Raw genomic sequence first — 552,855 nt, 5'->3', positions numbered from 1 at the left:
GTTTTTTCTCTAAAAGCACAGTGAACAACAGCTTGTCTGAAGAATTAAAAGCTTTGGATGGACAAATTTGACCAAAGTGAGAGAAGCTGGATTCTCTGTAACAGAGTGGGAATTTCCTGCATTTCCAGCAGAAATTGTGTTCCTTGGGATACAACTGTGGGTAACTGATGGTTTTACCACCAAAAGGCCAAACTATTTCATCAACAACTCTGAGATCAAGCACCATGCTCACACACAAACCAAATTCTCTCAAATGATGCTTATTAACTGGGAACCTCAGAAAACCAGGAGGTGGTTTTATGTCTTCCACGCAAAATGGCTTCAGCGCCAAGGGCTGTGTGAATCACAACTTCTCAACACAGACTTCTCTCAGCAAAGGTTTGTCTCCACCCACCTAATTTTGGGAGATGCTCCTTGTAGTAGAAGCCCCCAGAAGCCTCCACGGTACATTTGAGGTCCACTTTTCCCTTGTGGCCCACCCTGTAAACGTTGGTGGTTCCATCTGCCCAGGTGACGCTGGCAACGCTGCGGCCGGTCTCCACGTCCCAGCCCCGGATATCGACCACGCGGCCGGTCTTACCTTCACCCCCTGAGGGGAAAAGAAGTGAAAATCAGGAAAACTGGATCATGAGACAACTCACTTTGACCAATTAGGAGGGAATCTCTGCGTTAAGTTTGTAGAAACCCAGCGAGATGCTCATTTTGGAATGGTTCTGTGGAGAATTCCTGGTGTGCAGGAGCATGGCCTAGTTAGGGAACACACACATGGTGTCATGGCACCACACTGTGGCAAGAAAAAAAACTCAGCAGTGCTGCAAAACCCACCCAGGATCTTTAAATCTCTCCCCGACACCAGCCAGGTGGAGAAACAGCAAATAAAATTTGTTTTCTTCAAATCCAGAACAGGAGGATGGATGTGTGGAGGTGAAGCTGGATGGGCACTGGGACGTGCTGTCATCCAAGAGACAACACTGAGCCTCATGAAGGCAGTCAGGGCTTGCAGGTTCCCAACCCCACTCTGCTGCCAAGTCACTCTGTGGTGCACTTGGGCAGGTCCCAACACTTCCCCAGGACTTCCCCAAACGGGGACAGCAACATCTGTCTCACTGAGGAACTTCTGATTGTCTGCAAAGTCCTGCAATTTAACAGCTCAAAGGAGCTGAATTCCTCATCTAGCAGCTCATCTGAAAAGCACAATGCAAACATTGGGTTTTGGTGTCAGTTCTATCCATGACACGGCTGTGGATGGACACAGCTCCACCAAAACCATGCTCATGGGAGACCAGCTGAGGGCTGGATTTGGGGTTCCTCTCACTGCTCCTGCTCAGGGAGCTGCTTTCAGGTCACCACCACCAGAAGCAGCACAAGTCTCAGACATGTAAATGCTGCTCTGATCTCAAAAGGATGGATAAGCTGTATTGAGCATAAGCTGCTTTTGCTCTCAGACCCTGCAAGTATCCATGTACTCCACTGAACCCAGAGCTGCAATAAATGGCAGAGTCAACTTTGGAAACCTTTGAACTTCTGACTTAATTCTTAAGGGGCAAAAGGAGCTGTACACATCACAGTGTGTGTCCAGGGCTCTGGGACAAACGGGCAGGAAAGCTTCCTCAGCCCTGGAGCACCACACAGAAATGCTATCAGTGAACTGGGGACAGGCATTACACCCCAAAAACAGCTTTTAAAAGGCTTTTCTGTCTCACTGCATTTTCAGCCTGAAGGTTTCAATTCCTACAGAAAGCAGCAACCACTCTCCAGGAACCACAGAGTCCTTCATCAGTGCACCATGTGAAACCCTCCTTATAGAGAATTTCTCCTCACTGTTCTCAAAAGTATCCAAACAAGGACATTCCACAGAATTCCAAAAGAAAATGGATACTGTACACAAAGTCAGATAAACCTTCCACTATCAATTAAAGCTTTTTCAGGAAAAGAGGGGTCTTTATTTTCTTGTAACATGGTGTGCATTTACAATTTTACACAAGAACTTCCAGGATGGTTCCCAGAGGTTTTCACATCTATGAAAAGAAAAGCAGCAAAACTTCCTTCCCACACCCTGAATGAAGGCACACATTTATGTCAGACATGTGACAAATAATACAAGAAAACAAGGTGTATTTAATGCTCTAAAGAACAGGAACCTGCATCACCTGACCAGCTCCCCTAGAAGCTGCTGCTTAGCACATGGATTTTCAACCAGCAATTTGCAAAAATAAAATATTATATATATATATCTTTTAAAAAATCAAATGGTGTTTTACAGGATATCCCAAAAGCAGCTTACCATCCTGGTTACCCCACTCCCAGTCAGGCCCACGGACCACTTTAGCCCCCTGGAAAGTCCCTTTTAATGTGATGCGAGTCAAATTCTGTCGAGGGCTCACTAGGACCCTGAAAAAACAGAATAAGAGAAAACAAATGAATTTTTTGTTGTTACAGACACTGATAAAGCTCTGTTCCAGCTGAGGGCTGTCACATGAGGACCATCCTTCACTTTAGGGCAGTGGACATTACTAGGGTGGCCCTGCATGGAGGCACTAATGGAGCTCAGCACATTCTATAACCTGAAAAGCAGAGATTAGACCAGCAGTGCTGTGGCTGGACCATTCCCAGTCTGCCACAGACCTTCCCACCTGCCCTGCACCCCACATCCCCAGCACAGACCCCGCTCCAGCTGAAGGAAAAAGGAAAAAGGTACCTACGTGATAGTGAACAGGGGGTCTGATGTCCTGTTAAAGCAGCTCCCAATTCCCATAATGTCACAGCAGCCTCTCTGCTGGCTCTGTGTGTGCTGTCCCCAGGCTGGCACAAAGCCTTCTCATGAGTCACCAAGCCACCAAAACCCACGAGGACCTGCCTGGTTGCTCACCCAGGGTGCAATCCCCTTTTCTAGGTGACTGCAAAAGTGCCCCAATCCATGCCCATGGAGCCTGACAGGCTCTTGGCAGCTCCCAGCCCAGACAGAGCAACCCAAGTTCAGCAGCTGTTCCCCAGGGCAAGGGGAGGGGAAGCTTCTCGGGGGTAGGGCTGACCTCAGAACACTGTAATTATTTCCCATCTAATACCTCCAGAGGGAAGGTGGAGACTGAGGAGGATAAAAAGCTTATGCTTGAACTTACTGTTTACTTATCCACCAAATGCTTAAGTCTTTTACCTTTCTTAACCTGCTAACAGAGCTCCCACCTGTGGTTTACAACCCCATGTGTTTAAAAAGAGGGAGAGATTATTTATGCCTTGCTCTTATGATCATTGAACGTTCATTACCCAGACTGGAGCTCAAAAGGAGGAAGATGAAGGCCCTGTATTTGGATGGCTGAGATTTTGTCTGGTTTAAGCACTATCAAGGCTGGATATTGTTATGAAAGAAGATAATGACAGTGGAGGGAAAAGCTCAGCTAAAAAGAGACACTGATCAGCATTCATTTTATTGCACTGTGTCAGGCACTACAGACTGGCTTCAAAAACCAGCATGGATTTGGGTACAGCCTCTGAAAGAGCTTAGATGTTCTCACTGTATTTTGTTCAATGCTTTTCTAATAATTTATCAAAGACGTGTTAGCCAAGCCCTGAGACAAAGTGATAAAAATACACTTCTCTCCTATAAACCCTTCTCTCACAAGGGATGGGATTCAATGCAAAGATTCTTAGTGATAGTAAAATAAAGCCCTGAGTTAAGCTTAAGATGTTTAAATAGCGAAATATCCACCACTCATTCTATTCTTGGAATAAGTTCCCTTTTTGGATACTCACACAACAGTAGTCATTCCCCAGCTCAACATTCTCACATTATTAACCCGCCACTTCCTCTGAAATTTGTGGTTGGGGACCAAAAAAACAAAGCTGAGCAGTTCAGAAAGCTGAGCTTGCTTAAAGCAGGGAAATGTAAAGAAATTCCATCTCCTGTCCTGCTGAAATACTGGGGGCCACCCACCAGAACTGTCCTCGTTCCCCAGCCTCACCAAAATTCTGACCCCGCTTTAAACCACTGCTGACCAGCACCCCCAAAGAGTGATGCAAGCACCAGATGTCCTGAGCCAATGATTCTTATAAAGGTTTTAATCTAACTCAAAATGTTTTGCTCCAAATACTGGCTAACAACCAAAGTTACTCAGAGTGCTGCAAAAATACCCCCGGGATAAATTTAATCACTGTGATACTGCCTTTAATAACAACGTTAATTATGACAGCACAAGTCTGCAGCCGTTTCTGCCCTACAAATTCCAAGGATATTAAATTACTGTCGAGCCCAGAAAGCACTTGGGAGCATGTACTGTACAGAATGAAGTTATGGCTCTCTCCAGCATGCTGGGAACCACTCCCTGGGGATGTGGCTTCTCTGAGGTGCTTATTTGGCTTCTGACATCCTTGAGAACTCTGCTCCAGCATCTGGAACAGCAGCATCACCCCTGCTTTAGAGAGAGGGATGGGAGATCCAAATCAACTGATCTGGAGAAATTTACACAAAAACTACTTTTAACTTGCAGCAGCAAGTCAGAGCTCCTTCACACCAGGCCTGGTTGATGTTTTGTGAGATTTTTCTGCTGCAGAAAGTTCTCATCTAAAGAAATAAACACAATGAAGGAGACTGGGAAGTACAAGGGATGGTCACCCTGTAAGGTGGCAGGCCATAAATATCACAGTAATCCCTTCAGAAAGGCACAGCTCTAAACCAGAGTTTCAACTTGTGGGAGACACAAACCCACATCCCTCCCAGGACACACAAAGATCCACCTCCAGAAAAGCCAACACGAAAACCCTGCAGGAACTACAGGTAAAACTGACCTCAATGCAAGAAATCCCAGTTTTTCTAATCCCCCCCAGCAAAGCTTTTCCTGAAGCACTTCCAGCAAAGGATAAAGGAAGGCGGTTCTGACAGATGGTTGCTGGTTGCTCAAGCAGGAATCAGACTAAGACAAGGATGCTGGAGAGGGATCAGGATCACAAAAACCTATTTCAGGAACTGTCTTTACCCAGATTTTTTTCCTTTTCAATCCTCTCCTTCCTTCACAAGGCACAGTTCTTCACAAAACCAGCTGTATCTTTATAACACATCTTTATAAGTAAAAGCTGTGGTTTTTGGTAACTCCCAAAGTAACGTGGATCAAATCCTGTTCTGGGAAGCCACAGCAGGGAAGGTTTCAGACCAAGGCTACTAAATGGGAAGTAAAAAGGTTCCTGCAGGCAGTTTTTCACAACTGTGCCCTCAGAGAGGTTCATACAGAGCCCTTAAAGGCAGAATATTGCACTGAGAAGATGCAGAAGCACCATGGAGCACATGGAGTGAAAATGTCTTGTTATCATCCTTCAAACATCAATATTAGTTCAAAACCCAGGCTAAAGCTGGTTTAGTGAAGGTTTCTCTCGCTTGCAGTTTTGATCATGTAATTCCAGAAAAGATAAAGATAAAATATGCCATTGAAACACAATCCCTGTTCCACAAATCAAACAGAATAATCCAAACTGCACAAGGGAAGCCCCAGTGTGGCAATAATAATACAATAATACAAGAAAACAAGGCATATTTAATGCTCTAAAGAACAGGAACCTGCATCACCTGACCAGCTCCCCTAGAAGCTGTTGCTTAGCACATGGATTTTCAACCAGCATTTTTCAAAAATAAAACATTATATATATATATATCTTTTTAAAAAGATATATATATATATATATATATAAAAAATATGTTTGGAGCTTTTTAAAGAGGCACAGGCAATTTATCTGGCAAATAATGGTGGGTTTTTTCCTAAAGGAAAATGATACAAATTCATTGAAAGAAAAAAAAATTATAAATTAATAGAAATAAATTCATTCATACTTCATGAGCACTTCGCTACAAGTCAGGAAATAAAAACGTCAGCACAGAAGAGTCGCATTCAATTCCAAATATTCCTCACCCAAATTTCTTAGCTTAAACTGCCACTGCGTAAATACCACAAGTTGAGGAGGTTACTATGTAAATAAACCTGCATCCCTGCATTGCCCAGTAATCAAACACCCAGCAGTTGTCACTCAGCTGCTGGATTAGTTCAGCTCTCAGTATAAGCAGCCACAGATGGGAGGTTGGATCATTAAAGCTGCCTTGAATGGGTCTGCACTGCACAGACCTAAATCAGAGCACGCACTTGTTCCTGGATCTGATTTCCAAATCCAGCTGGTAACTCCACCAGACAGAGCTGGTTTAAGAATTACAGATGAAAATAACTGCAATCTCTGTTTTGACTACAGGATAAAACACAATGAGAGAAAATATTTGTATTTCTTATGCCTGATTACACAAAACATTTCCCTGTGCAGCTCGCTGGCTCCTCCAGCTCCATTGTTTGCCAGGAAAGAAAAAAAAACCAGGGCTTGTGAAAAACTATTGAGGTTGTGATTTATTGGTGAGTGAAGGCTAGAAAATAGCCTGGGTAAAATGCACCACATCTGAAATTCAACCGAGCGCCACCCCTGAGCAGGGGATCCAAATGCCAGCGCTGCATGGGAATACCACAACACTAACATTTTGTATGAGATTATCTCAGGCTCGATTATTTGCAGAACTCACCAGAGTGTGCCTGACTTTTGCAGCCCTAATATAAACTTGATGAGCTTTGCTTTGCTGCCCTGCTCACAGACACTGATTTATCTTCCAATTACTAAGCACATATTCAGCAAATAGGTACAACAACCCTGAGAAAAGCTCTTCAGTAAAACTGAGCTGTTCCATCCTTTTAAGCCAAGGATGAGAGCCTCTCCCACAACAGCCATAAAATTCAAACCAAACAAGACCAATAAAAATAACAAATCAGGAGGTCAGGAAGAGATTACCTCAAACAGCAAAAGTTAAAAAGAAAATCAGCATTTCCTGTCACCTAAAGTTCAAACTCAGGTCATTTAAAGACCTGAAATAGCCTTCAGGTAAAGGTGTCTTCAAAGCCTCTTTAGAAAACTGATTGGGAACCCTCTGCAGTGTCTGTCTGGGGTTAAATCCTCCTAAATCCTGGGATTAGTGACCTGCTACAAACAGGGATGTGTTGGCCTTGCCTGGTTCAGGTGGCCAGTGGTGGCTCTGGCAGCAACAGCAGGGATTTGGGAAGAACCAAAGGATCCCCATTCCCAGAGAAAGGAGGTGGGAGAATCCTGGTATCTAAAGGAGACTCATCCTGGATTTCACAGCCACTCAACAACAAAACCCAAATCCACACAGCATTTACCACGTCTTCTTAAATACTCTGATTTTCTCTTTTTGTCCCTAGGGAACTGCCAAAGGTTTTATCTTCTACTTTATTTAGAAGGAAAAAAAAAAATTAAAAAAAAAGCAAAAAGAAAAAGAGAGATGAGTGATCTAAGCAATAGTCAGTGAGTCATAAGCAGGCAATTTCTGCTCTCCCAAAAGGATGCTGCAGTGCCTAAGGCAAAGTGTCTGCACAGCTCAGACCTCCCTTATTCCAAAGAAATCCTCTCCTTGGCATTGATCAAAGGTGATCCGTGCCCTTTGTTTCACATCAGGGCATTCCATTCTCAATGCAGAGCACTCTCCAAACCCTGGACCGACAAATCACAGGGCTACATTTGCATTAAAGCAAAATCTTCCCACTGCTTCCTGCCCCTGCACTGCAAGGCATTTCTGAGTAAAAGGGTTTTCATCTGCCAGCTCCCTGTGTGAAAGCTGCAGAAAACACCCATTTGTTGCAGTTATTGTGCCACCCTCGGTCAAATCCTGAAACCAAACCCATTTGTGACAACCTGTTTGCTCCAAAAGCTGAGTGACTTCCAAGAACCACAACGTGAACCTTTCATTCATCTTTAAAACCGCAGCTTTCCACAACGGGGAGCTTCTTCCTTGCAACTTCCTAACTCCTCTCCATCCCAAAACTCAGCTGGAATCAATACCTGCCACACAGCAACAGCAGGAAAGGTGTTCCATTATCCAATTACAACTGCTGGTTTATCCTTGCCCCTTATGGAGGCTCCCAGAAATCACTGCCATGCCTGACAGGCCCATGCTGTGTCTCTTATTCTTTTCTTTTTTTTAATTTCTATTTTTATCAGCTGCTTGCTATTCTGAAGATCCTTATTCCTGCTAACACACAGCAAAGTAAATCAGAATAATGCTCATTTTATGAAGACTTGGTATCAGGCACTCTGGCCTATGTTTAGAGTTCTTTTTGTCACATAAAGTTGATTTATATCACATTTTCTCTAACCACTCATCCAGCCACACTCATAGAAAAAAAAATTTAAAAGGGCAAAAGCATTTAGGGAAAAAAAAAAAAACCCAACCCAGCCAAAAAGCCACCAAAGCACCATCAGACATCACATTCTGCTCTGCACCTCCAAAGAGCTCTCCAGTGCTTCCACGACATTCCAGAGTGGTGCTGCAGTTTCTGGGAAAGTCAAACAATTCACACAGGACAGCTCTGGCCCTGGCAAGTTTGCTGGCCATCCTCCAAGCTCTCTTTTTCACCCTGACAGCAAGAACTGCACTGCCCAGTTCCAGCAGCAGCCCGGGCACAGGCAGAGACAAGCCTTGGGAGGGAAAATTGTTCTTTTTACATCCTCCACCACCCAGATTGCTCAGAAAAAAGGAACAAGTTCTGCAGAGGATGAGTCCTGAGGAGAAATTACCTAGAAATCTGCCTTTTGATCCAGGACAGCATTCCAGGTGCTCCTGGAGAAGGTCAGGTCCCTGCTGCCCAAAGGATTTCCCACCTGCAGGGTTGAGAAATCCCCAGCACAGGGCAGAAAATTGGGGCTGCTCTGCAGCAGTGCCTTTTTCTCTCTCTTTTTTTTTTAATTTAAATGTGAGTAAAATGATGTACCTTAAACTCAAATAAAAGACGCAAGCAGGCATCCCTGAGTAACTACTTGGAGATAACTCCGTTATTAATAGAAAGAGAAAAAGCCCCCACATGTCTATTTTTATAGAGATGTGTATTTTTATAGATACACCAAATTGTGAGGCTCATTTCACAGTAGGAGCTGGCTGGCTTGTCATATTAACACAAGCTCCAGAAACACCCTAATCTGGTGGATAAACACAAGCCTCAAAGCTCAGGGGGGAGATTGTCTGGCCAGCAGCATCCCTCCTCTGCTAGGACTCGGAATTCTGGCTCAACCAACGCTGGCACCACTCTGGCAATCAGCTCCAGGCAGAGCTTCCCACATGGCAGGAAAAGCAGCTGCAAATCCCAAATCCCACACTGCTGCCTTTAGCACAGTAATTACACTTTTCATTCCACAGATGGATGCAAGGCACAGTGATATTTTCAAAAACATTAAAAAAAAAGGAAAAAAAAAAAGAAAATCAATGACAGAGATAAGCTGATTTCTTATTCCTTCTCCTGAAGGCAAGAGGATTACATGATTCATCTTCATGCCCACTTTAGGAGGTGCAAATAAAAGTATTTTTGAGCCTGTTTTTGAGTTCTTCCTCAGGACAGGAGAACAGATCTCTCATGTTTTGGCAAATCATGGAGGAGCATAAAATTACAGATGCTGTTCCACAGGCATCAGTGCAGCAGTCACCTCCAAAAAAATTCATGTGCAGAGCAGGAGAAAGTGCTGCCTCTTCAGCAAATAGACCCCAAGAATAAATCAACAATTTGGGAATGTAAGATCCCTGTCAGCCTCCCTGAGGCCTGAGAACAGCAAGTAGCAAAGCAAATCTAGGAAATTATTTATTTGGGGTGGGGGGGGTGAGAAAGAGAAAAACCAGAGCAGAAATCATTCTTTTGTCACTTTATAAAAACACTCTGCAGATTTCTGTTTGCTGCCCTTTTTTTCAAGCAGCTTCATAAAAAACTAAGCATAATTCTATAGAACAAACTTTTCTGGTCGTTCCACCCAATCAGCAAAAATTGAGCACTGCCCCATAAATTTACAGGAATTTCTTTATAAATCACACAGACGTGTACAAGTTAGGTTGTACTGTTGTTGCTGGGTTATTCTGCACACCCCAGGGGTGCACAGAGGAGGTTTTGGAGAGCATTAGGATGGAACTGAGCCCCCTAAATCTGCTGAGGGTGCAGTGGACTCACGGCTGGGAGTGAGCAGTCTCGTAGCGCTCGAAGGAGTGGGACAGGTCGTGTTTGTTGTTCATGTAGCACTGGGTGCACAGGTCGTAGTCAAAGCACATTTTGCATTTCCACCTCATGCCTCGGATGCCGTGCTTCTTGCAGCAGTCACAGATGATGTTGGGGTGACGGACGCCTAGGGGAGCAAAAGAGAATGGGAGATCCACACAAATTCCAGGGAAAACCAGGTTCTTAGAACCACCTTTCCAGAAAAAGACCTTTCACTGAGCCAAGGAAAAGCACAAGTACTTCACAATGCACCTAGAAATCCTGTCAGCCCTCTGTTCACCTCTTTCCAGCTTCTTACACTCCCATTTTTTATCCCACTCATACCTAAAGTAAATATCTCTGCTCCTTACAGCACGAATACTGCTCATGGAAGAGTGCAGCTGTGTTTCTAAGGAGAAATTATTTAAGGGCTAGAAAACCCTGGCACAACTGTCCTGAATGAACCTACTCCTCTAGTCCACACTTTACAGAATTAGGGCACACAACTGTAAAGGGGACTTGAAAGAAACTTGATGAATGTGTGTTTTGAAGGAGGGAAAAAAATCGTGTATGGAAGGTGATGCAATAATACACTGTGAAGTGGTATGTGTAATATGAAATATCCACATTAGGGCCTCTCCTCCTAAAGCCATGTCTGCAGAATGACAAACTCAGTGGAAGTGTTCAGCTCACAGATGGAAAGAGGAGGAAAGCAGAGCCTTTGCACAGAGGGAAACAGGAATGTCCTGGCCATGCACAGGCTGAGTGTGCTCTGCCCACAGGTGCCAAAGGCTGTCCCAGCACATGGGACAGGGGCAGGAGGTGGCTTTGCCAGTGGCTGTGCCCCTGTCCTGGCCCTGCTCACCTATCTGGGCGTTGTCATAGAGCAGGAGGTCGTAAGCCCCCTGGAAGCCCGTGCGATAGTTGGTTCTGTTGCCCTGATCCCACTGCACCACCACGGTCTTGTCCGGCGTGGTGGGGCTGCCCGTCCGGCCGATCTCCACCACGGTGCCCACGTTGCCCTCGCCGCTGTCCTGGCTGCCCCACTTCCAGTCCACTCCACGGACTACCCGCATCCCGACCTGCATGCTGGCATGGGGGTCCAGGTCCATGGATCTGCACAGCAAACCCTAAAACTCCTCCTCGAGAGGGGTCTCGGAGACGGGCGGGATCAGTGGCAGCACTCGCGGCGTCGTGGGCAGCATGGTCAGCACACCTGGAAATACAACAGGAATTTAGGTGATGCCACTCCACACATGGCATTTCCCCCCAGAAGGATCTGGCTGCAGAAAAAGCCCGACCTGCTGAGCAGAGAAATCTCTGTTTTATTCAAAACTGGGATTCTCACAGCTTGAGCACTGATGAGAATGATAAAAAAAACCAACCAGGCTTCCAAGGCTCATCAGCATCTGCAATAATATCCAAAAAACTTGTCCCAGAGTACTGTGAATGAGGGAAGAGAACTGGGAAAGGAGTCTTTACAAAATTCCAGTACCAGCCCTTGATTCCAAACTCAGGAATAAGCACAACAGCCACCAGAGACACAACAGCAGCAGACAAACAAGCACAGTAAATAAAATGGAAAGAAATTACCAAGAAAACACCAGCAGCACGATTTTAGCAATAAAATTCAATCTCAGTCTATTTTTCAGGAAGTCTCCTCACACGCATCTTATGTGAATACTGCACTGTTGAGTTTCACTTGCCCTTCAAGCCAGTTTTGGTTTTGATTTGAGGATACAGGAACTTTTAAAACTTGAAAGAAACGTTTGTCCGTTTCCCCCAAGTAACCGCAGTTTTTCAAAAACATGGCCAACGTCACAATAATTTCAGCCTTTTCCTGTTATGTATCGACGAGCTACAGCAGGAACAGGGAAGGGCTATTGCTCAGCCTGCAATAAACCCAGCAGATTTAGTGCTGGGATCAGTGAGACAGGGACAGCCTTCCCAAGTGTTGCCATGACAATGGGTAAATGAGGTGAACACCACACAGATGCAGCACATCCTCAATTCTGAATTAAATCAAACAGATTCTTAAACAGATTCTCAAATCCCTCTTTCTCTCTTTACCAGCACAACAAGACAGAGGAGTGTGGCTTCCAATATGCAGAGCCTGGAAAAATCTCCTGTAGCATCCTCAGGCATCCCTGGGTCTCCCTCTTCCTCCTGAGCTATCCAGAACATTCAGATTTCCTCAAAACTTGAAAAAAAAGGCCCAAGAGGATGCCAAGGGATGAATAAAGCAGACGCTACAAGCAAAGCTCCCCCAGTGCCACGACACAGGGCCAGCTCAGCCCAGGATGAGGAGCTGGTCCAGCTGAGGGGATGTGCTCAGCCCCAGCTGCAGGAGCAGCTCTGGACCCTGGGACGCGTTGTCAACGCTCCCACCTACCAATAAAAGCAAATGAAACCACCAAGCCCTAAAAATAAACCCATCCTCCAGCCAAACATCCTCTTTTGAATGCATGGAGGAGTCGTTTGATGCAAAATCACACTTCCAGCGTGCAGCATGAGCCTGATTCCTGCTCAGCTTTAGCATCTCTGCAGCTTCAGCCTCTCCCTGCCACGCATGGCTGTGACATCCAAACACCTGTCACACGAGAACAGCATCAAACCCAGCTGTCCTTGTGAACTTCACATCATCTTTGCTTCTAATCATCACTAAAAGTTGCCCTGGGCGAGTCTTTCATTTGTTTTTGTGGGGGTGGATGGAACATTGCTGAGTTGAAGGTGCACCAGTGTTTACTGTCTTTATGAGAGCAGGAATTATCAACGAATATCCTTTTTAGAAAGCTCTGCAGAGCCTAGTGAGATCTTCCCTCTTCCTCCAGATCACAGATGAATAAAATGGACTATTTATTGCTCCAACTAAGAGGCAGAACTGCTTTTTTTTAAAGGCTGCTACGAACCAGTCAAGCAGAGAAAACAAATGGGAACATCCAACAACGCAAAAGGTACAAGAGAAGCACAATTTAATCATTGTTACAGGGCTTTTCCTTAAAGAGAACCACCACAACCCCTTCCTGTTTCATCCCAAGGAATCCCATGCTTAGGGAAGGAAGCAACAAATTCCACAGGGTATTAGGTGGGGATAGAGGGCTGCTCCCCAGCCTTCAGAGTTTTCTGCCATTTCACTGGGCCTTCTTCCTCTCCCCAGGAATGAATGAACCATCACAGGCTTAGAACTCTCAGCATTCCAAGGAAGGCAATGCCAGCTCCAGCAATTATCGATCAAAGAACATTCCAGGCGGTGCCACAAACCCATAAAACGCAAATCCCTACAGTATAAAGGAGGATAATCCCTCCCTACCTGAAAAGAGCAGAGCAGGCTGGCACTGACACATCCTGGCAAGTGCCCAACAGAGAATCCCGACAGCAGAGCCAACCCTGTGTCCCAGAAAGGCAAACCCACACCTTCCCTGTGCACCTTCCCACAAATTTTGGATGCTGCTGGAGCTCAGCTGCACACTTGTGATGCTGAATGCTTTTGAAGGAGCTGTCAGGGCTGCAAAAACCACCACCAGTCCCTTGCTGGCTGATCTGAGGATGCCTTCCTAATGCGAATATTCCATTTTCCACACAAGAACGCACCAAGTGCATCCTGCATTCCCATCTCCTCTGCAGGGGCGATGCAGAACAGGAGGAAAGGGCTGTTCAAAATCTTTACGAGATTAATTAAGCGCTCTTGTGGTCTGAGCCTTGCCAGAGCAGCATTATTGACTTCCTAAGTGGAAATGTTTCACTCACTGAAGCAAATACTCCTCCCTTGATGCTGCCTGGGCCATAATTATTCCAGGGAAGGACAGGTATACCTGCCAGAAATGATTCACAGAGAAAACATCGCTTTCCCATGGGAATTTCAAGGAACCATGAACAAATAATCCATTCTAAGAAAAGCAGATTTCTGAATCCTGATCTAACATTCCGACCTTGCCTACTGTAACACAGGAAAGAGCAGCCTAGCTGTAATCTGTGAGTCCAGCTTTAGGAAATCCCACTAAAACTTAACTGGAAAAAAGGGAAAATACTCCAGCTTTTAATCCACAACATTTTAGCTGCAATAATTGTGACAACTTTCTGCCAATATTCAACTGTGACAGCCCCAACATCCACCTCGTGGGAGGCAAAGGTTGCTGCTGGTCTGGCCCCACAGCAAACAGAACCCAGTGCTGTAAACAGTTGACAAAATCAGTGCCTGGAACCTGGTGATCACATTATTTGAACAGCATGGTAAACAGAGGAAGTGTTTAAAAGAAATAAAAAGCAGCTTTTTTTCTTCCCTTTACACATATCCTGCAGTTTGAATTGTCTTCTTGAGGTGAATTGTTCCACTTAAAAGAGATTTGCCTATGCAGAGGATGCTTCCTCAGGTAACTGCAAATCACATACTTCTCCAAAATTCCCCACTTCCCCAATTGATAAACCCCCAAAGAGCATTTTGAAAATAAAATAATTCCCCATTTCTTACTCTTTCTGTTCTCTTTGACTCTTCCAGTGCCATTAAATGAAGTCTTATCAAGCCATTAAAAATGTAAATTGATCAGCTTCCACTACGGCAAAGCTTCAGGACTTAATTTTGCATATCCTCACACCAAGAATATCAACATGGACACAATTTTAGTGTGATTAAGTCAGCTCACGTTGACTTAAAAACTGCTGGTTTTTAGCAGTACTACTTTCTCCACTACTCCTGTGAGCGTTTCCCTATAGAAATAAGGCTCAGCAGGGTTTTCCCCCTTTCCTGACACAACTTTCACAGCTCAGTGGCTGCCCAGAGCTCACCTACACCAACTGTTGTTCCCTACCTGTTTTCCTACCTACAAACCAGAAATAAATACTTTTATATTCTTTAATAACTAGGATCAAATACCTCTGCTCAAGGCTTAACAGCGGGATAAGTTTATTACCAAGGTTAGCATCCATGCCTAAAACCTTAAATTCCCACAAATATAGTCACTATTAGATGAAAACAGAGCAGAAAACCAGTAGAACACACAGGAAATCAGTATTTTTATCCCACCACCAGATGGACAGCGCCTTGCAGCAGAGAAGCTGTGGCTGCCCCATCCCTGGAAGTGTCCAAGGCCAGGCTGGATGGGGCTTGGAGAAACCTGGGATAGTGGAAGGTGTCCCTGCCCATGGCAGGGGGTAGAATGGGATGGGCTTTAATGTCCTTTCCAACCCAAACCAGTCTGGAATTCCATTATATTTCCCCTGAGAAGCCACAAGGCCTCGGTGACACTTTTCTTCCCTTCTCCTTGTGCAGTCAGGAATTTTGTTTAGTCTAAAATTTTGCAAAATGGCATCACTGGCACAGGGGAGGGAGTGAGAGAGGAGCAGATGCTGTTTTTGTGGCTTAAATACCAACAGCAGATCAAGGAACCCATTCTACTGATAAATCAGTCTGAGCTGAAATTAAAAAATCGGATATGGGGCAGCTGCCACTGGCGAAACCAATCAATCAAAAAAAAAAAGGTGAGGTGAAATCATTCCCAGGGCCCAAACCTCACCTGCTCCCAGAGTATATTTAACCTTATTACATAAACAGAATAAAGCAGGTGATTAATAGGCCTTTGCTCAGGGATTAATATCTTGTCGTTTCAGCGTCACCGTACGGGAGCAGGCACAGGCACATCCTGACACACAGGGAGGAAATGCTAAAAATAACCAGCCAGGCTCAGAGTCCCCACCGAGCATTTTATCTCTGCAATCAACACTTGGCCTTTACAAATGCCAGCCCATTGATCTGTTTTGCCCAAACTGAATTTTACATTCCATTTTACGCCACTTGTGTTCTGGCGCCGAGTTGTTCCTTTCCCTTTCAGCAACGTTTCAGTGGTTCTCACTCTGCTTTTCCACCTATTCCTTCACCTTGTTTAAGGATGCAGGTCTAAAGGAGGCACCTTTAGACAAATTTATTCATATTCAGGAGCAGTAGTTTTGTGCAAACTCTTGATTCCAGCATTCTGGTTTCCTAAAAAATGGCAAACAACCTCAGAATAAATCCTAAAAGTGGAAGAAATTAGAGGGAAGTTACACATCTTAAATTTTGGGTTTATTATGTGTGAGTATGGCAGGACCCAAAAGCTGCAGTGGACACAAAAACTGAACTGAGTTGGCCTTGAACCTTCAATTTAACTCAAATTTCAACCCCACTGTGATGACAACAGGCACAGAAAACTGAACCTGCTCCAAAAACATCACACTCATCTGCACAAAACCCAAACTGGCTTTGTCACTGAGATCCGTGGACTGAAAAGGGCTTTTTGTCAGCAGTGAGTAACAAAATTAATTAAAAAGAAAGTGACAGTGATCGCCCAGGAGCAAAGACACAGCACAGTGTTTTTCATGAATCAGCTCTGTGCTAACTGAAGGACTAAACCATGAAACAAACTGGATTGCACAATGGTCAATATTTGCTTTAAAACACAGAAATGCAAACACCACCTTCAGGAAACACCACCATAAACCAAAACTAAACAGCTGGCACAGGCTGCCACCACCAGAAGCCGTGGCACTCCACGGGGTACTGGGTTTGGCTGGGATTGACTTCATTTCCTTCACTGCAGCTTGTCTGGTGCTCTGGTTTGGATCTGCGACCAAAGCAGTGCTGACAACACTGGGGGGTTTGAGCTGGGCGGAACAACCAAAGCCTTTTCTGGTTTTCCCACTGAGGCTGAGGGTGCACAGGAATTTGGGAGGGAGCAGCCAGGGCAGCTGACCCTGAGTGACCACAGGGACACGCTCAGCAATAAAAACTGAGGCAAGAAAGAGGAAAGGGGAGTGTTTGGAGTCTCTTTGCCTTCCCAAGCAATTCTTGCACCTGAGGAAGTCCTGCTTCCTTAATTTTACCCTTCCAGTCCTGTTCCCTGTCCCACTGTGGCAGAAGGGAGCTGCCTGCCAGGGTTAACCCACCCCACACAGAAAGGTGGAATATCTTTTGCCAGGTCAGGGATGCTCAAAATTCACATTTCTACGTCAACATCAATCAAACCCTACAAAAGCACAAGTTCCCTCCAACAGCTTCTACTCCACAGGAAAACTTCAGGCTTCAAACTGCTGAGATCAGTGCTTGTCTGCCCAGTGGAGAAATAAAAGTGATTACAAGTGAAAGTTCACACTGGGCATCTCGTGGATCTCTCTTATTACATCCCATGAGATAATTGCTCATGAGCCCAATAAAATTTCCTTCTGGCTTTTGATGAACTGTGTTCTTTCCAGGAGGGAGAAAAAACAGCTCCAGCCATTTGCTTTAATTGGAGCCGACAGTTTGCAGATCTGAGCCTGGAGCCTTGAAAAAGCTCAGTAGCTGATGAGAATCCACTTTTTCCTCAATAGCAGATCTCAGAGTTAAATTTACATTGCTCTACAGCAAAAACAAATACTCCCTGCCCACACACGCAACCACTAGGTAATGTTGTTTAAGGAAAAAAGCAATTATTTGCAAAGTTTGAATGAAGGTCTTTGCATAGAAAAAAATGGGAGAATGGTATTTTAACTTGAAATTTAACATTTAAATGGTATTTTAACTTTCCCATGCCCTCCATGGAAGACCTCTGTGGAAAACAAACAAAACCTCAATATGATTGCATTGAGTGATTCCTCTTCCATCTCCTGCCAGGAACCACCATCACTTTTCTGGCTCTTGAGTTTAAGAGGTCAATTATCAACCACCTGCATCCCTTGTTTCTGTGCCCAGAACAGTGACAAAAGCCACAATATTAAAAAAAAAAGTTTAATAAAGTGAAATAAAACCCACCCAGGGCAGCTGGAAAATCTCCACTGCTTAAAGAACAAGCTTAACAGACCCACCAGGAAGGGTTTCAGTGTACTTTATCATGCCTTGTGGAAAAGGATGGACTAGGTGGCCTCAGCAAAATCCCTTCCAGAACTATTTTCAATCATCTAGAAATAGAGGATCAGACAGAAACATATTCCAGCAGTGAGAAATCTGTCTTGGCAGCAGATTTCAACTGTGCTCTTCCTTGACATTGCTCTAATATATTTCTCAGAGGCAAGACCATCTGGCCCAGAGCTGATGGTGTGGAGCCCGGGTAAAGCTCAGGTCTGCATCTCTCTCACATCAGCTATCAACTCCTATTTACCATTAAAATCTGAGTTGGAGCACTTAAAAGTTCATAAACCTCCAATCTAATGACACGACTGCCTTGCCTGTCCAGACAGGCAGTAAGTGTCCCCAGAAGTCATTCAAAATCAAAATCCTGGTTTACTGCAGGAGTGAAAAAATCAAGAGGAATTAACTCTGATGTCCTGAGAGGTGGCTGAAAAGTGGGGCTGAGGAAACACAGAGCTGTGACTTTGGCATAGGGCTGCTCACAGGTATTTAAGATTCTGGGACCCTCAGCAGAGGTGCTACAATGGGATTAACAAATCCTCTGAGTTAGGAACACAACCTCCTCCAATTTTTCCAAATGAAAAGCAGCTCCTTCAGCCTGGCACAGAGGGAGCTGGAGCATGAAACCTGCTGGATCCCTGATGAGCCTTGATAGCTCATCCTACCAACTTGAGATTCCCCTTCAGGCTTCCAGAACGGTCAGCACTGTGCTCCTGCCTGCTTTCAGCCTGGAACCTGCCCATTCTGAGCTCTGAAAGCAGATCAGAAGGTTTAAGTCTAATCTCTCCTGACATGCCTTTGGCCAGGCAGGCGTGTGGGAGCAGAACAAAGTGAGGAGGAGCTGCTGCCTTCCTTACTCAACCAAGGTTTAGGGTCAGCACGTCCATCATTCACCTCCAGGTCTGTGCATTTTGCAAGGCCTGATGTTATCTTTGTGCTCTGGGTACTCTGGAGAACGCAACAGCACTCTGCAGATGGGAAATGGAGCCGTAGGTACATGTGGGATTGGTGGCAGAGGCAGGAACAAAGCTCACACATCCCAATTCCAAGTTCTGTTTTCCTGGTCACAGGAAAAGAAGGAAGTTTCAACCCCTGATCCAGCATGCACCCCTAATTTCCTTGGGGTCCCATCAGGGCATGTGGATCAAGGTCTAAGGCCAAGCACACACGTAACTTTGCTGATGACACTTTCCAGTCTAAATGCTGGAAGACTTCTTCTGTACTCTTGGAAATTTCAAACACTAGTACAGAGGTAAAAGAAATACTTAAATTCTGCAAGTCTCCCAAGAAACAACAGACCCCACTTTCTCTTTGTTTAAGGAGAATTCAATGATCTCTCTCCCATCAGAGCTTCCAGGGAGAGTGGATGGAGAGGTGTGTTGGTCTCCTTCTGAGGACACTGTATAACAATTCTGGCCCCTCCAGAAATGCCCTTGATAAGCCATGAATTAGAATCCCTGAAAAACAACCAGAACTCAAACAGGACTCTCCATTCTATCCCTGGAAAACAGCAACTGGAATGGGAAGGGCAGGATCAATGCTGCTGTGAGTGGCACGGTCACATTCAGCACAGCCCTGAATCCTGCCAGAGCCCAGGAGCACTTCTGTAGCAGAGATGATGAGCAAGGCAAACAGATTTGATGGGAACAGGCAGGGACAACACGACCTCAGAGAGCTGAACTAGGTTGGAGAAAGCCTTCAACTCCAGAGAAACCACCAGGACCAGCCTCTGTGAGCAACAGAATCAGACATACACAAACACAAGGCAGGAGATGAGCTTGTTTCTGAGGCAGCAGCCACAGCTCTGAGCATCCCGTGCTCCTGGAGCCACCCAATTCTTGATCAAGGCAGCTTAAAAAGCCACGGACAAGAAACAGGGAAGGAGACAACTGCAACCACCACACTCACAGTACTTCCACAGTTTTTTGCAGTTTTCCAGACATTTGACAAAGTTTTAGTGGACAAGGGTTGTGCACAGCATCCCAGTTCTTCCAAACAATCCCAGCAGTGGCCATTGCAGACCAAAGCAGGAGAGTAACAGATTCCTCATACACGAATTTGGCACAGGATTTTCGCAGCCACAGAGTTCCAAACATGCACTCAAAATAAATGTCAAAACATACGATGCTATACAGCAATATCAGAAGAAGCAGAGAATTGAGCCGAGCCAAATATCACACAAATATGAAGCTCCTTCTCATGGCAGTGACTCACAGAGCTGTGCTGTGCAAAGAGGAAGGGATGGGAAACACATTTACCTTTCAGAAGCCTAAAAAGGGAATTAACTCTTCAATAAAACAGAGCCAGTGGTGATGCTGTTAAATGACAGCGGGGAAGCTATTTGTTAATAATGCTGCAGGCATCCTAAAGGAGCTCCTGTCCTTCCAGCACAGAATTAAATCAGTCTGAAAACAGGCATACGGTACTGAAGATACATCAGTGCTAGAGCTGAGACTACAGTGATACCTGATACCCAACCTACTGCCCTGTAAGTTAAAAAAGAACTTTTTAAAGGAACCATCACGTGCCCAAAAGATGTCACCTGCTCCAGACACAAACCTAGACACCTACAACTCTGAGCAGAAAGCAAAGCTCAAAACAGAGCAAGAACTTCTCCAACTCTGCCAAGGCTGTGGAAGCTTCCCCTTCCTCATCTCCATTATCTGCTTATCACACAGCATCACTCCCATCATAAAAATGGGGGATGTGGGTTATTTACAGGAGCTGCATCCCTTGACAATTCACTCCTCCAGATCCTGAAACCATGAATGAAAAATTCAACAGGTAATCAAGCACGGAGGAAGGTCCTAGAAGGATGAACTGCATCATTCTTTGTAGCAAGCAGTTTCAGGAAACTGTGGACTTGCTAAACAGAGGAGAAATAAAAATGCTATCTCATTTGAGCCAAATACACTCCCCCTATGGCAACAGAGAAGTGCAGAGGATGTCATGAGGCTCCTAGCCAAAAAGAGAGAAGGTTGAGCAGTAAAGCCAAGCTCAAGTGACCTCCATGAAGGTGAGCCAGGGCTCACTTGCTTCTCAGTGAGGTAGAAATCAGAATTTGTGACATTCAGAAAGTAATTCTGCAGCTGAGCACGGGCGGTGAAATGAGAGCAAACACCTCCAGCGCAGCTGCACCAACTTCTCTGGGTTTATTCTGGGTTTAGTCTGGCCCTTTCTGCCTCCATTCAGGCAGACTGCAAACACAGAAAGACAGCAGAGAAAAAGCCACATGTGCCTGAGCTCCGAGCTGCCTTCCCCACACGCTCCAGGGACACGAAACTCCCGGCAGGAATCACCGCCCTCACCTCAGCCAGCCAGGCCTTACCTGCAGTACCTGTTGGGGAACAGGACGGGTGTTCCCACCCTCCAGAGCAACCAGGAAAATACGAATGGAGCGGGAGCAGCAGCAGCAGCAGGGAGCGGGCGCGGCCTCAATCCCGGCTAAAGGGATCAGAACCACCCCGGCTGAAGGGATCAGAACCACCCTGGCTGAAGGGATCAGAACCACCCCGGCTGAAAAGGATCAGAACCACCCCGGCTGAAAGGATCAGAACCACCCCGGCTGAAGGGATCAGAACCACCCCGGCCAAAGGGGTCAGAACCACCCCGGCTGAAAAGGATCAGAACCACCCCGGCCAAAGGGGCCGGAACCACCCCGGCCGCTTCCAGCTGCCCCATCCAGAGAGGAAAAACTGGGAAAATCCCGGCACGTACCTCAGCGAGAAGGCAGAGCCGAGGATCCCCACAGTCACAATCCCAGCGCTGCGCTCGCCGCCGTCCCTCCTCCATCCCCACAGCCGCGCCCGGGCGGGCGGAGAAGGCGGGTGAGGAGCTCGTGTGGGAGCCGGGGCTGGGATCCGCCCTTATCCCGCTACTCCCCGGTGTGGCTGTCCCAAACCCCCCCGCCCCAGAGCCGGGCCGTGTCGCTGGAGCCCGGCCGCGTCCCCGCGGTGCCGCTGCCGCAGCCGCAGCTCGGCCCCGGGGCCGCCCCGCCTGCGCTCCCGCGGGCAGCCGGGAGCCGTAGTTCCGCTCCGGGCGCTCCGACTACAACTCCCGGGAGCCCGCGGGGAGCCCAGGGGGAGCCGCCGACCCGCCCCGGCTCGGGGCTGAGGGGAAAGGTTCGGCAGCGTGTCCCGTTTGGCCGGGCCGAGCGGCGGTGCGGCCCGCGGGAGGCGATGGGGAGGGATGCTCGTGGTTAAATGGTTGGGTGTGGGGGGCTTTTTGGGATAACTCAGTGCAACAAGTCCTTGTTGGGATCAAATGTTAAAAGAGTGGGTTTAGATTGGATATTGGGGGGAAGTTCTGCGCTGTGAAGGGGGTGAGGCGCTGGGACAGGTCGCTCAGGGAAGGTGTAGATCGCCCATCCCTGGAAGTGTTCAGTGCCAGGGCTTGGAGCAAGCTGGGGTGGTGGAAGGTGTCCCTGTCCACGGCAAGGGGTGGAACGAGATCGTCTGCAAGGTGCCCTTCCAACCCAAACTGTTCTATGATTCTGTGAAGGGGGATTCGTGTCTTTGTTCAGCAGGTGGCCAGGAGGGCTTTGAAATCCTCCTCCCACTGCGTACCCCAGCCTTGTGCCTGGAATGAGATCATGGGTGGCTGAAGTGCCACCGGACGTGAATCTGAACGCCTGAATCATGGAGTGGGTTGGAGTGGACCTTAAAGATCAAAGATCACCCAGCTCCAACCCCTGCTGTGGACAGGGACACCTTCCACCAGGCCAGGTTGCTCCATCCAGCCTGGTCTTGAACCTTAAAGCACAGGACTACTACTTTCATAATTACTATCAGAGGCAATTTAGGAGTTTGTATCATGTCTCTGATGATGATACTGATGCCAGTGTTCATGTGGATCTCTCCTGTCAGGTGTAGGACACACACACTCTGCTGACTTCGCCCCTGCTGAGCTCAGAGACACCTTGGAAACTCTCTGGTTAAGTGAGGTAAGACCTTGCCAGCATTACCACCCTGCACTCACAGCAGGAACATGGCAGCAAGGTCACAAAAAACATCCCTTGTGCCACCCCAGCCCGCCAGGAGCACCACCAGAGTCCTGCAACTCAAAGAGAGGGAAGAAGGACATCAGGCAGCAGCATTGCCTGGGGTTTGTGGAGACTGAAGAGAGCAAATTTCTGAGACGGTGTCACGGCACAGCAGCTGTTACCCTAAGTTTTATGGCTACAGGGTACAAAGGACCTGTCCAAAAACAAGCCTGATGAAGCCAAACAGGAGGACTCGGTGTCCCTTGTTCTCTGTGTTGTGTAAAAGTGATGTTGGCCAGGCCAGCTAAACACACAAACTGGGGAAATGTGAGTATGACATGAGTGAATTGATCTGTCCTGGTCCTGACACAACTGCATTTGATGTCAGAAGGTGAAAAGTGAGTGCTGGGAAATATTTGGGGACGGGGTCAGTGAGTCTGAACATGCTCTGGTGTTCCCTCCCTCAGCCTGCTTTTTGCCAGGCAGGTTTATAATTATATAAATCAATTTATTATTATTATCATTATATTAATATAATATTTACATTAATATAAATATAAAGATAAATTAGGGACAGATTAATGCAACCAACACCAATTGTTCTACAAGATCCATTCATGGAGTAGCTGGTTTTGGGCTCACTCAATAAAGACCAAGATAATTTAGGCCTTACTTTTGCCAGTGCTTGTTGTAAACAGGAGCTTGCACATCCAGGCTCTGAATTATGTCAGGTTGGGGGGTTTTTTTCCGAGCTAATTTCTCTTTAAAAAATAAAAATTAAAATGAAATATTTTTAAATTTAAAAAAAAATTAAATTCAAGCTAATCACTCTTTAAAAAATAAAAACTAAAATATTTTAAAATAGAAAATAATTAAAATTCAAGCTAATCTCTTTTAAAAAATAAAATTAAAATTTAAAAAATAAATTAAAAAAATTAACTTGGGCTTTGCAATGTTTCCTGCAACGGGCTGGAGTTGCACAGCACTGAATATGGGGGAGAAACCTCTGCTTTTCCGTGGCCCTGTCCCGGTTTTCCAAGGATATTCCCAGGAATCGTTCTTTGCCCACTGGATGCCGCTGTTCCACAGAAATATTCATTTCTTCAGCACCTTCTGTCGGCCATGGGAGCCGCTCCAGGGTCAGCCAGGCTATATGGATTTATCCCTGGGAACCTGCCTTTTTTCCCCAAAGGAAATCTCCTTGATATTTTGCACTTTCCAGACACAGCAGATGGAAAATTGGGCCACTTGATCCCTTTGTGATGAAGGGATCGAGGTGAACAGTGAAGGTGAACAGTTCATGGGATAAAAATATATTGGTGATTGAGGGGAGAACATTGCCCAAAATGTGTTTTCAGGACCTGTAGAGAAAAATAATTCCCCAGAGTGTACATCCTGCAGTGCTGTTTTGCATTCTTAATACAGGAAAAAATTGGTTTTATAGGATTCTCTCCTTGAAAGCAGAGCCTGGAAGTGGCAGCAGGAGCCACTGATGTTACCTTGTGGCACTGCCTTCGGAGGCAGTGACCTGGATAAAGCAGCAAGGATGTGTGTTCTCCCACTTTTCAGAGAAAAACCAGTGGTATTTATAGCTCAGCTCAGCCTCAGAACAAAGCAAAGTGACCTACATCCCTCCAGTGCCCAGCTTTGGGAATTAACTTTGAGGAAATTCAGTTCCACATTTAGGTCTCTCTCCTCTGAAGCAAATGAAACCACGGCTTAATAGAATCCAAGCCCAAGGGGGATTCCTCTTTATTCCCTCACAGCAATTTTTAGCACTGGAAAACAACTGGAAAATGTGGCAAAAAGAATAATTAAGGGTAGCAGTACCAGGCAGGTGACAGACCCTGTGTGGGATAATCACCCGTGCCAGCAGTTCTGCTCTTTGAGGGGTATTTGGAGTCCCCTCTTCCTTCTGTGGCTTCCAGACAATATCTACGGCAGGGTGCCTCCAATGCTCAGCATCACATTAGGAAAACTGGATCAGTCTTCTGGCCTTTGCTGAGTGTCCCAGCAGTGCCAGGTGGAAAAGTGGCTGAATTCTGGGATGGTTGTGCCTAAAGCCCAGGGTTGTGTGGAGGAGTCTAATGGAGAAACTCTTAATAAATTGCTAAATATCAAGTTTTGCCTCTGCACTCTGCCCACTTTCCCAGAAGCATATATGAAAAAAAAAAAAAAAAAAGGCAAATTTCCATTAAATTATTTCATTTCAAAATCAGAAATGTCTTCGCAGCCTCCCCTCTCTAATCTGGTTTATTTGTTGTGCTGGAGGAACACAGCATACGGAATTCTGCGAGGGAAGCCTGTCCATGCTGCTATAATTAGCTGTTGGTGGCGACAGCAGGCATCTTGGCTTCTTTATTATTTTAAAATTCTCAGCACTGTGTGATGGGATGAGTTTCTACCACCCCAGAATGCTAATGTGTGGGAAAGCCTGGGAGCAGAGCAGCATCCTGCTGCAGTAACAGAGCCTTCAAAATCCCAAAGTGATCCTGAGTGTGAGTGCAGTGAAATCAGTGGGGTTACACCAGCACTGAACCTTCAAAATCCCAAAGTGATCCCCAGTGTGAGTGCAGTGAAATCAGTGGGGTTACACCAGCACTGAACCTTCAAAATCCCAAAGTGATCCCGAGTGTGAGTGCAGTGAAATCAGTGGGGTTACACCAGCATTGAACCTTCAAAATCCCACAGTGATCCCGAGTGTGAGTGCAGTGAAATCAGTGGGGTTACACCAGCACTGAACCTTCAAAATCCCAAAGTGATCCCGAGTGTGAGTGCAGTGAAATCAGTGGGGTTACACCAGCACTGAACCTTCAAAATCCCAAAGTGATCCTGAGTGTGAGTGCAGTGAAATCAGTGGGGTTACACCAGCACTGAACCTTCAAAATCCCAAAGTGATCCCCAGTGTGAGTGCACTGAAATCAGTGGGGTTACACCAGCACTGAACCTTCAAAATCCCAAAGTGATCCCGAGTGTGAGTGCAGTGAAATCAGTGGGGTTACACCAGCATTGAACCTTCAAAATCCCACAGTGATCCCGAGTGTGAGTGCAGTGAAATCAGTGGGGTTACACCAGCATTGAACCTTCAAAATCCCAAAGTGATCCCGAGTGTGAGTGCAGTGAAATCAGTGGGGTTACACCAGCATTGAACCTTCAAAATCCCAAAGTGATCCCCAGTGTGAGTGCAGTGAAATCAGTGGGGTTACACCAGCACTGAACCTTCAAAATCCCAAAGTGATCCCGAGTGTGAGTGCAGTGAAATCAGTGGGGTTACACCAGCATTGAACCTTCAAAATCCCACAGTGATCCCGAGTGTGAGTGCAGTGAAATCAGTGGGGTTACACCAGCACTGAACCTTCAAAATCCCAAAGTGATCCCGAGTGTGAGTGCAGTGAAATCAGTGGGGTTACACCAGCACTGAACCTTCAAAATCCCAAAGTGATCCCGAGTGTGAGTGCAGTGAAATCAGTGGGGTTACACCAGCATTGAACCTTCAAAATCCCAAAGTGATCCCCAGTGTGAGTGCAGTGAAATCAGTGGGGTTACACCAGCACTGAACCTTCAAAATCCCAAAGTGATCCCGAGTGTGAGTGCAGTGAAATCAGTGGGGTTACACCAGCGCTGAACCTGGGCCCAGCCACAGGGTCCACAAGGATACCAATCCTGTTTTTTTTTTCCCTGCTGCTGCAGTTATTTAAGCAACTCACTCATGTATCTGAGTCGAGGCCTGTGGGGCTGTAAATGGATGTTTGGCTTTGTTCCTGGGGAATTAGGTCCTTGTGCCTCCCTGGCTGTGGTGCACACACAAGGATTTTATGAATAGTGCTCATGCTGTCATTCTTATCATGTCCTGCCTTAAATCAGAGTTAATTATTAAAAGTGAACCTGCACACAGCAGCCTCACCCTTTGAGTCCTTGATGAACCTCTTGCAAGCCCAGGTTTGGGGATTTTTACAATCACTGGTTTCTGCTGAAAACCCAATTCATGGAATCCTGGTGCTGTTGGAGGCCCCGGGAGAGGAGAGTCACCAGGAGGGACATCCCATCTTTGAGGAAAGAGACACTGCAAGGCTGATTATTCCCCACCAGAGTCCACTCCCCACTCCTGAGGTGCCCAGGGAAGGGGATTCGCTGCCATTCCCAGACAGGAATCCCTCTTTTCTGTCCACACACCAAGAGGGAATCTGGTGGGAGCAAACTGCAGCGAGGAGTGTGAGACACTGCAGTGACCCTTCATGCCGAGCTGGAGGAGGGAGGACGTGCCAATGGCAGATAAACAAGGCAAGTAAACACGGAGCAGGGGAAGAGGGGAGTAATTGGCAAAGTTTCAGAGAGAAAAAGCTGGAATTTCAGCATAATTGTCCTGTGCTGTGCTCCTCAGGGTGTTTAAGTGCACTGGAGGACTACCCACCAATGCATCATCTGCAGAAGAGGGGCTTGAATTACTTTGCCCTAAAGGGGCTTTTTTCTTGTCTAAATGATAGAAGGAGAGCTGGGAGAGTCACTTTCCACTGAGTGTTATGTAAGAAACAGAGCTGGAGCTCCTTGAGGTTGACTTTGCAGGAAGTGCTGGCTGGAAGGAGTGTTTTTGTGCAGCCAAATTGGCTGCTGTGCCTCCAGCCACGGGATCTGGGAGAGTCACAGGCACTCCTGCAGATTTTATCTCCCCCCACAGCCCCTGGGATGCGTGCAGGGAGGCAAATCAACAATGTGCTTTAAGATTTCTGGGCTGCTCAGACAGGAAAATACAGGCAGGTAACAACTTCTCAGTCAATCTAATACTTCTCTAATTAGAGGTCTTTCTGTAATTAGGTCATTGTCAGCTTGGCTGTTGGCCACAGAGAGAATTTTTGACAGGTCAATACAGAGCAAGAGCTGATCTCCATTTTTATGGCTTTGTGTTGTTCTCCTTATCAAAGTCTTGCTACTAAAGACATCCATTCCTGCCAGCTTGGAGATGGATCCCTGGAAGGAGGCTGCTGAATCCACCTTAGGAGGATTCCCAGATAGTCCTCAGATCCTCTCCTCACTTCTGAAAACAGATGTGAACCTCAGACTCCACATCCCTCTGGCAAAACCCTTTAGACCCATTATCTGTGTGCAGGAAAAATGCTGAATGGAATTTCCAGAACCCAACTGCATGGTTCAGGGAAGTCTGTTCCATTTAAAATCAACAGTGATTAAGCAATGTCTAAAATCTCACCCTGAGTCTGTCGATGGCCACAGTTAACACACAGTGACAAAGCAGAGATGACTTAAGCTCTTGGCTTATGGGGGTATTAAAAACCAGACTGAAATCTCCGTGGCTGACACCTCATGTGTAGAAATGCCAGCTTGAGTTGCTCATAAATGATCTTTCCAGCTTGATGTGTCATGGATATCTGCATAGCATGAAGTCAGACAAAGCAGCCCTGTGTCCAGCTGATGAGGCTGGCTGATCCCAGCAGAATGCTTGTGCAGGCATGAAGCTTCCCCTGGAAAAACACTGGAGCGAGATCATGAGGAATTCTCATCTCTCTGTCATCCTGAGGTGCCACAGGGTGCAGTAGAACATCCTGGAGGAGGGACCAGAACATGCAGATCTGCTGCTGAGCGTTCTGTGTCAGCTCCACGCTGCTGCTGCTGCCTTCTCCTCCCACCATCACCTGCACTGCCTGCTCAGGCTCCAGCCTGATTAACAACAATTAAAAAGCTCTCTGTTTTCCCCAGAATTTCCCCCACAACAATACAGTGACAAATGGCACTTCACCCACAGTAAGGAAAATGTCTGTGCCTCCAGAATCCTGCCTCGTGACGGTGTGAGGAACTCCTGGATGATCCAGCACTGTGGGGCTGAGGCAGGCTTCCTTCCTGAAATACATTATTGAAGACAAATCCAGGGAGCAGTGTCCTGGAGTCTGTAGAATATGCCTTGCTGGGTTATTGGACTTTCATAAAGCTCAGTGGTCATGTAGGAAGAAAAATTTTAGTGCTGGTGCCAGTGTTCTCTCTGTCTGTGGCACAATTTCTGTCCAGCCAGAACAGAGCCCGTGTGGAATAGGAGGAAACTGAAATCCCAGCGACAAATTCCTTCACCCTCAAGGTGAGGAAAGCTCATATCCAGGCTGTGGTCAGTCCTGCCAAGCTTTTCTCGAACGCTGGGCAGGGAGTTCAACCATCTTGTTCCACTTGTGCTTCTCTGGAATGGGCAGCTGAGGCTTTATCCACCTTAACCACGAGCAAAGCCTCCTCCTGGCATCTCTGCTTTTACCCTGACACCGAGACTGAAGGATGCGCTGGAGGAAGAGGAGCTCCAACCACCACGGATTTGGCTGCCTGATGCTTCAGGGCTGAGCAGAGCACAGAGTCCCCAGGTCCTTCAGTTCATGAGAAGAGGCTCATAATCCTTAATGAAAGATTAATTAAACCCCTCAAGGCCCCAGAGGCATGAAGCCATGGAGGGATTTGAGAATACAAGCTGTCTCTCTCGTAAGGGGGGTGATGCTGGAACCCTGAGAGAGGAAAATTTAGCAGCAACTCACAAACCAAAAATCCCTTTGCTGTTGTTTGCTGTTGTTTTCTGGCACACTGAGTTTTTATTACCTTTGGAAGCTGGAATGTTCCTTGGCTCTAATAAAAATGTCTGAACCTTGGAAAGGCAGTAAAAGCAAACAGGCAATGGAGTCACAGGCTCTGAGTGTGCTGTGATGCATTTTCTGTGCACAATATGCTCTTTGCCCCTTCTTCTTTGGTTTTATCCCTCTGAAACCAATTTTTATTGCTTTTGATAAAAAATTTACCCCAAATCATAGACTGGTCCAGGACTCAAAGCAAGGAAGATTCCCAGTCCAAACTGTAAAAGATGAGGTGGAACTAAAAAGCAAAGATGGTTTGTTTTTTTCCAGAGGATCTAAGATGGCATAGTTAACATGGTGGAAGATTTTGCACTGTAAATTCTTGGAGTAAAGATGATTTTTTGAAAGAATTATGAGTTTCTCTCAGAATACTTTGGGAGATGATGTTTTAATGTAAGTACCAAGTAACTGCCAAAATATCCAGACATTTTCTAATAATTGTGGCTCTCCTTGTGCTCCAGTTTCTATGGAATGCTCTTCTAGATGATGAATTTTAACTTGCAACTCAAAAAAAAACCAATGCTTAGCCCTCATTTTGCTCCCCCATTCCCCTTCTCTTGTATTCTCTTGTATGGCCAGAGTTTGCTCAGGGTTCTGGGATCTCATACTCTCAGTTTTAGGCACATCACAGATGACTCAAAGGACATCTGTAGGCTTGGGGAAGAGAACTCAGAGCGCTGAGCCAACGTGTCATCGTGAGATGAAAAATAATCCCAACAACACATCCTGAAAAATGGTCCCATCAACTCCCCAGGGCAGCCTCTAATGAATTCTAATTAGAAGCTGTCACTTCTTGTTATGGGAAGACAGGAATGCTTCAGCTCTCCCACCCCTTAACCTTGGAGACACCGAGATGAGATCTGTCCCCAGGAATGGTTAAATTTCGGGCATTTTCGCTCCTGTAGGAAATTGATTGAGGATTTCTGTGTGGGGAAGGGCAGGCACCTCCAGGAGTGCTGGCAGGTTCCTCTCATGCTCTAAATCCCTGCACACCCAGATGCCTGCTTGAGAACACTTTATTTTCAAACATTTGTGCCTGTCATTTCTCATCCTCTGGGCTCCTGCCTCAAACTCCTCCCCTGCTCGGCCTATTCCCTCCCACATTTATGCCCTGGATTCCCAGAGTGGGTTTCCCTGGAAGGCACATGCAAACCCCATAAAGCCTGTAGGGTGAGTGGCCAGCGTCAAAGGGTTGTGGACGTGGCCAATTTGATCTGTAGGTTTATAAAACTGCAACTCCAAACAATCCAGCCTCCCCTCTGCCTCCTCCCAGCACATTCCTTCCATCCATCTTTTTCAGACACTTGGTTTCTTGACAGCATTTACATAACCTGGCTGAAAACACTCCCACAGCCGATTAAATGCCTGCTATGAAACCCAAAGCTCTGATTAAAAGGCTGGAGCTTTCCAGGACTGCACTACTTGCACAGATGGTTAATGCTCATGGCTTGTTCTACAGGGGAGAAAGTGGCATTTTCCTTACAAGTACACACACCCCGAGCTTTCCCATGGGAATTGCTTGTTTTGTTCAGATTATTATTTTAAAGCTGTCATCAGATGTGATCACCCACCGGATTAGAGGGAGCAAAAGGAGATGATCAGAAAATCCCTGAGGCACAAAGCATTTTGAGTTGGGTTTGAAGGGAGCTGTCACCTATGATCAATTTGTTTAGCACTGGGGTCTCTCCTCCTCTGTAAATTCCTAAAAATTCTCGTGCCCAGTGGCTGCAGAGCTTCAGAGATGTGGGATGTTGTGGGAATTTGCACCAGGAAGAATCCTCTGAATCACATAAATACTGGTAAAGCAGGAGCAAGAGGCAAAGCCTTTGGCTCTCACTGGGACTGTACTGTTCATTTGGCCCTAGGCCTGGTGCAGAAATACGGGGTTAAATCTAAACCTGAGTTTATTGCAGGAGTAAAGGTCTTTATTACAAAAGTAAAGTGCTTGCTCACAGAAATTCCATCAATCAAATCTTGCTCAGATAAACATTCCCTAATCCAGATTTTAACCTTTTCCAGACTCCTCTCTGTCAAAAACCTCAAAAACTCCCAGTGTTTCTCAGGCAGGGACCAGCACATGAGGAAGTAATTAATGAGTGCAGGAGGGGGGAAAAAAGAAAAAGAAGAATGTGCTGAACAGAGGCAAAACTGGGACTGAAACCCCTCATCCCACGGGCTGCCTGCTCAGTCCTCAGGATGCAGACAAAAGACATTCCAGCTCCTGACAAACAGCCTGAAGAGATGCTGGAGCATTCAGCAACCCCCAGGGCTGGGCATTTGTGTAAAGACACAGTTGGACAGAAAATCTGTCTGGTACCAAGAGTAGGTGGAGTGTCTTGAACTGAATATCTGGGAATCAGGAATGAGGTTATCCCTGGTCCTGCATGCACATGATCCATGGCAGACAAAGGCTGCATGAAACATCCCATCAGTGCTATTCTGGTTTTCAGAAAGAGCTGGAATAATCAGTTAATTCATTAAGGAAAGCCTGTAATGTTTAGTGGAAGCTGTACCCAGAGCCAGGACCGTCAGCCAAATCACCCCATTTCCAGCAGGCTGAGTCTCACCCAAGGTCTGGCAGAGCAAATCCACCAAATCCACTTAAAATGCTTGGGGGAAAAAAATCCTGCCATAAAGAAAGTTACCTTGGATGAATCCTAACCTTACAGGAACACTGTGCCTCAGTTTTCCCATCGACAGATGAGGGTGACAGAAGTGCCACTCAGCTAATTCCCAGCAGTGCTGTAAAGCTCATTTGATGAACATTTCTGAAACCACCACGCAGGGTTCTTAGAGGGGAATTGCTGCTGAAGAACTGTTGTGATTGTTGTTTATTCCCCAGGTGCCTGAAAGATGGAACTTGGCAGAATTCCCGAAGAAATATCCGTGTGAGCTCAGATAAGGGATGAGCCAGCCTAACAGTCAGGCTGTTGGCGCAGAGAAGTTTCATTATAAACCCGAGGGTCTTGCATAGATCTGAGCTCAAAACCCAGGCAAGGCTCCAGGAGCTTCATCTATCCCATGAGGTACAAAATCATGGAATGGTTTGGGTTGGAAGGGACCTTTAAAGGTCACCTTGTTCATCCATCACACACCTGGGTAAAACAAGCTGGACTCTGCTAGAAGAGAAGAGCCCACGTGGAGGGCATGGCCAGAACACCTTGGAATCCCCCATCCCTGGAAGTGTCCAAGGCCAGGTTGGATGGGGCTTGGAGCAACCCAGGACAGTGGGAGGTGTCCCTGCCCATGGCAGAGTAATGGAATGAGCTTTAATGTCCCTTCCAAGGAGAACCACTCGGAAAAAGCCAAACTCGCACCCTTCTCCTCGTGCCGCCTTCCTGCCTTTATCAGCTCCTGTTTTCCCGAGGAGAAACCACAGCTTTTAGGTTTTAAACAACTCATGTGAGGATGCTCTCCCGGTTAATCCATTCCCGTGTCCCTCATCCATCCCCGGTCAGCAACAGGTGCGGGGAGCCGCGGCTGTGACTTTGTCAGCTCGTTTGGAGCAGGGCAGGGAACACACGGACGAGGGGGCTCCAGGTGATGCCGGGAGCCCTCGGGGGGCGGCGGGGCTCGGGGCACTCCGGTCCCCCCGGTCCCTCCGGTCCCCCTGCGTCCCCCCCGGTCCCCGCAGCCCCTCCCGCCGCCGAGGGCGGACTCTCCGCCGCCGCAGCCCGGATGCCGCCGCCGCCGCGTTCCTGGCCGGTGTCCCGGCCCCGGTGCCGCCGCTTCCTCCCGGAGCTGCCGGCGGGGGAAGCCGCGGGGAGGGGGCCCGAGGGCTTCTCCTCTTCTCGCCGGGTTATTTTTTCCGGTCGCTGCTCCAGCGGGGGAGGTGGGAAGAGCCAAAGGCGGCGGTACCCCCTTCCCGCCCTCCCCCCCTCTCCGCCGCAGCACATGGGAAGCAAAAGTTTTCCTCCTCCTCCTGCTGCTCCTGCTCGGTGCCCTCCGCCGGCTGCCCTCGCCCCGCAGCCCCCCCGGCCGCCGGAGGATGCGGCGGCTCCGCTCGGACACCGGCCCGGGGCTGCGCCGCGTCCCGATGGACAGCGAGGAATAGAGCCCGGCAGGAGCCTCTCCCGCAGCTCCGAGCGCTGGCAGGGAGCGAAGGCGAGCCTGCGACCGCATCTTCCGGAGGGATCCGCGAGTTTGCGGAGGAAAGGAGCTGTTGGGCGAAAATAATCAGATGCTTTAGCAGCGCCGGCGAGGCAGCGCCGCATCACCGCGCTCCGGCCCCGCCATGGGCACCGGGATGTGCTCGAGGAGGCAGAAGGGGCTGCTGCAGACCGGCTTCTGCCTGCTCACCGTGGCGTGCCTGGGCTCCGGAGTTTTCCTCTACAACCACTTGCAGCAGAAGGTGCGGAACGCCGAAGCGCTGGCGCAGAAATACAAACAGCAGCAGGAAGCGCTGTCAGCCCAGCTCCAAGGTGAGTGACCCGCTCTGCATGTGTCTCCGGGGGTGTGTGTGTGTGTGTGTGCACATCCTGCCCCAACTTCTCTCCCTCGCAGCGTTACCTGCCGCTGGCTTTGCTGCCCAGCCACACGCAGGGTGCCCTGGGGACTTTAAAGGCTCTTCTTGCCTTTAAAGATGCTGCGCCTGTTTCCTTCTCCCTCCCCCCCCGCCTTTGGCTGTCTGGAATTAGAACAGCCTTGAGTCGCAGCAAAGGGGGATCGGAGCGTGTTGGATCGGCGAGCTCAGCTGCGTCACGTCTATTCCATTTCTTCAGCCTTTGGCTGCAAATCTAAACCCCCGTCACGCTAAATATGAAGCAGGAGAAACGCAGGGGCTGCTCGGGCAGGCTCTGAGATGCGGCTCCGCTCTCTGCCCCGTGTGGAAGTGAGCAGGGAGGGAAGGGATCTTTCACTAAAGTTTGTTGTCACAGTCTGCTGCCCGTTGCCTTTGCAAGGCGATAAACCCACCTCGTTCTCAAGAGGTTGATCCGGGGCTAGAAAAGTCTTGCCAGCATTTTTGGGGCTGATGGATGCTGCAGATTTTTAGCTCCCTAAGAAGAGGGGAGGAGGAGGAGGAGGAGGAGAAAGAATTGGCTTTTCTGATCCCGCTGACCAGCACTTGGCTCCTCTGGCAGGAGCTGCCGGAGACCGGAAGGCAAACACAGCGTGTGGATTCCTCCTCCCCCTTTCTCCCCTCGTTTGTCCTCCTTACATAAATGCCTCACTGTGGGAAAATGGGATTTTAGCCCACGGGGAGATGTCGGCAGGGAAGGCTGAGGACACGCGGTTACTCCACCGCTGAACTCTTATCTCCTTTGTCTAGCCTATCATTCCAGCCTTACTGTGTCTGCCAAGGCGACGTTTCCAGCAGCTGTCACAGGATTTGGAGCCTCCGGAGGGATTTGCTGAGCTCCCCGTGGAGAGGTTTGGTGGGAATCCCCTCGGGGTAGCCAGCACTCGGGTGTGTAATGCTGGAGGACGGGCTGCCTCTGGAGTGCCCAAATCCATGTGGTCAAAATATTGTTCTACTCAAGGTCAAGAGATTAATTTCACCCTCCCCCCCCCCCCCACCAAAGAGTCAGTTTAGATCACAGTGTTTATATGGGAGCTCTTCCCCGGCTAAAATCAAACACAGGGGGTCTGTCGTGACCTCCGTGGATACATCCTACAGCCTGTATTGCTGGGGCATTCTGTGACTCAACGTTTATGCCTTTTAGGGTTAAATCCTCTCCCGGTGGTTCTGCGTGCAGTGCTGTGATGCAAATGGAGCATCCCGCCGGGGCTGCTGGTGCCCGGGGCTGTGTGTTCCTGTCGGCAGAGTGCGGGAGGCTGGCTGTGTGTTCCACCCCACGAAACAAAACCCTGTCAGCCTTGGGGATTGATCTAAAGTGTGTTCAGCGCTATTATCTTATGGTTTGGTTCCATCTTTCCTCACTCCACGAGGCAATCAAACACCTGCAGCTCAGTCCCAGCTCGATTTCCACCTGCATCCCGAGTTTGGGATGTGCAGAGACCGGCAGGGCAGAAGTTAACCCTCTTTCCTCTCTTTTGTGTCAGCATCTCTGCTCCTCTTGGAGAGAGGGGCTGCTTCTCCAGAGAATGACAGTGGTAGCCTCAGAGAACCCCAGTTTTGGGAACAACAGGCCAACAACTGAGCCAAGCTCATGTTTTTTCCACCCAAATATGTGTCAATGGCAGAGCTGCAGCCTGTTGCTGGGGTTTCTAACCCCCGTCAGTCCTCCCAATCCTAAATACAGTTGTTGCCATGGCTACCCTTCTTTATTTTGAGAAGACACTCACTTGTCCAACAATTTTAACAAAGGCAAGGCTTCTTTTTGGGTTTGGCTGCCGGGAGAAGCCTGGCAAGTGGCGGATGGGAGCGATGCTCATGGGAGTCTCGCAGTACAGAGGTGTCTGGCACACGGGGCCGTGGCTCTGGTGCTGTGTCTGCTCCCTGCAGGGCTCTGGGGACAAACCTGGGGCTCTGGGCTCTGTCCCTGCACTTGTTGCATGACTTTAATTCCTGTGTCTTCTTCTGCACCTGGTCCTGCCTTTTCAGCAGGGGATTTCATTGTTTTGGCAGCTCCTTTGGCAGCAGGTGACGGTGCTTTAGAGCCGAGTCCTGGCTGGATTCCAGCCCGGATTTAGACACTGACCACCCTCCATTCTCTCTTGTAAAAGCAAATTGTTAAAGATTTCCTGGCTCCCTGGCCTCCGAACTGTGCGGTGCCAGTTTGGTCGTTTGAGTTGTTGCTGTGTCTCACCACAGAGATGAGGATAGAGTCAGAGAATTTGGATTATCCTGAGCTGGAAGGGACCCACTGGGATCATCAAAGTCCAACTCCTGGCCCTGGACACCCCCAAGAGTTGAGACACTGCTGTGTGCAGTGCTGACTCCCTGCTCTGTGTAAAGCTGAACCCACTTGCTCTGGGCTCTGGGGACCTGCAGGAATGGCAGGAGAGATTAAAACTTTCTTTTCAAGTCATTAGAGGTTGCTTCAGTTTATCTGACTTTTAAAAACAGGGTCAGGGAGAGCCAGATTTTGTGTTGTAAAATCCTGAATGAACAGCCAGTGATCCGGAGCTGTCCCTGAAGCCTCCCCTGCTCTGGGATGTCAGGATCTGTGGCTGTGGGTGTTAGCACAGCCCATTGCTACAGATGCTTCCCATTGGTGGTGGGAAGCTCCCATCACATCAAAGCCTTGCCCTCAGGAGCTCTGCTAGATAAGAATGCAAGAAAGTCAGATGTGAGAAAGTCAGAAAGTGAGTGCCCAGGGCTCCCAAATCCTCTGGGAAGTGGCTGATGTTCTCAAGCTGACAATTCCTTTGGACAAGGCTTTCTAGCACGGAGTGGAGAAGCACACACGACCCACAGCGTGCTCAGCTGGGGAAGCCCTCAGGGTGACATCTGAGCAGTCTGCTGGGAAAAGTGTTCCTAAAAATAAAGCTGTCATGGAGGAGACACTTGGACAGCTGCAGAGATATCCTTCCAGGTTGGAACCACTGCTGGAATGCTTTGGACAATATCAAAGTCCGAGGGGAGTGGCCCAGCCCAGGGGAAGCATCTTCATCGCTGGGATGTTAACAAAGATAAGGAAGGAGATAGCCTGGCTCAGCCGTGGCACTGCCCCTTCCTGCCCCTTGAGGGAGGTCAGAAGGGACAGAGGAATTTGCTGCTCCAGCATGACCTGAGTGGGGCTGGCAGGCTCCACAGACCCACTTGGAGTGAGAGCATGAGGCACCTGGAGCTCATTCAAGATTTCAGCAGGGAATGGATCAGCACTGGTTTCATGCACGCAGACATCTCCCCACTCGGTTCGTTTTCCTGGACACCGTGTGTTACAGCACGATTTGCCCCCAAAGGTCTTGGCTCTGCTGGGATCTGGGCTCTGGAAGGTTTCTTTCATCACCTCTCCCTCTGAGTGCTGCCCAGTGCCATCCTGGCCCATCTGAGGGATGAGGAGCCTGTTGGAGCTGAGCGTGGTGGCACTCACACATCGGAGCAGATTCAAGCCACCATCGATCAGGAGGCTCCTCTGACACTTCCATTTGTCAGGTGGCTGCTCAGCCCTCTCTGTTCTCGAGCTGTTTTGTGTGTAATGGGCTGCTTGGTTTTTCTCAGTGGGCTGGGTTGTGGAAGGGGAAAAAAAATCTCTCTTCTGCACTGAGGGCCAGTGGGTTGTAGAAGGGGGAAAACATCTCTCCTGCATGGTGCTGATGCCTTTACGGAACAGGGGATTCTGGCTGCTTGAGTCTGGCAGGGACTTGGCCCACAAAAACCCAGTTTAGCCACTGACCACTAAAACATCTCCTGGGCATCACAGCTTGGGCTCCAAAGCAAAACCTGAGTGCACATACTCACAATTTGTGGGTGAGACTGGTGTGTTTTATCAGGAACACCCATGGTCTGCAGCCCAAATGTTCTCTCCCTTCTCCAGGCAGGAGAATAAATATGTGGAAAAAATATCTGTGGGGATAAATTTGAGGTTTTTGTCATGCTCTGCCTCTCGCTGCTTCCACAGTGGTGTACGAGCACAGGTCCCGGCTGGAGCGGTCCCTGCAGAAGGAGCGAGGCGAGCACAAGAAGACAAAGGAAGGTGAGTCCCTGGCATGGGTGGCACAGCAGTGGCCAGGCAAACCCCCAGCTGTCCCCAAAGCCCCTCCTGCCTCAGTGTGGCTGTCACTCAGTGGAATTTGGGAACAGTGAAGTGGAAGTGGCGTGTCCGGTGCCCATGGGCAGAGGGTGCTGGCAGGTGGGCTCTGTTCTCTCCACTCCTACACTTGTCCTCAGGCCAATCTGTGAGTAACACTCCCCCTGTCGTGGTGTTTCAAGTGCTGACTAAACCTGGCACTGATCTGTGCTTTTTCCTTGGAAAGATGTCAGCTTTCTCCCAGAAGTGAGCTGAAGATGCTGAGCTCTACGAGTGCTCGGTGCTATCAGCATCACTGCCCTCCACGGTGGACAATGCAGACTGTCAGGCCCTTCAGAGCTGATGCACGGAAGGAGAAACAAACATGCAGGGGATTTTAAGACCATGAAACACAGCAGGAAGCAGAAAGCCAACAGATGAACTCATGTGCCTTTCAGCAGAGTGCTGTGCTTGGGTGTCAGGCCCCTCTGCACCGGATTGTTGTTGGCAACTTAAGAACTTGGGTTTTATCTTTAACAGTGGTGTCAGGGGTAACACCCCTGCTCCTCACTCGGGCATGCTCTGTGCTTCTGGGTGCTGGATCCAGCATCCAAGTTGGGCTGCAGCTCTGTGGCTGCCTGGCTGAGGCAGAAGCTGCATTTCTGTGCTGCCTCTTTAATTAATTTGGTGAGGAAATGGAGCACCCTAATACACGTTACCTTGTCGTGGGACCTTCCTGTTTTAAGGAGGTGGCAGAGATGAGATCAGCACATGAGTTTGGGTCTCACAGCTTTGGTTCCCCTTTTCCAGAGTCATCTCTTGTTTCAGAGCACCCCAGAAAGTTTTTCAGCTTCCTTGACATCAAGCTGCAGCTGTTTGTGTGCTCAAGTAGGAAATCACCAATGCACTCGCCTGTGGAATGGGAAAGGAAGGACATTTGGGTGGACAGCTCTCATGGAAAATACTCCCACCTTCCCAAGGGCATGGAATGATCTCCCAGCAGCATCTGCATTCCAGCTTATTGACTTACAGCCTTTTGCTCAGCAAGGGGCTGAGTTCCTTCTTCCTTCCCCCTCCCCTCCAAAATACAAACCAGATCCTTGTGAAATTCCAGCTCATTAAATCGTCTCCTTTTCTCCCATTTCTAGATTTTTTAGTGTACAAGTTAGAAGCTCAGGAAGCTCTCAACAAGGAGAAGGTAGGTGTGGCTTATCCCAGGGTGTCTGTGGAACAATGGGAAATATTTTTTTCTGGTGCCACCAGGGTCGTGAGGCCACTGGAAGGCAGGGAAGGCTCCGTGTGTGCATGATACAGGCTGAACTTTGGCTGACTCCTCTGCTCAAGGAGTGTGTGAGGATTTACTCCATCTCAGGGAAAGGGCTGGAGCTGTTCTGCCTGTTCTCCCACGTGTGACAGCCGAGGAGACGACTCCCAGCTCCTGGTGTGGCAGGGGAACTGCTGCTCCATGGGACGGAAGAGGCCTGGGGAGGCTGAGTGCAAGGCTCACCAAGGGGAACAAGGGCAAGAAAGGCCATGGGGGTGCTGGGGAAAGCATATCCATTGTTTTCTGTCTCCAGGGATTGTCAGATGATTTTCACCAGCCTGTGGACTTCCCACTCAGCAGGGAAAAGGACTCTTCAGTGAGGGCTGGGAAGAAATGCATCCCTGGGATACAGTCTGTCACATTCACTCAAGTTATCAGGCTGGGTTTATTCCTTTTACCAGAGCATCTGGGGATGAGATGCTGGAGAAGGGGAATCACTTTTAGCCCACTCCTCTGGGAGTGAACGTCAGCCTGTGACAGAAAAATGTCTGAATTTTTGAATGGTGGACAAGTCCTTTGCAATCTGGGCTTGTTTGCTGGGGATATTTCAGACTGTAGTGAGGATTTATGGGGTATTTATCACATTGAAGTGGGGATTGTAGTGGCAGTCCCGTGGTGCTTCATTTGCTCTTCATGGTGCTGCTTCACTTTGCTCTGAAGTGCCCAAACCCAGATCCCAGCAGATGTTTGTGAACCTGCCTGTACTGGGGCTGTCCCCTCTCAGGTGCCACTGCTGCCCTGGGGACAAAGCCTTTGGGTGATGCACACCCAGTGTGAGGGGGTGATGGTGCTGGGGTGAAAAACGGGGACACAGAGGAAGGGGGTGACACTTAATGGGGCATGAGCTGAGCTGTTGGGCTGGTGCAGACCCCTCTGGAGGGGTGAATCCCTCTCCTCTGCTGCTTTGTGCCAGCTGAGCTCAGTTTGGCTGCTGTGCCTGGTTACAGAGTTTGCCCGAGGCTCACTCCATTGCCTAGTGATCCATTTTTTGTGGAAACGGTGCAATTTCTGTGTGTGGGCGACAGCCTGAGCTCTGCTGCTTTCTCTGCCTCCCCCTCAGCTGCTGCCAGGAGAGCTCAGCCTTCAGGGAAGGGGATTTACTGTGCAAAGCTCCTTCAGCACCAGGCCTGGCCTGGATAAGGGGCTGAAGGCTGGGGAAACCCACTCTAAATGTGAATTAAACATGCAGTCAATGAGCTGCTGGATAGGTTGCTTGGAAAAAGTTCTTTGGGAAGGTTCTTTGAAAAGGTTCTTTAAAGAGGTTCTTTGAAAAGGTTCTTCAAAAAGGTTCTTTGGAAAGGTTCTTTTAAAAGGTTCTTTAAAAAGGTTCTTTGAAAAGGTTCTTCAAAAAGGTTCTTTTCCAGCCTTGCAAGCTCTGCTCGTCCTCATGGTGGGCTTGTCCCAGGCCCTGCCCATGGGTGTGAAGGGCCAGCAGGGATTTGGGCAGGTTCTGCGTGGTTTTTCTCCCTGCTGTGGATTTTTCTGGACTCTAATGGCACTGTTTGGATCTTTTTCTCCCCAGCAAGACTCCATGAACAGATATGGGGCCCTCAGTTCCCAGCACAAGATCCTGAAGGTAAGGGAGGTCTGTCTGCTGTGTTTTAAGGGATGGAGAATCCCAGGAAGGACTGAGGGATTCCTGCACTGAGGGACGAGATCCCTGTTGATCCACATTCCTTCCTGACTGCTCAGGTCCAGGGCAGTTCCCTGTTTGTTCTGTCTCAGGTTACAGCTTTCACCTACACCTCGTGTCAATGGGAGCCTTTGTGCACTTTTATCACACGGGGTTTTGCTGTTTTCTCTGGGTCTCTCGGTGTGAAAATGGGCTTATTCATTGGAACTTGCCCTTTGGGCTCGTACAAAATATTCCAGCCCGTGGAAAAGGCTCAGAGCAGGGCAGCTTATAGCGTTTTTGTAGCATTTTATAGAATTTTGTAGCATTTTATAGAATTTTATAGAGTTTTATACCATTTTATAGCTTATCACGTGCTCTACCTGAAGCATATCTTGATGTTCAATTTTGCTTTTCTTGGAACAGCTCAACTGGAGGCTGCTGGGGTGATTTTTTAAAACGTTTTTAGTCCGCGCCTTGGCAGTGAAATGCTAATTTAACTCCGGGATGGAGAAAGAGGGCTGAGTTCCAGCAGCCCTGAGCACCTCTGGGCTGGATTTCCTGAGCTGAGCTGGACCTCCAGCTGCCTGGCTTTTGGATTCAAACTTGGGGGAAAAGGGAAGTACAGTTCTGTCTCTTGGGTATTCTCCAGCTCTGTGGATTCTGGGAACGCTCTGCAATAGCAACATTCCTCTTCATAGCAACTGCAGGCTGAGCAGAATGCTCTGCTTTGCTTCTCTCAAGGGGGCACTCAGAGCTTTTTTGTCCTGGCTCCCTTTCTCTTGCTTCCTTTTATTGAAGGGGTGGGAAAAAGAAAAAAAACCCAACCATCTATTTTTTAAAACTACATTCACAGCTGCTGAAAGACAAAACCAGCCCTTGGGACTGTGGGAGATTTCAAATCCCCCCCCCCCCCACTCAGGCTGAAAAAGCAGTTTTTAGCCCAGTTTCTGCTCGTTATGAGGCTGTGGGTAACACTTCTGGCACTGGGGCCCAGGCAAAAATGCTTCCCAGTGGAGCTGGCTTGCTCAGGAGGAAGATTGCTGCCAGGAATGTCATCACCTAGGAAATGGGACACGTCATGCTGAACAGAAGCAAGTGAGCTGGAGGTCCCAAATGTGACCAAAGGGTTCCATGGAGCCACACCAGCACATCTGGCTGTGGTGTTCCTGGCCACTGCTGCCACCCTGCTCTGTGCTGGAGTCCTCCCTCGGTGGCTGATCCACATCTGGAGCTGGCACAGAGGGGTGAGGGGCTTGACTTTGCCCAAAAATAGCAGCTGGAGTCGTTGCCTGTGTCTGGGTTCCTGCTGGGGCCGGGCTTTCTCCTCCAAGTCCTTTCTTCCTCATGAGTGGAGATGAAAATGCTTTGCTGCCATCACTGCAGGAGGCATCCTGGCATTCCCTGCAGCAGGCCAAGGAATTCTGACATGGACTTCCTGAAGCTGCTGGAGCATGAAAAATGAGGTGTGGCCTTCCTCTGCTTGTGGGTTAAACATCCAGCTTATTGAGTGTACTTTGTCCAGTTGCTGTCCACAAAGTTAAATCAGGGCAGAAATAGCTGGGTTTGAGGTGCTGTTATTGCCTTTTTCACCTGATCATTTCTCCCTTGGGGAGAGCGATTTGAAACATCCTGGGCACTCTCTGCTGTTTAATGATGAGAGAAGTTGCTGCTCTGAATCCTTCCAGCTGAGTGCAAGATCTCCTGATTTTTGGGACATGAGCTGCCTTGGGAATGATATGATTTCCCTGTTTTGCATTGTGAGGGACCCAGAAATGCCAGGACAGCGTCTCATCCCTCACCCCAGCTGCACTAAACATCATTTACACAACATCCATGGGCTGTGTCCTGCAGCTGCTGCTTGACTGAGTAAAACAGCAGAACTGTGAGCTGGGGAAGGGAATATTCTCACTCAGGTGGACATGGGAGGTTCCTGGGTTCCTCAGGATACCTGGCCTTGGTGGGACTGACTCAGTCAGGCTCGAAGATAATTGAATTCTCTGAAAAGCAATCCCACGTGGGGTGTTCCAGACCTCCTGCCTGCAGCTCCTGCAGCAGCACCTTTGGATTCCTCCTGGAGTTTGCACACTCTGGTCCCAGACAGCCTCAGAAAGCAGCTGGGAGTGGGGATGCTCCCCACTTCTCTCCTTCCCCAGCCTCCTGCTGCTGTCAGAGGACGAATATTTCCCCCCTTCTTCCTGCCTGGGAGCAATCTGGGGACACTAATTATGCATATCACCTTGCAGGTAGAATGTGGCTTAGAAATTAATTGGCTTGAGCTGATGAGGACTTAAAATTCCTTGAACTTCACAAGAGTTTCTTGTTTAAATCAATCTTCCTTGCTAATGCTGTGGCTTCCAATGTGTTTGGTATCAAAATGATTTTAGGGAAGGGGTTCCTCTGCAGTGCTTTCTGCTAGGGGCTCTGATGAGAGCTCTAAGTACCTTTGAAAGCCAAAGCAGGAGTCTCCAGTTCTCTTTATTTTGCCTCTGGATCTTGTGATCTGATGAACCTGACATTCTTGTTTCTCTTCTTTGTTCTGTCTCTGGGACCCCTCCATCTTTTCCTCTGCACTGCCTGTATTTTTGGAGCACAGCTACATCTCTTTAAGTGGAGGATAATTGCTTCAGGGGGGATGCCTGGGCCACAGACACTTTGTTTTCCTGGAGATAAACGCGAGCATGGATAGCATTTAGAGGTTTGGGGTTTTTAAAACAAGATTTGTATTTTTTTTCCCTCCCCGGAAGCCTGATTGAAATGGCTGCCTGAGTCCTGAGGAGGGATTGTGTGGCAGGGCCAGGGTTCACCTGAGAGCCAGTCAATCTGCATACATAATTGGTGTTGACAAACTGGATGTGGAAGGAATCTCTGGGTTACCATGGTAACAAAATAAAAGGAGGTGATTTCTGGTTCAGCGGGTCCCAGCAAAAGGATGTTTCTGTGTGGTTTGTTCCCGGGCTCTGCAAGAGGGGAGGGGAGAAGAGAGCAGCTTTCCAGCCCACTTTTATCTGGTGAATCCTTGACCTGCTTGGAATAGTCCATGGACTTGTGAGAGTCTCGTTACCCTGGAACCGGATGCCTGCGAGCCCTGGGGTGCTGTGGGGAACATGGGCTCTCCCCGGGTTCTGCCAGAGGATCCCTGCACAAGCTCTCCCCTCCTGTTGTAGCAGCTCTGAGGAGCGGCTGGGAGAACTTCCAGGCTGTTGGGAAGCAAAGCAAGCAGAGGGAAAACCGCTGGGTGTCCAGGTGCGTGTCCAACCCCTGAGGAGGGTCACGGGAATTAGACCCTGTCCCTGTTCAAAGGTGACAATTCCCATCCTGCAGTGTGCTGGTGCTCCATGGCAAGGAGCAGGGAATGTCCTTCAGATGTCTGGGATCTCTGGGAAAGCCCTTGGATTTGTGTTCCACAGGGATGTGGTTTGATACCAGCAGATGTCAAGGCCTGCACTGCGATGGATTCCTGCAGGGAGGAGCAGGTGCAGCTCCTGACTCTGTCCCAGAAAGGGACTTGTCACCAATTCTGCCTCCAAGGAGACCCCCAAAACCTCTTCCCAAAGTGGAATTTAGTTGGCATTTCACATCTTCCCCTGGACCACCGAGCACAGAGAGTGTTTGATTGTACCTGGGATTTCTGGCTGCCCCCTCAAGCAACTCATTAAACACACACTTGGCAATAGCTAAATCACTCCTCTTGTTCTGACTCTGTCCCTTCTTCTCCTCCCCAGAACCAGCACGACGATGTCAAGAAGCAGCTGCTGGACCTGCAGCTGCAGCACAACAGCCTGAAACTGGAACACCGCAAGAGCCTGGAGACCCACAGCCAGAAATTTGCCCAGCTGCAGCAGGAGAAGGACAGCGAGGTCACCAACCTGCAGGGTGAGGGTGATAAAAACTGAGAAAACACCAGGCAGGGGAAGGACTGGGATCAAGAGAGGACAGAGATTCCTCTGCAGGCCCCCAAAAACACCCCCAGGAACAATTTTGTGGGACAATGTGCAGTGTCTTGGCCTCAGCTGGAGCATTGTCCTGCCTCAGGTGGTGGTGCAGGAATAAATCCTGCAAATTCTGGCATTGGAGCTTGGGAGCAGAATGAAACACACTTTTTGTAATTAATGGTGTAGGTCTGTAAAATGCAATTTAATAGTGCAAGTGTTGTAGGCAATGCTGATCCCTTTAATTCCCAAAGAGTGGTTTTTATTTATTCTGCTGTTTAATTACATTGTGGGGCTTTTAAGGTTTGCATCTGTTCTTACTTGATGAGGTCTGGAACATCAAAATCTGCTCCTGTGTGTTTGGGTTTTTTCCTCTGCTCAGCAAAGCCCAGTGTAATATCTGATGAGCTTTTGGGTTGGAAGGGGGGAAATTGAGGACAAATAAGTGAAACCTAAATATTTGATTGTCTCTCTTCCTGAAATGCACATTGTTAGAGTGGGATGGAGGGGTTTTTGCTAGATTGTCTCTCACTGAGAGCTCCATTCTCAGTTTGATGTCAACCTTCACTGCAAGGCAAGAGCACAGCACCCAACCTCAGAGGTGAAATGTGTTCTCTCAGGGCTGAATATAAAGAAAAGAAACCCCCTGTAATCAGAAATATCTGTAATTTTGAGCCTTGTGTGCAATTCATCCTATTGCAGTCATGGAAAAATTCCCATCCCAGCCCATAGTGCAGAGAAACCCCAGTTCATCCTGCTCTGGGGATATTCTGAGAGATCCAGGATCCAAAATAAGGCTGGCATTTTGGGACACAGCCTTTCCTTTCCATCCGAGGGTACACGGTGACATCCAAACCCCGGCACATCGCGTGCTCTGGAGCTGAAGCACTCAGGAGTGTGCAAAGAGCTTGAAAAAGCCCAACCTGGAGGCTGCAAGGCACAACTGTTCCTTAAAAGCCCAGGAATAAACATGCCTGAGGACAGAACTGTCCCATGATTATTTTCTCCAAGTGGGTCATGGGGTTTTTTTTTGGTTGGTACCATCAAGAGGCAGCTTCTCTGTGCGGCAGGAGGGAATCTGTGGGCTCAGCAGAGCTGGCACATCCCTCTTGGGGTTCTTCCTTAAGCTTCCAGTTCCTCCAGGAAGGGGCAGTGACTCCCTGCTCCCCCTTCTCTTCATCTGCAAGGGGAAAGTGGAGTAAAAACCCAAATTATCTGACTCCTGTGGCAAACAGAGTGAGAGCCTGAGCTGAGAGCAGGAGTTAGGAAAGAGTCTGGAGAGAAGGAATTCCTGGGAGTGCTGGAAGGAATGATGAGCAGGTTTGTAATTGCTGGGCTTGGAGGGATCTGTGAGGTGAAGAGGAATTTGTGGTGAGAAAGGGAGATGCTACACTTGAAAAAATCCCTCTTTTAAGGAAATTTCTTCTTCTCCTCCTGCAGACACAGTGTTTAAACTCAGAGAAGAGAGCAAGCTCCTCAGGAAGGCCCACCAGGAGGTTCACACCCAGCTCCTCAATGCCCAGGTAACCACCTGGGCTCTGCATTCCAATATTCTCTAAACAGTAAATCCTGCCACCAGCTGTATTCCAGGGTGGTGAGTTGCCTGAAACAGTGCTGGGAGGTGTTGGGAGTGTAGATCCACTCTGTAAAATTCTCCAGCCTGGAATCTGTCCCAGCAGCTGAAAATACAAGTTTGCTGCCCAAAGTCCCTGAATTCCCAGCCCTGGAATGCCTCCCCACATCCCAAATACTTCCAAGTGATGATGAATTGATGGGTACAAGTTTTGCCTCCATCTGGTTTGTCCTGACTGGAAGTTTCCAATGAGTTCATATCCCAGGAACTCTTCTTGGCTGCCTTTTCCTTGTTCCTTTTATGTTTGCTTTGCTGAGGGGTTTTGTTGGTGTTTATTTGGATTTTAATGTTAATTTTAAGGTCATATTTCAGAGGGAAGAACTGAAATCAACAGAGCCTGCTCAGGAATTAATTTCCTGCTAAACTTTGCTTGCTGCTTGGAAGTTTTCCCACTCTGCCAAGTCCCTAATTTGGTCCATTTCCTGCACATGAAAAGGTCTCCCCCCTCAATTTCCTATAAATAACCAGGGTGGAAATGAGGAGGTTTTCCTGAGTGGCTTTTGGCTTTTTCAAGCCCTACTTTTCAGGGTTAGGGATGAATGAAAGAAGCTGCAGGAGAGAGAGGAGGGTTGCATTTGCTTACCCAGTCCAGGAGAATCGATTTTCCTTTGTCTTGCAAAGTAAATTGGATTGTCAGGAAGGATTATGCCAATTATTGTCAGCCCTGCTGGGATGAGCACATCCAGGGGGAAATGCCTCCACTGGAAGGAAATGAGGTGACCTGGAGGTACAGGAGGAGACGGAGGCCAGGAGTGCCAGGATACAATCCGTGTACCAAGGCAGGAGTTAATCCATGGCTCCTGCACTGAACAGCATCAGGAAAAGGATCAGTGCAACAGCTCAGCACTTCACAAAGGGGAAATGCAGAATATCCATGAAATCTGGAGGGAAATCTGGGTTTGTCATTAATGGTCGTGGATTTTCTCCAACCTTTCATATGGATAAAATACAGATTTTCTTTAGAATGTACCTCTGCCAAAGAGTGGCTTTTGCCAGCAGGGAGATGTTTAATCCTGTGTGAGGTTTCTCCGTGTCCTTCTCCCCCCTTCAGGCCCAGATGGAAGAGTTCAGGCAGCTCAAGGAAGCTCTCCAGAAGATGCCAGGCTTGAGAGGAGGAGGAGGAGGAGGAGGAGGAGGAGGAGGAGGTGGTGGGAAGGGGCAGCAGCCCCTGGTGCCAGCCAGCAGCCAGCTGCAGCCGGGGAGGCAGAAGGTGTGGTATTCCCAGAAAAACCCAGGGAGCAGCATTCTGCAGGGCTCCTGGGGCTTTAAAATAACCATCCCAGCTCCCTCCAGCTGAGAATTCACTCTTGTCCTTCCTTCCTTCCTTCCTTGCAGGCTTTCCAGGCCAGCCAGGAGAACCATCCGGCCGGGAACGCGCTGCCCTCCGCGGCGCCCGGCGCTCAGCAGCCGGCGGGGCAGGGATCCCACAGCCACGACGGCCCCAGGCCACAGCCACAGGTGCCCTTCACCCAGCCAGCCCCAGCACACGATGCCAACTCGCTGCCAGAGGCCGTGCCAGCCTGGCCAGCGCGGCACGGGGACGGCCACGTGGTCAGGTTCACCCGCACCATGAACAGCCTGCCCAACGGGAACCCAGTAGGTTCCGCACTGGTTTTGTGTGGTCTTGGCTTGTGAAGAGCTCAGAGTTCTGGGATTTGTGGTGCTGTGAGTGTGGGTGGTGCTGGCCTCAGGTTTAACACGCTGAGGAGTTGGTGGTTTCACAGCCAGGCTCAGGGGTTCTGTGAAGTGTGCAAAGAGTAAATCATCACAGCAGCCCCCCCCTCCCAGCCTTCCTGGGGTGGTTGAGAGGGAGTTATGGACTGCAAATCTCTAAAAAAAGACAATAATTGCAGTGTGGCTGGGCTTTAATTACAGTAATGTCAATGTGTGGGGGTGTTTTAAGGTAGTTTTGTTGTTCCTCTTTTCCTGGAGATTCACCTACCCCATACAAGCCCGGGTCACGTAGGATCTGAATGATTCCTTTTTGGCTGTGTTAAGGAGGAGTCTTCTACTGCAGGGTGGGCAGGACTGTTGATTTCTTTGGGATCATTTCAGAATGTTTGTTCTTTGATAAAGGATTTTCTGGCCCATAAACGTGTCCAGATTTGGGAGGTATTTGATATCCCAGGTGTATCCTTGTGTCTCCTCTGCAGGACGTGAAGATGGTGATGCGCATCCAGGTGCGAAGCCACGAGGAGAGCCAGGCTCCTGGGCTGTCCCTGGCTGACCCAAGACAGCCCTCTCCAGCAGAAAAACCTCCTATGCTGGACAGCCACCACTCAGCAGGGAACAGACAGGTGCAAATGCAAAGGTTGGTGACACAAAACTCTTCCAGTCTCAGCGTTCGGGGTGAAGGTACCAAACAGGAACATCCCAGCTCTCTCTCTCCTTGTGTTTATTGTGGGTCTGTTTGAAAGATGTTGGAGGAACAGCTTTTTTTTGGTGTGTTACTGGTATTGGTGGAATTCCTGGGAGTCTGGTCAGGGCCCAGGATCCAGTGGATGCTGTGCAGGCACAGGGGAAACTGTTTATTGTCTCAGCAGCACTGGCAGGAGACTGCTCTGTTCTGCAAAAGGAAGAAAATGTCTCTCTGTGGCTGCAATAAATCAAAGTCTGGCCACAATCCAAAAAGTGACTCTGAAAATAGTGAAAAAAGTTACTCCTTTAACTTATTTATCCCCTGAGTGTGTGCAGGTCGTGTCTGTTCAGTTTATTGGAGCAAACAGGATTTCATTTCTGTTTTATCTGTAGAGGAAACATCTGGATTTCATTCTAGACTCAGCCTGATCCTGCCCTTTCTTCCCTTCTATTTTTGTCTGTTCACTTAACCTGTGCCCTTTCGAGGGCAGAGACTGTGCTTTGCTTATTTCTTTAACTGGCCACGTCCTCCCCAAAGTGCTGGGATAAATCACATCTGCAGGGACACAGCTGGAACAGCTCCAGGGATGTTGTGGTTGCTGCAGGCAGGGCCGGGCGTACCTGTGACTGAAGGTGAGGGTTGTGATGGCAGAATGGCATTTCCTCACCATGCAGAGCCCAGCCAGGTTCCTGTCACCGTGTGAGGCAGAAAATGCAAATATTGATTTGTTTGGCGAGGGATTTCGGGGAGAACAGGGACCCCGGGGTGTCTGGTGTGCTTTGCTTTTCCTGGAGCTCTCACCGAGGAGTTACAGAGCAGCTGGAGGCTGTTGTTTACACGGGCTGAGATTTGTGATAAGGAGCACACAACCCAACCCTGCCAGAGCCAAGAGCAACACGGGGCTGCAGCAGAGCACAAAGGGGCCCCACAGCCAGGAACTGCTGCCCTGGGAGGCTCTGACCAGCGGGTTCCAGATGAGCTCCTGGTGGCCAACTGGCATTTTAATGGTTTTATAATGGGGAAGTCTGAGCTGAGGGCTGGGTTGGGATTTTCCTCACTGGAGAGTTTGTGTGCTGGCTTAAAGAGCTGCTGAAGCTCAGGCCATTTGTCCTTTCCATCAGTTAAAACCTGAAATGTCTTAAATAGGTTTTTAAATCTCGTGTAGAGGACAGGCTGGAGCAAGCAGTCATCCTGCTTGGAACTGCTGTAACTTACTGGGGTTAAAAGGTTTTGCTTCACTTATTTTTGAGTCCCTACCACTGGGATGTCATCCCTTCTTTGCTTCTGAAGCTGTCCCTGACTAAGGCTATTGAGCTATTTGGGAAGCATTCATTTTACTTTAGCAGCATCTTCATTTTCCATGACGTCGGGACAATAAAGGAGACTTGTGGTTTCGGTGTTTTTAAACCCTTAGATGTGTGTGTTTGGGTATGTGTGAGGCAGGAGTAAGAATCTATTCAGAATTGGTGTTTACTGCTACATGGATGTCATTGTCATATGAATAATATTAAGGGAGTTCTACCATAAATTGTATTTACAAAGCAGAGCTTATTTCGTACTCTGTGCCATATTAAATGTTCTTTTCCAAGCAGATATCACTGTAATTAATACAACCTGCTAGTTTTGACCAAAAGAAGTTAAATTAAGCCAGACTTCTGCATGTGTTGGAGTATTTTTTTGCTCTGCTTGCCATTATGAAATGGTTTTATGGAACATGTACTGAGGCCGGGGGTTCTGTTTGGTTGCAGCTGGAAGGACCTCGTTAGCAAGGTGAACGCCCAGATGGACGAGGAACAAGCCCATGGGTACCCCAAGAGCCTTCACTTTGCCCCCAAGGCCGGGCAGGAGGTGCAGAGGGGCAGCCCCCAGCCCCCCAGCCCGAGGAGAGGGCCAGAGCAGGGGGTAGAGAAGGAGAGGGCGGATGAGGAGGAGCTGGAAATGGGTATGGAAATGTTTCATTCATGGCATTGAATTCCTCTGCACACACTCACAGAGCATTGGCTGCCTCAAGCAGGTCGAGATAAACCACCAGACTGGTGGCAGTGGCTTTAAGGAGACCCCACTGACTGTCCCTGTCCCTGTCCCTGTCCCTGTCCCTTGCAGATGCAGGAGTGATCGAGAGGGAGGAGAACGAGCACTCACAGAAAGAGGCTGTTGTCCAGGAGCCCATGGTGAGTAACCACAGCATCATAAAGCCACTCAGTGCTCTGGGAGGGACCTTAAAAATCCCTCATCCCACCCCCTGCCATGGCAGGGACACTCTCCACGATCCCAGGCTGCTCCAGCCTGGCTGTGAAAAGGCTGCTGCCGCGTTTCATCTGGCTTGGAATAAGAATCCAATAAATCAATAATGACCCAGAAGTTTCTATCATGTGCAACTCCAAACTCCTTGGATCTGGAGGGATTCAGAGGGATAACAAAGACTGGTTTGGGGATTTTTTGAACAAACACTAACAGGCTTGGTGAGGTACAACCAAGTGCTCCAGGCCGGTGCTCCTGCTCACTGGGGAAGGGATTATTCTGCCTCCTGAGGGAATGTCCTGCCAGGTATTTCTTTTCTTGTCCAGATGCCAGATGATGCTGCAGATCCTGCCCAGGACCCCAATAACCAAGGTGAGGATGAGTTTGAGGAGGCTGAGCTGGAGAGACCCGACTTTGAGGAGAAGGTGGGAGGCTCGGAGAAGTTCAAGGAGCCCAGCATCAAAGAAGAGTCCAAGGAGAAGCCACCAAAGGTGACTGACTGGGACAACCAGCAGGGCCAGGGAGGGATGCCCAGCTGTGGGTGGGTGGGCAGAGAGCTCAAGGACTGAAAGGAAAACATCATATTCCTGGATGGATCCATAATCCCACTGGGAGGATGTGGCAGGCAGGAGAAAGCTCTTTAGCAGGTTGGTCAAAACCAACCTAATTTTTCTTCCACTGGTTGTAATGGAGCTTGAAATTTACAGTCCATAGGACTTTTTGGTTCTTTGTTTTGATTCTGCTTGTGTTTCTTACCACTACAATCAGCTGTGCAACTCCAACTCCGGGGTAGAGTGGAGCAGAATAAGGCAAGGTGCCAGAGTTTAGGAAATTATCTTTTAACCAAGTGCCAGAGCTTGCTCTGGCCTCGTCCTCTCTGCTTGTTAAGTCCCCCCTGGCATTTGCAACACCTTCATGGCTGGAGAGATGTGGAATAGGGCATGGCTCACTCCCAGCTGCTCCTGGAGAGGGGCTGGGACTTTTCATGCCCTTGGGACCAGAACCAGAGACAATAATCTGAGTCTGTGCTCGGTGCTGGTCAGTGCAGCCCTGTCCAAGGCTCCTGGCAGCAGCAACAACATGTGAGAGCTCTGCCTCCTTGTTTGCCTCCTTGCAGATGGAATCCATTTATTTAACAAAGTGTTTCTTGCTGCCTGAAGCCAGACTCTGCATCAGGGAAATGTTCATTTGTTTTGACAAGCAGCTGAACGTTTAAAAAAGGAGTGTTTTATCTGTCAGGCTCTAAAATCATGATTAATAGTGGGATTAAGAAAGAAAAAAAGAAATCCAGGCCATTGAAATCAAATAGAAGAGAGATGCTGGCACCAGCAGAGCAACACCTCCTTGAGATTGGTGCAAATGTGGAAAGAATTAGTGGCATAAATACCTGGCTTTCAGATCTGGCTGTGCTGTACTCACTAAAGTTCTACCCTCAAAGTTTCCCTGAGTCCTGGGGCTTGAGGCAACAGCCCCAGGGCCCTCCTGCTGCAGGAGAGACCTCCTTCTCCAAGTGGAAGGAGCTGCCAGCAGGTGGGAAAAGAGACTGGGTGAAGAAAGTAAATGGAGTTGGGGTTGCCTGATTGTCCCTCTGCTCCCCCTGATTCCCAGTGCAGCCCAGACTTCCAGAGCTGGGGCTCTGATCCAGGGAGCTGTGTCCCTGGCAGGGAATGGGAGCAGGCTGGGGCACTCTCAACTGTGTCTGGCTATGTTTTTCAGGATGCTGGCAGACCTGCCAAGCCCAGGGAAGACCCATTGGACGACTACCAAGAAGATCAGGAGCAAGAAATTGTACGACACCAAGGTTCTTCCTCTTTCCCTCTCTGGTGTGGCGTCACCTGGGTGTGTTGGCAGCCAGGAGCTGGGGAGGACTCAGCTTTTAGGGATTCCAGGTCTGCCTCTGCCTGCTCAGTGAGGTCTCCAGAGCAAACCTGGAGCCCACTGCTCCCTTTTCCCAGTGTTCAGAGCACCCTTTGTGCCCTGTGTCCCGTCCTCCTTTCGGTCTGCATCCACCTGCAGCAGCTCAGCTGTGGGATACTTCCCAAGCAGCAACTGGGAGGAATTACAGGAGGAATTGCAGGAGGAATCACAGGCTGTGCCAGTGCAGCAAGGCCAGCTCAATGTGTTTCTTCAAGCACGGGCTAGAGAGGATCACCCTGATGCCTTCTGGCTCATAGAGATAGAAATGAATCCTCTTCCAGCCTCATTCATTCTCTCCCTGCCCTTTGTGAGTGGCTCCTGAGGGTTTTTTCTGCAGTTTCATCAGGATTGCTGAGGAGTTAAAGGTTTGAGCTGCCCGCTGGGAATGAAGGGAGTGGGGAAATAAGGGGTGGGCAGAGCAGAGGTGGTGTCAGGTCTCCTTCCCCTGTGTGAATCCAGGCCTCTTGTAGGTGTCTACACTGGATGGCTGGAGCTAAAAGCATCCATGGAGGCTGTGCTGGCTGCTGCACATCATGGGTGGGGTTTGTGACACGTTTTAAACGTGGTGGATGGAGGATATCTGCCACTCATATCAGCTCCTCCTATCAGCTCCTCGTATCAGCTCCTCATGCAGCAGAGGCAACAGGCTGAGACATCAAAGTTGCATTGTACTGCCAGGATATTAAATGTGCTTAAAACACCCTGGCTGATCATGGCAACACCTCTGTGTCCTGCCAGTGACACCTGAAGGTCCCTGGCAGAGGTGGATTCTTCCCTGTTTTCCCAGGTTTCCAAAGCTGGGCTGCTTTGGTGGGACAGCTGTGCTCGGGAGCAGCGTGGTGTGCTCTCATTTAGGGTCTCCCTTGCTGATTTTTCCTTCCTGGCTGTTCCCTGTGCCCCCAGGAGGATCATGGAGGTGAGGTGGATGACAACGATGACCTGGAGCTTGTCCAAGAGCGGAGGGACCGTGTGGGAATGCAGGGAGCTGGTGGCAAGAAGGATGACTACTTCTGAAAGCTGCTGAAGGAAAACGGGATACTGCAGGAACAAGGGGATGGGAACTCCTCCTGGGAACTGGCTCCTGTATTAAACACTGCCCAGAACAAAGGCAGGAGGAGGAAACTGTCTGCAGGCCCTTGCAGGGGGTTTGCAGACCAGAATTCCATCTCGGTGTGGGGCCGCCGCTGCCTCCCCGGGCGATTGGGAGCGCTCTCAGACTGGGAATGATCTTATCCTGCTGCTTTTCTTGGAAGCACTTTTTGATTTACTGTGTTCTCCACCCTCTTGTTTTTCACATCCCCTTTCGAAGCTGGAGAGGGTTTCTTTGGTGGGTTTTGGGGGGTGTCTTTCACCCCCCTGGGTAGCGGAGGGGTGCCTGAGCTGGTCCCTGGACTCACTCGACTGATCTCTAATACAAAAGAATCTGTCTTCATAAATTACTTTACTCAGAAGTGTTTCTTTAACACACACCCTTTGCTCCCCTCTGAGTAGGGTGGGGAGGGAATCAGAAGAAGTTTCCTGCTCTTTGTCTGGAGCTGTGCAAGAGCACCAGCCATGGCCAGCAGCGTGTGTGTGTGTGGATGTGAACACCTGGACCCCCTCCCTGGTGCAGAGACCCTCCAGAGACTCGGAGCAGATCCTTGTAGAGTTCTCCTTTCCTTGGCTTTGAGCTGTGACAGTCCTGCTGGGCTCGGAGTGTCCCCATGGAATGCTGTTGCCATGGAACCCTGATGTCCTGGGCCCCTGGAGGTGAGGGATGGCCTGAGCTAAGACAGCCCTAAGACAGGGACAGCCACACCAAGAAACGGGAAAGAAGGAATATTTGCAGCCCAACAAATGCAGTTCCAACCTACTTGGCTTATTTCCAGTCTCCCAGTGTTTGACTGGGAACTGAGATAAATTTTGCTCCTTTTTAATTGGCAAGTTGGGTATTTCTTGTGTTGATGCAGTAGATTGAAACTTGTGGTACTTTACTTGGCCTCCAAAAGACATCTTACCTGACCTCAGGGAGAAAGAAGGAACAGTCAGGTGGAATTTAAAATGAAAGGAGAATGGGCTTAATCACGATATGTCAAAGCCCAGGACCTGTTTTAAGTGATAAGAACAGGGCAGAGCTGTCACACCCCCTGCCCTGTGCCAGACCCTGTGTCTGAGCTGTCTCCTGCTTCCTCATCACCACGTTGGAAATCTCAGACTCTGGAACCTCACTCATCAAACACAGCTTGTGGCTGAATGTCATCACCTGGTAAAAAATCAGAGCATCTTTGTTCTCTGTTTGAATTAGTTGGGCTCTTTTTAATCCCTTGTTTGTGGCATATTTTGCAAGCACTTTTAGACACTGGGAAAAACAGTATTTATTTCCCAATAAGCTCAGCCTTTTTCATTCTGACAGCATTGATTAGTTTTTCTTCCACTGGTTGTAATGGAGCTTGAAATTTACATTCCATAGGACTTTTTTGTTCTTTGTTTTGATTCTGCTTGTGTTTCTTACCAGTACAATCAGCTGTGCAACTCCAACTCCGGGGTAGAGTGGAGCAGAATAAGGCAAGGTGCCAGAGTTTAGGAAATTATCTTTTAACCAAGTGCCAGAGCTGCTCATCAAGCCCAGCAAGGAGCTCCCTGCAAAACTCTGGTGGGGTTTAAGATATCCAAAATGCCCTGAGATGGTTAATGCTGCGTTAGTGCTTTCTCCTGGCAGCCCTGCTGTGTGAGGCAAGGCTCCTCTATAAATAGCACACTCACAGCACATCAGCTGTGGTTGCCGTTACTGCTTCAGAGCATCCTGATCAAAACTGCCTCTCATTCCCAGCTGGGCTGCTGAGATGCTGTTGTTTCCCAGGTCAGAGCAGCATCCCTGACCACACAGGCGTGGCCTCAGTGCCAAAGCTCCGTGCCCAGGCTGCCCCAGCTGTGCTCAGCACAGCTCTCCCTGCCTGCTCCTCTCATTCACTGCTCTCCCTTAGCCTGGCACTGCCAGAGCAGGGAGGTTCAGCCCTCACTGGGAGTGAATCAAGCACTGGAAATAGAAGCCCGGTGGGGGTGAGGCTGCTCACTGATTCAGGCTGCAGGATAATCTAAATTAGGAGGCAAATTCTCTGCGTTTGCATGTCTAGGATGAGTAATCCTCAAAGTTATGACTTGGAGGGAACTGTGGCAACTCAGCCCTGAATGCGAAGCTTGGAGGATGCTTTAGGAACCATATGTCATATGCTGCCCTTAGCTGAGAGCAAGCATCTCTGCCCTGGGGATTGTCTGCCCTGGCCATATCTGAGACTAAAATTAGCAGAGTGTTGCATAAATTGTGAGCTGTAGGTTGTCAGGGCTTTGTTGCCTGGCCCATAGGGAGTCGCCCCTGTTTTAATACTCGTTCCCTGTTTCCTCTAAGAAGAGACAACAAACCCAGTGGAGGAGAACCAGAAAAGCCAAAACCCCGTGGTGCTGGGTCTGTCTGGAGGCCTGTAAAGCAATCTGGGATGCTGCTGGGGGTTCAATGTCTAAAGCAGATCACAGGGTTTGGCCTGAGCAGCAGAATGTTGAAGCGATGACATGGAAAGGCCAGGCTGAGTTTTACTGCAGACTGGGGCACGGAACAAGGTCTCAGGAAACAGATGGATTGCTAAGAGAGCAAACAATGAGACAAAGGATTCACATGAAGCCAGCAGAGGCAGGCTGACCAAGCCAAAGCATGTGGACTTGCTTGGCTCTGGCATACAGAATTGGGTTTTTGCTCAGAGACAGAGTGCAAGGCCAAAAGTGCAGCAGGTGTAGTTAACCTGTAGTGTTATGAATTTTTTGATGGGTTCAGGGTCTTCACTGCTGTGCCAACCATTTTCCTTCCCTGCACCACGCTCCAGACCCTTGGATCTCCCACCAGAACTCAGAGTGAGTTGTTAATCACAAGCAACCACAGAGACTGCTGCCAGATCTCTTCCCTGGAGATGGAAACGATGACAGCTCTGGAGTACAATCTGCTCTTCATCGCTGTCAGGAGAAGGACACAAAGTTTGAAGGAGGAAAAACTTGCTTGCTTTGGCTTCAGCCACTTCCTGAACACGCTCACATTTCTCAGGAAGGGCCATCAGGTCTCCAGTTTTGCATCCTGGCTGGAATTCCACACGTAAATTTGCCAAGAAGTGCCTTCAGCAGCACAGCACCTCTTCCTGCTCCAATAACCGAGTCTTTTCCAAGCCATAACCCCACCTTCAGCTTCCTTTTCTATGCTGATCCTATTTTTTTATTGATTCCCATTGGTCCCTCTTGGTATCAAGAGAGATTTCTGGCAACTTTCCATAGGGTAGGAGCCACTCCCATTAAATCCAGTTTAAAACTAGATGTGGAAACAACTTGCAACGTACTTGGTATTACTTAAATTAAATTGAAATTAATTGAAAATCAAAATTAAATTAAATTGAAATTACTTAAAGATTTCCTTAGGAACCAGACACTTGAAAAATCCAGCAGGAGAAGGTGTCCTGATGTCAGACCATTCATGTTCAACGCAGCAGAAGGCAAAATTACTGACACAAATTCCGCACTGCTGCAAATTACACTTTGTGTATATGCAAGCATCGCCTTCCATGCATGGTTTGGGTTTGGGTTTGTTTAGGCTATGCAATAAAAATAGGCCTCGGGATCTTATTTTTGGTGTATTTTCGACTTACATAAGACAATTAAAATTTTGTTTTTAAAGGAAACATACACAGTAAGCTGCAGATCTTGTGTTTCCAAATAGGTAACACATTGAAGAACTACAGCAGTGTGTTTAGGCACATTTCTGAGGGTCTGACAAAGTAATATGTTAATTATTCTATTTTACAAGTTAAATATAGACAAATGCCTATGTTTTGCTATAAAATCTGGAACACAACTCCATGTAAAACCTGATCAAAACAAACAAAAAGAAATGTCGCTTTTTTTCCCTGCTACTCAGAAAACAAAGGACTTAAAGCAACTTTTACCAATTTAACAGCTCAAAGGATCTCCAAACACTATTTAAGCCTGTATTTTTATTATTGCTTCATTAGGGCTCTTTTCTTTCCACATTTAGACAAGTCAATACTCTCGTGTACCTCTCTCATGGTCGTTCAGAGAACATTAATTACGGTGTAGTGCTGGGATGGAGCACTGCTGTCTCCTCCTGTGCTGCAAAATCAGCTGCTGGCTCCGCATCCAGGGATGGATGGAGGGCTGGTCCTGCTGCAGAGGGAGGAAATGGCATTTGGGGGAAGCAGCAGGAAGAGGAGTATCCTTGTTCCTTCTGTCTCAGGGTGTGCACTAAGACCCAGAGTTATTTATCCCTGCTCTCAGCTGACCTCCTGGGAGGGTCTCGTGTCTTTCTCCCTCTCTTACATCCGTGCCGGGTTTATCTGAATTCCCAAAGCCAAGAGGTTAAAGCAGGCTGGGTGTGCGGTTATCACTTTTAAAAAATAAAATAAAAGCCGTGTAAGCTCCATTTCTTTGAACAAGGTTTGCGTCAGTTGAAGGGGAGCTCTGTCACCTTCCCCAGCCCTGCCATGGACCGAAGTCCTGCTGGTGTCAGCCCCCGGGGACAGAGGCACCTCCCGGCCATCCAAAGGCACATTTCTCAGGGTTTTAACCATGTGACGTGAGAATTATTGTGTTTTACAGGTTAAATATAGACAAATGCTTCTGTTCTGCTATAAAAATTAAAGCAGGATCCTATGTAAAACCAGATCAAAACCACGGACCAATTTAAAATTAATTAAAATTTAAAATAAATGTAAATTAAAAAAAAAAAACAACAAACCGCATTTTTTGGTGTGGAATGAAATCTGCAACTCGAGCAAGACTGGACTGAGCAGTCCCCCCCAAGCGCCGGGGGAGGGACGGAGGGGTCTCAGCATCCCCCGTGCCGGCCCTTGTGGGGTCTGAGCATCCCTGTACCAACCCTTTCAGAGTCTCAGCATCCCCCGTGCCGGCCCTTGTGGTGTCTGAGCATCCCTGTACCGACCCTTTCAGAGTCTCAGCATCCCCCGTGCCCGCCCCCGCGGGGTCTCACCATCCCCTTGTGCCGGCCCTTGCGGGGTCCCAGCACTCCCCGTGCCCGCCCCCGCGGGGTCTCAGCGCTCCGTGCGCCGTGCGGAGCCCCGAGAGCCGCGTCCGGGCGGCCACAAGCGGCCGCAGCGGGCGGGTGCTCCGCAGCCCGGCGAGAGTTAACGCCGGCACCGCCTCTCCATTGGCGGCCCCGCGGCGGCTGCGGAGCTCCGCTCGCCCCGCGCGTCCGCCGGCCCCGCGCTCCGAGGCTCCATGCGGCGGCCGCCGGCATGCCCGGCACGCCCAGCCTGCTGCCGCCGCTGCTCGCCCTGCTGTGCCTCGGGGTCGCCGACCCCAACCCCGACCCCGACCGCGACCCCGACGAGCCGTGGTGCCCCTACAAGGTGGGCGGCGATGGCGCGGCGGCGGCGGGGGCGCGGCTCTGCTTCCGCCCGCCGGCCCGCGGCTTCCAGTGCGCGGCGCGGGGGTGCCGCGCCCACCGCTCCGCGGGCGGTGCGCTGGTGGCCAACGTGCTGCGGAACGGCAGCGTGCTGCTGCAGTGGGGGCTGCGGCACTGGGGGCCGCCGCGCCCCGCCGCCGCCCTGCGCGGCTTCACGCTCAACTGCTCGTGGGACGGCACCTACACGCGCTTCCCCTGCGACAGCGTGGAGCTGGGCGCCGCATGTCGCGACTACCTGCTGGCCGAGGCGCACGGCAGCGTGCGCTACCGCCTGTGCCTGCAGCCGCGCTACGCCCCGCCGCGCCCCGCGCCGCCCGCGCAGTGCGTGGAGTTCCGCGTGGAGCCCGCGGCCATGCGCGACATCGTCGTGGCCATGACGGCCGTGGGGGGATCCATCTGCGTCATGCTCGTCTTCATCTGCCTGCTCGTGGCCTACATCACCGAGAACCTCATGAGCCCCGCGCTCGCCCGCGGAGGAGCCGCCGCTGCCGCCGGCCCGCGCCGCGCGTAGTGCGGGAAGGGATGCTGCTGATGCTGCTGATGCTGCTGCCGATGCTGCGCCGCGGAGCGCGGGGCTGGCGCCGGACAGCTCCCGCAGCCGTCATTCCAGAGCTTTCCGGCGAGGGAAGAGGTTTTCCAGACTGTTCCGGCAGCGTTGGGTTTGCCATGCCCAAATTTCCAGGATGTGGGTTTCCATGGGAGCTCGGAGCTCTTCTTCGTCCTGGGGTGGCTTCTCAGCCAGAGCCATTCGCAGTGACTGAACTCGTGGCATCTCAGCGGATCAAAAAGCAATGGCAAAGGTCCACAAGCGCCAGAAATAGTCTGTTTTTAAGGGCAAGTGCAGATCTTGCCGAGGGCCTGTTGGAAAAGACTCTCCAGAACACCCTTATTTTAAACCTAAAACCTCTTGGTCTTAGACCCGTGCTTGATTTTATTCCTGTGGGGTAAAGTTGTTTAAAGTTCAGGAGAACTGACTGGTGGAACCACAACCCCCATAGCTAAGTGCGTGTTTGATCCAAAGCTCACTTAAGCCAAGTGTTTTAGGTGGGTTTTGTATCATGCCTTATGCTGGTCACAAATTTTGGGGCCTACACTGGCCACTGTCCAAAAAACAACGGGGGTTTTCTGGTCAGCTCCAGTGACCACCAACATCCAACACCTGCTTTTCTCCCATTCGAACTGTGTCATAGTTTCACAAAGAGTGAAGGTAAAGGGATAAATTGAGTAAGAAAACTCCGTTTCGTTGAGCAACTAGGAACCAACCCTTAATTATAAGTAAGGTGTAAGTGAGCACCCCCGTTGCCCTCTGAAACCCCCTCCTTTAGCAACGCTGTGTGCAGCTGCACTAAGGTAGAAGCTTCTTGACCACAGAACTCACTGATGTTGTAGCCGAGTGTTTTGAGCGTAGGAACACTCCTCGTTAACTCCTCACTTGATGCTGTAGTAAAGTAAGGTTTTAGCCATACTCCAGTACTGATTCTATTGTGCCTTAGTGCTGAGAATTTGTCCCATTTCTATTGGTGTATCTGTTCCTGTAGTCCTCATAGGCAAGTGTATCTCCCTCGTGTTCTTGTCTCTGGAATTAGTGGTTGTTGGTTTGTCTGTTTGTTTTCTTTAAAAAAAAAAAAACAAACAAACTTGGGCTGATCATTACTTGAAATTTAATATATACACAAAGTAGTTACCTTCAGAGAGGTATTTAGTGAGGTAGTTTTTAGTACGTGTTGTTTGTATGTAGCTGACTGCTGTAACACAAAAAATTAATTTATTGCCACTTAGAAACTGTGCACTTAAAGCAAAAAAAAAGTAGGGGAGCAGCTCTGCTGTGAAGGGGTTGTTGCTGTTAAAACACGTCAGGTTCACGTGTGGTCTGTTTGTGTAAATGTTTAGCACTGGTGAACGACCTGTTTGCTTTTCCTTGTGAAAGTAGTTTGTGAAGTTTAAAGTTGGTGGTAGAGGGTAAGTATAGGAAGTGTATGGAATCCTTAATAACACAGAGTATTTGTACTGAACATAATCCCTTCGATAACTTGGGAGTGGCTGAGGAACCGAAGGTCTGCATTTCATCAGGCAGAAACACCTTTTTATTTGTTTGTTATTCCTGCTGTGTTTCCATTCTCACATGCAGCTGACTCCGTTTAAGTGTTCTGTGTTTATTACCTTGCCTAGGTACTTGATTTAAGCAACTTGCCAATGCCATCATTTTTGGTTTTTTATCCCTAAGGAGATGGACTGTTGGAAGAAAAGGCAGTTTTTAAGAACACAAAGACAAATTTTGGGTTTAAGTCAGCCTTTGCTGTAGCCAGTTCAGCACAGGAGCGTTGCAGTGCCACTGATTTGGGACATCTCTGTCAGCTTTTGTCAGCCAATGTCACTGTTCTGTTCTTCATCTTGTCATGAATTGCCAGATGTGGAAACCAGCTGTATAAACAATGAGCCTTGTACCACCTTGGCATTGAACTTAATAAATTAAGAGAATAATGAAAAGAAATGAAAACTTCCTATGTATTTAAAGGTTCAAGATCTTGCTTGCCTCAAAGTGAGTCTGCCCAAACTGGTCATAACCACATTCTCTTGTCTACTTTAAAATTATGACAGCATTAATGGGAAAATGAGAGATTTATTCTTTGAATACTCGATTTTATTTACTAGAGGTTTAGACTAGAGGTAACTGGGTAGTTCAGGTGGTAACACTGATGTAAGTCTGAGGAAATGGAAATTTAATTTACAGTTTTGAGTGTGACTGTCTTCAGTAAGACACCTCTGCAGGTAATAATGGATACAGTGACCTGCTAAAACAGCACCTAGGAGATGCTAAAGAGATGTTTTTGTAGTCATTTCACATTTTTATTCATCAGTCTCTGGGGATTGCATTGCAACAGCATCCTGGGCAGAGGGTAAAACCAGAATATAAATCCTGATAGAAGAAAATCTGTCATTTTCTAAAGGATTATTTTCATTTCTTTCCCTTTCTACGCATTATAAATGGGATGTGGGAAACAATATCTCAGTTTCTCATTCATTTTCAGCGGATTAAGCTTTAATTGAACACATCTTGGTGTGTGGGAAAGAAAATCAGAGCATTCCCTGTTTGATTTTGTGTGACATGAAGCAAAACATCTGATAGAAGGATTTTTCCTTCTATCACAACTATAGAAATTTCCTCCACCGTGAATGTAGACATTTCTTCTGATAATAAAAGGGAAAATTACATGTGCACAGGCTTGGTACTAATTGAGCTCCCACAAGCCTTAGTGAGACTGCACAGTTCAAGCTTTCTCCAGTCTTTGCAGCAATTCCCAAAACATGCAGAGTAGCTTGTGGAGTGATAATCCATCCTGGCCTGTCCAGGCAGCAATAAAGAAATGGCAGAATGTTGATTTGTAACTGCCAAGAAGCTGCTTTGGGAAAAAGTGGAAATAGCTCCAAAGGCAACTACACATTCTCCATGTTACTACACAAGTACCTGCTATTAAAAATCCATGTGGTGCCTTCTTAGGTGTTTTATTATCCTGCATTTATCCAGTTATTTCCATTATAAATATCAGGCCACATCCAGGAGTTAAAATGAACAAGCTGCTTTTTCCTTGCCCTGTGCTGAATGTGAGGAAAACAACTGCTAAAATGTGAGCAGCTCAAAGCTCAGCTTGACCCCAGCTTTGAATCTTCTGGAGGAAACAGTCTGTGCCTCAGGCAAAGAATCTCTCTTAATTGCATTATGATATTTTTTTGTGGGACATAAATGGAAAGGCTGCCTGGCTTTATTTGGAGGTGCAGGCAAAAGCTGGTATTTTGCTTCCATGGAGACCTGAAGTTCAGTTTTATGAGGCTGCAAAATGCTGCTGTATTTCACCAGCACATTCCAAAAGAAAGGTGGGCTGGAAGGAGGAAAAAGTGGCAGGTAACAGTGTCACATTCCTGGTAAAAGCTTTGGAATTACAGCAGTGATGCATGGATGGGGGGGTTTGGCAGTTTTAAGCCTGAGTGAAACCACCCTGAGACTGGTGGTGTTTCATCACAGGTCTGGTCACTGCATTTCTGGTAATTCCCTAACCAGGTGATCTGCAGGGAGCCTTTGCAAGAATAAGAATTAAGAAGATGATGGGCAGGGTTAGGAACGGCTCAGAGGAGACCCAAGGAAAGGTTTTTGTGGGAAGGGGCGAGGGAGCGCTGAGGGGACACGTTTAGGTGGGAAATGCTGGGTGACAAAGGGGCTGCTTGAGGAAAGAGGAAAGATTTCTTAGTGCAAGTTGAGGGGATAGTGAGAAGAGCTTTTCTTTTTACGGAAAATACAAGAGAAAGGCAGAGGTTTTACGTGGAGGGAGAAGAGGAGGATGGCAGGTTGTGGGAGCAAGTGCTGAATATCAGGAAAAGGCTCTGCTGGAAGTGCTATGGTGATAATGGGGAAAAAATTCACAGAGTGGAAAAAACTATCAATGGGAGGGCAGAAAATATTTTTAGGAAGCACTGAGGAGAGAGTCCTGCCTTGCTAGTGAGGTTCAGCTTTGCTGGGGAATAGATTTGTTCCTTTGATGTCCTGTAATTCTCTTGCTCTGCTACCTCCTCCTGCCATTGAAATGGGCAAGTAAACCAAAGTGGAAAAGCATTATGAGATGGAAAAGGGAAAAGATGATTAAAACCTCAGAGAAAAACGGGACTGAGCTGGGTTGAGCAAGGAACACCGTGATAATTTCGATAATGCGAGAAAACAGTTCTGAAACCAGCGCATTTCACCACTTGGTGGGTACATAACCAACTCCTAGTTTTGGCCATTCTCATTTGTGCAGTTTTCAGTAAAAGCGTGAGCGTTTACTCCTGAAATGCAGAATCCCGTGATTAATCCTAACAGCAGCCATCTGTCCGCGTTTTGTTCGCTGCGGATCCCCCTGGGCACAGACAGGGCGCTGGGCTTATCCAGGTGTCGAGCCCAATTCTCTTCCTGGGGATGACTCAATCCTGCATCCAAGCGCTTCCCCTCGGGATCCTCGCGTGTCCCAGCCCCGCTGCAGCATTCGGCTGCCATCTAGTGCCAAAGGGAGGGAAAATTGTCCTAAAAACCTGCTTTTCTGACAAGCGGTGCTTTTAAATTCCACAGCCCGAGGAGCCCGCAAGATTCAGGGATTCGCGTTTTGCGTTGGGAGCGCTTGAGACCTCACCGCCCTTTATGTGAAGAAATCTTCCTAATTTTCAACCCGAACCTCCCCCGGTGCAACTGAGGTCGTATCCTCTCGTCCTTTCCCTTGTTCTCTGGGAGAAATCCCGATCCCCCCTGGCTGCCCTCTCCTGTCAGGGAGTTGTGCAGAGCCACAAGGTCCCCTCTGATCCCTTTTTTCCCCCAGGCTGAGCCCCTTTCCCAACTCCCTCAGCCACTCCGGGGGCTCCAGACCCTTCCCCAGCTCCGCTCCCTGCCCTGGAACGAGAAGCTTTAGAATGATGGAATATCCTGAGCTGGAAGGGACCCACAAGGATCATCCCAGTTCAAGCCCTGGCCCTGCACAGACACCGCAGCGATCCCACCCTGGGCATCCCTGACAGCTCCTGCAGCTCCGGCAGCCCCGGGGCCGTGCCCATTCCCTGGGTTCAGTGTCCCAGCCCCCTCTGGGGGAAGAACCTTTCCCTGATATCCAACCTAAACCTCCCCTGACACAGCCCCAGCCGTTCCCTGGGTCCTGTCCCTGGTCACCACAGAGATCAGCGCCTGCCCCTCCCCTTCCCCTCACGAAGATGTACATTGCAATGAGGACTCCCCTCAGCCTCCTCCAGGCTGAACATGCCCTCACATTCATCATAAAGCTTCCCCTCCACACCTTTCACTACCCTCCTCTCAGCACCAACACCTTAATATCTATTTTTTCATAATATTTGTGCCCCAAAACTCGAGGTGAGGCGGCACAACCCTCTCCCTCCAGGCTCCGCCTAACGCTTCCCAGGGCTCGCCGGCGACTCACACGCCCCTCGCCCAGCACCCTCCGCTCCCTTCTCCCGGCACTCCCCTCACGGCGGCCGCGGCCGCTCCGCCTCCCCCGCGCCGTGCCGCGGTTGGCCGCGGCGGGGCCCTGCTGACACGTCCCGTCCCCGCCCGCCGCGCTGCGCCGCCATTTTGTGCGAGCGGCGGCCGGGAGGCGCGGGCAGCCGCAGCCGTGCCCGCCATGCCGTCCGCGCCGCTCCGCGTGGCCGTGGTGTGCTCCAGCAACCAGAACCGCAGCATGGAGGCGCACAACATCCTCAGGTAACCGCTGCTGCCCGGTTCCCCCACCGTGCTGGCGGCGCTCCGTTGTCAGGGAGGTGCGGATGGGGCCGTGCTTCGGGGCCCGCGCCCGGCCCGGCAGGCCCGCGGTTGCGGGGCAGCACCCAGCTTTCACCCCGCCTTCACCCTGCTTGTAGCCGCTTTTCATCCCGCTTTCACCGCGTTTGTACCCCCTTTTCATCTCCTTGGTACCCCCTTTTCGCCCCGTTTTCAGCTCACCTCCTCCGCGCCCCGCTTCAGGCCGCGGTCGGGGGTCCCGGCCCTCCCTGACGGACCTGCGGCCCCAGGGCTGAAAACGCGGCCTGGGGACTTGGGCAGAGCAGGGTCCGTGTCTCGGCGTGTGGAAACTCAAACGTTCCCTTTTTTCCTTCCCCCCCCTCCCTTTTTTTTTTTTCTTTTCTTGAATGCATCTGAAAGGGGCCCACAGGGAAGCCGGAGAGGGAGTCTTCGTCAGGAGCTGGAGGGATAGGAGAAGGGGTAATGGGCACAGAGTGAAAGAGGGGAAATTTAGGTGAGGTGTTAGGAAGAAATTTTTTTAGTGTTGTAAAAAGGGTGGTGAGACGCTAGCACAGGGAGATTGTGGCTACCCCCATCCCTGGAAGTGTCCAAGGCCGGGTCGGACGGGGCTTGGAGCAACCTGGGGTAGTGGAAGGTGTCCCTGCCCCTAGGTTGGGTTTTAAGGTCCCTCCCAACCCCTTAACATTCTGTGAAGGTTAAGCCACTCCATGCCCTGAAAAGGGAGCCCTTTCCTCTCCCAGGAGAACCAGAACATTCAGTTCAGAATGCTAAATGTCTTTGAGATTATGAGTGTTAATCTGTTTAGCTCTCAGCTTGGCTGAAAAGGTGAGATGGGAGACTGGGACAGACTGACAGGCAGGAGAGACCTGATCTGCCTGAAATCATCTCCCTGAATTTTCCCTTTGCACTGCAGGAACATGATTAGGGTGGTCGGGTTTATTTTATTAAAGTTATGCAAAGAAACACTCACATTAGAAATACATACTGATGGCATAGTAAGCAAAACAACTCTGTGTAAGCTGTGTGCTACCTGTAAATAAAAATAAAAGCTTTGGGAGGAATAAATAATAGAAACATTTGGTCTGGCAGCCATCTTACTGTGACAGCATTTCATGCACTTCACGCTCACACTTGGCATCGGATGTTACCTGATGAAAACATGACATTGTTTTTCCTCTAATAATGCTGGAGCTGAGTTTTAATTGAAACCTGAGTTTTAAGGACAAAGTTAAATTTACTTGTAATGTCTGGTCTTTTCCTTCCCCAGCGTTTTTGGAGAAATAAATCACTTCCGGTGTGACTGATGTTCACCGAATGTGGCAGGGGTGGTTTTTTAAAGTCCCTTCTCCCTTAAGATTTTAACTTAAAAGTAACAAAACCGTATTTAGAAAACGTTTAATTTTATTAACATCTTTTGTAGTTACAGTAGCCGTAGCATAAATGGCAAAACAGATAAATTGCTGATGCTGCTCTAAAGAAATAACTGCCCATATGCCAGTAAACGTCAGGAAAATGTGTGTTGGCTCAAAGCCAGCCTGTCTCACCCGTTCAGGGCAGTGTCTTGCTCTGTGTTGCACTGCAGCTGGAAAGAACACATGATTAAAAGAGGAAGAAGAGTTAGGAAGAAACGGAGGAATTACGAAACTTTAAGGTATTTTGTAAGTGGATGATGAGGCTTTAAAAGACACAAATTCTGTGTGCTGTTGGAAGGCAAAGTCTGGGGTCCAGCACTCAGTGTGTTGCTTGTGTATTTTGTAATTAACCAAGTTTTAAACACTTTGTTCTAATTTTCCAGCAGAAGTCAGACTGAAGGTCTGTCTGAAGTTTGTTGATAGTTACTCTATCTAGAGCCATCACCACAGGGGTGTGTTGAGCCATGGAAGCAAAGGGGGACAGGAAGAGCAGTGCAGAAAGACACAACCCCTCTTTAAAAGCCGTCAGACTGGATGTGTGTAACCCTTCCCTAGGTCAGATCTTACTCATCCTGCAATGTTTGCTTTCACAGATGTGAGTGCAGGCTCTGCTGGGGTGGGGTGAGGTGAGAAGCAGAACAGGCCTGGGTGCTGTGTAAGCCCTGCACAGCAATAACAAAAACACCCCCGTGTTACCAACACAAACCCACAACGTAGCCTCACGCCAGCTGCTGTGATAAAAATTAACTCTACCCCAGCCAAAACCAGCACATTCTGTAGGTGATTTTATCTTTCATTTTACGTTTTGCCACAGAGCATGCACACTTAGGCCATGGTTCTCCCTCAAACAGAAGAGGAAGGCAGAAGGGTAAATCTCTCACAGCCAGACTTTTTTTATGCAGCAGTTTCCACATTTCTGTTTGCTTGGTAATACCCTGATGGCTTTGGAAGGAAGTTACTGAGTTCAAGTTCTCCGTGTCACTGCTGGTAATGAGAGCTCATAAAATGCTGGTACACACTTCAGCCACCTAGTCCTTGTTTTAGAAAGCTAACTTTTAGGAAATTAGGAGTATGAACATGAGATCTTAGTGGCAGCAGAGGAATTCAAATGTTGCAACCCCTATAGCAAAAACTTAAATTTCATATTGATGTGAAGACTTCTAGTTCAGCACTGACAGTGTTAGAGGACTTAACTTGCACCCATGCTGTTTCCATAAGTTGTTAGTCACAGCTTCTCTCCTGACATCATCTGTCAGCACCAAAATGCAGTGAGGTATTGACATTTGTATTGCCTAACTTAAGAAATCCTAAATTAATAAACCCCCAAGAAGGAGATGTTTTCACATTTTTATATTAAAGCACACTTTCATTTGACAGTTTAATAGTGATAATGCAAATTACAGCAAGTTGTTAGTATTCAAAATGAGTTAACAGTGCTTTTGTCCTGCTGTTCAACAGTGTGGGCTTGTTTTGGGGAGTGGTTTGGTTTTTTTAATATTGATTGGGTGGCATAAGATATTCTCTAAGTAGCCTACAAGGCTTGCTGGTTATTTTACTGCTACCTCTTGTGGAAAGGGATGTGGTAAAATTAGTGATTGGTCCCCTGAAAATCTTCACCACTCTGAGCTGCAGTGGCACTGCAGGATTTACTGCATTTGTTTTATTATTTAGTAAAATTTCTTACAGCCATTGTAAAGAGAGGCTGTGCTGTTACGAACGTCCAATAAGCTGAAAAACAATAAGAACATCTGAGATGCCTGAATAACAGTGAAATAAAAGAAAGGTGTGCACAAAAGTTCATGTCTCAAGCTGCACAGATTAATTTTATTTCTCCTGCCAGTGCCTGAAACGGAGTGGTCCCAGTCTGGTGGGTCAGTTCAGTCCCAGGGTGGTCTCTGCCTTCAGAATTGGTGTTTGCAGTGAGCTCTGAGATCCTTTGGAGGGAAATGCTCAGGGGCACTTGAGTGGTGCTTGTGAGCTCATTGTAATGAGCTTTGGACTGAGGTGAGCACACCTGCTGAAAATGAGATCTGTGCAGTGACTCACTTTGTCCTTAATATGCTGGCAGTTTATCTACAGCAGCATGAATAGTATTAAACAACTTCCTGAAATACGATCATTACTGTTAAAGTTTAAGCTCCACATTTTCAGAAATCAGTGCTAGGATAGTCTGTTAGTCTGTCTTACTTTACTCTTTATGACAAAGCTCATTGTTTTCCATCTTCTGGGTAGGTTTACTGGGCCAAAACCAAATACTGTATATTCATTTTCTTGTAGGAATTGTTCATTGTGAAAAATGTGCCACATTACCACAGACACCTGATGATTCCAGATGTGTCCAGCTGTTTAATAAAAGGCTCCTGAATAATGGCTCTGTGCAAGCATTTTTCCCTCTCCTATGCCCCAGTTGTTGCAAGAACGGTGTTGAAATGTTTTTAGGATATTTCATAGCGGTAGTATTTCATTGTACCTGAAGCATAAGTAGTGTAAAAACTGACACTACCACTCGCCAAGGTACAAAGCACAAAATTCCATGTGAGGAACTCCTATTCCAGCTATTCAAGGAAGTAATTTTGAATGGGTCGTGGGCCTTGGAGGCACAAATTTTTGATGTGTTGAATGTCAGAGATTTCAGATTGGCTTTGTACGAGATCATGCAAACTTCAGGGACATCTACAGCAATTGGAGGTGTGGAGGTTTTAATGTATGTGATCCAAGCAGACCTGTTTCAAAGAATAACATTAATGGAAAAAAAAAAAGTTAGGAGGAAACCATAGAAGAAAAGATCAAATTGAAACATGAATTTTTTAGCACTGCAATTTCTTCTGTACATATTATGCCTTTCTTCAAGTCCAGTAGAAGCAGCAGAATCAAGACTTGGGTCTGCAAGTATTGCAGGGAAAATAAATGAACAGTGACTCATAACTGCACCAGTTACATGTGATGGAGGACTGGGAGGGGCAAAGATTTGCACTTTTTTCCACTTGTATCCGTTTTCAGTCTTTAGTCCTGCAGAAAGAAGCAAGAAACCATCATGTATCTTGTCTGTTTACAGAAATAGGAACCTATAAATAGTTGCTGGAGGAAAAAGTGTGGGGAAGCAAGAAAAGAGAAGGGGGGGGGGCTGTGTTCAAGTAGGAGGAACTGAAGGAAATAGGTGTTGATAGTTTCAGAGCAGTGTTTGAGTTTGGGGCAGAAGGTGATCACAGTCTCTGCCCAGAAGCATTTGGGATCACTTTGAAGATACCCTTTGAAGGCAAACAGACACACTGAGTCCGTGTCTTCTGCTGAATTTTCTTGTCTTGTATGTGCAGACCAGGGAGTCAGAGGCTGACTCTTGCGCTGGGTCCCAAATCTGCTCACTCTCCTCAGAGGAAAGCACTACAAATTCGGGGTTATTACTGGGGATGTGGGGACACAGGCATTGGGTTGTTCACTCCATTCAGTCTTTGCTAAAACCATTGATGCTGGAAGTGTGAGTCCTTAAAAAGAAATGGATGAAGTTGTGGTCTCGCTGTTTCAAGTTAGATTGTCATTACAGACCCAAATGTTTCAGCCTTCTGGATGATAGCAACAGTATTTTACCATGTAACTTTGTCCATTACATCACTAGAAAATCTCTTTTTTTGTCCCATTATTCAGTATATTGCCATGTTTTGTAATATTACTGAAGGATGTATTGAGGTTCAAGTACAAATATTTCAGTTCATCAGCAAGAACATTTTGGCATCACTCCTAAAGACAAGCAGGGTCCTGCCTCCTTTTTTTTTTTCCCCAATTATAACTATTAACCAAGTAGTTGTTCATAAGAATGGAATGAAGTAATCCCTGGTTTAGCCAAGAGTTTTAGAGAGCAGCCAGCAGAACATCTGCCCCACTTGTGTAAAGGTAATTGCACTGTATGGTTTTCAGTGCCAGGCACACAAATGTTTATCCTGGGCTTATTAAATTAGGCTGTTTGGGCAACAAAGTGAGAAGAATAATGCAGTTGAGCCAACAATCTTAGCAGGACACTTAAATATTGACCAGTCAGTACAGTTATTTATTTGTATTAAGAGAAAAACATCTCTGCCTCCACTGTGTTGTCCATGAGCGAGTACACAACACACGCTTGTTGCAAATCCAGGATGTTGGAAAGCACAAAAGGACAGCACAGAAGACATTTCCAAACAGCTGTGTACCATAATTGTAAGCAAATTCCTATCAAATAGAGGTGTTTCTTTAGGAATGGTGTGTGAGTTTGGATTGTAACTGCAAGGAAAACACGCGTTGGGTACTCTTGGCAATTTGGTTGCTCAACTGTTTGGCTGTGATTTGGTTGCTGGCTAAGAGGTGTTTTTAAAATTCACTCTGTGTTCTTCAGCACTTTAAAGTCTATCCAACCTCATGGCTTTCTTTCCTCCCTTCCCTTGTGTCTTTCAGCAAACGAGGATTCAGCGTCCGATCCTTTGGCACAGGGACTCACGTGAAACTGCCAGGACCAGCCCCGGACAAGCCAAATGTTTATGACTTCAAAACAACATATGATCAGATGTACAATGATCTGCTTAGGAAAGACAAAGAACTGTATCCCTGTGGCATGGCCTCTTTAAAAAATCCAGTGTGGTTCATCCTTGAAAGGTGTAATTCATTATTTGGCATTAAGAATCTAGAGTTGCTTGGCTGGCGAACTTTAAAATGATTTTAAGTTTATAGGAGGTTTTTTAACAATGGGCCTCTAATGCTCCCTTGTAAATTGTTACCCAGTTCCAATGCACACATTCCAAATGCTCTTTTGTAGTGTGTTACCATGTTTAGCTCTTGAATGAACACATCAATACCCTCACAGATTGTCCATTGCCTCCCCTGCACTGTGGATCCTTCTCAGTGCTAAGACTGTCCTGGTTATGGATTTGGGAAGAGCGACCACCTCGACATTAATGTTGTATTTAGCTCAGACAAACTGCCAGGTAAGGCTTACAGAATACTTTCTCTGGGAGAGAGGATACCTTTCATTAAAGAGCTCACCCTTCTCACTGAGGATTTGTGATACGTGATTTGCTCTGTGCACCGAGAAAAAATAACCCTGTAGTTTGTTATAAACAATGGACAGAGGAGAGCCCAGTAACATTTAATCCTGGAGAGCAAAGGTGATCAGGGCTAGGCACACTACTGAAAATGTCCAAACTGCATTATTTTAAAATTCCTATATTTAAAGTTGATTTTTTTTTTTTTAAGAAAACCCACAAACAAGAATTGGGGAACTCATTCTAGATGTTTTTTCAATAAGTATCCTTTTTTAAAAAAAGTTCAAAATGTAGGATGTAGTCTTAAAAGGATCACATGAGATGTGCTGGTTTATTTGATTTTTTTTTTATCCCTCTGCCTATAGAGAAAAGGAAAATCTTGCAAACTCATCTTAATGAGGTATGCCATATCCATATCCTGATTAAAAGAACTGCTTAAAAGAAAATTCCTTGAGCTGAGAATTAATTTTAACAAGCACGAACGACTTGAGATTTCCTTTTTGAATTCTTCATTGCTGCTGTGCTGAGTATGGCAGTACTTAGTGACAAAAACCAACAGAAAGCCAACTTGTTCCCCCCCACTCAGCATGTTTTGGAGTCACCATTGTGGTTCTGCTCCATGCTTTGCTGTGTTCCCCAAATAAATTTGCAGTGTTACAGTTAAACCTTTTCTCAAGATACAGGAGGTTTAAACAACAGCCACTGCAAGGGAAATAGGGCAACAGCAAATGACTCTGACTTTGCTTTTTTGATTCTCAGATAATTTAAGGTTTGCAGACTGAAGACTGTCAGCACAGAAAGCAACTCCATTTCCAGAAGTGGGTTTTGAGGGTAAAGACTTTAACCAAAAGCAGACCTGCTCTCATCAGCGAGTTGTGGAATAGTTTTTTTGTGACCCAGGGTCCCAGGGGCTCTCAGTTTTGTTGGGTGAGCATAACCTCAGAGAGGGGATGGGAATTACCTGTGGGGTGGGAAGGGCTGCTCTCCTCATGGGCTTGGAGTGTGGTTGGGATGGGGGAACAGAAGGAGGGGTGGTTCCATATGATTCAGCTGCTTATTCTGTTTCCCAGCCTTGCTTTCATCATCTGTAGCCTTTCCTTGTGGTCTGAAATTTTGAGTCTTGCTGACAACACGCTGCTTGTTCCCATATTCCAGTGAGGAGACACCTGAAGTTTGAGTGCTCTCCTTCCAGGCGCTGTGGACACCAGATACTCAGTGACATTGTGGCTGTGAGGGAACATCCTCTGCCCAAATAAATGACCCCCAGGTTCAGAAAGCAGTGGCCTCAAACAGAAATGAGCTGCTGCACTATTGGACCTCACTCAGAGCAAGGTTCAAAGTGTGTTAGAGAGAAGAGATGCACTGAACCTCTCCTGTTCACTTGTGAAGAGGGGGGACAACTATTAAAAACCCATTCTGCAGAGACTAAAAGCACCTTCATTGCAGTTAATTAGTGAAATACAGAGTGCAGCCTCTCATACCTTGAAGGCATATGTTGAATTTCAGAAGCACAGGAATAGGGGATTAATGGAGCCAGGAATACAGATTCAGTTGAGTAGGTGGTTACAGTAGATCTAAAATGGAAGTACTTCAAAGCCTTTTAAGATGTGGCAGTTAAAACTTAGAGTTAAAATAAGTATCAGCATCTCCCATTGCAGTTTTAGAATGTAGCATTTAAATTCCCTGAGCCCCAATCGAGGACTGCCCCAAAACCATTTAACACTGTTCTGAACGTGGCTTTTGGTTGCTTTTTAAAACATTCCTCTTATTATTTCTGGGACAACAGTAGAGAATTGTTTGAGGAGGACTCGTTTGAGGAGGACACAGCCATGGTCTGTAGTACCAATACATACACCACCTTGTATTTGCATGTGTAACCCACCTTTCCAGCATTAGCATTACTTGTCCTTATGATTACTTGCCCTTTACAACTCTGTGAAGGGGTTTGAGGACTTAATTCTAATTCTATGGTGGTGACTTCAGAGGTGAAACAGAATCAGAGCAAAACTGCTGGTGAGCCTTGCCTTCAAGTGAAGGCAAAAGCTAGTCAAGGGTGAAACTTGCTAAACAATTTGAATTTAAGCCCAATTTAAATCTTCATCAGCAGTTGCTGTTATGCCCAGGGATAGGAGCTGTTCAAATGGAAATTTAACCAAAATTGTGCAGGAATTGCTCCTGGGTTCTTTATCAGTGTGAGTAACTCCATGGCTGATTGTTTCTTTCCTTTCCTCAACGCTGATGTGTCTGTGACCCTCACATTAAAGATATCTAATGATTTTCACAGATGGGGGGTATTTTTAATCAGGATTTCTAGGCAGCCTGCACCCACCCTGCAAGCTTGGGCTCCTGCTCTGTTCCTGACATTTTTTACTTCCTCTTTTAATTTGACCTCCCTAACTTTAGATAAGATTGCAATTTTAGCTCCTTAGCTACATCAGGTTATAAAATTATGGGGAGGGTGGAAAACGTGTCCTCAAGAACTTCCTAAAGCTGCTTCAGTTAGAAGGAAAATTCCAGAAATGAAGAAGAACTTGGTGCATCTCCCTTGAAGACACTTGATTCTTTTCTGTCAAAAAAAAAGGTAGTGATAATCTTGGTGATGGGATCTAGTTTTAACTCTGTGAACTCCATATTGAAGTTGGATGCCCATGTTGATATTTCCATGTAGCTCAGTCTTGAGGAGTAACTGACTTAAATTCTACTTCAGGTAAGCTCTTCATGCATGTATTTATCTTAACATTTTCATCTGGGTTTTCTTCATGGATTTTGAACTGATAAGCACTTGTCAGCTTCTGTCCTGAGCTGTCACTCCGAGTGTTCAGCAGGAGACCTGTGTCTCTGGAAGCCACTTTGGAATGTTTTGTTTAGATATGTTGAGGGATTTTATTTTTTTTGTTGGGTTTGGGTATTTTCTTCTCCTTTTTTTTTGAAGCCTAACCTTGCAAGAGCTAAAAATAGTTGAAGTCATGGCCTGTGTGTCAGTGGCAAATCTTCTTCCAAAAGCAGTGCAGTACAAGTCTCATTTTCTTTCTTACCATGTCTTTCAAAGCACTTCAGTGCTCCTAGAAATAGAGAGAAGGGATGAGGATGGAAAGAAGTGTTTAAACTGGATTTGAAGACTTCTAAGAGGCACATTTCTGCAAATCAACACACTTCCAGCCACAGGCTGAATTCCAATCCCTTTTTCTCCATGAAGGATTGCAAGACCAAAACGCTTCACAAAATCTCAGGCCTTTCAAAGGCAGCAATTTTTCAGTACTTCTTCACCTGCCTTCTGATCACACTGCCTTTAATCTTGGCTTCATTCACATTAAAAAGGAAATACATCAAATTGTTAAAAATATATAAGCTAGATATATATTATTTAAATATTATTTCCCGTGTGTTTGAGCCTTGGGACGTGGTAGAAACTACAGACCCCAATCTAATAGCAAATGCTTTTCAACAACATAAAACATCCTCTGCCATCCTGTCTCTTCTGGGTAGTCTGAAAGGTTTATTTCCCTTACCCAAGGTGAGTCCTAAACAGATGCTCTGAGGAATTCTGATTGAAGGATCCAGTCTGAGGCTGATGACTTGTATAAAATCCATTCAGAGCTGGAGTGATTCCATTCTTTGGCAGTTTCACCCCAGTTTGAAGCAGGGGAGCGAAGTGACAGTCGATGCTTCTTGCCTTGAAGTTGCCTCCTATTAACACAAAACTTCTGTGCCAACATTAGGGATGCATATGCTTTTTTTTCTTTATTCCAAACCAATTCCCATTTTCATGGTAGCAACTGTAATTCCTTAAGCTGGCATTAACTGCAAGCCAGGAATGTTTCCTGCAGACCTCATCCAGCATGGTGCTTTCTCTGCAGGCTCCTGGTGCAAGGTGGCCCTGCTGGCTCTGTGATTGTGTTCTCAGGTTTCCTAAATGTGCTAAATGAAATGTTCTAATTGATTTAGGGTTTGCAGTGCTTGTGGTTTGCTCTGTTTGAGGTACCTTCTCTGGCTATAACTGGAAATTCTGAGTTTCACAGCACAGAGCGGTGGCAGCAGCGGAAGCCAATTTGGAAATGGCTGTTGCAGCCCCTGATTCCCTGGGAAAGGGGTGATTCATCCTTTCCCACAGACCTCTCTCACAGCACTTCCCCCCTTCCCAGTCCTACATTTGCTGCTCATCTTTGGAATCTGGCACTGCTTCCCAAACCTGCATCCCAAAGAAATCATCCCAAAGTCACTTGTGACTCTCCCGAGCCCTCTCGCTCGCCTGCTGGTCCTTGGAATGACTGCAGAAGTGACACCTCTGTGTCCCTTACTCTGCCAGGTGATCAAACCCTGTAGATTCCAGCAATCCGAACCAAACTCCTCTTGAAGTTCACGCTTGGATGAAGTGCAGAGACAGCTGTTTGATGGCACAGTCAGACATGCCACATCCTCAAGTCATCTTGTCCTTGGTACCCTTGTCGTTCTGGTAGTCCCTTCAGTACATCTGTGACATCCCTTCTCTGCCTCTTTGGCACTGGACTTTGCCATTACTCCCTTTCTTTTCCCCTCTGACGGCTTCAATCTGTCCATTTTCACCCCAAATACAATTTCAGCTGCTCAGCACTAGCAAATTCTTGTCTGGCACTTGAGCTCAAGGTGTTGGCTTGCCTTCACTGATATGTGGGTACAGACCCCTCAGCTCTGGGGCTCAGCCAGGCTTCAGGAAGTGAGCAGGGCTGGAATGTGGTTATTTCTATTTGGTTATTTCTGTTATTTCAGTTGGATTTATCTGTGCAGCTCCTGGCTTACAAATGCTGGGTGCTTGCCCTTCACTAGGAAAAACAAGTTCAGTTTCTTTGCAGGTCATTCATGCACAGGCACGAATGTTGCAGAAATGTCACAGAGCCCAGCTTAGCATCTTCGTGATAATTTGGATGGCATATTTTAGAATCATAGAATGGTTTGGGTTGGAAGGGACCTTAGAGCTCATCCTGTGCCACCCCCTGCCATGGTAGGGACACCTTCCACTGTCCTGGGGTGCTCCAAGCCCCGTCCAACCTGGCCTGGAGCACTTCCAGGGCAGCCACAGCTTCTCTGGGCAACCTGTGCCAGGGCCTCCCCACCCTCAGAGGGAGAATTTTTTCCTAATACCCCATCTTACCCTGCTCTGTTTCCATTTGAATCCAACAGAACGCTTCAATGTTAAGATTTTATTAAGTTAGAGAACAACAAAAGACTTGTGAGCAGTCTCTGGTTTGTACTAAACTGCACAGCTTCAATTCCAGAGGAAAGGCATTGTGTTCTCTGGCTGTGGAGTGAAGGCAGTTATTGCAGTCATAACCACAGTGCTTGGAAAGTAGAATTTGTGCTGCCTGTGCCCATTTCCAGTCTTTCATTCCCTCAAAAAAGGAGCTGATTGGGAAGGTGGAAGAAGGTTGGGCAGCCTCACCCCCCACACACACACTTCATTTAAGGAGATGTCCAGCTCCTAGCCCAACTGCCAGGCAGGCTTTAACACAATGTGTTCTACTTATAATGCAGATACTAACAAATGAATTAAGGTGAGATGGAAAAGAGACCTGCAAATGCCATTCATGCTTGGGTGAGAAGCACTCTGCTCCGCTCCTGGTTTTCCCAAAGAAGAAATGCAGTGTCTGAGGATGGTGTCAGCTGCACCAAAGGGAATAATCAGCAGATTGATTTGAAGATGTAGAAGCTTTGGGTGCCAGCCATTACTTTAAAAGATTTTTTTTGCCCCCCTAAAAATGATGTATACATTTTAGCAAATATCATTTGCCCAGTTACGTTTAATAAATTGGCCTGTATATTTTCATAGAATGGCCTGGGTTGGAAGGGGCCTTAAATCTCATCTCATTCCACCCTTCTCCATGGGCAGGAACACCTTGCATAGACCAGGTTGCTCAGAGCTCCACCCAGCCTGGCTTTGGACACTTTGGGCAGGGGGATAGGCATGGGAATTTTAGTTGTGTATATAATTAATTTCTATACCCCAACACTTGCAGCTCAAATCACTTGTGAGCTTCAGCTTCACATGGGAGTTAAAATGAAACTTATTGAATGCTTGGATCAGTAAGATCATTATTTTATTATACAGCACAGAGACTTAACTGTCTTGGCCATTTCTAGGTTGGTGCTCAGGGCTTTTGGGTTTTTTGGGTCCTGTCAGTGACAAATAATGATAAAGTTTGGAGGGGTGAGGGATGTTTGGAGGGATGGTTACCCAGATGTCTGGAGCACAGAGCAATCAACTGGATGGTAAAAGGCATTTCTGGTGTCTGTGACAGGAGTTTTAAATTTGGGTAGCAAAAGCAGTGAAAGCTTTAGGGGTTTAGCTAAACACATCCTTTTTGTTGTTTAAATAAATCTTCACACTAGTATGGGATATTCTTAGCTAAAAGGAGAGAATGCAGAGTCAGTAATAGAAATTCTCCATGAGAATGAGCAACAATGCTGTGCCTGTTGGAAAAATTCGACTTTTGTGCTGCAACATCTCCTTTTTATATCAAGCCTTTGCACTGCTGAGTCGTCATGCCTAAATTCCATCACTCTGTGGATCTGTTTAGCACAGTTACTCCAATAAAGGTGAAATCTGAATTGGACTCAGTTTAAAAATGAGATGGATTTCCTCTGCCAAGAGTTTGCAGTAGGTGAAGAGAAATGTAGGCTTGTTCTGGTGTCCTCCTGAGCATGGAAGGGCTACAAAGGTGTGACAGCACAGAAGACCAGGGGAAATTTTGTCCTGAAAAGAGAGCAGGGATGCACAGGACAGGGAGCATGGAGTTGAAATGTGTTGGAAGGAAATCAGAGCCTGACTTAAGTGATTCAACACCTGCCAGCGTGGTGGAAACCATTAGTAAGTTGCAGTATCTGCATTCACCTGAGCTCCCAAGGAGCAAGAAGCTGGGTTTATTATGCACTGGAAGCAGTTTTGCAGAGCTGATCCCCTGCCTGCTCAAAGGATGAGGTGGTGCTGGCTTTTTCCAGGTGAAAAAGATTCCAGGCAACCAAATCGGAAAGCGCCATGAATCTGAACTGCTTCTCTCAGTCTCCTTTTATAGGCAGATGGACCCTTGGAAAAAAAAAAAAATAGCTGTAAGCTGGCAGCAGAGAGCTGGGCTGTGAAGCAGAAATCTTGTGTGGGTTTGGGAATCTGCGTAATTCTGTCTCCAGGCTCAGTCAGGAAAGCGAGGGGACAGATGCCAGCAACATTTTATCCTAGAAAGGGAAAAAAGAGAACCCAAAAAAGTGTGTGGGATGTTGTGGATTCTTTTTCCCCCCTCTTGAACTGCAGGATGTAGAAATGAGGAGTACAGAGCCCAGGAAGGGCTCCCTTTCCAACTGAGCAAAGCAACGCAGGCAGATGTTGGCATATATTGGAAATGGCAGATATTTTGGAAATGATATTTTGAAAATGCAGTCATTTTCCTGCTCTGCAGATAACCAGAGGTCTGAGGTGGCTGCATCCAAGTGGGTTTTTTTTTCCAAGTGTGACTAACCCCAGGAGAGTTCACAGGGGTGCTGGGGTGAACCAGTGGGTGCTGATGTGCAAGAGCTGCTGGTGAGAGCTTTGGGCTGTAAAGGACAATTCTTTAATAATACAAGCAGAAACCTTCTGGGAAAGAAGAGTGGTAAAAAAGGCTTGGGAGTGACGTGGAGAAAAGAAAGGCAGCAGAAGTCATTTGGCTAATTGACAACATTTAACTGTGCTAAACAGCCTATCACTCAGTTCGTGGTGCACAATTGAAATTACAACAAGTTGAAGTGCAGTGGTGCAGACACACAGAAGAACTGAATCTATTTTCAATGTGAAGTAGACTCCTGTAGGTAGAAAGCTGGGTTTAATTTTTAATGTAACTTAAACACTGGAGGGATTTAAAAGCTTTGGAGGCTGTTTGCTTGAACAGGAGTACCTTGAGCACACAGGTGCACATCTGGGCAGTAGAATTGGAGCTCCTGCAAGAAGGTAGGCAGGAAGTTGTAGGTCTTTTATTACAAAAATAGTAGTGTTTCCTGAAAAGAAATACATGTCTGTCAGCTTTTCAGCAAGGAAATAAGCCCAGATGACCTCTTACAGACTGCTACAAATAATGGAAATTGTTTTATTCTCAGAATTCTGTTATCTCAAGAAATTACAGGCTGTTATCCCTGTTATTCTATTGTAAAATGGCTTAAAATACAGCTGTGTTAAAGTCAGGAGGAGATGCTTCCACTCCCAGGCTTTCTCAGTCCAAACCTTTCCTGGTATTCCTAATTCACCCCTAAAACTTTGCCTTCAGAGGGAGTTTGGTTTTACTCAAACCTGCAGATTGATGTGACAGTCAAGCCTGGAGTGCTCCTGATGAAACTGCACGTCCCAGGAGGGTGGGGAAACAGTGGGATTAGAGAATCCTGACTGCAAAGGGGCTCCAGGATGTAAAATCAGAGCCTCAAGGTTACAGCACCAGCATAAATTTAGCTCCCAAGCAGCATCACAGATTCCTTTCACACAGTGATGAGGCTCTGACAGGCATAAAGTCAGTGTTTTTCTTCATTCCCATTTATGCATCTCAGGATATTTTTATGGGATGTGCTTCTGAGGTTTCTTTGACTTCCTTTGGAGGTTCAGTTGCATAAACCCACGTTCCAGGGAGGACTTTGTGCAGGTGGCACCTGAAACACCACAGGATTGCCTTTGAAGAGCGAGGCCCCTGGAGTGAGGGCCAGTGGCTGAAGGGAATGTAGGACATCCTGCTCACAGAAACAGCACAGGCTGGGGGTTCTGAGCGTTTATGGATATAAAAATAGTTGCCCAAGAAAAGTTGTCCTTCTGAGGGCCTTTTAAAGCTGTGGTGCCAGTGACAGGTCTCTGAACAGCAGCTGCATGATGGGGATCACACTGTCACCTTAGGAATCTCTTCAGTGGTCACTGATCTTTAGATTTGCAAACAGAAAGAATATTTTATTTTAAAGGTGCAGTTATTATTTAACTTGTGCTGGTCATTTGCTCAAAACCATGACTTTCCTTCAAGTAAAGATACTTAACTCAAGCGTCTTCAGATACACACAGAATGGAATTTTACACATGTTGGACAGAAATAAGAGAATCAAGCCACGACCAGAAAGATTCCAGAACTGCAAAGATGTTTTTGATTTGATCCTAACGTGTGAAGAAAGAGTCTATGATCAAGTAGTAGAAGGTAAGGAGCTTGAACTGGTAAACCAAGTTAACTTTGAGTGGTTTTTTTTCCCTCCTCCCTGAAGTCCTTCACAAATCTGGAAACATCTCTGTCTCCTCCAACTACTGAACACCAGTGAGGACAAGAGCTTGCAGTTATTGATGCAGATTTATGCACCAGAGAAGTGATGGCTGAGCACTTGTCCCCTAAAGGTGCTGGCAGCCACACAGAGTGTGTATGCACAGCAAGGGCTGGATAAGGAAATTTATAGAAACTCCGTGTTTGGTTTGGAAATGCTCACGGATCTCAAAAACTTAAATTGGGATGAGCTGATGGAAAAACAAGTCTGAGCTGTCTTCCTTGTGCAGCTCCCCTCCCTTCCCTGCAGAAGGCTTCCTGTGACCTCCCAAGCAGTTTATCCCCCTTAAATACCTCCTGTACGGGTGGAGAAACTTCACTTAACCCTGCAAATGTGCTCCAGCTCTGCCCTTAAATGAGTCAGAGATGTGCCAGAAGGATCTCAGCTGGGGATCCACACGAACACAGCACAGGGGATGCATGTGAACTCCCTCAGAGCCCTGGGGTTCCAGCAGGAACTCCATTAATTCCTGAGCTCAGAGCCTTGTGTCTCTGGAATTGCTGGGTACGGGTTTGTGTGAGGTTTAAGGAGTTTCCTCCACGCTGAAGCACCAGCCACGTGAATTGGTATCATCCACAGAACTTAAAGGTTGTCCCTTGGCCTCTTCAGTGGTCATGTCACAACAGCAGGATACTTCTGGGCTTTGCCAGGGTTCTGAATGTTCAACTGAAGGGTTTGAAATGTGTTGGTGAGTTCTGAGAGCAACTGCTCTGGTCCTTGAGGGGATCTTCAGCAAGTGGAAAGCAGCTCTCACTCTGGTTTTTAGATGGGAGGGAGGGAGGTGAAAAGCAGCCCTTGCTGATTTTCCAGCTCTCTACCTTCACAATGCCCTTCACAGCTGGCCCAAATGGCTCTGGATGTGAAAAATGATATTTTTAAACAGGTTTGCCAAAATGAAGGTGCAGAGTGGAGGTAGGAGAGATCAACTTTTGGCTTAGAAACTGGATGAAGAAGGAAGAATATGTTAGAGAGGCACCACACTAACACATGGGTGCACTTGTAGGAAAAATGTTTTGTTTTTTTCCTCCTCCACCCTTGTTAGTAAGTGAAAAACATTCAATTAAAGTAGAATTTGCTAATGTGACTATCAGTGCTTAGCTTGCAGGAGTTCATCCTGCAGTGGAACATTCAGAGTGTTGAATGTACAGTGCTTTTAAAAATAAAATGAGCAATTAAAACCCTCCAGGTGAGGAAGCCCAAAATCCTTCTTGACTTTTGAGGCTCTTGATCTTTAAAATTGTCAGAGTAAGAGGAGCAGTAACTGCTCTTGAGCAGGACAAGTAAACTGCCATGACCCTTTCATTTTGTTTCCAAAATCCACCTCTTGTTTTTTTGAAATAAAAGGGATTATGGTTTAAGACAATATTAAACAAATTCTAAAAAACACTTTAGAAAAGATGAATGTGACAACCCCTATGTATTTTTAAAAATCGTATTACTACTCTGTGTACAATATGATACTATTCCACCCAAAGTTTTGCTGTTGTGTTTTGTTTTAAATAGATTTAAATTCCAGAGAGCAGGAGACGTGTCAGCCAGTCCATGTGATCAACGTGGACATTCAGGATAACCACGAGGAGGCAACGCTGGGTGCTTTCCTCATCTGTGAGCTCTGCCAGTGTGTAAGTAAAGAGGAGTCAGGAATCCTGGGGGTGCCTTGGACCCAGCTGGCTGCTCAGGGGCTGGGCTTTGTTTGCTGCTCCACAAAGCTCCTGCATATTACAGTTGTTCTGGTAAAATCCATGTCAAGATGCAAATTCCCACATTCTCCTGCTTATTTTCGGAGCTGTTGGGCAAGTGGGTGAGTTTAACTGAGCTCGTGGTTTCCAGAGTGAACTCCTTTCAAACCAGTTGTAATTAGGTGGGATTTAAAAGTGAGAGTTGCATTCTGAATCCCAATACCCTTAAAAATATCCTGCATTTTATTGTACCACACTAAACTAAAAACTACAGCTAAAATGAGCTGCACTCAGTGTGATGAGAGCAGAGGAGGAACCTGTGTCCTTTTACACTCCAAGGCTGAGGAGTTCACCATCCCAGGCTGGTTTTGACTCCAGCCTGTGTGATCTATTCTGGTCTTAAATCCTTTCCAGCTCCAAGAAACCTAAAGAGGGTTCAAGGAGTTGAAATTTGAGCCATCTGTTCCGTGTGCCTGGAGCTATTCTGGAGCCTGCGTTTGTTATCTGGGGAGGAGGGATGGTGCCTACTCAACAAAGTCCTCCTGAAGTGCCACTTGGGTGGGCTGGGATCTGCAGATAAACATAAAGCAGAATATCTGTGCCTTTGGGAATGCTGGGAATCTCAACAAAAGCACCATTGGGTACAGGCTGCCGAGTGAGATTTCCCAGTAAACCAAAAAACTGGGATTATTACAGTGTTCTAAACGCCATGTCCTTGGAGCCTGGTTGCTCAGTCTTTTTTCTCTTCTAGATACAGCACACAGAAGACATGGAAAATGAAATAGATGAGCTGTTACAGGAATTTGAAGAGAAAAGTGGAAGGACTTTTCTTCATACTGTCTGCTTTTATTAAAGCACATCTGTCTCTTAGGCCTTAATACAGATGAGGGAAGCATGTGTTTAAAGTTCTGATTATACTGTATTTTCCTGGAAAATGAATATTGATCTTTTGTTTGTTTGTTTGTTTGTTTGTTTAAAAACTCCTTTTCAGTGTCCTTTATTTTTTTTGTTTTTCAGGTATTCTGTCACAGGTAGGCAGAGATACTGCTTGGGCTTGTACATATAAAAAATGATTAAAAGTATACACAAAGGCCACCTATTTAAAAATGAAAATCAAGTTTTTCTTTAAATCCTACTTTAATTATTATAAGTAGGTTTTTAATTATAAAGAGAATGTTTCTTGAATATAAGTTTATAATGTATTTTTCCAGCTTATGGATTTATTTTATTTCAGTTGTGCTTTTTTGGGGGGTTTTGTTGGTTTTTTTTTTTTTTTTTTTTAATTTTAATGTGACAGAATGGCTGAACTCTGTGAGGATGTGAATGGAACAATGAAAAAACCGAGTATCTGTATATTATTAGCTATAAAGTTGGAAGCATCCAATAAAAATAAAAAACCTGTAAGTTTGTCTGTTTTCAAAATAGAAGCTGAGGAAGTGTAGCTGTTCTTTTTGAGGTAAAACGTGGAATTTTTGTGTGAGGTGAAAGACTGTGAGGCTTTAACTGGAGCAGTCAAGGCCCACTGGATATAGGGAAGATGGGGCAAACTCCACAGTCAACAGAAATAATTTAAAGTTGGGGTTTTTTAACCAAAGTCGTTTTGAATGGAAGCATTTTCCTCCCTGACAGCAAAAGTAAACAGAGAATGGGGGTGTGCATACAAATAGAGCAAAACCTCAGAGTTCTGTCTGCTCAGACTGATAAAAGTTAAAACAAACCAAATTATTCCACTTTTCACAGTGTGTCTGGTAAAGTGCTGTTGCTTTCAGGCAAGAGAAAATCTTAAAAGTTGTTTTTTTAAAGGCACCTGTGGATGATGTGGAGCAAAGAAGGCTCTTTAAAACCGGGCTACATGAGGACAACTTTGTAAACATCGTGTTGGAAGTGTTTGTGCTCCTGGCTTCTCTCATTCTGTCACTGGCCTCTGACAGCTGACAGGAATCACCTCATTTTCCTTAACTTCAGTTGTTTTGCACATGCAGGAATTTGGTGCCAGGACTTTCAGTTCAGGCCAACATTGGCAGTGTTGCAGTGAGTCCTGTGGTGATGCTGCTTAACCTCTTTGAGGGAACACAAAATATATATTAAAGACCATCATTTCAGGTTCCACAGCTGCAAACTGCAAGTCCATACTGGAAAATGCTTCTTGGCAGCTGCAAATGCTGAGCTCTGAGTCAGGCCCTCAAAGAAACCTTACACCTCTCCACTCCTGGGAGCTGGGGCTGGCTGGGCTTGCCACGGCTTTGTGGTAAAACTCAGCCCTCTGCCAGCTCCCTCCCTGTCCTGGACAGTGTCCAAATGGGTCAGTGCATCCTAACTTGGGTCCTGGGAATGTTTAATAACCCAGAATTACCTGTGCTGGGGTTTTTCTGTCTGTTAAAAACAAAGCAGAAATTCTGTGGAGAATGACGAGATCAGAACAAGCAGGGGATGGGGAGTTGGAGCAGCAGTTGTGATGAGGTTTGCTGAGTGTTTCTTTTCCAGTTGCCTGTCCCGTTTTATTCCTGGAGACTCTGTATTTGAAGGATTTCTGCTCCTCCTCATTTGTCTGTCTGGTACCATCTCTGTTTCCATGGGGATATTTCCAGCCAAAGGAAGGAGATGGTTCTGTAGGAACTGCTTCAGTTGATCCCTTTAAGAAGACATTCCAAGCAAGCACAGTGTGCTGAGTGTTTGGAGCAGAGTTTTCCTTCCCCAGCACTGAAGTTGCTCTGTGGCAAGGTGAAACTTGTTTGGAAATGTTTTCTACTTTCAACATAATTCATCTTATCCACAGTTCTTGGCTGTTATTTCATAGAAAGGCAGAAAAACCCCACACAGGGTGTTTTAACCTGTGATTTGTGTGTTCATGGGGATTTACAGCCGTCCTTTCTGTGGATTAGTTAGAACCCTTGACATGTCACTTCTCATTTAACGTGCAGGTTACTGAAAAATTTATGATTTATAGAAATACTTTTTCTCCACGTGCTTCATTAGCACTGAAATCGCCAGTGAAGCTCAGTTTACACAGGGATTTTATGGGGTTCTTGCCTTTGAGATACACACATTTATATATTCAAAAATATCTCTGTGTGGGTGTAAAACTGGCTAAACACAAGGCCAAAGTTATTTTCTGTGTCAAAAGAAATTTCAAGAGAAACATTTAATTTGAAGGAAATGGGACAAAATGTGGTTTTCCTTTAAGAGCAGGGGGGGATATAAATGTTTGTGTGCTGGAGACTGATGGAGAATCAGTGCTGAAAGATTTCAAGGTCCCTTGTTGCCTTCTCCCTCTTTAGTGGAGAGAAGCAGGAAGAGCTCACATCCTGTGAGCACAGACTGAGAGGAATGAGAATTTCTGCTGGCAGGGAGAGTTTCCAGCGATCTGGGATATTCCCCCAGCTTCCACAGGGCGGGCAGAGGTGGCTTTAAAATGCAGATTCCTCCCATCCCCTCCTTTCCAAGCACAGTGGTTGTGTTTTGTCAGCACTTCTCTGGCTTTTTTGACTTTCTATGAAAGGCTGGATGGATTAAAGAATGACATCTATTGAAGTGTAAAGTTTTGCTCTCTGTGAAGCTGATGCTGCTCCTGTGTGGGCAGATCTTTGCCAGGGACTTCTTGGGGTTTCCATCCCTCTGCAGATCCCATCCATGAGGCGCACAGCAGCAGAGCCCTGCTCACTCCTAGTTTGAAGTCTCTTTCACACGAGTCACCCTTGGTTTTGCGGTTTTTATTGTGGTTCTTGAGACCTTCAGAACATTCAGAACATCCTTCTCCCTGTCAGCGACATCAGCCCGTCTTTCAAATGGTCTTATGTAAACAAAACTGGGGATTCTGGTGGTTTTCTCCCTCTGCACTGCTGGTGTCTTATTCCCGAAGTTCCCTGCCTGTTGAGGAGTGCAGATCATGCAATCAGGCTGCCCGTGGCGGCAAAGAGCTTCTTCCCAAGGTTTTGGTGTTGCTGGATCTGTGCAAAAGTCGATGATCCCAAATAAACTTCCCCAGTGCAGCAGCCCGAGGAACTGTTGCTGAGTATCCAGCTTCATTTCTCAGATGTGCTGGATCTTAGGAGAAGGTATTGATAAACACAAACACTCGTTCTGGCACAAGAACTGGGGGGAAAAATGGGAATAAAAGCCAATGAGTGGAGTCCAGAGAGGGTATGGAAACAATTCAAAAGGAAAAGAAATGCTTGCTCTGGTTGGCGTTAGACTCTCCTGTAAACCCTGCCTTGTGTGAGCACCACAGAACTGAGCTGAGGTCGTGCTCCCTTCAAGAGAAAAGCAGAGGGAGTCAGTTCCTGCGGGTGTGGTTTGTGATAAACTCCTACCTGGGGCTGAATGTTCACAGGGGGGGGAAAAATACTGATTAGGGACTGACCAAATGCCACTGAGATCCCTTGAGGTGGCCTGTGCACTTGTCCAGGTGGGGATGGTGCTGACAGCACAACCTGAGGCTTGGAGCTGAGCAGGAGCCACAGGCAGGGTGGGTGCTGGTTTTCCAAAGGCAACAGCTAATCCTAGCGGTAATAATTAGGACTGAGTTTAACAAACCCGTTGTGGTGCCAGCTGGAAGCTTAGAGAGACACTCACACCTTAGAGAGTCCTTGCTCAGGTGGGGGTGTCACCTGGCTCAGCGCAGGTGTGACAGCAGCGCTTTGCCCAGGACCAGGCTGAAGTTTGTCACCTGTCAGGCAGCTCTGCTGAAGGTGGGAGGTGAAGGGCACTGGGAGCAACCAGGACTGTGGGGCTCACACCCAGAGGGGTCAGAGCAGGGATGTCTGGGACCCCAGAAGCCAGGACTGACCACAACAGGGATGTTTGGGACCCCAGCAGCCAGGACTGACCACAACAGGGATGTTTGGGATTCCCAGCAGCCAGGACTGACCACAACAGGGATGTTTGGGATTCCCAGCAGCCAGGACTGACCACAACAGGGATGTTTGGGACCCCAGAAGCCAGGACTGACCACAACAGGGATGTCTGGGACCCCAGCAGCCAGGACTGACCACAACAGGGATGTTTGGGATTCCCAGCAGCCAGGACTGACCACAACAGGGATGTTTGGGATTCCCAGCAGCCAGGACTGACCACAACAGGGATGTTTGGGATTCCCAGCAGCCAGGACTGACCACAACAGGGATGTTTGGGATTCCCAGCAGCCAGGACTGACCACAACAGGGGTGTTTGGGATTCCCAGCAGCCAGGCAGGACCTGTGCTCCAAAAGCACAGAAAGGGAAATGGCTTTACTCGAGCCAATGCCAAAATCTCTCCTCAGTGCCTCCAGCCCAGCTGAGAGCTGACCCAGCCTGGTTTGTGGGAGGGCTGGGAGTGCAGAAACACTGACTGGGGCAACTTCAGTTCCACAAAATCCTCCGAGACTTGTCTTCAAACTGTCCCCTCCCGTGGTTTTATTCATCTGTGACTTTAGAAACGCTTTTGTTTTCCACAACCAGCAGAGTAACCAGCTGCAGCCTCTCTGAGCTCTGCACTTCCATGGCAGAATCCTCTTCTGAGCTCAGTCAGAAGTGGAAGTAGCTCAGGGCAGAGGGTCGTGCAGGGTGCAGCAAGAGGTGCCTTCCCAGCCCTGCTGCTCTTTCGCATGAAGAGCCTGGCTTGTCAAACGTTTCATGTGTGTGGTTCAATTTTAAAAAATTAAAAAAAAAAAAAATCTGCAAAGCAATCTGTGCTCTAATTTGAGGACACCATTTAGTGATTTTAATTGTGTGACAGTATTTTGGTATTTTCAATACCCAGTAGTAGGTTAATGACTGCTCCTTGAAGAATGGAGTTTATATAACACAAGTCATTACGTAAGAAGGCTGATTGTGGCCTGAGGAGCAGAAGGAAAACAAATACTCAAAAATGCAAAACCCAGCACCAGCAAACTCTGCTTTGGCGACCCTGAGAAGCCCGAGAAAACGAACACCTGGGTTCTAGCGAGGAGAAACTCACCCTGAGCAAGGCTGAGGACCGGGAGGGGAAGGCACTGCAGGACATCAAGCTCAGCTGCCACGCATTTCCCACGTGGTGGATGGAATCGCTTCCTCCACCTCGCCTCGTTTGCTGTAAAAGGAACAACAACCAAACAAGCAGAAACTTATCGGCTGGTCACTTGTTTTCTTTTCATTTTCCCAGCAGCTCGTAAACGTGGCCTGAGTTGGACTGACCAATACCACAGTGAGACAAAGCCGTGGAGATCCTGAAGCACGACCCTTTCCTTGGCCTTAGGGTTTGGTGGATGGGACAAAGTTCTCTGTGCCACAGAAGTGACGGGGTCTCTCTGCACCACCCCAGCCTTTCCCGGGGGACCAAGTGCGGGGAGGATTTGCAGCAGAGCTGGGATTTGCTCCCCGCTCCAAGGAGAGCCGGGCATCCTCTGCCTCCCTTGGGTGCCCTTTGGGTGCCTCCCGCGGGCGGGGGGCGCGGGGCCGGGACCCCTGCAAGGGCCGGCGCGGTCCGTGCGGGCAGAGCCGGCGGAAGGAGGCGCCGAGGGAAGCGCGGGGGCGCGGCGGAGCCCGGGGCTCGCACCCCCGGCCGTGCCCGTACCCCCGGGCGGAGGGAGGGCGGGGGGTCCCGGCGGGGCCGAGCCCGCGGGCGGCGAGAGGGGCCGGGGCCGACCCCGGGCGGAGGAAGGGCGGGGTGAGGATGGCGTGTGGCACTGGAAACGCGGCCAAGCGCCGCTGCCGGGGCTCCGCGTGCGGCTGCGGGGCGGGGGGAGCCCCGCAGGGCCGGCCCGCAGAGCTGCCGCCGCTCGCCATGAGCCGCTCCCGGAGCAGCGCCTCCCCACGTAGGTAAATGCCCGGGCTGGGGAGGGGGCGGCCGGCGCTGCCTGGGCGCATCTTCCCCCCCGCTGCATCCCGCATCCCTCCCCTGCATCCCGCATCCCTCCCCCGAGCGGGGCCGGCCGGCGGCGCGGAGCCACCCGCGCCCGGGAGGGGCTGGGCCGGGGGCTGCCGGCGCGGAGCGAGCGGCGGGGACGGCGCAGCCCCGAGCCGGGAGGGTTCGTGGGGCTCATTTTGGGGGAGATTGAGGGTGGGCGCGGTGATTTGAGGGCTGGGGGGTTTTTTTGTTTGTTTTTTTTTTTTTAATTTCCGATTTTTATTTGGCAGCGCTCGGCAGCGGGGATGATTTTGGGGAGGGTCGGGGGAGAGGATGCGATGAGGCTCCCCCGGAGTGGGTGATTTTTTTGCAGCCTGCCTCCTCCTCCCCCAGCCTCCCCCCCACCCCCCCACCCCGGGTTTGGCTGCCTCGCTTCCCAGTTGCTGCATGAAGGCTGTGCTTGTACCGGCGTGTGCCCGCTCCCGGAGCCGCACACCCGCCGCGACCGCGGCCGGGGGGAGCCCGGGGCCAGCGGCGGGGGTCGAATTTTGAGTATCTTATTTTCCTTAAATTTTTTTTTTTTTTTTTGATTTTTAATTTATTTATTTTTTTTTTTTTTCCTGTCACATTCGTCCTAGAAAAATAAAAAAATAAAGCGGGCAGGGCGCGGGAGCCCGCGGCATCCCCGGCACGGGGGAGTGCGTGTGTGTGCGCGGGGGGCGCCCCGCCGCCCCGCCGCCCCCCGCCGCACCGCAGCGTGCGGGCAGCGAGCGCGATGCGCCCCGCGCTCGGCTCTGCGGAATAGCGCGGCCGCCGCTCGCCCTCCGCGGGCTGGGGGCGCACGGACCCGACCGCTGGCCATTCCCTATTGATGTCCATGAATGCAAACACCATGATTTTCATGATCCTGGGCGCCTCTATCGTTATGGTAAGAGATTTTGCTTATCTCCCTCCCCTCCATCGTCGTCCCCCAACCCCCCCCCTCCCCTCCCCACCCCTTCCACCTTCCCCCCCGCACTGTCCCTCAGCCTGTGCACCTCTGTGTGTGTGTGTGCGCGCGTGTGTGTGCCCCACTGAACACCAAAGATTCTTTTCTTGATGACTGCTTCAGTCTCTGGCAATCAAACTGGAGTCAATGTTTTATTCCATCATCCAGAGTTGACCAGATGCCTTGGTTGTGGGCTCTTACAGGCAATAGCTTGCTTGATGGACATGAATGCGTTGTTGGACAGATTTCACAATTACATCCTACCGCATCTGAGAGGGGAGGACCGAGTTTGTCACTGCAACTGTGGAAGGTGAGTTACCTGCAGAGCCTCTCCCTCCCCTGCCCCCCAGCCCCTTCCCACCTTGTCTCCCCGGGGAGGTGGTGACCAGCGACAGGGAGCTGCTGGCTGGGCTACCATCTTTGCATTCTGGCTGTGCCTCACCTTCCTCAGCAGCTCCTGCATGAACAGGAGCCGGGCTGAGGGGGGGTGGGGGTCGGTGGTTTTTTTCCCGGAAGAAGAGTTTTCTGTGCGCTTGGAAGTCCATTTTCCATGTTTGTGGATAGGCATTCGGGAGCCCTGGGAGAGTGAGTAACTTTGATTCAAACGTCTGTCATTTTGCCTTTGTTGTCAGTTGGGCAGTGATGTTCCCCAGCCTGTTTGTGGTCTGGGTGTTGCAGCTGGTGGTTGTGTGGCTTATAAATGGAACAGGGTTTGGAGAAATGAGAGGATCCCTGTCCAGGCCAGGATGTGGCTGTCTAGGACAGAGTCACTTTGAGGCTTTGCAATCTTTGATCAGATCTTAATTCCCTGTGGCTTTTCCTCCTGGGAGTTGTGATGCTGCTGGACACAGCACACTGAGGAGGCCGGGCTGTGCTTTTGGGGTGGATGCTGTGCCAGGAGTGGTGCACAAGTTTATGACTGGACAAATACCTGCCTCCCTCCGTAGCTCTTGGGAATGCTGAATTCTCCTAAACAACATCTCTCCTGTGTGTAATTGCTGAAGTGCTCAGCTTGAAACTGTGATCTGGCTGCTCTGGAATCCGTTCAGGCCCAGGGCTGAGTTCTGGGGAGGTGAATTTCCCCCTTCTCTGTGGGACTGCTGTTGGTGCTCCTTATCCTGCGCTCCCGGAGGCCTCGCTCCCCTCCTGTGCCTGGTTACTCACTGCCTGCGGGAGAGTTTCTTGTCTGTGGGGGAGGAAAGCAGCGCGAGGCTGTGCCAGATAAAGGACACGCTGGGAGAGCCCTCCCTTGTCACATCCAGCGTTTAGGTTTGAGCTTTACTCCTCTTGGAGCTGCCTCTGGAGCCAGCTGCATCCTGTCTCCCAGGCATCACATCCCCCTGGTGTCCCTGGAGTGGGAGCTGAGCTGGAGCTGGGATGTGCTTGGCTTAGTGAAGAGAGGCTGCTTTGCCCTTCCACGCTGCCTCGCGCCCCAAAGGTGATCGGGGCCTTCCTCCCCACGGTTCCTCCTCAGCCTCCTGTGACAGAACAGCAGAGAAGGCACCGGCAGCACCTCCGGGGCCAAGAGCAGCCAGGCCTGGGGGATGTGGCAGCACACTCAGCTCCTTGGGTGTCTCCCTCTTAAGGTCAATTTGAAAGACTGTGGGCAAAAAATATCCACAGTGTCTTCGACTTGTTTTTGGCAAGGATTTGCTTTTTCTTAGCTTTTTTTTGGTTGTTTTGTTGGGGTTTTTTTGAGCCTTTTTGATGTTTTCTCTTAGTTTAGGACTTTTCCTCTGCTTCTTCCACCAGTTGTTCTTTTTGCTCATCGCTGCTTGGTTCAGTGGTGGTGAAAATGGGCTGCTGGTAATGGACTGTAACGTTTGGAGTGGCTGAGGAGTGACAGCTCTCACAGGTGGCTTGGCAGAGTGTCCCCTCTGCCCACGGCTGAGGAGGTGGCAGGGGCACCCCTCTCTGCTCTCCCTCTGTGTGTGTTGAGGCAGATAAATCGCCCGTGGCGCTCTCCACAGACATCACCGGGTCACTTCTTCGAAAGTGCACGAACCAGCTTCCAAACTGCCGAGCGCGGATGTGAGAGGAGGCAAAAAGCAAAGTTTATCTCTAGCCTCAGGTATGTGGGAGCAGTGGCTCTTGCCAGCAGAAACAGCCCACGAGCCTCTGCTCCTGCCTGACGAGGAGACTTCACAAACCCTCCCTGCGCTGCGGGACCTGGGGTGGCCTCGTGCTGAGGTTTGCTCTGAGCTACTGCCCCGATGGCAGCATTTGGAGCCCTCTGATTTACAGGCTGGACGTGCCTTGTCCCTCCTGTCAGCTGTCCAAGAGCTCGGCCCTTGGGGCAGGGAGCTCTCCCAGGCAGGGCTGTGTCCTGGAGCCTGTTGTCAGCACTGCTACCAGGGCTTGATGAAGAACTTAATTTGCCAGTAACCAAAGGGAGTCCTTGGAGGAGGGAGCTGGCTGCAGTTCAGTGTGTTGCAGGGAGGAATGGGGAAAAGAAGTAAATGTTGCAGAAATGGAAGGGAAGGAGGAATTGGAATGAATGAAGATTGATGTGCAGTGGGCTGAGCTGCTGCAATTAATGATCTCCCTCCTGCCCCAGCCTGGGTCGCAGTGTCAGTCAGACCCAATAACTCATTCAGAAATGTTTTCCTTCCCACTCTCCCGTTCTGGTTGTCTCCTTCCTCAGGGCGTCAGAGTGGAGCCCTTCCCCAGGAATTGTCCACCATGTCCAGGCACCCAGGCTGGACGTGAGTACCTGGCCTTGGGCACAGCAGGATGGGCTCTCCAGGAGGAGCTGCAATCTGCCCTGAGCTCGTGTCCCTGTGAGGGCCTGGGAGCTGTTCCAGAGGTGGTGGCTGTGGGCAGGGAGGGCTGGCTCTGTGTCCCAGGTGCCAGCTGAGGCCAGGTGTGCCAGGGCATGGGGGGCTCTGGGCTCTGTCCTCAGAGCACCCTCAGCCTGGATCCCCACTCCCCTGGCAGTGGGATGGGCCCTGGCTGTTTCCAGCTCCAGTTTGGGACTCCCTTGTTCCTGTCCCCACTTTCTGCTCTGGCTGGGACCCGGTGTTGGTCTCTGGGGAGGCTGGCAGGCAGCAGCACGAGCCGTGCCCAGGCTCTGCCCACATTCTGAGGGCTCTGGGGCCACTGGAGTCCCCCAGGGGCATGGCCAGCAGGGCTGGCTGCTCCAGCTGCCACCCCAAAGAGCTCCTCAGGCTCATGGAGGCTGTGGCTGGGTCTGTCCTGGTGGGCAGGGCTGTGCCTGTCCCTGGGCTCTGCCTGTTCTCCCCTCCATGGGACTCTGGCCCAGCAGGAAGGTCGCAGGACAAGTGCAAGGAGTGCTGTCGATTGTTTTGCCGTGTCCCTAAGCATTCTTTGCGTTTGCAGTGGCTGGGGAAGGTCAAGACACTGGGGAAGGGAACCAACCCCACCTCCAGGTGCTGCTGGATGCTGATCCCCACCCTCACCCTTCCCTGTGGGATCAGGGCCATTGGGGCTGAAGCTGTTGCTTGTCATTTTATGCCAGGAGCAATTTGTTGGGGCAAGAGGGCCTGGGAGGTGCTTTTTGAGTCCGTGGTGTCAGATGGGAGCTGTGACACCTGTGCTGTGCAGAGTTTGGGTGGCTGCAGGGCCTGGAGCCCTGGGCTGGGGGGAGCTGGGCTGCCTGGAGCTGCTCACGCTGCCCTGGCCCTGGCTGGTCCGTATTTGCAGTTTTTTAAGTGGCTCTGAGCCTCTGATTTCAGTCTGAGTGAGCCTGGGCTGGGCGGTGCCTTTGCCACGGAGTGTCCCTGCCCTGGTGGCCGAGCTGGACGTTCCTCTGGGCTCTGAGGGGTGGCTGATGTCCTCCTCCCTGCAGGTGAGGTGTCACCATCAGCCTGGGCTGGACTTTCCCACTCCACAGCAGCAGAGCCAAGGAGGGCAGAGCTGCCAGCACCCCCCGGGCCATGGGAATGCATCCACAGCTGGGAAAACTCTCCTGGCACTGCCTGGGAAGGGGAGCTGGAGTGAGAATGTCAGCAGAGAGACAGGGCTGGCCCTGGCACCTGGAGCTGAGCCTGCACAGACGGGCTGGGCATGACAGGGACTGTTCCTGTGTCACATCTGCCTCCAGGCTGCAGCACGGAGGGGTGACAGCCACGGTCCCGCTTGGCACTCTCCATCCTCGGCGTGTGGAGGCGTCCAGGCTGCCCAAATCCCTGTGCTGGGCCCTGCCCAAATCCCTGCTCGGGCCGTGGCTGTCCCCGGGGAGGGCAGGGCAGGGCTGTGCAGGACTGCAGAGGTGCAGCACTGCCCTCGTCTGAGCCTCTCCGTCCCAGCCAGCAAAGGGTCCTCTCTGGAAGCAGAGAGCTGGCAGCAGATCAGGAGCTGGGTGATGTCATGCAAAGGAAAAACACCAAAGGGTGTCCGTGGAGGAGGCAGGGTGAGCTGGAGGGAGCAGATGACACCTGAACGGAGCAAGGATCTGCCAGAACAGCCTGGGGGGCTCGCAGGTTCCTGGTCTGGAGAGAACAGGGACCTCCAGAGCTCTGGCGTGTGTCCTCCTTGCCACTGACCTTCTGGGCGACCTTGGCTGAGCCTTTCCCTCCCAGGAATTGTCTCTCCCGTGAGCAGGGCTGGGAAGGGCCAGGAGGAGGGTCAGCCTCACCTGGGTGCCAGCACCCTGCAGCAGAGCTGGGGCCCAGCCAGCCTCGGGTCAGCTCTTCCTGCCCAAGGGATGCTCCAGCCCTGCCCTCCCCGGGCTCTGATCCGGGAGGGAAGGGACCTGTCCTGGGAAGAGAGCGTGGGGACCCTGCCATGCCCTGGGCTGGGCACGGGAATGTGTGAGGAGGCTGCAGGCCCTGCCCTGGTGCTGGGATCACTGGGGAGGGTGGCACTGCTGGCAGGAGGGACACGAGGGACGTTTTTCCTCTCTTTCCACCTTTCCCAGCCGCTCTGGAAACCTCTCTGTCCCCAGACCCTCTGTGGACGTGCTGGGAGCGCTCTTTGCCTGGTGCTGGGGAGCACCAGCACTTCCCTGGGCTCCTGGCAGCTGTGCCAGGGCGATGTTTCCACCAGGACCAGCACCGGGGAGATGTTTTCGGCGGTGCCACCACCCTGGTGTGCAGCCTGGCCTTGCTGGGAACGGCTCTGCGAGGTCTGGGCTGCTCGGGATGCTGAGGAACGGCTGCAAGGTCAGGCAGGGATGCAGGGCAGGAGGCTCTGCCTCCCTGCAGCCCTGTGGGGCTCCTGCCTGGGGGCTGGATAAGGCAAAATTCCCCCAAATCCTGCTGCAGCTGGCGGTGGGGAAGGGGCTGGTCCAGCCAGGATGTGGCAGCTGCAGCGTGAGCCCGGGAGATGTGACGTGGCTGCCACTGTCACCTGCCCGGGAGGGAGCCGGGCTGAGCCGGAGCATCGGCACGTCCCTGTCCCCATCCCTGTCCCCGTCCCCATCGGAGCGGGGGGTGAGGGGAGCGGAGAGGCAGCGCCGGGCTCTGTGCGCTCGAAGCAGATCCGTGGCTTTTCCAGCGGCTCCCGAGCCGGGCTGTGGCTGCAGCAGCCGCGCTCACACAAGGTCACCGCAAGGGACAATAGCGCTGGGGGCAGCCGGCAGCGGAGCCGCTGCCCCAGGAGCAGCAGAGGAGCTTGTCCCTCTCTGTCCCAGGCTGGGAATGGGGACAAGGATGCTCCAGCTCGGGCACGCGTGTGCGGACACACAGAGCGAGCTGCCTGTGTCACCTGAGCCGGGTGACAGCACATCCAGCCTGTCCCCTTCTGCTGCCCAGGAGTTTGTGGCCCGAGGTGTGCTGGAATTTCTGTCCCCACCTTTGCTTGTGCTCCCTGTGGAAGCTCCAGCACTGTGGCATTTGAAGTAAAACCTTACAAAACAAAGGCCTTGTTGCCTTTGTAAAATTGTGGCTCAGGCCTGTTACTTTGGCTAGAGAAGGGCTGTGAGGAAAGTCAGTGAGAAGAAAAGCAATTAGTTTTTACCTGTGAGAATGTAGTAACAACAGAAGCATGAAAGTTAAACAATAGAAGGAGAAAACAGCACCTTGAATTCAGAATGCTTATGCCATAGGTGGTGGTAGCACGTTGTGGTTAGTAATAGCCAAGGAGTCTGTTGTAGCAGTTTAGCAGCCAATGAATCTGTAACAGGAATGATAACACACAAAAGGTGTATAAAAGAGGCTGCTTTGTTTAATAAATGGCTTTTTGGCCCTTGAAAGAGGCACTGTCCGGGTGTGTCATGACCACCCCAACAGCGGCACAGCACAGCCAGGCTGGGCACGGCTCGGGATATCCCGGGATCCCCTGAGGGTGGGCACAGAGGGGAGGTGGCACGGGGTTAACCCAGCACTAGCTGGCACTGCCCAGGAATTGGCCCTCAGGAATCATTTGGTGCGTCCTTTTCTTGTAAATAAACACGGACAGAACACGGGTTTGGCTGGTGAGGGCCTCATGTGACACCTCTCTCACAGGGCCGTGGTCCCCAGAGACCTCACACCCACCCCTGAGCAGGGGCTGAGGTGATGCCAGGCTGAAGAGGGTTTTGTCCCTGAGGGGGGGTTTTGTCCCTGAGGGGGGGTTTTGGCTCTGAGGGGGGGTTTTGTCTCTGAGGGGGGGTTTTGTCCCTGAGGGGGGGTTTTGGCTCTGAGGGAGGTTTTTGGCTCTGAGGGAGGGTTTTGTCCCTGAGGGGGGGTTTTGGCTCTGAGGGAGGATTTTGGCTCTGAGGGAGGGTTTTGTCCCTCTCACGAGGGTTTTGGTTGGTGAAGTGAGCCCTGGCTGCTGGGCTATGGCAGGGTTGTGTTCTGAGGAGCCAGACCCTGCCTGCCCTGCCCTGGCAGTGCCCTGGAGGAGCTGGTGGGGGTTTCCTGCGCCCACCCCCTGCTCAGCTCAGAGCTGACACGTTCCCCCTCCGGATCTGGGCATGTTCCAGTTTCCAATCCCCCGGGCACGAGGTGGGACCCTGGTCCTCTGTGCACTATTAATAACATGCTGTGCTGATGGGACGGGGTCTGATTCCCTCCTGGAACATCCCCCAGGGCTTCAGCAGCAGCAGAAAACTTGTGGGGCTCTGTCCCTGCTCTCGTCCCCATCTCTGTGAAGGCAAGGGAAGGATAAAATTCCCTGCAGCCCAGCTCTCCCAACTGTTGCAGCAGCAGGAAAAATTCATCTTCCCTGGGCTTTGCTAAACTCCTTCCAGAAAACTCCACAAAGTGGGAATGCAGCTCTGGGATCTCCTCTGTATGGAATTATTCTGGTGACTCGGGGTTCCCAAAAGCTGGAGGGCTGCAGAGCCTCAGGTGTTTTCCTGGGGAGCTTTAGTGACAGGAGGCTTCTCTTTTAAGGAAATTCGCACCTGGGATCCAAACTTTGGTTTCTAATTGTGGGTAATGGAGTTTCCTAATCCAGGCAGGGCAGAGGTCTTACCCTCTGTTGAATTTGGCCTCCCGTGGAGCGGCAGGGACTCCAGCTCTGAGCCTGGCCTGGAGCCACGGGCTTTGGGGACAGTCCCCTGCACAGGGAAAGGGAGCTGGTGACCCCAGAGGAGAGCCAGGCCCTCAGAGCTGCCCTGAGGTGCTGCTCAGCAAAGGGAGAGCTGGAGGAGATCCCACTGCAGAGTGCAGAGTCAGCCTGCACCGACACGGACGAGGCAGGCAGGAGGTGACCGTGTCCCTTCCTTGGTGCCTGGCGAGCAGGGAACGAGGGCTGAAGGGGAGCAGGGTGGGAGGAACACCCCCTGTGAGGGGTGAGGAGCCCTGTGCCCATGTTGGGGCAGCACTGGTGGTGTTGGTCTGTGTGTGACATCCCTGAGCAGAGGCAGGGGTGAGCTCCAGGACCTTCCTCTTCTGGTGAAAACCACCCCAGAGCTCTGTGCTCGCTCCTAGGAACCTGTCCTGGGGGTGTGTGGGGGGGGGGAGTTTGGGTTCCCTGAGCCTCAGGGATGGCTGTGTTAGTGCTGGGGGGGGTTCAGGTGACACAGCACAGGTGACACAGCACAGGTGACACACAGGGCTTGTGACACGGCCACGCAGAGGAGACACAGCCAGGCCCTGCCCAGGAAGCTCCAAGGAGTCCAGACTTTGTGGATTCAGCCTTTAGGCTGTGCCTGTGCTGCAGAAAGCAAAAGGGAGGGAATTGGGGCCCGGCCAGGTGTCCCTGTGTCGTGGGACATGGGAGATGTGTGTGTGCAGGGATTTGGGAAAGATTTGGGGAATCGTGGCACATGGGAGGTGTGTGTGTGCAGGGATTTGGGAAAGATGGAGCATGGCAGATGTGGGTTTGCACTTCAGGCATCAGCAGGAATTTGGGAAGAATGGGATGTGGGAGATACGCGTTTGCAGGGATTTGGGAAGCATGGGACATGGGAGATGTGGGTTTGCGGGGATTTGGGAAGCATGGGACATGGGAAGTGCTTGGCTGCATTGATGGGAACCCTCCCGTTCCTTTTGGGGAGCCCTCCCTCACGCAGCCTCTGCCCCCGGATTTTCCAGTGCCAAAAGAGGGAAAATCTCTGTTCCAAACCATGCAGCACGAGGAGGCAGGAGCAGGGCTGCCCTCAGCCATCAGAGCTGCCATCTCCCGTCCCTTCCCAGCCTGCTCCCTTTTGCTGGATGGAAATGGGGACTGGAGGGTCTGGTTGCCACCCCGGAGCCCTTGCCAGCCCTGTGCCAGCACCCCCGGTGCCTGTGGTGCAGGTGGCCCCCATTAAGGCAGCGCTGAGATTAGGGCTGTTTTCAGAAGGTTCCTTTGAGTGGAGGTTTGTTTGTGTAAATATTTGGACGTTTCTCAGGCGTGATTATCGAGCAACCTGCACCTCATGAATATTCAGAGGCCTCAGCGATGCCTCCTCTGCTCGGCGAGTGGGAGCAGCGCCTGGGCGAGGAGGGACGGGATGCTGGGGACACTGGGCAGCGCTGGGACAGCCCCGTGCTCCTGGACTGGGGGCACTGGCGATGCCAGGATTGTGGTGGTGGAAGGCACGCGGGGCTGGACCTCACCTGGCTGGGCGTGTGGTCACTCCTGGGGTGTGGTCAGTGCCCGGCTGAGCGAGGCTGGGCAGCCTCGGCTCTCCTGGGAAGGTGAAGAGCTGCTCGAAGCAGGTGCAGAGCTCCAGAGCAGAGCTCTGCCTCCTGCATCCCCCATCCTCCGGGATCCTCCCACCCCTCACAGCTCCCAGGGACCTGTCACTGCTCATCCCCTCCCGTGCAGCCCCCACAGCCCTGCCTGGTTTTTTTCCTACTCTACAACTCCCTCACCCCATCCCTGCCATTTTCCTGCTTTTCCCCAGGTGAACCTGGGTTTTTCAGCTTCATCCCAGGCTTGGTCTCCATCACCTCATGGCACAAACGAGCCCAATCCCCCTCCTGGCACGGGGCAGCCTCTCCAAGCCCTGGGAGCCTTGGGAAGCTTCGGAGCTGGGAGAGCTGCTCCTTTACCCCTGGAGGTGTTCAGGGACCTGGGGGAGCTTTGCCAGCAGCTCCAGTGCTGGGAAGGATTCTGGCTGTCTGCTCCAGGCAGGAATTGCTGCCTGGTCCTGGAGGAAGCCCCCAGATCGAGGAGCAGGAGTAGCTGAGGTGGTCTTGGAGCTCGTGGGACTTTTCCAGGAGCGAGAGGCTGCAGGAGGAATTCCTTCCTGTGCCTCCTCTGTGGCTGTAAACATGCTCTGCCCTGATGTGTGAGGGACACGAGCCTCTTTTCACTGAGGGAGAGGGGACACAGAGCAGCAGATCCTCTGTGGGGACATCTGCGGAGCCCAGGGCAGGGCAGCAACAGGACAGTTGTCCCTCCTCCAGGGGATGGTGGTGGTGGCACTTTCAGGGCTACACAGCTGCTCTGGTGGCCTCTGCCTCCAACATGTGCCCTCTGCATCCCGGGGGTGGCCTCGTGCCATCCTTGATCTCCTCTCCTGTGTTGTAGATGATGAGCCGGGGCACAGGGAGCCGTGTCAGGAATGTGACATCAGTTCCAGCCGTGGGGTTTTGTGCTTTGCTCCCTCCCTCTGTGCTGACAGCAGCACAAAAAGGCAGGACAGCCCTTCTCTTCCTGGGGATGGTGGGAGGAACGGGGAGGAAAGGTGAAAGAAAAATCTCCACTGATTTTTTCGCCCCTGTTTCTGCCCCTGCTCCAGGCATCATGTCCATTATGTCATCCCTTACGACGGGGACCAGTCAGTGGTGGACTCCTCGGAGAATTACTTTGTGACTGACAATGTAACCAAGCAGGAGATTGATCTGATGCTGGGACTTTTGCTGGGCTTTTGTATAAGCTGGTTCCTGGTGTGGATGGACGGGGTTCTCCACTACGCCGTGCGGGCCTGGAGGACCAGCCGACGGTATGGTAAGTGCTGCTCCTCCTCCTCCTCCTCTTCCTCCTCTTCCCTCAGTCCCTGCCCTCTCCTTGGGAGCTGGAAAAGGCCAGCCTGATGCTTTATCCCACGTGGATGTGGCACAAACCTGGCCAGGCATATCCCGGCCCTATTGATGCCAGGAGCTCGATGGTGCTCGCGGGTCGCTCCCAGCTCGGGATGTTCCACGATTCCCTGACCCGAGCAGGGGTGTTGGTGTGGGAATTCTGTGGGCAGAACATCTTCGGGCTGGACCAAAATTCCCCAGAAAAATCTGGATTTTTTTTCTTTTCCCTAGTGCTGCTGGGAGAGCAGGCTGGTGTTGGTTGTGTAAAGCTGTGACATTGTGGTGACAGTGACAGACATCTGCGTGGTGTCAGCTGAGGTTTCCCACCCTCACAGCTGTCCAGATGGGGAGATGTTTTGTTCAGTTGTGCCATCAGCCCCACGGGGGAAAGGATTGGGCAGAACAGTCAGGCTTTGGAGCAGTTAAAATCCTGAATTAACACCCTGAGGAGCACCCAAAGATGCTCCTTCAGAGGCTCTCTCTGCCCCATGTTCCTCCCTCAGCAGGGGCATCCCGTGGATTTTAATATTTGGAGGAGAAAAAGATGACAGGAAAACGATTAAATTAGAGAATGACTCGAAATTCCCTCAGAATGTGCCTACAAATCTCCATCTCTCCAGCTCCTGGCTGATGGTGCTGTTAAATCACAACTCAGAGGAGAAGGAGAAGCGAGCGAGAGGAAGATTTATCTGCAGGCCTATCAGAAATTCTAATTAGGGAAGTGGACTCTCTCTTTCTAAAAACTCAGATAAAAAACGATATTAATTTCCCATCAGTCTTCCCAAATCCCCAGCAGCAGTTTCTGAGTCAGGACTCTCCCGGGGCTCCGCTGCTGCTGCTGTTTCCCAAGCAGGGGCTGATTTTCCAGTGAGATCTCAGGTTCTGAGAGCCAGTTTTGGGGCTGTGACTCCTGATTCTCATCAGAGATCAGAGCTGCTGGAGGCAGCAGGGCTGGCAGGGGCTCTCCTTGTGGTGAGGTGTTCTCCAGAGCTGGGATCACCACCCAGCCTACCCCTTGTGAATGGAGGCTTTTATTTTTAGTAATTAATTTAGTATTTCAACTAATTGATCTCTTCTGTTTCATTTTTTCCCCCCTCCTGGTGTTTGCCTATTTTAAGGCTTTTATAAAAGGCTTGGCCAACAGTGCAGTGAACCTAAATATTTCCTATTTATTCAGAATCAACGATGCAAATGAGTAATTTTAAAGGCAGCAAGCAGAAAGGAATTTGTTTCTTTGTTGAACAAAGTGAAAATTCCCTTCTGAGGAAAGAAATGGAGCCAGGGGCAGGGGAAACACAAATTCTGTGCTGGTACAGGGCGAGGAGTGCACGAGCACCACTCAGCAGTGACTCAGTGTCACACTGGGGCCTGATCAGCTCCAACCATGGCCTGTTACAATAACCTGGAGCTCCTTCCTGATGGGAGAGGTTCCTCAGAATAGCAAATATTCCCTAGGAACTCAGACAGCAGCTCCCTAGTAGCTGCAGGGCTGGTCAGGGCAGTCGCCAGCACCTCACAGCCGTGGACTCAGAGACTTGTTTGGGATGGAAAAGACCTCAAAGACCATCGAGTCCAACCCACTCCCAGCACAGCAGCTCGTCCTTGGGCCATCTGTGCTTCTCTGGGACTTCCCAGTTGCCCTTTGAGGAGTTGGGCTCTGTGTATTTCTGGGTGGAATCAGGCAAAATTTTCATGGGAGTGGGTGGCAGCTGAAATGCTGCTGCAGGGAAAGGTTCCTGGGCTGAGGGATGAGCTAATGGGTAAAAAATGACCCTGGCCAGGTGTTGGGGGCAGAGGGTGGCACTGGTGCCACAGCCTGTCCCTGTGCAGCCCTGAAGGGAGCTCAGGGGTGGCTGTGCCTTGGGACAGCACCCTCACCTCTCCCTGCAACCCCTCACCTTCCCTCTCCTCCCTGCCTTCCAGACAATTCCTGGTCTTGGATTCCGAAATTTTGTAACTTGAAGGAGTTCAGGAAACGTCACCACCGGCAGTACGAGGAGGCCACCGGGAACATGGTGCACATCAAACAGAAGCTGTACCACAACGGGCACCCCAGCCCCCGGCACCTCTGAGGGACACCCTCCCCTCCAGGGACTGCAGCCAGCTTTTAAAACACACAGGACTTCGCTCTTCCTCCAGGGGAACAGCCTCTGGTTTGCTCCCAAGCCAGCTGAGGACAGGATTTTACGGAATCCAGCCCGGGTGTCCATGGGTGGACGCGCCACGATGCACAACTAAGCCAGTCCTGGATGCTACGCAGCCAAGACATTGCACTGTGTTCCACATTTTATTGTCAGACTCGTTTATATATGTAAAAAAAAAAAAAAAAAAAAAAAAAAGCAGACAAACAACAACGACAACAACAAAAAACCCAAAAAGAGAGAGAGAGAGAGAGAAAAAAGAGATTTGCATTATACTTTCAACGCCCCCCCCCCCCCCCTTTTCAGCTGTCCTGCACATCCAGGAATGTTGGCCGAGGGGATGGAGGTGGGACAGCACGAAGAAGATGCAGAGTGTCTCATCCAAGAGCTCCAGTCCCCCGTTTCTTTGGTCCTCTGGCTGGGTTTTGCCCTGCTCTGCCCCTCCCGTGCCTAGAATGGCTGGGCTGGGCACAGGTTTGGCTGGGGACTGCTGCCAGCGGGGGCGGGGGGAAGGCACAGTGTCCCTTTTGGTTTTGCTTTGGTTCACGTTCTGGGGAGTTGCTGCAGGGGAAGGAAGTGCTGGGGATGTGTAAGGGGTTTGTTGTTTGCAGTGCTGTCCACTGAAAACCTGCCTTAAGCAACCCAATCTCAGAGCCAGGGGGATGGGGCTGTGAGGGCTCAGCCCGGGCTGGTGCCGCTGGTGTGGTGGCACTTTTGGTGGCAGGGCTGCTGTCCTTCACTGGAGGAGGGTGGGATGTGTCAGATCTGACTTGTCCCTCTGCTCATAAACACCCCCCACCCCTTGCCTGGGAGGAAAGGAGCTGCTCTGCCCCTTTTCTTGTGGGGTGAGCCCGAGGTCCTGGTTAAAACACCCCAAAACCACTGACAGCGCAGTGAGGGGGCCCTGAACAGCCTCACTGCTCCTGCACATCAAACACCCCCCCTTGCCTGTGGGGCTTGGCTTGAGGGACACACAGAGACTTGGGCCTGAAGCCAAACTCCTCTCCAAACATCCCAAATGTCCCCAAGGCTGAGTCAAAGGGTGAGGATGCTCCGATGTGGTTTTGCCTTTGCTTCCCCTGGTGTGGATTTCGAGGCTCTGAAAGGAACCTCCCCCTCCAGAGACCTCCTTTACTCCCAGGCAGAGGGGTCTGAAGGTGCTGGAAAGCCCACAGTGGTGGTGTCTGGTCCCTGCTCTGGTCCTGTTCTCCTGAAGGCAGCAGCAGCAGGGGAGCCCAGGCTGTGGGATGTGCTGGGCAGCACAGCCAGGGTGGGGAGAGGGAGGATTTACTGGGAGGGAGGAAGGAGGAGGGAGATGCTCTCCCCAGGAATGTGACAGCCCTGAGCCCCCATTCCCCCTTCATCCATCGTTTTGTACTGAGTGGGTTTGGCTGAAATGGGGAAAACACCCAGAACTGAAGGATGGGGAGAATTGCCAGAACCTCTCCTTTCTTCCACGGATTCCTTGACACTCTGAGTGGCCTCCTGCTGTTTGATGGCAGGGAAAAGGACACCACGACTCCTGCCCTTCCCTCCCTGCTCCAGCTTCTGTGTCTTGGGTTTTTTTTTCTATTTCTTATGCCCAGTTCAGTTAATTACAAGCCCCCAAACTACCCAAACATTCCCATTTCTCTGCCATCCCCACCTTTGCTATTCCCTAGTGCCTCTTGTCTTGGAGCCCCAGGTTCTTTCTGGACCTAAACAACTGCCTGGTCCATTCTTGTGTCTGTTTGGCTGTCTGTCATTCCTGGCTGTGATGTCTGAAATTCCTTAGGATCTAAGGAACAACTTTTCCTTGAGCAGCTCCTTTCCCTTGCAGCCTCCTGGCAGGGAAGAGCAGGGACTGTGTTATCAACAAGTCCTCAGGGGGGACAGCATTTTGTAGGGGAGGAAATTCCATCGTGATAAGGACAAATATCGAGTCCCTGGGATTGGTTATGGGGGGAGAAAAAAAGCACTTTAAAAGTAATTTTTCCACTTGCAGCCTCTCGCGAGAGAGACTTAAGGCAGTGACCTAAACTCAGACTGAATGTAAAGCCTGGCTCTGCCCTGCTCTAGCAGCTGACCTTGGTTGAAATATCATTAAAAATGGAACAACTGGAAAGGGTGAATGTCTCACACCCCTTAAGTTTGATCTGTCTGATCCACAGCAAAATTTTATAAGAATTTGAGGCTCTGGAAGAAAGGGGGAGAAAAAAAAAATCTACACAGTAAATATTCCTGCTGTTTAAAACCAGAGTTTTAAAAAATCTGCAGCTCTCTCTTGCTCACACTTAGGCAAAAAAATAAACCAAGAAATGCTCTCAGTGCAGTTAAATTTACTGGGAGTAACTCACTGGTCTGTAATCCAGGGAAAGCAGGCAGGTTTTGTTGAGCAGGGTCGTCCCAGCACACACTAAACCAGCGGGATTAATCCTGGGGAAACGCTCCTCATCCTGAATGAACGAGGGCCAGAATTCCTCCCCGTGCAGGGTGGGAATCCTGACCCAGCACATCTGGGATGGTTTCAAACTCCTGGGCAGGGACACCAAAACCAGGAGAGTTTTTCCTGAGAGCCTCAGGTCTGCCCTGTCTCCTCTTTGGGGAACGAGCTGCCAACGGGAAAGCAGAAGTGAAGGAGGCAGCTGGTTTTGGGGTGTTACAGCTGTTTTGGGGCTGTTACAGCCAGTTTTGGGGTATTGCAGTGGGTTTTGGGGTGTTACAGCCGGTTTAGGGGTATTGCAGTGGGGTTTGAGGTATTACAGCTTATTTTGGTGTGTTGCAGCTGGTTTTGGAGTATTACAGCTGTTTTTTGGAGTGTTGCAGCTGTTTTTGGGGTGTTACAGCTGTATTTGGGGTATTACAGCTGTATTTGGTGTGTTGCAGCTGGTTCTGGGGTGTTGCAGCTGGTTTTGGGGTATTACAGCTGGTTTTTGGAGTGTTGCAGCTGGTTTGGGGTATTACAGCTGTATTTGGTGTGTTGCAGCTGGTTCTGGGGTGTTGCAGCTGGTTTTGGGGTATTACAGCTGGTTTTGGGGTGTTGCAGCTGGTTTGGGGGTATTACAGCTGATTTTGGTGTGTTGCAGCTGGTTTTGGGGTATTGCAGCTGGTTTTGGGGTATTGCAGCTGGTTTTGGGGTGTTGCAGCTGGTTTGGGGGTATTACAGCTGATTTTGGTGTGTTGCAGCTGGTTTTGGGGTATTACAGCTGTTTTTTTGAGTGTTGCAGTGGGTTTTGGGGTATTACAGCTGTTTTTTGGAGTGTTGCAGTGGGTTTTGGGGTATTACAGCTGTACTTGGTGTGTTGCAGCTGTATTTGGGATATTACAGCTGTATTTGGGGTGTTACAGCTGTATTTGGGGTATTACAGCTGTTTTTTGGGGTGTCGCCGAGCCAGCATCACCCGGCAGCCCCTTCTCCCCTGCTGCCACCATCCCTCCTGTCCCTGCCCCAGCTCCTGAGCCGATGCTGCTCCAGGCTGAGCCCTGCCAGCCCTGTCCCTTGTCCCCGTGTCGCAGCGGGGCCGCTCTGCCGCCGCCCCATCGCTCTGTGCATGTGTTTGTTTTGTTTCTCTCCGCTCGTGGGGGTGTTTTCTCCTCGTCGAATTGTCCCCGCTGTGCTCGTGTTGACTCGTTTGCTGTTCTCTTGCCTCTGATCCAGTCTCCGTACACACCCCAAAAAAAAATAACACACCAAAAAAACCCCCAACCCCAATAACAACAACACCCGAACCCAGCAACAACCCCAGGCAAAGAGGGCTGAGTTGGGAGCAAATTTGGCAGCAGGGAGTGGGCACAGCAAGGTCAGGGCTGGGCAAGGAGCTGGGCAGAGCCTGGGGAAGGGAAAACAGGGATGAGAAGTGTGGGAAGTGCAGGACAGCGGAGTGGGAAGTGTGGGCCCCGTCTCAGCGCTCGCCCGCCAGATGCTCCGGGGGAGGCTGCAGGCTCTGGTGCTGGGGGGGATCTTGTGGGGTATTTTTGGAGCAAAGACACAGCTCAAAACTCCATGTGCTGGTTCTCCAGAGCTGGGATTGGTGCTGGGAATGTTCTCCTGTGGTTTTGGTGTGAGGAGCCCCTCTGGGAATGTTCTCCTGTGGCTTTGGTGTGAGGAGCCCCTCTGGGAACGTTCTCCTGTGGCTTTGGTGTGAGGAGCCCCTCTGGGAACGTTCTCCTGTGGTTTTGGTGTGAGGAGCCCCTCTGGGAAGTTCTCCTGTGGTTTTGGTGTGAGGAGCCCCTCTGGGAATGTTCTCCTGTGGTTTTGGTGTGAGGAGCCCCTCTGGGAATGTTCTCCTGTGGTTTTGGTGTGAGGAGCCTCTCTGGGAACGTTCTCCTGTGGCTTTGGTGTGAGGAGCCCCTCTGGGAATGTTCTCCTGTGGCTTTGGTGTGAGGAGCCCCTCTGGGAACGTTCTCCTGTGGCTTTGGTGTGAGGAGCCCCTCTGGGAACGTTCTCCTGTGTTCCTGGTGTGAGGAGCCCTTCTGGGAAGGTTCTCCTGTGGTTTTGGTGTGAGGAGCCTGTCTGGGAATGTTCTCCTGTGGTTTTGGTGTGAGGAGCCTGTCTGGGAATGTTCTCCTGTGGTTTTGGTGTGAGGAGCCCCTCTGGGAATGTTCTCCTGTGGTTTTGGTGTGAGGAGCCCCTCTGGGAAGGTTCTCCTGTGGTTTTGGTGTGAGGAGCCCCTCTGGGAACGTTCTCCTGTGGTTTTGGTGTGAGGAGCCCTGGCCTGGCCGCCTGCACGGGGAATGGTTGGGAAGGAGAGGTGTGGAAAGCAGAAATCCATTGCCTCACCCAGTAGCTCTTTTTTAAACTCAAATCCCATCCTCAGTTCTGGCTCTGCTGAATAAACCCCTGGCCAATATAAACAACAAACAGTGAGAAGGGCCCTTCCTCTTTGAGGAACAGTTTGGGAAGATGTCTCCTGTATCCCATCCATGCATCCATCCACTGTGCCCTCTCACTGCTGAGCCAGCCAGGGACACCTCAGCTGGCCCATCTGGCACCACCTCATCCATAAGAAGCCCAGGAGAGAGCCTGGGATGGTGTCCCAGGCACTCACAGCACGCTGGGGTGGGTTTAGTTACTCTCACTGCTGTTCTACCTCATTTTCTGGTTGCATTTTCAGCTGGGGGAAGAAGAATCCCTGCTAAAAAGGGGTGTTGAAAACAGCCACTGAGGTGATGAAGGCACTGGAGCATCTCTCCTTTGAGGGAACTGGGAAAGCTGGGACTGATCATGCTGGGGAAGGATCAATCCCTGTAGGGAGAGTGCAAAGAAATGGGAGCAGGCTCTTTAAGAGGTGTCCAGTGATGGACCAGAAGCACGAAATGAAACATGGGGGGTTCTACTTGAACATCCTGCACGTGGTGAGAAGGGAGGGTGATGCTCACCTGTGCTGGAGGGAGAGGCTGGCAGGAGCTGAGGGGCACAGGGAGCTCAGTGTCACTTCAGATCTCACCTCCCAGCACTGTTGAACATCCAGCCCGGCATTGATGAAGAGGTTTGGGTCATCACAGAGGTGATGAAGCTTCTTCTGCATTCAGGGGGCTTGGAGGGTAAAAACAGCCAACAGAACCTCCCAGAGCACCTCTGGATGTGGAAGAGCAGAAGTTCTTCCATGATTAGAGCATGTGGTACAAATAGAGACACTTGGAGCCATCATTTTCCAGCCTGGATGCACCGGTGGGACAGTTCTGGGTTTCAGTGAGCAGCAGTGGGACGGAGAGCAGGGAATTATCTGTTGGGCAGGGACACAGGACTGCTGCTTCCACCCTGGGATGGGGTGAAAGTGAAAAGTCCCCTCAGCCCAGCTCCCTGGGGTGGCCAGGAGGACAAGGAGCAGCAAGTGAACTTCCTGAAGGAAATAAAAGACTCAAACAAAAAGAGCCAGGCCTGTGCCTTCCCTGCAGGTGGGGCAGAGGAGAGGGAAGCAGAGGAGTGGGAAGATGTGGCAGAGTCAGGAGGAGCCGCTCGGCCTGGCTGGGCTGTGGGGGTCCTGCTCCGGGTGTTCAGAGCTCTGCGTGTCCCCACGTGTCCCCTGCATGGAGCCCGGCCCTCCTTTGGCACCTCCAGCCATTTGCGCTCGTTTCTTTTGCAGTTTCACCTCTCGGCATTCCCAGCAGGGCTGACCCCGGGGTGGCTCAGTCCCAGCTCCCACCGAGGCAGAGGAAGCCCTGCACTCACTGCAGGGAGGTTTTTCACTTGTGAAACACCAGGACAGAGCTTGGAGTGCTGTTTTCCCTGATCGTTAATCCCTCTTTTCTTTTTTTTCCTGCACCCAAACCACTTCTGCATGCAGCAGGCAGGGAGAGGCACAGCACAGACTACCAGAGAGAGAGATTAAACTCTGCTCCGAGTCTAATCACAGGATAATCTCTACTGTGGTTGAAAAGCAATAATGGCTAATTTTTTTACTAAATACACTTGCACAGGCAGATGTCACCCAGGGCTTGTGCTCTCCAGTGGCCAGAGGGGTGGCAGCCTGTGCTGAGGCTCCGGGGAGCAGCTGAAGGTGCAGAGAGCTTGGGGTGGGGGAGGCAATAGAAAAAGCACACTGTGATTTTATTTGGGTCAACGAGTGAGTGTATTTCAGCCATTCCTTCCCTTTCAATAAGATGTTTGTATAATAGAGAACCAGTTCAGCTCCTGGAACTAAGCCCGTCCTTTGCTGTTTGTCAGTAAAATAGTTTTTTGCATGTTTTTTGCATCTGAGTGGTTTTTCCAACCCTTTGAAGCCAGTGATTCCCCCTGGGGCACAGCTGGGGCACCACAGAGCAGCAGCTCCCCGGTTTGGGGCAGGGGGGTGACAGGAGGAGGTGCAAACAAGGCTGGGGGGTGGAGTGGGAGAGCTGTCCTAACCTCTGAGTTCTGTGACATCACAGGACACTGTCCCAGATTTTCACCTGCCTGGCTCCTGCTCGTTGGGATAACAGGGGAGCTCTAAGATCTTTAAAAGAAGATAAAATATTTCACTAAATTAAAAAAAAAATATTAAATATTAAATTTAAATATTAATATTAAAATGTTTCACTAAAATTCACTAAAATTCTGGATGCAAGCTGCCTCCAGAGAGGAGCCTGGGCCTCTCCTGCCCGTTGCCTGCAAGGGCAGGAAAGGCAGGAAGAGGGCAGGAATCTCAGGCCTTTGGCATGGAAAAGTGGGATCATTTCCCATTCCAGCAGTACTGGAATCTGCCACCATGAACCAGTTCTTCAGCGTCTCCCATTCTGCTCCTTGCTGGCACAGGGCCACCCACACAGAACAGCTCTGACCCTGCCACAAAGGTGGTGATGCAGGACTGGTTCCACGAGTCTGGGCACAGCTGGGCACATCTGGGCACGTCCCAGGCTTGGTGCAGACAAAGCAGAGCAGACAATAAACCCCAGCACCCGAGACAAGGGCTGATAGAAGATTCTGAGTGGTTTTTCTCCACCCAAAGCACAAGCACAGGTTGGCAGGGAAGCATTTCCCGGGGAGATTCCCACCTTCCCGAGTTCCAGAACAGGGACGCAGTGCCAGGGCAGCGTGTGGTGCTCACATCCCTGTGCTGCCACAACGGGAATCTCCTCCCAGCCTTTCACATTCCAAAGCAAATCCTTCAATGGATGGCAGCTGGGAGTAGCCAGAGCTGGCCAGGCTGTAAATCTGTCCCCCAGCTGCAGGGCTGAGGCACCACGACCACGTTTCCAGTGGCAGGGCCAGGATGGGAGTGATGGATTGCCCACGAATCCATCTGCTCTGGGATTTGCTCTCCAATGCAAAATACCATTTTAATAAAGTGCTGCTGGCTCATAACTCAGTGTCAGGAGAGGAGATAACCTCAGCCTGGGGTTGTCAGGCCCTGCCTGGAGAGTTAAAAAGCTGGGTGCCACCTCCACGGGGACAGCAGTCGCCCTGCAGCTGGCAGCGAGCCAGGGACAGATCCCTGCATTTAAACCTTGGATGGGGCAGGAATTGAGGATGACAGGCAGCCTTTCTTCCCCTTCCTGTCACCTTCCACAGGAGCAGCAGCAGCGACAGCAACAGCCCGAGGTGTCCAGCGGGCAGCAGGGCATGGAAGCACCTCGCTGGCAGCCAGGAAAGGGCACAGGGAGAGGGGCAAGGAATGGCTTGGGAAGGCAGAATTAGGAGAGTTGGGAGCAAAAGGGCCTGGGATGCACGTGCCCAGCAGCTCAGGGCACAAGGTGTGAAGGAAGGAAGTGTGTGGGAGTGGATGGAGAACTGTGTTCCCTGTGGAAATGAAAAGGGCCACCCAGCAGCAGCGGGCACAGGTCTGTGCCTTTCCTTCCATGCACTGGGAAGAGATGGAACTGGGCTGGAAGACTGAATCCAAGGAAAACAATTTGTCCACAGCACCTCTGCCCCTCTGTACCTGCCTCACCTGGCAGATGGAGCACCCTAAGTCCCCTCAATCCTCCTCCAACAGGCTCAACCTCTGTTTTTTCCTGCTCCACCTCCTCGGTTGTCCCAGCCTGGGTGCCAGCTCTCCCTCTGCTTCCCAGGTGGGATGTGAAGCATCTGTCACTGAGCAGGAGCTGGATACAGGCTGGATCCACGCTCCTGGGCACACCTAGCCCTGCTCCTGCTGCCAAGGGCACAAGTGGGGGTGAACCCCAGGCACTGCTCTGCCCAGAGCCACCAACAGCTCTGGGAAGGAGGGTGAGAACTCCCTGGGGATTTCAGCCCCACAGATGCTGCACAACCTCCCAGGGGCTGTGCAGGGAGACTGGGAAGGGAGGGAAGGAGCAGGTGAGCCCTGAAGTGCTGCACTCCTGGGATTCCAACAGCACCAGGCCTGCACAGGAGCTCTGCCCAGCTGATTCTGTGAGGATTTTTGGGGGTTCACACACACAGGACCAATGCAGTGTCCTGCAGATCCGCCAGTCCCCCCAGAGCTGCCCCTGCTGAGCAGAGCATGCTGCTCCCCCTGCTTCCATCAGGGCCCGGATTCCATCTGCAGCAGGAATCAGCAGAGAGCTGAGGCAGCAGCTGCGGTGCCTCTCCCAGATCCACAGCAGCATTCCAGCCCCTGGGATCAGCAGAAGCACGGGCACGCAGCACAAGGACAAGGCAGAGCACATTTCCCCTCCCCCTGCTCCTCCTGTGCTCCATGGAGATGCCCGGGGAAGGAGGGGGGAGGAACGGAAGGGATGGAAGGGAGGAATGTGGCACAACTCGGGATTGGAATCACACGAGCAGAGCTGCTCCCTCACATCATTCCTTAGCAAGGGGCTCTGCTCAGCTCCCATCAGTGGGGCTGGGCAGAAATAATCCCAGTAAAAATCTTAACTGGGAAAGGGAAAGCCTGGAATAACTAATCCTGAGCAGTGGACTAAAGGACAACTACACCTAGGCTGAGGAGGAAGGGAAAAAAGTGGGATTTGAGTTGATTTTAGTCATTCTGAACATCAAATGTGTGGTTTGGTCGTACAGAGTTCCCCCCCAGCCCACAGCAATGCACCTGGCACCAGCTGAGTGTCAGAGGGCCACACAAGTGGGAACCTCACCACAGGAGCAGCTTCCAAAGTGCCTCTTCACATCCTGTAAGGGGAAAATATCAGGGAATTATTGTGGGAGATGCTGGCAGCCCAGGCAGGGAAGGTTTGGAGCCTCAGGAATTATTCCCTGGTGCCCCACAAGGCTCTGTCTGAGGACAGGGTTCTGCTCCTGAGCTCACCAGCTCCTGCCAGGGAACGTCTCAGAGCTCAGCCAGCCCTGGGATGGACAAAGTGGGGCTGGTGTCAGCTCCTGTGTGAGGAGAGCAGCTCAGCAAGGTACTCAAGGGCACAGATTTAGGTCAGGCCAATGTGTTTGTGCTGTGTAGCTACAGAAGAGGCCTCAGAGCAGAGCACAGTTCAAATCCAGTTCAAACGCAGAAAAAAAATCAGATTTTCTAACCTGTCTCTCACATGCACAGAAGAAGAACAAATGTCATCTTGTCAGGACAGACTCGTGTTCAGGGCTTGACAATGGCACATTTTCTCAGCTGTTCCAGAAAAGCAGCAGAAAACTGGCGTTGCAAGAGCAGCTTGATGGCAGCAGTGGGAGCAAACAAGCCCCACTCATCTCTCTCTTCAGACCATGCTGGATCTGTGTGCCCCAAACTCACCTCTTCAAGGAGAAAAGTGGTTTACTTGGCAAAAAAGTGTGTGGGGCTGCTCTCAGACCACCTGTGTTGACTCCAAGTCAATCCCCCCTGTTGGGGTTTTAGTTTAGTCTTAGTTTTTTTCCTGTTAAAGGAATTTTCTCCCATATGCATGTTGCTAGGGGACAAATAGCTGTACTTAAGAAAGACAAAAAGGGGAGTGGGGCGGACCTGGCTACTCCTTTGTCTACACCTGGGTGTGGGGGCAGTTCGCTCCGAGCGTCCGGAGAGAGGAGCTGCAGAGAAAGGAGCTGCTGCTTCTTTCTTTTTTGGCCGTTCTTTCTTCCTGCTGGAAGCAACGCCGGGACCCCCAAAAGCCGCTTTCCCTGCCCTGCTGGAGACCGGGCTGTGGCTGCCCTGCCCCGCTGCTGCTTCGAGCTTTCGCTACGCTGTAGCCCTGCTCGCCCTGCCTGCCTGGGCCTCCGTGGGGTTCTCCCATCTGGATACATCTCGTCTGCCACCCGGGATTTGCGTCCGTCTCTGCCGTTTCAGCCTGCTGTTCCCGAGAGTCCGGGATCGGCTGCCCAGGGGTTTGTGAAGCCTTTGTTCCATCCCTTCCCGGGATCCCAGGGCACCGGTGCCGCGTGTGTCCCGAGCTCGCTCCGGAGCGCCCCCTGCAGCCGCGGGGGAACCATCGCACTTGCCCTGCTCACCGGGAGCCGCCAGCGCCCCTGCCGGCTGCGAGCGGAACTGCACCCGAGGGGAAAGGGCCTGACAGCCGAGAAGGCTGGGACTGGGTTTGTGATTGCTGTTACTGCCATAGTTGTTGTTGTTTTGTTTGACTGGTTATATACATATATATATATATAGTAAAGAACTGTTATTCCTATTTCCCACATCTTCGCCTAAAGGCTCTTGATTTCAAAATATAATAACTTAGAGGGAAAAGGGGTTATATCTGCCACTTCAAGGGGGGCCTCTGCCTTCCTTAGCAGACACCTGTCTTTCAAAACCGAGACACCCCCAAATCCACTTTTGTAAGAAAAATCTACTCTGAGCCTCTGAAGGGCAACTCAAGTGATACCATCCAGAGATGTGAGCAAGGGCAGGGCAGGATCTGGGGAGAAAACGGTGAGAAATGCCTCTGCTGGAGCACAAACCCTACAAATTTATATGTATGGGAGTGTCAGGCTTGGACAAGCCCCTGGGTTCCCACAGGCCCTTGTTGTGGGACACTGCAGAAACGTGAAATGGCTCAGAAGGATTTGGGGTTTGTGCCTCTCCAGCAGGACAGGCCACAGAGACCAACACAGCCAGTGGTGTTTCAGCAAGGGGTCCTTTAATTCCGTTGCTTCTGCCTTATTTAAACCATTTTGTTTTTCTGGTGCAGCTTAAAAACCACGAGACCCAAGGCAGCCTGAGGCAGCAGCCCCTCCCTGGCACCAAGGGCCACGCTGCTCTCCACGTCTTACTCCACCAAACCTTCACCCAGAAGACCCTCCCAGCTTTCTCCCAGGCCCTTGTCCTCACACAAAGCCTGCAGGCTTCTCACACCGGTGTCCCCTTGGGGAAAGGCAGCAGGGGGTTCCTGTCAGTCCCTTTGTTTGCTTCAGCACCTTCTGTTTTCAGCCACTCCATCTTCTGCCGGTGCTGCTGCACCGCGTCGGCCACGCGGGCGTCGATCATGGCCTCGGTGAGCACCCCGTCCTCCGAGGCGTAGGCTGCTGCCTGTGGGGACAAGGGCACGTCAGACAGCTCACGGATGGCAATTCCCAGGATCAGGGGAGGTTTCAGACTGCTCCCCCTCTGTTGTTCTCTTCTCCATGCACGACTTCCCCCACAGCACCCAGTCCCGTTCCAAGCGGCACCCGGAACAGTCACCAGCCTCTGGATTTCCTGGGAATCAAAGCCCTTGTTTTCAGAAGAAAAGGCCCCATGCTTGGATTGTTTAAATTTCCTCTCCTGCTCTAAAAGAGCTGCACGTGTGAAGCCAGTAAGGTGAAGAGAGGTGGGTGCAGGGTGGTGATGGAATGACTCCATCCAAGGCGACAGAAAATTGTTCAAACACTTGCAGAGCAGAACAAACGCCAGTGCCGGGGGAAATATGGGCAATGTGGTGTCTCTAAAATGATGTTTAACACACACTGATCCTGCTCTCCTCGCGCATTCCCTTAGGAATCTCCCCTGCACCACTCCTGTGCTGTGTCAGCTCCCACCCTGCACTCAAATGCCCACAGGACCTTCCCTGTCCCTCCCCGCTCCATTCACACCCCAACTCCCGTCTCTCCAGCTCCGCTTGGCAAACACTTGATCCTGGAGCTGTGAGAGGCTGCACAAACGTGACCACAGCTCCTTGGAGAGAGGGCTGGGAACTCCTGCCATCCTTGTCCAACAGCCCACAGGAGGAAGAGGCCGGTGAGGGCCTCAGCAGAAGGGCTGTCCCTCGTGCACGGGGCACGCAGGACAGCTGGCACCGCAGCCCGGCCGTGGTGCAGATGCCAGCACAGCCGGTCCCTCCGAGGAAGGGAAGGATGCTTGTGCTGTCAGCTGCACCCATCTCCAAGGTAACAGAGCAGCCCCCAAGCTGCAGATTTCTAAATCTGGTTCCTCCCTCTGCAAGTGCTCCCGAGAGCGGCTCCGCGCCGCGTTCCCGCTGCGGGTGGGGAATGAGGGAGCTCGGGATGAGGGGTGGGACCCCTGCAGCTCCCCACAGCCACCCTGCCTGTCCCAGACAGCCCCAAACTTCTGTCCACACCCACAGAGCCACCACAGCCTAGGCTGGCCCGTGCCAACCCTTCTGTCTCCTGTCCCAGTGAGGAATGTTAACTTGGATTTCACGACAGGCTGCAGTGTGATGCTGAGGCTCCATCAGTTATTGATGGTGCAAAACATCAGTTATAGCAAGAAACGAGTCTGACAGCAAAAGCACCACAGAAACAAACTCAGCTGTGACCCTTTTACACCCCTGCTGCCCAGGGATGGCCATGGGGCAGAAGACAATGCCCAGCCTGAGCTGTTGCACTGCCACCACCACAGTGCTGGGGGTTACAGCTGCCTATTACAGCAGCGCTACCTCACTGCAGGAGGAATAATTATTTCCAGAAATGAGCAAAAGGTTACCCAGGCTGGTTTTCAGGCTCCTCTAACCTACTTTCCAGCCCTTTTTATTTGGGGAGCTGGTTAGATCACAAAAGGTTTCAGTGCACAACCCCCAGAGCTGGTTTTCTGGCAAGCAGCATCAAATCCTTTCCCTGTGCAAACCCGTTGCAATCCTTCCTCCAGGCAGCACTGCTAAGCCAGGCTGATGCTCCTACTTAAAACCAGGAGCAAACACTGGCCTCAGGGAGGGAGTGCAGCAAGGAGCAGGGCTGTGAACAGAAAATTCTCTGTGCACAAAGGCACCGGTGCTGCTCTCGCTGCCTGAGCAGGATCCTCAGCACCGAGGCTGCCACTTCCACAAGCACCAGGAGAGAGGCACTGCTTCCACAACCTGCCAAATATTCACACAGCACCTCTCCCACCCCTCCTGTCCTCTCTGCAAAAGGGGCACAGTGGAAAGGTTTTGTTCAGACCTGACTCACCCCCCTTCACATTTATTTTTTTATTATTGTAGGACTCTCGTGGGGTGTTTCAAAAATGGACAAAGTGCTTTCCTGGGATGCATTTTTGTGCTTCCAGAGCTCAGAGAGGAAGGATGCCTCACCTCCCCTCCTCCCTGCCCCTGCACAGCCCATCCAGCCCAGTGTGGAACCTCCTGCAAAGCTGTGCAGTTCACGCTCTGTTGATTTTCTCAATGACTTTCTATTTTTAGAAAGCCTTAGGCCCTCGCTGTCAAGAAAGCAAATGGGAGAAGCAGCTGCCCCTTCTGGGAGTAGCTTGCACACACACAAAAATGGTACCAAGCTTCATTTATATTCATACCTCTGCCTCCTGCATGGACAGATTTTAACCCATTTTCTCCAGTGCAGCAAATTCCTGTTTTCTCCCTCAAACCCAATCATGAAATGAAGTGTTTGGTGGGGATGTAGAAGCCTGGAACAGATGACAAGTCCAGCCCAGATGACCTCATGTTTCATTTCAGCCAAGACTTGTGGTTTGTTTTAACCTGGCCAGACTCAGCTGTATCCTCTGAATCCCCTTGATAATGAAAACGGCCTGATGAAAAAAAATCCCCTCACCCCCAAAAGTACAACAGCTATTTTTAAAATATAAACAAGGTTCAGGGAGCAAAAAAAAAAAGGCATTTATGTCAGTGGCATAAAAGGCAAGGAAATGACAGGAAGCTCACACTGGGACATAAAACTCCTGGGAATTCTCCTGAAGTGCTGCCAAAACAATTTTCCAAGATTACAGCTTGGAATAGTGAAAGGTTGCTTTTTGCTTTTGACATTTTATCTAAAGTACATCAGCAGGTTTGAGTACAGTGCTGGGAAGTCTGCACACAACTGTAAACAGAGCTGAAGGGAAGTTTTAAGGTGAAAATGCATCTAGTCCATGCTAGAGCCATAAAGGGGCAATGGAAAAGGCACAAGGACAAAAAGGAACGCTCAGGCTCCTGCAGAAGAGATTAAAATGGATTTCCAGCACGCACACCATTAGCTGTGCCAGACAGCAATATTTTTCCCAGTGCTAGAGGTTACACTCTTTGCTTTTCTGCACCTTATTTTTTTTCTGTTGGTAAATTCAGGACAGACTGAGCCAGACTGAAACAGCAGAGGGCTGGAACTCCACGTAAATGACAGTCAATCCATCCCAAACCCAGCTTATGGTGGAAAACTGAGCCTGTGAAAGCTGCAGCTACTGCTCAGTTTAACTGAGATGGGGTTTTAAAGGCATTATTGGCAGAAGAATCCCAAAGCATCCTCATGGGAACTGACTGCAAGGACAGAGTGGCCACTGCTGCTGGCCCAGGACACTCCTGGGAAGAGCTGAGGGGTTGTGATGCTTTCACCTCCTAAAGCTTCAGAATTTGCCCTTTCCCCAAACCATCTCTGGGATCCAGTTCTGGAAGGGAAGATGATCCTAGGCAAGCCCAAGAATCTCCAAACTCCATCAGGCAAAACCACCTTCCTGTGTCCAGGATTAAAGCTCAGGTGTGCATCCAGAAAGGGGCTGCTCACATCAGCACGGGGTGGGATTTTGGGGTTTGACCCCTGCAGGGCCCAGAGCTGGACTTGGATGATCCTTGTGGGTTTTTCTCAACTCAGGATATTCTGTAATCGGATTATTTCCCACCTTTGGCAGGCAGCACCTTGAATCAAAAGGTAATTAAAAGACCAAAAATGATCTATTGATACAAGATATAAGAAATACAGAGTGTCTGTGGTACATAAGCACCCTACAGCTGCTGCATCCAGTTGAGGGAAGCCTGATAAGGATTTTTTGGAGTCAGTTCCTGGTTCCTCCAGCCCCTACCTACCCTGAACACTGTAGCTATGCAGTTAACTTGTCTTGCCAAGCTATTTTTAACTCTGCTCAGCTCCCTGACCCAGTTCAGAGCACAGCCCTCCACAGGGGTGCACCAGCACCCACGGGAAGGAGAGCAGGAAGGCAGGAATTTGAGGCAGGAAAACACTGCCAGAAAGGCTTGATAAGTGCAGCCTTAAACCTTCCCTGATAGTCCAGAGCACTGGAGCAGCTACAAAGGCACCTACAATGACCCCCCAGTGCTAACCCAGGGCCTAAAATACCAACAGCACCCAGGAGGTCACTGGGGTTGAGTAAAAAACACCTGCCTGGAGAGGGGCTTTTCCCCACACCCACTGAGGGGCTTCACACAGGCAAACCCAAAGGCAGGGGGGGCACATCCTGCCAAGGCCAGTGGCCAGAGCTGGCAGGAACAGCAGCTCCAGTCGGTCACAGCTCCAAATCCCTCAACCCAGTGACTGCAAAAGAACCCACAGAGCATCAACAGCTCTGGCAGGCAGCTCCCAGGGCAATTCTTATTCCATCCTGGATGCCCTCATGTCCACATGTCCAGTCCCTGGGCTGGACACTGACCCTTGACACATCACACTCCCCTTCCTGACCAAAAAGAAATGAGGTCCCTTTGATTTAACTTTGATTTTGCCACAGATGAAGTTTCTCACTATATCAAACCAACTCAGATATTTCTGCCCACCCTCTCCTGCATGGCTTTTTTTAAGCCCTTTGAGTGTTTCATGAGAGCAGAGAGGAGCACAATTTCCTGCTGCAATTTTACATCAAACCCTTGTTAATAGTGCTGGCACCACGAGGTACATTTTAAAAAGCTGTCAGGGAATTAGTCACCCCCAGCTTTCCCTTCCTTCACCAGCACTTAAAGGATAAATGATAAAAGCTGAGGTCATTCCTGGGGAGTAATGACAAACTTGCTGATAAGGGGTGATAAAAAAGCAAAGGATCATTTATCACAACTTTTTATTACAGGAAATAGTTGGCAGCAAAGCCTTTCACATACGTGGGGCAGATGACAGCACACATTTTGAAATATGATTCAAAATCACAAAGATTATACAGGGAGATTAACCAGCTGTGTGCCACCAAAGAATAAAATGAGAACTAACAGCACTCAAATTGGACCTCAGCTCATGACCACTGCAATTTAAATTAATTTAGATTAGAAAAGATAAATATTTCTGTCCCTTAAAAGGTGGAAAACCAGTAGGAGGAGGAATGAAATACACAAACTTTATAAGATGTTTGTGAGCTGCTAAACTAAATTAAAATTTTAAGACCTAAACAAAAAGCCACTTTGTTTGTACAATCCCTGAAAGGAGGCTGACATGAGTAGGTTACATGACACACAGACTGGAGCACACTCCTTCAATTGATATTTCTAGGTTAGTTTATGGAAATACACAATCCAGTAAGAAACTGGCAGCTGTGACAAAACAAGGTGAAAACCTGATTTTAAGAAAAAACCCACTAAAGCTTGCTCAGCATGTGAATAATTGCACTCCAGTGTCTGCATTTCTTATGTATGGAAGAAATAACTACTTTTTTTCAGCTCCATTTCCAGTCAGTTTTGTTTCTTTAATAGCTCAAGTTGCACTAAAGATGTGTTCAGAGCAAAGGAGGGAAGGAGGATGGTTTAGTGCTCTGATGAGGGCAACAACATCAGGCATCTCTTCTGCTGAGCTTCTTGAGCTGAACCATGAGTGTGGCCAGCATGGACTGCCCAAATTCACTCCAAACTCACCTGCTTTACTTAAATTCCATAAGGGATTTCCCATTAGGGATTATCAAAACTGTTCCTATTTATGGGATGAGGAATTATGCTGATACTGCAACACCCACCCCAGAGCCAGCAGCGTTCTGGTACCACCCTATGGACAAACGAAACTTGCACAGGGAGAGATGATTTGAGACTTCAAAAATCAAACCCTCAAACCTTGCAGGAAGGGAAAAGGAAGGAAGGAGAAAAGCCCCACTCACCTGCCATGCCACAGCAAGCTGGGAGATCTCCCGGCCAGACATGCCCTCGGTCAGCCTGGCAATCTCCGAGCACTTCTTGCCATAATCAAACTGGGCCAGCTTCAACCTCCTGGAAGGCAGAAGAACCTTTTGGTTGACTTATAGCCACAGCACAGAGTTCCTACAGTTTTCTGCTTGAATTACTGCCTCCTGAATTTTAAGGGCACAACAAAGCACGGCACAAAAATCTGGGATGGCGTCGCATCAAGACGACGAGAGGAGTCTCTCCAACTCTTGTGCTGCTTGTTTAAAGTGGGGTTACAGACAGAATGCACAGGAAAGGGGATGAGGAAAAGCAACAGAAGAAAGAGAATTCTCCAAGGTGGGAGAGGTGTGAGGGGTACTCACTGTTTGCCCTCCGTGGCTGGCTTCAGGACGTGCCGGTCGAAATACATCCTGACGAGCCGCTCGCGCTCCTCCAGCTGGGGCAGGTCGAAGTTCACCATCTCATCTATCCTGTCGTTGATGGCCCAGTCAAACTGCTCAGGCTGGTTGCTTGCTAAAACAAGCATAAACCTGGAATCAGAGGGAAAAAAAAAAAACAACAACAAAACAAAAAGGAAAGACTGACAAAGCCATGAAAATAAAAATCAATGAACTAAGTCTGAACATCGGGAGCTGCCGTGGTTGGGATTGAAGATGTTTCATCACCTGAAAAAAAAAAAAACAACCCTGGATTCTTTAGGAACAGCTTTAACAGCATCTCAAGCACCACACTACAATGTGTGTTTTGGGCTATTTAGAAGAGTCTGATGTGTGCAGACCAAGCTCTGCTCCAGGGTACAGATGTGCTGCTCCAGGTCCTGCTGCATTTTGGAGCTGGAAACCCTTTTTTTTTTTTCAATTGCTTTGTAATGCTGCTTCTTCCCTGTGCCAATACTTTAATGCTTTAATTGATGTTAGCAGTTTAATAGTGCCTAATAATTTGAAATGGGCTTTTAAGCACAGCTATTGGAATATTGATGTTCTTTGCTGTCTGGTTGAATCATTGGCTACAAGGGGTCGTGTTCTCTGCTGTCATTTCTGGAGATAACTTGGCCAAGACAAGACCGTGGCTTTTCTACCAACAAGGACTTGCAGAAACACAAGCCTGGATTAAGGATTGACATGCAGCCTGATATTCAGCCAGCCAGCTATCCTACAAGGTGAATTTGGGAAGTTGAAGGCAGCAATTCCCAATCCTGGTGACAATTCCCTGCTGAAGGAAGAGCTCTCCTCAGGGTCTCACCAAAGCAGCCCCATTTACATGCCCCATTACACCGATTCCAGTGAGCTCCCACTCATGGATGCAGGACTCCTCCTTGCCCAGAGCAGCAATAAGGCTGCTCAGAAGTGAAAAGCAGTGCATGAATCACCAGGGCATGTTCAGTGTCCTCGAATGGCTCACAGTTGAAATCAGGGCTGAACTCAACTGAGAGCTCATTCCAACGGAGAGCTCAGCTGTTCTGAGGGGAGCCAGAGCATCCCCAGCACCCAAAAAACACCCCCAGAGTTCTGCTAAGGCAATTTAGCATCAGGGGAAAGAAAGAATCATCCCCTGCCTGTCCCTGGTTTGCAGTTCAAATATTTATTGTGTTTATTCTTGCAAATATCATTTAGTAATAATAATTATACTCAACACAGCTTTATACAGCAACTCCATGTATCATTTCAGGAGAGATTTGCTGTCCTCTCAAAGGCAAAACCCAAGGTTCTTGCAGGCTCAACACCTTGCTTTCTAGCAACTTCCTTATTTTAGAAAAACACCTCTTCCCAGGCACCTCTGTGACACAGAAGCTACACACAAGCAACTATCAGTGAGAGCTGCATTGGCTCTGACAAGTTCAGGAGACCCTAAGGACAGAAAATGTCCTGGAACAGTGACCTTCCAGGATACTTATTTCAGTGTCATGAGGTTATTATGGCAAGTCTTTCATTCCAGCCTCACTAAGGGGAGTTCATCACTAAAAACCTCCCCTTCCCACATAAAGCCAGAGACAACTTTTCTTGTTGGCTCAATAGTGAAAGGAGAAGTTTTAACAACTAAGTAAAGTTCACACCAAAAAATCAAATATTATTTGAGAAAGGTGGAGGAAAGGTCACCTCTCTATTAGGACAGCCAGGAAATGGCTTTGGCTGAACTGAGCAGTGCTGTGCAGGGAGTTCCCAGCTGTGTGACAAAGTGAGCAGGGGTGGGGGGACAGTGACATTCCCACACACCCCTCTGTCACCTCAGCCCTGCCATCGTGGAGCAGCCAGGAGGGAACAGCTCTGGGATCCCACATGGAGTGAGATGGAAAGAAAAGGAGTCAGATGGAAACTCATCTGCCTCAAAGTTCCTGCCCACGCAAGCACAAGATGGGAAGAGGTCACTGGAGAGGAAGAGCAGCTCCAGCAAGCACCACTGAAGTGTTTTTCCAGGGAACATGAAGCACCCAGCCAGGAGGAACTCTGAGTTCTCTTCTGTGGCAGTGATTTCCTGGGCCCCATACTCCTTGTATAAACAGCAACTTACCAAGAAAGAAAATATAAACATAAAGACACTCAAGATGTCCAAATACCATCCCAGTTTATGGAAAAAAATTTTCCTACTGTTCTGATTTGAAGTGCCAGGAAAAAGTTGAAGGAGGACCAAGCTACATTCAGCACATAAACTGAAAGGGGGATATTCTCTGCAGATTTTTTTCAATCCCTCAGCAACACAGATCATTTCCAACTTCCATTTCTACACCAGATACCCCTAAAGACTTTCCTCAATCCAGGGAAATATCGCTGCTGTAACTGGATACTCACTTGTTGCTGTGCTGTCCTGTTCTGTGCAGAAATGCATTTAAAGTTGCTCTGAGGTCCTCACTGATTTTCTCCTGCAAAGATGAAATCCAGAGGAGGGTCAGCTGCTGGGGGCTGCAGACAGGTCACAGCCTTAAGCAGCATTGTGGACAAAGAGAATTCTGTTATTGTCAAGCACTTGCACTCCAGCAGAACCCAAAGCACTGTAATACCTTGGGGAAAAAAAATAAATTTCTATACCCAGGCAAAAGGTTAGGAATTAAACTTCCAGGAGAGAGATTACAGATTCATCCACACTCACCCAGTGATTTGGTTGGTTTCAAACCCCAGGCTCTGGCCATTGGCCCAGGTGGCTTTCCCTGCTGAACACTATTTTAGCTGAAGTCCAGTGTGATACTTAGAGGAGAATAAGCCACAGCAAAGGATTCACTCATACATTCAAAGTAACCTTCTGGAGAGCTCTTTAAATACACCACTGGGGTTCAAGCAGCAGGTCCAGACTGAATGTACAATGTGGTGACTGACTTTGGAAACACAAATTACTTGTGCAGGGGAAGACGCTGCTGAAACTTCGTTAACGTAGCAAAAAGCAGTTTTGTAATGAAAACCTTCAAAGATAAATATCTGTGGGGACAAACTTCAAACCCTGCAGGGCACCAGCATGAACAACCTTCAATATATGGCTCCTTCCTTCCTACTCTCCTGCTGCAAACTCCCCATCAAGACTGTGCTACCCATCTCGTGCAGGGAGGAATTCTCAGGCTCGAGATGCTCGTTCCATTCTACAAAACGCTGATTTCTTCTCTCTGCACCAGCGAACCAGGTGAGCACTGAGGCACCTGCCAGCTTCCATCTCTTGCCCATTGAAGCCAGATAATCAGAGTGCAGGAGGCTGCTGGCTGGCACTGCAGCAGGAGCAGGAACAGACACACACCAAGCACTTACTGTCGCCCTTTTCCTCAGGAACGCGTCCGCTTCGTCCACGAACAGCAGGAGGCTGCAAAAGGAAAGCACTACACAGTAACAGGACACAGGTAAGTGAGGCTCAGCTGGCTCCAGGATCCTCCTGCCCCACTGCCAGGCACCCACAGCTGGCAGCACCCAAAGGATTGCCCAAGCAGACTCATTTCCTCGGGCAGCGTTTCTCAGCTAAGCTGCAGCAACCTGTCCGTGGCGTGCACCTGGCTCAGCCCAGCAGCTGAGAAATGGATTCATTCCAGACACCTCAGGCCATAAATCTGCCCCCAGGCCTCTGGAGTTCTGTTTCAAGCAGACTGAAGCAAGACTAAGGCACGTGACCTTAAAACTCCTCAGGATTTTTAAATCTGGATGGGAGTTTTCATAGGCACAGTTTGTAGTCTGTGGCTGGCAGTGCTGGATGTTACTGCCAAGCTGCAGTAGGTATTTGAAATTTAGACCTGATTTTGAAATTTAGAAGTCTGAGAGTCCTATTTTAGCATTCCCTCCTCTTCAGAGAGATGTGTGCAAGGGCACAATACAGAAATCTTGGTGACAATGACACCTCCCTGCCATGTTTCTTCCTTATGCCACCCTGAAAAGCCCAAACCACAGTCATCTCCTCAGCCTGCTTTGTTATTTTGTGAGGTTTTTCTTTTCCAAACCACAGCAGCACGAATGTAATGGTTTTACTACCTGTGGAGAAGTAAATTAATAAAGTCCATGAATTATTCACCAAAATAAATTCACTTCTAACCTAAGGGCAGTGCTCTTCCCAAGAGATTGAGCCTGTAAAGATGTTTATCAATAACAAAAGCAGGTTGCTCATAAAGCTGTCACAGCTTGTATTACCTCCTTGCCTAGCTTCAAACCCAGCTTTCTTCCAGGGAATTTCAGGCCTATTAACATCTTCCACTCAGCCCCAGCTTCCCTCAAATATTCTCTGCAGAGAAGTGTCTGCTGTCATAATTTCAGCTAATAAAGGCAACACTAACAGCTGACACTGGTGGATAATCAGAATTAAATCTGCTTAAAGACTTCAGTGCTGCAGGAGGTGAGAATATTGGATATGGACACATGTAAGCTTTGATCAGGAAGTGTATGAAGCTGCAATGCACAGAAATTTTTATCAGGGCAGAGAAATTCAGACCCAGGCAGTGCTGTCAAAGAATTCCTTAATGGAAGCATCCAGCTGAGTATCCTCACATCTCTTCCAAGTTCTCACTTAAATACTAAGCTCACTTAAATTCTAACACCTTCCCTTCTATAGCTCAGGGTAGGAGAAGCCTAAAAAATTTAAATCCTTAGGACATTTATCTGCTTTTTTTTTTCCTTTGTAAGGGGAAATAGGAACACTGAGGTGATGAATGAAGCAAGGATTAAAACAGACACTGCAAGATAATGTCCATCTCGAGCAATCAGAGAACACATAAATCACTGGGCAGCCACATTTACAGATCTGAGATCAAACCAGCACAAAACCCAAAGTGATGCTCCCTGAAAGTTCAATATTGAATTTTAACATCCTGGCCAGACAAGCTCCTCAGCCACCTCTGCACTGCAAAAATCCATTCCTATTGGAATGAGCAAATTAACCACATATTCCTACAAAATCAGGGAGCCAAGATTCAGCCTCAACACAAGGCTTCTCTGCAGATAAAAATTTGCTTTTAAAGGCGACTAAAAAAGCACAAGTTTGTGGTTTTTCTACCTGATGTCAATGCCTTTAGTATCTGTCTCCTCCTTGTCCTCTTTTATTTCTTATAATTCACTCCTTCTGCTTGAGACTCAAAAGAAAACAAGAAGCTGGATCTAAATCCTATCAGTGTTTAAAATCTGAGCAGTTGCAACAGGGAACATAATATCAGAGTGTGAACATCTAATTTGTGCTAAATCCTCGAATTACTGTCAGAACATTCATCACCCTGAAGGAAACTTGCCCCAGCTTTCAAGTGGGCAGGAACTCTCCTCCTGCTTGGTGAGGATCAGGCAATCAAGTTATGACTGACCTGGAAAAGTTGGGTGTAAAAAGGGTTTGAGAGAACAGAAAAGCAAAGGTTTCCAGCTTTTTAAATATTACTAATTAACAAGGATTCACCCATTCTAGGAGAACTTTAGGAGACGCTGTGTTTGCTCAGTGTTACCTCACTCAATAACAGCTCCTGGGGGGCTGAACTACCTCGTTGTGGTGAGGGTTTTTTTGAGAAAGAACCCAAATTCAGGATCCAGGGAAGCTCAACTTACCCTCTCCTACTGGTGTTGGCCCAGTCGAAGAGTTTGTGCATGGCTGTGACCCCTTCCCTGCCCATGGGAGCCACGTCCCCTCCTGTCATGATGGCATAATCCATGCCCGAGTGCACAGCTAATTTCTGGAAGGGAACAAAAACCAGCAAATTAAACACTTTTTTTCACTTGCAAGGCCATGGAAGATGAAGAGGGAATCAAAGCAGTTTAGTCCTGTCAGTGTGGTTATTTGCAGAGGGGAGGTATTGTCTTCTTTATCTTCTTTACTCGCTTAGTGGCAATTTCAACTTGTGTATTGTTTATTTTTCCCATTTCTGTCCATCTCTATTGGCTTTAGAAATCCAAACTAGGTGTCATACTGTCAGAAAAATTCTGGAATAGGGGTATCAAGTATCGATAGAGGGGAAAAAAATTTGAACTTGCATCACAGTGTCAAATCTGCCACTGTTAAGAAGTTTATGAAACCTTAGGTCTTGTGGACAAGCACTAAAGAACAAGGGGAAAAAAAATCAAATTCTGATTCAAATCCAGGTAAAAATCATCCTGGCAGTGCCTCTGCACATGGAGCCATCCCTGTCCCTGCTCTGGGACTGTGAACAGCAGAAAAGACCGATTTAGACGAGGGCATAAAACCAACAGAGGTGGATACGAAGTGGCTGCTGCTGTGATTCCCACAAATCCCAGCTGCCACGGGCCTTTCCCAGATGGAAAGGCTGTTCTGCCTGCACTCAGCACTAGAATCCAAGTGGCTGCACTAACCCAGAGCTGAAGCAGGCAGGCTGCCCTTTCCTCCCTTCCCAACAGAGACACAGGATCACAATGTTTATGCAACACTCCAGCAGTAGATTTCAGACCAGGGAGGCTTCTCAGGCCCTGGAATTCTCAGATCACTTTGCAACACGCAGGTTGGCAGAATCTTGGCAGGGTTTTACCTTGGCAAAGAGAGTTTTTCCAGTGCCAGGGGGACCATACATCAGAATATTCCTGTACAAGCTTTTGTTCTTTTTTGTGTTCCTTGTTGCTATGGCAATGTCTCTCACACGTGCTTCCAGCTGGGGCTGCAAGAAAAGAGTTAAATTTAAGGAGCAGAAAGTACCAAAAGAGCTGCACCTACCAGGTTCCCAGATCAGTACCTGCAGGAAGGAGGCAGCACTCCAGGCTCAAGCTTTTAAGTCTTAACTTCAGCTGCTCATGACTCCACACCAGGGTCATTTCCTGTCCTATGTGAGGATTTACTCGATTTTCTGTCCACTTGGCTACAAGTCTTTCATAAGAAAAAGCAGCAGTGCAGGAAGCAGTGCAGTGACTACTCTAGGAACAGATAACACCTAAATATTCACTTCCTAACGGATGCTCTGGCATGACTATGTCAAAACACAAGCAACTCTTTGCAGTGCTAATGCCTTCTCAAAGTCATAAACTCGTATTTATATTACTACTGCATTTGGGGATACTGGGAGAGAGCTATTCCTGCAGAAGCATTTTCTCTCAGCAGCTTTGAGCAGCTCTTAAATTTGCCTGATATCCAGCAATCAAATTCAGAAGCAAATATACAGAAGCAGCACTAATTAGCAAGTTAAGAACCAATCCCAAGGTGGGCAAATGCACACAGTACTTGGATTTTTTGGCCTAGAAGCAGGTCTAGGTTCAGTAATCCTTAACTTCAGATGGCACAAGTGGAGTTCTGAATCTTAGCATGCTGACTACAGAGAGAAACTGCGCCAGAGCAAGGACTGAATTAAGACTTCCAACTGCTTTTCACAGAGGAAAAAAGGTGAACGGGCTGCTTAATGCATGTCCCACTGAACACAGGAGCTTATTTATGGTCTCAGGGTCCCAAGGGTGCTATGTCTCCAAAACTGCTGGAATTACAGCTTTAGAAGCGAGTTTAAGGAACCAGCAGCTCTGATTTAGATTCTAAAGTCATCCTTCACAGCCCAAGACAGGAAAACAGAGTACTCACACTGAGAACAACTCCTTCAAGGGCATCCTGAGCCTTGCTGGTGAGACGTTTACCAACCTTGAGAGGACAAATTCAATTACTCACAGGTAGAAAACAACCCCGTTTTGACAACTCACTTGGACTAGAACATCTTACAGAATGCCAATGAGCTCAGCCCACCTTATGCCGCCTCTAATATTCTGTTTATTCAGACCCATTGACAGTCCCAGCCTGAGTTTTGCACCCTCATGGCTGAGAGTAACACAAAAACAAAGCTGAATTTTACCTTGATAGGGTGTTTCAGAGCCTCCAGCACAGTGATCCGGGAGGTTTCCCTCACCAGGGAGGGTTTGCCCAGACGTGCCTCTATGTAGCGCCCTGCTACTGCCGTGGCATTTTTGGCAGAATAAACCCCCACTGCCAGCAGGGTCAGGCCTGCCACCTGCAAAGAAAAGGGGGAAAGATTAGGAAAAACACTTGGCGAGGCAGTGCTGTTGTGTGCAGCATGCCCTGTGGTGGAGAATTAAGATTCAGGACAAATGCTGACCAGGAGGGGTTTATTTTTGGTAAGGTGTTTTATCCCTGTTCAGACAGTCAAGGTCTCACACTCTCTGTTCACTGACTGCTCTTGCACAGCAAAAGGCAGAGGAAGCACAAGTGAAGCATTTAGTCCTGAATCCAAAAGTATATTCTGCCCAAAATGTGTGGGGCTTTCCAGATTTTCAAGTAAATTGAGTGATGAAGATAAAACAGCCACACCAGCCAGGTGCTGTCTGCCAGAATGCCCCTCACCACACCAGGAAACGAAAGCTGAATTTAAGATGCCAAGATAAACCAGCTGAATTGTGGCTGCCACCAAGGCAGTGCACGGTGGGGAACAAAAAAGGAATATCTGCTGAAGGCGACAGCCCTGCCAGCCCCAACACAACAGGGAATTAGGTACTCCAGAGGAGCAACACAGCCAAAACCACCATGGGAATTACCATCCTTCACTGGGCTGTTCTTCCAGAAACCCCAGAAAATGAGACATCCCCATCGATTTGCCAGTGAAGCAGAAAGAATCCAGACTTAGAAGTCAGCTTAGAGCTGATGCCAATAATTTATATCAGAGAGAAGAGCAAACTGCAGCAATTGCTTTTAAAATAAGCTGACTTCTCCTGCAAGTACAGATCAGGGTCAAAAGCCTCAAGGACAACAAGGATGGCACTGTTCAATAAACCATGAGGCACCATCTGTTCGCTCTCACTCTGCTGAAATGTGTGACATCACTTCTGCTCTGGGTGGAAACATGAAGGGATCAGAACTGTGAGATCCAGGATGCAAAGAGGGAGGGATCTCCACACCTAATTCAGCTCAGATACAGAACACAGAACAGGTTTCACCATTTTAGCAGCCTCCCTCTAAAAACAGTGCCATGATCTCATGCTCTCTTAGACCATCCAGTACTGAGCAAAGTTACCTCTGCCTGGATGGAGCTGATGTAACTACCTCAGACTTCTGGACTTCACTGATGTTCATATCACAAGATACAGAGGAACAGAGCTTTAAAACTGACACTTCTGTCTCAAACAAGAACCCAGTTGTCAACTCTAAAAATCAGTCTGATTACAGTGCCTACCTATTTGGCATGAAATATCACGCAAAGGAATGGATCTCTGGTCCATGAACAAAGTGAATTCCACTAAAACCACAATGAAACCAAAAAGCTTGAAGCAGAACCTTTGGGGTTCTGCTTGGATGGGAAGAGGTAGGGAAAGAGCAGCCCTTAGAACAGACAGAGCTGAAAATTCAGGCCTCGTTTAGAGGAACCCTAAAATAACTGACTGGCTCTTACCTTATAGTAATTTCCAAATTTTCAAAGCAACAGAAAGATGAGTTCCAGCTGTGCCACCCCCTTTCCAAAAATAGACTTACCTTTTTCTTTTTTTTTTTTTTTAAGCTAGATGTCCCAAATTCACAAGACAAGAGCATGTCAGAAGCAAAAATGACCATAATGCAGGAAAACTGGTATCTGGGTCAAGCTAAAAGCACCGAGCAGAGATCTACAAAAGGCTCTGAATGCTGCAGACACCCCAGGTACAGATGACAAAAGGACCCACTAAAAGCTTGTCTTGTTCTCCCCAGTGCTCTCAGGCAGAGGATGTTTTGTATCAGCCTGTGTGTGTACAAAATCAGAGGGTGGAGCAGATGGTGGTGACTGATTTAAAGCAAAATTTCCATTTTAACCAGCCATGCTACCAAAAGTCTATTTTCACTGCAGTTTTGTTGTCAGTAGTACACTGAGAAAAAAATCTTATGTCCACAAGAATCCACTGCCATGCTCTTGTGTCCCGTGAAAAGATGCTGGTCTGGCTTTTAATCAATTTATTAAGTTCTCTAAGTGCTCTCTAGGCTACATCAAAATTAGATAGAAAGCTGTGGCATAATCAGGAGTTTCACACACATTTACAGACAGGCTTATCTGGAAGTTACTGACAGATATCCCAACCTTACCGTGGCCGTGACTTTATCCCAGTCTGTTACAAAAGCACGGAATCCTTCCCCAAAGAGCATCCCTGCTGTCCTGTGGGAAGCAAACAGCAAGGAAAGCAGGAGAGAAAGGGATTTCAAAGACTGAATTGATAAATTTTAAAGACACACTTTCAGATTGTAATAAAGCTGTTAATCTTCTCCAGAACCAGTCAAAGCTAAGGGCTCACCTCAGAACTGGAACATGAACAAGCATGGAAAATACATTTATAATCATCTGATGCCTACACCTGAGCTGGGATTAAGTCCAGAAAAGCATCTGGCCTTAAGATGGTATCAATTTATTCCTTTAATATATTATTTGTGCTGAACTGAAGGTATTTAATTCTAAAGCTTTTCTTTTGTTCAAAAACTCAAAGGACCTAAAATTAACCAATTCCAAACATAAATACCCACCCCTGTGGAGCCAAACTGCTTTAAACCCTTGTGGTGCATGTTCTGAAAGAACTGAGGGGAACTGAAAAATCTGAGGGGTTTTCAGAGCTCCTGAGTTGCAGGATTAGAGGACAAGGCTTGAAATAATCTGTGAGAAAAATTGTATCACTATAAATATCCCTGGCTGCCATTCAGGTGACAGTGTAGAGAGACAAGTGACAGAGTTCCTGCTAAGGTAATTCCCATTTCTGGGAGCACAAGGGAGCACAATACTGAATTTCCTCAGAGAATAAACCCCAGGCTCTCCCTCATGCTGGGACACACTTGGAGAAGCACCAGACTGAAATTCCTGAACAAACCCCAGGTTCTCCTTCATGCTGGGACACACCTGGAGAAGCATCAGGCTGAAATTCCTGAATAATCCCCAGGTTCTCCCAAATGCTGGGACACACCTGGAGAAGCACCAGGCTGAAATTCCTGAATAATCCCCAGGTTCTCCCAAATGCTGGGACACACCTGGAGAAGCACCAGGCTGAAATTCCTCAGAGGAATAAAGCCAGGTTCTCCCTCATGCTGGGACACACTTGGAGAAGCACCAGGCTGAAATTCCTCAGAGGAATAAACCCCAGGTTCTCCCAAATGCTGGGACACACTTGGAGAAGCACCAGGCTGAAATTCCTGAATAATCCCCAGGTTCTCCCACATGCTGGGACACACCTGGAGAAGCACCAGGCTGAAATTCCTCAGAGGAATAAACTCCAGGTTCTCCTAAATGCTGGGACACACTTGGAGAAGCACCAGGCTGAAATTCCTCAGAGGAATAAACTCCAGGTTCTCCCACATGCTGGGACACACTTGGAGAAGCACCAGGCTGAAATTCCTGAACAAACCCCAGGTTCTCCCAAATGCTGGGACACACTTGGAGAAGCACCAGACTGAAATTCCTGAATAAACCCCAGGTTCTCCCACATGCTGGGACACACCTGGAGAAGCACCCAGCTGAAATTCCTCAGAGGAATAAACCCCAGGTTCTCCCAAATGCTGGGACACACCTGGAGAAGCACCAGGCTGAAATTCCTGAATAAACCCCAGGTTCTCCCTCATGCTGGGACACACCTGGAGAAGCACCCAGCTGAAATTCCTCTCAGAGGGATAAACCCCAGGCTCTCCCACATGCTGGGACACACCTGGAGAATCACCAGGCTGAAATTCCTCAGAGGAATAAACTCCAGGTTCTCCCTCATGCTGGGACACACCTGGAGCAGCTCCAGGCCCTGCCCTGCACCTACTTGAGGGACTCGAGCACGGTCTGGCGGTGCTCGGCGGCCTTGAGGCGGATCTGCTCGCGGATGATGTCGGCGTTCTCCCGCTCCGCCTTGGCGCGCGCCCGCGCCTCCGCCTCCACCCGCAGCATCTCGTTCTTGTGCCGCAGCTCCATCTCCCTCTCCACGGTAGCTTGGATAAAAAAAACACCAGAGAGGTCAGGTTTTTGGGTGGCTCAATGCCAGGGAGGAGGAGAATGCCGGGGAAGGCACTATGCACCACTCACAAGGGAGAGGAGCAAAACGGAGCTGCCGATCTCAAATAGGATTTTGGAAGCTCTGTGACTTCAAACACAGAATTGTGTGAAAGGAGAATGAATGAGAAATCCAGGGGTAAAATCACCCAGTCCTATAGGGTTTCACCACTGGGCTGTTTTATTCAGGCTATACTTCCCTCACTGGATGGCAGCACAGCTGTCCAAATCTGTGCTCAGAACAGGCCTTCCAAGCCCATTTAGTCAAACACAAATTGCCTTAACATTTCTAAGACTTGTACCCCACAGGAGCTCTGCAAACCCAGGAATTCTGGCAATTCCCAGAAAGAAACTAAGCAAGTTTCACACTACAGCTTTGTTTCCTACAGGAAACTGAATGGATGTGAGGTGACACAGATTCAAGCACTCCTCCCAGAAGCTGTTCCGTTTCTCTCCCCTCCTCAAAACTGGTTCTATTTTAGGTTGTCCCAGTGTAAAATCAGAATTTCAGTTATTCTGTCAGGAGATGCTGACAGTTCATTGGGAAATCCAAGAATAACAGGGCAGACGTTTAGGAGTGCAGCCCTTTCTAAAGCTAACCTTGGAAGCAATTGGTAATTTTAGCACAGCTGGGATTGACCTGTTCTTGCCACTCTGACATCAAGCACAGTATGGACACAAAGATCAGCTCAAGGACTCCATGTGCCCTCACACCCTCAGCAGCTGAACAGAACACTCACCACGCCTCATGGCCTCCTGCTTCTGCACGGATTCCTCCTGCTTCCTCAGATTTTCCTCATTAGCAAGTTGCTGCAGGGAGAGAGATGACAGCAGAAGGTTATGGTGATGTTGTAACAACTCCATCAAGTGGGAACTTAAGTGCTACCAATATTTTCAAGAAGCTGGTGGCTCAGGTTGAATTGCATTTTCCTCTCCCCCTCTCCCAGATTCATCCTAATTCCAAGCTGCTGCTTTGTCCTAATGCCCGGCCCTTGATGTGCCAGGCCAGCACTGCTGATGCTGAGCAGATAACAGAGATGAAAGCAACTGTGCCCAGCACCAGCCACCTGGCCAGCAGGACAGGGCATGGCTCCAGAGCATCTCTTTGATTTAAGAAGGCTCCTAGCCCGTTCCCAGCTGGATCAGAGCAGGAATCCACCCTACCTGCTGTCGCATCTGCTCGTCGTAGCGCTGCCGTGCCAGTTTGTCCTGGTACTGGGCTCTCTTCAAAAAAGAAAACAGAACTCAGAATACAGAGATCAGGCAGTTAAAAAACAACCTGGTCCTGAGGGGAAGGAGGTTTGGATTGTTCAGGAGGAAAAAACCAAATAAAATGGGAAAATCCACACAAACAAAAAGTAATCCTGGGTTTGAATATGAACAGGGCAAAATATCCTCAGTCAGCACCAAAAACTCCTATGTGCTGAGAAATCTCTACAGTCTGACTTCATTTTAAGGTATCACAGATATTAAAACGAAGAGCAAGTGCTTCTTAGCCCAGAAAAGGAGACTTCATAGGAAAAAACAAGGTTTTCATGTTCTAAACCACCTTATCTGGACTGATGACTGCAAGCAACAGAACTGTCAGGATTGGCTGATGGGCTCTGGTTTTGATAAAGATTTATTTGTTCCTCATTAATTCCTCTCATCAGTTTTCCACTGCAACTCCAAAGAAAGCCAGGTCATCTCCACTGAACTGGAAGTGGGCTGAGGATCCACCAGCAGGGAGGACTCTGTACCAGGGGTGACACCATTCTCTATTCCAAATACAGAGACAGCAGAACAACTTGGGAGTTTCCTCCACAGCAACTGTAAAATATCATGGAATAAACCAGGATTGAGTTTTCTTTGACTTCAAATGATGCCCTGTGAGCTGCAGGAGGTGAAGAGCCAACCCCTGAGAGCAGCTGAGTGTGCAGCTGCTTCCTAGGCCAGCCCTGCTCAAAGTCCAAACTCTGCCAGGGTAAAAGCACCACGTGCCAAACAAGCGGTTCTAGCAAACTTCCCAAGCTTTTGGATTGATTTTCTAATTGATTAATTAGAATTAATCAATCTCCTCATCTCCTGTGCTCTCAGAGTAAGAAGCCCCCCTATCTGAGCTATTACCATAAAGGCCAGCCTTCATTTTCCCTGTTTCAGGGTTATTGCCATGCCAGTGGCTCATGGTAAAACAAACCAGGAAGCACCAACACTGCTCACAAGAGACCCTCAGATTTGCATCACTTCTCCTCTTAAGATACTTTTTCCTGTTTAACTCAGAAGAAATAGGGTTCCAAGCTACTTAAGACGGAAATCCAAACAGCTTCAGAGCCATTTCACTGTTCAGGCCTACACAAACACTTGCTAAGCCAGTATTCGTCAACACTTCCCTGAAAAGCCCTTTAGGAAAATCCCCAAAAACTCAGAACGAGAGAAACTGCTACCACCGGTTCCTTTGGATGCTCAAACACTTGGGAACAGAACAAGAGGGCAGAGCTGTAACTACAAATCCAGTTCAACATTACAAACCCAGGACAGAACAGGGGCTCAGCCTGTGAACATCCCCACACCTCTGGCTGCCCACGACCCCCTCACCCCAAAAAGGGATAATTAATGCATCATTGCCTTTTCCATAAGGGAAGATACAAACAAGGTCTCCCCTCACTTGGCTTCCCCCTCATTCCCTTACTGCTTGATGCTGTTTTGTTTCTTCATTGAGTGTTTTCCTTCTCTCTTCTGCTTGTACCCGGATCTGCTCATTCTTCAGTTGTTCTATGGCAGCCTCGTACTCCTGGTGAGATAATTGGATAATTTAATTATCACAAATTAATGGATCATCCTGTAGAGAAATGCTAGTGACAATTATATTCCAAGAGATCCCTCTGTCACCGGAGTGGTATCCTTAAAAGATGACCACTGACACAAGAAAGCTAAAATACGATCTAAAATACAATTGTAAGGAATATCAAAATTAACCATTTCAGGATTAAACACAATTTAATCCTGTTTAACAACAAACCAACCAACACCCAAAAAATCCCTAAATTCCTTTATGAGAGACAGAAATCCTTTACCCAACTACTTTACAGTTCCCACAGAAAAGCCCTGTCATTACCCCAAAACAGCAGTGATACTCCAGGAGTTACAAAACCACTTGGGACATGCAAGTTTTAATCAAAGCCACAAAATATGTGCCAGAACAGGCCAAACTAGCTGGTACTTCACCTTTCAGAATTACTTTTTTTCCCTAAAGGCAAACAACTGCTGTTTGCTGAAGCTGAACAGAAAGGAAAATTTAACATCCTCTGCAGAGGAGAGATTTCAGCTTCTGTCCCTCCCAAACCTGGCAGCTGCCTGGGGAGTTCCAACACAAGGAATTCCGACACACCTTCAGTTTGGTTTGCTGCTCCAGCTGCAAGGTCTGCTCCTGCATCTGGGCAAGGCTCAGAGCATCTTTTGCATGGCCTGGAGAGTGGGAAGAGATTATGGACAGTGAGAGGTCTTTCCTCAGCAAACAAGATGCTCAGACTGTTCAATCCACCCTGCTCCAGCTGCTCCTGGAGCAGAGCTCTGCAATAGCACATTTAACCCTCCCAGGCATAAATGATTATGAAACTTCTCAGCACACCTGTGGAAAAGCTCCAAGCAAGGCCAGGCTGGATGGGGTTTGGAGAAACCTGGGATAGTGGAAGGTGTCCCTGCTCACAGCAGGGGTTGGCACTGAACGGGCTTTAATGTACTTTCCAACCCAAACCATTCTGGAAGTCTGTGATTTTACGATGCTTTGGTGCCTCCCTCTCCCCTCACAAGCCCTGTAGGAAGGACTCAGAGGTCCGTGACTGGGAATGCTGATCCTGGTGCCCCAGGAGGGCAGGGCAGGAACCCGAGGCTGGTCAGGTGGGACCCGGCAGAGGTATTGTCACTGAATGGGTCCGGCTGGAAGGGCCCCAAGCGGCTCATAGGATCCAGCAGGGTCATCCCAGGGCACAGGGTTGTGTCCGGACTGATCTGGAATATCCCTAGCGAAGAACACTCCACACCCTCTCCGGTCCCCAGCGCTCGGTCACTGCACGGTAAATATTCCGGTACAATTTCCTGGGCACCGCTTCCTGCCCTTTCCTCGTGTCCCATGGCTGGGCCCACGGAGCACAGCCCGCTCCCTGCTCTGACACCTCCTCTTCACACACCACCACACCCCGACCAGCTTTCCCGCCCTCCCGCCCCGTCCCCTCACGCACGGGACGCGTCCAGCTCCCGCGCCGCCTTGGCCGCGCGCTCCAGGCCCGTGGGGTCGAAGTTGCTCCATTTGTCCTTGGGCGTCTGGCGGTCCCCGGCGCCGCCACCACCACCGGGGACGGGCGGCAGGGAGAGGCCGGTGCCGCCGGGTGCCGCGTCCCCGCCGCCGCCCGGGGCGGCCCCGCGGTTCAGCCCGAACAGCCACGACATGAGGGCGGCGGCGCCGGCTGCACGCGGGGGACGCGCCGCGGCCTGCGCGCATGCGCCAGCGGGCGGGCCGGCCTCCCATTGGCCCGCGGGGTGCGTGACGTCACCAGCGAGGGCGCCGCGCCGCGCTCTGATTGGCGGCAAGGAGGAGCGTGTGGTGTTTGATTGGTTGAAAGCGGCGGGAGGGGCGGGAGCAGCGGGTGGGAGACGGAGCGCCGGGAAGGACAAACGGGGAGGGCGGCGCTTCCGCATAGCAACGGGAGTGTGGGGCGTTGCTAAGGGCCGCGAGGCGGGGCGCGGCCCTGCGGTTATCCCGGGTTGTCCCGGATTATCCCGGATTTCCACCGGGAATCGGCTCCTTGGAGTGGCAGAGATGATGGGAAAGCGGAAAGGAAAAGGGGAGCGCTGAGAAACGCATTGCTGTGGTTATCCGGGATAAAGAGCGGGATTTCCCCTGGAGATCAGCTCCTTAGGCAACTGCTTGGAATGGGAAAGACAAGATAAAAGTCTTTAGAGAAAGGGAGTGGAGGGAAGCCCATCTATGTGCTGGTTTGGGATAAAGAGCAAGATTTCCCTGGAAATCAGCTCCTAATCCAACTCCTCGGAAGGGGGAAGATGAGACAGAAGCTTCCAGAGAAGGGGAGTGCAGGGAAACACGTCTCAGTGGTTTTGTCGGATAAAGTGCGGGATTTCCCATGGAAATCGTCTCCTTATCCAACTGCTTGGAGTGGGAAAGATGATAGGGAAGGCTTTAGAGAAGGGGAATTCTGTGGAAGTCAGAAACAGGTGGAATTCTGCAGCCCAAAATGGTGTAAAATGTAGAACACACCCGGGGCTGGGAATGCCCTCTGGGGTCTTTTTTTTCTTTAAATGTTCATGTTCCTTCCCAAATGCCCACTTAGAATCATGGAATCAAGGGATTTCCTGAGCTGGAAGGGACCCACAAGGATCAGAGTCCCAACTGCAAAAATCCCACCCTGTGCCTGAGGGTGGTTGTTCACAAATATTTACCAATTCTGCCAAGATTTCTGGGACTTTTACTCTTTGTCTCCTTGTAGAGCAATTCTTACTGGAACTGAGGCTTTATCGAGACCAACATATTTCTATTTTTATATTTCCAGCACATTTTGAGGGATGGGGGTAAAGTTTTGTGTAAACCAGATTATGAAGTCACGGGTAAAACACTTCCCAGTCTTTTAAAATTATGGTGATTTAACAGGGTGATCTCAGAAGCTTTTCCCAACTTTTATGATCCTATGAATGCCAGCTTTTTTTGCCCTGGAACAAAACCCACAATTCACAGATTTGCCATCAAGCACAAAGGAACCATTCAGCAGCTCTTGTATTTATATTTAATTGTCTTCAAAAGGGTGTGTTACAACCGGGGGGATGACACGTTAATGTATTCATAAACTATGCAGGGAGTTGTGCAAACTTAATTTCTGTCCTACAGCAAGAACAAACAAAATCATCTCGTTGCATGAGCGGTTCCAGGGGCTTTATCATCCCTTCAAGCACAGGCTCCACTGAGATTAATCAGTCACAAATGCACATTCCAAAGGAGGACACAAATCACGTGAAAATCTCTTTACAGAGTTAATGAGTGACTCACCTCTCTTCTATCCCTCTCTCCTGGACAAGACAGCCCAAGGAAAACGCTCCATAAAGGTGGAGATGAAGGATTCAGCTCTCAGGAGACAAGGTCAGGGATAAAAGTTCCTCTCAGCTGTGAAAGGAGCTGTTTTAAGAAGGGTTTGTGACGCTGCATGGGGCTCTCCAACAAACAGCACAGCTTCAAAAACAACTTCCACATGTAGGACAAATAAGCAATAAACTTAAAATAGAGCAGGTGTTACTGAGGGAGGGTGTTCCCACTGATGCTGGGGTTTAGCAGAGAACTATCTACATTTCTTTACAGCCCTAAGCCCTGAACTTTGAAACCATTTGCTTGGTCACTAGGTATTTATATTTAATTTGTCTTTCTTTTTTCTCCCAGCTCCCCTTTCCAGAGTGGCGTAGCGACAGCGAGTTCAAGCCTGGGGCCGAAAGGGAAAGAATCAGATTTACTCTTCTCCCTTAAAACCCCTCATTTTTAAGTGTTGCTCAAGCTTAGCACTGGGTGGAAGCCCAAGACAAGACACCAGAGATGTGCTGAGAGTGTTCAGAGTGCAGAGGAATGATAGTGCTGGAGACTTACTGCCTGTAATTAGTCACAGAACAAGCTAATTAATCTCCATGAAGACAGCAGGAGTCCCATTTGGTGAAAAGAGGTTGCAGGAATGCCAGAGCAACCCAGTGCTGATGATCCAGGCAGGACCACACTGGTGTTTGAATGAGAAACAAAAATAACTGCTTTAGATGGTCTTGTCTGGCTTTTCTGGACTCTCGGCTGCTCCCTGAGGGCTGAGAGCCCTGCAGGGACCTGCTGGGGAAGCACATTCCCAGGATTTTTGAGTTTCCTGCTCTCTCACACTCCAGGTTCCCTGGCTGTTGGCAGCAGGAATGGATTTGGCCACGTGGAATCTTTCTGAGTGCCCTGGATGGAAGGCCAGGGCAGTGAACAGTCAAGTCCTGAACGTGCTCAGAAGCTGCAAAAATGAAACTGTCTCGACCTTTAATAAATAGAGAACAGGCAGCAAGCAAGCCATAGTGAGGATCCACCACTTTGCCTTGTGTTTGTTATTTGTCAGGCGTGTTTCTACACAGTGGGTACAGATTTGGCATCTTTTAGTCAGAGTGGTTGCTCCATCCAGCCAAGCCAAGCCTTCGAGCTTTGGGAGAGCTTGGCTGGGGACAGACTTTGGGCTGGACAAGCAGGACACCTCAAGGGACAGCACAGGCTGGGAGATGAGGGGTTTTCCTCCCCTGACTCCTCCTTTTCGTCCAAGTCCTTGTCCAAGCAAGATCCCTTGCTCTGCTGGGAATCAGCTCGCTCCACTCTGTCACGCTCTCTGCGTGTGCCTGTATCCTTGGGCCTCTGTAGCTGGAAGAACACAAGGAACATCATGTCAGCTTTATCCACATCTGAGTCAGAGATCTCACCCCCGTGGGCATGTTTACTCTCACTCCAGCCCCTTGCTGGGAAAAAGGGGCTTCTGTTTAGCTTCTGTATAGCTCCTGGTTAGTTTTACTCCATCCTATCAGGAATCCTTTAACGTCCCTCACAGAAAGTGGTTTGTGGGCAGCAGAAGGAAGAAAGAAGAAGTGTTGTGTCTTAGTAACACATCTTTAACAGTGGCTTTAATAGCTGCCTGTCCCCTGGAAAGTGAAGGGCAACCAAGGCTTCAAATGACTTTTAAACAGCACTTTCCGATGCCCATGCCAGCTTTTAGCCTTATCCCCACCCTTGTTATCCCAAAGCAGCTCCAGGACTGTCTCCACTGTACACTTTTTCCCTCCTGCCTGCAATCAACTCCACTAGGAGGAGTCTTAACTCCTAAAAATGGGGGAAAGAGCCCAACTTCGGTCAGTCCCTGTGGGGAAGCAAGACAGGTGATGAGCACAGAATATCCCGGCCCTGGAGGCTCCTCTGTGACCTCAGGGCTTCTCAGGATCCTTGTTTAAGGACGTGCCTCGCCCCCAGCTCACCTGGCTGCCTGTGCACGGTGCGGCAGAGCCTCTTGCCGGGCTGGTTCCTGTACACGGGCTGGACGCACACCTTGCCGGTGGTGCCCGAGGGCAGGTCGGTGAGCAGCACGCTGTGCACCTGCGGGGACACGCTGAGCACCGAGGAGGGGCCGCTCTGCCGCCGGCACCGCACGCGGTAACCCAGGACCGCCCCGTCGGCAGAGTCCCAGGAGGCTTTCAGGCTGCTGGGACCCACGTCCTCAAAGCGGAGGTGCCTCACCTTGGAGCCCTCTGGGGAGAAAAGATCCGTGTTGCTGCAGGACGTCGTGCCAGGGTGATCCCTACAGTTCCCTGCTCCCTGTGCCTCCCGAGGGGAATGCTGCCAGCCAGCCTGGGCTTTGGTGTAGGGATAAAATCACACTACATATCCCCACTGAAGGAGCTCGGCCTAATTAGTCCTTAACTTTGCCCTGGTACCAGCATAAGATGCTTTTTTTCCACACTGTTAGACACTGGCAGTCACATCCCACGCCCTCAGCTGTGTCATCCCCTGAGCTCCTCATTCTTGAGTCCTGATAAGAGCCAGACTTTGCCTCCTGCAATATCTTCCCAGGTACTTCTTAGAGCACAAGGTTCTGCTCATTAAACTTCTGCCCCTCTGATGCCAAGTCACACCAAGGAACAGGCACAGAGGGGACAGGAGGGAAGGGCACTTCTCTTTCTTCTTTATTCCCCAGCAGGCTGGGGATGCTGTTTGAGGCCTTTTTTTCTTTAAATGTTCATATTTCCTCCCAAATGCACACTTAGAATCATGGGACCACGGAATATCCCAAGCTGGAAGGGATCCACAAGGATCCAAATCCTGGCTCCACACAGGACACCCCAGTAATCCCACCTTTCTTCTTTGGGGAGAAGGGTTTGTGATGCTTCATGGGGCTCTCCATCTTCTATCTTCTCTCTTCTTTAGGGAGACTCCTGGATCTCCAGGCCTGGTTGTGACTGCAGCAGCAGCTCGGCCATACCCCATTGCAGCTGTCACTGTGTGTGTCTGGTTCTCCTTTGGCCCTTACATATCAGCTACATCCCAATGGCACATCCAGAGCTGCTCATGCAGCTTTCCCCTGTTATCCCACCCCAGTGACTGGATTCACGGACTCCTCTGTCCTCACATAGAGGCAGGTGACCCTCTAGGGACACTCCAGGGACTCCTTGTGCTGCCACTTCCCCTCGCTCACCTTCCTGGGTGCAGGCTTTGGCTGACAGGGATTTCTCCTTCCCAGATCTATAGATTGCAGTCACTGTCACCAGGTAGGTGGTGTTGGGTGCCAGGTGCTCCACCACGGTGCTGTTGTGCCTCCCATCCACCTCCAGCACCTTCACTGAGTTCCCTGGGAGTGGCCCATACAGGACCTGGTAGCTGACCACGCTGTCCAGCACAGGAGCCCAGCTCACGTGGAAGCTGTGTGGCCCAGACTCTGAGATGAGAACCTGAACTGGGCTGATTTCCTCTGGAAGCAATGGAAAGAGATGTGAATGAGGATGTAATGAGTGTTACTGACCTGCACCATATTGGGCTTGAGTGATGTGGCATTAAAATCAACCCAGCAAGCGGGTGTTGATACTCCTCACACAGCTCAGCCCAAAGAAAAGGGTTTCTCTACCTGGGCAGAACAACTCAGCCAGAACTGTTCTTGTGTGCAGAAAATTAATATTGTGTACAAGTCCACCTTGACTTTGCCACCCCTGCCCAGGTTTTCAGTTTGACACCTTTTTCCAGGCTGCTACCCAGCATAAATCTGAGTTATTTTCTGCACAGAGAAGCTGCTTCTTGCTCCGAGTGCTCCCCCTCTCCTTCCCTCTCAAACCCTTACGTCGTTCCAGCACCCTCCATCTGCACCTCCTGCCTCAGGTAGGAGACAGGGATCATCTCCTTGTCCCCAAGGAGGGAATGTGTCCAAGCCATGCCCATTTTACCTGCCAGTGTCGTGACCCTTGTGGTCTGGGTGGGGAAGTAGTGCACGTTGGATTCAGGAATCAGAGCCACCTCATAAGTGGTTTCTGGTGCAAGGTCGCTGAGCACGAGGCTGGTGTGAGCCCCAGACACCTGCTGTGTCCTCTTCCTTGCCAGGTCAGCTGCTGGGGCATATTCCAGGGTGTAGTAGCCAGTTTCCTGGGAGAGAAGTTTGGGCCACAGCAGGCGGAAGCTGCTCGAGGTGATGTCTGTGGCATGGAGCCGGTTGGCTTGGATGACATCTGGAAGGGGGACAATGGCCAGAAATCACTGCTGACATCAACACCCAGAACATGGAGCACCTGCAGTCCCAGCCCTTCTGGATGTGAGATGCAGCTGGCAGCATCAGTGTCACCAAATCCCTGTGGAAATCACCCACCAGCGAAACCAAACCACTCAATTCCTGTGTATGAAGCAGCCCAGAGTGTGAAGAACTCCATTTCTCCCTGCTCTCTGCCAGTGCCCAGTGACCAGGAAGAAAGGGCAGCAACAGGGGACTGCCCAGCACTGCTGAGCCAGCTGGACCCATCCCAGCTGAGGTCACTCCTTGCAGGGCTTCACAGAGCTCCGTTGTTCGGTGACATTCAACACTCAGAGCCCTCTTGTGCCACCTCACCTCTCCCTGCCCCTGCACAGAGGCTTCTCTTCAAGGCTTGTGCTACCTTTGAGTTCCAGACCCCAAAGGCCAGGCACAAATACCTCTTGTGATGCTGGGCAGTTCCCTCAGCTCCCCCAGCTCCCTCTGCTACTTGACCCTTCCGATATGCATGCCCTTCCAAGCCTATTTTGGGCTGAATCCCACTGTTCTCTGGTCTTCCAGAGGGGCAGAAACACACAGGACTTTGTTTCTAGCACCAGGGAAATGACATAGGAAGACAGGAAGATGCTCTTCTGTTTTTAAAGGATTTTTAGGAGCAGCCTGAGCTTTGAAGTGCTCCTAAATCCTTAAGATAGAACCTTCCAGCTCATGCTCACAGAGCTCTCTCTAGGTAGTCCTCACTGGCTCCCCATTGCACAGAGGTAAAGGGAGGCACAGAATTCCTCCCAAACCTGCAAGATGGGGCTGCTTTGCACTCCCAGACTTGTCCTTGAGCCGGGAGAGGATCAGCTCTCCTCCTCCGAGCTGCTCCGAGGCCCTGCCAGCTTCCCTGTACCAAATAAAACAGCCTCAGTTTTTCCTCTGAGCTGTTCCCTGGCTCTCCCAGGCAGGCAGGAACATTTCCCTGCTCCGTGCCCTGCCTGCTCCCATCCCATCCCATCCCATCCCATCCCATCCCATCCCAGCCAGCAGCACTCCACCCACTCGGAGGGTGGGAGGCAGGATCAGGAGTCCTGGGGCACTGCACCCTTCTGTGAGCCCCACAAACACCAGGGGCCAAGCCACGAAGGAACAGGGAGCACAGGAAGGGCCTCAGTCCTGCCAAAAATCCTGCCAAAAGCTCAGGGAATGGAAATAAGTGAGCTTGGAGGCAAGGACACTGTGAATAAATGGGGCAGAGCAAAGGACGGAGGGCAGGAAGCCCACAGTGAACAGCTCTGCTCCTTGTTGCCAGACCCCAGATGCCTTCAGCATACAAAGAGGGCAATAAACCCCAGAAAACAGATGTCCACAATGTGCTTCCCAGCCCCTCTGTTCCCAGAGGGAAGCAGCAAGTTAATATCCTGTGCTGGACCCAGCCAGTGCCTGCCTGGTGACACTCAGGGACAGCTTGTGACACACTTTCCCTCCACCTCCTGCCTCTTGGTGACTCGAGACACCACTTTGCAGCCACCAGTTTGTTGGCATCCTGTGAACTCTGCAGAGGTCAGGATCAGACTTGCAGGAATGCTGCTGGTTTCATGATGAGGGTAGGAAATGCAGCCAGGCAGGAGAACCTGTCCTGATCTGGGTCTGTGGTCGCCCCTCTGAGAAGCTGCAGCTGGGATTTGGCACAAATCACTCAGGTTTCCTGGTTCTACTTCCCTGCTTTGATATGAATGGGGGGAAAGTTCTGATTCTGGGAGAGGGGACAACACTTCTCCATCGCCAGGGTGGACATTCAGGGTCTGAGATCACCCCCTCTGCTCACCTGCTTGGACTCAGTGCCAGGTGAGGACATCAGAGCACTCCAGGCTCAAAGCTTGCACTGCAGCAGGAGTCACCCAGGCCCTCGTTTCAGATCAGGAATGCATTGCCCTGAGCACGTGTGGGACGTGGTGATGTTTGGGGCCTGCTGGGCACGCAGGCTCCTGCAGAGCTTGGCTCAGGAGGTGGTGCCAAAGGCTGGAACAAGTCAGCAGCCTCAGCTCAGCTGGGCTGAGTGCAGAGCGGGTGGCTGCAGGCACAGGACCTGATGTCACCTCACAGGAATGCCTTGGTTTCACAACACTGGGGGGTCCTTCCCCAGGACGAGAGCACCAAAAGCCGTATTTTGGGTACAAATAAGATGCAACAGAAGGAGCCTGAGCTCCTCCACAGCCTGAGAACCTTCCCTTACTGCTGAGAAGGGTGGAGATCCCTGCCAGGAGCCAGCTGTGCCATAGCCAGGCTGGCTGGGAGCTGTGGCCTGCTGCATTCTGCAGAATTCTTCCATGTGCCAAGGAAAAACAGGCAGTGGACACACCCATCCATCCCCAGCCCCCGTCCTGCACCCCTGCACCGAGCAGCAGCAGCACTGCAGCTATTTCAGGTCCACCACATCTCAGGAGTCTCTCCCTGCAGAGATTGAGGCTTCTCAGCCCACCTGAGGCAGCAGCAGCAGCTTGGCAGGAACCCCTGCTGGAATATCTATGGAGCAGGCACAAACACCTCATTCCTGGGAAGGAGATGGAAGGAGGAGAGCAACTCTTGACAAAGCTTGTTTGTGCCTCTGCGAAAGCCTCCACTGTTTTTTAACAGTAGCAGGAGATGAAGATAAGAGAGCAGTGATAACCAAACCAGTCTGGGCCATTCCAGAGCTGGAAAGGCCTAATTCCTGCGTGCCAAGGATCCTGCCTGTCCCTGCTATCCCAGGAGGGGTGGTGATTGAGGGCTGCCTCCTCCAGGTAGGGAACAGTGGATTTAAGTGGCTTTATTAAGGTGCAATCAGGTGCTGTGACCAATGTCTGGCACTTTGCTTGAAGCACCAACTGCTGGATTCACGTGGGAATCTCACCTTCCATTAAAATCCCAGCCTGGCAGATTTTAGACCTGCTGGATGCCCAGAATACTGCCCTCAGGCACAGCAGGGTAGTTGTGACCTTTGCAGATCTTGTGATCTTCAAGACAGCCTTATCTGCAGGAGAATTCTCATTTTTTTGGGAAGCTATTTTGGATTCAGGATGCACTAGACACTAAATCACCACTGAAACAAAATCCCTGGGGCTCTGCGGGGTGGCTGGGCCAGGAGGAGAGCTGATGGTGCTGCCCAAATCTCATGTGGGAGAGAAATGGGTGTTTTTTGGGGGAGAACACAGTCCCTGGGAGTGGTTTTTCAAATGATTGTGATTGGAAACAGGAAGGAGTTGCTGCACACAGAGGATTCTGTGGAAAGGGTTACTGGGACACTGAAACCAGCTCCAAACCACCTCACACAGCAGAAGTCAAGGAAGGAAATCAGGATTTCCAATGGAGAGAGAACCTCCAGAAAAATCTGTGGGAAGTCTGCAAAGTCACAGTAACTCCCTCAGCATTCCAAACAAATCCAGAGGCATCTGGGAGGCTGAAGCAAACCCCAGGGGCAGTGCCCCTGGCAGTGCCCTTGGCTTCCAAAGCCTTTCCTGAGGCCTAGATCATGGCTTTGGGTCTCCTCAGAGCCTGTCCTAAGGCCCAGACCATGGCTTTGGGTCTCCTCAGAGCCTTTCCTGGGGTCCAGACCGTGGCCTTGGGTCTCCTCAGAGCCTTTCCTAAGGCCCAGACCATGGCTTTGGGTCTCCTCAGAGCCTTTCCTAAGGCCCAGACCATGGCTTTGGATCTCCTCAGAGCCTGTCCTAAGGCCCAGACCATGGCTTTGGATCTCCTCAGAGCCTGTCCTAAGGCCCAGACCATGGCTTTGGATCTCCTCAGAGCCTGTCCTAAGGCCCAGACCATGGCTTTGGGTCTCCTCAGAGCCTTTCCTGGGGTCCAGACCATGGCTTTGGGTCTCCTCAGAGCCTGTCCTAAGGCCCAGATCATGGTTTTGGGTCTCCTCAGAGCCTTTACTGGATGCTCTAAAAACCTGGAGTGCTGAAAACCCCAGTCTGCTGCTTGTTCCCTCTCACAGCAACCACCACAGGAACACAGAGGTAGCACTTGGCCTGCTGAGCCCAGCGAGGCAGGGCTGGGCTGTTCTTCCAAGGGCTGTGCTGGCCAAGTCAGGCCATGGATCTGGCGGATGTGGAACGTGTTATAACAGGGGATTTATGGAACAAAAACATTCCTTTCCTATAGTCTCAATGCTGACAGCAGGCACCATCTTTAATTGTGTTTTGTAAGAGAACAACTGCAGGAGTTGGAGATCTCAGCCCTTGACGGTGTATTTAGGGAGTCAGATCTGTCCTAGGCAAGAGCTGGAGGGAGCTGACAGGACCAGATCCTTGCCAGGCACACAAATCCCATTTTGGATGTGTTCAACACGTTTGTGTTCCTCCACCTCCATCAGCTGGCACAGAGCCAGGCAACATTTTAGAGAAAAAAAAAAAATCACCCTGAATGTGAAAATCAACTCAAGGAGCTCAGGCACTTTGTTTCCACCATCAGCAGCCTCTTGCTGAGGTGAAATCATTGCTTTTTGGGAAACCTTTGGTTAACAACCTGTGCAGGTGGGGGCATTTTCCTGCTCTGCCTGGGTTGTGCAGATGCCTGACCTGCATGACTCATTCCAAAGACTTGTGGGGTTTTTAGGAATTCAGGTATTTTGCTGCCCGAGTTCCTCATTCCCAGCTGAACTCCTCACAAACACAAGTTCATCTCACCCACAGCTCTGCAGAAGGGAATTTGTCCCATTCAGTCAGATATTCCAAGGGGAATATATTTGTCCCACACCTCCCAGAACCTTGGTTTATACTTGCACCTGTAGCATTGTGGACAAACCCCCCCTCAGTTTGCCAGAACAGCACTTTTGGGTCAGGATGACCACTGATTTTGGGAGATTCTCCCACTGCCCACCCCACAGAGCCAAACACGAACCTATCCTCAGCCCTGCTGCCACCTCCCAGTGCCCCCCACCCCAGCCTACCTAGGATGCCATCCCTGAGCTCCTTGGTGATGATGGGCAGGTCATCCACGTCCACAAAGTGCAGGTGTTTGTCCGAGGGCTGGCTGGCAGCAGCCGAGAGCTCCAGGAAGTTGCTGCGGCCGGTGCTCACGATGAACACCGTCACCCCCATGTCCTTCAGCAGCTGCATGGGCTCCGAGATGTCATCCGTGGAGAAGCCATCTGTCACCCACACCAGCACCTTGGGCACGTCTGGCCGGGCCCCAGCCTCGCCACTGAAGAGCTTTTCCTTGGCGTAGCTCAGCGCTTTGCCCGTGTTGGTGTCACCCATGAGCTGCCGCGTGTCCCGGATGGCTTTTCTCAGGGTGCCACTGGTCAGGTACTGGTCAAACGGGAACTCCATGGTGGGCGTGGTGCTGATGTGGATGATGCTGGTCTGGACGTCCCTGGGGCCAAAGGTGAAAGGGTGCAAAAGGTCCCACATGAATTCCTTGACCCTGGAGAACTCATAGTGGGAGACACTGGCAGAACTGTCCAGCAGGAAGAGGAGGTCCCCCTCTGTGTTGGAAATGGGTGGCTGGGGACCTGGTAGGGGAGAGAGAGGGAACAGCGTTAGGAGAATGGTGTGAACCCAAAACCTGCACAGGCACGTGCTAGGAAAGCTTGGTTATCTTGTGCCAAATCCCAGGATTCAGGGAGAGGTGCTGGCTGAGACGGCAGAGGCACAACGGATCTCTGGGAACAACAGGAGAGATCAGACAGAGCCTTCAGGAATGGGGGAAGTTAAAGATACCTGGAGGTGATTATTTACAAGGGCATGGAGTGACAGAGTGACAGGGCAAGCTTCAAACTGACAGGGAGGAGGCTTGGATGGGATATTTGGAAAAAATTCTGTGAGGGTGGTGGGGCCCTGGCACAGGGTGCCCAGAGAAGCTGTGGCTGCCCCTGGATCCCTCGAAATGTCCAAGGCCAGGGTGGATGGGGCTGGGAGCAACCTGGGATAGAGGAAAGTGTCCCTGCCCGTGGTAAAGAGTGGAATGAGATGATCTTGAAGGTCCCTTCCAACCCCAACCCTTCCCTGATCCTGTGACCAGGCTGGAGAGACCTGCAGCCCAGCTGGATGCCAGCCAGCTCCGTGTGACCCAGCACAGCTCACCCTGTGCCACAGACACTCCCCCGCAGCGCCCTGGCGCTCAGAGCCGAGCAGAAAACGAAAGTGAAGTCCAGGAATGACCACATCACCCAGCGGAGCTGAACTGTGACCGCACAGGTCCCTGCTCCTGGATCCCAGAGCTCCCAGTGGCATTCCAGCAGGGCTTTGCTTCGTGCTGCTGGCTGCACAAAGCAAGGCAAACCACGGCTCTGAGCTCTCCCCTCTGCTGGAAGGAGGACAAGCCACTGGTTTGGCTGGCAGGACACGGGGAGAGATCTTGGCAACGCGGGGTTGTTCTTCCCTCTGCTCCTCACCGGTTTGAGAAGTGTCCCTCGCTTCCTAAATGTTGCAACAAGCAGCTGGGAGAGCTTCTGGCACTGGCAGGGCAGGGATCAATGGCCAAAGGACGCTGCTTGCAGCAGTAAACAACAGGGTCATGTGCACAAGCACTGGGAGGGGAATTGGGAATCCACCCCGAGGGAGCAGAAATCCAGCTGCTGCCAGAGCTACCTGCATGGAGAACACCCGGGTGAGCACAGTGTGAGACACCAGAGAACAGAGGAGACTCACGGCTGTGTCCTTCTGTCTGTACCCTGCAGCTCTGGGGCACCCAGAGAGCCAGGCATCCCATTAGCATCCCTTACTTTTCCCCATCACTCACTGCTGGGAATAGCTGTGTTAATTAGGAAGAGCCCCAGTCTGCCACCACAGGGTTCTGCCTTGGTTCACAAAGCCAGCAGCTAAACCCACCGGCGGACAGGGGTGTATTTTGGAGCTGAAGGGACCCTCTGTGGGTGGAGCAGACGGCTTCTCCTTCATTCGAACACCACCCCACCTGTAACACCCAGTCCTGCCTGAGATGGAAACAAATTCCTCCCATTCAGCAGAAAGAATCCATAAAAAAATCGAGACAAAAGCTCTCCCCCCCATCCGGAATGTGGCAACACTTAAAAAGTGACTGGACACTGCATTGTCCCCCCGTGCAGGTCCAGGCTTTCAATTCCCTCATCCTTCCTTCTGCTCCTTGTCCTGCATCCAGTACAAACATGCCATCCATGCCAGAGGTGGGGCCGTGGAGGTTTGGTACCAGCAAATCCCTGCTTACGAAAGCTGCTGCTGTTTTCAGGCACTTTCCTCACTTTACACCTCTTGGCATGGTGCCAGATGAGGATTTCTCACTCTCCAGGGGGGATTTGGAGGGAAAGGGGCATCCATGAGCACTTCCCTGCCTCCTGAACTGCCAGGAATAACTGCAGACCTCATCACTGCGCTCTGCCTGAGCCTGGGGAGTGACACGGGACACGTGGCAGGGTCCTGTTGTCACTCCCTGCGTGATGCCCGGTCAGTGCACTCGGATCAGAAGTGTTTTGAAGGGCTGGAGATGGGAGCAAAATGTCACTATGGAAACACAACGCTGCCTGCTGGCTTTTCCAGGAGGAAAACAGCTGGCCAGACTTCCCCGTGATGCTGACAGGAGACATCCGCTCGCAGAGCTCCCCGCGCTCTCAGCTGGGAGCTGAACACACTCCACACGCCTGATTTACACGGGCTTGGAGCTCGTGGGGCTCAGTTACAGCCAAACCAGATCATGTCCTGTCTGGCTTAACTGTGTTTGACATCCTACGCTCGTCTTCTCCTCTCGCTGCTTGGCCACGCAAGGGAAAAAGTTCTGCAATGAGAGGGAGGCAGGAGGAACTGAGGAACACAGGCTGAGCTTCCCTGTGGCCCCTCTGGATCACAGTGAGAGGCAGGAGGAGGAAGGCAGCACCTCTCCCTGGCAGAGAATTGTCCCCCCAAGCCACCCAGGAGGGGTTTTACATTTCCAACCACGCCACAGGCCCCATGGGAGATGGGGAGGTCACCTGCGTGATGAAGGGCTGACATCCACCTAGCACAAAATACTTGGGTGGTTAAAAGCCTTTGGAGGCTCCAGCTCACCCATGGCAGAGTTCAGGCTGAGAAATGGCCCTTCAGACAAATCCCAACAGCAGGAGGGGAGCTGTGCTGCCACCTCTCATGATCTTTCCATGAGTTTCACTCTCTCTGCTGTCCTGGGATTGTGGAATTGTGCCAGTGCTTCAGAGGGCAGTAAGTGCAGGGTCCCCACAAAGTGTGTATGGATGGGCCATGTCTTTATTTTTCACTCACAATACCAACATCCCCATCATTTTCTGCTGGTGCCAGCCCAGGAGACAACGATCAAATTCCATTTATCCAAACCCAAACTATCAAAAGGTTGTACTTTACACTGATGCAGCAGAGATCTGAACCTGGACCCCAAGAGGGAATTGGGGGAATTGGTGATTCTGCCTTGGCTTTGTGCACGAATCCAGTACCCATTGTCCAGAACAATCCAATCATTCCTGAGCGTGTGGAAGCATCAGTGGCCACCCAGCAGCTTCCTCCCTTTGCCCACTGCACATCACTAACACACACACTTTGCCTCTGGAGCAGGGCACAGTCCCTCTGGAATGCCACGGCTGGCTTTGTCACACACCCTGAAGCTCTGAGCATTGTTTAGAGCCTGGGTTGGGAAAATGCCACAAAATCCCGGGGCAGCAGGATGGCAGGACAATGGGAATAGCTGCTGCCTGGGTGGACTTGGAGCGCTGGGACAATGCCAGGAGCAGCAGCACCAGTCCTGCCCCAGGGTGAGACACCGAGGGACAGAACCCAGCACCCTGTGAGGGGTCTGAGCCCCAGCCCCAGGGTGGGACACCGAGGGACAGAACCCAGCACCCTGTGAGGGGTCTGAGCCCCAGCCCCAGCCTGGGACACTGAGGGACACTGAGGGACACTGAGGGACAGAACCCAGCACCCTGTGAGGGATCTGAGCCCCAGCCCCAGCCTGGGACACTGAGGGACACTGAGGGACACCAAGGGACACCGAGGGACAAAACCCAGCACCCGGTGAGGGGTCTGAGCCCCAGCCCCAGCCTGGGACACTGAGGGACAGAACCCAGCACCCGGTAAGGGGGTCTGAGCCCCAGCCTGGGACACTGAGGGACACCGAGGGACACCGAGGGACACCGAGGGACAGAACCCAGCACCCTGTGAGGGGTCTGAGCCCCAGCCCCAGCCTGGGACACTGAGGGACAGAACCCAGCACCCGGTGAGGGGTCTGAGCCCCAGCCCCAGGGTGGGACACCAAGGGACAGAACTCAGCACGCTGTGAGGGATCTGAGCCCCAGCCCCAGCCTGGGACACTGAGGGACACTGAGGGACACTGAGGGACAGAACCCAGCACCCTGTGAGGGATCTGAGCCCCAGCCCCAGGCTCTCTGTGTACCAGCAGCACAGTCAGACCCCAGCAGTCCGGGCTGCAGAGTCTGAGGAGCTCCTGTCCAGGCAGACACGAGTTCCCTGTCCTTTCCCAGGTGCAGTGAGAACCAGACACAACCTGCAGCCACAGGTTCTCCCCTGGTGAGCACAGGGCAGGACAAAACGAATCGCGGCAGCTCAGCCACCACGACGTGGGATGAGTCCCTGCCCAGGGACCAGGAATGAGACATCCATCTCCTCCACGTCCCTTTCCCCGCTGTCAGCTCTGCAGGACTGCCCCATTCTCATTTTCCATGAGCAGTATCCAAGAGAAAGCGTTTTAAAGAGGAGCTGTAATGATTGAATTACAGAGATTAGCAAGAGAACATCGTGTTAATCACTAGCTTGACTTCTCTCAGTGCCTGTCCCCCAGTCCAGCGAGGAGGGAGGACTTTCTCCATATGATTTACTCTAAATTCTGCAAATTTGTGAAAGTTTGCTTTTCCCCACTGGAAACAAACGCGACAGAATTACTTTCTAACAGGCAATTGCAGACAGGTTTGTTTCTTGTACACAAGTACCTCTAAACACCTAAAGCAGCACTGTAGCCTCAGCTTTTATTCTGAAAAGGGTTTGCGAGGAGCTCTGAGGAGCAGGAGGCATGAAATGGGGTAAAGTACCGCAGGAACGCCTTCGCCTTTGCAGGCACTCACCTGGCTCAGGTGTGTCCTGTCCTGCAGCAAACCGCAGCCACAGACCAAGGGAGAGCACTGCCTTGGCCAGCATGGCAAAGCCTGGTCCTGGGCAAACTACCTTAAATCCGCCAGCTGGGCTCTGTGGAGGCAGAGGAAAAGCTTGAGATCAGTCATAGTCCGGATCCACCAGATCCCGGCGCGATCCCACTTCCATGCCTTGAGATCTCCGCCCGCTCCCCGCCGTGTGTTTTCCTGGGCTGTGGTGCGAGCTCTGGCTCCTGGAGGCAATTCTCCTTCCTCCCCCCCCACTCCTTTTAGAGTCATAAATCCATCTTGACAGGAATAGCTGGAGGAGAGGCACACGCAGCGCTCCTGCCGCTCTTCCTCTGCCGAGTTAAGCTTGCCCCAGGAGCGGGGGTTCGCTGTGTGCAGCTGGGGCTGGTTTGGAAAATATATCCCTATAGATAAAACTTTGGCCCTGCGAGGCACTGGCAGCAGGCCAGTTACCGGGAGGGGAAGAAAAAGGAAAGAAAAGCTGCAAGAAATCCAAAGCTCTCCGCTCTGGAATGAGCTGGAAGAAGGAAAAACACGTTTATAAAGGCAAGAAAGAGTAGAAAGGCTGGGGAGCTGCCCTGCCCTGGGAATATTGGCTAATCTTCTGGGAGGAGCATTCCACAGGTCCTAGTGCTACCCTCCCACGGGCTAGGGGACACCCGGAGCCTGTGTCCCCTGGGGAAGGGCTGCTGGGGTCACCAAGGCACCCAGAGCCTGCGAGAAGGGGCTGCTGGTGGTGGGAAAGGGCAGGGAGCAACATTGGGAATTGCAGCTGGCACAGGAACAGCCCAGGGATCATCTCCCTCAGCGTGGAGTTAAGTACGGACTCGAGTCCGGGGTTCTGGGGGAAAGGGGGCTCACAGCCTAAAGATAAACCCATGATTAGCCTCTCAGTGGATGAGGGGAGAGGAGCAAACACCAAAGACCCCGAGGTCCAGCTTCTCCGTGCCCCTGTGTGCAGGGCATTTGTGCCAGAGCATAAAGAAATCAAACCCAATCCCCCTTCCCGTGCCTGTCCTGCTCTCCTTGCATCTGCACTTGGCTCCCACTCATCAGGTGAGGTGACAACAATTCCCTTTCCTCTTTCCACTGTAGGTTTTTGCCTCTGGACAGGTCCAGGATGTTACCAGCGGAGGGAAAAGCTGGAAAATTACATCCAGTTATGAAGAGATCCATCGATCATCATCTCCTTAACACGGGGAGTGACCAGCAGGCCAGGCTGAAAGGCAGCAAAGAAGGGATGTCTGGAAGCTTTTGGGATTTTGGATACTGGTGAGCAATATTTCCTCCAATTTTATTTTCTCTCCCCCTGGGAACTGTAAAAAAAAACATTAGGGGCCAAGGAGAGCACAGAGTGGAAAAAAGTTGTATCCAAACTCATCCACCAAATGGAAAGTCACAACAGGCTGGAGATCCAATTAAAACCCATGGATTCAGACAGCTGAGGGCACTTGTTTGTGTTCCCCTCCCAGTCTGGGACCCATCTGCATCCCGAGGGAGCTGACAGCACCAGGCTGTTCCATAACTCAGTCCATGCAGCCCTGTGGTGGTGCCAGCCTCACCCAGGGGTCCATACAGGCTGGAATCAGCATTATCCCAGGTTTTAAGGGAATGGGATATCCCTGCTCTCACTCTGAGATCCCCTTCCTGAGGCAGGGAAGCTCCAGGCTCTGGTGGCAAAGGAGCTTCCAGGGGAAATCCCACAGCAAAGCAAATCCCACAGCAAAGCAAATCCCACACGGTCTGATCCCCCAGTCTGAGCAAATCCATCCATTCCTGCTGCACAGATTCCCACTCGATTCAGGGGCTGCTGCATTGACCAAGAAGGAAAAATGTTTTCCAAACCCCTGCTGAGTTCAGAACTTTCCCAGTCTCATCCTGGTTCTCTGCTGGTGTTTCTGTCCTTGCTGTTCTCCCACTGGCTGGATTCTGGAGCTGGGACATGGCAGGGGTGGGCTGGAGGAAGCAGGGAATGGAGGTAATGGAAGGAAATCATCTCCATGTACCCACCTGCCCTAGCCAAGGGCTCGGGATGTGCATCTGAGAGCCCTGAAAGCCAGTCCCAGCACATTTCCAGCCCATTTTCTCAGCCCATTGTCGCCCATTTTTCTTTGTCCCATTGCAAATCCGCTTGCTTCTCATCAGCTGACCCAGACATCCACCTGCTCCCATCCCATCCCATCCCATCCCATCCCATCCCATCCCATCCCATCCCATCCCATCCCATCCCATCCTACCCTCCTTCTGCCCCATCTTCAGACCCATCCAGAGCCCCTTGATTAGGGTTGGTGGATACATGGAGATGATTTCCTTCCATTACTCACTTCCCAAGGAAGTGTTGCTCATCTCAGAATAATTCCCTGGTTTTTTGCCAGTTTATCCCTGAGGATGCCATTCCCACCCTGGAGCCTGGAGACACTTCAGCCTTTATCTCCCTCTAAGTCCTGCTGGGATAGGTGCAAGCAGGAAAAAGCAGCCTGGAAAATAATTAGATCTTAAAGGGTTTAGGGTTATTTTTAAACTTTACAGGAACTGGCAAATCCTGTTTCCAGTAAGCCTGGTGCCTGTGCTTGTGCTGATTCTTTCCTGGATGCATCATGCACTCTGGAGCCAGAGGTGCCACTCCAGATTTGCTCCTGTTGAAATCTCAGCTTCCCATCACTTCTAAGCTCAAATTCTCCACCTGCCATGGGTTTGGCCAAAATTCCCTCAGGGTGATCCCCTTCTCCCTGTGCCAAGCTGCAGAACAGCTCAGGAACAATGGATAATTGTAAGAAAAAACCTAAAAAAACCCAAATAAAACCACCACCAACCAATCAACCGTATTTTGATCGTGATGTTGCTGGGGCTCAGGTATTTTGTAGAGCCCTCAGTGCCTGGGAAGGTTTTGGAGGTTTTTCTGCAGCTGCCGCGACGTTCCGGGGATGTAAACAATCCCCAATTTCTGAAGAGATGCAACATCCTCTTCTCTGAGATGAATTCCTGCAGCTGGAACAAACAGGCTTTTGGGAACACAGCCTTGTTTGAGCTCCACATCTGCGGGTTTGTTTGGAGGGGTATCTATATATGGCAGTTTGGAAATTCCCCGTTTGGAAAGGAAGCAAAGCAGCTTTGGGGGGGTGAGGAGGGTGAAAACTTCCCCTGGAACTCCAGGGAAGGCTTGTGCAGCCCCAGCACAGGTGGGAAGTCACCCAAGGAGCTGGGAATCCAAGTGGACAGATTGGGCTGGAAGTCCGGCCCTTGCCCAGCTCTTATCAGCCCAGTTGTGGCTCAGAGGATGCTGAGAGCAACAGAAATACCAACATCAACTCCAGGTTTTCCCCCAAAATGACCAGGAGCAGCTCATCCAATGTGTTTCACACTTAATTTCTGCTCAGCTGCAGGCTTGTGGCTGAAAGGCACCAAGTTCAACTCCTTGACCCCGGCAATGCCAGCCTGACTTCCAGCCCGGGGTCAGGCCTCACGTCTGCCACTTCTCAGTTGTCTCTGTGCCACGTAGGGCTCAGCCTCGAGTCATCTCTTATTTTCATTTGACTCCAAAGACAAACTACAAAAATAGATGTGTTTACTCGCAGCATGCCCCAGGTTTATGTTTCTCAGAAGATAAGCAGTGCTAGGAATGACTCCTCAGTGAGGTAAGGCCTAGCTTATAGATGATCTCTTTTATCCCAAAGCTCCCTAAAAAGCCACGCAGCACAAGAACTCAGCCACTTCTGGGCTGAAGAGCAGCAGCCTGAGCTCTGAGCCCTGACTTCTGGGTGCCTCAAGGCCAGGGATTTAATTTTCTCCTTGCTCCTGCCTGGCACTGCTGTAATTCCACAGCTGGAGCAGAGAACCCCTCACAGGGCAAACCAGGAGAAACAGCAAAGGACAATGTGGATCATGTCTCTCTCAGGGGCTCCTGGATCTCTCCTGTTGTCAGGTAGGTCAGAAATAGCCCAGTTCCTGTGAGGGCTGCCCTGGGTGTGCAGCAGCTGAGCTGGGAGCTCTGGGGTTGTCAGAACTCATCCCCCACCCCTCTGCAGAGATGCCAGTGCTGTCCTCAGGCAGGGAGGAGCTGGCAGGGAGATCTGTGCCTCTGCTTCACCCTCGGCTTTCCCTCAGCCAGGACGAGGAGGAGGAGAAGCCTGGGAAACACTGATCCCCAAATAACCAGGCAGGACACAGGCCCAGAAACACTGACCCCCAAAAAACCGGGCAGGACACAGCCTCAGGAACACTGACCCCCCAAATAACCAGGCAGGACACGGCCTCAGGAACACTGACCCCCCAAATAACCAGGCAGGACATGGGCCCAGAAACACTGACCCCCCAAAAAACCAGGCAGGACACAGGCCCAGAAACACTGACCCCCCAAATAACCAGGCAGGACACAGGCCCAGAAACACTGACCCCCCAAAAAACCAGGCAGGACATGGGCCCAGAAACACTGACCCCCCAAATAACCAGGCAGGACACAGCCTCAGGAACACTGACCCCCCAAATAACCAGGCAGGACACAGCCTCAGGAACACTGACCCCCCAAAAAACCAGGCAGGACACGGCCTCAGGAACACTGACCCCCCAAATAACCCGGCAGGACACGGCCTCAGGAACACTGACCCCCCAAATAACCAGGCAGGACACGGCCTCAGGAACACTGACCCCCCAAAAAACCAGGCAGGACACAGCCTCAGGAACACTGACCCCCCAAAAAACCAGGCAGGACACGGCCTCAGGAACACTGACCCCCCAAATAACCCGGCAGGACACGGCCTCAGGAACACTGACCCCCCAAATAACCCGGCAGGACACAGCCTCAGGAACACTGACCCCCCAAAAAACCAGGCAGGACACGGCCTCAGGAACACTGACCCCCCAAAAAACCGGGCAGGACACAGGCCCAGAAACACTGACCCCCAAATAACCAGGCAGGACACAGCCTCAGGAACACTGACCCCCCAAATAACCCGGCAGGACACAGCCTCAGGAACACTGACCCCCCCAAATAACCAGGCAGGACACAGCCTCAGGAACACTGACCCCCCAAAAAACCAGGCAGGACACAGCCTCAGGAACACTGACCCCCCAAAAAACCAGGCAGGACACGGCCTCAGGAACACTAACCCCCCAAAAAACCAGGCAGGACACGGCCTCAGGAACACTGACCCCCAAAAAACCGGGCAGGACACAGGCCCAGAAACACTGACCCCCCCAAATAACCAGGCAGGACACAGGCCCAGAAACACTGACCCCCCAAATAACCAGGCAGGACATGGGCCCAGAAACACTGACCCCCCAAAAAACCAGGCAGGACATGGGCCCAGAAACACTGACCCCCCAAATAACCAGGCAGGACACAGCCTCAGGAACACTGACCCCCCAAATAACCAGGCAGGACACAGCCTCAGGAACACTGACCCCCCAAAAAACCAGGCAGGACACAGCCTCAGGAACACTGACCCCCCAAAAAACCAGGCAGGACACGGCCTCAGGAACACTGACCCCCCAAATAACCAGGCAGGACACAGCCTCAGGAACACTGACCCCCCAAATAACCAGGCAGGACACAGCCTCAGGAACACTGACCCCCCAAAAAACCAGGCAGGACACGGCCTCAGGAACACTGACCCCCAAAAAACCAGGCAGGACACAGGCCCAGAAACACTGACCCCCAAATAACCAGGCAGGACACGGCCTCAGGAACACTGACCCCCCAAATAACCAGGCAGGACACAGCCTCAGGAACACTGACCCCCCAAATAACCAGGCAGGACACAGCCTCAGGAACACTGACCCCCCAAAAAACCAGGCAGGACACGGCCTCAGGAACACTGACCCCCAAATAACCAGGCAGGACACAGCCTCAGGAACACTGACCCCCCAAAAAACCAGGCAGGACACAGCCTCAGGAACACTGACCCCCCAAATAACCCGGCAGGACACAGGCCCAGAAACACTGACCCCCCAAATAACCAGGCAGGACACAGCCTCAGGAACACTGACCCCCCAAAAAACCAGGCAGGACACAGCCTCAGGAACACTGACCCCCCAAAAAACCAGGCAGGACACGGCCTCAGGAACACTGACCCCCCAAATAACCAGGCAGGACATGGGCCCAGAAACACTGACCCCCCCAAATAACCAGGCAGGACACAGCCTCAGGAACACTGACCCCCCAAAAAACCAGGCAGGACACAGCCTCAGGAACACTGACCCCCCAAATAACCAGGCAGGACACAGCCTCAGGAACACTGACCCCCCAAAAAACCAGGCAGGACATGGGCCCAGAAACACTGACCCCCCCAAATAACCAGGCAGGACACGGCCTCAGGAACACTGACCCCCCAAATAACCAGGCAGGACACAGCCTCAGGAACACTGACCCCCCAAAAAACCAGGCAGGACATGGGCCCAGAAACACTGACCCCCCCAAATAACCAGGCAGGACACGGCCTCAGGAACACTGACCCCCCAAATAACCAGGCAGGACATGGGCCCAGAAACACTGACCCCCCAAATAACCAGGCAGGACACAGCCTCAGGAACACTGACCCCCCAAAGCCAGGCAGGACACAGCCTCAGGAACACTGACCCCCCAAAGCCAGGCAGTACACAGGCCCAGGAACACTGACCCCCCCAAAAAAACCAGGCAGGACACGGCCTCAGGAACACTGACCCCCCAAATAACCCGGCAGGACACAGCCTCAGGAACACTGACCCCCCCAAATAACCAGGCAGGACACGGCCTCAGGAACACTGACCCCCCAAATAACCAGGCAGGACACAACCTCAGGAACACTGACCCCCCAAAGCCAGGCAGGACACAGCCTCAGGAACACTGACCCCCCAAAGCCAGGCAGGACACAGGCCCAGGAACACTGACCCCCCCAAAAAAACCAGGCAGGACACGGCCTCAGGAACACTGACCCCCCAAATAACCCGGCAGGACACAGCCTCAGGAACACTGACCCCCCCAAAAAACCAGGCAGGACACAGGCCCAGCCGCCCTGGAGTGTCCAAAACTCCCCCAAATCCCAGAGTCAGTGCAACCCCACCCCAACAGCAGGGCAGGGGGACAGAGATGAACTTCTGGAGCCTGAGGCTTTGCCAGACCCATGTTCCCAATCCCTGTTTGCAGTGACAGAGCTGCCATAAATAAATGGGTGGGTGTTAGACACAAAGATCTGATTCCAGAGTGCCAGGAACTGCACAGGAGTGAGGGTACAAACATGGCTGAGCCCCTGAATGCCCCGAGCAGAGACCTGCTGGGTCTTTAGGACCAGCACCTCTTTCCAAAGACTGCAAGACTTGTGTTGAAAGCTTCAGGAGGCTTTGGGAGGAGTGGCTGATTCAGATCCCAGATCCCCACAGCCTGGCTGAACCAACTTTTCCATGCAGCTCATAATTCCTTGGACTTAGCTGGGCACGAGTTTGACGGCTCTGAACAGGAGGGAACCTTTCATGTTTCTCCTTGAGAATCCCTAGCAGAGATTCTCCAAGATTTTGAATTCCTGCTTCATTTCCTTCACGAGACAGGATCTGACTGCCTTTCTCCCAGCTGGACCTCACTTTGCTTGCCAGGAACCCAAATAGCTCCGAAAATTGGACTCACTTCTAAGCAGTACAAGCGAGGTCTGCATGGAATGGTCAATTTTTAGCCAAGGGCTATTCTTCAGAGTGGATCATTTTCCTTATTGCTTGACTTCTTTGCCCTATCCCCATCCTGTTAGGAAAGCCCAGACGACTGGGAAAAGCCAAATTTAAGAGACTCTCCTTAGAACTGTGTTTCCTGAGGAATTTCCACCTACGTAAGGAGCTGCTGCTTCCCCTCGAACAGCAAGTTCTCAGCCTCTCTCAATAGTTGCAGTCTCCTACTTTGTCCATCTGGGAGAGAGAAAAAAACCAATTTGGAGCATCCTGCAGGGATGCAGAGGAGACTCCAGCATTTGGAGAGCCCTTGTTGGTCTGCAGGGAGGAGGCAGCACAGGAACAACCAAAGCAAAGGAGATCAGATTCCCTCCCCCAGGAGGCTGCCCTGGCATCTGTTTCTCTTACTTCACCTTCTGTCCCCAATTTCTGTGAATCCCTGCAGTAATTAGGGCAGATTTGCAGCCTCATACCACACTCAGGGCTCTGTCAGGGTGCTGGAGGGCTGAACTAACCCTGTCACGCCTTTTATCTGACCACAGCACTGTTCCATCCATCTCTGGCTCCTGTTTGAGGCAGTGGTGGCCTCAGGAGAGGCCATCAGGGCATTTTTCCCCTTCCCTGGAGCCACAACCCCTGGGTGGTCGGGAACAGAGCAGCCCCACGGGAGAGCTGCTGCTGCCATCAGCTGCCTTTTAGGTGTGCTCTGTTTTTAGGGGACTGTGCAAATCCTGCCAGGTTCTGAGCGCGCTGGGTGGGGGGAAGCAGCAGGGACAGTGATGGATGGGTCTCCGAGCACCCATCAGCCCCACATCCAGCCACAACAGGAAAGGGAAGCAGCGTGGGGCTGGGAGTTCCCATCGGGAGAGGCTCCTGGCCCCCTCTGGAAGCGCAGCTGCAGCAGAGCTGGCCAAGCTCTGCTCCTGCTCTCAGCCTGGAATTCAGATTGAGGCCGATTTTCCATCAGCCTCACACCCAGGTGACAGCTCCAGCCTCTCCACTCCCAACTCTGCAGCCTCCTCCTTCTTCGCTGGGACCAGGGAAGCTTCACTTTAGGATAAATCCGGCCCTAAAGCTGCCACGCTGGGGTGGAACAGCTCCAGCACCACTGTGGCTGCAGCAGAGGTGCAAACTGGGCCAGTCTGGGACAGAGATTTCCATTTATCTCCCTGCTCCAGGCTGCCAGAAAGGCACCAACCCTCATTTTCAGGGTTTATAACAGAGCTGCCCCTAAGGTAGCCTTTGCTGAGGGCTCACTTTGCATCTGGGGCTTTTCAGCCCTTCTCAGTAAGAGGCACAAACATGTGAGCAGGAACAAAGCTCGGAGCACAACAAACAATCACCCTTTTTGTGTGAGGCCTGCGGGGCAGCTGGGGAGGGAGTGGGAGGGAAGGGAATGACTCCCTGTGCCGACAGCAGGGTTTCTCCAGCCCAGCTGACCTTGGCCAGCTCCCTCCCTGCTCCTGGAACATTTGGGAAGTTGTCCCCCCGTGCTGGTTTAGTGTCAGAGGGGGCACAGCATGGGATCAGCTCTGAGTCAGCTCCTCCTTCGAGGCACCAATTCTTCATTTTCCACGAGTTCAGCGAGTTCTAGAGGTGCAGGTGCCTTGTGGAGCCAGGCTTTGGAGCACAGACAGGATGGGACAATCAACAGGCTGCTTCTGAGGGCAAATCCTGCAGGAAAATCCTGCCTGGACATCAGCAGAGCCGAACATAAACCGCAGAGCCCCATTCCCTACGCCATCACCCAACCCCACAGACTTTCCATAAGGGAATCTGGCCATGGGGGAAGAGCAGGAGCCTCACTGGGTGGCGTTTGGGGACATCATCCTATGTTATCCACCTGGAATCATTCCTGGAAAGGGCCACGCTGAGCTCTGGGAGGGCAGGATGGAGTGGCTGAGTGAAATGTGGGACTAATGAGGGGGATGAGTCTTGCTGCCATCAGCAAGTTGCTGTTTCCAGTCAGAAGAAGGCAGATCAGAAATCCTGTTGGATAAACCAGCGCAGAGAATTGAGGGCTCTGCTGGGAACTGCTCTGCCTGACATCCATCCCTTCCTCACTGCCAGCCTCACATCCTCCCACGTCAGCCTGGGGAAATAGCTGCCATTCCAGCAGCTCATGGAGAAAGAGGTGGTTGGGTGTGTGCAGAGCCACCCAAACAATTCCCATCTCTTTTGGGGATAAGAGACTTTTGTTCCAGAGCCGGGTGCTGTAATTCCTGAACGATGAAAGAACAACCAGAGCACAAATATTCCCCCACAAATGAGTGTCACTGTCAGACAGGAATGTCCTCTCTGCTCTCCCCCCTTCCATGGGGACTCAGCTCCCTCTGCAAGATGAATTTGCTTTTTCAGCCAAGAGCCAAGAAAGAAGAGGCAGGTGATGTGAATGCAGAGCCCATCCACACTCCCCACTTCCCAGCAGGAAAGAGGAATCTAACAGAATCCAGTAAGAAACATTACTCAAGTAGGGAAGGAATTGAAGTCCCCTGTGAGGGTTCTGAACATGTGGAAATCTGCCACTGCAGCAAATTCCTCAAGAATGGCCTTAAAAATCCCCCCCCAAATGGGATGGGGCACTGGGAATGCCACTAAAAATTCTGAGAAATGGGAACAGCAACGGAGGAGCAGCTGCACCCACGCCAACACTGATCCTGTGCACTCAAATCCTGAAAATCTGCAGTTCCAGCTATTCCTCCCCTTCCCAGCTGCAGCCCTGAAGCAGGGAATGAAGGAGCACTCACCACCTCCACAGTCGTTTTCCCTGCTGGCTCTCAAAAGGACAACCAAAGCTGCCAAAGATATTTATATAAAAATGGGATGCAGGGTGGAAAACAAGGAGGAAAATCCTGCTGGAAATCTCAGGTGGTGCTGGTGCTGCTCAGGAGGGAAGCTGTGTTCGAACTGGGCTGCTCCAAGTGTGGGGCCTGCCCTGCTCCCTTCTCCCTGCTCCCTGGCATGGCTGTCCCGCAGAGGAAGTCTGGCAGATCCTGTTTTGCAGAGTTCTCCCACACATGGGGCTTTTTCTGCCTCTGCTTCGCTTCCTGGCACCTGTCAAGGACGTTGTTGTTGGGATGCTTTGCCAATAAAAGACACTCAGAGCTTCTCCTCCCATTTGTTCTCTCTCTTCCCTCATCTCCAGGACTGACAAACGCTTGGGAGGCCATGGTGAGCTGGGCAGGAATGGAGGGAACACCTGGAACAGGAGGGAGAGATCTTCCAGAGGGGTGAAAAAAGGAAAATTGATGCAGAATGGAACAGTGAAACTTTAAACAAAAGGGCTTTTTGCCTGCAGTCCCTCGGACTATCCATGTTAGTGCTTCCATCATGAATTCAGGCTCCCAAGACTTCTCTCCTTTCAGGGAATTCCCTACAAATCTCCAAAGCAGTGGTGGAATTCTGGGGGTTCTTCCCCCTTCTCTCCTGACCCTTCAGCCCAATCCATGGCAGGATGTGAGGGGATTGCTGCAGGTTTCACCAGCAAAACCCACAGTGTTTTCACCCCACACGTCAGAGCTCTGACCCTGCCCAGAATCCAGCATTTTTCCAGGATTGCAGATCAAAAAGCAGACGGTTTCAGTGCAGGGATTCCTGGAATCATCTTTTTTAGGGCTGATCGTTAATCAGGGGTGATGAGACTTTCCTGCGAGGCCGTTCTGCAAGGAGCACGGAAGCTGGAGCCTGAGCCATGCCATGGATCCTGCAGTATCCCAAATCCTTCTGGAGGATGCCAGCAGGAATGCAAAGTCCCTTTTGCCCCCATGATAGACCAGAATAAGGCACACAAGGGGTCACAAACCCAAAGTGTTTTAATTTCTGGTTGTGAACGATCCAGACGTGGGAGGAACTCCAACAGTGACCTCATGGAAATGTCTGGTGCCAGAGGAACACTTTGCCAGGCTTTGGAGGGAATTTTTCTCATCTCCAGAATGTTCATGGGGTTTTTCTGAACAGCCACATCCAGCAGGGCTGACAGGGAGATGCTGCATCTGTTTTGGCACAGCCGCTGCCCTGGGGTGCAACTCCATCATCCATGGATGGTTTTCCTCTCTCCTTCCAGGCTTTCCTGGGATAAAAAAGGGGACTTGCTGGCCTCCAGTTTTCCCCACTAATGACTATTAGTGGGAATCTGCCAGTTCCTGCGGAATGGCTCAGCACAAACATGGCTTTGCTGCTTCCTGGTGGAAATGAGGGAATTCTGCTGCTGCAGCATTTGTACGCCAAGAAATTTCCACCTGCTTTTTCCCAGCTCACAGGGCACAACAAACCCTGTCCCCCATCACTGCTGTCTCGATGAGACAACCCCAAAATCTCACCACACCTTTGCCAGCCACATTGGTGTGGCTAAAATCATGGCAAGGAGCAGCAAGATCTTAAATGATCAAAGCAAACACCAAAAAGCCCCGTGAACAAAGGGCCCTTCATCAAGGAACCGAGCAGCTGAGGTGAGTTCCACCCCCAGGACCTGTGCAATCCCAAGGAAAGCTGATTTTCCAAGTGCTGACAGGAATTGTCTGGCCCAGGTAAGCGGAGCCACGCCCAGGTAGTGAGAACAAACCAGAAGAATAACAGAGTTATTCACACCCTTATTCAGCTGAGTGACATCTTTAATTGCAGAATTTAAACATTGGTTTTCTGTCTTCCCCCTGTTCCTGTGGGATATGGAGTATGGAATCATGGATAAGCAGGAAATCAGGGGTTTGAATGAGCCCTCTCCCTGTCACCTGGACTAAAATGCTCTGGTGCTCCGAAGCACTGACTGGTTTCTTCTCTGTGCTTCATTTTCCTGTGGATTTCTGAGTATCTGGAGGGTTGTGACTCGAAGGAGTATCCCAAGCAGAGTGGATTTCCTGGTGCATCCAGCTGAGGCTGGGTCGGACTCCACAGCAAACGAAACGTGTCCGGCAGCAGGTGAAGGGCAGCTGGTGCCTGCTTGAGAGAAAAGTGCTCTTTGTCACAGCATCTGTCCCCAAAGCTGACACAATCCCAGCCTCCCTCTCCAGGGGTCGAGACCTCTGAGGGGAAAGGCAGCGTGAGAGAGGGGAGTCAGCTCCAAGAAGAAACAGGAGCTCTCCACAAGCAGTTTGGTTGGATTTCTTCCCTCCTTCCCACGCCCTGGTGGGGTAAAGCCCAAGCTCCTGGCAGGAGAGCCAGGCCCTGCACAGCTGAGCTCGTTTAGGGCAAGGATGGGGATGAGGAGTTTTGTTTGCCAGATGGATTCAGCAAACACTTGTTCCTCTCAAACACTGAGTGGGAGCAGAGGGGCTCTGTTTGCACCTCAGCAGCAGCTGGTGGAGGGAGGCTGAGGGATCCAGGATGGCCGAAGAGGTGGGACTCTAAATGTGAGGGTCAGCACAGCTAAAATAGACACCAAAAGGCCAAAAGGCAAATCTTTCCCAAATGTGCTGAGCAGAGCCTCAGCCTCAGCATCACAACAGGAGCTGAAACAGCCCTGACTGCTGAGGGGAAGCTGGTGAAGCACTTTTCAGGGACAAAGCAGATATTCCGGGCTTTCAGCAGCGAGAAGTCTGGAGGAAGTCTGCTCCCCTGGTTTCTAATTTTACTTCTGTTCATCTGTGTAGGGTCTAGGGCTTGGTTTCCTCAGCTCTCTCCTGAGTGCTCGGGAAACAATGGAGGAGGCACGAGTGGGGCTGGCAGCACCTGAAAGCAGAGAGCAAACCAGACAGCACCCCTGGCTTGTCTGAGAGCTTTTGGCTTTGCTTCTTGTCTCTTCCCGAGGTTCACGCAAACCATTGAAAGCCAGGTCCAGCCCTGCACATCCTGTCTGCTTTTCCCCTCTGGAGGATTGCCCAGCGTGTCTCAGGGGGCAGCAGCACGCCAGCATCTCCTGCTGTGACCCAGCTGTCCTTGCCAGAGTGGCCTGGTTGACCTTGGTGATGCTGAACCCACCAGAGGAACAAATTGCTTCATGCAGAGATGTCCTGTCTCCCAAAGCACCCCAGAGTCAGGAGGGCAGAACAATCTCCAGCTCCCAAAAGGGCTCGGAACAGCTTTCCAGCTTCCCCTTAGATACCCAGAGTGATAACTTGTGCCAGCAGGTCTGGTCAAAGCCCCAGACAAGAATATGCTGAAAGACAGGAAAAGAAAAGGACAATTCTGCTTTCCCCTTCCTCCTCCCCAAATGTCTGTGGCGAGGAGTCCCTTCAGAGGCCATCACCTCTCCGTGCCTGTGGGGAAATCCTCAAGAGCCTTTAATTGCATCCTGCTCTGCCCCACGCCCTGGAGCTGCCGGGGATTTGCTCAGGGCTCGGTAGCAGCAGCGGCTTTGCTGAGCAGCAGATCCCCAGTGCAGATCGCTTCCCTGGGACACCGCTGCAGCCAACTGCATCCCTGTCCTCTCCTGCTGACAAGGGACCCGGAGCCAGCTCCCCTCACACCCTTGGCCACCTGCCCTGGCTGTTCCCACGCCGCACTTTCTCCTGGCACTTCTCACCCCGTTATCCAAACCCATCGTCCTCAGGGCGGTGGGAATGAGCTGATCTTTACAGCTCCAAACCATCCTGTGATTCCTCAGGCACGTTCTTCCTCTGCTGGAGAGGGACGAGGAAGGTGCAGGGGCTGGGAATTGTGGTTGTGCCCTTGTGCTGCTCGCCGTGAGCTGCCAGGATGGGCAGAGCAGTCACACACGGTGTTATTGGCATTGCAACCCTTAGAAAGCTGTTGCCAAAAGAGGAGTTTCAGCCCCTCGGTTTGTTCACTGCTCTGCTGAGGAGCAGGAGCAGAACAGAACTTTCAGGAATTAACCCTCCTGTTGCTCCCCACGCTGCCGCTGCCAAGGGGTTACAGAGCCAGCACCTCTGGAAAATGCTCTGGCAGCTGCAGGCAGCTCCCTAAAAGCTCACCAGCGGGCACAGCTCCAAGCTGGGATGCTCTCTAAGGGCCAGTGTCCCTTCCGGTAACTCCCAGTCACCCTCCTGAACGCAGGAATACCCTGAGGAAAACACCTTTATGCTCCTCCTCGCAGCTGCCTCAGGAGAGAGGAGTCCACAGGTCTGGTTTTTGGGAAGGAACATAAGGCCAGGTGCCCAGCGAGGCGGCATTCCTGGAGCACAGCTCGGGAGTGTCCCTTGTCCCCCCCTCGCTGTCCTGTGTCACAGGCACCCGTGTCTCTGCCGTGTGGCCAGGGAGGAGCTGCCTGGGAAAGCTGGCGGGGATTTAAATGCTCCTGGCAGCCACGGGCACCCACGCACAGCCTGGGCTGGTGTGGCACACCAGGGGCTGTGCCGGTGCCCACCCAGCGTTCCCAGGAGCTCAGGCGCTGGCAGGGAGCAGGAATGCGAGGCACGGCCGGGACAGCGGCACAGCCCCGGAGCAACGTGGGCAACTCCCAGCTCTTCTCTGGGAAAGCGGCTCTTTTGTCGGGCTGATAATTGTCCCTGTGTTTTCCCCCTGGGGAATGGGGCGTAGATCCTTCCCTTCCCTTGGGCTGCCATGGCACAGCTCGGGAGCGCTGCCCAGCCTGGCTTGGCCTGCCCTGGCACTGCTCTGTCACAGGGGATGGTGGCAGTCCCCAATCCCCCTGGCACTGCTCTGTCACAGGGGATGGTGGCAGTCCCCAATCCCCCTGGCACTGCTCTGTCACAGGGGATGGTGGCAGTCCCCAATCCCGCCTGGCACTGCTCTGTCACAGGGGATGGTGGCAGTCCCCAATCCCGCCTGGCACTGCCCTGGCACTGCTCTGGCACTGCTCTGTCACAGGGGATGGTGGCAGCCCCCAGTCCCCCTGGCACTGCCCTGGCACTGCTCTGTCACAGGGGATGGTGGCAGTCCCCAGTCCCCCTGGCACTGCCCTGGCACTGCTCTGTCACAGGGGATGGTGGCAGTCCCCAGCCATCCCGCTGCCACGCGCAGGCACTGGGATCATTCCCAGCAGCAGCTCGGCGCTGTGGGAGCCGTGTCCCTGTCCAGCTGCAGGAGGTGGCTGGGGTCAGCTCAGGGAAAGCAGTGGCAGCCGCTTTGGGAGGTGACTGCTGGCACTGACAGAAGATCCCTGCCTTGTGCCAGGACACACGGATCCCCCGGAGTTTCCTTTTGGGAAACAACGCTGTGTTTTCCATCATGGGATCACTCCAGCACATACTCCCTCCCACTTGGCATTTTTCAGCCCTCAGCAGCTAAATAGGATCAGATCTGGCCAAAAATCCGGGGAGAAACGCTGTTAACCACCAATGGCCCTGCTCAGGCAGAAGGATCCATCCCAGAATCCATGCCCAGGTGCGTGGTTGGGAGGGATCCTGCAGGATGGACGCCCCAGATGTCCCAGGCTCAGCCCCACAGCCCCATCTCGAGGCCTGGGCACAGCGGGAGCAGCTGCTCCTCCGGGCACAGGAGCAGCTCCATCAGGAGTTTGTGAACAATACATGGAATTCGGGGAAATTCCAGCCCGGAGAGTGACAGCTAAAGGGGGACCGAGCCCACCGTGAGTGCCCCAGCCCTGTTCCAGGGGAGGACTCCCAGGGCACTTTGTGACCCATCCTGCAGCCCCTTAGGAGGATCAGCTGAGAGAAGGGGCCCTTGCAGGCACTCCCAGATTATTCTTTCTTTAATCACTTCCATCCATTCTAACCCAGTTCTCCAGCAGAGCTGGAAACAACCACCAGTGACCAGTTAGAGAGGGGAGGGAGGGCAGGGGAAGCTTCCCTGAAGACAGTCAAGTTTCAGTGAAGCAACAGAAATGGAGAGAGCACAAGGAACTGTCCAGAACACGTCACTGGGGGTATATTACCATATTATATTACCATGCAGATCCTGCCAATTTAACTGGAGAGTTATCCACAGAAAATGAAGCACTTGGAATATTAAACTGCCCGGGAGGAGATGGGGAGCAGCACATCCTCTCATGGTATGTGCAGCAGGTTCCAGCTTCCTCTCCACTGGCCTCCCTCAGAGGAGGAATGCAGCATCCTTCCAATAAATTCTGTGTTGTCCTTGGCTCTAGAAGACGATCTTCCCCATCTCAGCTCAGCCTGACAGATGGTTTGTGTTTGCACCACCCCCAGCTGAGCGTTCCAAGAACTGAAGGCATCTGATAACCACCGAGGCATCTTCCTGTGGCTTCACCTGGACCGTGCAGTGATGGCAGGGAAGCACAAATAATAAACACGTCCCTGGCCAAAGGAAATGTATTTTGGTGTCTTCTGAGGTGCCTCAGAACCAGGTCAGTGCCGTGGCTCTGAGCATGGAGATGTTGCAGGGAAATTAAATCCATACATAGTTAAACTTTAAAAAAAAACCCAGTTAAAATACACTTCTTTCTGTCCTCCCTGCTGTGCCCTGGGCTCTGGGCTGGTTTGGGAGCTGCCAGAACAAAGCCCTGCCTGTGGGAATGAGGAGGAGGCAGAGGCAGGGATCCCCCACATCTGTGGGCACAGTCCCTGCCTGGCACATGGGCCCTGCAGGCTGGCACAGCTGCCTCGGATCTGAGCCAAGGCTCAGGATATGGCTCTGTGCTCTCTACAGGAAATTTAGGATCAAGCCAGCTTCACCTCAGAGCTGCAGCCCTCCTGGGAATGCCTTGTTGGGGCTCTGCCCGTGCCAGGACACCCTGAGGTGCTGCCTGAGCTGTCTGTTCTGCTGCTGACATTTCAGGTAAATTCATTTCCCCTTTGTTATTAAAATTCTCTGTAAAGTGAACTACCAAATTAAATACATTTTTGCTTTATTGGGGAGGCTGTAGCAAATAACTCTGGGTTTCTTTGCAGGGACAGCAGCAGGGCTGGTTCATTACAATACTGGCAGCCCAGGCTGGCTGAAGAATGCTTTTCTTGTAAAAGCAGCTGGATTAGACAACAGGTGAGCAAAAGGAACAGCAGCTCCTATCAAATATCTGTACCCAGCGAGCAGACACTGCCCTCAGGCAAAACCTTGTTATCCTGAGAGATCTCCCTTGCCTGGAACAGAATTTTCTTGTTTTTCTTCAGTCTTGTCAGAAAATGTCAACTCTTTTTCCTCCTTTTTTTTTCTCCAGTTCACTTTCCCCTGTAGCCACCCCTGGTTATTCCTCTGGGTGGTACCAGGGCCCGGCAGGGCAAGTAGCTGGAAAAACCAATCCTCAGGAAGAAAACAAAAGTTACATTTTACCTTACAGTGCTACGGAGCGTGGAACAAGGGGTGGTGCTGCTGCAGCCAGGGCTTTGCGACAGAACAAACTCCTCCAGGGGGGATTTGGCAGGAACTTTATTTCTACAGAAAACTGGGAATGGTTCCTAATGAAAACTGGGGACACGGGGCGACAGCATCCAGCGACGAGCAGCACACAGACAGGAACAACACCAACAAACACCACCAGAGAGCATTGGGAAGGACGAAGCTGCCACACCCTCCCCACACCTGTCCCACGCTGTGCTTTCACTCTGCGGCAGTTTTTGGGATAAATCAGAGGCTGACCTGGCTGAGCAGCAGCGGCAGAGCCGCGGCAGGGCTGAGGATGAGGATGAGGGACAGGGAGGTGCTGCAGGGTCACACCCAGGCCTTGAGCTGGGTGTTGCAGCCCCTGGCACAGCACGGAGCCCCCTCCCCAGGGTGGCACCAGCGGCCCCCCTTGTAGACAGCCAGGCTGTAGGGCTGGAAGCACATGAGCAGCCGCAGGCGCCGTGCCAGGCTGCAGTAGATGGCCATGGCCACCACCAGCAGCGGGGACATGATGACAAAGCCCAGGATGATGAGGGCAGAGGAGCTGTTGTCGTCCAAGATGCTCTTGCAGTAGCGGGCAGAGGAGTGCAGCACCTGTGGGGAGAGCGAGGCAGAGCCAGGGTCATTAAATTGGAAAAGAGCTCCGAGAGTCCCACATTAACCTGCACCATGTCACTGGCCTGGTGGTGACAGCAGTGGCCAAAATACCCTTGTGTTTCCAGTGCTTTCATGGAAAAAGACACCTCTTCCCTCTCCCAGAGGTGAGCTCAGCAACCTTCAGGTAGACTCTGTGGCTGATATCACATCTCGATCCAGCTTTCAATTATCCCAGGAGCCCTGTGAGACAAGAGCACTGCACACTGCTCCTGGAGCAGGAAACACTCATCTTTATTAAATCATCCAATAGCATTGGATAGGCACAAACCAAATCTGAAGGCCTCCTGGTGCTACACTGGGAATTAAAAAATGAAAATGTTGCTAACAAAATAAATAAAACCACAGAAATCTGTTCAATTCTGCAGACGGAGGTTGGTCATTCCATGGCTGGAGACCCTCCAGACCCCTTTGTGTTCTGTTCTCTGTGTGCACTCATTTCTGCCTGAAAAACCTGCCAGGAGAGACCACTTGCAAAGAAAACCTCGCTGGGCCTGGCTGAGTGGTGTTTAAAGCCTTCCTTTGGTGCTGGCAGCAGCAGAGCTGAGCTGAGCACTCAGTTGTTCTGCACTAACAAATGCTGCAGGCAGCTCCCATGTCCCCAGACTTTATTCTTTTTCCTTATTCTTTCAGCAGTAAAAGAAACACAACCCATCATCCTAAAAACCAACAATAAATCCGTCTAATGGACCTGCAGTGCAGAAATCAGCCTCTGGCTGCTGGGGAGGCACTGAAAAGCCATGGCCCAAAAGCAGGGACTGCTCTGGTGAAGCCACAATCCCTTGCTATGATTGCATTAAAGGAAATTCTGTGTTAAAAGACTCCTCACAGCTTCCAGCAACACAGGGGCTTTCACTTCTGGTCCACTTGGCTGCACTCAAAACCATTTTGCATCTCCTCAAAGCCTCTGACTGTGCATGCGAAGGAGAACTTGAGGTTTCCCAAGGTGAGGGAAGCTGGAAGGGGCAGTTCTGGGAGGCTTTTTCTCATTTTCAGTCCAGTTTGCAGTGCCTGTTTATGAATTATGAAACAGGCACATTGAGCTGCTCCAACAGCCCGTGCCTGCAAGGAAAACAGGGAACTGCTTTTTCACAGCCACAATTAGTCAAGCGATCCCAAAAATGTTTAAAGGAATCTACCAAGAAGAGATTGGTAAGCAAGGAAATAATGCAGTGCAGAGGACACAAACAGAGCCTGGATGGACAAAGGAGGCTCATTTTGGTGTGAGGAATGCACAGAATGTTTGGGAACAGGAATGTTAGATTGGCATGAGAAGGGGATTATACATCCTGTCAGACTTTACTAATCCTATCATTAGGCAGATCCTAATGGATATTAAACTTACTTAAACAGAAAGCAGCAAACCCTCACAGAGCCCAGGCAGGACTGTGAGCTCTGGAGTTCAGGTTGGCAGCTCTCAGTGTCAGAAATCCCAGGGAAGAGAGAAATATTGTGAAATGCAAATGCAAACAGCAGCTCCATCACGGCACGGAGTGTGTTCACCTCACCTGGCACCTCTGCTTGGCACCTCCATGGGGACACAACTTTATTGCCCAATTCCCCACAACACCTGTCCTTGTCAGCCCAGACCATTCACACAGGGAAAAATCTGTTTCCTTAGGGAAACAAAGCCAAAGCTTGGGGAGTCCTGCCTGGCCTTTGGGGTCACTGCTCAAAGGAACCCTCAGGTGTGGCCCTGCAGCCACAGGGAGCGAGGCACTTACCTGGGAGTGGCACTGGAAGCCAAAGTAAACCACCACAATGGTAGGAAGCAGCACAATGGTGAAAATAACAAACATCAGGAGCAAGTTAAGGAGAAAGACCAGGGAGTTCATGGTTCCTATCACCAGGCTCCACGCCAGGCAGCACCAGGGGCTGCGCGGCTCCCTGGGAAGGAGCTGGTCATCCATGTCATACGGGGGGAGCCCAGGGATCATCCGAGACCTTTCCGAGAGGATTTCTGCTCCAAAGTCCTCAGGGTCCTGGCCAGACATTCTTCAAGGAGATGCACCAACCCACGCTCTTATCCAAAAGGGTTTCCTTGCTTTTGGTCTAACAGAGCTGGGAAGGAATTTGCAAAGGCTTCTTCTGCCTCTTCCACACGTGGCCAGGAGCCCTTAACCACAGATCATCGTGGAGCAGGGAAGGAAAGGTCCCTTTGGGCCCGCTGCTTCCCCAGGACCTGCTCAGCACAGTTTGCTTCCTTCAGATGCTTTTCCAGCAGCGTCCCAGCCTCAGTCCCAAAGCAGATCAGGCTGCTGGAAGTTTGGCAGTAGCTTTTATTTTGGTTTAGAATCCAGAGTCCTACTGAATTGGTTGTTGTTTTTCCTAGGATTACGATCCCAAGAGGTCCCAAAGGGTTGCTGTGGCAGCTGGGATGGGCTGCTCAGGGACTTTAGTATCCCACTCCACCTTTGAGCTCAGCTGGGCGTTCAGGATATCAGGCTTAGGCACTCACAGGCAGTTCCTTGTCTTCACCTTTCCATGCTCTTCACCTTGTACCCAAGCAAATATTCCTGCTCAAGGCTCATCCAAACGAGGTGAGCAGTGAGGATAAAGAGCAGGAGCTGTTTCCCCTCTCTCTGGAGTCCTCGCCCTCACCGTGCAGCAGAGATGGGAGCAGTGTGTGGTGGTGTCACTGCTCTCAGCTGCAGTCACAGCCACTCAGACCCAGCAGTGTCGTCCCTTCTGAGGCAGCTCAGCTTTGCAACACTGCTCTGCTTACAGAACAGCCTCAGAGCTGCTCTCTGTGCTGGCCAATCCTTCACATCTGTCTCCCCACGGATGGGATTTAACACACAGCACCTAAGAGCCACGCTCGAGCCATCCATCCCCAGGTCAAGACGGTCCCTCTCCAACTTCAATTATTCTGAGTCAGTTTCTAAAATTCCTCTCTGGATTTAAACAAACAAACCAAAAACAACCTTAGAGAAATTGATAATAATCACTGTATTCCTCAGAAATCATCCGTGCTCTGCAGTCATCTGTTCCTGTTTGCAGAATGTATTGAAATTGTTGTAGTGAAGGCACAGCAATTACCAATGATTTCATCTGCCTCATATGATCAATATTATTTAAGAATTTCACTGACGTCTCCATGCCTGTGTAGCCTCTAAGATACAGTCACAGTAATAAGAGAGAGATATTAAAAAATACAGAGAGAAACAACCTTTAAAACAGACAGCAGAGTGTGACAAGTCCATTTTCATCATCTTCCTTCCCTGCACTCTTGGGCTGGATGGCTCCCAGGGGAGTTTGCAGGGCAGCAGCCTCCACTCAAGCTGCAAAATGTGAAATCTCTTCTCAGATCTGTCCAGACATCCCGAGGGAAATAACTACTGGATCCATCCTGTTTTCAGGCCAGAGACAGTGTTAATAATAAAGTCTGAATCTGTGCAGGAAACCATAAACGTGACAAGTGGCAGGGAGCTCAGTGTTTACTCTGCCTGTCTAAATTCTGTTTAGATTTAAAGACATAATATTTTTCAAGCTTGATTTATGGGGAAAAAAAGGATGAGTCACACAAACAGAAAGAACCCAACCCAAAACTACAGGAAGAGAAATCAATTTTAGGCTTAAACCATGGAAAGATGAACTCGGTGCTGGGCAACTAAAAATCCTACAGCTGCTTTTACCATCTGCTGGTGATGGCACAGGGGTGTGGTGAAACACAACTTAAGTATTCCAAAAAGTGATTCAGTGAAGCTTTGCTAAATCCAGTGAGACTTTCCAAAGTTCTTTTGCTATAATGAAAATGTATTTTAACCTGTGGGAGGGCTGAAGATTGCCTTCTGTAAATTTATTTTCCACACATTCTACTGATTCTTGTAATAACCAAATGAACTTTGTGTCAGACGAACCTCAGGGATACAAAGATTCTCTAATTCTGTGAAATTTCCATATTCTTAACAAGTGCTTGCCCAGAAGTGGGAAAGATCTTGATGATGGAGCAGTTTATAACAGGAGCATCATTGCTTTGAGATGCTGGAACCGGTGATGATTAAAGGGCAGCAGACAAACCCATCAGTTCTCTGACGCAAGGACTGCTGCTCCCAAGGAATAATTTTCTGGCAGCACCATCTTGTGGTTTGCTGCAGTTCATAAATTTCCTTTTTATGTCTCACATTCTCTAACCCTAACCCTTACAGGATGCTGCAAGGCTTGTTACCCACTATGGAATCCTTCCAACACCCCCATTTTTCTCACATTGGTGGTTTGAGCACTGCTGGGGATACACGGCCCAAAGTCTGCTCCAAATCCCTCACTGAGCTGTGGGAATGGACACTCCAAGCAGCCCAGCTCCATTTTACAGGGAATTTTGGCTGCAGCTCCGTGGTACAACCCCACCACACCGTGTGTGGCTGCTCCCAGCTGAGCTATAGGCTTGGGCTGCTTTGGGTCACACCTCATGCAGGTGATGATGGTCACTTGAGAGGGCTGGGATTGGGTAAAGGTTCTTTACCCAGAGGGTGAAGGTCTCTGGTGACCACTGACCTGAGGGAACGGCTGGAGCTGTGTCAGGGGAGGTTTAGGTTGGATTTTGGGCAAGGTTCTTCCCCCAGAGGGTGCTGGGCACTGCCCAGGCTCCCCAGGGAATGGTGACATTCCCGAGGCTGCCAGAGCTCCAGGAGCGTTTGGACAGCACTGTCAGGGATGCCCAGGCTGGGATTGTTGGGGGGTCTGTGCAGGGCCAGGGGCTGCACTGGATGATCCTTGTGGGTCCTTTCCAACTCAGGATATTCCATGATTCCATGGCTGTCCTCAGGCTGGGGAACAGGATGCCCAGCACGGAGAAAAGCCACCGTGCTGTGGGAGAGGAGCCGGGGGAGGCGGAAAGGCTGGGGAACAACCGAGAAAGGACAGGAGGAAGGGCCGGGAAAAGGGTTGGGGATAGGGGAAGAACTGGAGGAAGGGCTGGAGGCAGGTCCGGGAAGAATCAGGAAAAGGACCGGGGGATGAGCCGGGGAGGATCAGAGGAAGAACCGGGGGAAGGGCTGGAGGAAGGGCTGGAGGAAGGACCGGGAAGGCTCGGAGCAGGATCAGAAGAAGATTCGGGGGCAGGGCCGGGAAGATTCGGGACAGGATCAGAGGAAGGCTCGGGGGCAGGATCAGAGGAAGGCTCGGGGGCAGGATCAGAGGAAGATTCGGGGGAAGGCTCGGGGCAGGATCAGAGGAAGATTCGGGGGAAGGCTCGGGGGCAGGGCCGGGAAGGCTCGGGGCAGGATCAGAGGAAGATTCGGGGGAAGGCTCGGGGGCAGGATCACAGGAAGGCTCGGGCCCCGCCCCGGAAGGCTCGGGTGCCGCAGCCATGGTGGTGCTGAGCGCGGCGCGCTGGGTGCGCAGCCGGCTCTCGGACCGCTTCTGGAGGGTGCAGGAGGTGCTCAAGTACGCGCGGGTGAGTGCGAGGTCCCCGGGCCACCCCCGGCCCCAGCTCAGCCCCATCCCCGCATCCCCTTGTCCGCAGCCCGGCCCCGGCACTGCTTGTGCCCCTTGCAGGGTCCCGGAGCTGCGGCTGCCCCATCCCTGGAGTGTCCCGGGTTGGACGGGGCTTGGAGCAGCCGGGGACGGTGGAAGTGTCCCTGCCCGTGGCAGGGGGTGGCGCTGGGGGGCCTTGAAGGTCCCTTTCCACCCAGACCGTTCCGCGATTCTCTGGTTGCCTCGTGCTATGAATTGATTGTATTTAATTAAGTACAGCGTGCTGGAGGCTGTGTTGATTGTGTTTTCTTCTTGAGTGTTTTTTGTTTGTTTGTTTTACTGGGAAAAAAAAATTAACCTTGTTCTCAAGTGCATTTTGAAAGGCGATTTCAGCTGAAGTTCAAGCTACTGTACCGAGGCTAGGGAAGAATATTTCTCAAGGATGTCCTAGGCAGTACATCTTGCTGTACTATTGAGATAGAAAGTGTTGCAGGAAGTGAGAATATTTTGGTTTTGTAGCACCTAAGCTGCCCACAGTACCAGTTATTTCTGATGCAGCACTGGCTGCTTTTTTCCTGTGTCACATCAGATGGATGTCAGTAAACAAATTTCATTATTTTTTTCTGTTTGGGCAGCTCTTTGAGAAATCAGAGGCTCCTGCCCCAACCCTGTTCATATAGATGCAGCTGAGGGGAGCTCAGGAATGAGAATAAATATGTGAGCTCAGGGTTGGGTGAAAGCACTGACCATGATTTTGTGGCTGCCTTTCCCACAGAACCACAGCCCAAAGTGAGGCCTGGACTGAGATCTTTCCTACTCCTCAGCTTCAGGTTTTCCATGATACAAACCGAGGAAAGAATATTTTTATTATGTGCCAACTGAAGGCTTGGGGGTGCTTGTGAAGGGTTCGGTGATCCTTGTCGTGGAGAGCTGTGAAATGCAGATGAGCTTCATTAGTGTTACTGAAAGGTTGGACGGCTTTAAATATAATTAAATAAGACCATCCTGGGGTTTTTTTCCAGCATTTTCGTGGCAGGAAGAACCGCTGCTACAGGCTGGCAGTGAGGAGCGTCCGCAGGGCTTTCGTGAGGTCCACCAAGGCCAGGAGGGAGAAGAAGAGATCCCTCAGAGCGGTAAGGAGCAAAATGTTGGGTGGAAACATCAAAATGGGAGCCAGGCAGAAGGGAAATAGCTGCTGCTTTTGCTGGGGGGTTTCCTGACACTGAACCGTGCCGTAAATCAAGTCCCTCCTGATGGGAGAGAATTTGCTGAAAGTCCTTGCAAGGAGTTTCAAAGATAAACCCAGACTTTTCCTTGAGTTTCAATGCTTCCAGATAGTTGTGTATTAAGTCTTATCAGAGGAACAGAGCCACCAGCGTGACCCAGGTACAGCATAGAGCACAGAAAAGCAGGAGTGAGCCTAATTATCAAGATTTACACAGCTTTTAAAGGTATTTTAACCAATAGTTACTAAAAACATACATTATTTTCACTTTCCTACCAATTATTCAGTAACACGACTAGGAACTGCAGAATTCTTTATCCAGTCATTCCAAACTACTTTTACTGCAGAATATGGAGTAGTAGGAGAAGGAGAAGAAGGTTTAGAGAACAACAACAATCCTCCATTTTGATATTTTTTACTCTTCTCTATTTGCTACAAAGAGAAGCCCAAAACCTCTAAATTTTTCACCCTGTGACAATCTTACATCGTAGTCCATCACCTAATTCACACCACTGTATTTTCTAGTTCTTGTCCGACTGTTGGTAATTTTTTCCAAGGTTTGAAGCTAAAATAGTGTTGTTCAGGGGGGTAAGAACCCTTAAAAGCAGGCAGAGAAATAGTCTCGGCACTCTGGGTTCCTACATTTTCCCTCAAAGCCAGTGGGTGAAAAGTAGGAGTTTAAGGAAGCGTTTTCCTGTGTCGTGTTCCTGTGGGTCCCTTCCGGCTCAGGATATTCCATGATCCTATGAAAATGTTATATTTAGTAAGTGTGAGCAGACCAGCATGGCAAAAGGTTCACTTTTAAAGCATTTTTTCATGCAATATATTGATTTTTACGCCTTCAGCTCTGGATTACAAGGATTGGAGCAGCTTCCCTAGAACATGGTTTGAAGTACCCAGCCTTCATAAGCAACCTGGTCAAGGTAAGGATGTGGCTTGGAGGATAATTACTCACTCATTAGAGTGATGAAAGGCCTGCTGCTTGTGAAAGCAGTTTCATCCACTTCAGGACCTAAGTTCTGCCCTAAACTTGTTTCTCTTCCCTGTATGGATTATCCCCTGTTATCCTGGTGAACATGGTGGCTCTGTCCCTTGTTCTGTCCCCAAAACTTTAATTCAGTATCTTAAGAATAGATCTTTTTAAATGCTTTTTTTTGTGGGCATTCAGTGACAGCTGCTTTTTCTTTTACTGTGAGAAATTTAAAAGTACAAAGCTTGGATTAGCAAAAAAAAACCCCAAAACCTAAGAAATCACTATTCTTTTCACTACTTGATGATTTATTGAGCATGGAGAGCGCAGAGACTTAGTGCCATTGTCCCTGGTTTTAAAACATGCTGGGAATTTGTTTCAATTTGTTGATTCTGTTTTCATTTGTTTGAGCTGAAACAAATGCCATGGATTAACCTGGAACACGTGGCCTTGAGCAAAATAAAGAGATTCTTCTTTGGTTCTTGGTTTCTACCAGAAAAACTTAGAGAAAGCCAGTAAATAATTTTTATACAATGCATTAATGAGACATCCATGGCCAGGGAGTGCCTGACAGTCTTTAACAGCTCCAAATTGTAGAGGGTAGAAAAAAGTTAATCTGCTTTAAGACCTCAGGTCTTAAGCCTTAAGAGTCTTTAATGATACTTAATGAAGAGTGTTTATATAAACAGTAAAGAGCGTTCATTATATTTAATAAAGAGTGATTAAGCATTGCAGTGTTGTTCCTAAAAATTGCAACAACACCAACAATTTTTCTTGCCTTTAGTCCCAGGTGGAGCTGAACAGGAAAGTTCTGGCTGACTTGGCTATTTATGAGCCAAAGACATTCAAGTCCCTGGCTGCTTTAGCCCAGAGGAGGAGACAGGAAGGGTTCCTGGCTGCCCTGGGAGATGGAAAAGAACCAGAGGGGATATTTTCACGTATTGTGCACCACCACCATTGATATCAGAGTCTGTATATACGTGTTGTTGGAAGCAGGGATTTGATTGTGAAGCAAACCTGCTGTGGGACTGCTGCTAAAATGGAAAATGTGGAACAAATCCTCCAAGGATGGTGTGGGTGTGAAACTTCTCCTTGGTGGCTTTTTCCCTGTGTTGTTGTCACTGAAAGCTGTTAAATTAAAAGCACACTTCAAGGTTAGCGGTCAGGACATAGAGTGACTTAATAAAGATATTTTTTTGGTAACTGCTACTAGAAAAAAAACACAATATGCGTGGTGAATTCTGGCACCGAATGGGGAAAATGCAGCTGGGTTGGGGAGGGAGATGTTGACCCTCACACGCGGACCCTGGTTGTTAAGGACACACATAGTTTCTATTTTTAAGCACTTAATAAAGACATTTTTATTGATAACTGCTATGGGGAAACAATTTGTGTTAATTTTGGCACTCCATACAGCCAGGGGATGGAGGGAAGGCAGGGTATCAACCTTCACACACAGCCCCCGTGTTAGGGACACACATAAGAATAAAGATATTTTTGTTGGTAACTGCTATGGGGAAACAATTTGCGTGGTGAAATTCTGGCGCTGCACGGGGAAAACCCAACCGGGGTGGGGGGTGGCATGTCGGCCCTCACACATTAACCTCGGTGGGCGCCAAATTAAGGACACACAGAGTGGTTTTTTACGGACTTAACAAAGCCATTTAACTTGCCAAGTGCTGTGCTCGGCCCCCCTCACGCCTCGTCCCGGGGCGGCCCCGGCGCTGAGGGCGCTGAGGGCGCTGAGGGCGCGGCGGCCCCGCCCTGTCCGGATTCCCGGCTGCTGCGTCACCGCGCCGCGCGCGGGCCGGGCGGCGTTGTGCGTCACGGCCCCTCAGCCAATCAGCGGCCGCGCCCCCACCGCGCTCCGCCAATCGGCGTCGGGCGGATGCTGGCGGGGAGGGGGGGGGAAGGAGAAGGAGCGCGGAGCCAGCGAGGCGGCGGCGGCACAAAATGGCGGCGGCGGCGGGAGGCGGCGGCGGCCCCGCGGGCCCTCAGGCGGCCGGCGCGGCCCCCGCCCCGGTACCGGGCCCCGGCGCGGTGCTGATCGGTGACCGGTTGTACTCGGGCGTGCTGATCACGCTGGAGAACTGCCTGCTGCCCGAGCACACGCTGCGCTTCACGCCGTCCATGAGCAGCGGCCTCGACCCCGACACTGAGACCGAGCTGCGCGTCACAGGCTGCGAGCTCATCCAGGCGGCCGGGATCCTGCTGCGGCTGCCGCAGGTGGGGCTGGGCGCGGGCGGGGAGGGGGCCGGGACTGAGCGGGGCCGGGCTTTTCTTTGTGGGGGCCTCGATCTCCCGGTTACCGGCCGGGCAGGCCGTGGGGCCGCCCCTCGGTTACCGGCCGGAGAGGCCCCGGCTGTTACCGGCCGGGCAGGCCGCGGGGCCGCCCCGCTGTTACCGGCCGGAGAGACCCCGGCTGTTACCGGCCGGGCAGGCCGCGGGGCCGCCCCGCTGTTACCGGCCGGAGAGGCCCCGCGGTTACCGGCCGGAGAGGCCGCGGGGCCGCCCCGCTGTTACCGGCCGGAGAGACCCCGGCTGTTACCGGCCGGGCACGCCCCGGGGCCGCCCCGCTGTTACCGGCCGGGCAGGCCCCGCTGTTACCGGCCGGGCACGCCCCGGGGCCGCCCCGCTGTTACCGGCCGGGCAGGCCCCGCTGTTACCGGCCGGGCAGGCCCCGCTGTTACCGGCCGGGCAGGCCCCGCTGTTACCGGCCGGGCAGGCCCCGCTGTTACCGGCCGGGCAGGCCCCGCTGTTACCGGCCGGGCAGGCCCCGCGGTTACCGGCCGGGCAGGCCCCGGGGCCGCCCCGCTGTTACCGGCCGGAGAGACCCCGGCTGTTACCGGCCGGGCAGGCCGCGGGGCCGCCCGGTGCTCGGGGGCCGTTCCGGGCCTCTCCGGCCTTCCCCGGCCGCTGGGTGCCGGAAGCCGGTGATGTCAGCGCCTTCCTGCGCCGCCCCCGCTGCCTCCGTGTGAGGCTCGGGGATTGTGCAAAGACGGATTTCTTAAGGCTCCTTCGGAGTCGTGGTGACCTCGGGAAGGTTTTGTTTCCCGGAGAACTTTAGTCCGAACGGCCTCGTTGCTCTCTGAGCGTGAAACTTTCCAGCTACCGAGTCTTAGCGTATTCAAATATATGCAAATCATGACGTTATTAGATTCCCCCCCGCTCTTTCCACGCCCAGAAAGCAATTTTTTTTTTTCTGGCGTACTTTCATAACTTTCAATTTTATTGGCTTTTGGGGTTCTTTTACCTTTTAATCAACTTGGAACATATTTTCACTTTTTTTTTTTTTAGAAAAGAAATTTGGGATTTGATGTTTGTATTTGACCTGTAGGCAGTATTTACAGCGTTGATAACATTTTGGGCAACTCAATTAGTTACTTAAGTATTAGTTCTAGATTTTTTTAGATACCATTAAACTTTCTCCCATGCTTAGTTAATCTTCTGGGTCTTAAATCTGTTAAAGTGTCTTTTTGGAACTGGTAGTTTTGTTCATGCCTGTTGTGATTTTTCTCTTGTTTTAGGTGGCTATGGCTACAGGACAGGTGCTATTCCAGCGGTTTTTTTATACCAAGTCTTTTGTGAAGCATTCCATGGAGGTAAGAAGGCATTAAATGACATTTGTAGCCATATTTATCTTCTGATCTCTCTTGGCAAGTTGTCATTTGAGATGTGATCAGTGTTAGGAACTAGCCTGGAGATTATAGTTATAGAGAAACATGATTTTACAAAGCTATTTAATAGTGATTTTTGTTAAATATTTCAAATTTCCTTGTTTTACCACTTTTTTTTTTTTCTTGTTATTCATCCTTAAACTGTTGGAGGAGCTCAGTTCCTGAACTGGAACTGATACATTATATAAAATACTATATTTCATGCTTATTTTTCAGCATGTGTCCATGGCCTGCGTCCATCTGGCATCCAAAATTGAGGAAGCCCCCAGGCGCATTCGGGACGTGATCAACGTGTTCCATCGCCTCAGACACCTGAGGGAGAAAAAGTAAGCTGAGAATTCCAAATAATCTGAGCTATCTGTGTTGTGTTTTAGTTACCAAGCTTCATGACAGCATCATTCCCTGTTTCATAAATCAGGGAATATCTCAAAGGGATCTCATGAAGTGAGCTGACCCATTTTATTCAATAAATATTTTTGATGTTATAAATAATGGTGTCTTTTATTTTTACATGACCCAGCCTGCATGTGAGTCTCCTTTGGGGTTAAGATGATTGTCTTCTTGACTTGCAGAAAACCTGTGCCTCTAATATTGGATCAAGAATATGTGAACCTGAAGAATCAAATAATTAAGGCAGAAAGAAGAGTGTTGAAGGAGTTGGGATTTTGTGTTCATGTGAAGCACCCTCATAAGGTTTGTAGTGTATAAATTCACTTCATAACCAGTGTCTCATGTTCTGTAATGCTTTGAGGAGGCTGCCTGACTGCATGGAAGCTCTGTGGACTGTACATGATAATTAGTGAAATCAGTGAGATTAGTTTCTTACCATCCTGATGTTTTCTTTCTCATTTAAGAGACTCTTACTAATTGGTCTCGTATCACTGCTGAGTGACGGCGAGGTGGATGCAGGTGCTCAGTATTCCTCGAAGGCAAATTGGATCAGTAGGTAGCTTTGGTGGTAGAAAACGTCACCTTAACTTAGATTCCTGAGCAGGAAGGAGTTTGGAGGCTTGGGGTTGTCATGATCACTGCTGGTGGAAACATGCTGAGGTATTAAAGCTGTGTGAGCCAGTTTAGTGTTTCGTGTGTGAAGGGCTTGGCTAGAAATGAGACAAGGCTCAATATAAAAGTAGCAAGGGATGATACGTGAAAGATACAATTCCCTCAAATGTTTAAATTGTGCCTTAATGGATAAAAGAACTTCCTACTTCTGTGCCAGCCGAGTTGGGATCTTGCTCTTCTCTAAAAAACTCCTGTTCAAAGCCGCCTTTTTGGGCCTGCTTGACATTCAGAATTTCCTTTTGTTATCCACCCCAGAGGACAGCTGTAGTTTTGTTAATTGGTGTGAATTCTGCCACTATTCTTCCTCTCTGTAGCTGTGTTTTCCTTCCAAACTGAAGGAAACACCCTTAGAGCTGAACAAACCAAGGCACAGTGTCAGGTCTGTTCTCTGCAAGCACTGCCACGCTTCCCTCCCTGCTGATTGCAGTGAGCAGCTTTTTCTCCCAGGCTGCAGCTAAAAGGATTTGTGAGGTGTGTAGGAGAACAAAATCAATCAGCAAAATCCTTAAAGCAAACCCAGGTGGAGACAAGACCTGGCTGAGTAGCAGGATGGAAGGGCTCAGAAGGTCAGAGCTGGTGCAGAAGCTGTGTGGATAAACACTGGGGATGGTGCAGACCCTTCATGTGGAGTGTTGTAGGCCTTGAAAGAGGATTACAGATGCCTCATGGATGTCCCTCTGAAATAAGTAGGTGGCTCTCCAGATGCTTGTTAATAACTCAATAACCCATATCTTCCAGATAATCGTTATGTACCTTCAGGTATTAGAATGTGAACGTAACCAACACCTGGTCCAGACCTCATGGTAAGTTGATTTTCTTTGTTCTGAGAGACCAGAAGGGGCAGTAGCAGAAATATGTCACTTGAGGCACTGGGCAGCATTGCCCAGCAGTGCTTGGGGCCACACCAGACAGCTGCACTGTCCTTGGTGTGCCCCAAACTACTTCCCAAATGTTGATCGGCCTCTTAAGTTAGAGGCACTGTTTTAATGGTAAGGTAGCTTTCCACCCTGACTTCTCACTTCCCTCCTCTCTGCTCTGACTTTCCAGCTGAAGGGAAAAGGTTGGGTGGGTTAGAGTTGTTCCCTTGGGTTCTTGTTCTTCAGGGAAAACTTTAGGTGTAATTCAGGTCTGTTCCTAGTGCTGGGAAATGGCTTTTCCCAGGGCCTGAGCTTCATTACAGGTTGTATCAAAACCTCAGCACAGATAAATTTCTTTTATCTATGTGGATAATGCAAGATGTCAGCTTCTAAGACTGGATAGATGCATAGCCTGCATTCGTATTTGCCAAGAAATGTTCTTTGCCTTATTGCTCTCATTTAATAAATATTTGCTCGGGGGTGGGAAGCTTCTATAAAATTCCACGTCTTAAACTTTACCAAATAAGTAACGCTTTGAAACCATAATGCTTTTTAACAATACCAATGGTCTAAAAAAAAACCTTTAGTGAATCCAAAGACCATATTTCTGCTGACTGAACTGTCTGGTACTGTGACCTGTGTGTAGAGAACCAGTTTTGACTTTTCTTTTCTGTACTCTTTTGATCAAAGGGTAGCCTCTGAGGGTAAGTGACTAAGACTTCTCCTCTGCTGCCCATGGTGCAGGGATAGCTGCCGTCTTCAGTCAACCCAAAGCTCTCCAAAGAGAAGGCTGGCTCTAGACAGGTGGTATATACATGATAGTAGAGTAACTGGCCAACTGCTTCTTGTGCTTATATTTTTATTTTTACTGTGCATTTTTTGATTGTTTGTATATTTGATAACCTGACCGTTGAAGTTCTGAAAGATTTTTATTTCTTTTAATGTTCTATTTCTCTTAACTGTTCTAATATGATGCGTTTCTATATGATAAAGCATATTAAGGTGGGGTTTAAATCTTTAAAAGGGATGAATTAACAACAAAAAAAAGAACAGTTTCCATTTGTAAACTAGTACACGTGTGAAGCTTGGAGACAAAATGTGATATTTAGAGACACTTCCCAGAAGCATTGCATGGAGCAGTGGAATGGGAGCTCTGGACTGCTCACTGCGAGGAATCTGCTTGTTATGGAAGGAGGGGGAGGTGGGGGGAAGGAGGGAGTTACCCCAGTTGAGAAAGGGGTCAGATGTTACAGTAACACATCTGTGTGCTCGCCTTTGTTGCTTCCAGTACCCGAAAACTGGTGGGTATCCAGTATAATTGGTTTTTGAAATGTGCATTTTTACAACATTACCTTTTTCTTAAGCTATTGTGACAAGGATTCATTTCCTCCAGTGTCTGACTGAGCCCACAGGGAAGATGTGCAGAGGCCAAACTTGGAAACTGGCATGGTCCTCAATTTGGCAAATCAGCAAAAAGCTTTGCAGCTTCCAGATGTTTGAAGTCACCTTTTCCTTTATCACTTCTTTGGCCAAAAGGTTTGTGCTCTCTTTGCAGTAGGACAACACCAGGAGGTTTAGAAGTTCCTTTCTCCAAGGAAGATGAGCTGATGGTCAGTGTTGCTTCTCTGGGGCAGGAGTTGCTGTTTGTATAAACAAGAACAGAGGACAGCTGGGGCAGATGGGAGCTGGATACTCCTGGGATTCAAATTCCTCCTCTCTGTTCTTGTAAACAGTTTGCAGGTGCCTGGCCTGTGGTCTCTGGTTTGGATATCTTGGGGGTCAGTGAATCCTTGTATACTGGGTACCCACATGGTTAATTACTACTTTAAAGTATTACTTTAAAGACTTTTATTGTGTCTGGTTTTAGTTTTTCTCCATCTGATATTTTACTGACGTATGTGCTCCCAAGTCTAGACCTTCTAAAGCACATCAGCTGACAGGTTCACAGGAATTTACTTTGTGTATTTAAGCTTTAACAGCATAATGCTTAAGTGTACTGACTGGAATATGTGCAATATTTTACAGTTTTCTCATTCTGTGAATATACATTTTAAGCAACCTTACTGAAATGGGACAATTTGGAAACCTTATTTCATGTGCCAAAGAGGAGATCTGCCTGAATACTGACTGTTCTCCTGAACTGACGTTCCCACACACCCTGATTTCTCCTATGGCTGACTTTTTGCATCAAAAAGAATCCTGTTCTGGATGGAAATGGACCCTTAAACCCCACTGGAAGTTGAGCTGTGCTGAAGAGGACTGCATTTCATGGGAGAACTGCTACAGGAGCTGCAGCTTTTGCCACATACCTGGTTCTGCCCTATTGCAGGGGAACATGTGAACCTAAAATTCTTTAACTGAGTATTTCTGAGCACACTGTATGTTGTCTTGATGAAAATAACTTGTTTATTGCATGAGAGCAGGCCAGTAGACATCCAGCAGGAAAAGTGAAGTTAAAATTGGTTCTCTTCTCACCACTGAATTTTCAGCAGTCAGACTTTGTTTCTGTCACACATCCCTCCCCTTGAGGGATTTATTTTAGTTACTTATTTTATTTTTGTTTTAGTAAAACCATTCAGCTTCTCTTTAGATTTACAGGAGTATAATGTTGAAGTCTAGTAACTGAATGCAGAAAGAAATAGCCCTTGTAGAAGTAAAACCAAGTCAAGAACCCCAAAGAGCTTTGCAGTGCCTTGCAACCTTCTGCTCTCCTGTTTTTCAGGAACTACATGAACGACAGCCTGAGAACAGATGTCTTTGTGAGGTTCCAGCCAGAAAGCATTGCCTGTGCCTGCATTTACCTGGCAGCCAGGACACTGGAGGTGAGCCACACTTCCATGGATTTGGGGATTTTTCAAGCCTTTTAACAGCAGGAGAAATCTGAGCTTTGTCTCTCTCTCCCTTTCAGATCCCACTTCCAAATCGCCCACATTGGTTTTTACTGTTCGGAGCAACAGAGGAAGAAATTCAAGAAATCTGCTTAAAAATCTTGCAGCTCTACACAAGGAAAAAGGTTTGGTTCTTTTTCATGTTGAGAGCTCTCAGTAAAGGCTGCAGCTCAGAGCAGGAGTTGGAAAATTTGACCCTGTTTGAAACCACAGCTGCAAGCCTGGGAGTGAACAAAGAGCAGTCACTGTCTGGGACTCCTTGGATTTTCATTCCCCTCCCTGTGAGTGAGTAACCAGGAAATTCAGTTCTCACAAGCAGTGCTCCTGTGTTCACAGGTGGATTTATCTGATCTGGAAAGTAAAATAGAAAAGAAGAAATTGGCTATTGAAGAGGCAAAAGCACAAGCTAAAGGTCTGGTACCTGAGGGAGTCCCGAGCTTGGATAACACATCGGGATTTTCCCCTATCCCAAAAAATGGTAAATAGTGGATAACTCATTTTTAATAACTCTTTCTCATCTTTCATGTATATTTACCCTTTTGGGGAAGCATATACACGTGTGGTTTGGGGGCTGTTGGGGATTTTTTTAAGATGGCTTCTAGCACTACTCAGCTGGCAGGGTTTGAATAGCATTGTAACTTTGTGATTTCTTGAATCAGATAAAAGCTAAAATCAAATTAGTCTGAAATTAAGACTAGTTTAAACCCATATAGTCCAGGGACTTGCTTTTATGTGGATTTGGCAATAAACTGAAATACTTGCCACTGGCATGTTGTGCTAAAGCAATATTCAAGCAGAGGTGCTGTGGCAGGGGTTACATTTCGGGGTGTTGGGTGGGGAATTTGTTGGTTGAAAGTTTCCAGTCTGGTGCAGTCTCACCTAGAAGACAACATTCACCATCTTCTTCCCCAGTTTACCTTTCAAACAATGCTGAATAATTGGCAAGAAAAGGAGGGTGCTTTGCTGCCTTCTCTTGCAGTTCACTCCCCGGGGTTACTTCAATACTTTGGCAGAAATGTTTCAGATGAATTTCTGCCTCCTGTGAACTTGTTCAGCTCTGCTTGTGGGTGGCTGTGTGTGTGCAAAGCACAGCTGTGCAGCTCTGATCGTGGCAGAGGGGAGGCTTCAGTCCTTGCAGGTACTTTCCAAAGACATAACAAAGGCTTCTTCTTCCAGAGTCCCCAAAAGAGGTTAAAGGAAATAAACCTTCACCACTACCTGTGCAGGCCATGAAGAATGCTAAAAGGAAAACAGAGGGAGCCAAAAGAACCAGCTCCAACAGCCCAGTAAATGGGTAAGGTTTCATAAAGAAGCAGCTGCTTTTCTGCCATGGGTACCTGAAACAAAATAACTGAGTGTTCATGGTCTCTTGCAGTGTCCAGAAAGGAAGAGAGAGCAGAAGTCGAAGTGGAAGCAGAGATCAGAGTTACTCAAGATCACCATCGAGGTCTGCATCCCCTAAGCACAGGTAGGGTGTGCTCCCAGAGCCTCCCAGGCTCCAGTTTCCCAGTGCCAGCCTTGATAGCTCATCACCAAGAGGCTTTGAGGTGACCCAGCAGCGTGGGCTGCTCGTTAAACTCCAGAGTAACTCCAGGTGTGGGTGTTTACAGTATTACTGTAACTGAAGCTGGAGAATGGGATAAGAATTCCTAAAAATCAGTATTTTTACAGTAGCCAGGTGTAAGTTCAGGACACAAGATGAGTTTTCACGGGGTACTGAACAGCAAAATCCAAAATGAAGTTCGTAGAAGTTAAGAAAATCATGTTTGTTCTCCTTTTTCTCTAGGAAGAGTGAGAGTTACTCCACATCCAGCGGCTCCAAATCCCACAGCCGCTCGCGGAGCCGCAGCGATTCCCCTCCGAGGCAGTTCAACCACAGCTCCGGCTACAAGGGCTCCAAGGTCCGGAGCTACAAGAAATCCAAAGACTACAAATACTCGGCGCACAAAGCGCGCAAGTCCCGCAGCCGGAGCTCGTCCCGCTCCCGCAGCCGCTCCCGGGAGCGCTCCGACCACTCTGGCAAGTACAAGAAGAAGAGCCACTACTACCGGAACCACCGGCACGAGCGCTCCCGCTCCTACGAGCGCGCCGGGCACCGCTACGAGCGTGAGCACCCTGGGCACAGCCGGCACCGCCGGTGAGCCCCCCTTCCCGAGGGAATTCCTGCTGGTGAGCCCACTGGGGCTGCTTCCCGAGGGAATTCCTGCTGGTGAGCCCACTGGGGCTGCTTCCCGAGGGAATTCCTGCTGGTGAGCCCACTGGGGCTGCTTCCCAAGGGAATTCCTGCTGGTGAGCCCCCCCAAGGGCTGCTTCCTGAGGGAATTCCCACTTGTGAGCCCCCTGGGGCTGCTTCCCGAGGGAATTGCCTCAGGCATCCCTGGGCACAGCCAGTGAGCCAGGGCTGCTTCCCTGGGCACAGCCAGGCTGCTTCCCTCGGAATTCCCTCTGCCAGCAGAGCTCCTTCCCCATGGCTTGTGCAGTATCAGGGTTCATCTGGCTCGTGAACCCCACCCCTCGCTTGAGTCGTGTTCTGCTGGCGGTTTGTGCTCGTCCATGAATCCAAAGGAAAGGCTGGCAGGGTGGGAAGTGATGCCAGGAGTGACCTGTGCCGGGGTGTCACCGTCACCTGCTCACCCTGGCTGCTCCTGTCCTGCTCTTCAGCGATTTCCATCCCCAATGCAGTGCAGTGTTTGGGATTTCCAGTCCTGCAGGCAGCAGCTCCGTGGCCCATCCTTGGAATGCTGTGCTTCCCTGTGGAACTGGAAAGCTCCTCATCCCCCTGGGAGTGGTTTGGTGCTAACAATGCCCTCTTTTCATACTGGCTCGATGATGTTGTACAGGTGGGAGGTGACTTTTTTTTAGACCTGTTGCCTATATTAGGTTCTCTGTGTATATATATTTTGCAGTGTTACAGTACAGTATGGGAAAATGGCCTTCCTAGCCTTTACACTTTACCCACAATGTAAATAAGCATTTGTTTAATACAGGTGAAGATATATACAGAAAATTCAAAACTTGAATTCTATCAAAAAAGACTTGTGTAGAAAATTCTGATAAATGTGAAAGTATTTAGCTCTGTGCATTGAGAGTAGTATATTTTTATCTGTGCAATGCTGTGTGCGGGCCACCAGCTCAGAAGACATTTCCTATTATATCCATTTGAAGTGGTTGGAAATTCTTTACTCAGGATCTTTGACACTCTGAAGAATTAGTAGTTTGTCAGTCTGCATGCTTGATGAACAGAGCATTTAAAAACCAATTAGCAGAGCCCCACAGCCCAGTAGTATCAGTTCTAGTGGTATATCTGAGCTGTTACTCTCATGCTCCCTAATTTCATTAAAGTATTTGATTTTCTATTACATTCACTTGAGAGTAGTTTCTTATGAGCTACACCACTTGTGCCTACTCATAAGGAAAGAAATTTGTGCAAAATTAAGAGATTTTCAAACTGTAGTAGATTTGAGACTTGGAATTAAATCCCTAATCCCTTAAAGGTAGGAATTTGGGGCACCAAACATAACATCCCCCAATCCACAAAGATCTGAGGTGGAAAGTGCATTTCTCTGACTTCAGGAGTAGCTGGCAGGTCCCAGCTGAGCTTCCTGAGCTGTGTTTGCTCTGGGCCTCCTCACCTGGACAAGGAGAAACAGCTGGGGTTGATCTCTGAAGGTTGCACAGCTGGGCCTCAGGAGAATCTCATCCCCTGGGCTTTGTGCCAGCTCTTGGGGGCTGAACATCTGTGGTGGGTTTGGTGTGGGGAGCTGCTGGGACATTTGGGGGCAGTCAGTGCTGCTGCTGAGCACGGCACAGTCCCCTGGCTGGAGCTGGCAGAAGTTCACCTGAAATGCAAAAGCCCCACGTGTACCTGTGTGTGTAAACAGGGCTCAGCCCTGCAGGTGAGTTACGGCTTTGTTTTCTCAACCTCTGGGGACTCTACCATGGCTCTCACTCATCAGAACCTCTCTCAGGTTGCTGTCTGAGCTGTTTCTGCTGTTCACCTGCAATTCTTTTTGCTCTGAGAGATGATTGAAGGGACAGCACTGAAACCTGACTGGTGGGAGTCACTACAGGCTTGGCCCAGTGCTGATCATCATTCCTCACCTAAATCCCACCTGCTCTTTCCTCAGATAAAACCTCCTGCCTGCTCTGGCCACTCAGCCTCATCCTTCCTTCCTGGGAAATAATCCTCCAGGCTTCATATTTTCCCCAAAATGGCTCACCCAGCAGTAAATCCACTGTGTCAGAGCTGTGTTTGTGTCAGCAGGGGCTTGGCCACCAAAGCTTTCCTTTCCCAGGTGAGAGCCCAAAGGATTATTTCCCAGAGGTTGCCAATCCCTGCTGTGTGAAATTCCATTTGTGCCAACAGCTCCCAAGCACAAAGAGGTCACTAAACAATTTTAGGCTGGATGGGGATTTTTTAAAAAAGATCTTCCAAACCCACCACAATGTTGGTAATGCACAAAGGAAATTGTTCTGAAATGCACATAGTACGTGTGGGAAGGAAGCACCTTTAATGGATTAAAGCACCTGGAAAAGAAGAGTGTTCCAGAAGTTGCTGGAATGGAGCTTTGTTTGGAAGAAAAAACAGGTATCAGTATCCAGGGCAGCCTTGCTGCTGGCTTCCTGCCACAGCTGCTGTGTGCACGGGGATGAGCTTTCCCCCAGCTTTGGGGAACTGGAATCCAGGCTGTTCCAGAAGCCCCCCTGGTGAGCTTTGCTCACAGCCAGCACTGTCTGAGGTAGGAGAAATGTCTGGAAGGATCTTGTCATCTTCATCTCCCCTGGGAATGTGATGGGAACACCAAACCTGAGCTACCCACCAGCAATACTTTAATATATTTCAATCCTGTACATTTTTGGAGCTACTGCCTTTATTTAGAAATAAACCAACAAAAGGGGAAACAGGGCCGACTCAGCAGCTGTTTGAGGCTTTTCCACAGAATTTTTACAAATTACCAAATCTTTGTTCTTCAGTTTCCCAAGGAAAGAGTTTTATTCCTGACCCTCCAGCAGGATGAAATTAGTTTTAAAAGTGTAGTGATCTTTTAAAAAAGGAAAGAGCAGTCTTATGCTCACAGATGTAATTAAAGCCTTTAAACCTCCAAGAACCAGTTTCTGCATGAGTGTGCAGATCCGTGAAGGTTATTGATCTGGGAAGGCACGTGCCAGTCTGGGGGAAATAGGGTGAGGATGAGCTAAGGGCAGGACGCCTGTACTGATTTCCAGGACCAGGTCCTCCACAGTGAGGAAGGGAGAGTAATGCAGTGCCAGGCACACCCCAGAACGCCTTTGGCAGGAACATGGGGAGTCCAGAAATGGGGATTCAGTTCCTGCCTCTGTTTCATCCCCCAGTTAGAGAGCTGAGTTCTCTCCTTCTGCCCACGCCTGGCTGCTGGGGCGAGCGCTTTCACCCTTGTCCCGTTCTGTGGGACTGATAACGAGGGTCAGAGGGGTCAGGGGCTGCTCTGCAGCCGCCACTGTCACACGCAGGGCTCTGAAGTTTGTGGAATGGGGTTTGGGTACCGGCCGGGCGCGGGATGAGCTCGGGTCTCTGTGGGAGGGGGAAGAGCCGATTCCCCTTTCCCTGGCCGCTCTCCGAGCCCGTTCTCTCCCTGCCCCGGAGCCGGGCGGGGGAGGCGCCGCGGCGGGGGCGGGCCCGGGGCGGCGGGGCCGGCTCCGCACCGCGCAGGTTGAGAACCGCGTGGGCTTAAGAAGCGCCGGGAGCGGAGCGAACGGGGCCGAGGCAGCATGGCCCAGCCGCGCTGCCGCTCCGTGCTCATCACCGGCTGCAGCCGCGGCATCGGGCTGGGGCTGGTGCGGGGGCTCGCAGCCGCCAGCCCCTCCCCGGATTTGGTCTTTGCGACCTGCCGGTACCCCGAGAAGGCGCAGGTAAGCGGGGCGGGGGCGCCGGGAGTTCCCGGAGCGGGGTAACGGCGGCGGGAGGGAGGAGAAGGCACTTTGGAAGCGCGGAACATCTCGAGCATCCCTGTGCCGGCAGCGAGAGCCCGCGCTGGGATGGAGCCGAGGCGGGTGGAGCCGGTGCTGGGGAGCTCTCCGGGGCTGGAGCTGGGAATATCGACGATAGGGAGCGTTCTCGGCAGGAGGAGAGCGAGCGGGACGCGGCCGGGCAAGCAGGAGGGCAGCAGCAGCATCTCCAGCGCTCCTGCCATCCCCTTTCTTTAATCCCCGAGTTTCTCGCTGGATTTGCTGCTGGAGGTGTCTGTCCTGTCCTGCTCGAGTTCTGCAGGGGCAGCCCGTCCCTCAGAAACCTTCCCCGTGGGATCTGCCACAGCTTTCCTTCTCTCTCTCCACGGCGTGTCTGTGTCCCCAGCAGGAGCCGTGCCCTCTCTGCCTCTTTTTCTCTGCTGCACTTACAACAAATGAGAAAGCCCAAATGAACGATGAATTGAATGCTCCTCTTAGTTCCCCTCTCGGCTGGGCAGGGGTCAGCGTTTCTGCTGGAAATAGCTTTTGTTACCTGCTGCTCCTGGATCCACTTGCAGCCCTCTCTCTCCCTTTTCAGCCCAAGTCTCCTCTGCTGCAGCATCGCAGTACTTTTGGGACTCCTTCCCTGTCCCTAAACTCTTCCAGACAAATTTCACACACACCTGGAAGCTTTGGAGGCAAATCGATGAGGGTGCTCAATCACTTTGTGACCAGCAGTGTCACTTGTTGCGTGTCTAGGCTGATCTCGGCTCTCCTCGGTGAGGTGGAATTTGGGCAGCACAGAAATGCACACAGGTATCCATCCCCCTGTTCCTTCCCTCCGGTGCTCCAGAGCTGCAGGAAGCTGAGCACTCAGCCCTGTGAGTGTCTCAAGCCCCTCGGGAACGCCCCAGGCATTTGGAAGGAGAATTGATACCCACAGCCCTATTCCTGCATCTCCCCTGTTTCAAACGTGGCTGTCCCGGCAAAAGGCAAATTCCCTGGCACGTGCAGAGGGAAGCAGAGCCCCCGTGTCTGTTCCTTCTGGGGGGTTTGATTCCTTTCCTACAGATTGTGATCACACCGTGCTAGCAATAAAACAAACACAGCAACTCTGTTTACTGCTTAGCTATAAAAAAAGCCCTAAAAGGTCACCTCCGAGGATGTGGGGCAGGGTTGGCCAGGTAACAGCTGCACTCTGACCTCTGCTTCTCCAGAAGCTGCTGCTGCTCTGCAGGTACTTATGAAACTGAAGGAAAACATCTTAATTTAAAAAAAAAAGTCCCCAGCACAAAGGAACATTTAGGGTATTTCTGAATGAAAGTGCAGAGACACAGTCCGGCAAGGCTGAGATCAGGTGCACAGCTCCCTGCCAGGGCTGCTGGTCCCTGTGGCTCCCCCCGAGCCCCTCCTGTGCACCACCTGAGCAGGCATTCAGGCATTCACTCCATTCTGTTCCCTTTTAACTCCTGTTACCCGAGCTGGCACCGGTCCCAGCCCTGTTTCCTATGAGTGATTGCACAAGAGGCCGGTGTAGCAGTGGCACAGGAAAGCAGCAGAGACATCTGACCTGTGTTAGATCAAAATCTCCCGGCGTGGTTGTTTGTCCTGAAGCTGCTTCAGCCGGCTTTGAGAGAGGTTCTTTCTTTTTTTCACCAACTGGGCCCTGTGATTTTTCATCATAATGGGCTCGGATCCATTACATGGAGAAGTGAAATGGTTCCTTCAACAGGAAGAGCTTCCTAGGAAACATTACACAGGCAAATCTCAGCACAACTCATCGTTTTTTTTTTTTGTGCGGCCAGTATTTAAAAATCTGGAGAGAAAAGGCTGTAAACTTGCACAGGAAGATGAAACAGCCTTCAGACAGTGCGATGTGTCTGGGAAGAGTCTGGGTCACTCCTCGCTTGCGGGAGAAACCTGGAAAGCCTCTGGCAGGGTGTCTCCTGTAGGCAGGAAGCTGGCCAGGAGCCACATTCCAGTAACCCCAGTGGTGATTCTGCAGGCCACATGGGTGCATCCAAAGCTTTTTTTTTTTTTTGGGGGGGGCAAGTTTTGTCCTTGGTGGATCAGGGTGGGTTTTTGTTCTTTGTAAGGACCTCTAGGCCATGTGCTGTGCTTTGGCAGGACATCAGTAGAAACCTCTGCAGTCAGCTGAAAGCATATTTCTAACAGATGGGTTTGGAAATTCCACAAGGAAGAGAAATCTTTACTAAAGGTATTGTAGTGGTTTCACCAGCATTATCTGCCCCATCTGCAATGCACAGAGCTGGCACAAAACCTTCTGACCCTCTGAGAGTGTTCCCACTGTGCTGCTGGTCCTTGGGGCTGCAGAGGGCAAGAACAGACCTGCTCCAGCCTCCACCACTGGGAATCTTGGTCATGGGAGCACCACGTTCAGCTGGTGCTCTCAAAGCTTGGCTCCAGCACGGCAGTGCTGCTCAGCGTGGTAGGAAAGGCAAAGATTCAGCGAGGTTCTGGTCCTTTTTTTTTTTTTTTTTTCTTTCTCAGAGATGAACCTTTGCTGTCAATGACTTTCCAGTCAAATGTTGAACTCCCAGAGTTCAGGTTCATCTTGAACTCCCAGAGTTCAGGTTCCTGCTCTCAGAGATTGGCACTGCAGGCTCGGCTTAGGGCACATGAAATGGGCTTGGCCCATCTCAGAGCTGTTTGTTGGCCATGCACGCTGGACTGTGAAGCTGAGGGAGTTTCTCTGCACACTTGGGTCAGTGCTTTTTCTCTTGACAGCAGTTCAGCTGGTCTAATTTTGGTTTTCCCTCTTGGCTTTGTGGTAAGTGACCATATGAAAACCCTTCCTTAGCACAAGCGAACTGCCCCCACTTCCTCTCCTGCATGAGAGGATGAACCTGGAGAACAGCAACTTTGGACAGTTCCTTTAAATTCTCCTCTGGTTTGGCAGAGCAGCATTTTCCCGTTGCAGAATGGAGGAAAAAGATGGGTGCAGCTCGAATGAAAAGGTTTTTAAAAATTATCTTCCAGTTTTTAGAGGAAAAGTGATTAAATATGCTTAGCTGCTGGCAAGTACAGTTCCACCTTGGGCAAGAATCTCCTAGCAGGGTGATGACTGAATATTTCAGAGCCCTCCAAACAGTGGACAGAGAAGAGCCCCTAAGGAGCTGCTTTTAGAAAGATGCTGGGGAAGGCTGACTTTGCTTTCCTCTCTTTACCAGGAAAGCAGCACATCTCCTGTAACTCCCTAACCTTGGGATAATGCTGAACAGCTGCAGGCTTTTGCATGTGAGTCTGTGCTGGCAGAAGTTGTGAAAACTCGAGTTCTGGGGCTGAGGAGCTCCTAGGTGGCCTCCCTAGAACATTTGCCTAACAAATGGGCTGCAGATCACACGATAACATGCAGCAGGCCCGCAGGCAGCCAGATAACCACTGCCCCTCCTGGAAAAGCACCATCGGAGACTCCTCCAGCCACTCTCTGATTCCAATCTGCCTTTTCTTGGGCTGCTCCAACGCTGACAGTGGGAGCAGCTACAAATCTCCTGCGAAATAATCCTGATGTCCTGTCTTTGCTCTCCAGATGGACACAGCCCCGGGTGCAGTCATTACCAGGGAGCCTGCAGGGGCTCATGGACCCAGCTGGAATTCTCCCCACACTCCTATTTTTCTTCCTCCCCCATCCTGCTTTCCCATAAAAGGGAAAAAACTCTGCCCTAAAGGACTGCACTTAAAAATGCTGCAGCCCCTGGAGTGCCCTCTCTGATGGGGGAAGGGGGAGATGGCCACGGTGTGAAGTGCCCAGAGCTGTGGGATCTGCACAGCAGCAGCTCCCGTTTCTCCTGCTCTCCCCATAGCCCCAGTGTGTTCCCAGGTGAACAAATTCCTCGCTGCTCGAGCCCTCTAGAGAGCTCTGGGAAGCTTCCAGGGCTTACTGTGCAGTTTCCCTTACTGTGAAGCAGGAGATCCTGTTACAAATTGTGCCTGTTCCCTCGTCAGACCCGGAGCTCTCTCTGCTCACTGTCTCTGTCAGGACTGGGGCTTGTTTTTCCCTTTAACACATATTTTAGCCATGTGGTTTGCAACTGGGAAGAGCAGCTGAGTGATCTGTGCAACAGATATATCAGGCAAAGGGGGCATTTCTGAATATATATCAGGTGGAGAGGGCATTCTTGAAGTCTTTCTCGTTTTGGGTTATTGCAGAGTTGTTTTGTTTGATTGTTTTGTGTTTTTTTCTGGAAGTGTTTTACACTTCCTACAGCAGTAAGATCTGGCTCTTCTGGAGTCAGAGAGGCCTGTGGGTCAGGGCAGTGCTGTGGAAGCTGTTACAGGGTTGAACAGTGAGTTGGCTGTACACTGTGATACTGAAAACCTGTCTCAGAGGGACACAGAAAAATAGGATACACCTCTGGCTTTGTCCCGAGTGCAAGCAGGACGATGTGAAGGATACCCAAGCACCTTTATCCTGCCCACAGGCTGTGTTTGTTTGGCTTGATTGCTTCCAACTGGCTGAGCGGGGCCAGGCCCTTTCCAAGAGCTGTAACTGAAGTGGATAATGCTTTCACAAAGAAGGCAAAGTAAATCTTGCTAAATGACAAAGACAACAGAACATTCCTGGTTGAAATCGAGCAATAAATACCCTGTGTGCTGAGGAATCTGTATCTGGAGCTTTGAGTGCCAGAGGATCTTTAAATCAGAATAGGCTGACTCTTTGTTAATCGTAATTAAAAATCAGCAAACAGGAAACAACAGATGCTAATCAGAGTTTAATTCTTGTCTTGGACTCCCGAAGAGTTGATTCTCAGGGGTGATTGTTCAGGTGCAGAGCAGTTCTACAGCTCCTATGCTAAATAAACACAGCATTAGGGAGTTGTGTTGTGGCTTTTTGTTGGGTTTTGTTTGTCTTGTTTGTTTTTAAAGTCTCTGTCACAGCACACTAATTAAAAATGACTTAGCTGGGATATGCTGGCTGTACCGACTTGTCTCAGTCCTCCTTTTCTCATGTTCCTTCTAGTGACAGGAGGGGAAAAATAGGCTTTCCTGCAGTTTTTAGATGTTCTAACTGGATTTTTCAGCTTATATCAGGTGTAACGCTCTTGAAGACCAAAGCTGGCTAGATCAGCTTTGTGCCTGGGAGCTGCTTCTCAGAAATTCCAACCCCTGAAGTGGGAGTCACTTGTTAACTAAGTAATTAACTGGAAAACCCATTGAATTTTAAACCTAATTTGCATGCAGCTATTGTAATTTCATGCTGTTTATGTACTGGAGAATGCTTCATTCTCCAGTGTTTGCAGTTCTTAAATGAAAATATTGCTTACTCACTTCAGAAGCCTCTCAGTTGCTGTTGCTACTCAAAGCAGCTCTGGCCTTTCAGCAGGAGTTGGTAGCTTGTTTCTGTCAGAGAGTAAAGCATATAAATAAATGAACTATAAATAAATGGACAAACCTTGAGAAGCCAGAGCGCTCCAGGAGTTCATTATCCATTAAATGATACTGTCAAACTGGAATCCAGTGACAGTCCAAAGGCATGGAATTATTGCAGGCCTTGACATGGCAGAGCTATTTCATCCTGGGCTATCAATAAACAAGACAGTGTGTTCTGGGCCTTTAATTTATGGAAAACTGTCCCACCAAGCCCTGTCCAAAGCAAGGAATGTCTTCTGGTTTTGTGCTTCTGACTTGTTTTTCCTTCCCCCTCCCCTTAATAGCCTTAACTGCAGTTGTAGATGGGCCTCAGTGGGAGAACAAATCTCCCAAACAAGCCTGGAGAGAATCCTGCAGGGTCTGATGTGAGATAAAAGATGCAAGGCATTATAGTTTGTCAGAGGACACGGAGTCCCTAAAGTGTCTCCAAGGGGCAGAGAAGGATTCTTTCAAAACCTGCCCTCCTGACCCCTATTCCCAAAGGGCTCCTAAAGAAAGGGATTTGCTGGGCTGGAATGTTTGGCCAGGTTGCTGTGTCTCCTGAACAGGACTGGGAGCATGGAATCCATCTGTTGTGTTTGGCCACACTTCCCACTTGGCTTCATGGCACAGAAACCTGAGTATTCCAGCTGGGCCTATAAATCCAATTTGGAATACTTTGTCCAGCCGGAACACCGGAGAGCACGGATTTCTCCAGGAACACCAGCCTGCTCTGCTGACAGGCAGATGGGAGAGTTACAGCAGGGAGGGAATTGTTCTTCTGGACAGTGGCTGTGCCTGGGATGGATTTCATGGTGTACTTCACCTCCACTTACAAGAACTGACGCTAACGCGGCTGCTGGGGAAACGGAATTCCCATGGGAAAACTGCAAACAGTAATTCCAAATGGCTTTTTAAAAGCGTTCCTGTTGCCCCAAAGTGATGTCCAGCACTAGCTGAGCTTCAGGAGAATTATGCTTTTCTTGCAAAGTTGGGAAGCTACTGGATTTTTACTGGAATGCTGAGAACTGAGAAATATCCCACTAAAAATCCAGCACGGTGGAGTCTGGACTAAGCAGGGAAGGAGTCCAGTTCCTTGATCTGGCTCTTAGGAAAGCTGCTCAGAAGGCTGGAAAAACAAGTAGAACCACTGCCTTCAGTCCAATCATGAAAATATTTCAGTTGCAATTCTGGAGGTGCAGAATTCAAACTGATTTATGTAATAGCCATGGAGATTTTTATATATAATATACATATATACATACATGATAAAAATTTTCTTCTTCCTAGGAACTGCAGCAGCTCAGCAAGCAATACAGCAACATCAAGCTCCTGCAGCTGGGTGAGTAAGGGCCTTTATTTCTGTGTACAGAAATCTGTTCCACTTAGGTGAAGAGATTTCTTAAGAAATTGGTCTCCTGAGTGATTAGTATCTGGACGTGATCTCCAGCAGCTGAAAACCATCTTAAGATAACACAAGGGAAATGTAGTTCTGTAAAATCTGTGCATTTTCACCTGTGTGCTGCCCAAACATCCCCAGGCAGCCTCAGATTTGGTTTGGCACGGGTTGTCTCGTGCCAGGCAGACCCTGAACCCCACACTGTTCACTGGGGCTCTTCCTGCCTCCTCTGTGCAGATGTGGTCTGTGAGAACAGCATCAAGAAAGTGGTCAAGGAAGTGGAAGAAATTGTGGGAGACAAAGGCCTGAACTGCCTCATCAACAACGCTGGCATCAACGTGCTCGCCTCGCTGGAGGAAGTCACAGCAGAGACCATGCTCACCATTTATGAAACCAACACCGTTGCCCAGCTGATGGTCACCAAGGTAAGGACTGGGAGGAATGGGCTTAATCTGGGGCTTTTCCACAAGTGAGCTGGACTTGTCCAGGTGTTTGTCCCCTTGGAACTGCACAGATACAGTTCTGACATGGACCTGCCCGTCTGGAGAGCAGCAAGAGCTGCTGTTTGTGCACCTGCTGTGGGATCACTTCATGGCAGGTGGGGACAGGAGCTGGGCAGAAAAGGCTGCTGGAGGAAGGTTTCCTCTGTGTCTGAGGAGCCATCACTGCTCTGTGCTGGTGGCCCAGAGCTGTACTGGGGTTCCTGCTATGAATGAGGGAATGATCCAACTCCAACCCAAGTCACCAAATGAAAGCAAACTCTTGTTTCCACAGGCGTTCCTCCCCCTGCTGAGGAAGGCAGCCCAGCTGGGCACTGGAATGGGCTGTCACAGAGCTGCCATCATCAATATGTCCTCTCTCGCTGCCTCCATGCAGCTCGTCCAGGCAAATGAGATGTTCCTCAAGGTCTATCCCTACAGGATAGCCAAGGTTTGTGGGCACACCTGGGCTGAGTTAGAGACCACGCTGACCCCAAGGTGATGATGCCAAGGGGTGCAGCACCTCTGTGGACACAAAAACTGTGTTCTCCTTCTTCATGTGGGTGGAAATGGGAGCTGTGAAACTCTGCACCTGGAGCAGGCTCCCAAATCCCTGCTCTGATACAGATCCACACCTGAGGGATTTGGCATTCAGGGGAGAGCTGATGCCATCGAGTGTGGGTTCTATCAGCTGTGTTCCTCTCCCATCCAAGCGAGGGAGCAGGCAGGAAGCTCAGCAAAAGGTGTGCTGACCTGTATGTGGTGATGGTAGTGACAGGTGGGATTTTTAGTTTTGTCACATCCAGAGATTGAGTTTGCACAGATAGTCAGGATCACACATACAGTTTCTCCTACACCACCTACTCATAAGCTGTTAAATACTTGTTTTCCCTGTTCAGAAGTAAATGAATGTTTGTGTAGTGGTTATGCAGAAAAACACAGTCCTTATGTCAATATTATTCTCCTCACAGCTCCTGAGGTGTTTCAAAGGCGACTTTATCTTCCATTGCAATGTAGTTTGATCTTTGGGCAGTGAGTTTATGGTGGTAGAGCTTCCAGAGTGCCCAAAAGGTCTGGATGAGTTACTGAAAGTCTCTTACTGCCCCTTCCTGTGCCAGGAGACAACAGGGTGGAAGGGAGGTGCCCACCAGCTGGGTTTGAGGTCTTGCTCAAGGCTCATAAACAGCACATTAATAGGTGGTTTCCACTCCCACAGACTGCACTGAACATGATCACCAGGTGTCTCGCTGCAGACTTGAAATCGGACGGGATTCTCTGCATTTCCTTGCACCCAGGCTGGCTTCAGACAGACATGGGTGGAAACATGGTGAGTGCCAGCTCTGGAAATGTGACAGTGGGGGTCCCTTGTTGTCCCAACCCCCTGGTTGCACGCCTCCATGTACTGTGACACACAAAAATACATCTCCCTTCATTGTAGAACCTCCTTGATTCTCTTCTGCAGGATATTCCCAGTAATGACCTAAGCTTGATTCATTCCAGGCTCCCATGCAGGTGCAGGAGGCTATCCCAGGTATTCTCTCTGTTCTGGACCGTCTTGGTGAAAAAGAAAATGGTTCTTTCCTAGACTGGCAAGGGGAAACTCTACCGTGGTAGAAGTGCACAGAACTCTACAGGAACAGCACATCAGTCACAATTTAACCTTGCCACTGCTGTCTGTGTCTCTAGGGTTTTCTTACACACTCCTTGAAATAGCCAGTGTGATGCTGAGCCTCTCTCTAGGTGTATTTGGAAAGCAAGGTGGCTGAGTCTTTCATTGGTACTGCTACTGCTCTGCTCTAATGCTTGCTGCAAACACTACTGTGCTCTCGGTGATGGGCATCTCCTGGAACCCTCAGAAATGGATTAAAACCTGCAAGTTAAATCCGGGGGCTGGTGGTTCCTTTTCACTTCCAAAACCAAAGTGGGCTTCTGGCTCTCTGCAGAATTAAATGACCTGACCTCAGAGTAAGGCCAGTGTAGGCTGTCAGATTCCAGTATGATCCATTCTCTCCAGAAAAAAACTCCTTCGGTTTCCTTTGTTCCTAACTGAGCCAAGGCTGAAATTGCCCAGCTGTAAACCATGGGAATTTGGTACTTCTGTAAATTTCGTGGCAAACTCTGAGTGTCCCCAGGTTGCCAGTGTACACCAGGCACTTGCTTTGTTCCCAGTGGGTGACTAACAGCCTGATATGGGGGTGGGAATGTTGTTTTGTACATAAACTTCTGAAGTGTCTTCAATAAAGTCTTGATTAAACAGTCTGTTTACCGAACTGTTTACTTCATTTAATTTCTCTTCATAGGCTTCTCTTTCCTGGCAAGAGAATTTTATTCCTAATTTTCAGGAAGAAACTCTAACCAAAGCCAACCTTTCAGGGTAGTTGGGTTTGATGCAGTGGGGTGTACCTAAAACGGAGATAGACCCTCGTTCTGGTCTGAAATACTAAAAGCAGCTGGTGAATAAATCTCTTGTGTTCTGGCTGAGGTAGGTATAAAAGCAAAAAGCCCTTTGAAGTCCAGGATTGGCTTCAACATCCCTCCCTTATGCCAGCTGATTAGGTACGTTCATGCTGTGCCAAGACGGTGGGTTCCTGTGCCGAGTAAGAGAAGGCAAACAACAGCCAGGTAAGGGGAGAGGACAGGTGTGGCTGTCCCTGGACAGCAGCCACTGGGACTTGCCCCTGGATGCAGACGGAGGTGTGGCAGGGAGAGGTGTCTGTGTGTGCCTTCCATGATCCCTGCGTCACCAGGGACAGGCAGGCTCACTGTGACAGCATCACAGGATCCTTCACAGAATCACCGAATTCTTCACAGAATCACCGAATTATTTCGTTCGGAAAAGCCCATCGACTGATCCCCTCCTCGTCACCCAGCCCAGAGCACTGAGGGCCATGTCCAGTCCTTCCTTGGGCACCTCAAGGGATGGGGACTCCACCACATTCCCATACTTAACAACCCTTTCCATGAAGGAATTCCTCCTGTTGCCCAAAATTCCTCCCCTTACCTGCTCAGACGGGCTTTAGTGAGGCGTTCCTGTGACTCAGCAGGTGAACACACCCCAAGCACTGACTTTCCAAGTGTGGCTGAGGTCTCCGTGCAAACCGGTGCGTGAGGCACACGCCTGGCTTGAACTGGTTGAAGGATTTATTTTGGAGCAAAGCTGGGGAAGGGTTTGGAGCACCAGGAGAGGCTGAGGGAGCTGGGAAAGGGGCTCAGCCTGGGGAAAAGGAGGCTCGGGGGGGGGGACCTTGTGGCTCTGCACAACTCCCTGACAGGAGGGGCAGTGAGGGGGGCTCGGGCTGTGCTCCCAGGGGAACAGGGACAGGAGGAGAGGGAACGGCTTAGATTGCACCAGAGTTAGGTTGGATATTCAGAAAAATTTCCTCATGAAAAGGTAGAAAAGCATTGGAATGGACTGTGAGGGACCATGAAGGACCAGGAGGGACCGTGAGGAACTGAGAAGGACCAGGAAGGATTGTGAGTGACCACAAGGGATCATGAAGGACCTTGAGGGACCACGCAGGACTGTGAGGGACCATGAAGGACCACAAAGGGGCCAGGAGGGGCCGTGAAGGATCGTGAGGGACCGAGACCGGCACGTTAAGGGAGCACGAGGGGCCGTGAGGGGCCGTGAGGAGCCGTGAGGGCCGGCCGTGAGGGGCCGAGACCGGCACGTTAAGGGAGCACGAGGGGCCGCGAGGGGCCGGTGAGGGGCCGTGAGGGACCGAGACCGGCACGTTAAGGGAGCACGAGGGGCGGTGAGGGGCCGTGAGGGACCGAGACCGGCACGTTAAGGGAGCGTGAGGGGCCGTGAGGGACCGAGACGGGCACGTTAAGGGAGCACGAGGGGCCGTGAGGGACCGAGACGGGCACGTTAAGGGAGCACGAGGGGCCGTGAGGGGCCGTGAGGGGCCGTGAGGGGCCGTGAGGGGCCGTGAGGGGCCGTGAGGGGCCGTGAGGGGCCGTTCCCCCTGGGCGCCGCCAGGGGGCGCTGCGGCCGGCCGGAAGTTCCGGTGGCGGCGGGGCCGGTGGGTGATGGCGGCGATGGCGGCGATGGCGGCGGGGCCGTGAGGGGAGGGCGGGCACGGCCACCCCGAGGGCTCCGTGCGGGCCGTGCCTGGGGCGGGACAGCGGCGGCAGCGCCGGGAGGGCTGAGGGGAGGGAGGCGGCCCCTCGGTGAAGACCCGTTCTTCAGGCCGCGCGGCTGCTCCTCCCGGCCTGAGGGGGGGACAGGGCTGTGCTCGGGAGCTCGGCTGGAGTTACCGTGTTTTTAACGTTGAAACAGCCCAAGCTTTATTAATAAATCACCTCTGCGGCTGAGCTGCCCCGGTGCTTGACCCCCACAGCAGAGCCCGACAGACTGAGGGTAAAACCAGGAGGGTGTTTGGGGTGTCTCAGTGCATATTTTTGGGGTTTGGGGTTGAATGGAGAAGGTTTTTTTAAGCTGCGTGTTTGCCTTATTGAATAAATGCTCTTATTCGAACAGTCATTTGCTGGGTCTGCCAGGGAACAAAGTGAAACAAAATGTTAATATCACAGCTGAGTTCCCAGTTACTGAAGGCTTCGAGAATTGCAGGTAAATTGGTTTTGTGTGACCAGGTTTTCTGTTTGTTTGGGGTTATTTTCCTGGGGTAATTGGACTCCCAGAAGTTTCTTTTCCACCAAGCAGCGCAGGAGGGAGGAGGCTGTTGTTGAGTCAGTGGTTGTCAAATGTTATTATGTCTCTGATTTATTCTGTAAGTACAGTGTAGCTTTGGTTTAACCTCTTTTAACCTTAGGAGGAGATTCCTTAGCACCAGAGAGGTTTGAACAGGAGTGAACAGCTCCTTACCATTCCAAATTGATTTTCCTTCAGAAAACGTTCCACTTAATGGAATCACGGAATGGTGTGGGTTGGAAGGGGCCTTAAAGACCATGGAATTCCAACCCCCAGTGAAGGAGAAGCTCCACCCTGCTCTGGGTGACCTGGGCAGCTTACCCAGTGAAGCAGAATGTATTTTTAACATTACAGCATGGTAGTTAAAATTTGGAAAGATTTCCTTGCCTTTGTGATGACAATACAGCTTCTGTGAGCGTTTCCTTTTGTTGGCGTGTTCTGGCCAGAGCTGTCTGCTGGTTTGAGAGCTGGGCAGAGCTTTTCTCATGCTCCTGCTGGGAAATTCTGCCTTTTAAGTGCAATCCCTTTCTCCCAAAGGCCACCTCTTGCCCAGGTCAGTGTCCTCCTTCCTCTGCTGCCGTTCTCCATCCGCACGCTACAGCACTCAGCCCCCCAACACCAGCGGGGCCCAGCCCCAGCAGTGGCACACGCTGGACCCTGAGCTGGAGGAGATCCTGATTCCCAGGAAACTCTCCATCAGCCCCTTGGAGAGCTGGCTGACAGTGAGGTACTCCCTGCCCAAAGCCGAGGGTGCTCAGGAAGAAGCGAGCCATGAAACCCCGCAGCCGTCCGAGTGTCCCCCTCCTGCTGGGACGAGGGATGTGGGGGAAGGAGAGGGAGCCCTGGGCAGCAAAATGCAGTGCAGGAATGTGCTGAAGATCCGCAGGAGGAAAATGAACAGGCACAAGTACAAGAAGCTGATCAAGAGGAGGAAGTTCATCCGCAGGAGGGTAAAGGAGGGGCGCAAGAAGAAGCGTCAGGTGAGCTCAGGGGAGGGGGAGTTCCCTGACAGAAATGTGCCCACACATCAAACCAGCTCCTGTTCAGGTGTTGGATGATGGAGCTAAGTGGATTTGGGGGAAAATGAGCCTGAATGAATTCAGCATTTAACCTCAAGCTGTGCCAGGGGAGGGTCAGGTTGGACATCAGGAGGAGTTTCTCCGTGGAAAGGGTGGTCAGGCGTTGGAAGGGGCTGCCCAGGGAGGTGGTGGATTCACCCTGGAGGTGTCCAAGGAATGCCTGGATGTGACACTCAGTGCCGGGTGACAATGCTGGGCATCAGTCACAGCTGGACTCAGTGGTCTTGGAGATCTTTTCCAGCCTCAGTGACTCTATGATTCCAAACATAAATGTGATAATTGCTGGGCATAATTTTTCTTCCATGACAGTAATTTACAGATAGGTGTGATTAATGGAGATGAGTTTTAGCATTTGTGTGAAGGATGAATTCATGTCTCTACCCTGCATCAGGGAGACTGGTTAAACCTTAATTTCTTTCCTGTCTTGACAACATCCTTAGGTGCTTCCAAATCTGTTTTTCTACACAGAAGCCTTTTACTTCCTTTAATGGAAGGAAATGAGGGAAGACACAGAGATTTGTTCATGCTGGGGATGTTCTCCTTCAGCACAGCCTTTCGTGGGATATAATTTAGTTCATTCTCTAGGAATTCTCACCTTGCCCAGATGCAAACTGGGGTTAATTGTAATTCCACTGCTTCAGATCTGTAGGAGGCAGTGTTGAACACTATAAAATCCTCTTATTTCCTTCACCATTTCATTGCCCACCTTCTCAGTTTTCCTTGCACAGAACTTTTAAAATGATACTGTTGAGATCCTTGTGCCTTTTAATGTCTTCTGATGTATTTTCTGCAGTAAGATCAAATATTTTGTCACTTAAACCCTTTGTTTCCTTTGTGTGTGTTACACCTGCATTGTCCTTGGGATGTGTGGGCAGTGGGTGTTGCTTCTGAGCTGTGTTACCTTTTTTTTTTTTCTTTTTTTTTCCTGTTTTAGATCAAATTTGAGAAAGATTTGGAGCGCATCTGGAAAAGAGCTGGCTTGAAAAGTGCTCCTGCAGGGTGGCAAACCCCCAAGATCTACCTGAGGAGTTCCAAGCGATAAAAAACACCTGTCATAAATTTTAACCTGTAATTGTAATTAAAAAAATATTTAAGTATGTTGGTGACATTTAACCTTTTTCTGATTGTGATGAAAATAGTACAAAGGAGTTTTCCAAGAGAAAAGCTGGCAGCTTTTCCTCCCCAAAGGAGAGGTGTGAGCTCTTTTCTGGTGGCTTGGCACTGCTGTCCTGTGGGCAGTTTCTGAAGTCCCTCTTTAAGATGAGACTGAACCTAAGAACAATCAGGTGTGGGAGATGGGATCAGTGACAGAATTCCCACTGTATATATGGCACAAAGCTTTGGAAATGTTCTTTTCTAAACTGCATTCTTTCACAGCCTTGCTGCAGAAAGGCTGGGGTTTTCCTAAGAGTTGTGGTGGGATGGGAATTGGATCAGAATTCCATGGAATGTACCTGCAAGAGCTTTTGTTGTCTCTTACCTGGAGCCTTGGTGTGCACGTGCCTGGGGCATTGCATGAGCATCCTTGAAAGGCACATTTATTTTTGACTTCTACTTTGTGTTAATAAAAAATGGTTATTTTTGTCTTTGATTGACCCCTGTCATGTGGAACATCCAGATATTGGTCAAAGGAGAAGCTCAGAGCTAATTATTCATTAACAACAAAAACTTCTGCACCTGAGACAACCCTGATACAATCAGCTGGTTTTGCATGGTTGAAGAGAGTCGTGAAAGCTGTGAAAAATACAGGTGTCTAAAATAAACCCTGAGAGAGGACTTTTTATCTGGGTTCTGGTTTGGGTTCTGCTTTTCTTTTTGGGGTTTGAGGCAGTTCTGGGTGGTTTAGTGTGATTCAAGGGCTGGGGTGGACTGAGGGGGGAAAAGAATGAGCTCCTTCAGGCTGGTCGTTGTGGGAAACTCCCTGAAAATGATTCCCTTTTTTCTGCTAGGAGAGAATAAACTGAAAGGGAGGAGAATAATCTCTGGAAGTCATTGCTACGAGGTGCAGTTTAATCTGGCTGCAGGAAGGACATCCTGAGCCACAGCTTCTCTGGGCAACCTGTGCCTCACCACCCTCACAGGCAAGAATTCCTTCCTAACATCTTAAATCTCTCAGGATTTGTGTTTTCCTTGTGGAAAAACTCTGTCTTACAAGGGACTAACCAGGTTTTACATCCCAGGGCTGTGTCAGCTTCCTTCAGTGTTCTTGACCACAGGATGTGATTTGAGACTCTCAATCAGAGAGGAAAACTGCCCCTGATTTTCTGTAGAGGGAGCACGAGTCCAGGATATACTCACAAAGCTTTATTAGGAGCTGCTCTTCCTCTCCAAAATATCTGCATCCCACTGAATCTGCACACTTAGGAAAGGTTTATGTGTATATGTAGCTGTGGTAACAAAAAAAGGGCTGCAAACAGGAAAGCTTTGACTTAAAATTCCCAAAATGTTGAAGATTTCTATTATTTTGCTGTTCTGGGAGGAAATGGTTGAAAGCCAGACAATTTCATGCTGTTTATTACAGAGCTTGGAGATAACTGGTGGGGGGGTGATTTTATGTCACTCATTGGGCTGGAAAGGCCCCTCAAAATTGGACTATAAACCAAATTTCTGTCATCTCTAATTCCTGGATTGCATGCACTTCACTGCAGGCAGCAAACTCAGCTGAACAGAACAAGTTGAGGAGTTTCCTCACAGTGATCAGGTTTGTGCTGGAATGAGTTGGCTCTGAAGTAGGAAGTCAGCTGACTTGGAGGGGATGAAAACTCTGAATTTTGTTTCTCTGAACCAAATCCCATTGCAAATGTGGAGGGTGTTGCCCCATTTTGGAAAGGTCAGAGCCCAGCAATGTGGTGGCAGTGGCAAAAATACCATTTCTTTTTCATGTTAGCAAGTAATAGTTCCTGACAAACTGGATTTTGGTTGTCTCCTTGACCTGGAGAGCAATGATTCTTACCAGAGTTAAGACTTAAATGCATTTTAAAAGTCTTCTCTAGAAAATATGGTGTTCAATGACATCAGTATGGATCCTTGAAGTTTTTTAGAGGCCAGTTATTGCAGCCACAAATGAATCCAGTTTAACTTAAAAATACCTTACAGCTGAGAATCAGGCCTGATTGTATATGGGAAAGGGAGCAATGTGAAATAACTGCTTCCAGCAGCTTTTTCCAAAAAGCCTGGCTCAACTTCCAGTACTTTATATAACTAGAAAATTGCCTGGTGCTCCATGGTGGTAGAGATGAGATGTTGGAAATGATAGGAGCCTTTTAGGATTAAAGCAGAAGCAGATTTATGGTACTGATGAGGATTACAAAATCAATTCCAACGTTTTGTAAAGCAGCAACCTTTCTATTTCACTGCAAATCAGGAAGTTTGGTCCCTTTGGTAACAAGGATTGAAACCCAAATGGGTGGAAAGTAGAAACATTTAAATTGTGTATAAATTGCAGCAGATCAGCAATTGATGCCTGGTTAACCCTGTGATGGTCTGGGGTGCGCAGAAGAGATTTCAGCTCCCTGGCAGCCACTCTCCAGTTCTCCAGAGGAACATTTTTGGATGTTGTCTCCTCTAGTTCTGGCTCACTTCACATAAATTCAATTCCTGTCTGAGTTCATCATGGGAAAAGGGAAAGTCCAGCAGACTACTGGTCTTGGTTAAGAGCAACTGGTGCCTATTTAGAGCACAAAAAGCTGTTCCTTCCCTTTGGGAATGTTGTGCTTGCCCTGCAGAGCCTGGTGGATGGGCTGGGAGCTGTTAGAGCAGCCCTGAGGTGATGCAGACAGTGAGTCTGAGCTCAGGGATGCCCTCTCCGTGTCCCTGGCACGGGCAGGAGCCACGTGGAGAGGAAATGGGGTGGGATGTAATGATGGCTTCTCCTGCTCCAGAAACCAGCCCTGAGCTCATTCAAACCAGGAGCTGCACAGGTTGCAAAGGCACCAGAGGGAAAACACTGATCTGAATTGAGGCTGGTTGTAGGCAGGAAAAAGGTTTGAGAATCCTTAAATCCTAAAGCATGTGGTGCAGACTGAAAGGATTTATTCCCAATGTTTTCAAGGATGATTTCATGGGAGAAGGTACACATGTGCACAGGCTGTAGGATGCCCCTGGCTGCACACAACTGGAGCAGCAAAAAGGGAAATAAAGAGAAATATTCTTCATGTTGTATTGGCTCCTGATAGCTGGTGTGCCTAAAACCTGGTTTTTTGGAGTGTGGGGTTTTTTTTTGTTGCTTTTTTTTTTTTGTGTGTGTGGTTTATTTCTATTTGGGGTTTTGTCTGTTGTTGTTTGTGGGGTTTTTGTTTGCTTTGAGTTTGGGGTTTTTTGGTTTGTTTGCTTGGTTGGTTTTGTTTTGGGGTTTTTTAACATCAGAGGGAAAGGATGGGGGTGATGCCTCCTCCTTTTGCTGCTGGAGGATTTCTCTGCAAAAAATCCCAAGCTGTTCTGATGTCTTTATTGGGGGAACTGTTCTTTCTTCCATTAATGAGCTCCAGTCTCAAGAAGTAAATCAGCCCATGTCAGGGGATATTTATGAGCATTTGGTGCACAAAACACCTTTCAGGCCATTAATAGGACCTGACAACCATTGCCTAATAACTCCTGAGCAGGAACAGTGGGCACCTTTACTCTGGTGAGCTCATGCCCTGTTAAATGGGGCACTTTCATGTGAAAAACCAAAATGTTGGTGTACATTGGCTCCAGGAGCTCTGACCTGCTCCTTCTCAAATCCTGGAGCCAGGTCTGCTTTGGTGGGACTGATCCCTGATCCAGAGGTTCCAAATTTAACAAACCAGGCTTGTTCCCACCAGCTGAAAACCTGGCTGAGGTGATCTGACTGATCTCACAAACAGCACCTGTGGCTGCCTCAAATGCCATCTTTTCTTTTCACCATTCATGCTGCTCTGCTCTGTTTTCCAGGAAAACATCCTGGTTTGGGGTCATTTGGGCTGAACCTCTCCAAAAATAACAGCACTCTGTACCCAGCCTGGAGCATTTGCAGAGCTGAAATGGGTTGAAAAGTGGTTTTTTTTTTGTTTTTTTCCTGCTGCTTTTAAAATAAATAAATAAAAATATCAATAACTGTAGCTCCTGTAAACACCTGAGGTAGCTTGGAGCAAACACAGGGTGCTGGTTTTCCTGTGGAAGAATCCATTCTTGCTTGGCTTTCCCTGTAAAACAGAGGAACAAAACTGAAACAAGGAGTTCTATGAGTCAGAGAATTTAAGAAAACCATCTGATACATCACTTTTGTGTCAAATCCCTGATTTAGGGAATTTTTTAGTCTTGCTCCCTGCATGGGCACTAAGAACTATAAAACTGAGACTTGTCCCCCTTGAATGTAGCTGGAATTTTCTGCAAAATAATGGGAAGAAGGAGGAGTTTGAATGCACAGGGGGCAATATAACTGTAGGTGCCTTGACAAGGCTAAATGGAAGTGGCTAAAATTTTGTTTGGAGTAGAAAACATGAAATTTTATTTAAAAAATGAGGTTTCTTTACTTGTTCAGTAACGAAGGCTTGGTGCTGCTCAGGCAGGTGTTGTGCTGAGGGAATGTCAGTGCCTTTGGTGTGTCCAGGTCTGGAAAAAACCACTCCTGGAGCCTCTCAGCAGCTGGAACACTTCAGAATCCCTTTCCCACTTGTAAAGTGATTGGTGCCAAGACCAAGATGTGGAGTTGTGAGCAAGGAGTTGGCACAGCAGGTAAAAAAATGAATAGTTTGGGATTTTTGTGTTTTAAAGGAATTAGTTCATGGTAGGATGATCTGGCTGAGCTTTATCCCCAGCCAGTGAGGAACTGGTTAAAGTTGAAGGAGAAAGAGGTGGAAGCAATGGAGTCAGAGTCAGCAAAGTGTGAGCAGCACCACGTTACTCAGCATCCTCTCTCCCTGGGTGAGTCAGGGCTGTTTCCTCAGGGATGCAGGGTTTTCCCTGCTGTCAGCACTGGCACAGCCAGGCCAGGATGGCACAACCAGCTGGAATCTGCCCAGCATCACCAGATACATCCCCAGGGTAAATCTGGGACTCCTCACCCTTGACTTGACTGAGCAGCCTTTGGGTTGCTCAAACTGTTTGAATTACTGCATCTGGAGTTTATCTGTGGCTTTCCCCAGGTTTGAGTGGGCACCTCCAGAGGACTCTCCCTGCCTGATTTCACTGTCTCTGTGATGCTGGAGAATATCCTGTGTTATTCTTGGCCTCCTGCCATCCCTGAGGACTCCTGTAGGCCCATCGGAAGGTAGGGCAGGGATAAATGTGTCCTGCTTGCTGATAACATCATCCCTTGGGGAAGGGAAGGCAGGAAAACTTTCTCTCACCAGTAATTGATGCAAAAAGCTGGGACTGTGGAAAAAAAAAAAAAAAGAGTGGAAAATAACAATATCTGTGCCTTGGATGGCAACACCTTCTCCTGGAGTGATTTTTGATTGTGGAAAGGAAAGCAAAGGAAAATGTGGCTTCCAGAGTAGGAACAGCTCCTTCTGGAGTGGGGATGGCAGGATAAAGTCACCTGAACTTTTCCACGTTGTTTTGAGGGAGGAATAGGGATTTCCACATTGTTCTGAGGGAAAAATATGCATTTCCACATGTGGTGTCATCCCCAAAGTGGAGTGGGAACTCTCACTTGATTTCTAAAGGAGGCAAAGGAAGCAGCACCCTGGGGTTTTTTAGCTAAGATTATGGTTGCCAGAGTCCTCTTGGGTTAATCCTGAGCAAATACTCTTTTCACATAGACTACCCTTAAAAGCTGACCAGGCTCCATGTTTATGTGTCTAAATTTGGCAGGAGGATTCTATTGCATTATGGAAAGCAACCTCCTTTCACCCAAAGTATTTTTATTTTTAATGAAACGGCCTGCAAACGTGAGGTAAATAACACAACTCTGGGAGGCACCTTTGAGCACCCTCTTCAGAACCAACCCATTAATTTTTCCACTCTTTTCCCAGTCACTTCTGATCTCAAAATAAGCTGGTGTGCCTGGAATCCCACTGCTTAATTATTTTAGGCGGGTGCAATGGATGGGCTGCAATTAGTGTGAGGAGTGGAGCTTCCCCTCAAAACCTCCTGGTACCAGAGCTCTGTTCCCACGTGCAGAGAGGCCAAAAGTTGTGGTTTGAGGCACAGTGCTGGTGGCCAGAAAGGGGACACACAAAATGTCAGCTCTCAGCTCCTGAGGACTCCCAGAATTTTCTCGTTCCTCACAGGAATGAGCAGTGCTGGGTGCTTGTGGTTTGAGCTTTTCCCAGGTTAGGGGAACCTGACTTAGTGCTGCCTGTGGGAGGAGTGAAATTCAGTTTGTGCTGTGCTTGTGGTCAGGGCTGTGGTGTGGTCAGCCTGCTCCAGGGGCTTGGGAGTGACCTGGAATACTGGACAGTGAAGCAGGATTTTTGGACACGGTTTTTCAGCCCAGTTGGCTTCTGCCCTCTCTTCCCCAGAACTTTATGTAGGCTTAACAACTTCCATGTGAAGTGCCTCAAAATCTGGAATGAAAGAGGGTGCAAAGTGCGTGCCCCTTCAGACACAGAACCCAGGTTTGGTGCCTTTTCCCTGGAACTCAGAAAGTGGATGAGGAGCAGCCAGGAGCTGCTGCTTTCTCCCACATTTCTGGAGACAAGCACAGTTCAAAGGGGTGATTTGATGCCTCAGTCATTTCCTCCTGAGCCTCGGTGCTGTCTGCCAGCTGCCAAATTGGACCAGGACTGCAGATCCGTCCCCTAGAGCGCAGCCTGATGGATTCGTTGTGGATTTGGGAAAGCTGAGATGCTCCAGAACCACATGGCAGTGAGTCAGTCCCGTGTCATGGGTTGGACACTCTTCTGTCTCAGGCACTCCAGGTTCGAAAGTTGATTTTGGGGGATCATTGGAGAGATCTAGAAAGTTTAGTTGCAAGTGGCCCTGAAAAAATCCCTGTTTCCTAGGAAAATCCAGTTGCTGGCTGCTGCTGTGGACTTTAGGGGAGGATTAACAGATGCAGATAAATGAACAGAGCCACTCCTGGAGTTCTGATTGCTGCAACTCCAGAGCTGCAGATTTTTCCATCCCCTCACGGTTCATGGATTTTGAGCTCATACCTGCTTTTTCTTTAACACTCTGTGTTGAAGACACTGCTGGCTCTCAGAATAGACTGGGAGATGAGTACTTAATAATTTAAATGAAATAAAAGTTAGAAAATATCATTTCACTGGGGTAAAGAAGGAGCAGGTAGGAATGACTCCTGTTTGCCCTAGGGAATGGGAATACTGGGAAGATCTGAGAGGCAAGAGAGATGAAATAGGAGGCATTGGAAAGTTAAAATCAGGATTTTGCCCAAATTCTGCCCAGGCTGGTGTGCAGCTGGTCTAGGCTCTGCTCCCAATTCTGCCACTGCTCTGCTCTGTGAGTTTGGGTGACTCATTTCCTTTTGTGTTCCATGGCTCCCTCCTGCTCCTGTCTGTTTAGATTCCAAATTTTTCCTACCAGAAGCTGTGTGGGACAGACCCAAGTGTGCTGTGACCAAGAGAGAGCCTTGCACACGTGAATGAGGGACCAGAAAACACATTTGATTTTAATTGTCTATTTTTTAACAGCATTTAGATTGAAACAATCATAGCAAGTACTTAAAATTAATTTCTTTTCAACTAAGAATTATTTTTATAGAGAACTGATTTTTCAGATTTACCTTCTTACAGTTTGGTCATGCAAAAAATAGTAAACTTAAGAGAAAACTATAATTTATGCCTGCTCTGTGGGTGTCAGTGAGGTGCTGCTTTGTGTCTTTGTTTCCATCCCTGTTGTTTTCCCATTTCTCCTTGGGCAGTTGTTTTTTTTTTTTTGGGTAGCTTCTGTCTGGAATTTAAAAAAAAAAAAAAAAAAGAAAGAAAATCAGTGTTGGTTTCCTGGGCAATTTCTCTGTTTTTGTAACTGGTTTCTATTAATGGTTTTGAGATGAATCCCAGGAATCTGAAGCTTTTCAGCCAAAGGGGGTGTTTAAATATTGTGCCATCCAAGGGCGCTGGAATCCAGGAACCAGGGAGTTTTTGGAGATGCCTTGTGGGTGCAGACAGAGCTCTGTGACCTGCTCGAGGACAGCAGTGCTGAAAGAACACACAAACACATGGATTAATGGGAATAATCCACGCAGCTGGAAAGCTCTGGATGCTGCACTTTAACTCCTCACTTGGGCGCATCCAGGTCCGTCCCAGACAATCTCTACAGCTCCGTGTGTTCAGCAGATCAAAACCCTCTCAGCATTTCCATCTGACTAAATTCCTGCATTCCTGGCCATCCATATGAATTAATTTCTGCTCCTTGGGCACTCAGGGAAGTGGAGCTTCCAGCTGGAGATTCAAGGCAGGAGGAAGTTGAGGAGCTGCCTGTGAAGGACAGCCCCCAAACCTTGGTGCTGTTCCTATTCCTCTGGCTTTGCTTCGGAATGAAGCCTCAGTTGGGGAGGGTCAGGTTGGACATCAGGAGAAATTTCCCCATGGGAGGTGTTGTTAAGCATGGGAATTGCTGCCCAGGGAGGTGCTGGAGTCCCCATCCCTGGAGCTGTCCCAGGAACACTCAGAGCTCCGGGCTGGTTGTGACAAGGTGAGGCTCAGTCACAGCTTGGACTCTGACCCTGGAGGTCTTTTCCAACCTCAACAGTCCTGGGATTGAGGAGTGCTTGGGCACAGCATGGCTGAGACCATGGCACTGACTGCCCGTGGGGTATTTTTGTGGATTTCACCTTTCTCTGCCTGTCCCAGAGCTGTTATTTAATGTTGCCATGATGCTTTTTTATTCACCCGCAGTCTAAAGGTGTCAGAGCTGTGTCCTCCTCCTCCCCCAGCCCGTGAGCGTTTGCCTCAGCAGCTGCTTTGGTGGCTGCACCTCAGGCTGCTGATTACAGTGGACTCCAGTGAAATGAAACGAAGCAGAAAAACATGTGGTGAGACCATCAACTTGTCATTCTGGATGTGCCCTTCAGAGAAGGCAAATCAGGGGGTTTTGTGTTTGTGGCTGGGGAACGAGCACGGCGATGCTGGGGCTGGGAGGTGCCCGCCTTGTTCCAGCCCTGCAGTAATGACAGCCTCTGCTCGGCAGCCCTGTCATTGTGGTTGGCTTTCAGCTTTGTCCTTTCAGTTCACAGCTCTTGCTCTAAGCTGGATTATTTCAGGCTTGCTTAAGGGGTTCGTGGCAGCTGGAAGATTTGTTTTAAAGAGAAAAGCTTTGCCACCAAGTGAAAAATGGTGTAAATTAACCCTGAACTGCAGTGCCTTTCTTTTGCTGTTCCCATGCAAAGTTCTTTTTCTCCGTATTTTATTTTGAGGAATCCTTGCTGCCTTTGCCACTGTCAATTAGCTGTACTCTTGTACTCTTTATTCCTAAGCTGTAGCACTCCCTACTACTTTTATATTCTAGGAATTTTATCCTTTTTTCTTCCCATGGGCAGGTATTTTCTCTTTTCCTTTGATCCTGGTGGAGCACTCTGGGTCCTGTATTTAAAGAAGTTGTTGATGATAAGCCTGGAGTGTTGACAAATCCTGCGCACAAGGCCTTGTACTGTAATTTGTGTCAACAGATCATTAATGCTTGCATTCCTTTTAAATTCATGTATTTATGGCTGTGAAGATGGGGTGGAAGGGGCCACTTCCACTCCTGCTTCCCAGGGTTAGTGGCTCTCAAAAGTGCAGTAAAGGATGGAGGATTCCCCTTGGTATCAGACCTTCCTCCTGATCTGAGACTCGCTCAGTTTTTCTGGCTGCTAATCTTCAATTTGGATTTATTGGGAGGTCTCTCAGTGCAGCCTGAGAACAAAAATGTTCAAAATGGAAGAGATGGGGAAGAGGAAACTTCCTGACAGTCATAACTTCCCACAAGCCAATTAACCTTGTGCCCCCTGCACTTTTAGCAGGGCTTTGTCCACCTGAGTCACTGCTTTCTATCTGAAATAGGTGTGAAATACCCATTTTCTTTTGCCACAATGGAAAAGGGACAACTCTGGGAACATGGGAGCCTTTCTTGTGCTGCTGACCTGATCTGACGGCAGGTGCAGAGCCTGCAAAACCACTGCTGTTGGTGCTGGAAAGTCCCTTTCCCTTGCCTGGATGAGGTTCCTTTCTCTGGTCAGGATTTGTGGTCAGCTGGAGATGAGCAGTGGGCAGCCAAGGGATGAATCAATTCCCCAATTCCCCTGGGAGTGGGGAAGGAGAAAGGCTGGGGAGCACTGCACAGCTCAGAATGGAGAATCTCGTTAAAAATTCAGCTCCTGACCAGGAAAAATGTTGACACAGCTGCTTTTCCAGGATGTCTTTGGAGCAGCAAAGCTCCAGGAAGCAGGGCTGGCTGCAGACTGTGCAGGATTAGACAGGGGACAAGGCAGAGCTCTGCAAACCAGGCTCCTGTGTCCCTTTCCTCCCCTCTTTGTGAGCCCCAGCGAAGCTGCTGCTCTTCCCTTCCCGTGGGTGATTTTCTTGAGGAGACTTCAGCCTTGTTCAGCCTGGACTTGGCTTCTTGCAGTCAGGAAATATCCAGTCCATGACAGCAGCAACCACAGCAATCTGCCTCCCTCCCAGAAACCCTGCGAGGAGCAGGCAGTAACCTCTGCAGTGCCACAGCTGGCAGGCAGAAAGGTGGGAAAACAACCTGGGATTGCAGCTGGAAGGTCCTGCCCGTGGTTGGGAGGGTCCAGGGGAAGGACAAGGTGCTGGATTTGCTGTCTGTGCGCTGGGAGCAGCTTTCTGCCTCCTAGCCAGGTATTTTCCAGGCTGCTCTGAACGCAGGCCTCAGATCAGAGCCTGCTGTGGCTCTGTCCTGATGGGGACAACAGGAAAAGCTCCTTCTTGCAAGAGATTCCTGGCCCAGCAGCTGCTCTGGAGCAGTGCTGTCCTTGTTGTGACACCTGGCACAGGTCAGGGACACGGGAACAGGAGCCTTTGCTGCCTGCAGGTGGTTCTGGAGTTGGAATAATGGGAATTCCTGAGGCTGGCAAAGAGAAGCTGATGGGATTAGGGTTGCAATTAGGCTGGATTTGTTCATATCCAGGTGGTGCCACAGCTCAGGTGATGAGGGTGGGAACGTGGAGGGAGGGGCTGTTTGTATCCCATTATCCCCAAATCTCCTCACTTCATATAAATGTCAGAGTTGGAGTTTGCAGGGGAGTTTTGTGAGGTTCTTAGCTGAAGATTATTTTAGGGTTTTTCCCTAGAAACAAACCAGCAGTTCTCTGGGTCTGGTTTGGACAGTGATGAGTTAACAGCAGGCTTTTCTTCATGGTCATGTTATCTAATAATAATAATAGCTTCAGTTTCTTGGAATTTCTTTGCAAGTGTCTGGTTCTGTCTGCTGCTGGAGATGGGATCCTGGACTAGGTGAAGTTCTGATCTGGTCTGGATGCTTCCAAAGCTTCCCTTGTTGCAGTGTGTAATTATTTAGGTGTTTATTTAGGGGTTTGTTATAGTAATAATTACAATACTCTCCTCTTTCCTGAAGCTCTTCCCCCTCTGGGACAGAGGGAATCTATTTTGTGGTAGACTAGAGAGGCAGAAAAATGTCAGAAGGAAAAATTCAAGTGTGCCAATTAAGTTTATCCACATGGATCCCATGGGAAGGCTCCTGGCTTGTGTTTTTAAGTTCTCCTGTAGAGTCCCACAGACATTTAAGGACAGTAAGTTTTAATTCCCTTCCTTCACTTGATGACTAATTTGAATTGTTAAATCCAATAAATCCAATCCACTAAATGGTGTTAGCCATAAGCAACAACAACCTGACAACAGAATGAAAGAAAACAGAAAAATCGACCATATTTTAATTTTCCTGTAATATGTAATTTCACTTTTAATATCCTAGCAGCAGCTACTCTATTTCCTATTTTATACTCTATTTCCTGACTTTATACTCATTGTAATTTTCCTGCAAATATCCAGCCCTTACTTACAAATCACAGGACAGAGTAAATATTGTTTTCTAGGTTGTCTTTGGAGACTGAAGCTCGAAATAAAACCATATGAGGAGACCAAGATCAAAACCCCATTGAAGGCAGCAGAATAAATCCAGTCTGGAGCAGACAGCTGGAGGAGTGTCAGACAAAGGGAGGAACAGCTGGATCAAGTAAAGCATGAGGAAAATTGGTTCCATCCCCAGGGGGGAGGGAGAAAGATTTGTTTTGTCAGCCCAGGGCTGCGTGGGACCAACTTCACCCGATGAAACTTTGATGTCAGAGTCAGGGAGGGATCAGAAGGTCCCAGAGGGAGGGGAAGGAGAAGTGGGATCTGCAGAAAGTGTGAGGGAAGGGAAGGAGGTGGAGTGGCAGTGGGGAGGTGGGGAGTTGGAAGTTGGAGGTGGAGTAATCCTGCAGAATATGAGCTGCTGTCCACAGCTCTGGGGATGTAGATTGATGAGGTCATAGTGTTTTCCAGTTACAGAAAAGAAAGTTAAGAGGAAAAAAAAGCCTCTAAGTTGTTTTTCAAGAGAGGCGAAAACACCGAGAAGCCGAAGAAATGGAGCAACTTGCAAAACTCCTCCTGTGGCAGATTTTGCTTCAGCAAAGTAAGCTGTGAGCTGCTGGTGTGGTGTTACTTGTTTTTATTTCAGCTGCACAACGGTGCTGGGGGTTGGCTACGAGATTTTGAACTGTTGTCTTTGTAAGACTTTGTTCAGATTCCTAAATTTGCTCTGTTTTCATCTGGGGAGGGGAGGGAATCGTGGGTTTCCTCTGCTTTTTTGGGGAGAGAATGGAAAAATGTTTGAGGTTGTTGGAGCTCTGTTCAGCAAGTTTGTGCAATTTTTTTTTTCCTATCAGCAAATTCAAAGCCAATAGGCTTGGATGTGAGTACAGCAAAGCTTTCACAGTCAGATTTAGATGATTTAAGGTCATTTTTTACTTTTGATGAAGCAAAAACAGCTGGGGGTGCGTGTGTGTGAGGGTTCAGATGGAAGGAAAAAAGGAAGTGTGGTTTTTGGGTTTCTTTTCCTCTTGTCAGCATAAAGACAGACACAGAATTCATTTTTGGGTAGCAAGGTGCAAGAAAGGAGTAGGAAGTGAGGAGCACAAGTTTTTTGGGGACTGGTGACCCCCCTGCTCTTCCCAGCTCTTTTAAAAGGCTGTGGCTGACACCTGAGCTCCTCAGTTCCTCAGCACTGAGGTGGAATGAGGTGAGGAGTTCTCCCTTTGCTCTCTAATTAATCCACTTTCCATGTCACCACGGCATTCTCGCAATGCCCCAAGGCAGGGTTTAGGAATTGGCAAATTATGGGATCAGTCATAGGGACAGAAGGGTTAAAGTGACTCAGAAATCTGGTGTGTGGGGTGGGTTAAAGAGGAGGAGGAGGAGAGGCCACAGCTCTGTGCTCCAGAAGCACCAACCAGTCCAGTGACTCCCAGGGAGGTTTGGCAGAGCCTGGGGAGCAGCCAGGGCAGGAATAGCAGGTTGGGCTGCTGCAGAGGCAGAGGTGTCCCAGCTGAGGATGGAGGATCTCTGACAGAGATGTTGGAGTTACCTGGGTGTTTGAGCCCACCCAAATCAGGTTATAACTCAATGGTGAGGATGGGAAGGGGAGAAGGGAGGAAATCTGAGCTGTTCCATGGCGCTGGGATGATCCCTCCTGCAGAGGAACCACTCCCTCAAGTGTTAATGTCTCGCCGGGAGGAAGAGCTCTGTGTTTGGAATGGCTCTACAAAACCATTCCGAGGGCCTGCAGCCAACGGGAAGCACACAAAGCAGGGGAGGGTTTCTAAAGCTCAGCTGAAATCCCAGCTGCCTGTCACAAAGCTGGCGCAGATCTCTGAGGGATCCTGTCTGCGCCCCAGGTGGGGATGGGCTCCTTGAGCAGATACAAAGCTTTTCCTTTCTGCACAGGCAGCACATTCCTGCTCCCTGCGTGTTCCTACCTGCAGGGACTGCTGGAATTGTTGGGGCTGGATGGGTGCTTAAGGGCTCTGACATCCTTTTCGGAAGTGGGAGACTCTGCTGTTGGGAAAGTTGTCCCAGGAAGTCTTTGAAAATAAACACAGAGACTTAGGGAAAAGCCCAGTTCAAACCAGCTTGACCATCAGTGAGCTTTGAAGGGAAATTTCGTTTTACTGAAAAGCTCAGTGTTGCAGATTGGACAGGAGGTGAACGGGAGAAGTTTAGGTGCAGCTGTTTTGCTCACCATGTCCCTCCTCCAGACGAGCCCAGATGTTCCTCCTGGTTCCTGGTCAGTGGATTTAACAAACCTGGCTCCCAGAGAAGAGCTGGGGTCATTTATTTCACTGTCACCTTGATGCTGCTGCATCAAAAACCATCAGGGTCTCTCAGCCCCCTAAAGAGTCAGGATGGAGCCACTGCCCTTCCCCAGAGGGTTGGGGAACAGGCTGCTGCTTTTCCCACAATTGTGTAATGACTCTACAGAGCCCATTAAACCCCCTATAAACTGAGGGATTCATGGGAGAAATAAGGCATGTGGCACACACAGATTTAGGGAAAAACATGTCTTTTCTGCTCTGGTCGTTTTTCATCCTGTGAATAAGAGGATATAAATATAAAATATATATATAAAACTCAGTGGTTTCATCAGCACCGACCTGAGCAGCAGCTCCTCTGTCCCAGGAGCAGAGGAGAGCTGGAATTCTTCAGGCAGGACTCAAGGGACAGTTTTCTGCTTGCCCTGCTCCAAGGACACTGCCTGGAGAGCTCTGAGCATGTCACACATCTTTCACAGCCCGAGCCTTTTGCTTCTAGTTTGCCCACAGCTTTTTGTGGCTTTAATTCTTCACTTGAAAAATGGATGGGATTCAAGAAGTAAGAGCTGGCTCTGCCTTTTACAAGGGATTAAGAAATAGTTTTCCAGGCTGCTTTCCTCTTCCTATACCGTGGGACCACAGAGGATCTCTGGGATCCTGCTGAGTCAGCACAGAACATGTCAGGGGACAGCACAGAATTGTCTTTTGTTGGGGTTTCTTTTCTTGGTGTTTTTTGGGTTTGTTTTTTTTTTTTTTGTGGTTACATCACCCAGAGAAGACAAAGTGATTCTCCATCCCATGGAACTTGAAATTTGAAAATGCAAGCCGCAGCTGAGTTCTGTGTTGACAGCTCTGAAGGCAGCTGAGGCTTAGAAGCTCCTGGAGTCCTGTGATGACAGAGGTCAGAGCTTTCACCAGGTGCACGAAGACTCTTTGGTTTTACAGTTGCAGGTTGGGAAGTGTGACTCACCAAAATCCCTGCTTCCAGCTGACCCCAGAGCTGCAGTTCATGAGCTGTCACCTTTGCTGGGCTGTGCCTTTATCTCTGTTCAGTAGCTGCTGTGTCATAAAATGCCTTTAAAAAGCAGCGTTTGGTTGCTCTGCTGGTCTCCCCACAGCACTGAAAAGAGGAAAAGGCTCATTCCTCCTTCCACTGCTGCTGTCTGTTCAGGTTATTGAAGGTCAGCTGTTCTAAATTCCATTTCTCCAGGCGTGCAAGAGAGCGGAGACATCCCAGATTCCTCAGATTTCTGAGTGATCTCATTTACAGCTCTGTCAAATAAGTTTGAGCCTTCCCCACGAGCTGATGGATGTGAGCAGATTTCCAGCGTGGCTGGGGAACCAGAACAATCAGTTCTTCCTTCTTTGTCTGCTGGAGTTCCTGTCCCTCTTGTGAAGAGTTATCCTTTTTTTTCCCCTTCTAGAATTTTGCTGCTTGGCTGTGATCACTTTTTTTTTTGATATTTGCACCATTTTGTCAAACTATGGATGATATCCTAGAGCAGGTTCAGACCCAAAGTTTCTGTCCAGACTCTGTGTGTGCACAGACAAAGTGAGAAACCCTTTCTCTTCCACCTCTCCGTGCTGAGCTCCAGTATTTAATTCACCTCATCTTGGATGGGTTTTGTTGTGGTGTCAACCCAGCTTTGTGTGGCAGCAGCCAGCAAGTCACAAATCCAGTCTATAAAAAGCAAAATATAAAATCCACAGGCTCTTCCCTGGTCCCAGCAGGATGCAGCATCTCCTGGGCACTGAGGGGCAAACCTGGAAAGACCTGATGAGAAACCAGGAACATTCCTGCCCTGTTCCTGGCTGAAGTTTTAAGAGTGGAGGGGAAAAGAACCCAAAAGACATCAGCTTTTCTTATCTAGAAGCTGTTCCATCCCAGCCAAGCCCCTGTTTGACAGAGAGTTGTGTTTGGAAGTGCTGGAGAAGTGCCCGTGGCTGCCCAGGCTCCAGCAGGCTGCCCTGGGAAGGGGCAGGGAAGGGAAGGATGGTCCTTGCCCTGGCAGGAGGAAGGTGCAGGGGTCCAGAAAGGTGCAGAACCAGGGGCTGGTGTGAGCTCAGAGCTGTGGCTGGCTGAGCTTTTGGCACTCGTTGGATTTACGATGCTTCATTGGGGCTCCGTGTTTTTCCCATTAACTCGCAAGAGGAAAGGAGAGCAGTAAATGCCTTCATTCCTCTGCCTGAGCCAGCAGAGGATGTTTCTGTCGCACCAAGTCAAGTTGCTGTTCGTGCAGGGCGCCGGAGGCAGCCTCAGACACCATTCCCGAGCTCACAAATCGCTGCTCATGTCACGACATCGCGTTGTCCCCTTGCCCCGGGGCAAACCACACCCGTTCAGCCGCGGGGACATTGCCTGAGCACATTGACACCTCTGCTGTGCTGGGAGCTGGTGGCCTGTCACAAGTGGCACCGATTTTTCCTGGCTTTTTTGGTGCCGTGGAAGGGTTTTTTTAATCATTCCTTTGTTTTTCTAAGCTAAATCTAAGTCCTGGCTTGCAGAGGCAGGGGCTGCAGCTGAAATATTTTGCAGCCTGTCAGGAGAGACCATCAGATGATGGAATTATGATGTCTCTTTCTTATATACAGAGAGTACAGACCTTGTCCAAGATTTGATTTTTCTCTTTGTGATCCTGAGATTATAAATGTAGGAAGAAATACCTCCTGTTTGGAGTGCCTTTGAGCTGGCAGTTCAACAGAGAGTGCTGCTCAGTTTTTGTTCTCTGCTGTCCCTGCCCAGTGTTTTGTGATGGGAAAAGGGGAGGAAACCAAGTTTATTCTCAGCACTGGGGGTGTGCTAAAATACCCCCAGTCTGGAGTTGAATTTGGACTCGTTTGAAATTCATAAATTCCAGAGCTAAAAAAAAAAAATACAGCCTTTGTCTGGAGGACATTGTGCCTCTGACATTAGCAGGACAAAACCTCCAATGATTTTGATGGAACCCACTTGGGCTTGGCTGGTTGGAGAGATGAATGGTGGTGTTGTGTTGGGAATCAAAAGCGTGATGCCAGGAGACCTTCAAGACCCCTCCCACACAAGGAGCAGGAGGGACTGGCCCGGAGAAATGCGGAACCAAAGGCCTTGGTTCATCCCTGGCAAAGTTCTTCCTGTGTGGATCTGAGTCATGTGAGTTGCAGAGCATCTCAGAATTAACTGTGCAGACAAAGTGTGTGGCAGGAGTGGGAAATGGAGCAGCCAGATATAAACATTGATAGGGAAGGGTGGAATAGATGGAGCATTAACAGAGGTGGCTGCTGGCTTGGAATGTGTCTGTAGCTTTTTCCTCCTTTTGTTGTCAGTAACACTCTTTATTTTCTGCTTTGACAGGTTCTGTGTGCTCATATTCAGGTGAGTGGCATCTCTGTAAATCTGCCTGGGTTTGTGATCACGAGGAGGAGTGAGAGGGACCCTGATTCCATGGCATGCACTGGGGCTTTCATGGCTAACTTCCATGGGTCATGCATCCCATTGCACTGGTGTCTCCAAACTTGGATTAAACTGGGGTCAGGATTAGGAAGGGTGGGTAGGACAGGTTGAGTGTACAACCCTGAGAACAGACATTGCTTTCAGTGAATGAAATCAGTGTGGTAAAGTTTTCTTTATTATGAAAATATTCTCCCCCAGAGGGTGCTGAGCACTGCCCAGGCTCCCCAGGGAATGGGCACAGCCCCAAGCGCTCCAGGAGCGTTTGGACACTGCTCTCAGGGATGCTCAGGGTGGGATTGTTGGGGTGTCTGTGCAGGGATAAGAGTTGAATCCATGATCCTGTGCGTCCCTTCCAGCTCAGGATTCCTTGATTCTCCACGAGAGTGCCCTGTGTTGAAACCAGAATCAAAAATACGCAGAGCTTCCAGCACTCCCACTCCAGCGCCTCCTTCACACACCATTAACTCCATAACCCTATAAGTGTTTTTTTTGCTGTTTGCTCCTGACTTTCAGTCCCAGCTGATGCCTCCAACCCAGCCAGCGTGGTGGTGTCTGTGCTGAACATCAGCGCCGTGCTGGGCTCCCAGGCCGTGCTGCCCTGCAAGAGCCACCGCATGGTGTGGACCCAGGACCGCCTGAACGACCGGCAGCGCGTGGTGCACTGGGACCTGCTCAGCTCCTACTACGGGGACAGCAGGATGGAGAGGCTCTGTGACATGTACTCAGCTGGGGACCAGCGAGTCTACAGCTCCTACAACCAGGGCAGGATCCTCATGCCCGAGAACGCGTTTGCAGATGGGAATTTCTCGCTGGTGATCAAAGGTACGGAGGTTTTTTTCCCCCCCGCGGAAGGTTCGGGGCTCAATGGGATTGGTGGGTTTTGGTGCAAATGGTTGGTTTGCAGCATGTTTTTGATAAATAAGTCAATACCAGGTTAATGAGGTTAATCATCAGGAGGAATTTCAGGGTCTGGAAGGGGCTGCCCTGGGAGGTGGTGGAGTCCCCATCCCTGGATGTGGCACTCAGTGCTCCGGTCACTTGTGCACATCCAGGTCTGTCCCAGACAACCTGCACAGCTAAGCATGTTCAGCAGATCAAAACCCTCTCAGCATTCCCTCTGACTGAATACCTGCATACCTGGACAGTCACATTAATTCATTTCTGCTCCTTGGGCACTTAGGGAAGTGGAGCTTTCAGCTGGAGATTCAAGGCAGGAGGAGGTTGAGGAATTGCCCCCAAAACCATGCACTGTTCCTGGGCAGCCTTCTGGTTTTGCTTCCAAGTGAAGTCTCCAGCTTCACCTCCCATGGGAGGTTCAGGATGGATATAGAGGAATTTCTCCATGGAAAGGGTGGTCAGGCCTTGGCAGGGGCTGCCCAGGGAGATCTGAAGTCCCCATCCCTGGAGGTGTCCAAGGAAGGACTGGATGTGGCACTCGGAGCTCTGGGCTGGGTGACAAGGTGGGGATTGAGATGGGACTCAGTCTTGGAGTTCTTTTCCAACCTCAGTGATTCTGTGAGGTTCTCTGAAGCACTGAGTCTTTTATTTGAAACAAACCTGTTTTAAAAGAGAATTTGTAACAACCTGAAAGCCACCTGGGCTTTTTGTGGCCCTTTGGTTGTGCTTCAGTTCCTGAACTATAAACACTCCGTGGTCATTGTTCCTGTGCCTGCTCCCAGCTAAACCTAACCCAGCTTCCTCTTTCCACCTGTTAATACAGATGCCTCCCTCACAAGGGTGAATAAACTGAATTATTTTATTAGGTCACCAAATTCTTATATTGGGTGAGATGATTTGTCTCTGTTTAACCCACCCTGGTGATAAGGAAGTTATTTTGCATCCAGACAAGGATTTGGGAAACTGCAAATGACACAATTAATCATTGTCTCAGTATAAAACATTCAACTTCCCCTCTCTTCCCAGGTGTTGCAGAGAGTGATGCAGGCACATATTCCTGTAATCTTCACCATCACTACTGCCACTTGTACGAAACTGTGAAAATCCAGCTGGTCATCGCCAAGAGAGGTGGGTGTGGTGACAGCTCCAGGTTTCACAGGTGCCTCAGGAGGCTCAGGAAGCACCAGCTGAGCGTGGTGCTCCCTGTGCTGTTTGCTGTCTGCCTCCCTGAGCTGCAGAGGCTTTACTCAGTGTGATTATTTACAAACCTCTCTTCTTCCTTGGCCAAACACTGCCAGGAGCCTGCTCAGCTTGATGTTTGCTCCTGGTAGTCACCAAACTGTCCCTGCTGCAGCAGCAGCACACCCCTGCTGACAGTCCCTGCCCTCAGCTCAGCCACAAGGACCTGCCCTGTGCTCTGGTTGCTGAGCTTGCCCTGGGCAGCCTGTACTTAAAAACCCACCTCAAGTTACCACACCTTAAGCCCAGCTCTAAAAGCGAGCTGCTGGCATCTGCAGAGAGAGCCACCCATCCACACAGGCACCCATTAAAATCCAGTTAAACCTCTGGATAACCCCAGTGCAGCTCCTGGGATGGAAGTGCATCTCCTCTGCTGCTCTCACAGTGCAATAAAATCACCCTGAGAGCCCCAGTCTGCTCCTCTGTGCTTTGGCCTCTTCTGTTATTCCTTTTCAAGAGCCAAACAGAGCAGTGCTGCTTCAGCTCCTCCAGTAATTAGGGCCTTTGTGGGTAGGAAAGCATTTCCTGCTTGGAGGATTGGGGTGAAGATCCTCGTTCCATTCTTAGCCTGTGGAGGGAATATACTTCCTGCTTTCTGAAGGAAGAGATTAACTCTCAGTTAGAACAGAAAGAAAGTGGCCTTGCTTCATGAAATAGCCAAGGATGTAGAAGATAAAGGTGTTTTTTTCTCTATTGTCTGCTGCAGTGGAGAGGACACATTACCCCTGTGGGGTATTTTGGGATTTTTGGAGGGGGTGTGTTACAGGATTCCAGGGTCTGGGAGCAATCTCAGGTGTGCCTGGGCATCCCTGACCCTTGGAATTGAGGATTCCAGGGTCTGGGAGCAATCTCAGGTGTGCCTGGGCATCCTTGATAGCGGAATTGAGGATTCCAGGGTCTGGGAGCAATCTCAGGTGTGCCTGGGTATCCTTGACACGCAGAATTGAGGATTCCAGGGTCTGGGAGCAATCTCAGGTGTGCCTGGGCATCCTTGATAGCTGGAATTGAGGATTCCAGGGTCTGGGAGCAATCTCAGGTGTGCCTGGGTGTCCTTGACACCTGGAATTGGGGATTCCAGGGTCTGGGAGCAATCTCAGGTGTGCCTGGGCATCCTTGATAGCTGGAATTGAGAATTCCAGGGTCTGGGAGCAATCTCGGGTCTGCCTGGGTGTCTGTGACACCTGGAATTCAGGATTTCAGGAGCTGAGAGCAATTTCAGGTGTGCCTGGGCGTCCTTGACACATAGAATTGAGGATTCCAGGGTCTGGGAGCAGTCTCAGGTGTGCCTGGGCGTCCTTGACACATAGAATTGAGGATTCCAGGGTCTGGGAGCAGTCTCAGGTGTGCCTGGGCGTCCTTGACACATAGAATTGAGGATTCCAGGGTCTGGGAGCAGTCTCAGGTGTGCCTGGGCGTCCTTGCTGCTTGGACTCGAGTGGGAATTTCGCATCAACCACATCCATGAGATCGTGGTGTGTGACAGCAAATCGGGCCAAAATTTTACTGATTTTGGCCAAGGAAAATAAACCAGGGAAGCAAACTTAAGTCGTTTACGTGGAGAGAAAAAATAAGACAGGCGAGGAAAACTAGAACAGCTGGGGCAAAACACCCATTCCAAGGTCGCCCAGCTCGTGTTTCCCCCCTGCCCAGGCGAGGAAGCCAGCGAGTACTGGGACGGCGAGAAGCCGGTGCTGGTGGCCCCGGAGGGCAGCACGGCGACGCTGCCCTGCGTCAACCGCAACCACATCTGGACGGAGCGGCACAGCGAGGAGGAGCAGCAGGTGGTGCACTGGGACCGGCAGCCCCCCGGCGTCCCCCACGACCGCGCCGACCGCCTGGTGGACCTGTACGCGTCCGGGGAGCGCCGCTCCTACGGGCCCCTGTTCCTGCGGCAGAAGATGAACGTCACCCGCAGCGCCTTCGCCCTCGGGGACTTCTCGCTGCTCATCTCCCACCTGGAGAGCGCCGATGAGGGCACCTACTCCTGCCACCTGCACCACCACTACTGCGGCCTGCACGAGCGCAGGATCTACCACTTGTCCGTGACGGAGCCGGCCAGGGAGAGGAAGGTGGTGAACCTCACCACGCACAGCGTGGCTCCGGCTGCAGGTGAGTGGCCTCTCCTGGGTGGGGATGTGTGGAAAATCCCGCTAGGAAAAGCCAGACTCGCTCCCTTTGGTTGGATAAATTACTCTACAACTCCTCTGCTTCGTTTGTGGACTTTTCACAGAGGGGAAGTATCCGCAGTTGGATCTTTGGGCTCTAAGGAGCTCAGCCAGCCCAGGTCCAGTTGTTCCCAAGCTGTTTCCATCACAGGGGCAGTGAGGATGCCGTGGGGTGTCCCCCCATCGTTGGGGTCAGTCCCCCTTTTGCAGCGCTGTGGGCACAGGGCAGCTCCTGTCCCCCTGCCTCGGGGCAGTTCTGCACTGCTGACAGGCCCTGAGGCAAACGAGCTGCCTTTGTGTTGTATTTCTGTCCAGCTCCCTTTCCTCCATGCTTTTATGGATCAGGGGAAGGTGTGGGCAGGGGCTTGATGCAGCCCTGCCTTTGCTGTCACAACTCTTCTCACCAGAGTTTCTCTCCCCTTTGCACGGATGTTTGGGCTGTGCAAGGTGCCAGACCATGCAGAATCAACCACCAGGAATTTTCCTCCACCCTTCAGCTTTTCTTTTTTTTTTTTTTTTCCCTCTTTTCTGTGTGTGCCATAAACCAATTTTCATATTTTCCACTGCACTGAGCTCTCATCTGTCAGCCTGTCCAAACTCAAAACCATCACGCTTCGTTCAGGCAGAAAAAGAAAACAAAAATCCTAAGTTTAATATTTTTTTTAAAGTCTTTTGGGTATAGTTCTTTATTAACACTTTAAAATATTCATTGTGTTTTAATATTTATTGGCTGTTTAATATAGAATTTTGATTTGCTTCATACATTTTTAAATAGGTTTCTTCTCCTGTAGAAATTGGCCTTCTCCAGTCATAGAAATCTAAACTTTTTCCCTGGGGCTAAGATTGGTGTCCAGAAAATCCAGGCAGTGCTGAGGAGAGGTGGCTGGAGACTGGGACATCCAAATATCAGAGTTCCTGCACACAGCCCTTGAGCCTTAGCCACAGATGGAAACCAGATCCTGTTTCCAGAGCTGTCTACCCAGGAATTAATTCCTCTTATTCCTGGATGTTGTCCTGAGTAGTTCCCTACCTGCTCAGGAGTGAGGTGGAATCGCTGAGTGATTTCACCTGGTGGGGCTGTCTGAGCTTGGCTGTGGTGCCCTCAGTGCTGGAGTGACAAAAGCCACTTCCACTGTCAAACAGAGCAGCTTTGGGACGAGTTTGGCCCCTGCAGGCAGTGACCCCTCAGCTGGGCTGAGAGCACCACACACAAAAATGTGCTGAGTCCATGGGAACGTGCAAGGAGTGGAGACATCCAGAGGTTTCCTTTTCCAGCCTGCTCCTGCTGGGACCTGCCCTGCTTGGGTACAGCAGGGGAGGCTGAGGCATTGCCCCATTCCATGAAAAACTGCCTGGAATTCTTCTGGGGAGCACAACATAAACGGGGAGACAACAAAAGCAAAGCAAGGAGCTTTTTTTCAGGCAGCAGCCAAGCTCCTGGCCTTGCTCCAAGCTCCAGAGCCGTTCCCAGACAGGAAACTTCATCCTGTTTGGAATAGAAGCAGGGGCTCAGTGCTGCTCTCAGGCTCAGGACTGTAAATGTGGTGGATGTCCACTGACTGGAGCATTTTTACTCGGGGTTTGCTCTGAAGAATGGCATCTGTCGAGTCTCCTGATTAGTGCTAAAATATTGGCAGCCCTTTGCCTCTGCCAGGTTTGTGGAGAGCTCTCCACTTTTTCCAGCAGGAGAATCTGGTCCTTGACACTTTGGGAAAGTCATGTTAAGGTACCTCTGGCCCGAGTTTTCCCCTCCACAATTAGGATTTCTTTTTCAGTGGTTAAACAGTGTCGTGGGAGTGAATTTGGGGCAGATGGGTGTGAGATGTGCTGAGAGATCAGATGTTGGTTACAGGATCAACCTTCATCCTCCCAGCTTAACCTCTGGTGTAGGATGAGGAGAGTCTGGGTGTGATGCTGCTCTGGGCACTGCCATTCACTGGTGGGACTGAGCTGCTCCTCTGTGCCTCAGTTTCCCCAGTTATAAAATGGGATCTATTCCATTGCCCAAAGTTATTAAATCTCTGTTTCTGCTGTTTGTTGTTGCAGTGACCTCCCTGGTGTTGCCTAAAGTTCAACCCAGCTCCTACCCCCGTCTTGCAGTACTGTGGGAAAGCAAAAAGCCAGGAATAGAATTCCTCTGTTTGCTGTGGCACCATCTCATTATGGCCTTCCAGGAGCCAGGGATGTGACAAAGCAGAGCTGTCACATGTGCTGTTTGCAGCTTTGCAAGTGGGTTTTTGGTTGGGTTTGATATTTTTTAGCTTGGCAGCGCTGAAAACCCCATGGTTTTTCCAGCACTGCATCCAGGGAGCACAGGGCATCTGGAAATCCCAGTAAAAAGCAGAGTATTGCTGGAGTGGAGCACTGGGCCACCAGAACAGAGCACGCTGCTCAAGCTTTTTGATTTTCTAGGACTGCTGTTGGCATTAGCAAACAATCAGCTCTGGTTTCAGAGTGTTTATTTCAATCCACTCTTGCCTTATTTGATTTTATTTTTGCTGGGTTGTTGTTTTTTAAATGCTGGAAAGAAATAAACTGCCTAAAAAACTGGAATCAGTCCCTATGCCTGCACTTCCTGAAGTGTCAGAACACATCTGCTAAAGGGTACTGGGGCTTTTGGGGTATTTCCCCCCATTTTTCCCCTTATTCCCTCTGGGGAAGGGAGGAACTCCCAAGGGAATGGGAGGTGAGGGCTCCATGCTGTTCTTGCCTGGTGCTCTGTGAACATTCAGGTGAAATGAAGGTGTCATTTCAGCTCTGTTTTGAAGAAAAAACCCTCTCCCAGCACAGTCCTGTGGGATTCCATCCGTGCCTGGGCTGGCTTTGTCCATTCCTCTGACTCTTGCAAGCAGAGAAGTCACTTCCCCTTTACATGTGTAAAACATTGACCTATTTAGTTGAGATCTACAAAAAAAATGTTCCACGTAAAAGTTCTGAGCTCCCCTTCCCCGTGCTGTGGAACTGAAATGCTGCTGCACCCACAGAAGGAATGGAATCTTGGCTTTTCTCTGTGGCGTTGGTTTTGGTTTTTTTTCTTTTTTGGGGGGGGTTATTAATTTTATCGATTTTTATTTCATTGCAAAGGAAACTCATTCTTTGGCACTGAAAACTCTTCCCACTCTGTAAATTATAACCCTTGGCAGGGAGGGGCTGCTTCATACTCTGGCTGTTTGGAGGCAGAGCAGTGTGGGGTGTGTGCTGTGAGGGACCCAGGGGAGGGTTGTGTTACCCTCTGGAAGGTTTGGGGATGGCTTTGCTCTGAAATTCCCCTCTGCTGAGGGCCAGGCAGGGAAGGGATGTGCAGCATCCTGTTAAATCCTGGGAATCATGGGCTGGTGAAGAGCACAGCATCTCTCACCTGCCAAAGGTGCAGGGTGCTGTAAATCAGGCACTGATTTGCCCTTTAATTCCTGCAGTTCCCAAGAATTTCTCCCTGAACATTCCCACCTGTGATCCTGCTTTTCTCTGGATGCCACTCCCAGTGATCCCCTTGTTTTCCTTCCCTCAGATCCAAACGTGGTCAGGGGCCACAATGTCATCAATGTCATCATCCCTGAGAGCAGGATGCACTTTTTCCAGCAGCTGGGCTACATCCTGGCCACGCTGCTGCTCTTCCTCGTGCTCCTCATCATCGTGGTCCTCATCACCCGCAAGCGCCGGCAGAGAGGTGAGTCCAGGGAAAACCAGCCCTGTCCTGCCTGGAGGGACACCCTGGGACACTGTTGTGCAAATCATTCCTGCAAGGAACAGTGCTGGAGGCAGGGATCCCCTCCTGGACAACCAGGAATCTGCCCAGTGGGGAGGATTTGCAGGGCTGGCTCACAGAGAGATTCAGTGGAGTGGTGTAAAAATTTCCAGGCCTTGATTTCACGGCTCGATGGGATTGGAAAAGACTTCCGAGTCCAAGCTTTGGCTGAATCCCACTCATGATTTGCTGAGTTGCTCTGTGGAAGGGAGAAGAAAAGCCCTTCACAGGTGGGATTTGTCCCTTGGGAATTCAGGTGTCCAAGGCCTTGGTGTGCTGGGTGACTCTGGAATTCCAGAAAGGGACACTGGGACCTCTGGGTGACACCCACAGCACTGGTTTTGTGTGCCACACAAAAAGCAAACCCCAGGAATGTGTCTGGGCTGGCTGTGACTGCTCATTCTGCTTTTTCCTCCTGTTTAGGTTATGAATACAATGTGAAGAAATATGGAGAGTAAGTATAATTACAGAGTTTATTAATTTGGAATGCATAAAAATGAACTCGTGGCCCCCTTCCTCAGCTAAGAGCCTAAAGCAGCTGAGGATCTGGTTAGGAGGAGGAAGTGGAAGGAGAAAATGGGTTGTAGGGCTGATTTGGCAATTGAATTTCCTCTTTTTATACTGTGGGAACTGATTCACAGATGAAGTTTGTGTGAGATGTCTTGGGGAGTTGGTGGTAAAGGAATAATGCCCAGATCTGCTGTGAGATGGGGCCAAGATCATGGACCTGGGCTCCTCCAGAGCTTATTTGATATGATTAGAGTGGAAGAGAGAAGGAAATTCCAGTACAGATTGGCTGCCCATTGTTCGAAGCTCTGGACAAACACGGGGGGGGGGGGGGAGGGGGGGAATAAAAAATTAAATAAACTAAATTCTCTAAAGAAGAAAAGCTATTGTGAAAAAATGTGAAAGGGGCCAGTTATTAAAGGATGGGACAACACCATTTCCCACCGTTATTCCCTTTTCAGGAAGGATGTGAATCTTAAAGAATTTACAGTGGACACGACAGATCTGACCCTACACAAAAGTGAAGACGTCAGGCTGGGTAGGTATCCCTGGCCACCAAACCAGGGCAAAATCCTTATAAATCTGAAATTTCTAATGGCACTTGGATGTTTTGAAGTGACTTAACCTATTCCTTAACCTCTGGCAGTGGGTGTATGGACTTTATTTGATAGAAACTGGGTAAAGAGAAGTCCTGAGGTAGCTGAGTTCATTACCTCCACCTTCTGCTGAATCCAGTTTGGTTTAACTTTCTGATTTCCTCCTCCCTGGATGTCAAATCATTCAGTGAACGTTTGGGCCTTCTGTCAACATCTGTGGTAGCAATTAAGGCAGATAAACAGAGAATGAGAGGAAGAAAATTTGCAAGAGAAGCTCTGAGATACGAAAGAGAAAATACAAATCCTCCTGGAACTCGTGGTAAAATGGAAGACAGTGGAAAGAGGGGAAGGAAGCTCATCTCACACTGTGGAAGTATTTTTTTGGGGATATATAGGACTGAGCTGGGGAATTTCCAGCATTCCTGAAGATGGATGCTGCTCCTTGCTGGGGTTTGAAGGTGCAGCCTTGAGTTTTTTGTATCAAGAATTGATCAGGGGTTGGTTCTTGCTGGGACTTGGAGCGAATCCATTCCACAAAACTGATGCTCGTCTGCACCACCCTGAGATTCCTGAAGCCTTGCCATGATGCCAGGTTCACACCTGCTGCAGCTTGCCAGACAAACCAGGAAACAATTGTCCCTTTGATTTTTTTTTTTTTTTTAAATTTGCATCCCTAGTAAAGGTACAACCTTTAAAAGAACAAGCTGGCAAACCTCAGGTCCCAAGAATTGCTGTAAAGGCCCCAGTAAACAAGAGAGATACAAAATTGGAAGTAAAGAAAGGAATTGCAGGGAGTGGGTTGCAAAAATCCTTCTCTGTGTGTGCCAGGAGAGCAAACTCTGTGGATAATTGCATCAGTCACCTCCAGGTGAGCTTTGAGGAGATAATCCAGATCTGGAAGGAGCTGTGGTGCCTGTGTGGAGCAGGGACCTTAAGTTTGCACAACTGATTAATGCCAGGGGCTAAAATGAAGTCAGAGCTGTTTTCCTGCTGAGTAACTCCCCAAATAATTCCTAGAAATCAGAGGTGCCAGACCTAGGGCACATCAAGGAAGGACTGATCACCTCTGTCTTGCTCATAACCCTCTGTTTTCTTTTAATACCCTAATGCCTGTGTGAATTCTGCTCCTCCCTTGCACAGATTACAAAAACAACATCCTGAAGGAGAAGGCTGAGCAAGCCAGAAGCTTCCCAGCAAAGAACATTGATTTAGACAAAGGTAATCATGACTTTCCTCCCCCTAATTGGTGGCTGTAGGGACCTTCTGATGGGCAGCAGGAGGGAGGAACAGTCCATCAGTGAGTGACCAAGCCACAGCCAGAGGAGGAATGAGAAACATCATGGGAAAAGCAGGAATGAGAAGCCAGCTCCCTTCCCATCCTTTCATCACGGAGCCACAAGATGCAAGCAGTGATTAGGCTTTTAAAAACTTTTGGCATGGCACAAATTGGAATTTTTCTTGATTGGAAAAAGAAGGCCTGGCAGGGCTGGAGTAGTGCCTGCTCTGCTGGAACCTCAGAGGGAGGGAGATGGAGCCCAAAAATGTCCTGGCGTGGTGTTAGTGCAAGAAAACACTGTGCAGAGGAGAGTGTTTGGAGTTGAATTAATTTATGGGTAATGGGCAGCTACCTCATCCCAAGAAAAGCAAACAACTCTCCCTCCCTGGGGGCTGAAACTCCTCTTTGCTTATCCAGGATTAATCCCGAGGGTTGTGCCTCCGTTTGTAGGACAGCACTTCTGTCAAGCAGGGCTTGTAATCAGCTGTGAGATTCCATGACTCATTCCAGAGGAATTAGGAGATAATAAATGGGGCTGAAATGACACCAAGCAGGGGATGGGCTGGAGAGCCCAGGAGCTGCCTCTGACCTGCTGTCCCTGATGGAATTCTCATGGCATTTTCTCCTGCATCCTGCAGAGTGGATCTGGGCAATAATTTACCCCCAGTCTGTCCCTCTGAGGGGATATTAGGGATGTGGGTAACTGCAAATGGTCACTCTAGAGATAAATCCATATTTTTGTGCTTCTTTGAATGGTTTGGAATCTCTCTGCAGGTGCTGACCCCCGTTTCCTTTTGCTTTCAGATTTCAGGAAGGAATATTGTAAATGAAGACATTCCCAAGCTGCTGGCTGGACCAGAAGCTTCCATCCAAGATAGATAACGTGGAAGAGAGATGCCTTTTCTTAATTCCATCTCCCTCCAGCTCCCCTCGAGTTTTTGTCACATTGACTTTTCCCCCGCACAAGGGTGCAAATGCTTCTTGAAAGAGTTAAACTGTCTTGTGTGCATTTATGGGGTTGGGTTGCCTTTTCCTCCTCTGTTCTCCCAATCCTCCCTTCCCCTTTTCTTTCTTGACAATTATTGTTGGTTTTTATGCATCAATGATTTTTATGAGCTGAATCAGCAGACGTTTTGCTTTGATGTTATTGCTTTAAATAAAACCACCTGCATCGCTAATCCCGAGCCATCGTTACACCAGGCATTTTTCCACGTAGTGAATCCATCAGAATAGCAATGGCAAAGGCTGATCCCACTCCTAGGCTGCCATAAATCAGTGTCACACAGCACTCTGTGTGTTCCAGGTGAAGCACAGAGAGCACAGCCCTCACAAATGGCAGTGGAAAACCTCGTTTTATCAATGGGAAAATGTCAGTATCCTCATTTTACAGGGAAAGGGAAGCACACCAATGGCTGAGGGCTCAGCTCAGAGCTGAAATCTGTTTCTCACCCTGTGTTTGTTGATTTGTTTCTGTTTCAGCGCAGCCCAAGTCAGATTTGGCAGGAGCAGGCATTTGATGGATGGAGTTACAGTGCTGTAAATGCCAGTCTCAGTTAGATCAGAACCAGGAATGTTGTGGAGAGGGCTGAGCTCCTTTGTGGAACCTGGGATGGGATTTTCCTGCAGCCCTGGGCTGGATCCAGGCCCCACAGAGCACATCAAACCAAAGGTATGACCCCAGCATAGGGAGGTGGTTAAAGGGAGCAGTTCCATGAGGAACAGGAGTAACAACAGGAATTTTCATGGGCCAGGGGCTCAGAGAGGGAGGCCAGGAGCAGGATGAGTCCATTTCCATGGATTTTGAGTGGACTCATGATGCTGTGGGCTGAAGGGGGGTTCTACCTATGAACAGTGTCAGGTGGGGCTGCCAAAAAATTGGAAGTAATTCAGTGTTGTATTCCAAGCAAGTCAAAACTTCAGGAAAGCTGCAGAATATTACCAGTGCTTGGGGCATGGAAGGAAAGGTCTTTCCTGCTGTTGTGAGAGGGGTGACAGGGACCTGGGTGAGGGTGGCCAAGGAGGGAGTGGCAGACGGGGGATTTGTGTGAGTGGAGCTGGGGCAGCATCTCCAGGACCCAGCCCTGCCCCTTTCTTGCCACCTTAGGTGTCTTGTCTGACTGATGCCAATGTTCTCAGGCATCCAAATCCCATTCCAGACCCCCCATCCCTCCTCCCACGGGCACCAGGGATCTGTGCTGGCTGTGGCAGGGCTCAGCAGCACCCAGGGCACTGCACTGGGTGGGATGGTTCCTCCAAAGCTGAGCTCAGCTCTGCCAAAAACGTGGTGGGTGAGGCCTCCAGAGGAGCTGTGCTGGCCCTTCACAAGGTGGGGTGTCACAACAATGCACTTTGAATGAAAAATGGACCATTTTTATAGATATTACTATGTCTGTTAGTGGGGAATGCCTTAAAGGATAATTCTATTGGGGGCCCTTATTTTTAATGCCTTCAAGCAGTGAAAATATTAATAATAGAACAAAACTAGAGGTGGAGGTGAGCCTTCCTAAGATGCAGCTGAGCAGATCCTCATCTTTTAATTTCCTAGCCCTTCCACTGCTCTCCACAGGGATTTTTGTGATTTGTAATTAATTACCTTTATCCTTACTAAAAATCCACCCCAAAAAGTGCCCAGGATTGGTGCAGAGGAAGGTCTGGGGTTGATCCCAAGCCCCTTTTTGCCCTTCCCCAAAGCAGAGAAGGATTTTTACCCTGCCCTGAAACCCAGGCTGCATTCCTGCAGGTGCAGGAGGCTGTGCTGGTTATTCCATCAGGGTGGCACAGGCTCAAATAATTGTCATTAATGTCTCTCTCCCTCCCTTTCATGTCTGTGAGTCAAAGGTTGGAGATTTTTCCTTGCCAGCTCCAAATTGCTCAGCACAGCTCACACAGACACCAGCTCATAAACTCCAGAGGCATTTAAATATTTTATCTGACTCCTGGGCTGCAGAATAGCTTAAGGGGGGGAAAAAAAATTAATATGTTCTCTGAAACATGGACTAGGAAGGGCTTTCTGAGTTCCTCATCCTTTGCTTTGATCACTGGTTGGGATTTATAGCCAGGAAAACCCTCCCTGGTGAGGATGGGGTGGGATTATGGCCCAGGAAAACCCTCCCTGGTGAGGATGGGGTGGGATTATGGCCCTTTTTCCTTCAGGAGAGGAATGTTGTGTGATTGGCCTGGAGATCACCACCGTGGCTTTCACCAGCAGCCACTCTGTAATTTAGCAAATTTGAATTGTGGCTGAGAGAGAGCCAGGCCAGACTGCTGGGTAACCAAGAGAAAAAGGCATCTGCAGAGTTTAGTTTGTTTATTCCTTCATGCACAGGAATTAATGAAGGCTGTTTGCCCTCAAATCCTGGTGAGAAGCCACTGAGGCCCTTCCCACTGCACTTTGCATCCTGTCAGCCTGTGGCACTGCTGGGAAGTCCATGGGAATGAGAGGGTTCCACATGGAATTCATGGGAATGAGAGGGTTCCACATGGAATCCCCCCCTGGGCTGGGGCAGGAGCGCTGCTCCCTGTTCCCTCTCTGCCACAGACTCAGTGCCCTCCCAGATAATTTGGTTTTCTCTGTCCTTTTCTCACCTCAGCCTTTCTCTCCCTAATCTGGGACTTGTCTCTTGTGGAGAATCCCTTTTTTGAGGTGTGTAGCACTTGGCCTGAGTTGTTTCAAAGTAATTTTCTCTCTGTGCCAATGAATTGCTGCACTTTGCTAAACTCCTTTCCCTTCTTTGCCCCATCACAGTCTCCCTGGCTTCCCGAGACATGGATTTGATATTCAGTTAGTTAAAATAATAATAATAATCCCCAGTATTTGTACAGCTCCTCAGTGAGAACTTTACCTCTCTGAGGGCAGAGAAATCAAAGTTTTTTAGGGTAATAAATGGGCTGTGAACTCTTGGTGTGGGACAAGGAAAGGGTGCTTGGCAGTGACCTTAAAAAGGGTTAAAACTGAGACTAGGACTAGGACTACAGCCCCCTCTTTCCAGCTCTGTGCACACGCTCCAGACTAAGAACTTCCTCTATAAATCTTGGTTTTATTTCTTTGTTGTAACAGAATTAATTCTCATTATTATTGTTGCTTAACTTTTACCATTCATCTGTGTAACTCTCCTGACATTTAAGAAATAAAGGAGAATAAAATGGACTTTCCAGCTCAGGTTGATTTTATTTCTTGCCCTTTTTGGAGGTGCTCTCTCAGCTATTAGCCAGCATTAGCTAATTCTTCCCAATAGCTGTGCAGGGTGTTTCATCTCAGAGCATCCCAAAGTGCCTGACAAAGTGCAGATTGGATCCAATACGTTATTCCAGTGATTCCAATAAGCTTTCCACATGGGACAGCATCATTTGACAGGGTCATGGGGCCCACAGAGGAATTTCAGCTCTCCAGAAGTGTTGTATAATGAACAGCTCTGCAGCTGGAGATGGAGCTCAAACCATCCATCAGAGAGGAAAGCCAGCAGCCCTGCCAGAGGAGTTAACTTTGCCGGTCCAGAAGGGAAGATAACACATCCTGCTGGAATACAGATCTCCCTGCCAGCCCAAATTCCTCTTTTCCTTGCAGAACTAACACCTTGCAAAGTTCCTGCTGGAGGCCTTCCACCCCCTGAGCACTATCCCAGCTGGCACTGCAGAGTTCTTCCAGGGACACTGATGGAAACAGCTCCTACTGCAGCGTGGCTGGACACTGCAGGGGCAAGGATTTGAAGGATCAAGGCAGGATATGAGACCAAAAAGTGGCAAAAAAGTGCATTTAGCAGACCAGGATTATTGACCAGCCTGTCCAGCTCTGGTGGAAGTGTCATCTTCCCTCTTCCCTGGTGGAAATCCCACTGCCATTCCACAGCACCTCTTCTCCCGGGTCAAGCACCACCCAAATCACCCTTTCTGGAGCTGCTGTGGGGCTTTACTGGTCTCTGCTGGCAGCCTCCAGTCCAGGCTCTGGTGGTTATTTATTTCTGAGGCATCTTTACTTTTCTCTGTCAGTGGATCTGATTTTCCAGGAGAGTAGCTGGGAACAAGGAAAAGCTCATTTAGCACAGCAGCAGACCACTGAAATGAAATATTTTCATTGTCTTTTGCTTGTCTGAAGTCCAGCTCGTCGCTGTTTCCTTTCTGCCTCCCAGTCTGGAGAGAGTTTTACCAGGGGAGAGGAACTTTTAAGTCATTAAAACAAATTTCTGAGGGGAAGAAGAAACACTGGGGACCTGAGAGAAGTAGACTAAAGACTGAAATACACATTTCTAAGCAAGAACCTTCAATTTCCTAGAGGTCTGAATGTGGCCCTCAGCAGATGAGCTGCTCTGCAGACAATTCCTGCAGGGAAATTGTTCAAGTGTGACTCTCCCTTTTTTTAAAAAAGTGCTGCAGCTGCTAAGGAGAGGTAGGAAAAGCTGAGGGAAGAAAAGAGATTGAGTCGTGATGAGGAGGAGCTGGGATCAACCAAATGAATTTATCATTGATGACGTCCGTATCCCATGGAAGTGTTGTCCTCTATCCTCTTTTCCCCTCTCTGTAGGGCAATGTCCCTCCTGAACACACATTCCTAAATGAAGAGGGGTTTGGGGAATGTCCCTGCAAACCCCCTCTGTCATTTCCCCCCAGGTTTATTTGCGTTTAGGTCCAGGGGCAACCCCGGGAGCTTTGCAGAGAGGTTGCTGCAGTCAAAAGTCTTTTGCTTCCCTCTAGTGTTTAATTATTTCCTTGTCAGTCACTGCCCAAGGTCCACTGCACACAGAGGGAGAATAAACGGGAAAAAAACTTGCAGATCTTCCAGAGCAGATGCAGGAGAAGTTTAAACTAACTTGGATTGGGTCCTGCTCACACGCCCCAGCTCGGGAGCCAGCCCACAGCCTCTGCCTTCCCAGCACTGCGTGGTTGCAGTGACATCTCTCTGCTTCTCTTTCTGTTTTGGGATCATTTCCACGTTTAGTTCATCTTCTGCATCGATGCCAGTCTTGCCAACAATCCTCCAAGTGAAATTTTGTTCTTTTGCAGATAAATCCTTGCAGGTGGATGAAAAACACCCAGGAAACCTCCGGGTGGGTGCTCAGAGCTTTGGTTTCCCTTTTGTCCCATCTCCTCACACCAACACTGATCTGCTGAGCACCCAGAGTGTGATGAGCTCTCAGAATTCCCTGAGCCAAGCAGCCAGCATTGCTATGATTCCAAGGATGGCTTTTTAAAAGGGTTTGCTTATTCCCTGTGTGGTAACTGCTGTGCAAATGAAGAAAAGGGTGAGCAGCTTTTATGCCTCGGGACACTCTCAGCTCCCTGCAGGGGCCAGCAAGGCTATTTCCTCTATCACAGAGAGCACAGCACTATTAGCAAGAGATGTGGTGCCTCATATTTATTTTCTGCTGAAGTGTTATGGCCTGAGCTCTGCAAGACAAGAGGTATTAGCCCTGATGGGCCAGGGGTGTATCCTGCATTCCTGTGTCCTCTCTTTAATTGGATTAGCTGCTGGTTTGACTGCAGCATGAAAGTTATCTCCTCTCTCCTGGGCTTTCTGGAGAGCTTTTTGTGAGTCACAGCCCCAGCCTGGTCACGTCTGCTCCAAGGCAGTCACCTGACAATTATACAACTCCTTTTATTTCCAGTTGTCAAAAGTGAAAGCGAAGCTCACAGAGCAAGAACAGAGCTCTCAGCAGGGTCAGTCTCTGTGTGGGCACCACCTGGGCCTCTGAGGGACCCAGGAGGTCATTAAGGCTCAACTGAAGAGACCAAAGGGTTGCGTGGTAATGTTCTGCCTGAGTTCCACGCTGCACAAACTCCACGAAGCTCAGGATCTCAGCAAATATTGCTCATGCCAGAGTTATGATCCCACCAAAGGGAACTTTCCCGTTCCTGTGTGGTGGGACTGATGGATTCATGGTGCACTTTCTCAGGTGATTGCAGAGCCTTAACACCTGGCAGGACAGAAAGCTGAACTCATATTTTTACAGAAATCTCCAGTATTCTCAAGATTCCGAAATCAAGAGCGAGAAATGGTTGAGCATCTTGAAAAGCACTAAATATAAATATAAATATCTCTTGAAAATGACTAATTAATGCACTAAATTGGCGATTCCCGATTCAAACCAGCACCAAATCCGTGGTTACATGATGAGGACTAAGACCATGCCTTGCCCTTGCTGTTTGTCCTGTTTGATGGTCACACATTCAGCAGGAATGTCAGCTGGATGTGATTTTGTAGTTACTTCACTCTACCAGCAATGGCAGGAGATAATTGATGACGTTTTGGTTTCTCAGTATTGTTAAACCTTGTTAAATTGTGGATTATCCAGCCCCAGCTCCCTGCAGGAGAATTTGGGAGTGGTATCAGTTCAGGTGGTGCTGGTAGCACCTGGCAATGATTAAACTTTCAGAAAACTGAAAATAATGTTCCCAGACCTTTTGGCAGCCTCTGACACAGTTGGGCTCCTTGTTTGGTGCTGGTAGAAAAATCCTTGCAGTGCCACAGGTAATTCAGTCACTGAGCTGTGATTTGCCCCTTCAGAGAGCAGCTGAGCATCCTGAGAGGTGAATGTGCCCTTTCCTTGCAAGGTAAAGCAGAACATCATTAGCTTGGGATTTAACTGGAAAAGGATTTTTTAATAAGCAGGAGATTCTTTGAGACCCAAGGACACTGCTCTGAAGTCTTCATTTTCTGGTTGCGATATTTGGGGGGATTTCTAAAAAATAAAGGTGGAATTCTTTCCAAACATATCACCTGCGTGGCACTAAGAGGTTTTTTTCTGATTCTGTGGTCCCCACCTGTTTCCCATCCCCTTCTCTTTATCCTTCCTCCTCTTCATCCTTCCCACTTCCACATTCCCTGGCCCATTTCCATCCCGCCTCCCATCCTCAATCCCTATCCCCATCCCCATTTCTGCCCCTTTCCCTTCTACCCATCCCCTTCCCCATCTGCATTCTCTTCCTCTCCCTATCCCCATCCTTTTTCCCCCTTCCCTCATCCCCATTCCTATTCCCATCCCCTTTCCCACCCCACCCCATCCCACCGCCATCCCGGCTGGCCGGGCCGTGGTGCCGCCGGGCCGGCAGGGGCGGTGTGCGGGCGCTGCGGGCGCGGAGCGGGGGCGCGGAGCGGGCGGAGGGCGCTGCCCGGGGCCGCCCCGCTCCCCTCACGCCGGGCCCGCCGCCCCCGGCCCGGGCAGCGCTGCAGCAGCGGCGGCGCAGCGAGGCCGGCGGGGCGGCCGGAGGATGCGGGCGGGGCGGGCGCGCTGCCGTTCCCGGGTCGGGCAGCTAGAGAGCAGTGCAGGGAGCGCCAGCCCGAGCCGCGAGCTCCCTTCCTGTGGGCAAGGCCGACAGCGGAGCCGAGCGCCGGCCGAGGCCCGGGCCGGCTGCCCCCGCTCCGCTCGCCCATGGCGGAGACTAAGATCATCTACCACATCGACGAGGAGGAGACGCCGTACCTGGTGAAGCTGCCCGTGCCGCCCGAGAAAGTCACGCTGGCCGATTTCAAAAATGTCCTCAGCAACCGGCCCGTGCACAGCTACAAGTTCTTCTTCAAGTCCATGGACCAGGATTTCGGGTGAGCGGCCGCGCTCCGGGCGCATCCCCGGCCCTCGGTGCCGTCTCTCCGCCGCGGGCCGGGCAGGGCTCGGAGCATCCCCGGGGCACCTGCCGGGCTCGGCCCGGGCCAGCCCCGCTCGGCCCCGGCAGCGCCGCGAACTTGGCGGGCGCGCCGGGCCGGCCCCGCCGCGGGCTCGGGGCTGCCGCGATCGCGCCCCGCGATGCCCCGGGAGCCCCCCGTGCCCCCGGCAGGAGCCCCCCGGGCCCGCCCGGAGCTGTCGCGGTGCCCCCGGGCCCGGGCCGAGGCGGCGGGGACGGGCGGCCGCAGCTGTCACCGCGCCCGGGGAGGCCGCGGGAGCGCCCGGGCAGGGCGGGCGTGCCGGAGGGGCCGCGGGGCGCTGGGCCGGGGCGAGCGCGGAGGGCGTCGGGGTGAGGAGAGGGGCGATCCCGGGGCAGCGCTGGGACGGCGGCTGTCAAAAGCTCGGGGGTCGAACGGGTGTCAGATCCTCGGGGGTCGAACGGGTGACAGACGGTCCCGGTCGAACGGGCGTGAAATGGTCAGTGGTTAAATGAGAGACAAGTGGTCAGTGGTCAAACGGGTGTGAAATGGCCAGTGGTCAAAGAGGTGATAAGTGGTTGGTGGTCAAATGAATGTCAAATGGTCGGTGATCAAACGGGTGTGGAATGGTCAGTGGTCAAACGGGTGACAAGTGGTCAGCGGTCAGACGGTGCCAGGGGCTGCGCTCAGACAGCGACTGTCATCAAATCCGCTGGGGTCAAACGGGTGTCAGACAGCCCAAGGTCAAACGGGAGTGGAGTGGTCAGTGGTCAAACAGGTGACAAGTGGTCAGGGGTCAAACGGGTGTCACACAGTCCCTGTTCGAGCGGGTGAAAAGCGCTCAGTGGTCAAACGGCTCCAGGGGCTGCACTCGGCCAGCAGCTGTCAAACCCTCGGTGCTCACATGGCTGCCAGATGGTCAGTGGTCAAACAGGTGGCAAGTGGTCAGTGGCCAAACGTCCACTTCCAAGGGCACACGCTGAACTGGGAGTGCTGGAGAAGACCAGGGCCGGACTTTGAAATGACCTCTGTGGTGACCAGAGCCAGCTCTGTGACCGAAGCCAGGGGATGTTTGACATGGTTCTGGTCCCTGCACACCAGTGTGGCTTGCGTGCCACTGGGCTTAGCGATAGCCAGAATAAAACAAACCAATAAAAGTCCCTTTGACAGTTTGCCAGACAGTAACTTTCAAAATGTATTAATCCTTTTGTAGCAAATCACTTCTCTTTGTACTCACATCTGTCGCTGGCAAAGCAATTTTGCACAGTTAAACGCCTTGCCAGGAAAAAAAGGGAGCAGGTTTGAGGGAAACTCGTGCGGACCTGACTCCGGAATAACGCCGTGGTTGAGGTGCAGGTTTTATGTTTGGTGAGATGGATCACCCCAAGCATCCTTTGACGTGTTGTGCAGCCTCTTTCTTATCCCTGAGACCCGAAGCCTTTCATGTTGATTGTGTTTTTATCCCTGGTGGAATGTGGATATTGTTTGTTGACACGTATTTCTGATGTGGTGAGTTGTTAGTGTTGGCTTGTAACCATAGGAGTGTTCGTGGATTGACTTCTTGTTTTTCTGAGTTGTGCAAACGTTTTTTGGGGGGGGGAAACAACCTTACAAAATGTTTGTTTTCAAAATAATGTCTTTTAAATCGACTATTGGTAAATTTTTCTCCTTCATTCCTGTTGTCATAGAAATTCCAAGTTGTGTTTGTGGTGTGATTTCACTAAAGGAGGTTGGGATTGTTCAGGCAGCATCTGCATCATTCCCACTGCCACAGAAATTTAGGATTAGGAAACATAAACCATGCTGAGGCATCTTGAACACGCAGGGATGTTTTGCTCTTTGACCAGGAAACAGAGTTAGTAACAAACCCTAGGGTGGATTTTCTTTTTAGTCTCAAAATTAGGGTGAAATTTGTCTGTTGTTCCTGGAAATGGAGATGATGGAAGATGAAGGGCTGCAGGGATCAGGACCTGGAAATTCTGTTTAATTATTTAACCAACAGTCTCAAACACAACTGCTGAAAGCATTTGGGTGACAATCCATTGCCTTGAGACAGCTCAAAGTGACTCTGCACATGGGACTCCTGAGCTGTCAGATCTTTGTTTGCTTTGGTTTTGTATGTCTTGTTCCTTGTGTGTTTGTGCCTCTCTGAATCTGAAATATTTGGGAAAATCAAAAGAAAATTTAGGTGAGTTTTGTCTGTCTTAGTGAGTGTTAAGAGTAAATACGGGCTTTGTTTTCATCATCTCCTCTGCAAACTGACTTTTTGTAGAGGCATGGAATATCCTGAGCTGGGAGGGATCATCCAAGTCCAGCTCCTGGCTCTGCCCAGACACCCCAAAATCCCACCCTGTGCATCCCTGGGAGCAGTGTCCAAACCCTCCTGGAGCTCTTGGGGCTGTGCCTGTTCCCTGGGGAGCCTGGGCAGTGCTCAGCACCCTCTGGGGGAAGAACCTTTCCCCAAAACCCATCCCAACTCCCCTGGCACAGCTCCATCCTTTTAATTGTTGCAAACAGGCAATTCTAGCTGCCGTTGCCACAAACCATAACAGAGCTCTGTCTCTCTAATTTCTCTCTTATGTGCCTGAAAATCTCCTCCAGAGCAGCTCTTCCCTGGATGTTCTGTAAGTGGAGCCGCAGGGACATTTTGGATGTCCCTGTGGTGTCCTGGTGTCCTTCCCAGTTGTGCCAAGCTAGAATTTGGCTTGGTCACTTGGCAGGGCAGTCCTTAAATCCCAGTGTGGACTGTGAAATGTGAAAAGCACTCCTTGTGTTGGGAAAGCAAATGTTTTCCTGGAGAATTGGGGCCTCCTTGGGAAGCCAGGGATCGGGAACGGACTCCTTGCAATTCTGCACATGCTGTTGCAATTAAGGCATCGCCTTTCCTGGATCCTGGAATAATGGAATAAATAATGTGTCCAGAAACAGTGGATGTGCTGAGTGGTTCCCAACTGTGAAAGATGGATGGCTAAGGGTTGGGATGGAGCTGGGTCATGGATGTGTTATGGAATTAAAGCCCTGTGTTCTCTGTACCTGTGCTGGGTCCAGCTTTGCTCCTTGGAAGGTGCAGGAGGAGGCGTGGGAGTGTCACATTCCCTTCTGAACTTTGCTCACAGTTTAATTTACTGCCCTACCACTTTCCCCTGTGCCAGTTCATCCCAAGAGTGATTGCTTCCCCAGCTCATGAAGGGCTGGCCCTGCCTTTACTCTGCATTCCTGCTGGCTCCATCTGTAGACATGATGCTGTTTTTAAGATGCAGGATGTCCAGCTGTGCTCTGGCATTAATACTCAACCCTTGGAAGTGCTTTGTAGCTTCTGTTTTTATTCTGGTTGGAGGGAAACGAAGCAGGGATGTTACAGGATCCGCCTCATTAATGTGACAGCATCCACCAGCAGTGAAATTGAGGAAAGGTGATGGTTGAGGTATGTTTTTATAGACAAGGAGCCGTGTCATCAGCTGATTTAATTAATTCCAGCCACTGATTCTTTCCTCAGGGCAAAGCTCAGAGGTCACTTCCCATCACTGACATTGCTGATTCTCAGGTTACAGCCCCACACATCCTTGCAGGAACACACAATGCAATTCTGTTAATTCTTTGATGATTGAAAAAATGACAGCTAATGAATACACCTAAAAATAAAGCTGTAGCTTGTGGTGCCTGGGCTCTCATGGCTGAAACGGTGACAGCTGTGTGGGATCCAAATGATTCATAATGAATCTGTGTGACAGATCCTACAAGAGGAATTCCTATCTGTCTGCCTTTAAATATTTGGTATTTCCAGAGCTTTGCTTGTAAAACACTATCAGTGACTTCCAGAAGTACAAAATGATGAATGTGAAGGATCCAGGCATTCCCACATGTTTCATTTTCTACACAATAACCTGGTTCGAGACTTTGCTGTTCCAGTGTGGGATGTGATGCCGTGGCAGGATTGTGGCAGGAGAGGTTCAGGGAAGAACTGAACCATCTTAAAGATGTGGTCTGTCCAAAATTGGATAAATATTCCCTCTGTGTATTGTTGTGGTTCCTCTTTCCTGTTCATTCACCCTTTGAGTGGGGCAGGAAGAGTCCGTGGAATACCAGAGTGTGTCTGTTCTGCCACCCTTTGGGTGAGGTTCAAATCCTCATTCTTTCCATCGTGTGAACTAATACTCCTCTGATTATACTTCTTCAGGGAGTACTCTGAGGAGTGGCTTTTTAAGCATTCCTTTGGTATCAGCAAAGGAGCTTCCTTTCAAACTGCACTTTGAGGTGCAGCTGGTTTTGTGCAGAAATTGCTTTTCTTGGTTGAAACCTGGTGAGAAAATGGGATTTAAAGCAGTAGGAATCCAGTTTGGGATTGGGATTGTGAGCTGAATGGGGTAGTTTTTAATAGGAGAGGGACATGGGAAGCAGTGTTTTGTGCCTTTTCTCATGGAGGCAATGCAGCATCCGTGTTTTCACCCCTACCCTAAGAGGAGCCAGAAGCAGGAGTCCTAACTGACAGATGTCTTGCTGTGCTACGACTTCATAATTGGGAAGGCTTTTAGAGACAGGATGTTTTTTAAAAATGCACAGAATAGTTTTAGGGGAGAAATAAAAGAAGGAGTTGCTTATTTATCCACGAGGCTTGGGCGGTTTAGAGGGACTGTTTGCAAGAGTTTGTAGTAACAGGATAAGAGGGAATGGCTTCAGACTGACAGAGGGCAGGGTTGGATGGGATCTTGGGAAGGAATTCTTCCCTGGGAGGGTGGGGAGGCCCTGGAAGAAAAATCTGTGGTTGCTCCATCCCTGGAAGTGTCCAAGGCCAGGTTGGAGCAACCTGGGACAGTGGAAGGTGTCCCTGCCCATGCAGGGGGTGGGACTGGATGAGCTTTAAGATCCCTTCCAACCAAACCATTCTGGGATTTTCTGATATTTAAAGTGCCATTTGGACACTGGACATAAATGGTTTGGAAAAAACAGTAGATTTGGGTGTTACATCCACAGAATTCCACGGTCACTGAATGAAACCTGTTGTAAAAATCCAGCAAGCAAAGCAATGTCAGATAAAAACCTGGAAGCCTCATTTCTTCCTGCTCTCTGTTATCAGAGCCACAGAGTTCCAGACTCTGAGCAGGGAAAGTTTTTTGGGCTGAGTTCTGTGCTTGGAAAACTGTTCCCAGGCTTATCCAGGGATATGCAGCAGCCTGGACAAAAGGATTCTGCCTTTTAGGTGGACTCTGCTGCACTCTGGAGTAGTGAGGGCACCATTTTGGGTTGGGTTTTTTTGGGGGTAGTTGCTGCAACACGGATTTTAATGAGGTATTTTTGCTGGTGTTTTTAAGGAGACCCTCTCAAGACTAAAGAGCCACATGAAAGGATGCCTCCCTCCATCCTTGTTTGAAAACTGAGCAAGCAGGTGACAGAGGCTGATATAGGTCAGTTACAGGTAGGAGTTTGTCTTTTTTGAAACAGAATAAAATAAAATAAAACCGAGGCGAGTGGTTCTTATTTGCTTTAGAAAACATGGAGCTGGCAGGGGAACGTGCAGAAGGGGGCATGTGCTAAAAATAACAGTTTAGGAAAATGATCTTTGCAGCTTTGTGACGGGGATTGATGCCCACAGAGGGAGCCTGGATGGATCAGAACCAGGCCAGGGGATGTTGAGGCAACTGCAATGATCAAAGCTCTGGCAAGAATTTTCAGCTGTGCAGATGGAAAGTTTCAGAAATGCTGCTTTAGGGAGAGCCAAGCGGGGGTTGGATGTGAGGGCCTGGGGAGCAGCCAGGGACTTCAAGGTGATGTCCAGGTTACAGAGCTGAAGGATGGGCTCAGGTAGATTTGCCTGGAACCTTTTTTGGAGTTTGCCATGGAACCTTTGGCACTGAAATAGGAGCAGGGTAATCTTTGCAAAGAAACCATGTAGAATTCCCTCCTCTGTGCTTGTTTTCCCACCTGCATCCCTGTCTCCTCCTCTTCATTTTGTCTCTTTTACCCTCAGCATTACTGAGGGTGTTTTTAGAAGAGTGAGGAAGTAGTTCCAGGAGGGCAGAACTAATAAAAACAGGTTTTCTGAAGATTCATGTCCTCTCAGTGTTTACCTGCTGTATTTTCTCTGTTCTCTCATCAGTGACTAGTTGTTCAGAGACTGAGAAAAACAGAGTTTATTTGCACATGGCTTGGGGCTTCAGCTGCTCATTCAGCCCCATAATTTACCATACACACCTTTGCAAGTGCCTGTGGCACATTTACTGAAAATCTCTTTTGGCCAGCAGCAGATGGAGCAACAAGTGGGTTTCTTGTAAAAGGGTTTTTTTCCCCTCCTTTTTGGCCTGGTTTGCCTGGCTTGTAGGCTGGAGGGGAATGATTGATTGTGTAATTGCCCAACTGGCTGCAGGTCAGGCTGGGACAGCTGCTCTGGGGTGTAAACAGGCAGGGCTGAGCCAGGGGATGAATGTGAGGCATGTCACAGTCCAGGGGTGACATCCATGACCCTTCTCCCCTGCTCTGCTAGCCCTGACAGTGTCTGGGACTGGTCCAACAACACCTGGTGAAGTCACTTAGGGGATTTTTCTAAATACATTGAATTTTGAGCCATTTTCCAGCTGAGCTGTTCTGTCACATGAGCAATGTGTGGCGTGCAGTGGGAGGAGAAAGCTTTTAAAAGAAGGCTTTTCTCAAAACCCCACAGAGGGTTGAGTAGATTTCGTTGTGAAAATGCTTAATTTCCATCAGTTCTTTGAGACAGCTCCCAAACCTGAGTCTGGGGGCTCTGGCTGTGCAAGTTCAGTGGCTCTTTCCAGCTTTTATTGTACACACTTGCTCAGCTTCGAAAAGATCCTTAAAATCATGGGGTCCAACCTTTCACCAGCACTGCCAAGTCCATCACTGAACCGTGTCCCTAAGTGACCTTAAGTCCTCAGCTTGATTCAATCAAATAAATCTGGAATAATAGCCTGGAAATTGGGATTATTAAAAAGCAAGTCCTAGGCCTGAGTCTCTGGATCATCAGCAGCCCATTAGAGGGAAGGAGAATTCAGGCTCTAAGGGAGGATATAATACCTGCAGAAAATTGGAGAACTGTTACCTGATGGAAAAAAAATGGATATATTACGGATGGTGGTGTAATTAAAGCATTGAACTGAGACTTGGAAATACAAAAAAAATTGTATTTAGGCTTGGACTCAGCAAAATACATGGGCACAGTTAGGCATAGGCTGAATTGAGGTCTGTGTCTGCTCCTAATAGCCTTTATTTCTACTTTCTTTTTCTCACCGAAATATAGAAACTTACTGGAGACTCACACTGCTTGTGTTTATCCAACATCCAGCACTGTGGTGCTTTTCTGGTTGCTGACATCAGAAAGCACAGTTGTAGCACAAAGAATAAAAAATAAGTACAAAAACCCCAGGCCAGCAGAGCTCAGCCTTTGCAGCCACACCAGGCTGGCTGACACAGACTTCACCAAGCTGATTCTGATATGTCTGCAATACAAGCCACTGCTTATTTTAATGTCCCAGCTGTAATGTAATCTAAATATTTAAAACAACCCTTTTTTTTTTTTTTTCTGCTGGAACCTGAGCCCTGCTCTGCTCTGAGGGTGGAGTGTGTTACATTTATTAAAAGCTAAAGCTATGAAAACACGCTCGAGGGATCCATCAGGTTTGGTTTGCTTCCTGTGGCTGCTGATGTGCAGTGGGACAAGTTAGAAAAACAAGTTTACTACTGTTCATTTAATGAGCACCTCCTCATGAGAGTGGATTCAGGGTTGTGTTTTCTTTTTATTGGCTTTTTTTTTTTCTTTCCCAGTGCTCAGGTAGATTTGTTTGGGTTTAAGAATCCCCACACAGCTCCTGGAAACATTAAGGATTTAAATTCAGCAATTTATCTATAGGCTGGCTGTATCTCTAATTAAAATTTTCCTGTGAAGGAGGTTGAATTAAGTGGGATTTGTTTAATAATAATTTTTGGAGGGATTATCACCAGCCCAGCCTGCCATGGGAGAGTGAGCGGGGAAGCAGGAGGAGATCCAGATGCACCAGCAGATCCACAGGCAGAGAGCTTTGAAAGCCACCCTAAATAGCTACAGAACAGATGAAAATGTTGAATTAAGGAGTTAATTTACATGCAGTAATAAAGCCTGTGCAGATTTCCATGGTGTAGCTGAGATTAGTGGCAGCAGCCTCCCTTCACTTGGGTCCTGCTTACCTCTGAGCACGAGGCTATTTTCAGAAATAGCCTGTTCATGCATTTTAGATCCCATTTAAATGCAGCCTGGGAGGTGCTGCCGTGGCTTTGTGCAACCTGGCCACTTATCACTCTGATCAGGACTTCCAGGGCATTTATTTCAGCTGTTGTGCCCCAGTGTCAGGTGGTGGTTGGGAAACACAGACAGTGATTTTTCTGTGAGTGGCATCACTTACGGGATGCTCACTGTTCCTCTGGTCTTTATCTCCTTCAGGAGTCGTGACATGGTTCAGTTTGGATGTTTTGATAATTTAAGTTACCTCTTTTCTCTCTTTTCCCCACAGCGAGGTTCCTGTATGCTTGGCTGAAATGCTGTGCTTGATATGATCAACAGCAGATTTTCCTGCCTTAATCTCTATGTGAAATTCCGTGATTTCCTTAAATTCTGGCTAATTCCCACTCTCCTTTCTGTGTTCCTGTCATGCTTTCCTTCCAAAGATCATTGAAATCCAGTATTTTACAGTCAGGAAACCCTGCTCCCTCTCCTTAGCAGGTGCGTGCCTCACTCCTGTGCCTCACCCTATGGGAGGGGAAATTAATAGAATCAGCTGATTGTTCCAATTAATGGTGCTGACTCAAAACACATGTACACATGTGTTATGTAACATATATAAAACACTCTTTACAGGTGTATTATTGCAGTTTATTCTGATGTTTGTGCTGAGATTTCTGGGTTACATTTGGAAAAAAATGAAGGGAGAGGAAGTAAAGGGCCAAGTATTAAACTTTATTGAGTAAGGGCAGTATGTAGGAGAGTTTAATTCCTGTTTTGCCTGTGGGAAGAGGAGGATGGTTTGGCATTTCTGGGTGACTTAACCACCTATTTTGGGAGTCCTGGAGGTAAAATCAGCCTTTGTCCAGCCAGAGGGGAGTGAGTGAGTGAGTTTGGATGGTCTCTGTTATTTTGACACCTGGGGCGAGCAAAGCAGTGCTGAGCACTCCTGAAAACCCAAAAACACCTGGAGAAGGAGGCTCAGAACAGCAGCAGTGCCCTGAGACACTTAATTTATCCTTTTTTCCTTGAAATCCAGCTTTGCTCTTGTGCCCACAGGATTTTGTTGTCTCAGGATTGTTTGGGGTAGTCTGACTGAATAAAGGACATCAGGTGAATGACCTTTCTGAATGGACACAGATTAATATTAATTTATCCTACACTTACTTTTTAAAAAACCCTGCTTATGGTTACTCTCCATTTGCCCCTTTGTTTGCATTCCTTTGCATGAGGATTAATTAATTAATTATTTCCCCCTAGTTTACCAAAAATCTTCTGCGTTGTATTGAACAGAAATTTCTCATGCAGTTTAATTCCTTAATATCCAGGATTGCATCTGGTCCCTGGCTGTGTTATTTATAAAAAAACCAGGTGCCTCATCTTTTGCTGAATGTCTGTTTTATGTGCTCTAATTGTGCTATTATGTGGTGATAATTAAGAGTCCTGCAAGGGCTGTGTGTGTGAGCTGCAAATGAATCCTTTCTGCTCATCTTGAGTAATGTCAGAGCATACTGGCCTTCAGCAGGCAGCATTTTGAAACCCTTCTTTAAAAAAAAAAGAAGTGAAGTCTTTAAAAAAAAGTAAATTCATTTTAAGTGCAGCTATTTGTTAAGGATTTGGCAAAATACACAACCCCCAGTTCCAAAGAATTGTTTGCAGACAAGATGCACTGAAAAGTTCAGCTGGGAAGATGAAAATGGGGAATTAAACATTCCCGACCTCCTATCAGTTTTTGCTGTTTGTTTAATCTGTGCTTGCTTTTGTTCACTTGGTTGGGGTGCTGGAGCTGGGCAGATGATTAAACTCATCTGTTTTTCTTGCCTCAGCAATTGTTTTTTCATCGTCATTTAGGGTAGGTCTGACTGTAATTCCAATGCAGTTAGAGGAAAACCACTCCTGAAAATCTCATCATTCGTGTTCACAAAAGCAGTTTTGCCTCTCCAAGAGTTCAAATTGTTTTGGTTTTTTTTCCTTATTTTTCTCCTGTTCAAGGATTTATCAGTGGATAATGTTGCTTTCAAATTGCTCTGCATTGTTACTTTAACTCACAAATCTGCTATTGCAGCTGGAAACCTAATTTGAATTAAATCAAAATGTCTGTGTGAGAGGATGTTGCTGACAGGGAAATACATGAAAATTGTAATTACATGTTCCAATGCCATGACACAGATTTACCCAAGGTTAGTTTGGAACACGCTGACACATCCTACATGTACAAACTGTATTAGATGTAGTCCCTCAATAGCCATTTAAAGTATTTTGGAAGATATTTTTCTCCTCATGATTTTAATCAGCCTAAAAATCAGTGTTTTAAGGCAAATTCATAGAGGCATTCTCAAGGAAGCAGCATCTGTTGACAGTAACATCTCATTTTTATTTCCCCCTCTGAGTTCATGGCAGCTCCCACTGTTTCCTGACCCTTTTTTGCTTTGAGAGTACACAAAACCAAAAATTCCTGTCCTTACACACCCTCCCAAAATTGGCAGGGAGATGAGCCTCTGCTGGAGGAAAAAATGAAGAGGTCACGCCTGTCCAAAAAACCTGCAGACCTCAGAGCTGCATCCACCCAGCTCCTGAGAAGATCCTTTTAGAAACTGATTTTTTTGTGGGTTTTCCTAAACCTGAAAATGACCTTAACTTGAAAGGCACCCCTTGGACTGCAACCCAGCTGTTTGGGGCTGGCCAGCTGTTGTTTCTAGCAGAAATACAGGGGTTTTTGAAAGTGCACAAGCCATTTTTTAGTTGTTCCGACAGGGGGGAAAAAGGGATATTCATAACCATTTTTATTTCTGGAGGATGTTTTGGTCTGATTGCTTTGTCTTCTCCATGTGTGAGAACTTGATGTAGTGAAAATAAACCCCCATTTTTGCTGAAAAATAGAGAATTTCCAGCCTTTCACCTTCCAAGGTGCTTTGTCATCTTGGGGTGCTCTTTCCAGGGTATCCAGTACTTCAGCAATCTGCTCATTTTGCTGCTGCTGCTTCATCTGGTGGTTGTCTTTTCGCAATAACGGAAATATTTGTGTGTTTTGGAGCCAGATGATCCCAGTGTGGGATGGGAGCAGGGGCTCCTCCTAAAGCCCCACTGCTGTGCTGTCCAAGCAGTTTGTGGAGAGCACATGGAAATTGGTGACACACAGAGCTTTTAAACCCTAATTTGATTAATTTAATCAAATTCTTGAATGTTTATTATTTATCCTAAATCTCAGAAGCAAATCCATCCAAATACTTAATCCTGTGCTTACACAGGTGTTCATTTCTTGCTCATAGTTCCCAAAGGGCCTGATTCAAACTCTTCAGTAATTAATAGTTAATTCCAATGATCCTGACCAATGTATTTCCAGATTTTGTAGGATACCAGCAATCCCTTTGGTGGGGAAGACAGTTGGAGATGCCCCAAGCACTAAGACCCCAGAACTGAGGTATAAATGTGTGTAACATAGAAATTACACCAGATTTGGAGGCTTTTTGCACTAAGAAGATGCTTGGGGAGAGGGAGTGGAATGTGGAGAATTTCTGTGTTTAAGGGAAGGGTGGTTGGATCTCCTTTTAGCCTTCAGCTCTTCCAGCACCAACAGAAAAGATTTCCATCTCCATCATATTTATGCATGGAAAGCTTTGATATCCAAGCTCTGCTTTTTCCCATCTTTTCACTCCTTGATTTTAGCAAAAGAAAATTTGGGTTGCCCTGCCACTGGAATGCCATTAAGTAATTAGTTAAGCACCAACTGTGGTTTAATGAGTGTGTGGAGGTGAATTTTGCTGGTTTGGGGTCCCAGTTCTCAGAGGAGGCTGCTGGAGGCTCCTCCTGCAATTCCTGCAGCAGAGTTTAATCAGTTCAGACAGGCTGCTGAGCAAATACAGAGGAATTCTCAGGGCTTGGGCAAGGAACGACCTAAATAGTTGCCCTGTGATTCTGCTGTGGCTCATTTCCATGTGAAATCTAATTAACTGAGGGAATAACCATCATTTTTTTGGTTATTTCAATGGCCTTGGTAAGATAAAGTATGAAAACCGTGTGGGATGATATTCGAAATATCTCTGTTTTTGGATGGAGTGTCCTGTAAGGGCTCTTTAGCAATTTGGGAGGAGCAGGCCTAAAAAGACCCTCCAGATTTTAATTTCTTAATATATTTTAAATATATAAATATTGCCTGTGGATTTTTGAGTTGTGAGGTGTGGAAACATTTGGCAAATCCTTTGTAGGTGTGCAAATAGTGTTTGTTAACACCTGTCTTACTGTGGGAACTGGGACAAGAGCTTGTGTTTTCACAACTCTCTGCTGTTCACATCGAGAATTCGTCACACAAAGTTGGAGAGGAACAGATAGATTGGAAAATTATCTCAAAATAAGAGGGTTTTTTTAGTTATATCTCTTTTGAAACCAGCAATATTGAAATGACTTCTCTCTGCTTTCCCTCTGGAATGTGAAGAAGGACTCTGTGGGCTGAGGCAATAGTTTGGGATTTGAGGTCTGGCTTCAATTTTCCCTCTTCCAGTTACTCTGGATTTGATCTTGAGTAAGTGATTTAATCCCTGAGATTACAACCAGTTAAATTTGTGATTATCCTAATTCACGTCCAGGAGTTGTGCCCTTGGAGGAGGCTGTGAACATGTTAAAATTAAATATCTGCTGCCATTGCTTTTTGCCAGAAATTCTCTTTACTGATCAACTTCATGATCTACTTCTACCCATTTTCCATTGATTTTACTATTGTGGTTGAATGTTTAAATAAAATAATTTGCCAACACAGAAAGAACTAGTAAAAAAAGGTGTGTTTGCAAGACTTCTTGGGGCTGTTTTTTTTGTAAAATATGTTTCTTTCCAGTTGTCATTTATGGCCTGTTTTAGTTACAGGCCCAAATTTAAAAAGGGTGCAGTAAATGGAATGAAACTAAAGTAAATGGAATAAAACTAAAATAAATGGAATAAAATTAGTTGAAGCCAGAGCCTTGCCTGGTACAGAGATCAGGAGGGAGAATGGACAAAATACGAATAAAAATATGACAGAAGAATATGCAAAGAAGTGCCTGACCTAAGCACAGCAAGTAATGGCAGGGTAGGAGTGGTGCAGAAAACATGAATATTTAGGAATCTCTGGCTCAGCCGTGCTGTTTGTAAGCAGAGGTGCTGCTTGAATGCTGAATTCCAGGGAGAGGTTGGATTTCTGATGTCCTGGGCAAACATGTGGGATTCTTAGTCACTGCAGAGTTGAGCAAGCAGACACGCTCGACGAGTTCCTGATTTCAGTGTATGCAAAAACCCTCCCTGGCTCCAGTGGCTCTGGCAGCTAATCCTGGAAGGGTACAGGATGTGCCTTCCCAGGGCTGGGAGGGTTGGGAGGAAAGGGAAACTCAGCCCTGGCCCTGCCACCTGAGCAGCTGGAGCCTTGGGAAGAGCTTTTTGGTGATTGATGGTTTCGCAATGGCTCAGGTGTGTCCCGAGTGAAGGGGAATTGTAATTTCTCGAGTCAAGTTTTCACTGCAGACTGAATTGATGTGTTGCTCTCGGTGCTGTTTGAGGTCTCTGGCTGGTAAAAATCACCTGGAGGGAATGTGGAAGTGCTGTGCTATCAGGTGGATGCATCTGAAGTGGAGCAATCAAATAGTTAATATTAAAAACTCTGCCTTTCTGCCTTTCAAATTGTCACAGCAGGGGTTGCATTTCATGGTTGACATTAGCCAGGCTGTTCCAGCTCCTGCTTCTTTCACATCCTGCTTTTCATCCCTCCTCCCTCCTTAACGTTTTTTAATGCATCTCATATTCAGTGTAGCTAATAAGCAAATTTGTCATCTGCTTATTTTTGTCTTTGCTCACACTCCCCCCAGCCCTCCCTAGTGTTCAGCCCAAATTACCAGTAAGCCAGTGAATTGCAGATAATGCTCCTGTGAATTATCCTTTGCTGCAGGGCAGCTCTGCAGTCCCTGTGCCAAGCTGACTTCACTTGTGTGACTAACACCAGGCAGTGCGAGGAAAGAACTGGGAATTTGGGATGTTAGATGGCTGAGACTGAGGTTTTAGGAGGCATCTCCTTGACAGGGAATTTTGTGGGGACATCTGTGGCCTGCTGCTCATGGCACTTGCTCTTCACACTGGTAAAAAAAAGGTCAGAAATGAATGCAGCAGGTTTACTCATGGTTTGCTCGGTGGAGGTGGGTGTCATGTTTTGTAAGCTCCTGGTAAGAAAACACTCCTTACTCTGGAGAATTCCCATTGCAGCAAAGTAAAAAGAAAGCAACAAAAAGACAGAAAAAATTGGAGGAGTTTGGGGTTTTTTTGCTGAATGAGAGGATGATGGAACAGCAAATAATGGGCTTAAAAGTAAAACTAGCTGAAAAGAAAGAGATTTGATCCCCACCTCTGCACATTTGGTCTGCACACATCTTTCCGTACTTGGAATAAAAGTGAAAGTACTGGAAAATGAGTGAGTAGAAGCTAAAAATCACTTTTTGTGCCCATGGCCTGGGATCTGCTGGATACAAGAACAAATTCATGACATCATGATTTCGCCAAGCCTGGCAAACTGACTAAAGGTTGCTTCCAGTGATTGCTCCTGGATGGAATTGGTTTTGACAACCTTGAGTCTATCACTGTCATTCCAATAAAATGTGTTGCTTCAAATTAAGCAAAAATGAGCCTTTTTTATCGTCCTAGAAACTCTTGGGTCTTATTGTTCCCTTCTCCCTTTGTCCCCAGGGCTTCTTGCCGTGGTGGTTTGTCCCTGGCTCCCAAACTGAGGAGAAGCTTTAGGAGATGTCAGTTAAGAACTGGGGCACTGTGAACTCTCTGAGCAGCCTGAAGATCATCATTAGAGCTCTCTGGGTTTTGATTTCTTTGCAGTAATGTCATCCAAATCAGGAAATGGATTCAGAACTGTGCACAAGTGGGATATCCTTGTCAACTTCCATGACTTTGGGGACCCAGTAAGGTTAAGTGATGGTGGAACAGCACTAAATGGTATCAACTCCTGGAAAACCTGGCTCTTGAAAACTGCATTTGCTTAAAAATTCATTTAAAGTAGTCCTAGAATTACCTTGACTTTTCCTGGCAGATTTCTCACATTGACATGTTCCTGTTTTTTAAGATATTTTCATTTTATGTGCAGCAGCCAGGTAAAATAAATAAAACCAATAGAGATGTGCACATCTGTCAGCTCATGGAGTCCTTAGGCATCCTTTTCTCTAAGGATAGCAGATATAGAAATTTAAATGCAAAACAAAATGCTCTTGAAAATATATTATTCCTCTCAAAATGTGGTTTACTCTCCTGAGTGTTCAGCTGTAAGTGCAGATGTCAGCTTGCAGAAGGTGTTCTGTGAGGCAGGATACAAAACTTGAACTTTTATTAAACCTGAGCTTTCTTAGGGCCAGATTTCCTTTGGAAAACAGGGGCTTGGGACATGCTCAGGAGGTGATACCTGCATTAGAAAATTCAGAGATACTGAAGTTGTCCTAAAGTCTTCAAGATCCTGTGAGGGACAGAGCTGCTTAGTTTGTATTTGTGATTTCCCCACCAGACCAACATTTTAAAGGGATTTTTGATGGCTTATTGGATGCTGGCTTTAACCAGCGAGACCTTTGCCTGAGGATGAGGCACTCAGGATGTCTTTGGGCTAATTTAAACAACTGTTCTGTGTTTAATTCCCATCCCCACCACCCCCCTGCCCTCCTTCTCATCCCTGCTGTCTCCTTTTAATAGCTTCTGTTTCTCTTTTTAGGCTCCAGGGATCAGTAATTAAGAAATCAGCCCCTGGTTGGTTGGGTAACCACTGGGAAGTGCTGCTGCTAAAGCTGCTGGTCTTGCCCAGCCTCTGACAGAAAATGAGTAAAGACAGGAACACAGCTGTAATAAAGAACAGGCAGATTACAAACCCACTGGGATTGGGTCTCTCTTTATCTGGCTGTGCCAAGGAGCAGGATAAATGTCTCAATGAACTCGGAATTAGGGAGTGACAAAGTGGAGTTTCACTCTTGAGAGGTGCTATTGGTATCCTGCAAAAAGTAGGATTTAGGAAGCTGTGGAGGATTAAGGGCTGGATTGGCTGAGTTGGAGCTGTTCAGATGCTCTGCACTGTGTTTGGAAGAAAAAGCAGCAAGAAAATCAAACTTTAGGGTTTAGCTGGTCCAGTGTTAGCTCGGCTTGAGTCAGTTCAGAGTCTGGCCTGTGAAAAACTGCTCTGACTCCTGAAAAACTGCTCTGAGTCTGAGCTGTAGATTTTGGGATTTTGGTGGTTGTCAGCACAATGAGTTTGGGATCTTCTCATTAGTTTGAACTTCATGTGGCAAATGGCTTTTGCTTCTCTAATAGGCTTTGTGAGGAATGTTTTGCAGCCCTGCTGTGTGTCCCAGGCTGAGTAGGACACAGAAATACGCACAGAAATCTGGCCTGAGACACAGAAATGCAGCCTGTTCCACAGAAATCCAGCCTGGTATTGCAACTCTAACAACTCCAGTAATAGGAAAAACTTAAAATTTCTTCCCAGTTTCAAGCTCAGTCTTCTCGGGGTGAATGTGTTCATTAAAAGTAATAAATGGGCCCCTTGTTTCCCCACTTTCTTCCACATTAATACACTTGAAAATTAAGGCCAAAGTGCTGTTGGATTCTGTATTTAAAGCTACAAATAGTATGTTTACAAAAATTTATGAGAGCATGTAGTGGCATGAGGGAATGGCTTCAGAGTGACTGAGGGGAGGCTTAGATGGGGTATGGGGAAGGAGTTCTTCCCTGTGATGATGGGGAGGCCCTGGAATGGATTTCCCAGGGAAGCTGTGGCTGCCCCATCCCTGGAAGTGTCCAAGGCCAGCTTGGAGCACCCTGGGACAGTGGGAGGTGTCCCTGCCCTTGGCAAGGAACTGGATGAGTTTTCAAGTCCCTTCCAACCCAAATTCTTCTGGGATTCCATGAAATACTCATTTAGAAGTCAAATGCAGTTGGGCTGGTGCAGGTTTGGAAAGAAAGGTTTGCATTTTGCTCTCTCTTTGCATATGGAAAAGGTTCAGTTCTCTCCCTGTGATGCACAAAATCCCAGCCCCTTTTATCTGAGCTGTTTCTCTCAGGTTGCTGAAACTACTTTGAAAGAGTGGGAGGTGGGGAACCAAACAGGCAGAGCTGGCCAGGGGAAGATTTCCATGGGGCCCCTCCCAGAACAAGCTCCCTGTGTGTTTTTCCAGCTCCTGGATAATGGTTCCATGAGGAATATTTGGAGGAGCACCATTTCTTGGTGCATTTGTGGCAGTTCTTGCTCCCTGTCTTAGCTGAATGATTCAGGGTTTTAGACCTATATAATTTTTATTTCCCTTAAATGGGTGACTTTAAGAGCTGTTGGCAAATGTATCTTGTTGGATGAGGAACAAGGAGTTGGTGATCTGATGGAAAAGCTTGTGATCCACCTGGAATACAGCATTCCTGTGTCCTGCTGGATCTTGTAAGGATGCTCTGAACAAGAATAGCTTGGACAAATTCTAAAGAACTCAAAGATCTGTGTCAGGTACTCAAGTGAGTCCCTGAGCACTGCAGTTTTCTTCTTGTTCATAGCTCTTCAGGGGCACAATAGTACATGAAATAACATCTCTGTCTTTCCCTTACCAGTTCTACACTGAAGGGGCCACTCCTGAAATGAGGGAGGGAGGTTGGCTTGTCCATGTTTAGATGGACACTATAATCCATCAGCCCATGCAATCTGTGCTATAACTGCTGTTTTTCTTAGTGAAATAATAGATAATGTGTGAAAATGTGTTGTAGTATAGCTTGGAATAGCAAATCCATGCCTCACCATGAATGTGGGGCTGGGGGATTGCATTTATTGCCAAGGACTTGTTTCACTTCTCTGCTGGAAAACCATTCCCATGGTGAAAACACAGATTTTTCACTGTGTGGTGAAAACCTTTCAAGAGTGACCACAATCCCATAGGGACAGGCATCCAAAGACTCCCTGTTCCTTAATTTATATCTGATTTGGGATTTTGTGACAAGCTGGGAATCTCTCTTTTAATGCCTAAACAAACTTGTAGGTCCAGCTATACTTTGAAGTGTGGGTGGAATTTATTACCTGGTCTGAAGGCAAGAGGTCTGAACCCAGTTTTTCATCCTGTGAGGAGTCTGTCCTGCAGTGTTGCTGTTCCGGGGAATGTTGAAGGGGCTCTGTGGTCTTCCTTGTGGAAGACCAAACTTCCAAGGGGCAGACACCACAACCTTATCTCGTGGTCTGCATTCCAGAGGGCTTTGTCCCCAAGGACTCCCCAGGCCATGTGTGGAACAGCTGGAACATGAAATGGGTTCCTGTTCTGCCCCTCCTTGGGCTGCCTTTGAGCCTCGCTGGAAATTCTGGGGATTCTGGGATGCACTTCCTAAACTTGTACAAAGAACTAGCCAGGGAAAGGGAAGGCTTCCGGTGGCTCCCCACAAAATAAAGACTCTTTTAGGGTGTTCTGTGTAATTCTGGGTGTGCTTGGAAGGTCCTGGAGGTATTTGACTCCACCTTTGTGCCCGTGTTTTATCCAGGGCTGGAGGCAGCAGGAGCTGTCCCATCCCCTGCACCACACACCCGGCTTGTCATGGGCTTCTGGAAGGACCAAAGGCCCTCTTAAACTAAACTAAGTAATTCTCACCACATCAGTGACCAGAATGATGCCATTTAATGAAAATATGTCTAGACAAATAACCTAGGGGGGAGAGATATTATCTGTAAGAACTGTTGGAGGTTTCTGAATAGGGACCATACTAAATAAATTTATCAACAGTTTCTTTTCTCCCAAGTATCTGGAGCACTGGTGGATAATGTGGTTATTCCTGGTGTAGCTGGGCTGGCTTTCCTCTCTTTGTTAGCAGTTACTTCACCTGGCTGTAAATAATATTCCTGTGAGGTATTGATTAACACTTGTGGCTGTTTTTTGACCCAGCTTTATTATTGTAATGAGGTGCTTTCAAGAGAGCACAAAAGGAGCGTTTGACAGAGGAATAAGAACCGATTTTTATCTTGCCCAGGTGTGTTTAACATTTCTTGGTTTGTGTTGTTTGGCACTGAATTTGTCGTGGCTGTGTGACACTTTTATTAAAAAGGAATTGAACTGTTGGAATGAGAGGTCTGGGGTTGCTGCCAGGCCCAGTGGTAGAAATAAACTCACTTTTAGCTGATTGGAAAAAATACTCAATTTTCTGAGGCTGAACTTGCTTTCCTTGTGAGGGCTGAGAGTCATTCTGACCAAAAAAGTGACAAGCAAGGACATGTTTTTAAGGCAGCTCATTCTCCTTCTGCTGGCCCCCAGTGAGTGATTTTCACCTCTCCAGAAAGGTGCTTCATTCCATACTGGGAGCAGTGAGTTGATGGAATATGTGATATTCCACGTAGCCCTTTGACTCATCCCTGGAGTTTATTGCTCTGGAGCTGATTCCTGAAGGACAGCTCCAGCCAGAGTCATCATTTGTAGTTTGACATTTCACCTTTCCCTCACTATTTTCCAGGAAAATCTTTTCTCCTCCTTCCTTTTCCATCAGCAGGATGAGCACCTGTCTCCTCTACATGGCTGGTGCTGAAGATGGACATTAAATTTTTGCAAAATTAATACAAACACTCATTTTCTGAAATAAAGTCCTGGCTGTTTCTGAGGGCTTTTTGTTACCCCAGGCATCAATATTCAGAGAGTATGTTTTTAGATGAAAACATAGTTATTTAAAAAATAAAACCTAGTTGGGTTTAGCACCCTGAAACGTTTGGATATTGAGCAGATGAATTCCAGGCTCAGGCTGAGGTATCCACACTCCCTTCTTGCTGGGGGTCCCAGAGTAGTGGGTGCGTGTTGGTGAATTAAAGTTAGCCCTTGGTATCTTGGGAATTATGGAGCTCTTAGTGCTTCCCAAATAAGTTCAAAAGGACTGGAAGCACAGCTAAAAGGGTATCCTATTAATGTCTTTGCTGAGGGAGGCTCTGCTGTTAAAATCCGAGCTCCCTTGCACAGAAATAGAAATTTTATTGGGAATATTTGGCAGGTGGAATGGCCAACACACTCTGAAGTTGTGCAGCATCTCCTGCTGGGTATCCATGGGTCTGGAAGATGCTGATGAGCAGCTAAAAGCATCCTGAACTTTGCCTTTCAATTCCCAGCTCCCAAACAGGCTCGGGGAAGTGCCCTTGGATGGTTTTTTGGAGCCCTGAGCACCTCAAGGAGCAGCTCTGACTGCGAGGTCAAGACCTGCAGAGCCTTGGATTCCCACCCTGCTGCATCCCTGCCCGGGCTCGGTGGGAATGACATCCCTGAGTGCTATTCTGAGTGTCCTGCCCTGGAGTTTGGAAGATAATTGCACCCTGGGGAAAGGCAAATCCCAGCCAGCTGCTTGAAACGGGCATTCCACAAGCAGCTCGCTGCTTTTGCAGTGTTTTTCCCTAAGCTGTTTTCAAGAACTGCTTAATTTTATGGGGACCTGTTAATATTTATTGTTTTGTAACTCAGGCATTGGAAATCTGGGTTCAGGTTTGGATTGTGTTGACCTGTCCCTTTGTACTGGGACTTCCTTGCTTTTCTGGCAGATATGTGTCTGTCCCTTGGGACAGCTGCAAGAATAGATTCATTAACACCTGTGAGATTGAAATATAGGCACATAAATAATTTATTAAATAATACAGGGAACAGAGGAAAGAAGGGAACTAATAGAAAAGACAGGAGACTGTCAGTGTGGCTAAAATGCTTGGTTTGTTTTGCCCAGTTCTGTTCCAAACCCTTTCTGAGGGAGTAGATGGAATTGAGGAAAAGAAATTTAAAATCTTAGGCCTCTAAAAATCAACCATTTCCTTGGCTTCTCTGTGCACATAATTAAGAGTAATGTTTTTTCTGGGTTAGCTGGGCATGGAGTGGGAAATAACACCATGCACAGTTGTGTCTAGCAGTGCTACAATCAAACCAGACTCATTTCTGTAGATCTCAATTTAAATGCCACAAATGCCTGTATTTTAGTGAGATTTTCACACCTTGAGCACAGCAAAGCTATTGAAATATTGTTCATTAAGGAGCACGGAAGCAAATCATATTCCCTGCGTGCCACTGCTCTTGGGCAGTCAGTCATAAATATTTTAAAATACTTAATTGGAAGCCATTCCTGGCAGATGCTGCAAAGTGCAGCATATTTGGAGCCCCTTTGGAGGGAATGGGGCAGAATTTCTGGCTTGGGGCTGAGCTGCCCTGGACTGAAATGGAAGGATGAGGCAGAGCTGGGCTGGCAGCCCAAGCACCAGTTGGTTCAAAACACGTGGAACCTTTTGGAACGAGTCCCTGTGGCAGTGCTGCACTTGCTGAGGGCTGACAGGGCCTTGCAGAGTGCTTGGAGTATGATGCAGAGGGCAAAAAGGGATTGCTGCACATCAAAATTCCCCTTTCAGAGTCGCACAAGGAATCTCTGCTTCCCTCCCTCCCTCCCTCCCTCCCATGCTCCCATCGTTCTTTTTGGATTCATGTTCTCAAGCAGAATTCCTGGCTTCCCTAACCAAGTTAGGAGGCTTTCTGCTGCTCCAAATGTCTGTCTTAAGCATTCCAAGGAACTTTCAAGCACGGAGGTTCTGTAGTTTTCTTGCAGTGTGACGTGCCAGCTGACCTCCTCGAGGTCATACAGTGCTGTGGTGCCAGAGCAGAGCCCAAACAAATTGAGTTGTCCTCGAGTCCCAACTCACTGCCATAAAAAGGGAAGTTTTGTGTTTGAAATCAGAGCAGATTTGGGCTGATTATCTCTTAGGGAACACAATAATTCTTGCATCACTCGTATGCTTAAGCTTAGGGCAGTATCTGGTGCAGAACCAAAGTGCCAAAACCTCTCCAGCATCCTGCAGTTCTCCTGAAAGATGATAAATTATCCCTGGCATGACAAACTGCTGGATATGCCTGCAGGAATAAAGGTGGAGTGGAAAAAACAGGGAAGAGGCAGTCCTGTGGGCACAAGTGTTTAGTGTGGTGCTGAAGATCAGATGTGGCAGAGGATAACTGGGGTATAAATACATGAATGTGTTAACTCTTAATTGCAGGCAGAATCACTGAGAGTGCGGGTTTAGATTTTTTAAAGGGTTAAGAATAACATGAGACAGAGCAGCAGCTGTTACATCAATGAAGAAAAAGTGGGTTTTGATGTGTTTGTCACCTGTGTGGGAAGAGGTGACTTCCCCGGCACCGCACGCAGCTTCTTGCTACAATTTCTATAGAAACGGTAAGAAGGAGCTTGTTTGCATTGAAGCTGCATATCTTTGTTTGAAGAGTGTTTTGAAGAGGGTTTTGTCCCACAGTTGTGTCACTTACACATATCTGGGTGTGTCATTTCTGTCGTAATTGTGGGCGGCGTGTTCATACTCATTTTTGACAGGTTTGTGTGGGAGCTGGCACATGACGGGGCCTGTATGGAAAGGCAAAGCATTGGCAGTGTTGTTTAGGAATAACAACCTAAAAAAAAGGAGAATGCTGGTTCTGTTGTGGCTCTGGGGGGTTTTGAGGAGTCATTGGCATGAGCCTGGGGAAGGAAGAGAGGGAATGATGCCACACAATTCCTGCCTGCCGGCTCTGCGGGGTGCAGACGAGATCTGAGGCTTTCCTGCAGATCCTGCACTGCATCCTGGTGTTTCTCTGCTCATCAAAGGGATTTCTCTCCTCCCCTCTTTCTTATTTCCAGAAAAAACCATGATAGCCCAGTGTTTATCCCTGTAAATTCAGCGTGTGGCTTTCTTTTCATTCCTTTCCCTGCATTGGGATGGGGGCTAAAGGCTCTCTGTGCTCTGGCCTCAGCTGTAAAAATCCTGAAGTTTGAATTCTTCATTAAAGATTCACACTGAAGCATTAATCACCTTCAGCCAGACTATTTTTAGAGCTGCAGCCTTCGATGCCAGTTGAGTAATTGCAATTATGATTACTTATGGTTTTGCTAATTGAAACAGCTTTTTGGAAAACTGCTGCTTCATAAAGAAGAATCAAATTGTCCAAAGAGGTTGTGGAATATCCAGCCTTGGAGATGCTCAAAACTTGACTGGACATGACCCTGAGCAACCTAAACCCTCTGTGAAGGTTGGACTAGATGACTTCTGGATTTATCTTCCAACCAGCCTGATCCTATGAATGAAAACTAAAATCTGAATAATCACCTTTGAGGTGACAGGAATAAACAAAAGATACATTTAGCACAAAGAGTTAATTCCTTTGGCTTCTCTCTAAGGATCTGTAAGTAAGTTCATAATGATTGAAGCTTCTCTCCCCTTTTCCCATCAGTAAAGGACAATTAAGAGAAGACTTGATTATGATCCCAGTGATAAGGTGGGATTAATCTGGTGCTAAAGGACGTTGAGATGCTCTGTTTGTGTCGTGGTACACATTAACCTGGAATAAATCTGTCTCGACCCTGCATTTCCCATGTCTGTGGTGTTGGAGGGAAAGGAGATTTTCCTTGTTAACTTCATTTTTCTGAGTGGAATGAAAAATCACCCAGCTAATTGTGGGGAATGCAGTCTCTCCCCGGCACCCATGATGCAATCAGAATGCAACACTATCAAACCCAGTCTTTAATAGCCAATTATCTCAATGCTTATGAATCAGAGCCATGAGAGGTTTGTGGGGTTCACCTGGAAGCAGGTATATCCCAGTTCATGTGGAATCAGTGGATATTCTGAGGCAGCTTTGCAGGGGGATGAGAGGGAGGCTAAGCCTCAACAATCCTTGGTTTTCTGGCTAAAATCCTCTCTGGAAGAAAACAAAAAGTCAGGATGCTGGGAGGGAAACCTGTCCCAGAAACAGGTGAGGTGTGAGGGTGAGCAGCACTGGGTTTGGGAAAGGCACAAACACCTATTTGTGCAGAGCAGCTTGGTAGGAAAGCCAGAGGATCCAGACACAATTCCAGGAAGCCAGAGGAAGGAGGGGCTGCTACCAGCAGTGATTGTTTCATTTAGTAATTAGTGCTTAAATCTCCTCTAAGTCAAATAAAGCAGAGGATGTGAGCTTGTGGAGCTGTTCCCTCCTCCCCTTCCCCACACTTCCTCACCCTTTTTTGCACTCATAGATGTGGAGGGGATAATGGGGGCTTTGCTGATGGGGTAGAGCAGGTGTTTGGGGGTAAAGAGTGGGGTGTTTTTCATGATCTGGCTCTGATGGGACCTTGCCTGAGCTGCTCCCTGTGTTCTTTTACCTTCCTTCCACCTGGTAGATACATTTGAAGGATGAATTAAAGGATGTTTTGTGCATGGAGACTTTTCTGGAATGCAGGGAAGAGGGAGTCTGCGAATATGGAAGAAAAATCTCTATAAATTGTTGGTGTGCTGGCAGAGCATGCTCTCCCTTTCCAAGGGGAAAATGTGTGGAGGTGGGACCCAGGCAGGCAGACCTGCTGTGACCTGGAAGTGTCAGCTTTGTTCACTGAGTGGTGCCTTTGTGGCCAGGTGTTTGTTTGCTCTCTTCTCCCTGACCCTCAGTTCAATGGGAGGTTGTGTGTGCTGGAACAGGGGCTCTGTGCCTTCCAACCTGACACAGGCACAGGGCTGCCAAGAGGCAGGATGTGACCTGGGGAATAAATATCCCCTTTTCTGAAAGAGGATAAACATCCCCTTTTCTGTGTCTTGCTGTCAGATGGTCTTTGGTGTTATTCTCAAGCAGGGAGTCCATTAACAATCAGCAGTTTGAGAGCTCTGGTGATTTATCTCCACAGTGGACCACATCCAGTGCCAATATTCTTCACCTCAGGAAAGAGGTCTCTGGGAGAAATCACCTTTTTTTCCTTGCCATGCTGGTTTGGGTTGTGAACTTAGGTCTCCACCCTGATCTCCAGCTGCTGTGTATTAATTCCAAATATTCCATGTGTTCCCAAAGCAGGCAGCAGCGCTTGCCTGTCCTGCCCTCCCTTCCAAATCCGTGCAAACAGCATCTCCTTGATGGCAAAGTTGGCCTCAGACTGAAGAAAACGGCTGCAACCACTCCTATCCCTCCTTTTTGCCTTCTCCATTGCTTCTCCTTGCCGGGGATTGAAAGGAGCCGCCTCTTTACTACAAATAATGATTTGTAAAACAGCGATATTTGCAATGAGTGGCTGCTGCTGTCTTTGATGTTCTTGGCACTGCTGATTGCTACCCAAAGCAAGCTGGGAATTACAGTCTGTCATTCTCTTGCCTCATAGCTCAGGGCTATATTTAGTAGATCAAGTTGCAACAGATCTGGAAGTTGTTCCCTTCAGCTGCAGCAAAGGCTGGAGCTGGGATGGGGCGCCTGGGTTTGTCCTGGTGAGTCCAGGGAGCTCCTTCTCCATCGCAAGGGCGGCTGAACCAGTCAGTGCAGAACTGCAGGAGCTCCTCAGTGCTCTACGTGTCAGGTTCAGGCAGTCCCCCAAGCCTTTCCTCTGCACAGAACCTCCCATTCAGGGCAGGTTTTAATGCCCGATTTTTGCCCGAGTTGTAAAGCTCGGTGCAGAAATTCTGCACGTGGTTTTTGCTCAGCGCAGAAATTCTCGCCTGGGATTTCTGGGATGTCCTAAGTGTTATTTCCTGAAGATCCTGCCCTTTCAAATGTACAGATAAAATTATTGCAGCATCTTTCTCTGCTGATCCAGCAGCTGGAGCTCTGCTGAGTGAGTGTTCCCTGCAGGACTCCGTGGAACACCAAAGATAATGCCTGGATTCCAGTCTGTCCATTGGGGCTGGAGATCCAGGAGAGTGTTGAAATCCTGGGTTTGCAGCTCCAGAATTACAGGTCTGAGAGCTTCACTGAATTGTCAAAGGTTTTTAAAACCCTGAGTATCTGCTTTCAGTGGAGTTGGCTCGTAATTGTCTCCTTGGAGTCTGAGGATAAATGACTAAAACCAATAATGGAATCATATGATCTGATTCCTGCTGCCAAAAGATGAAGGGAGGACAGATGTTTTAGGAATTAAGTGAATATTTTACAATGTTTTTCTTTCCAATAATAGCAAAAAAGGGTGAAGATTGCCTAATATTGCCCTGCCAGCCATTAACAATGCAAATAAGTGTGGAGGGAAAAAAAAAAGGGTGCTCATTCCTTAAAATACGTGGGAATGCAGGCATTAGTGGGGGAGTTATTTATTTGTAATTTTTCAAAAGAAACTGTCCATTTGCTCTCTTCTCTCTTCTTTCTTCTCTCTTCTCCCTCCTAACCAGTCCCCCCTCAACATGACACTGCTTTGTGCCCAGTGAGTTGCTTCGTGGTTATTGTGGTTTTTCTTCACACAGCAACAAGACAAAAACATAAATAAAGGAGACTGTGCCTGTGGATCCACACATTTGATGGAGTTTGACTTGAGATTGTCAAAAACAAATTTATCCCTGTTCTGCAGTGTAGGAATTTGAGGCCAGAAGTCTGTTTCTGCTACAAATCTGTGATCCCTGACACAGAGACTGCACAGCACAGGGGGGGGATTTTAGTTCCCATGAGACCTTTAAAGGCTCTGGGGAGACTCCAAAATGGGGAAATGCTTGAAATTACTTCTGTGCCTCCCAGTTTGGGTTGGTTGTCTGGAAAGTTGCTGTTCTACCCTTTGTTTTGATTGGTTTCCTCTATTCTCACAGTCGTACATTCTTTAAACACAGAACACCTGCTGATACAAACATTTTAATGAAAAAATTATATTTCCCCTGGACAATTTGAGAAAACCACTGTCCCTTCTGATGTGATGTGATTTCAAACTCCTGATTTTCTTCCCGTTGTTGTGTTTCTTTGTTTTCCAGGGTGGTAAAGGAGGAGATCTCAGATGACAATGCAAAGCTCCCTTGCTTCAATGGAAGAGTGGTGTCCTGGGTATGTTGGATTTTGTGTGTGTAAATCTGTGTTGTTTGATACTGGATCCTGATTTTTAGAAGTATCTTGAATCTCAAATTGCATTAAAACAAAGGTATAAATTTTAATTATAACAATCCTGTTCTTAAGTAATACATTTTAAAAATCAAAGGGACGTCCACAATGTGTGCAGAGCTGAAAAGGTGGTTTTAACGTGAAAACAGCTTTAGTACTGTCACTAAAGAGCCAAAACAACTTATTCAAAAACAGCTAAATGTGATCTTCTGGTGGATTTTGGTGATGGTATTTAAATTTCATTGTATTGGTATTGTGGTAATGCCTGGAAGGTTTAAATGAGGTTTAAATCTCGGGGGCTAAGCATTGTGTATGCATTCAGTAAAAAGACATGAAAATTTATAGCTTTGGAAAAATAAATTTAATACAAAAATAAAGGAATTTGGGCTGTAATTGGTTCAGTTATAGAGGGAGTCAGTGATCCAGATGTGACTGTGCTGCTCTGCACATCCCATCTCCCTCAGTCTTGTCTGGGTTTAATGTGCTAATTTCTCCAATATGCCAGGATTTGTTTGTCACCTCACTGGACTAATTAATTACCAGCTCCTAATTACTCCCATTTATTGGGCAGTGTGTGCTGAGCTGAGGCTGAGCTGGTGCTGGCACACTTCTCCTTCTTCAGCCTCGTTCTCTTAGTGGAGATGCAGTAAAAGTCTCCTGCTGCCGAGTTCTGTGTGAAATACAGGAATTCCCACCTTCAGATGATGTTTGGGGCACAGATAAACACATGGATGGATTTGGTGTGTCATGCACACATTTCTCTGCCTGGGGACTGGAGGTTTGTGCCTGTCAAGGGTGATGGAAGTGGTTGAGCACCTTTGGGCAGAGAAGAGAGCAGTGGTATTTCAGATTTTAACACCAAAGCAGCTTTTGAGGCATAGTCTGTGATTTCAATATCCACTTTCAAGCTGAGCTTACAATCTTGGGAACACAGCAGAGAACAAGAATGGTGTTTTCCAAAATCTCAAGTTTGTCTTGAGTATAAAATGTATTTTTGTGAAGAGCTTGGCTTCAACAAATGGTGCCAAGTGGGCTTGCAAACACGGTGAGTGCCATGGGGGTGAGAGCTGTGCTGAACAGAGACTTGGAGCAGCTTTTCAGCATGGAATAAATGTTTGGATCCATGTTTGGATCCTGCTTTTGCTGGGATGCAGGTACACAAGGAAGCAGTAGTAAAGTAGGTTTATAGGAGTTTTTTCCAACTGCCCAGTTGGAACAACTGGGGCTACTTGGAGTTCTCAGGTGGAGTGAGCAGCTTTGTCTCTATCTCTTTCTCCAGTCCCGTGCTGATTTTAGGAGTTGAAGATCTTTGCTCACATTTTTTACAACTTCAAATATTTTAACTATTTTATCCCTTAAAATATTTTAGTAACCCAGACATTGAAGTTCTACAGGACAAGGACATTTGCTACCTGCTGGGGAGCTTGAAGTTTCTCAGCCTGGCTTCTTGTAGACAGGATTACATCAAAATGACATAAAAAAATCAAATACCAGATTGATTGCATGCTGTTTCCTGCATGTGTGCACTCTAGTGTTGTGTAAAGAAAAGTGCAACGTGTGTCTTTTCAACCTCACTTTGACTGGGAGATGGTTCTTAAGCAACGATTCCTCGTGGATCATCAGGCACAGCCCCTGCTGGGCTCTGAGCAGCTGGAAATGCTGCTCTGTGAGGGCTGGGGCTGGCAGGTGAACTGAGCTCAGCTGGATCACACAATATGAGCAACTTCTTCCTGCTCTATTGATTGCTTTTAATTTTAGGGCACTCAGGCTCTGGCAGCTGTGTAGTCCCAACAGGTTTTTAGTGTTAGGCAAGCAAAACACCTGGCTTTGTAAAGCTGAGCTTAAGCTCAGTCCTCCCACACACCCAAATGTGTATTAAGCACTTACTAGGTTTTGTATTAAATTGAGGCCTTAAAAATTGGGATGTGTAGTCTGTACTCTGCAAAGTTAGCTGTTTGTTCCTGGGAACTGTGTTCAGAAGGAAAAGCTGCTTTTTCCCTTCTTTTTAGGACCTCCATACCTGTTTTTTTACCTTTGTGCTCCAACCTTTTGCCTCAGTAGCAGTAGCTGACTAATAACCAACGTGACTTCCAGAGCTTTTTCAAGAATTTAGCCATGCACTTCCACTCAGCAGGCACCCAAATGCCTTGGTTTGGGAATGGAGGAGTGTTTCAAAGCAGAGTTATTTCGATTTAAAGCTGCTGTTCTGATCTAATTCTGATCTAAAGCTGAGCAGTGCTCCGGGAAAGGAATGAGCACCACTTGCCTCCAGGAAAAAGGGAAGATTCCCTGGATGAGTAAATCGGTTGTCAAAGGAATAAAACCATTGGCTTTAGGGAATCAAACTGATGTTTGAACAAACAAATAAACAGAGAAGTGTTTGAGAGCTGAGGGTCCATCTGGAGCCAGCACAAAGTCCTTTCTTAATGAGGTTGTGTCCATTCTTGTGTGGGAACTGGAGGTGGGATGGGGATAACTCCTCCAGGAGGAACATCCATCCTGATGGCCCCTGCTGTGGGATCAGCCCCTGGATGCTCTGAGGGATTTGGCTGAAGGGCTCAGTGCTGCTGAATTTGCTGCTCTCAGGATGCCCCTGAGCTCTGGATGGTGGTGGTGCTGTTTTTGCCTTCAATCCAAGGATTACTGGGGGGCCGGAGCGTGGGGCTCTGGCAGGGTGGGAATGGATGGGACAAAAAGGGATTTCATGTGTGATTAACAAGCGGAAGAGAGCGTCCCAAAAGCTGCAGATAAAATAGGGGAGAAAATGGAGGTGGGATTTGTGCTGCCATGGCCTGAGAGCAGCATCTGGTTTAGCAGCAGAGGGGTGGGAATTGATGGCAGCTCCTGTCAGGAGAGCAAATTCATCCTGAGAAGCCCTTTCCTCCTCAGTGTGCAACACCTGCCCTGGTTGTTCCTCAGTGTCATCCCCTCCCTGTTTCTGCCCCTTTCTCCCATGCTGCTGAGCTGGTAAATATTAATTAAATATTCAATTCATTCAATATCCAGGTTGTCCTCTGCATCCCTGACCTGGGTCTCTTCTTCCCAGTGCATGTAGGAGGATGGGGCTGTTTGTTTTTATCTGTGTGGTCCAGTTAAATTTATCTTTTACTTTGAGAATTCAGTGTATTGATGATTTATTCTGACTTCCAGACACCATTCAGGCTCTTCTGTGCAGCAAAATATGGCTCAAGTTGTTCCAGCAAGGTGTTCTTGGAGTTTAAGGAAAAATCCACCCCCACTATTCCACATGAATAAGGATGTGGATTATTTCATTCCCCTTTACATCCCAATTCCTCAATCTCTTCCTTCTTCCTTCTCCCAACCAACTCCCAAAGGGCATTTTTATCTCATGTTAAGAGCTGAATTCTTTGCCAGCTCCTTAAATAACATGAAACATGAAAATATATGGCTTTTCCAGCTGGAAAGCAGGAGAATAGGAAGAAATAAGATCAGAACAACACTACACACACACACACACACACACACACCAGTTAAATGTTATATTTTAATTCTGGGGCTGTTCCTATTTTCATTTCAGAGGAACATCACAATCTCTGAGATGCATTTCAGGAATTAATTCAATTTATTGTGATTCCTGCATCAGTATAAGTTGCTGGCTGCTTTCCAGATGCAGAAGAAGGCAGAATCATTGCTCCAAGGGTTTGCTGCTTGTTTGAAATCTTCTCAGTCATTCCTATTTTTTTGCATTAAACTTCTGCTTGGAGGCTGCAACCAAGATCAGTATCTGCTCTCCTTTTTCTCCCTGTGCATGGTGGGAGACAGTTGCTGATCCAGAAACCTTCATTTTGTATTTTCTTTGTCACAACCAGCTGGTTTTTCCCCATTAGGGGTGGAAACTGAGACACACACGTTTTTCATGGATTTCTTTTTAAAATTTCCCATCAAGATCATGTGGGAAGTCTGGTGGTTAAGGGACAAGAGCATCTGGCAAACAAGGAGATGCTGAGACGAGCCAGAGCCTTCTCAACAGCACCAGTGACAAGAGACAATAGGAATGAATGGAAACAAAGGAAATTCTCTTCAGACATTAAAAAAACATTTCTTTTTTAACTCTGAGGGTGGTGAACCAGCCCAGCTCACCCAGAGATGTGCAGTCTTTGTGCTTGGGGATAAACCTGGTTGGAGAAGGAGCTGTGGTGATCAGACAAGGAGCAATGGGGTCAAACTGAAAGGGGAAATTTAGATCAGATTTGCAAAGAAATTCTTCTCTGTGAGGGTGGGGAGGCCCTGGAATGGATTTTCCAGAGAAGCTGTGGCTGCCCCTGGATCCCTGAAGGTGTCCAAGGCCAGGTTGGAGCACCCTGGGACAGTGGAAGGTGTCCCTGCCCATGGAACTGGATGAGCTTTAAGGTCCCTTCCAACCCAAACCGTTCTGGGATTCTTTATTTCCAATCCCTCAGCAGTTGCTGCTCCTGCTTTGAGCAGGACTGGAGCAGCTCCAGAGGTCTCTTGCAAAAGTCAATTATTCTGTGAGTGCATTCACTGCTTCTCCTGCAGCTTTTCTGGTATTTATATCACCCTCTCTAATGATGGGGCTCAGGCAGTTCCTCATCTACCTTCAACAGATAATAGACAAATCCAGCTTTCCAAGTCAGAACACAATCCCTCCTTCATTCCTCATGCCTTTTCTTCAGGAGGAGAATGGGTTCAGTTTGCCTTTCTTCCTTAGGTCAGATACCATTTATCTGATATATGGTATGTATGATAAATGCTATAACAGCATGTAGATGAGAAATAGTGAAATATTTTTTCTTCTTCATGTCAGCACAGGAGCTTAACCCACAAAAATCAGCTCAGTTGGAGTCAGTGTCCAGGCCTTTAATAGAGAATGGTGCTGTTGCAAAGATCTAAAAGCAAAATTTAGATGTGTGGTTTAAATTAATTATTTGAGGGTATTAGTGGAGCCTTTTTTGTGTGCTGTACCGAATTTTTTGTGCTGCTCAGGATGAATTATCAACCCATCCAGTTCTGCAGAGACAACACAGATTGTAGGAAGTAGGGTTGGATCTATTCCTTCAAAACTTGGGCTCTTGCCTCCCTTCCCACCCATCAGCCTGCTCCCAAATTTCTGTGCATATCCTGGTTTGGCTTGGGTTTGGAGCTCACACAATGCACTTTTTGCAGATGATGTTGACAAGGGCTTCTGTTCCCTGGGCTCAGCAATCAGCTGAAACATCTGTGTCTGACCTGCATTATGAATTGCAAATTACTTTTTCCACACTAACACCCATAAAATTGCAGGGCTTATCTGCCTCTATTTGCTGCTAATTACTGCAGGAGTTTTATGTAAATCTCACTGTAAGTTAATTGTTCAGTTTCGAATTCTTTAATATCCCATTCACTGGAACTTAACAGATAATTGCACACAAATCTTCCAGGGATAGCAAAGTTGGGTCTTTACCTTTTGGGGAAAAAAAAAAAAAAAGTGTTTTGGGCAGGGTTATTTCCTTATCTGTTTGGGTTTTTTAACTGGGCCTGAGCTTTCTTTGTCTCCAGTGCTATAAAACGTGTGTCAGCTGGTGGGAGACAGCTTGGGATTCTTGCACAAACCCATCTGGGAGGGTTGTGGTGCTCCCTGGGAATGACTGCGGTGTCTCTCCGTGTGTTTCACAGCCACACCACACATTTCACATCGCAAAATGAAACGCACACGCCACAGCTGAGCCTCCTCTTGTCCCCACATCTCCCCTCCTGACTGATACAGTGGCTACTTTGAAGTTTACACCATGCCTGACGTTTGGAAATTGGAGATTTTCATCTTTTTTAATAACATTTGAATCCTTCTATTTGTCAGAGGTGGGAACTTTGATCTTGGTGTCATCTGCAGGACTGATTTCCATAGGGGAAAATGTTCAAGGGAGGATCTGCAAGTCTTTAGTTGTTGCTTACGTTGGCTGCCCTGAGAACTCCCATGTACAGCTGGATTAGTATTGAATTAAAATCCCTGCTGCTAATTAGCTATTTAAACTTCCTCCCCAGCCCTCCTGTGTCCTGCTTGTTTTTCTCCTCTGCATCTCAGATCTTGTTCTTTTGATTTCAGGGTGGGTTTGTTTTTCTTCTTGCGTGTTTTTGTTTCTTTTTGCTGTTGTTGTTGTTGTGTTGTTTTTTTTCTTCTAAGCACTAAATAATTTGGGACAGAGAGCTGCTCCTTCCTAGAGTCCTTTTCAGTGGCTGACCTTTAGTTTTTCAACAATATAGAGTATCATAATTAGTATGTCAGAATTCTTAATTTATTACAGTAAATGCATTTTTACACACCAGAAGTACCTGATGTGTGTCCTGTTCTGCTAACACACAACATAGAATATAATTTTTCTCGGGGAATAATTCATTAGGAGTTTTTTGGGACTGCTTACCCAAAGGAAATTATTAATGCAGGTTTGCTTTTTGCCTTTATTTTTCTTTTGTTGGTCCTTAACTGGGCAATTTGAAAAAATTGTGTGGAAGAAAATATTTTTTTTGTAATGCCTTAAAACGTTTTTCTCTTCTCTGTGCCTGGTGGAAGCTGCGAGTGTGGCAGGAATTGGCTTGTGGCTGCTGCCAGCTCGGAGCCAGCACTTGGGCTGGCTGTTATCTCTGTTTTTTAGGAAGGATTTGCAACATCTGGGAACAATTCCTTGCCTGGCTGCCGGGAATGTGCAGTTTCCTATTGGCTGGCAGTGATGTCATTGCCTTCTGTGAGGTTTTCCCTGGTTTTTCTTCCCCATTATCTGGGTGCCAGCAGATAATACTTGTCCTGTTTGTACATCAGCTTTTTAGAGCCTGTATTTGCAATTACAATTAACGTCGTGGGGCAGAACCATTTGACAAGGGCAGCACAGGAGCTTCAGGGCTGGGAAATGAAAGAAGTGCCCAGAGCTGAGGCGGGGAATAAAAATCCCCAGGAGCAGAATCTTGTTGAGTTTCTGTATAAAAGGAGCTGATTTCAGGGCCAGTCTCTTCACACATTATATAAACCCTCATTCATCCCAAGCCTAATCTCAGTGTAGACAATTTCTCATTGCTAAAATAAACATCCCTTTCCTGATAAGGTTTTTCCAGCAGTGTGGAGTCCTGGTGCCTTTGAGAGAATTCCTGGTGGAGCACAGCCCTTTTCTGCAATTGCTCCTTTGGGAGCAGCCTTCGTGTGGATAATGGGCCACATCTCTGAAGCTTTGACTTGGGATTTGAGATGCCTGTGACTTTATAGGAAATAATTACTTCTAACTCATAGATGAATGTGGCTGTTCTGAAGTCGCTGTCAAAAATATAAACGGTTCTTTTGGGTATTTCTTTAGTCACTGGGATCAGTCCCTCACCTCTCCCTGAGCTCAGAGAAACACCAAGAGCTGCTGCTGTTCCTCGGTGAGAGTTTAAATATTGTACTTTTGGTGCTGATAAATTAATAAATATTTAGCCAGATGAGACTCTGAGAGCAGAGTGCACCAATGTTTGCTCTTTCCCCTCCCCGGGCTGCTTTTTGTGTGGTGTCCTCAGCCCTGGACTCTGCACAGGCCATTCCTTGAGCTGCCTCAATGCCTGTGGGAGTTTGTTCAGATTTCTGCTGAGCTCTGGAAGAGTCAGGCCTTACCATAATTAATTAAAAACCATCAGCAAATGCGGTGGAGAGGAAGAAAAGGGGAAATTTTGCTACAGAGAGGTGAAACAACTGATCCAAACACTGGAGATCGGGTTGGAAGTCTGGTGGTGACACAAGCAGTGAACTGAACGCTGATTTCTGCAAATGACTTCCAATAGAACTGGTTTTTTTCAGCCAGATTTTTTGCTGGGATTGCTGGAATCCTTCTCCTGAACAAGAAGAAGGCAACAGGAGGAGGAAACAGAAGCTTTCAGGCAGTGGTTTGTTAGCACACTGTGGAACTTGCACAACTCACTGGTGCTTGTCCTGTCACAGCTTGGAAGTGGCTCTGTGGGAGTCACTGGGGATATCAAAAACACCTGAGATTCTTTTGCACCATGCCAGGCTTGATATTCTCTCTCCAGTCCTGGGAAGGATGAGATGGGAGTGCGGTGGCAGGACCTCAGTTGTAAAAACAAACAGCGTTCAGTGTGATGGAACGAACTGAATCAACAGCTGCAATTAGTTCCGCACTTCTTTATGAACTTCTTGATGAACTCCCTCCACGTGCAGCACACAGGAGACATCCAGGATTCCCATGGAAATGCTGTCCTTCGGGGTGGAACTGCTCTGCACAGCACACAGCACCAGCAAGAGACCAAAGAAAATGCTCCTGCCACTCAGAACTGCAGGGGAGGCTTGATGGGGGAAATATAATTATCAGGGCTGGCTCGTGGCCAGGGAGCTGGTTGTGACTCTGCCCTTCTCCTGCAAAAACACTCTATTGTGGCAGTCATTTTCCATTAAAAATGATGGAATATTGGAGTGTTTTATTCCTATTAGCTTGTCAGAGAAAAGGACAGAATTATCTTAATGATGATTTACAGACTGTTGGGAGATTCTGCTGCAGATTTTCTTTTCTAGCACGACAAATGTTGTTCCAGTGCTCTTTTGGGGTGTTTTTTGTTCATTTGGTCTGCAGCCACCCATTTATATTAAGTGCTGTTGAACACAGGGAGCTGAAAGTGAAGAAGGAAAGCTTTGATGAGTGAGAGTGCTCCTCTTGTAACCAGACACAGATCTGGACAGTCTGTGTCTTGTTTAAACAACTTAATTGCTTCAAGTTCTGCTTAACGCTCTTGCAGGAGCTCCCTGATCGTGGTTATCATAAAAGCAAGATCACGTTAGACAGCTTATTTAAATTCTTACACTCCTGGGTTTATTTATTTATTATTGTTATTCCTCAGGGGCAAAATTTCACCCCAGAGGATGTGTCTGAATTAAGTGTGCTTTGTGTGGAAATGCCTGCAGCCAGCACAGCTTGGAACTTATTTTGGGAAGGTAAACATGGGACTATCTGCACTGGCCACTGCTTTGTCATGGCTCTTGTGCTTGTGATTTACTCCTGGAAGTGTGGGAGATGTTTATCTAGGATTAACAAGCTGCTTGGGAACGGGGGAGATACTGCTGGGATCTTGAGTTCAAATTTATCTCGAGCTCACTGTGTCTGGTGGTGAGCTGATTCAAGTTTGAAGTGGTTTATTTTCCTCAGTGCAGCTGAAAGATCAGTGTGGGTAATTTCTGCAGCCCTCTCCCCTTTCTCACGGTGATGGCTGAGGCTGTTTGTGGCTCTAATCCCACTGCAGATCAGTAAGAAATGGGTACCCAGTGCTTTATCCTTGAGGGAATCACTCTCCAGGGACAACATTCACCAGGAGATGCTTTGCTGCAGTGGATTTTGCACTGCCAAAGTGACCCAGAGCCTCCTGCAGAATCAGTTCTGCCTTGCCAAGACTTCTTCCTCCAGGAGCAGGGAAATGCTAGAGAGCAAATATCCCGAAATACGGGAAGGATTTGTCTTGTTGGCTCCTCCTGGAGTCAGGTGTTGCCCTGAGCAGAAAGGCTTAAAGGAGGGCTGTGTTTTCCTGCTCCCAAATACCTCGGGCCAAGGGGCTTGTTTTGCATTCACAGCCCAGAGTGTGAGGGCTAAGGGGATGTGCAGATCTTGCCTACACCCACTTTCGGGGTTTTTTTGCTTTATTTGTTCTTCTTTTCATCTTGGTTTGATTTTTGTCAGTGAGAGCCCAGAGATTCCTCAGGGAATCTTCCAGGCTCAGAGACATCCTTGCATCTCCATAACACCAACACACTTTCTAAACATCTCCCTTTAACTTCCCTACCTGGAAGAAAGCAGCTTTAATTATCAAGTTATTAGGAAAGCTGGTGTTATTTTTCCCTTCAGTGTTTCCTCTGTTGCTCCTGCTTTGGTGATAAGAGTTTGAATAATGCAGCTGACTCCATGTGGTGCTGGGGAGCTGTTTTGTCTCCAGGCAGTTCCTTTTTGACTGCCTGTGTGTGTTTTCTGCCTCATATTTATGGTTGATGCTCCTAGGAGTAATTCCCTGCATCCTGAATGCCAGTTCCCTCCTCTCCATCCCCTTCTTCAACAGCCAGCACCTCTCTGATCATTATATTACAGTTAGTCCTTAATAAATTAACCAGCTAGAGCTGGAATCTCTCCTGCTCTGCTTCTTCCACAGCTAAAAATAAAGGGAATCTGAGACCTCGTTGCCTGTTAGTGAAAGGTATTAATCTATATCATTAATTGAGGATTTATTTAATTAAAGACCTTATAATCAAGTGTTTAAAGAGACTCAGCCAAGTGATGAGGTGGCTCAGGGGGTTGGTGATAAAGTCACCCTGCTCACCTCCAGGTCAAGTCTAATTTCTGTGGATCATGGCCAGAAAATGCTGTGTGTGGTCAGTGGACTGTTTAAATATATTTTTTGCATTAGGATATGCAAAATTCTCCCAGCTTCATGGGAGAAGAATCTCTGTACAGTCGTTTCAAATATTAACTGAGTCCTTCACAGAATCCTCTTTTCATTTTACCCAAACCCTCTCAGGTTGGGCATCTGCCTTCCTGTTTGTAAACCAGAAGAGTGTAACTCCTCCACTGTCAGGCTTGTTAATAAAAAATAACCACTTAATCTAACAGGTGAAGTCAAATTAGAACTGGAATTTCTAATTGGGAATCACCTTGTTCTGTTTGCAGAGATTAATTAAAAGGAGTCTTGGATCAATGCATGTTTGCTTTTCTGTAGTGGTGCTTCACCCAGAGCATGGTTCTCCTCCCCTGGGATTTAGGTTGCATTTAGGTATCTTTGATTGCTTTCATCTCACTGGTGCAGAATTGGCAGTGCCCTGCCTTTCTAGGTTAGAACATGGAAGCAAAAATGCTGATTTCATTATAAAATATTTACTGATAGAGGAGGGACCTGCTCTGGTTGGTTCCTGGGTTTACATTTCAGTCAGGAGCTTTTTTCCAACACTGAGAAGATTTAAAAAATATTAATGTCAAAACCCAAAGTGTACAAAAAGACTCTTTACACAAAGCATCTCTGTCTTTTTTAAAAAATTTATTATTTCTTTGCTGAATACAGAAAAGTAGGTGCTAGCCTGGTGGGAATCAGATCTTAGTTCAATCTAAGATCTTCTGTCAATCATTAAAATGAGCTGCAAACTAGGAGGCTGGGGAGAGGAGGAGACTCCTTCTTCTTTCTCTGCTGATTAAAGATGTCCCACTGGCTGTGCTGGAGGGAGATGGGCTGGCCTGGATTTACTGGAAATGAGATTTGAGTACAGAAATCCTCCTGTGTGCCATGGCCATGCCTGTGATCCATTATCCAGAAGCATCCCTGGTAGTTACTGGCAATATTGATAACGTTAAAATTGACATCCTGCCTTGTCCAGGACTGGAATTGGTGATAATTCCCAAGGATAGCATGCTGTATGCAAGTCCTTGGTGTTTGGAATGAGGAGATGGATCCTTGCAGCATCTTTAATTCCCAATTTCCATGGGGATTCTGAGTGTTGGGTGCTCTGCAGCCTTTCCTTCCACAGGCTGCCAGGCCCCTCCAGCTTCCCTGAATGCAAATGGCAGTGTCAGAGAGTTCTGAAGGTGATAATCACACCAGAGGAGCTTTAGAGAAGTTTTCAGGTCCTCATGAACTGCAGAAGAGTCGTCTCTCCATATCCTGGTTTCCGTGGCATGGTTGGAAAATGCCTTTTTCTGTCTGCAGCTCTGCCTTAAGGGAACATTTGGAGACAAAATGGGCACAAGAGATACGGGGAGGATGACCAGCAGGAGTCTGCTCCTCCTCTGAAGCAGCTTTCTGTTGAGCTTGGGTGACCTTGGCTTAAATTCAGGCTCTCAACAGAGATGGTGGCAACTCAGAGATTTGGTGGTGGGGGCCAGGCTAGACTGTGAATTTTCAGGGGGTTGAAGATCTTGTAGGAGGAGTTCCATTGGGTTTGGGCTGTATTTCTGTCGTGTTCCAGCTTTTGCTTTTCATTTTTGTGCTGGCAAAGCCAGGCTGGGAGCACAGCCTTAAAATGTGGGTGTATTTTGCAAGGGATGCTGACAACTCGTGTGCTTGGGCAACTCAGGGAATGCTGCAGTGCCAGGTCTCCAAAATCCCCTCCCTGCCTGGGGTGCCTGTTTTTGCAAGAGGAGAAGAATTCTTGGTGCTTGCAGGAATTCTGTGCACATCCAGGCTGCTGATGTTTTCACGTGGAGACCGACTGTAACCTGATTTTAGGCGAGTTTGGCAGGGATCCCTGCGCTTCCCATCCTCCAGTTCCCCTCAGATCCTGGGATATTGGCTGAACACGCTGGGCCAGAGTGGAGAAACTGGTGGGAGTAATTTTGGTGTAATTCTGGTTTTTTTTTTCTGTTGGCAGCTGGTCCTGGCTGAAAGCTCCCACTCTGACACAGGCTCCCAGTGCACCGAGAGCCACACGGACCTGCCACCACCCCTGGAGAGGACGGGAGGCATCGGAGATTCCCGGCCCCCATCATTCCAGTAAGACCCAATTCTCCCATTTATTTATCAAATTTGAATTCCTGTCTATCTCTCACCCTCATTGCTCTTGCTGCTGCAAGCCAGCTGTTTGTTGTTATTGGTATAAAAATAAAATATCGAGGAATTAAAAGGGGAATGGGAATGAAAACCCCCTGTCATTGTTAGAGTGAAATATTTATCCAAAATATCTCATTTTCAAGCCTGCTGTGGATGAGTTAAGTGGGGAGGGAGCCCAAAATGCTTTTTTGTAGTGTGTGGCTGACAAGTGATTAGTGTGTTATGTGTAATTATGGAGGGTGCAGAGCCAGCTGAACGCTGCTGTCAGGAGGGAAAATTTCCATAAGGAATAATTCAATTCCTGCTCCATGTCCACGCAGAGGCTGCCAGCTCCATCTGTGTGTGGCCAGACTGCAAATATCTGCTTTGATGGCAGCCTCGTTATTTCCTGTTCCTCATCCAAAGGGTATCCTAAGGATACCTTCATTTCCAGGGAGGGCCTTGGAATTTCCACCAGGAGGATTTAAAGCAGGGCCTTGTGCTCTTAGTCTGTGTTTGGAGAAGGAAACGTGGCCTGGATTTGCCTCTTTTCCATTGCTTTTTGGGATGGCTGTTGCCTGGAAGAGCCCTCAGTGTTGTGTTTGAGTCTTTTACAGATAAAAACCTTTCAGAGGGGATGAGAAATCCTGGGAAATCCTGACCTTGCCTGGCAGTGTCTTGCAAGGGCTCTGCTGCCCTCCTGTGTTCTGAACTGGCTGGGAGAGGCCAGAAAATAAAACCAGGCCTTTGTCTTTCCTGGCCTAAACCTGTCTGGAACAGCTGCAAGATCGAGCTTTGTTTAAGAAGATAATTAGCTTGGAATTAGGCACGAGGTTTGTGGTGCTGCTCACTGCCAGAGCCATGGATCCAAGGCCCTGCTGGAGCACCTGCTTCTTCCAGAGTGTTCTCAAAGTCTCTAAATACTACAGAGAAAATGTGGGAATGCTCAGAGGGGTGAAGGACCTCGCTCAGGTCGTGTTTTCTGCCTCTGTTCCCATTCCCAGACAAACCGTCTTCCTGCTTTCTGCTTCCTTCACTCGTTTTTCTTTCTTTTTCTGAACTCCAGTAGAGAATCTGGCTTGTGGGGAGTTTTCCTAGACTAAAACTTGTTTTCCCTTAATGCCTTTTTGGGTTCTTCTTCTCACAATTTCCCACAACATCTCAACGTTTTACAGTGGATTTTTCTGTTGTGTTTCATTTTTTCAGTCCAGAAGAGAAGGTAAGGATGACCTGAGTTTAGTCCATAACACAGGGCAGAGTATCTCAGTTATTCTGCATGAAGCCCTAAATCCTGTCACTGTCAGAATTTCATTTTAAAGCACACCCACTCTAGATTAAAGTGACCAAGAATCTACCATACTTTGAAGTGATTTGTTTCTCTGTTGAGCTTAACAAGTCTTTCATTGTAAAATGAACCTGAATTGTCACTGTAGTCCTCAGAAATTATGGCAAATTATGTTTCTGGGGATTTTGCTGTGGTGGTTGTGCAATGAGAGTGACTTGTACCTTCTTGGTTCCTAAATCCCTGTGATTTTATTTAAATGCTTTTCAAGCTATCAAAGATCTGTCATCTCCTTCAGTGTTGATTGTGGCCTTATATAAATAAGTGCCAGCTGAGCTGGGTGTTGTGCAATTGTACAAACAGAAATGTTGCTGGACAACAAAGAATCCAAGGAATAGGTGAAGCAGGCAATGCCATCCGGGGGAATGAGATCCTTATCAGAGCTGAAGTGATAACTCCCTGCCTGACAGCGTTGATGTTTTGCTTCATCATTGATGAAATCCAAACAAAACTTCGTTTTTTTCCCCTTCCTGCTGCGGGTTCTGAAGCTCAGCCTGCATTTCATGCTCCACTGCTGCTGTTTGGGGGTTGCCAAATCCACTTTGAGCTGAGTTTGGTGGTGGAGGTGCAGGGTGAGGTGAGAGCAGTGACCTCTGAGTTACCTTTCTCATGTGCTCTGAAAATGGAGCTGCATTTAATGGGCTGAGCTTTGGAGAGGGAAGAGGGCAGCTGGGAGTTATTTTTGCGCCCTTTGCTATGGTTTAAATCACATTTTGTAGGATGGAAACCACCTTTTGGAGGCAGATTTAGGTTTTGAGGTGGTTTAGGAGAGGGAATTGTGAGCAGGAGTCAGTAGATGGTGCTGCTGGGATGGCCAGGAGTGACCTGAGCAATGTGTCACCCTCTTCCCCTTTCCAGCTGTGCTGGGCTAAACAAGAAGTGTAAAAAACCATGTGGCAGCACTGAAATCCAGCCAGGCATTTCGGTAGGGATAAAATGTGCACTCAGATGTTTTCCTGAACGACAACCCCGATTTCCTGATTTCTCTGGTGGGCATGTCAGCACATTTCATCGACTCACAGAGAGCATGTGGGTGTGCAGGAGGCACAGCAGCCTCTGAAATGTGGAAATGTGACACTTAAATGTGGTTCCACACAGCCAGGTCTGGCTCCAGCTGCCACAGGAGTGGGGGATAGTTGGTTACAGTGCTGGTGGTTTAATTCCCTGTGTGAAATGTGCACGTCCAGCCTCGTGGAATTGTAGGAGAAACACATCAGTGATGCTCTGCTGGAGGTAAAGGATGGCCACTACACTCCTGTGGTGCATGGGTGAGGACATGGCAGGCATGAATTACAGGTACACAGGGCGGGGGAGAGTGGAGACTCTTGAACCAGCTGGGATTTATGGGTCAGAGAGGAGGAGAATGAGGAGTCACTTTCTGAGGGAGATCTTCCACAGCAGAGCTTTGGCCCACATCGAGTTTCCTTTTCACTGTTACGTTTGTAGGAGCTTTAGGGCAGTTTGCTCAGTTTAATCCAGTAAAATGAGCTGTGGCTCTTTCCAGCACTGGAGCTGACAGGAAGGATGGAGAAAGATGATTTACAAGAGCCTGGAGTGACAGAACAAGGGGGGATGGATTCACACTGGCAGAGAGTGGGTTTAGGTTGGATATTGGGAAGAAATTCTTCTCTGTGAGGGTGCTCAGGCCCTGGGATGGATTTCCCAGAGAAGCTGTGGCTGCCCCTGGATCCCTGGAAGTGTCCAAGGCTGGTTTGGAGCACCCTGGGACAGTGGAAGGTGACCCTGCCCGTGGCAAGGCTGGCACTGGATGATCTCAAAGGTCCCTTTCAACACAGGATGTTCTGTGGTTCTGTGCACTTAATTATTGTGAGCTTTGCAAGGCTTCACCCTCCAAGGTCAGAGCTCTAAATTAAAAGTGCCAGTGAGCTGCAGCTTCTGCTCTTGGCTGGGATCTCAGCATGTACCAGAATGATCCCTTCTCCTGGCCCAGCAGGAGCCTTTCTTCCCTGTGGGAATGTCATGCACAGCCCTGTGGCAGCTTTTCCGGTGTCAGGATGATGTGCAAGCACTCGTGCAAACAGCTCTGGGTCTCAGGGCATCGATTTTGGGTTTTCTTTTCACCCCTCAGGTGGTTTTGGGGTGGGCCCAGCAGCCCAGGACAGTTTGCAGTGCTCAGCCTCAGAGCAGTTTTCTGGCTGCTGCACCAACGTGCTCCCAGCTGTGCCTGTCTGTGTGGAAAAGGGAAAAAGGGATGACTGCAGTGATTGTTCCCATTTGTTCTGTGACAGTCCCAACGCTGCCAGCAGCAGGGATGGCCTGGACAACGAGACAGGAACAGAATCCGTGATCAGCCACCGGCGGGAGCGGCACCGGCGGAGGAACCGGGAAGGGCACGAGGATGGTGAGTGCTGCTTCATCTTCCCCCTTCTCACATCTTTCAGAGCAACAACTCCTCCTGCACGAACAGAAGAGACTTGTGTCTGCATTCCTGCCTGCTTTCAGGGACTCTTATTATTTTAATGGAATAATTTGATAATTGCTCTGAAACTCTTTGAAGCTCAGCGTTTTTCCGAGAGGTCTGCACAACGCACGGTGAAGTGGCAGAGAGATTATTTTTGACAATATGCAGAACTTTCTGCAGCGTGAGAAGATGAATAGCTTGGACAGGACTGACTGTTGATTTCTCAAGGCTTGGCTCAGCTGTGGTGTTTTATGCTGGTGTAACAGGGGCTCTGAAGATCTGTTTCTATACCTAAATGCACCCAAAGTGCACCTATAAAATGCAGAACTCCGTGTCTTGCCTCTGGTCTGTACATCAGAGTAAGCTTGGGTTTTTCATTCGTTGCCAGACAAGAATTTCCAGGCTTAATTAAGAATTAATAGGTGCCACCCATTGTGTTTAAAATGGTCCAGAATTTGGAATACTTGGGCCCCAGAGATGCCATCATGGCCTTTATTCCCAGCTCCACCCACCAAAGTATTTGCCTCCAGTTAGAACGCAGGAAATCAGATTTATACTGAAGGTTTCTGTTCATTTAACCCTTCCAAAGCGTCACTGATGCAGAGTAAATGAAAATCCCTCAGTGGGAGGAGCAGAGAGCTGTCTGTGCGTGATCCTGACTGCAAATTTCATTAAGAAATGACAGAAAGAGGCAGAATCCTCTCACAACGTTGTGTTAAAAACTTGTTGCAGGAAGGATGTGCAAAGGGGAGTTGTTTTAAGCGTTAAATCAGTGCCAGTTCGTGTTTTGCTGTGGATATTGGCATAAGAGCTGGTGTTGGTGTATGGAATTATTTGAGCACAGGAGTTTCTGCTTGGAGTGGTCTGAAACCAATTCATACATTTAGAAAGAAATGGGATAAAATTTCCTCCTCCTGTCAAAGCCCAGACAAGAACATGTCACAAACATTAGCTGTTCTGTGAATTTAGGCCTTCTGCCTGCAGCAGGTGAGTTTTGTTAATGTGCATAAAGCAAGGGGAACAGCCTTAAAATACATTATTTAATGTCCATCGTGTTTCTGTGGTCATAAGAATATTTTATTTAATAATAACAACATCCAGTACACATAATAACAGATGAAATATATACATGGATAACACATGAATAACACAATACACATGAAAACATGAGTTGTTTTCAGTGGAAAGCAAGTCTAAAATGCACAGTTCAGCTCTATGCCTCTTGAAAATACTAAAAGAAGTGAAATGCCCTAATCCTGGGAAGGATTTTAAGGCCTTTTAATAACAATGACACAGTGTCATTCTTTTCTTGCACCTTCATGTCTTGTCTGGAGCACAGCTGGATGTAAAATGGGGGAACAGCCCTAGGAAAAGGGGGCCAAGGATGGGGAAAGGGCAGCAGGGCTGTGGCAGCTGATCACAGCTGTTCCAGGGGCAGCAGCTGTGTCCTCTCCCCTCATTGTGAAACAGGATAAATCCTCCTTCCCCTGCAGAAAGCAGGAAATGCAGTGAGAGTGTTTGATCTGCTCCTGCAGAGACTCGTTTGAATAATGCCCAAATTACAGCCCTGGTGGTTGGCAGAGGGGCAGGATGAGGGATCTCCCTGGAGCTGTGTGTTAATCACAGGTTTGTGCCAGAGGTTTTATTCCAGAGGCATAGGGACAGCTCAGCCAGCTGGACAATTCCCTGTGTTCGTAACTGTTTGGTACAAAGTGCAGGACAAAGAATCACCCACCCTGGCAAGGAGGATTTCCCTGGATTCCCTCAAAGGGAAAGGAGTTTTTGTTCCACAGGAAGACACGAGCAGGGTGTAACAGCCTTCACTTCAAACAGGTGGAGTGAGAAAAGGTGCTAAGGAGCCATTTGGGAAGAGGGAAACACTGAGCTCAAACCTCTACAGGTCAAACAGGCTGAGTCCACTGAGCCCAGAGCACTGGAATGGAGAGGTTCCACAGAATTAAGGTTGGGAAAACCCCAGGAAAGAAAAGGGACACTAAACAAAGATTTTTCTGTGCTACTCTCCATTTTAATTTACAAAAGTTGTTTCCTAATTTTACTGGAAAACGTTGCCAGCTTTCAGTCTGGGCTTGAACTGCAACAAGGTCCTTCCAGAGGTGTGATTTGGAGTCTGGGTGATGGTAAATTCCCCAGGTTCTCCAGTGGGTGATAATTAACAGCGTGGTACCGTGGGTGGATTGTTGACCACAGCAGCCTGGATGTTTTCCTTCGTTGTTGCAGGATTACTCACCCCAGAAAAGCTGTTTCTGCTGAATTGCTACTGGGCAATTACACACACACAGGCTGTGGTAACTACTGATGGCCAGCTGCAGCTGGAAGGTGTGGGACACACCTGGTGATCTGACAGCGTTTTCACACCTCTTTCCATTGAACATGCAAAGGATTTGGGGTATCCCTAAGCTTTTCCACCCATTTCACTTAAATTGTATTCCTATTTTAAGTGCACAGACAATGAATCTTCATCTGAGCTTGTATATTGTTTGATTTCAAAATAATCCCCACGAAGAGAATATGGTGGCTTGAAGAACATAATAAAACTTTTTTTGGAGCTGTGTGACGCTGCAGATACAAGCAGCAAGAAAATCTTGAGGAAAAGTGGTCTGGAAAAAAAAAAAATCAGGATCTCAGAGCTCCCCTTTTCTCTCTTCAAGCAACAAAAATCCTTGTTGCTTTGGAAAGTTGACAAAGTCCTATCAAGTGAAAGTGGAGTGAGGATCTTAATTAGGGCCGTGGGAGGTCTGCCTGGCACATGTTGTGGGGACCCCTCGCTGGGAGGAACAAAGCTCCCGTGTCAGTTTGCTGAGGAGGAGTGGGAAAGGGGACTGTGGAAGCTCTAATTAGGGAGGTAATTAAGGGACAAGAGGGTTTTTTTGGGTGTTGAGGAATGTTTTATAGCTGCTGCTCGGTTTCTGACAAGTCTGCAGATGTCAAGTGTCGACACTGGTGTTTCAACACCCGGTTTGCTGTGGGGTGAACTTAACTCTTGTGCAGCCAGCTGAGAAATGCCTGTGCCTTGAGAAGCTCTTCATGAGGGCAGGCTCACAGATCCCAAATGTTTGGGAAGAGGAGCTGTTGCACATTTCCCCCTGCTGCTGCAGTATGGGGATTTTTTACCACGCTGTGTGCCAAGGAATCTGCAGAAGGGCTGGAACTGGAAAACAGCTGGGATGGGAACGTGGAGCCTGCGTGGGGTGGAGGGATTGGAGGCTGTTTGAGGTTCCAAAGAGCATCAGTCCCAAGGCAAGTCAGGGTACAGGGATATGCCCATAAAGCAGGAGTGGACAGTCCCATTGTCCATCCCTATTTACGAAGCAGGGACCGAGCCCTGCACCTCACAAGTCTTTACCGAGGAAGTGATAACACATTTCCTGTTAATAAACGGGCAGGACCTTTGGAAGGGGTTGGGAGGGTGTTGTTTTCCCTCCTAACTGGGAACTTGTGCCTTCTGTCTGAGCCACCCTCACCCTTGTTCTCTGCAGTGGCACAGAACCCTCTTCACAGCTCCCTTGAGCAGATGCTGCTCTTCCCTTTCTGCTTTCAGGGCTTGTTTGATTTGGTCTTTGATGTGCTTTTGTCCCTCAGGCAGGGCCTGCTCTGCTGTTGATAAAAGTCAGGGAGGACATATTTTACCCTCGCAGGCTATGCTTTATTCTCAGCTCTTTGAGACACTGAAAGGCTTTTGTCACACTGTCCTGGTGAACTCTGTCATCCTCTACTGAAGGGACAGGGCAGGGGGTCAGCAGGGCAGAAAGTCCCCGGTCATTAGTGGGACAGGCACTGAACCAGAGCAGGGAATGATTCTTCTTTAGACTTAAACTTGGTTACATGGGAGTATTTTATGAGTAAACCCCTTATAATCATGGTTTGGGAAAGTACTCAGTTATAATAATGGTTTATTGCCCCCAAACAATGCTGGCTAACATTAGAAAAGCTTGGAAAAGGAAATTTTAGTCGGGCAGGGAAATTGCAAAAAGACTTTATGGATTTAAATGCACACCTTAATTACACAGGAAACCTTTCCTGTGAGCTCAAGGCTACCTGGTGCTGCTTGGGAAGTATAAAACAGATTTATTCCATGCCTTGGCTTCCTCCGTTGCTGAGTTTTCTCCTGGTGCTGGAAATCTTTAATAAACACTGAGCATCACTTGTCAAACTTTCTCTGATACTTCACTTGCAAAGCAAACCATGTTACTTTATTAATTAACTCTCAATATGCATCAGGTATCATTCCTACTGCAGGGATGTAGGAATTTCTCCTGTAAGCAGTTTTTCCTTTCTGTAATTGAAGAGCAAATCCCTTAGGCCTGGGAGTTGTGAGTTTGGAGAGGGTTGTTTAAAATCTCAGCCTATCTTTGAAGCCTGTTAGGTTGATTTCTTTACCAGGTGCCTTATCAAGCTGAGCCTTTCTTGTTTCAGGGAAAGAAACATTCCTAGTAAAATAGAACACTTGGAGATTAAGGATCTTCTAATGAAAGGTGCAGGAGGAGTTTGCTTTGCTGAGGAAAATCCCTAAAATATCTCTAGAAAAAGATGAGCCACTGCTGCCTTCAAGTAAAAAGGCATTCATGGGAGGGGATTATCTGTGGGAATGTTTGTGTCTGCCAGTGTTCACACAGCCAGGGATAAGGAAAGAATTGCTCTGAAACACCTGAATGGTCAAGGCAGTGTGAGTTTGATGTCCTGTGCTGCCCACACAAGGAACAGGAATGTGCAGCACAGGTCCAGGTGAAGGTGCTTTTATGGCTGAGATATTAATAAAATTCATCCAGGAATGTTGTTTTTGGGATTTCTGGGCTGCTGGGTCTGTCCGTGCTGAACTCAAACTGCTTTTGTTTGTCCCTTCCCATTGACACAGCTTCTTGTTGATGTCTGATACCTTTATAGTGCTTTTCTATGCCTGATACTGTTTATGGCCTGCCCAGAAACTGAGCCATAGGCAAGTGGAAAAGGGACAGGGACAGGGCAGGCCAGCAGGACAGAAGATTTTCCAATTGTTGAGAGGGATCAGCTTCTGCAAAGAGCTTGGTTTGTGTGATTGTCCTGCTGCTCCCAGTGCCACAACTTCCCTACTCCTCTTCCCTTCCTCTAACACTCCTTTGTTGTGCTTTTCCAGTCCCCAGGATCAATGGGCACCCCAAGCTGGACAGGCACCGTGAGCACCCCCCTGGCTATGACAGCTCCTCCACCATGATGAGCAGTGAGCTGGAGTCCAGCAGCTTCATCGACTCTGAGGATGATGACAACACCAGCAGGTACAGTCCTGCCATGGGGACAGAGCTGGAAAAGCTCCTTGGCATCTTCTTGGCCTCTTCTGATTCCATCTTCTTGTTTTTTCTCCTCCCCCTCCTTTTTTTTAAAATTTTCCTTTTATTTCTTTTGTGATTCGAGCACTGGTCGTTCATCAGTGACATCATTGTGTGCAGTCACTGCTCAGTTATTGGGTCACTGTCCAAACCACTGTTGCAGTTGAAAGAAAAGTTCTGTTCCTCTCCTTTTAATAGCAAGAATGGTCACATTTCAAGATCAAAGCACTGTGCAACTGCCTACCTATTTATAAAGTAATGGTGTGAATATTAAAACAAAATACTGTCAGCATAGATTCCTAATAAGTGTGCACTTCACTGGAGCTCAATTATAAAGGAATTCCTGGGTAATTGCATAGTCTGAAACCTGTGAGCAGTTCAGGAATTCATCAAAGTTAATGCTGTTGCAAAGGCAGCCTGGGCTGCCATATATTTATGGCTTCTTCATGATTTCTTTCTTTATGTGCAGACACAGAGAGTGTGAATTATTCCCTACTTGAAAAATACCTCTCATTTCAAGACATCTCTGTTATATCTAAAGATAATTTTGTTTTTCCTTAAGAAGTCTGTAAGCCAATACATTTCTTGGATTCAAAATACTTCTTTGCAAGAATGTAAATAAATTTAATAGAAACAGCAAAGAGCAACTGCTCCTGGAGATACTGAGCTCCTTGCTGTGTTCACAAACATGGTCAGCTTATGGATCGTGGTGGATCTCTTGGGTCTTGGAGTTGGTCAGGGCCTAAAGACCTGCAGAAGAACAGCAGTTCCTCCAAATTCTGATTAAAGGCTGTGTGTTTCCAAAGGGTTAAAAGGTTGACTAAATGCACATTGAAGATTTAGTCCTGAAGTAGTTTCAAGAACTTATTTTGCGGTCCCAGTGAAGTGCAAGGCGTCCCTTCCCGTGGCAGGGGTTGGAATGAGAAGAGTTTAAGGTCCCTTCCAACCCAAACCATTCCACGGTGAAGTTGCCAGCACCTGGAGATACAAAAAAATCATTGTATATAAAACAGATATAAATAGATATAAAAAAGATATTAAAAAATCCCCCTTCTGGATGTGCTTCACCTGGATATTCACGTGCATGGAGGGTTGGCAAGATCAGTCCTTACCCTGAATGCACCCCGAGCCTTCCCAAAGCCTTTAGGGCTTCGAGCCCTCCTTCCCTCCCTAAAAACTGGAGCCCACAAAAACAACAACAACAACAACAACCCTGCAGCTGATTCGGATTTCTTGTAAATAAATTAATCATTTCCATGGCAGCCAGCTGTGCAGGAGGGCAGGATTAGCACGGGCAGGGTGGCCACTGAGGCACGTGAGAGCAGACCCAGCGAAATCTTTCTGTAGGAATAAAACAAAACTTCCCGAGTCTGCCCCAGGAAGAAAGAGATTCTTCGAAGCTGCTGCGGCTGCCTTTCCCTCTGGAGGCTGGGGCAGGAGCTTTTGGCACAGGGAAGAGCTGCCAGGCCAGCTAGTCAGGAAGAACCACTCAAAGGAATGCTCCAAGGTATGCTGTTGTGTTCCAGGGATGATGTTCTCAGGCACAGGAGAGATTGTGCTGGCAGGGAGAGGTTTTCTGTAGAGGCAAATCAGGCAAAGAGCAAATGGAGAAGGCTCCAGAGCTGCTGGAGACACCAGCCTGGGGACAGAGGGGTCTGCGGGGTGAGTTTGGTGCATGACAGCTGATGGGTTCTGATGGCAGAAGCTGCTTTGTGAAGGAGGCTGTGCGGGGAGGAGGCACCGGGGGAGGAAATCAGATGGAAAGGATGTTGCTGTCCTGGAAGGGAAGAGGTTGTGAGGTTGGGATGCTTTTCTGACTCTGTGTGTTTGGCACTGTTTTATTTTAACTGGGAGCACTGGAGCAGAGCTGGGTAATTCCCAGCCCAAGGAATTTCTGTTGCATTCAGTTAAAGAATGATGTTTTGTTTTGGTGAATTAAGCTGTTCACAGATATTCCAGGACAGTGCAGAGTGACAGTGGGAGCGCAATAATTTATTTCCTTTCTTTTCAAGGTGGGATATAATGGAATGTTTGTGTTGTTTGCAGGTAGGATTTTGAATACAGGGTGATGTAGGGAACTTCACAGTAAAAGTCTTTTTTCTGTCTTCTCTTAGGTCTAACAGATCTGACATGTGTAGCTGCGGGATTATTGTCAGCACTTGCTGCTCTCAGTTCAATGTAACTAAAATAATTCACTGCAAAAAAATGATGATGTTTATTTCTCATTAAAGAAATTACCATCATTTCTTTCTAAGCCATGTGGATAAGCTTCCTTTAACAAATGTTGCCTTTTTTTCCCCCCTTCCTTTGGGGATTGTAGAATGGACAAAAAATGATTACAATTATTATTATTGCTACTGTTGTTATTATTATTACAATATTTTTTTTAATCTGTGGTATTTATTGACCTTTGTGTTAGAAGTGCAGTCAGGGTTTTGGGCAGTAGTTGGTGCAGGAAATTAATTGCTAGTGATAACTCCAGATTTGTTTTTCGTCTTTGCACTTTATTTGTCTCAAAAGCTCAAATTTACCATCTTGTTTTGCTCATCAAATTGTAACAACAACAACTTTTACCCAGTATTTCTGGGGATGCTTCAGAGAGCAAAATATTCCTCATTAGAGTAGTTTTGAGCTGCTTTTTAGCATCCAGATGCTCCCAGAGTATTAAGGATTCAGCAAGGATGCATTAAGGCTGTGGATTGAGCAGAAATTACAAGGAGAGATGATGAAATGTGCCACAGCTACATGAAATTAGGTGTAAAAATGTTCTTGCAGAGCCTTCTGATCATCAGTTTTGTGCAACTGATGTGAGAGGCTGTTTTAGCTGCAATTTTTCCCTGAAATGTTGTGTGTCCTCTTGAACTAAACCTGAACTGGGGCTTTTCTAAGGAGCTGCTTCTCATCCTTCCGTCCTGATACTGAGCAGAATGGCAAAAATACAACAAAGAATAACTTCATGTCTCACATGTTATCACCTGGTAACAGAAGCTCAGAGATCTGCCAAGAAACTCTGGTTTTGCTGGTTTAATTTGAGAGAAAAATGCCCTTTCAAAGAGCAGGCAGCTTCACTGTGGAGTGAGCAACGTGCCTTGGCTTTCCTTGGATTCTCCTAAACTGGGAAGTTTTAGCTGAATCCTCTGATGAGATGTTCTGGGAGGGAAGAGGAGGAGAAGGAAATGGGAGAAGAAGCAGGAAGGGGGAGAATATTGATAGCAAAGTATAAGAGGAGGTTTTTGTGTCAATCTTTGGTGCTTTCCAGGAGAGGTGGATGTTGAACAAGCCCAGTTTTGGGAGCCCTGTGGCTGACACCTCCTTCTTTTTCCTGTTGGAAGGTAAAACCTCCCAACCCCAGGTGCTGTGTGAGCTGTTCCACCAGCCAGGAATTATCACATTTTTGATCTCTTTTTGAAAAATCCCACCTCTTGGCTCTTCAGTTCCCCTTGCTGGGAGGGGAAAAAGGAGTGTGTGAGGTTAACATGCCTGAAATAGTTGTGTGAACTCGAAGGGAATGTCAGGAGATTCACACCCTCTGAACAGCTCCAGCATCTGCAGGGGTGATGCTTGATGAAAACACCCTCATTTCAGGCCAGAGGGGTTTCCTGTGCTCTCAGGACACCAAGCTCCTTTTTGGAATTGCTGGGATCAAGTTTTTGTGGTATTCTCATATTCCTGCACGTGGCTGGAACTTGGAAGGCAGGGATGTGGAAACGGGGGAAAAGCCTGGCACTATTTGCTTTGTGTTGTATAAGGTTGGATTTTTTAATCTTGGTTAATGATGGAGCATTGCTTTGTCTTTTTTTTTTTGCCATTCTTAACATATTAAATATAGGAGAGATGTCTCTGTGGTGGTACCTTAATAATCTAGGCTTTGTGCCAGGCTCCTGAAATTAATTTGGGCAAATCCATTTCTGTCTCATTCCACTCTCTGTAAAATGAGGATGATTAATGCTCCAAACTCTTAAAGATCTTAAAGATTTATATGTAAAATGTGTCACATTTAGGTTCTACAAGTTTGAAGGGCCTGAAAAAAAACCCACAGCAAAATAAAACTAACAGAAGATGTGAAAGTAAATCCTATTCACCGTCCCCCTGTCATCAATTTCTATTTGATTTCTTTAAATTCAAGCCTTGAATTCCTGGTAACACCAGAAGAAAATATAGCACCAAGACAGGACTCACAAAAATGAGCATTAAGGGTTGCACTCAGACTTGGTCCCAGAAGAAAACAAGTGCTAAATTATACTCTGTAACATTAAATTATTAATCGGATCCCTGCTGCCGTTTAGCTGGAATCATCTCCGTGTCTCTGTGATTTTTCCCTCTCCTGCTGCTGCAGGAATCAGCTCCTTCTGGCAGAAAATGCAGGTGGCTGAGCCTTGCAGGGGTGACATTTGCTCTCCTTCCCCCCAGGTTGAGCAGCTCCACGGAGCAGAGCACCTCGTCCCGGCTCATCCGGAAGCACAAACGCCGGAGGAGGAAACAAAGGATGCGGCAGATTGACAGGGTAAGGTTGGCACCAGCATGATCCAAGGAAGTGAACCGTGATTTTTGAGAGGAGCTGTTGACTCAGGAAGGGATCCAGGACAGGTCTGTGCCTGTTGAATTCACTGGGAAGGCTCCCTTTGGCTCCAGTCTGAGCTAAATCTCTACATTTGAAGTTCTGCGGGTCCAAAGTCAAGTTCTCACCTCTCTCTTTCTCCTTTCACTGTTCAGTGATCCCATTTCTTGTATTTTCCAAGACCAGTCTGGAGGAGAAGCTCCATTATGATGTGGGAAGGGGTATGAGATGTGCTGGGACTGCATTCTGCTGGAAGGAGAAATCCAAGTTCATAGGAAATCTCAAACCTTTTCCTCTGCCCTTTCCTGTGCCAGTCCTTGGCAGCAGGATGAGGGTGATCCCAAGGACAGAGTCCTGACATAACTGTTTTGTTCTCCCATAAATGTCAGTCTTCTCACATGAAAGAATGAGCTGGCACACACTTTATCACAGGACAGTGGTTTAGAAGATCTTTGATAAGCACCTTTGTATTTCATTTTGGAAGCAGGGCTGTGTGTCCTCTCACTTCCTGCTGGATCATGTGCTGTTCACCCCTCCCTTTAGGGAGGAGCTGGGGGTGCCATAATTCACACTCCACTGGGTGGAGGATTTAAATGTCTGCCTGTCGGTCACAGCCAGGAAGCAGAAATTATTCATGTGAAGTTCAGCTGAGAAACCTCAATCTAGGCACGTGCTCTGTGTGTTTTGTGATCAAACCTTTGGAGAAAGTGCAGACTGTGTTCAGATTTCTTTCCTTAAGTTTCTAACTGAAGCATAATTTTGAGGAAGACTCAATAATTTCTGGATGCCTTTCAATTGGAAGCCTGTTAATCAGTTCCTGATGAGTTAATCCTCAGCAGTTCTTACTCTGAGCCATTTAAAACCTTGAGGCTTTTCTGTTGTGTTTTTCAGTCGTCTTCGTTCAGCAGCATCACTGACTCCACCATGTCCCTAAACATCATCACTGTCACACTCAACATGGGTAAGAGGACAAGCCACGTTTTTTATGATGAATTTCAAGTGGTGGAGATGTATTTTGTGATGGTGTGGGAGCCTTTGGAGCCAGGAAAGAATTCCTTGGTTTGAAAGGATGCCAGGTGAATAAAGGGAATGGCAGCTGAGAGTTGCTGCTGTGTTGACTGTGCCTGGATTCCTAATCCAGAACTGCATGGTCCTGGGCCATTTTCACCAGCAGATCAGTGTTCCTTCCAGGGAAGGAGCTGGAACTCCAGGATGTGCAGGGATTAGGGTAGAAGGGCACTGCAGGTTTGCATTTCTGCTGCTCATGTGTTTCATTGCTCAGCCAGACAGAAATGTGCAGGGCTACCAATGAATTCAGCACCTTTCAGTAGCTCCACACCCTCCCTGCCTCTCTGACATGTGGAAGCAGAATGGCTTCATGTGATCAGTGCTAATTTCCAGGTGTGGACAAGTCTTTTCAGTGCTCTTCCTCTTGCTGGTTTTTTTTTTTTAATGTAACACTGTCTTGGATGAGAAAATCCTGTCTCTAGCAGCCTTTCCCTGAAGGTGCCAGGCAAATATTCACCCTGAGAGCAGCCTGAGATCGATCATTGCAAGTCAAACCTGGCCCTGCAGATGTGTTGAGAGATGTTTCAAAGCTGAAGCAGCCTCGCTCTTTGCTATCACTCCAACCACTTTATCTGCTTTTTTTTTTTTTTTCCCTTCCCCACCCTCCACTTGTGTCCATGTAGAAAAATACAACTTCCTGGGAATCAGCATTGTGGGACAGAGCAATGACCGGGGGGACGGTGGCATCTACATCGGCTCCATCATGAAAGGAGGGGCGGTGGCAGCGGACGGGCGCATCGAGCCGGGGGACATGCTGCTGCAGGTGGGTCCCTGTCCCCAAATCCTGCTGCTGTGCTCAGCCATCCCACCAACCCCACGGGCTTTAGTAACCAGGGAACAGAATACATTGATACTCAGAGAAATGTAGCACAAAGATCGCTGAAATCGGTGATTCTTTGCGATACGCTCTGAGAAGCGACATTTCTGCAGCTGCTCCAAGGAATGGAAGCAGTGACCAGGCAGATAAATTGGGGGATTTAATTAAGTAATTAAAACATCTTTTAACTTTGCTGCTGCTAAGCCTGACCTCTGCTTTCTGCACCCTCTCAGGTGAATGATGTCAATTTTGAGAACATGAGCAATGATGATGCCGTTCGGGTTTTACGGGAAATAGTCTCCAAACCAGGGTGAGCACATCACAAAACCTCTTCCTCTTTATCCTCCATGTGCTCCTCCATTGGAGCTGGGAAATCAACATTTTGATATCCATCAGCATGACTGATCTCAACTGTGAACTTCTCAGTGTAAATGATGAATAGGTGAGGTTAGTTCTGGCCAAAACCAACACGAAGGAGGAGTTCCCTGGTTTCAGCAGCACTATTTGTTTATGTGATGAGCATTTTAATATCTCAAGAGCTGATCATCCAACAGATTTCTCCAACAGTGCTCATCATCTGTGCAAAACCAGGAACATCCTGATGTGCTTCATACTGAAAACATTATAAAGCTTCCCAAAACCATTCTCAGAATGTACTTGACAACTGTTGGATAGGACTGAGTTTGTTCCAAATAGTTCTTGTAGCATTTCTAACTCTGTAGGAAGGCTAAGTGTCCTCCTTACCTGTTTTCTTTCTTCCCAGACCTATCAGCCTAACAGTAGCCAAATGCTGGGACCCTACCCCCAGGAGTTATTTCACCATCCCCAGGGGTGAGTACACATTTGGGTTCTTTGCTGGGTTCCTGGGGAGCCTTCAAAGTCTGGAATATTTTCACCTATTTTGGCATCTAAGATTCTACCAGTCCCGGTCTTTTATTTGTTTACTTTTCTTTTGGGAGCCTGGGGTTCAAGATACTTTTTCTGAGATTCCACTGCCCACTGAATTCCTGGGAGTTTTTCTCTTGGTTCATATCTCTGGATCAAGCTCCTAACCTTTTGGGAGGTGATATTAACCTTTCAATTGATAAAAGATTTAGTGATAATTATGTAAAAAAGCCTCCTTTTCTCACATGTGAACAACTTAGAGAGAATTCAAACCAAGTGTTTTGAAAATGTGAGGGAAGCAGCAGTGATACACATAAAACACTTTGAAAATGATCTCATTTTCAGTAGCAGTAGAAGATCTGTGCTGATGTGACAAACACAGCTGCCTCCTGCTGGCGAGGGCTGTGCTGGTGGTGCTGGAACCAGTTTGTTCCCAGTCCACAGAAGATGAGTGGCATTGAAGATGAGGGTGGAATAAATGCAATAGACTGGTGCAGACTATGGGAGCTCACTCCCATGAAACCCATAGGAAAACCAGAGAAACAGCAAGAGAACAAGAGAAAACCTCTCAGATTTCTCAAAATCTTGATGTTTGCTGCAGCTCTGACCCTGTTTTCTGTGCTTTTTGTGGTGGTGCAGACAGTGGGACCTCACTCCTGTGAAACCCTTAGGAAAACCAGTATAACTGAAAGAACCCCCCTCAGACCCCTCAAAACCCTGGTGTTTCCTGCAAGTCTGATCCCATTTTGCTGTCCCTTTATGGTGGTGCAGACTGTGGGACCTCACTCCCATGAAACTCCCATGAAAACCATTGAAACAACAAGAAAACAAGAGAAAACTCCTCATATCCCTTAACATCTTAGTGTTTCCTGCAAGTCTGACCCCGTTTTGCTGTCCCTTTGTAATGGTGCAGACTGTGGGACCTCACTCCCATGAAACTTCTAGGAAAACCAGAGAAACAACAAGAAAACAAGAGAAAAAACCCCTCATATCCCTTAACATCTTAGTGTTTCCTGCAAGTCTGACCCCGTTTTCTGTGCTTTTTGTGGTGGTGCAGACTGTGGGACCTCACTCCTGTGAAACCCTTAGGAAAACCAGTATAACTGAAAGAAATCCCCTCAGACCCCTCAAAACCCTGGTGTTTCCTGCAAGTCTGATCCCATTTTGCTGTCCCTTTATGGTGGTGCAGACTGTGGGACCTCACTCCCATGAAACTCCCATGAAAACCATTGAAACGACAAGAAAACAAGAGAAAACTCCTCATATCCCTTAACATCTTAGTGTTTCCTGCAAGTCTGACCCCGTTTTGCTGTCCCTTTGTAATGGTGCAGACTGTGGGACCTCACTCCCATGAAACTTCTAGGAAAACCAGAGAAACAACAAGAAAACAAGAGAAAACCCCTCATATCCCTTAACATCTTAGTGTTTCCTGCAAGTCTGACCCCGTTTTCTGTGCCTTTTGTGATGGTGCAGACTGTGGGACCTCACTCCTGTGAAACCCTTAGGAAAACCAGTATAACTGAAAGAAATCCCCTCAGACCCCTCAAAACCCTGGTGTTTCCTGCAAGTCTGACCCCGTTTTGCTGTCCCTTTGTGGTGGTGCAGACTATGGGACCTCACTCCCATGAAACCCATAGAAAAACCATTGAAACAACAAGAAAACAAGAGAAAACTCCTCATATCCCTTAACATCTTAGTGTTTCCTGCAAGTCTGACCCCGTTTTCTGTGCTTTTTGTGGTGGTGCAGACTGTGGGACCTCACTCCCATGAAACTCCCATGAAAACCAGAGAAACGACAAGAAAGCAAGAGAAAACTCCTCAGATCCCTTAACATCTTAGTGTTTCCTGCAAGTCTGACCCCGTTTTCTGTGCTTTTTGTGGTGGTGCAGACTGTGGGACCTCACTCCCATGAAACTCCCATGAAAACCAGAGAAACGACAAGAAAGCAAGAGAAAACTCCTCAGATCCCTTAACATCTTAGTGTTTCCTGCAAGTCTGACCCCGTTTTCTGTGCCTTTTGTGATGGTGCAGACTGTGGGACCTCACTCCTGTGAAACCCTTAGGAAAACCAGTATAACTGAAAGAAATCCCCTCAGACCCCTCAAAACCCTGGTGTTTCCTGCAAGTCTGACCCCGTTTTGCTGTCCCTTTGTGGTGGTGCAGACTATGGGACCTCACTCCCATGAAACCCATAGAAAAACCATTGAAACAACAAGAAAACAAGAGAAAACTCCTCATATCCCTTAACATCTTAGTGTTTCCTGCAAGTCTGACCCCGTTTTCTGTGCTTTTTGTGGTGGTGCAGACTACGGGACCTCACTCCTGTGAAACCCTTAGGAAAACCAGTATAACTGAAAGAAACCCCCTCAGACCCCTCAAAACCCTGGTGTTTCCTGCAAGTCTGACCCCATTTTGCTGTCCCTTTGTGATGGTGCAGACTGTGGGACCTCACTCCCATGAAACTCCCATGAAAACCATTGAAACAACAAGAAAACAAGAGAAAACTCCTCATATCCCTTAACATCTTAGTGTTTCCTGCAAGTCTGACCCCGTTTTGCTGTCCCTTTGTAATGGTGCAGACTGTGGGACCTCACTCCCATGAAACTTCTAGGAAAACCAGAGAAACAACAAGAAAACAAGAGAAAACCCCTCATATCCCTTAACATCTTAGTGTTTCCTGCAAGTCTGACCCCGTTTTCTGTGCCTTTTGTGATGGTGCAGACTGTGGGACCTCACTCCTGTGAAACCCTTAGGAAAACCAGTATAACTGAAAGAAACCCCCTCAGACCCCTCAAAACCCTGGTGTTTCCTGCAAGTCTGACCCCGTTTTGCTGTCCCTTTGTGATGGTGCAGACTATGGGACCTCACTCCCATGAAACCCATAGAAAAACCATTGAAACAACAAGAAAACAAGAGAAAACTCCTCATATCCCTTAACATCTTAGTGTTTCCTGCAAGTCTGACCCCGTTTTCTGTGCTTTTTGTGGTGGTGCAGACTGTGGGACCTCACTCCCATGAAACTCCCATGAAAACCAGAGAAACGACAAGAAAGCAAGAGAAAACTCCTCAGATCCCTTAACATCTTAGTGTTTCCTGCAAGTCTGACCCCGTTTTCTGTGCTTTTTGTGGTGGTGCAGACTGTGGGACCTCACTCCTGTGAAACCCTTAGGAAAACCAGTATAACTGAAAGAAACCCCCTCAGACCCCTCAAAACCCTGGTGTTTCCTGCAAGTCTGACCCCATTTTGCTGTCCCTTTGTGATGGTGCAGACTATGGGACCTCACTCCCATGAAACTTCTAGGAAAACCAGAGAAGCAACAAGAAAACAAGAGAAAACCCCTCATATCGCTTAACATCTTAGTGTTTCCTGCATGTCTGACCCTGTTTTCTGTGCCTTTTGTGGTGGTGCAGGCTAAGGGACTTCCCTCCCATGAAACCCGTAGAAAAACCATTGAAACAACAAGAAAACAAGAGAAAACCCCTCAGATCTTTCAAAATCTTGACGCTTGCTACGAGTTTGACCCCGTTTTCTCTCCCTTTTGTTTGCAGCTGAGCCGGTGCGGCCGATCGACCCCGCGGCGTGGATCTCTCATACCACGGCCATGACGGGAGCGTACCCCCGTTACGGTATGAGCCCCTCCATGAGCATCACCACATCTACCAGCTCCTCACTAACAAGCTCAATTCCCGAGTCGGAAAGTAAGTCACCCCCTGGCCAGCCCAGGGCAGGGGGCTGCTCGGGGCCAGCAGGGCCCGGCCACGGGCACGGTGACAGCGGCAGCAGCAGCCAGGCCTTGAAGGGTTTTTCACACTTGGGGAAAGCAGGAAAACTTTTGACAAAGGTTGGAGGTTGATATTGGAGGTATTTGGTCAGGGTTTTGTCTCAGGGAGAAGTGGTTGCTGGTGGCTTTTAAAGATAGGTTCAGGTTTATCCCCTGAGGTGGATGGGAGAGTTCCCTCCTTGCTTTAGTTGGTTTTTAATAAATTGCAACGATAATGTTAGTGTTTCGTTCAGGAAATCCTTCCCTGGTATTCGCATGGCCTTAGTTTATTCTTTTTTATCCTTTCTTATGCTTTTTTATATTTCTAGAATTTATTGAGCAAGCTAAAACCGAGTTTAACATCCTACATAAAATTATGGTTAGACTTCAGCCTTCTTCCTGGTTTGCCTGTCTCTGGCAGTCTAGAAGAGTCATATCCATGAAACCAAGAGGTTGTCATGATTCAGAGAGGTTTCTTTAATTCAAAAGCCTCTCAGAGCACTCTAATCACAGAATATTCTGAATTGGAAGGGGCCCATAAGGATCACTGAGTCCAGATCTTAAGTGAGTGGCCCAGACAGGGATCAAACCACAGCCTTGGTGTTACTAACACCATGCTCCAACTCCTTATCTTGGAAATTTGTTTAAGGAGTATTAACTCTTCCTTTCTTTTACTCAAAACGAGACTTTGCTTGTAAAATGTCTCAGATTTTATAAGATGAAATTCCACCTCACCTTGGAGGGAAAGGCCAGGGTTTTTTTTTTTTTTGTAGGTGTTTATAGCTATCAGGCAGCACCACTGAGGGGAAATAACCTGCAGTAGGAAGCAAGTGAACCCCTTTCCTGCTGGCTGCTTTATCCTGAGATGTGTTTTGAGCCTTACAGGTACTGCTGGAATCCAATGTCTCTGCTGGTTGCTGTCAAACAAGTCTGTACTCATCATTCCTCTTGAACAATTTTTGTATCCTGTGCCTTGATTATAGTGCTGGGATTGGGAAGTGGGGAACAGGCACCCTCTCAGTCATTCTTTGAAAATAAAGGTATTTGGGAGCAGAACCACATTTCTGGAGACAGCTTCTCATTTCTGTGCCAGTGACTTAAGATATTTCCTTTCTGGAATGCATGAGAATAAAGGGTACCCCTGATTTTTATTGTGACCTCTTCCTTCAGCTCAGCCCTGTTACCTGCCCTGACCTGGGTTGGGTGAATTTTCCACAGCTGACTGAATTCAGACCAAAGTTGGGAGCATTTCAGATGCATCTTAGAATGTTCCATATTTGTACAGCAGCTAGAACTTAGAAAATACTGATTTTCTGTTCATATGCAGATGACAAGTCTCCAAGAAAATACAATTTATTGCTCCCCATGTACTTGGATATTAGTTTGTTGGTGTATTTTTTTCCCCAGACATGTTGCTTTTTGCCACTAACCAAACTAACTTAAAGCAAAAGCAAAGTTTTAGTGTTTATTTGAGGTTTGTAAGTATTGAAGCTGCATGCAGAGCTGGTCTGGGATGTTTTCATGCATATTGGCAGTGCATGTATGGAAAGAAGCATTTTCAGTTTTCATTGTTTCATGCTTGCTGTACCTTTTTTTATCAAAAATTTTGGGTGGCTGGACAAAAGTGGTTCCCTTGTGCTTTTGGAAGGTGGGTGATGTGGGGAACTGGGAGGAGGGACGGGAGGAAAGTGTCTCAATTCCTGCTGGAGAAGGGTCTGGGCTACAAACACAGACAAAAAATGAATTTTCTAGGGATGGAAGATGGGACAGGAAGGAGGATTTGACAAGATCAACCTCAACCCTGTTCTGATTTTATTGTAAAAATTTATCAGGAAGGAGTGAAGCCTCTGGGAATTCAGCTCTGCCTGTAATGGTGTGAACTGGGAATGGCTGTGGAGGCATTTGGGAGCTTTTTTTAAAGTGTTCCACAAGAAAGATGCAGGGTAGAGTAATCCTGGGAGGAGTGGATTGTGAGGCTGCCATCTCTGGGACCCTGGGAAGAGTTTTTATGAGGAAATCACTGTCCTTTCTCCTGATGAGGGAAGATTTCTAATGTCAATTCTCCCCAAGAATGTCCTGATCTTTAAAAAAGAAAACAACTGGACATGGATTGAGCCATGGTCATCCTCTTTCTCCATGCAGCTGGGTGTTACTCCTGACAATGAACCCAAACCCAAAAGAACAAACCCCAAAAGCTTGTCCCACAAACACTGATCCCTTGGGTGGAAGGGCTGTTCCTGGGAAATTGAAACGGGAAATGATGGATCACAGAACTCCCTGGATTTCATTTCCTGCCAATCTTGATGTAAAATGGGGGAAGCCAAGACATGGGGACTCAGCATTCCTGAGCCCAAAATCTGAAGAATTGCTACAAATGCTGTAATTTACTCCATGGATGAGGGTGCATTTGGGAACCTTTGTGTCTTTTTTTTTTTTTCCTTTTTTTTTTTTTTGCATCTGTTGGTAAAAGTGTATTTTTGTTCCATCCAAACCGGGAGCTGAGAAGTTCTTTCAGACTCAGTTCATTTCAAAGCAGCCTGTGACCTCTCTTCCTTTTAGAATTAGAAGAATCTCCCTTAACTGTGAAGAGTGACATGGCTACTATTGTCAAGGTTATGCAGCTGCCAGACTCAGGCCTTGAAATTCGGGACAGGATGTGGTTAAAAATCACCATCTCCAATGCAGTCATAGGTAAGCAGATCCCAGGAATGCTTGTGGGGGGGAAAAAAACCAGTGACTTAGTGGAAATAGGCTCAAGAAACTGCCTTTTTATGAGCTTTTTTTTCGTGTCTGTGACCTCTTTTATTCCATTTATGGACAGCTCTAAGTGTGACAGGAAATAACTCTTGTTTGAGCTTGGGCAGCCAAAATTGCTGCACATTTCTCGTGCCCACACAGAGCTGGTTCTTAATCCTTTGTTTTTATATCTCAGGTTTTCAGGTGGCTCTAGAAATCTGCCCAAGTTCAGCAGAGCAACTGGAATTCCAGTTCCAGACAACCACACAACCTTAATGAAGCCTCTTAATTAGATTTCAAATCACCACAGCCAGTCAGCCTGTGCTAGCATTCAGTCAGTTCAGGCTGTAGGTGCTTTTTTGTTGAGGAAGGGGTTGGAACACAGGTTTCTTGGCAATCTAAAATCTGCCTCTTGAGGAAAGTGACTCCCAGTCACTTCTCTGCAAATCCAGAGAAAAATTCATTTTCACTCCTGCAGCTCAAACCTTGAGTTGCAGAGTGTGTGCAAATAAGATTTTTTCCGTGGGTATTTAGTGTCAGTGCCCATGTGGGTGTTCAGCTGGCACAATTTGGTTCAGATGATCCCGTGTCTCCACATTTTAGGAGCAGATGTGGTGGACTGGCTTTACACACACGTGGAAGGCTTCAAGGACCGCCGGGAGGCCAGGAAATACGCCAGCAGCATGTTGAAACACGGCTACCTCAGGCACACTGTGAACAAGATCACCTTCTCAGAGCAGTGCTATTACGTCTTTGGAGACCTCTGTGGCAGTAAGTCCCCACCTGGGAAGGGCAGAGCTGTCCCTGTGTCACTTCTGTGGCTCGAGGATGCACAGAGATTCCCCTCGTGCGTCCTCATGATGAAGAATTTCGTGAGGGAGAATTTCCGTGAGGGTGGCAGAGCTCTGGAGCAGCTGCCCTGGGAGGGGGTGGAGTCTCTGGAGATGTTCCAAACCCAGCTGGATACGTTCCTGTGTCACCTGCTCCAGGGTTGGACAGGAGGGTTGGACAGGGGGATCTCCAGAGGTCCCTTCTAACGCTGACTGTCCTGGGATTCTGTGGGGTTTCACGAGGGATGTCCCAGAACAGGCCATTACCCTGAATTTGTGTGACAAGTGGCTGATGCTCCCTGTTAGTCCAAGCAAGGAGAGCACTTGGGGGGGGATGAACCCATCAAGTAGAGCACTGAGGACAGCAGGATTTATTTCTGGTGGTGCCACAGACTCCCTGCTTGTCAGTCCCACTGAATTTCCAGTCTGGAAAAGGGGGATGTCCTCACCCTGTCCTCAGCCTTTCCTCACCCTGTTCTCACCTCTCACTGCTGGGTGAGAAGGCTGATTCCAGGGGGTTGCTAAGCTTCGAATGCCTCCATAAATGAATTCACAGGGATTATTTTACCTGCTGGGTAAGAAGTTTTCACCTTTCCTTTCTTTCCCAGATCTGGCTGCACTGAACCTTAACAACGGTTCCAGCGGTGCCTCAGACCAGGACACCCTGGCTCCACTCCCACACCCCGCTGCTCCCTGGCCCCTGGGCCAAGGATATCCCTACCAGTATCCTCTGCCCCCTCCTTGTTTCCCACCAGCATACCAAGACCCAGGCTTTAGCTATGGCAGTGGCAGTGCAGGCAGCCAGCAAAGTGAAGGTAAGATGGGTTCATTGGGTGTGAATCCCACAGCTCTCACTATCCCCGACCATTTGCTTGAGTTCCTTTGTGCTGTCCGTGCCTGTCTCGTGGTTTTGTTTGCTCCCTGCATGGATTGTGTGCAACAGCACTTAATCGAAGGTGTTTGTGTCTGTGGAGGAGTGGGTTTGGCTTTCAGCTCTCTGTAGAAACTGCCAGGCCTTAACCCGGTCAGGAATTGCCAGCAGTGGGGTTGATGTTGCTGGAAATGAGGCAATTTCTGTGCTGGTGGGACAGGGATTAGAACCAAGGAGCTCTTGGCTTTTCACTTCAGTGCTCAGCACAAAAGGAAAACCACGTTTTGATGCTGGTGTGAGACAAGTGGGAGGTGGCCAGCCAGGGGTTTCCAGGGCTGAAACACTGCTCACAGGGAGGAGAGTGTCTGCTGGCATGTGTGACAGGGACGGGAAGAGAATTCTGCATGGATTAAAGACCTGCCCTCCTCCTCTTTCTGCCCTAGCATGATGCTGTGATTCATTTTTAACCTTAGTAAATAAAATTCTGTTGGTTTTGGCTGTACAGATTTTTTTTTTTTTTTAAATCACTCCCAGAGTGAGTTTTGCATTTTGGAAATGCTGCCAGTAAAGAAGGGGTGAGGACTCCTTGTGTTTTTACAGTGAGCATGCAGTAAATTGGATGTCACTTATCCCTGTTTACCACAGCCAGTCAGATTTTGCAAAATGGCCCAAAAGGGTTTCAGAACAGGAGCTTGCTCATGGGATTTTAGCCCAGCTGCTTCTCACCTTATCTCAAGATAAGAAATATCCACAAGGAAGCTCCCAGAGATGTTAGAACTGGAAACTCATCGCCCTGGACAGAACGTGGGGGTGGATTTTTGGCAGCTGCTTCTGTGAGCAGTAGGAATTCTCTCCCTGCTGCTGGAATAGGAAAGGAATGGTGTTTTATCCGTGCTGTGGAGAGCCTCCCAAAAAGTGCCAGGGTGTTCAGCTCTGAAAGGTTTCCACTCTTCCCTCGTGGAAAACAACTTCTGTGCTGTTTCTTGTTTTGTAACTGTTATTCCCTTGTTTTGTCCTGAGCAAGCGTTAGACTGAAGGATTCCTAGAGGAATGGCTGACTCTAGGGGATTGGTAAGCTGCAAATGCCTCCATAATGAATTCACAGCATGACCATTTTTAGACTCTTGTGACCCAAATGTTTAGCTGTATTCTTTTTTTTTTTTTTTTTTTTAATTTTTAGTTTTATTTTTAGTTTGAATTGTCTTGGACGCTCAACCTGTCTCAGTGCACAGTGGTGTGACATTGGCATGTCAACCTGTCTGGCCCCTGTGGGACTGTGCTGCAGCAGCTCAGAGGGGAGGGAATCAGGTGGGAAAACCCTGTCCCCAGGCTCTCCAGAAAATAAATAGTCCAAATTTATTATGGTGTCACCCCTCTGGGCTGGATTTCTCCACCAGTGCCCTTCCACTGCCCATTTATTGATGGCCACGTGGCTCAGGCAGGTGCTGGGAGTGCTGGAACACAAGGCTGCACTCAAAACAGTGTTAGAATTGGGGGTTTGTGCCCTTTCTCTTTTATCTGCACTGTTAGATCATAACAATCAGCAAATACCACTTCAGAGGCTCAGAATATTCACTTAAAATCCAGTGGTTTTGTGGTCTGTTTTCCATCTCTCTGGCACTCTGCAGGGAATGCAGCCTTTCCCCCCCAAAACCAGCCTGGTTTCGCATCTCCCCAGGCAGCTGGAGCAGCAGAAGTGATGGGCATCTGCAGCTCAAGAAGGAGCAGCTCAAAATCATTCTGTTTTTCCCAGCTCAGTGGCTCATTCAGACTTAAAAGCTGGTCCCCTGTTCTGCTGGCTGGGGATCCTTTTTGGGAACTCCCGTCTTGCGCTAACGTGGAATTTAATGGGATATTCCTTGGGTTGCTTAGTTGGATTTTAAAAAAGGAACTGTTTCCTAATCTCTCATGGGAACAGAGCAAGACCTTCAACTTCCATAAAAAATCACTTCTTGAAGTTCAGTGTGGCTTGTTTGTAGCATCAACTCAGCTGATACTCAGTGGCAATTCTTTGGTTTTCCAAGATTTAGTGGCCTCTCTTGGGAGCAACATCCTGTGTGTTACCGATTGATGGTAGAGCAGTTCAGGAACTGTTTTCTAGGGAATCCTTCAACAGCACAACGCTTTAGTGAGGAATTTTAAAAGAACCTCCCCACTGAAGCCAACAAAACCTCAGGGATCTGAGTGTGCCCAAGGGTGACAGAAAAGGCAAAGGGGTTTCTTGTGGAAAAGGTAGAAAATACCAAAGCAGAGACAACTAGAATTAAACCTCATTCGCTTGAGTCAGCCCCCAAATTCCTACTTTGTCTTCCCGTTCCCGCTCCTCCCCTCTCCCAGCAGGATGGATTTGAGCCAGGAGCTGGAGTTTAGCTGCTGCTTTCACCGTGCAAGCCCTGAGGTGTCTGTGTGTCCCCATGCATGGCACAGCCCTCACTGCCAACCACCAGCACGCCCGCGCTGACACGTGGGACGCACCAGCAGAGCTAACCCCGCTCTTCTCTCCTGTTTTTTTCCCCTCTCCGTGGGGGTGGCAGGGAGCAAAAGCAGCGGCTCCAACCGGAGCACCAGCGAGACCAGCAGGAGAGCCGTGGGCAGGGAGAAGGAGCGCAAGTCCGGGGGCAGCGGCAGCGAGTCGGAGCCCGCGGCGCGGCGGGAGCGGCCGCTCAGCCAGCTCAGCCAGCGCAGCCACGGCTCGGCCAGCGACAGGAGCCACCAGAGCCACCACTCGTACGGGCCCCCGGGGGTGCCCCCCTTGTACAGCCTGCCCAAGCTGGGCTCCAAGGTGTACGGCACCAGCGGCCCGCCCGGGGGGCCCCCGGTGCGCGAGCTGAGCGCCGTGCCGCCCGAGCTCACCGGGAGCCGCCAGTCCTTCCAGAAGGCCATGGGCAACCCTTGCGAGTTCTTCGTGGACATCATGTGAGAGGAAGTGCCTTCAAAAGACTCTGCACAGTGGGCGAAGGGGTGGTTTTGGGGTTTTTTTGGGGTTTTTTTTTTGTGGGTTTTTTTTTTTTTTTTTTTTTGGGTGGGGGTGGATGGGTTGGGGTCGTTGTGGAACACTCAGTGGAAGAGGCTTGGCTGTCTTGCATGTCACACCTTCCTGTTTGCAAGTGTGTCGCGGAAAAAAATCGACAAAACTGAACAAAAAAAGGAAAAAGGAAAAAAAAAAAGACAAACCACCCCCACACCCCCCCCAAAAAAAATGAACAACAACAACAAAATCTCCTGGGATTGTTAAATATCTGCAAATCGATGGCATCTTTTCTTTATTTTTTTCCCCCCTTCCCCATCTTGTTTTGGATTGTGAATGGCTGGTGTATATTCACATCTTAATGAGCTTTGGTCATTGTGGCACCTACTTCAATGGAATTACTGTCTCTTTTTGGGCCGATTGGAGGACTGTTGTTTCACATGACTTCTAAATTCCTGACAATGCATAGGAGCACTTTTATTTTTCCCTGCTTTTTCTCTTGCAAGGACAAAACGACTGCTGGCTGGTATCTGGGATACTGCCTTGGAATGCTGTTTCTTGGATGCATCCATAGCTCTAAGCAGACATGGCACCCACAAGTGCTTGGAAAGGAGCAGGATCCAAGCAATTCCTAGAGGAAAACAAAGCTGTGGCTACCTTCTGCTGAGTAGGGAGTATAAATCAATCTTTCTTGGGTTCTTGGAGGGGTTTTTTTTTTTAAAGATATTCTATCAAAGGAGTGCTGGAGTCTTGCTACTGTATGTGTTCATTGTGCAGAACTTGTAAAGTTATTTCCTTCAATTATTTCCTTATTTCCCAGCAGTGATTTCCCAGCTGCAGTCGGCTCCTGGGCATTTCAGTCACATCCCTGCTGACAGGTGTGGCTGTTCCCTCTGAATGTGCACTTGCTTGCAGGTTGGAGGAGTTACTCTCACAGAAACAGGACAATTGCTGCAATTCTGTCAGCTTTTCCCTTTTGAAGGGGCTGTTTATCCCATTCCAGCAGAGGCACTTGGAAATCCTGGCTCCCACTGGGACGTGGCTCTTCTCTCTGTTCCTTTCTTCCTTTCTGAGCAGAACCTTTCTCTTTATTTGTTCAAGCAGAGACCTGGAGATGTCTGATTCCCCCAGGAACGTTTCTGAGCACAGGCAGGGCTGGCTGTGGGCAGGGAGCTGTGAGGGTGTCTGAGAACAGATCAGAAATGGTACAAAAAGAAATCCTTACCCCTGGCACCAAGTGAGACCCACCCTGCTGAGGAGCTCTGCCTGAAGCAGCTGCTGTTGAATATCCCCAAGATTTAATTTCTGGGTATTTTCTGCTCTCAGGCTCTGGAAAGTAAATTCAGGAACCTTCAGTGATATTTAAGAAGCTTTTTTAAGGTATGGTGAGCACAGCCACCCTCTGCCACAGTGGCTCATTTAATGGGACACGAGCTGCAGCCACTCAGTGGCATTTGACCATGGGGCCATCCCTTGGTTAAATCCTCTTCTCTGAGATCCCTGCTGCTGGCAGGATTTAGGACAGGTGCTTTAAAATCAGTCTTGACTGTAAATAAGCATTTCACTGGTGAGAAGCTTCTTTTTGGTCTGTTCCATGCTTTTTGGGTAAATATCCAAGGTGGATGTGAAAAGAGAACATCTTTCTCTCTGTACACACACAGTTCATTTATCACTCTGAAAACTGACTCTCCTAACTGTCCATTTCATTCTGGTCTTTCACTTCTTCTCCTTTTCCCACCTCTGTGCAAACACCTCCCTCGGTCAGAAATTCCAGGTGTTTGTGTTGATGGGAGACTCAATTTCTCCTTCCACAGGGAGCCAGGCATTGGGGAAGCTGTGTCACTCAGCCCATTTCTGGGCTTCTACATTGATTTTCTTTACAAAAACCTCCCCCAAAAAAGCTGCTCAGGGTTTCTGAAGGCAGAGCTTTCATTACCATCCATGGATGGCTCCTCAAAAAGAGTGGCCCTGCCTAAAGTCCTGTACAACAGGACCTTTCTTTTCCTTCCCTCCTCCTCCTCCCAGCTGCACAAGATGCAAACTTGACTTGGTAAATTATTCTGAAAGATTGACACTTCAAGCAACGAAGCAAATCAGGGTAAAATAATGGTGGAATTCTGCTCTGTCTCCAGGAGACAGCGTTGAGGAGTCTGTGACTTTACTGACAATCACTAGTGGTTCTACTTTGAAATTAATTGAAACTTTTCTGGCCTCTTATAAATTATGATTTCTCTGGCCCTGTTTAAGGCAGAACTCAGAGGGCTGGAGGAAAAAAAAGTCTCCTTTTAGTATTTCCAAAAGGGATTAAAGCTGGGGGCTGAGCTTTCACCCGTGTTTAATTTCCTCGTGTCTTTTCCAAGAGTTGCAGTTTACACACCTGCTGGGGGTTTTGTTTTGTCTCGTGGTTTTGCTGTTGGCAGAAACTGTTCTGTGTCTTGCTGGTCTTTGCTGCTATGTTGAAAAATGGCTGTGTTCTAAACGTGTGTGCTCATGGGTCACTCTGGAGCGAGGCTGGGGATCCATAACACGTGGGAAAGCGTTTGCTGAGGAAATCAGGCTGGAGGAGCTTCACCCACTGCAGCTAAAGGATGCTCTGGGTGTTGTTCCAGCTGGATCCTGCTGTTTCCAGAGAGAGTAGGAGGGAGCAGTGCCCCTCTTGAACAGTGCAATATTGAACAGCAACCCAAAAAACCTGCATTTCCCCACCGTGGAGAGGCTGGGCTGAGGCAGTGCAAGGTTGGGCCTGAATGTTGGCCAGATCTCCATTTCCACAAGGGAACAGAGGCAGGAGATTTCCCAGATCCCATCCTTTCAGTGCATGTGCATGTGTCTTTCCAACCAGGGGGCCCCGGGAGCTCCCTGTGCCGCTTTCTCCTGTTGGGCACAGCATTCCCTGCAGGAACACGTGCCACTGGTGCCAGTGGAGCTGCTCACGGAGGCATTTGTGCCAGGTGGAAGGAAACTTGGGGGCTGGAGTGCTGCAGGCCCACCTGTTTCTCTCCTACCAGGGCCTGAAATTTAGTTTTGGTTTAATGGCCCTGGAGTGCTGTGGCTCCGGGGAGAGGTTTGCTGTGCAGGGCATGGAAATGCCCTCACAACAGGAGCCTGAAGTAATTTGGCATTTTTATTCTGTGCTCTGCAGCTGAGCTCAATGCTCACACATCCCTGCCTCAGATCCAGCAGCGGGGATGTCTGGAGGATCATGGAAAAGGGTGAGGAAACACTTTGGGATGACGTCTCCCACCCACAGGAGGCAGGATCTGCAGGGGTAGCGTCTCCACCCAGTATTTTAACTCTGAGGAGTAAATTCTTTTAGCAAATAGTCTTAAAAGCATGCTGGTGTCTTTTACCTCCTGTTAATGGATCTGCTTTTCCAAGGAAACAGTCCCCTGGACACTTTATCCAAAGGTTTTATTGGATGGCAAGCAATGATGCACAGACGTTGACTTTTGCTATGATTTTTGTTCTCTCCAAAATGGGCAGTCCCTTCCTGAGACTTGACAGCTCATGGGTTGATGTAATTGTTTTGGGGTTTTTTTGTTTGTTTGTTTGTTTTGCATTTAACTGGATTGTAATAAGATTGACTTAAAATTATTAATTCTAATCAGTGATTAGAAATACATGTAAAGAATTTTATGTACAGTAGAGGAACAAAGTTACATGATTTTAAATAATGAAAAACCCAGACTATCACCTATCCTAGAATTGGTTCTACTCAAAGAGTGACCTCTTATTAGCATGGACTGCACTGTTCCTGTTAAATGTCTATTGCATAATTGAATTCTTTTTTGTAGATATTGTATTAAAACCCAAGTGTCTGTATAGTTAATATATAGCTGCTTATGTGTAAATGCTATTTTAAACACTAAAAAGCTTTTAATTTTATGTGATAACCACAGTGTACGTGTTCAGTTCTTTGCAGTATTGCATTATCCTTTAGTCAAGGTGGAGGAAATACTGGTTAAATCTTATTTTTCCCCTGCCACTGAAGTTTGTTGGTGATTATTCAGGTACAGGGGGGTTCTGTGAGAGCTCTAATATCCAGAGTTTTCCTGCTGCAGCCCCAGGAGATGAATGTGCTGGGAAAACCCCTCAGTTTGTTTAGCTGTTCCACATAAATATTCCCTATTTTTGGACTCTCCAGCGGAAACAAGGATCACTGGGACACGCTCTGGTGAGCCTTGTGTTTGTCAGGGCACCCAGGCTCCCTGTGGGGTCTGAGGGGCTCAGCTGGACTCAAGATTTAAAGGTCTTTTCCAGCCTAAATAATTCTAATTTTCCAGCCTAAAGAAAAAGAACAAGCAGAGCTTGGTGAAGCAGATTCCCTGATCCCAGCTGATAAAAATCAAACAGCAAAGGGAGATTCAAGCATTGTTTAAATGCCATAAATCCCAGCATTTCCCATTTAGGTGGATATTAAATTATCAGAATTCAGGTGAATATTATCATAATTTTGGACAACCTTTTCCTGCAGGGCCTGGTGGAGTTAAATCAGATTTTTTTCCCTTCCCCATTTCTGGAATGATGATCAAAAGTTGTTTAATGCTTCTCTGCTCTGAAACCACAGCCCTGGAGCAAGGAATACTGAGAGTCAGGTGCACCAACATGGTTGTGAAGATTTCCTGCAGGCCCCAGGAACAAGGACTCCAGGCTCCAGGTCAGAGTTTTGGATTTTTTAATCACACTGAGGAATAATTTTGCATGCAGGTGATCACAAAAATCTGGCACAAGTAACTCTGCAGCGTGCCAAGAGGTTCTTTATTTTTTTTTTAAGAATGAAAATATTCATTGGTTGAAATGAATTTGCAAATTCTTCAGTTGAGCTGGACTGATTAAATTCCAGTAACACACAGTGGAGAGATGGGAAATTTTTAATTTAGGGAATAAAAGAGCAGAAATGGAAAAACTTATAAGGAACAAAAGAGCAGAATAGTTACTTGTGAACATGAGTGGGGAAAAGAAAAGATCTTGGTGATGTGAGTGGATATTTACTTGGTACTGTTTGGCAGCAGTGTGAAGCTTTTGGTGACCTTTGCCTGGTTTTTTTTGGGATGGAGGAACCTCCTGCTGTGCCTTTGGAGAGTGGGATTTGCACACTGCTCATTTCCATGTGTCCTTCCCTGATTTCCATGGAACACAAATCGAGTGAACAGGGATTTGAATGGGTAATGCCCCCTTTATCTCACACACACAACTGCTGTGACCTGTCAGAATGTTCTTTTTACTTCTCTTTTATTGGATAGATTTGAAAATTCTTACAAGGCTTGGGAAAGGATTCCTGGATGTATCTCTGGAGCTGTTACCTGGTTAATAAGAAAGGGAAATTATCAGGAGTGTTTACAGGGAAATGGTGTGGGTGAGGCTTCTGCCTGACATTGCCAGACTCAAGAGATTGATGTAAAATACAATTTCTGGAGGTTGTTTCATTAACTGAGCCTATTTTTGGCTCCTTTTGGGGGCTGAAAGGTGTTTCCAGAGAGGATGGAGGCTGCTCGTCTGGACTCCAGCTGCTGAGCAGAGCCCTGTGCTTTCACAGCTCAGTTCATGTGGTGATTGTGCCTGGGGCCAGAGGGTGCTCAGAAACAGGATTATCTCCTTAAAAACAGCTTCTGCTGAGGAGCAGGCGACAGAGGATGTGGTTTATTGTCTGTTCACCGAGTCCTCCTTTGGCTCCTCGTCAGTGAGGTTCTGGAAATAATCCCCTGTGTTCAGATCAGGCCTAAACACCATGATGTAGCACTTGGGGATGAAGTAGCTCACCAAGATCCCCAGAGTGGTGGCCAGGATGGTGCAAATCTGAGTGACAGCCCTGAGGACCGTCCTCAGCGTGGCAAAAATCACGATGAAGAAGATCCAGATGATGAAATAGATGAGGGTGGCAAAGGTGATGCCCCTGGCCACGTTGTACCTCTGGCTGGGGGTTTGCACCATGAAGGTGCACAGGAAGCAGGCGAAGGCCAGGCAGCTGTTGTAGCCATGCAGGAGGGCAAAGGCAGCCCAGGACTTGGTGCCACACACCAGCAGCACCTCGCTGGGCAGGGACTGGTAGTCAGCCACCAGGAAATCGGGGCCCAGCCGGAGGTGGCAGAGGCAGAGCAAGCCCTCGGTGAGGAGGGACGCGGCCACCAGCAGCCAGGCCCTGCTGTGGGTCACCCAGCGCAGGAGCCTGGGGGCACAGCGGGGGAACTCTGTCACCAGGGCGATCTCCAGGGCCTTGGGGACGAAGGTGGAGAAGCAGCCATTGAGGCACAGGGCGTAGGAGAGCTGCTGCGCCGTGCACAGCCCGTCACTGGGCTTGCCCACGTACAGGCAGCAGCTGAGGCTCAGCAGCAGCAGCGAGAGCAGGGCAAAGAGGCTCCTGCCACCCCCAGACACCTGCACCAGCGGGGTGTGCCTGTGCTTCAGGAAGAGCAGCGCTGTCCCACAGCTCAGGGCCGTGCTGAGGGCCGTCAGGGTCACCAAGGCCACGGCCAGGGGCTCGTCCCAGAACAGGAACCTCTCGCTGCGGTCGTGGCACCGCGTGCTGCGGGCAGGGGCCCACTGGTGCTGCGGGCACGGGGAGCAGCTGGTGCTGTCTGCAAAGAGAGCCTGGTGACCACCCTGCAGCCCCTGGGGACTTGCCACCCCTGGCAGGCCCCAGGGGTGGAGCACAGACGGGGATTAGGTGGTGGTTTGGGTGGTGTTTTGCCTGTTTCCCTCCCTCCAAGGCGTGTTGGATCTCCAAACCCTGGGATAGTTCACCCTCTCCTTTTCCACCCTCCTCCCTGAAGGATCCTTGTATTTCCTGCCACTGTTTCCCTTCCCCAGCAATCCCAGAATTTTATCCTATGCCTCTCTTCTACCTATGCCCCCAGAATTCCATCATACCCCCCTCTCCTACCTCTGGAGATGTTGTCCTCATTCTCTCCCTCTGAGCCCAACAGGGGCAGGTCCCCAGTGAAGATCAGAACAGGGAGGGGAACACCTGGCAGTGCTCATGGAGCACAGCTCCCAGCTCATCATTACCTCAACCAGTAGATAGAATAATCCAGTTAAAGCCCTTAAATTCCCCAGACCTCACCTGTGCTGCTCCAGAAGGTGTTTTTTGGACAGTCTGTGCAGTCATAGCAGCAAAGGTTGAATCCTTTTATTCGTCTGAATTGTCCTGGCTGGCAGCGCCTGAAGCACTCGGATGTGGGCTCCTGGCAAAGGCAGGAATGAGCATCAGCCAGGCACCTTCAGGAGAATTGTAATCTCCAACAAATCAGAATGAATTGTGCCATGTTTACCTTCTGATCTGCAGTGTGGAACTGGATCTGGGACTTTCGGACGTACAGGGACTGGTCATAGTCCCCCACAGGCAGGTAGGTCAGGGTGCCATTCCTCCAGGCCCACAAGATGAGTTTGTATCCAGTGTTTGTGCTGTGGGATTGGTCAAACCTGAAGCTCTGGCCATTTACCTCGAACGGGAGGGTGTTCATGAAGTGCAGCAGCTGGGGAGGAAATGAAATGAAAATTGATTTGGGTACAGTCGTTCTTGTTTGGAGGATAATTCTGCAAGCTGGAATCAGTTGTCCCTTAGGAGGGCTGAGACTGGGACAATCTGGCTGTGATGTGACAAAAACCAGCTGTTTGCCCCTCAGATCTTTCCTCACCTGCCAGGACCTGATGGATGTTCTGGGACAGGCTTTGGGGGTGCAGCCCAGGGCTCTGTGCAGGGCGTGGGCCACGCCGTACACGGCCACGTGCACCGGCTGCACCGTGGTCACCCTGAGCATGGGGCTGATGTCCCCAAGGGTGACGTGGCCGCACTGCCGGCAGTGCGTGTCCAGCACCTCGGCGTTCATGAGGCGACTGAGCTCCCTGGACTCCCTGCAGAACTCCTCCTGCTCAACAGAGCCGAAGAGCTCAGCCACGTACTCCTGGAAGCCAGGGACTGTCTCTGTTCTCATGACAAAGCCCAACACTGTCCCGATGCTCTGGATGCTCGGGATGGAGGCAGCGATGTCAGACAGCATCCAGGCTTCCGTGCCAATCCAGACCTTCTTGCCCAGCCCCATCCTGATGCTGTGCTCCAGCAGGGCCTGCGCTGGCAGGCTGAAGGCAAACAGCACAATGACGTTGACTTTGGTGCTGTTAATTGATTTAATTGTGTCTTCCAGCTGCTTTTTGGCGTTGGGCTCGGCCAGGTCTGTGGGGATGAGCCCCTCGAAGGCGATGCAGACGTTGTCATTGCCAGCCATGCTCAGGAAGAGAGCCTGGGCCCTTCGGCCGTACTCATCATCGCTGCCAATGGTGGCGATCCAGTTCCAGCCAAACTGGTTGAGGAGCAGCACCACGGCTTCCACCAGGTTCTCGTCGCTGGGAACGGTGCGGTAGAAGGACGGGTACAGCTCCGTGTTGCTGAGGGTGTCGCTGCTGGCCCCATAGCTGACCTGTGTGTGTGGAACAGAGAGGAAGTGAGGGAAAGAGGGAAGTGGCCACAGTCCAGGTCACTCACCCGGTTTTTTTTTCTTTAGTTTTAGTGCATTGAATTTGCAAAAATGGATGGGATGGTGGTAAAAACTCATCCCAAGGGGTGGGTCCATCGTGGCTGCATTCACCAAGACAGCCATGAATTGTCTCCTTTATGTCCCTTTTCACTAATGAAGTGATAATTAACGACTGTGTAACGATACACCCAAGACTCTGATATTTCTTAGCCCGGGGGTAAACCTCCCTGATCATTAGAGCTCTCTGTTGTGGTAACTGAGTGTTTAATCACAGATGGATTGTCACGGGGATCCTCCAGGAGCTCTGTTATTCCCATTTTACATGGATCAGAGTCGTCTGAGCTCTGTTCTCTCAGGGAAATTAAACACTCGACTGTGTCCAGGAGGGCAGTTCGATGACCCACCCAAACCACTCCGGAAACCTGTGGCAGAGGAGAGACTGCAATCTGTGCTTTAACCACCAAGAGGGAGAATTCTTGCTTCTCCAGAGAGCTTCTTTACCTGTGGGATCAAGAAGGAGCTGAAGAGCTTGGCTGTCACCAGGCAGAGATCTGACTTGTGGGGCCCGATGACGGCGGTGACGCGGGGCTGGTACTCGGTGTAGTTGCAGAGAACCCCGATCCCTGTGGTGCCATTCCGGGTCAGGAACAGCAGGCTGGGCTGCAGGGCCACCAGGGCCTCGAAGCATGTGTCATACATGTCATATCCCAGCGTTATTCCCGGGAGCAGGGAGCTGGAATTGTTGATCTGATCGATGGCAAACCTCATCCCCAGAGCCCAGATCAGCCCGTCCGTGAATAACCTGAGGGAAGAGGAGGTGGGAATTGTGTGGCCTGGCAGTGCTGTCACAAAGGGATCAGCTCATCTCACCTTCTTGGACATCTTGGCATCCTTGTGGCCGAGCAGGACATTCCTGGCACTGTCAGCAGAGCATCCCTGGACCCGCTTGTGAGTTTTCTACTCTGAGTGTGAGCACCTTTCCAATTAATCCTTTCTGCCAGCAAATAAATCCTTGGAGCTTCCCAGGAGAGGGAACAGAGGTAGAGACCAGTTTAGCTGTGAGGGTCAAGACTTTGTGTCCTTCACCCATGAACCAGCGATTCCCAGAGTGCTAATTCAAGGAGAGAGGTGGGATTTTTCCTGGGATTTTCCTCCTCTGTGTATCCCAGCACACTGAGCACATTCCCTGCCCCAGGGGCTGTGAAGATGGAAGGATTTTGGACCCTGCTTTGCTGCTGCCAGAGCAGGAGGAGGGACACCAGCCTGGCCTTTCACTTTCCTCACAAAGAGCTGCAGGTAGGTGCTGATGTGGTGGTGGGAACCAGCCGGGTGTAACTGAGGAGGAAATGCTGCTCACACCCTGGCAGAGCTGCAAACCACCCGATTTTGTCTCCTGCTTTGCCCTGTGCCTGGTGCTGAGCGTCCTTTTACCCCCTAAAAGGCAACAGCACCATCCCAAACTGGGATCTCCCCGTGGGGAGCAGGGTGTGGAACCAAAAATAACAATTTCAAGCTCTGAGGAAACCACTGCTGCTAAAAGCTTTCATCAAAATGGGGTTGAAGTTTGACAGCATCAAGAAAACACAAAAACATTTCCATTTTGGGACCACTTGATGTCCCAGTGCTCCACCCCTCAAAGCTCTTCTCTGTCCCATCCCACCACCACCAGAACCACTTCATTTTCCATTTCTCCCCATCCCTGCTGACCCCAGCACGGCTCTCACCTCTCACACAGCGGCAGGGTGGGCTGGGAGCGAGCTGTCAGGTTCACTGTGTCCTTCCCAAAGGGGAAAAGCCCCCCCAGGATAAAATCCCCCGGCCTGTGGAACTGAGCTGACAGGCACGAAGGGCTCAGGGAGGCAGCACAGCCAAAGCTCAGGCACAGCCAAAGCTCTGGCACCACCATTTTGGGGGAAAAGGAATCTGGGAGAGGGAAGAAGAGCAGGGAATCTGGGCTCAGCACTTCCTGGGAAGCCTCTTTAAATAGAGCTCGGAGGGATTAAAGGAATGGCAGGGAATTTGTTTAGCAAAATGGATTCGATTTAATTTAGTGGGTGCACTCTGAGTGCACTTGGGTGCAAACCACTGCCCTCATCCTGATTGCCTTTCCCAGAGTGATTTACACATTCCTTGTGACAGCTGTGGAAATTTGGGTTCCTCTGGCAGAGGTGATAAAACTCAGGTGCCCCACTCTGATTTTTTTTGTCAGTCATTTTTATTTATATATTTTTTTTTTAATTTGAGGTCACCTCATCACAGAAATAACCAAATCTTCCTCAGGGCATGGCACGAATTTGCCTGCAGAGGCCATTCCTAGGTCACAAGGTTGGGGAGCTGTCACTCAGCTATACTGATATTTTTTTAGGAAGTTGTTACTGGCTGATCTAAGTTTTTTTTCCTCACACTGAGCTGGGATATTAATTTCAGTTTAAACCCGAATTCACAGCATGGTCATTTAGGTTCCATCGCTGTATTTTTTCTGTCCAGGGTTGGATTTTAGGACAGCTCTGAATGAAAAGTTCAATTTCCTGCATTTTCTACTGTATCAGAAAACATCTTTTGCTGCCAAAGTGATGCTCCAAGGCTGGAATATTTTCCTTGCAGGAAGAGAAGCAGATGCAGAGAGCTAAATACAGGAATACTTCAGGGAAGCACCAGTTGCAGCTGTGTTTTCCAGGTATGTTCATACTGGTCTTTTTTAAAGGATACTTTCCCTTTCCTGGACTATGTAAGTGTCAGCTTTAACTGTAAAACTTTTTGAAATAAGTTCTAAACACAATCCTGAATTTTGGGCAAGTTCATCTTCAATATTAATATTTATCTCCTACGAGGAGTAGTTGAGAATGAATGTGACAAGGGAGAAAAAGTATTTTTCTTGTTGCCATACCACCACTTCAAGAGATCTAAATCCATTTTTTCCCTTGACCCACATTATTTAATTTAATTTAAGGCATTTCATTCACTGCCCAGGTGAAATACCAGCTGATCTCCAGGGAAATAAAACAGATTTTTCCAGGAAAGAAAGTGTGAGTAGGTCACACTGTAAATCATGTCCCTTCCACCACCACACCCCCAGAGTGTGATCCCACAGAGGACACTCCTCAGAAACACATTATTTGCATCATTTAATGTCGAGTTAGTCCAGGCTCCATGAGGTAATAGTGATTTCCTGAATTTTTCAGTGTTACATCAGGCCAAAAAGAGCCAATCACCCTGTGGGACCACCCCGACTGTTCCTGTCATCCTGGACTAACCCTGGGGTGCTTTTCCAGCTTTCCAAAAGCTCAGGAAATCCCATTTGACATCCTCTGGCTCTTCCAGTGATTTGCAGTAGAAGCCAGAAGCATCACAAAGAAGTGATTTACAGTACAAGTGTGGCTTTTCCCCCAGAGAGGCAGAGAAATCATTTTTTTTGTAGGCATTTGACACATTCATAAATAAAATCAACACATAAGAACACAACTCAGAGGCATGGCTGGCAAACAGCTCCAGGCTGCAGCCTGGGCTGGATAAAGGGGATTGTGCAGCACAGATTAAAATCTGCTGCACATCCCAAGTGCAAAAAGCATGGATTCAACAGGCAGGGATGTGACACACAGAGAAGGTGCTGCTGGATGGATCCCTGCTCCAGGCCCAGCTTTCTCTTTAAGGTAGCAACATCCACCCCCACTTCCTTCAGTTCCTGGGGTCCCAGAATGAGCAGCAGTGATGGGGTGCCTGTGACAGGGAAAGGAGCTGCCTTTCCCACGTGCATTGCTCAGGATTATATTCTCCAGCAAAGCCCCCAGGTGGATTTTTGTATAAACCAAAGTGGCCAGGTGAGCTCACATGGGATAGAAACGTGTTCAGACACCACAGCTCAACTCTGGGCTGTCACACGAGGCCAGAATTATTGCTGGAAATGCACACAAGCTGCTGAAGTTTAGCTTAAAAAGGAAAACACCCCCCTCCCAGCCTTGCTGGGAACAACAACAACCAAAAAAATCCCTTAGCAGCTCATCCTAATGTGGATTTTTTTTTTTTTCTAACTGTAGAGCTCTACACATAAACTGACAGATGTAAAAAAAGAACTGGTCCACATTTTTCCCTTATAAAGTGAGGCATCCTGAATAGTTTGGCCAACTCCTCAACTCCAGGCTGGAAAGAAAAAGTGGAAATAACCAGCGTCAGACGCTTGTGCTTCTGTGAAAATGTGATTTTCACCCTGGGCTCATCCCGGTCCTGCTGGAACGTGGCTCGGTGGCCTCCCCCTCGCTGTCAGGGCAGGTCGAGCAGCTTGTGCTGTGCGAAGAGCTCCTGGGTGATGCTGTAAACATCGCCGATGTAGGGGATGGCCTCTCCCAGCATAGCCACGGCCTCCTCTCGCGGGCCCACGTTCATGATCTCCAGGAAGGCGTCGCGGGAGGGCAGCGCGCAGAACGCCACGGTGGCGGCCTTGCGGACCACCCAGGGGTGGTAAGCGGCCAGCGAGGCGTTGTAGGCGTCGGTGCAGACCACGGAGGTGCGGGAATCGCCGGAGCGCAGCCCCTCCAGGAAGAGCTGGAGCCAGCGCAGGGCGCGGTGCAGCCGCAGCACCGTGCGGCAGCCGGAGTCGGAGCGGGCCCGCAGCGCCGCCGGCCCCGCCGCCAGCTCGTGGCGCACCATGGACTGCAGCGACACGTACTGCTGTCCCTGCCGGCCCCCGCAGTGCCCCTCCAGCAGCGACACCTTGGCCACCGCGTCCTTGGAGATGAACGAGAAGACGGTGCCCAGGCTCTGCAGGAACCTGCGGGAGGGGAGTTAGGGGGTTACAGAAGGGTTTGGGGTAGATGGGGGAATAGGAGCAGGCAGCTCCCACGCGCTGCTATGGATCCGCTATCCCGGGTTCTCCAGCCTGGCCTTGGACACTTCCAGGGATGGGGCAGCCACAGCTTCTCTGGGAAATCCATCCCCATCGTCACAGCCAGGAATTCCTTCCCAATATCCTGTCTAACCCTAGTCTCTGCCAGTTCGATTCCACCCCTCCTTGCCCTGCCACTCCAGGCTCCTGTAAATAGTCGCGCTCCATCTTTCCTGTCAGCTCCGGTGCTGGAAAAGGCCACAACTCGTTTTAATGGGTTAAACTAGGGAAACTGTTCTGAACTCCTGAGAATATAACAGTGTACGATCCGCCGTGGCCTAAAGCAGATGGGACATTAGGAAGAAATAGCAGTCACGTTCTAAGGGAGATCTCCCATCCGTCATTATGGAGCCATCGCTGCTTGTCCTGTCACTCCATCCTTCTGCCCACAGCCCCCCTCCAAGGGCAACACCCGCTCGCTCCCGGGCACTCACCGGATGAGCCCCCGCCAGCCGCTCAGGTAGGGCTCCAGCAGCACCTCCCGCTGCTCCGTCACGCACCTCTGGAAGGCCTCGAGAACCTCCCGCAGGCTGAACGCGCCCGCGGCCGCGGCCGCCGCCATCGCCCTTCCTCTTCCTCCTCCTTCCCGCACGCCCGGCTCGGCCAATCAGCGCCGCGTCCCTCACCCCGCTGGCCAATCCGCTTTGCGTGCGTCACCGCGGCTCGGCCAATCCGCGCGGGGTGCGCGAGGGGCGGGGCCCGCCGGCGCCGCGCAGGCGCGGAGGAGGCGCCGGGCTCTGTGAGGGGCTGCGGGCCGGGCCTGGGTGAGTTTGCGGGGTTATGTGGTTTTTATGTGGTTTTTATGTGGTTTTTATGTGGTTTTTATGTGGTTTTATGCTTTTTTTTGGTGTGTTTTTGTGTGCTTCTACTTGTGTTTCCCCCCTCACAGCGGTGGTGGTCGATATCGAAGCCAAGCACGGCCGATTTTCCACAAGTTGTTTATTATCTTACCCGTGTTTTCTGTCTCTTCTCAGGAAGAAGTTCGGCCTCTGCTCGAGTCTTCGGCCAGACACTGAAAAATATTTGAAATGGCCCCTGTAAAACCTGCGAAATCTTCTCTTTTTGTGGCCCCCACGGATCGACTTTTGGAGTAATTTTCTGTGCGGGTTTGGGACCTGGAGTGTGTTAAAATGCCTGAGATCAAAGTCACTCCTTTGGGTAAGTCCAGCCCAAAATCGTCTTGAAATGCAAACACTGAAAACCTGTGGAATTTGGAATTCAGGATAATTTTGGCCAGACTTCTGGGGCAGTGTGCAGAGTGCCCTGATGTGATTCCTGTCAGCATCTCACCGTCCTCCTTTCCTCTTCCCAGTGACAGTTACAGCTATTTTGATTAATTAACCAGGGTTAATTGGTATGGTCTGGTAAAGATATTGTGGTAAAGACACTGTGGTATTGTGGTAGAGCATTAATTCATCTACAGTGCTAAAGAGCCACAGAAAGAAAATATTTCTCTTTTTTTCCTTGTTTGATCTTTTTTTATGGGTTCATACTGAGGGGGCAGAGGATGTGCTGAGCAGGAGAACTGCTTTATTTAATTTTCAGGCTTGGTGTGGACTTAATTAGAGCTTAATGAGAGCAGAGCAGCTGGGGAGGTGCATAAGAAACAGAATTCTAATCCTTGCCAGATAAAGGATTCTTTTCTCTTCCTTCAAACTGCAGTTGCAGGAAGTTTGTGCAGGCCTTTCCCTGCTTGTCCTTTGAAAGAACTGCAGCTGTTGCCAGAGGTGTTTTACTGGTGTTTTACTGGTGTTTTGCTGGTGTTTTGCTGGTGTCCAGGTGCTGGGCAGGACGTGGGCAGGAGCTGCATCCTGGTGTCCATCGCTGGGAAGAACGTGATGCTGGACTGTGGGATGCACATGGGCTACAATGATGATGTGAGTGCAGCATCCCCTGACACAGCCATCCCCTGAGCACCTTTGGGCACCTCTGTCAGCCACTGCTGGAGCTGGAGTAGGGCAGAGCTGCTCTTTCCCCTTGAAAAATCTCCCTTCCTGCCCAAAATCATCCATCCCCTCAAGTATTCAAGTGTGTGAAATGCTGCCCTCCTTTCCCTGGCTGGTGGACTTTGGAAAAATATCCATGAAGGCAGCTGCTAATGCTCCATTCCAGGTGCTTTTGGCCTCTCTGGATTTCCTGTGAGCAGGATTCCTGTCCTTAGCTCGACTGCTTTGGGGCAGTTCATTCCTTGTGGGATCCTCACCACACATCTGAAGCTCCAGGGAGAGAGAAGGAAACACTCCTGGTTTTGGGTCCGCTGACACCAGCAGGAAAGGAATAAAGCACCAATATTCTGTAGGATTAAGAGTTCAAGCAGCAAATGGGCTGTGACAGGAAAGCTTTTGGGGCTTTGTGCCTCAGAGCCAGCATGTGTTGGGCACCTGTTCTACTTGGAAGATAAAATAATTTATATAAATAATTTATTTATTGGGGGGTCAGTTCTCTGTCTGTGCCCTCCTTTGTGCCTCTCCCTGCACACAAAAGCTGCTGGCGCTGCCTGGAGAGGGATCAGCACATTCCCAGTGTTCCAGGCCCTTCACTCCTTGGGTTTTTTGGATCAGTGATGCATTCCTGATGGTTGCCTGTTTTCCCATGGCTGCAGAGGCGCTTCCCTGACTTCTCCTACATCACCCAGAACGGAAGGCTGACGGATTTCCTGGACTGTGTCATCATCAGGTGAGGCACTTCCCTCCTTCTGGGAAATGGGAATGCTTTTTGTGCTGTCCCTAACATCCCAAACACTCTCCAAGTCCATCCCTCATATTTTGGGTGGTTTTCCATGTCCTGCAGAGCTGCAAAAGGTCTGGGAGCCACCTCAGCTGAATTCTGTGCAACCACTGTGGGTTTTTTTTTTTTTGCAGCCACTTCCACCTGGACCACTGTGGGGCCCTGCCCTATTTCAGTGAGATGGTTGGGTACGATGGCCCCATTTACATGACCCACCCCACCAAGGCCATCTGCCCCATCCTGCTGGAGGACTACAGGAAAATCACCGTGGACAAGAAAGGGGAAACCAACTTCTTCACCTCCCAGATGATCAAAGACTGCATGAAGAAGGTGGTGGCTGTGCACCTTCACCAGACAGTGCAGGTGAAAGGGCATTTCTGGTGTTGCAGGAGGCAAGAAAGCTGATTTTAATTGAAAATGTTGGCATTAACGAAGTGTTTTGCTGTTGGGGCAGGTGGATGAGGAGCTGGAGATCAAGGCCTACTATGCAGGCCACGTGCTGGGAGCTGCCATGTTCCAGATCAAGGTTGGGTGTGAGTCCGTGGTTTACACTGTGAGTATGCCCAGATTTGGAATGATTTCCCTCTTATTACCTCTAGATATTCCCAGATATTTACACATCCCTCCATTGCCTCAAAAATATCACTGGGTTTCTCTTCTCCCCTCAGGGTGATTATAACATGACACCAGACAGACACTTGGGGTAAGCAAAAAGCTGAATTTTGGTGAGTTTTGAGTATTTCTCACTGGAAGATTTCAGCACAGTTGCTGTTAAGAGTAGGGGCTCACCAGCTTTGATTTTTTGGAATATTTAATGATGTCTTTGCTGGAAACATAAATGCAGTTCTGAATTGTGAGGGTGAAGAGATTTACATTAAACCTGCCAGACAGACCTTAATGTAATCTGAATATTCACATTTTATCTTCTGAATACTCACATAATCTATTTTTAGGGCTGTATAATAATTGGACTTCAATGTTTGAAATGTCTTTTCATGGCGTTTTTACTTTCTAAGAGATTATTAATCACAAACCTCAGCCCTCAGTGTATTTTCACTGGTATAATGAGAGATTTATAATATTCCTGCTATTCAGGTGAATATTTTAATGCATGTAAACCTGGATAAATGTTCCTTTTCAAGGTCTGTAATCTCAATTTTGAGCTGGATTAATTAAAATGAACTGAAGCTGCCACAGAATTCCCAAGGCCCGCCTTTACTCCTATTTCCTCTGGCCGCAGTGACATTCCCCAGCCAGCGTGGAGACCTTCAGATCAAAACTACCCAGAAAGCATCTCCTGATTTGCTTTTTGGTTTGAATTCCCTCTGTTCAGAGCTGCCTGGATTGATAAATGCCGCCCTGATCTGCTGATCAGTGAATCCACCTACGCCACCACCATCAGGGACTCCAAACGCTGCAGGGAGAGGGATTTCCTGAAGAAAGTTCACGAGACTGTGGAACGAGGGGGGAAGGTACAGTGGCCTTTTCCATGGATTTGTTGGTTTCAAATCATCCAGGAGAGAACAGAAATTCCCCTGGGCGCACGGAGAGCTGTGCCTGTGCCTTTCATTCCAAACTGCCCAACACATTGGTGGGAATTGGAAGAACATCAGGAAGTGAGAGGGACCTGAGGGATTTGTTCAGAAATAATAACCACAGTGCATTTGATGCTGTTTGGCTTTCACAAATCCCACCTGAAGTCCTAAATTCCACCTCCATTGCAGGTTCTCATCCCGGTTTTCGCCCTTGGACGTGCCCAGGAGCTTTGTATTTTATTGGAGACTTTCTGGTGAGTGCAGCCTGGGCATGTCCCACCTGCTTTTTGTCCTCCTTTGTGCTCCTCCTGTGTCTGATGAGTATTGGGAATGGCAGGAATTTGGCTGCACTGACAAGGAGAAGGGCACTAAAGCCCGCATTGTTACAATACTGATTTATAGCTCCTGAAAATAGGGAAGCACACACCAAAACCCCCTTGGGACACTCCCCAGTTATGGACTCCCAGTATGGAGAGCCAGGAAATACTTTGCCCTTCACAGATCACTTCTTTTCCAGGGAAAGGATGAACCTGAAGGCTCCAATTTATTTTTCCACGGGCCTGACAGAGAAAGCCAATCACTACTACAAACTCTTCATCACCTGGACTAACCAGAAAATCCGGAAAACTTTTGTGCAGAGGAACATGTTTGAGTTCAAACACATCAAAGCCTTTGACAGAGCCTTTGCAGACAACCCAGGGCCCATGGTAGGTGGGTGTTGGGGAGGGACCAGAGCAGGGTTGGGGGGTCTGGCAGCTCTTTTATTCCACAAGGGTCCCAAATCCTGCTGGGAAAAGCACCCTGACCATCCTCCACCCTATCAATCCCACCCAAAAACCTCATGTGGCCAGGCCATCCCTATGAATATTAAAGCTCTTTCTATTTTTATTTCACTGAAGGTAAAACACTCAGAGAAAATTAAAATTTTGCATGTTTGTATCATCTACAGATCCTGATTCAAACCAGGATTTTCTTTTCCACACAAGCTTTTCTTGCTGCTTTAATTCTGACTGGTTTATTTGGTAGCACTATAAAACCACTCAAGAGTTTTCCATCAGATGCTCACAAATACTTCCTAAAACTGTATCTCAGCTCCTGGGAATTTTAGACAGGGTGGGAAGAAAACCAAATAGCAAAAATCCCTATTTTTGTAGTGTTGGTGATGGGTATTGGTGGATGCTCTGCACAGATGTAGGATATTTATATAAATAATGGAAAAATTTGTTTTCTGTAGTGATTTATGACACACCTTTACTTCCAGGTGGTGTTTGCAACCCCTGGAATGCTCCATGCAGGACAGTCCCTTCAAATCTTCAGGAAGTGGGCAGGGAATGAGAAGAATATGGTAAGAAATTGGGGTTTTGGGTGATGTTTTATGGCAATGTGAATCCTAAGGACTGAGGTCGTAGGAAAGCTTTTCCTGAGGAGCTGGAATTCAAGGACACAAATCCTCTTTGAGCTCTCCAAGCTCTCCATTTGTGACTATTCTGATGTTTACCAGCCCTGCCAGGCCCAACCCATGGAATTGTTGATTTTTCCTGGTTTTCCCCAGGTGATCATGCCTGGCTACTGCGTCCAGGGCACTGTGGGCCACAAGATCCTCAGTGGGCAAAGGAAGCTGGAGATGGAAGGAAGACAAATTGTGAGTTTGATTTTCCATTTGGGGCAAGTTCTTGTCCTTGCAGTGGGAATAGGATGAATCCAACACTGAAAATACCTCAAAATCTTTGGATTTGGAGTTGCACTTGGTTTTTTTTCCCCTTTTGCAGTAGCGAAGTTGGACTTGGGTTTTTTCCCCCTTGCATTAATTTCTGTCTTAAAACTGTGAGGGGCCCTTTGCTTCTTCCATAAAACTTTGAGGGGCGAGGGGCACTTTATAATGTTTAATAGTGAGGCCCCATTAGGCAAATAGGTAAAAATTACATCTATTTCAGCAGATTTGGATAATAAAACACCAGCTGACCTTAAATATTTGGGTTTTTTGTGTGACAAGTATTGTCTGAAATGGGGCAGCGTGAGCCTTTAAGTTATGAAAGCTTTTTGTTAAGACAATTTAGGTTTTCTCCTTCCTCCTTTCAATGAAATCCAGAGGGGTCTGGGTCTGTGTGTGTGTGTTCCAAAGGAATTCCCAGTTCCCAAGCCCTGTGCTCTGCTCCCCCCAGCTGGAAGTGAAGATGCAGGTGGAGTACATGTCCTTCAGCGCCCACGCCGATGCCAAGGGCATCATGCAGCTGATCCGCCAGGCTGAGCCCCGGAATGTGCTCCTGGTTCATGGGGAAGCCAAGAAAATGGAGTTCCTGAAGCAGAAAATCGAGCAGGAATTCCGTAGGTATCCGTGGGAGGGGAAGGAATGGCCTCCAAGCTTTAAAGTCACGTTTTTGATCCGCTGGCCCTCAGCACGGTCAGGTGGGGTGGCATTTACAGCTCCCCTCAAGGAACTGATGCCTGTAACATCTTCATTAGCATTAATGAAGCCCAGTTAATTGCAGTGAGCCCCTTGGACATGAGTTAGGATTGTTTTGTGCATTTCCAGCTGCCCCAGGGGGGCTGACAGGAGCTGTTCCCTTTGCAGATGTCAGCTGCTACATGCCAGCCAACGGAGAGACCACCACCATCCTCACCAACCCCTGCATCCCTGTGGACATCTCCCTGGGCCTCCTCAAGAGGGAAACAGCCATAGGTGACACTTCCCACCCCAATTTTCCTCCCTGCTGCTGTTTTTTATAGTGTTGGTGTTGGCAGAAAGCTGTAAATTTATACTGAATAACGTTTAAAATCAACGTGCACACCGTGCCTGGTCTGCTACCCGTGTATGCTTGTAGCAGCTGGGTTTGGGAAAGCTGGAATTACTTTTATAAACTCAATTTCAGAAAAATAATCTCATTCTCACATCAGGAAGTGCTCTGGGAAGAGAGGGAGTTGCTCTGGGTCATTATTTCTTAGGTGTCAGTATTTCTGATAATGGTTAAGCACCACTGATGAACTGAGAAGTGTAAAATTTTAATGTCTGAACCTCAGCAGGACCTCAGAGCTCCAACCTCAGTCCCAGAGCAGCAGTTTTGGGTGAAAAACCAGCACCTCACGTTGTGTTTTTCTCCCCCTGGCCTCGCTTTAGGTCCTTTACCAGATGCCAAGAAGCCAAAGCTCATGCACGGCACGTTACTCATGAAGGATAATGTGAGTGAGAGAGTCCTTGTGCTTGGCTTGCGTCCTCTCTGGGTGTTTTGTGTCCTCTCTGGGTGTTTTTGTGTCCTCTCTGGGTGTTTTGTGTCCTCTGAGTGTGTTTTTGTGTCCTCTGAGGGTGTTTTGTGTCCTCTCAGAGTGTGTTTTTGTGTCCTCTCAGGGTGGTGTCACGTTCTGGGTGCACAAGGAACCCAAATGAGCGGCTCTGCTTTCTCACAAAGGAGATGCAGTTCTTAACTCTTCAACCTCATCTTTATTTTTAAGCATCATTCCCCTGCTCAAAGTCAAACCAACTTGCAGAGAGCAGCCTTATTTTGTTAAATATTTATTTATTCCTGTCGAGGTGGATGTTTTGTCCCAGGGTTACCCCTCCCTTTGCTGCAGTGACAAACACGCAGCGATATTTCAGCACGGAAAGGGAACAGCCTTCCCTGCTGACCCCAGGGCAGCAACACAGCTCCACAAGGCTCAGAGGAGTGGTTTTTCCATGGATTTCTCCCTTTCTCCCCCAGAGTTTCCGGCTGGTTTCCCCCGAGCAGGCCCTGAAGGAGCTGGGGCTGGCGGAGCATCAGCTGCGCTTCACCTGCCGCGTGCACATCCAGGACCCGCGCAAGGAGCACGAGACCGTGCTCAGGGTCTACAACCACCTCAAGGGGTGAGCTCTGCTTTCCTGGGAAGGGTTTTTAATCCCTCAGGGATGGAGCTGAGCTTATTCCCAAGGCTGGTGTAGCACAGATCCCCTTTGAGCTGGGAACAGCAGAACCTTCGGAGTTGTTTTTCCCATTGTGCAGCATCCTGAGAGTTCTTTCCTTGGGAGAGCAGGGCTCAGATTGGAGCTGTAGAGCCTGGGATGAACTCTGCAGGAATAATTTCTGTAGGAAATGCTCCATGATTAACACAAGCACCAGAATAAGCCAATGGATCAGCCCTGTTTTCCCTGTCTGGGGCAGAGGGTGCTGGCTCAGACACAGCCAAGACAGGAGCAGGCTGAAGGTTGGGATAAAGATCCAGGGGTGACCCAGCACCCCCAATAAATCCCATCTCCTCTCTCTCCAGGATCCTGAAGGATTACTCAGTGCAGCATCTCCCTGATGGCTCCATCACTGTGGAGTCCATCCTGATCCAGGCCACGGCGCACTCGGAGGATCAAGGAACCAAAGTCCTGCTCGTGTCCTGGACCTACCAGGTGGGAATTCCTGATTTCTGACCTCAATTCCTTCCATTCCAAACCTTTCCTGCACTGGGGGTGGCTGTGAGGGGTGAATCTTCTTCCTTCTGGCTTTGAAGGAGCTTCCCTGGAAGATGAGGGGAGTCCCTGCTGTTTTCTGACCACAGGGGGTTGAGCAGAAATGGTTTTATAGGAGCTCTCAGGGCCCACTGAAGCACAGGCAACTTTTGGGGTAATTACACTGAATTCCAGTTAATTCAGTTCTCTCTGTGTTTTGAGCACTGCTGAGTATTTCACATTGTGGTTCTTACTGGGAAGATTTAAAACAAGTAGAAAACTCTGATCTTAACATTCTTTTATTTCACAGTCATTCCATCATCTTTGCTTTCTGTGGCTGGATTATTAAATCCTTTCTTGACAGCAAGGAAATGCTTCTGGAGGGCCAAGCAATAAGATCAGTCGTTCTTTATTCCTTGATTTCAAGCAAAAATGGGGCTTTTCCTCAAAGGAAATCCCTCAGGTCCTTTGAGAAATGGCAGTTTCACACCAATCTTTTATAAGAACACCCAGAAATTCATTTGTGGATTGTTCCCATTTCTGAACACAGCTCACCTTAGATCTTGCAGGGTCCAGGAACTCTCTCAGTTCATTTCTAGGTACCAAAATTAAATTTACTGCCCCAACTGGGACAGTCAAGAGGAAGATTTGGCTCTCATCCCATTTCTCTTTATCTTTTTAGGACGAAGAGCTGGGCAGTTATCTCACATCCCTCCTGAAGAAAGGCTTGCCCCAGAGCACACCCTGAGATCAGAGCTCAGCCTGGGGGGGGGTCACAGAGTCAGATTTTATTTTGTTTACATTGTCAATGCTTTTTCTGGTTGGTTTTAGTAAAAGAATTCCAGTGTTTGTCCAATTCCTGCAGTGACACCTTTTCCCCCTTGGACAAACCTATCCAGGGAGTCAAGAACCTGTTTTGAAACAGATCTGAGGAACAATTTTTGAGTTGCTTACACACTGAAGTAAAAATTACTCAGTGTTTTCTCCTCCCACAGCTCATTTCCCTTCAAATCCCAGCAGTGCTGCCTGAAACAACTAAAACTCAAAGTACAAAAGCATAACAGAGCCCATAGAAAGTGTAAAAGCCTCAATGTGCTGATGACCAAGCAGCAAAACTTCTTTAATTCCCCATCCTTCCCTCAGGGACAGCTGCAAGGAGCCTCCAACCCATTTTTTTTACCTTTATCCACAGCATAAAGATTGTGCTTGGCTGATAAAACCAGTCCCCCTCCAGTGCTGGGAGGATTTTCCACAGCCTATAAATGGGATAAAACCAGCAATTTCTGCTAAAGGTAAAGGATTATTTTGGGCTGATGCTCCCTCTGAGGCTCTCACAGTGCCAGGATCTTCACCAAACACTCCCAAGGAACACAGGGATCATCATTTTCCAGAGTTCAGAAAAGCTGGAGCTGATTTTCTCACCAATGTTTAAAAAATATTGGCAAAATACAGGAAGGGAGAGGCCAGAGGCCAAGCTGGTGTTTTAACAGTAATTAATAAGAGGTGTCCAATCAAGAACAACAACAAACACAACGCTGCACCCCCAAAAGTCAACCAGGGCAGAGCTTCAGCTCTATTTCAGTGAATCCCAGCTCTTGGTTTGCTCCCTGCACAGCTCAGGGGGGTTGGGGAGTGGTTTTGGCAGATCAGAGCAGCCTCCCAGAGCCAAACCCCCACCAGAACCCTGGGATTTCCCCCAAACCTGCACCCCCACTGCTCCTTTCCCACCTCTTTCCTGCCTGTCCCTGCCCCAAGAGCACCAAAACTCGGCTGACTCTGGGCAGAAGCTGCAGGAGCCACTGCTGAGCAAAGAGAAACTGAGAAATCCTCCAGTGGCACAATGACTGATCCCCCAAACCATTCTGCCACAACAATCCTGCTCCAGGCAGAGTCCAGGAACAGCACAGCCTGGGGAACCCAGCACCCGGGCACAGGGTGAATTTTAGGCTGCATTTGGAAATTCAAATCCTGATTTTTGTTAATCTGCTGCTCTCAGCTGCCCTGAGTCCCTTTACAAAGTTTTGGGGTGGTGTCTGAATGAGGAGAACTGAGCCTGTGCCTCTGTTGCACCAAAACTCCACATCCTCTGGAGTAAACTCGGGTCTAAGCAGGTTTTAAGCCAGGCCTGTGGTTTTCTGGTGCCTCAGCAATCGCCCACAAATGACAAAGTCTTCTCCAGAGTCTCAGTTTCACAGGGGATGGAAACTCAGCAGTTCTCAGAAGCCGCGTGGGGTCTGTTAGTACAAGAAAAGGGGTGAGGAAAGGTCAGATAATTGTGTTTCTATCACCAAATGTGACTGGAAAAAAGAACTTTTTGACATTTCAAGAGGACCACACAGCACAAAGAGCTGGGCCAGCTCCTGCAGGAACTCCCCGAGCCTGTGGGGAGAGGAGCTTGTTCATCACTGATAAATCCTGGGATTTATCAAATCTCTGCTCCCTTCTAAACCTCCATTAATCAGTGTCCAGCTTGGATCCACAGGCACTCGAGGCTGGAAACCTTGGAATATTCCTCGGGAAGCCAAGGGAGGATGAGAAGCCCCTATTTGGCTGTGGAATGTGGGCAGCAGCCTGGGAGGGAACAGGAGCCCTCCAAAACATGGAAAAGCCCAGCAGGGCTGCCTGGATCCTTCAAATCACCCCTTCCTGGGATGTGCTGCTTCCCAGGGAAACAGCCCTGGCTTCTACCAACCCCAGAATTAAACAGAATGAGCCCAAAACATCACTGAACACAAAACCAGGAGGCCTGTCCAAGGATCCAGCTCCCCCAAGGATTGTCCCAGTTTCCTGATCAAATCTCCAGCTGCTTTAACAGCCACCACACGGGGGAAAAAAATTTAAAAAAAAGGGTTTTCCAGGTTTGTTTTTAAGGATAGTGGGAAAGATCAGCTCTGTGTGTACCTGGAGTGGATCAGTTGATTCCATCCCCGTGGTTTTTCCTTCCATGCCTCTGCCTGGGTTTGTAGTCCCAGGAGGGGTCCCCGAAATTCTGGTCACAGATGGTGAACACCCTCTTAGACCTGAGCCTGAGCCTGAAGGGGCAGTGCCAGTGCCTGCTGGAGGAGTGGAAATAGTACAGGAGGGGGTTGAGGCAGCAGCTGCAGCTCGCCAGGGCCGAGGTCACCCTCTGGATCTCGGGGATCAGGCTGGGGAACGGCTCCCTCTGGATCCCCCGGAGCCCCAGCAGGAAGCGCAGCAGCTGGGTGAGGTGGTGGGGCAGGAAGCAGAGGGCACAGATGCCCAGGATGATGGAGATGGTGCCCAGGGCCTTCCTCTTGGCAGCTCTGCGCCGGCTCTGCCAGATGCTCCTGGCCACCAGCGGGAAGCCCAGCAGGATGATGGAAAACGGCACAACCACCCCAAAAATGAAGGCCAGGATGGTGTGAGGGGCTGTGGGGTGAGCCCAGCTCCCAGGGAAGCTGCCAAAGCAGGCTGTGCTGCTCCTCACCCCCCTGCTGTGGAGGACCAGCGGGACAGTGCCACCAAGGGCCACCACCCACAGGGCCGTGGCCAGCAGCAGGTAGTGGGTGGCCCTGAGCTGGATGGAGGTGAAGGGGTGCAGCACTGCCAGCCACAGATCTGCACAGAGGCAGCTGAAAAAGGCGACGCTCAGGGAGATGTGGAGGCAGAACAGAGCCCCTGTGACCCTGCAGGCCGTGTCCCCAAAGGCCCAGGTGTCCCCACGCAGCTGGGAATGGATGTGGAGGGGCAGCACACAAAGGAACAGGGTGTCCAGCAGGGCCAGCTGCAGCAGGAGGATGTAGGAGTGGGACAAGGGCTTGGCTCTGCAGGACAGCAGGGACAGGGCCAGGGCATTGCCCAGCAGCCCCAGCACCAACACAGCGCTGTAGGTGACAGCAAACAGGGAATGCTGCAAAGCTGCTCCTGAGCTGGCATTTGTCCCACTGGAACTTGGGAAATTTGTCCCATTGGAGACTCCCTCAAGCCAGGAAATCCCTGCCATGGGTCCTGCTGGAGAGCAGGAATTATTCCCTTCACGTGGGGTGAAGTTTAAGGCATCCCTCACTCCTGGAGTTTTATTTCATCCCAAGCGGGTGAGAGCTGAAGTTTCACCCCAGAACGATGCTCAGCCTGGTCAGGTCTGTGGGTCAGGCCTGGGGGCTTTGCATGGGAAGCAGTGTCCCTAAAAAAGAAAAAATAAACCATTTAAACCACAAACACTTGAGTTTTCCCAGTGGACAGAGCCTTTAGTGGCACTAAAATCATCCTGAGCTGACAACACTACGGTAACAGAGGAGCTGAGCGAAGGGGACAAGGGGAAATGTCCACACTGGGTGGATTTTCAGCACCCTAAAACCTTCTCTGCAGAGGGAAACCACCACTCACCTGCTCCAAAAGCAGCCTGAAGGACTGGGGTTTGTGTCTGAAATAGGGGAAAGAGGCACTGCACAAGCAGGGCTCTCACTCAGGCCATAAACTGCACCCCAACAGTGCAGCTCCCATCAGACAGAAAAGGAATCTGAGTAAATAAATCCAATTGTGGCACCTGAACAGAGCCCCTTGCAGGCAGTGAGGAATTAAAGTCACCTAAAATGTGCACAATGGCCCCAAAACGGAGGCACTGAAAGCACCAAAACAACAAAGGCTGGTGGGTGTTTTCCAAAGGAAACTCTGAATTCACACTTCCTGCCAAGAGTTGTTTATCTCACAAAGTCAGAACTGCCCCAGATACGTGAAACATGAGAAAAGAGACAAAAATCATGAGGAAAGAACATAAGAGACAAAAAACATGAGAAAAAAACAAGAAAAGAGACAAAACCCAGAGATAAAAATGAGAAAAGAGACAAAAAACATGAGAAAAAAACGAGAAAAGAGACAAAAAACATGAGAAAAAAATGAGAAAAGAGACAAAAAACATGAGAAAAAAATGAAAAAGAGACAAAAAAATGAGAAAAAAATGAGAAAAGAGACAAAAAACATGAGAAAAAATGAGAAAAGAGACAAAAACTATGAGAAAAGAACATGAGACAAAAAACATGAGAAAAAAATGAGAAAAGAGACAAAAAAATGAGAAAAAAAAAGAGAAAAGAGACAAAAACCAGAGATAAAAATGAGAAAAGAGACAAAACCATGAGAAAAAAATGAAAAGAGACAAAAAAATGAGAAAAAAATGAGAAGAGCCAAAAAACATAAGAAAAAAATGAGAAAAGAGACAAAAACCATGAGAAAAGAACATAAGAGACAAAAAACATGAGAAAAAAATGAGAAAAGAAACAAAAACCAGAGATAAAAATGAGAAAAGAGACCAAAAAAATAAGAAAATAGACAAAAAACCGTGATAAAACCATGTGAAAAGAGACCAAAAAATTGGTTTCATTTTAAGCAGGCAAACACAGGGATCTTACACAGGTTTTGCACCCAATAGCAAAGGGGTTGTAAACACAGAGCAAAATTAACACCAAACCATGGCTGAGAGATGAATTTAGGAGTTGAAATGTTCTTCATCGCAGAGTTTTGGCCCTGAGCACCCGCCTGGTGCGGGTTCAGAGAGAGCTGGGGAGGGGTAAAATCCTCACAAGCTCCTGCTCCTCACCAGATAAATGCCCCAAATCCCTCCCCTCTAACAGGATCCCCCTTCACACCTTCCATCCTGAGAGGGGACAGACTTCTCTGCCATTTTTCAAATATGGGCTCAGACCAAATTCCAAATTCACTTTTGCTTCCCCAGAATTGTTTTGTTGGTTTCGGTTCTGGGTGGGTTTTTTTTGGGCCCCCCTGAACTCCGGTTTCTGGGCAGTAATTTCATTTCCAAGCACACAGAAAAGCATCAAAATTCCCACTGCATTTGGAGTTCATGAAATTATTCAGTTTTTCCATGTAAACCCCAGGTTGAGTCTCTGAACTTTGATAAATTTGGGGGTTTTTTCCTGATTTTAAAGCATCACTTTCAAACCATCTCCCCATGGAAAGGGTGCCCAAATTGAATCAACTGAAGAGACCCAGTAATGCCACAAAATAAACAGGAAAAGAATGGAAAAATCCCCCTGATAATGAGTATTAATGAAGGACATAAAAACTACTTGGACTTGGAGTTTGTGCAGGAATTCTCTGCTGAGGGAGCATCTCCTTTCATTCAGTGCCTTTAGATTATTTTTAACAGCTGCTCTGGGATGCAAAAAACCAAAATAAAACCCCTCAATAGTTCTTTTTGCAGAGTTTACCAGGTAATTTACTACTTAACTCCTGCCTGGGCAAATGCTCAGCCACTAAATTTGGGTTTTTATTGGGCCAGAAGTTGAGAAACAAGTACATAAACCTCAATTTCAGATATTTCTGCACCGTGGCTGTTAGAAAGGGGAGACACCTGAGCCTGCAGCTTGATGAACACCCAAATAGGATGAATATGATTATTTCTATGCCCTGTGAAAACTAAAATAATAAATTCAGATAGAAACTGGACTTACCAGAGCTCAGGTCTGGTGCAGGAGCTGCAGGAGGGGCCTCTCCAAAGTCCCCCCAGAGCTGTGAGGTCTCTGCTCAGCTGCTCGGGGAATCTGTCACTGCTGCTCTGCAGAGAAACCACAGGAAGCCACCAAGAGCTGTCGCTGAGACGTCCCCCAAAAACTGGGGGGGGAGCTCCAGTGGGGCTTTGGTGCTCCCCAAAAATCCCCTGCACGAGGGAAGCACAAAAATCCCACCCAAAGGCAGCCCAGATCCCCTCCTGTCCCCCTGGAACCATCCCTGACCCACTCCCAGCTGGGCCTGGAGCTGCATTCCCACTTCCCTCAAAGGGAGGGAGAGCCAGGGAATGCTGCTAGTCCATCTTTCAGGCAAATTCCTGGCTGGAAACACATTAAGGTTTGGAACAGCTGGAAAATCCCTGATTCCCTGTGCTGATCCAGCAAGGCTGGAGCAGGGAGCACAAACAGACCTCAAACAGCTCCAGCTCTCCATGGCAGAGACCAGGACTCCTCCAAAGCAGTGCTGGGAATTATTCCCTGAGGGAATAAAGAACTCCAAGGGGAGCCAGGAATCTCCTCTACCCTTCCCTTCCCTGTCCAAAGGAGGTGTGAGGCAAAATTGCTGCCTGGGACAGGCACCACTGACCCCCAGATTTGGGCCATCCCCGAGTCCTCTGCCAGGGTCACTCACTTGATCCCCATCCCAAATCCAGGGTGGCCCTCAGAGAGGTCAGGAAGAGCTGCTGCTCCCTCCAGCACAAAACCTGGGAATTTTGGGGCCCTCAGGAGCTCTGACCAACTCTGTCTCTGCAGTTTTTTCCCTCACAGAGGGGAGATTGCTCTGGAGGTCCCAGACTTCCCAAATGCTTCCACTGCAGGAGGGTTTCACTTCAGAACTCGACATTTTCATCTTTTCTGTATTCCTGCCATTCTTCCAGTCATTTTCTAACCAAAACACGCAGAGATTCTGGTGTCATTGCTGAGGAAAAAACCCACAAGTTGCCCAATGTTTATTTTACAGCCTGGGCAAGCAGGCAGAGCTGAGTGGTTAAAATAAAATAAAGACAAATATGAGTTCCCTGCTCCCTGCCCTGAGAGAGTGACAGCACCACGAGGAGCTGAAGGATGAAGTAAAAGCTTCTGGGAGATGGGGAGAGGAAAAACCTGAGCACTTCCAAAGGCTGTTTCTGCAAATCCCTCATCAAACAAAAGCAGCTCACAAAGGGAGGAGAGGAAATGCTGCATTTTCTCCTCTCTCTCAGCCTGCCTTCCTCCCACACCCCCCACAGCAGGAAAAAACACCCCAAAATATGAAAAATACCCAGCCCCACTCCTTCCTCCTCCTGAGGCAGGCAGCAGAACCTCAGAGAGAAGCCAGAAGAAAGAAAGCAGCACAAAATTGTTCTTCCTTCTCCCCTGGCAGCGACAAAGGCCAGGCAGCTCCTGCAGCCACAGTCAATGGTTTTTATTGAGATCACTTGGCCAACCTCCACCCCACAGCCACAAGAGTCCTTTCAGCTCAGCCCACAGAGCTCCTCTTCTGCTGGGGCACTCGGAGCAGCCAGATCTGAGGGGAGAGGAAAAAGAAAACATTGATTTAGGGGAAGAGATGGCTCTGAAACCACCCAAAAGCACTCGAGATCTGCTTCACTTCCCCCTGGCGAGGAGAGGGACAAAACCAGCAGCTGCCTTTGTGGGCCGAGCTCAGAGCTGAATTCCAGCTCCCTGCACTGCTCTTTGTTCCTTCCCTTTCCCTTCTGGCTTCCTCCATCCCACCTGGATGCCTGCTGAGCCTGGGGAAGCTCTGAGGGTGGTGAAAAGTGCTTTGTATCCCCATTTCCTGGGCTCTGGATGATCCACAGGCAGCTCAATCCTTGCAGTTTGAGCTCCTGCTGTCCCTATCAGGGATGTCCAACTTCCATTTGCTATTTCTGCAAATCTGCCCCGCTTTTTTAGGCTAAAAAACTCCAATGGTTCATCATGGAAAGGTCTGGGTTAGGAGAGACCTTAAATCCCATCTCATTCCAGCCCTGCCATGGGCAGGGACACTTCCACTATCCCAGGTTGCTCTAAGTCCTGTCCAACCTGGCCAGGACTGGTTGCTACTGTTAAAGGAAGAGAATTTTTACATTCATATAAACAAAAGGATGCTCTGCTCTGCCCTGCAGCCTCCTAAATTCCATGGGAGAAGTGAGGGAACAGAACTGGAGCTGCAGATCCCACAGGAGATTTGGGTTCTAGGCATGCCCTGGGACAGGACAAGAATTTGAAGCATCATTCAAAGTCATTAACAAGAAAATTCCCTCTCATTAACCTGCAAGCAAGAGGGGAGAATTCCCTGGTTTTCCACATCAGCTGCTGCAAACACCTCTCCAATCCCTCACCTTCGCTGTGATCTTTACTGGATGATTTTTAGGGTCCCTCCCAGCTCTCTGGGGGTGCCAGCACAGCTCAGGGGCGTCGCTGCTCCCTCGGATCTGATTCCCAGAAAAGCCATTCCCTGCTTCCACCCACCTGCCTGGCTGTACTCCACGGATTTCAGGAAGAGCCCCGAGGGTGGAGCCATGGCATGAGGGGGGAAAGCCCGGGCATCCTTCACCTCCAGCAGCTCCTGGATGTCCTGAGGGGACAACTTCCCCTGGCCCACAGCAACCAGAGCCCCGACCATCCTCCGGACCTGGGGAAACCACAGGACACAGTCTGGGAGCTGCCCTTGGAATATTGAGGAGGAAATGCTGTTTTGAATCAGCAAAGAATCAGCCTTGACGCTTGCTTTAGGTCTGAAGTGCCCCAGTCACAGCCTGGACTCGCCCATCACAGTCCTGGCTGCTCCTGGTGTGCCTTTGGCATCCAACACCTCATCCAGGGAGCATTTTAGCCCCTTAGCCACCCCCAGCCACCCCAAAATCTGCAAGAAAAGCTGGTTTTCCCCTTCCAGCAGGGACTGCAGGGCTGGGGTGACATTCTCAGCCTGCCTGCAACGTGCAGTGGCATCTTCTACTGACCAGAGCTGGTGGAAAGGGAAAATAAACAGCAAAATGACCCCATTTCCTTTAATTATTCCCTCTCTACAGCTGAAGACACTCACAAGGTCTGTAAATCACCTCCAGCTGCAATGAACTGCCTTGGAGCAAGTTCTGTCTCACCTGTGGGAAGGAGCTGAGCTCAGGGTGGGTTTTGTTTCAGGAACAGCAGCACTGAGGCAGCTCCTGTGCTCCCTGCAGGCTCCTCACACAGCAGCAGTGCTGATTTCAGCTGGGGACTGTGTGGGAGCTCGGCTTTGTTTGTCTTTTCTCTCAGAAAGCCAAAAAAGAGGGGAAAAAAAATAATCCCCCAAGAAGGGCAGCCCACCAGCAATCTGGGATTTCACCATTTCACACCCCTCTGCTGTCCCAGCTTCCCCTCCCGCCCTCCACACGCAGCAATTCCAGGCCTGCTGGGTGGGCAGAGCTCTCACACTCGGTGCCCACCTCCTGCACAAACACCTCTCACTGCTCAGCATCCTCCTGCCTCAAAAAACCCCTCCTGGATCCTCAGGAGCTGCTGCCTGAGGGCCAGCACTTGGGACTGCCAGTGCCACCTGCACCCCAAATGTGGGTCTTTGTCTCTAATCCTCCATTTCTAATTCTCCCCCTCCAATTCCCTATCCCCAACTCATTTTCAATTCTCCCCCTCCAATTCCCCATCCCCAATTCATTTTCAGTTCTCCCCCTCCAATTCTCCATCCCCAATTCCCCATCCCCAATTCATTTTCAATTCTCCATTTCTAATTCTCCCCCTCCAATTCCCTATCCCCAATTCATTTTCAATTCTCCCCCTCCAATTCTCCCCCTCCAATTCCCCATCCCCAATTCATTTTCAATTCTCCCCCTCCAATTCTCCCCCTCCAATTCCCCATCCCCAATTCATTTTCAATTCTCCCCCTCCAATTCTCCATCCCCAATTCCCCATCCCCAATTCATTTTCAATTCTCCATTTCTAATTCTCCCCTCCAATTCTCCATCCCCAATTCATTTTTAATTCTTCCCCTCCAATTCTCGCCCCCCCAATTCATTTTCAATTCTTCCTCTCCAATTCTCGCCCCCCCAATTCATTTTCAATTCTTCCCCTCCAATTCTTCCCCTCCAATTCTCCATCCCCAATTCATTTTCAATTTTCCATCCCCAATTCCCCCCCTCCAATTCCTCCCCTCCAATTCTCCCCCCCAATTCATTTTCAATTCTTCCCCTCCAATTCTCCCCCCCCCCAATTCATTTTCAATTCTTCCCCTCCAATTCTCGCCCCCCCAATTCATTTTCAATTCTCCCCCTCCAATTCTCCACCCCCAGCTCTCCCTGTGTGGTGACCACATCCATCCCTCATCTGGACTAAACAAACATTCATTCCATTCATGACCTTTCCAGACTCTCCAAAATCCTCACTGCAGTGCTGGAATGAATCCCTGGGCTGAGTTTGTGACCCTTTAACATTTAAAAAAGAATAAACCAAAGCCCACTGAGCAACCTGCTTGTGTTAATCACTTTAAAAAGATCCAACAAGCCAAGGTGTTACAAAATTCTGGGATCTTGGAGTGCCCAGAGCAGCTCAAATCCTCCTCCTCTGTTATTTTATCCACCCTCACTAGAGGTCATTGCATGCCACGACTTCAGCTTCAATGCCTCCACACTGGGAATTAGCCAGGAAAAAGCAGATTCATGGCACTCATCCCAAATATCCACGGGCTTGGTGCCTCCCCACTTCAGCAAAAAATACCCATGGCTCAGCTTTTGGGGTGGTTTCACCTTTTTGTCCAATAAAAACCCCCAGGCTGAGGTGAGATCAGGGGTTCCCCTGTGTGGTCTCCCCTTTGGGATGGATGAGGCTGAGGTGTTCAAATCCCATTCCTACCCCAGTGTCCCTTGTGAGGCACCTGAGGTGAGGACTGGGGGTACCTGCTCCCTCTGCGGTGTCACTAATTAACATCTCCCTTCTAATTTTGCCCTTTTCATGCTCTAAATGGTTCCCAGCAATATTTTCTTGTCACCAAATCCCTGCCCATCCATCCCTCCTCAGATATGCTGTCCTCCCCTTGCTCCCCTGCCAGAGCCTTGCTTGGCACGGGATAAAAACCCACAAATTTGGGTTGTCAAAACATCAAAACAGAATGAAAACAGAATTAAAAAATAGCTGCTTGCTGTTCCCACAAAACACCTCCTTCTCCTCCAAAAAAACCCCAAACCCCTTTCCCTGCTCCAAGGCCAGGAGAGCTGGGAATGATTCCTCAGTTTGGGAAGAGCTGAGGGCACAGCAAACCCCCACAGGAATTCTTCCCAAGAGAATCCAGGGGAGAGTTTTGTGGCAGAGGGGAGAATTCCTGCAGTTTGTGCAGCACAGCTCGATCAGCCCTTCCCAAAAAAAGCCAGGAAGTGAAATTCCAGGCAGCTTTTCCTGGGCCCAGAGCCACTGAGCAGAGCAAGAACACTAAAAAGAAGTTTTACCACTGCAAGGGACAGAGATTGTGGAAAACAAAACTTCTTTCATCCTCCCACACGGTTTTGTGAGGGTTTTAGACACAAATCTAGGAGATTTTGGTTTTAATGGATCAAATGAAGAGCCCAGATCCTCATCCTGCTAATACCAGGTCCCTGTGGGTGTCACACAGCTGGAACATTGCTAAAATAATCAAACTTTAGAGTGGCAGCACCAAAATTTGGGTCTTGCAGCAGCTCCAGGCAGTACCTGTCGGTAAAGGAAGGATCTGCTCTTGAATTTCACCTCCCAGAACTCCAGTCCCCTAAAAAAAAAGCCCAAAAAAAGGCATTTAAATCAAATTTCAAGTGGTTCTTTTACCCACAAGTCACAGGTGAATGTGAGTAATTAACCTGCACTGCCCCAATTAAGCTGAACCAGCACCTGGGACACCTGAGAGCTCCTTTTCTGGGACACAATTCCTTCCTACAGGTGAAAGAAAATCTGATATTCACATTAAATATATAAAAAAACCCCAAACAAATCGAGGGATCACACATCAGAGAGGTCCAAACAGGCCAGGAATGAGCAGTGCCTGCATCCCAAAATTCCATCCTACTTAGAATTCACTTTAATAAAGGGAACAATGAGAGAGACACTGAAAAATCAGTGTAGGGAGCTGGTTTTTTGCCAGATTTACAGATAAATCCCTGATTTTGGCCATCCCTGGTGTGAATGTTGGCAGCTGCTGCCCCCAGATCCCACTTTGTGCCAGGCCATGAGGAGTTTCCACCACTTCCATCCCATCAAATGCCCCACACACCACAGCCAAGGCTCAACTCAGAGCTGGTGTTGGGATAAAAAGACTTTTTTTTCCCAAAAAGGGCCAAATTCCCCCTCTCTCCACCTCCTTTATCCCAGATTTTCCTGCCCCTGTTGCCTTAAAATCTACTAAGCTCCACAAAAATAGTCAAAATCCTTAGGAAAAATATTCTGGAGGCTTTCAAAGAGAACAAACCCCTTTCTTTCAAGTGGGAAATTTCATTTTTCCTGTTAATCTCGTGGATTAAAAAAATCCCAGCTGTGTTTTTTTCCCAGTTGGCAGCAGAACCCAGCACCTTGCAGGGAATAAAAGATGTCCTGCCCCAAGCCAGGTGACGGAGTGGGCACATCCTGAGCATTCCAAAGCATTTTTGGGACACTCCACTCCACTTCCAGCGTTGCTCAGCAACTGGGGTGGATGGGAGGAATGGTTTTCACATTTCACAGTGGTCAATTCAGAAAGGAAGGGAAGAGCTGGGAAGAAAAGCTGCTTTATGTGACAAACTTGTGGTTTGTCCTTCTGTGATTCCTCCTCTGGGACAGAAAATAAACCTCCTTAGATTAGGCTGAAAATAAAAAAAAAGTTTAAAATTCTATTTATGAGCTTTTCCCACTGTCCCCAACCCTTTAGGAACAGTTCATTCTCCTCCTGCAGTGAAAAAAAAAATCAAAGTATTTGATAAAAATCAAAGTATTTGAGGGATTTTTGCTGGTTTTATTTGCAAAATGGGCAAATAAACCCTGAGCCCCATCACTGCAAATGGGAAATTTGTACAGATTAAAAGGAACCAGGACACTGGAATTAAAAAAACCCCCAAACCCTGAATAAACAAAGGAACAAAAGAGCCCTCACAACATTTAAATCTGACACAAAGCCCCAAACCCTACAATTTTTTTCCCTTTAAATCAGAAAACTCAGGACTGTGGTTATTACTAAAGTATTCTAAGAGAGTTAAATGCCATCCCCTTCAGCCTAAACATTCATTAAGTGAACTTATATCAATATATTATAAAAATGACTCATTATAAACCACAGGTTTGGCTTCATGTGTCACCAAAACCAAAAATATCCCAGCAGGAAGGAGCTCGGTGGGTTTATTCCCATTTTTTTTTAGGGTTGCTTCCTCTCTCTGAGCTGTTCCTGGCCTCGTGTGGGATGGGTTTGTGCAGCAAGTTATGCAAAGAATGGTAATTTCCCCTATTTTCCATTAAAATTGAGGAATTAAAACGTGTTTTAAATCTCAGAGGAGCCAACTGGGCTGGATTTGAAGGTCCAAAGGGGCTCCCAGGGCACCTCCACAAGGTGATTTCCAGGGGAGCTCAGGGCTCTGCCACTTTCTGAAGGACAAAAAAAATCCTGTGGATGAGGAATTTCCCTGCCCCCTGTGTCACCCTTTTCCCATGGGAATGGTGGTTTTTAGCTCCAAGAAACAGGGAAACATTTCCACCTGCCCATGGATTACTGAAATGACCTAAATCACTGCTGTGCTTTGGCACCAACACGAGCAGGAAAAGCAGGAATTGGAAAAGATGGAAGGAGCTGGGAGGAACTGAAAGACCAGGAGAACTCAGGGCACACAGATCTCTGTGTTTTTCCAAATTCTGTCCAGTTTTGAGCTGAAAAACGGCAAAACTGGGGAAAGGAGCGGTGTTTGCAAACCACTTTTGAGGTTTGAGGTTTTGGAGCATGGCTCTTGCTGTTCCATCTCACAAATGTCCAAATTTAATAGAGGATCCTTGGGAAAACTCCCCAAAAAAAGGGTTTTTTTTCCCCAATTAAAAAGCACAAAAATGCAGTTTGAGACAGGTTTGCTTTCAAGCTGAGACACAACAGAGACAGAGAAGGCATCAGGAAAGCAAAAATCATGTTCAGGTGATAAATATCCATGATCTTTCTGGGAAAAAACTCCAGTTTCTGCTTAATTCAGCCACTTAATTTCAATACTTGCAAGACCTGGCCCTGAAAGAACCTGATCCTCAACTCTCTTTTGTTTATGTAACGACTGAGGAATATTGGATTTCCCTTCACCAACATCCCCTGGGAAGGCAGTGGGAGTTACTGGTGTGAACTGGGTGGGACCTGCAGCACTGACCCAGGCCTTGGCTGGGTGTTTTTCCCTCTATTCCCAACTTTTAGGCAGAGGAGGAAAAAAAACCAAACCCCAATCCCTTGGCAGAGGTGGTTTTTAGCCACCAAAATGAGTGTAAACGCTACAAAAACACCTCACAGGAACTGCTGCCTGCCAAATTCCACACTCAAGCTTGTCACATCCGGCTTTTCCATGTCCAAACAGCTGGAGCAGCTTCCCTGCCCCCCCAAATCCCCAAAAAACACACCAAAAAACCAAACCAAAAAAACCAAACCGATCTTTTTCCCTCAGGATAGTGGCGAGGAGAGCGGGAGAAAGGTCCTGTCCAAGCCGTCCCTCAGCGGAACCCTCAGCACGGGGCAAGCAGGAAATCATTTCCCAAAACCAAAAAACCCTCAGGAAGCAGCTCTGCAGGCCAAAGCTGAGTGCTGGGCTCTCACCTGTTGTGGTGGGACAGGAATCCAGGAGCAGGTTGGATTTCCAGCTGGAGCAAGGTCCTGACAGGGCACCGGAAAGGGGTCTCGGAGCTGAGCGAGCGGAAGGTGCTGAAGTCATGGGTTCCCAGCAGGAATTTTGCTGCCTCCCTCATTGCAGAGATGTCCAAGGGGCTGGAATCAAACACAGCAGGTGGGACCAGGAGGTTGGGAAGGGCTCAAACCCCAATAATTAAGCCAGGCTCAAAGCCCAATGAATTAAGCCAGGCTTAAACCCCAGCCCACAAATTCCACATTGAAATGCATTTTCCAGCTCGGAATGGCCCAAACCACAAACAGAGAGGCCAAAATGACCTGATGTCTGCTGGAATTCAAGACCCAAAGCTCTTCCCAAACTTTTATCCTGCTGTGCTTCCCAGAACAGCCCTGCTCCAGTCACTCTGCCCCAAATCCTGGCTGCAGCACGAGAACCGAAACGCTCTGCAGTGTCTGCAGCTGATAAACTCAAAACGATGCTGCCAGGTAAGAATAAAAATCAAAATATCAAACCTTGTGGTGGTTCCCCAACCTTTGGATTTGCAGCAGGCAAAAAGGCGGAATCAGGAAGGAGCAGGAATGGGATGAGTGAGAGATGAAACTGGTGCAGATGCAGAAGGAAGGGCCAAGGGTAAAACTCAGAATTTCTGATGTCCTGCAGATTTCTTTGTTTGAAATATTTAGCTCTGCTCAAAGTACACTTCAGCAAAGGAATTTAGGCAGATTTACTGATGGATATGCTTTTTTTTTTAGTGTATTTTTGCAAATTTCTCCTCCTAAGAGAAGCCTCAGCAGATACACCTGAGCCCTGGCTTAGGTTTTTTAGGTTTGACCAGAAATCAAAATGTTTCTGAAGAAAACAAAAAAAAAAAACCAAAAAATCTCCAAAAAACATACATAAAACCAAAACAAAAAAACCAAACCAACCAACCAACAAAAACTCAAAAAAAACCCCAAAACCAACCAAACAGCAACAACAGAAAAACCCCAAAATCCACCCCAACCCCTCAAAAAAACCAACCCAAAAAAAATTTAAAAAAAAACCAAAAACCCAACACACACAAGGAAACCCAAACAAAACGAAAAAACCAAGATGAGATTTTCCAGCATCATTCCATTTTTTTCCAGGAAAAACAACCTGGAAAAAAATACCCTGAATTCCAGAATCCACACTGATGGTTCCTAACTGGAAATCCAGACACCTACAGGAGTTTAATGTGAATTTTGCAGTGTCTGGACTCAATTAAATGCTGCTTCCTAAAGCCTGAGATTAAGGCATGTTGTGCACATTTCATGTTTATTCACATTCTGCCAGTTCATATTTATTTTTCCCTTCCACAGCCCACAGAGAAGAAAGTCAGCAGTTTAAAGTCAGGCCTTGTCATCTTCACTCCTCAGACAGCTGAAATGATTTTTTCCATGCCCCACAATTGTTATCCCAATAGTGGTGATGGACTGACCACAACTTTTTATAATGCCTACAAAACCCCAGGTTCCTTGAATTTATCTTTATCTCACTACAACATAAACTAAAAGAACAATAACAAATTAATTTCTGGGGTTTGTTTGCTTTTTTTTCCCCCCCCCTCACCTTCTGTTTATCAAGCCATAAAATCTGACTTTTTTTTTAATAGCACTGGGTTTGTTTTGCTTCCCTTCCTTGATCTGTTGTGTCTGGGTGGTTACTCCAAGAAAAGAAGTGAATATTCAGATACCCTGGCTTGTTTTTGTAGGGTTGTCACAGCCATTGGCTCTTTTTCAAACACACAAATCCCTCAGGGCATGGCAGAGGAGATTTTGGGGGAAATGAATGATAAAAGAACTCTGAGCCTGCTTTTTCCCCCCCATTTTAGGTGTGGAGTCACACCTGAAACTCTGATTTCATCTCTGCAGCACAGCAGGATGGGCAAACTAAGGAAACCGCTCATCCCTCCCATGGACAGGGACACAAAAATCCCTGCTGGGCTCCCCCCTGGAGATTTCAGCAGAGCCAGGTGTGCTCAGCACAGGTGAAACAGTGGGAAAGAGCTGGAAGTGGCAGCTCTGAGGGAATGGAACTCCAGGAATTTCCTCCTTGAAATCCTGTCAACATGAACAGGGAACGAGGTCTTACAAGTGGGAATTATCCCCTCCCCGTCCCCCACAAAAGCCAAGCCTGCCATGGAATCCCTGAGGTTGGAAAATCCCTCCAGGATCAGAGCTCAAGCTGTGCCTGATCCTCACCCTGTCCCCAGCCCAGAGCTCTGAGTGTTCCTGGGACACCTCCAGGGCAGCAATTCCCATGCTTAACAACCCTTTCCATGGAGAAATTCCTCCTGATCTCCAACTTAAACCTCTCCTGGAGCAACTGAGGCCGTTCCCTCTCATCCTGGCCCTGTTCCCTGTCCCAGAGCCCCACCTGGGGCTGTTCCCTCCTGTCAGGGAGTTGTGCAGAGCCACAAAATCCCCCCTGATCCCCCTTTTCTCCCTCCCCCACCCCCCAATTCCCTGATTTTCCTTCCAGAGAGTTGCTGAGGTCTCTCCCCAGGGAGACTGACTCACCCTCCTGCAGGAGCCCAGCACAGATCCCGCTCGAACACGGGGATTTGGGAATAGTGGGCACAGCCCAGCAGCAGCCGGTAGATGTAGGTCCTGGAGAGGGCACAGAAACGGGCGTGGAAGGTGCTGGGCACTCTCTGGGCACTGAGGATGCTGTGGGACAGAGGGGACAGGGTGAGAGGGACACAGGTGCCACACTCGAATCCAAAAACTTTCCCGTTGTCGCCACACAGATGGGAACTGGAATGTGAGAAACCACGCTTAGGATTGATGGAATATCACAGAATTGTGGAATTTTTGGGTGGAAGCACATTAAAGATCATCCAGTGCCACCCCCTGCCACGGGCAGGGACACCTTCCACTGTCCCAAGGTGCTCCAACCCAACCTTGGACACTTTCAGGGATGGGGCAGCCACAGCCTCCCTGGGAAATCCATTCCAGGGCCTTCCCACCCTCCCAGGGAAGAATTCCTTCCCAGTATCCCATCTAAAGCCACTCTCTGTCAGTGGGAAGCCATTCCCTGTGTCCTGTCACCACAGTGCCTGAGGAAACATCTCTCCTGAGGGTGACCCAGCACCTTGGGACACTTCCCCCTCTGCTTTTGCAGATCCCAAACTGAGAGGGAAGGACCCCCCAAGAACAGCCCCCCTCTGTTCACCCCCAAAGGCAGCTCCTGCAGCACATGGAGATGGTGCAAAGGTGGTCACTTCCCTCCCCACCTCCCCTCAGGACCCCCAGGACTTTGTGCAGCCAGGAAAATCCACGTGAATCCCAGCATCAGCAAGGTGGGGTGTGAGTGAATCCAGCAGAATGCTCCGTGGGAACCCTCTCATTCCACAGGGACAGTCCCAAAAGCTCTTCCCCTGCACATACCCATCTCCCACTGACCCCAGGCAAGGCAAGGAGGAGTTTCCCAAGCAGCTGAACTTCTCTGTTTTCTTCTACAGCTAACGGGGAGGAAGTGCCCTGTTTCTCCAGCCCAAAAATTGCCACCACGCACAGCCTGGGAGGCGGCAAGGAGGGCACAGAGGCTGTCAGACAAAATTCTCCCTGTCAAGGAAGGAAACAGAGCTTCCCCGAGTTCCTGCACCTCTCCCAAAGTGTTGTCGCGCACTGGATGTGACTCTCCCTCATCCCAAAGTTCTGGTGCTCCCCATCCTGCAGGAAAAAGCCAGCAGGGAGTCCCTGCACTGAGCCACAACCCCTGCAGGTGCTGCTTCAGAGGAGACCTCTCCTTAGAAGGGAGTTTTTCTCCTGCTGTTTTGCCTTCCTGCCTTTGGAATTCAGCGAGGAGAAGGGAGCCAGGGCAGCCAAAAAAACAGGATAGATTTGGGACCACAAATGTCTTTATTTACTTTAAAAAAGGTTGGTGCTCTGGGGATTTTTGCCAGCTCAAGGGCCTCTGGCTCACAGCCCTCCCCTGGCTCAGACCACAGAGGGAGAAATTAAAGCTGAGCCACAAAGATTTGCAATAACAAGCCCAGGAATGGCTCTGCTGCTGTAAACCATCAGGAGAAATGCAAACTCCATCCTCCAGGCCTGCAGTCGGGTTTGAAGCCAGGACCTCCAGCCTCCTCTAAACACAATAATAAAATTATTACATTTATTTCCCTCTGTCTGCATGCCTCCACAAGCACACGATCTGTCTCGAGCTTCTTCTGTTAACACTTGGGTGGTTTTTATTAAATAACCATCCTTTTAGGAAGAGTCTTTCAGAGGAGCCTATTTCTGCTCACATAATTCCTGTTGCAATTGTTCCTTTTAGCCAGCAATGTTTGTCCAGAATTTATTCCAGCAGCTGCATTTCAGGCCTTGCTGAGATCCCATTTTTAAAAAACGGGTGAATGATCGGAAATAAAGACCTGTGGCATTTTTTACCTTTCCAACAGAGCCTGCATTTCAGAGGTCAAAGGGAAAAAAAACTCCAAGACATTTAACTAGAAATGGATTTTATGAGACAAAGATCATCCTGCCCTCTCCACTGAAAACAGAATCAAAAACCCAGCTTGCAGGAGGTGGGAGGAATCCCAGCTCTCCTTGTCACTCAACAACTTTTATTGTGTGGTTACAAAACCAGAAACAGGAGGTGTGAGACTCCTACACTGCCAGTCCTCCTTCAAGGACAGCAAAGTCCTCCTAAAATGACTCCAGCTCTCAAATACTCCCTGATTCTTGGGGGACAGGATCCTTTCAGATGTGTTCTGCAATTTTAAGAGACAGAGCAGTGGTAGGAGAGACCATCAGGCCACAGAGAGGGATTTGCGGCTCATGGCACACTCAGCCAGCCTGGAATCCTGTTTTCCTTCCAAGCTCCATCCACAACAATGTGTTCCCACAAAGATCCCTCTCTCCTTCAGCCCCTGTTTGCAACCACATCAAAGTTCTGAGTTTTCTCTTCAGCATGAGCAAAGAATTCCTGCTCCTGGCACAGGGATTTTTCCAGAGGGAGGGATGAGGGATGAGGACGTGCAGGCTCAGGCCTGTCACCTCTGCCTAATGGGAAGAAGATGAAGCAATTTTGGGAAGGTTCAGCCTTGGGGAGAAGGAAAAGCTGGACTGATAGACTAACTGAGCAGGGCTGCATCCTATCAGAAGGTATCACCTCCTCAAAGGTACCTGCCAGACCTCAGAGTGAAACAGAACTTTCCCCACCTGAGATCCCACTCCTGGCTCATTCTGGAGATGCTCCCTGGCTCAGAGCTTCCTACAGCAGCAAATCTGGTTGTTCTTGGACTGGTCAGTGCAGGTATCACAAACCTGGCTGTGATTATGGACCTGTCTCTCCACCCATCAGCACTTTTAGCTCTCCATGACAACTTTTGCCATTAAAACTTGACAACACGACTTAATTCCAGGCCTAAATTCAGGGAAGATGGCCTGAGATTCAGGGGTTGGTGACACAGAACAAACTGCTCACAGCAGTGGCACCTTCTGCCTGCAAAATCAGCTCCCAAACTGTTTCAAGGAAGGAAATCAGAACTCTGACCCAACTCCATGCCCCCGGGACTGCTACAACATCCTGAAAGGGGTTTGGACTTCCAGGCCCTGACCTGGTTTTCAGTCTGAACAAAATGAACAACCAAAAAACCCTGCACAAATTCTATTTCAAGTTGTTTTTTTTTTTTTTAATTGTGGAAAAAATTGCCTCCAGCCCCACCCCACAGCAGCTGCTTTGGAGTCTTTCCACCCATGTCAGGGAAGGTGAAAGCTGTCAAGGGACAGGAACTCACAGTTTGAGAGAGGGAGATTTGCTCTGTGGCCTCTCACTGCAGAGGAACTGAGCTGCTGCTTGAAGAGAAACTGGATTTGGAAGTGCCAAAGCATCAATCCTCTGTTATCACGCTCATATCCCACCTCAGGTTTGGGATGCAGGGCCTGCCTGTGGGCTGTGTTGGAAAAGCAGGGAAATTAGAGCTTGCTTTTCTTTCAGGCACCCACTTTGCTTTAAGACTTGACCAACTCTGCAAATTTTTGCAAAGAAGGTGGCGAAGGAGCAGAGAAAATTCCCTGATGGCTCTCTGGGGGCTGGCATTGCTGCATTTCCTACAGCAGCCACGCTCTAGATCAAGCTCCAGCAGTGTAAGAGCCACCTCTCCCTGCCCTTAAACTGAGCTCACGCACCCAAAACAGCCCAGGAGGGTCCTCCAGCAACACCAGAGCTAACATGGACAGCCAGGAGATTGCCAGGATCAAAGGGAAAAGCCACGGTGGCCTCATGATGTCCTCAGAGCCATCAGGGGACTGCCAAAGGAACTGCAAACATCAGGGAAAGAGGTCAGATAAAACAAGATAACGAACAGGAACTTTGTGCCTGCAGATATGAGGCTCTCCCAGCGCCTTCCTGAGCTCACATTCCAGGGATTTCACTTCCTCTTCCCCCTCAGCCTCTGCTGGCTCCCCTGGTGCTTGCCTGGAGGTGAGGGAATGCAGCTGCTGCAGCTGCTGCCGCACTGCAGATCCCAGGGATCAAACTGCATTTAAATAAATGCAAAGCACCACTGACACACAGCTCCAGAAACGCTGCAGGAAAACACTGGGAAACCCCATCCCGAGGCCAGGAGAGCTGCAGGCACCAAACAATTCCTTGAGTGGGATCCCAGTCACAACATCCCTCCCAGAGCAGCAAATGCCAGGCCAGCAGTGCCTCACCACACTCCTGGCCACCAGGAATTTGTGCCCTGGAGCCACTGTGCCCTCTGGACATGACACAGCAGAGTCCCTGCTCCTTCTCCTGCTCCTTGCATCACCCAGGAATGGCCCAGCAGCTGATCCCTGCAGCCCATCCCTGATTCTTATGGGCTCAGGAGAAGGTCTGGAGCAAGCTGTGCCAGGGACACAGCACACAGCACCTGCAGGCAGGGGTTTCGTCATTCCTGGGAGAGAGCAACACCTTCATCCACCCCTCCCTCCCTCAGACCCCAAACTATTGGAGCCCCTGCACGTTTAGAGCTGGATTTGGGGTTCCCCAAGCTCTGGAGAACTGGAATCTTCCCTGGGAGAGCCAAGAGGAGATGCAAGGCTGATGTCAGGCTCCAAACCCCAGGCCTTGCTCTGTCAGCGTTTGCACCAGGCCTTGTTTCACAAAGGACAGATTAGGAAATAAAGCAGGGGGTGGATTTCCCAGTCATGCTGCTCTTCTCACAACAGCCCGGATTCGGCTTTTAACCCAAAAATCCCAGGTTTTTCACTCAATCTACACTTGAACCATAAAAATGCACCTATGGGGAAGGACACACAAAGTTACACCTGACAGAGACCTCGGGAAGAAAAGCAAAGAAGGTGAAATTCCACCCATCTTTTGAAACCTTCGCAAGGTGGGGTGATTATTTCTGTGACTGAAGCACACTCCTGGCAGAAACTGCTGCTTTCACCATCATTTCCTGGGTCTGATGCAGAATCAATTCCCCAAGGAGCAATAACTGAGAGCTGTCACACTCGTGGCAGCCCAGGGGATCCAACCCTTGCGTGGTGACACTGAACTGCCACAACTCCTCTTTTTTAGGGGTGCCAGCAGCTGATCCCACAGCAACAGCGGTGGCACAAAGTTGATTTTAAAGCACCAGGCCAGCAGCAGAAACACACAAGTTCAAGAGAGTGATTTCCCAACAGAAAACAGGGGAAAAAAATACATCCCACAGGTGAAGGTGGGAGCTCATTGTTGCACCTCCTCCTTCCCCCAAAAAATCCAAAATAAAGGATTTTTGCCTCTCCACTGACTCACCAGATGGGCTCAGGCTTGAGGTGATAGTTCAGCCCCTGGACAAGTTGCTTCCCACTGAAAGCTGCCTTCCCTGGAGCCCTCTGGATGTCCAGGTGGGCGGCGTTGGCCAGCGCGTGGACGCCGGAGTCCGTCCGGCTGGAGATGTGGAACTTGATGGGAACGCTGGGCCTCAGGTTCTGTGCCGCCTTCTGGAACCCAAGAGAAGGAGGAATTCAGCAAAACTTCAGGAAAAACATCCTTCTCCTGGCTGACCACACCTCTTTGTGGCTCCCAGAGGAGTTTGGAGTTGCTGTGGGCTGAAAAGAAGTGATGGAGAGGAGCCTGTTTGGGGGATTTCTCTGAAAATCAGTGGTTTCTCAGCTTTTACTCTGAAATCACCTCACACACAACATCCACAATGCCACAAGAGCTTTCTTGGGTGTACAAAATAAAGTCAAAACTATTCATCTCTCCATCCTCTGCTTTGTATCATGTGAGCTTCCTTAAGAGCACAAAATAAAGTTAAAAATATTCATCTCTTTACCCTCTGCTTTGTGTCGTTGGGTGAGGGGGGGAGAAGACAGAGAATCACCCATTTCAGCCCATTTCAACCCAAATCCCAGGCTCTCAGACAGAAAATCCAGTGAAAATCACTCCAGGGAATAAGTGAAACATCTGAAAGAGTGAAAAACCACAAAAGAAGGCAGAAAACCAGAAGAATGACTCGAAATTTCCTTCTCCTTCCCATCCCCACTCCCGAGCACTGAACCCAGTGGTTTTCATTGGATTTTAATTGGCTACAAGACCCAATAAAATTCAAATTGCTGACTCACAAATACCTTCCAGACTCCTGTTGGAGCAGTCAGGATTCCGAGCTCTCAGAAATGTTCCATGAAAATGCACAGGGAGGCAGAGAAAAATGTAACCAAGCTGCAGGGGGAGGCCTGGGAAACAGAACTGAACTGCTTTTCCCCTTCCTAATCCTTCCATTTGGAGCTCACGTGTGGTCACAATTAACAGGGAGAAATCTTTATTTATCACCCTCAAGCAGTGATAAATGAAGAGAGGAGCAGACAGAAATGAAAGTTTCCTGCAGCAGACCTTGGCCTGTGCCTCAGCAATTTGTCTGAGAGCAGAAGTTGATTTTTAAGAGCAAAGTTGCTCCAAAGATGTTCGGGTTTCACAGGCTCCTCCCTCCCTCTCTCCACCCTCTTCTCCCCCTCCTTCCTCACCAGACAAAAACCAGCCAGTGGAAACAAGAGTTAAGAGAGAGAACAGGAGATAACATGGAAAACATCCTCATTTTTTTGGCATCAGGCTTGGATGCAGCGCTGCTTTGGATCCCACAGTGCATCCCATCTCCATCTGGATAATCAGGAACCAAGCTGAATAATCAGAACACTGGAATTCTCCACTGGAAACCAGACTGGAGAGGAAAAGAGGAGCAGAATCCCAAGTAGATCTGGTTATTTCCCCTGCTCAGCTCAGCCAGCAAATCCACAAAGGTGCAGGATTGGGTGACACCTTCCACAAATGGGATTTTCACAGCTGCCCTTCTCCAGCAGCTTTTTCCCACCTTTCTGAGCATCCAAAGGAGGAATGTGACCATCATCAACACCAAATCCCAGTCTGTGAACCTGAAAGCTTTGTGGAAATGCACTGATACACAAAAATACACTGAAAATGTTCTACCAACTGCTGCCTCCAGCTTCAAGTTTAATTTTTAATTTCATTTCGTCAGGAGGGGATAGAATCTCCCGAAAGAGAATTTCTGAACTGCTGAACTTCTCTTTGCAGGCAGCTAAGAAATGACCCCTTCACCTATGCAAATGTCTTCTATCTGTGCATCCAAAGTCCTTTGAGCAGCTGAAGGTCTCCTCCTCTGGTTCCTGTGCACTTTAATCTCTTAATATCCCCCACCCTGAATTTCAAAAAAGGTGCATGATTTATTTACATGCAGGAATTGCTTGGATAGGGACCAGTTTTTCCTGCCCTTGCAGTAAAAACAAGCCCCTAAAACAGGCAGGGCTTTCATCTGAGGAACTCCAAAGGCTTCAGTGCTGTTAATCCAGATCCCCATCCTGTTTGGGATCATCTGTGGGTTCCCAGGGGGGAACTGAAGCAGGAGTTGAGCACTTTAGCCAGCTAAAAAGAAATGAAGAAGATAAAGGGATAAAGGAGCTGTGTGTGCTCAGAGCTCACAGCTCTCTGCTCCCTCCTTTAAGCCACAGGACATGTAAATATTTTTCTCTTTAGCAGGTGCTAGAAACACTGAAATCTTGGCTTTGGCACCTGCTGGAGGCCTCTCACTGAGCCACACTTGCCTTTATCCCAAATTTTTCCACACAGCAACATCCCAGGGTGCGAGTTTATCCCTCAGACACGCCAGGGATGCAGGGGAAAGCATTAATTGCATTTAGCTGCTCTGTCCCCTAACAGGTTTTGTTCACTGAGCGCTTCCATAGTTTGAATTATGCTGGAATTTCCACTGCTGGCTGCCAGGATGATATGGATCCACATTCCAGATGGATATTATTGCTCACAGCTCAGTTTTCCTCTCATGCTAGAGGGGCAGGAGGAAGAACAGGCCTGCTGATGAACACCACCCATGGCAGGGGAGCAAAAGTTCATCCATTTCTCCTCCTGAAGTCTAAATTAAACAAAAAAAAAAATCCTCAAGATTTTGACCTCTACAGGCATTGGGAATGTTTTGGAAAAGTTAATTCCTCTTTCCCAGCAGCTGGATTGGTCATGGTTTCATCCTTTGGAATGGCCTCAGATACAGGGAGTGCATTTCCCTGCCAGGGAGCTGCACAATTTATTAATTACAGTGTTCTAATAATTAATAACATGCAAGCTCCTGGTTGCAAGTCATCACAGCCTCCCTGACTCACTGGGTGCTATGTCAGCTGAAACTAATTAAAAACCCAGCTCATTTTCAGTTGGATAGATAAAACTGAAGTGAAAGCCAGGAAGGATACACTGAGAATGTGGATTTTGTTAGAAGAGAAGGTTTCTAAAGCGATCTCCGACGTCACTGAAATTATTATCAAAACAGAGGCTGAAGATGACAGTTCCCTTTGTCTGTTTGAATTCCTTGCTCTTTTTTTTAAGGATGGGGGGGAAGGAGGTTGTACCAGAGCTGCCTTGCATAGTAAGGAGCTGCTGTTTCTCCTTTCTCTCCTCTCCTACTCCCTCTTCCTTTCATGAGGAATAATATCTGCCCTTAGCACAAGGCTGCTGGCCAAAACAGGGTTTTGTGAGGGGAAGATGAGTTTGGGCAGCATTCTCCAGCAAAATGGGAAATGGGAGATGGTTCTAGGCAGGCCTGAGAAGGAAGGGAACTCTGTCGATCCCAGCAGGTGATTTTTACCACAAGCAACAGTCACTTCCCTCAGCAAAAGGTGAAATCCTCCTTTACAGCAGAGACATTTGTAAGAACTGAGACAGAGCCTGAAGTCCTGGACGTTAAAAGTTTCCATGAATAACTGGAGGGAGCCAAATCCCAGGGCTCCAACCTCCCCATGTGGGGAAACAAGGCCTGGAATTTGCTTTGGGCTCAACAAGCCCAAGTTGGGCTTCCAAGTGCTCCAAGACTTGTCCCCAAGAAATAAAGTGTTGCCAGCAAAGCTCACCCCCCTCAAAGAGACACAAAAAGCTCCTACAAGTATCTCTGAACTACAACAAGGCTCCATTTCCTCTGGACAGTCCCAGAGCTCTGTCACAGAGCAGCACCAAGGACTTCAAAAGCTTGACAGTGACCCAGGGTTACAAACAGATCTGTTCAGCCCCAGCCCAGCGACTTTCCCCCAGCACAAACACTCACAAACCAACCAGCCCATTCCAATTTCCACGAGGCAGCTGCTGAAACACAGAATCTGCACCTCCCAGGTTATTTGGCACTGCAAACAAATGGCTGAACATCCTCAGAACACAATGAGGATCTTATTACAGCTTTAATTTTGCCCTTCCCTTCAGTTGCCTTCCTAGCTTTGGGGAAAGCAGTGAAGTTCAAGGCTGCAGAGAAAAGGAGGAAGGAAGAGAAATTCCTGCAGGCCCCAGAAGTTTTCTATTAAAGCTGCTTTAAGGCTTCCCATGTGGTTCCAATAGACACAGCAGTGCCCAGCATCAATACCACCACATGAAAGCACCGAGCTGGCCTGCAAAGTGCTGATGCTGTGAAAAGACAACACCAAATAAGCTCATGTTTGTCTTTTTCTCTTCTTCTTTTCTCCTCTCATCACCCACCCACCCCATCTGCCTGTTCAGACATCACTGGGATAATGCAGAACAACTGCTGGGCTCACCCCAAGTCCAGAGCCTGAGGCCCTGCATGGCTCAGAGGATGAGATAAATGGGATAAAAAATCCTTTTGGGCTCTTCTTTCAGGGTCTGCACAATATTTAGGCACTTTCTCTACAACATTCTCAGGCAGGAAGCCACATAAATACACCCTGAGAACTCTGATTTAAGCCATAATTCCTCACACTTTCCTTCTGATCAAGAGCACCAGGAATTCTCAGCCTCACGGAGCGTGGGGATGTCCTGGCCATGTCACATGGGTGGGACACCAAGGCTGCTCTGTCCTTCACACCACCAGGGTTGCAGCTAATGCAGAGCAGGGTGTCCCAAAGTGCTGCAATTGGTGACTGGGGTCAGACAGAATGACCACAAATGAGGACTGAGCAACAAAATTAATGCCCAGGTGTGGTTTGACCTGCAGAAATCAGCTCTTTGACAACCTCTCATCTTCCAAACAGGCACAAGCTTCATTTTGAACTCCACAATACTTCCAAGACAAGAGAAATAATCCAGCTTCCTTTTGATTCCTGCCCTGCACCAGATTCAGCAGCAGCCCCACAGCAGCTTGTAATTAATCAACAATTTAAATTCCCAATTGGATTACCATGCTCAGGTGTGCTGAGCACTCACCCTACACAAGTGACCCATTTTCTGCTCCTGGGTGTAACAGGGGGTTTTTTATACTCACTGCCAGCCCAAACAGCACTGAGGTCCTCACACCCATCCCCAGGTCCTAGGGAATCCCTGGGAGCAGTGCAGGGATAACAGGATCATAACTTTTTTCCCCCCCTGGTATATTAGAACTCCAAAAAAAATGGAAGCAGCCTGAAACAATGGACATCCTGCTGTGCTTTGTTCTGGAAACCTCTGTCAGGGACATCCTCTCCTGGGAGCAGACAGCCTCCAGTTGTTAAATCCATAAAGGAATTGGACATGAAGCACAACTGCGGCAGTTTTAAGGACAAGGGAGGTAAAGTCACAAGTCTTAACAAAGCTCAGGTGGGCCAGCACCCGAGCGGGGCTCTCAGAGTCAGTTCTGGGCTTAATTAAGTCTCATTGAAGGGTTCACATCTTTTTAGGGTCAGAATCTGTATGATGATCCCATTTAAAGTATTTTGTTTTGAACTTTACAGTGTTTAACACTCTGCCAGTTTTATTTGGGTATCTCAAAGTAATATTGACCCCTTATAATTTCTGCAGCTGAACAATGTGACCCTAAAAGCTTCATTTTCCCGACAATTGGGATTAGCAAGGACCTACCTCCAAATAATTCTGGACTCCAACCAGGGCCTGATCACTCTTGGTCTCCATAACCCCACTGCAGAGCAAAACAAACACGATTTATTGATGTGTATCAGCATTCAGGGACTTGACGCAGAGCCCACCAACACATCCAGGACTTCCTAGGGCACTGTTTGCTATGGGAAAACCTGGATCATCCCACAGAACTTGCAGGGACCAAGCACTGAGGAATGGGCAGGAAAGCTGATGCAGTGGCTATTTTTAAGAAGGGAGGTTGGAAATAAAAATTATCCTTCAAATGTTCCTCTCTGGACCGGCCCTTGAGACAGAGGCTGACAGGAGAATAAGGCAGACAAATTAAATTAGTTTGAGATAAAACTATTTGAGGGCCAGCAGCTGGTTGCCAGTTGCAGGCCAGGACTTGTGAATGTCATAAATGGACTAAAAGGCCACAAGGACAGTTTGTGATGAGCTTCCTGCTCTGCCACAGAAGCCACTGCAGTCCCACAAGCTGCTGAAGGGCTGAGAAATGTCCTGGGGCTAAACCCAAACTACTCAGAGTAATTTAGGTCAGACCCCACAGTGACCCAGCGCAAGAACTGGGGGGTTTGGCACAGGCTGGGGCTGTGCTATGACATCCTCAAGATGGGCACAATTCCATCAGCTGGGGCTGCACGAGTCCTCCCCCACACCTGGGAATGGGAAGAGGCACAAATCTGCCCATGGGATGTTTGTGAGGCCTGGGGAAATCCAGCCTCAGGGAGCACAGCCCACAGATCGCCTCCCCTGCATCTCTGGGGCACCACAAACCACCTCCATCACAGCAAACACAGTGCTCTGTCCTCCTGCCCCCAGCCTGAGGGAAATCTCCCTTCTTCTCTGTCCTTTCCTGTCTTTCATCCTTGCTGATTTTATGCATCTCCTGCCCTCACACTTCCGTGGGCAGCAGGAAGCAGAGTCCAGCTCCCTGCCTGCTCTCACCTGCTCAGCAAGGGATCCATCCCTCACCTGGACACTGTTCTCATCCATTCCTCCCCAAACCCTGCTCCCCCCAAACTCTGCTCTCTAAATTCTGCCATCCCAAACTCCGCTCTCATCCCTTCCTCCCCAAACTCTGCCCTACTCATACTCTGCTCGCCCCCAAACACTGTTCTCATCCGTTTTTCCCCCAAACTCTGCCCTCCCAAACTCTGCTCTCCCCAAACACTGTTCTCATCCATTTTCCCCCAAACTCTGCCCTCCCAAACTCTGCTCTCCCTAAATTCTGCCCTCCCAAACTCTGCTCTCCTCAAACACTGTTCTCATCCATTTTCCCCCAAACTCTGCCCTCCCAAACTCTGCTCTCCCTAAATTCTGCCATCCCAAACTCTCTCTCCTCAAACACTGTTCTCATCCATTTTCCCCCAAACTCTGCCCTCCCAAACTCTGCTCTCCCTAAATTCTGCCATCCCAAACTCCACTCTCCTCAAACACTGTTCTCATCCATTTTTCCCCAAACTCTGCTCTCCTGAAACACTGTTCTCATCCATTTTCCCCCAAACTCTGGTCTCTCCAAATTCTGCCATCCCAAACTCTGCTCTCCTCAAACACTGTTCTCATCCATTTTTCCCCAAACTCTGCCCTACCCAAACTCTGCTCTCCCTAAATTCTGCCCTACCCAAACTCTGCTCTCCCTAAATTCTGCCATCCCAAACTCTCTCTCCTCAAACACTGTTCTCATCCATTTCCCCCCAAACTCTGCCCTCCCAAACTCTGCTCTCCCTAAATTCTGCCCTCCCAAACTCTCTCTCCTCAAACACTGTTCTCATCCATTTTTCCCCAAACTCTGCCCTACCAAACTCTGGTCTCTCCAAATTCTGCCATCCCAAACTCTGCTCTCCTCAAACACTGTTCTCATCCATTTTTCCCCAAACTCTGCTCTCCTCAAACACTGTTCTCATCCATTTTCCCCCAAACTCTGCCCTCTCTAAATTCTGCCATCCCAAACTCTCTCCTCAAACACTGTTCTCATCCATTTTCCCCCAAACTCTGCCCTCCCAAACTCTGGTCTCTCCAAATTCTGCCATCCCAAACTCTGCTCTCCCCAAACACTTGTCTCATCCATTTTTCCCCAAACTCTGCCCTACCAAACTCTGGTCTCTCCAAATTCTGCCATCCCAAACTCTGCTCTCCTCAAACACTGTTCTCATCCATTTTCCCCCAAACTCTGCTCTCCTCAAACACTGTTCTCATCCATTTTCCCCCAAACTCTGCCCTCTCTAAATTCTGCCATCCCAAACTCTCTCTCCTCAAACACTGTTCTCATCCATTTTCCCCCAAACTCTGCCCTCCCAAACTCTGGTCTCTCCAAATTCTGCCATCTCAAACTCTGCTCTCCCCAAACACTTGTCTCATCCATTTTTCCCCAAACTCTGGTCTCTCCAGATTCTGCCGTCCCAAACTCTGCTCTCCCCAAACACTGGTCTCATCCATTCCTTCCCAAACTCTGCACTCCCTAAATTCTGCCATCCCAAACTCTGCTCTCCCAACCTCTATCCCCAACCCCAGCTCTCCCCACCGCCGCTCTCTCCCACCCCTCCGCAGCTCTCCGGGGCCGCCCCGGGCGCTGCCCCGCTCCCGCACGTGGCTCGGGGCCAGCGGGGCACGTACCTGTACCTGGTGCCAAAGTACTGAAAGAACACCAGGTACCGGGCAGGGGCACCGACCATGGCTGGTCGGGATCCCGGCACCGACCCCGGCACGGAGCGGCCGGGCAGCACCGCCCCTTCCCCCGGCCGGCACCGTCGCTTCCGCCGCCGCCGGCACGGGGGGGGCACGGAGGCACCGGGACGGGCTGCTGGAGGTCTGGGATGTGTTCACGGGGGCTGCTGGAGGTCTGGGATGTGTTCACGGGAGCTGGGGATGTGCTGATGGGTTCTGGGATGTTGTGCGTACATCAAACCCCTCTGGAAACCTGTGATTCACCTCGGATGCTCCTCAGCTCTCCAGCTGTGCTGCCTGCAACACGGTGGATTAAAAAAAACCCCAGAAAAACAAAAAAACAAACCTAATAATAATATTGATTTGAGCTAAGAAACCACATCAAGTAGGGGCCACAAGAGGGGGAGGCTCCTTGCTTTCCCTGCCTTCCTCAGGCCCGGTAACTGTGGTTGTTATCTCAGAGTGCTCACTCACTGCTGGCTTTTCCTCAGTTTCAATTCCCAGAGCATCAGTTAGGTGCCAGCTGTCCCCCGAGGCAGATGGGAATGCCAAAACATGCAGGGGTTAGGGTAGGAATGCAGCTCCCAAGGACAAAAAAAAAGGTTTCTTGGGGATGGATATCTATGTCCAGCTCTGGGGCCTCCAGCACAACAAGGATGTGGAGCTGCTGAAACAAGTCCGGAGGAAGCCACGGAGATGCTCCAAGGGCTGGAGCCAGGCTGGGAGAGCTGGGAATGTTCACTTGGAGAAGAGGAGGATCCAGAGAGAGCTCAGAGTCCCTTCCAGGGCCTAAAGGGGCTCCAGGAGAGCTGGAGAGGGAGTGGGGACAAGGCCTGGAGGGACAGGACACAGGGAATGGCTTCCCACTGCCAGATGGGATATTGGGAATTCCTTCCTGGCTGTAAGGGTGGTGAGGCCCTGGAATGGATTTCCCAGAGAAGCTGAGGCTGCCCCTGGATTCCTGGAAGTGTCCAAGGCCAGGTAGGAGCACCCTGGGACAGTGGAAGGTCCCTGCCCGTGGTAGGGGGTGGGAACTGGATGATTTTTAAGGTCCCTTCCAACCCAAATCCTGCCAGCACAGGCGTTCCAGGCAATCCCACATCCATCACTTTCAGCCTGGAAAGATGTGTAAATAACAGCTGAGGGGAAATAACAGCTCCAGGGACAAAAATAAACCATGATAATGGTAAAACACAAAGGCTGCAGATGTTCTCGATGCCTGTAATCTGTGTTTAAAACTCTTTCTAAAACACTGAACTGCAATATCTGGCTGGGCAAGAGCCTCAAACCAGCACAAACAGGCATCCAACTCATTGGGAGAGGGAGAGAAAAATCCCTGGAGAGAAAAATTCCCCTCGTGCAAGGCTGAGAGATCTGTTTTGAATGGAAAAATCCAGGCGGCTTTCAGGCCACACAATGGCACCCAGACTCTGTGATAATGAAAGTGATGAATCTCAGCTTTGGGGAGGAGGGTGATTCCTAATCCCTGGCCTTGTGCACACACACGCGGGCAGGAGCAGCTGCTTCCATCCCTGCTGGAAGCACCACGGAAAAGGAGCATTGGATGGGTTTGACCTCTGTGGAACCACATAAAACAGAGGCCACAAGAGGTCACCTCGCCCCTTCTCCACGGCCGAGGGGTTTGCCAGGGCTAACTCCTTTCCCTGAATTCCTCAGAACACTCCAGCATCTGATAACTGTTAAATAACTCAGATTTTTGCTCTCACTCTTGGCTGTGGCCGGCAAATCAAGGTCTGGGAACTCAGATGGAAATAAGCCTGGTTTAGAGGTGAATTTTGGCTGTAATCTGTGCACAAAAATGGCATTAAACATCTCATTTCACCTCATTTCATCACAGTTCCTGTCCATGGCTGAGGTGAGGTCTCCTTGTGACATCTGTCACGGGTTCAGACACCCCTGGGCCTGTTGTTTCACTCATGGCTTTAGTTGAGATGTAGGATTTTCTTAACACGTGGGATTTCCAGTTCAGGCCCTTCTCTCAGTTCACAGAAAGTGCATCTAAAACCTGCACTGAACGATGTGGTTGCTGCTGTTGTGTCTGAGGTGCTCAGTGGGTGGAGGATCAGGACTAATTAGCCTCATTTAGCAACACCACATTTTGTTGCCTGTCCTGTGGCAAACGGGTTCAGTTCAGCCGGACCCACAAACCCAGATGTGCTCCTTCCCCGGGTGATTGCAGAGGAGTTCCTGCAGATTTATCCCGTGGCTGCTGGCAGCAGCAAATCCACTGCCTATGGAAAATTAAAAACTAGATTAGGGAGTAACAGGATTGGTGCCAATCCTGCTGCTGCTGCTGCTGGTATGGAATTGCACCGTCGGGTTGGGTTTGTTCTTCCTGCAGTGCACACACAGCCTGGTGGGAGTCCTGCCTGGAAATCATGGAATGGTTTGGGTTGGAAGGTTTAAATTCAGTTATTCCAACTCTGCCATGAGCAGGGTCACCTTCCACCGGGCCAGTTTGCTCACCCTGACCTCAAATATTTCCAGGGATGGGAATGTTTCCAGCCAAAAATTCCTCTCTGGCATGACCAGCTGCCCTTGGGGTTGTCACAATCCACCTGAGCGGGTGTCACAGCCAGCTCAGCCCTGAGCCACATGTCCTGAGTGTCTTCTGAGCACCCATCCTCACCCAAACAGGAGGAACAGGCAAAGCTTTCTTCACAGAAAGGGTGGTGAGATATTGGAATGGGCTGCCCAAGGAGGTGGTGGAGTCCCCATCCCTGGAGGTTTTGAAGGAAGGACTGGATGGGGCACTCAGGGCCAGGTCTGGGTGACATGGTGGAGCTGGGTCACAGGTTGGAGTCGATGGTTTCACTTTAAAAAGGACATTGAGGGGCTGGAGCGTGTCCAGCAAAGGGCAGCGAGGCTCTCAAAGGTCTAAAAATGGCTTTTGAGGAACAGCTGAGGGAGCTGGGTTTGGTCAGGGTTGAGAAGAGGAGGCTCAGGGGGACCTCAGCACTTTACAACTCCCTGACAGGAGGGCGGAGTGAGGTGGGGTCTGGCCTATTCTGCTGTGACTGCAGTGAGAGGATGAGAGGAAACTGAGACAGGGGAGATTCCGATCAGATACTGAAAAAATTGGGGTGCTCAGGCCTTGGCATGGCTGCCCAGGGAGGTGGGGGAGTTCCCGTCCCTGGAGGTGCCCAAGAGGCCCCTGGCCATGGCTCTGGGTGATGCGGTTTGGGGGTGATCCTAAAGCTCTCTCCAGCGGAGGATTCCGTGACTCTGGGATCTCAGAGGTCCTTCCCAGCCCGACCGAACCCGCGGTTCTCAGCGGAGGGGACGCGCCCCATGTCACCCACCCAGAGCAGCCGGGAGGGGGAACCGCGGGCCGGGTCGGTGTCGGTGTCGGTGCCGTGTCCGTGCCGTGTCCGCTCTGCGGGAGGCGGATCGGTGCCGTGTCGGTGCCACGGGGGGCGGGCCGGTTCTGTACGTGGTACTGCGGGAGGCGGGTCTGTGCTGTACCGGAGCCGTGTCGGTGCTGAGGGAGGCGGATCGGAGCCGCGTCAGGGCTGTACCGGGGGCTGTACCCGGTACTACGGGAGGCGGGTCCGTTCTGTGTCAGTGCCGTGTCGGTGCTGCGGGAGGCGGGCCGGTGCCGTACCCGGAGCTGGGCTGTACCCGGTGCCGTGTCAGGGCCGCACCCGGTTCCGTGCCGGTTCCGTACCCGGTTCCGTGCCGGTGCCGCGGGAGGCGGGCCGGTGCCGTACCCGGTTCCGTGCCGGTGCCGTAGCCGGTTCCGTGCCGGTGCCGCGGGAGGCGGGCCGGTGCCGTACCCGGTTCCGTGCCGGTGCCGTAGCCGGTTCCGTGCCGGTGCCGCGGGAGGCGGGCCGGTGCCGTACCCGGTTCCGTGCCGGTGCCGTAGCCGGTTCCGTGCCGGTGCCGCGGGAGGCGGGCCGGTGCCGTACCCGGTTCCGTGCCGGTGCCGTAGCCGGTTCCGTGCCGGTGCCGCGGGAGGCGGGCCGGTGCCGTACCCGGTTCCGTGCCGGTGCCGTAGCCGGTTCCGTGCCGGTGCCGCGGGAGGCGGGCCGGTGCCGTACCCGGTTCCGTGCCGGTGCCGTACCCGGTTCCGTGCCGGTGCCGCGGGAGGCGGGCCGGTGCCGTACCCGGTTCCGTGCCGGTGCCGTACCCGGTTCCGTGCCGGTGCCGCGGGAGGCGGGCCGGTGCCGTACCCGGTTCCGTGCCGGTGCCGTACCCGGTTCCGTGCCGGTGCCGCGGGAGGCGGGCCGGAGCCGAGGGCGGGCGGGGGGCGGGCGCTGCCCGCGCGTCTCGGGGCCGGCGGGCGATGCGCTTCCTCCGCTGAGCGCAGCGCGGCCGAGCCGGCAGGATGACGGTGGAGTTCGAGGAGTGCATCAAGGACTCGCCCCGGTTCCGGTAAGCGCAGGGCCGGCGGGGCCGCTCCGGGAATGGCGAGGGGGGGACGCGGGGACGGGCAGGGCCCCACCGGGCCGCGATCCGCGGGGCCGCGCCCGGGAATCGGGGACCGGCCCCGCACCCTCCGGCCGGTGGATGGGCTGGAGCCGGGGCCCAGCGCGCTCAGCCGGCAGCCGGGGATGCCTCCGGCCGCAGGCGTTGCCCTCCCGTGCCCCGCATCCCTCCCGCATCCTACCCTCCCGTACCCCGCATCTCTCCCGCATCCCGCCCTCCTGAACCCCGCATCCCTCCCGTGCCCCTCATCCCTCCCGCATCCCGCCCTCCCCCGCTGCGTTCGGACGCTTGGCAGATGAAAAATTAGGATTTGTCGGGCTCGCCGGTGCCGGATCCCGTTGGGAGCAGGGCGAGCGGGCATCACCCCGCGGGGCTCAGCCGGGCGCCGCTGATTGGAACCGCCCGCAGAGCCAGGGCTGAGGAATACACTCATTTTCCATGCGGTCACATTCCCATCTCTTGGAGGGTGGATTTTTTTAGCGGTCTTGAAGGAATCTGGGCTGTGACAACAAAGACTCCGGCTTGGCTGTGCTGCATCCGCATCAGGCCGCTCCAGAAATGCCCGAGGCTGGAGCAGAAGGAGCCGCCACGCTCCGGGGCTGATGCTCCATTGTGCCAGGAGCATCCTGCCTTCGTGTCCGGTTGGGCTCGGATGTCCTGGGCTATTGAGGGAACAGCAGAGCTTCCACAGGGAGCAATTCCCTGCCTCAGCGCTGGGTCTGGCTGAGGGAAATACAGACAATAGCCTGCAGGAGCAACTTGGGCTGGCTGCGTGTGCAGGGGAAGGAGTGTCAGGGGGTCTCTGCTTCCTGCAGACATTTCGTGTTGTTCCTTCTCAGAATCTTTTTGTTAATTAAAAAAAAAGCAGCTGGAAGTGCATTTTAAAATGGTTTCTTGGAGTGCAGGCTCCGTCCAGAAAGGCCGCAGTGGTCTGTGGCTGAGGCTCGGCTGACAAATTGTCATTTTGTGGCTGGTTGTGTGTGGTTGTGGAGAGCTGCAGGTAACACGAACACCTGGGCGAGTGCACCTCCTTTATTCCTGCGTGTGGGAATGTGGGAAGGGTCCTCCTCCACGTGGTTTGATTTTAATTCCATGGGGAAATCCTGCTCTTTCTGGTGCTGACAGGTGATGGGCAGTGTCAGGTGAGATGACAGCTTTGTCTTACCCAGGCTGGTGCTGGAATTACGGGAGTTTTCCATCAGGGAAAAATTAGGTACGAAATCCCTGCTTTAATCCTCTGCTCACTTAGCATCAATAAGGATTTATCCACCTCTTTTTCCCCCTTTTTTTGCCTGTCATTTCATCCCATTGTGCTGCTGAGCATGTGAACTGCTTGGTGGCACCCAGCCAGAGCTGTGACTCCACTGTCCAGATGTCTCGTCCCAAATAGCAGTGACCCTTTTCCTGGTGACGTCAGGATTGATTGATGTGTTTATTTATTTATTTTGCCCGTGGTGTGTGCGTGTGTGTGGGCTCCGGGCCAAGTTTCTTAGCATGCAGGCAGCATCATTCTGCTCTGTCTGCTCCGTCCATAAAAACAAAACAGCTCTCAGAGCACTCTCTTGGACCTTTATCAAAAGCCACTTATTTAAGCCTGGAATTATGAACTATTTCCCCAATGGCCAGACACAGTCTGCCTGTTTGAGGGAGAACAAGAGATTGGGCTGGAGGAATAAGCTTGGATATGGGGAATAAGCTGGAATATGTGGAGCAGGGGAATATTTAAACTAAGAACGCCTCAAATAGTGAGAAATCCTGACGTGAGCAGGAAAAAAAAAGAACCGACTTGAATTATTCAGGCTTTCTCAAAGGCTGCAGGGTTCAGCCTCTTCCTGTATTTTCCTTCCTTCCAGGTCTTTAATTAGTTCTTTTGTTGTAATTATTTGTTGGGAATGCAAGGGAATCCTTGGATGTGTGTAAGGGACAGGACTTCTCCCACAGAACATGGCATGTCCCTAAAATATTGCAACTATAAAAAAGGAAAATATACCAATAAATACAGAAATAGAGATGGAAATGAGGTGAGAGAAAGCTCCACGTTCTCAACAGAGACTGAGACAGCAAAAATTGAAGTCCTTTGCCATTTGTGGAAGAGGCAAAAATGGAATGCAGGTTTCCCCGTCTGGGGATCATCCTCCCTTTCCTGCTGCACCCACAGAGCCCCTCTGCACTTCCCAGAGAAGGTTTGCCCCATGTTTTCCAGCTGATTTATTCTCCTCCATGGAGAGCCTTTGAAACAATCAAATTGTCTTCTGTTTGCCACACACAGGGAGGAAAAAAATCCTCCCAAAAAAAAAAATTACACAGGATGAACAAACACCGGATGAAACATCTCCTGATAATTAGCAATCACCTCCAACTCCGTGTCAAATCCATCCTCAGAACACCCTCATTGCTTTCAACTTTATAAATTCCAGTTCCTACAAGGAGAACTTGTCTCTTTTTGTTTTAAACTTCATAATTTAAATGTGTCTAACCTCCAGCTTGGCAGATAAGGCTGATTTCTGCCAGGCACCTTGTAGAGGCGTGTCTGCAATTGCAGTAAACAATTTAATGACCTGGAAGGACCTGTTCTTGCACATCTGAGTGCAGCCCCGGTAGATAGCCTGGCTTTCATCTCCCACGAGGAGTTTGGGAAATCTAGGAACACCTTCCTGGCTTGTCCCACTCACTCAGGGAAGCTGGTGGTCTGGAGTGCTGCAAAAAAGGACTCATTGCTGTCCAGACCCTTGCAGATCTTTAAGGAACAGCTTAGATGAGTAAATCTGATCATTTTGGGGTTGGAACAAGGTGGTTTTTAAGGTCCCTTCCCACCTGAAGTATTTTGTGATTCCCTGATTCATTCTGGCAAAAATGAAGCCCAGAGAAGCTGTGGGTCCATCCAGCCTGAAAATTTCCAGGGATGGAGGAGCCTGGAAGTGGTCCAAAGCCAGGCTGATGGGGCTTGGAGCAAGCTGGGACAGTGGGAGGTGGCACTGGAGGATTTTTAAGGTCCCCCCCACCCAACCCAACCCATTCCTGGCTCTGTGACATCACTGCTCACCCTGGCTGTCCATGCGCTCCAGGAACCCTCGGGGGAATGAGGGAAGAGCAGGAACAAGTGGCAGAGGCTGGGCCTGGCTGCAGCCCTCCCTCTGTGGGCCCCAGAAAACCCCAAATTCCTCAGGGATAACTCCCCAAAGGGCGGGAGCCCAGCCTTTGTTTCCATAACTGACATTACTGTTGTAATTGTTGTTATTAATGATGCTGATTAATCAGCCCTGGTGTGAGGTCAGGGTTCCCTGTGTGTGGATGAGCCAGAGCTGCTGGAATCTTCTCCTGAGGATGCTCCTGTGGGATGGTGAGAACATCCCTGAATGGACATCCACGCCCCAGGGGGCTCCGTGCTGCTGAGCAGGAACGGGAGATTTGGGATTGAGGATCTGAGGGGGGCCTGCTCCACTCCCCCCATCCCTCCCACCCTCCTGGTTGTGGTTCAGACATTCCCAGGATTTCCTGGAGCCGAGCTCAGAGCCAGGGCCATGGGCAGGGACCTTTGTCTGGCACTGTCTGCACCTTGCTGTGGCTCTCCTCAGGCAGGGAAAGGTGCAGGGATGTAATTCCAGCTCCAGGAAGGAGGCAGGGAATTAAAAAAGTCGCTTGCCAGAGGAAAGGGAAGTGGAAAAATGAGTACATTTAGGAAATATTTTCTAGCTCTGATTGGGGTGTTCCAAACAGAGCGGGAAGAATTAAAACCCTGAGTCAAGCTGATCCAGCTCAGTCTGATAAGAGATGGAATTAGACAAGTTTAAAGCCAGCAGAACCAGTTTTAGTGCCTCCACAGAAAACACCTCAGTGTGATGTTCAGCTGACCCTGAACACCATCACCAGGCAGTTTGAGGGCAGCCAAACGTCTTAACTTGCTACTCAAAAGCAAATTTAAATTACAGAATGGCCAGAGGAAGGATGTTCATCTGTTGAGCTAAATCAATGTAACAAATTGATTTTGGCATTGATTTGGAATTGGCTTTTGTTGCACAAGGCTTCTTGAGGAAGCAGGGTCCCCAATATTGATGGCAGTCACCTGACGGGACACCCACAGAGAGCCTGAATCAGCCCCTGATGAGCACAGCTCCTGCTCCAGCAGCACGAGAGAGGAGAAATTATCATAAAGGCAGCTTGAAATTACCTGCATCCACTCTAACACGTGTCTTTATTTCTTACCCCTTCCTTTCTTACCTCTTTATCTATTCCTTATGTCTTTATTTATTTCTTATCTCTTCATCCCTGCGCTCCTAAAGTCAGAGAGGCTGAGGAAGGGGCAAGTCCAAGCAAAAATATCACCCTGGAGTTGCTTCCTCTCGTGGTACCACTTAGAGCTGCCCATCCTGTCCTTCCAGACCCTAAATAATTCTGTGGGAAGCTTTCCCTGTGGAGTGAGGATTTATTCCCTCTCCTGGTTCTGTCTCCCATCCTGTCCATCCAGCCCTAAATGTCTTTGGGTGAAGCTTTCCCCATGGAGTGAGTGAGGATTTGTTCCCCCTCCTGCTTTCCAGCCTCCCTTTTTCAGCATCACTTTAAGATGACCCCAAATCATTAACACAGAACCAAACCTGGCTTTACTGGGGTTGTACTGGGACAGGTTTGATGGTGGGGTCCATCCTTAATCCAGGCCCCTCACGTGGCTCTGGGGTTTTTCCTCCACAGCACAGGAATATCTGGAAGCAGAAATCTCCTCAATCTGAGGTTCCCTGGCATTAAAATTCCCCTGGGAATCCTGAAGTGCTCGGGAAAAGCTGCAGCCCCTCAGCCTGCAGTGCTGTGGGCAGATCTGAAGGGTTTTATTCCCTTTGCAGTCAGGGAAAATCCCCTGCTAGGAGAGAATTTGACAGTTCTGACTTGAAATCTGGCTTTGGAAAAAATAGGTGGTGCTTTATTCCTTAATTTTGGCCAGTGTCCTTAATAACTCTGAATTGTGAGCTGGCTAAATTGGGTATCCCAAATTTTGGAAGGTAAAACCTCAGGGATCCATCCCAACTCACCAAATCAGAGAAGGATTTTTTAATTATATTTTTTTCCCCCCCCAAGATAAAACTGCCCAGACTTTGCAGTGGATGCTATTAAAGAAAGAAATGCCATCTTTAAACAATGAAATGCCATCTCTAAACTATAAAATGCCATCTCCAAACTGTGAAATGCCATCTCTAGGGCTGCTGGTGGGAGCTGGAGCTCAGGAGTTTCCTGCTGCAGCACAAGGCCAAGGGAAATCTTGTTATTTTGTTATTTGGTAATTGGATGATTGTCTTTGTTACTGGAACAACACTTGTGTGGCACATCTTGCTTTGTCACAGTGAGAACATCTGCAAACTTTGAAATAACGGGGCAGTTCCTGAGTATTTTTTTTTAATTTAAAAAAAAAAATTTATTTTTTAATTTTTTATTTTTAATTCTTTTAAAATTTATTTTTTATTTTTTATTTTCAGTTGCTTTTCGTCTGAAGCCTTGCTTGCTTTTCCAGTAGCTGGTCCTCTCTGTTGTCTCTCTGCTGGCCACACACAGATGAAAAAAATCCCCTTTGTCTCCTGACATTCTTCTCTCTTCTTCTGCTTCCCATGAGTGTGAGGAGAAATCCTGACTGATTTGTCACCTGGATCAGAGGGTGAGAGTGTTCTTCATCCCCTCAAAGCCTTCCAGAGGCAGGATCCATAAGCTTTGTCCTTCAGGATGTCCCAAAACCACTGGAAGAGCCAAAGATTAGGAGCTGTGGTGACAGGACGAGGAGTAATGGGGTCAAACTGAAAAAGGGGAGACTTAGGGGGGATTTTCAGAAGGAATTCTTCCCTGTGAGGGTGGTCAGGGGCTGGGATGGAATTCCCAGAGCAGCTGTGGCTGCCCCATCCCTGGAAGTGTCCCAGGCCAGGTTGGAGCACCCTGGGACAGTGGGAGGTGTCCCTGCCCGTGGCAGGGGGTGGGAATGGATGACTTTTAAGGTCCCTTCCAGCCCAAACCCTCCAGGATTCCAAGCTGTGCCCCTTGCTGGTTTTCCAGCTGCTATAAGGAATGGGAAAGGGTCGGAAGTGGGATGACAGAGCTTGCTAAAAGGAAAATAAAAACCCCAAAATAGCAATAACCCCGTGGTGGAAGAGGGCAGTGAGAGCCAGAGGTGATGAAGCTGAGAGCTGCTGATTCAGATTATCTGTGCTGTGGAATTATCCAGGGGGGATCACTGGGGAGGGCCACATGGCCTGAAAATTGTGCTCTGCTGGTTGTCTTGGCACTGTTTAATGGCCCTGGATCCCAACCCTGCTCCTCCAGGGACTGCAGCATGGCCAGGACAGCACGTGGGTGAGCTTGACTGTTCTGACTTGAAATCCGGCTTGGAATAAATAAGAGCTGCTTTATGCCTTATTTTTGGGAAGAAGTTTCCTTAATAACTATGAATTGTGAGTTGTGTTAATTTGGTATCTCACAGGTTTGGAAGGTAAAACCTCAGGGATCCATCCCAACTCCCCCAATCAGAAAAGGATTTTTTAATTATTTTTTTTTCCCCCCTCAAGATAAAACTGCCCAGACTTTGGGCAGGCTCTGTGCCTGGAGGATTTTTCTGCTGTGCCAGGCATCCCTCAGGGTTATCAGTGACACAGCCCGTTAATCTGGGGGCTTTTGCAGGGTTCTGCACTGTCAGTAGGGCAGTTCAGCCGTGCCCTGTAATCGCTGGATGAGGAATAAAGCACTGCTAATGTAGGGATCAGGGCGCTGCAAATTCCATTACATCTCCAGAGTTCATTAAACACACGCTGGGGGATCCTGTGAGTCCCTTTTCCCAGCGTTTCCTGCTTTGTAGGACACATCCTGGGGTGGCCACGCTGCTCAGAGCAGAGGGAAGGAGGCTGAAGGCTCCCAGTTTGGTGTCAGGGCTTAGCAAGGAACAGCTGAATGCTGGAAAGCGTTTGTGCCCTGGATTGTTTGAGGGGAGGAACAGCAGGAAGGCTGGGAGCTGTAAGCAGAGCTGCAGGAGTGACTTTTTGGGCTGGCTGCAGCTGTCCCTGGGCTGTCCCCCAGTCTGTCAGGCCAAGCATGGCCTGGCCCCAGCTCACACCAGCAATTCCCACCCTCAGTTTCCTGTGATCGCAAAATCACTTCAATTCCTGCACCCAAAACCAACCTGAAGCTGCAAAACTGGGCTGGAAGCGTCCTGAAGTGCTGTTCTGGAGGGGAGGGAGGAATGAAACTCCAGCTTTGGAATCCCAGGCTGTTCGGAAGCGACACTGGCCCCTTTAAAGCCTGGTTTCATAACACGATGAAATTTCAGCCACAGGATGAATTATTTTGCAGCAGGAAGGCCACAGAACCAGGAGTTTTTCTGGCTTTGCTTAAAATCAAGCCAGGCTGCTGCTGGCTGTACGAGCTTGGTTATCTGGGATAAAGAAAAGAGCCCTTGAAAGGGACCTGCAGTCCAAGCCTGGTTGAATTTTGGGGACAGGACCAAATGTTTCCCTGGGGCTGAGGGTTTTCGTGCTTGTTTGCTTGCAGCTCTCCTCTCTCTCAGGGCTGGATTCTGATTCCAGGCATTTGCAGTCCTTCCTGAGTGCACTTTCCCAAGTGTTTGTTCCACACAGGGATTGTTGGCTCTCAGAGTTGAGGTGGTTCCTATCGAAGGTAAAAATGAGGGTGGAGGAGAGGAAGTGATAAAAAAGCAGAAAGCACCAGTGTTCCTGTGAGGAAAGGAACCAGGAGCAGAATTTGTTCCCTCTTTGACCGCAATTCCAGGCTCTGAAGGAGAAGGGAAGGAGGAAAAAGGGAAAACGGAGGTTTTTACCTGCCATCAGCTTTGTGATTGCTGCTTTCCTTTCTTTGGGGCGCTGGAGAGTTAAAATCTTGGAATGGGCAAGGATTTGAGGGGCAGAATTCCCTGCCTGGAGGGTGTTGGAGCACTGGGAGTTTTATTCCTTAATCCCAGGGATGTGGGGAGGGACTGGAGGGCTCACCTGGAAGTCCAAGGAGGTGGGGGCATCTTCCAGGCTGCACAGGGGTGAATTTGGGGTGAATTGGGGGTGGATTAGAGGTGAATTGGTGAATTAAAGGTGAATTGGGGATGAATTAGAGGCGAATTGGGGGTGAATTGGGGGTGAATTTGGGATGAATTAGAGGTGAATTGGTGAATTAAAGGTGAATTGGGGATGAATTAGAGGTGAATTGGGGGTGAATTAGGGGTGAATTTGGGATGAATTAGAGGCGAATTGGGGGTGAATTAGAGGTGAATTGGGGGTGAATTAAAGGTGAATTGAGGGTGAATTAGAGGTGAATTGGGGATGAGTTAGAGGTGAATTGGGGGTGAATTGGAGGTAAATTGGGGGTGAATTTGGGCTAAATCACAGACTAAGTTGGAAAGGACCCACAGGGATCATGGAGTCCAACTCCCAGCCCGGCATGATTTCTGGGATGTGTCTGCCAGCCTCCCTCTCTGCAGGACCCCCAGGACAGGGCAGCAGCGCTGGGATAATGAACAATTTTATTCCTGTGAGGAGGGTGGAGGCTGATTTCCTGCAGCTCCACTGCATCCATGCCCAGCTGCAGCCAGCCTGGCCCCCAGCCCAGCCAGGGCTGCCCTTGGCAGCAGTCACAGCCCCCAGCGTGGCTGGCTGGGCACCAGCGAGGGAAAACATCCTGGGCCGTGTTCTGCTGCTGGTGCTGGAGCTGCTGGGGGGGAGGGAAAAGGGGTTGTGGTTCAAGAAAAGAGATTAGGAGAGAGCACAGGGTATGCTGGGCACTCTGGAAGGATTTAGGAGTCCTCTGTGCTGAGGACCTGGCTGTGCTCCAGCCCGTGGTGGGTGCAGGGTCTGTCCTGCCAGCCCCGGGCACACAAAACCCCACAGGGGTCGGGGCAGCCCTGAGCCAGCCCCACGTGGTGCTGCAGGAGCTGATTACTCCTCACTGCTCCCCAAAGAAGCAAATGAAGCAGGATAATTGCCCCTGCACAAGCTGCTGGAAAAGGATTCCGGGCTTTTCTCTGGGTAGGTGCTTGTTTTGGCTTTCTGGAGAGGGTTTGTGTTGAAGTGGCACATCCACAAATGGCTTTAATTCCGTTTATTTCTGCACGTTGCTGTCTCCTCTGGCCTTTCTTTTTATAAAGGGCAGAATTCAGCTCAGAGACTCTGATTTATAGGAAGGAAAGACCAGGGGAAAAGAAGACTGGAGAGGCTGTAGGTGTGTTCTCAACCCACTGAAGGTGAGGTTAACCAAACAAACGCAGTGTGGGGCGTTCACAGAGCCTCTCACACTTCGGGTTCTTGTCTTGCTTCACCTCCTCTGCAGGAAAAGTTGACTTTGCCTCCATGCCAGGCCTCTCCTTGAGGGAAGGGAGAACATTCTGCTGCTCTGATGGAGTTCAGCATCACTGATCTTGCCTAGAGGAAACAGGGATCAGGGGGAATGAGTCCTACACACCACTCATCCCTTACTTTATTTATTCCTCTCAAGGCTTGGGTACAGTCCCAGTTTTCAAGCTCCAGCTTCCCCTGACACCTCTCCCGAGGGAACAGAACTGTTGTGATGTGGCTGTGGAATTAATCCCCATGTGAAAAATGGGTGTTCGCCTCAAAAAATTCATGTTCTCCTCAATTCCCTGACAATGCAGCCAGGGAGCAGGGACAGGAGAAGAGGAAACAGCCTCAGCTGCACCAGGGGAGGGTCAGGGTGGACAGCAGGAGGAATTTCTCCATGGAAAGGGTGGTCAGGCCTTGGAACTGCCCAGGGAGGTTTGGAGGTGTCCAAGGAAGGCCTGGACGTGGCACTCAGTGACAAGGTGGGGGTTGGTCACAGCTTGGACTCGTCGGCCTTCAGGGCTTTCCCGTGCTGGGGTTCTGTGATCCCACAGTGGGATAACCCCCCCGTGTGCACACTCCCACCCATCCCAGCGGGGTCATTCCCAGGGAAGGGCTGGGAAGCAGAGCAGGGAATCCCGTCCTTCCAGAGGATTAGAGGGCTGATGTCACAGCTCATGGGTGGCACGTCCCAGAGCGAAGGGCTCATTCAGTCCTTAAATAAGCATCGAGGGGCACCGTCTAAACAGATTAAATCATATCAGAGAGTGAGATAATCCCTTCCCTGCATCCCCAGGCTGCTCCAGCACTCTCCAGCAGGGCTTAATCATTCCCATTCTCTTTGGGAAATACTGCTACTCACAGCACCGGCCTGCGTGAACGTGTGTGTAAATACAGATGTGCTTCCAGGGCTTGGAATCATCTGGATAAGGTAAAAGGATATTTTATGGGAATAAAATGTCCTGTGTGCAGAGAGATGAGTCCTTTCTCAGCACCCAGGGGTTGTGCCAGGCTTTACTGAGGCATCCCCAGGGTCCTGCCAGCTTGGCAGAGTTGGGGGAGTGCAGGAATCTCCTGAAGAGCAGCCCCCTAAGCCTTGTCCCTTGTCCCTGCTCCATTCCAGCTCAGGGACACAGCGCTGCTTCCCACAGCTCAGCCTCTCTGCAGAGCCTCCCCCCTTTGTTCCCTGATAAACCAGCTTTTGGCAGGAAGTGAGGATTTGTCCCCGCGCCGTGACCTCGCCCCGGGATGTCAGAACAGCCACCACTGTGCTGGCACTGACCGAGCCAGAGGCCCCTCTGCCTTCCCTCCCTTTCCCTCCTTTTCCCTTTTCCTTTCCCCTTCCCCACACTTCCCACACTTCCCCCATTCCCAGATTTCCTGCTGGCGCTCCTGGAGCTGCAGGGATCTGCCCACCTGGAGTTTGGGGGCCGGGGAGGCAGCAAAGTGACATTTGTGGAGGGACATCCTGCCTTTATTCCCAGAGTGGAATCCAAGCCAGATTGAGCTGGGGAGTTTGGAACAAGCTCTTGATGTGCCACTGACTCATCTGAATCGGGAGATAAAGCATGAAAATGTGGGATGAGGCCAAATCAGTAAAAAGGGCTGAGACCCTGGAAAACTCCAGGCTGGGATTTGTGTGTGGATGGGCTGGGAAGATGGCACATCCAGGCTCGTGGGCTTTCATCTCCGCTTGTGTTCCCTCGGCTCCCTGAGCTTTCACCTGCAGTTCGGAGCCGTGGGGGTGGAGAAACATGTGGGATGCCAGGAAATGAAGGAGTGGAGGTTTTTAGCTGAATCCTCAGCGTGGAGGATGGAAATCTGTGAATCCTGCAGGGCTGAGTTCTGTTGTTCTGCCCCTGGACTTGGTGCTGGAGTTCTTTTCCTCTGCTCAGCCCCACTTCCTACAATGCCAGCTTTGTTCTGCCTCGCCTGGACTGCAGCACTCAGCACAGAGGATGCTTTAATTTTACTCCAAGCCCTGATCCCTGTTTCCTGCCTGATGATTCCCTCTTCCCTCAACAATTTGGCTTTTTCTGTGAGCTTGGGAATGCAGAGCAGGGTCTGGAAATGCAACAGGACAGAGATGCTCATCCTGCAAGGATGATTCAGAACCTCAGAGGGATGGTCTGTCACAGAGAGCACACAAACCACGTGTAGCTGGTGAAAATCCCATCAGCTGCGCTCCAAAATGTCCTTCCCCAAAGCTGGATCATAGAGACACCGATTTTTCACATGGGGATTAATTCCACAGCCACATTCCCTCGGGAGAGGTGTCAGGGGAAGCTGGAGCTTGAAAACTGGGACTGTACCCAGACCTTGAGAGGAATAAATAAAAGTAAGGGATGAGTAGTTCTAGGGCTTTTATTCATACTCCCTCAGCAGCCCCATAAACTCTCATCCCTTTAGGAAAGGGTTGTGGCACTGGGAAATAATCCCGGTTGTTTCGTGGCGCCGGGGCACAGCAAAATCCATTTGGCACCTCTGGGAGGGTGACAAATTGTCACTTGTCACCCCAGTGCCACCCAACTCTGCCAGGGCAGAGGAAGGGGCAGGGACCTGCCCTGTTGGTCCCTCAGCTCTTGTGCAGCCAGGGAGGGCAGGAGCTCGGCTGGGCTTGGCAGGACACGACACAGGAAAAGCCTTTTCAGCCCCAAACAAAGCGAGCCCAGAGGTTGGGGAGCTCCAGCTCCCAGCCAAGGCCCGGGGAGGGAGGGGAAAAAAAAGAAATAAAGAGCTTTTAGTGCTGAAAGAGATCCCTGCTGGCAGAGGGGAGCCTGAGCTCTTCTGTGTGCTGGGGGAAGTCTCAACAAAAGCTGCTGGAGCTCCTCCAGCCCTGTGGGTAAACGGATGCCACCAAGGTCACTTGGGGAGAAGACAGAGCTGTTTGAGGCGAGTTGTTTTTTGATAAGTCCATTTTGCTTGTCAAAGAAAGCAAACAAATGTCATCTAAGGGGGCTCGTGGCACATAAAGAGTCTTTCTTCAGCTCAGGAAAAGAATATTCCTGTGTTCAGTGCTGGCTGTGCAGCTTCCCTGTTGTTCCAGGCCTACATCTCTCACTGGACTTTCCTCAAAGTGGTGCTAAAATCTCTTGCTAAAATCTCCTGCTAAATTCTCCTGCTGAATCAACCCTGCAGCTGTGCTGTTCTCCTGCAAAAAAATGAATATTCAGAGCAGAGAGAAAGGTGGGGATCCATCCAGGCTGAAAACCAGGGATAAATTCCTGGCCCTCAGCAGGAATGGTGCAGTGAGCTCAAGGTGTGGGAGCTGCTGTGTGGTGCTGAGCAGATGATCCCTGTCAGTTCTCTGCCCATCCATCAGCATTAAACACACAGAGGAGATGATTCGTGGGGAGAATCCATCACTTGGAAGAGCCCAGCTCAGCATCTGAGCTGAGAAATTACTCTCAGCGAGCTGAAAGGCACAAGAACTGTGTTAATTAAACAAGAAACGGGCAGTTCTGACTGCTCTGACAAGAGCAGAACCCCTCTCTGCCCTTAGGATGGAGCATTTTTAAAGTCCACTCTGATTCCCTCCCACAGAGGTTCCTGTTCCTTGCTGGTTTTAGCACAATTTGCACAAAATTCTGCATTCTGAAACCACCACAGGGCTCTGGGGAGGAGGGAGCCAGAGCCACCTGCCCTCTCCAAATCCCTTTTCTACTGTGACTCCCCTTTTCACTCACCCTGACAGACCAGCAGTGGAAATTCAGCAGAACTCTGACATTGGTGCTCTGCTTCCCTTTCCTCCCAAGATTTGGGAAGCTCCTCAAGCACAATTAGGAAATAATTTGCTGCAACTTCTGTCAGGATTTCCCCTCTGGGCTGCAGTGAGGGGTGGTGAACATTGAAGTGCCTTCAGTGCAGCTTTTCCCCTCTGTTTTACACCCAGAGCTGGGCCTGGGGAGGTTCCGCTGCTCCTGGAAGGTTTGGGTGGGAGTTGCCCAAGGAAAAACCTGTTACCATGAGATCCATGACATAAGGAGTGCATTAGGAGGGCTCAGGAAGGATTTCATCTTTAAGCCATTAAATCCTGGAGTAACTGAGGTTGGAAAAGACCTCTGGAGGTCATCTAATCCCAGTGACCTTCCCCAAGTAGCTCCTTGATGCTGCAGGAACTCGGGCTGGATATCAGGAAGTAGCAATGGAGAAAAACACTCAGTAAACTCAAATATTTGATTAAATTCCAGTTCCAAATTCTTACAGTCTGAACAGAAATGAGAAGAAATACTGGGAATTTTGTGTGTGTAGAAGAGTTCATAAAAAACCCCATCATGTCTCCTGAAAACTGCCAGGTTCTTGCTAAATATTAATGCACAAAATCAACTGAACACACCAAGCAACCAAACCTCCGAAGTCTTACTCATCGTGCTTCAAAGCCTTGTCTAAACATCCACCTCCAGCCTCTCAGGGAAGGGTAGGAGCTGTAAACTGACATTTAACATGTTCCAGACACAGACCTGGGGCTTTGTGGAGCCGTGCAGAAACATTCAGAGCGCTGCTGCCAAAGCCAGAGCTGAGTTTGGGCACAGAATCTCTTCACCTCGGAGCAAAGTGGGTTTAGGGGTTGTGTACCTGCATTAAACTCTGTGGAAAATGGGAAAAAAGAGAACACCAAACACCAGGAGATGTCTGCAAAGTGAAAAGCAGATTTGGGCATTCTAAAGAGTGAGGTTTTGGCTCTGGTGGTACTTGGTGCTCTGTGGGAAAGGAGCTGGAGCTGATGGATTTGATGAGAAATTCAAGTTTTTGAGCAATCCCTGAAAGGCAGAAGAGATTTTTCAGCAGGCTTTTGAAAAAAAAAAATAACCAAACCCAAATGAGGATAAAACAACGAAGAGAGAGATGATTTTGGTGTCACAGTGTGCGTGTTTGTGCTGTTCCACCTGGGATTTTTTCCTGCAGGAAACTCTTTCCTGCTCCCAGGGTCACACTGGCACAGCCTCCCACATCTGCATCATGCCCGCAGCCATCTGTGGAGAGATTTTAGTCAAGATTAGAAATACAGCTTATTCCATTATCCTGGAGCAAAACACAACCACTAAAAACAGCTTTTCTATTACCATTTCTCCATTAAGCAATTGGTGGGAGAAAAAAACCAAACCTTTATCCCAAGGACAGAGACATTTTAATGAGTTCAATCCCCTCCACACTCCTTAGCTCACAAGAGGGGCAGTAAATGAATTATTCTTTACAAAACCTGACACGAACCTCAGGTAATGTGATTAAAACAATTCAATTTAAATTTTTTTTTAGTGACTAAAAGCGAGTGGCTTTAAAATTATTTTTACAATCTGTTTTTACCTGGGTTTCTCCCACTTATTCCAAAGCCCAGTGTAAATTTTGCGGTGAAGCAGCGATTTCCAGAGGGAGGAAATCAGCAGGGAATGGAGCTGTCTGGAAAGGGAAGCAGAAGGAGAACACACAGTGCTGGTGATTTGAGAATTAAATGGTTTCTGGCTGCTCAGGGTGGTTAAAAGGACAGGTAGCAGAAAATATTATTCCTGCAGCAGTGCCAGTGGATCTGATCCGTGTGAAATTAGCATAACACTTGCTATAAATAGATTTATCTGGGCCAGAGCAAAGCTCAGCTGTTTTGACCAGAGTCACCTCTAAACAAAGCAGATCCTTGCTGCCTAAACCCTCATCCTGGGGGGTGATGGAGCAGGTTCTGTCCCAGAGATTTTCCAGGAGATTCCCCAGGGGATGGTCCCACTGAGGATGTGCTGAACCAACCTCTCTGTGTCAGCCAAGCTCCCAGGAATGCCCAAAACCCTTTGGATGCCATGGCACTGTGCTCCCATGGCCAGGCAGGTGGCACTGACCCCACCAGATCCATTTGGGACACCCCAAATGGGTTCCAGGAACCAAGCCAAGGCAGCACCTCACAGATTCTCCCACTTCCCTCCGAACACAAACTCAGCTTTTCCTCTCACCCCACAGCCCATCCTGCTGGGGCCTGGCCCCTGGCAGGGTCATTCTGTGTCCCTGAAGCCACCTGAGACCTCTGCCAGGTGACACTTGGGGGGGCTCAACACTCTCCTGCCAAAAGGGTGTTTTTATTATTATTATTATTATTATTATTATTATTATTACCACCATTCTTACCATTATTATTGTCATTATTATTATTATTTTTTTATGGGAGAGGCAATGGGGTGGTGGAAGGCCATGAAGAAGAGGAATATTTGTGCCTCTAAATATCCCCTTGAAAGAGGGGAAAATTCTACTTGCCCCCCCCCCCCTCAATTTTCCTCTACTTTTTGGAGCAGGACCCCTCCCAAAGTGGAAGTGGGGTTTAGTGCCCACTTTATGTCTGGTTTTCTTTGCTGGTTCCCTTTCCCCAGCCCCTCAGGCCATCCTGGTGTTGGCCTTTTGCGAGTTCTGCCTGGGTGTTGTGTTTTCCCGGTGATTTATGGTTTCCTGTGGGCTCGCCGGAATGTGAGGCAGGAGCTGCCTCCTGCTTTGTCACTTCTGGGCAGAAAAGGGAAACCGGGATCAGCAGCAGCAGCTCAGGGATTTCGGGGATGTTCCCAGGCTGATAGCAAAGCTTTGGGAAGGATCAGAGCTGTGGGATCAGGCCTGGCTGAAGGCACCCTGAGCTCCAGACCAGGCCCAAACTGCCCCAGCCACTATTTCTGCTTAGCTGGAGCACGCATTTGGGTGTTCTCACGCAGAAAAAGCATCCATCTCTTTCTTACTCCTTATTTACATCAGCTGGATGTGCAGGAAGCCCTCACACCACGAGCAAAGGCCGCGTTAAGGCTTGGCAGGGCTGAAATTGAGCTCGTGCCTGCACAGAGAGCCTTGGAAATGTGAGGATGAAACTAAAGCAGGGTGCTGGGTGTTGTTCCTGCCTTTTCCCCATGAGAACGTGGTGGTTTTGAAGTGGTATTGGGTCATTCCTGTGCCTGGGATGGAGGAAAAACCCCTTTGGAGCATTAACCCCTGGAACAAATCAAACTCCCTGTGGCTCTGGGCAGGGGAAAGGCTGAATTTTGTGCTTTTCGGGCTTCTTGGTGTGTCAGAGCCACCAGTTCTGAGGAGTTTTTGGCAGTTGTTTTCCAGTCCAGGCCTGTGTGATCTCAGGGATGGAGAATCCAGGGCCGTGGCTTGGCCTTGACTCAGCCTCAAATCAAACCCAGGCACCAAATCCTTTCCTCGTTCCTTTTCTTCCCAGGGCATCTCACTCAGGGCTCTGCATTCCCAACTTCCCAGTGCAGGGAGAGGATGTTGGCTGTGCAGAACACTGGAAAAATGGATATTCTATGGATCAGGGTCTCCAAACACAACCTGCCTCCTCTTAGACCCAAAACCTCTTCTGCCACCTCTCACCTGGCCAAAAATGTAGCAGGTGGCTGTGCCAGAGCAGCATCCTTGGCTTGGAATGTGGGAATCCTGCGGATCCCTGCTGGATGGCCTCAACAGTGGCTGTGGAGGTGGAGATCCAGCCTGGAGGAATATTTTGCCAGCAGTTTGTGGCAGCTGAAAGCAGACGTGGGGTTCGCTCCCCTTCCTTTGAACGAGGCACGTGGTGAAATATTCCCTTTGTTAATCTTTGGAATGGGATTATCAGAACAGAAGTGCTCATGTGTGGAGAAAAAAAAGCCCTTTCAAAGCACTCCCAGAGCTGCTGCTTCCCAAGGCTAACGAGGCCTTCGTTAATTAAATCAAAAGCAGCTGAGGCTCCATTGCAGCGATGGAGATGTTCTCTCCACGCTGGCTGTGGAACCAGCACTGCTCTGCATTTCCCCTGCTCTCTGGCATTCCCACTGAAAATCCAGGCAGGGAATGTGTGAGGTGGGCAGGGAATGGGCTTCTCCTCAGCGCTGCTGAGCCATTTCTCCACACTGTGTGGGAACATTTGCTGTTGGATTCACTCTGGAGCAGCTGCGGGCTTGGGAACATCTGGATTTCCTCCCAGCTCCCAGTCCTTTTCCGTTGCTGCTTCCAGCTTGCTTTTGATGATCGCCTCTCAGTTTTTTTGGGTTCTATTTGTCTGCCAGGCAGTGTGAAGGGTGAATTCCCATCCAATTCCCATCCCTGGGAATGTCCCAGGCCAGGTTGGAGAGGGCTCGGAGCCCCCTGGGGTAGTGGAAGGTGTCCCTGGTGGAACTGGATGAGCTTTAAAGTCCCTCCCAACCCAAACCTTGTGTCATTTTATGATTTTAAGCCCTGGATGAGGCATCAGGTGGATCAATTCTCTTCTTGATTTGGGTGTTGGCCTTTCCTGGAGCTCTGGGAGTGCAGCTTTGCAGGAATTTCTGGATTTTATTCCAATTTTTACCTCAGCATTGAAAAATCGGTCAAAGAAACTCCCATGATGTGAAATCGAGGAGAGGAAATGACCTCAAGTTGTGCCAGGAGAGGTTTAGACTGAATATCAGGGAATTTTTTTTTAATGGAAGGTGGTGTAAATTTTGGGAGCAGAGCAGTGGTGGAGTCACCGTCCCTGGAAATGTTCCAAACCCACGTGGATGTGGCACTTGGGGATGTGGTTCAGTGGTGAACACGGTGCTGGTGGATGGCTGCTTCAAGGTCTTTTCAAACCTCAAATGATCCCACAATTCTGTGAAATTCCAAAGGAATTTTTCTCCAAAAAATGCTTATTTTTCTTCATAAAACACCCTTTTTTTCTCCAAAAATACTTATTTTTTCTCCATAAATCACCTTTTTTTTCTCAAAAAAAATACTTCTTTTTCTCCAGAAAATACCTTTTTTTTTCCTTTCTTTTTTTTTTTCCCCCCTCCAGAAAATTCCCAGCAGCTCCCACTTTCTGGAACCCCGCACGGATCCAGTGCCACCCCAGCCTGAGCTGCTCCTAGCCCTGAGATTGCATAATCCAAGCTTTTGATGTGTGATCCCTCCCACTCAGCCCTCAGCAGGACCTGTTTCCCAAGGAAAGGAAGCCTTGGATAAACCCCATCAGCTCTTTCCAATGTTTTTCAGGAGATTTTTTCCAGCCTTTCCAGTCAGATTAATCCATCCTTGTATCACCCAGAGCTTGTAAACAAGCATTAGCAGAGTTTTTTTCCCTCAATTCTTTGTTAGATGGGGAATTAATCTCATTTTAGAGCCGGTGGGGGAATTTTAAAAGCACTTCAGTGCCTATAGAAAGACCTGGGTGGCTTGTGAAATTTCAGAAAAATCCCCTTCAATCCCATTATCGAGCAGACACAGGCTGGAGTACATAAAATATGTTCTAAAAGCAGTGACAGAGGTAATTTTAATTGGTTCTGCTGGATTTTGCACCAGAACCTTCTGGGGATGGGAAGAGCTCAACGGGGAGGGTCACAAAAAAGTCTTGGAATGGGATTTTCAGAGCAGGAGGTTGGAGAGGCAGAGGGATGCACACCTGAAAACGCTGAGTAACTCTGGGGTTTGGCTCAGCTAAGCCTGTCCTAACACCTAAAACCACTGAATAACTTTGGTCTTTGGTTTATCTAAGCCTGTCCTCACACCAACGTGTTTAAAGGGTTTGTAAAGCTTAGGATAAATCAAATTAAGCAGCATTGAACCAAACAAGAGCATTGAATTCTGCCATTATCACTCCCAGTGCTGGTAATTAAGTACAAGGTAATTAAACCCAAGGCCAGGTTTTGGTTGTTTTTACACTCGTGGAAGTTTGCAGAGGTTTTTGGGCTGGGGTGAAGGGAGGAGAGTGAGGCTGGTGGGGGTGGAAGTGAATGGAAAAAAAAAACCAACCCAAAACCCAGAACATTCACAAATCCAAATCTCATCCAGCCCTGAGTTTGCTTTGTGGTTTCCTCATGAATCAGAGGAGAAACAGGGAGTGGGAAGAGGGGAGAAAAGGCATTTTCAGAGCCCAGTCCAAAGCCAGCCCCCTCTTTTCCCCAGCCAGCATCCCTCATCCAAGACTTTTGTTTCTTCTGGCAGCGTGAGGAAACCTTTCCAGACATTGTCCTGCTCAGAACGTGCAGCTGGAAGGGCAGAGCACACAGAAATCAATGTGTGCGCTCTGAGAAAGGAGAAATAATTGTTGTTGTACCCCAAAACACAGGTTGAGGTGCAAGAATAATAATTATTTAATATAACAATAACAGTTGTCTTTTTAGCCTCCAGAGTCTGATTTCAGGGAGCACTTTCTGACCCTCAGGGATTTAATGCCTAAAGCACAGCCCCCCCTCTAATTCCCTGATTCCTGTGTGGGTTCAGGACGTGATGGGAGCTTGTTTTTCAGTGCTTTAGGGCACACAAACATCCCTGACTCTCAGCCACGCTGGATCAGCAGAGCAATTGTTCCCTTATCTGTCTGCATGAATCAGTAACAACATTTTCTTCCCACTCCCCTCCAAAGAGGCCGAGCTAATCATGTCTTAATCCCCATCCTGCTCCTCCATCCTCCACGGAGCTGGCATGGGAATGGTTTTCCTTGCAGACGAGCTGTTGCCAGCTTGGAATGGGGGGAAAAAAATCTTTTGGCCTGCAAGTGCAGCAAGCTGTGTTGTGTTAATCAAAGGCTCATTAGGGCTGCGGGAAGATGGGGAGGGCTGGGCACAACCTGTTGGAGCAGAGAGAAAAAGGGAATGAAGCAGCTCCTCCAAAAAAAGGCAACTGGGAATGGCAGGCTGGGCATTTCCCTGGGATCTGGTTTTCGACTGGGCTGCGTGTGAAGAGTTCAACAGGATTATTTTGGAGGCCACACTAATTAAGGGATTATCCAGGGAAAGTGGTGGATGCTCTCTCTGCCTTTGGATAATGGGGCACGGCTCCTTCTGGGCCTGTGGGGGAGAGATTCCAGCTGGGATGGAGATCCCTGTGCCAGGGGGTTTAGGGTGCATTTTAGGGAAAGGTTCTTCACCCAGAGGGTGGTGGGGCACTGAACAGGGAATGGGCACGGCCCCAAGGCTGCGTTTGGACAACGCTCTCAGGCACAGGGTGGGATTTTGGGGGTGTCCTGGGTAGGGCCAGGACGATTTTCTGTGATTATTTCATTATTTTCTGGGATTATTTGATGACATTATGGGATTATTTGATAATTTTCTGGGATTATTTGATGATTTTCCAGGATTCAAGGGCAGCAATTTGGTTTGAAGCTGTGCACCTGAATGCTAGGGGGTCTGAGGCATCGTGCAGGGATGGTTTGGATCTGCTGGGCAGCACTTCCCAGTATCTCCCAGTATTTCCCAGTGGGCTGGGGATTTTTAATGTCATGTTTACTGTCCTCTTCCATGCACTGTGGATCCAAAAAGTTTAATTCTGGATATCACTGCTTTCTGGGGTAAAAAGGAATTCCTTCCACCTGGAAACAGAGGAACACTGGACATCAGCAGATGTTGGCAAAGCAGGGTCAGGTCTTGCAGTGACCAATGGGAATTTTCTGAGTGATGCCAGCGTGACTGGACAGTCCTGAGTGTCCCTGCTGCTTCCAGACATGGAAATTCATCATCATTGGATGATGTTTATCCCATCAGCATTCTTCAGGTGTCCCTGTTTTACCTGTACTCAGGGAAGGGGCTGAGCAGGCACCTGAACCTCTGGGGAGGTTGATTTTTCCTGGTGTCTCAGCAGGGAGAGCAGGAAAACACAGGGGAAAAAAGGCTGGCACAGGGAGCAGTGCCAATGCCACATTCCTCGTGCAATCCAGGCCCTTTCTGGGGTTCAGAAAGGAGAAATTTGAGGGTTCTGTGAGCAGAGTAGGGTGACAGAGAGCTGGGAATGTCATCCCTGGCTGCCAGTGCTGGGAAATGGGAAATGGGAAGGCCAAGGCCAGCATGAAAAGGCCCAGCCTTGGCAGAGGGTTGGGAATCTCACAGAGCTGGAGAATCGTGGGGACGCAGCCAAGGGAACACAGCCCCAGTGTGGGGCCCACAATGCAGCTCCTGTGGCGGCTGCCACAAGGGAGGGCATTGTCCCCGTGCCCAGCCTGTCCCTGCCCCACGTGCGGGGCCACGGGCACTCCATGAGCTCGAAGTCGCCGGGCAGAGGCCGAGGACAAGCAGCAATCAGTGCAGGATGAGCCCCTGCCCCCAGAGCAGAGATGGTTCCCTGTCCCGCAGCTCCTGGGAACAAGAGGCGGAGTGTGAGCGTGTGGGAGCATTTGTGCCGGGAGCCAGGGGATGTTCAGCCCTGCCAGGGCCCCAGAGGGACACCTGCCACTGCTCTGCCTCTCTCAATGGGACTTTCTCACCATTTCCCACCACAGTTCCCCCTTTTTCTCTCTCTTTTGGCTCTCCAGGGGATGGGAAGGGGATGAGGAGGGAGCAGAGCCAGCCCAGGTGCACAAGCGGTGCCCGGGCTTCTGGAGCACAGAGTGGCACAGGAAGCAAAGCCACGGCTCTCTTTGGCTGCCAGGATGCAGAACTGGAGCTGAGGGCTGCATTCCCAGCTGGAATAAATCAGCAGCTTCATGGATGAGTGGAAACTCTGCCCTGGAGAGGCAAAAAAAGCATTTTTCCCTTCCTTTCTCCCACTTCTCTTTGCTAACCCACCCTTCCCTCCCTGCATCATTTTCTCAGCCCCCTCCTGCCTTGCAGCATCCCCTGGTTTTGCCAGCGTGTCCTTTGACTGTTCCCTGCTCCCGTGGCTCCCTGGGATCCCTCTGCATTCCAGCTGGAGGTTCCAAGCACGCAGGCCCTGCATCCCAGCCAAGCTGGGTGTGCTCCGTGTGGGGCAGGGCGAATATTTAGGAATAAAACAAAGCTTTCTCCCCAGCAATAACATCCCAGACTAAACAATGTCCTCACTCCAGCTCTTTCTGGTTGGAGGCAGAAGGGTTTCTCAGAAAGATTTGCTGCCAATGGTGGTTTTTTTCCCCCAAAACAACTTTCCTGTGGAATTCCAGCGAGTCACAGGCCCTGAGTTTACCACACCGTTACCAGCAAGGTGCAGGGCTGCCCTATTTTGCATCCAACTGATTTGTTTTCGAATTAAAATCCTGTTTAACCCCTACTGATGTCTTCTGATTTGATGTGGATCAGTGACCAGGCCTCAGCCTCCAGCTGCAGGGCCTAATTTGTCACTCGTGGGTTGTGATTTAAGGCCTGGGTTTAACATGCAGACATTTACCAGTCAATTCTGCAATTCCTCAGCCATCCACAGCCTCTCTCCCCTGATTCTGCAGCTGTCCTGCCCTTCTGGCTCAGAATTCAGGCTGGTATTTGTGGCAGCAGTGGGGGATGTGTGGCTCATGCCAGAAAATCCAACCTGTCTGCTTTCCCTTGCTGCCCAAATGACAGGCTGATCATTAATTTGTGATATTTGGGGGTTTTTTAAATTAAAGTTGCAGCTTCTGCTAATGAGTGATCACATGGGAGAAATCAAAGACTTCGTGGTTCCAGAGAAAAGGCCACAGGCAAATTTTTTTAAAAAAAGGGATTTTATACTCCTATTTTAAGATCTGTCACGTGTTTGGAAGTGGCTGCTGCAGTCACAGCTCCATGGACAAGCACATATGGACAGACCTCCAAAATACCCCCTCCAAATGCCTCCTCCTCACTTTTGTGCCTGGCTTTATTCCCTGTTTGCTTGAATAAAAGCACAGTGAACAGATTTTTATTTATTTAGGGAACTTTAGCAACCTGCAGCTTGACCTGCTGTGGCTTGGGGTGAGAATTCTTTCCCTCAGTTTTATCTCGGCCATGAGGAAAACACTGGATTTGTGAATGGAATTTTTGTGGGGTTCCAGTTTGTGGGATCCCAGTTTTGCTGGAATGCAGGTGGAGCCAAAAAACCAGGATTTGTCCCCATTCCCAGCTTAGGAAGAGCCATCCATGTCTGCCAGCTCAGCCTTGGGACAGCCAGGCACCTGGGGGGAGTTTAAATGCAGCAGGATTTGACATTAACTCCTTATTTTATCCCATACTGGGGGTATCCCTGGATCCAGTTTGTTCCACTGGCTGTACCAGTGCGACTGGTTTGGCAAAGGTGTTTCTTCACCCTGGTTCCCGCTCATGGAGCTGGGGGAAGCTTTTGGGACATGGCAGATCCCACATGGAATTTGCTGGGAGTGAGGGGAAGGTTTACAATCCCTGCTGGAGAACTTTCCATATTCAATTCCATATTCCCCAGGGTTGTTTCCTGAGCCTTTTTCCAGTGGTGACTGGGATGTCCACCCACCTTTGGAGGTTTTCTCCCTGGTTTTTGCTTCCAGAGCATGAAGCAGTGCCCTGGGAATGCTCTCACTGTGTAAACACTGTGGGATCATTTATTTATTGATTAATTTAACTCTCCAGGTTAGACCTCAAGGGTCTGAGCAAACTTTCTGCTGGAGGATTCCCTCCTCCAGGTGTCCTGGTGCTGTGGATGCTGTCAGGGATCCATCCTGGCACTCACCTGGGCCAGATTTTATCCCTGCCAGAGCTGTTTGGGGCAGGAGCCTTGTGGATGCTCCCTTTGGGACCAGGCAGGCAGAGGAGCAGCGCTGGGAGATTCCAGCTCCAGCAGCCAATTCCTCACAGGGACAGAAATCAGGGAGGAAATCTGTGTTTTCCAGCAAAATTGGCTTTTTTCCTTAACCTGATTAAGCAAGATAATTAGTCATGAGTGAGTGTCCCTGCACTCCAGCAGGGTGGGATGAGGACAGGGAGATAAACCTGCTCCAAGAGCTCAGGAAGGAGCTCTGTCCTCCTCCTCTGACAAGTTAAGCTGTTCTGTGGGAATTCCTTTCCCTGCTGGCATCACAAGAGCGGGCTGTGCCACCCCTGTGCCCAGCCTGTGCCTCAGAGAGGATTTCCAAGCAGCGCTGCCCTGTCCTGGGTGGAATCTGAAGTGTCACGGGGTGTTTCAAACCTCGCTTTGCTCTCCAGCAGCAGAGCCCTCAATTTTGGGGCTGGAAAAAAACAGAGGGAAAAAAAAAAAAAATCTTTGCTCTGGGGCTGGGAAAAAAAGAGAAAAAAATAATCTTTGCAGCAGGAAAGGGCCAGCTGTGCATTCCCTGCCGAGGTGGACGCTGCTGACTCGGGCAGGAGCATCACATGTGGCAGCTTCCAGCAGAACTCCTCCGAATGTAGGTCAGGGTTTGTCTGGAGCTTTGTGCCGCTGCCTTGTCAGCACTGGAGGGGGTGTGAATAAATGCCTGGCAGTGTTGGGAGCGGTGCCTTTCATCGGCAGCGCTGCGAGGGTGTCACGGCTGTCATTAAGGGCAGTTCACAGCACGTGGAAGTGGCAGCGATGAGCTGGTGGTGATGACTCGCCCGAGTCATGCCAGAGGTGAGGACACAGCCCAGACTCCGCTCCGAGCCACCAGACAGCTCCCTGGCCAGCCCCACCCTTGGAACTTGGCATTGCCAGGCGTTTATCCCAGGCTGGTGGGCCGGGCTGTGATCTCCATCCCAAAGAACCGGATAAACATTGACTTTTCCTTTGTGCGAGCGAGGACTGCGGGAATTCCCTCCCCCAGCGCAGCCAGACGGGAGCTGGGGACAGGGATAAAAGGGGATAAACGACACGGGGACAAGGGAAAGGCTGCCTTTCCCGGGAATCTGAAGGGAGCGAATGAAGCTGCTCAGGAGCTTGACGAGGATGGGAGAGAGGAGGGAACAGCAGGCTCGGGAATGGTGGAGGGGCATTTTCCCTGATTTCCAGACCGGGATCTCATCTCCCAAGGATGGGAAAGGCAGGATTTCCCACTGATCCACAAAGAGAGAAGTGAAGCCTGTGCCCACTTGGACATTATTTCATCTTTTTTGCTCATTAGTCTTTAAGCTCCATCAGCAACTTCGGGGGGAACCGAAAACTTCTAATTTCTATTCTCTGTGTTCTTTATCACCTGCACTTGGAGAACTTGATCCTTGTGGGTTCCTTCCAACTCCGGATATTCTTTAATTCGAATTTGCTGCTCTGGAACAGAATTTCAGCATTACTGAAGTGTCACTGCTCTTCCACCAAAATGAGTTTCAATCCAGCTTGCCTTGATCTTGCCATTGAAACTCCAAGCCAGGTTCTGAAGAGGATGAGTGGTGCTGTGGAAGAGCAAGGGCTAAGGATTGGGATTGCTGGGAATGTGATGGGGGAGCCTGGCTTGATTAGAAACTGGGATTAGAATTGCTTGGAAATGGTGGCTGGTGGCTTTTAGAGGAGCAGGGGGACAGGGCTGTGCCTGGCCCATGTGTGGCTGCTTGGGAGAAGCAGAAAAAAACCCTTTGCCCAGTTCTGGGTTGACTCTTCCGACAGGAATCCAGTTTAAAACTGGGCCCAGGGCTGAGAGGACTTTTTTCTTTTTGAAGTTCAACCATTTGAGCCCCGTTTTTGTGCCTTCGTTCCCCCCTGAGCCATGAGCTGTGTGTGAAACACACAAGGCTCCATCCGTGTTTTCAGGGAGATTTGGATTCAGGAGTGGCTGGGATTCATGGAGGGAGTTCTGATCCAGGATTTCCCTTCATTCCCTTCCCAAATCCTCTTTTTCCAGGTGAGCTGGGAAGGCTGAGCTGCTGTTTGATGTCATTTCCCAGCTCCTTTTCTCCTTAAACTCCTATTTCCAATGTTATCCCAAATCCCCACTCCTCACCCTCACACACCTGTGGCCGCACTCATCCCCTGACCACTCCCTGGCCATTTCCAGGAGGAAAAAGCCATGGAAATCACCGGGAGGGTGTGGTTGCCATGGATACCGTCACCGTGGAGCCGTTGCCATGGTGATACTCCCATGGACAGGGATGCAAAGGGCGCTGATCCTTGGGAAGGAAGGAGGGAGAACTGTGGGTACCAGAGGGCACAGGAGCCCTCAGATCGATATTTAGGGAGGTTCATAAATTATTCAAAACTACCTAAAAACCTAAAGAGCGACCTAAAAATCCAAAGAGTGGCGTTTACCTCATTTTACCTCCAAAACCAGCGTCTGGCAGAAGACAAAGATAGGGAGGTGGGGCTTAAAATCCATAAAATTCATCCTCTTTTCCTTGAAGGAAAACATTTATTTGAGTTCCTGGAGAAAGTTGGGGCAGTTGGCAGCTGTCAGTGCCCTTGTCAGGCTGCTGATGGTTCTGGGAGAAGGAGTTGGATGAGAAATGCTTTGGTTTTGTGCCAAACCCCCCCTTTTTATTTCAGGCAGAGCTCGTCTCACCGAGGCAGACGTTGGTTTCACTCTGTTTCAAATAGAAATCAGTCAGAAATAATAATAATAATAATAATAATAATAATAATAATGGTGGTAATAATAATGGTAGTAATATTTGCACACCCACAGGTCCCACCTCTGAGCATTTTGCCACTGCTACTTATGCTATTTATTAATCATCCTGAGTCTTTAACAGCAATAATGGGGCACAGAGTTGGTGGTAAAGCTCCCAAGGATGCTGTGGCCACCAGGAACAGGATCCAGGAGTTCCTGGCTTGTATCCTGACCTCTGGAAATGCCATGGAAATCACTCTGTCCCATGGAATTAACTGAGGGAGACCCTGAGCATCCCTGCAGTGCCACATCTTGTAGGGCCCTGAGTGGCCTGGTTTGGGTTCAGCAGGGCTCCAGCTGCTCCAGGGGGGGATAAATAACATTTTCTGGGATCTGAGCATTCCAGGGGCTCCCTTCCAACCACATCAGGCTCACGCAGGAGCCTTTCCCTGGCCATGCAAGATGTTTCTGGGGGGAGCTGTCACTGCAAGACAGGGATCTGCTGTTTCCCTGGATCTGACAGTCATTCCTGCTGCTGCTGCTCACCCAGTGGGATTTATCCCCCTCTGAATTCCTGGTGCAAGGAGGGATTTTTAGCAATTCCCCGCTCAGGTGTTGACGGGGCACAGCACGAGGTACAAAAGCTTTGAGTGCGGCGCTCCTGATTTATGATCCATCCAAAGGGGAGAGATTGGGATCCTGGGAACAGCTGGGAACAGCTCAGGGGAGCTCCAACATCCCTCCTTTCCAGCTGGGAGAGGCTTTTATGGGAACACAGGAGTTTGTAGGGGAGTGGTAACACCCTGTAGTAGTTGGCTCCCACGTGGGAGAGCCACAAATCAGCCGGAGCTGGCACTGGCGCAGGAAGAGAGAGGGAAGCTCTCCGGAAGCATTCCTGCTCCTGCTGGAGGGATTTCTTCCCATTGACTGCCCTGGGAGCTGGCTGGGATCCCAGTGGGATGAGCTCACTTGGAGCTGCGAGGAGCTGGAGCTGCATTTGGGGGCAACTTTGGGAAGGAAAAAGCTCTGAGGTGCTCTTGAGCTGCAGCTCCGGGTGGCGACTGAGAGAGGTTTTGGGTATAAATGTGTGTTTAATTTTCTGTACAATTTTCTGTCTAATTTTCTGTATATTTTTCCTGTACAATTTTCTGCAAAAATGCTCATTTTAGGCACAAACGAGCCCTCCCCGCACACATTTCACCTGCTCTAACCTGCAGAAAACCCCTGTGTTTTCCTGACCATCAAAACCCCTCAGCCTCTGTATTATTTCTAAATTTCCCTGCCAGAAAAGTGAGGAAAACCAACAGCACTTCCCAAGGAGAACGAAGGGAATGGTTAATTAAAGCAGCTTTGACAGCTGGGAGGGTGAGTGGCCGATTTGAGAGCACTTAATAGTGGGAATTACACTTTCAATGCTTTTGTTTCCCATCTCCTGCTGGTTGCCAGAGGTAACGGAGCAATTTTAGGTCACGTTATTGCTTCTTAATCCCCGTTTTGGGGTTGGGTTTCGGCTGCTCTTCACGCGGGTGTTGGTGTCAGGGAACAAAGAAATGCCAAGCAAACCACGGCCGCGATTCCAGCCTGGAGGAAAAGCAGAAAAACGCAGCCAGGCCTCTCTGGCAATGTCTGCTGATTGCTTCATGCCTCAGCTGTGGTGAAAGGAGATCATTTCATGCTGAATTTATCCATGGAATCCATGGCCTTGGTCACCGGAGGATCCCCGGCTCCTGCCAGAGGTGGATTCCTCAGGGAGTGCTTGCAGTCTCCCTGGGAAGGGAGCTGATCAAAGTAGGGATCAAGGCTCAGCTGATCCCAGCTTTGTTAGGCCTGATCATGGCTCCAGCCACCACCCAGCTCTTTTTAATGCTGTTACAGGAGTCAGAGGTGATGAAAATCCAACTAAAGAGAGATTTTTTGGCTGTGCTATCCCAGACCTGCACCCAGGGGGACATTTTCCCTTTGGTTTTGTCCATCCTTCTCTCCAAGCACAGCCTGTGAAATCCAGTTCTGGCCTCCCACACAGCCACAGCCTCAGCTCGATCAGTTTTCCAGGAATCCTTTGCCTGGATCGCTTTTGGGATGCAGCTGATTGGGATCCTGGTGCCTGGCTGGAACTGGGAGCAAGTCAGAGGAGGCATGAGGCAAATTCTGCTCTTAGGGCTCATTATTCCAATCCCCACGGGATAGAAAAACCTCTTCTGGTGAGATTTTTGTCACATTTGGTGGATTTTTGCCGTTTCTGAGTGGCTTCTCTGAAGGATAAAGCAAAATGCACAATGTGGAGCCCTCTGGGCTGTGGGGAATCACTGCTTTCTCTGGGCAAGGAAACTCAGAAGGGCTTTAGATGAGGCCAGGGATTGTTTTCCCTCCCCTCCTGCCGGAAAAAGGCCTGGCAAAGCTTCAGCAGGAAGAGCAGAGCATCAGGAAACACGCAGGGCACCCAGCCAGGACATGGCTCCAGCTGCTCTGGGGCTGCCCAGCTTTTTTTTTTGGGGGGGTGAAAAGATCCAATTCTTGGCAGAGTTGGATTCCTGCAGCTGGGAGAGGCTGTGCTGAGCATCTCCGAGTGCTCCTGAGCCTGGGCTTTGCTCAGGAGGCACAAATGCTGTGGGATGGGATGGGATGGGATGGGATGGGATGGGATGGGATGGGATGGGATGGGATGGGATGGGATGGGATGGGATGGGTGGGGAGCAGATGTGGATTCCCATTCCCAGATTCCTCCCGGATGGAGCAGCTCGGCAGTGCTGAGGTGGCATTAACTCATCCCTGAGGAGTCATTCCAGGTCCTCAGCCTGCTTGTGTAACTGGGAAGGCTCTGCCTTTCATCTCTGACACGCTGGGGGAGTGGTGGGAGGATTTAAATTTGGGAATGGAGCTGGCAGAGCCTTCAGCTTGCGAGCACTTGGACTGAAATCGTTATTCCTCAAGGAAAGCAGGATCAGTGGGCTCTGGAATTGCATCAGTGAGCAGGAAAAGGATATTTTTTCAACCCCCAAAACCCAGGGATGGATTTGGGCATGGTGTGCCCTTGAAGGGTGGGAAATCAGGTGTTGATCAGGTCCTGAGGTGCAGAAAGAAAAATCCCTGGGCAGCAGGATCAGGTGTGTGGGAGGAGTTGGGATTGAGTATCGGGGTCCTTTTCCAGTTTATCCCAAATGGAAGCATGGCTGCACTACCCCAGCCCCACCTCAGCCTCAGAATTCCTCTCCCCAAGGACTTCCTTTGGATATAAAAGTGTACCTGAAAAGGATGGATAAATGTCCCCCTTTGCTTCCTGGAACTCCATTACAGCCAAATAAATCCCTGGGATCTCTGCCCTTGGATTAAAACCCTTTGGAACCTTTCCCATCAAGCCCATACCCCAAATAAAAAGCTCCAATTTCGTGCCCTCTTAGCCACAGCCCGTCGTGTTCACCCCTCAGCAGATCCCAGCCCCAAAAACGTCTCCCTCCTCCACGGAGTCCAAATATATCCACGGGCTGGGATAAAAATGGGGAGAAAATTATAGATGCTCTCTCCACCTCCTGGCAGGAAATCTGCTGCCAGCTTCCACAATGGCTGCTCCTGCTTCCCTGGAAAGAAAAGCATCCCCAGAAAAACCAGCTCTTCTCCTTTTTCAAGCTGGTTTTTGTGTCCAGCTATCAGCAGCACGAGGAAACCGTGTGGAAAAATTGGATCTGGCAACGAGAGCGCGATGCATGAAGGCACACGAGTCCCGAACCCGGGGAACAAAAATAGCTGGGAGAGGGGAAAAAGCCTGAAAGGAGCCTCTTTAATGATTCCTTTTCTTTCCAAAAGCTTTGCCCCGGGCACAGCCACGCTGCCTTTGTGTGGGGCGGCCATATGGGAGGCAGCGGAGAGGGAGCGCTGCGTTATTCCAGGGAAAAAAAATCCCTTTTTTTGGCTGTGTTTTCCAAGGGCTGGTGGTGGCAGATCGATGGTGGCCAAAGCCCTGGGCACGGGGCCGGCTGGGCTCCAGCTTGGATTTCATTTTCCAGGGAGGCTGAGGGAGGTCAGGGCTCTGCTGGGGTTCTGGAGGCAGCTGGAGGAAAACGAAGGGACAACCCAGCACTTTTTCACTGGAGAATATTCCTGGGGTGAAGACACCCAGAGCCTCAGAGTTAGCATAAATCCTGATGGTTCCTTCTGCTGTTCCCTTGGATTGGGGGTGTCCTGTCCTTTTCCTGAGGGCAGGATCAGTTCACGTCCCTCCGAATCCCATCCCTCCCCTGCTGTCCCTGCAGCTGGCACATGCTCACCCTGGATTTTTTCAAACCCTGGCTGGAATATTTCAGGAAGCAACCTTTTAATTCCTGATCCCACAAACCTAAGAAGCTCCCTGCAGTCAAATTTGGATTTCAAATCCTTGGAGCAGGGGGGTGGTGGGAGGCTGACCACATTCCCAGGTGTGTGGTTAAAGAAATCCGTGTTCAAGTGCTCTGCCAGGGAACACTCTCAGGTTTGCAGGGACTCTGCTGGACTCTGGCCTCCCAAAAATCATTCCAGAACCACATTCCTGAGTCTGGGAATGCCTCCTGCAAGTGGCTGATGTCATGTTAATGTTTCACTGGGAGAGGGAGGCCCGGTGACCTTTGCAGCTGGGCTCTGACAGCTCCTCACTGTCACATCTGTCCAGTGGCGTGGAAAGGAAGCAGATCCTAGAATCCTGGAGCAGAGTTTTCCCTATCCAAGCAAAGCCCCACGTGTGTGGAGGAGCCTTTTGGTGTTCAGTGGCCAGAGGGCTGCTCTGTTTCTGTTTGAGTGCTGGTTCCTGAGGTTTAAAGGTCATCATTCACCTCTTCAGGCAGAGGTACAGCCTGGAAACGGGGTTTGGTGAGGCTGGAACAGGGAATTTGTGCCTGATGGGAATGGATGGAGCAATGGTTCTCCCTGTGACAATTAGCACTGCTGGTAATTAGCAGAACGAAGCCACTCAATGAGTTTGCTGGGGGTGTCTTCCCAACCCACCTGAATTTCTCTGTGGTGCTGACAGGAGATGGAATAATGGAATAATCTCCATCTCTTTCCCCATGCCTGGAATTCATTCCTGAGCCTTCCCCTGAGCGATTCAGCCCTGAGGTTTTGTAGCAGCAGGGAACATCCAAGTGGGAATGACGAGCCCCTCCTCCTGTCCACGCAGCCCTCAGCCCCTCTGATCCTTGCTCACCACTTCCTGGCCTCTTCCCCAGTCATCACAAGCCATCAATTAACGATTCCTCACTGCTAATTAATGATTCCTTGTTGCCAGTTAATGATTCCTCGTCGTTTTCGTTGCAGGGCAACCATCGATGAGGTGGAAACAGATGTGGTGGAGATCGAGGCAAAGCTCGACAAGGTGAGGGCACTTTGGGGTCTGAGGGGGACTGGTGAGTCCCTGCTCAGCAATAACATCCCTGCAGGGTCTCCCCTAAAACCTGAGCCCATAAATCGATGTTTAACACCCCAGGCTTGTCCCCAGGCCTGGCAGGGCACCTCTGAGTTGGGACAGGAGCACCAGCCAGACCCTGCTGGTGAATATTGACCTCCTCGCCCTGCTCCTGCATCCCAGAGGGCTCTCACTGCCCTGGGCAGTTCTTCCAGTGCTGGCTGTCCCCTCTCCACCCTCCTGCCCGTGACATTGTGTGGGGTGGGAGGTGTTTGGTGTCCTCACGGGGACCCAAGGGCCCCATTGCAGCTGCAGCCCCATTGCAGGTGTTTGGTGTCCTCACGGGGACCCAAGGGCCCTGCTGTTCAGCCACTCTCTGGGATGTGACACTGGAAATGCCCTCTGAGGGACCAGTCTGGCCATTTTGCGTTAGGCTGGTGATTCTTTAGACCCAGTTTTTAGTTTGTGCTGCAAGTTGGCTTTTCCACCCCCGCTCCTCCTCGTCTGAGATGTTGTTTCTTAACAAAAATAGAAAGAAACGAAGGAGAGGAGCCAGAAGAGCTGCTGGCTTTTTATCTGAGATTCTCCTGTGTCTGAGGGAGAAATGAGCTGTGTGGAAGCCACAAGCCCTAGGCAAGGCTGTGTCCTATAAAACCTATTTACTCATCAAGCTGCTGGGAGTGCTTTGTCTGCACTGGTGGCACTGAGGAGGCTGCAGAGGGATTTGGGTTCCCTAAAGAGAGCAGGGGGTGAAAACTGCTCTGATTGTGGCACAGTGCCCTGCAGGGAGGGGATTTGGAGTGCCAGGAACAATCCTGGAGCCAGGAGGATGGAGCTGGAAGTGCAGGAGTCACTGTCAGCCCGGGGCCAGGGCAGTGGGGCTGGGATTTGCAGCTGGAGAACCACTGGAGCTCAAATTAATTCCTCTGAGGGTAACTTTGGACCAGATTCAATCATTACCATTCCTAATAAATCCTAATAAATCATTCCCATTCCTAATAAATCAGCCTGGGATGGCCCAGCTCCTCTCCTGTGTGAGATGCCCAGGGCAGCCTTTCCAGGTGGGAATGTTAGTCCTAAAGAGCTGCCAGGACTGGCCTGACAAAGCCTGACTTTACTCTGCCTTTTCCTGTGCCCCCGAGCCCTTGGTTTATGAATTATTATCTTTTATCACCTGTTTAACTGGGGGTAAAACAGTGGCAATGATTCAGCCAGAGATTTCCTACATTTTATCCCATTTCCACTGCTCCCTTGGGATTGGGATTTTGCTGGCTGGCCCTGAGCTCCTGGGGACACAGCCTTGGCCACAGGGCTTTGTTTGCAGAGGTGCTCTGGAAGCTGCCACGTTGCAGGAGAGGCTGGATTTCCTTTCCAGAGGCTCCATCCAAATCCCGAGTGCAGTCTGGGCTCCAGATGTGAAGGAACTGCAGCTGTTTGCTTTTCTTCCCGGGGTTTGGAGGGGATCTTGGGATTGCAGGGGCAGGGGAGGGTGTGAGAGAGAAGGCTTGGAGGTTCAGATGGGCCACGTGTGACCCCAGATATTTTTATTTATGCACTCAGATCTGCTCAGCTGTGCTTTTACAGAGCTTTTACAGTTCTGCAATGCAGACAGAGCAGACCCCAAAATAAATCCCAAAGCCCCGGGGCTGCAGGAACAGAACAAACCCCAAGCCCCAAACCAGCACACGGGGCTTTGGCATCCAACCAAAGCAGAGAGCTCCTCGTTCCCAGCCTGTAGGTGAGGCTGGTTAGCAGGAAAAAAACCCCCATTTTTCATTAGGAAAACGAATATCCCTAAAAAGCTGCTGGGTTTTGAGGATGTAAAATGTTGTTTTTCATTATCAGCAGCAAGTTTTCCACTTAATTCAGGAGCCCAGGACAGGGATGAGGTAAAGCAAACAAAACCAACCAACCCCAAAAATATTTTCTCCGTGGGCAGCCCTTGCTGTTGCAAATATCCTTTGGTTTATGGGTTTATCTTTAGGTTGTTTTACAAGGAGCTTGGTCTGAAAGGAGAGAGGCCAATGGCCAAGAATTCCAAGCTAAAGCTCCACTCCCAGTTTGCTGTGGAAGTCTGGGAATGTTCCCTGCAGCTGTTAAATTATCCAGAGTTAATAAAGGCTGTCTGGGGATGGGTGCCTGGTGCTGCAGCAAATTCCAGAGGGGGAAGCCACCCCGTTTTTCCCTGGTGACATCCCTATAAAAAGGCTCTTCCCAGGTCCATCAGAAAGGCTGCACCGAGTCCCAGAGGTGGAATTCCTCCCAGCAAAGATTCCTGGAGCTGCAGGAATGTGGGAAATATTTCATTAATCTGCAATCCTGATGGTTTAAGCTGTGAGGGAGCTCAGATTGGCACTGTCTGCTCACAGCTGGGGTGGGTTAAGCAGATGAGTAAAGGAAAACAGGATAGAAAAGCTGAATTCTGGCTTCCTGTCACTCCAAGGTAAGAGCAGGACCAGTCTCCACCAGTACACACCAGTACAACAGTCAGCTGGGCTCTGATTGATGCTCCCAAAGAGATTTTAGGCAGTTTTTCCCTTTCTCTGAGCACCAAGGAGTCAATCCTGGATCCTCCCTGGCCCATCTGTGTGATCAGGTTCCTTTCATGATGGACCAAGCAGGAGAAACCCCCTGGAAAAAACGGGCTGCTGGATCCATCTGCCCTCAGGGGAGAGCCTGGGCCTGCTGTCCCTAAGTGACAAGTGGCATGTGGACAGCAGGACATGCCCTGGGGTGGGATTTGCATCCCTGCTCCTGCCGGTGAAGGTTCCCAGCACAGCAGGAATGGGAAGGGTGTTTGCCCCAAAGCTCTGGGGTTGATGTGGGACAAACCCAGGCTGGTTCAATCCCAGTGCTGAGCCTGTCCCTGTGTCCCCGTGCAGCTGGTGAAGCTCTGCAGTGGCATGATCGAGGCTGGCAAGGTCTACATCACCACCAACAAGCACTTTGTCAGCGGGGTGCGGGACCTGTCGCAGCAGTGCAAGAAGGATGAGATGATTTCGGTGAGTTTGGGGTGGGGCAGGGGGCACAGGGAGGGCTGGGGGCTGCTCAGATCCCTGCTGCTGGCAATGGATCCAATGGATCACAAATCCAAGCCCCTTCTGCTGCTTAAGCAGCCACTTAAAATGAGATTTTACGCTTGGAGGGATGCAGAGGCTGCCTGAGAACACCAAGCTGGAAGGTCAGGGTGAGATGCACGATTTGCAGGCAGATGCAGACTTTGAGGAAGGTTGTGGGAATCTAGGTCAGTGAGCATCAGGGGTTTGGGAGGTAACCAGCCCACGCAGGCACACGTGGATCTGGGCTCTGGACTGGCAAGGACAGGTTCAAATGGCTCCAAAACCTCCCTGCCAAGCAGCAGAGGCTCCTCAGAGCCTTCCTGAGCCTCTCCTGAACCCCTGGCAGTGAGGGGCAGCTGCTTCTCTTCATTGCCACTTCACCTTTTTTTTGGTTTTGTTTTTGCAGGAGTGCCTGGAGAAATTCGGGGACAGCCTGCAGGAAATGATCAATTATCACATGGTAAGGGGCTGCTTCCTCCTGTCCCCTTGGGTGCTGGTGGCACTGCTGATGTCCCCTGTGTTTGCCATTTGGGCTCCTGGAAGAGTGACAAAACCCCTTCATAAAGGAAGAGGATGATTCACCAAAGTCCTGCACTGCAGAATTTTTTCTTCTTCTTTTTGGGCAGCAGAGGGGTTTGTAGTGAGGACACAGAGGGGCCTGAGGAGGATTTTGGGGCAGATTTGGGATAGATTCTGGAGCCTGGCATCCAAATTAGTGGCATCAGGCCATGGGTGAGGGTGTGGAGGGGTCAAACTGGGAGTCCAGCACTGCTCAAGGGATCTTGAGTGCTGAAGGATTTTAACACGCAGGACCTGTTAATCCTGCCCTGAGATGAAAGCAGCGAAATTCCCACACAATAACTCTTCCTTCACTCATCAACACAGCCCCAGGAGTTCAAATCTGGCCTTTCTCCACCCCAAAACCTCCTAGAGAAAGGAAGGTGCCTCACTCTGGGTGGCTCCAAAGCTGCAATTTGAAGTCTGTGCCTGTGAGAGCCTGAAGCAGAAGTGCTTTAAAGTGCAGGAGCTGCAGGGTGTCAGCTCTGCCTGACCCACTTCTGCCCACGAGGGCCCTGTCAGAGCCCATTAGGCTCTGGGATGCAACAAACCCACTGCAGCTGGAGGAGAAGCTGCACCAAGTCCCTTTCATTATTTCATGAGGCAGGTGGAAAGGCTTTTTTCCCAGGATAAAAGCGCCAGGGGATGCACGTGCAGCTCTGCCAGGGCCGTGGGGATTTGGGAGCAAACAGCAAATTTTTGTGGTGGTGTGAGGAGAATAAATGAGAGTGAATAAATGAGTGGCAGCAGCAGAGAAAATCCTGCTTTTCTTCTGTAAGACCTTCCTTCCAAGGAGCACCTGAAGCCCTGAGAAGCTCCCCCTTGATCCCAGGGATCCCATTCCAGCTGCAGCCCAGCCCAGAATGTCAGGCAGCTCAGGTGGGTGATGGAGATGCAGGAAGAGGTCCAGGAATGAATTTTTCCAGCTGGCTGTGATTGGAGTAGGGAACTGGGAATGGCACTGCCCTGGAGCCCCTGAGGAAGAGTTCCTGTCGCATCCCACCGTGCTGATCCAGGGGAAAAATATCCTTCCAGCCCCGAGGAAGCAGCCCCAGCCAGGAGCCTCTGGATGCGAAAAATCTGCAAGTGCAGCTTCCCCTGAAGTGGGAATTGTTTTTCCCTCAGCAGGAGGATCCTTCCCAGAGCTGGGAATTCCCAGCTGATCTGGGACCCTTCCTCTGTCTCCGTGCTACCACCACACGCCCAGGGGGGATATTCCCAAATCCTGCCTTTCCCAGCCTTGGGAGAGCACAGCAGAGCAAATCCTACTCCAGGAAATGGCTTTGGAATGACTTCAGCTGCATCCCCAGCCCTTTCCAGGGGTTCAGGGAGTTATTTTTAGTGCCTGCTGCTGTCTCCGGAGCGTGTGAGTGTGTCTGTGCGTGTGTCTGGCTCATCCAAGGATCTCAGCTGTGGAATGGATGTCGGAGCTTCGCTCCAGGAATGTTTCCAGGACAGTATGTACAACTGGAACCAGTTAAAAAGAAAGGGAAAATATCCTCCCCCCCCCTCCACCAAAAAAAAATCAGTTGTTCTACAATTTTGTTGCCAGAGCACGGGGCCTGCTTCAGACTCAGCAAAATCCAAGCTTGGAGCTGCTGGAATGTGGAAATAAACATGCAGAGCTCTGGAGAATTCCCACTTTTTTTTCTCCTTTCAATGCACCAAGAGGAATAAACACCAAAGGCACCTGAGAGGGCAGGTGACAGGAGCTGGAGTCGGTGTCCTCTGCCTTTTTTGGGTCCTTTTAGCCCCATTTCCTCCCTCCATTTTGAACTTTTCCTGGCAGCTTTGTCATTCCCACCTCACAGAGGGATCTGTGTCCCCAGCAGCTGGATTTGGATCCAGCCTGAGCCATTCCCAAAGCAGCCACACACTCCCAGGGAACTCCTGAGTGCTCAGGGAGGTGGGATCCAAGATTTCCTGGGCTGCTTCTCCTTAGGATTTCAGGGCTCCTGGCCTTGGCTGGTTGTGCTTTTCTGGGAATGGCTTTGTAGGGAATGTCAGGCAGCTCAGGTGGGTGATGGAGATGCAGGAAGAGGTCCAGGAATGAATTTTTCCAGCTGGCTGTGATTGGAGTAGGGAACTGGGAATGGCACTACCCTGGAGCCCCTGAGGAAGAGTTCCTGTCACATCCCACCGTGCTGATCCAGGGGAAAAATATCCTTCCAAAGCCTGGGACCTTCGGCTTCCCGGGATGTTCTGTTCAGGGACAGGAGGAATTTCCTGCCGATCCAATGCTGACCTCTGCAGGTGGAGGTCCTGGTTCCAGGCAGATTCCAGGCGGGATGAGCAGCATGGATTTCCCACCAGCCTTTGGATCTCCGGTGTCTCCCATCCTGATTTTAGGCTCGAAATTCCAGGGATAATGCCCTGAGCTTGCTTTCATTTCTTGAAATTCCTGCCCCTAACAAGCCCAGGTTTGGATTGATCCCGTGGCCTCCAAAACCTGGGAAAGGGGAATGTAGGATCCAGGTTTTTAATGCTGTTGGGGGAGAAGGATGGGAATTCCCTTCTCCCATCCTGCCCCTCCTTAGGCACAGCTGTGGCTGAGTCATGGACCTCAGCAAAGGGAAGGAGGGTGGGGTGAGATTTTGGGCTGGAAAATCTGAAAACCGACGGATTTGTTCCAAGTCTGGCCGGGAAAGGAGGGAAAGCCGAGGGTTGGGTTTTATGTTTGAAACTTTAGCTCTTAAAACTCGATTTATTTGTGCTGAAAATTGAATGGAGGGCACGCTTGGAAATGTTCCCCTGGAGATTTTGTCTGGCAAAATCAGGGATGAAGGAATTAAAGGGTTATAGGGTCACAGGGGGGTGTGGAACACAGGCAGGAAAGGTGTGTTCCTTACCTGGAATTCCCTCAGGAACCACTCTAATCCCTGCTCCGGGTGCTCTGACAGGAGCAGGGAGAGGGGGATTGACAGAGCAGGAGGTGGAGAAATACAAATGTAAATATAAATAAATGTAAATATAAATAAAGCTCATTTATAATTTTATAATACATTTTAATATAATTTTTTATTTATTCATATATTTAGATTTATATGTTTACATTTATTTATTCATACGTTTATATTATTTTATAATACAAAACCAAATACAAATAAACGGGTGCAAAGGAAGGGGCTTGGAAGGATTTATTTGGCAAAAGAGAGTAAAATTTAAGAGGTTTTTAAGAACTCGGCCTCTGTACCGTGCACTGGATCCCTCACCCGAGCTCCCAGCGTGTTTTTGGCTCTTCCCTCCTTCCCTGGATGCAGCGCTGAGGCTCCAGTGCCCTCCTCCGGCAAAATGAGGAATTCGGGATGGGATTGATGCTTCCAAACGAGGAATTCGGGATGGGAATGACGCCTCAAAACGAGGAATTCGAGCCTCGGGATTGAGCCCTCGCAACAGGGATGTAAAGGGAGCAGCTCCTCCAAACGCTCTGCTTGTGGAGGTGTGATGGTGGCACCTCATCCCTGTGAGGGTCAGAGCCCCGGGTGTGAATTCTGCAGGAATTCTGCAGGAATTCTACACCTGGGAATGCTGCAGCTGTGGGAAAAGTCGTGATTTATTATGACCAAGTGATGGACACCACAAAGCCCTGGAGTTTTCTGAGTCCCTCACACGGAAGCTCCTCAAGAGCAGCTCATGAATTTTCTGACTCCTCAATGTTTCCACGTTGCAAAATAATTGACATTTTTTCCCCTGTCCTTCCTTCCAGATCCTGTTTGATCAGGCCCAGAGGTCAGTCCGGCAGCAGCTGCACAATTTTGTCAAAGAGTGAGTATTTGTCTTTTCCCTTCGGTCTTCAGCTTCCTGAGCTCCCATTCCACGTGTCCTGGGTGTGCTGGGAGCAGAACCACAACCTCCCTGCAGGGCTGATCCTCCAAAAAAAGAATAAAGAAACCAAAAAAAAAAAATAAACCAAAATTGATAATAAAACCAAACCAATAATAATAATAAAACCAAACCAATAATAATAAAAAAATTAAAAATATCTTCCCTACCAACTCTCTGAAGAAAGATTTGATTTAATCTGGAGTTTCTCCAGCTGGACACAATGGGCTGATGCTTCATTCTCATTTTTCTAACCCTCATTTCTCCCCCTTTCTCCCCATTTCTAACCCTCATTTCTCCCCATTTCTCCCCATTTCTAACCCTCATTTCTCCCCATTTCTAACCCTCATTTCTCCCCATTTCTAATCCTCATTTCTCCCCATTTCTCCCCATTTCTAAACCTCATTTCTCCCCATTTCTCCCCATTTCTCCCCATTTCTCCCCATTTCTCCCCATTTCTCCTCATTTCTCCTCATTTCTCCCCATTTCTGACCCTCACTTCTCCCCATTTCTCCCTATTTCTAACCCTCATTTCTCCCCATTTCTAACCCTCATTTCTAACCCCCATTTCTAACCCCCATTTCTCCCCCCCATTTCTCCCCCCCATTTCTCCCCCCCATTTCTCACCCCCATTTCTCCCCCCCATTTCTCCCCATTTCTAACCCTCATTTCTCCCCCATTTCTCCCCATTTCTAACCCTCATTTCTAACCCCCATTTCTAACCCCCATTTCTAACCCCCATTTCTAACCCCCATTTCTAACCCTCATTTCTCCCCATTTCTCCCCATTTCTAACCCCCATTTCTCCCCATTTCTCCCCCCCATTTCTCCCCCCCCATTTCTCCCCCCCATTTCTCCCCCCCCCATTTCTCCCCCCCATTTCTAACCCCCATTTCTGACCCCCATTTCTCCCCATTTCTCCCCCCCATTTCTCCCCCCCATTTCTAACCCTCATTTCTCCCCCATTTCTCCCCATTTCTAACCCTCATTTCTCCCCCATTTCTCCCCATTTCTAACCCTCATTTCTCCCCATTTCTCCCCCCCATTTCTCCCCATTTCTCCCCGTTCCTCCCTCCCTGGCCCCAGGGACGTGAGGAAGTTCAAGGAGACCAAGAAGCAGTTCGACAAGGTGCGCGAGGACATGGAGATCTCGCTGGTGAAGAACGCCCAGGCGCCCCGGCACAAGCCCCACGAGGTGGAGGAGGCCACGGGCACCCTGAGCATCACCAGGAAATGTTTCAGGCACCTGGCCCTGGATTATGTGCTGCAGGTGGGTAAATGTTGCCCTCTCAGGAGTGCTCAGGATGGGATTTTGTTCTTTAAAACGCTGCGGTCGTGGAATATTCGGAGCTGTGAGGGCTCAGAGTGCAGCTCCCACACAGGGATCAACGCCCCAGCCTTGGCTTTAGCAGCAGCCTGCACCTGAGAGGGGAAGTTTTCATTGTTTTACCTCAGTAAGAGAAAGAAAGAGAAAATTCTCTTTATTTCAGTCAGAGAAATTCTAGTCCCTCACACAATTTCTAATTTAATTTCTATTCAGTTTCTATTTAATTTGTAATTTAATTTCTATTCAATTCCTATTTAATTTCGAATTTAATTTCTACTCAATTCCTATTTAATTTCGAATTTAATTTCTATTTAATTTCGAATTTAATTTCTATTCAATTTCTACTTAATTTTGAATTTAATTTCTATTCAATTCCTATTTAATTTTGAATTTAGTTTCTATTCAATTTCTACTTAATTTCGAATTTAATTTCTATTCAATTCCTATTTGATTTCAAATTTAATTTCTATTCAATTTCTACTTAATTTCGAATTTAATTTCTATTCAATTCCTATTTGATTTCAAATTTAGTTTCTATTCAATTTCTACTTAATTTCGAATTTAATTTCTATTCAATTCCTATTTGATTTCAAATTTAGTTTCTATTCAATTTCTACTTAATTTTGAATTTAATTTCTATTCAATTCCTATTTAATTTTGAATTTAATTTCTATTTAATTTCAAATTTAATTTCTATTCAATTTCTACTTAATTTCGAATTTAATTTCTATTCAATTCCTATTTAATTTTGAATTTAATTTCTATTCAATTTCTATTTAATTTTGAATTTAGTTTCTATTCAATTTCTACTTAATTTCGAATTTAGTTTCTATTCAGTTTCTATTTAATTTCGAATTTAATTTCTATTCAACTTCTATTTAATTTCTAATTTATTTTCCATTCAATTCCTATTTCATTTCGAATTCAATTTCTATTCAATTTCTATTTAATTTCTATTCAATTTCTATTTAATTTCGAATTTCATTTCTATTCAGTTTCTATTTAATTTCGAATTTCGTTTCTATTTCATTTCGAATTTCATTTCTATTTATTTCTATTGAATTCCTAGTGCAGCAGCACTCACTCACTGCTCCCTGAACGGTCAGGGTTTGGGGCTTTTTCCAGTCAATTTTTGGAATCATCCCTAGGTTTTTTTTGTGCTCTCAGGCAGTGATTAAGCAGAGAAGCTCAGTGCTGATCCCTGGCTGTCCCCTCTGGCTGCCACTCAGGCCAGCTGGTGACACATTCTGACTTGTCCCTGGTGTCCCAAGCTCTGGGGGTAGAAGGGCAATGCTGTCCCCTCGAAGGATAAATCATTTGGTATTTTCCATTTTGGCTTTGGACATGAATGCAAGGCCTCACTGTAGGATGCTCCCTGCATTTCTCCCACTGAAAACCAGGAATTCCTGCATTGTGCTGATCCATGGGGAGGCTGGCCCAGTGCGAGGTGTCACCTTAAATCCACCAGTTTTGAAATGTATAGATGTGAATTTATCCAGGTATCCTTTGGTGTTTAATTAAAGTCTTAAGACATGAATTTATCCAGGTATCTTTTGGTTTTTAATTCAAGTTTTTTAGTGAGTGAGGGGAGTTATTTTGTTCTTTTAAATCTGAAATATGGGGCCTGCTGGAAGAAATCAGTGATTGATATATTGAATATTCCCCTCACTGGGGCAAGGTTTGGGTACAGACACAGATCCAGCAGTGATTTTAACCCATCCAGGTGAGAAAATCCACCTGTTCTGCATTTATTCCACCTTTTTATCCCACCTGGAACTCACCAGAACTGACCTTTCAGACACTTTCCGTGTGGAATTATTTGGATTGGTTTGGAATAATTTGTGATTGATTTCTGAGGCTTTTTCAGTGAATTTGGGAGACTTCCAGGCTGGATTTGCTGCTGCAAATGTCTTGATTTTTCCCCCCACAGATCAACGTGCTGCAAGCCAAGAAGAAATTTGAGATCCTGGACGCGGTAAGAGCCCTGTGGGTGCCCTCAGTGGCTGCAGGAAAGGGCAGCCCTGGAGCCCTGGCACTGCCCTGGGGGTGCAGGAATGCCAAAAACAGGGAGTAAATCCAGCCCTGGATGAGATTTTCAGGGTGGAGGACGCTGCTTTCCCTGCTTTGTGCCCACAGCAAGGAGAAGAGGGATAAATTGCTTTGGGAAAGGAAAAAAAGAAAGTGTGAACCCCTTTTATTTTCTGGTGGGGGATAATGAATTCGGGTTTTTCACCCTCTCCCTGACCCCGCTGTTGTTTCCCTCCCCAGATGTTGTCCTTCATGCACGCCCAGTACACCTTCTTCCAGCAGGGCTACAGCCTCCTCCACGAGCTCGACCCCTACATGAAGAAACTGGCCACAGAGGTGAGGGGACAGGAATGGGGTGGGCTCTGCTTGCACCCCTTCATCCTAAAAGGAGGATGGACACCCCCTTTTCCATCCAGCTGCACATTTGGCCACCAGGGAATGCTTGGAGTGTCGTGCTGGGGCTGCTGGATGAGTGGGTGCACATCCAAACACAGCCTTTTGCCCCTTTTTGCCCCTTTTTGGCCTTCTTTTTCCCCTTTTTGGCCTCTTTTTTGCCCCTTTTCTCTTTTTTTCCCCTTTTCCCTTTTTCCCCCCTCCTTTTTTTCCCCCCTCCTTTTTTTCCCCCCTCCTTTTTTTTCCCCCCTCCTTTTTTTTCCCCCCTCCTTTTTTTCCCCCCTCCTTTTTTTCCCCCCTCCTTTTTTTTCCCCCCCTCCTTTTTTTTCCCCCCTCCTTTTTTTCCCCCCCTCCTTTTTTTCCCCCCCTCCTTTTTTTCCCCCCCTCCTTTTTTTCCCCCCCTCTTTTTTTCCCCCTCCTTTTTTCCCCCTCCTTTTTTCCCCCCTCCTTTTTCCCTCTTTTTGGGGATTTGGGATCTTGGAAAGTGCTGCTGTCACCCCAGAGCAGCTCCTCAAACTCCTTCCCAACTTTTCCACCTGTTGTTGCTCTCCCTGCCCTCAGCTGGACCAGCTGGTGATCGACTCAGCCGTGGAGAAGAGGGAGATGGAGCACAAGCACGCCCTGATCCAGCAGAGGGTGAGTCCTGGTGCCCCTCTGGGTGCCCCTGGCAGCTGCCATCTGCTCAGGGGCCAGGCTGTCACAGCCTGGATGCCACCTGGATGTCACCTCATGGCTGCTGCGAGCTCCAGCTGGCTCAAATCTAGGATTTTTCTGACTCTTCTGAGGGTGGGAGGGATGGTGACACTCCAGGACCCCTCAGGCCTGGGCACCTGGGTGGTTTTTTCTGTTCTCACTTTGCCTCCTTCTTTGCTGCTGAGGATGTGGGAGGATTTAAACTCTGGAAATGCCTCTGAGACAGAGATGTGGGTTGTGAAAACCATTGCAGAGCACAGCTGGTTTTGGGGAAAGGGCACAGCTCTTCCCTGCCACCCTCTCTCACAATTCGGAGCTGAACATCTTCACTGCAATTTAGGATTTAAATTTTCCTGCCTGGAACTGTCCTGAGCTGCTTTTCAGCCCCTCTGTGCTGCTGCTGCTCCCTTCGTGATGGAGCAGGGCCCTGTGCAGCCCTGATTTAAATAGAAATCTTCAAGCTGAGCCCACAAAACCCTCTGGCCTCTGGAAAGATTGGGAGATTGTTGTGCTTAATCATTGTGGTGGCACTAATATCTTTATTTCCTCACTAGTGTCTACCCTGATTTAAAATCTTTAAGCTGAGCCTTCAGTGAGGAAGCATCTCTGATTAACCTGGGCTCAGATTTTCCACCCTTGGCAACGATTCCCAACCTGAAGGTTGCAGAAACATCGACTAATTTATTTTTCTTTCCCTCCTCTTCTCCCTGGGTTGCTGCCCTGGCCCTGCAGACCCTCCTGCAGGTGAGTACCCACCCAGATTTCCTTCCTCTGGCATTTTTTTCCTCATAAAAACGGGTATTTACTGAAAGCAACACAAAGAAGCCTTGGCCTGGCATCTGGAGTTGGCATTTTAAAGCCCAGTTTTAAATTACTTTGGTTTCACCCTCATGAAAGGAGTTAAAATAAGGTTTTAATTCTTTGTGTGATGCTCACTTGTGGCTCAGGGCTCAGCACTGCAGTGACAACAACCCTTGGCTGATTCTTTTTTGGTGCCTGGAGATTTGAGGAGCTTGGGTTTGGTGGGATTGGATCCACATCTGGCAGGCACTCATAGGGATCAATATTCCCCCTCAGAAGGGAGCTAAGTGGCCTCTAATGCCCTCCCTCAGAAACGCCATAATCCATGGAATGGAAATTTGAGCTCTGAGGAGTGACATTCCCTGGGAATGGCCTGGGAGTGTTGATGAAGTCATGAGGGAGAGGTGAATCCATTTGTGACCCCTCAGCTCCCCTGGGAGTGATGACTTCATCCAAAGGGACTTGGAAAACCTCTCGTGTGGGTTTTTCACTTCAGCCTCTCCCTGGAGCAGCAGGGAATGAAGATTCCAAGAGGGAGAAGCAGCAATTAGTCTCCATCAGGATACAAAACCTCAGAGCCTGGAAGGGACCTGAACATCCTCACTGCAAGTTAGGATTTAAATTTTCCTGCCTGGAACTGTCCTGAGCCCCTCTGTGCTGCTGCTGCTCCCTTCGTGATGGAGCAGGGCCCTGTGCAGCCCTGATTTAAATAGAAATCTTCAAGCTGAGCCCACAAAACCCTCTGGCCTCTGGAAAGATTTGGAGATTGTTGTGCTTAATCAGTGTGGTGGCACAAATATTTTTATTTCTTCACTAGTGTCTACCCAAGCAGCCTGCTAAGGGAGGAAATTTGGGGTAAATAATATTTTTTTAAGTGGTTTTGGGGTGGGGAACTGTGATTTTGAATTGGATTGTCCTTGGCTTTCTGAGAGCCAAGTTCAGAGGGAAGTGGTCTGTGGCATTTTGTTTCATTGTTGTTTTAATTAAAAGAAATCCAGTGGGGAAGAAAAACTCATCCCAAATCTGTTTCCTTTTGATGCTGTAATTTAGGTAATGTGGAAAACACAGAGCTGGGGATGTTTCCCAGTGGGAAAGGAGGAGAGAAATGGGAATGTTTGAAGCAGGCCTTGCTCACAGGTCCCGATATTCCTGAAACCTTCCACTGCTCCAAAACTGAGGGGGCAGTGGGAGATGTTGGATTGGGAATTAGGGAAAAATTCTTCACTGAGAGGGTGCTCTGGCATTGGAACAGGTGGAATCACCATCCCTGGAGTGCCCACAAATGTGTGGATGTGGGACTTGGGGACGTGGTTTGGTGGTGAGCACAGCTGCGCTGGAATTAATGGCCCTGGAGAGCTTTCCCAACTTTAATTCCATCATCTTAAGGACACAGGGCTCTCAAAAATCTCCTTCCCAGCCTCGTAGCCATTCCCAGTGCGGAGCAGTTTGGGAACTGAGTGTGGGCAGAGCTCTGGGCCTCGTTGAGCCCAGCTGGTGGAGAACAATCCAGGGCCCATCTGGCCCTTGCAGGGCCAATTCCTGGGGCAGGAATTGCTGCCCAAAGCGTGGCTCTGCTCCAGGGATCCGGGCAAGGCACAAAGCCTGGCTCTGTCGGGTCACTGGGAGCGCATCCTGCTCTGCTCCCGCTTTTCCCTGCCCTCCCTGCCAGCTGTATGGTAATTAGCCCGGCTCTAAGCTGATTGCCTCTCAATAGGAGGCTCGGGAAGGGGGGAGCAGGTGGTCCCCAAGGGCCACCAAGCGTCCTTTGCTCGGTGACAGCGCCAGAGCTTCCCAAAAGGGAAGAAGAGGAGGAGTAAAAGAGAAGGGGCTGCAAAAGAAATCCCTCCTTCGCTGGCAGCCCACGGGGATGCTGCTCTAGGAACAGGGAGAGGACACGGAGCTGCTCCTGCTCTCCAGGAAAAGCAGCAGAGCCTCCCAGCTGGCAGCATGAAGATTTTCGGCAGGCTGGAATATCTCCTGGTAAGGAAAATCCTGCAGGGGAAGAAGTTCAGGGCTTCTTTTTAATGTGGGAATGAAGATTGTGGCTGTGGGGCTTTGCTGGTGTGACCCCAAAGCCAAGCTCGGCTTTGTCACTGGGTTTATCCCTAAATTTGGGAAAGCTCTGGGGCAGGGACCAGCTCCCTGAGCATCAGCTGCTGGCAGGGAGAGCCTCTGGCATCGGGAATACCGGGAAACAAAAGGGTTTGTGAGTGGGATTTGGCCGGGAGGAGTGAGAGCTGCCGGTGCAAATTCCCAAATTCCAGCTGGGGCTGGGATTGTCCATGGAATTTACAGAGCCAGAGAGAGAAAAGCTTGGAATTTATGCACCAGGAAAAGAGCCAGAGGGAGAAAAAAAAAAAAGGGAATTTAGGCACCAGGAGAGAACGTGTGAATGGTGTTTGTTTGTGTGTGTGAGGGGGGTGTGTGCAGCTTTAGGGAATGGGAATATTCCTCTGGAATTATTTTGTTTGGAATCAAACAGCCAAACTGGGCACAATTCCTGATTTGCCTCCGGGAGAAGTTCTTTTCCGTGCTGTGTAAATAATGCAGTGAGGGTGGAAATGATGTCATTGCTCAATACTGAGCGTTATCGATCACTTAAAGAGGATTCTTTGGGATAAAAGCCTTTGTCTTCCAAGAGGGAAAGCTTTCCCTGTGTTGTTGCTGCTCCTAAATGGCATTGATTGAAAACAAAGTGATAAAAGAATAAAATAACGTGGAGGTTTGGTGAGAAGAAATATTTTTTCTTGGAATATCTAAATGCAGCTGGACTGAAATGATTCCCTGCCCGTGCTTGCTGAGGCTTGGGGAGGTTTCTATCTGGAAAAATCAAATCATTGCAGAGAAAATTCGGTTTTATTCAGCGTTATTTCCACCTGGAATGGGTAACTGAGGGAATAACGCCGTGGCTTTTCAGGGAATTTCAGGGAGAATCACTCCTGGCACAGAGATTGTATTTATTTTAAAGGCTTTTAAGGAGCTGTTGGTATTTTAGAGAGAGGTTTGATCTGTTTTCAGCCAGGGGTTGTGATTTTTGGGATAGGAATGAACCTCTAAGTGAGACCTCCCTGCTCCAGAGGGTATGGAAAGCTCCTTGCTTAGAAAATTCCCTCTCCCAAAGATTCCAGGCAGCTTCTCTCTCCACATGAAATCTGTTCACTGGAGGGGTTTTGATTTAATCACTCGTTTTCTTTGCACAAGAAAGATTTTTGCACAAAATGCTCATTCCAGAGGGGCAGTTGGAGGAGTTTATCTGGGGCTGGGCTGGAAGCAATCCCTGCTCCCAGCGTGGAACTGGACAGGGAATTTCCTGGGTGGGCCAGGAGGCCACCTTCAAATAGGATTTTCTCCTTTTTTAAAATCTCTTTTCCTTTTAATTCCTTCCTGAGCCCATCTGTGCCCGTGCTGGGTTTTTAATTCCCATTTGCTGCTTGGAAAGCATCCACATTAATGTCCTTTTTTCCCCCCCATCCCTCTGGATGTGGCCCTGGGAATGTGTCCCTTCATTGTTGCTCCCATGGAAACCATGGTGAGGTCATTCCCGGAGGGATCTCAACTCCCAGGGTGGGAATTCGGGATGACAGCAGCAGGGACAGGATCCCAGTGATTTCCTGGGAGTCAGGGAGAGGAAGGGAAGCAGAGATCTGGTGTCTCATTTGGGAAGATGTCAGGTTTGTTGGAGCAGGGTGTGATCCCACCTGGCACTGCTGGTGCTGTTGGAGCCAAATCCACTCAGATCCCAATCCCAGGAAATCTTTTCTGTGTCAGGAATTTGTTCTGTTGCAGAGACAACGAGGGGCTAAAGGCAGAGTGAATAAATCAGTCTGAACTCTGTGTCCAAAGTGTGTGGGGAGAGTTTAGGAAAAGGTTTCTTTATTAAAATCCTGCATGAAAATCTTAAAATCCTGCATTAAAATATTGCTATATTTTAGGGATAAATATTAGAAGGGAAAGGAGAAAGAGGGAGAAGGTTTTCCACTACATCCATCCCTTGGGAGTGGAGGCAGAGCTGCTGCTGTGCCAGCCAGGACCCTTCTGTTATTCCCAAGAATTGCCAGGATCCAAATTTTTCAACGAATAAAATGGATCCAGGGACACATTAAAAGCAGGTTTGGCACTTCAGAGGGTTCATCCTCACACATCTGTGTGCCCACACCCCACCTTGGGCAGGATGATCTCCTCAGACAGAGTCCAAACCATGGAATCAGCTCTCTAGAAACGTTCTTGTAATTTTTTTTTCCGGAGATTTTTCCTCTTTGCAGTGGCTGTGGCGTGAAAATTCCCTGGCTGAGCTGCAGCAGGAGCTGGGTATAGGAACCCCACGGTTTAAACTGGAATTTCCCCAGTTGCCCTTGCTGTGGTTTCACCTTTCAGCTCCCTGAGCCTTTCCTGTCCATCTCCCTTTAGGCCTTGGCCTGGCTGAGAACAGGAAAATTCACCTGAGCACGGGGATAAAGTTGGATTTTTCTTTCCCCTTTCCCCTCATTTGTGTCTCAACACTCCCTGTGGCTTTGTAGCAAAGATTCCAGGTGCTTCCAGCACTGGGATGGAGCAAAGAGGCCCTGAGGCTCCACATCCCCGGGCTACTGGGCAGACTGGTCCTTCTCCCTTAATTTGTCCCTGATTTCCAAATCCACCTCCCAGCTCTGGGGACTGCTCTGCCCTTGGCTGCCCCTCAGGAGTTCTCTTGGTGGCACTGGAGGACCTAAAGCAGCAGAAATATGAGCAGAATTTGGCCTGAGGTACCTTCATTGAAATATAATCAGAATTTGGCCTGGGGGACCTTCATTGAAATATAATCAGAATTTGGCCTGGGGGACCTTCACGGAGTCATCTTTGGGGTATGTTTTGGGGTGGAATGTCCCAAAAGTGCAGCTCAGAGTTCTTCCAAAGGCAGGGAACACCTCCTTTTGGAGCTGCCCAGCTCCAGCCATTCCATGGGCAGAGGTGTTCCAAATTCAGGCTCAGCCAGGTTAAACTCCCACCTGCCTTGACTGCACTGGTTTTTACTGGATTTACTGGTGACGTGTGTGGCCCATCTGTTCCTCCTGCACTCCTGGGGATTTATCCTCCTCTCCACCACTCTGCTGGATGGGGACAGCTGAAGGAGGCAGGAGGTTGGATTTACACCCTCCCCCTGCTTTATCCTGCTCCCCAAAGTGAGGCACGGCCCTTAAAAATGGGCATTTTTGAGATGGGTTTTACCCTTGTTGAGCTTTTGCTGGGCTTTTTAGGCTGCTTGCATTGTTTCCAAACCAGTGCAGATACAAATCACTGCAGATTCCCATCAAATGCACAGAATTGTCACTTCAGAGCAACCCCACAAAAATCAAACATCCACGAATCAGAATAAAATCCCCTCTGGCCTTTGCAGCGTGGAGGTGCAAGAGCTGAGAGGGATTCACCCTCTCATGGCAGGAAAATTTGGGGCTGAGCAGAAACTCCTTTAAGTGGGTGCCTTGCAGCACTTCCCAGCATCTAACTGAGCATCCTGCTGCCTTTCCAAGGATTTCCTCCCTCCTGTCCCGTTGGATCTGCTCCTCCTGGATCAGCATGATTCTTGTCACGACACCTCCCAGGCACGTTTGTGGAAATAACTCATCCTAATGAGAGCCCAGTGCCTGTTGCCAGGCAACAGAGCATCTGCAGGGGCTGATGCCAAGCAGGAAAGGCCTTTAAAGGGTCTTGGAACCCTTGGAATATTTGTGCTGGAGAGAGAGGATGGAATCAGCGAGCAGAGACAGCGTGCCCCGGGGTAGAGAAGTGGTTTCGCTTTCCTGACCTATTTTCTCTTGGGAATGAGGCAGAAAATCGCCCAGGGATGAGGATCCTGTGCTGGAGAGCAGCTGCTCTTCCCTCTGCTCCGTGTCCTGCTCTGCAGCTGTCAGAATCCAGGAGGGCTGGGGTGACAGAATGGGCTCTGATGGGTGGCACAGCACAGGGAGGTGGCATCTGAGGACAGCTCAGGAATGGGGTTGGTGGCTCTGCCCCTCTGGAGTTCACTCCTTTTCCCTGGGTTTGGGATTGGGGTCATCCTGCCTCCTTGCAGGGCACAGGGGTGGCAGCAGCCCCATGCCAGTGAAAAGCACTCCTGGCTTCATTTCCCACCTCAGCCTGACCCAAATGTTGGGAATTTTCAGCACTCCTGCTGATAAACTCCCTGCTTTTTCTCCTTATCAGCTGCCAGGCGAGGGAAATGCAGCATGTCCAGCAATTTCCTGCAAAACCAGGGATAAATAAGTTTGCTGGAATGGGGATAATCCATGGCTGCACCTCACTGAGGCACAGGGACTGACAGCTCTCGGGATTTTGGCAGATTTGTCTCTTTTTGATGTTTTGTTAAACCATCTCCACCACAATCCCAGCAATTCAGCCCTGTCCTGCCAGAGTCTGAGTCTGTTTCCTTTTTCCAGGACTTCTCCTACGATGACTCCAAGGTGGAGTTCAACGTGGATGCCCCCAACGGGGTGGTGATGGAAGGGTACCTCTTCAAGAGAGCCAGCAACGCCTTCAAAACATGGAACAGGTGAGGAAAAACTCCAATTCCATCTGATCTTTGGGCTCAGACTCTGCACAGGAGCACACTTTCTGTCTAGGGAGATCCCTGGAGGGATTCTGAGCTAATCAGTTAAAAGATGAATAATTAAAGCCGTTAAAATTTGAGAGTTTCTGCATTTTTAGTGCTTTTTACAATGGAAAAATGACCAGGATCCTCCCAGGGAAGAGAGGGCCCAATGCAGCTCACAGGAAAGCTGTGGATTTATCACAATTAAGAGAATTTAAAGTGCATTCATAACAATTTAGAGAAATATCCCAACACAGGGAATGTTTCAGGGGGATCCAACCTGTCCATTCTGGGATGGGGAGATGTGAGAGTGCAAATACCAACTGTGCTCCCAGAAATGGCTTTCAGTGCCCTGACCCTGCCCTTAATAATTTACAAATATTCCATCTGGGAGCTCCCTGGCTCCTCTGCCTCCTGCTCCAGCCAAGAGAGCCTCTGGAGCTGCCAGAGGTGTAGAAAAGTGGGAGCAGAGGTTTCAGGTTCCACCCCTGCTCGATATTTGTGTGTTTGGTGTTCCCTGAGAGGGTCAGGAATGGTTGTGCCAAAGGATTCCAGTCCTTCCAGGGAATTTCTGATGCCTCGGATCGATGCTGGCTTGACCCACATTCCCTCCTCTCACATAACAGGGAATGAGTCAATAATCAGGGATCTTTTCCTTGGCCACGGGATAAATACAGCAAGGCTGGGCTGTGCTGAGGCTTTGGAATAAATAAATAAAATAAATTAATTAACTAAATGCTTCAATGAACTGTGTATGGTATGCACAGAAACTGCTTTTATTTGCATGGGAAAAAAGGCTTGGAATTAGAGATTGCTGAAGGGGTTGGATAAGAATTCCTTCTCTTTGAAGCTTCCCCTGGTGCTGAGGAGATTCCAGGCAAATTCAGCATCATTCCTTGTCCCTCAGGCTCCCCTGGAAGGAGGGAGCAGCTCCAGGGCCCTGTTGGAGTTCAGAGCTGTGGGGAGGCATCTGGGCTGAGTTTTTAACAACCTGTCAGGATTTCCTGCTCGGTCTGGGCTGAGTTTTTATCAACCTTTCAGGATTTGCTGCTCGCTGTTTTCCTTGATCCAGCCTTGATCCATAGCTGCTCCCACGTGTGGAGCAGGATGTCATCCCAAAAAGTGCCAGGTTAAGGCCAAGGTCTTGGCATTAGGATTTGCCTGAAATTGTTCCTCTCTCCTAGAAATTCCCTGTGAATTTATGGATTGCTCCAAAGGGTGCCTATCCCAGAGGGAGCACCACCCTCCAAGGCATCCTGCTTTCCCTGACCTTTGAATAATGTCAGCCTCAAGGGCTCCACTTTTTTTCCCTGCCCCTAAATCCCAGTTTTCTTCCTGGAATCCTCCCCCATCCCAGTCACATGCAAGCAGCAGCCTCCCCACAGCTCTGTCCCTGTCTCTATTGCCACCCACACCCAGCTATTCCCAGCTATTCCCAGCTATTCCCAGCTCCTGGAGCCCACTCGTCACCTCCTCGCTGTGCTCAGCACCTCCCTCTCCCTGGAGCAGCAAAATCCTCCCAGAATCCCAAAATATCCCGACTTGGAATGGCCCCACGAGGAGCTGAGCAGAGCCTGCTGCTGCCACAGCACTCAGGGCGACACTGAACCTCCTCAGCTCATCCAAGGCAGCTCCCACGTGGATGGGACAGCCTCCAGTTACCTGGATTTCCCCATTTTTCCCAAATCCTTTTGTTGCCTTTTATCTGTTTGATATTTCAGCCGTGACAAAAGGCAGAGAATTCTGTTTTACCTCATTTTCCCTGATTTTTTTTTTTTTTTTTTTTGCCATGAAAAACACCCTGCTGCAACCCTCTGACTCTTTACACTCAGGCATTCCAGCGTTTTCTTCCTGGTGGGAATGGTGGCCACGGCTTCCTTTGCTTCCCCTGAAGATGATCAGGTTGCTAAATAAATGAATAAATGAATGACAGGATTTTTAATGGAGATATAAATGGGAAAATCCCCCTCTTTTCATGTCCTGATGCCTGTCCGTGTATCTGTCCCTCCTTAGGAGGTGGTTTTCCATCCAGAACAGCCAGCTGGTCTACCAGAAGAAGCTAAAGGTCAGTGAGGCTGCCCCAGGGATTAACCAAGTGGTTAATTAACCAACTGCTTCATTAACCAGCTGCTTGGCTGGGGATTCCTGCTGGCAGTGGGGTGGCAGGAGCAGGGATTTGGATCAGAGGGACAGCGGGGCCACAAGTGAGCTCCAGGGTCAGAAAAGTGGCAGCAAATGGTGTTTGTTAAATAAATATTTATTTAGATTCAATCTTCCTGCTCAGTGCAGGGAGTTGGGGAGGTTCTCCAGCAAATCTGATCTTTGTGTGTGTGATCCCACACAAATTTCCATAAAACCCATTCCCATGGCCCTGGAGTTACCTGGGGGGGAGCTGGCTCTGCTCTCTCCACACTCGGCTTGGGCAGGAGTTTGAGGGGTTTGGGCAGGAGTTTGGGGGGTTTGGGCAGGAGTTTGGGGGGTTTGGGCAGGAGTTTTGGGGTCTTGGGCAGGAGTTTGGGGGGTTTGGGCAGGAGTTTGGGGGGTTTGGGCAGGAGTTTGGGGGTCTTGGGCAGGATTTTGGGGGGTTTGGGCAGGAGTTGGAGGGGTTTGGGGAGGAGTTTGGGGGGTTTGGGGAGGAGTTTGGGGGGTTTGGGCAGGAGTTGAAGGGGTTTGGGCAGGAGTTTGGGGGGTTTGGGCAGGAGCTGGAGGGGTTTGGGCAGGAGTTGGAGGGGTTTGGGAAGAATTTTGGAGGGTTTGGGCAGGAGGGAGTTTGGAGGATTTGGGAGTGAGTTTGGAGGTTTTGGACAGGAGGGAATTTGGAGGGTTTGGGCAGAATTTTGGAGGATTTGGGAGTGAGTTTGGAGGTTTTGGGCAGGAGGGAATTTCGAGGGCTTGGGCAGGAGTTTCCCAATTGTGCCCCACACCCAGGGCGCCCTCAAAGCCCCCCTGTGCCCCCCCAGGACGTCCTCACGGTGGTGGTGGAGGACCTGAGGCTCTGCACGGTCAAACCCTGCGAGGACATCGAGAGGAGGTTCTGCTTTGAGGTCGTGTCCCCCACCAAGTGAGTTTGGGGCTCCCTGTGAGAGATGAGATTGGAGCAGAGGCTGCCCTGGGCTGTTAAATTTTGGCTGGGAGATGCCAGAATCCCTGGGAATTTCCTCAGACATCACTTTAAGCTGGATCTGAGTGGATAATTATAGATATTATTTATATAATATATGCCTTTATATTATTTATGTTTATAATTGATACTTAATATATATAATTCCCAATTATATCATTCCCAGCTTTTAGAAACAGCTTCCAGACCTGCCTGGAGATTTGGAGAGGGAACACCCCTGGCTATCCAAGCTTTTAGGATTAATTTTTTGCCTGGAAGCTTTGGAGAGGAAACACCCCAAGCTTGTAGGGTTAATTAGTGCCTGAAAGGTTTGGAATGGGAACACCCCAAGCTTGTAGGGTTAATTAGTGCCTGAAGGGTTTGGAGTGGGAACACCCCAAGCTTGTAGGATTAATTTTTCACTGGGAGGTTTGGAGTGGGAACACCTCTGGCTGTCCAACCTTGTGGGGTTAATTTGGTGCCTGGAAGCTTCGGAGAGGGAACACCCCAACCTCGTGGGGTTAATTTTTACCCTGCTGCTGAGGATGAAGAGGAACAACCTCACCCAAAATATCCCTGCTGGCCTTTGGCTCCTGCCACCCCATCCCTGCTTTTCCAGGAGCTGCATGCTGCAGGCTGACTCGGAGAAGCTGCGCCAGGCCTGGATCCAGGCTGTCCAAGCCAGCATTGCCTCGGCTTACCGGGAGAGCCCCGACAGCTACTACATCGAGGTGAGGGAGGATCCATGGAAAACCTGGGTTATTCCTCTCCAGGTGTGTTACAGGTGTTAATATCCTGATTTTTTTGCTTTTCCCTTCAGAGGCTGGACAGAACAGCCTCCCCCTCCACCAGCAGCATCGACTCCGCCACGGATTCCCGGGAGCGCGGCGGGAAAGGGGAAACCATCCTGCAGAGAGTGCAGAGCATTCCTGGGAATGAGCAGTGCTGTGACTGTGGGCAGCCAGACCCTCGCTGGGCCAGCATCAACCTGGGCATCCTGCTGTGCATCGAGTGCTCCGGGATCCACAGGTGCCAGGGGCTGTGGGATCCGTGCTGCCAGGCTGCAGGATTCCAGGGAAAATGGGCAGGGATGGGCTGGAGACTCCCAGGGAAAACGGGCAGGGATGGGCTGGAGACTCCCAGGGAAAAATGGTTACAGATGGGCTGCAGGATCCCTGGAGAAATGGTCAGGGATGGACTGGAGACTCCCAGGGAAAATGGTCAGGGATGGACTGGAGACTCCCAGGGAAAACGGGCAGGGATGGACTGGAGACTCCCAGGGAAAACGGGCAGGGATGGACTAAAAGGTTCCTAGGAAAAATAGCCATGGATGGACTGCAGGATCCCATGGAAAAATGGCCAGGGATTGGCTGCAGGATCCCGGGAAATGTGGTGGAGCTGGAATTGCAGCTGATTAAGAGAAGTTCTGGTTTTTATGGCATTGGAATAATTGGGATTTCCTTCCTGTTGGCTCAACAGGAGCCTGGGTGTTCACTGCTCCAAGGTCCGGTCTCTCACGCTGGATTCCTGGGAGCCAGAGCTGCTGAAAGTGAGTGCTGGACTTTACCAGCCAGGGAGAAATGTGGGAATGGAGGGATTCCCTGGAAAGAGGGAACCCCTCCCCTGAGGGTTTCATTTAATTCCCTCCCTGAATTTGACTTGCAGCTGATGTGTGAGCTGGGCAACAGCACCATGAACCAGATTTACGAGGCGCAGTGTGAGGAGCTGGGGCTGAAGAAACCAACAGCAGGGAGCTCCAGGTGAGCTGTGGCCCAAAATCCGTGGAAAAGCAGGCTCAGGGAGCTCCAGGTGAGCTGTGGCCCAAAATCCATGGAAAAGCAGGCTCAGGGAGCTCCAGGTGAGCTGTGGCCCAAAATCCATGGAAAAGCAGGCTCAGGGAGCTCCAGGTGAGCTGTGGCCCAAAATCCATGGAAAAGCAGGCTCAGGGAGCTCCAGGTGAGCTGTGGCCTAAAATCCATGGAAAAGCAGGCTCAGGGAGCTCCAGGTGAGCTGTGCTCCAAAATCCATGGAAAAGCAGGCTCAGGGAGCTCCAGGTGAGCTGTGGCCTAAAATCCATGGAAAAGCAGGCTCAGGGAGCTCCAGGTGAGGCTGGGGGCACACACAGGGCCTAGGGAAAGCCACAGAGCAATCCCAGTGCCCCCAAATCCATGGAAAAGCAGGTTCAGAGGGCTCCAAATGCCTCAGGTACCCCCAGCTCATCCCACTCCCCTGAGCTGGGCTCTCAGTGTGCTTGGGAACCAGGAATTGCAGGATTTCCCCCTGCCCTGAGACCTCTCAAGTACCTGAAACACCTCATGGTGCCTGGGGCTGAACATCTCATTCTGTTCTCAACCCCCTGCAATTTTTGCTTGTGCTTTGAAACAGGAGACATTTTTAAGTTTGAGCAACCTCAATTTGAGGCCTCAGGTGGACAAAACGCCCCAGAGCAGCAGCTCCATCCTGTCATGGCTGCTTTGGGCAAACCCAGTGGCCCCAAATCCATGGAAAAGCAGGTTCAGAGGGCTCCAAATGCCTCACTCACCTGAGCTGGACTCCTGGATGGAGGTCAGTGGGGCACTGGAATCTGCTTGGGAACCAGGAATTGCAGGATTTACCCCTGCCCTGAGACCTCTCAAACACCTAAAGCTCGTGGTGGTGCCTGGAGCTGAATTTCATTCCACTCTCAACCACTGCCTGCCCTTCTCAGCTGTGCCTTGAAACAGGAGACATTTTCAAGTTGGAGAAACAGGAATTTGAGGCCTCAGGTGCACAAAACGCCCCTGAGCAGCAGCTCCATCCCCTCATGGCAGATCCTCTGGGTGTGTGTGCTCATCTCTGCGCTCTCCCTCCCTCAGGCAGGACAAGGAGGCCTGGATCAAGGTGAAATACGTGGAGAAGAAATTCCTGAAGAAGCTGCCGGGCGGGGAGGCGCTGGCCGAGAGCGAGCGGAAGCCGCGGCGCTGGTGCGTCAAGAAGTGCCAGAGGCACAACAGCGGCTCCAGAGCCCCCACAGCCCGCAGGAAGTACCGCCAGGAAACTGGGAATGCCTCCCCAGCCATGCTGTCCTCAGGTGGGCACCCCCTCCTTGTGTCCCCGGATCCCTGCCAGTGCCCCCGGCGCGGCCGCGTTCCCTTCCAGGACCTGTCAGAGCTCCGGGCAAAAATGGTGTTGCACAAACGGACTTTGAAAAGCCTTTAAAGCCATTTCCTAATGTTTTCCGGGTTCCTGTGGCTAAAGGGGATCACCAGGGTGACCCTGGGATCTCCAAGCTCGCTTTGGGCATTTTTTGGTGATTCCTGGTTTTTTTAATAAGCTTTAAATCCTTTTGGTTTTATCTCTGTAAGAGAGGCCGTGCTTAGGAAGGTTCTGGCTGCTCTGGGATGACTTTGGCCAGCAATTTGTGATGTTTTCGTTGCTCAGGAAGGGTTCTGGCTGCTCCCAATGCTCTGGGATGGGTTTGGTCAGCAGTTCGTGATGTTTTGGTTGCTTAGGGAGGGTTCTGACTTCTCTGAGATGACTTTGGTGAGAAATCTGTGATATTTTGGGTTCTTAGGACGGTTCTGACTGCTCTGAGATGACTTTGGTCAGCAATTTGTGATGTTTTGGTTTCCTAGGAAAGGTTCTGGCTGCTCCCAGTGCTCTGGGATGGGTTTGGTCAGCAATTTGTGATGTTTTGGTTGCTTAGGGAGGGTTCTGACTGCTCTGAGATGACTTTGGTGAGAAATCTGTGATATTTTGGGTTCTTAGGAAGGTTCTGGCTGCTCTGGGATGACTTTGGTCAGCAATTTGTGATGTTTTGGGTTCTTAGGAAGGGTTCTGGCTGCTCCCAGTGCTCTGGGATTACTTTGGTCAGCAATTACTGATATTTTGGTTTCCTAGGAAAGGTTCTGGCTGCTCCCAGGGCTCTGGGATGGCTTTGGTCAGCAATTTGTGATGTTTTGGTTTCCTAGGAAAGGCTCTGGCTGCTCTGGGATGACTTTGGTCAGCAATTTGTGATGTTTTGGGTTCTTAGGAAGGTTCTGACTGCTCTGGGATGACTTTGGTGAGAAATCTGTGATATTTTGGGTTCTTAGGAAGGTTCTGGCTGCTCTGGGATGGCTTTGGTCAGCAATTCGTGATATTTTGGGTTCCTAGGAAGGTTCTGGCTGCTCTGGGATGACTTTGGTCAGCAATTAGTGATGTTTTGGGTTCTGAGGAAGGTTCTGGCTGCTCTGGGATGACTTTGGCCAGCAATTAGTGATGTTTTGTGCTGGGACCACAAGCGTGGTGCTGGGTGTGCAAGCACAGCTGGGGAATTGTCTCCTTTGCTCGGCATTAATTCCGAATTTCCCGTGTCCAGCAGCAGCCACCCTGGAGAGGAAATTCCGCCGGGATTCCCTGTTCTGCCCGGATGAGCTGGACTCTCTCTTCTCCTACTTCGACACCGGGGCTGGCTCCGGCCCTCGCAGTAAGTGCCACCAAGAGCTCCTGCCCTTCCCTGCCAGCTCTCCCACTGCCCCAGAGCCAAGGCCAGCTATGCCAGGACAGGGTGAACATTCCAAACATTCCAGCAGAGGGATGAGGAGTTGGTTGCACAAACTCCAGCCCCGTCGTTGCTCTTTTATTGCACCTGTTTTAATATCCCACTGCCATTCGGCATTCTGGGGATTTTTTTTTTTTCCCCCCAGCATCTTTTACTCCCAAACTTCGCATTCCATTGGCTTTTTTTTTTTTTGATTTTGCTTTTCATTTTGGCTTTCCATATTTTTTTTTAATTATTATTTTTAAATTTTTTTTCTTAGCCGAGTCTCGCTGCGGACAATTTTTTTTTTTTTCTCTTTTTTTTTTTTAATTTTTGTGTTTGTGCCAATGAACTCCCCTCACATTCCCGTCCGCCTTCCTCTAGGTGCCAGCCACATCTCTCTGCAGCACCCGCTGGCAGGTGGCCCTTGGAGTGGGATGGGTCCCGCTGGGTCCCTCCTGGACGGAGGTAAGGTGACGCTCTGGCAGCCAGCAGCAAAAGAGACACCCAAATTTCACTTGTTCCACCCCAAAATTCCGAGGCACTGATGGATTTCTGGTCAGGGATTCCAGCTCCTTTGGCTGGGGCAGGTTTTTCCACAGGCAAAATGCTTCCTAGGCTTTCCAGCATTCCCTTTAATAAATAAATAAATAAACAAATAAATAAATAAATAAAAGCATTCCCTTTCAATAAATTCCTCAGAGGATCTAATCCTGGATCTCAGATAGGAACTTTATTTATTTTATTTCTTTAGCGGTCCACATCCCAGAGTTTTTGTGCTCCATTATCATCCTTAGCTCAGGAGTTACTGAATTTCCTGGCTCAGTTGCTTGTCCTTGTAGGAATTTACAATAAATATTTATAACCCTGAGTTCAGCACAGCAGAAACTCCCCGGCTTTCCTCCATGTCCACGTTATCTCTTGAAATCAAGGAAAAAGGGGCTTTAGTGCTTGTCTGCATCAGGGCTTTAAGGGCTGTTCCAGTTTCAAGGTATTTCATGCTTTTAGTCCACAAAAACCATGGGAATTGCAGGATTTCAGAGTCCCTCAGATCCCTCCGAGCCTTGTCTTGCTCCTGGAGAAGAAAATAGCAACTTTATCCCTGAGAACAGAGCTGGGAATGTGATGTATCCATATCCATGTGCCCTGAGCCAGATCCTCCCTTCTTGTTGTGCTGGGAATGTGGAGCAGAGCCACGAGGCCTCACTGCAGTCACGTTTTCCTTCCTCCCCAGGCCGTGGGTTTGCTTTCTATAAAAATCTGCAGCAGCTCTAAAAAAAAACACTCGTGCTCTGGGCTGCTTGAAACCTTTCCTGTTGTGCCTTCATTCCCTCCCCTGGCTGCTGAGCAGTGCTGGAGGATTCCTTGTGATCCATGATTTTGGGAGAACTCATGGAGAGCCTGATTTTTATCCGGGATTTTGCTCTGGGGAGTTCAACACCCTCTGAAATTCAGGTTTCTGGTTCTGCCGTGCTTTTCCAGGCTCAGCTCTGTGGTTCTTGCAGCCTTTCCTGCTGTTATTCCTTTCACAGAGCACTCAGCTGGCTTAGGAACACTTTTCCAGGCTTGTTTTCCTTCCTAATCCCAGTGGTTTGAGGACAGGGCATAGGGATTGAACCTGTGGAGTTCTGGGGGGATGGACACTCCCAGGCCTTGCCGTGAAAGCAGCAAGAAGCTGAATCCAGAGAGAGTTCCCAAGGCTGGCCAGGCACCCCTCAGGGCACAGGGGATGTGCCACCCCTCAGGGCACGGGGGATGTGCCACCCTTCTTCCTGCAGGAGCAATTCCTGCATTGCTTCTTCCTTCCTTTCTCTCATTTTCCTGACAATTTTGGGTGTGGGCTGAGGAAGTTTCCCCGCCACTGGCACCTTGTGTGTGTCCCTGGACAAGGGGCTTCATCTCTTCACTTCCATCTCTGGAAGCATCCAAGGCCAGGTTGGATGGGTTTGGAGCAACCTGGGATAGTGGAAGGTGTCCCTGCCCACAGGTTAGGAGCAGGATGAGCTTTAAGATCCCTTCCAACCCAAACCAGTCTGGGATTCCGTGATCCATGGATTTCTTGGATGGAGTCAGCTCTTGTAGCATTCAGTGGCCAAGCAGGGAAGGTTGGAAGCTCTGTGGGAAAGGGAAGAGATGTTGGGAAGGTGGGTGAGCTTTAAGAGTTTGGCTCAAGATGTGCTTTGGCCCAACCACATCAACAAAAAAGTGCCCCAGTGACAAATGAGAGATCCCAGAGTGGAACTGGGATGGTCAGTGCTGAAAGCAGAGGGGTGTCCTCATTTGCCCGTGACACCACCCGACCTCCTGCCGAGCTGTCTCTGCTGCTGCTCCGCTCCAGTCTCCGTCACAATCCCTCAGGGATTGCAGCAGGGGCTGTCCCCAACAGCCCCCAAGTGCCACGGCAGTGTTGGAGCATCCCTGCATGAAGGGCAGTGTGGGGACACGGCCACCGTGAGGCTTTGCAGAGCTTCTCCTTGGGGGCTGAGCGGGGTGGCAGCGCCTCTGTCCCTGTGCCAGCAGTGTGTGTGTGACGTCCTGCGCTGCCCTGTCCCCCCGTGGGCTCAGCTGGGCCTGGCTCTGGGGGGGCCTGGGTGTTAAAGTGGCCTTGGTTTGTGTCCTGTTGGCCCCGCAGGTCTGAGCAGTGACAGCGGCCTGGGAGGGAGCACCGATGGCAGCACCGACATCCTGGTGTTCGGCTCCGTGGTGGACAGCGTGACAGAGGAAGGTGGGTGGCACACGGGGAAGGGCGTGAGGGATTGGTCTGGGATCTTCTTGGATGGAGATGCAGTGTTGGATAACACAGAGAGGCAGGGCTGAGGGGGTTCGGGGGAATTGATTTGTAAAACAGAGCTTGTATATCGTAGCAACAACTTGGGCCCTGCCAGAGGGGAGGGTTGGATGGGGTTTTGGGAGGGAGTTCTTCCCTGTGAGGGTTAGATGGGATTTTGGGATTAAATCCTTCCCTGTGACAGTGGGGAGGCCCTGGGATGGATTTCCTGGAAAAGCTCATGCCTGGAAGTGTCCAAGACCAACCTGGGATAGTGGAAGATGACCCTGCCCATGGAATGAGATGAGCTTTTAGGTCCCTTCCAACCCACACCAGTGTGGGATTCTTTGTTTTCTCACTGAATTGACCCTAAATCAAAGCAGAATTCTCCAAATAACGGCAGGCACAGCTTCACTTAGGCAGGATGGGTGAGCAGGGATATAAAAAATGAAGTGGGAAGCTTTGGGCTGATCTCTCCCCACCCTTCCCTGCCTGGCAGAGTGCGAGGTGTCGGAGGAGAGCAGCGGGGAAGCCGAGATCGAGCAGGAGGCGTCGGATTTGGAGGATCTGAGGGAGCTGCACCCCGGCCTGCTGATGTACAGGGCAGCTCAGGCCCGGAACCTGCCCCTGATGGCAGAAGCTCTGGCCCACGGGGCCGAGATCAACTGGGTGAACGACGAGGATGAGAACAAAACCCCTCTGATCCAGGCTGTGAAGGGGGTACGTTGTGCTGGGAACGTGAGGCCTTGGCTCTGGTTTGGAGCACGGGAATTGTCCGGCCTGTGCATCCTGCTGGATAAATTGATGTGGAAATTCCTTTTCCCCCTCACCAGGGCTCCTTGATAGCCTGTGAATTCCTGCTGCAGAACGGGGCAGATGTCAACCAAAGAGACTCACGGGGCCGGGCCCCCCTGCACCACGCCACGTACCTGGGGCACACCGGGTGAGTCTGGATCCCTGGCATGGGATCCAGAGCTGGATAACCCAGGGGGCTGGATAACCCAGGGAGCTGGATAACCCAGGGGGCTGGATAACCCAGAATTGGATAACCCAGAATTGGATAACCCAGGGGGCTGGATAACCCAGGAGGCTGGATAACCCAGGGGGCTGGATAACCCAGAACTGGATAACCCAGAGTTGGATAACCCAGAATTGGATAACCCAGAATTGGATAACCCAGGGGGCTGGATAACCCAGGAGGCTGGATAACCCAGGGGGCTGGATAACCCAGGGGGCTGGATAACCCAGGGGGCTGGATAACCCAGAATTGGATAACCCAGGGGGCTGGATAACCCAGGGGGCTGGATAACCCAGGGGGCTGGATAACCCAGAATTGGATAACCCAGAGTTGGATAACCCCGGGAGCTGGATAACCCAGAATTGGATAACCCAGAATTGGATAACCCAGGGGGGTGGATAACCCGAATTGGATAACCCAGGGGGCTGGATAACCCAGAATTGGATAACCCAGAATTGGATAACCCAGAATTGGATAACCCGGAGCTGGATAATCCCCTCAGCCTAGAGAGCCAGGGCTGAGGGGGTTTTAGGGAATTGATTTGTAAAATATGGCTTTTAGAGCATATCAATGAATGTGGCACAGGGTTAGGTGGGATATTGGGATGAAATCCTTCCCTGTGTGGGTGGGAGGGGCTGGGATGGAATTCCCAGAGAGGATGTGGGTGTCCTATCCCTGGAAGTGCCCAAGGCCAGGTTGGAGCAAGCTGGGGTAGTGGGAGGTGTCCTTGCCTATGGAATGAGATGAGTTTTGGGATCCCTTCAACCCAAACCAGTGTGGGATTCTCTCTTTTCTCACTGAATTTACCCTAAATAAAGGCAAAACTCTACAAATACTGGCAGGCACAGCTTCACTTAGGCTGGCCTAAATCAGGAAACACTGCAGAGAAAGGAATGGGGGTGCAGGGGCCTGGTTATCCCCTATGTGCCATCATGAGGGCAATTATCCTTAAGACAATCAAATCCATGGAATCATGGGATGGATAATTGCTCAAGGGTTGGATGCAAGCTCAGGGAGAGGAGGATGTGGGATCAGCAGGTTCAAACCTGACTTTGGGACAGCAGTTGAATCCCTCAGTGTCCCTGCTGAGACACTGCGGGAACAGTCGGGACACACTCAGGTGGGGACTCCTGGAATTCTGTGCCTCTGGAGCTGGAATTCCTGCCCTGAGGGCCCTTTGTGCCCCCGCAGGCAGGTGTGCCTGTTCCTGAAGCGCGGGGCCAACCAGCACGCCGTGGATGGGGACGGGCAGGACCCGCTGAGCATCGCCGTGACCGCGGCCAACGCCGACATCGTCACCCTGTGAGTGCTGCCGGGGCTGGGAGGCGCCGGGAAACGCCGGGAAGCACCGGGAAGCACTGGGAAACGGCAGGCAGCACTGCCTGAGGACTGGGAAACACTGGGAAACACTGGGAAACGGCAGGCAGCACTGCCTGAGGACTGGGAAACACTGGGAAACAGCAGGCAGCACTGCCTGAGGACTGGGAAACACTGGGAAGCACTGGGAAACAGCAGGCAGCACTGCCTGAGGACTGGGAAACACTGGGAAACACTGGGAAACGGCAGGCAGCACTGCCTGAGGACTGGGAAACACAGGGAAGCACTGGGAAACAGCAGGCAGCACTGCCTGAGGACTGGGAAACACTGGGAAACACTGGGAAACACTGGGAAACACTGGGAAACAGCAGGCAGCACTGCCTGAGGACTGGGAAACACTGGGAAACAGCAGGCAGCACTGCCTGAGGACTGGGAAACACTGGGAAGCACTGGGAAACAGCAGGCAGCACTGTCTGAGGACTGGGAAACACTGGGAAACAGCAGGCAGCACTGCCTGAGGACTGGGAAACACTGGAAACACTGGGAAACAGCAGGCAGCACTGCCTGAGGACTGGGAAACACTGGGAAACACTGGGAAACAGCAGGCAGCACTGCCTGAGGACTGGGAAACACTGGGAAACACTGGGAAACAGCAGGCAGCACTGCCTGAGGACTGGGAAACACTGGGAAACACTGGGAAACACTGGGAAACAGCAGGCAGCACTGCCTGAGGACTGGGAAACACTGGGAAGCACTGGGAAACACTGGGAAACGGCAGGCAGCACTGTCTGAGGACTGGGAAACACTGGGAAACACTGGGAAACGGCAGGCAGCACTGCCTGAGGACTGGGAAACACTGGGAAACACTGGGAAATGGCAGGCAGCACTGCCTGAGGACTGGGAAACACTGGGAAACAGCAGGCAGCACTGCCTGAGGACTGGGAAACACTGGGAAACACTGGGAAATGGCAGGCAGCACTGCCTGAGGACTGGGAAACACTGGGAAACAGCAGGCAGCACTGCCTGAGGACTGGGAAGCACTGGGAAACAGCAGGCAGCACTGCCTGAGGACTGGGAAACACTGGGAAACACTGGGAAACGGCAGGCAGCACTGCCTGAGGACTGGGAAACACTGGGAAACAGCAGGCAGCACTGCCTGAGGACTGGGAAACACTGGGAAACACTGGGAAATGGCAGGCAGCACTGCCTGAGGACTGGGAAACACTGGGAAACACTGGGAAATGGCAGGCAGCACTGCCTGAGGACTGGGAAACACTGGGAAACAGCAGGCAGCACTGCCTGAGGACTGGGAAACACTGGGAAACACTGGGAAACGGCAGGCAACACTGCCTGAGGACTGGGAAACACTGGGAAACACTGGGAAACGGCAGGCAGCACTGCCTGAGGACTGGGAAACACTGGGAAACAGCAGGCAGCACTGCCTGAGGACTGGGAAACACTGGGAAATGGCAGGCAGCACTGCCTGAGGACTGGGAAACACTGGGAAACGGCAGGCAGCGCTGCCTGAGGACTGGGAAACACTGGGAAGCACTGGGAAACACTGGGAAACGGCAGGCAGCACTGCCTGAGGACTGGGAAACACTGGGAAGCACTGGGAAACACTGGGAAATGGCAGGCAGCACTGCCTGAGGACTGGGAAACACTGGGAAGCACTGGGAAACAGCAGGCAGCACTGCCTGAGGACTGGGAAGCACTGGGAAACACTGGGAAACGGCAGGCAGCACTGCCTGAGGACTGGGAAACACTGGGAAACAGCAGGCAGCACTGCCTGAGGACTGGGAAACACTGGGAAACACTGGGAAACGGCAGGCAACACTGCCTGAGGACTGGGAAGCACTGGGAAACAGCAGGCAGCACTGCCTGAGGACTGGGAAACACTGGGAAACACTGGGAAACGGCAGGCAGCACTGCCTGAGGACTGGGAAACACTGGGAAGCACTGGGAAACGGCAGGCAACACTGCCTGAGGACTGGGAAGCACTGGGAAACAGCAGGCAGCACTGCCTGAGGACTGGGAAACACTGGGAAACACTGGGAAACGGCAGGCAGCACTGCCTGAGGACTGGGAAACACTGGGAAACACTGGGAAATGGCAGGCAGCACTGCCTGAGGACTGGGAAACACTGGGAAACGGCAGGCAGCACTGCCTGAGGACTGGGAAACACTGGGAAACACTGGGAAACGGCAGGCAACACTGCCTGAGGACTGGGAAGCACTGGGAAACAGCAGGCAGCACTGCCTGAGGACTGGGAAACACTGGGAAACACTGGGAAACGGCAGGCAGCACTGCCTGAGGACTGGGAAACACTGGGAAACACTGGGAAATGGCAGGCAGCACTGCCTGAGGACTGGGAAACACTGGGAAACGGCAGGCAGCACTGCCTGAGGACTGGGAAACACTGGGAAGCACTGGGAAACAGCAGGCAGCACTGCCTGAGGACTGGGAAACACTGGGAAGCACTGGGAAACGGCAGGCAGCACTGCCTGAGGACTGGGAAACACTGGGAAACACTGGGAAACGGCAGGCAGCACTGCCTGAGGACTGGGAAACACTGGGAAACACTGGGAAACGGCAGGCAGCACTGCCTGAGGACTGGGAAACACTGGGAAACACTGGGAAACGGCAGGCAGCACTGCCTGAGGACTGGGAAACACTGGGAAGCACTGGGAAACAGCAGGCAGCACTGCCTGAGGACTGGGAAACACTGGGAAACACTGGGAAACGGCAGGCAGCACTGCCTGAGGACTGGGAAACACTGGGAAACACTGGGAAACAGCAGGCAGCACTGCCTGAGGACTGGGAAACACTGGGAAACACTGGGAAACGGCAGGCAACACTGCCTGAGGACTGGGAAGCACTGGGAAACAGCAGGCAGCACTGCCTGAGGACTGGGAAACACTGGGAAGCACTGGGAAACAGCAGGCAGCACTGCCTGAGGACTGGGAAACACTGGGAAACGGCAGGCAGCACTGCCTGAGGACTGGGAAACACTGGGAAACGGCAGGCAGCACTGCCTGAGGACTGGGAAACACTGGGAAGCACTGGGAAACAGCAGGCAGCACTGCCTGAGGACTGGGAAACACTGGGAAGCACTGGGAAACGGCAGGCAGCACTGCCTGAGGACTGGGAAACACTGGGAAGCACTGGGAAACAGCAGGCAGCACTGCCTGAGGACTGGGAAACACTGGGAAGCACTGGGAAACGGCAGGCAGCACTGCCTGAGGACTGGGAAACACTGGGAAACAGCAGGCAGCACTGCCTGAGGACTGGGAAACACTGGGAAGCACTGGGAAACGGCAGGCAGCACTGCCTGAGGACTGGGAAACACTGGGAAACAGCAGGCAGCACTGCCTGAGGACTGGGAAACACTGGGAAACACTGGGAAACAGCAGGCAGCACTGCCTGAGGACTGGGAAACACTGGGAAACACTGGGAAACAGCAGGCAGCACTGCCTGAGGACTGGGAAACACTGGGAAACACTGGGAAACGGCAGGCAGCACTGCCTGAGGACTGGGAAACACTGGGAAGCACTGGGAAACACTGGGAAACGGCAGGCAGCACTGCCTGAGGACTGGGAAACACTGGGAAGCACTGGGAAACACTGGGAAACGGCAGGCAGCACTGCCTGAGGACTGGGAAACACTGGGAAGCACTGGGAAACGGCAGGCAGCACTGCCTGAGGACTGGGAAACACTGGGAAGCACTGGGAAACAGCAGGCAGCACTGCCTGAGGACTGGGAAACACTGGGAAACAGCAGGCAGCACTGCCTGAGGACTGGGAAACACTGGGAAACACTGGGAAACGGCAGGCAGCACTGCCTGAGGACTGGGAAACACTGGGAAACACTGGGAAACGGCAGGCAGCACTGTCTGAGGACTGGGAAACACTGGGAAACAGCAGGCAGCACTGCCTGAGGACTGGGAAACACTGGGAAACACTGGGAAATGGCAGGCAGCACTGCCTGAGGACTGGGAAACACTGGGAAACACTGGGAAACAGCAGGCAGCACTGCCTGAGGACTGGGAAACACTGGGAAGCACTGGGAAACACTGGGAAACGGCAGGCAGCACTGTCTGAGGACTGGGAAACACTGGGAAACAGCAGGCAGCACTGCCTGAGGACTGGGAAACACTGGGAAACACTGGGAAACGGCAGGCAGCACTGTCTGAGGACTGGGAAACACTGGGAAACAGCAGGCAGCACTGCCTGAGGACTGGGAAACACTGGGAAACACTGGGAAATGGCAGGCAGCACTGCCTGAGGACTGGGAAACACTGGGAAACACTGGGAAACAGCAGGCAGCACTGCCTGAGGACTGGGAAACACTGGGAAACACTGGGAAACGGCAGGCAACACTGCCTGAGGACTGGGAAACACTGGGAAACACTGGGAAATGGCAGGCAGCACTGCCTGAGGACTGGGAAACACTGGGAAACACTGGGAAACAGCAGGCAGCACTGCCTGAGGACTGGGAAACACTGGGAAGCACTGGGAAACAGCAGGCAGCACTGCCTGAGGACTGGGAAGCACTGGGAAACACTGGGGAACACTGGGAAACAGCAGGCAACACTGCCTGGAGACTGGGAAACGCTGGGAAAGACTGGGGAACACTGCCTGGGAACTGGGAAACGCTGGGAACGACTGGCAACACTGCCTAAGGACTGGGAAACACTGCCCGGAGACTGGGAAATACTGGGAAAGACTGGGGAACACTGCCTAGGGACTGGGAAACACTGGGAAACCTTGGGAAACACTGCCCAGGAACTGGGAAACACTGGGAAACACTGCCTGGGGACTGGGGAACACCACCTGGGAACTGGGAAACACTGGAAAACACTGGGAAACACTGCCTGGAGACTGGGAAACACTGGGAAATGCTGGGAAAGACTGGGGAACACTGCCTAGGGACTGGGAAACGCTGCCTAGGGACTGGGAAACACCAGGAAACCTTGGGAAACACTGCCCAGGAACTGGGAAACACTGGGAAACACTGTCTGGGGACTGGGGAACACCACCTGGGAACTGGAAAACACTGGGAAACACTGGGAAACACTGCCTGGAGACTGGGAAACACTGGGAAATGCTGGGAAAGACTGGGGAACACTGCCTAGGGACTGGGAAACGCTGCCTGGGGACTGGGGAACACCACCTGGGAACTGGAAAACACTGGGAAACGCTGGGAAAGACTGGGGAACACTGCCTAGGGACTGGGGAACACTGGGGAACACTGCCTGGGGACTGGGGAACACCACCTGGAAACTGGGAAACACTGGGAAACACCGCCTGGGGACTGGGAAACACTGGGAAATGCCAGCAGCAGGGGAAGGAATAACCAAATCCTGCCCCCCGTGCTCTGTGTCCCGCCGCAGGCTGCGCCTGGCCCGGATGAACGAGGAGATGCGGGAAGCAGAGGGTCCCTTCGGGCAGCCGGGCCAATATCCCAGCAACAGCCCCACGGAGCTGCAGTACAGGAAATGCATCCAGGAGTTCATCAGCCTTAACATCGACGAGTGTTAGTGACGAGTCCCCATCCCCTCTGCTGCCCCGGAGCTGGGCTGAATCCCTGGAGAGCCCCATCCTTGGATATCTCGGTGTTTTCCTTGCAGATTGGTCTGTTGTTGATGCCTGCACCCTTCGGGTTGAGCTGCCCGCAGGAAGGCCAAGGGGGTCTTCCCTGTGAGCTTTAAGTTCTCATGCTTGACTACTGGATGGTTGATTTTTATGTTTTTTTGGAGTAGGAGCCTCCCAGGGCATAACCACAGACCTTGGCGTGTGGGCTGGAATGTGTGGGAAGTGTGGGAGAGGAGCTTAGAGTTGGAAAAAAAAAAAAAGGAAAAAAAAAGAAAAAAAAGAGAAGAAAAGGAAAAGCCCTCAGTGACCAGGAGAGAGCCACCAACACCAGGATCAGATGAAGCTGGCCCTGAAGAGTTGGCTTGGAATTCGGGCAGGGATTGTGGAGCCCTCAGCCTGCTGCGCCCCTGGGAGAACTCAAGAGGTGCCCTCCCGGGCTGGTTTTGGGGCAGGGATGCTCCGAGCGGAGCGGGTGGCATCGGGAGCTCCTCACCTTTCACTGCTCTCAGGACTGAACCAGCCATGCTCCCCTCGTTTGCTGCCCTGGGTGCTTGGCTGCTCAAAGCCATAGCTGCCCTGCTTCCAGCAGCCATCCTGCAGCATTCCTGGAAGCAGCAGCGCTGATCCCTGGAGCTGGGAGAAGCTTGTCGCTGGCGATGGGCTCGGGGCAGGGAGGGGAAGCTGCTCCAGCTGCTCGGTGCAATCTGACTCCACTCGGTTCCCTGCTCCCTTCAGGTTTCTGTGGAGGAGAATTCCACTTGCATGAGTCCCCTCCGTGCTCTCCCCCCGCATGCTGGAGCATCTCAGCGGCTTTGGAGCTCCCCAGTTCCAGGGAGCAGCAGAATTTTGTGTTTCCCTCCTTTCTTTCCCCGAGGTTTTTGGCTGGAGTGAGGGAATTTTCCTTGGAGCACTTTGTTGCTGTCTCGTGTGTCTGGAGCTGTCCCATCCCGTCTTGGGAGGGCTTAGGGAGCACGGGGACCTCTGGAGCCCTGTCTGGAGATTGGAGGCTCCTGTAGGAGCCTTTCCCCAATGTCCCCAACTGCAGCTGGCACCAGAGGTTGTCAGGGCTCGGGGGTGACATCCCTGCCTGGGCTCCAGGGTCAGGCCACAGTGCCTTATGGATCATCCCAGGATCTTGAGGGGCTCCAAGGAAACAAAGAATCGCAGGCAGAGTTCCCCACTCTCTGCACTCCATCAGCAGATCCACAATCCCATTTCTCATCCCATCCACTCTGGAATTCTTGATGTTTTCGCTTCCTGGCCGCTGCCCTGCTCAGAAACCTTGGCAGGATTTGTTCCTGGGGCTGGAATTGTGTCCTCAGATATTGAGGGAACAGCTGCTCACCCTCAGGGGCTCAGCCAGCAGCCCTCCCACACAACAAAGAGCCTTCACTGGGTCTCTCTTGGCTCGAGGGAATTCCTGCTTCCTTAGGAAGGTGCTGTCCCAGGTTTTCCTGCAGCCAGGCTGCTCTTTCCTGTCTGTGCAATCTCGATTCCCACTGGAGCTTTGGGATGAGCAATTCCCAGGGCTGAGCTCTGCTCTCAGTGTCTGCTGCGAGTCTGGAATGGTCCTGGTGCAGTGCAAAATCTGCCCCCAGGGCCTCCTGTGCTTCCTTAAATCATGAACAATCTCCTTCCACTGATCCTGGGGAATGAAAATTCCCCCTTTTTGGCTGTTCAGTGCCTGGGCTGGAAATCTCCTGTGGTCTTGGAGCAGGCAGTGCTCCCTCTGAACTCTCCTGAGTGGGAAGTGGAGGCTGAGCAGGGGCAGCTCCCGTGGTCCGTTCATCCCTGCCCAGCTCCGGCACCCTCAGGAGCGCCTCGGGAACACCCCTGGGATGAAGCAGAAATTGCTGCAATTCCATTTCAGAGAAGCTGGGATGGATAAACCCCGAATTCAGAGGACAGCTCTGGGAGCAGAGATTGTAGCTCTGACTGTGGCTCCCTCAGGATTCCAGCTGTGGCAGGGCTGCTCCGGGGTCTCCTTCACTTTCCATTTAACATTCCCTGGATTTAACACCTCCTGCCCCCTGGGAGGTGTCACCAGCACTGCTGCCCCCTCAGTGTCTCCTGGGCAGGGACAGAAGCTCCTGGAGCTCCACTTTCGCTCCTTTGCTTTGGGCTTTGTCTTTTTTCTGACCCAAATCACCTCAGATTTCGATGCCCCTTCACGGCCCCGTTTGTCACCTCTTCCTTGGCATTCCGGCCTCTTTGTCCTGCTGCTGCTGCTGCACTCGGTTTAAAAGTTTAAAACCAGCGCTTAAAAGTTTCAAAGCCAGCCCTGAGCAGTGCCCTGGCTGCTCCTGGCACGGCTGGGATGGGGTTGGAAGTGCTGCTGCTCCCGCTCCCAAATCCACCCCCAAATCCGAGTCTGCCTTCAGCAGGACCCTGCTGTGCCCAGGGACAGCCCCCACATCCCCCTGGGACACCTGGAATGCTCCACAGATCCAAGATCCTGCTCTTCTTCCCGGGTTAGGAGCTGGGAGATTCCTGCAGGGGATTCCCTCTTCAATCGCACCCCGTTTTGTGCTGATCTGCATCACTTGGGGCGGTTTTTTGGTGCTGATTCCCCCTCGAGTCGTGCCCTTTCCACGCTGGGAATCTTTTCAGGGTACTTCAAAGCTCTTGAGAGTGAAGTAGAAGTTTCACCACTGCCATGGTCCTGCTCTGCTCATGGATTTCAGCACGGTCATTGTGGTTTTTTTTTTTTTACCTGTACAGCAACTTCAAACACCCCAATTGGTTTTCCCAGCTTTTTAGGAGGAGTTAGAAACCCGACTGATCCTTTCTGTGAGCCAAGGACAACCGTGGCTTCCACTTTTGGGTCGTTTTATTTCACTTTTTCTGGGAATTCTGGCCAGAAATCCTGGCCAGTTTGCTCCCTGGAAGCTCAGACTCACTGCTGGAGTAGATGAAGTTGAAAAAAAAATGTAAATATTGATGCAAAAAGCAGCGTCTTGCAAGACAATTGATCTATTTAACATGTATTGGTACTTTATTTAGAGTCAATGTATAAAGCAACTTTGTGCACTTTTCCTACCTGACAGTATTGGGGGGTTTTATGTTCTTTTGTTATGGGTTTTGTGCTGTCTTTTTTAATCAGTGGAATTGTTAAGTATTTAATTTATTCTTATTGATGTGCCCAGAGGACTAGTGCAATTTTTATTCAATACAGTTGGTCTGTATTTAATGTCAGGATTTTTTTTTTTTTTTGTAGCATTGCTAGGGAATATTTTTCCAAACCTGCCTTTTTTTCCCTCCCCTAATTTTCCTTTCTTCCCCCCTTCCCTTTCTGTTTTCATCATGAGGCATTAAATGCCTCTAATTTGAGATAGAGCCCAACACTTGAGAACACCCTGCAGTCCCTACAACTGAAATTTCTCCAGGAAAAACACGCTAAGGAGGCACTTCTCCCTATTTTCTGTGTTTCTTTGATTTTTATTTTTGCTTGGGGGGTGTGGGGGGGGGTGTGTGCACTCCAAACCTTGGAGGGGAGAGTGGGGAAGGTGCACAGAAAATTCATTTCCAGCCAGGGAAATGCATTTCCAGGCTCCGGGGAAGATGAGAAAATGAACATTTTCTTGGTTTTCCTGCCTCAAACGCAGCTGGATTTGTGTTGTACAACCCTGCTTGGAATATTTGCTGCCCAAAATTGCTGGTTTTTCACTCTCCCTTTTTTTTTCCCCAAGGGTGTGTGAGTGTTTTCTCTGGACTTTAACCACATTTAACAGGAGGAATTTGCCTTTGTGTAGAAAGCAGAGGGCCAGGCACTGCCCAAAGCCTCCTCAGCCACCAGGATCCTCCATCCTTGGAATTTTCGGGGATCTGGGTGAATATTTCTCTCCCTATCCTCACTTTTATTTGACCAACCCTGTAACTAAGTGCCTGGACTTGGATCCAGTCTGGGTTTGGGTCTCTGGGTTTGGATCTCTGGGCTCTCATTCCAGGTGGGATGAGCTCAGCTTGTTGGATTTTTAAGCAATGCCCTCAGTGCTCCCTCTCCAGTGAAATCCAGGGAAGCCTCAGGTTATTTCAGTGTTGCTGCCTCTGAGATGGGAAATTTCTTGGAGTATTTTAAAGGAAAAACGTGGAGCTGGAAGATTTTATGCCTTTAACAAAAATAAAGTGTGACAAGCTGAGCTGTGATGGGCATAAAACGGAATTATTAAGGTTGGAAAAGCCCTCTGAGGTCATCAAATTAATGACGCTGCAGCTTCAAAGAGAGAACTGGAGGGAGGATTTTGGAATCAAGAGATCAGGAACATCTCAGAGCAGCAAACAAGGCCATGATTTATGCAAGAAAACCCCAGGAGCTCCTGAAGAAATGCACTGAATTCCTGCCCAGTGGCCCTGGCCACGGCTGTCCCCTGTGCTGGGCTGTCCCCTGGCCACGTGTCCCTCACTGCCCGGAGCATTTTTGCTTTCAACCAAAGACAGAACGGGCTGGGAGGTGACACTGAGCCCTGGGAGAGCTGGTGCCAACCCCGAGTGAGTGTGGGGTGGCACAGGGACAGCGGCGGGGCACCAAGGGGCTGAGGGAGAGGGGGGTTCTGAGGGGAAAAGGGGATTTTTTTGGGGAGATTCCAGAACAGATGAGTGCTGTTTCCATAGGAACGGGGCTCATATCCCTCATATCCCCAGCCTCCCAGGGAACTGGGGCTGTGCCAGGGGGAATGCAGCTGGATGGGGAGGGAATGAGGGGGGAAGTGTAGCCAAGGCGCTTCCCAAGGCACAAGGAGGACGGGGGATGGCAGGAGAGGACACCTGGGGTGGGACCTTGCTCCCAGGATGGAGCAGTTTGGGTGGAAATCTTCCTGTTGCCAGAGGTGGCACAGCAGGAGCGACCTGGGGCCACCTGAGCCAGGCCGGCCAGGGGCTGCCACAGCTTCCCTTGCCAACAGCACGGACAGGGACAGGTCCTGTGGCCACAGGGAGAGGCCGTTTTTGGCCAGGTCAGAGGTGCTTTGGCCAGGCCAGAGATCCTTTGGGGAGGTCAGAGCTCCTTGGGCCAGGTCAGAGGTGCTTTGGCCAGGTCAGGGACCCTTTTTTGCCAGGTCAGAGATCCTTTGGCCAGGCCAGAGGCCCTTTTTAGCCAGGCCAGAGATCCTTTGGGGAGGTCAGAGGCCCTTGGGCCAGGCCAGAGATCCTTGGGCCAGGTCAGAGGTGCTTTGGCCAGGTCAGAGATGCTTTGGCCAGGCCAGGGACCCTTTGTGGCCAGCCCAGAGGCCCTTCCTGGCCAGGCCGGAGCCCTGAGGGCTCTGCCCTCGCTGTAAATACGCCGCTGTCACCCCTCCCCCCCTCCCCTCCCTCACCCTCCTGCTTTCGGTGCCACTTTGTACCAGGTTTTTTAATCCTTCTCCCCACACAGCCTGTGCTGCCCATACCTCTGGAAAACCAGATATTCTCTCTGTAATTACCTTTGTACAATTTCAAAGCTCTTGCTGTGCTGTCGGCCTTTTTTTCCTCCCCCCCTCGCCTCCTTTCTCTTCTATGGTCTCTTGAAGCACTGTTAATAAAAATCTGAATAAATCCTTCCCTTTCCTTCTTGGCTTTTATTGCTGGAGGCTTTCTTGCCTTGCTGCCTGGATTAACTGGATCTAAAATCCCTTTTTTAACCTGTTTCCCTTCTCCTCTGCACCCTCCAGGCTGAGCTGTGGGGCACTGAATGGCACATAAATATTCTGATTTTTTTTGCTGGGGTTTCTGTGACTCTCTGGTGGTGAAGATGATGATGATGACTCCAGGCTGCTCTGGAGGAAGGCTGGGACAAAAGGGACAGGCTCAGGTCACCCCTGCCCCATTCCACCCCTTCCTGTGCTGGATCCTGAGCTCTGTCCTTGCACTACGTGGAAAAATCCTCCTTTTTTTCCCCACACAGGGCAATCCTTCCCCACTGGGTTCTCCCATCCTGTGTGTCTGTGGCAGAAAAATAAAAGAAGAAGGAAAAATAGACCGGCCTGGCCTTGTGATTTCTGTCCTGCTTAGCACGGAGAACAAGGGCAGGAAGGGGAGATTTGGGGAATAATCTCTGGTTTTTTTAATAGATCCCAATGATTTAATTCAGGGGGACTCATTCACTCAGTGGAAGAGTTAAATAAGGTGAATATTCTGAAATCAGGAGCATTTTTTAGGCATTTATGGGAGTAGAGCTGTGCTATTACAATGAATTTATAGTGAGGGGATGTGGGGGATGCCTGCCCTGCTCCCACTGTCCCTTTCCCATTTATTTCACTGCTGTGTTTTCCTGCCTAAAATGGAGATTTTAGCTCAAACACCACCCCAAGGTGCACACTGCAGCCTGAGATGGGATTGCAGAAAAAGATTGACCTTTTTTCTTTAATTAACAAGAATTCAATGCTTAAATAGCTTCAAAAACCTGGGGCTGCTCTTTTATTACAACAGTGGGAGTCTTAAAATGGGAGTTCTAACAGATATTTCAGTGGGGTGCAGGAGGATCAGTGACCTGTTAGGATTTATCCCTGATTTTATCACCAGGAGCTCCCAGCAATTCCCTGTCCTGCTGCCTCCAGGGGACACAGCAGCTCTGAGTGAGGGTGGACACCGAATTCCTGGGATCTCTCCCTTCTCTCTCCCCCTGTGGGTTCATCACCAGGTAAAAATTACCCCAGAAAGTTCAAATGTGAAATTAGGGACATCATTAATGGCATGAGGGTGCTTAATTACCCCCAGAATTGCAGCACAAACCATCCCTGCCCAGGAGGTTCTGTCCTGGGACACCTGAACTCTGTGCCTTCACCTGGGCCTTGAGTTTTGTTTGGTTCCTGCTCCAAGCAGCTCTGAAAAATCGGATTTGACCTGGCTCTGGATTTATCCCCTCCCCTGGTGTTCATTCCTGTGGGGTTTTGTCACTGACGCCCTCTGGGGCCTGGATTTTTGCTGGAAGGGCCCAGCTCAGGTGGAAAAGCTCCATTTGGGGCAGGTGCTGATGTCCCAAGCCCTCAGGGGTGACCCTAAAGCAGAATTTGGGGGGCTGATTGCCCAAGCCAGCAGGCTGGGGGAGGTTCTGGAATAAAGAGGAGTCTCCTAAACTCAAAATTAGTCCCTGCCCTCAGTGCAGAGAGCTCTGAGCTACCTCAGACTGGTTGGTTGTGCTTCCACGAGCTCAGAATCCATTTTATCCCACTAAAGGTGGCAGATTTTCCCCATCCTTGTCCTGAATTCCCAGCCCTCCTGTGCCAAATCTGACCACGAGACCAGAAATCACCTTCTGCCCCCTGGGCTGAGCATTTGATGCTCTGCCCCCAAATTGGCTCCTCCTGGAATTAAATTCCATGATGCAGTGATTTTTGGGGGGGCATTGAGGCCAGGATTAAGCAAATCAAACAAAATTAAGGCTCAAAATCAGGTTGGGGCTTGGCTCTCAGTGATGCCAGCAGCAAATTGAGGTCCCAAAATCATAATTTGGCTTTGTACATTCAGGTGTCTGGGCATTTAAGATGTTTAGAAACAACAGTCAGGCAAAAATGAACCCGAATATCAGCTGAAGGCAAAACAAAGTCACAAAGAACTCCCCAAATCTGTATTCCAGAGCCTTTTATTATTAAAAAAAATTTTAAAAAACAAAGCTTTTTGGGTTTCTTGTTTCCTGCAAGTCATAAACAACAGAGTAAAATGCTCCTGTGCAAAGTCACCATCAAAAATAAAGCTGTTTTTTGTATTTTATGTACAGATAAATTACTGTCAAATATTAACATGCTCTCTATTTGTAAACGGGCTGCAACAAAAACGCAGCACTGTGGCACCTTCCACAGAAATTGGATGCTTTTTCTGGCACCTAAAAAAGTTCCCAACCCCATTTTCTTCTCTTTTCTTTCCCCCTGGGAGAGTCAGACCCACTGGGAGTGACCTGGGGTGAGTCCAGAAGCATCTCAGCAGCAGCATCCTGAGCCTTGGCCTCAAATGGCAGCAGGAGAAGTTTCCTCTGCCTCTTGCCCTCCCTTCCCAGCCCCAAATCCTGCAAGGGTGAGGAGGTGTCTGGGAATTCAGGGTGGAATCAGAGCCCCCTCTTGCTTTGATCCCCTCAGGACAACCCTGGATGTGAAGCACAGGGCCAGGGAATGGTTTGGGGTTGGAAGGGGCCTAAAACCCATCCCATTCCAACCCCCTTTCCACTGTCCCACACACTGGAATTCTTCCCATGAAAAGCCAGTTCTGGAGGAGGTTTGTGAAATGTAGCTGGGCCTGGCTGGAGCCACAGAGGGGTTTCCTCACCAGGATTTATAAATTAAAGCTGGGAGCAGCCTTTGATGAGGATTCCCACAACAGAAGTGCAGCTCCCCCTTCCCAGAGACTCCCTGGGATCCAAAATCTCTGGCTGCAGGACTCAGGGATGTGCAGGGGGAACCTGCAGTGGCTGAGGGAGCACTGCCACGCTCAGCTGTGGATCCAGGATGTCCCTGTCCCCTTTCCAGCAGCATCAGGTGAATTCCAAGCTGCCACGCTCAGCTGTGGATCCAGGACATCGCTGGCACCCTTCCCACAGCATTAAGGGAATTCCAAGCCTCTCCATGCTCACAAAAGCCCCTCAGCTCTTCACTCCTGTCCCACATCCTCCTCCTTGGTGCACCCAAACCCATCCAGCAGCACCTCTGGGCACCTCTGGGGCAGGGGCTGCAGCTGCAGCTCCCCTGTGCTGTCCCTCATTCCAGAGGGTCGGGCACCCTCCTCTCCTTTCCCAGGCTCTTCCTGCACCACCCTGTAGTTCTCCAGGGCCAGGCTGACACTGGGGATGGTGGGAGAGACCCTCAGGGTCTTCTTGGCCCTGAGCCTTTGGTAGCAGAAGAGGAGGGACAGGACCAAGGTGTCCACGAGCAGCTCGAACATCTCCACCACCGACAGCACCGAGGAGCCGAACCAGAGGCTCCACTGGCTCCCCATGCTGGACAGCAGCAGGTTCTCCTGGGGGAAAAATCCAAAGTTTTCTTTATCAGGCACCACAGAGCTCTGGGAACAGGAATTTTGCTGTTGGCACCCAGGGAGAATCGATGGGATTGTGGAAAAAGTGCAACTCCCAAAGTTTTCCTCAAGGAGAAGAATCCCATGGTGGCAGCTGTTAAAAGCCCTCCCTCCACGCACCCCAAGCACCCCAAAAGAAAGGCAGGGGACAGAGTTTGGGGTGGTGGAACCTACTGAGAGCAGAGGAGACTCGTTGACAGCCTGGTAGTTGAGCTGCTGGTAGAAGATGGTGACCTTGGCAATGTCCTTCCTGCAGGGCACAGAGGAGCAGTTGGCACTGGGGGGGCATTCCCTGGCTGGGAGGTGCTGCTGCTGCTCCAGGCTTTTGGGAAAAAAGAGCTTCTCCCACCCACACCAACTGAACCCTGAGGTTGTTCAACCAGAGCTTGGAAAAAAAAACCTCAGTATTTCAGAGTTTTGTGAGGAAAAATTGGGAGTTGATTGGATTTTCCTGCCCATTTTCCTCTTGCCCTCCCTTGGCAGCCCCAAATCCTACAAGGATGAGGGGTTTAGCCCTGGTTTTACCTGTTGCTGGTGGAGTTGTAGCCATTCTGGTGCCTCAGAGCCTGGCGGACCCAGTCCTGCAGCAGAGGGTGGTTGTGATTGGAATATTTGTGATTGGAATATTTGTGATTGGAATGCTTGTTTTGATTGGAATGCTTGTTTTGATTGGAATGCTTGTTTTGATTGGAACCCCGCCTCATGAGGTTTTTTGTGTTTAACACTCATAAAAATGCAGCTTTTAAGCACTAAAATGTCAGTTTGGAGCAATTAAAAAGGCTGTAATTGATTGATTGATAACATAAAGGGAGAGCTATCAAATCCAAGCAATATTTGCCAGGATATCAAAGAAAAACTGAATTTTGAGGTGCTCACAACATTAAGTTCTGCCTTTAAAGGCAACCCCACCACACAGTTCCCTCTTTTAAAACGTCCTGGCTGGATTTGCATCTCCATCATCACTCAGGTGAGTTAATTACCTGCTCATTAGAACATGAGAAATGAGGAGTTTGCACCTCCCAAACAGCCACAGCACGGCTCCCACTGGGAGCAGAGCCAGGAACTCCAGTTTGGGGTGGGAACTGAGGGGATTGCTCAAGGAATTTGGGAATTAGAACAGGATTGAAGAAATTAGAACAGGACTGAAGCTCTGGGCTGTGGGAGCTGTCCCTGCCCATGGAAGGGGTGGAATAAAATGAGATTTAAGATCCCTTCCAACCCCTTCCCAAACAGTCTGGGATTGTATCCTTCTGTTTAAGCACAGGATCATTCCCTAGGCCCAGCTTTTGGGTGAGTTTGCTCGGAATTCAGGGGTTTTGTGCAGTACCTGGGATTTTGCTGAGGGCCACTTGGCTGTCCCAGCTGAGACCTTGTACAGGGATTCCCTGAGGAGAGAAAAAGCAGAGATTTTCACCATGGGGATCTTGGCATGGGGGAATTTAACAAAGCAGAAAATTCCTGGGGCAGCTCTTGAGAACCCTCCTAAGTCAGCTCACAAAACAAAACCAGAGGTTGCCTGAAAATTGTTCAGGTAAATCAGAATGGTTCCCAAGTCCTGATAACACTGGGATGCACCCAAAATGAAAACATCTGACACTTTGTTTTAAAATTATCTTTTCATTTTGAAATTGGCAGTAAAAAAGGTCAAAATAAAGAATTCCAGGCTGAAAAGTGACACAAAGAGTTTGGGTTGGGCCTAATTAAACATTTCAGGGTGATTTAAATCTCTCTGGTGTCACAGATAAAGCTCTGATTTAATTTAACTTAATTTAATGCTCTCATCTTTTTGCTTTCTCAGCTCTGGGGTGCAAACATCAAACTGGAATCTCCCAATGCCAGCTGATCCATGAATTTTCCACTGAATTCCCTGCAGTTCCAGGTGTGTTTTCCCTTGCTGAGCCCTGCTTTTGGGACTCACCTGCATGGCTTGGGGCACTGGTCAAAGCAATTCAGGTGGTGATTCCTGAGCCTGTTGTAGAGCTGGTAAAAGCAGTGACCTGGAAAAAGGGATGGAAGGAACAGGCTCAGAGATTTCCTGAGCCTTTGGAATGATTCCAGAGGGGCACCGGAGTGCCAGGCACGGATCTGATCTGCTGAGGATGGGCCAAGCTTAAGGAGCAGAGGATTTAGGCAGAGATTTTGACTCATAATCCGAATTCAGAGCTTAAAAATCATAAAACCACGGAATCCTGGGTTGGAAGGACCTTAAAGATCAATTCCCACCTCCTGCCCAGGCAGGGACCTTCTCCTATCCCAGGGTGCTCCAAACCTGGCCTTGGACATTTCCAGGGATGGGGCAGCCATAAAATCCCTGGGAATTCCATCCCAGGGCCTCCCCACCCTCCCAGGGAGGGATTTCATCCATAAATTTCCTACACCAGCACGGTGCTGAGGAGATGAAGGAGTTTAACCCTACACAAATGCCCTTAATCAGGATTTTTAAGCACTACTTGATATCCAAATGCCCAGGAAAGTGCCAGGGATCCAGCTGGGATTCAGGGATTCAAGGAATATCTGGAAAACGCTCTGAGGGACAGGGTGGGGTCACTGGGGTGTCTGTGCAGAGCCAGGAGTTGGCTCAGTGATCCTGTGGGTCCCTTGGAAGTCAGGATATTCTGTGAGTCCACAAATCCACGTGAGGGAAGAGCCTCAGCAGAGCATGGGCACAAAGTGGGAGTGATCCAAGGAGTCCCAGCAGCAGAGAGGGATTCAGGAATGTGTCCCCTTTTGCAGGGAAAAGCTCTTACCCCAGGCAGGCTGCTTGTTGTAGTCACAGTACTCAGCCCCAGCAGGCAGGGGGTAATAGTAATACCCACAGCCACACTCCTGAACCATGATGTGCTGGAAGCAGGAATGCAGGCAGGCCTGCAAAAGAAAGAAGGCCAAAAAAAAAAAAAAATTGGATAAAGCAAAGAAAAATCCCAACCTGTAGGATGCAGCTCTTAGGAGACAAGGCACAGATTTTGTTACAGCAAAAGGCACCAGCCACGAGGATGGGAAAGGTTTCCACTCCTCAGTGCTTGGCTTTACCCCTGCAAAGGCTGTTGGAGAATTTTCCCAGCTCCCTTTTCCGTGATGCTCAGTGACATCTCAGTGAAACAGCCCAGAAAAACAGAGCCAGGAGCAACTCCTGACACAAATAAAGCCCTGATGGGCAAAAATATCCTCCTAGAACACTTCAGCTGCCCTGAGTGCTCCCTGCCTGGTGTGAGAAGAGCCCCAGGTCTGGCACTGGGGATCCTCCACTCATTCCAGCACATCCCAGATTGTAACTCCTTTTTGGGAGCTCCTTTTGGATGGGCAGGGATCTCTCTGTTACCTCCAGCAGTGAAACTGCTGAGCCAGGAGAGCTCCCTGGACAGGAAGGAATGAGCTGCTCGCTCCTCATCCAGCCTGGCTGAGCTGGGCTGGGCTAAGCTGGGCTCAGCCAGGCCTGAGGCTGTACCTGCAGGGTGTAGGAGTTGTTGTAGAGCAGTTTCACGTCCACATCATCCCCATTAGTTGTGCATTTGCCATAATTGCCACCCAGGCGATTCACCTCGTCCTGTGGGGACAGAAAAGAGGCCTGGGTGATTAGCAGTGTTAATTGGGGCCAGCCAGCACCCTCTGAGCTTCACTGGAGGGAGCAGAGAAGGGCAGAAGGGCAGGGAATTAAATGAGCAGCAGAGCTGGACCTGGATAAAAACCACAGGGAGTGACAGGGGAAAGGTGGGAGAGTGCAGGGGAATCCCAGAGTATTGGGAGGGACCCACAGGGATCACCCACAGCTCCTGGCCCTGCCCAGGACACCCCAAAATCCCACCCTGTGCCTGAGAGTGTTATCCAAACACTCCTGGAGCTCTTGGGGCCGTGCCTGTTCCCTGGGGAGCCTGGGCAGTGCCCAGCAGCCTCTGGGGGAAGAACCTTTCCCTGATCTCCAGCCCAACCCCTCCTGATTCAGCCCCCGTGGCTCAGCTGACCAACAGCAACACATCCTGTCCAAATAAATCCCTCCTGGATGTTCGTCCTGATCCCAATTCACCCAGGCAGCTCTTTGGGAAGAGCTGGGATGGGACTGGAGAGGTGCAAAACCCTCAAAAGTGTGAATCAAACGAGGCTCCAACATTTTGAGAACCAAAAGGCCACGTTTGGGACCATTTGATTTGGCCCTGAGCACAGTGAAGCGAGGCAGGAGAGGAGCCCGAGGCTGCTGTGCGTCCCTGTGCCAGCAGGAGGGACATTCCCAGCCCCGGGGCAGTGCCAGACCTGCTGGATGCCGATGGTGGTGGCGATGCCCGGCCGGATGTCGAAGCCCTCGTGCTCCAGGAACGGGGTCTGGTTGTGGTTGTGGATCATCACCTTCACCCCCGCCACCGTGGACAGCAGGGGGATGTGATCCTTCTGCTCTGCCCTCAGGATAAGGGACAGCCCTGGCAAGCAGAGAGAGGGAAGTGTGGGACAGCTCGGGGTGAAAGAAGAACATCCTGAACTGTCAGCATTGATCAAATCCCTCATGGAAGAGCCATTTTTATTCCTTAGAAACCTGGTGGCAATGGCACCTATTCCAAACCTTCAACAATCCCGTAATACTCTGCAATAACGACTGTAAGAATATTCTGCTTGAAAACAAAAAGAATATTCTGCTTTTTTAAGCCCAGATGTACCTGGCATGGCTGTCATATGTGGCAAGCCAATAATCTGTGCCACCAGACCCAAAAGGAGGCCTCAATATGTCAGTAAATCCTACACAGAAGCCATATTTAATTAATTCTATTAATTAATGCCCTTTCCCCCAGTTTGGCAGGTCACTCACCATAAGGAATTCCTGGTTTTGTGGCTGTCCAGAAGGGATCTGTCCCCTTGCTGTTAAAAGTGTAGCAGCTCCCAAAAACTGGGTGGTGGAAGTGAACATAATCACTGGAACCGAGAGAGATCGGATGGGGTTTTAATGATGAGTGTGGCAACACCTTAATTTAAAGCAGGATGCCTTTGGGATAACGGGAATGAGCTGTTAATTGCCTGCAAATCCCAATCTCCACACACCTGGGCCTGCAGGGCTCCCCATCGTACTGGCAGGAGTAAACCATGTCCTCGATGTGCTCCTCATGCTGGGAGATGTTGACGATCACGGGCAGCTGGGACATGATGTTCATGTAGTGGAACCTGTACCACTCCAGGATGGCATCCATGCCCGAGGAATAGGTCTTGTAGAAGCAATTCCCACCTGTGGAATTGCACTGGGAGAGAGGGAAAGGCTCAGGGTGAGGCTGACAGGTCACAGGGAAAAGGAAATACTGGAGACAGGGGTGAGGGGAATCTCTGTTTTCCCAGAAAGTGAAAATTCTGATTATTTCAGGAATTTTCTCCTTGGAGCTGCTCCATCTTAGGGGGAAGGAGGCAGGAGGAGGGAGCTGAAGCTTGGGAGGAGGGATGACAGGGCTGGGAATTCTCTGCAGCTCATGAATCATGAGCAGAGCCCAGAGAGGCTTTCTCTGTTCTTACTCAGGGGAACACCCACGGGTTCTGGGGAAAGTTTGCCTGGTCAAGGACTCCAGGACAGAGCAGGGGTTCAATAATCACCCCAAAAGTGCTGGTGAAGGACTCCAGGACAGGGCAGGAGTTCAATAATCACCCCAAAATTGCTGGTGAAGGACTCCAGGACAGGGCAGGAGTTCAATAATCACCCCAAAATTGCTGGTGAAGGACTCCAGGAAAGGGCAGGGGTTCAATAATCACCCCAAAACTGCTGGTGAAGGACTCCAGGAAAGGGCAGGGGTTCAATAATCACCCCCAAATTGCTGCTCTTTCCAGCCACATCAATCCCAGCTTCTGTTCCTGGGTCAGCACAAACTGATGGACAGGGATGGATTGAGGCAGGAATGGATGGAATAAGACAGGGATGGATGGGATGAGGCAGGGATGGATGAACTGTCCTGAAGCACCCCCAATCTCTCATTACCCAGCTCTGAAATCATCTCTTTTTTCAGTCTTTCTTGGTTTTTTTTTTTAATGTACCTTTAAAGGCCCTGAGCAGCCTCACCTGGAGCTTCCACCCACACTTCCAGGAGCAAATTTAAGCCCAGATGGGGATCCCAGCCCTAATTTAGGCAGTGGGACTGGGCTGCTGCCTCACCACAGACTCAATTTCTTACCCTGATCTTAAATTTCCCTCAGCTCCACAATTTCCCTGATGAGCTGGACTCTTGATTGGACCTGGACACCACTCAGGTATTTTGGGGTGAATCCCCATCCTGCCCTGCTGGAAGGCTCCCTCTGTCCATGAAGGAACACCCAGAGCTCCTTTCCCTGCCTGGATCCCGGTGAAATCCTGCCAGGACCCCACTCACCAGCCTGAAGCCCACGCTGGAATGTTTCTTCCCTGACCTGAGGTCCGACATCCTCAAGAGGGAGAAGTTTTGGCTCAGCTTGAAGCCCGACCTGCTGAGGTTGGCCAAGCCCTGGACGTGGATATTCCTGTCATTCATGTGGAATAACCTGGCTGAGGTGTTGATTCCATACAAGAAGGTGATGGATTCCTCTGCCATGCGATCCAGCTGCACCAGGTGTTCACTGACCAGCTCAAACCTGCCAGGAACAGAAGGGATTTGGGAACATTCACATTTCTATCAGAAAAAAAAGCACTTTGTGCCCTCACAGGATCCATGGAAAGGTTGTTCCTTGAAGTCTGGGGGAGAATATCTGGGAATTCTGGTGCCAATGCTCAGCAATAATTTATCAGCAGCTCCAGTGGCTGAATTTCCAGTTGTTGGAAACCTCAGACCTTGCAGCTGTGCAGAGCTGCACAAACTGGCCTTTCTGTCAGCAATTAGCTAATTATTCCAAGGCAATTACATAATTCCTTCACTATGTAACATGAAACTCCGCGCTAACTCGCCCCTGTCGCGTGAGCCTCATTGGACAAGCAGAGCCACACAGAATTCCATGGGGTTTGCCTCATTTACTGTGTTATTTCCACGTTTCTGTGGGACACCCAGGAGAGCTGCCTCTGACACGCACCATCCCAGAGCTCAGGAGCTGGCTTAGGAAGGAATCCATGGAGCAGCCACGTTTTTCAGGGAAAGGCTGATTTTATCAGAGCCCAAAATCAGCCAGCAGCTTCCACCAAGTGCCTCGGCTCCGTTCCCTCTGTCCTGACTCAGCGCATGGAATTCACTGCTACAAGTCCTTGCACAATTCCCAACAAGATCTTTATCTGGAAACCAGTTTGGAAACAACAACAACAGTCCCTTTCCAGCTGGGGCAGGCACAGGGACCTGGCTGCTTCTCCTGTGGGATGCATCCCAAACCTTTGGGACCATCCACGTGTGAGGGGAAGCAGCCCAGGTTACCTGTAGGGATCCTGGGGGATGCACCCAGGGGGTCCCTGACTCTTCCCAAACCTTTGGGACCCTCCAGGTGTGCTGGGAAGGAGCCCAGGTTACCTGTAGGGATCCTGGGGATGCATCCCTGACCCTTCCCAAACCTTTGGGACCCTCCAGGTGTGCTGGGAAGGAGCCCAGGTTACCTGTAGGGATCCTGGGGATGCACCCAGGGGCTCCCTGACCCTTCCCAAACCTTTGGGACCATCCAGGTGTGCTGGGAAGGAGCCCAGGTTACCTGTAGGGATCCTGGGGATGCATCCCTGACCCTTCCCAAAGCTTTGGGACCATCCAGGTGTGAGGGGAAGCAGCCCAGGTTACCTGTAGGGATCCTGGGGATGCATCCCTGACCCTTCCCAAAGCTTTGGGACCATCCAGGTGTGAGGGGAAGCAGCCCAGGTTACCTGTAGGGATCCAGGTTGCAGATGGTGATGGCTGGGAACATTTTGGGCTCGGAGTGCATGGACATGGTGAGCACCACGGGGTAGGCCAAGTACTGGCTGAACATGAGGGCAAACTGCCAGTAGAGCATGCCAAAGCTGGCCAGCAGCAGCAGGGTCCAAAAAGCCGTTTTCATGCGGTTGCTGTCGGAGCACACGAGGCGGATGGTGCCGTGGATCGTGGTGTTTTTGCAGAAAAACTCAAACATCTCCTTGAAGGAGTCGTAAAACTCGATCAGGCCTTCCTGCCTCTCTTCCTCTCCTCGTGCCAGCTCCTGCTCCATCCTCTAAGTGTCTTTCTGGGCATGGAAAAGATGGAAAAAATCTTATTAATCTGAGGGGAAGACTCTTCTGAACAGGTCTTTTCCAAAGAGGCCTCTTCCAAAGAGCCTCCCCTTGGTGGGAGAATTCAGAGTGGGAAGAACATCATGGAATCCATGAGGGGAAAAAAAAATGAACACACCAAAGAGGCCTTTTCCAAAGGGGCCTCTCCCAAAGAGCCTCCCTTGGTGGGAGAATTCAGAGTGGGAAGAACATCATGGAATCCATGAGGGGAAAAAAACCCAGATGAACACACCAAAGAGGCCTTTTCCAAAGGGGCCTCTTCCAAACAAGCCCCAAATGGGTTTGCAATCAGAAAAACCCAACAAGAACTGAGCAGAATCTGGATCCAGGCAGGAGCAAAGAGCTCAGACTGTGCTGCTGCTGAAGAAACACGAGGTGTTTGCCCACAGTTCCATAGGATTTCTCTGCCAGTGTGGGTTTGTGAGTAATGCTGGGAAGTTTGAGGCCAAAAAGGGTGGGGAATTTTTGTCTTTCTAAGAACTCCAAGGAGCAGGGTTTAATCCTGAAGTGTTGACTCATTGGGCATCCATACAGATTTATAAATCACGATTAGGGGAATATTTCTAGTGGAATATTCTGGTTTATGGGCCTAAAACAAGACTGGCTTAAAACTACTACTATGGCTTCATCCTTAAGTCAAGGAATTGGGATAAATCCAGCTTTGAACTGCATAAATTAGAACCTGGTTTTTCGTTTTAGCTGTAGGATCTCCCATTCTGTAGAATAAACAGGATTCATTTACCTCTGAACTCTCCTCCAAGATGAAATACAGGGGGTGTTGCAGAGTCCAGACAGGAATTTAGGGATGGAAGTGGAGAAAAACACCTCAGTTGGAACCACAGAGGGGATGAGCCAAATTAGGGTGTGGATAAAGCCTTGTAGGTAGCACTGAAAAGAAAATGATCTCAGGGTGTTTCTGGAGAGCACCAAAATATTAATTAATATTATTAACAGCTATTTTGCCACAGAAATAGGAATTTAAGGCTTCTCTGTGTTTTACAGCAGTGAAAAGGAAGCACAGAAATTGAAAATCACTCAAAAGAGTGGCATAAATCCAAATAAAAACCCCCATTTCCTTTGTTGCAGTAATTAAAACACCTCCTGTGCTACTCCAGAGATAATTCCAGCCTTGCTGAGGATGTGTCCCGGGCTCTGGTGCCAGTTTGGGACACATTGTTGTCACATTTTCATGTCCAGAACATGACACCGTGTGTTGTGAGGTGTGAGTTTCCAACATTACAGCAGCCCTGAGTCACCCTGCCCATCATGTCATTAAGAGAAGTTTACTGAGTCCAAACTTTGGGGCAACCTTAGCTCCAAATAAAAAAAAAAAACTTAGGGATGCAGGGATAGAGTTTGGGAATGAGGAGAGCAGAAGTCACTAAAGAATTGTTGCAAGAGGCTCTGTGATAATGGAATTAAAGCTCAGAGTCTTTATCAGTGAGAAAAATGTGGAATAAAAGGCCAGAATTACCCAAAGTGAATGCTAAAAGGATTCATCAAAGACAGATTTTTTTTAATGTCTATTTGTGACTCTAAAACCCCCAGACAAAGCCTGGTTTTCAGAAACAATTCAGAGTTTTCAGGCGTTGTCAGTGGGATTTTAAGTTTCTGGCTCATTCATCCCATTTAAATCTGCATTGTTAAAATAATTAGAATGAAAAAGAAATAGAAAGCAAAATAATCCCGAGGTAATGTGGAAAACAGCACACCCCCATATTTATAGCTACAAATGAATAATAGATCTAAAAATACACATTCAACAATCAAATTATAACCAAATTCCAGCCCCTCCCCACTGTACCTTGGCAGAAACTCTGATCTCTGAGTGTTCAGAGAAGCCACTAAACCCAGCCCTGGGCTTAATCCTGAGCAGAAGTGCTGGCCCAAAGCTCTGGGATTTGGGAGTGCAGAGGCCTTGGGAGCTGTCCAGCCTATATGGATCCAATCTGTGACATCAAAGGGGGCAGGACTTGAGGAACAGATCATGGAAATTATTCAAAGCATGATCCAGGGAATAATAGGAAGTGAATAAACTGGCCAGACGGGTTAACACGAAGCTTACACCGGAGTTAAGCTCGGTTTAAGCGCTGCTGGCGTGCTCATCTCGGGTTTTTCCCCTCCTGATCAGAGTGGATTCTTAGCTATCATTTCTAGGGAAATAACCAGGGATTCCAGGATGTTCTTCCCACTCTGGATTTCTCCATCTAGGCAGGATATTTCTGCCTTCTTTCCTTGTTTTCCAGAGCCTGGCAGGATGCCAGGGAATTGGAACTGTGAAGGTGTGCTTGAGGAATTGCATTCCTCAGTGTAATCTCAATTGATCAGCTACTCCAAGGCACACATGGATTTCCTCCTGCTTCTCCAAGAATATTGCTCATCCCATCCCATCCCCAGCCAGGATTCAGGTGTTGAGATGGGAACAGAACCAAATCAACCCCGTTTAAATCAGGTTTTAGGAGGTGGTTTAGTTAAAGAGTTGCAGAAGTGATGGAGAAATGGATTCATTGGAAGGATGAAAATTCCCATAATTATTTCTGATACTTTCCCACGTGGAAAGCAGCTCTGCAGGAAGTTTTTTCTACGAATATTTGGGATCCAGATGAAGTTTAGAGCCACAAAAAAGAGCCTGCCTTTCCAAATTGGGTTTTCTCTCCCACTGGAAGCTATGAAATATCAGCATTTGCAAAAAATAAAAAAGATGGAGACTTTTTCTTGTGAAATTTGATTCAGAAAGAAGGGAGAAAGGACAAAGATGAAGGGAAACAAACTCCCCTGATTTTGACTGATTTGATTGATTTATGCTGGATTTTGCTTTAGAAACCCCAAACCATGTAGAACGTTCCCCTCCAATTTTCCAATTATTATTTAAAAAACTCAAATCCTATTAACCAGCTGCTATTACTCTGTTCCACCCCTCTTCAATATTACAAGGAATTTTCAAAACACATATCTGGAACCTGGTTTAAATTTAAAAAAACCCTGGTATTTTGGAAACTTTTGATTAAAAGAGAAACCCAACTGAATGAAGAGCTGCAGCAGAGCCACGTGAAGAGTTCATTAGCTAAAATCTCATTAAAAAACTCCCAGCACTGGAAGCCTCATTCTGTCACGTTCGTGTCTCTGTCCCCCACCCTTCCTTCTCTCTCCATTCCACGTTGTGCAATGCAAAATGGCAACAATAAATCTGTGACAATGGAATTATTGCACAAGGAGCAGGCACAAGACAGCTCCTGTTGCCTCATGATGGTGCAGAGATTCCCTGGCAGCACCTCAGAAAAATCCCTTCAGAGTTTCCTCCAGGAATTTTTTTTTTCCTGCAGGAAATGGGGAAAAACTGGATCAATATCCCTCCAAAAAAGATCCCAGTTCTGTTGGCTCGTAGTCCTGGATCCTGAAGTGGGAGGAGCAGGGAGAAAAAAAAAACCTCCTTTGCTGCTTAAAAATGTGGTGTTTCTTTCAAAATGCAGAGATTGTGGAGATAAGAGCCCTGAGAAAGTCCTGTGGGGTTGCAGGGCTGTAATTACCCTGAGTAAGGCTGAAAATGTTGATTAGAGCTGGGAAGGAGAAAATGCTTTGTGTGTCCTGAGGAGCAGCAACTCTGGGCAAGTACAGAAGGTTGCTTTTCCCACTGGGTGTTTTTAATTTGTTGGTTTTAATGGAATCACATCCAATTTAATTGATAAAAACAGCAGAGAGAAAGAAAATTAAGGAATTTTGCCATTTGGCTTGGAAGCTTTCACATATGAACTGTGCAAACCCTGTCCTTGGCCCTACACTTGATTATTATTATACCATAATATATTATAATGTTTATTTTACAGGCTCAGATGGATGATAAAATGATTCTCAGCTATTTGATAAGACTATTGAAGCAGAAATAAATATCAGATTATAAAAAGATGCCAGTATCAGCCAGGCACAATAGCAGGAGAGGCACATGGATTATCCTGTAGGAGATTTTAGTTCCTTCACCTAAAAGTGACACAGTAAATTCATGTTCCTTGTGGGATGGACTCAAGAAATCAGGGAAATCTTCTGCCAGACAATCAATTTTTAAATTCTTGAATGTTTTCTTACAGCTGGTGCACATGAAAAATGTTTTGTAGAGGCTTGAGTGAAAGAGAGAAGCTCAGGGATGTTTTCCACAGCCTCTCTTGCCATGCCTGGCTCATCCTTTAGAACTCAAATATTAAAATATTTTGCCCACTATCATTGAAAATGTCCCAAAGAAGAACTTGTGAGGTCTTTGAGGAGGCTCTGACTGGGCAGAGGTGTGAAAATCCCACCTGAGCTCATTCCAGCCTCTCCTTCCTGCAGCCTTTCCCAGCTGCTTGAACATTGAGGGGCCTAAAACCAAAGCCCCACCTGAAGGGACCCCGGAAAATCCCAATTCCAGCGGCTTTCCCTGGGCCTCACCACACGGAGGCTCCGCTGTAATTTGCTGCCCACTGACCACACAAACTCTCCTTGGGATGAACTTTCTCCCTCACTGCATTTGTTCCACATTATCCTGCTCTGCCACAGTTTCCTGACTTTCCACTGCTTTTCCCTCTGGATTGTGAATGGAATGCAGCCCTGGGCATCCCCTCCCTGGAGCAGAGGTGGGGATGTGGAGCAGGGATAAATCCTGCCTTCAGGAGGTTTTGCAGACAGTTTAATCTCCATTTGAGCAGATCTGGCTTTACTTCCTGCACAAATGGAGTTTTATTCCCCAGGAATGCCCCAGGTTACTCTGCCAAACCCTCTTCCCACATTTTGTCCCCTCACACACCACCCCAGTTCTCCTCTCTGGAATGAGTTCTCTCTCTGGTTTTGTGGGGCCTCCCTCTCCCTGCTTTCTTGACGGCCACTGGATCAGCCAGTCCATCCCTCCTCCCACTCCAAACTCCTGTGGGCAACTCCAGGAACAGGAACCTCCCAGTGCTCCCTCTTTCCGCTCCCAGCACGCTCTGCCTCCTCTGTTTTTCCCAGTCCTTGCTCTCCCAAACCTCTGTCATCCTTACAAAGCAGAATTCCAGTTTATTCAGGAGGCAGAACAAAGGCAGTGCCTGCCCTGGAGAGGTTCCAGATGTTGCTTCACATCTCCCTCTGATCCTGCCCTAAAAGTGCTGCTGAATTCCTCTGGTTTCTGGATGTTTTCCTCATCTCCTGGAATGTCTGTGGAGCTCTGCACACCAACATTTCCTCTGACAATCCCTGAATCTCCTTTTGTGGCATGCTTTGAGGCCTGGCTGGGGGATCTCTCTGGAAATCCCATGGATTTGTGCCTGCAGAATCAGGATGGCCCCGGTGTTGCAGCGTGTCCCTTCTGCCAGAGCAGCTCCCAACGCTGCCAAACCTGCTCCAGGCAGAGGTGAACACCCCTGAACCTGTGCTGGGCTCCCTGTGCCATGCTTTTATCCCCAGTTTTCCAAAATAAAGCTCCCTGGCACATCCTCTCGAGCCCAGCAATGAGCACATGAATAATCTGCTAATCACCAGCCGTGTAAATATTCCTTAATTACCCCTCTGGAATGAGGAGGCTCCACGTCAGCCCTGCCCTCGGTGCAGCCTCCAGCAGAGGGTTAAAATCCAGCCTCAGCACCAAAAAGAATCCTGCAGGCTCCCGGGATGACCAAGCATTCATTTCCACTCACTCACCTTTCTGAGTAAGGTGGCTGCAGCTGCTCCTGGCATCCCTTTGGGATAACACTTCCTAGTTTTGTTTTTTTGGCTTCTCTTCCTCTTCTGGTTTCTTTACTCCCAGCTCTTCATCAGCGCTGTGCCCCCACTCCAGACCTGTCCCCCAAAGATTCACAGGATGAGATCCTGCTTGCTGGTAGATGGGTTTTTGTCCTGCTCCAGCTCCGCTGCAGGGTCTGTAGGAATTCTGAGGCAATCAGGGCTGGCAGGGGTTGGAGAACACCAGCAAAACCTTCTTGCTCTGTGGACATGCAAGATGCAACCATCCTGGAATCCCAGGTACCATCACTCCGTCCTGAATGAAGCCAAAAATTCCCAAGCAGTGCCTCAAACTCCTGGAAAAAAGAGGTGGAGAGCGCTCCTGGCTCTTGGAATAGTCCCCAAACCTTGGTTCCCAACACTTAGCAGCAATTCCCAGGGGTTAATCAATCCAGGAACTTCAGCCTTTCCCGCTGGGAACTGGAACAGATGTCAACAAGAGGAAGAGGTGCTCCAGTGTGGCACCAAGGGAAGGAGGGGATGAAGAAACCGGGAACAAACTGCGCAAGGGCAAAACAGTCATTAGCAAATCCTAATTGAAACCAGCTATTACATAAGTGCCTGTGTCAGCTGCCATTCCTCTCCCGACGGGGGCTTTTCTTTAGGATAAATCCAGCTGCAACGCCGTGTTTTCCATCTGGAGGATTTCCTCACCTTCTCCCACAGCAGTGCTGTCCACGGCAGAGTTGGGAATTGCAAACGAACAGCTCTGGAAGAAGTTGGAAAAGCCCAGGAATATTTCCCTGGATGCAGGGAAAGCCTCAGGGAAGTGGTGTGGCTTGGAAAAAAGAGGTCATTTTGAAGCCTTTAAATGCTGCTAAAGGCAATCCAAACCACCAGGCCAATGCAACGGCTGAGGTGAATTAGTTTGGAATCATTCAAACCTGCAGGAATTATTTGGGAGACCCCAAAACCCCTGCTGTGCTCAGGGTCTGTCTGCTCTGATGGTTGGGGGGGGGTGTTTATTTACATTCTTTCCATACATGAAGTATGGAAAGCACCAGATAACCCTTAAGATTTGCTATTAAAAACCTGGTTTTAATTCTTTTCATGCCCCAAAAAGACTTTACTCATCAGTCAAAGAATAAAAATGCTGCCACGTGACTGCCAGGCCCCATTTCCTCCATGAGTAACACGGAGTGAGGAGGGCACCTGAACAGCACAAATATTCCTGGTCTGACCTGTCTGATCAGCACCAGCAGAAATCCCCAAACCAACCCCAAAAGGGATGCATCAGGAGTGGTTTGTGAGCTTGGGGATGCTCTTAGGGACACTTGGGAGTGCCATGACAAAGGGAATGGCTTCAAAGATGGGATATTGGGAAGGAATTCTTGGCTGGGAGGGTGGGGAGGCCCTGGGATGGATTTTCCAGAGGAATTGTGGCTGCCCCATCTGTGGAAAGGTCCAAGGCCAGGCTGGAGCAGCCTGGGGTAGGGGAAGGTGTTGGGGTTGGAGCTGGATGGGCTTTAAGGTCCCTCCAACCCAAACCAGTGAGGGATTCAGTGTTTTCTCACTGGATTGACCCTAAAGGCAGAACTCTACAAATCCTTCACAATATTTTGTTTCAATTCACATCCTGTTTGCCAAGGGGATTTGGACCATTTTCCAGCACATTTAAAGGAAAAGGACCAAAAAACTCCCAGACAAAACAAACAACAAACACAGAAGAAGAGATTTAATTTCCCTACTCACCAGAAGCACAAAAGCAGTGGCAATAAATCCCCAAATTCCCAACTCTCTTCCAGCAGAGCCTATAAAAACCCAACTGGGAAGCTGTGAACTCTTGAACTCTTCCCTTCCCTGGCTGTGCAACCTTGGACAAATCTTTTTCCCCCGTCCCTGTTGCTTCACCCATGAGGCAGCCCTGATGACACGGGGCAGCATTGTTCAGGGGTTAATTGGTAAATTGTTAATTGGTGTTTGTCCAGAGCCCTGGTGACATCACCTGCCCTGGGACGGCTTTGCCACTGCTCCATAATTGCACCAGGACACGTTGGAGTCATTCCACCCTCGTTAAAAAGATGTTTTTATGGGATATTCCTCGAGCTCAGCTGGCATTTGGAGAGGCTGTGCCTGCTCCTGTGTTCTTTGGGATTATTTTGTGCTTTCCAAAGGGTGCTGGGAGCATCAGATCCCAAATTTTTTGGCTTCCAGACATTTCCATGAGCTCCTTGCAGTGCCCATTGCTCAATGTCAAGGACTTTCTTCTCGCTCCAGCAGCACCAGAACATCAGATCTGGAGATTATTTTCACTTCCAGGCCTGTTTGGCAGAGATCTGGAGATCAGGAACACTTGTAATTTGAATTTCCTGTGCAATCCATCTCATTTGCCTCCAGAAGGGAAAGTTTAGAGCCTTTCCCTGCTGTTTTTCCTGACATTCTGAATTTCTTGGAGAGGTGAATTCACTCCTCACACAAGCACTGACTTAAACTACAATACTTTTTGTATTCCTTTTGAAAATTACAATGCCCTGGTTTTCCTCATTATCCCTGGCATTTTTGCCAGAGTTTTCCGGCAGGTATGGGGAGCAAACCTCAAATTCCCATCCTATCCCATGAAAAACCTGGATGTTGATTTTGACTTGATGAATCAGCAGCTCTAGGGATGAACAAAATGGATCCATCCCAGAGTTCAGAGCATCCCTCAGGAGAAAACTCTCCAGGATACTCTGCCATGAATATTCCCTATAAATTGAGAGGTGGGACATCATTCTGTTACTCTCCTCCTGCCTTGCCCTTATTTTTATGTATTTTTGTTATTAAATTGCCCAGAGACCAGGCTGGAAAAGAGAAATTCTGGGAATTATTTGTACCAGTACCTCCAAAATTCTTCTTCAAAGAAGCAGCAGCTCCACAACTGCATCAAAGAGGGGAACTTTTATCCACTCCTGGCTGAAAAATACTGGGATGTGCTCCTGGATTCCGATCCAGCCATTCTGGAGGCATAAAATCAAAAAAACTGATTAGGAGGAGTGGGAGAGCAGGGATTTACAGGGAGTATTTTATCATTGAAAGGCTCAATTCCTGCTGTTAACACTGGAAATTATTCCTTTGGCTCGAGGGAGGGGAGTATTTGCCCAAAAATTGAGGAAAGCAGCTCATTTTGTGAGGGAAACAAAGCCCTGCTCAGCTCAGCAAGGATCTTCTAAATTCTTCTTCTATTCTATTATTCTGCTTTAAACAATTCAGAATATTTTGTCACAAAAACTCGCTATGGAATTCCAACTGATCCCATGAAGAATGATTTGCTGTGAAGATTCCCTGGCTTTGAAGGAAGTTTGGGAATAAAGAAACCCCGGGCATTGGGATGCCTTTGGAAGGGACACATAAATTAATAAATTAATGACGTTTTAATCCCAGGAACTGGGGATGGAGAGCTCAAATGCCATGGGAGAGCACGTGGGAGCAGGGAAAGGCTGCCAGGGAAAGTGATGGAATGTCACAGCAGGTGGCTTTGCACCTCCAGGTGATGTCACTGCCAGGCCACTGATGGCTCCAATTATCCCTTGGGAAAGGCAGGATGGGAGCTGGATCCTCGGGATGGAGCTGCTCAGCCAGCACAGGGGGGATAAATAAGGAAGAGGATGGAGCTTTCCTCTTCCTGAGTCAGGAAAACGCCAGGATCACGCCAGGATCACGCCAGGATCATTTCCTCCCTCCCAGCACCAAGGTCACGCCCGATCTCAGCTCAGGAGAGGAAATCAAAGGAAAAAATGCTCTGATTCCAGCAAAATTATCAGGGATTTAGCAACGCTTGGCTTTAATTGCTGTCATTTAATATGGGTCACTCCAGGCTGGCTGCTGTGCCGCTCAGCCAGGAGGAAAGGGAGGAAATCCCAGCGGGAATGATGCCTGGGAATGTGAACTTGTCCTATAAATGAACAACATTGATTGTTATCATGGCAGCAGCGATGATGGAAAAGAAAGGTGGTGATGATTCACCCAGGTGGGACCTTTGCTCCAGAGAGCTCAGCCTGGGTGACACCAAAGGATGAATCAGTGAAGCTGGATAAATCCAATTATCCCTTCTTTAGACAGGCATTTAGAAAAATGGGAGCTTTGCAACGATTTCCTCGTGCTCAGCGATGAATCAGAGAGACTCAGAGCCCTCCTCTGGCACTCAGAGGGTCAAAGATGTTTATGAGCAAGGTTTGAGTTTCTGTTGAGAAAAAGAAGAATGGAACAGGTTTGGGGGATTCTGGAAAAGAAAACAATTCTGCTAGATAATAATCTATTGTATTTCTGTGACAAAACAGTGACCACAGGGAAATTTTTTCAGTAAAAGCCACTCTGCTAAAGGAATAAAACCACTCGGGAGGACAAAATCCCAAAAAGAAGAAAAAGAAGACACCTCTAAATTGCTTTTTGGGTAAAGATTAAAGGAGCACTGACTCAGGAGCACTTTATGAGAAATTCGTAACAAAAATTCAAGGAAATGGGGCTATTTCAGACGGGAAAGGTGCTTTAATGCAAATGCCACTGCTCAGAGCTCAGAGCTGGCAGTGATGCATGTCCCATGCACCTGGAACTGGAAGGGAATTCACGAAGGCAGGATGTGATTATTTGAAATAACCTCTGTGCTCTTTTGGCCAGGAATCTCTCTTGGGTTGGATGCAAGCTCAGATTTTTTGGGAAATCTGTCCTAGGGCCTCAACACCCCCACAGGGAAGGATTTCTTCCCAGTATCTACCTAAATCTTAACGCCGTTCCCCCCTGTCCTGTCACTCCATGCTCTTGTAAACAGCCTCTCTCCATCTTTCGTTTTATGCACACCGGGAATCCGTGGAAAATATTCAGATTTATAGCAAAAAAAACCGCCTATGGCCAATCCCTCAGGAAAGAAAAATCAGACAACGCCGTGATCCCCTCCAAATACAGCACTGAGCTGGACTCCGATGGTCTTTGTGACTCCCTCCCCACCCAGCAGTTGTCACAGCCAGAGCTCCGGGAGCGTTTGGACAACGCTCCCATGCCCAGGGTGGGATTGCTGGGCAGGACTCGATCATCCTGCGGCTCCCTTCCAGCCCGGGACGTGCCGCGATCGCGTATTTCTGTCACTTTATATCGCGACAAGGAGCGCGCTCCCCGCGCGGCCTCTCCTCCCCTCAGCGTTTCCCGCCAAGGCGGGACCGGAAGCGGAAGCAGAACCCGCCGCGAGGCCGCGCGCGCGCCCCGGAAGCGCCGCCGCTCCTTCCCGGAAGCGCCGCCCCGCGCCGCCATCTTGGCTGGAGCCGTGAGGGAGCCGCGGCCGCCGCTGCCCGCCCCGCCCGCTCCGCCGCCATCGCGGCCCGGCCGCCCGCTCCCCGCCTGCCTCCCTCCCTCCGCCGCGGGCAGGAGGGACCGCCCGGGGCCTGGCGGTCGCGGAGAGGTGAGCGGGGCCTGCGCCAGCAGCGAGCGGGGAGGAACGGGCGGGCTGCCTCCCTCTCTCCCCCCCTCCCTGCCTTTCTCCTTCTCCCTCTCTTTCCCCTTCTCCTTCCCTCCTTTTCCCATCTCACTCCCTTTCTCCCTCCTTTCTTCAGTCTCTCTGCACCTTTCCTCTCTCCCTTTCAGTCCCTCCCTTCCTCTTTCCCTTCTTCCCTCCTCCTCTGCTTCCTCTTTCCCCCTTCTCCCTTTCATTCCCTCCCTCCTCTTTCCCTCTTTCCCCCTCTCCCTTTCAGCCCCTCCCTCCTTCTCTCTCCCTCTTTCCCCCCTTTTCCCCCTTTTTCCCCTCTCCCTTTCACTCTCTCCATCCCTCCCCCTCCCTCTTTGTCCTCCTGTGCTCCCTCACTTCTGCTCCGTTGTCTTCTTACCCAGATGGGAAAGGAGGATTTGCGGTCGTAGCCCTTTATTTTCCGCCTTTCAGATGTAAATATTCATCCACGTGAGGGTTTGAGGCGTGTTTAAATCCCAATAATTGAAATATTTCGCTGGTTTTTTTTGCTGCCCGTGGTGAAGGTGGCTGTGGAGTGGGCATCAGAACGAATAATTGTGTTAAAATAGAAAGGTATTATTTAATTTATATTTTAAAGTCACAGCTGGTTTCTTTAGAGAAAAAAAATCTTTAATTTTTTGATTTCAAGAGGTGTGACTTCAAAAATAAAATACTGTAGGTTGTATCAATGATTTAGAGCAATTCTGGCAAAATTCAGGTTAAACAAATTTATTCTGAGTTGAGGTGGAATATTTGACCACATATAACTGTTACTCATGGGTTAAAAGTTCTTTTTAAAATACATTTTGCCTATTTGTAATAGAGAGGGCTATAGAAATTTAATAATATGTCATACTGGAGACATTGCTTTGTGTTTTCATTTATTTCTGCCTGAATTTCCTTGTGTAAAATCAAATAACTCCCCAAACTCCCGAGGGGAAAGTTAATTAAATAGCAGCTGTTAATTAGTGTGTGTTCTGTAGGTGAGTTATAAGGGATAATGCTTCCTTTGTCCTGTAATTCAGCAGGGAATTTCCTCCTCTCACCCTGAAGTTTTATTTATTTACCTGGGAGAGAATCATCAGAAATTCAAAATCCTTCACTCCCAAGTCAGGTTCTTGTTTGTTATTCATTTCAGAGAACTGGGTGTGTTAAAACAGTAAAAACAGCAGATGAATTTAATTTAGAACAGGGGTAAATTTATAATTATTTGCTCCAAAAGGCCTTTAGGACAGAAAGGAATGGAGTAAAATATCCCAAGTTGGAAGGGATCCCAAGGATCACCCAGTTCACTTGGGGTTTTGTTATTAAGATTTTATGTGATTCTTGCTCCTTAAAACCCAAGATAATTTAATTTATATTTCAAATACAATCCATAAAGTGAGTTCTGCACAAATCTGGAGCAATGTCCACGAACTTCTGTGTCTGTTCAAATGCTATTTATTAATTGTTTTGATTAGATGAGCAACAACAGCAATAAGAGAGCACCAACCACAGCAACCCAGAGGCTGAAACAAGACTACCTGAGGATTAAAAAAGATCCAGTGCCTTACATCTGTGCAGAGCCCCTCCCATCCAATATCCTGGAATGGTAGGAATTGGGGTGGGAATTGGGGTGGGAATTGGGGTGGGAATTGGGGTGGATGGTTCCTCACTCAAGGACAGAACAAGATTTTCAAGTCTGGCTCCCTCTGTCCTTGAGTTTGGGGAGGTGGAAAAGGAAACTTTGGCTGAGGTTGATCCTGATTTTTTTTTTTTTTTGGATTTTGATGGCTTTGTGTGGTTGGGATTGATCCTGGGGTTTTTTTGGGATATTGTGTGGTTTCCCAGTGTTCCATTTCCCTTTTTTCCAGGCACTACGTGGTGCGAGGGCCTGAGCTGACCCCCTATGAAGGTAAAGCCCTGCCTGTGGTGTTTGCATGGAAATTCAGGAATTCCAGGGGGGTGGGAAGAGGCAGAATAATCCCACTAAAAAGAGCTCCTAAAACTTCCAGTGCCAGTTCAGAGCTATGGGAAAGAGATAAAGAAACAGTGATGCTGCTGTCAATCATTTTCCTGTTATCGAGGGCTTTAATAAAATTTAGTTTAAACTGAAGACAAATATTCTTATTAAATTTCATTATGTTTTACAGCAAACATTCTCTAATTTATGACAAAGATAATCTCAAAATTCCCATTTTTACCACAGAAATGTTCTCAGTGAACTGAGATTAAAATTCTGTTTTGGAATTTTTCTGCAGAAAGGTTGAAATGTAAAAGCCTCATTGATCTGTTGTAGTCACAGAATTCACAGTGGCTTCTGGAGCCTCTCAAAAATGCCTTTGGAATTTGGATTCTTCAGTTAATTCCTAGAAAAATGACCAGTTTGTGTTGGATTAAATATATTTTGGCTGGTTTTCCTTAAATATATCCCAGCCTGGACAGCAGAAAACCCTGTTTGTAAGAGAGAATGTGAGGAAATTCCTGCAGAGTAAATCCAGAGCAGGTTTGGATGATTATCCCTGAGTTTTAGAGGTCCAGGATGAAAAGTTTGGTTTCTTTAGTGAGAGGGGGAGAAGGAATTAGGCAGAGGGGTTTGTTTAACCCATTTTTGGGTGGTTTGGGAGGAGGAATAAATCAGAGGGGTTTATTTAACCCATTTTTGGGGTAGTTTAGGAGGAGGAATGAATCAGAGGGGTTTATTTAACCCATTTTTGGGTAGTTTAGGAGGAGGAATGAATCAGAGGGGTTTATTTAACCCATTTTTGGGTAGTTTAGGAGAAGGAATGAATCAGAGGGGTTTATTTAACCCATTTTTGGGTAGTTTAGGAGAAGGAATGAATCAGAGGGGTTTATTTAACCCATTTTTGGGGTAGTTTAGGAGAAGGAATGAATCAGAGGGGTTTATTTAACCCATTTTTGGGTAGTTTAGGAGAAGGAATGAATCAGAGGGGTTTATTTAACCCATTTTTGGGTAGTTTAGGAGGAGGAATAAATCAGAGGGGTTTATTTAACCCATTTTTGGGTAGTTTAGGAGGAGGAATGAATCAGAGGGGTTTATTTAACCCATTTTTGGGGTAGTTTAGGAGAAGGAATGAATCAGAGGGGTTTATTTAATCCATTTTTGGGGTAGATATGGAGAAGGAATAAATCAGAGGGGTTTATTTAACCCATTTTTGGGTAGTTTAGGAGGAGGAATAAATCAGAGGGGTTTATTTAATCCATTTTTGGGGTAGATATGGAGAAGGAATAAATCAGAGGGGTTTATTTAACCCATTTTTGGGTAGTTTAGGAGGAGGAATAAATCAGAGGGGTTTATTTAACCCATTTTTGGGGTAGTTTAGGAGAAAGAATAAATCAGAGGGGTTTATTTAACCCATTTTTGGGTGGTTTAGGAGGAGGAATGAATCAGAGGGGTTTATTTAACCCATTTTTGGGGTAGTTTAGGAGAAAGAATAAATCAGAGGGGTTTATTTAACCCATTTTTGGGGTAGATATGGAGAAGGAATAAATCAGAGGGGTTTATTTAACCCATTTTTGGGTGGTTTAGGAGAAGGAATGAATCAGAGGGGTTTATTTAACCCATTTTTGGGTAGTTTAGGACTTGATCTTGATGCCCAAGCAGTGACTGCCCTCTCTCTGTGTGCTGCAGGTGGATATTACCATGGAAAACTAATATTCCCCCGAGAATTCCCCTTCAAACCTCCTAGTATTTATATGATTACACCCAATGGAAGGTTTAAGTGTAACACAAGGTAAGGACTTCCTTCCACCTCTTCAGCAATTCCAGCTCTGTGCACAACTCCCCAGCATTCCCATGGCCAATCCAACCCTCTCTGTGCCTGGTTGTTATTTTTAAGGTTGTGTCTTTCCATCACGGATTTCCACCCGGATACCTGGAATCCAGCCTGGTCAGTGTCCACAATCCTGACAGGCCTCCTCAGTTTTATGGTGGAGAAAGGCCCCACCCTGGGCAGCATCGAGACATCCGAGTTCACAGTGAGTTCCAGAGGCTGGGATGGGCTTTTGGGGGAAGCTTTGGGAATTTGGGATGTCTCAGGGATAAAGCGTGGTTGGGATTTTGTTCCTCTTTCCAGCCTCTAGCGCAGAGCCCTGATCCCACAGGAACAACAATTAACATAATTTATGCCTATAAACATATATTTTAGTGAATAATACTCAGAAATTTGATGTTTTAAGTGTTACAAACCGCTTGGCTGCAGGTTTGCACCGTTCCTGTGGGGAATCAGGGGTTGAATTGAAACATAGTGATTGAATTTTCATGCAATTGCTGATAATCTGTGTTTCCTCCCCAGAAAAGGCAGCTGGCTGCACAGAGCTTAGCATTTAATTTAAAAGATAAAGTCTTCTGTGAGCTCTTCCCTGAAGTGGTGGAGGTAAGGGAATATTCATTCATCATTCATTATCCCTACAATAATTCAGTTTTCTGTGCTGCTTCAGCTTCTCCTGGTCAGGATTTTCCCAGACTGGAGCTTCATTTGTTAATCTTGGAAACCTTTTAAAAGGTGTTAATTATTTATTAGAAGAGCCTTTTTCCAGGTTTTTCCTTATCCCTGAGCTGTGTGGGATTTCAGATTTGATTCCTCTCTTCCTGTTCCTAAAGGAGTTCACAAAGCTCTGATTTAGGACCCATTCTCCCTCTGTTGTCTTTTGGAAGAGAAAAGCTTTTTCTCTGTTTCCTTTCTTCCTCAGGCAGAAAGAACTAGAAATGGAAGGGTTTAATTGTGTTTTCTTAGCATTTCCAAAAATGCCAGAGGATGGGAGATGCTTCCTGGTGAACTGAAGGCAGCAGGAGATATTTTAACATGGAATACTTGGAGTCCTAATCCTAAACTCCTCTAATTGCTTCCTTAATTTTTTTTTAATGTCTTGTGTTCAAACCAATCTGGACACACAAGAACTTGACATTTCTGAAAAAAAGTCTTAAAAACGAAAAATAAAGTGGGCAAAATTTTGACCAGTGATTGTTGGTGTCAAGCACTGAATTTGGTCATTTTGGAGGAGTTGGGGAACTCTTGGTACAATTGAAACACAGTTAATTTATGACAATTAAAGAAGTGTTCCATGTAAATGTATTACAATTAAAGAACTGTTCCATATAAATGTATTACAATTAAAGAACTGCTCCATATAAATGTATTACAATTAAAGAACTGCTCCATATAAATGTATTACAATTAGAGAAATTACCTTATAAATTTATTACAATTAAAGAACTGCTCCATATAAATGTATTACAATTAGAGAAATTACCCTATAAACTTATTACAGTTAAAGAACTGTTTACATAAATTTATTCTATTTAAGAACTGTTCAGTATAAATTTATGACAATTAAAGAACTGTACCTTATAAATTTCTGGAAGAACTCATGTTCTGATTTCTCCACTTCCCACCACTGAGCTTTCTTTAATCTTGATCATTTCTTTAATCCTTTAATCATTGATTGGGAAGCTTCTCCCTTCCCTGTGCAGGAGATAAAAGCACCCAAATCATCCCAACTTCCACTTCCATTGAATTTTCTCTTTCCCTCTGCAGAGGATGAAACAAAAGCACCCAAATCACCATGACTTCCACTTCTCACCATTCAGTTTTCTCTTTCCCTCTGCAGAGGATGAAACAAAAACACCCAAATCACCACGACTTCCACTTCTCACCACTGAGTTTTCTCTTTCCCTGTGCAGAGGATGAAACAAAAGCATCCAACTGCTTCAGGAAGGCAAAACCACTTTGGAATCAGTGGGAATTCCCACATCCAGCATTGGTTTGGAGTTGTTCACTTTGGAGATTCTCATTTTGGGAGGGAAATTGTAACAGTTCATTCTTATCCAACTTCCTCTTCTCACCACTGAGTTTTCTCTTTCCCTGTGCAGAGGGTGAAACAAAATCACCCAAATCACCACAACTTCCTCTTCTCACCACTGAATTTCCTCTTTCCCTCTGCAGGAGATCAAACAAAAGCAGAAAGCACAGGAAGAGCTGAGCTCCAGACCGCCCTCGCTGCCTCTCCCCGATGTTGTTCCGGATGGGGATGCCCACTTTGGGCAGAATGGGCACCCCCTGCTGAACGGGCACGTGCCCCTGGCCCCTGCCCACCCCGCCGGGCTCCAGCAGCCCCACAGGAACCACGGACTCTTGGGAGGAGCCCTGGCGAACTTGTTTGTCATCGTGGGCTTTGCAGCCTTTGCCTACACAGTCAAGTACGTCCTGAGGAGCATAGCACAAGAGTGAGGGGACAAAAACACCCCCCAAAAGACCAAATTTTAGTGGTAGTTGGCTCTGGCACTGGGATAAAATTTGGGATTTGTTGCCGTGGGGTTGCGTTGGGAGTTTGGGTGAAGCGGATTTTGCTGCTGGCTGAGAAGTCAAAGCATTATTGATGAGACACTACATTTTTAGTGCTTTGATTTGTAGAGTTCTCCTCCCATCTGTGGTTTGAAATTGGAAAATCTTCAGCACATACTTTTTACTCCATTGAATTTTTAAAAATCCCATCGTTCCTGCATCTTTTATTTTCCTTAGGGAAGAGGTTGGACAGGTGGGCAGGGATCCAAACAGAGATTCCACGTGGACTTGGGAAAAGGGGTTGGTGAATATTGATTTTACAGGAAATTTGGTTTCTTTTAATTTCAAATAAAATGCCCATCCTTGCATATCTAGTCAGTAGTGATTAGATGAGTGGGAAAAACAACACCAAATGTGTCAAATGCGTTGTCAAAATTGTCACAACATCACTGCAGGTTTTCTTTGGCCTCCAGGAAATGCAGTTGGCCATCAGCAAGGCAAAAAAATAACAAAAACAACAACTTTGGAATCAGTGGGAATTCCCACATCCAGTGTTGGTTTGGAGTTGTTCACTTTGGAGCTTTTCATTTTGGGAGGGAAATTGTAACAGTTCATTCTCATCACGAGGGGCCACTGGTGAAACAAAGAATAAAAGTGCACCCACCCCATGGAGAGAGTTGGTTGTGTGTTCCAAAAATCTGCATTTTTTGGCTCTGGGGATGGAGGGAACAGCACCTGGGAAGGGAAAAATTCCAATTATTTCAGTGGGAATAACGAAGCAGCTCCCTCAGAGGCAGCTGAGTTTGTGTAAACCTTTCAATTTCATTCCACTTCAAGTTTTGCTTAAACTCTTTAAAACCATCAAATCCCAACCCCAAAATTCATCTGCTGAGGGAAAACCTTCAGTTTAGTTCCACTTGCTTCAAGTTTTGCTTCAAGTCTTAAAAAAAAAAACCAACCCCAACCCCAAAATTCATCTGGGATTCTGGAAATATTTTGCCCTCGACCCCAAATTTCATTGGAAAATCGGGAAATATTTTCCTTTTAGGTGTGATTCCCTCACACTTCCCCTTCAGGTGGTGTTAAATGAAATACTGAGGTTTCTTTCACTGTATCCAACACTAAACTTCCCAAATCTGTCTGATTTTTTTTCTTTTTTAATTCAGTTTGCTTGATTTTTTTTTTTTTTAATTCATTTTCTCCAAATGCTTTGTTTTAGAGGCAAACTTGGTTGTGCCTTCCAGAAGTGACAAAACCCCCACAAAAAGGGTCCTAACAGGGCTAAACCCCCTGAATTTCATGGTAAAGTCTTATTTGAATGATTCTAAAAAGCCCCAAATAAATAATTCCTCATGTGTTTAAGAATCTTCTCAGAACTGCTTTATTTTCCCTTCCAGATTTCTTCTTTTTTAGCTTCTCCTTGAGGAATTTTAAGCAAAAAATCTCCCAAACCCCTGAATTTTGAAGCAAAACTCGTGAGGCAGAACTCAGAGCATCCCAAAACGTCACCAGTTCCCTGCTCTAGGTAGGAATCCCCAAAATTAGAACAGAGATTAGAAAATCTTCACTAAAAAAATTCCTAAATCTGATTTTCCTGACTTCAGGATGTGAGAAAAAAAGCTAGGTTTTAAAATAGGTGTATAAATCCTTGATTATTTATTTTCTTACCAAATCTTAATTTATTACTTGTCTTTTTTTTTTTTTTTTAATTTACCTCTTTTGCTTGACCAGCTCTTGGAAAAGTTGTGCTGGGAAGAGTGGGAACGTCCTGGTTTACCTGCAGGGCTGGGATTTTCAGGCTGGCTTTGGTTTTTTCCCTGATTTTTTCTCCAAGCAGAAGCACCTGGAGCTGAGATTTTAACCCCTCTCAGTCCTTTTTGTGTTCTCCCACTGCCTTTTCCTGCCTTTTTCCATTGCTGATCCACCTTTATCCTCTCCCATGGAAATTTTTATCCACAAAAAAAAATCCCCGAAAGGAGGCTTTGGGAGCAGCTTTTGGGACCTGTTCCTAACCAAGCTCAAAGAAAAATCCCTGGAAAAAGTGAATAAAAGGCTTTTTATGACATAAAAAAAATGGGATTTAAGCTACACCTGAAGGTGGATCCTGTTTTTAGGGAGTGGAAAATCGGGAACAAAATTCCTTTGGTGAAACCTTGGACATGCTGTGGGGTTGGTTTGTTTTTTTTTTTTTTTTTTTTCCCTAAAAATGGGTTGTATTTGAAGGCCAAAATTCCAACTGCAGATTTATTTTTAATTCCCTGGATTTGGAGGAAGACTTGAGAATCATTCCAGGTGCCATTTGTGGGATGCTGGGAGCAATCCCTGTGGATTCCAGGAGTTTGATCCAGCTCCTTGCCTTTGGGAATGGAATCTTTATTCTCTTTTTTTGGGGGGGTTGTGTTCTCCTGAGAGTGCAGGATCTCAGCTTCCTGTTCCCAAAGCATGGAGGAAAAATTCCCATGCCCTGTAATTAAATTCAAATTTCCCTCTCAGGATATAATCTTGGAATAAATCCTTGACTTCCATGCTGCAATTCCATGGATTTCTGTAAAATTGGTATAATTTGATGGTTGGGAGCTTTCCCACATTTAAGAACTCTTCATTTTTTAATTAAAAAATCCTGGATTTTTGGGAAGTTCTCCCCTTTTCCCTGCAGATTCCAAGGTCATGGAAGTTCCCTCGCTCCAGGAATGTCCCGAGGAGTGGGAACGGCTGCATTGTAATGTTTGTTCATAATAAACATCCATGAGAAATTAACTTTGTGGGGCTGTTCTTGGGAAAAAAATCCTTGGGAAGAAATGGAATTGGGAATATTTCAGTTCATTAATATAGAAATATAAATATATGGATGAAAAAACAGCATTTTTCCTGATTTTTTTCCCTTTCCAGTTGGATTTTCCAGCCTCCCTTCAATATCTCAGTGTCTTTTCTTCACCCCCCATTTATAATTCCAATTATTCCCTTAAACCTTGTGTTCCTAAAGGTAATTTTGGAATAGATTTGAATACTTTCTGCTAATCATTATTAATTTCTACTAATAATTATTGGCAATTAACGGTTAATTTGTCAGGGAGGGAAATTCCGAACGAGGTGATGCCGTTTGCATGGAAAAAATGTTATTCTGAAAGCAGGAAAATCACATTTCCAGTGGAAAAATCACCCCCACAGAAAAAGGAATGAATTTAATAGAAACTCCGAGCATTCCCATATTCCTACAAATTGTTTTCCGAGCCATGAGTGAGGAGGGTTCATTAGGATTAATTGGGAATTCTTAATTAGCGCTGAAAGCTTTGCCCCACCCCGGTTCTTTCCTATTTGGAGCGAGAGAAACTTGGGAGCCACAGGGATTTTTTTCCCGTTTTTCCGGGAATTTCGGTGGTTTTGGGGATTGGCCACGAGGTGGCGCGGCCGCGTCGGGATTCGGGGATGGAGCGGGGTCTTTTTGGAATTCTGGAATATCCTGAGCTGGGAATGATCCCGAGGATCATGGATCCAGCTCCTGCTCCCACCAGTCGCACCCTGTGCATCCCTGGGAGCGTTGTCCCAACGTTCCTGGAGCTCTGGCAGCCTTGGGAATGTCACCATTCCCTGGGGAGCCTTTCTATGGGATTAGCATAAAATCCTGGAATGTTTTGGGTTGGAGGGAGTTTAAATCCCAGCCATTCCCACCCCATCCAAGGGCAGGGACCTCCCACTATCCCGGGCTGCTCCGAGCTGGCCTTGGACACTCGCAGGGATGGGGCAGCCACAGCTTCTCTGGGAATCCCATCCCAGGGAAGAGTTTATTCCCTGCTCCTGATCTTGATGGAGCAGGACTTGGGGTTTGTGTCAGCCACTGGTTTCAAAAATCCCCATCTCCGTGCCAAGGATTGGGAATTGTTTGATAAATCTCCAATAAATAACTGGGAAAATCCCACCCTTTGCACTTTTTCCCTTTGGAGATTATTCCCTGCATAGGTCAGGCCTATCCTGAGGCAAATGGGAATTGCAGAAGCAGGGATTGAAGGATCAGAGCTCAATTTCTTCCTGACTTTCCATTCCTCTGGCTCCACACAATTTTTCCAAGGCCGGGATTCCCATTTTCCCACCGTTTGGAAACGTTCCTGTGGCTCCTTGTAGGATTTTCTCCACTTCCACCCTGTCCTGGTGCAGAATTGATGTTGTTCCCTTCTTCCTCGTTCCCATTTTTCCTGTGGTGATGCTGAGCTCAGAGAAGGATTTATTTCTCTTCCATGGAATCATGGAATCTGTTCAGGTTGGAAAACACCTTTAGGATCATCCAATCCAACCTGAACCACATCCCCAGATGCCACATCCACGTTTTTTTAGGGATGGCGATTCCACCACTTCCCTGCCCAGCCTGATCCAATGCTTTACAACCCTTCCTGTGGGAAAAAAATTCCCAAATATCCAATTTTAACCTTCCTTGGAACACCTTGAGGTTGCTTCCACTCATCCTGGGAGAAGGGATCAACCCCCAGTTCCTGTGAGCTCCTGGACTTGCTGTGTTATAAAAGGACAACATCGGAATTCCCCTAAAAGGACATCAGAATTCCCCAATTCTTTTGGAAGCTGGATGCTTCAAAGCTGGGATGTGCCCAACAATTCCCTCCAGGTGCTCTGGAATAGGAGGCTGGAAGGGAGACATCACTTATTCCAGCCCAAAATAGGGAAAAGGATGTTTGGGATGCAGCTCCAACCCCTCCATCCCCCCAGGAGCAGCCAGAACTCTCCCAAACACAGCCAGGATTGATTTTCCCTAAATCCACGCTGGGATTTGGCTCTGGGAATAGCAAAGCTGAGCCTGGAGCTGCCTTTTCCCAATCCCTGGCTGGGGAGTGTGGAGCTGTCAGGCTGTTTAGCCGGGATCTGACGGATTATCCCATTAATGTGTCATCGGGAGCACTCGGACAAATTCAGGGCTTGTCTACAACCAACCTGGAAAAAACCCAGCCTGGAGTATGGGAAGGCGCCAAAGAAAGTTAAATATTATTAACAAATCAAGGCTGCCACGTACTTTTCATGGAATGTGAGCTGCTCGGGGGAGGGGTGAGGTGCTCTTAACTCTTGGGCTGCTGGGGAGCTTCCCTTTGGGATTTGTTCCTGTTCCCAAATCCCAATTTTCCCCAGAGATGCTGTAAAAATTTATTTTAAATTTCATTTTTTTTCACTCTACGTCTCGATTTTGTGCTCGGATTGTTTCGCGTTTCCCCGAGTTACAGATCCAGAGTTTTGCTCCTGATCCACAAAGTTTTCCTGCTGATCCACAGATCCAGAGCTTTGCTCCCAATCCACCCTCAAAATCCAAGGAAAACCATGCTGACCATTATCCCTCGGATTACACAATTTATGGTAAAGGAATTACCAAAATAAAGCAAAGTTTTTTGCTTGCTGGCCACATAAAGGGCTTCAAATTCTGGGATTTTCCACCTTTTAGCATTCCTGGATTTCTCCAGGTGTGATCCCAGGGAAATCTTTGCATCAGGGTCTGGATTTTTGGGAAGGATGGGAATATTTGTTCCAGGTGGTGAGGGATTTGCAGTGTCCCAGCACATCCAGAGCTCCCTTGGGAAATGCTGGTGGAGGAAAACCTTTGGAATTCTGTTATTTGTAAAGAATATTCCTGACTCTTCAGCCCCTGCTACTGAGGGCAAGGGGGGGAAGAGGGAAAATTGGGCATGGGACACCCCAAACTGGGAAATAAAGCAGGAATTCTGCTGTATCCAAACTGGGAAAATTGGGCATGGGACACCCCAAACTGGGAAATAAAGCAGGAATTCTGCTGTATCCAAACTGGCAAAATTGGGCATGGGACACTGGGAAATAAAGCAGGAATTCTGCCATATCTAAACAGGGAAAATTGCACATGGAACACCCCAAACTGGGAAATAAAGCAGGAATTCTGCTGTATCCAAACTGGGAAAATTGGGCATTGGACACTGGGAAATAAAGCAGGAATTCTGCCATATCCAAACAGGGAAAATTGGGCATGGACACCCCAAACTGGGAAATAAAGCAGGAATTCTCCTGTATCCAAACTGGGAAAATTGGGCATGGGACACTGGGAAATAAAGCAGGAATTCTGCCATATCCAAACAGGGAAAATTGCACATGGAACACCCCAAACTGGGAAATAAAGCAGGAATTCTGCTGTATCCAAACTGGGAAAATTGGGCATGGGACACTGGGAAATAAAGCAGGAATTCTGCTGTATCCAAACAGGGAAAATTGCACATGGAACACCCCAAACTGGGAAATAAAGCAGGAATTCTGCTGTATCCAAACTGGCAAAATTGCACATGGAACACCCCAAACTGGGAAATAAAGCAGGAATTCTGCTGTATCCAAACTGGCAAAATTGGGCATTGGACACTGGGAAATAAAGCAGGAATTCTGCCATATCCATGCCTGGCGTGACGCTGGGGGCTTACCCCAATCCACGGATTTTCAGCCCTGCCACACACGCTCCCGCCGAGCGTCAGAAATTCCCAGAAAAAGGGTGATTTCCCTGGGATAAGGAAGGGGAGGGGCGGAGGGGAGGGAGCAGGGCATGGGCACTGATTTAAATCTGCCTGGCACACGCGGCCGGCTCCATTATCAGGGAATTTAATGGGAATGTGAGGAGAGGAGGCTTGACAGCTCATTAGAATGTGAGCCCTCCTCCTTTTTTTTTTTTTCCCTTCTTTCCCTTTTTTTTTTTTTTTTTCCTCCTTTTCTTGAAGTTGATGGAAACTCACTCGGGAAAGGAGCCCTTGAAGCAGAAGCCGGGGAGGGTTTTGCCAGTGTGGAAAGGAGCAGCCAGAGGAGTCAGAGCCTCGGAGGGACCTGGAATTCTGCCTGGAGCCAGGGGAGAGGAGGATCGGGATGCAAAATCCACGAGGTTCTGCACCCTGACAGCCGCAGCTTCGGGATTTGCTGCTCATCCTTAGGGAAAAGCGAGGACAAAGCTGAAGAGGAAGGAAAAAACTTGGGAAAACTTCACCTGCTCCTCATGCACTTCGGGCCACCCTCAGAGGTTTTGCTTCCCCCTGCTTGAACTTTTGGGATGTGAGGGATTTGTTTTCTCCTTACAAGGCTGAGCTGGGATGCTCCCAATTCCTTGGATTACAATTCCCCAGCATCCCGAAAGGGAAGGATGAGGACTTGTCCCTGAAGCAGCATCATTCCAGAGGGAATGGATGGGATGAATTCCAGCCTGCTCTGAGGGGGAAATCTCCCGGTGAAGAGGGAGCAGCAGAGCCCGCGATGAGCTGGGGCTGGCAGCCCTGCCCTGAGCACTTCTCCAGCTTTTAGGGCTGAGTGCCTTTAAAACCGGGTTTAAACCCGATTCGGGGGGGGGCACAGGGGGCAGAGTAAAACCAGTTTCAAGCTCGATTTAGGGGGGCAGAGTAAAACCCGTCTCCAGCCCGATCTGGGGGGCAGAGGGGGCAGAGTAAAACCAGTTTTAAGCCCGATTTAGGGGGGCAGAGCAGCCCTTCAAGGTGGGTGGCAGGACTTTGCAGGGCCTCTCGTATTTATGTAAAGCTTCCAGAGGCTGCATGGACTTACCTCCTTCTCCGAGGGGATCCAGGATTCCAAACAACTTCATCTCCACCTTTTCCATGGCTCCTGCTTGAGCAGAGCCCCCTGAGCCACCAGCACATCCCAGAGGAGCTGCTCGGATCCTGACCTAGTTAATTTTGATTTTTTTTTTGGAGACAAATCTGGGTTTTTTTCTTGGTGCTGGAGGATTTTGTGCCTGGCTGCTTGGATCCTTCTGAGCTGGTTAATTTTGATTTCTTTTTTTTTTTTTTGGAGACCAATCTGATTTTCTTCTTGGTGCTGGAGGATTTTTGTGGCTGGCCCCTCCCTTCCCAAAATGAAGGGGTGCACCTGGCTGCTGGTGGCCACCCTGCTCTGTCAGCAGCTCTGTCCCTGCAGGGTCACAGCGGCCAGGAGGGACAGGAAGGGCAGGAAAGAGCCCAAGCAGCAGCCAGAGCCCTTCAACGCCACCCTGTCCAACAGCGAGGAGCTGCACGGGCATCCCAAGGTGGGTTTTGGAATTCTCAGTGCTTATTCCTGCCAGGAAAGGGATGCTGGGGCCTTTTCCCAACTGATTCCAGGCTAACTTGTTGAATTTTTTGTATTTAACTTTAATTTCATTCTTGATTTTTGCCCTTTTTTGCTCAATTTTTTTCATACTTGCTGAAGCAAAGCCTTTAATATCCCAATTTGTGATTATTTTGGACTGAAGTTCCAGATTCTCAGTAGCAGGGAATGATATTTTACAGTTCTGGTTCTACCAGTGACAACTAATTAAAAAAAAAAATTAATTGCTCCCAAATTTTGCAGTTTCTCCTTGGAATTGATTGGAATTGAAGTCCAGGCTGGTTCTAAATGTCCTGGGAGAGAGTATTTTTATATTCATATTTATATAAATAGACTCAAGCTATGGGGAGTATTTTATTATTATTATTATTATTAATATTATTAATATTATTAATACAGTGCTTAAGAATTGCCACGTATTTAATTTTTTAAAAAGACAGGAATCACAATAGTGATGCTATTAACTATTAATAGGAATTATTAGGAATATTAATGTGCCTCTGGCAGACAAATTCTTCGGTTGAAATTGTTATTCCAGACCTTTTCACCAGCAAATCCAGGTCTAAAACCAAGCGTGGCAGAGCTTTCTCTGAAAATCAGGGATGGGAAGGTTTGGGAGCAGCCAGGGGATGTCTCCAAGGGGATTTTGTGGCTCCAGGAAAGGATCCAGGATGGGTTTGGTTGTGGATAAATGGGAAGTGGAGCTGCAGTGGAGACGTGGGAGGGAATTTTGTAGGGTGAGGGCACTTTTGGGAGGATTCCCCAAGCTGGGAACAGCAGCAAACTTCCAGGGAGTTGCTCACAATCCTTTAGGATGAATCTTTGCATGGAATTTTTGGGACTAGCAGAGAGGTTTAGGGATTTCACAGCAGCTTTTAGGATTTGGGGGCGGGAAGGGCAGCGAGGAGCGAGGCAATCTGGAAACAGCAGCAAACTTCCAGGGAGTTGTTCGCAATCCTTTGGGGTGAATCTTTGCACGGGATTTTTGGGAAGAGCAGAGAGGTTTAGGGATTTCACAGCAGCTTTTAGGATTTGGGAGCAGGAAGGGCAGTGAGGAGCAAGGGAATCTGGAAACAGCAGCAAACTTCCAGGGAGTTGCTCACAATCCTTTGGGATGAATATTTGCACGGGGTTTTTGGGAATAGCAGAGAAGTTTGGGGAATTCAGAGCAGCTTTTAGGATTTGGGAGCGGGAAGGGCAGCGAGGAGCGAGGCAATCTGGAAACAGCAGCAAACTTCCAGCGAGTTGCTCACAATCCTTTAGGATGAATCTTTGCACGGGATTTTTGGGAATAGCAGAAAAGTTTGGGGAATTCAGAGCAGCTTTTAGGACTGTGAGGAGCGAGGCAATCTGGAAACAGCAGCAAACTTCCAGCGAGTTGCTCACAATCCTTTGGGATGAATATTTGCACGGGGTTTTTGGGAAGAGCAGAGAAGTTTGGGGAATTCAGAGCAGCTTTTAGGACTGTGAGGAGCGAGGCAATCTGGAAACAGCAGCAAACTTCCAGCGAGTTGCTCACAATCCTTTGGGATGAATATTTGCACGGGGTTTTTGGGAATAGCAGAGAGGTTTGGGGAATTCAGAGCAGCTTTTAGGATTTGGGAGCGGGAAGGGCAGCGAGGAGGGAGGGAATCCCTGTCAGCCTCAGCCCGTCCCTCTGTGCCCACCCTGGTGACACAGAATGTCCCCTGTCCCCATGGGGTGACCTCCAGGCCCGCTTTGATCAGCGCCATTAGGGCTGGCAGTTGCCATGGCAACCAGGGGACAACCCGGGAATTGGGGCATGGCCGCCAACAATCGGCCACAAATTTGGGAACAATTGGGCTGCCACCGGGAATATCCCGCTCCGGGAGAGTAATTGGTTCAGGCTGGGCAGGTTTGAGGGCTCTAAAACCCTTCTGCTCCGCTAAAATTCCCATTAAGAAAAAAATAATTCCCATCAAATTCCCACGGAAAAAGCCATTTTTTCCTGCTGATTTTTTGGGGTGTGGCGCAGGGTTCTGTGGCCACGCTGAATTGTTGAGGTTGTCCCCCGCTAAAACCCCTCCACCCTGCCCTTGCAGAAAGGCCAGGCAGGAATTTAATCCCAGTTTATCCTGGAATTAATTTTCCTGGATTGAGAAATGCGCTGGACCACGAGCAGGGTGGATTCTGGTTGCAAAAACAAAAAGCAGGAATTGTTTAATTCTGATGGAGTCTCCCATATATCAGGGCTGGAAAAAAACCCCACAGGGCATCCATTAATCCAGAATTTGTTTGGATGCTGCAAGTTTTGGATGGAAATACTGGAAAATATCCCTGGCAAATGTTTGGCTGCAGCTCAGGCAGCACAACCCAAATCTCTGAGGGAAAATTGCTCCCAAATTTTGCAGTTTCTCCTTGGAACTGATTGGAATTGAAGTTCAGGCTGGTTCTAAATGTCCAGGGTGAGAGTATTTCGGATATTTTATATTTATTTAGCGCCTGCCCAAGCTGTGGGGAGTATTTTATTATTATTAATAATATTATTAATACAGTGCTTAAGAATTCCCACAATATCTGAGGTAAAAGTTGCAGTTTACAGTGAAACCATCACAATTTACATCATTACACTTAATAATTAACCCATCCTTAGCTAACAAAAGCCAGGTTTTTTGTGGAAAAAGTGATATTTTAGGCCCTTGAAGGGAATTCTGTGGGCATGAAAGGATGCCCTGAGCAGGGAAATGAAGCAGCAGAATCCTCATCCCAATTAATTCCCCACAGCTGGAATTTTTGTGGCCTCGTGCAGGGAAAAACTCAGGATATGTTTACCTTGGAATCCTCTGGGCCCAGCTGGAGCAGAAGGAGCAGGGAATGAGTTATGAGCTGAGGGATTTTTTTATTTTCCCTGCTGAAAAGGTGGATGTGTTTTCCTTCTCATTAAGCTAAATTTATTTGGGATGAAATTCCCTCGGGAATTCTGTTCAAGCAGCAGCGGAGAAAGCTCCTCTTTGACATTCCCAGGGCCTGAGTCATGTGGGGAAAACTCCACTAAAACTGGGAAGGCTCAAATCTCCTGAGAAACCTGGGATTGCCAAGGGGACAGGGAACCTGTTGGGGTTTTTTTTTAAAGGAAAAATGTGGGGTTTTTTAAGGAAAAATGGGATTTCTTTAATGAAAAATGGGGTTTTTAAGGAAAAAAATTTTTTTAAGGAAAAATGTGGGGTTTTTTAAGGAAAAAGGGTTTCCTCCAGTGTCATCTTTCAGTTGATGGCAGTGTTTTTGCCAAGCCCACCAGAGTTTTCTCCTCTGGATTGAGAGAAATCAGGACATGAGTGGTGGATACTGGATTTTTATGGATACAGAGGTTTTGATGCACTGGATTTTTATGGGAAGCAGCTGTGGATCCCTTCCATCCTGAATCCCTCTGTCAGATTCCAAGGGCTGCATCCACCTGCTTTATTCTTAAATCTCCCCGAATTATTTCCCTTTGTTTTTTTCTTTTTTTTGCTTCGAACTGGAAGCAGCAGCTGGGTCAGTGACTCTGCAGAAGTTTTACTCCTCCTCTATCAAATATTTCAGCCAGGGGCATTTGGGGAAAGGATTTTTGGGCCTGAAAAGTGGTAAAACCATGGGAGGAACTTGGCTGTGACCAGTAAATGTTGTTTTTCCTGGTTTATGTCTGACACCCATCTCATTTTTCTGGAAGATTATGAAGAAGAGCTACAAAAAATAACAGAATTACAGTGATTCCGTGTGGCCCGTGTGGAATAATGTTAAAAATATTTCAATATGAGGTGAGAAACATCATTTTTCATTCCCAAAACAGAGGGGGAATTTAGGGAGGAATTCCCTCTTGGATTTGGCTGAGAGGCCAAACCTCACACTTGTGCTGCAAGGAAAACCACAAGTGCTCAGGACATGATTTTCCATCTCATTAATAACCAGAGGATTATTAAGTGTGAATTATTAGCAGCTGGCATGGGGATTTTAAAGGATTATCAGAGGACTGAGAGTCCCAGAAGTTGGAGAGAGGTCTCTGAGGGACTCTCAGAGCTCTTGGCTCTTCCTGATTCCCCAAGGACACCCTCGGTGTCCTCCAAAAGCAGCAGAAACAGCCTGGGCTGGATTTTTTTGCATCCTCTGAGCCCCTGCTGTGGCCAAGCAGTGACATCAGCCTTTGTCCTTGTGTCTCCTCAGCTCCTGGAGTCTCCAGACCCCCGGATCACAGACCCCAGGAGGACCTGGATCTCCTTCGTGCACCGCCCGGACGATGGAAACACCTCCAAGAGGAGATGCAAAGGGAAAGACAAGAAATTGGTAGGATGTGCACTCCATGTATCCCATGGTTTCCCTTCCTGCTGCTCATCCTCAGGGCTCCAGCTTTTCCCAGCCCAGAAAGTGCTGAGTTTCCTTTTTTTTTTTTGTGATTAATTTCTCAATTTTTGGAGAAGTTTGAGCCTTTGTGCTTTGGGAGAGAAGATATGGGAATTTTGACCCAGCTGCTCTTGGATTGGGCCTTTTTTGGGTTGTTTTTCTGCTCAGTAGAAATAAAATCCACTCTTTTTTTCCCCCTTCCACGAGATAAAGTCCAAGTATCCCAAAGGATAAATGAATCAAGGTGTGGACAGGTAGTTTATTTCAAATTAATGAGCTGAGTGACACTTGATCATGTGGCACTTTTCATCTGCTGCTTGGACAATCTTGGATGCTTTTAAGGATTTCCTTCCATGCAGTTTATTTGAGGAAACAGGAATTCTCTGGGGACAAAACACCTCACATTGCTGATGTCCCTGTAGGATTTTTGCTCTGTCACTGCAATTCCCTGCTCCTCATCCCTAATTTTCCTTTGTTTGCTCCCTCAGCGAGGCCTGGTTGGGCCCCCAGGACCTCCTGGGCCTCAGGGACCTCCAGGAGCCCCTGGGGCTGAAGTCACCAGGGAAGTCCTTCTGCAGGAGTTCAAAGAGATTTTAAAAGGTAAGAGATTTTAAAAGGTAAGAGATTTTAAAAGGTAAAAGACTTTAAAAGGTAAAAGATTTTAAAAGGATATTCAAGGTAAAAGACATTAAAGGCTGTAAGAGCTTTGTGCTTTGTTTTGCTGAAGCACCACGACAAACCAAGCACCGGCTTCACCTTAAAGCATTCCCCTGGCAACCAAAAATGTTTTCCCAGTGCTGCCTGGCTTAAATGAAAGAGTAAAACACAAAATCCAATCACACAATTAATGATTTCATGGGCCAGGCCCTTACAGTTTATTTCCTTTTTTTTCCCTTTTCCCCTCAGAAGCCATCGAGCGCCGAGCGTCCCTGGCCATTTCGGCCCATCCCAGCCAGCTGCCCCCGCTGCTGCTGTCCCTGGAGGAACTTCCATCCCACAGGCGTGTGGAGGAGGCTTTCCACTGCAAGCTCAAAGGCCAGGTCGTGGTGGACAAGAAGACCTTGGTGGAACTCCAGAATTTCCAGTCGGTGAGAAGGAATTCCAGAGTCAACCTGGCTGTTCCCTACTTGGCTCTGTGGGGCTTCCTGAAAGGCCAGGCTCATCCCAGAAACTCCTCCCAGGCTGGAAGAAAGATAGAAATCCATGAGGAAGTTTCCAAAGGAGGGACAGGGAGATGGGGAAGGGTCTGGAGGGGCTGAGGGCACTTGGAGGAGACTGAGGGGGGACTCTTTGGGCTCTGCAGCTCTTCCTGAGGGGCAGCTCCAATCTCTCTGTGACAGGGACAGCACCAAGGGAACGGCTGGAGCTGCTCCAGGCCAAGTCTAGGTTGGATTTTAGGAAAAGGTTCTTCCCCCAGAGGGTGCTGGGACACTGACCAGGCTCCCCAGGGAATGGGTACGGCCCCAAGAGCTCCCAGGGATGCACAGGGTGGGATTTTGGGGTGTCTGGGCAGGATCCATGATCCTGTGGGTCCTTCCAGCTCAGGATATTCTGTGATTTTATGGCTGAAGTGGGCACTGAGCTTTGAGTCCTCTGTTCCTGACAAACCCAAGACAGAATTTCTCCTTCTTCTGCAGCCCTGCAGGATCTCCCACAGTTCTTCCCGTGCTCCCAGTTCCAACAAGAGCCAGGTTATTATTTTAGTTAATGATGGAGGGAGACTTGTCCAGGTTTGGAATGAGCAGGATCTTTAGGATCTGCTGTTTTTTCAGTGCACACCCAAAGTAAAATTCAGATGTAGAATGTCAGAGGCAGGCAGAAACCATTGATCATAGATTTGGGAGCCCAAATAAAGGCTGAATTTTGTTAGGTGAGCCAGTTCTGATGCTTAAATTCTTTACATAATAGACTAATAAACATTACCTATATAACTGAATTATAATCAGGTTATAATTTCAATCAGGGGTCATTATAATCATTGTTACAAGCAAGCTGCTGAATATTAAATCTGAGATTAAATACTAAATTTTTGATATTAAAACTTGTAATAAACCATTCCAGTGGCAAACAGGCTCTGGATTTGCAGTATAAATTTTAGGAAAAATAAGAATTAAACCCAAATAGTTATTTGATAATTGATTGATGCTGGATTTTGGGGTCACAAAGGCTGTGGAAGAGCACAAGGCCCTCAGGGATGTTTTGTGAGGTGACAGGAAGGGTTTGAAAAGGGAATGTGACAGGGAGAATCCTGTCCCTTGGGGTGGTTTCCTGCTGGGATTCCTCGCAGCTGCAGCACTGCAGGCAGTGCTTACATCCTAAATAAGGTGCTTTCCTGGATTTTCCCCAAATTTCTGGCAGCTTGGCTTGGCAGCGAGGCAGGATCTGCCCTGAGGGGTGGGCAGGGCTGGAAGGAGAGCTGCTGCCTCATTAATTAGCATGGAAAATGGGAATAATCAAGACATCCCAGCAGTGGGAGCGTGGGCTGCTGCTTCCCATGCCTCAGGGATGGGGTGCCCAGCTCCTTCCTAATTTTTCCTGGCTTGGAGCTGCTGTGGGAGGGTCTGGATGCCAACCTGGCACTGCAGCCCGGGACAAGAAGTGTCTGGTTTTGGCTTGTGCTCTCTGGAAAAGGGGAATTCAGAGGGAGGGAGCCACAGGCTGCTCCCGCAAAGGTGAAAATGTTGTCTTTAGGGAGAGTTCCTCTCCCACCATTCCGTCAGTTTAGAGGGAAGAAGCCAACAGCTGGATAATTCTCAGTGGGATAACAGGGATTGACCCTGATTCCTGGATTTGGAGCTGATCCAAAGCATTTTGAGATAGAGGAGAGAACCTGAGAGGGGCCCATCCCTCTGCTCCCTCATTTGTGGTGTCCAAGTCACTCTGACCTTGAGCACCGAGGTTTTCCTACCAGTTTTCCCACCCTTCCATGCTAAATTCCCTCCCTCCTGGCCTCATGATGTCCTTGGAATGTGGGATGAAACATGGGATGCTCCTTTCCCACACCTCTCCCTCCTGCACCTCACACTGGAGGTTTTTGAGGATTTCCTCTTAAAAAAAGCTTTTCCCAGCAAGAATTGAAAGAACTGCAGCCTCTGGCAGGGCATGGAAGTGGGATTTAGCTGGGAATCTTCCTGGAATCAGATCATTTAACGTGGCCCACCTGCTTTTCATGGCTTGTGCGGCCTTGAACTCAAGTGAAATGTCTCTGCCTTTGGAATTTTAGTGCTGGATCAGGAGATTGTGGATATCCCTGTGCCTGGATTATCCTTTTCTTTACTAAGATAAATCCAGGCATTGCTTTTGGGGGGATCCCTGGGATGTGAAACTGGGAGTTCCCATCCCAGTTCTCCAGGAATGGCTCCTGTTTTTCCTCCTGGCAGAAAACCAAGGATTGGCTGAGGGAGGTGTGGGATGAACTGAGGGGGAGAAGCTGATTTGGTTTTTCCAGAGTGGCTGCTCTGAAATACTGGAATATTTGGGGCTGCTTTCTGGGCTAATTGAGTGATTTCCTCAGGAATAAATCCCTGTGGAGTTTGGAGCAGCTGGGTGAGGGCCCTGGGAGGCAGCAGCAGCTCTGGCATGGGATTTAATGGAATATTTTGCCCAGGGAACCTCACCCTGCATTGTGAGCAGAAGAATAACAAGGCAGGGAGGGCATGAAGGAACAGGAATTTTATCAGTTGGAATTTACTGGGGCCTGGAATTGCTTTCCAAGCTCAGCCAGTGGGGTTGGAATTCTGGTGCTGCTTCTGCTCACGGCTGCAACAAGAAAGGGATGAATGAACCGGGCAGGGCTTGGAGCTGAGGGAAATACAAACTGGAATTACCAAAAATCGTGCTGGAGTGGTGGGATAAGGACAGAATCCAGCTCCTTCCATGATTTTTGGTGGGTTTGCTGTTATATTGGCTGTGGCTATGCATGAGAAAATAGGAATTATCCTCAAATTCGAAATTCTAAGGAAGTTTCATCATGAGAAAATCTGTTGTTCCACATGGACTTAGAATCCTGGAATCACAGACTTATTTTGGCTGGAAAAGTTATGGATTTGGGCCTGGTTTTGGGATCCAGCAGGGTGTGTTTTTGGGACACAGCAGTCTGTGCCTGTTTTTTGGGATACAGCAGTGAGTAGTTTTTGGGATCCGGCAGTGCCTGTTTTTGGGACACAGCAGACTGTGCCTGTTTTTTGGGATACAGCAGTGAGTAGTTTTTGGGATACATCACTGGGTATTTTTGGCATCCAGCCCTGTGTATGTGCCCTCACAGAGTCAGATCTGAACAGCTCCTGTGATCCCTAATCCCAGTTTGGGATAAACCTCCTGGACCAGTGTTCAGGGGCCACATTCCCAGTGCCCAGAGCGTCCTTGTGGTGGGAGCAGAGTCTGACTAATGGGATTTCTTGGCCCTCTGGAGCCTCTCCCCAGCTCCAGCCAAATCCCTGCGGGGCCAAACCAAACACTAAACATTTCTCACCGAGTTTATCCGAGTCTGACTCGGAGAATCTGCTCCCAGTGTGACTCCAGAGCACTTCCCTGCCACCAGGAGCAGCTCCCTGCTGGATTTACCAGGGTTTGGTTATCCCAGACAATCCAAGGTTGGGACAAACCAAAACTGAAATGGAATCCCCCAGAATCCAACCAGTTCTTCGTCAAACCCCTCTGATTTCCACCTAAAGTAGGTAGGAAACTTCTGGAGACTCCTGTGGGTGTTAGGGCTCCACAAAAAGCAATGGAGAAGGTTCCAGGATAAGCCCGGGAATGTGGCTTGGCCCCATCTGGGATGTTTTTGGGAGTAGCAGGGAGCTCTTGGCTCAAATAATGGGAACAGAGCATCAGGACGTCAGTGGAGGCCACTGGGATCAGCACAGGGATTTGGGATTAGCCCCGAGATGGAGCCAGGAGCAGCACAGGGATGGAGCCAGGATCAGCACAGGGATTTAGGGCCAGTCCAGGGATGCTGTAAGCTCAGTCTGGGTCCAGATGAGTCAGAAGAGCCAGCTCTGTGTGTCCCACTGATCATTCTCCCTTTTGTGCACATCAAATTCTGGGAGAGAGCCCCTCTGGAATCTCCTGGCGGGATCAGGCCATTTTCAGCAGCTCTGTTCCCCTGCAGCTGGGCTGGTTCTGTGTCCTGGGCAGGGAGGAATGTTGGCAGTGCTGGGATGTGCTCAGGCTCTCTTTTCCCTCTCCAGCCCCTGGCCAAGGGCGCGTTCCTGCGGGGCACAGGACTGAACCTGGCCACCGGCCGCTTCACCGCCCCCGTGGGCGGCATCTACCAGTTCTCAGCCAACGTCCACATCGGTGAGTGCTGCCCACAGGGACCCCTGATCCTCCTGGAGAACCCCCTGCATCCAGGGAAAAGCCTGGATATGGCCCTTTGGAACCATGGCTGGCTCCTTCCACAGCCTGCGACCCCAGTGGCTGCTCCATGGGCACCAAAAATCCACATTCCCTATGGAGCAAGAGCTTAGGGAGCAAATTTATTTGGTGCAGAAGCTCTGCCTTCCACAAAACACTGCAGAAAAAATGTAAATGTCGATGTAGAACTGCATCCAGGCAGGTTTTCAGTGGTTTTCCCTGCTGGAGCATCTCTTCCCCCATATATTCCCACTCCTCTCTTCACAGTTGCACTATTTTTTTTGCCCCTTTTAAAATCCATTATCCCAGAGTTCTGCCACTGATGGGCAGAGGTGGATCCCCTTTTAAATCTGATATTCCAGAGTTCTGCCACTGATGGGCAGAGGTGGATCCCCTTTTTAATCTGATATTCCAGAGGTTCTGCCACTGATGGGCAGAGGTGGATCCCCTTTTAAATCTGATATTCCAGAGTTCTGCCACTGATGGGCAGAGGTGGATCCCCTTTTAAATCTGATATTCCAGAGTTCTGCCACTGATGGGCAGTGATGGATCCCCTTTTAAATCTGATATTCCAGAGTTCTGCCACTGATGGGCAGAGGTGGATCCCCTTTTTAATCCATTATCCCAGAGTTCTGCCACTGATGGGCAGTGATGGATCCCCTTTTTAATCTGATATTCCAGAGGTTCTGCCACTGATGGGCAGAGGTGGATCCCCTTTTTAATCTGATATTCCAGAGTTCTGCCACTGATGGGCAGAGGTGGATCCCCTTTTAAATCTGATATTCCAGAGGTTCTGCCACTGATGGGCAGAGGTGGATCCCCTTTTTAATCTGATATTCCAGAGTTCTGCCACTGATGGGCAGAGGTGGATCCCCTTTTAAATCTGATATTCCAGAGTTCTGCCACTGATGGGCAGTGATGGATCCCCTTTTTAATCCATTATCCCAGAGTTCTGCCACTGATGGGCACAGGTGGATCCCCTTTTTAATCTGATATTCCACAGGTTCTGCCACTGATGGGCAGAGGTGGATCCCCTTTTTAATCTGATATTCCAGAGGTTCTGCCACTGATGGGCAGAGGTGGATCCCCTTTTTAATCTGATATTCCACAGGTTCTGCCACTGATGGGCAGAGGTGGATCCACCTTGGAGCTGTTGGCTTTGGCTCCACTGGATATGGGGGAACCTTCTGGCACCTTTTGTAGCCCCAAACCCAGAAGTCCCAAGGCTGCTGGTGTCCCTCTGAAGCCCAAATCCCAGAATTTGTGGAAATGCTGATATTTTCCCCACTGCTTTTCCCAGACCACAGTGAGCTGAAGAGCAAAGTCCAGCTGCGAGCCAGGGACAACGTCCGAGTGTTGATCTGCATCGAGTCCCTGTGTCACAGATACACGTGAGTCACTCCAGGGGGGACTTTGGGCAATTATTTTCCTCAAATTTTCAGTATTTCCTGCTATTTCAACCAACTCTGGAAGATCAAGTTCACCAAAAGTGGATTTTATATCATAAATTCGTGTAGAGTTGTTCTGCAGAGCAGCCCTCAGGCTCTCTGTGTTATTTGAATTCTGAGTTTTAACCCCTCAGTGCTATAAATATTAGTGATAAATAATTATTACATAATTGTGAATGAAGTATTATTTATAATAATACTTATATCACCTAAATATAGAATAATACACCCAAATATTGAGGGAATTGTGGCTGCAGCTCCAGGTGCTGAGTGCTCAGCTGTCACCATTAACACACAGAATTCAACACTTTATTTGTGCCAGAGCTCCGTTTTTATCATTTCTTCATCCTGAGTGGATCCCAGCCTCTCCCTGGTGTTGCCATGGAAGTGTTGGAGTGATGAGGGGAAGGAATGGGTGGGAAATCGAGGGGAATGAGGCAGGAAGTGCAGGTTTGTGGTACCTCCTCAGCTTGCTGAGAAAATGGTGCTGAATTTCCCTTTTCTGAGGGCAAAACTGCTTAAAACCCCACATTTTTTAAGTCAGGAAAACTTCCTCGGCTGCTTTTTTTCCTGTGCTTCCATTTTTTCCAGCTGCAGCCCGGAGGTGCCGTGTCCCAGGGGAGGCTCAGGAGGATTTTGGGAACTTTTCCAGGGAGGAAGAGGATGGGAGGCTCCCAGCAGAGGGCAATGCTGCTGTGGCTCTGTCCTTGGCCCCAGACCTCAAATCCCTGCCCAGGTTTATTTTAGTGCCCTGCCCAGGGATAAATTTGGGACAGATCCCAGAGCAATGGGATCAGGATGAATCTGGGACACATCCCAGTGCCACGAGAGGGTGGCTGGGGTGGAAGGAGCTGGGAGGAGGGATGGGAGCCTGCCTGGACACACTCCCTGCTGCCACCCCGTGCCTCTGGAATTTCCTGGGGATGTCAGCACCGACTCATCCATCCATCCATCCATCCATGGAGCTGGAGGAGCCCCCAGGGCTTTGGGATGAGCGATGGAAACTCAGGTGGAAGGAGACAGTCGCGGTGGAAGAGATTAATTGTGGGAAGTCCCCACCCCAGCCGGGATTTGGGATTTGGGCAGGATGTGACACAGCTTGAACCGAGGTGGTGCCAAGTGGCTCCTGCTCTCGGGGCCAATTTGCCCCCACTTTTCATTTATTCCCTCGCACAGGGCTGGGAAAAGCACGTTGGAACTTGCAGGGTTTCATCACCGAGGAAAAGAAAAGGGACAAAAGGGGTTGGTTCAGTTGGGAAAACATGGGAAAACAACCCCCACTGGGCAGGGAGGGAGGAACCAGCCAGGCAGGGAGCTTAGGACTGAGCTTAACTGGGCTGTGCTGGGTTTTGGTGTCCCAAGAACCTGAATCCTGCACAAAAGGAGCTGATTTTGTCCTGTGAACCGGGAATTCCACAGGGAACAGCTCTTCCTGATGGCTCTCAGAACAAAAGAGCAATGCTGGAGGGGTGATATGAAGCTTTCCCTGGATTTTGAGCTGGAGCACAATTATTTAAGGATTTCTGGGGGCTTGTGTGTGATCCCTGATCTAAAAATCCTCCCAAGCAGCTGCAGAATTTGTCCTTTCTCACACAGAAATTTGTGGTTCAGGTGAAATAAACCTTTCATCCCCGGAAAATAAATGAAGTTTTACTGGCAGGGTGCCTGCAGCTCTTTGCAGAACAGGTACAAACCATTGTGCTGCTCACCAAACTGGGCAAACTGGGGTGGAGATCGATCCAAAGGGGTTTTCAGGACATGCTCAGGGGTGGGAATAGAGAGGACAGGACCCTGGAAAGGCCTCTGGGGAAAGGTGGCTCCCAGCTGAGTTTTTTTATCCAAAATCCTGGGTTCTTTGTGGATTTTCCATCTGCAGTGAGGAAAAGCTTCTCTTATTTTATATTTAATGCAGCTGGAATCATGGAATTGTGGAATGGTCCTTAAAGATCACCTCATTCCAATCCCGTTCCACCATCCCAGCTTGCTCCAAGCCCCATCCAGCCTGGCTTTAAACACTTCCAAACATCAAAAATCCAGTCAAAATTCACCTTTTTGGCGAATTTTATCACCTTGGTCTTATTGCCAAGGAAATTGAGGGACAATTGTCCTTCCACACACAACTGCTGCAGTTGCCTGAGGGGTTTAATCTGTTCATTTCTCTCTTTAGGTCCTTGGAAGTCATTGCTGGGCTGGAAAGCAACAGCAAGATCTTCACTATTTATGTCCATGGTTTGCTGCAGCTGCAGGTGAGGCCCTGAAAAGTGGGAATTTCTGCCCCAAATCCCTTGGCAGGACATGGAGTTATTTCCTGGCCAGGCTGGACTCTCCCCTGGAGGTGGGGAAGGATTTAGGAACCTCCTTTCTGAGGTTAAGGGAGGGAAATTCCTCACCTGGGGCAGGATTGGGATGAAAAACCAGACTTGGGTTTCACATTCTGAATTTAAGGCACAGGAAGAACCTTTCCTTTGAGGAAAAATTAAATATTTCTATTACTATTACATTTTAAATAGAAATATTTTCCTTTCCCAACTCTCCCCTGGCATTGCCAAGATGCCAATTGAATTTCCCACCTGAAGCACAGGTGGCCACTTCACCCAAAAAGGTGCCAGTGCAGGAAGGATTTGGTTGATAATAATAAATATATTAAATAGATAATAAATATATCTTAAATAATATCGATTTATTTTTATTTTTATATAAGATATAAATATAGAAATACAATTATATTAAATACAATTATATTAAATGAAATATATTAAATGAAATATATTAAATGAAATATATTAAATGAAATATATTATATTAAATTAATATATTCTATTAAATATATGATGTATAAACATATCTCTAAATATATAATGTTTAATATATAATGTTAATATATAATGTTTAATATAGAATTTTTTCATGCATATAATTTTTAATAGATACTTTTAATTTATCTATATATTTTATAGAATATATATTATTGTATATAAATGTATAATATAGAAATATAAAAATAATCAACCACAAAACTGCACCAAATTTCTTCCACTTCATCAGATCAGATCCCAGGAGCCACAGAACAGCTGCTGTGCTCAGTTCCTGCCGGAGCCATGGGATTTTTCCCTCTTTTTCCTCTGGAATGTGTCACCTTTCCCTCTCCTTCTCCCTGCAGGCTGGGCAATACACCTCCATCTTCGTGGACAACAGTGCTGGGGCTCCCATCACCATCCAGAACGGATCTGATTTCATGGGAATGCTGATGGGAGCGTAGCAGGAAGCCTGGGAATGCCAGCCCTGCTTTTGGGACTGAAGCAAACCCCACTCTGACCTTGAAACTGCTCCCTGTACCTGCAGCAATTTGAAACCAGCCAAAATCCTTTCACAGCTCCTCCAGCTTTGCTTCCAGAGGCTGCTGCTGCTTCTCGAGGTCCTCACCAGCTCAATTCCTCATCAGAATTCTTCTTTTTATCCTCCTGAAAGAAACGTTTCCTATTTAATTTGTGCTTCACCAGATGCTCACGGAGCAGCACACTGAGATTTGGGGTTTGTTACGTTGTAATTTTATTCTTTCACCGTAGCACTTGTAACCAGCACGGGTTTTTTGGGGATTGGTTGAGGGGCGCTTGGGTTTGGAAATGAAGGATTGAGATGGGAAAGAACAGAAATAACGCAGTGACTCTGTTCTGTGTGGTGGGGAGGAAGGGGACAGGCATTTTCCAGCAGAACTGCTTTTTCCATCGAATTACAAATGGTTTAGATCTTCTCCCAGGGTCAGAATTGGATACATTTGACCAGGAATATGTTGAATTCTCACACAATCCAAGGAATCCACGGTCTGAACTCTTTAATTGTGGTTCTTTACATCAAAATATTTCCTTGAGGATCCAAATCCTTCCCTGCCAGTGCTTTGGGATGGGGAAAAGGGAAAGCCAAGGGGAGCACAAACCCCTCACTGCGTTCTTACGATTTAATAAGATAAAACCATGGATTTGGGCACAAAATCTGCATCTTCAGAGTCCCTGGTGAGTGTGTCAGGTGTAGCCCACTGATTGTCCAAATCCAGTGGGAATGGGAGCCTTGGATCAGGCTCAGACCTGTTTGGTCACTGCAGGGAATTAAGGAAAGAAAGCACAGGGCAGGGGTCGCTCCCAGCAGCTTTTCCAGGTCTGCCTGCAAAAAACCTGGAGCCTCAAAGTGCTCCCAAAAAAATCCAGGGAATCTTTTCTGGATTTCTGAGTGCAAAAGTAAAGGTGTGAGACTGAGCTTGGCCCACAGCTCCCGGCCATCACCTCATTTTAAGTAGGAACAGGATGACATTTCATGGGATTTGTTATCCAAGACCTGGAAAAATCCTTGGAATTAAACCCCCTCCTCATTTAATGCCCCTCTGCAGCTTTTCCCTCCCCTCAGACTCCTGGGCTCTGAGGATTCACCTGAGCTGAGGAAATTCTTATGGAAAAGCCTCATAAATAGAGGGGGACGAGGCCCAAAATGGAGTCCAGCTCTGCCTGGAGCCTCAAAGTGCTACCCAAAAAATCCAGGGAATTTCTTCTGGACTTTTGAGTGCAAATAAGGCTGTGAGACCAAGCTTGGCCCACAGCTCCAGGCCATCCTCTTGTTTTAAGTAAAAGGGGGATGACATTCCATGGTGGAAAAATCCTTGGGATTAAACCTCCCTCATTTAATGCCCCTCTGCAGCTTTTCCCTCCCCTCAGACTCCTGGGCTCTGAGGATTCACCTGAGCTGAGGAAATTCTTGTGGAAAAGCCTCATAAATAGAGGGGGACGAGGCCCAAAACAGAGCCCAGCTCCTTGTCCTTGGAAGTTATCCCTTAAAATGCTGCCATTTTTGATCAGCTGCAGCATCTTTGTGCAATGAAGAGCCAGAAAATGTCGTTTATTGCTGGGTTTGTTGCAGAGGAGGATCAATCTGTGAGGTTTTACAAGCTCCAGGTGATGCTGCAAAGAGATATTCCAGGAGCTGTGGAAGAACCTGCTGGAAAACAGGTTTTAAACTGGTTTTAATCTCCATTATTAATACCTTGAGCCAGATCTTTGAGGGTATAAAAGGATATTTTTATTGTCTTTGTGAAGAACAAATTAAATTGGGACCTGCTGGAAGAAGAAAAGGGCATGGGGAGGGATCAATTTGTGCTGTTGCAGGTAAAAAGTGAATTTAAGGCCACGTTGGATGGAGCTTGGAGCAACCTGGGCTAGGGAAGGTGTCCCTGCCCATGGATTTAGGGTCCCTTTGAACACAAACCATTCCATGATTCCACGAATTCCACTTCCCAGCCAGTGGAATGTGCTTGTTCTGTCTAAAACACAGCATGTACCCATGTTTATAAATTCCTCCCTGCCCCACCATAATGCCAGAATTCCCTTTTTGCAGCACATTTTGGGGGAGAAATTCCTTTTAAGCACAAACTGGGACCGGGGGGAATGCACAGCTCTGGAAAAGCAGAGCAAGGAGCCACGATGATCATTTTTGGAGCTTCAAAAAGCTGATAACACATGAAATATCACTAAATATCACCAAACATCACCAACCCCTGTCAATAAAATGAGATATAAATGAGATATTTTCCCTGGGTTTGATGGAGTGAGTGCAGGCAGGGCACGGGGCCCACATCCCATGTTGTCTCCCTGCCCTGTGCTCTGTTCTTTGGGAATATTTGGAATAAATTTGGCCTGTTCCAGCAGCAGAATCCCGGAGTTGTGACATCCAGCACGTGCTGTTCCACCCCAAGGCTTAACTCGGAGCTAAAATATTTATTTTGTATAGAACTAAAAAAACCTTTCTCAGACTTTGCTTTGGGAGTCGTGGCTTTTATTCCCCTCCTTTCCATGCTAAGTTTTAATCTCATTTTTCCTGTTTTATTAACAGGGATAATTATGAATAATTACCCTGCTTTTATACCTCTTATCCCTTATTTTAGGGGGGTCTTCCTGCTGTTTTCCCAGCGTTCTCCTGAGAACATCCAGCCCAAAAACTGGGAATAAAGCCTGAAATCTCCCTGGGCAGAAAAAAAAAAAAAAAAAAAAAAAAAAAAAAAAAAAAAAAAGAGAATTAAAGCTCCATCCCTGGAATCTGTCTGGAAGCCACAGGGCCTGGAAGCTCCAGCCAGGAACAGGAATCTTGTGTCAGAATTGAGGGAAAAGGAGCCAAGTTGGCAGAGGGAAGGGACTTTGTGTCTCTTGGTTGATCCTGAGGTCGCTGTCACCCCCCTGGGGGGTTCCATCAGCTCCATTTACCCTCAGGAGGGAGGTCTGGCCCTCCAGGAGTTTTTCTCTGCATCACCAAAGTCTTTTAGCCAAAATTTAAAATGATTATTATTATTTTTAAAGGATTTTTTTTAAAGCTGTGAATGCTCCCAGCGGTTTTCTTGTTCCCTGGGGCTCCAGCCAGCGTTAAAATGGGGCAAAATGGGTTGAAACAGCAAAAAAAAAATGACCCAAAATTGAGTCTCTGCTGTGGAGGTGCAAGTGAATAAAACTCCTGAGGGATAATGGGGTGTGAAGCAAAGCAGGCAGAAAATTCCCAATCCAGGAAAAGTGAAGGATTCAGCAGTTCAGGATGAAGTTGTTTATAACGAAATAAACCCCCTGAGATTCTGGTTTGGTGGTTCAGGGTGTTCATCCCACCCCCAGGCAAGGGGAGAAACCTAAAAAAGACATAAATTAAATATTTTGGGGTTTTTCGGGTCGTTCAGACATTCCCTGAACAGCCAGGGCAGGGGGATGGGATCCAAACCCCTCATTTTTGGGGTCCTGGCAGAATAAAGAACACCGGGAGCTGCTGCAGCTCTTTTCCTTCAAATTCCTAAGAAATTTGGGGATTTGGGGAAGCTGAAGGAAAATCTCATTTCTTCCTGGGACAAATCTCTTTTTTACCTCAATTTTTCAGTTCTTCACAGGAAGTTTTGCCACAGAAGCATCCCCAGAGAGATTCAAATATTAATAAAAGCTCCCAACTTTGCCCGGGAACACCCTCAGAGGGTTTATTGGGAGAAAAATCAATTAATATCAGGAGACAAATCAATTAAATTCCCTCAAACTTTGCTGTTTTCACCCTGCCTTTGCTTTTCCAGCTTCATGTTAAGGTGAATTTTAAATATCATCCTCTGGGGCTTCTGGAAGGGTCACCAGGAAGTTTTTATGCTGGAATCCCTCCTAAAAAGAGCTGAAAACTGGGGTTTATTATCCACCAAAACTGCTGGAAAATCCACCCAAAAAGCTGCTGATTCATCCCAAAAATGCAGGGTTTTGGTGCAGGACAGAGCTGAAATTCATCCCTGAATTAATTTTCAGGATATCAGAGTGACCTTTCAGTGCTTTATGGCCGCTGTTAAATCCTGCCCTCTGTTATCCCCAAATCCCTGGGATCCCTGATCCTGTTATTCCCAACATTTTCTGGCTCTGGAGGGCCCAGCCCAGCCCTTCCCAGTTGGAATCTGCAGGGAATTCTTTATTTCCTTCCCACAGGAGAAGCTGCCCCCATATTCCAGGCCCATCCAGGGCCCTTCCCAAACAAATCCCAGGCCCTGTGCTCCCAATCCCAGGCATTCCCTGGATATTTTCCCTTGGAACTGCCAGGTTTTGAGGGTTTTTGAGTTCTCTTCGAGTTTCATGTTCTGTAAACGCTTCCAATGCCACACTCCAGACTGACTCCAGGGGTATTTATGTTGGATTAGCAGAATATTCCCTGTTTTTCCTCACTCCAGAGGAAAGAGCCCGGCTCATGTCAACTCCCCTTGAGTGGCAGCCTGTTAAACCACCAAAAAATAGGATTATTTGTCATTTAAAACTCCTGTTATGAATAGGAACAGGTTACAAATCACTCCTCAAACAGAGGGAAAAAACCTTTCCAAGCCTCTCCTCTGGGAGAAAGGAGCAGCAGAATTCCAGGGAAACGCTCCAGCTCCAAGGAAACCTCGAGGGGAATTTCAAAACTCTCCAGAATTGGTGAAAAAAGCCAAATGAGCCCTTTAAGATAGTTGGATATTATGATAATGAGGATTTAATACATTCTTTGGGAAGGGCAGATTCCAAGAGGGAGATCCAGGCTCCAAGGAAAATCAGGGAGCTGCTGACCCTATGAAAACATGGAATTTTTATGGCTTTGTGACTCTTTTTGATGTAAATAAAGCATTACATTCCCATTTATTCCAGAGCTGATTCTCACTCAGGAATTCCATTGAATGCTCAGATGAAGCTGAGGGATCAATGAGGGAGAAATCCCATGGATTGGGGGTTCAGATGTCCCAAATTTCCTGCGGAAATTCGTGAATCCCCTAAAAAACACCCAGTGGTGAAGGGCTCAATAGGTATTGATATGAATAATATTGATTATTGGAGCTCTGTGGGGAGGAGGAGTTGTGTCTGCTGCTTTTTAAGGTAACTACGCTGATTTTTTTTAACGTCTGGTGGGAAAAAAAGGGAATTTTGGCGCCCTACAACCTCAATCCCAGGCTTGGAAGGGATTTAATAGTTTTATTTTCTTGTTTTACCAGCAATTCCCATCCATATTTGAGATAAAAACCAAGAGCCTCGTGTGCAGAACAACATCCTGTATTCCCCTAAAACGTTCCCGTGGATTTTGGGGCTTTTCAAGTGGGAATTTCAGACCTCGTTCGAGGCATTTGCTGCTTTGTTTTTAGAGCTGCTCTGTCCTTCAGGGCTTGGGGGGGTTTTTTTAGCAGTGAAAATTCGTGTTCACAGCTTGTTTGGAGTAAACATTTGTGAGTTTATTTATTCACTGCTTTCGGTGTTTATTTATTCACTCTTCTTTTTATTTATTCACTGTTTGCAGTGTTTATTTATTCAGTCTTTTCCTTGTTTATTTATTCCATTTTCTTTTCATTTTTTCACTTTTTAAACGGTTTATTTCTTCACTCTTCTTTTTATTCCTTCACTGTTTGCAGTGTTTATTTATTCCCTTTTCTTTTCATTTTTTCACTTTTTAAACTGTTTATTTCTTCACTCTTCTTTTTATTCCTTCACTGTTTGCAGTGTTTATTTATTCAGTCTTTTCCCTGTTTATTTATTCCCTTTTCTTTTCATTTTTTCACTTTTTAAACTGTTTATTTCTTCACTCTTCTTTTTATTCCTTCATTGTTTTCCCTTTTTTTCCTTCTATCTTTTTATTATTTTTTCACTGCTTTCCCTGTTTTTTCTTCCCTGTTCTTTTTATTTATTCACTCTTTTTCCTGTTTATTTATTCACTGTTCTTTTTATTTTCTTTTTATTTTTTCACTGTTCTTTTTATTTTTTCACTCTTCTCTGCTTATTTCTTCACTCTTCGTTTTATTCCTTCACTGCTTTCCCTGTTTATTTCTTCACTGTTCTTTCACTATACTGAAAACAGTATTCACTGTTTTCCCAGGTTTTTTATTCACTCTTTTCCCTGTTTATTTATTCACTTTTCTTTTTATTCCTTCACTCTTTTCCCAGTTTTTTTTCTCCACTTCTCTCTTTATTATTTTCCCTCTACTTTCCCTCTTTATTTCTTTGCTGCTTTCCCTGGTTTTGGTCCTTTTCCTGTTGCTCTTTGCTCTCCCGGAGCTCTGGAGGTGCAGATTTTTCAGGATTCTCTGGAAAACAATGCTGGAAATGCTCTGGTGGATTTTTCAGAGCACTTGGAATTCCAACTGGATTGGAAATTCATTCTCCTGCTCTCTTTTAGGATTTTCCTCCTCATGTTTCACTGCTTTTTAGGGTTGGTTTTAGGGTGAAGGGACGAGGAAGAGAAATGCTCAGAACCCAGAGTGGGAAAGGAGCTTTGGAGGTTCCTGTGGTCCCTCAGGCACTTGTGGCTTCATGGATAAATTCCCGACAGCTTTTCCTAGGCTTTTCCTTAGGAAAAGGTTGGGAATTTCTTAACTGAGAATCACTAAAGTTTGAAAAATCCTTTAAGATCATGAGTCTAACCCGTGGTCACCACTAAACCACATCCCCAAGGGCCACTTCCACAGGTTTTGGAACATTTCCAGGGCTGGGAATTCCACCAGTTCCCACAGCAGGTGGTTGGAACTGGGTGATCCTCCAGGTCCCTTCCCAAAGAAACCATTCCATGATTCTCCTGGCTGGAATTAACGGGAGGTTTGGGTGGACAGGAGACCAAGTGTGAGGAGAAGAGAGAACCCTCTGCAGGTGGCTCCAGGTGGAAGGGAAACTGGGAAAAGCTGGGAAAAAGTGGCTGAAAATGATCCCTAAAACCAGACAGGGAATGTCCCACTTGGAATGTGATGAACTTTTCCAGGATGGTGAAGTCTGGGCTGCTTTGCTTGGTTTGGTTTCAGGTGAAGTTCTCCAGGGCTGTTGGAATTACCAAATCCTGCTTTTTTTTTCCCAGAGAAAGGGTGCTGGGAGCTCAAAAAACCAGGAATGACAACCAGCAACGACCTCAAACAGGGCAAATGTCCCCAGCCAGGTTTGGGATTTGGGGTTTTATGGAGGGATGGAGATTCCCGGGGGTGTCTTTACAGGAGGCACAGGGAGCTGCCATTGCCTTCCCTGGATTCCTTTGGAGGTTTTTTTGGGATGGTTGTTGTATCCTGAGGGGGCACACACTGGAATGTGGGAGAATGGAAAAGCAGGAATGTTATTCCAGCCACCTGGGGCAGGATCCCTCATTCCTTCTGTGCCTCATCCACCAGGAGCTGGAATTCATGGTCCTTCCCAACTCGGAATATTCCATGATTCCATGACCTGGTGTCCCTGCAGGCAGAGCCTCCTGCACTCACCTTGGCCTCTCTCATTTGGGTTTTAAGGGATTTTTTTCCACCCCACGAGTGGAAAAAAAATTTTCCTTCATAGGATAGAATTCCTGGAGCTGGAACTCTAAAATATTTGGGATAATTCCTCTGGAAGCTTTGCAGGTCCATTTGCTCCCTTTTCAGCCCTTGGCATTGATTCCCAAATAAATTTTGGGAACACTCATGCCTTAGCATGGAATGAGTTTGTTTTCCTCCAGTTTTAACCCTTGATTCCCACATCAAATTCTCCCTGGAAGGACCTTGGAAAGGTTCATTCCCACCCCTCTGGATCTCCGTGCCAGGCCAAACGTCCCCTTTTGGGATCAGCCGGGAGCAGCGCGGAGCCAGGCTGGCTCCCGAAGTTCTGGCATCCCTGGAATTGCTCCGCGCTCCCAGATTCACCCTTCTCCCTTCCAGGGAAAGGAGGGAATGCCAGCGCTGCCTCCGTGCGGGACATTCCTGTGCCTTTAAACAAACAGGAGCTGGAGCCTGCGGCTGGATGAGGGAGCGGTAGGATCTGATAAGAGCCATTATCCCGCTCCGGGATCTGATAAGGGCCGGGGCTGAGGGAGAGCCCTGCCGGGAACGGCTCAGCCCCGCGGCTGAGGGGACACGAGGGGACATTGGGGCCCCCGCTGGAGCTTCCCTGCTTCCCGAAAATCCCCGCTCCTCGTGCTCTATCCCAGTGGGGCTAAATCCATGGAATGGCCGCGTGAAATGGCGGACGTGGCTGCTTGGGGTGGCGATAGGGAGAGTTCGGGATTCCCGGCTCTGAGGGAGGGTTCAGGGTTCCTGGTTTGAGGGAGAGTTCGGGATTCCCGGATCTGAGGGAGAGTTCAGGGTTCCTGATTTGGGGAGGAATTCAGGATTCCCAGATTTGAGGGAGAGTTCGGGATTCCCGGCTCTGAGGGAGGGTTCAGGATTCCTGGTTTGGGGAGGAATTCAGGATTCCCAGATTTGAGGGAGAGTTCGGGATTCCTTCTTTGAGGAAGAATTCAGGTTCCCTAGTGTGAAGGAGAGTTCGGGATTCCTGGTTTGAGGGAGAGTTCAGGATTCCCGATCTGAGGGAGAGTTCAGGGTTCCTGGTTTGGGAAGGAATTCAGGATTCCCAGATTTGAGGGAGAGTTCGGGATTCCTGGTTTAAGGAAGAATTCAGGTTCCCTAGTGTGAAGGAGAGTTCGGGATTCCCGGCTCTGAGGGAGGGTTCAGGATTCCTGGTTTGAGGGAGAGTTCAGGATTCCCAGATTTGAGGGAGAGTTCGGGATTCCTGGTTTGAGGGAGGGTTCAGGATTCCTGGTTTGAGGGAGGGTTCAGGATTCCTGGTTTGAGGGAGAGTTCAGGATTCCCGGGTATGAGGGACAGTTCAGGGTTCCTGGTTTGGGGAGGAATTCAGGAGTCCCAGATTTGAGGGAGAGTTCGGGATTCCTTCTTTGAGGAAGAATTCAGGTTCCCTAGTATGAAGGAGAGTTCGGGATTCCTGGTTTGAGGGAGTTCGGGATTCCCGGATCTGAGGGAGAGTTCAGGGTTCCTGATTTGGGGAGGAATTCAGGATTCCCAGATTTGAGGGAGAGTTCGGGATTCCTGGTTTAAGGAAGAATTCAGGATTCCCGGCTCTGAGGGAGGGTTCAGGATTCCTGGTTTGAGGGAGAGTTCGGGATTCCCGGATCTGAGGGAGGGTTCAGGATTCCTGGTTTGAGGGAGAGTTCGGGATTCCCGAATCTGAGGGAGGGTTCAGGATTCCTGGTTTGAGGGAGAGTTCGGGATTCCCGGATCTGAGGGAGAGTTCAGGGTTCCTGGTTTGAGGGAGAGTTCGGGATTCGCGGATCTGAGGGAGAGTTCAGGGTTCCTGGTTTGGGAAGGAATTCAGGATTCCCAGATTTGAGGGAGAGTTCGGGACTCCTTCTTTGAGGAAGAATTCAGGATTCCTGGTTTGAGGGAGAGTTTGGGATTCCTGGTTTAAGGGAGGGTTTGGGATTCCTGGTTTGAGGAAGAATTCAGGATTCCCGGGTATGAGGGACAGTTCAGGATTCCTGGGTTGGAGGAAGAGCTGAGGATTCCAGGATTCCTGGGCTTGGGGAAGAATTCAGGATTCTCAGATTTGAGGGAGAGTTCGGGATTCCTGCTTTGGGGAAGAATTCAGGATTCCTGGTTTGAGAGAGATTTGGGGAAGAATTCAGGATTCCTGGTTTGAGGGACAGTTCCTTTTCCTGAGGAGATTCCCAGACTCCCTGCTTTTACCTGGATGCTTTTTTATCTCTTCCATGAAATCTGTAGGAAGTTGGATGTATCCCAGCCCTCGGGAGGTTCAGTTAGGATTTATTGCATATAGACAGCAGAGGCACAACCTGATTCCCTAAAAATCTGGGAATCACCAGGAATTTCTGTGGGTGGTTGTTGTCTCTTATCACTGTATCCACACAAAAAACAGGTGGAAAAAGAAAACATGGATCTGGTTCCTGAGCAATATTTTCATCCAGAGGTGCCTGGCCCTGTGGGAAGGATTATTTTTACATTTTAAATTTTTAAAAATATTTTTTAAATTTTAATTTTAATAATTTTATTTTTATATTTTTAGGTTTATTTGCATTGGGGTTTTTTAATATTTTAATTTTAATATTTTAATTTTTATATTTTACTTTTTATATTTTAATTTTTGTATTTTTAATAATAATTTATTTATTGTATTTTTCTATTTTTAGGTTTCCTTTTTTGGTTTTATTTTTATTTTTATGCTTTTAACTTTCATTTTTATAATTTGAATGTTGTATTTTTAGGCTTCTTTTTATTGATTTTATTTTAATCTTTTTAATTTTTATCTTTTTAATTTTAATTTTTATATTTTAATTTTTTTTTTAGTTTTATTTGGTTCTTTTTAAATTTTTTTTTCTTTTTTTATTCCAGACAAATCCCTGCTACAACACAACAGGGAGGGGAACCCAGTCCAGAAATAAAATTCCATGATCCCAACCCTCATCCCAAGGGAATTCTTGCACCTCCCTTGATCTGGGAAGGAGCCTCTTTTCCATAGTTGGGAATAAAAGCGAATCCATGCGCAGATGCTGGAGGATGAGGATGGGAACAAGGCAGGAGCATTTTTCCTCACAATCCCATAAATCCTCCTTGTTCCCACTCTGCTCCTTGCAATTCCCACTGGGAACTCTCCCAGAACCTCATTTCAGCCTCACACCCGGGAACAACACAAGGAAACTTTGGATCCAAACTGATTTGTTGTTTTTTCTTTCAATTCCTGTTTTTTTTCTTGGCTCCAGGAGCTCTCGGAGTGAGGAATTTAAATTGGCTTTGCGGAGGAATGCGGGTCTGGGTGCCAAAACTCCGATATCATCTCTGTCTGGCACCTCCACGGCAGGTGCTTCCCGGGATAACCCCAGGCACGGCGGAAAAATGGGAATGCTGGGCTGCGATCTTGCACAACCACATCCCCCTGCAGCCCTGGGGACTCTTGCCCGCTCTCCCAGCACAGGGATAAAGGGATTTTCCAGCTGCTCCTCCCTCCACGTCCCTTCCCAGTCTCCCGTGGAGTTGTTAAAGCTGGAAAAATCCGGGATAAACCTTTAATTCCCTTCCACGCTGCGTGTCCTGAGTGTTTTGGAGCTGATCAATCCCCCTGCGGGATTGGGATGTGGGATGAGGAATCTGGGATGCAAATGTGCCTCTTTTGGGATGAGCACATCCCTCTTCTTTGGGGCACTTTGCTGGGATCACTGGGAATTCACAGCTCCCAGGAATTCCAGGGAGAAAAAGGAGTTTCAGCTTCCCACCCATTCCCATTCCCTGCCCTGCCTTGAATGCTTGAGGAGAACATGGAATTTTTTCCATGGTGGGACAAAGCTCCTCCATTCCTCACACACTTCCAGGCTGGCACAGCATCCCAAAATCCCCTGGAAAGGCGGCAATAATTGAATAAGGGCCTGAGGAATTTTCCTGGCAGACCAAAATCATCCTTTTCACCACAAATCTGAGCTTGGGGCTTCCCAGATTATCCCCAAATTGGTCACTCAGGGATATTTTCCAGGGAATCAGGGATTGGAGCTGCGTGTGGGGCCCTCAAAAGTGCGGGAATTCTCTCAAAATTCCCATTTTTTCAGGAGCTGTTTTCTTTTCCCCCCACGTGTGGATTTCCTTGGTGTCACTTTGATCTGCGGATCAAAGAGCAGGAGGGGACAGGAGGTGAGGGGGGACCTCGGTCACGGGATATTGGATTTCCCAAGAAAAAAGCCTTGGAAAGAAGGGGATAAAATGGGAAAGGAAAAGTGAAAAATGGCAACAGGAGAGGGGACGGAATGGAAGTGGTGTGGGGGCGGCTCCCAGCTGATTCCAGGGAGTTTGGAGTTTTCCGTGTCCAAATCCACGCGGATTTTGGAGCTTTTCCCTTCCACTTCCAGCCTCAAGGAGCCGCTCCCGGTGATGCTCCACAGGATCAAAGCAAACCTTGGGAAGCGAGGAGCTGAGAAACGAGAAAGTTTTGGGAATATCCATTTTTCCGTCGTTTCCACCGAAGCCGGCCAGCCTGGGCACGGCGCCAGGACACGCCAGGAATGAAATAACGATCCCAATTTTCCCTGGGAGAGCTGATTCCCATCAAATCCATCCCTCCCTGTCCTTGTAAACAGCTTTAATTCCCTGCAGGCGCCACATCCCTGCCCGGGGTTATCCCGGGGGATGGGGCTCGTCCTGCTCGCCTGAGCGGGCTGGAGCCGGGATTTTCCCTCCCTTTCTCCGCCTGTCAATCCCGGGAATTCTCCAAGGGCTTTATCTGGCAGGAATTCGGCTTTCAGCGCTGTCTGGGTGCTGGGGCGAGACGGGAGCTTTTAACACCCTTTTCCCAGCGTTTGTTTTCCTGCCTCGGGAGCAGCACAATTCCTCTGGGATCGAATCTGTGGGCAGGGAAAAGGGATGGGCTGGGAAAAGCTGCTCCCAGCACCCAGCACCCACTTTTGGGGCTGTTTCAGTGGAATTTTGCACCCAGAAAATATAAAAGGAGGGAAATGGGGAGGGTTGGAGTGGGAAGAGTTTGGGAATGAGGGGTTTGAGGGCCTAATCTGGGAATATTCCCTAGGGAAGAGCAGAGGGAAGGATCCATGGGAAGAAATCCCATCCTCAGTTTTGTAAGGGGCTCCCAAGGAGCCTGGAGAGGGATTTTGGAGTTGCAGGACACAGGGAATGGGTTCAGACTGCCAGAGGGGACGTTTAGGTGGGAAAAAATGGGAAAAAATTCCTTCCTGTGAGGGTGGGGAGGCCCTGGGATGGAATTCCCGGAGAATTTATGGCTGCCCCATCCCTAGAAGTGTCCAAGGCCAGGTTGGAGCAACCTGGGATAGTGGAAAATGCCCGTGGATGGGGTGGGATAGGATGGGATTTAAATCCCTTCAACCCAGACTCCTCAGGAATTCAGGAATTCATCAGCAAATTCAGGAATTCATCAGTAAATTCCGGAATCTCCCACTGCTCCGTGTGGGAAGGAACAGTCACCCCTCATTCCACCGATGCCTCAGGGAGCCAGGATCCGTCATTTCCTAGATTTTTGTCTGGAAAAGCAGCTGATTCTCCCCCCCAAAAATGCTGGTTTTGTGGGAAACCCATGATTCATGGATGTGCAACACTTGGGATTGGCCACAGGGAATGAAGTGGAGGGGAAAGGAAAACACATCAGGAGGTCGGAGCAGCGGGAGCGGGGCCAGCTCGGGCTGTGTGGTTTGGACAGCAAATTCCTCATTTGCCGTGGCACCCGGAGGAACTTGACAGGAATTCCGAGGTTTCTCCCTCAAAATCCCATTTCAGGCTTCTGGAAAATGCTGTGGAGGGATAAGGAGAGCAGGGAGAAAGCTGTGGAAAACTCTGGGATGCTTTCACACAGTGCCCAGGCCTGCAGGCAAAGTGCAGGAATGAATTGTTTGGAGTCAGGATTAAAGCAGGAATGGGCAGCACTGCCCATGGCATGGGACTTTTCCTGCTTTTCTGCTTTCTCTCTCCGTAAAAAAAATCCCCAAATCCAGAATTTTGGGAGAACCTTAAAGGGTCTCTCACTGGCCACGCTCCCACATCAACATTCCCAGCAGCTTTTCCATGGTTTTTCCTTCCAAATGTCAGCTCCAACCTCTCCTGCTGACTTTGTTCCTGCAGGTGGATCCCCTGCTCCTTCCAGGGAGGATTTGATGTGGGAATCAAGGGTTAAAAATGGAGGCAAACCGGCTCATTCCATCGGTATTCCCAGAATTTATTTGGATCAACTCCCCACTGCCAAGGTAGGGCTGAAAAGGGAATAAATAAACCTGCAGAGCTCCCAGAGGAAATATTCCCGTTATTTCAGGATGGGATTATTTCCCATGGGATGGACTTCCTGTGGCAAAATCCAGCCCAAAAAGGGGCAGGAATGGGCTTGGATGTGCTCCTGCACCTGGTGCTCCCAGGAATTCTGCCCAAACCTGGCCATTCCCAAAAAATGTAAGGTGTAAATGCTAATTTAAGGTTGGAATTCTCTGCTTTTCCACATGGGAATGCCCGCAGGGTGGATGCTGTGGGTGACATTTCCCTGAGGGGTCACTTGGGAGGGCTTCCCAAATTTTTGGCATTCATTGAGTTAATTAGGCTGGAATTGTCCTTCTTGTGATTTCCGAGGCTGTGCCCAGAAGAATTCCACCCTCTGGAATGGGAGGTGAGGAGCAGAACACAAGGAATGCCGTGAAAATTGGTGGAATTCTCTAACTGGGATGGAAAGTGACGATTTTGGGCAAGAACCAGCAGGGAAAAATGGAATTTTAAAGGGATCAGGATTGGGACAACCCTGGGTGTTGAGTCACTGGTTGTTACTGGTTTTACTGGAGCCAAACCTCTGGAATTCCCATGCTGCCTTTGCCATGGAATTGTTCCTATTTGGAAGATTTTCCTTCCACACACTGCTGGGAAAACAAGGAGGGGGGAGGAAAAATCCCTTCATCCGTAGAGGTGAAAACCTGGAAATCCTAAAATCAGTGAAAATGCCTCCGAAAAACTGGGACAAACCCCCTTTTCCCAAATTTCCAGCCCTTTCTTCTTGGGAAGTTCTGCTGCAGGGCAGAAAGGGAACCTGGGGGAGAGCTCAGCCTGCAAATCTTCCGAAGGATTAGGGTTTTACTCAGCTCCAGGAATGTAAATGTGTCTGGCTCCATCCTGGCTGGAAATTCCTGGCTGGAGCCGAGGCTGGGCCGTGCTTGGCTGGGATGAGGAGTTTGTTTGCCCACCCTGGATGGGCCACGGATCCCTCGGGCTGGGAATGATAAAAATGGGATCTGGGAGAGCTTTGAGGGCCGTGGAGGAGATTTGGGGGAGCAGGAGGAGGAGTTGGGGGTAAAAATGTGGGGAGGGGATTTCCTTTCCTTTTTCCTTTCCTTTTTCCTTTTTCCTTTTTCCTTTTTCCTTTTTCCTTTCCTTTTTCCTTTCCTTTTTCCTTTTTCCTTTTCTTTTTCCTTTCCCCTTTCCTTTCCCCTTTCCCTTTTCCCCTTTCCCTTTTCCCCTTTCCCCTTTCCCCTTTCCCCTTTCCCCTTTCCCCTTCCCTTCCCTTCCCTTCCCTTCCCTTCCCTTCCCTTCCCTTCCCTTCCCTTCCCTTCCCTTCCCTTCCCTTCCCTTCCCTTCCTGTGATTTTTGGGGGAGTATTGATGATTTTGGGGGGATTTTATGTCATTTTGGGGGGATTTTTGGGTGGTTTTAGGGGATTTTGGGTGGATTTGGGATTTTTTGGGGGACTTTTGAGGCATTTGGGGGGTTTTGGTTTCATTTGGGGTGATTTTATGGGAACTTTCTGTGATTTTGGGATGATTTTTAAGGAATTTTGAAGGCATTTAGGGACATTTGGGAGGGTTGGGGGGATTTGGGGGGGTTTTAGCAGAATTTTGGGGATTTTTTGTCTGATTTTGTGGGAATTTTTTGTGACTGGGGGGATTCTGGGATCAGTTTGGGGGGATGGGGAGTTTGGGGGGGATTTTGCTTTATTTTGGGGTCAATTTTAGTGATTTTAGGGGAGTTTTAGGGGACTTTTGAGGGATTTGGGGAAGGATTTTGGGACCACCTGAAGTGGGGACCCAGGGTAAATTCCCACCAGGAATAGCAGGGAAAAGAGGGTGGGAATTTTTCCCTCCAGGCCCTGGTGTTATTCCACGTGGAGAATTCTCCCAAAACCAGCAACAACATCACCTTCAAATCCTTGGGAAGAGGCTGGGGATGGGAAAATCCGGGCTGTGCTGTTCCTGCAGGGACCACACAGGTGCTGGATTTATGGAGCAGGGAAACAAACCCGGAATTGTGTCCGTTTTATCCCAAAAAATTCCACCTGGATAACAGAGCTGTGTGGTCTGGCCGGGCCTCCCTCAGGAACAAACACAACCCACTCGCACTTCCAGCACTTTGCTCCCGTTTATTTCTCTCCTGTTGGAGATGAAATCCTTGGAATAAGCCTGGAAAAGCTTTTGGGATCAGTGAGTATGGAATGGCTTGGGATAGAAGGGATTTAAAGATCATCCCATTCCACCCCCACCATGGGCAGGGACCTTCCAGTATCCCAGCCTGGCCTTGGACACTTGCAGGGATGAGGCAGCCACAGTTTTTCTGGGAATTCCATTCCCACCCTCACAGGGAGGAATTCCTCTGGCAGCTGAGAGAAAAAAATCCAGATTTTAGGAATTTTTTACCTCAGTTTCTCTGTGGGTCCTGAGCACCTATTTTGGATTTTCATGTGGAGAAAAGGGGTCGAAAGCTGCTGTGGTTTTTATTATTAATTATTTTTATCAATAATGATTTTAATCATCATCATTTTACATTTTGCATGAGTTTCCCTTTGGGATAAGGAGCCTCCTCCTCCAAAATCTCCCTCAGGATCCATCTCTCCATGGGGACAGAACCTGGGACACCTCAGCCTCTCCCACGTGAGTGACAAGTGCAGGGTTTGTCTTCCCTCAATCCCCTGAGGGGATACTCCCCCCAAAATCACATAAAATCCCTCCGAATTCCCATAAAACCCCCCCAAACCCCTCAAATTCCCAATCTTTCCCCATTCCAGGTTGTCCCTGAGCAGTCTGGCCCTGTCCAGCACCTGCAGTTTTTGGGGTGGGGGCACCGGTAGCCCCAAAATCCTTCCCCAAATCCCCCCAGAATCCCCCAAAACTCCCCTAAAATCACGGAAATTGACCCCAAAATAAACCAAAATCCCCCCCAAACCCTCCCTCCCCTCTCAACTGCTCCCATCCTGGAGATACAGAGAGCTCCGAGCCTGGATTTTGGAATTTGGCGCCATCCCACCCCTCCCGGAGCGTTGGGTGCCTGCCAGCAGAGCCCCAGTAATTCATTCATTCATTAATTAACGCTGATTACGCAGCCTGTGCTCTGCCCCTGCACGTGCCCCTCTCGTTCTGAGCTCCTCCCAGCAGCCCTGAAAACAAAGTGGGGGATTTTTCCAGCTTTTCCATAGGGAATAAAGCCAAAATCCAAGGGATCTCCAAGCTGTGTTTGCTCAGGGAGCACTAAACCAGTTTTCCCAGTTTCCAGCACAGTTGGGCACTGGGGGGGATCCATTGCCAGGTCCTGGAGATCTCAGATCCAGCAGATCCCCACCTCTGCCAGCTGGAAATTTAACCAAACCCCTGGAACGAGGCAAAAATCTGGGAACAGCAGGGAAGAGAGGCCCTGGAGAATCACCCAATAATTCTGGAATTCTGAGCCCACCAAGCCCAACCATTCACTCAGCACTTTTAATTCAAAATTGGATTTTAGGGATGGTTTTTTTCCTTAGATTTTAATGATTCCCACACCTGTCCCAAGCCTGGCTGCCTGGAAAAGGGAATTCAATATTTTGGGAAGTGCCAGTGCTCCTGGAAAAGCTGCTTGGGCCAGCACTGGCTCTTCCAGAAAGAAAAGTCTTTGAGGTCCAGATCTAGCTGGATCTAAATCCCTGGAATTCACTTCCAGGTGGTTGATACTTCCCAAAAAAAGAACTTGAGCTCATGAAGGGCAGTTCTTTTCCCAGACCTTTTGGATCTCCATAGGAATCCCAGAATATCCAGAGCTGGAAGGGATCCCCAAGGATCATCCAACTCCTGGCCCTGCACAGGACACCCCCAAAAAGACCAGAATGTGGTTGGATCTTGGGATTTGGAGAAACTCCCCAAAATCTGGAGTCTCCTCTGGCCTGGGCTGTGGTGTCTGCAAAAATCAAGCAGGATGTTTTCCATATCCAAGATTTCTCCTTTATTCCATCTGTTCAGTCCCTCAGGAAGGACATTTCCAGAGCTCCTCTGCTCCAAAGGCCTGGAGAGAAACGAGACCACAAAAGTGTTGCTCACTTCAGAGAAGTCCTAAAAAAAATCCCAAGGGAAAAGACAAACAGGGAAATAAAACCCTCTGAAATCCATTGTCACTCCCAGATTCCAGGAATTTCCATGTGATGATTCCTTGCTTGATTTGAAATCCTTCCTGGCTGGTCTGAGGGAGCAGCTGAATTTATCACTCTGAGCTCAGTGTAAACAGGAGGGAATGAAATCCGTCCTGGGCAGATCCCAGGCCAGGGAAAGGCTGGGATGAGCTCCCAAACCTGCTCCCACATCTCCCTGCCCCACAGGAGTGAATCCACACAAAATCCATGTGCCAATTCCCAAACATTGCTCTGCGTGGGCAAATCCCAAGTGGAAAAATTCCCTTTGGGGAAGGTGACAGAGCTGATTCCCGGGAGACAGCAGCTCCCAGGGAAAGGAGCCGGAGGGAGCATGGAGTCGCTGTCGTGTTTGGCTCGGGATTCCAGGAGCACTGGAGTCCAACTGCCAGAAATCCGAGAGTCTGGAATGTGCACTAAAATAAATATTCCCTCCTGGGTGTTTATTTTGTCTGGAGGTTCCTGCTCAGGTTGACAGGGCTGCAAATCCCTGCCTCGGGATTCTCCAGGGCCTGTCAGTCTCCTGAGGTGGATTTTGGGATTTCTCTGCTGCCAATCTTTCCCTCATTCCCTCATTAACTGGGAAATTAAATCCCATGTAAAGGTAGAAAATTCCATTTCCTTGAGTTGTTTTAGGGGAAAAGGAGACTAAAGAGAATTCCCCAACTCACTGCAACTGGTGTCTAAATCCTGGGAATTTCTCCCAACCCTGGGGCTGCACCAGCAGGAAAAATCGACTCCAAAATGATGGGAGCTCTCCTGAAAGGGACTGGGGGACATTCCTTGGTGGAAAATATGGGAATTCAGAGTAGTCAGAACATTTCCAAGCTCTTATTTCCCTATTTTTTATTTATTATTTCCACAGATTTATTCCTAATGAGAGAGAGAATTTTGTGGGAATAGCTGAGTCAGGGGGAATCAAGCAGTGACCCTGAGTTGTGGGATAAAGAAAGGGATCCTATTTCCATATTTATATCCCAGTTTACTCCCAAAGCTGGGGAAGTCAACAAGGAATAAAAGTGGGAATGGGAAAATTCCAGCAAGGAATGAGAGGTCAAATCAGAAATAAAGAAGAATAAAGTTAAATTCTGACTGTTCTGCTTGGAAATAAAATTGCCTAAAATCCCAAAAAGCAGGGAAGAGGGGGAAAGGTGACAGAATTCCTTGGAAGCTGTGCAATCCCAGAGTATTTCCCTGTGGGGAAGAGGAGATTCCAGCCTTGGAGAGCAGAGCACGGGAGCCTGGCTGTGCCCAGAGCGAATCCAGCTGATTTTCATTGCAGGAAATTTGGATTCATTCCCTGGGGGATTTAATTAGCCATGGAAGGAACTCTAATTAGGCTGGAGAAGAAAGGCCTGGGCCTCCTGTGAGGGAGAGCCAGGAGTTTTCCATTGTTCCCAAAGTAAACACCGGAGGCCTGGGCACGTTTGGGATGCAAGGAAAATCAAAAAGAGGGAGAAATGGATTCCAAGTTTAAAAAAACTAGGGAAAAATCTTTTCCAGGAGCGTGGTCCTGGCAGGAATCACTTGGGGGTGCAGCTGCAGCTTCAGCAGGCGTGGCTGGAATTGGTGATTTCTTGGGATAATTCCGTGGGGGGATTGTGCGTTGGTGATTTCTTGGGATAATTCCGTGGGGGGGATTGTGCGTTGGTGATTTCTTGGGATAATTCCATGGGGGGAATTGTGTGTTGGTGATTTCTTGGGATAATTCCATGGGGGGAATTGCGTGTTGGTGATTTCTTGGGATAATTCCATGGGGGGATTGTGTGTTGGTGATTTCTTGGGATAATTCCATGGAGGGGATTGTGTGTTGGTGATTTCTTGGGATAATTCCATGGGGGGGAATTGTGTGTTGGTGATTTCTTGGGATAATTCCATGGAGGGGATTGTGTGTTGGTGATTTCTTGGGATAATTCCATGGGGGGGAATTGTGTGTTGGTGATTTCTTGGGATAATTCCTTGGGGGGGAATTGTGTGTTGGTGATTTCTTGGGATAATTCCTTGGGGGGGAATTGTGTGTTGGTGATTTCTTGGGATAATTCCGTGGGGGGATTGTGTGTTGGTGATTTCTTGGGATAATTCCATGGGGGGAATTGTGTGTTGGTGATTTCTTGGGATAATTCCTTGGGGGGGAATTGTGTGTTGGTGATTTCTTGGGATAATTCCTTGGGAATGGGGGGGGGTTTTTTCCTTCCCATCTTTTTTTAGCTGGAAACAGATGGAAAATGGGCCACAGAACCTGCAGTGGGGAGGAGAGGGTACCACACTGGGAATGCTTTTGGGGAGGTTGAGCCCAAGATTAGGATTTATTTCAACTGGAAAATCCAAATCCAGATTCCCGATTTGTTTTCCAGGCCTCACTGCCTGTATAAAAATCCAAAATTACCTTCCAGCATCCCATCTTGGGACCCCAAATAATTGATAATTCATTAATAATAGATCCCAATATTTGGGTTTATTCCATAAGGCTCAGCTTTTCCCAGGGCAAATCCTTTTTCTTCCCAAAATTTCAGTTTTCCTGCTGCCGAGGGAATCCTGAGTGGGATTTCTGGAATCCTCACAGAGGCCTGATGAGGTTATCAAAGCACTGGGAGATCTGTGGGATAAGGAGCCTCCCAAATTCCAGCAGGGCCTTTCCCAGCTGGGTTTGGGCTCGGGCAGTCCCAGGGATGGTGTTTCCCTCTTGGATTTGGGATTTGGAGGGAAGTTTTTGGGCATTTTGGCTGGGTAAGACAAACATCCCGAGGCTGAGGACATCTGGAAGGCTCTGATTAGGGGGAACATCTGCCATGGCTGTCTGGATTCCAGATGGGAGCAAACAGCTCGGAATTCTGTCCAGGAAATCCAGGAAAAGCAGGAGATGTGTCCTGGTAGGAGTTAAAGCAGTTAAATTGGTAGTTCACCAGTTCTGGGTGAAGGACATGGGATCCACTGGATCCTGGAGCTTTGTCCTAAGGGATCCTGGAGCTTTATCCTAAGGGACCACGGAACCTTCTCCTAATGGATCCTGGAGCCTTTTCCTAAGGGATCCTGGAGCCTTTTCCTAAGGGATCCTGGAGCTTTATCCTAAGGGATCCTGGAGCCTTTTCCTAAGGGATCCTGGAGCTTCATCCTAAGGGATCCTGGAGCCTTTTCCTAAGGGATCCTGGAGCTTCATCCTAGTGGATCACAGAGCCTTCTCCTAATGGATCACGGAGCCTTTTCCCAGGGTTTGTGAGCTCAGATCCATTCTGGAAAGGCTGCAGGCACAGGAATTTTGGGGGTCCCAGCCCCGGGAGGAGCAGGGTGACCCCCTGATCCTGTCCCCCGTTCCCTGGGAATGCCGAACCCCTGGCAGGCTCACCCCGGGCTGCAGTTCCCTGCTCGCAGCCCCGTGTGGGTTGGATGGAGCCCTGCTGGAACGTCGTCTGTGCCGCTTTAATTCCCTAATAACAGCTTTTCCCTCCAGCCAGGCTGGAGCCATCACCCGGAGCAGCCCCTGGCATGAACAACTCCTCTGTGTTCGTGACACTGGGGTCTTTTATCAAGCAGCCTGGGATGGTTTCAGCAGCAGGGATTAAATATCCCAAATATCCCAATTAGTGCAATTCCCAGGTAGTGACAAGGCTGTTCCCTCTCCAACATTCCCCAAGGACGAGGGAGGGACGCTGTAGGAGGAGGGAGGCAGCAGGAGGTTGCTGCAGCGATTATTTTATGGATTATGGGCATAAATGTGAGGTAAATTCCGCTTGCCAGCCCAAATCCTCCATCTCGGAGGGATGGAAAAATGGAATTTTGGGACTCTGGCTTGCAAACAGCAGAGCTGGGCAGGGAGAAGCAGCTGGATCTGGACTAGAAGAAATTTTCCCAGTCAAATTCTTTATCTACGTATTCTATACCCTGCCCAAGCCCCCAAGCCACAGGAATTGCCCTCTTCATTCCCACTTTTTTGTAGGAATGAGAGGGAAAAAGCTCTGGCAGGTAGTTTGGAGTCCCAAAATGTCCAAGGGGAAGCACAGGAATGTTGAAGGTCTCTCCAGTTCTGGCTGGAAATCTGGGTGGGCTCTGGAGGGCCCCAATCCCTGCCAAATCTGGGAATCAAAGGTTGGAAAAGCCCTTCGGGATCCTCAATGAACCACCTGGATGCTGTTGTTCCCCAGGGCAGCTCCAATAAAATGTTCTTTGCCCAAGCTCCTTTCACTGGATTGTTCTGGATTTGCCCAGGAAAAGAGAAAAACAGGGAAAAAATTCCTCACCTGGATCTGCCGTTCCCAACCAGGGCAGGATCCTCCCAGCACTGCAGGGTGATCCCAAGAATCCTTGAAGGATCATTTCATCTCAATTTCTATCCTTACTTTTATCTTTTCCTCATTTTCCCTTTCCTGCTCTGCAAAACCAGAGACGGGAACGGGCAAAATGTTTGAAAAAAAAGTTGGATTTAAAGTGTTAAGAAAGGACAGGAAAAAAAATTCCTGGCTTTTGAATCAACCTCAGCATTCCTGATCCAGTTGTTTATGAGCCTCTGTTCCAGCCCATTTCACGGACAAAAGCCAAGGGAAATGAGCTGTTTGATGTCTGGAAAGCCATGGAAAAGCAATGGAAAAGCCACGGGCCTCCCATGGAAAGGGAAGTGGTGGGATAAACACTCCCTGATTGCAGGGAAGGGGCTGCGTGTTCCCCGCCAGGGAAATCAGGGAATCACGGGCTGTGCTCGGGCAGGAGGGGAAGGGAAGGGCACAGCGGGAATAATTCAAGGAATGGCGACACTGGGACACTTGGAATCATGGAATTTGGGAATATCCTGAGCTGGAAGGATCCACAGGATCAGAGTCCAACTCTTATTCCTGCCCAGGACACCCCAAAACCCCACCTGGGAGCGTTGTCCAAAAACTCCTGGAGCTCTGGCGGCCTTGGGAATGTGACATTCCCTGAGGATCCCGTTCTGGGCCCCAGCACCCTCTGGGGGAAGAAGCTTTCCCTGATATCCAGGAACCCTTTCCCCAAATCCAGGAACCTTTCCAGCAGGGATGCTGTGAGGGGAGGGCGAGCCTGGGGGTTCCCTGCTCACGGGAGCCCCATTTAGGATTGGGATGAAATGGAAGCAGCTCCCTTTGGCTCCCAAATTCCTGCGGGAACTGGCCTGGAATTTTCCATCCCATTTGCAAGGACAAAACCTTCCCACTGGTACCTGTTTGATATTCCTACCGCTGGATTTTCCTGTGTTTTCTGCATAATTCCATTCTCCTGCTGCTGCTGCCAACTCAGCCTCTCCCAATTCCCCAATCCAGGAATCTGCAGCCATTCCCAACCTGCTCCTGGCTCTGCCTGTCCTTTTCCTCCCAAGCTGCTCTTCCCAATCCATGGAGAAATCCCTGATCAATACAGGCCATGGGCTGGATGTGGAAGGGGAATGCAGAGGGAGGGAAGGAAATGTGGGGGCCTTTGATGTCTGATTTCATCTGGAAGGCATCGAGAGCCAAATGTTTTGGGATAAACAACTGTCAGGAGCAGGGAATGACCAGATCCACATGGATGGGGTGGGGTGCTCCCAGCGTGGACCCAAGGGAGGAAAAATGGGATAATCCCAAGCATTGGTGCTGCTGAGGTATCCCCTCCTCTGTCAGCAGCCCTGGCACATCCAGGGGTGAGGGGAGGCAGGATTGCTGTCAATCCTGGGATAATTAACGCTGGAAAAAGCTCTGGAGGTGCCTCCTGCTCCAAGTGGGGGCAGCTCTGGGGTTATTCGGGGATTTATCCACTTGGATTTGAAATGTTGGAGACTCCACAACGTCCCTGGCCAAGCTGATCCAATAATTTACTGTGGAATGATGAGGACAATTCCTTTTAATCCAGTTTGAATCCCTCTCGTGTCACTGTGCCCATCGTCCCTTGTCCTGCCACGGCCACTGTGAAGAGCCTGGGTCTGTCCCCAAATTCCATAGGAATTTTAAGCTTGGAATTAGTCCCTCTCCAGGTTTTCTAATCCAGGTTTATTTTATCTTCCCCCAGGTGATGCCTGAGGTTCCATTTGGAGCCACTGCCAGGATCAGGTGCCCTCAGGAGACCGTGAGTCCACTCAGGAATTGCTTTTCCAGCCTCCTGCCCCGGACTAAACACGGCTCCGGTTGTCCCCTGTCTCTCTCCCAGAAGGAATTGCAGCAGGGAGCTGCTGCTGGGACACTCCAAGGAGGATAAAATTCCTCTTGGAATTAAAAGCAAGGCCGTTGTCCCCCTTCAATTCCTCCTTTTCCCCTCAGTCCTTCCCCATCTGCCACCCCTGAGGTGCCCCCGAGGACAACCAGGCCAGGCCAATCCCGGTATCCCACACCTTGCAAAATTTATGGATTTCCTTGGAGAAAGAGCTCTTTGGGAGCCTGCAGCTCCCTGGGCTCAGGTTTTAGGATTTATTTCGGTGTCTCCAGCCCTGCTGTCTGAGCCTGAAAATAGCAACTGAGTCTGATCTTATCAGCAGCTCTTGGAGACTCCAATTATCTCCTCCCGGGACTCCGAAGAAATTGGATCCCGGTTATTGTTTTCTTATCCCTCTCCCTGTCCTCAGAAACCTCCCCAGCCACGGGCTCTGGCTTTGATGGAGCTTTTCAGGAGCCAGATTGGAATTTTATAAAGTGTAAAATAATCCGGCTCTTCCCTAAATCCAGCCATGCCTGCAGCCCAAAGCCTTTGGGATCAGAGCCTGAGGGGAGCGATTTGTTCCCAATGTTCTGAGGGAAAAACTGAGGCAAAAATTTCATTTTAGCAGCTCTTCCCTCTCAGTTCTGCTGGAATTAGGGATCCACAGCGCTGGGCCATGATTTGGGAAGTCCGTGCATGGATATGGAGTGGGAGATTCCAGGAGTCCTGACTCCAATTAACTGCTCCCAGCTTTCTTTAGGACAAAAAAGGGCCCAGCCTTGCACTAATCAATGCTCAGGGCAGGATGAGGTTGGATATTTGGGAATATTTCTTCCCTGAAAGGGTGGCCAACCATTGGAATGGGCTGCCCAGGGAAGTGGTGGAGTCACCATCCCTGGAAGTGTCCCAAAACCCTGTGGATGTGGCCCTTGGGGACACGGTTTAGTGGTGACTGGGTTAATGCTTGGATTCATATCTTGGAATGTGTTTCCAGCTTTAATTCCAAGATTCCGAGGAGCAGCTGAGTGACCCCCACCCTGCAGAACTTTGCAGGACAGAAGAAAAAAACCCAGAACTTCTTCCTAGCCAGGAATCCCTATGGAATAAAGGGCTGGGAATGGTAAAGAAAAGCAGGAGAACTCCCAATTTTTCCAGCTTCTCGTGTACAGCACCTCAAAATTGGGAAGATCCTGGTGTGGCTGAGGATTCTCCTGATGTTTTTTGTACCAAACCCAGCAGGATTTGCCTTTGGGAAGGGACAGCGGCATCTGCAGAGAAACTCTGGACTCTGAGGAGCTGCAAATCGAGGCAGAAAAAATCACCCAGGAAACTGCACAAAACTCCAGGATTAATCCCAGTCTGGGATTTGAGTTTAGCAAAGCCACGGATCTGGCCTGGATCCAGCCTAGCACATTCCCAGGGGGGAGCAGGACACTTGTTTTCGTGGGATCAGGGCATGGAAAGAAGGAGAAATAATTAGACAAGATAAGATCAGAGGGATTGGCCCCAAATTCCGGCTCTTAGCACCTCAACCGTTGGGATTTTGGCAATCCAGCTCCATCATCCTGGCTCGAGTCCTTCCCTAAAATAAATATCCAAAGTAAATATTTGGAATTCTCCCGGCCAGGATCAGCTCTGGATAAATGTTTTTCCAGTGGCTCGTGCTGTGATGATTCCAAGCCCTTTGGCACCATCCCAAATCCATTGATCACCGGCAGCAACAACATTTTCCTTTATTTCAAAAATCGGGAATTTTTCATTTTCCAGCCCCTTCTGTTCCTCGTGGATCCAGAACTTTGGGGGAGCTGCTCCACCCTGCCAGCGCTGGAGGGTGGAAAATAAACAGGGCTCACATTCCCGGGATTTTGGCTGTCAAGGGAAGCAGGGAATGACAGGGACCACCAGAAAGTGGGAATTGTGGCTTTCCATGAGGAGATGCTCCTTCCCAACTTCCTGGACATTCCTTGGCACATCCAGAGCTCAGTGGATTTCTGAGCTTTCCTCCAAACCTTGGAGCAGTGTCCGGATTTTTCCACGTTTTTCCCATGTTTTCCATCAGTAGATGTTCCTCAGTGTAACAGAATTCCAAACTTCCCTAAATTTCAGGGAATCTTTCCACTGAAAATAAAGAGGAATCGGTTCCCAATCCCACAAAAAATCTCCTGGGAAGCTCCTGGAGCGTCAAGAACTTTTAAGAGGAATTTTTAATTTCTACACATCCTTTAATCATCCCAAAAGTTGGAGCAGGGGTCCCACACAGACAGGTTTGGGAATGAAATCCTTTGGAAATCCCAGGGAATTTTCAGCTGATGAAACCCCAAAAATTCTTGATGAAAAGGGAACACAGGGACTGGGTTGTTTTGAGTTGTTCCACAAACAAATTCCCAGAATATTGTTAATTAATTTAATTTTTATTCTTTTAAAATTAATTTAAAATAACTTTTATTAATTTTATTATTTTTTCCTATATTTTGGGGGCTGTTTTTTGGGCTTCTGCAAAGGTTTGTCTTTAAATCTCAGGGGTTTTCACATTAATTTTCCATTAATTCCATGGAAAAATACGGTGGCTCCCCTTAATTCCCTCCTGATTCCATTTTTTTAATTGGAAAACTCCTTTTCCTTTTTCCCCCATCATTTTATGTTGAAATTAGAGAACTCCACCAGATTTTAGTTCATAAGCAACTGTCTTTGGACAGTTTAATTCCCTTTTTTTTTTAAGGGATTCATCCTTTCTGTGCTTCCAAAGGCATGGAGTGACATCTAGCGACAGGCAGGAAAATTTGGGAATAAATTCCTAAATGAATCCCTTTGCTTCAACAGCAAAATCCCCAAATTATTCAGAATTATTTATGGGGAAAAAAAAAAAAATCAGGATTATTTTAAATCTTTGTGGCAAGTTTGAGTTCTTTGTTTGAGCGTGGAATGTTTGAAATGGGGAGGAAAATCAGTTTTAAAAATATTGGAATGCAGGGATTAAATATTCCCAGGAAATCAGGGGGGGAAATATTCCCTTTAAAATAATTTGGCCTCACCCTCAGTTGATTTTGCTTCCCAGGTGGAATTTTCCAGGGAAAAGAAAGGGTAAAAGTGGATGAAACAATGTGAAAATGGGAGTTATTCTGGGAGTAAATGGATTTCTTTGCAATTTTCCTGGGAAATAAAGGGTGAGGTGGATAAAATAACAGGAAAATTGATGTTAGGTTGGGAATAAATGGATTTCTTTGCAACTTTCCTGGGAAATAAAGGAGATGATGCTGGGAATAAATTCCTTTTACTTGTGATTTCCTTGGGAAAAACCTGGATATGGAGGAGTTTCAAGGGGCAGTGGTTGGGGCAGAGTTAATTCCTTGTTTATTCTGGAATTCTGTGTCATGGGAAGGGAAGTCTCTGACATTTATTTTTATTTATTTTTATTTCACCCTCTCTGGAATTTCTGAAGGAGCTCCAAGGTTGTCAAAAATCCCCCAAATTTCGGCTCTGCTGAAAAGAAACCAAATAAAAATCAAATTCTCCATCAGAGCTTCCACCCTGATCCCTGAAATGTCAGGGAAATACAAATTCAATCCTCAAAAATCAGGAATTTCCACTCCAGGAAATTGAAGTTTTGTCCAAAATGTAACAGAACAAAATTCAGAGGAACAAGAACATTCAGAAAAGAAAAGATTCCAATAGAGGAATAGCAATTTTTTAGAGTTAATTGTTGGTATTTTTTAATTCTGAGGTGATTATAGGAATTCTCAGCAGCTTGAGAGGTTTTGAAGTGAAACTTCATGTATTCCTTCATTTATTTAATTTATTTAGTAAAGCAAGGAATGCTTCAATGTTTATTTTTGCACATAATTTAAAGAAATCACTGGAAAATAAAGCAGATTTTCTGAGTTTATGCCATTGCCAGATCTAAATAATTCAGTATTAATTCTTCAAGAGATGAGCAGAGAATATAATGAACAATTAATTTCTATTAATTTCTGATTAAAAAATAAAATTCTTTTTATTTTAATTTATTTTAATTTAAATTATTCTGGAACTACCAAAAAGCTCAAGAATGGCACATGGATAATTTTGCTGGATGCCAAAATAAATTAAATTAGTGTGGATCACACTCAGGTCTAGGAAAGCTGAGGGGAGAATTTTAATAATAATAGAAAAAATATAAAATATTGAGGAAGGAAAAACCCAAAAGAAACTCTTTAAATAAACAAATAGCTACAAAAAATAAAGATAAATCTGCTCCTGGGTCATTTTATTTTCATTAAACCCAACATTCCCACTCTGAGAGTTGCAATAAAACCCAAAATCCAAATTATTTCTCAGCAGATTGAAATATTCTCCCCAAAATCTGAAATCAGGCTCCTCATCTGATTTCCCCGAGAGGAAAATGATCCCAGAATGGCTTTGAAGTGTAAAACAACCCCATAAAACCCTCGGAGATGATGGCAGAAATCGGGAATTTAATCCTGAGCAGGTGGGAAAGAGCCTTTGATTACTCCTGCTAATTGTTAAACTCATTTATTGTTCCAAAAGTGCTTCAGATTTGGCTCCAAAGATGAATTTTGGATGGTTTCAATTCTAAAATTGTAATGATTCACTCATTTAAAACACACATTTGGATGACTCCAAATAACCTTAAAAGGTCTTTTTCAGGTAAAATGGAAATTAAAACTATTATTTTTTTTTTTTCTGGCTTTTTCCACAAACTATGTGGGATTAGGGAATCATCAAGGCTGGAAAAGTCCAACCTTTGGACACCACAAAATGCCACTTCCAGTTGTTTGCTCTCTCCCAAATGATTCCATTTGCCTCTAAAATATCCCCCCAAAAAAGGAGATATTTTTTACGAATTTGGGAATTTCCCAGGGAGCTGCGATTGGAATCCAAGGGCTCTCCTTGGAGAGAAAGGGAATTAAAGGAAAAGGAAGGGAAATCCAAGGGAATTCAAAGCAATTCCCAAGGATGTGGGCAAAGCTCCTGTGGTGTTTTCCAGCTGGAGCAAAACTTGGGATAACCTGAGATGGAACCAAGATCCCCCAATCACTGAGGTTGGGAATGATCCCTAAAACCATGGAATATCCACCCCCATGGAATGTATCCATCATTTCTGGGTGAGCTTTTGCAGGCTCCAATCTCAGCTGCAGATCCAGCATTTCTCCAGGAATTTTCCTAGGGATCAAACCCACTTTTTTTTGGGGGGGGGAGGGAGGGGGCAATGAGGAGTCAAAATCCCAATGGGAACAACTTCCACGGAGCCAGTTCTGGATGGAATTGGATAAACCCCACATGGATCTGCACTTCTGATCCAGCTTCAAATAATGGCTTGGATCCCCAAAAATTCCAGCCCTGCCTGATCCTTGTTTTTCAAGGATGTTCCAGCACCTCCTGGGTGTAAAAATGACATTTAAGCAGCTTGTTTTTCCTATAGAGAATACACTGGCAATAATTATAAATAAATATTCACATTACAAGTATTTATAATCACATTTCCAGACAACACTGATGAAGCCGATGGCAAATGGATGGTTAAAAAAATGGAGATTTGCTGTCATCTTGGTAAATTCCTGGTTTGGAATAGGATTCTTTTGGGAAAAAGACATTCCCTGCTAATCCCGAAGCATGCATTAGGATGGATGCTAATAATAATTTAGTTTAACATGCTAAAATAATTGAGTTTTGCAGTATTTTAATTTTGTTTTAGGAGGAAGTCAAAGCCTTGTTGAAATTTTTAAAATAGAAAAATCCTCTGCAGAAGATTTCTAACCCTCAATAATTAATTAAAGCACCAGAATAACAAAAAAAACCACTCCATACTTGATCCCTTTGGTCTGAATTCCTAATTTTGCTAAGAAGCAAAACTAAAGAGATATTGGCACCTTTTTTAAAAGGAATTTTTCTTTGCCATTTGTCTCTTCCAGACACTGAGCTGGGAAGGAACGGAATGGGAATGAAAGTGCAGAGTGCAACAAAACACCAGAACTGGTCACAAAAAGACATTTTAAAAAAAGAACTTTTACATGTACAAAGTAAAAACTGCTCCCACTGCAAGAGCTGCAGCTGGCACAGGGGACTGGAGTAGCACTGGGAAAAATATTGGGCGTTTTGGAGCAGCTGCCACTCAAAAATGCTTGAATGGCAGGTGCAGCTGAAGGTCTGGAGATAAATAAATAATGTCTGAGTTCTGTGGGACCTCTGCCAGTGCCAGGGTTATTCTGGTGTAGCCAGGACTGAGGGACAAAAATCCCATTTGTGGATGTGTCCCTTCAATTAATTCAATTTTAGTTCCTCTCCAAGGTGTTTTTTGGAGAGAATGAGAGAATCCCCCCAGTTTTCGGCACCTAAATGTGACTTTTTAGTGTCCTGAAAAGAGAAATAAAGTGGAATTTTTGGGGTGGAGGAACCCATTTCTCTTGACTACACCAAGTTCACTTTTATACCTGAAGTGCCCACCTTTGGGCAATGTTTTTGGAACTTCCACTGATCAATTCCTGCTCATTTATATTAGAAATAAATATAAATCTGAAGTCTGCAATGTCTTGGAGCAGCCAGGGAGTTACAGACTGTTGGAGGGAAATGTTTCTTGTGGAGGATGAGCTGAAAAACAACACCTGGAGGCTTTGCAGGAGGACAGTGCTCCCAAAATAAGAGAATAAACTCTGCATCTGCCAAATACCCACCTCAGCCACCTCCCTAAATACATTTTTGTAGCTGCCAGATCATTTATGTACACATTGCCTTTAAAACAGCAAAAAGCTTCGAGAGAAAGTAACAGATTTAGTAACTCCCTTCCCTGCCAAAGACAGCTCTCCCTGCAGGTATCCCAGGAAAAACGGGATTACCTTTTCCTGCCTGTGGCAATAACATGTTTCCTCTGGCACCAACAGCTCCACTGGGCTCCTCCCTCCGTGCCAAGCTGGCACTTCCTTGCCAAGGAATCAACAGTGGCCTCATTTCAGTGTTATCAGCATAAAAGCCTGGCATGATCTTTAGCAAATAAACCTCAGAATCTGTTCAAAATCTCCCAGCAACTTTTCATTCCAGTTCTCTCCTCGTTTTCCCTACTATCCGTGTTTTGCCCCCTTTTATTTGCCTTCAGTCCTGGCATTTGAGACTTTTCTGTGCATTCTGTCACCTATTTTTTTTTTTTAAGCATCTCTAACCATGCCACGTCAGCAGCTCCCGGGGAGTCCCAGGGTGACAGAATGAGTCGTGCAAAATCTTTTTAAGAGTAATTGACCCCTCGTTAATGGGATTCTCCCCGTGTAACAGCAACCAAGAGTCCATCATCGCTTCGCCTCCTCCTTCCTGAGGCTTTCAGGGGATGCCATCCTTCCTCTGGCAGCACTGGGAGGGAGGCACTCCCCAGTCGTACATGTAGGAAAGCCTGAGTTTAACCTCCTCCTTACAGAGCTTCCCTTCCTTCGCCAGCGTCTGGTGCTTCTCCAGCATGTCCTCGATGCTCTGCTTGTGAGTCACTATGTATTTATTGTTGCAGCCCCGCGATTTGTACTCGGTGTCGAAGCGGGGGTCGTGCACTCTCTTCACATCGATGGGCGCCAGCCACACCCCCAGGGACACGTCCTCGCTCTGCCACAGGTTCAGGTAGTCCCTGCTGAGCCGCAGGTAGCGCACCAGGTCGGCGGAGATCACGTAGCCGCCGCCCAGCGCGTAGGGCAGGTAATAATCACACAGCACCCAGGCGCTCTCCTTCCATTTCCCCCCGGATTTCACCCGCCCGCGGCCCGAGAAGAAGCCCCAGTAGAGGCGCCGCGGCTCCTTGGCCCTCAGCTCCTCCACCAGCACATCCAAGCGCACGAAGGTGTCGTCGTCAGCCTTGAGGGCGAACTGGAAGTCCAGGTGCGCATCCAGCCACACGTAGGTGGCCAGCACCTTGGCCGTGAGGTTCTCGTAGGAGTCGCGCAGCTCCGGCAGCAGCAGCAGGTCCCGGTGCCGGCTCTGCTCCAGCTCCAGGCTCCGCAGCTCCTCCGCGCCCAGCCCCGCCGTGCCCACCACGAAGCGGCTCCAGACGTGCCCGTGAGGCGCCTGCCGCGCCGCCGCCATCCAGGTGCTGCGGATGATGCTGCGCCGCTCGCTGTACTTGGGGCCGCTCATCACCACCACGGCCACGAAGGCGCTGCCCTCAGGGGCGGGCGGGGGCGCGGCGCGGGCCCCCCGGCCGGGCTGGCTGTGCGGGAGCGCGGGGGGCGCGGGTAGCGGGCGCAGCCCCTCCGAGGTGCACTTGGCGAGGTAGAGCAGGACGGCGGCGCAGAGCGAGAGCCCGCCGAGCCCCAGCGCGGTGCGGTGCCGGCTCAGCCGCCGCAGCGCCTTCATGGCCGCGGGGGCCCCTCACGGCCGGCGCCGCGGCCGCGCCCACCGCGTGTAGGCGGGAACGGCGGTACGGCCGCCGGGAGGGGACAAGCTGCCTGCGGGAGCGCTCACCGCGCGTCGCCGCCAAGCTGGGGTGGCTTCACGGCTCCCCCGCGCTTTCCGCCTTCTCCTCCGGGAAGCGGCGGTTCCGTCCCTGCTCCTGCCGCGGCTCCGGCGGTTCCCGCACCGCGGGAAGGGGAGGGAAGAGGGGCAGTGCCCGCACACCCTGACGCGGCGGCCGCCGCCATCTTGCGGTAGGGCACGTGAGGCCGAGGAGGAGCCATCTTGGGTTTGGGCGCTGGGCCGCGGCCGTGCCTCGTTCTTGGGATGGTAAAGGGTTGGGAGGGACCTCAAAGCCCACCCCGGGTCACCCGTGCCATGGGCAGGGACACCTTTCAGCATCCAAGCCCCGTCCAACCTGGCCTTGGACACTTCCAGGGATGGGGCAGCCACAGCTCCTCTGTCCATGGCCGGGCTTGAAATTAGATGATCTTTAAAGTATCTTTCAACCCAAACCATTCCATAACTCAATGAAAACAGCTGAGACACACACAGAGCCAGGAAGCAGGAGACGATCTGCGTGTTATCTATCAACTGAGATAGCGATGGGAACGCGAGGAAAACGCCCCTTTGCCCCCTCTCTGCCGGACATGGCGCCTGCCCTCACCCAAGATGGCGGCTCCCTCACCCAAGATGGCGGCGGCGCCCTCCCGCCGCGCGGCGCAGTGACGCCCTTCCTCCTTCTCCTCCTCCTCCTCCTTCTCCTCCTCCTCCTCCTCCTCCTCCTCCCCGCCTCCCTCCGCCCTGGCAGCGTTGGGGGCTGCGTGAGGGGCCGCGGGCGCTCAGGGGCGGCCGGGCCCGGGCTGAGCCTCCCCGCGGCCGTCACGGCGCTCGGGGCAGCGTCCCCTCACTCCCGAGCGGCTCTCGGTGAGTGCGGGCGGCCCCTCCCGCAGCCCCGCGGGGTTCCGGGGGGGTCTGAGGGGCTTGAGGGGTTTGTTTGGGGGGTTTGGGTTCCCTCGTGCTCTCTCCGTTGGATTTGGGATTTTTTTCCCTGGAATTGGGCGGTGTGATCTCTGTGGGTCACTTGCAGCGGAGGATACTGTGGTTTTATGGCTCTGTGACAGGTCCGCCCTGGGGTTGTTTCCTGGGTGTTTCCAGCTCCGCTTTCTCTTGGATCTGACCGTGTTTCCCTCAGTCATCCCTCTCCGAAAACGTCTTTATCCCTTTTCCAAGGAGCATTTTTGTTGGGATCTCTGGGATATTCCTGTGCTGCCGCGGCTCTTTGTGCATATTAAGGGATGTTCCCTTCCAGACTCCTCTGCAGACTGAAAACTAATGCATTAATTCCATGTATTTATTATTTAACAGGCTTTTAAAATCTCTGGCAGCAAAAACTCCTCTATTTTTGTGTAGTTTCCTCTGAATTTATTCTTGTGTGTAGGTTTTTTATATTTGTATATATATATTTTACTATATTTATGTATGTAAATAAGTTACTGATATTACGCGTAGATTTTTCTAATTTTTAGATGTTCATTAGTGACCTCTTGCTTCAAAGTTTAATTTCTGTCTTTTCTCCTTTTTAGATCGTTTAACCCACAGTGGTTTCAGCAGCCAATAATTTGAATTTAAAAGGAAAAAAAAAAAAATGATGTCGAGACAAGCTTTCCTCTGTGGTTTGGGATCTCTTTATTTATCCCTCCTGTTCATCTTCCTTTTGATGGATGTTTATGCCAGGCCTGCAAATAATTCCGTGCTCAAGGAAAAGGCAGCTGACAGCAAAGATGAGAACGAGATCCTGCCCCCAGATCACCTGAACGGGGTCAAAATGGAGATGGATGGACACCTCAACAAAGAATTCCATCAGGAGGTTTTCCTGGGAAAAGAGATGGAGGAATTCGAGGAGGATTCAGAACCCAGAAGGAACAGGAAGAAGCTGATGGTGATTTTTTCAAAGTAAGTCATGGGCAGTGCCAAGAGCAAGGAAACAGGAAAAAAAATGGGAATTTTAATTAATGTTTAAAAGTTGAAAGGGAAAAGCCTCACCCTGGAACTGCTGTGTTTGGGTTTTATGCCAAAATATTCAGTTTCTGTGTGGAAAAAATAACTTAAAGGTATGAAAATCAATATTCCTTTTTCCTGGCTCAAGGAATAATTCATCCCACTTGGATTTTAGATCCAGGAATTGGGGAGGAAGGGCTTCAGTTCTGTCCTGAGTTTGGTTTCAGTTGGCAACTTGAGTTCTTTATTTATTTTCTAGCCTTTTGTTCCCTCTGGAGCTTGGGTTTATTCCTGTTGGGACTTGTGCAAGTAAAGAGAAGACACTGGGAAGACAATAAAGAAAAAAGGGCAGAGAAACAATGTGGTAAAATTGTGAAAAACCTCCAAAAATTGTGAATTCTGCTCACAAAACTTCCAGTGGATGCTTCGGTGGCTAAAACTGGAGTGTTTCAAGTGAATAATAAATAAAAATAACTGTGGATAAGTGCACATTCCAACAATTCAGGAATCCCCAGGACAGGTTCAGGAAGTAACAGAGCAATTCCTGAGAATCTAGAACAAGAAAAGAGAATAAAACATAAAAATAGACAGATAATTTTTTTATTTTATAGCTTTATAAAAAAGTTAATTAATTTCTTTACTTGGTATAGAAATATCAACTTTGATTTCAGACACTCAGGCATTTTCCCTTCCATAAAAGGCCCTTTTTTTTGCTTTGTTTCAGCACTTTCAGACACCAGGTGGCAGAATTGGGTTTTTTTTTGGAGTGAAGGATTCATTTTATTAAAACAGCTCCAGTCAATACCACAGGGGGATAAACTGAGGAGGCTTTAAAAGCTTTATTTTCTGCAAACTTTTCATTAATAAGGGAAAAAATAGCAATAATAACATTGGATATTGGGCTTTTTTGAGTTTTCCTGAGCAAAGGAATTCCAGCAAACAGCCAAACCTTTTTTTTTTATTTTTTTTTTTTTAAATTTAAAGAAAATTCTTTATTATTTTGTGGTGTTCAGACCCCTCATTTCCCTGGTAAAATATTAAATATCAAGATTTCTTTATCCAACTCCTGGTTAGGAAATTGTCATTTCCAAATTCTAATTTATTTCTTCCTGTTTGTTATGAAAGAGGTTCCTTAGGAAGCTTCAATTAATTGGATTCAGGATCAGTTTCATTCAGAGATTGATTTCAGATTCCCTCAGAGGATCAGATTAAAAATGTAGGGAAGGGTTTGGGGGGGATTTGATTGCTTTCTAGAGATACTCTTAAAAGAGAAATCCCAGGGAAGTCCAGTAAATCCCAGACTTCCAGATGCTCTGGAATTATTTTCTTGGAAAACAAAGCAAACACAGAATGTGTTTTTGATCAACCAAAGCTCAGTGTCCCAGAAAATTCACAAATAAATAAAATTCAAAGCATGAATTATTATCTAACAGAATTCCTGAAAATAAAGTTGGAACATGGAAAAACTTCCCCAAACCATGATTTTTCCAGGCAGGAAAACTGTGCCTGAAACATTTCCTAACTCTGGCTTGCTGAAATCTTGATTTGGATGAAACAGAACCTAGCCCTGAAATGATTTGCATCAAAAATTGGCATTTTTTTGGGTGTGAAAGTTGTGATTTAGGAACCTCAGTGCCCTGGGTTCATTCAGGGAGGGAAGGAAGCCACAAAAATCTGATTTTTAGTGGCTTCTGTTAGAGAAACCGGGCTCAAATTGGTTCCTTATCCATATTCAATATATTCCTTGCTGTAGGAAAATTCAGTTTTCCTACAAAATCCACTCTTGTTCAGACTCCAAGGTCCCACTTTGTGCTTCCATGCTCTAAATCAGCAATAAATGGGATTTTGTTCCCTTTTTCCCTAATTATGATATGATTTAGGTGGAAAATACAGTTAGAAGGAGGAATTTTGACAGCTGTGACCTCAGGAAACAAAATTTTAAATACTGAGGGGAAAATGCCTTTTTTAGGCTCATTTTTGATGCCAAACTTGGTCCCCTCTAAGCCCTGAGTGCCCCAGGAGCATCTCCCTGCTCTTGCCACTGAGCTGATGTTTAATTATAGCACCTTTGTGATATTTAAACTCCCTAATTCTGCATTTCTTGGGTCTGTTTGTCTCTTTTTTCACATTTAATTGACATTTAAAGGCAAATCACATCTTGAATAATTCGAGTTTCAATAATAACACCTCAGTGATACAAACAGATAACAAAGCCCAGAGTCAAACTGGGGCTTTTTAATTGTGTTTTTCTTTGAGTTTTGTTTTTTTAATAGAAAAAAGAGTGGGTTTGAGATGCCTTAAATAGAATCTGAAATGGTAATGAAATGAAATCTGATTTTTTTTAGTTATATTTTGAATACTTACTTAATGGTGTGCTCAAAAAAACCCTCAAAGTGGCAGAAAATTTGATTTATGGGGTTTTTTTTAACTGTAATTTTTAAATTTGTTCCTTAATGAAATAAGGATTGATGGGGTGGCAGAAGAGAAGGATGGTCAGCATGGATTTTCCTGATAATTTTAATCAGGAAAAGTTGAATTCTGGAGCTCTGAATCCAAGAAATTCCTTGGGAAAGCAAGAGCCAGGCAGAAAACTCAGGGAGAACAAATGGATGTGCAATTTTAAAATGTGTTCAAAATTAAAAATACCAGCTGCAATTTGTTACCAGAGATCAAAGTGAACAGAAAACACTTATTTTGTTATTTTCTTCCACTTCCAAGTGCTGCAATCAAATATTAGTTGGAATCCTCAGGAAATCTCAGAGATCTTGGGGAAAAAAAAAAGGGCTTGGAAAGAGAAATGGAGAGGGAATTAAATGTCTGGAAGAAATTTGGAATTTCCAAGTAGTGACAATTGTGAACCAGTATGGAGTGACCCAAAATTCCATCAGGGATGATTGGTGGTTTCCTCTTGAAAAAATTCCCTCAAAACCACGATTTAACTCCAGCAAAGTGAATGTTTTTCGCTGAATGGTAACCTAAACAACGTTAAATTGAATTAAATGACTGAAATTAATTAAGCTATTTACATTTAATTATGAAATAAAGGTTGAGCTGCCACTTGTTTCTCAGAGAGAGTCGTAAATGTTCTTTCTTCTGTTTATTAGTGCTGAATAAAACAATTGAGAAGCTAAAACCAAACCAGATTTTTCCCTCCTAAGCCCCAAATGTAAATCCTGTTTGTTTTTCCTGCCTAGGGTGGATATAAATAATGATAAAAAAATCAGTGCCAAGGAAATGCAGCGTTGGATCATGGAAAAAACAGACGAGCACTTCCAGGAAGCCGTGGAGGAGAACAAAATGCATTTCCGAGCTGTGGACCCTGATGGGGATGGTAAAATCAACATTTTTTTTTTTCCATCCAAAAATGACTTTTTACATCAATTCTGGCATCCAGAACTGGCTACTGGAGTAAAATTTGGGTTGGGAATCCCAAGTTTTGGCTTCTGTGGGAAGGGATGTGCTGCAGGCACTTCTTTGTTTCATAAGGTAGTGGAAAAAACAACCTAAATTGTTTTTTTTCACAAAACCTTTGTGGCTAAATAAACCCAGAAGTGAATCAGGTGACAGCTTTTATGTTGTCATTCATAAAATTCAGTGTGGGGTTGTAATGCTGGACTAAAAGATTTTAAAACTTGGTGATTTTTAAATCCTAAAATCAAAAATTCATCATTTCAGGCTGAGATTTTCTCTTTCTTCCAGGCCACGTGTCCTGGGACGAATATAAAATTAAATTCTTGGCAAGCAAAGGCTTCAATGAAAAGGAAATTGCAGAGAAAATCAAAAACAACGAGGAGTTGAAAATAGATGAAGAAAGTAAGTGCACAGTGAGGTGGGCTTTGTGTTCCTAAAACCTGGATGTGAAAATAAAAATGGGAGAGAAATGTTTTGGTTGTTCTGCTTGAGTAGGATTGAAGTCAGAAAACAAAAATTCTGCTTTTTTTCCACCTAAAATCTGCCACGAAAATGACAATTTTTAAGAGGAATGTTCCTGTTTTCCCCCTTAAAGAAATTTCAATTTACTGTTAAATCCACCCCGAAGTTTTAAGTCAGAAGACACAAATCCTACATTGTTCCTCACCAGAATCTGCCATGAAAATGACAATTTTTAAGAGGAATCTCCCTGTTTTCCCCCTTCAAAAAACATTTAAATTTACTGTAAAATCCCCCTCTAAAGCTTCTCCCTTTCCCTGCAGGAATTAGTCATTTAAAAAGGCCTTAGGTGACATTTTCCAGTGATTAAAAAACAACTGAGATGCAAAAAGGAGCTGAGAATTTGCTGGCAGGGGAATCACCTGGGGGCAGCTTCCAGGAACCTCAGCACATCAGAGCTGCTGAATCAGGGCATCAGTTCTTTACCTGAGCACCAAAATCTTCTTTAGGAAAATCAAATTATTCATCCCCCACTTCCTGAGGGTTTTTTCTCATCCTCCAAACACTGTAAAAGTTTTTTTTTTTTAAATAAAAACCACCTGGGTGTGTGGCGTTTAAGGCACTTCCTGCAGAAATTTGGATTTCAATTCACGATGGAATTGTCACCATGGAAGAGCTGGAGGTAAATTCCTGCTCCTTTTAAACCCAATTGTTTTCAAATACACCATTAAAACCCCAAAATACTTGAATTACAGCACAATTATTCACAAATATTTCATGGCAAAATAGAATATTACATTTTAATTTCGATTTAATTTTAATTTCACTTAAAATCTAGTATAAATATTTGGTTTATAAGTTTTTTGGAGTGCTGGCAGGTGGTTTTATGTTGGTTTTTTAAAGAAAATTGGGATTTTTTTTCTCCCTCTGAGGGTTTTTTTTTTAACCCCCCAGACTCTGGGATGGATCTGGAGGGGTAAAACCCAACCCCAAGGCACAGAATCAAACTTCCAGTAACAAAATAATCTCCAGATTCATTGAAAAAAAAGGAATAAAATATTCTTTTAATATTTTGAAAATATTAGAATAAAAGAAAACCTAAAAAAATGAAGGGTTGCATTTTAATGAATTGATAGATATTGACAGATAATAATTGGATTGTGGAATGAAATGTGCAAGAATTCCATGGAAGATTGAAAGGGATTTTGGTGCTGATTTCTCTTTTCATACACCCTTGATTCTACTTCTTTTTTTTGCAGCAAAACTAATAAACACTGTGATAAATAAAAACCTGCAGGGTTTAAGCTTACAGAACATCATTAATTAACCCTCTGAGAGCTTGAAATCAATGAATTGGGACAATTTCAATCCTAAAAAGGAATCGGGACAAGTGAAATTGCTCCAATTGGTGCTAAATCCCAACTTTGCAGCGCAGGAAGTGCTGGATAACCTGAAGGATCGCTGGTACCAGGCTGACAATCCCCCCCCGGACCTGCTGCTGACCGAGGAGGAATTCCTGTCCTTCCTGCACCCCGAGCACAGCAGGGGCATGCTGCAGTTCATGGTCAAGGAAATCATCCGGGATTTAGGTATTCCGCGCTTTTTTTGGGAATTCTTTCCACGCGCTCTGTTGGTTTAGGTGGATATTGAGAGGGTTTTTGGTGAAATATTCTGATTTTAGGAGGGGAAAAAAGGGAGTTTTTAGGATAAATCCTGGAGTTTTGGGGAGTTTTTTATGCGTCTTGAAATGCAATTTAATTCTTGGTTTTTAAATAGTAGACTAATTGGTGATTATTTATAAAAAATAAAGAATATAAATTATAAATAGTAATAATATGTGAGCACAAATCCTGGAATTCTGTGGAGTTTTTTATGCATCTCGAAATTCAATTTGATTTCTGGTTTTTAAATCGTAGACTAATTCATGATTATTTATAAAAAATAAAGAATATAAATTATAAATAGTAATAATATGTGAGCACAAATCCTGGAATTCTTTGGAGTTTTTTATCCATCTCGAAATTCAATTTAATTCCTGGATTTTAAATCGTAGACTAATTTGTGATTATTGATAAAAAAAAAATAATATGAATTATAAATAGTAATAATATGTGAGCACAAATCCTGGAATTCTGTGGAGTTTTTTAATGCGTCTCGAAATTCAATTTAATTCCTGGATTTTAAATCACAGAATAATTGGTGATTATTTATAAAGAATAAGTAATATAAATAATACAAATTATAAATAACAATATGTGTATTTATATATGAATATAATATATGTTTATTAGGGTAATAAATATAATTAATAAATATAATTAATAAATATAATATATAGCACATATAATATAGTAATAAAAATAAGTAATAAATACCTATAAATATATCCATACATATTTATCTATCATATTTTATGCAATATATAAAAAATAACATATTTTTATATATAAATAATAAATACCTGAGTATTTATAGATTTAAAAAATCAGCTTTTTCTTCACTACTTCACACTGAAGTTCTGCTGGTTTTGAGCATTTTACATATGAAATATTATCAAATTCATTGATTTAAAATATTCTCTCAGGGACTTGGGACTTCCCCAGCTCAGCAGCTGTGGCTTAGTCATGAAAATGGAAAGAAAAGATTGAGGTTTCTAAGCAAACAGTAATTTTTTTTTTTCTTTGAGTATTCAGAATTATTGGTCCCCAAGTTGTTTTTCTTGCCACTGAGTCAATAATAATGCAGATTTCAAACTGTCAGAACACCTGGGGTTCAAAAGAATTAAAATAGAACTGATTTTTGCTGATAAATATGAGGAGTTTCCAGTGACACACAGAGAGAAAAAAGCTCAGTACTTTGAATTTTCTGAGGGTTTGTTTGATGCTGAATCTGTAAGAAAATGTCTGGTGTAGTAAATGGAACAAGTAAGAATTAAAACAAAAAAAATTTTAAAAACCTTAAATGTCCATTTAAAAAACCTTAAATGTCCATTTTTAGGTCCAGAAAAATTAATTTATTTAGTGTTTGATGAATGTGTGTGAATGCAGAATTTTATATTTGGAATTTTTGATTATTTAAAATAATAATAAATACAATAAAATACTAAAATAATAAAACAGGGATTTTTTTTTTAAATGAATTAAAATAAAAAATAACAACTTTTCTCTGCCCAAATCAGGCTCAAAACAGAAAGAAATTCCCATTTTTATGGATATGAAGCAAATCTTTTTAATTTTTTCTGCTGCTTTTTTTGTGCAGATCAGGATGGAGATAAGAAACTCACCCTGTCAGAATTCATTTCTTTGCCTGTGGGCACTGTGGAGAACCAGCAGGCTCAGGACATTGATGATGACTGGGTAAAGGACAGGAGGAAAGAATTCCAGGAGGTCATCGATGCCAATCACGATGGAATTGTCACCATGGAAGAGCTGGAGGTAAATTCCTGCTCTTTTTAAACCCAATTGTTTTCAAATACACCATTAAAACCCCAAAATACTTGAATTACAGCACAATTATTTACAAACATTTCATGGCAAAATAGAATATTACATTTTAATTTCGATTTAATTTTAATTTCACTTAAAATCCAGTATAAGTATTTGGTTTATAAGTTTTTTGGAATGCTGGCAGGTGGTTTTATGTTGGTTTTTTTAAAGAAAATTGGGATTTTTTTTCTCCTTCTGAGGGTTTTTTTTAACCTCCCAGACTCTGGGATGGATCTGGAGGGGTAAAACCCAACCCCAAGGCACAGAATCAAACTTCCAGTAACAAAATAATCTCCAGATTCATTGAAAAAAAAGGAATAAAATATTCTTTTAATATTTTACAAATATTAGAATAAAAGAAAACCTAAAAAAAACCCCATGGCCACCAAATTTGGGGGCTCCCAAGAGCCTTAAAAATGACCCAAACCTCATTTCTCATGGGGTTTTCTGGTTTAAAAACCACATTTTTCATGTGTGGGGTCTGATTTAGGGCTTTTTTGGGCTCTTTTCTACTCCAAGACTGGATAAGTAGTAAAATTCCTCATTTCCCCATTATCCAAATATTTGGATATGGATTTTTAGGCTGAACAATTGTGTGGTGACACAGAATATTTTGAATTTTACTGAGGGTTTGATTCAAATAATCCCTGTTTTACCTGGGAAATCTTTCTATTCACCCACAGAGATGCCACATCTTTGACTGAATTAAAGATAATCCTCATCTTTCTATTTTTTAAATTAAAATTTGTTCTTAATGAATTCTTGAATTAATTGGTTTCTGAGCCTTCTGGAGGTTTAAAATGGCTGAAAAAAGTTCTAAATTGACCAAATTTTGAAAATACGAGAAGAATTTAGAAAAAATGAGAGAATTTAGCTCCTACAAATCACTAATTGTTAATTTGGGCCTGGAATTTGATCCTGAGTTTAATTTGCAGCCCAAACTCCACAAATATTTCTTGGAATGAGCTGAAAAAATCCGGATTTTTGGGAACAGCCATGGAAGCGGGATAAAACCCGCTGTTCAAACTCTACTTAAAGAGCTTTTCCCGTGCTTCCCATCCACTTCAAGCTGGGATATGGGATGGGATGTGGGGAGAAGCGTGGTCAGGGCTGGGAAAAGGATGATTCTCCGTGTTTCAGGAATACATGGATCCCATGAACGAGCACAACGCGCTCAACGAGGCGCGGCAGATGATCGCCGTGGCCGACGAGAACCAGAACCACCACCTGGAGCTCGAGGAGATCCTCAAGTACAGCGAGTACTTCACAGGCAGCAAACTCATGGATTATGCCCGGAATGTCCACGAGGAATTCTGAGCCTGTTCCCTCCTCCTCCAGCACTTTCTGCTTCCCAAAAAAAAAAAAAAAAAAAACAACAAAAAAAAACCCACCCAGGGGGAAAAAAAAAGGACTCGACCAAGCCGCGGAAATTCTTTGCTGCTATCGCCGCTCCTCGCTCGGTGGTGTCCCGGATTCCCGACTTTCCGTCCATCCCTGGCATCTGCAGCTCTTTGGATTGGTTGCCCTGCCAGCAGAAATCATGGAAAAGGCCTGGATTCTGGCAGTTCTCCCTGGTTTGTGCTGGTAAATCCAGCTGGAATTCCGGCTGCTTTGCCTGGTTTAATATTCCCTTGTTGCCCTCACGGCTGCTGATCCAGGGAATCCCAAATAAAGGTTGGATTTTGGGAAGAGAACAGTGATTCCAAGGAATGGTTGAGCTCCTGGGAATATCTCCACACAATTCCTCACAGCTGCTGATCCAGGGAATCCCAAGTAAAGGTTGGATTTTGGGAAGGGGATGGTGATTCTAAGGAGTGTTTGAGCTCCTGGGAATTGCCCTCACAGCTGCTGATCCAGGGAATCCCAAATAAAGGTTGGATTTTGGGAAGGGGAATGGTCATTCCAAGGAATGTTTGACCTCCTGGGAATATCCACACCCAATTCCAGTGGTTTTCTCAACCTCCTGAAGAGTTTTTTGGGAATTTAATGGAAATTTCCACCTCTTTTCAGGAGCTGGGGAAGAATTTATTTGAAATGTTACAGAAAAACTGTTTGGAATGAAAATTAAATTAATTAAATTAAATAAAAAAATGATAGATTTTGTGTTGACACCTGCACTGGGCATGGGAGATTACAGCTTAAAAAATCAGATTTTGGTCTAAAATAAAACAGTTTGGATTTTTTTTGGGAATTTGAGCTGTTGGACAGAGCAGTGGGAATCCCCAAGGGGTTTGATGGCTGCTAAATTAAAATTCATTGGCAAAATTAATGAGCTTTCTGCTAATTAATGCTGTTAATGAGCTGGTAATGATGAATTTGGGGGGAATTACAGGCTTTGGGTAAGCTCTGAAAGCATCTCTGTCCAAAGTAAAATTGATTTTTCCTCTGCTTCCATCTTTCCTGGGGAAAAAAAAAACCTCTTTGGGAAAGAATTCCTGAAAATTGGAGATGTTATATTTGATTAAATTTATTCTCTTAATATAATGTAAATACAAGAATTTCTGTCTCTCTTTCACTCTTCCTCTTCTTTATTTGATGTTTTTATTAAACACCTTGGATAAGAGGTTTTTATATCCATTTTTTTTCTTGTTTGTTTTCCATTAAATATTTTTCTCTCCATGCTTTGGAAATGCTGCTGCTTTTAAGGTTTGCCAGGGAGTGGGGGGGAATAAAACTCAGGAAGAAGAGGAATAAATTCCATGGATAATCTCATATAAAATGCATTTAAACACAAAAATTTCAGTAAATTCAGCTGATAATTGTATTTTATCTGTTTATAAACAGGCCAACACGTTCCTCATTTAATTTTGGGACACCATGAGAACGGAATCCCTAATTCTCACTATTTTCTGGACTCAGTGAAGGCACAGCTGCAATTCCAGGGAGTTTGAACACCTAAAATTGAGCTCCAGGATCCAATTCCAATAGGCTGGAAAATCAAATTCCCTAATTCCCACTATTTTCTGGGCTCAGTGAAGGCAGAGAGCTGCCCTGGAACGACCTAAACTTTTAAATCCTGGATCAAATCAGTGAAATTCCAATAGGCTGGAAAACGAAATTCCCTAATTCCCACTATTTTCTGGACTCAGTGCAGGCACAGCTGCAATTCCAGGGAGGCTGGAACACCTAAAATTGAGCTCCACGATCCAATTCCAATAGGCTGGAAAACGAAATTCCCTAATTCCCACTATTTTCTGGACTCAGTGCAGGCACAGCTTAATCCCAGGCAGCTGGAACACCTAAAATTGAGCTCCACGATCCAATTCCAATAGGCTGGAAAACGAAATTCCCTAATTCCCACTATTTTCTGGACTCAGTGCAGGCACAGCTGCAATTCCAGGGAGGCTGGAACACCTACAATTGAGCTCCACGATCCAATTCCAATAGGCTGGAAAACCAAATTCCCTAATTCCCACTATTTTCTGGACTCAGTGCAGGCACAGCTGCAATTCCAGGGAGGCTGGAACACCTACAATTGAGCTCCACGATCCAATTCCAATAGGCTGGAAAACCAAATTCCCTAATTCCCACTATTTTCTGAACTCAGTGCAGGCACAGCTGCAATCCCCAGCAGCTGGAACACCTACAATTGAGCTCCACCATCCAATTCCAATAGGCTGGAAAACCAAATTCCCTAATTCCCACTATTTTCTGAACTCAGTGCAGGCACAGCTGCAATCCCAGGCAGCTGGAACACCTACAATTGAGCTCCACCATCCAATTCCAATAGGCTGGAAAACCAAATTCCCTAATTCCCACTATTTTCTGGACTGAGTGCAGGCACAGCTTAATCCCAGGCAGCTGGAACACCTACAATTGAGCTCCACCATCCAATTCCAATAGGCTGGAAAATCCCCTAATTCCCACCATTTCCCTGCCTCCCTGGAGGCAGTCCCATGGAGCTCCTCCATCCCTGCTTCCCAGCGCGATTCACCTGCCTCGAGCGCTCCTTTTTACCCCTTAAACCCTTTTCAAACTCACCATTTCCTCTTCCTGCCTCGATATTTCCTGCCTAAAACCCCCAAACTGGGAAAGGGAAGGGGCGTGGAGAAACCGGGAATTTCCCTGCGCGGCACCGCTCTGAGGTGTCCCCGAGGCCGGAGCTCACAGCCCCGGGAGCGGCCGGCGCTGCCACCACGGGCCATGGCAGCTCCAAGGATTCCTTGGAATTTTCCTGCTCTCTGCTGGCTCCTGGCTGTGGCTCTTCCCGATTCCCTGGCTTTGGAGTGTCGGGAGCACCAGTATCCCTTCCATGAGAAGTGCTGCAGCGACTGTGCCCCCGGTGAGTGGCTGCTTTTGGGGCTGGGAAGAGCGAGCTTTGGACTGGGACGTTTGGTTTTGGACTGGGATATCTGGTTGGAAACGTCATAACCTGGTTTTTAGTGGACTAGCTGATGTTTTGGTTCACGAAATACCTGTTTTCTGTTAGTGTAATATCTGTTTTTTAGTGGAGTATTTAATTCTTTCTTACTGGAATATCTGGTTTTTTGTTAGTGTAAAATCTATTTTTTTTAGTGTAATACCCGGGTTTTTTTGTTCGTGTAATACCCATTTTTTAGTGTAATATCTCATTTTGTCTTAGCGTATTTTTTGTTAGTGTAATGTGGAATACCGAATTTTTTCTTAGTGGAATATCTGGTTTTAAGTGTAATACCCATTTCTTAATGCAATATCTGGTTTTTTGCTTGTGGAATATCTATTTTTTAGTGTAATACCTCCTTTTAATGTCTATTTTTAAGTAGAATATTATTTGTTTGTGTAAAATCTGTTCGTTTAGTGTCTTTTTTTAGTATAAGATCTATTTTTGTTAGTGTAATATCTATTTTTAGTGTAGTATCTATTTTTAAGTGCAATATCTGGTTTTTTTCTTAGTGTAATATCTATTTTTAGTGTAATACCTATTTTTGGTGTGATATCTATTTATTAGTGTAATACCTATTTTTGGAGTGATATTTATTAGTGTAATATCTATCTATTAGCGTAATATCTATTCTTTTAGTGGAATACCTATTTTTAAGTGCAATACCTATTTTTTGTAGTGTAGTATCTCTTTTTTAGACTGATAAAAATCACTTTTAAACCAGAAAAAGTTGAAAAATCTTCCTTTCTGAGAGTGGTTTCTAACTTTTTTAATGTGTTTTTGCTTCCTGAATGGCTCAGTCAGGGGAATTTCCATTTTTGGGAAAGTTGTCTGAAAAAAAAGTGGTAAAATTCAAATTATTGCTCTTTACCTGTCCCACAAAGAAGCTCAGAAATCCTGGATAAGAATGGCAATCTAATTAATTATTATTATAAATCTAATCTAATCTAATTCATTCTGGTCCTAAAGATTTCTTTTATAGCAAGATTTAAATTATTTGATATTTTTCATGTTCTGGTGGGGTTTTGAGGAAGAAAAAAAATGGTTTATTCCTAGAATTTAACTAAGATTTACTGGGATTTTTTTAAGGAAAAATATTCCTGATTTATAGACAGATAAACTTACAGGAAAGGGATTTATTTCCTACTTTTTCCTTGTAAAAACTGCAGGATTTTAACCTTTTCTTCAGGAAAATCCAGCTTGGTTTTCCCTCCTTATTTTTATTTTCCTTATTAAATCTTACTCCACAAAATTCTGGGAACTGCTGCAGGAATATTCTCCTCCAAGATTTAATCAGAATAAAATCAACTTTTAACCCAGCATTTGAGGCATTTCTTGCTTAATTCTCAAATCTAATTAAACCTGAGTGGGTTTTGAGCTGAGCTTAAAGCCAGGACTAACTGTAAGAGGATACAGATAAAATATTGTCTCTCAAAAATGTTCTTGTTCAAATGAAAGAACTTGTTTCAATTTTTTTTGCACTCTTTGCAAATCTGCCTCTGAGGGGAAACTTTTTTTTCAGCAGCTCTTCCTGATGGTGGAGATAATAAAAATGTAGAGGTGGAGATGTTAAAATGCAGAAGTAGTAAAAATGTAGTGGTTTACTGCACTTAAAATCCCTAAAAATCTCCTTTATTTGGCCACTCGCAGCCCTCATAAAATAAAGAGAATTAAATTGGGGCCTGGTGCTCGTTGTTCACTGGCAAAAAGGGAAAATGGAGCCCCAAATCCAAGGAAAAACCATTTTTATCCCTGTTTGGGATTTAGGAATGACCATTTTTAGCCCTGTTTGGGACTTTCTGGGGCTGATTTGTGGGATTTAGCTGGTGAGGGAAGGCAGGACCTGTCCTAAAACCAGATCTAGACTGGAGATCAGCCCTAGGGCTGTCCTAAACCAGATATTCCCTGACACTGGAATATCTAAACTGGAGGAGAAGGTGGCTTGGGAAGGTGGATTTGGGATACAGGAAAGGGAGAAAAGTTTGGGGCATTTTCTCAACTCTCAGCCGTCCCCAGCCCTTTTTAGCTGCTCACTTTAATGGAGATTTTTCACACCGGCCAAACTTTCAGGGATGATTCTGCTAAATAAAAAGCTGAAACTGCCACATTCTGGGCACTGTTTGATCCCAATGTATGAAAATTAAGATTTTTTCCCTCATGATCCCACCCGATCCCTCCTTTTTGGGGTGTTTTTGTAGGGGAGAGGATGAGGAGCCGCTGCACGGCCACAGCAGACACCATTTGCGCCCCGTGCCAGGATGAATATTTCAGCTCTGAGCACCACCACGGCTTCTGCCACAGCTGCACCATCTGCAACACCAGTAAGTCCTTGGATTTGGGACATTTGGAGGGAAAAAATCCCTTCTGGGGGGAAAAAAAATCCCTTTTTTGGGTGCTCCTCAAAGCCCAGGGTGTTTCAAGCTGATCTCACCTCAGTTGTGAGGGTGGAGCAGGCCTGGGCCTACCTGAAAATTGCTGTCCTTAAATGAAATTGTTCAGTTATTAACTTGTTCAATTATTAATTGTTAATTATTAATTGTTAAATTGTTGAATTCTGCAGCTTCTACACACAAACTCCCCCTGAGGAGTTCATTTTTGTTGTTTCTTAATTAATTTCTGGTCTCTGCCTGGGCCCAGGGAAGGGCAGCGTGGAAGTGAAGAAGTGTGAGAAGACCTCGGACAGAGTGTGCATGTGCCGGGCAGGATTCATGCCAGCTGGAATTCCCTTGGGAAGTGGTAAGTTCAGGATGTGCCAGGCTTCCCAAAATCCTGCCTCCAAGGTGGGAATTTCTGCTGGAAAAGCTGCCTGGCCTTTGGCTCACTGAGGGCTCCGCACCAAGTGGCACAGCAGGGCTGGGGGGGCAAAAAATTCTCTGGGATTCCTGGCAGGAATTGTGAAATTCTCCTGAATAATATCCAGAATTGATCATCTTTGGGAATCCAGAATTTGCCAGTAGATAAAGCAGGGAATCCTGCCACTTTCCTTTGAAAATATTGATAATTAGCCAGCAGATAAAGTAGGAAAACTGCCACTCTCCTTGAGAATATCCATAGTTTGTCAGTGGATAAAGCAGGGAATTCTGCTACTTTCCTTGGTAATATCCGTAATTGATAATCCTTGATAATCCATAGTTTGCCAGTGGATAAAGTGGATAAAGGGAATTCTGCCACTTTCCTTGATAATTTCCATAATTACCCAGGGAATAAAGCAGGAATCCCTGCCAGTTGCAGCCTACACCCTCTGAGTGCTGTGTTATTTCCCTTGTCTGGTTTTAGGAGTTTAGTTGGGTTTGGTAGGTCTGGCCTAAGACAGACTAACAAATTATTATTTTGTTGCTCACTGAACCCAAATTCTGCCTTTTTTATCCCTTTTTTCCCAGAGTGCTCCCGATGTCCTGAAGGGACTTTCTCCAGAGGAAGGAATGAGAACTGCCAGCCTTGGACCAAGTAGGAATCCCTGCTCCCAACGTGCTCAGAGCAGCTTTGGGGGTTTCATTTTTACAGGAAAAGCCCAAATCAGGATAAATAAATCAGAAAAAACCTGGATTGGTTTAGGGTTCCCTGAATCCCATCCTGTGTGATTTTTAGGATCCTTGAGCTGTCTGTGCTCATTTGAAGCCTCTGCCTTTGGCCCTTTTGCTCCTCACTGTGGCACCAACATTTTCCACCTTTTTTTAAAGCTCTGGATGGTTTCCTTGGAGCAGAAAATTCCTGTGCCAAAAGCAGCTCTGCTCCAGGGCTCACAGAAATCCAAGATCTTTTTTTCCAGCAATAGCTTGAATTGGTTTAATTGTGCCTCACATTTTTGTGGGATGTAGGGATGGTGAATCCTGAGTTTGTGGTGATAAAACAAGGACTGTGATTATCCTGTGGATGGGAGTTAGGAATCCGTTCCAGCAGCTGTTGGAAAGCTCATCCTGATTTATTTTGCGTCTCCAGCTGCAGCAGTTTTGGGAAGAGCACCCTCCGAGCTGGCACAGGGACAGAGGATGCCCTTTGCAGCAGCCCTGATGTCCCTGCCAGTGCCACCAGCCCCGCCCCGGATCCCATTCCCACGGAATTCCCGGAGAACAGCTCCAGTGCCACGGCCCCCTCCAGCCCCAGGGAGATTCCCTCCGTTTGCCTGGATCCCAGCAGCCCCACGGAGCCCAGCTGGGGTAAGGACAGGCAGTGAGCAGAGCAGAGCTGGCCAGGGAATTCCAGCTGGAGCTGCTTTCCTGGGAAGTCAAATGCCACTTCCTCAAAAGCCATTTCTGTTCTTTACACAGCCTTTCAGTATTCCACATTTCCACCTGCAGGTTCTTTCCTGGGAACTGGAATCCCATTTTCTCAGGAGCCTTTTCTGTATTTCACACAACATTCCAGGATTCCACATTTCCAGCTGGGCAGGGATTTCCGTGTAAAGCTGCTTTCCTGGGAACTCAAATCCCACTTTCTCAGAAACCATTTCTGGTTTTTACACAACCTTTCAATATTCCACATTTCCAGCTTTCTTGGGGAAATCCCCCTTTTTCTGAAGCCATTTCTGTATCTTACACAACCTTTCAGGATCCCACATTTCCAGCTGGGCAGGGATTTCCATGTAAAGCTGCTCTCCTGGGAACTGAAATCCCGCTTTCTCAGAACTAGATCTGTAGTTCCCACAACATCCCAGGATCCCACATTTCTGTGGTCGCTGGAACTCTCAGCCTTTTTGTTTTAGAGGCATTTCTGGACTTGTGGATTCTCCCTTTAGAAGCTGGAAAACTCTGGGGATTCCAGCCAGAACTGGGAATCATTTTTTTAGGGAATTTTTCTGTTCTAATTCCAGGCTCTTTATCCCTCCTCCTGCTGTGCCTGATCCTGCTGATGGTGAGTGGAATGTCCATCCTCCTGCTGATTATCCAGGCAGCCAGGAAGGAAACCAGGAGAGGGCCTGGGAGGAGCATCCAGCAGAGTGAGTTCCCTTTTTTATGGGATAAAATAAACAGGAAAAAAATTAATCAGGGCCCCCTGTTTGAAATTTGATCATTAATAAAAATTACCTGCAGGGAATTCCAGAGGTTGATCCCTGGTTAGTCCTGATTAGGAGGTCAGTGTCCCAAATTTTCATTCCAGAGCACAGATTCCCTGATTGTTGCCATCCAGAGGGATCTTCTCCCTGATTTTCCCTCCTTTTATCTTTCCCCCTCCTTAATCCCCGATTTTAGGCAGGGAATTCTCTTCCTGGCAGGATCCAGCACCAACTTCCAAGAGCAGAATGGGAATTTTTTGTTGCCTCCATAGAATTGAAATTCTGAATTCTCCTGCAAACTTGGGAAAGGTCTGGCTGAGAAGAGCTGAGCTCTAAAACCAGGATCAAGTGGCAGAGCTGAGCTCTAAAACCAGGATCAAGTGGCAGAGCTGAGCTCTAAAACCAGGATCAAGTGGCAGAGCTGAGCTCTAAAACCGGGATCAAGTGGCAGAGCTGAGCTCTAAAACCGGGATTAAGTGGCAAAGCTGAGCTCTAAAATCGGGATTAAGTGGCAAAGCTGAGCTCTAAAATCAGGATTAAGTGGCAGCTGCCTCAAGATCCATTCCCAGGCCCCCGGCGAAGTGGATTCTCCCTGATCCCTACATTTGGTGTTCCCTAGATTGCCTGGAAAGCCAAGAACCAACCCAAAAATCCCTTGGCGGGGTTTGGTCACCCACAAACCATGGAAAAATCCCTGTTCCTCCCACTCTGCACTAATTGTTGGAATGATTCCCTGTCTTCCAGAGGAGGGGAGCTGTCGAATTCCCATCCAGGAGGAGCAGATCGACTCCAATTCCAGCCTCATCAAAAACTGACTCCACTCCTTTGCTGTTTCCTGCATTTTCTGAGCCAATGGATCTGAAGGAGCAGTGGGATTGTCCTGTGGCTAATTAGGGGCTGGTTTAACTCTTTAATTACACTCAGGGTGTCCCTGAGTGTCCCCTTTGGAATTTGTGCCCATGGGGGGAATTCCTTAGGGGAATTTTGTGTGGTTCTTTCTCCTGGGCAAATCCTTGCTCAGCATCCCAGGGCTGAGTTGAAAACCCTCTGGGTATTTCCAGGCAGGAATTTCCAGCTGGAAGAGCTGATCATGGAGCAGACTGAAAACCAGGATGGTTTAGGGAAGAGAAAATCCTTGGATGCTCCTGGTAAGAGGAAAATCTGAATTATTAACCCAATCCTGGGATTTTGGGGTTGGATTTGAAGCAAGCTTGTACAGCCTAAACCTGGGTTCACCTTGGAACCCAGAACTGAAGAAATCTTGAGCTGTGCAGTTAAAATCCTCCCACACTGCATGAAAAAAAAGGAATTTTACTTCTGTAAAGGTTTAAAATCCCCCCACATTTTGAAATGATCAGGGTTGAAAATCCCCCCATATTTTCAAATTAATTTTACATCTGTAAAGGTTTAAAATCTCCCACCTTTTGAAATGATAAAGGTTCAAAATCCCCCCCATATTTTTAAATTAATTTTACTTTTGTCAAGGTTTAAAATACCCCACAATTTAAATTAATTTTACTTCTCTGAGGGTTTAAAATACCCCCACACTTCGTGAATTTTACCTCTGTAAAGGTTTAAAATCCCCCCTGTATTTTCAAATGAATTTTACTTCTGTAATGGTTTAAAATACCCCCAACATTTTATTAAATGAATTTTACCTCTCTAAGGGTTTAAAATCCTCCATATTTTAAAATGAATTTTACCTCTTTCAGGATTTAAAATCCCCCCATATTTTGGAATTATTTTATTTATATAAAGGCTTAAAATCCCCCATATTTTGAAATTAATTTTATTTCTGTAAAGGTTTAAAATCCCCCCGCATTTTAAAATGATCAGGGTTTAAATCCCCCTCACACTTAATGAAATTAATTCTCCCTCTCTAATTGGTTTTCCACAACTTCATCACTTTTGGAAAGCAAATTTTTAGGGAGTAAATTCCAAATCTGGAGTGTCTCAGGGGAGCCTGAAATGTTCTTGTAAAAACTTGTGCTCAATTTGAAATATCTCAGTGTAAATTCGAGACAACTTGAATTTTTTATCATTTAGGACTGGTTTTCACTTCAAATATCAGCTGATAACTCCTCAAAAATGGGAATTTTAAACACACAGCACCAAGAATATTCCAAAATATGCAGCAGGAAATTTATTTAGGAATTTAAAGTTGTTTGTAAATCCATGGATTTTAAATATTTGGGGGTTTTTTTATATGTTATACATATGGTGGCCTCAGCAGGGATTTCCCTTTCCCCAGGGCTTATACTGTGTATAGGAACATTTGTATTATATACAAAGTGGGAGAGGGATTTCTGGGAATAAAACTCTGGAAAAAACAGCTCCTTGCATGTGTTTGGGGCAGGCAGAAATGTGGGGAAAATTCCTGCAGGAAGCTGGATCAGCCTGGGGAAAGGGAGGAGGGGAGATTTTAGGGAATGGTTCTTCCCCAGAGGGTGACTGGGCTCCCCAGGGAATGGGGACATTCCCAAGGCTGCCAGAGCTCCAGGAGTGTTTGGACACCGCTCCCAGGCACAGGGTGGGGTTGTTGGGGTGTCTGGGCAGGGATAAATTTGGATTCGGATCCCTGTGGATCCCTTCCAGCTCAGGAAATTGCAGCTGCTCCATCCTGGGGCTGGGAATTCCCAGCCTGCCTTGGCTCTGGCTCCTGGGGAGTTTTCCCTGTGGTCCAGCAGCTCCAGCCACGGATTTGCTGGGATGTCCGAGCTGCCCCTTGCTGGGAATGCTGAACCCTTGGAGCGTGTCCTGGGGCTCAAAGCAGGGATTAACCAGAAAGTGAATTCCAGGGAACTCCCAGCCCCTTCTGGGAAGCGCAGCTGAGCTCAAATCCCACATTTCCAGGTGCTCCGGGAACATTCTGGGAACTCCTGAGCTCAAATCCCACATTTCCAGGTTTCCCAGGAACATTCTGGGAACTCCTGAGCTCAAATCCCACATTTCCAGGTGCCCCAGGAATGTTCTGGGAATTCCTGAGCTCCATCCCACATTTCCAGGTTTCCCAGGAATGTGCTGGGAATTCCTGAGCTCAAATCCCACATTTCCAGGTGCCCCGGGAACATTCTGGGAACTCCTGAGCTCAATCCCACATTTCCAGGTGCCCCAGGAAGGTGCTGGGAATTCCTGAGCTCAAATCCCACATTTCCAGGTGCCCCAGGAAGGTGCTGGGAATTCCTGAGCTCAAATCCCACATTTCCAGGTGCCCCAGGAACATTCTGGGAACTCCTGAGCTCAAATCCCACATTTCCAGGTTCCCCAGGAACATTCTGGGAACTCCTGAGCTCAAATCCCACATTTCCAGGTGCCCCAGGAACATTCTGGGAACTCCTGAGCTCAAATCCCACATTTCCAGGTTCCCCAGGAACATTCTGGGAACTCCTGAGCTCAAATCCCACATTTCCAGGTGCCCCAGGAACGTTCTGGGAAGCACAGCTGGGCTCAAATCCCACATTTCCAGGTTTCCCAGGAATGTTCTGGGAACTCCTGAGCTCAATCCCACATTTCCAGGTGCCCCAGGAACATTCTGGGAACTCCTGAGCTCAAATCCCACATTTCCAGGTGCCCCAGGAACATTCTGGGAACTCCTGAGCTCAAATCCCACATTTCCAGGTGCCCCAGGAATGTGCTGGGAACTCCTGAGCTCAAATCCCACATTTCCAGGTGCCCCAGGAACATTCTGGGAACTCCTGAGCTCAATCCCACATTTCCAGGTGCCCCGGGAACATTCTGAGAACTCCTGAGCTCAAATCCCACATTTCCAGGTGCCCCAGGAATGTTCTGGGAACTCCTGAGCTCAAATCCCACATTTCCAGGTGCCCCAGGAAGGTGCTGGGAATTCCTGAGCTCAAATCCCACATTTCCAGGTGCCCCAGGAACGTTCTGGGAACTCCTGAGCTCAAATCCCACATTTCCAGGTGCCCCAGGAACGTTCTGAGAACTCCTGAGCTCAAATCCCACATTTCCAGGTGCCCCAGGAACGTTCTGGGAACTCCTGAGCCCATGGGTGGGGATGAGAACACCCCTAGGAACAGGGGAATTGTCACCAGCACAGCTCCTCTGTCCCCTGGGCTCCTCAACGGCTTCCAAGAATCCCAGGAGTTTTCCAGGAAGATGCCCCTGGCTCAGTGTCCTTCCTGCAGCTCCCCAGCCAGGGATTTCCCAAAAAACCACCTTCCCTTCTGCCTGGAAAAGGAAGGAATGCTGGCCCTGCTGGGGTGGCTGAGGATGAGTTGGATTTGTTGGGAAAGAGGGCAGAGAATTCCTGCTGCAGAATTCCTGGATCCCACCACAAGATAATCCCATCAGAGGATTTATCCATGGTATTTAATGGGATTTGGGACATTTATTGGAGGAATGAGGGTTGGAATGAGCTGATCTTTAAAATTCCACAAAACCCCAAACCACTCTGGGATTTGTGCTTGGAGTTTTTGAGGATTTGGGTGCCAATTTCAAGAAAACAACACCAAAATTTCACTGTAAATAAAAACCGATTGATTTCTTTTTAATCACCACAGCTCAGTGAAAATTTGGAATTTTTTTTGCTCCAGTCCTGCCTGAACTGCCAGGAAATAGTTAAAAATGAGCAGAGAATCTGGAGCAATTTGCTCCTGCCCACACTCCCTTCCCACACGAATGAAACTTTCACTCGTCAGAGGTGCAGCTCTGGGGCACCAAAGTTCCTGATTTTCACCCAAATTTCCCCTTTTTCAGACACTCTGAGAGGCTCAGGCTGAGCTCTGCACCTTCAAAATGCTGGAATGTTGTCCCTGCAGTTTGTTTTAAAATCCACCTGGGAAAATGAGAAATAATTGTATTCCTGAGGGAGAAAAACGCCAATTTTCCTGGATAATAATTGTATTCCTGAGGGGGAAAAAAATCCCATTTTTTCCTGGCTAATTTGCCTTCAGCTGCACCAGCCCCTTCCATTGTTTGTGTGAGCTGCAGAGCTTGGAATTCCACCAAAAACCAGGGGAAAACCCAAACAAAATCCCAACCCCTTTAGCACTTCAATCCAAACTATTTCTATTTTCAGCCTGCAGTTTCATCATCAATATTTATTTTAAATGAAGGGAATTTTTTTCCTTATTTATCCAATTTTGGATAAATATTGAGGCAAGAACTGACAATATTTGAGCCACGCTGGAAAAAATATAAATAAGCTGAATTTTGCCGGTCTTGATGAGCCCTTTCAAGCTGCAGATCTGACATTTGTACTTCGTGTTCAGCAGTTATTCTAATTTTTTTTAAAACAAAAGAGCTAAAAACCCCCTGTAGATCAGAACAATTCTTTTCATGGTCACTTCCTCCTTTTCTTTTTTCCTTTTTTGGTTTTCCCTGGCGGCCTGTGACGAGTTTCTGTTGCTGTGGCTACGCCAGATCCTTTATCTCCTGCTTTTTTTCTCTCTCCACATCCTCCCCTGCTTCGGAGCAGCCTCGACGTGACTCAGGTTTGCCACCAGAGATGGAAAAAAGGTCACTGGAGATACTGGGGCTGAGCCTGGGTTTGGGGTTTTTCTGGATTTTCCCTCTGTCTGGGTTGATCTCCCTCTGGGAATGTCAGATTTCTTGGGATTTTCCTCGTGGAGTCACCACTTTTGGAGCCCAAAGAGGGGAATCTTTCCATGAGTTTTTGGGAAGGATCCAGGGGTTTCAATGGATTTGGGGTGAGGGTTTCGCTCCAGGTTTCTGCCACGTCCTGGGATTCCTGGGCAGGGCAGGGAATCCTCCCTGTGTGCCAGAGGGCAGGAATTGGGCACTGCAAGCCCTCAAAATTTGGGAATTCCAGAGATAGCCAGGCAAAACCACAAGATGAGCTTAAAAGCAGAACTTGCAGGGGAAAAAAAGTTTAAAAAAGGGAAGGAGCACAACTATTTCCCGTGATTTTCTCTCCCGGTTTCAGGGAGATAAATCGTGGATAACTGCTTTGTCCTTCAGGATCTTTAGGAAGTTTTTGGGCAGCCCTGGGTGAGCTGTCCCTGCTCCTGGTGCTCTGGGAGTTGATATCCAGGCTCTCCCACCCTTCCTGCAGCCCCGGAGCTG

General features: G+C 48.6%; 27 protein-coding genes and 6 long non-coding RNA genes across 66 annotated transcripts in view; 20 read left to right on the top strand and 13 right to left on the bottom strand.

Moving 5' to 3' along the window:
* The window catches only part of MIB2 (mindbomb E3 ubiquitin protein ligase 2), a 38,880-nt gene extending 17,081 nt beyond the window's left edge, over positions 1-21,799 (bottom strand). For 2 of the 4 annotated variants that reach the window (XM_032131308.1, XM_032131310.1), the window contains exons 1-5: positions 21,616-21,799; positions 10,909-11,259; positions 10,020-10,191; positions 2,285-2,391; positions 395-589 (exon numbers count right to left, since the gene is read on the bottom strand). In XM_032131308.1, the coding sequence (XP_031987199.1) occupies positions 395-589; positions 2,285-2,391; positions 10,020-10,191; positions 10,909-11,155 (721 nt within the window). In that variant the 5' untranslated portion in view covers positions 11,156-11,259; positions 21,616-21,799. Of the gene's footprint in view, positions 1-394; positions 590-2,284; positions 2,392-2,702; positions 5,135-10,019; positions 10,192-10,908; positions 11,260-21,226; positions 21,247-21,615 lie in introns of those variants that run through there. The other 2 variants (XM_032131309.1, XM_032131311.1) reach the window with 2 other exon arrangements.
* A 159-nt stretch (positions 21,800-21,958) lies between these two features.
* Positions 21,959-23,551, top strand: LOC116454567. The gene is made up of 3 exons (XR_004244144.1): positions 21,959-22,057; positions 22,764-22,840; positions 22,927-23,551. It is a non-coding gene; the product is annotated as an uncharacterized LOC116454567 (long non-coding RNA).
* Positions 23,552-27,645: 4,094 nt separating this feature from the next.
* On the bottom strand, positions 27,646-33,883 carry LOC116454630. The gene is made up of 2 exons (XR_004244150.1): positions 33,793-33,883; positions 27,646-33,652 (listed from the first exon to the last, which is right to left on the bottom strand). It is a non-coding gene; the product is annotated as an uncharacterized LOC116454630 (long non-coding RNA).
* Positions 33,647-57,725, top strand: LOC116454628 (Golgi integral membrane protein 4-like). Of its 4 annotated transcripts, XM_032131451.1 has the most exons (15): positions 33,826-33,914; positions 34,763-37,495; positions 37,962-38,036; positions 39,218-39,267; positions 40,916-40,969; positions 44,731-44,881; positions 46,378-46,460; positions 47,622-47,780; positions 47,906-48,166; positions 48,724-48,881; positions 50,678-50,871; positions 51,033-51,100; positions 51,497-51,661; positions 52,887-52,958; positions 53,991-57,725. In XM_032131451.1, the coding sequence occupies exons 5-15, from the start codon at positions 40,925-40,927 to the stop codon at positions 54,099-54,101; spliced, it is 1,467 nt and encodes a 488-aa protein (XP_031987342.1). In that variant the 5' UTR covers positions 33,826-33,914; positions 34,763-37,495; positions 37,962-38,036; positions 39,218-39,267; positions 40,916-40,924; the 3' UTR covers positions 54,102-57,725. The 4 variants fall into 4 exon arrangements, with proteins under 4 accessions (XP_031987339.1, XP_031987340.1, XP_031987341.1 ...); XM_032131448.1 differs by lacking the exon at positions 34,763-37,495 and having other exon boundaries at positions 33,647-33,914; positions 53,991-57,720; XM_032131449.1 differs by lacking the exon at positions 34,763-37,495 and having other exon boundaries at positions 33,647-33,914; positions 52,887-52,971; positions 53,991-54,135.
* A 1,249-nt stretch (positions 57,726-58,974) lies between these two features.
* Positions 58,975-62,028, top strand: FNDC10 (fibronectin type III domain containing 10). Its single transcript, XM_032131452.1, is given in 2 exon segments — positions 58,975-59,438; positions 59,441-62,028. Coding segments are annotated over 2 exon segments (696 nt in total). The 5' UTR covers positions 58,975-59,354; the 3' UTR covers positions 60,053-62,028.
* A 3,600-nt stretch (positions 62,029-65,628) lies between these two features.
* On the top strand, positions 65,629-84,589 carry SSU72 (SSU72 homolog, RNA polymerase II CTD phosphatase). Its single transcript, XM_032131625.1, has 5 exons — positions 65,629-65,770; positions 71,641-71,784; positions 81,249-81,388; positions 83,010-83,128; positions 83,937-84,589. Exons 1-5 carry the CDS (start codon positions 65,691-65,693, stop codon positions 84,036-84,038), a joined length of 585 nt encoding a protein of 194 aa, XP_031987516.1. The 5' UTR covers positions 65,629-65,690; the 3' UTR covers positions 84,039-84,589.
* A 5,072-nt stretch (positions 84,590-89,661) lies between these two features.
* TMEM240 (transmembrane protein 240) lies at positions 89,662-103,657 on the top strand. Of its 5 annotated transcripts, XM_032131692.1 has the most exons (5): positions 89,852-89,959; positions 90,626-90,915; positions 91,179-91,285; positions 101,036-101,244; positions 103,242-103,657. In XM_032131692.1, exons 2-5 carry the CDS (start codon positions 90,859-90,861, stop codon positions 103,388-103,390), a joined length of 522 nt encoding a protein of 173 aa, XP_031987583.1. In that variant the 5' UTR covers positions 89,852-89,959; positions 90,626-90,858; the 3' UTR covers positions 103,391-103,657. The 5 variants fall into 5 exon arrangements, with proteins under 5 accessions (XP_031987585.1, XP_031987583.1, XP_031987582.1 ...); XM_032131694.1 differs by lacking the exon at positions 90,626-90,915 and having other exon boundaries at positions 89,662-89,959; XM_032131691.1 differs by lacking the exon at positions 89,852-89,959 and having other exon boundaries at positions 90,383-90,915.
* Positions 103,658-103,684: 27 nt separating this feature from the next.
* LOC116454747 lies at positions 103,685-110,122 on the top strand. The gene is made up of 2 exons (XM_032131689.1): positions 103,685-106,086; positions 106,147-110,122. The coding sequence occupies exons 1-2, from the start codon at positions 105,899-105,901 to the stop codon at positions 106,895-106,897; spliced, it is 939 nt and encodes a 312-aa protein (XP_031987580.1). The 5' UTR covers positions 103,685-105,898; the 3' UTR covers positions 106,898-110,122.
* Positions 110,123-114,828: 4,706 nt separating this feature from the next.
* On the bottom strand, positions 114,829-137,755 carry ATAD3A (ATPase family AAA domain containing 3A). The gene is made up of 16 exons (XM_032131648.1): positions 137,516-137,755; positions 136,666-136,742; positions 135,967-136,068; positions 134,463-134,522; positions 134,039-134,108; positions 133,072-133,237; positions 131,372-131,441; positions 129,165-129,320; positions 128,900-128,956; positions 127,869-127,994; positions 126,937-127,061; positions 124,681-124,732; positions 123,739-123,809; positions 121,315-121,482; positions 120,928-121,036; positions 114,829-115,239 (listed from the first exon to the last, which is right to left on the bottom strand). Exons 1-16 carry the CDS (start codon positions 137,721-137,723, stop codon positions 115,060-115,062), a joined length of 1,797 nt encoding a protein of 598 aa, XP_031987539.1. The 5' UTR covers positions 137,724-137,755; the 3' UTR covers positions 114,829-115,059.
* A 1,294-nt stretch (positions 137,756-139,049) lies between these two features.
* VWA1 (von Willebrand factor A domain containing 1) lies at positions 139,050-164,193 on the bottom strand. Of its 2 annotated transcripts, none has more exons than XM_032131631.1 (7): positions 163,991-164,193; positions 153,579-153,699; positions 148,473-149,036; positions 143,262-143,540; positions 142,523-142,795; positions 141,309-141,578; positions 139,050-140,703 (listed from the first exon to the last, which is right to left on the bottom strand). In XM_032131631.1, the coding sequence occupies exons 2-7, from the start codon at positions 153,649-153,651 to the stop codon at positions 140,663-140,665; spliced, it is 1,500 nt and encodes a 499-aa protein (XP_031987522.1). In that variant the 5' UTR covers positions 153,652-153,699; positions 163,991-164,193; the 3' UTR covers positions 139,050-140,662. The 2 variants fall into 2 exon arrangements, with proteins under 2 accessions (XP_031987522.1, XP_031987521.1); XM_032131630.1 differs by lacking the exon at positions 163,991-164,193 and adding an exon at positions 153,777-154,191.
* Positions 154,563-156,431, top strand: LOC116454715. Its single transcript, XR_004244184.1, has 2 exons — positions 154,563-154,886; positions 156,144-156,431. It is a non-coding gene; the product is annotated as an uncharacterized LOC116454715 (long non-coding RNA).
* Positions 164,194-170,908: 6,715 nt separating the features above from the next.
* TMEM88B (transmembrane protein 88B) lies at positions 170,909-174,836 on the bottom strand. The gene is made up of 2 exons (XM_032131804.1): positions 173,777-174,836; positions 170,909-171,992 (listed from the first exon to the last, which is right to left on the bottom strand). Exons 1-2 carry the CDS (start codon positions 174,044-174,046, stop codon positions 171,726-171,728), a joined length of 537 nt encoding a protein of 178 aa, XP_031987695.1. The 5' UTR covers positions 174,047-174,836; the 3' UTR covers positions 170,909-171,725.
* A 2,320-nt stretch (positions 174,837-177,156) lies between these two features.
* MRPL20 (mitochondrial ribosomal protein L20) lies at positions 177,157-181,037 on the top strand. Its single transcript, XM_032131805.1, has 4 exons — positions 177,157-177,447; positions 178,490-178,600; positions 179,538-179,615; positions 180,447-181,037. The coding sequence occupies exons 1-4, from the start codon at positions 177,361-177,363 to the stop codon at positions 180,621-180,623; spliced, it is 453 nt and encodes a 150-aa protein (XP_031987696.1). The 5' UTR covers positions 177,157-177,360; the 3' UTR covers positions 180,624-181,037.
* A 558-nt stretch (positions 181,038-181,595) lies between these two features.
* On the top strand, positions 181,596-191,511 carry CCNL2 (cyclin L2). Of its 5 annotated transcripts, XM_032131499.1 has the most exons (12): positions 181,596-181,888; positions 183,190-183,264; positions 183,556-183,665; positions 183,912-184,032; positions 185,140-185,204; positions 187,981-188,080; positions 188,167-188,271; positions 188,483-188,624; positions 189,323-189,440; positions 189,522-189,614; positions 189,933-190,302; positions 190,343-191,511. In XM_032131499.1, exons 1-11 carry the CDS (start codon positions 181,616-181,618, stop codon positions 190,285-190,287), a joined length of 1,557 nt encoding a protein of 518 aa, XP_031987390.1. In that variant the 5' UTR covers positions 181,596-181,615; the 3' UTR covers positions 190,288-190,302; positions 190,343-191,511. The 5 variants fall into 5 exon arrangements, with proteins under 5 accessions (XP_031987390.1, XP_031987388.1, XP_031987393.1 ...); XM_032131497.1 differs by having other exon boundaries at positions 189,933-191,511; XM_032131502.1 differs by lacking the exons at positions 181,596-181,888; positions 183,190-183,264; positions 183,556-183,665; positions 183,912-184,032 and adding an exon at positions 185,949-186,062 and having other exon boundaries at positions 185,145-185,204; positions 189,933-191,511.
* A 2,302-nt stretch (positions 191,512-193,813) lies between these two features.
* Positions 193,814-203,578, top strand: LOC116454651 (C-factor-like). Its single transcript, XM_032131503.1, has 6 exons — positions 193,814-194,035; positions 200,732-200,783; positions 201,078-201,265; positions 201,615-201,770; positions 202,536-202,646; positions 202,820-203,578. The coding sequence occupies exons 1-6, from the start codon at positions 193,895-193,897 to the stop codon at positions 202,931-202,933; spliced, it is 762 nt and encodes a 253-aa protein (XP_031987394.1). The 5' UTR covers positions 193,814-193,894; the 3' UTR covers positions 202,934-203,578.
* On the bottom strand, positions 197,877-204,548 carry LOC116454652. Its single transcript, XR_004244158.1, has 3 exons — positions 204,321-204,548; positions 199,361-199,432; positions 197,877-198,884 (listed from the first exon to the last, which is right to left on the bottom strand). It is a non-coding gene; the product is annotated as an uncharacterized LOC116454652 (long non-coding RNA).
* A 776-nt stretch (positions 204,549-205,324) lies between these two features.
* AURKAIP1 (aurora kinase A interacting protein 1) lies at positions 205,325-208,643 on the top strand. 2 transcript variants are annotated; one of them, XM_032131793.1, is made up of 4 exons: positions 205,325-205,344; positions 205,803-205,892; positions 206,511-206,953; positions 207,987-208,643. In XM_032131793.1, exons 2-4 carry the CDS (start codon positions 205,841-205,843, stop codon positions 208,092-208,094), a joined length of 603 nt encoding a protein of 200 aa, XP_031987684.1. In that variant the 5' UTR covers positions 205,325-205,344; positions 205,803-205,840; the 3' UTR covers positions 208,095-208,643. The 2 variants fall into 2 exon arrangements, with proteins under 2 accessions (XP_031987684.1, XP_031987683.1); XM_032131792.1 differs by lacking the exon at positions 205,325-205,344 and adding an exon at positions 205,425-205,682.
* An 11,650-nt stretch (positions 208,644-220,293) lies between these two features.
* Positions 220,294-240,226, top strand: MXRA8 (matrix remodeling associated 8). Its single transcript, XM_032131605.1, has 10 exons — positions 220,294-220,549; positions 225,556-225,576; positions 226,168-226,476; positions 227,578-227,679; positions 229,441-229,899; positions 233,464-233,622; positions 234,124-234,154; positions 234,669-234,745; positions 235,944-236,021; positions 236,884-240,226. The coding sequence occupies exons 1-10, from the start codon at positions 220,501-220,503 to the stop codon at positions 236,907-236,909; spliced, it is 1,311 nt and encodes a 436-aa protein (XP_031987496.1). The 5' UTR covers positions 220,294-220,500; the 3' UTR covers positions 236,910-240,226.
* A 4,050-nt stretch (positions 240,227-244,276) lies between these two features.
* Positions 244,277-315,612, top strand: DVL1 (dishevelled segment polarity protein 1). 3 transcript variants are annotated; one of them, XM_032131739.1, is made up of 16 exons: positions 244,278-244,612; positions 271,537-271,606; positions 283,983-284,104; positions 287,732-287,844; positions 293,036-293,174; positions 297,636-297,729; positions 298,675-298,744; positions 299,475-299,614; positions 299,902-299,978; positions 300,432-300,499; positions 304,103-304,252; positions 306,874-307,005; positions 307,654-307,821; positions 308,489-308,695; positions 309,776-309,822; positions 311,286-311,373. In XM_032131739.1, the coding sequence occupies exons 1-15, from the start codon at positions 244,443-244,445 to the stop codon at positions 309,784-309,786; spliced, it is 1,731 nt and encodes a 576-aa protein (XP_031987630.1). In that variant the 5' UTR covers positions 244,278-244,442; the 3' UTR covers positions 309,787-309,822; positions 311,286-311,373. The 3 variants fall into 3 exon arrangements, with proteins under 3 accessions (XP_031987628.1, XP_031987630.1, XP_031987629.1); XM_032131737.1 differs by lacking the exon at positions 309,776-309,822 and having other exon boundaries at positions 244,277-244,612; positions 311,286-315,612; XM_032131738.1 differs by lacking the exon at positions 309,776-309,822 and having other exon boundaries at positions 304,103-304,180; positions 311,286-315,612.
* A 1,155-nt stretch (positions 315,613-316,767) lies between these two features.
* Positions 316,768-322,997, bottom strand: TAS1R3 (taste 1 receptor member 3). The gene is made up of 5 exons (XM_032131736.1): positions 320,692-322,997; positions 319,354-320,133; positions 318,988-319,191; positions 318,780-318,900; positions 316,768-318,294 (listed from the first exon to the last, which is right to left on the bottom strand). Exons 1-5 carry the CDS (start codon positions 320,956-320,958, stop codon positions 317,360-317,362), a joined length of 2,307 nt encoding a protein of 768 aa, XP_031987627.1. The 5' UTR covers positions 320,959-322,997; the 3' UTR covers positions 316,768-317,359.
* A 305-nt stretch (positions 322,998-323,302) lies between these two features.
* Positions 323,303-325,678, bottom strand: CPTP (ceramide-1-phosphate transfer protein). Its single transcript, XM_032131747.1, has 2 exons — positions 325,504-325,678; positions 323,303-324,955 (listed from the first exon to the last, which is right to left on the bottom strand). Exons 1-2 carry the CDS (start codon positions 325,629-325,631, stop codon positions 324,448-324,450), a joined length of 636 nt encoding a protein of 211 aa, XP_031987638.1. The 5' UTR covers positions 325,632-325,678; the 3' UTR covers positions 323,303-324,447.
* INTS11 (integrator complex subunit 11) lies at positions 325,507-334,595 on the top strand. Of its 3 annotated transcripts, none has more exons than XM_032131741.1 (18): positions 325,507-325,529; positions 326,044-326,227; positions 326,849-326,946; positions 327,672-327,745; positions 327,931-328,159; positions 328,251-328,349; positions 328,465-328,499; positions 329,130-329,268; positions 329,521-329,585; positions 329,849-330,038; positions 330,593-330,676; positions 330,884-330,973; positions 331,494-331,656; positions 331,904-332,011; positions 332,447-332,508; positions 333,027-333,169; positions 333,571-333,700; positions 334,422-334,595. In XM_032131741.1, the coding sequence occupies exons 2-18, from the start codon at positions 326,200-326,202 to the stop codon at positions 334,485-334,487; spliced, it is 1,803 nt and encodes a 600-aa protein (XP_031987632.1). In that variant the 5' UTR covers positions 325,507-325,529; positions 326,044-326,199; the 3' UTR covers positions 334,488-334,595. The 3 variants fall into 3 exon arrangements, with proteins under 3 accessions (XP_031987632.1, XP_031987631.1, XP_031987633.1); XM_032131740.1 differs by lacking the exon at positions 325,507-325,529 and adding an exon at positions 325,765-325,833; XM_032131742.1 differs by lacking the exons at positions 325,507-325,529; positions 333,027-333,169; positions 333,571-333,700; positions 334,422-334,595 and adding exons at positions 325,765-325,833; positions 332,675-332,824.
* LOC116454764 (lysophosphatidic acid receptor 6-like) lies at positions 334,023-341,574 on the bottom strand. Of its 2 annotated transcripts, XM_032131744.1 has the most exons (4): positions 341,483-341,574; positions 340,165-340,268; positions 336,641-337,883; positions 334,023-335,973 (listed from the first exon to the last, which is right to left on the bottom strand). In XM_032131744.1, exon 3 carries the CDS (start codon positions 337,701-337,703, stop codon positions 336,651-336,653), a length of 1,053 nt encoding a protein of 350 aa, XP_031987635.1. In that variant the 5' UTR covers positions 337,704-337,883; positions 340,165-340,268; positions 341,483-341,574; the 3' UTR covers positions 334,023-335,973; positions 336,641-336,650. The 2 variants fall into 2 exon arrangements, with proteins under 2 accessions (XP_031987635.1, XP_031987634.1); XM_032131743.1 differs by having other exon boundaries at positions 334,023-337,883.
* A 37-nt stretch (positions 341,575-341,611) lies between these two features.
* On the bottom strand, positions 341,612-365,050 carry PUSL1 (pseudouridine synthase like 1). Of its 2 annotated transcripts, none has more exons than XM_032131745.1 (8): positions 364,923-365,050; positions 362,292-362,349; positions 356,751-356,938; positions 351,533-351,682; positions 348,962-349,129; positions 345,880-345,934; positions 342,676-342,838; positions 341,612-341,728 (listed from the first exon to the last, which is right to left on the bottom strand). In XM_032131745.1, exons 1-8 carry the CDS (start codon positions 364,979-364,981, stop codon positions 341,676-341,678), a joined length of 894 nt encoding a protein of 297 aa, XP_031987636.1. In that variant the 5' UTR covers positions 364,982-365,050; the 3' UTR covers positions 341,612-341,675. The 2 variants fall into 2 exon arrangements, with proteins under 2 accessions (XP_031987636.1, XP_031987637.1); XM_032131746.1 differs by having other exon boundaries at positions 351,533-351,622.
* A 3,983-nt stretch (positions 365,051-369,033) lies between these two features.
* On the top strand, positions 369,034-444,246 carry ACAP3 (ArfGAP with coiled-coil, ankyrin repeat and PH domains 3). Of its 7 annotated transcripts, none has more exons than XR_004244152.1 (26): positions 369,034-369,368; positions 401,076-401,133; positions 404,046-404,165; positions 404,629-404,682; positions 408,487-408,545; positions 409,688-409,871; positions 411,859-411,903; positions 412,197-412,292; positions 412,911-412,985; positions 413,775-413,786; positions 420,257-420,369; positions 422,422-422,473; positions 423,369-423,469; positions 424,128-424,239; positions 424,329-424,537; positions 424,988-425,057; positions 425,174-425,268; positions 426,364-426,578; positions 427,848-427,955; positions 428,394-428,477; positions 430,642-430,734; positions 431,276-431,496; positions 431,610-431,719; positions 432,986-433,096; positions 438,504-443,697; positions 443,822-444,246. XR_004244152.1 is itself a non-coding variant. In XM_032131453.1 (25 exons), the coding sequence occupies exons 1-25, from the start codon at positions 369,322-369,324 to the stop codon at positions 438,649-438,651; spliced, it is 2,592 nt and encodes an 863-aa protein (XP_031987344.1). In that variant the 5' UTR covers positions 369,034-369,321; the 3' UTR covers positions 438,652-444,246. The 7 variants fall into 7 exon arrangements, 5 of the variants coding, with proteins under 5 accessions (XP_031987344.1, XP_031987345.1, XP_031987347.1 ...); XR_004244151.1 differs by having other exon boundaries at positions 438,504-443,737; positions 443,842-444,246; XM_032131453.1 differs by having other exon boundaries at positions 438,504-444,246.
* Positions 444,247-446,242: 1,996 nt separating this feature from the next.
* SCNN1D (sodium channel epithelial 1 subunit delta) lies at positions 446,243-462,901 on the bottom strand. Of its 2 annotated transcripts, XM_032131459.1 has the most exons (13): positions 461,468-462,901; positions 455,444-455,778; positions 454,008-454,245; positions 452,704-452,897; positions 452,474-452,577; positions 451,927-452,090; positions 451,127-451,225; positions 450,429-450,546; positions 449,600-449,678; positions 449,009-449,066; positions 448,207-448,262; positions 447,856-447,931; positions 446,243-447,624 (listed from the first exon to the last, which is right to left on the bottom strand). In XM_032131459.1, the coding sequence occupies exons 2-13, from the start codon at positions 455,761-455,763 to the stop codon at positions 447,259-447,261; spliced, it is 1,872 nt and encodes a 623-aa protein (XP_031987350.1). In that variant the 5' UTR covers positions 455,764-455,778; positions 461,468-462,901; the 3' UTR covers positions 446,243-447,258. The 2 variants fall into 2 exon arrangements, with proteins under 2 accessions (XP_031987350.1, XP_031987349.1); XM_032131458.1 differs by having other exon boundaries at positions 446,243-447,931.
* Positions 462,902-466,796: 3,895 nt separating this feature from the next.
* UBE2J2 (ubiquitin conjugating enzyme E2 J2) lies at positions 466,797-475,999 on the top strand. 2 transcript variants are annotated; one of them, XM_032131675.1, is made up of 7 exons: positions 466,797-466,916; positions 468,419-468,549; positions 468,812-468,852; positions 470,590-470,692; positions 470,798-470,936; positions 471,254-471,334; positions 472,904-475,999. In XM_032131675.1, exons 2-7 carry the CDS (start codon positions 468,419-468,421, stop codon positions 473,186-473,188), a joined length of 780 nt encoding a protein of 259 aa, XP_031987566.1. In that variant the 5' UTR covers positions 466,797-466,916; the 3' UTR covers positions 473,189-475,999. The 2 variants fall into 2 exon arrangements, with proteins under 2 accessions (XP_031987566.1, XP_031987567.1); XM_032131676.1 differs by lacking the exon at positions 466,797-466,916 and adding an exon at positions 467,442-467,531.
* On the bottom strand, positions 472,450-472,908 carry LOC116454741. The gene is made up of 2 exons (XR_004244188.1): positions 472,665-472,908; positions 472,450-472,536 (listed from the first exon to the last, which is right to left on the bottom strand). It is a non-coding gene; the product is annotated as an uncharacterized LOC116454741 (long non-coding RNA).
* A 3,859-nt stretch (positions 476,000-479,858) lies between the features above and the next one.
* Positions 479,859-500,624, top strand: C1QTNF12 (C1q and TNF related 12). 2 transcript variants are annotated; one of them, XM_032131790.1, is made up of 8 exons: positions 479,859-481,271; positions 485,492-485,611; positions 486,157-486,268; positions 486,575-486,756; positions 490,858-490,966; positions 492,324-492,414; positions 494,639-494,717; positions 495,632-500,624. In XM_032131790.1, exons 1-8 carry the CDS (start codon positions 481,101-481,103, stop codon positions 495,728-495,730), a joined length of 963 nt encoding a protein of 320 aa, XP_031987681.1. In that variant the 5' UTR covers positions 479,859-481,100; the 3' UTR covers positions 495,731-500,624. The 2 variants fall into 2 exon arrangements, with proteins under 2 accessions (XP_031987681.1, XP_031987682.1); XM_032131791.1 differs by lacking the exon at positions 479,859-481,271 and adding an exon at positions 484,707-485,088.
* A 2,754-nt stretch (positions 500,625-503,378) lies between these two features.
* Positions 503,379-522,121, top strand: LOC116454649. Of its 2 annotated transcripts, none has more exons than XR_004244156.1 (4): positions 503,379-503,725; positions 509,357-509,478; positions 512,036-512,130; positions 519,618-522,121. It is a non-coding gene; the product is annotated as an uncharacterized LOC116454649 (long non-coding RNA). The 2 variants fall into 2 exon arrangements; XR_004244157.1 differs by lacking the exon at positions 519,618-522,121 and adding an exon at positions 513,466-514,281.
* A 1,727-nt stretch (positions 522,122-523,848) lies between these two features.
* B3GALT6 (beta-1,3-galactosyltransferase 6) lies at positions 523,849-528,110 on the bottom strand. The gene has a single exon (XM_032131496.1). The coding sequence runs from the start codon at positions 528,060-528,062 to the stop codon at positions 527,046-527,048; it is 1,017 nt and encodes a 338-aa protein (XP_031987387.1). The 5' UTR covers positions 528,063-528,110; the 3' UTR covers positions 523,849-527,045.
* A 767-nt stretch (positions 528,111-528,877) lies between these two features.
* On the top strand, positions 528,878-540,073 carry SDF4 (stromal cell derived factor 4). The gene is made up of 7 exons (XM_032131495.1): positions 528,878-529,025; positions 529,685-530,054; positions 533,294-533,430; positions 533,799-533,912; positions 535,400-535,558; positions 537,228-537,403; positions 538,595-540,073. The coding sequence occupies exons 2-7, from the start codon at positions 529,747-529,749 to the stop codon at positions 538,769-538,771; spliced, it is 1,071 nt and encodes a 356-aa protein (XP_031987386.1). The 5' UTR covers positions 528,878-529,025; positions 529,685-529,746; the 3' UTR covers positions 538,772-540,073.
* A 1,073-nt stretch (positions 540,074-541,146) lies between these two features.
* TNFRSF4 (TNF receptor superfamily member 4) lies at positions 541,147-549,136 on the top strand. 2 transcript variants are annotated; one of them, XM_032131493.1, is made up of 7 exons: positions 541,147-541,736; positions 544,013-544,135; positions 544,452-544,550; positions 545,195-545,261; positions 545,754-545,971; positions 546,625-546,750; positions 547,552-549,136. In XM_032131493.1, the coding sequence occupies exons 1-7, from the start codon at positions 541,598-541,600 to the stop codon at positions 547,620-547,622; spliced, it is 843 nt and encodes a 280-aa protein (XP_031987384.1). In that variant the 5' UTR covers positions 541,147-541,597; the 3' UTR covers positions 547,623-549,136. The 2 variants fall into 2 exon arrangements, with proteins under 2 accessions (XP_031987384.1, XP_031987385.1); XM_032131494.1 differs by lacking the exon at positions 544,013-544,135.
* The last annotated feature ends 3,719 nt before the right edge of the window (positions 549,137-552,855 follow it).

The sequence above is a fragment of the Corvus moneduloides genome, chromosome 22 (assembly GCF_009650955.1).
Source record: "Corvus moneduloides isolate bCorMon1 chromosome 22, bCorMon1.pri, whole genome shotgun sequence".
NCBI lineage: Eukaryota > Metazoa > Chordata > Aves > Passeriformes > Corvidae > Corvus > Corvus moneduloides.
Note: the sequence above shows the minus strand (reverse complement) of the source record. Positions and strands in the feature narration are given on the sequence as shown.

Coding starts and splice junctions, on each gene's coding strand:
- LOC116454747 (XM_032131689.1), top strand. CDS start 105,899: ATGAACGAGGGCCAGAATTCCTCCCCGTGCAGGGTGGGAATCCTGACC. Junction 106,087..106,146: donor AGAAGTGAAGGAGGCAGCTG/GTTTTGGGGTGT, acceptor GTATTGCAGTGG/GTTTTGGGGTGTTACAGCCG.
- B3GALT6 (XM_032131496.1), bottom strand. CDS start 528,062: ATGAAGGCGCTGCGGCGGCTGAGCCGGCACCGCACCGCGCTGGGGCTC.
- SDF4 (XM_032131495.1), top strand. CDS start 529,747: ATGATGTCGAGACAAGCTTTCCTCTGTGGTTTGGGATCTCTTTATTTA. Junction 533,431..533,798: donor TGTGGACCCTGATGGGGATG/GTAAAATCAACA, acceptor TCTTTCTTCCAG/GCCACGTGTCCTGGGACGAA. Junction 537,404..538,594: donor TCACCATGGAAGAGCTGGAG/GTAAATTCCTGC, acceptor TCCGTGTTTCAG/GAATACATGGATCCCATGAA.
- SCNN1D (XM_032131458.1), bottom strand. CDS start 455,763: ATGGAGCAGGAGCTGGCACGAGGAGAGGAAGAGAGGCAGGAAGGCCTG. Junction 450,547..451,126: donor ACAACTCCTACACCCTGCAG/GTACAGCCTCAG, acceptor TTTCTTTTGCAG/GCCTGCCTGCATTCCTGCTT. Junction 449,067..449,599: donor CAGTGCCCCAAGCCATGCAG/GTGAGTCCCAAA, acceptor TTCTCTCCTCAG/GGAATCCCTGTACAAGGTCT.
- LOC116454628 (XM_032131448.1), top strand. CDS start 33,728: ATGGGCACCGGGATGTGCTCGAGGAGGCAGAAGGGGCTGCTGCAGACC. Junction 39,268..40,915: donor AAGCTCTCAACAAGGAGAAG/GTAGGTGTGGCT, acceptor TTTTCTCCCCAG/CAAGACTCCATGAACAGATA. Junction 48,882..50,677: donor AGACAGGTGCAAATGCAAAG/GTTGGTGACACA, acceptor GTTTGGTTGCAG/CTGGAAGGACCTCGTTAGCA.
- ACAP3 (XM_032131453.1), top strand. CDS start 369,322: ATGACGGTGGAGTTCGAGGAGTGCATCAAGGACTCGCCCCGGTTCCG. Junction 411,904..412,196: donor AATTTGAGATCCTGGACGCG/GTAAGAGCCCTG, acceptor TTCCCTCCCCAG/ATGTTGTCCTTCATGCACGC. Junction 424,538..424,987: donor GAGTGCTCCGGGATCCACAG/GTGCCAGGGGCT, acceptor TTGGCTCAACAG/GAGCCTGGGTGTTCACTGCT.
- INTS11 (XM_032131741.1), top strand. CDS start 326,200: ATGCCTGAGATCAAAGTCACTCCTTTGG. Junction 329,586..329,848: donor ATTTTATTGGAGACTTTCTG/GTGAGTGCAGCC, acceptor CTTCTTTTCCAG/GGAAAGGATGAACCTGAAGG. Junction 333,170..333,570: donor GTCTACAACCACCTCAAGGG/GTGAGCTCTGCT, acceptor CTCTCTCTCCAG/GATCCTGAAGGATTACTCAG.
- TMEM88B (XM_032131804.1), bottom strand. CDS start 174,046: ATGTCTGGCCAGGACCCTGAGGACTTTGGAGCAGAAATCCTCTCGGAA. Junction 171,993..173,776: donor GCTTCCAGTGCCACTCCCAG/GTAAGTGCCTCG, acceptor CTCTCCCCACAG/GTGCTGCACTCCTCTGCCCG.
- TNFRSF4 (XM_032131493.1), top strand. CDS start 541,598: ATGGCAGCTCCAAGGATTCCTTGGAATTTTCCTGCTCTCTGCTGGCTC. Junction 544,551..545,194: donor TGGAATTCCCTTGGGAAGTG/GTAAGTTCAGGA, acceptor CTTTTTTCCCAG/AGTGCTCCCGATGTCCTGAA. Junction 546,751..547,551: donor TGGGAGGAGCATCCAGCAGA/GTGAGTTCCCTT, acceptor CCTGTCTTCCAG/AGGAGGGGAGCTGTCGAATT.
- SSU72 (XM_032131625.1), top strand. CDS start 65,691: ATGCCGTCCGCGCCGCTCCGCGTGGCCGTGGTGTGCTCCAGCAACCAG. Junction 71,785..81,248: donor CTTAGGAAAGACAAAGAACT/GTATCCCTGTGG, acceptor AAGCGTCTTCAG/ATACACACAGAATGGAATTT. Junction 83,129..83,936: donor TCTGTGAGCTCTGCCAGTGT/GTAAGTAAAGAG, acceptor TTTCTCTTCTAG/ATACAGCACACAGAAGACAT.
- TAS1R3 (XM_032131736.1), bottom strand. CDS start 320,958: ATGAGGTTTGCCATCGATCAGATCAACAATTCCAGCTCCCTGCTCCCG. Junction 319,192..319,353: donor CATCCATCAGGTCCTGGCAG/GTGAGGAAAGAT, acceptor TTTCCTCCCCAG/CTGCTGCACTTCATGAACAC. Junction 318,295..318,779: donor CACCTTCTGGAGCAGCACAG/GTGAGGTCTGGG, acceptor CTCTCTTTGCAG/ACAGCACCAGCTGCTCCCCG.
- C1QTNF12 (XM_032131790.1), top strand. CDS start 481,101: ATGAAGGGGTGCACCTGGCTGCTGGTGGCCACCCTGCTCTGTCAGCAG. Junction 481,272..485,491: donor AGCTGCACGGGCATCCCAAG/GTGGGTTTTGGA, acceptor GTGTCTCCTCAG/CTCCTGGAGTCTCCAGACCC. Junction 490,967..492,323: donor CTCAGCCAACGTCCACATCG/GTGAGTGCTGCC, acceptor TGCTTTTCCCAG/ACCACAGTGAGCTGAAGAGC.
- MXRA8 (XM_032131605.1), top strand. CDS start 220,501: ATGGAGCAACTTGCAAAACTCCTCCTGTGGCAGATTTTGCTTCAGCAA. Junction 226,477..227,577: donor TTTCTCGCTGGTGATCAAAG/GTACGGAGGTTT, acceptor CTCTCTTCCCAG/GTGTTGCAGAGAGTGATGCA. Junction 227,680..229,440: donor GCTGGTCATCGCCAAGAGAG/GTGGGTGTGGTG, acceptor CCCCCTGCCCAG/GCGAGGAAGCCAGCGAGTAC.
- DVL1 (XM_032131737.1), top strand. CDS start 244,443: ATGGCGGAGACTAAGATCATCTACCACATCGACGAGGAGGAGACGCCG. Junction 244,613..271,536: donor TCCATGGACCAGGATTTCGG/GTGAGCGGCCGC, acceptor TTTGTTTTCCAG/GGTGGTAAAGGAGGAGATCT. Junction 308,696..311,285: donor AGGCAGCCAGCAAAGTGAAG/GTAAGATGGGTT, acceptor TGGGGGTGGCAG/GGAGCAAAAGCAGCGGCTCC.
- ATAD3A (XM_032131648.1), bottom strand. CDS start 137,723: ATGTCGTGGCTGTTCGGGCTGAACCGCGGGGCCGCCCCGGGCGGCGGC. Junction 124,733..126,936: donor GCCAACACCAGTAGGAGAGG/GTAAGTTGAGCT, acceptor TTCCTTTTGCAG/CCTCCTGCTGTTCGTGGACG. Junction 123,810..124,680: donor TCCTGAGGAAAAGGGCGACA/GTAAGTGCTTGG, acceptor TCATCTTTGCAG/GAGAAAATCAGTGAGGACCT.
- TMEM240 (XM_032131690.1), top strand. CDS start 91,086: ATGACTGCTTCAGTCTCTGGCAATCAAACTGGAGTCAATGTTTTATTC. Junction 91,286..101,035: donor TGTCACTGCAACTGTGGAAG/GTGAGTTACCTG, acceptor CCCCTGCTCCAG/GCATCATGTCCATTATGTCA. Junction 101,245..103,241: donor GAGGACCAGCCGACGGTATG/GTAAGTGCTGCT, acceptor CCTGCCTTCCAG/ACAATTCCTGGTCTTGGATT.
- VWA1 (XM_032131630.1), bottom strand. CDS start 153,884: ATGACTCTAAAAGGAGTGGGGGGGGAGGAAGGAGAATTGCCTCCAGGA. Junction 149,037..153,578: donor ACAGGACACACCTGAGCCAG/GTGAGTGCCTGC, acceptor CTCCCCTACCAG/GTCCCCAGCCACCCATTTCC. Junction 143,541..148,472: donor GCTCAGGGATGGCATCCTAG/GTAGGCTGGGGT, acceptor TCCCCCTTCCAG/ATGTCATCCAAGCCAACCGG.
- LOC116454764 (XM_032131743.1), bottom strand. CDS start 337,703: ATGGCAGGGATTTCCTGGCTTGAGGGAGTCTCCAATGGGACAAATTTC.
- AURKAIP1 (XM_032131793.1), top strand. CDS start 205,841: ATGTTAATATCACAGCTGAGTTCCCAGTTACTGAAGGCTTCGAGAATT. Junction 205,893..206,510: donor GAAGGCTTCGAGAATTGCAG/GTAAATTGGTTT, acceptor TTTCTCCCAAAG/GCCACCTCTTGCCCAGGTCA. Junction 206,954..207,986: donor GGCGCAAGAAGAAGCGTCAG/GTGAGCTCAGGG, acceptor TTCCTGTTTTAG/ATCAAATTTGAGAAAGATTT.
- CCNL2 (XM_032131499.1), top strand. CDS start 181,616: ATGGCGGCGGCGGCGGGAGGCGGCGGCGGCCCCGCGGGCCCTCAGGCG. Junction 184,033..185,139: donor ATGTGAAGCACCCTCATAAG/GTTTGTAGTGTA, acceptor CATATCTTCCAG/ATAATCGTTATGTACCTTCA. Junction 188,625..189,322: donor TTCCCCTATCCCAAAAAATG/GTAAATAGTGGA, acceptor TTCTTCTTCCAG/AGTCCCCAAAAGAGGTTAAA.
- CPTP (XM_032131747.1), bottom strand. CDS start 325,631: ATGGCGGCGGCCGCGGCCGCGGGCGCGTTCAGCCTGCGGGAGGTTCTC. Junction 324,956..325,503: donor GGCTGGCGGGGGCTCATCCG/GTGAGTGCCCGG, acceptor CCCCTCCCGCAG/GTTCCTGCAGAGCCTGGGCA.
- PUSL1 (XM_032131745.1), bottom strand. CDS start 364,981: ATGGTCGGTGCCCCTGCCCGGTACCTGGTGTTCTTTCAGTACTTTGGC. Junction 349,130..351,532: donor TGCTGGGCTCCTGCAGGAGG/GTGAGTCAGTCT, acceptor GTTTGATTCCAG/CCCCTTGGACATCTCTGCAA. Junction 345,935..348,961: donor TTCCTGTCCCACCACAACAG/GTGAGAGCCCAG, acceptor CTTTTTTTTTAG/GGGACTGGAGTTCTGGGAGG.
- UBE2J2 (XM_032131675.1), top strand. CDS start 468,419: ATGAGCAACAACAGCAATAAGAGAGCACCAACCACAGCAACCCAGAGG. Junction 468,853..470,589: donor TGAGCTGACCCCCTATGAAG/GTAAAGCCCTGC, acceptor TGTGTGCTGCAG/GTGGATATTACCATGGAAAA. Junction 471,335..472,903: donor TCTTCCCTGAAGTGGTGGAG/GTAAGGGAATAT, acceptor TTCCCTCTGCAG/GAGATCAAACAAAAGCAGAA.
- MRPL20 (XM_032131805.1), top strand. CDS start 177,361: ATGGTGGTGCTGAGCGCGGCGCGCTGGGTGCGCAGCCGGCTCTCGGAC. Junction 177,448..178,489: donor AGGTGCTCAAGTACGCGCGG/GTGAGTGCGAGG, acceptor GTTTTTTTCCAG/CATTTTCGTGGCAGGAAGAA. Junction 178,601..179,537: donor AGAAGAGATCCCTCAGAGCG/GTAAGGAGCAAA, acceptor TTACGCCTTCAG/CTCTGGATTACAAGGATTGG.
- LOC116454651 (XM_032131503.1), top strand. CDS start 193,895: ATGGCCCAGCCGCGCTGCCGCTCCGTGCTCATCACCGGCTGCAGCCGC. Junction 194,036..200,731: donor GGTACCCCGAGAAGGCGCAG/GTAAGCGGGGCG, acceptor TCTTCTTCCTAG/GAACTGCAGCAGCTCAGCAA. Junction 201,266..201,614: donor CCCAGCTGATGGTCACCAAG/GTAAGGACTGGG, acceptor TTGTTTCCACAG/GCGTTCCTCCCCCTGCTGAG.